General features: G+C 38.2%; 3 protein-coding genes, 2 long non-coding RNA genes and 1 pseudogene across 7 annotated transcripts; 3 read left to right on the plus strand and 3 right to left on the minus strand.

Moving 5' to 3' along the window:
* Positions 1 to 1360: 1360 nt before the first annotated feature.
* MET (MET proto-oncogene, receptor tyrosine kinase) lies at positions 1361 to 128085 on the minus strand. The gene is made up of 22 exons (XM_003921059.4): positions 127601 to 128085; positions 103630 to 103679; positions 98111 to 99324; positions 72814 to 73005; positions 61267 to 61401; positions 60381 to 60554; positions 45710 to 45870; positions 43659 to 43761; positions 43423 to 43559; positions 42552 to 42713; positions 41052 to 41151; positions 37270 to 37488; positions 30742 to 30888; positions 28898 to 29054; positions 28563 to 28703; positions 25459 to 25689; positions 22776 to 22856; positions 21288 to 21469; positions 18192 to 18301; positions 16820 to 16985; positions 3957 to 4093; positions 1361 to 3860 (listed from the first exon to the last, which is right to left on the minus strand). The coding sequence occupies exons 2-22, from the start codon at positions 103670 to 103672 to the stop codon at positions 3650 to 3652; spliced, it is 4203 nt and encodes a 1400-aa protein (XP_003921108.2). The 5' UTR covers positions 103673 to 103679; positions 127601 to 128085; the 3' UTR covers positions 1361 to 3649.
* On the plus strand, positions 73704 to 73755 carry LOC120365483 (U7 small nuclear RNA; annotated as a pseudogene).
* Positions 110466 to 239611, plus strand: LOC141580053 (uncharacterized). Its single transcript, XR_012512047.1, has 5 exons — positions 110466 to 112063; positions 136413 to 136586; positions 136782 to 136902; positions 231745 to 231857; positions 239006 to 239611. It is a non-coding gene; the product is annotated as an uncharacterized LOC141580053 (long non-coding RNA).
* A 4156-nt stretch (positions 239612 to 243767) lies between these two features.
* On the minus strand, positions 243768 to 279693 carry CAV1 (caveolin 1). 2 transcript variants are annotated; one of them, XM_003921060.4, is made up of 3 exons: positions 279582 to 279693; positions 278148 to 278312; positions 243768 to 245981 (listed from the first exon to the last, which is right to left on the minus strand). In XM_003921060.4, exons 1-3 carry the CDS (start codon positions 279609 to 279611, stop codon positions 245640 to 245642), a joined length of 537 nt encoding a protein of 178 aa, XP_003921109.1. In that variant the 5' UTR covers positions 279612 to 279693; the 3' UTR covers positions 243768 to 245639. The 2 variants fall into 2 exon arrangements, with proteins under 2 accessions (XP_003921109.1, XP_003921110.1); XM_003921061.4 differs by having other exon boundaries at positions 278886 to 279678.
* A 17587-nt stretch (positions 279694 to 297280) lies between these two features.
* CAV2 (caveolin 2) lies at positions 297281 to 306104 on the minus strand. Of its 2 annotated transcripts, none has more exons than XM_003921063.4 (3): positions 305807 to 306097; positions 305316 to 305503; positions 297281 to 299503 (listed from the first exon to the last, which is right to left on the minus strand). In XM_003921063.4, exons 1-3 carry the CDS (start codon positions 305954 to 305956, stop codon positions 299353 to 299355), a joined length of 489 nt encoding a protein of 162 aa, XP_003921112.2. In that variant the 5' UTR covers positions 305957 to 306097; the 3' UTR covers positions 297281 to 299352. The 2 variants fall into 2 exon arrangements, with proteins under 2 accessions (XP_003921112.2, XP_039328714.1); XM_039472780.2 differs by lacking the exon at positions 297281 to 299503 and adding an exon at positions 303331 to 305222 and having other exon boundaries at positions 305807 to 306104.
* Positions 305503 to 309199, plus strand: LOC141580054 (uncharacterized). Its single transcript, XR_012512048.1, has 2 exons — positions 305503 to 305618; positions 306830 to 309199. It is a non-coding gene; the product is annotated as an uncharacterized LOC141580054 (long non-coding RNA).
* Positions 309200 to 519044: the final 209845 nt, after the last annotated feature.

The raw sequence follows: 519044 nt of genomic DNA on the forward strand, positions 1-519044 counted from the left end.
CTATTTCTTTAAGGATGGAATCTACTGTGTGTAGATCAGAGAGCAAATATAATTGATGCTTATATTGTGAAGCACAAACCTTGTGGTAATTTAAAATGCATAGCACCATGCCAAACTTTGTAAAGGTCCATCTTTCTATTTCTCTGTCCCCCCAAATGTCTACCCTCTCCATATCAGTGTTCACCAAACATCCTGGAAGCTACATAGGCAATAACTCTATCCATGGTGGTTTAAAGTAGGCAGGGCGCAGTGTGGCTCATGCCTGTAATCCTAGCACTTTGGGAGGCTGAGGCGAGTGGATCGCTTGAGGCCAGGAGTTTGAGATCAGCCTGGCCAACATGGCGAGACCCCGTCTTTACTAATAACATAAAAATCAGCTGGGATTATGTGGTGGCACGTGCCTGAAATTCCAGTTACTCAGGAGGCTGAGACAGCAGAATTGCTTGAACCCAGGAGGTGGAGGTTGCTGCAAGCCAAGATCATGCCACTGCACTCCTGCCTGGGCATCAGAGTGAGACCCTGTCTCAAAAAATATAAATAAATAAATAAATAAATAAATAAATAAATAAATAAATAAAGTGATGGGGAATAAGAAAATGCTGTTTTGGTTCAGCAATTATTTAAGAATCTACTAAGTGCCAGATTCTAGAGAGGCAAAGATGACAGGTTCTTGTCTTCATGGGAGAGAGCTGGATTAAGCTTCCCATGGAAATGCTTCGTTTGACTGGGAGAGAGTTTGGCCATAAGCGGGGATTGAATCATTTCCCAGTAAAGAATCAGTCTCCACTGTATTTTATAGGCATTATTTTAAACTGGGTTTTTGATTTCCCCAAAGTATCACAGAATTCTTAGGTGGCTGGAATGATCATCTTTGAATTCCCTTAGCGTTACAAGACTATACATGGAGATAACCTGAAAGTAATTTCTCTGGTAACTGGGGGTAAAAGGGCAGACACCTGTGTAGATAAAGAGTCTTTCTGAGGGGGCAAGAAGGCCTCTCTCCAACCCACACCTAGATATCTGTATGCCAACTATGGGGCTCCATTTTTTGTGTTTTCTAGTCTAAAGACACACCTTATTGGAGACCAGAACCATATTAAAACAGCTGTGCCAGCAGTTGGAAGACTGTCAGAAAAATCCAGGTAATCAGTAACATAGACCCAACCCTTGGAAAGACAGAGACTTCCTGAGATTCAGGGATGCATGTTGTTTTACTACTTCCTCAGCATTAACTTGACTAAGACTCTCCTATATGGATGAGCTCTATGCAGCCAGGTGAAATCAATCTTAGGCTTCCTCTATCATTATGCAAATGTGGGTAATCAAGCATGACTGGCAATAACCAACTATCAGTATACAAGATGTTGCATCACTTCATTTTAATTGCATGATTTATCAGAACAACAACTATTAACATACAAAGTACCATTCAGTTCAGCTGCAGGTATAGGCAGTGACAAGTATTTAATTCTTAGAGAATCACTTACTCCCACAATCTGTCCAGACACATTAATCTAAGGACAAGTTTATAAATAGCAAACCTGATTTTCACATTGCGGTGTTCTCAAGAATGTATATACAAGTGCGCAGTCCTGTTGATGGGAGGTTTCTCCGAGTTCTTTCTATTCTTGATGCGTTCGTTCACTTGATCCCAGTAGAAACAGTTCTTTCTTTCCACAGAGCAGATTTTCTTTTGTCATCCACTATTTACAATACTCTGTGAATTAGTATTACTTGTTACATTTATGAAACAGCAATATTTGGATTATAAAGCTCTTCAGTACAATTCCTTGGGTCTTCTGGTAAGTCTCCCCACTATCAAAGAGCTTTTGGTTATAATCATTTTCCTGCAACAACAGCCAAACTCCACTATTGAGTTTCAGTGTGACACACCCTCTTTGTAGCTTGCTGGGTTAACCCTTGGCTTCAAATCCTGGTGATGTAATGAGGGTGGGATGTATTGGCAATCAGTACATTTCCTTATCACAATTTACAGTCATTGAAAATCATGAGGTCATTAATCCCAGTCTGACATACCTTTTCTAAAATGTTCACAGTGCAGTGTTTTTGTGGCCTAACAAAATTTTTCTCATATCATTAAAAATAAACATTTTTATAAAAATATAACACTTTAAATGTTTACATCGACAAAACCAGTTAGAGTAACCTACGCCACATGCACTATACAGTAGTAAGCACAAAATTCCACAGAGCAAAACATCACAAAGTCCTGCTCAGGGTGGCTATTTCATTCAGGTGAAATAGCTGGGATTTTCAATTGCCTTTTTCATTTGTTTGTTTCTAAAATATGTTTTGCTTAACACAAAACATACCCTAATGCAAAATAAAACTCCCCAAGAGTTTTGTCTCTAATTGTTTGTGAGGTGGGAAGCGCCCCCAAGACAGAGGCTAATCTTTTCAATCCATCCACCCTTTCTTTGCTCTACCTATGAGCTGTGATTGGAACGAATGAACCTTTTAGTAAAATGTATCCTGCTTTACAAACATGCTGAGTTACCTTTAAAAATACTTATCATCACAAATTACATGTCTTATTTTGAGTTGTCATTTAAAAAAAATACAGACAAAACATCCATATGTTCACATTCATTAGATCAGAGTAGCATCATTCTCAAACAGTGGATTTTTATATGACAACTAAATATTTCATGATGACTAAATTATTTCATACAAACCTTCTTAATGTTATCTATGTACAATACATCCTGTTCATTTATAAGCACATTTCGTGTGATGCCATTTTGAAACTTTGACTGTATTGCCTATAAATATTCTGCCAACCAAAGGAATGTCTATACAAAAATTTAGAAGGGCTGGGTGCAGTGGCTCATGCCTGCAATCCTAGCACTTTGGGAGGCTGGGGTGGGTGAACTGCCTGAGTCCAGGAGTTCGAAACCAGTCTGGGCAACATGGCAAAACCCCGTCTCTGCAAAAAAAAAAAAAAAACTCAAAAATTACCCAGGCATGGTGATGCACACCTGTAGTCCCAGCTATTCAGGAGGCTTGAGTCTGGGAGATGGAGGTTGCAGTGAGCTGTGATCACGCCACTGCACTCCAGCCTGGGCAACAGAGAGAACCCCTGTCTCAAAAAACAAACAAACAAAAATTTAAAGGGAATGTTTACCTAATGGGTGAATGACGCCACCAGTAATGAAAAATGTTATTGACCATACAATGCACAAAAGTTTTTTGAAAAACTGGAATTCTAAACAAGCAGCCTGTCCTGGTGCTGCTGCGTCTGTCCTGAACATTACTATCTCTTCTGAGTTTTCTATGATAAGCCCTCAACATTCATTGCTTCAGTTTCCCAAATGAAATCAAGTGGCACCTGATATTTTAAAAATTCAACCCAGAATTCAAGTTTTGGACTCCAATATGATAGGAGTGTTGTCACGGCTGCAGTGGCCTGTGAGACCAAGTCTCTGGTTCTGATGCTCTGTCAGATAAGAAATTCCTTAGAATACAGTATTTAAATAACAATACAAGTCCTATAATAGTGCAATTTTGGCAAGAGCAAAGAATATTGATGGTCTTTTGAAGGTCAGGCAGTGAAAAAACCACTGGACAAAGTGTGGACTGGTGCTTTGACATAGTACTAGCACTATGATGTCTCCCAGAAAGAGGCTGTTCAGGTGTCCAGCTCGCCGTCAGCGTTATCTTGTGATGACAACAGAGAAGGATATGGAGCCACACATTTTACGTTCACATAAGTAGCGTTCACATGGACATAGTGTTCCCCGATGAAAGTAGAGAAGATCGCGGATATCCGGGACACCAGTTCAGAAAAGGATGGGCGCATTTCAGCTTTAGGGTGCCAGCATTTTAGCATGACTTCATATCTGTTTCAAAAAGGAGGAAATGCTGTAAGAGACCCTTTGAAAGCAGGCATTTCTGTAAAAGTAAAGAACGTAAGAGGTACAGGAAGAACTACTTACAAGGGGTCTGGGCAGTATTCGGGTTGTAGGAGCCTTCTCCCTTGCAACAGGTAAACAGTTATATCGAAAGTGTTCACATCAGGATAAGGTGGGGCTCCTCTTGTCATCAGCTCCCAGAGGAGCACGCCAAAGGACCACTAGTAAAATAAGAAAAAGGACAGTCCAGGTGAGAGATGTGACCGCACAAATATGAAAGGAAATCAGTAGGTCTTGATAATTAAACTTGGCTTAACATACTCAATACGGTTTCTGTTTTGGGCAACAATTTCCTTAAAGGCCATCATTTTGCTATACCTTTCATGACTTGTTTAAACCAGGTAAGGTGTAGATTATAAGTAAGTGTGAAGTTTTCAAAAAGAGGATCTGAAGTCTACACGATGATGAAGATTCCATCTGTCGTTAATAAAGGGCATCTTCCAAATTCCCTCCTGCAGTGTCAAAGCACTGACATGTTTCTACCCTTTTCTTTTCCAATAGCTTCACTACGATTTTACATCACTTGTAAAAGAAAGAAAGCCACCCCAAATTTAAATTGGTGTGGTTATGAAATGAATGTAAATACTCTTTTAAGAAATGTAACCACATTAAAATGTTAATATTAAAGGGGAAGATCTGGCTGGGGGTGGTGGCTCACGCCTGTAATCCCAGCACTTTGGGATGCCTAGATGGGCAAATCATCTGAGGTCAGGAGTTTGAGACCAGCCTGGTCAACACGGTGAAACCCCGTTTCTACTAAAAATACAAAAATTAGCTGGGCGTATTAGCAGACACTGTAATCCCAGCTGTTCGGGAGGCTAAGGCAGGAGAAACGCTTGAAACAGGAAGGCGGAGGTTGCAGTGAGCTGAAATTGTGCTACTGCACTCCAGCATGGGAGACACAGCAAGATTCTGTCTCAAAAAAAAAAAAAAAAAAAAAAAAAAAAAAAAAAAAAAGAAAGGAAGATCTAAATCAGCTTAAGTAAAAATTCATATTAAAATCAGAAATAATAAAACTATAAGCCAACAAATCTATTGAAAATTAATTTCAATAAAACTGTAACATGAAAATGTTAAAGTGCTAGATTCTTATAAAATAACTGTATCAGTACTATATAGGAAGATCACAGGGACACAGAGAGGTTAAGTGACTTGCTAAAATTCCCCAAGACATCTGAATCCACACTGGGATAAACATTGAAAAGTTCCTGACCCTTAGGTCTTGCTTGGTCTACTGAACTTCACTAACCGTGCAATTTCTTGATTTATAACCCTGTACTCAGAATAGACAAGGTCATACATATTATCTCTCCCTGGACATGTGTCCATGCAAGAATGACACAAGGAGAGTCAGCACGGGCAGGCCACCCCTGTGGAGAGGACCCAGGAAGGCAGTTCTTGCCCAGTAACACTTCCAGGCCATTCTAAGAGTAGGAAGCATAAGGAGGAAGAGACGAAAGAAGCTTGGAGCAGAAGGAAAATCCACACCAGACAGCTGGAGTAGGAAAACATAAAACAGAGAGGCAAGTGTAGCTTGTAACACCCAGCAAGAAGGAGAATAAAGCCTGCCTTTGAATACTGCGACTGAAAGAAAGAAATGAGGTAGATGCTGTAATTGCCAATACGAATTTCCATTAATGACTCCTTTGCTCAAGTGCAAGAACCCTTGAAGGTTGCTGACTGCCTTGATCCCAACAGAAAACTCAAACTCCTTGCCAGGAGGGAGCTACAGAACTTTGCTGTCTAATTCAACTTTGCAAAGTAGAAGTTTTCAAAGCCTGAAAATTTTAACCATCACTTCTGACATCATTGTGTTAACTTTCAAGTCTCAGAAAATGCATTAAAATTTAAAATCAATTTTAAAAGTATCAATTGACCCTTGATCACATACAAGCAGGCTACTGTTCAAGTTACTAGATAGGTTCCAGCACTGAATGAAGAGGGTTAAGAGAATTGCAAAGGTAACTGTCACACAGGACAATAAGATAATGGCTGTAATATAGAGCAGTAATATCAAAGAGGTACAAAGGTTGCCAAAAGTCAAAGAGATAACAGTGGAGTACTGAGAAAGGCTACAGGGAGAGAGTAACAGTAAGGCAGATCTTGAGGAACAAGGTGACTTTGTTTTATAGGTACAGGTAATGTGAGGGCGGAGAGAGTTTTGGGTGGAGGGGTTGGGCCAGGGGTAAGAGATCACAAGTTCATATGTTTTTTATTTTTATTTTCTTCCTTTCTTTCTCTCTCTCTTTTTTTTTTTTTTTTTGAAATGGAGTTTCACTCTTTTGCTCAGGTTGGAGTGAAGTGACATAATCTCAGCTCACTGCAACCTCTGCCCCCAGGTTCAAGCGATTCTCCTGCCTCAGTCAGCCTCCCGAGTAGCTGGGATTATAGGTGTCCACCATGCCCAGCTAATTTTTGTATTTTTAGTAGAGACGGGGTTTTGCCATGTTGACTAGGCTGGTCTTGAACTCCTGACCTCAGGTGATCCACCCTTCTTGGCCTCCCAAAGTGCTAGGATTACAGGCGTGAGCCAACTTGCCTGGCCGCACATGTATTCTAAACCATAAGTATAATAGTTCCTGTTGCTTGACATGTTGGAGTAGGTGAAGAGATTAGGGACAGATAAGATTAAAATGGGTCTGTGCTGTGAAAGTGGGTTAGACAGGGTGGGACAAGGTGGCTGATGCCTGTAATCACAGCTCTTTGGGAGCCCAAGGTGAGTGGATCACTTGAGGTCAGGCGTTCGAGACTAGCCTGGCCAACATGGTGAAACCCTGTCTCTACTAAAAATACAAAAATTAGCCAGGCATAATGGTGTGCACCTGTAATCCCAGCTACTTGGGAGGGTGAAGCAGAACAATCACTTGAACCTAGGAGACGGAGCCAAGATCCCGCTACTGCACTCCAGCCTGGGTGACAGAGTAAGACTCCATCTCAAAAAAAAAAAAAAAAAAAAAGAAAGTGGGTTAGACTGAAATCAATCGGACATGGCTGAGTTGTGCTCAGAAAGATGGCATCTGTTAAGCACTATGCTTATAACAGAAAAAAGAACCTTATTCACAATATGGAGGTCAGTTAGGAGATTTCTGAATAAGAATAGGTAAGGATCGCCACTGCATACGTACAACACGGAAGCTCCTGAGGGTTTACTCTGGAATTAGGGTGGTGAAAGAGCATATCTGTCATATAATGCTTCATGCACAGGCATTATATCCTTGACAAAGCATCTTATTTAATCCTTATAATGGATTGTGCTTGGTTGCAACCCTGTAATGCAGTTGGTTCTATTTTAGGATGAGGAAGCCAAAGTTCTGTGGTCAGGTCTCCCTATCTGACAGCCTAGGCTACATATAGGTTTGTCTGGAGAAAAATTCACAAAAAAGGGGGACGGAGTTGGGTAATTTTCCAAGGAATTAAAGCACGTGGGCAAGAAGTGGCTACTGGAAGAGAGTTGGAGGACTCATGAGACAGGGAGGTGAGAGGAAGGCAGTTTCCAGGAAGAGCACTGTATTGTCTGCACTCCACACTCCCCTGGAAGCATCGTGGGGCTGACAGCTGGGTGAAGGGAAGCACGGTGAAGGAGGAGGGTGATGCTGACTAGGAAGCTGATCAAGAAAAGAGAAGCTCTGTGTGTGTGTGTGTGTGTGTGTGTGTGTGTGTGTGTGTGTGTGTATTGAGGGGAGGGAGGCGTATAATTCATGTGCATTAGGAAGCAAGTCAGTTTTGGTTTCAAGGCATGAGAGCTCTGTCATCCATGCTTACCGTATAGCATTGGTCAAGCCATTTTGGACATCTGAGCACCAGCAGTGAGCTCATCTGATGAATCTCTGGCCTAACTTTACTGAAAGTGATGATCAAAGCAATGTTTAAATGTGAAAGATGGTTGTAAGCTATGAAAAGTAATAGGATTGCTGCTGAGGTAAGCAAGGAATGATGATAGGCAAATTTGAGCATTCAGGAGTACATGCATGGGGATATAGTATCAACACCAGGATTGATAAAATAATAAAAAAGGATAAATTGATGAAGTTTTATCTATTGGTAAACTGATAAAATTTTCAACAAAAATCAAAAACATCTGCTTTTTGAAAGATAACAGTAAAAAAATGAAAAGGTAATCCACAGACTAGAAAAATGCATTTGTGGGGCAATGGCTTATGCCTATAATCCCAGCACTTTGGGAGGTGGAGGCGGGTGGATCACTTGACGTTAAGAGCCTGGCCAATATGGTGAAACCCTGTCTTTACTAAAAATACAAAAATTAGCCGGGTGTGGTGGCTCCTGCCTGCAATCTCAGCTACTGGGGAGGCTGAGGCACAAGAATTGCTTGAACCCAAGAGGTGGAGGTTGCAGTGAGCTGAGATTGCACCACTGCATTCCAGGCTGGGTGACAGAGTGAGACTTCATCTCAAAAGAAAAAAAAATGCATTTGCAAAAATGTATCGGATAACATATACCTGTATCCAGAATACACAGAGAACTCTAACAATTAAACAATAATTAAAAAAACAAGCCAATAAAATAACCCCAGAAAATAAATACTTAAAAAAATAGGCAAAAGATTTGAGTAGATACTTTACTAAAGGTGATATAAGGATGGCAAATAAGCTCATGAAAGGAGGCTCAACATAACTAGTCATTAGGGAGATAAAGATTAAAAAGAAAATGAGACACCGTTACAACCATCTGGATGGCTAACAATTAGAAAACTGACAATGTCAAGTATGGGAGAGGATGCTGAATAACTGGAACTCTTATGGATTGCTGGTAGGGACATAAAATGATACAGCCACTTTGAAAAATAGTTGTCAGTTTCTCATAAAAGGATAAATTGATATGGTAGGGACATAAAATGATACAACCACCTTGAAAAATACTTGGCAGTTTCTCATAAAAGGACCCAAATGGACACTTATCTTACAACCCAGTTACTAACTCTTATTCCTAGATATTCACCCAAGAGAAATAAAAATTATTTTCACAGAAAAACCTTCAAGTGAATGTTACAACCATTACAATTCTGTATAAGTAATTGCCTGAAACTGGAAAGATCCCAAATGTTCTTTATTATTATTATTGTTATTTTTGAGATGGAGTCTCACTCTGTCTCCTAGGCTGGAGTGCAGTGGCATGATCTCGGCTCACTGCAACCTCCGCCTCTGGGGTTCAAGAGACTGTCCTGTCTCAGCCTCCTGTGTAGCTGGGATTACAGGTGTGTGCCACCACTCCTGGCTTAGTTTTTTGGTATTTTTAGTGGAGATGGGGTTTTACCATGTTGGCTAGGCTGGTCTCAAACTCTTGATCTCAAGTGATCTGCCCACCTCAGCCTCCCAAAGTGCTGGGATTACAGGCATGAGCCACCTTGCCTGGACCCAAATGTTCTTTAACTGGTGAATGGATAAATAAAATGTCGTACATCTGCATAATGGAATACTACTCAAAAATAGAAAAGAATGAACTGCTCTGCTGTGGAAAACAGTAGAGAGGTCCCTAAACAAATTTAAAATAAATTTACCATATGATCCAGCAATCCTATCTCTGAGTGTGTATCCATAAGAATTGAAAAAAGGATCTCAAAGATAAGTTTTACATCCATGTCCACTGCTGTGCTATTCACAATAGCCAAGAGGTAAGAAACCTAAATGTCCATTGACAGATGAATGGATAAAGAAAATGTAGCCTATATGTAAAATAGAATATTATTCTGACTTTAAAAAGAAGGAAATCTTGTCATATAGTATAACATGGATGAACCTTGAGAACATTTTGCTAAATGAAATAAATCAGTCATAAAAAGACAAATACTGCATGATTCCACTTATATGAGGTATCTAAGTAGTCAACCTCTTAGACAAAGTAGAATAGTGGTTGGCAGGGGCTGGGGGAGGGAGAGGAGAGTTGTTGTTGAATGGATATAGAGTTTCAGTTTTGCCAAGATGAAAAAGTTCTAGAGATCTGTTGCACAACAATGTTTATATAGTTAACAATACTGTACTATAGATTAAAAAATGGTTATTTGCAGCCATAGAAAGGAACAAGATCTGTCCTTTGCAGGGACATGAATGAAGCTGGAAGTCATTATCCTTAGCAAACTAAAGCAGGAACAGAAAACCAAACACTGCATGTTCTCACTAAATGGGAGCTGAACAATGAGAGCACATGGACAAAGGGAGGGGAACATCACACACTAGGGCCTGTTGGGGGGAAGGGAGAGGGAGAAGGAGAGCATCAGGATAAATAGCTAGTGCATGCTAAGCTTCATACCGGGGTGATGGGTTGATAGGTGCAGCAAACCACCATGGCACATGTTTACCTATGTAACAAATCTGCACATCCTGCACATGTGCCCAGGAACTTAAAAAAAATAGTTCAGATATTAAATTTTATGTATGTTTTTTTGCCACAATAAGAAAGGAATGACTTAATGATATATTGATACTACTGATAACAACAACATGGATGGCTCTGATATATAGCGTGATGTAAAAGGAGACAAACTCATAAGACTACTGACTGCATGATTCCATTTATATGACATTTTAGGAAAAGTAAAACTCTAGAGACAGAAAATAAATCTGACTTTCTGATTTCCAGGTCCTGGGGATAGGGTAGAGATTGACTACACTGGGGCATGAGGAAATTTTCTGGGATGATGGAACTGTTCTATGTCGATTGTGGGAGTGGTGGTTATACAACTGCATGCATTTGTCAAAACCTGAAGAACTGAACACTAAAAAAGAATGAGGAGTGGGTACATTACACAATGGTGTTGCCATTAATAGAAGCCAGGAAGTGAGAAACTGAAGGTTTGGCAGGAAAGAATTTGATTTTGAACGTGGTAAATTTGTGACCCTGATGACGACAAACAGGTGGAGAGAATCAGAGGTGATTATTGACGGAAATGGTTCCAATTGTTGGTGGAGGATGACCCCCTTAGGACAAAAATCCTGGGAGACAGTTACCTCTAAGAAGTGAGAGAAGGAAGAGAAGCCATTGAGGAGAAATAAAACAACCTAGAGCAGAAGTTCAGTGTCCCAGAAACCAAACAAAGAGGAAATTTCAAGAAAAATGAGTGTTACAATGTTAAATGCTTCAGAAAGATGAGGCAGATAAGGACTGAGAACAAGGAAGTCAATAGACTTTAATGGAAGAACTTGTATTAAGTGTGAAACAGTGTATGATACAATTGCAACACCCATTGCACCAGGGTTCAGAGGAGGGTGTGAGTGATTTCGAGTGTAGTGACCACTGATTTTGTTTGAATGGATTTAAAGAGTATTCAGACTTTAGCCAAACTCCATACGGGTATTTTCTAGAAAGAAAACCGAATCTACAAGCAGGCAAGTTTTTGTTCGTAGGTTTCAACATACACACAGCTCATTACATGCTTTTGGAAATGTTCCATGTCAACATTTAAGATTGTGCTGTCCTAGAAAGTAAAACATTGTGCAAGTTTATCCATGCAATCAGTAACCATTTCCCAAAGCAGCATTATGTACAGATTATTCAGGTTAACCCTTTATGTAGCACAGCATAGTGTCTTTCAATGAGAGGGAGAGAGAACTAGCACCATCCTATCTGCAGAAACTTATGTACATTTCCAGTCAAGTATCTGAGTGACTGCGGCTATGGGAGAAACCTCGGCCTCTGTCCAGTCTGTGTGTTTCTCAGGGAGGTGGTGGTATTGTTGTGAGTATGTGGCTGTCAAGAAGCTTAGAATCCCAACACTTGCCTTAAACATCCAAAATTTCAACAGATTCTTTGTTATAAATCAGCTTTGTTGAGGTATAATTTATAGATCATAAAACTCATTGATTGTTAAGTGTATAGTCAATGATGTTTAGTAAATTTATATAGACATGCAGCTATCATATCATCACAGTCCAGTTTTAGATCATTTGAACATTCCAGAAGGTTCCCTCATGCCCACTTGTGGTTTATCCTCACTCCTTCTCTCGGCCCCAGGCAATCACTGATTTGTTTTCTGACTCTATAGTTCTGTCTCTTTCTAGAAATTTCATATAAATGGAACTATTCAACATGTAATTTTTAAAACCTGCCTTTTTTCACTTAACATAATGTTTCTGAGGTTTATCCATGCAGTTGTAGGCATCAGTAGTTCCTTTATGTTGATGAATGGTTAGTCTACTGTATGGACCCACCACACTTTGTTTATCCATTCACCAGTGGATGGACGTTAAGATGGCTTCTGTTTTTTTGGCTATTATGAATAATACTACTGTGATCATTCATGTACAAATCTTCATGTGGGCACATGTTTTCATTTCATGTGCTCATTAGCTAGCTATTCATACATCTCTTTGGTAAAATGTCTAATCAAGTCTTTTGCCTTCTTTAAAAAATTGAAAAAATTTGCCTTTGCTATGGTCTGAATGTGTCCCTCAAAGTTCATGTGTTGGACACTTAATTCCCTTCCAATACAACAGTGTTCAGAGGAGGGACCTTTAAGAGGTCATGAGAGCTCTACTCTTATGAGTGGATTAATGTCACTATCTTGGGAGTTAGTTCATTATTGTGGAAGTGGGTTTTTCATAAGAGTCTGGTCACTTCTTGCTTTCTCTTGCACTCTCTCACATGCATATGATGCCTTCCACCATATTATGACACAGCAAGAAGACCCTCAGCAGATGTGAAATTCCCAGACTCCTGGACTTCCCAGCCTCCAGAACTGTGAACCAAATACATTTCTGTTCATCATAAATCACCCACCCAATTTGTGGTATTGTGTTATAGCAGCACAAAACAGACGAAGACAGTCTTATTATTGAGTTGTAAAAGTTGGCTCTGGCTCTTAATAGCAGACTAACACTCCAGTCTGAATGAACAGTATGTTCCTGGAGGATAGGTTAATTCTCCCTACCTTTTGTCTTCACCTACCACTGTCACTAACATGTCCCCAGTCTCCCTCTCTAGTACCCACTTCTTTCATCTCTTTCAGAATCTTTCAGGATCAAAATCCCAGGCATTAAGCTCTAAAATGCACCATCCCTTTCTCTTATCAGTCTCATGCAGGCTGAAGTTCTCGTCCTCCATCATGACCTACGACATACTTACTTATTGAAAACAAACTCCCAGTCACCTCAACATATTCCCTAATAGTTTCCCTACTTCCTCACAGGAACCGAAACTCAGCTTTCGCTTGAAGTCACAGTTTCTTTGGAACTCTTGCCAGTAGGGGCCACACCTCTCCCTCTTGCTGATTCACAGAGAGGTGGATAAGATGACTTCTTGCTTCCCATATCACACTCAGATCTCTGCCCCATCATCTCTCAAAAGCTACCAACCCTTTCTCTTCAAGTGTATGCCCTCTCTGAACATTATTTTCTGGCTACCTTGTTTGCACATTTCCCTATTTAGTTGTTACCCTGAAAGAGTGAAACATCAAGTGTTTCTCTGTCTCCAGACATCACAGTTCTCTGACCTACATGTGAATAAAATAAGTGTACTCTCCATTCCGTTCAACACCTGGGCTCCTCGGCACACTCTAAACCTCCAAATCACTCAAGTTACTCAGCTTCCAAGACCCTTCTGGTGTACTGAGTAGAGTGGACTCCGTTGAGCATCTAGTTTCTCCTTGAGACTTTCTCTTCCTCGGACTTTCATGGTAGTCTCTTCTCCTGGGTCTCTTACATCACTGCTTGTCTTTTTCACTTTATACACATAGGTTCTATTGAATAATTGCTTTTGGACTCTCAAAAGCATATTCCCAGCCTTGACCCCTGTTATGGACTGAATTGTGTTCCCTGGAAATTCATATGTTGAAGCTCTAAGCCCCAATGTGACAGTGTTTAACGATGGGGCCATTTAGAGGTAATTCAATTTATCTCTGAAGGGAGGAGATGAGATGGTCAACAATGACTGTGACACAGGTGGACTGGAATGAGCCCTGATTCTCATAGCCCCAGGCGAGCAAGAATTCTACACCAAGAAATCTGGAAGCTGTAACCAAGGCAGTCTAGCAGTGAGGGCATGATCCCTGGGTCTAGCTAGACAAGTGCCTTCCCTTATCTGCAAAGGCCATCCTTCTTGCACAAAACACAAAAGGCACGCACCTGAGTGCTGAGGCTGGGAGAAACACTCACCTGGGCAGCCAGATTCACCACATTTCCCTTCCACCCTAAGGAGAAGTGACATTTGAATTGGGTTAAAGGATAACGGGTTTGGAGTTGGGCAGCTGGATTAGGAAATATCAATCCAGTTGAGGCAGAGGAGCAGGAGAGTATAAGTCATGAGGGCGAGCCTTCATGCTGGGATTAGTGCCCTTCTAAGAAGAGACACTGGAGAACTGGCTCTCATTCTTTCAGCCGTGTGAGGACACAGCAAGAAGGTGGCCATCTGTAAGCCAAGAAGAGAGCCTTCAATAGAGCCAAATGATGCTGGCACCTTGATCTTGGACTTCTAGACTTCAGAATGGTTAGAACTAAATTTTTATTGTTTAAGCCAACCAGTCTGTGGTCTATTGTATGGCAGCCTAAGCTGAATAACACATTTTTTACAAGCTGCAGATCCACACTTTCAATTGCCTGATGGACTTCTCTGCCTGAACATTCTACTCCAAGGCAAACTCAGTGTGTTTAAGGCTCAACTTGTTATTTTTCTTCTGAGTTCAGCTTTTGCTTCTGTGCTTCACATATGTGTTATTGCACCAGCATGTACTTTTGCTCATCCTTGACTTTTTATCAATTCCTTGGTAAATACTTTTGATTCTACCTCTGAGATGCTCCTCCTTCCATCTCTACCTTTCATTCTCAGTTTCTGTCTTATTTCAAGTTCCACCTCTCACTTCATCTTCCTGCTTCTACTCCTTTCAAGTCAAGTCCTCTTAGAGAATGATATGGTTTGGATTTGTGTACCCATTCAAACCTCATGTTGAATTATAATCACCAGTGTTGGTGTTGAGGCCTGGCAGGAGGCAATTGCATCATGGGGGCAGATTTCTCCCTTTGGTGCTGTTCTTGTGATAGAGTTCCAAGGAGATCTGGTTGTTTAAAAGTGTGTGGCACCTCTCCCCTTGGTGAGAGCTTGTCCCCACCTTGGTCATGCTCCTGCTTTGCCTTCTGCCATGGGTAAAAAGCTCCCTGAGACCTCCCCTCTGTGCTGGGGCATTGCCTGGTAGAGCTGTGAGAAGAGGACCACCATCCTCCAGATCTCAGAATGTTAGATCCATCTACAGCTTGTACCATGTGCCTGAAAAAGCTGCAGGCACTCAAAAGAGCCACGGGGTGGAGTTGCCGAAGGCCTTGGAGGCCCACTCTTTGCATCAGCATGCCCTGAATGTGAGACATGGAGTTAAAAAAAAATATTTTGGAGCTTTAAGATTTAATAACTGCCTTGCTGGGTTTTGGACTTGCATGGAACCTGGAACCCCTTTGTTTTAGCCAAAGGGCTATTCCGTATGGAATGGGAGCATTCACCCAATGCCTGCACCCCCCATTGTATCTTGGAAGCAACTAACTTGTTTTTGATTTTACAGGCTTATAGGCAGAAGGGACTTGCCTTGTCTCAGATGAGACTTTGGACTTGGACTTTTGAGTTGATGTTGGAATCAGTTCAGACTTTGAGGGACAGTTGGGAAGGCATGACTGAGTTTTGAAATGTGAGAAGAACATGAGATTTGGGAGGGACCAGTGTGGAATGACGTGGTTTGATTCTGTGTTCTCGCCCAACTCTCATGTTAAATTGTAATCCCCAATGTTGGGAGAGGGACTTGGTTGGAGACGATTGGATCACGGGGACAGATTTTTTTCCTTTGGTGCTGTTCCTGTGATGCAGTTCTCAGGAGATCTGGTTGTTTAAAAGTGTGTGGCGCCTCCCCCAGCCTCCTTAGTCCTACTCCTGCCATGTAAAATGCCTGCATCTATTTTGCCTTCTGCTATAGGTAAAAGCTCCCCGAGGCCTCCCCAGCCATGCTTCCTGTAGAGCCTACAGAACTGTGAGCCAATTAAATCTCTTTTTATAATTACCCAGGCTCAGTATTTCTTTATAGCAGTGTGAGAACAGACTAATACAATGATGAGGGACTGAAGTCTAATCCGATTACATTTTTGCTTTCATATGACCAGAGAATAAATTCCATACACTCATTTGGTTTTCAAGGAACTCTATGACCTAGTATAAATATATTTTTCTCAGTTTATTCTAATAACTTCCCTCTGTGCATTCTGTTCTTGCTAAATAATCAACTAAGTACTGTTTCCTTTTAACTTTCCTGCTCTTCTGCCTTACCTGGATTGGTATTTCCATTGCCCAGCTACCCAACTCCAAACCTGCTATCCTTTAACTCAATTCAAATGACCTTCTTAGGGTGGAAGGGGAATGTGGTGAATCTGGCTGCCCAGGTGAGTATTTCCCCCAGCCTCAGCACTCAGGTGCATGCCTTTTGTGTTTTGTGCAAGAAGGATGGCCTTTGCAGATAAGGGAAGGCACTTGTCTAGCTAGACCCAGGGATGCCCTCACTGCTAGACTGCCTTGGTTACAGCTTCCAGATTTCTTGATGATGAATTCTTGTTCGCCTGGGGCTATGAGAATCAGGCTCATTCCAGTCCACCTGTGTCACAGTCATTGTTGACTATCTCATCTCTTCCCTTATGAGCCAAAGTTCTTGGCCAACAGGGTTCATGCTTGGTTTGGCTCTGGGCTTTTTAAGGAGCCAGTATGTTGCCCCACTCAACAAACATTTTTGAATAAATGAGTGAATTTATGAAAATATACAATGTATACATATCAGACAAGTCCATTTTTACATATGAAGAAAACTGGAATTGGTGATGTTGAGGTTTTTTTTTAAATTAAGTAGCCACAAAACTTCAAACAAAGTTGGATATTAAAGTAAAAGATGAGAAAGTCAGAGATGATCAATACATTACCACATCTGACTTGGTGGTAAACTTTTGAGTTTGTAGACTTTCCAAAGCCATCCACTTCACTGGCAGCTTTGCACCTGTTTTGTTGTGTACACTATAGTATTCTTTATCATACATATCTCTGGCAAGACCAAAATCAGCAACCTTGACAGTGAATTTTTCATCCAGCCTATAGAAAGGACAAAAATTATTACCAGTGGCTGAAACAGAATAATTTACAATGATGCTGAATATCTACAGGTTAAACAAGTGGCTTCAGTATTTGAAATCCATAACTTCCGAAGGAAGTACTTCATCTAGCCTCATTGACTAACACCAACTTAACAACAGAATTCTTGAATAAAAATGCTTGACATTGACATTGCCAATTTAACAGGCTGAGGAAAGAGATCATGAATTGTATGGCGTAAGAAAGTCCTTTTTGCTTTAACGTAGATCTGCAGTAGTAAGGCTGCCTCTCCTAGGGGTTTTCTTTGGTTGACTAAATAGAGTATGCCAATTGACTCCCCAAGAAATCACCAATCTTCACTTGTCAACTTATTAGCAATACTCAGTTTTATGGAAGAGCATGACAGGGGACTGATACTTTACTTTTTCATTCTTAAATGAGGTAGGTTAGCACATAAAACTCATATATCCCACCGCTGAGGTAATAGAGAACTAAGATACACAGTAAAGGATCTGAGAAAAACAGCAAAATTCACAAAAATCAATTTCCGTTATCTGGGGCTACGCACACTCTGTTTAAGCTGGCTTTTATGTTGTTACATTGACCAAAACCAAGGTAGGAAATTAATAGCACAGCTCTTTCTTTCACACATACCGTAAGTCACGAATGATTGCTATGCAAGGGAAAGGATGAACTCAATTACAAACTGTTGACTGTTGTGTTATACAGCCAGGCAGCCAGACACAAATAAAGTTCTTTGTATATGCATTCTCAAATACCATTTTTGGTAGGGCTTCTGCAAGCTGGCTTCAAATCCACTCTTGGGAAGTTGCAATATGTTGGTATTTGTGTTCCCAGCCCTCTCCTTTTCACTGTCAAATGCTGAAGATCAAATTCTCCCTCCCCAACACTAATGCAGTGTGAAACCACAACATTAAGAGCTACTGGAGGGAAGGACTGAGAAAAGCAAAAGTACACAACAGCTGTGTAAGACCCCCTATGGAGAATCCTTTTAAATTCTCTGTTGGATAAAGTCTGAAAGTCCCACCCACATCCCCAGGGCTTACACATCCATTTAAAATTATAACAGAAATAAAGGACTTCTGCATAAGAAGAGAAAACAGCCTAACTAGCATTGAACAGTGGGGAACAGATTCCTCCTTGTCACTTAATTTGGACTGTGGTCGCAGAGATTCTAATACTTACATACAGTTTCTTGCAGCCAAGTCTCTGTGGACAAACTTTTTGCTTGCAAGATATTTCATGCCTTTGGCTACTTGAAGACCAAAGCCAATAAGATCTTTTACAGTTGGATTCTGCAATCAAAGAAAGTTGGAAAAGCATAAACTAAGCATCTACTCTTCTGATTTTGATCTTAGAATTCTGAAATGTTTATTTATAAAAAATTATCTTGTCTCAAAAATTAGTTTGGGCTTGGTGGCTCAAGCTTATAATCCCAGAACTTTGGGAGGCCAAGGTGAGGGGATGGCTTGAGGCCAGGAGTTTGAGATCAGCCTGGGCAATACAGTGAGAGCCTGTCTTTTTACTTCCATCCACTGCCCACAAAACGAGCTTGGTGTGGTGGTGTGCACTTGTAGTCCCAGTTGCTTAGTAGTCTGAGGAGGGAGGATCACTCGAGCCCAGGACTTGGATACTTCAAGTGCACTATGACTGTGCCAAGGCACTCCAGTCTGGGTGACAGAGACCTTGTCTCCAAAAACAAAACATCAACAAAAATTGTGCCCCATTGATAGATCAACCATTTGTTAAGTACTTATTGTATGCAAAACACCAGGCTCGTTATTTTTATAAATTATGGCTACTTCTACACTTCTGTCAGGCAGGTGTTACAGGCTCCATTTTCCAGATGGGGAAATAGAGGCGTTTTTAAAATGTAGTTTTATTATTTTCCAGGTCTGAGGAGGCCCACAGAACAGGAAACAATTGCCATTGAAAAGATAGTTTGCTGCTCACAGTTTGCAAGAGGAGGGGGCACAAACTGTTATGCAGGGTCACGTGGGGGAAGCCCTGGGGTCTGGAGGCCGAGGGAGTGAGGAGAAAAACAGGAGGAGAGGCTTCATTGCAGTTTCCCTTGGAAGGAACTGGATAGGCAGGGTAAGCAGGTTTGGAACTAGCCAATTTGGAGTATTTCAGCAGGCTCCAGGGATGTTTCCAGTAGTCTGGAACTGGGCCCTTGGGGTGATTAGGGAGGGTGGATAGTGACCCAAAGTGTAAGAGCTTGATAAAGGAGGTTAAGTAAGTGCTCTGGATTGCACATGATGGGTATGTTTTGAAGGCAAGTTGTTTACTATTTGTAGGAATAAGCTAGCCTTGGGAGGGACAGTCCTTCCAGGGTCAGCAAGGCACAAGGTGTCAGAACATTAGAAACCCACTGTGAATAGAGGTGGCTCAGAAAGGAATCACCCCAAACCACTCAGATGTCAAGTCTGGTGATGTCACTGGCTGGCAATCAGGAATGGGGTATTCCATCTTCAACATTCCCTGAGGAGTTTGTCAGTGCAAGATGTAGTCAGTGCGGTCCCTACAAGAAGAACTTTGGCCCCTCAATGCACACAGTACAGAGAAAGGCCGGTTCCTGGCTTTAGGTTTCTCTTTAAGATGTATCTGGATTTGTGGTTGTCCTCAGTATCAACACCTTGAGTTAAAAAATCCAATCCGGCACTACTCTGTTCCGGATAACAAGAAGTCGCTATCATGCTTTAGCCCTGGGGTAATACAACCCTGGAGAAGGTAGCATCTCCAGCCACATTAATGCATCAGGGTAATAAGAAAAGTTGAAGCGGGTCAGGGCGGCTGTGTGCTTTGTAAGGTCAATTCACCTTACGTGAAAAAACTCACTGCTAAGGAATGCTTTATTCTTTGGGCTGAATAATATCTTTACTCTTCTAGAGCTTATTTTCTCTGAGAATTTGACCTCATATTTATAAAGCTGTTTTTGATCAAGGTAAGGCTACTTCATTAACTCCCACAGATACCTGGACAGCCGGAACCGAGATGGAGCCTGAAGCCATCTATGAATTCAGTCTTGAGATTCTTCCTCCCACCCTCCCTGGTTCTGGCCTGGAGACTTTTAGGTCCTGGCATAAATGTCACAAAAAGAACCTACCACTTGCAAGAGGCTAAGAAACTTTTTGTAACCGTTAGCTGATTCATTCAAAAATTATTTACTCAGAGTCTATGTGCTAAACACTGTTTTAGGTGTTTTAGCCACAGCAGTGAACGAAATACACAAAAATCCTACCCTCATGAGCTTCCATTCTAATGGAATGAGGGTATGTGTACATATATATGCACACATACACATATACATAGTTATTATTTTTGTTTATTCTCTACTACAGTGCTATACAATAGAAATAGAAAGCAAGTCACACATATAATTTAAAATTTTCTGGTAGCCATATTAAAAAGTAAAAAGAAACAGGTAAAATCAATTTTCACAATATATTTTTCAACCCCAAACATCCAAAATATTTCAGCATGTAATCAATAGAAACAACTACTAGTGAGATATTTCACCTTCTTTTTTTATACTAAATATTGAGAATCTGGGATGTATTCTGCACCACACAGCACATTTCAGTTCGAAGTAGCCTCCTTTTACATGTGGCTCATGGCCATAGTATTGGCCAGCTCAGGCCTCGTGTGTCAGATGATGATAAGTGTGATGGGAGAAAATGGAGCAGGGAAGAGGAGTCTGAAGCCATTCAATGTGGTCAGTTGCAATTTTAAACAGTTCAGGGAAGCCTTATGCTGAAGACGACATTATGGCCCAGAGCTGAAGAGGATGATAAAGTGAGATATGTGGCTATTTAGGGGGAGAGTGTTCTAGGCAGAGGGAGTGCAAGTGCAAAGGTCCTGAGGTATGAGAGTGGATGGCAAGGATGAAGAACAACAAGGGATGCATCTGCAGCTAATTCTTCAATGCCTTCTAGAGTTAACATTCCATATGGGCCAAGGCTTTCTCTGCTTCTACTTCTCCTGTGTTGTGCACAGTTTCTGGCATATAGTAGACACTCAAAGATGACTAAATGTCCCTATCGGGGAAAGGTACACCAACGTTGATCGCAGAGCAAATTGGAATCATCATTACCGGAAACCCTTCCAGGTGTCACTATTTCCCACCAGGATAGAAGATTTTGAGGTACATTGGAATGGTGCCAACATTTTAAATGTGCACCTTTGGCTACTAGCTTTTTAAGAACTCAGAGCAGGCCTATTTTGAAGGCATGCCTGCCTTACAGCCAGTTTTCCAGTTAGTAAGTTTGGCAGTAAACTTACATGAGTCTCATTTCGAATGAAATTTCGAAGATCTCCATGTTTCATGTATGGTAGGACCACCAGCGGAGACCCTTCACTTCGCAGGCAGATTCCCAGGAGCGAGAGGACATTGGGATGGCTAAAATCTTTCATGATGATTCCCTCGGTCAGAAACTGGGAAACTTCTCCTATGTCCGTGATTCCTAAGAAATCCAGTGGTGGAGACATTAACTTCATTATGGAGCAGTAAATACTTTGTCAAATTTCGATTGGAAGCACAATGAAAGGGAAAAAAATATACAGTTAACATCTTGTCCTGAGGCTTCAACCCCAGAGTGTTCTTTTTACAGCACATCTGAGGAAATGATGACACCCTGCACTATGCCTTCCAGTCACCACTGACACACACTTTTGCAAGATAGAGTCCAGCCAGCCACCAGGTTCTCTCCTATAAACTTAGTACAAAGTTTGTACGTAGGTTTCATAAAGACTGTCCCTTGATTTCCCTCGTGGTCATACTTCCAACAAAATTAACCATGTAGAACAACGCTTAGCATGTCGATTTATATTTTAAAAAGACTGAAGTAGTTGTGGCAATAAAGTATCTTGCAGGAAAACCTTTCATTTGTTCACTTAAAGCTTATTAATTCCCATATAAGTTTGTAGTAATGCTGGTTAACATTTTTCAGGCTGCTGCAATTTGCAAGCAGAAAATGAGAAATGGGAGTAGAAAATGCAAGCATGTGAGACCTGTCAACAAAGGCAGAGCCAGGAACACTATGTATGCGGAGTACACTGTTTGTGTAGCATAGTAATTTATGGCTATAATTATGGCTTGGGGTCACTAGTAAAGGCTTAGTTTGTATTTGGAAGCATTCCCTTAAACAGAGTATGCATTTCATCTTTGAAGGATTTTCTCAATAACAACTACAATTTGAAGTAATGTTTCAGCATTAAAAAGGGGTAAGTTTCACTTATTTAGGAAGTTCATATATGTGGAATGCCTCATTCTCCAAAAATGTGGATAAATGAGGTATTACCGTACTTATGATTTTTCAATTTTCTGCCAGTGTAGTTTTCTCCTGTTTGTCTTATTTCATTTTTTATCTTTTAAATGGAAAGTGTAGTTAAAAATTAATTATAGTAATGCCTCTGGGTAAAATGAGTCATTACTATTGTATGTGCCAACATGCTTCCAATAGTTTCCATAACTGTCACTTGCAAAACAAATATTATAAGCCAAACATAGTTATAGTTAAATGATACTCAGTTCATCCAAAAACCTCATTTCTCCTACCTGCTTACTTATGAGAGCTCTGAGGGATCATTTCAGAGGAAATAGTTCAATGAAAGTTTAGAGCAAAACAAATTTTCAGAATTAGGCCCATAATTTCAGTGGTAGCTGATTTTTCCACAAGGGGAAAGTGTAAATCAACGTTTTATTATAAGCAATTTATTAGGTTGCAAACCACAAAAGCATACTCCACGGTTAAATAAAATGCCACTTACTGTTCAAGGATTTCACAGCACAGTGAATTTTCTTGCCATCATTGTCCAACAAAGTCCCATGATACACACAACCAAAATGCCCTGTGCAAAAGAAGGAACTTGGTTAGTACTGCCTAACATTTAATTATGAAATAATTACCTATCAAGCCCTTCATGAGCTTCGTTTTCTTCCTTCTTTCTATACAGCAAAAGATTACATTAAAAAAAACCCTTTTGATTAACTATACCACTGTAGGTGTGTATGTGTGTTTGTAAATATACATATAGATGCAACACATTTCACCCAAGGATATAAGCAATGTGAAGGTTTAATTCATGAATATGTTGTAGGTGATATGACTCATATTAAAGGCTAATCTAATAAAATATTCAACCATAGTGGAACCACTGAAAAGGTGAGTAATATCTGCCTCATCAAATAAATTTATTACTTTTAAGGATTACATGGTATTTTAAAATATGAAAATAGTTTACCTACATGAAGAACTATAATAAGTCCCCTATATTCTAATAAACTGAAAAAAATAAAAATGCTACCATTAAAAATAAGATTAGTATTATAGAATAAGGATTTCCCCATTAGTCACTGGTTAATAAGTAATCCAGAAGAAACTGAAAGGCAGTTGCCCAAATGAAGCAAATTCACCCTGACTCACTTCATCCAGTTCTCTTTGGCTTTAACTACATCATTTCCCCAATGGTAGCCTTTTATCCAGTGGCAGTAATTTTCCCCAGAGGTGCCAAATGTCTGATAGCTGTGTAAGTCATTTGCTAATTAATTCATCCAGCTGGCCAAGACACCATGAGTGCCTAGTATATGGGTGTCAGGCATTAAGCTACCCTCTAGTAATGCAAAAAAGAATAAAATAAAACCTGTGCTCTTGAGTACTCCTATTCTCCTGGAGAAAACCATATAAATACATAGTAGCTAATATTTATAGAGCTGTTAATGATTATAACTTCGAAAAAGAAAGAATTGCCATTGTAGCACCTTTCATGACAAAAAAAATTTCTAGTTTTCCAATGTGTAGAGTTAGAAGTTAGAACACAATTAGTGAGTTCACACACTCTAAAATTGGTGCAATTACTGGGATTTATAGGCTATGACAGAACTCTATATTACTCTGATGAGAAATGGAAACATGTTTGTTAACAGTGAAGCCACTCCTGGGGAAGAAGGAGCACACAAAGAATTATGCTCTGAGGTGTTTGACAGAAGAATATGTGGATGCTACCACAGGGGTGAGAAGGCCTCATGTTCATATAAGGCAAATCACACCATCAGCGTCTCTTGTGTCACACTGGCAGATGCCTGTACAGCCTCTTGCAGCACATATACAATAAAAGGGATCAGAGGCCATTTAGTATTAAGGGTAAAAGCTTTTTAGAAAAAAAAAAAAAACAAAAACACAAAGAGTGGAGTTCATTTCCTGGTTTCTGATTGGTTTCTTTTTCTGCTAAATATTTCCACAAATACTGTTTATGCTAGCTGTTATTGCTGCTCTGGCTGGCTTATTACAAACATTCACTTATCTTTGTATAAAGAAATTGGAGTGCATTGTAGAGATGATATATGTTGCTTTAGATTGGGGGAATGCTATAAATTCCCTGTCTTCTGATGCTGTCCAGCAGCATACAAACTGCTATAAACCAGGCTTCAAAGAGTTTGTCACTATTCTCAGGGTAAAGAAAGACTGGAGAGAGATTGAGTAAAAATACTTAAAATTAAAAGAATGATTTTTTAATATTTATTTGATTTATTTATTTATTTAGGTTTTTTTTTTGATACAGAGTCTCGCTTTGTTGCCCAGGCTAGAGAGCTGTGGCACAATCTCATTTCACTGCAACCTCTGCTTCCCAGGTTCAAGCAATTCTCTTTGCCTCAGCCTCCCTAGCAGCTGAGATTAAAGGCAGCCACCACCAAGCCCGACTAATTTTTGTATTTTTTTTTTTTTTTTTGAGACGGAGTTTCGCTCTTGTTGCCCAGGCTGGAGTGCAATGGCGCGATCTCGGCTCACCGCAACCTCCGCCTCCTGGGTTCAGGCAATTCTCCTGCCTCAGCCTCCTGAGTAGCTGGGATTACAGGCACACGCCACCATGCCCAGCTAATTTTTAGTATTTTTAGTAGAGACGGGGTTTCACCATGTTGACCAGGATGGTCTTGATCTCTTGACCTTGTGATCCACCCGCCTCGGCCTCCCAAAGTGCTGGGATTACAGGCTTGAGCCACCGCGCCCGGCCTAATTTTTGTATTTTTTAAGAGAGACGGTGTTTCGGCATGTTGGCCATGCTGGTCTTGAATTGACCTCAGGTGATTCACCAGCCTCAGCCTCCCAAAGTGCTGGGATTACAGACGTGAGCCCCTGCGCCTGGCCCTGATTTTTGAAAGAAAGGAAATGGCAACTTCCAAGAAACTATAGTTGCTAGTATGCACAGGATGAGGATGAATTGTAATTTAGGTCTAATATGTTTGGGGGGTTATCCAATTGCTTCCATGCACAGGGGCAAATCCCCATGGATATGATTTACAAGGCTGCATTTCTGTAAAACAGAAATCAAGTACACTTGTTATCATTGCTGTCAGTTGCTTTCACCATTGTCTAAGTTCCTAATCTGCAAAGGCCAAAGATAAAATGCTTACTGGAAAATCGTATTTAACAAAAAGCTGAGTGGAAATACTTACCTCTTCCTATGACTTCATTGAAATGCACAATCAGGCTACTGGGCCCAATCACTACATGCTGCACTGCCTGGACCAGCTCTGGATTTAGAGCACTGAGGTCAATGTGGACAGTATTTTGCAGTAATGGACTGGATATATCAGAGTCCCCACTAGTCAGGATGGGGGACATGTCTGTCAGAGGATACTGCACTTGTCGGCATGAACCATTCTGAGATGAGTTGGGAAACTGATCTGTAAGATGAAGTAAAATTATTAAAGAACAACAGTAAAACCTCATTTAATGGAGACTGCAACAGGAATAGCCTTTATAAGAGAATTAGTTTGATAACAATGATAATAAATTGGGAAAAGATACTGCATTATATATACAAGCATTTCATAAAATGTTGGCAGATTTTCATTTAAGTAGACTAAGTATTAACTTTGAAAGCTTTCTATCCTCATTTCCTTAGACATTTCTGTTTTTATCAATAGTAAAAAGCCATGCTTACGGTTTATTTTTGGATATACTATGTCCTTAAGAATAGAAAGCAGCAAAGGTAGTTGAGCAATTGCCTGGTCTCACAAAAATCCAGCTCAAATATAAGAAAATGAAAAAGATGCCTTTTGAGAGACTACTGTTTATTAATGGAATTAATTACTATTGTGCAAAATTTATGGATTCCTGGCAAATGGAAAAATACACATATGATTAGAAATAAATAATGGCTATATTCCCAGAACTGAAAGTTTTTCACATTAGTGGAAAATTCTCACTGTGCAGTGATAGCACTGGATTTAGTGTCACTGCTGTTTAGAGAAGGCAGGTTAGATCTCGGTTAGTGGACCATCCTCATTGTTTAGTTAAGGGCTCTATGAAAGGGGTAAGCATTCCTTGTACATTGATCTTTATAACCAAAGCTCTGTAAGCACCTCAGCCAAAGTTCCCTTTTGCAAGGAGAAACATTTTTCATTTCAGAGGGAAGAAATTGTGCTGATAGTCAATTTCTCGATGCCAAAAAGGGCAAAGAAGCCATCTTTTCCACTTTTCCTTTCTCTTTCCACTGGGAATTCATACATATCAAGGAGGGGACATTATAGCCACAGCAACTGACATGAAGATGAACTAGTCATAGCATTGAAATGTAGTAGTATGTAACATAGGGAGAGGGTTGTGTGGGGGTTCCCTATTGGCACCAAAAGATATCGTTTGTCTGATTCAGAATCAGAATCTGAGAGAAGGGCATAAAAAGAATGCTGTTAGTACCTTGACTATTCCTAACCCAATTTAAGCATTTTTAGTATTTTCCACAGTGGACAGGTTGATTAATAGTAAATGAACTTGGACAAAAGTGGTTCCAGAAAAGCTTTGGGCATCAACGACAGTTATAATAGATACTAGCGAGAAACAAGATAGGTGCAACCTTCAAAGAAGGATGTGGAACATCAGGGAAGTACCTGAAATGTTGGGTGGGTGAGGAAGGAAGGAGCCTAGCTGAGTACTTGCTCCTTTAATTCCAAGGAGTCAGGGTCTCCAAACCTTCCCCAGGGGACTGGAAATGCCAATGAGCCTCTCTAAACTCAGTTCTTTCATCCTCACTTCCCAAGCCTTTGCATCTGGAGATCAGGGCTCTAAATGCTTAATGGTGCAGAGACTGAGGGAAATCCTTGGTGAGATGCAGATAAAAGTCCTTAGGCATGAAAATTCTCTTGACTCTTCTGCTAAATTCAAACATGTGCAGAAACCAATAGAAACCATCAATGTGCAACCCTGGTGTCACACCACATAGAACTCTAGGTCTCCATGAAAAAGACTGATGAGAATGCTGTCCCCACCAGATGTAGAGAGGAAAGCTCTGCAGTTGCCTCTTCACTAGGCTTTGGCTGTGCACCTATTATCTCATTCTCTCTAGATACCCTCTTTTACCTATTTCATCTTTTCATGTCTGCAAGGAGCAGGCTCAATGGGGAAGAGTGTGAAACTCAACCTTCTTAGCAATGATGATAGAGCATGAGTAAGGTGGTTCAAAGAAGATTAGGTAAGTTTTTTTTTTTTTTCCAAAGAAAATCTGTAAATGTTAATGATCTCAGATTAGAGCTATAAAATGTGCATACACAATACTAAATATATCTAAATTTCAAAACAATAAACTAGGTTTGATTTCTCCACATGGTTAATGGAATGGATTTTTAAAGGTGAATGGAGTCAGGTGTGCAAAGACAATGTTTACTATATGTATCTCCATAGAAATAACATAAACTCCAAAACATGAGGTAATAAGTGTTGAAAATGTAAAAATGTTTAGTGCTTCATTGCTCTTGAACTTGTTTGGATGAGCAACTTCTAACTTTTCCAGTATCCTTCATGATCTGTGACTCATTTTATTTGTCCAATGGTAAATATTCCATCAAGGAAATGCTTGTACTTGACTCACATCCTGTAACTCTTAAAGATAATGGGGTTGATACAATACAGACATTTTGCTTTTACCAGGAGATTTAAATAAAACAACAAGAAAAGCGCTGGTTAACCTGAACATTACTAGGCCTAGTGTTTTACAATGCTGATGATATTGACCCCTCCCTTTTTTCATAGCATAATTGAAGGTTTTCCTTGGCTAAGTCTCAAAATACATTCAAGTCCTAGAATATTGTGGGAAAAAGGCTGTGTACTAACAGTTCATTGAGAACACTTCAAAGGATTACTAACAGTACAATTTCAATGTCTGGGCTCCAACAGGTAAAAAATGTAGTAGTTCCAACTTACATTTAAATACATATATGTTTTGTAACTTAACTCTTCCTGGATTGTAAAAGAGACCTTCACAATTTCTTACCATTGCACTTAGATGATAAACAAATTGAAATCATTTACTCAAATGATTTCAGAATTAACCTTTTTGTGAGAAGAGAGCTAATGGACTCTAAAATCATAATGTAATACATACATGGGTTCATTTAAAAATAAGAGCCATGTAATTCTGTGTCAAATACTTATTTGGTAGTGGTAAATACTTCTTTAATGTCTTTATAAAAATATAAATGCAAAACAAAAAAATAAACAACGTCACAATCCAATGAGGTATATGTATAGGTATTTCTCAGAACAATAAACTGAAATATACCTTCTGGAAAAGTAGCTCGGTAGTCTACAGATTCATTTGAAACCATTTCTGTAGTTGGGCTTACACTTCGGGCACTTACAAGCCTATCCAAATGAGGAGTGTGTACTCTTGCATCATAGCGAACTAATTCACTGCCCAGATCTTAAAACAGAGAGAAAGAAAGAGCTTGTTAAAGATGGCTATCATGGGTCCCAGGAGACCTTGACCCAGTGCCCAGAACTGATGGGTTTTATGGACTACATATAAGACAGCACACACAAATCTATGACAATCTTAAACTGTAATGACTGTATTCTTAAAGTAACTTCTAAAAATGAACAGTAACAAAAATGCACCTTTAATTTGCTTTCTTTTTTTCAGCCACAGGAAAAGCCCAAGTAGTAATAAGAGCGCTATTGAGATTGAGACAACACCAGCAATCAATCCTGTGAAATTCTGATCTGGTTGAACTATTACTTTTCCAAGAACGGTTGAAGAAATTGCTTGCTTCCACTAAAAATGACAAATAAAGAAAAGTCAGCATTTAGCCATGATAGATGTTTGTACCACACAGGTTGTAGCACAATCTCTCTGGGCCCAAAATACTACCTGGTTATTGCCACTCTACAAATGGCGTAACTGCCTTCAGGATAGTAAGAGATTCCTCAGTTTTGCTCCAGTGTTGAAATAAGTAGGGGACACTGATTCCTGAAGTACTTACATGGTACTTAGCTGTTTGTATTTGTAACTAGGTATTACGGATAAAAAGAGCTACAAAAAGCAGGAACTGAAGTGTAGAACAGGAAACAGACATGTAAATAAATGATAACAGAAAAGTGTGGTATGTACCATAGAAGTATGACTAAATAGTAATCAACAGAGACGATGGGACATTAATTCTGTCCTGGATGGTGTGGTGAAGGGCAGAGAAGACTTCCTGTAAGAGGTAAATAATTATACTGTTATGATGGAACAATAAAGTCTCAGAATACTTTTCCTTCAGTTTTAATATACAGCAGAAATCTCTGAAGTCCCTTCTGGCTCTAACATTTTATGATTTTTAGGATTAATGGTCCTTCTGAAATTCCAACTCTGATCTTATGATTCAGCATTAGATTTTCTAATTTTTGTATGTTTTTCCATCTCATAACTTTTCAGAAGACTTCAGGAACCCTTCAAAAATCACAAAATTATGCTTGGATAAATGTGGGATATGTATACAACTGAATATTATTCATCCACAAGAAGGAATGAAGTACCAACACATGCTACAACAGGGATGAACCTGGAATATATTAAGTAAAATAAGCCACACACGAAAAGACAAATATTGTAGGATTCCACTCACATGAAATATCTAGAATAGGCAAATTCTAGAGATAGAAAGTAGATTAGAAGTTATCAGGAGCTGGAGGAGAGAAGGGTATGTGGAATTGCTGCTTATTGGTTATGGAGTGTCTGTTTGGGGTGATGAAAAAGTTCTGGAATTAGATAATGCTGATGATTACACAACACTGAATGAAATCAATGCAACTGAATTGTACATTCAAAAATGGTTAAAATGGCAAACATTACATTACATATATTTTACCATAAGTCAAAGAAATTAACAATATAATATACCAAAACCCATTGAATTGTACACTTTCAATGGGTGAATTACATGGTATGTGAATTATATCACAATTAAACTATTAAAAAAAGAATGAAAAAAGATCACTAACTTTGGTTCTAAGTTGTTTGATTCAGCTATCTACACAAAAGAAGTTGCTGTAAAGTAGTTTAATACCCATTTTACTTTGTTTGGTACAGGCATCTTCCTTTATTTATGGGAATCTATGAATTAGTGATCACTGTGGTTGGCAGCGGAACACCAGCTCTGGCCTTCTGGGGTGGTGGGAGGCAGCAGAAGGACACTCTTGGATGCGTGCTTATTTCTTCTGAGAATTACAGCAATTTTGGGAAGAGTGCGGGATGATGGAGAAGCAGTGTGGGTAGAAGGAACTTTTGAGATCTACCTCCCAAGCTTGGGGAAGGAGACAATGTGAACTATATCTAAAATAACAACTAGGAATGGAGGCTGAGTTGATGAGCCAAAACCCACACATAAATGAGCTTTAATGATTTATTTTAAGCCTGAGAATGACACAGTTACACTGGCTTCCTTATTTACATCATGAAAGGAATGCAGGAATCCCACCTCTATATTTAGCTCGCTGTTCAATTTCAGCAGGTCACTGGGGACTGTGCATAAAACGGCTTCGGAATGTAAGTGTATATTCTCACAGCTCTTATTTCCAACTTTTAACACTTCACCTTTAACTGCTTCAGGGTCAATATCATTTCCCTGGAAGGAAAAAAAAAAGGTTGTTAACACTTCACAGTTTTGCAGGAATGCTAACAATGGCAAAGGAATATAAATATACTGCAAACACAGGCCACGTTGTTTGCCAAGGTACATGATTCTATGATACTAATTTTCAAGGGAAATTGGGATGGCTAATGGGGAGCGTGACCATTTCAGAATATATTTTAGGAATTACGGCATATAGCTTTTGCATCAAATTGGACCTTAGAGAAAAGAAAAGAGGTTCTTGCTTCACATCCTTAAATGCAGAATGATGTCTTACCTATCATCACCTCACTATTGTCTTCAGGGGGTATTGATGTTTGGCAAAAAAGACGCAATTTAGAGATTCAGTTACTGTACCACCTAACACTGACTAATGCAGAGATTCTCAACCTTGACTTTGCTTTTGGAATCACAGTGAGAACTTTAAAAAATACTGATGCCTGGGTCTCATCTCCAGAGAGCTGATGTTAAATAATTGTTAATATATTAATACTGTATTATGTTATGTTAATATTAATATATTACTTTTTTGTTTGAGTTGGGTAGTTTACTTTCATCCTGCTTGCACACTTGAATCCTATACATAAGTGAATTCATTTTTAAAGAAATTCATGTGAGACGTTATATGACCTTCATTATAATTTGAGAGCACAATTATATTATTTTGAACAATTACATAGCTATACAAACATTTTCAAAAAATTAGTTAATTTGACATATTTAGTTAACTGAAGTTACCATCAGGCATTTTAAAAACATCAACATTTTGTTTGAGAAACCAATAATTAGTCTTGTAAAAGAAGTGCAAGCATAGGTATAATTTCTCATATCAAGACAATGAGTACAGTTATTCATTGAGCAAGCTATTATTTTGAGGTGGCATATATCAAAACATATTACTATTTTTCTTATGGACAAAGAGCAGCAAGTAATAGCTACAATGCTGCTACTTTGTTTTATGTAATCTTTAATACTTGACAAACTCCATTCATATATATTGTCTCACATGGATCTGAATAGATTGATTAGTCAGGCAGTTATTATTCTGGGAAAAGAAGCTGAAAGAAAATACTTCTTTATAACCTGATGTAGTTTCAGAAAAAATGGATATAGACAGATCCTATCCTTATACTTCTAGAAGCAGTATGTGTAATCCATTGAACCAGGTCAGCCACACAGGACAACACAATACAGAAGCACATCCATCTAAGAGATCACTTTAGGGCTTCAAACAACAACTTGCTAGTTAGGTCTGAAGAGGGACAAAGCCCTTATCCACATATTGGAGGGAATTTAGGAAATGACAAAGAAAATAAGAGATTAAAGAGCTGGAGGGTTTGATTTATGAGAAATGGTCAAATGTGTCTTGCTTGCTTAGATCATGACTAAGGTTGGGGGAAGGGATGAACATACAACATTTGCATTTCCAATACTTATTGTTTCAGGCTGAATCTCCTTGAATGTTGCATAAAGGCTTCTCTAAAACAAAAACAGACCACACATCCACCAATTCTCATTTTATATGTGTATATCAAAGGACACATGGTAAGTAGTGACTTACATAAGCAACTACTATGTTATACATATGTGTATATATATATATATATGTAATTGTTTTAGAAGCCTAAATCCTATATATTACAAAAGTGATACTGGTAACTCACTTCTATATAACACTGGGGCCTAGATAAGGAAAAATTTAAAAAGGCATAGGCTAATTTTTGTCATTTAAAATAAAACAAACATAGCTTTATTGAGATGTTAAAAAACATATGTTTAGAACTTTTACTATTGATTTTATTAATATTTATTACTGAATTTTAACTATTATTAAATAAAAGTCATTCAACTGTTTCAGGGTGATTTCAGTCACTAAAATGGTAATGTGGATTTAAAAATAAAGCAACAAGAGAGAGAACTTTCTGATCTTTAATCTCCAATGGACATAGAGCAATTTAGTTATAATCATCTCATACTATCCTGCAAAGACACTCTCCCTGAGGTATGTATTATTGTCATTTCTGCTTTACATATTGAGAACTAATGTCCAGAAAGGGGCTAGGTCATAAAGCAAATCAAATTCCATTTGACACAAAATCTACTTACCATCTACTGTGTGTTAGACACAGTGCTAGTCACTTAGAATATAATGACGACTAAGGATTTCTTCCTCTCATTGTAATGCTACAATGGATCCATTTCAAAAATGAAAACTAATTACTTCCAATGTGCTACATCAGAATGTACCATGTCCTTTTCCTCACCACCTCTGGCAGGGTGTAACATGTTTCTATCCAGGATTTAGGACTCGGGACTCATGTCTGAGATGGCTACAGAACCAAGCAGATGGGAGTGGAAGTGGGTAGGATCTGAAAAATAACATTATGAGAGGAGGGGTCCTTCAAGTTTTCATACATCCAGATGACCACAGTGCTGGATCTGGGCAAGTTGGTAGTTTGGTAGCAGGACCCAGCCAGGTGAGAGTCCAAAGTCCAGGGAGATCAGCAGTAGGAAATTAGTGAGGTGGTGGTGAGTGGGTGAGATTCACACTTCACCTAGAGGACACAAGTCCCTCAACTTAGGAACCAAGCAACAAGCCTTCACAGACAGCTTAAGAACTGAGTTCTTCCAGATGTTAATAGGCATTTTAGGGAAAACTTCCCTGGCCATTTAGGAAAAGCTGGGCCAACCAAAATTAAATGGGTGGCTTCTCTGGCTAGTTGGGAACCTTTACTATTAGGTTCTACGAACCCACCGGTACTGTCTTTGAGCTCTGGAATATATATATATATATATATATATATATATATATATATATATATTTTTTTTTTTGCAGAATGCTCATTAACCTGGGCAGGACAAAGAAATACTAGTCTGAGAATCATTCACTTTCACCCTGTCTGGACTCAGAACTGAGTTTATGGGGGTTTTGGCTGGGATTGAGGCTAGAGTTGCAGATAAATTATTCAAAGGGAGAAGGACAACCTCTGTCTGGTCCTCGGCAGCACGTGGATTGGAATGGTTCAGAACCATGCTTCCTTCTTGATTCTTCCACTGCCCACACACTGATGCTTCACCTCCACCTGAGATCTCAGCATTTGTTCTCGTGATGACAGTGTCATAGAGCAAGCCCCTGCTCCCTGTCCTGGCTTATCTTCCTGCCCTCCTTTTTCCTGTTAGACCTGACTTCTCCAGATTGAACGTTTGAAGCATCTTCATTCCCACATATTCCTATATGCTGCAGAATAAGATAAACCCCCAAGGCAATGTCAGGCAGTCCTTGTTCCAGCATGAAACAGAATACTTCTCTACTTTTCATAAGATATCCTCATGCATAAAGAGTCAGAAATCAGATAATTAGGCAGAAATACAGAATTTCTTTAAACGGAGTCAATGTTTAGATATTTATAATAAGTTTGGAGCTATTCCACTTAAAGAATTGCATAGATAATATAAATATCATATGATAGGAAAGTGTCTCTATGTTGAAAGTTATTTTGGTATACATTAAATGAGAGTTAATATAAGAAATACTGTAGTTTAGTGTATGCAGTGGCAAAGGACCAAATTTGGAATCAAGAATCCTGAGTGTGGGCCCTACTTCTGCTGTTTGCTCCCTGGATGACCCAAGACAAATCAGCTAATCTTTCTAAGCCTTTGTTTACTTATCTATAAATGGGGATAATCATCACTGACCTCCCAACCTCATGGGCCCACATGAGACTCAAATGAAATAAAATATGCCGAAGCACAGTATCAACTGTAAAATTCCATACAAACATGAGCTGTTATTGTCAGAGGCATTTTGGGAGTCATGTGTATCCCCAAAGTGGTGCCTACTTTTGATGACCACTGTGCACAACTGGCCTTGGGAGACTTGAAGCCGTGGCCATAAACTACTTTCTTCATCTATGGGGCTTCAACTTCATTCTGAGCGGTGACTTATGCTTGACCCCTATTATGTTCTCTCATCCAAACTTGGCTCACCCTTTCACCCATGCTATAGTCACTGGGCCTACTAGGAATTGAGGCAACACTCACAACTAGGCAAGAAATGACCTCAAGCTCTTTTCAGCCAAGGAACTCTCGCTGCATGAGGGGAGGAGCATGAACTCTTCCTGGCAATAAAAAGCATATCTCCATGTAAACACATGATTCTCTCCAGAGCACTTTAATTGATGAAGTACAAACATATTACACTCTCATGTTTTGAATGGTAATTGAAATAGTATGACATGAAATAAAATGGCCACCGTTCTTTGGATAAAAACAGTCAACTGCTTGTCTAGAAGAAGCCTCTTTTCTTTTTTTATTCTTTGTTTCTGCCCTAATAGAAGTAGCAGGGTTTTTTTTGAGGCAGAGTCTAGCTCTGTCTCCCAGGCTTCGGTGCAGTGGCGCCATCTTGGCTCACTGCAACCTCTGCCTTCCAGATTCAGGCCATCATCTTCCCTCAGCCCCCTGAGTATAGGTGCCCACCACCAGGCCCAACTAATTTTTGTATTTTTAGTGGAGGTAGGGTTTTGCCATATTGGCCAGGCTGGTCTTGAACTCCTGATCTCCAGTGATCCACCCACCTTGGCCTCCCAAAGTACTGGGATTACAGGCATGAGCCCCCCCCCTTGCCTGGCTGAGAGGTAGAAGTTTTAATGTGATCAACTTAATGTATTGATAAAGAGTTAGATTGCTGACACAACAAATTTTCTCTTATGCCTTAGCTTTCTTCTCATACATAAGAAAAATGAAGTAAGGAAAAATATTGAATCATGATACTAAAATAATCTTCCTGAACTGCCACTGCTCCCACTAGATTACTATTCTGTCACAAAGGAGGTGCTATACACTTGTTAGAGAAATAGTTATTCTATATATAGGCAAGAAAATAAAGTATTTTGTACCAGTCTCTAGAAGACCCTTTCGCCATGTTGAGAATAACATTGACAGACCGAGGATGATGCCAAATTACGTTTTTCTTGGTCCAACAATTTTGTAAGATGTTGAATAATGGTTATTTAATTTACGGGAAAAGAAGTTTTCTCTTCCATAAAGACTGTGCTTGGAAGGGTAGATAAAGAACCGTTTATCTCTAATCCCTTCATCATAGCTACAGGAACAGAAAAATAGAGTTTCTCTGGGTATAAAACTATTTGCACATAAACCTTTGTTATCATCAAGAAAACCGAATGGAATCTTTCAAATGGCAAACACAGTAATTGTTGAAAGCAAAAGGTCACACTAGATTAGTTTTATTGAAAAAAAAAAAAAAAGTGATAAAAGCTATTTCTCCCTTTCTAAAACTAATTAAAGAAGCAGATGAAAGAACTTTGCTGTTGTAAACACACTGTTCATTGAAGCGGGCTTCCATTCAATTTCATGCTGGGCTTGCTTAATTATTGTACAAAACACAATAATGAGATTAGTAAACTTGTATGAGCATGAACATATGCATAGGCTGGGCTGTAGTAAAATTCTTGTTGAAAAAGTCAGAAAAATTTCAATAGAAACATACTATTACTTAGATGGAGATGACCCATGGAAACCTATATTACATTCAAATAAAGACTATCCTATTGCTTTATGCTTGTTCATATTTGCATTCAGATCATCTTTCAGGAAAAAAAATCTAAATGTTTTAACAACATGTTGAAGGATAAATATTTTGCTGTTTCTAGTGACTGGAGCTATGAATAATTCAAGTCTTGAGCATTTTGCCTCTGTTATTATTTGAAGTAGAAATAACTGAAGGGACATAGGAAAGCTGCACTCTAGTCTTCATTATCTGTCACTATGTTGTCACTTGTCAATCACTTAAACTTTCTGGGCCTTAGTGTTCTTGTTTGCAACAGGCTTGTTTTAGAAAAGATGATCTGTTATTCTCTATTAAATTATATTTAGAAGCTAATATATGCCTGGGGTGGCAGAAACCTAGATCCATTTACAAATTAGCTTAGAGATGACCACACCCAGATAAAAAATTCCAAGTATTACAAGGAAGTACAGAGGTACAATTGAGGCATTTACTTTCACAGCTTTTACGTTTTATCTTACAATGAGTGCATTTGGGTGAAATGTCCAGGGAAGTGTATAACATCAGCAAGATAATGCATCTCAAGGATTCCCTTTAATGGATTTGTGTCCCACATTTGCTACGTTTTAGTACATACACAAAAAAGGGGTTTTAAATGCTTCATTAAAATGCAGCCCACGGTTATACTTATCTTTTAGTTTTATGCCAAAAAAGATTTGTTTTTCAGAGCTTAGATATTTGCTAGTGTCGTATAAGATACATTGGCCAAGTACAACAATTCTATTCATATAGCAATGAAGTCAATTAAGTTTGAGCTGATGATTTAAGACAGTGTTTAAAGCATTTCTTACCTTAATTTCCAGTACATTTTCATTGCCCATTGAGATCATCACTGGCTTTTCAAAAGGCTTAAACACAGGATTATGTACATAAATGAGATCAAAGTATTTGGAAAGGATCCCATCTAACATGAAAAAGGCTTTGGTTTTCAGGGGGAGTTGCAGATTCAGCTGTTGCAGGGAAGGAGTGGTACAGCAGATTATCTCTGAATTAGAGCGATGCTGACATGCCTAGAGAAAGACACAATTACCCACTGTAAACAGAATATAGCTTGGCAACATCCATAGCAACTTTATAATTCACCACTCCAATCAATGGAAAATATATAATTTTTGAAAAAAAATCTATATTTAACTTCCTAATATTAGACTATACATTTCGGGAAACACGATACATGCAAAATTATCCAAACAACCCAACCGTTAAAGAAACACAGAGCTCCACTTGCCCAGCATAAACTCTGCTGATCTATCTGAAGCTGGCCCAGATCTTGTTTCATTTTCCTTATGAAGACAGGACAGTCACCTGCAGGAACTGTTCCTTGTTGTGTGAGGCAGGCAGGCAGACTGGGAGCTGGGCTTTGTGGGGTTAGAAGCCCTCAGCTCATCTCCTAGCTTTAACCCAAGTTATGGGAACTGAGGCAGGGCCCACACTGAGTAACTCAGTTTCCTCATTTAGGAATTAAGATGAAAATGCTATTTGCTATGTGGGATACCACATGGTAAAGTACTTTGTAAAGTGCCAAGCACCATATGGTGAAAATGATAATTAACTATGTAGTTAGGTAATCTTATTACTGTGTTTTAAGCTACTAATTATTGAATGCCAGGTTCTGTACAAGATTGGCTTCATTTAATTCTCATAATGTCCTATAGGTGGGTATTATGATTATCCACAGTTTACAAATGAAGAAACTGAGCTTTGCAAATTTTTGTCATTAGACCAGGTCTCACAGCTTGAAGTGGCAGAATAGCAAATATAAATCCTAGGCCATTAACTTCAAAATTCACGGTCTTCACTCTCCTGCTATCTTTTTGTTCATGACATATTTCATATTAAAACCTTTTATTATGCTTTCTATTTCACGAAGCCTCTGCTATTATTATTTCATGCCCTTTTATCTCTCATTTCAAATCTTCCTCTCTGGAATTCTGATTTATGGAATGTTGGAAAATGTAGCTTCCTCTTGATTGTACTTAGACTAAACCAGCAACACATAGTGGTACATTTAAGGTTAATGGCTGCGTTTTTCCCCCAAGGAAAAGACAAACAAGCAACAACATCCCTTAGATTTCCTTTTCTTTGGCAAGTATAGTTGGAGATAAAACAATTACTTATACCCACAATAGAAAAAGTACTCAGGATATACATAAAAAAGACAAACAATTTGTTATTTGCTATGTTTTAAAAAAAATTTAAAAATGATCTTACATTAAAAATGTATATTGGAAGCAGATAAAACTGATAGCAGTATAATATGGATGATATTAAATGATATTACTTAGTCTTATATAAAATTAATGTGATAATGCTAAAAGCTATTTATTACTATTGTATTAAAAATGGACATGAACAATTTTACCTAACAAGAAATTTGAGAACTATGCAATAAACTGCAGGCTTCTGGGACATAATGTACACGTTAACAAATTAATATGCATTTTGTTATGAAGATGATTATTTTTGTTTTGAAAGGATTCAAGTTTATTGGACTTAAAGTTATTGTGGCTGGACATACATAGCTAAATCAGACCTGATCAAGAATTTTTATTTGTTAAATAATAAATGGGTTCAATTCATCATGGTCAGCTTTAAATTCTATAAGGGGTAGGGAACATGGAAGGAATACACATTTCTTTATAAAGTAGTTTTCACAAACAACAGTAAAATAAATAGTAAATAGTAAAAGGGATTCACTGAATTTTTCACTTTTGTCCAATTCTAATGCACAATTCTAGTTTCACTGTAGTAACAAGTTTGTGGTTAAACAACAGAAGTTTATATTTCCAGATCTATAAACAAATAAGATGTTTATCTTCTACCATTGTTTGAATCTTCCATGGGATATGCAACTGTTATTTGTGACACCTAAAAAGTTTTTAATAAATATTTGATTACAAATGAATGACTAAAGCTAAGAGGCATTTTGTATGTCACCTTAATGCTAGTGAGGGAGAAGAAAGGAAATTCAGTCATTATTTTAATGATGTAGGCTCAGCATTAATTAGATAAACTAATGATTTCTCAGATTTCTACTTTAAAAAGTCTCATACCAAAACCAAGGAGGGTTACTGTTATCCTTATTTGGTTAATGAAAAATTGTTTTGCATAGTTATGGAGAACTGATGTCCTTTAAATTAATAGCAGTGGTAATCTAACTTTGTTTGTGGCCATGTGTGGGGATTGGTTTCAAAACCCTTTGCTTTATATGGTGACTCCCTAGAGTACAATCTCTCAGAAATATGATAAAAATCTAATAATACTCTGTAGAGGTGATGCAATGTGGCTGATTGAGAAGGCCAAGAAAAATCTTATTTGAGATGACCTTATTATTTGGTGATTTGGCTTGACATTTTTAGCCCCAAATTGGCTTTTGTAATTAAAGAACATTGTGGTTTTAGTCTTCAAGAAATATTGGATGGGAAATCTAAAAAGAAGTGCTGTAATTCAATCTATCACCTGACCAATCAAGACCTTACGTGAGCAAGAGCACTTAGAACTTTCATTCTGAGTTGAGTGCACAAGCCCAACTACATTATGGTATTTTATATCAGAGAAAAACATCAACAAAACATATGAAATCTTCGGAAATAACTCCAACCTTCCTAGGGTCTAATCTAAAACTACCACTTTAATGTGACCTATATGAAATAAGGATAGGTAGAGAAACACCAAACAACATTCACACGTTAGGACATAACATAAATATTCTAATGCTCTTTCTTGTAACTTGATAACATGCTAACGAAGGAACAAGAAGAATGGTAAGAAGAACGGGGGACTGTAAGAAAGCATATGTCTGCTGCTTAGAAAGACAAGAATACTGCCACAAGATCAGCAGCTTTTTCCAAGGATTTTATTAGAGCAAAAGGATTTATGTTCTATGATGCATTATAAAGGGACTAGGGAAATGCTATGATTTCCATTTGTACTGACTGTAAAAACACTGCCTCAGGCCAGATGCAGTGGCTCACACCTATAATCCCGGCTCTTTGGGAGGCTGAGGCGGGAAGATAATTTGAGGTCAGGTGTTCCAGAGCAGCCTGGCCAACATGGGGAAACCTTATCTCTACCAAAAAATACAAAAATTAGCCAGGCATGATGGCTCGTCCCTGTAGTCCCAGATACTTGGGAGGCTGAGGTGGAGAATGGCTTGAATCTGGGAAGGGGAAGTTGCAGTGAGCTGAGATCATGCCATTGCACTCCAGCCTGGGTGACAGGGTGAGATACTGTCTCAGAAAAACCCTCCAAACCAACCAAACCTCCAACAAACAAACATTTAAAAAAAAAAAACAAAAAACAAACAAAAAAACTGTCTCAAATTGGCAATCTTCATTTTTGTCTAAACATAACACATGCATGTGTGTATGTGTATGTATTTTTTCCACATGGTCAGCCCAAGGTTCTAGATAGTTTCAGTTGTTGAATAAAAAATACTATTTGGCTACATTGCAAGGAAGATAACTAGCAAACATTAAAGGCAAAACTGAGATGTCCCAGTTGCCATGAAAGCCACGTTGTAGAGGCAGAGATGCAGAGCTTTGAGTAGAACTCAAATGGTTCTTGAACTTACCACTGTAAAGTTCCTTCTTGCTTCATGCAGATTTATGACCATCCTCGGAACACTAACTGAATTCAGGTTTTTCCCAATACCCGTTATTGTGCTCCCACCACTGGCAAATCGAAATAGAAAAATAGACAATATTGAGAGGTTCTTTCCACCAAGTACTATAAGACAGGGGTTCAATTTAATCACATGCAGTGATTACAGGTTGGAGGCACAGCCAACATCAGATGGAAGTTCAAGGGTAACTGTTCTTTAGATGAAACTTATTTAACTTGAAAATATTTTTAAAAATTCATATTTCATAAGCTTAAGAAATGCATTTGTATTTTATTCACTGAATTACATAAAAGAAATATTTCACCTTTCTGAAAAAAATACAAAGAAAACCTGAACTTAACTATTGTTGCTAGACTGATAGAATTTATGGAAACAGGTAGACTGAACTGGGTCCAATGAGATTCCAATTCAAAGAGAGTCTGGTATAAGGAAAAGCTGTGTGTAAAGCAGGCAGGACAAAAAAATACTCCAAAGAATGGAAGAAAAAATGTGATTTCACTTCTGGGCACTAAAGTTAGTATATAATTGATATGTACATAATGTAATTGCATGTATACTACAATGCCACGTTAAACTATTTTGTTATAATCTGTTTAAATATAATAGAATAGGATAAAATACTTCTTGGCATGAACCAGCATTGATAAGTCAATTGTACTCAGAATCCGAATGTAGTTTTCTCTCCTGAATTGGAAAGGCAGCGTTCAAAAGCAACACAACAGCATCAAAGCCAGAGATAAAACTGTAATTCCGGCCAGGTGCTGTGGCTCATGCCTGTAATCCTAGCACTTTGGGAGGCCGAGGCGGGTAGATCACGAGGTCAAGAGATTGAGACCATCCTGGCCAACATGGTGAAACCCCGTCTCTACTAAAAATACAAAAATTAAGCCGGGCGCGGTGGCTCAAGCCTGTAATCCCAGCACTTTGGGAGGCCGAGGCGGGCGGATCACGAGGTCGAGAGATCGAGACCAACGTGGTCAACATGGTGAAACCCTGTCTCTACTAAAGATACAAAAAATCAGCTGGGCATGGTGGCGCGTGCCTGTAATCCCAGTTACTCAGGAGGCTGAGGCAGGTGAATTGCTTGAACCCGGGAGGCGGAGGTTGCGGTGAGCCGAGATCGTGCCATTGCACTCCAGCCTGGGTAACAAGAGCGAAACTCTGTCTCAAAAAACTAAAAAAAAAAAAAAAATACAAAAATTAGCTTGGAGTGGTGGTGCGTGCCTGTAGTCCCAGCCACTCAGGAGGCTGAGGCAGGAGAATCACTTGAACTCGGGAGGCAGAGATTGCAGTGAGCCAAGATTGCACCACTGTACTCTAGCCAGAGCAAGATTCCATCTCAAAAACAAAACAAAACTAAACAAAAACTGCAATTCCTCTTGACTATTCTACAGCAAAATTATCCTTGTATTTATTATTTTCTTTTACCCATTAGAGGCTTTTACTTACCTAATAAAAGATTTGGTTGGATGAATTTCATAGACAATAGGGTCTTCCCGGTAACTGAAGATGCTTGTCTCTCGGTTGGCTAAGTCAATTTTCAATTTAACAGGAAACTCAGTTGAAATGGTTTGGGCTGGGGTATAACATTCAAGAATACTGTTTGACACACTGACCAAAAAAAATTAAGAAAATGAATCTTAGCTATTAGAGATACATATATTTTAGAATTATATCCATGAATCAAAAGGGTATAACTCAATGGCTTCTGAGTGGGAATTTCCAGAGTGGTCTAGATAAAAGCTGTTTCTAGTGTTGGCTGTTTAATCTGACTGGATCCCAAACTTAGCTTTGTTGTAGACAAGCTATCCTTGACTGGAAAACATTTGGGATTTTAAGAAACCTTTAAAGTACTTTTGATACTTGATTAAACTGAGCTCTTCCAACTCTAAGAAGCAGAAGCATAACCGCCTTCCAAACCCAATCTTCCCCACTTCTTCCCTCTCCAGAGTGACTCAGTCTAATTACAAATCTTGATGAAAATGTTTATTTTAAATTACTGTCAATTACCAGACTCTCACAGCCCATAGTATAGCTTAGACCCTAAGCTGTAACAATAAAGAGGGTGGATGGGAAGACAAAACAGAAAAGCAAGATTTTTAGAAAACAGGAGAAGGGAATAAAAATCAGCAAAAGGAATAGATGAATTTGGGAAGGAGGAAGTTTTGTCAGCAGGAGAGTAAACAAATAAACATCTTGATTTTTTCTACACACACACACACACACACACACATACACACAAACACACAAATCTGCTTACTTTTTTAGGTACAGATATTAATTCAACTTGATGAATGCAACAAAAATAAATTTACAACACCTTTTTAAAGTACATGTTTTTTCACCAATTGAAATGTGTCTAGAATTCCCACTGTTTAGGTAATTTCCAGTTAAAGTAAGTAAAGTGCCACCAGACATAGGACCATATCTCGGGGAAATACTTGTTATTATAGGATCCTGGATGGGAGATAAAAACAGAACAAAGTAACTTACTCATCTTATAATTTTAAATAGATTAAGTAAAAATCAAACATGATGGGATAGGATCTTCCTTACCACATAGGAAAATGTACTATATTGTGTTGTTCCGTGGGCGTTTGAAATAATTATGGACATATTGAAATGCTCATTCATGGCAGGACCAACTGTGCATTTCAATCTGGAAAAAAAGAAGAAAAAAAGACCCAAAACCCAAAGTTTAATACTTGAAAATCCAAGGCATTTTCTAGTTAGGCTGTTTTATAGAAAGTGACATTAACTCTAAATGGTGAGCTGACTGCTTTGAATAGCAAGCAGAGTTTCAAGATAAGCATTAAGGCCAAAAGTTGTAAAATTCTATTTCTATACTATGATAAACTTTATTTTTATATTTTTAAAATAAGAGACAGAATCCTGCTCTGTCACCCAGGCTGGAGGGCAGTGGCATGGTCATAGCTCACTGCAGCCTTGAACTCCTGGGCTCAAGGGATCCTCTGACCTCAGGAGTTGAAACTAGAGGTGCATGCCATAGCATCTGGCTAATTTAAAAAAATCTTTTTTTGTAGAGACGGAGTCTCACTATGTTGCTCAGGCTGGTCTTGAATTCCTGGGTTCAGGTGATCCTCCTGCCTTGGCCTGCTAAGGTGCTGGTATTATAGGCATGAGCCACTGCACCCTGCTTATACTATATTTTACATTAACTGTACTATAGTATTTATACAGACAAACAGGAAATATTAAACCTTACCAATGCAGACCTCGCCAATTGAATAGTGCATAATAATGTACGTTGAGATAATATTAATATTTGGGGATAATGTTTGGTTTACTTAAGATAGTATTTCAGTAGCATATGAAACAATGGGCTAACTGCAAATAGGCCAATTTCTTCATTAAAGTATGTCAACAGGTACATTTCTGTGGTTATACTTGTCACATGTTTATTTAAATTACTTAAAGAATAATGAAATTGTGATGGGCATTCCATGGAATTATTTCTTAATGAATAATCATATAGTTCTGAAAAATTTAAATCCAATTTGATTTATTACATAACTTTTTAAAGAAGAGAATGAATTACGCTTTAGTTTTACAGGTCCTGATTTATAATGTAATGATTAAGAGTTTTGGAGAATTTACAAGAAAGATTTCTAGAAAAAAAATTTGTTTCATCATTCAGCTAACAAATAATACCTTCGTTAGTGTTTTGGTCTCAGTAAAATGGATAGATTTGGACCTTTGTGTAACCCTGAAATGAATTATATTAGATATAAAACAATCACCTGATAGAATAGGTTTCATTGTAAAGATTCAGTCATAAAACTTTAAATGTTTGGTTATTGTTACTGTGTGATAATGAATAATTTCTGGATTCTCAGATGATTATGGAATTAAAAGCTTGTAGAAGGGTACAAGTAGAATACAGTAGAACAAGCACAGGTCTTGGATCAGAAGCTGATCAGAGCTGAGTCTGAAGGTTTGTTCAGCTCTTACCCTCTGGATTAACTCTGCTAAGCCACACTTCACCTCTCTGAACTTCAGGTAACTCCTTTGTGTTATAGGAATAATACTGCTGCCTCCCAGGATCGTGGGGGTGGTTAAGTGAGATACAGTCCATATATTGCAGGGCCAGTAAATATAAACTGAATATAAATTTTAACTCATCTAAAGAAGTCCTAAACATGTAATTCAGCTGCCTCATTACATTTCTGGGGATTAGAAAATGAATTTAAAAGAGAAGATCCATGCTGAGCTCTTTACTGATTTCTGTAGAAAAAGCCTTTGGAGACTCTACATTTCAAGACTCTAAGGATAGAGTGATCCTAACTAGTGCTATTCTTGCAAATCTACTGAGACAGCATCTGAAGACTTGTCACATAAATGGTTGAGAAACTCCCAATGCTGGCTGCTTCTCCTCACCTAGGCCATGTCACCTTTCTCTCTCTTCAAACCCAGTGAATAAATAGGATTCCAAGAAAAAACAGAACAGACCCACAAGGCATGTGACAGGCCAAGACCCTTTTTAATTCAAGAGATAAGTGTTTTGAGCAATTTTAAAACAAATATTCATTCAAAAACAAAAACCTATCTTCCAAGCACACCCCAGCAAAACATTTTAAGATCCTTACGTATTCATCGTGCTCTCACTTAAGGTCAAGGTGCAGCTCTCATTTCCAAGGAGAACTCTAGTTTTCTTTAAATCGAATTTATTATTCCTCCGAAATCCAAAGTCCCAGCCACATATGGTCAGCCTTGTCCCTCCTTCAAGGGGTGCACTAGTTGGGAAAACCTACAAGGACAACATAGAACTTAAAAAAAATTCAATATATTATAATTTTTCATATGTGTGGAAAATAAACAAAATATGTAACCTTAAATAGTCTGAAATTCTTCCATTTTCCCACAATTTAGTAAAAATTGAATGTTCACTAAACGAAAAAGGGTCACAAATTTGAGAGCATCTGGAACAAGCAATTAAAACTACCTGACATGCTAATGAAACACGTTGTTTTCAGGAGGTCCAGAGATGGGACAAAGAGCAGATGCAACCTGGTAGGAATAAAGGGCCTTTTGAGTCCCTCTGTATTTTCTTTCTTTCTTTCTCTCTTTCTCTTTCCTTCTTTCGTTCCTTCCTTCTCTTTCTTTCTTTCCCTTTTTCTGTTTCCTTCCTTCCTTCCTTCCCTCCCTCTCTCTCTTTCTCTCTCCCTCTCCTTTCCTTTCTTTCTTTTTTCCCTGCCTCCCTCCCTTCCTTCCCTTTCTCCTTCCTTCTCTCTCTCTCTCTCTTTCTTCTATTTCTTTCTCTCTCTCTTCTCTCCCTCTCTTTTTCTTTCAAGATAGAGTCTGGCTGTGTTGCTCAGGTTGGAGTGCAGCAGCGTGATCATGGCTCACTGCAGCCTCAACCTCCTGAGCTCAAGCAATCCTCCCACATTAACCTCCTGAGTAGCTGGAACCACAGGTGTTGGCCACCATGCTGGGCTAATTGTATGTTTTTTTTTTTTTTTTTTTGTAGAGACAGGGTCTCACTATGTTGCCCAGGCTGGTCTCAAACTCCTGAGCTCAAGTGATCTTCCTGCCTTGGCCTCCCAAAGTGCTAGGATTACAAGCATGAGCCAGGGCATTTGGCCCTTTCTGGGCCATTCTGAAGTGAATTCATCTTCTAGGGATCTTTCAGGCAGGAGTAGAAACACGTTAGGCTCAGACTTTTACTTTCTCATAACTCTGACTGTAACTCTTCATCAGCCTTCAGACTGAGCTCAGATTAAACTTCTTCATGTGCCCTATAAGCCAACATCCAGCCATTATGCCTTGCTCTGTGCACTGGCTGTGTGCACTACATTCTGGTTGCTATGGTATTCCCCACCCAGAAACAAAAGTTGCACAGTAAAAATACCTTTTTTGGTATCTAATGTTTACCAGTTGCATTCAGCAGCTAGCATAATATAAAACACAGAGATGGTTTTGAATACATATCTGCCATTCGTTCATTCATTATTTATTTTATTTTTTAGAGATGGGGATCTCTTACCCAGTCTGGAGTTCAGTGGCACAATCCTAGCTCACTGCGCCCTAAAACTCCTGGGCTCAAGCAATCCTCCCACCTCAGCCTCTCGAGTGGATATGGCTACAGGTGTTCGCCACCTTTCTCAGCTAATTTTCAAATTTTCTGTAGAGACGGGCTCTTGTTATGTTGCCCAGATTTCATTCATTATTTATTAATAAAGCACCTCCTGTGTGCCAGGAACCAACAAATGAGTAAGTGAATCTACTTTTTATACCTATTAATTCACGTTTATTAATGACTGTAGATTTTCCCTTTTTCTTTAAATATGGTTACTATTTGATGTATAGCAGGCTGGTTAGTTGACACACTCAGCCTTTTAAAATTTATGTAATATTTAATACATATGATATGTTGTTTTTATTAGAAATAGATAAAAACAGAACCAGAGAGGGTCCAAAATCAGTATTGTAACAATTTTTCCTAGCTATCTTCATTGGCATTATTTTACATCTCATTTATAGGATTAAATTTTACCCACAATGGGTGATGTTAAGTAAACAACAAGTTCATTTTATTATTGCAGACTCACTTTTGGTGTGTTATCAATGAATTTATTGATAAAACTTAATCAGTCATGATTTCAGACAGCATTAGGTACCTATGAAGTCTGTAAGATAACTGCTCTCAGGCTAAAACTATTAAAACGAAACACATTTCCAAGTTAAAAATAAGCTTATTCTCAGCAGCTTTGTGACAATTGAGAAAGGAAATGCTCTTTTCGGGGCAGGGACATATTGTAAATTGTGCTATAAAGTACAATGGTGGGAAAACCAAGATAGAGGCAACTCAAGAACCAGTAAAGGTATTTGCTAAAACTGTTTGCGAACATCTAAAAGTCATTCTTTCACAATTAAGAAGGGCTTTTAGCTAAATTCAGATTTGCAAACATTTCCATCCTTCCTAAGTAAATAATTGCAAACCAAAGTCATAACTCACTGATGTTATCAAACCCCTTTAAAGTTTTAGCTTAAAGCTTTTATGATAGCCATTTTATCCATAAAAATCCATTACACAGTTGGCCTTTTCTGAAAATTTACCTCATCCATGTCTTGTCAAATGAGAACTGCTAGAAAAAAATCTGTTTATTATTATTATTATTATTATTATTATGGTAGAAATCCAGTAGGAGAGAACGAGACATCCAACCCTCCCAGGATTCTCTTCAGCCCGAGGCAGTCACACAGCTGCTGCGGGCTCTTCTAATGAGCCTTCCCCATTGAAAACAGCTGCCCAAGGCTGATGTTGGCCTGATCCCACTGCCTACATCCTGCCTTTCTATGTAAAAACTGAAATCTGTCACTCTACGCACATCATCACCATCACTTTCTACAAAGGGACTGGGTGATGATTTGAGAAAAGACTCCCAGAGCTGTGCAACTGGGACAGTGGCAATAGGAAGAGATATTATAAGCCCTCTGCTAGCCCCTCCAGATCCGAAAGCCTAGCTCTGCTTAGCTTTTCTCTCTGGACTGGGCATTTTCCCCTCAGCTTATGGGTTAACCTTTACCCTTCCAGGGAAAAAGGAAGGAAGCAGTTGTGAACTACACACCCTTGGATAGACCCAACAATGGCTGGCAAACTCCAAGTTATCCTGAAGGGCAGAGAAACTCTATGGGCAGGAAATGAGCGTCCGGCATAAAGCCACAGAGGCTGGATCTCCTACCTGCCTGGATAGGGGAGATTCAGCCACAAACGTAGCCCTTGTCTTTTCACAGGTGAATCACATCACTGATGGGCCCATTCCAACAGTATTTTAAATGATCATGTTTTCAAAACCCATTAGGATAAAACTTGAAAAAACTAAAAAACAAAACCAAAACAGAACAAAAAAAATTCCAAACAAGATCTCCTTTCCTCTTCAGGAAAAAAAGTCACAAATGTATTTACTGGTGGCAGTATACCACTTGCCTAGCCTCCTACCCTCATATAATACTGCTTTTCTGAGTATTCTGATCATTTAATAAACAGTTTTATTGCCTCACTGGGGTTGAATTTTCAAGCCTACAAGATATGATAATTTTATCCTAATACATTCACAATATATTGGAAAGTGCTCTTTCTTTTCTGAAGCATTTCTCATTGCTATTTAAGTATGAGATCAGATACCATGGTTGATGGAAAATAATGGGCTTTCAATCCTGAAATCTCTCATATCTAGAAATGCAAAGAATTTCAGCCACTGAACATCATGTACCTTGAAAAGCAGTTTAACTTGCATGTATTAGAAAGTGAAACTCTACACATTAGCTGGACTTTGTGCCTGCAAAGTTTAGGACAGATAAGAAATAGATGAATAATCTGTTTTTTTTTAAGTTATACTTTAAGTCCTGGGATACATGTGCAGAATGTGCAGGTTTGTTACATAGGCATACATGTGCCATGGTGATTTGCTGCACCCATCAACCTGCCATCTACATTAGGTATTTCTTTTATTTATTTATTTATTTATTTATTTTTAAAGAAAAAAAGAAAAAGAAAGAAAGAAAAAAGAATGAAGGCGAGGAAGAAAGAGGAAGAGGAAGAGGGAGAGAGAACAGGAGTGTTGCTTTATCGCCCAGGCTACAATGCAGTCTAAAAATGGGTATTGAAAACCTCTTTTATGCCAATAATTGTGCTTAATAATGGAGACAGGAAGAAATGAGGAAAGAAAATAACAAACAAGCAGCCAACCGATATTTCATTTAAACCTGTGAAATGCTGTGCAATTACTGAGGAGTGATTTACTTCCAATTATGTAGTCACTTTTAGAGTAGGTGTGATGTGGTACTGATAAGAGTGTATATTTTGTATATTTGAAGTGGAGAGTTCTAGAAATGTTTATTAAGTTTACTTGTTCCGGATCTGAGTTCAAGTCCTGGATATCCTTGTTAGTTTTCTGTCTCGCTGATCTGTCTAATATTGATGTTAAAGTTCCCCAGTATTATTGTGTGGGAGTCTAAGTCTCTTTATAAGTCTTATGTATCTGGGGGCTCCTGTATTGGGTACGTATATATTTAAGATCGTTTGCTCTTCTTGTTGCATTGATCTTTTTACCATTATGTAATGTCCTTCTTTGCCTCTTTTGATCTTTGTTGCTTTAAAGTCTATTTTATCAGAGGTGAGAATTGCAACTCCTGCTTTTTATTTATTTATTTATTTCTGCTCTCCATTTGCTTGGTAAATCTTTCTCCATCCCTTTGTTTTGCGTCTTTGTGTGTCCTCGAAACTGAGATGGGTCTGGATGCAGCATACCGATGGGTTTTGTCTGTGTCTTTTGATTGGGGGATTTGGTTGATTTAAATTTAGGATTAATAATAATATATGTGAGTTTAATACTGCCATCTGATGCTAGCTGGCTGTTTTGTCCATTAGTTGATGTAAATTCTTCATTATGTTGATGCTCTTTACTTTTTTGGTATACTTTTGGAAAGGCTGATACTGGTTGTTCCTTTCTATGTGTAGTGCTTCTTTCAGAAGCTCTTGTAAAGCAGGCCTGGTGGTGATGAAATCTCTGAGTACTTATTTGTTCACAAAAGATTGTATTTTTCCTTCGCTTGTAAAGCTTAGTTTGGCTGGATGTGAAATTCTGGGTTGAAAGTTCTTTTCTTTAAGGATGTTGAATATTGGCCCCCACTCTCTTCTGGCTTGTAGGGTTTCTGCTGAGAGATCAGCTATAAGTCTGATAGGCTTCCCTTTGTGGGTAACCTGACCTTTCTCTCTGGCTGCCCTTAGTATTTTCTCCATTTCAACCCTGGTGAATCTGACAATTATGTGCCTTGGGGTTGCTCTTCTTGAGGAATATCTTTGTGGTGTTCTCTGTATTACCTGGAGTTGAATACTGTCCTGCCTTGCTAGGTTAGGAAAGCGTTCCTGAATAATATCCTGAATAGTATTTTCCAGCTTGGATTCATTCTCCTTGTCACATTCAGGTACACCTATCAAACGTAGATTAGGTCTTTTCACATAGTCCCATATTTCTTGGAGACTTTGCTCATTCCTTTTTATCCTTTTTTTCTCTAATCTTGTCTTCTCATTTTATTTCATTAAGTTGGTCTTCGACCTCTGATATCCCTTCTTCTTCTTGATCAATTCGGCTGTTAAAACTTGTACATACTTCATGAAGTTCTCGTGTTGTGTTTTTCAGCTCCACTCATTCTCTTATATTCCTCTCTAAATTGTCTATTCTTGTTAGCATTTCGTCAAACCTTTTTTCAAAGTTCTTAGTGTCTTTGCATTGGGTTAGAACAAGTTCTTTTAACTCACAGAACTTTCTTATCATCCACCTCCTGAAGCCTACTTCTGCTAATGGAACACACTTGTTCTCCATCAGGCCTTGTTCCATTGCTGATGAGAACTACAATCCCCTGTAGAGGGAGAGGCGTTTTGATTTTGGGTATTCTCAGCCTTTTTAGGCTGGTTTCTTCCCTTTGTTATAAATTTATCCATCTGTCGTCTTTGTAATTACCGACTTTCTAATTAGGTTTCTGAGTGGATGTCCAACTTGTTCTCAGCGCCAGAATCTGAGCAACCCACTGCGCAGGCTAAGACAGTGTTGTTAAGATTGATGGTGCTTTTCTGCCCAGGAATTTCCGGTCTGGCTTCCTTCTTGAGTCCGTCCTTCAATCAGCTGAATAGGCGGCTCTACCTTCCCGGAGCTCCAAACATTGGCCAAGAGAGGACCCCGTCCCGTTTACTCTGCACCAAGAACCACTGTGCTGGCCACAAGAGTCGTGATGGCGACTGGTGGGGCTCCTCTGCTGGGAATCTCCTGGTCCGTGAGTAACAAAAATTTGTCTGGAAGCGTGGCGTCCTCTCCTTCTCTGCGCTTTCACTGAGAGCTACAATCCCGAGCTGCTAGTGATCAGCCATCTTGGATCTCTCTCCTAGTTATTTCTCCTAATGTTATCCCTCCCCTAGCTCCCCACCCTCCAGCAGGTCCCGGTGGGTGATGTTTCCCTCCCTGTGTGCATGTGTTTTCATTGTTCAACTCTTATTTGAATGAGAACATGTAGTGTTTGGTTTTCTGTTTCTATGTCAGTTTGTTGAGAATGATGGTTTCTAGCTTCATTCGTGTCCCTGCAAAGGACATGAATGCATCCTTTTTTATGGCTGCATAGTATTCCATGGTATATATGTGCCACCTTTTCTTGATCCAGTCTATTATTAATGGACATTTGGGTTGGTTCCAAGTCTTTGCTATTGTGAATAGTGCTGCAATAAACATATGTGTGCATGTGTCTTTATAGTAGAATAATCCTTTAGGTATATACACAGTAATGGGATTGCTGGGTCAAATGGTATTTCTGGTTCTAGATCAGGCGTCCCCAAACTTTTTACACAGGGGGCCAGTTCACTGTCCCTCAGACCGTTGGAGGGCCGCCACATACTGTGCTCCTCTCACTGACCACCAATGAAAGAGGTGCCCCTTCCTAAAGTACGGGGGGAGGGGGGCGGATAAATGGCCTCAGGGGGCCTCATGTGGCCTGCAGGCTGTAGTTTGGGGACACCTGTTCTAGATCCTTGAGGAATAGCCACATTGTCTTCCACAATGGTTGAACTAATTTACACTCCCACCAACAGTGTAAAAGCATTCTTATTTCTCCACATCTTCTCCAGCATCTGTTATTTCCTGACTTTTTAATGATCACCATTCTAACTGCCATAATGGTATCTCAATGTGGTTTTTGATTTGCATTTCTCTAATGACTAGTGATGATGAGCTTTTTTTTATATGTTTGTTGGCTGCATAAGTGTCTTCTTTTTAGAAGAGTCTGCTGATATCCTTTGCCCACTTTTTGATGAGGTTTTTTTTTTTTTTCTTGTAAATTTGTTAAAGTTATTTATAGATTCTGGATATTAGCCCTTTGTCAGATGGATAGATTGCAAAATTTTTCTCCCATTCTGTAGGTTGTCTGTTTACTCTGATGACAGTTTCTTTTGCTGTGCAGAAGCTCTTAAATTTAATTAGATCCCATTTGTCAATTTTGGCTTTTGTTGCCATTGCTTTTGGTGTTTTAGTTGTGAAATCTTTGCCCATGCTTATGTCCTGAATGGCATTGCCTAGGTTTTCTTCTAGGGTTTTTATTTTTAAGTATTTAGGTTTCACATATAAGTATTTAATCCATCTTGGGTTAACTTTTGTATAAGGTGCAAGGAAGGCATCCAGTTTCAGTTTTCTGCATATGGCTAGCCAGTTTTCCCAACACCATTTATTAAATAGAGAATCCTTTCCCTGTTGCTTGTTTTTGTCAGGCTTGTCAAAGATCAGATGGTTGTAGATTTGTGGCATTATTTCTGAGGCTTCTGTTCTGTTCCATTGGTTTATATATCTGTTTTGGTACCAGTACCATGATGTTTTGGTTACTGTAGACTTATGGTATAGTTTGAAGTCAGGTAGCATGATGCCCCCAGCTTTGTGCTTTTTGCTTAGGATTGTCTTGGCTATATGAGCTCTTTTTTGGTTCCATATAAAACTTAAAGTAGTTTTTTTCTAATTCTGTTAAGAAAGTCAATGGTAACTTGAAGGGGATAGCATTGAATCTATAAATAACTTTGGGCAGTATGGCCATTTTCATGATACTGATTCTTCCTATCCATGGGCATGGAATGTTTTTCCATTTGTTTGTGTCCTCTCTTATTTCCTTGAGCAGAGGTTTGTAGTTCTCCTTGAAGAGGTCCTTCACATCCCTTGTAAGTTACATACCTAGGTATTTTATTCTCTTTGTAGCAATTATGAATGGGAATTTACTCATGATTTGGCTCTCTGTTTGTCTATTACAGGCATATATAAATGCTTGTGATTTTTGCACATTGATTTTGTATCTTGAGACTTTGCTGAAGTTCCTTATCAGTTGAGATTTTGGGCTGACAGGATGGGGTTTTCTAAATATACAATCATGTCATCTCCAAACAGAGACAATTTTACTTCTTCTCTTCCTATTTGAATACCTTTATTTCTTTTTCTTGCCTGATTGCCCTGGCCAGAACTTCCAATACTGTGTTGAATAGGAGTGGTGAGAGAGGGCATCCTTGTCTTATGCCAGTTTTCAAAGGTCACATTATAGTATTCGCTGATGTTTCCAGTTTTTGCCCATTCAGTGTGATATTGGCTGTGGGTTTGTCATAAATAGCTCTTATTATTTTGAGATACGTTCCATCAATATCTAGTTTACTGAGAGTTTTTAGCATGAAGGGATGTTGAATTTTATCAAAGGCCTTTTCTGCATCTATTGAGATAATCGTGATTTTTGTCATTGGTTTTGTTTACATGATGGATTACATTTATTGATTGGTATATGTTGAATCAGTCTTGCAGTGGATAAACTTTTTAATGTGCTGGTGGATTCAGTTTGCCAGTACTTTATTGAGGATTTTTGCATCGATGTTCATCAGGGATATTGGCCTGAAATTTTTTTTGTTTGTCTCTGCCAGGTTTTGGTATCAGGATGATGCTGGCCTCATAAAATGAGTTAGGGAGGAGTCCTTCTTTTTCTATTGTTTGAAATAGTTTCAGAAGAAATGGTATTAGTTCCTTTTGTACCTCTGGTAGAATTTGGCTGTGAATCCATCTGATCCTGGACTTGTTTTGGCTGTTAGGTTATTAATTATTGCCACAATTTCAGAACTTGTTATTGGTCTATTCAGGGATTCAAATTCTTCCTGGTTTAATCTTGGAAGAATGTATGTGTCCAGGAATTTATCCATTTCTTCTAGATTTTCAAGTTTATTTGTATAGGCGTTTATAGTATTCTCTGATGGTAGTTTGTATTTCTGTGGAGTCAGTGGTAATATCATCATTATCATCTTACTGTGTTTATTTGATTCTTCTCTCTTCTTTTTTATTAGGCTGGCTAGCAGTCTATCTATTTTGTTAATCTTTTCAAAAAACCAGCTGCTGGATTCATTGATTTTTTTTTTTGGAGGGTTTTTTGTGTCTCCATCTCCTTCAGTTCTGCTCTGATCTTAGTTGTTTCTTGTCTTCTGTTGGCTTTTGAATTTGTTTGCTCTTGCTTCTCTAGTTCTTCTAATTTTGATGTTAAGTTGTTGATTTTAAATCTTTTCCACTTTCTCCTGTGGGCATTTAGTGCTATAAATTTCCCTCTAAACACTGCTTTAACTGTGTCCCAGAGATTCTGGTATGTTGTATCTTTATTCTCATTGGTTTCAAAGAACTTATTTACTTCTGCCTTAATTTCATTATTTACTCAGTAGTCATTCAGGAGCATGCTGTTCAGTTTCCATGTAGTTGTGCAATTTTGAGTGAGCTTCTTAATCCTGACTTTTAATTTGATTGCACTGTGGTCTGAGAGACTGTTTGTTATGATTTCCATTCTTTTGGATTTGCTGAGGAGTGTTTTACTTCCAATTATGTGGTCAATTTTAGAATAAGAGTGATGTGGTGCTGAGAAGAACATATATTCTGCTGATTTGGGGCAGAGAGTTCTGTAGATGTCTATTAGATCTGCCCGGTCCAGAGCTGAGTTCAAGTCCTGGGTATCTCTGTTAATTTTCTGTCTTGTTGATCTGTCTAATATTGACAGTGGGGTGTTAAGTTTTCCACTATTATTGTGTGGGAGTCTAAGTCTCTTTGAAGGCCTCTAAGAACTTGCTTTATGAATTTGGGTGCTCCTGTATTGGGTGCATACTGCAGTCCTTGTTGCATTGATCCCTTTACCATTATATAATGCCCTTCTTTGTCTTTTTTGATCATGATTGGTTTAAAGTGTGTTTTATCAGAGATTAGAATTGCAAACCCTGCTTTTTTTTTTTTTTCCTCCCATTAACTTGGTAAATAATCCTCCAGTCCTTTATTTTGAGCCTATGAGTGTTGCTGCATGTGAGATGGGTCTCCTGAATACAGCACACAGATGGGTCTTAACCTTTTTCAATTTGCCAGTCTCTGTCTTTTAACTGGGGCATTTAGCTCATTTACTTAAGGTTAATATTGTTATCTGTGAATTTGATCCTGTCATTATGATGCTAGCTGGTTATTTTGTCCATTGTTTCTTTATAGTACTGATGGTCTTTAAAGTTTGGTAGTTTTTGCAGTGGCTGGTATTAGTTTTTCCTTTTCATATTCAGTGCTTCCTTCAGGAGCTCTTGTAAGGCAGGCCTGGTGCTGACAAATTCCTCAATATTTGCTTGTCTGTAAAGGATTTTAATTCTTCTTCACTTATAAAGCTTAGTTTGGCTGGATACGAAATTCTGGGTTGAAAATTCTTTTCTTTAAGAATGTTGAATATTGGCCCCCCTTTCTTCTGGCTTGTAGTGTTTCTGTAGAGAGATCTGCTGTTAATCTGGTGGGCTTCCCTTTGTGGGTAATCTGACGTTTCTCTCTGGCTACCCATAACATTTTTTCCTTCATTTCTATCTTGGTAAATATGATGATGATGTGTCTTGGGGTTGCTCTTTTTGAGGAGTATCTTGGTGGTGGTCTCTGTATTTTCTGAATTTGAATGTTGGCCTGTTTTGCCAGGTTGGGAAAGTTCTCCTGGGTAATGTCCTGAAGAGTGTTTTCCAACTTGGTTCCATTCTCCTCATCACTTTCAGGTATACCAATCAAACATAGGTTTGGTCTGTTCACATAGTCGCATATTTTTTGGAGACTTTATTCATTCCTTTTCATTCTTTTTCCTCTAATCTTGTCTTCATGCTTTATTTTATTAAGTTGATCTTCAATCTCTGATATCCTTTCTCCTCTTGATTGATTTGGCTATTAATACTTGCATATGCTTCACGAAGTTCTTGTGCTGTTTTTCAGCTCCATCAGGTCATTTATGTTCTTCTCTAAACTGGTTATTCTAGTTAGCAGTTTCTCTAACTTTTTTTCAAGGTTCTTAGCTTTCTTTGCATTGGGTTAGAATATGTTCCTTTAGCTTGTAGGAGTTTGTTATTACCCATCTTCTGAAGCCTACTTCTGTCAATTCATAAAACTCATTCTCCATCCAGTTTTGTTCCTTTGTTGGTGAGGAGTTGTGATCCTTTGGAGGAGAAGAGGCATTTTGGTTTTTGGAATTTTCAGCCTTTTTTGCTGGTTTTTCCTCATCTCATGGATTTATCTACCTTTGATCTTTGATGTTGGTGGCCTTCGGATGGGGTTTTTGTGTGGACGTCCTTTTTGTTGATGTTGATGCTATTCCTTCTGTTTGTTAGTTTTCCTTCTAACAGGCCCCTCTGCTGCAGGTGTGCTGGAGTTGGTTAAGTTTGCTGGAGGTCCACTCCAGATCCTGTTTGCCTTGGTATCACCAGTGGAGGCTGCAGAACAGCAAACATTGCTGCCTGTTCCTTCCTCTGAAAGCTTTATCACAGATGTCAGCTGAAGCTTTCTTGTCTGAGCTGTCTGTCAACCCCTGCTGGGAGGTGTCTCCCAGTCAGGAGGCACAGGGGTCAGGGACCCAGTTGAGGAGGCAACCTGTCTTTTAGCAGAGCTTGAATGCTGTGCTGGGAGATCCGTTGCTCTCTTCAGAGACAGCAGGCAGAAACATTTAAGTCTGCTGAAACTGTGTCCACAGCCACCTCTTCCCTAGGTGCTCTGTCCCAGGGAGATGGTAGTCTTATCTATAAGCCCCTGACTGGGGCTGCTGCCTTTCTTTCAGAGGTGCCCTGCCCAGAGAGGAGGAATCTAGAGAGGCAGTCTGGCTGCAATGGTTTTGCTGAGCTGCGGTGAGCTCTGCCCAGTTTGAACTTTCCAGTGGCTTTGTTTACACTGTGAGGGGAAAATCGCCTACTGTAGTCTCAGTAATGGTGGACTCCCCTCCCCTCACCAAGCTCCAGCATCCCAGGTTGACTTCAGACTGCTGTGCTGGCGGTGAGAATTTCAAGCCAGAATTTCTTAGCTTGCTGGGCTCCATGTCAGTGGGATCCGCTGAGCTAGACCACTTGGCTCCCTGGCTTCAGCCCTCTTTCCAGGGGAGTGAACGGTTCTCTCTCTGGCATTCCAGGTGCCACTGGGGTATGAAAAAAACTCCTGCAGCTAGCTCAATGTCTGCTCAAACAGCCACTCAGTTTTGTGCTTGAAACCCAGGACCCTGGTGATGTGGGCAACAGACGGAATCTCCTGGTTTGTGGGTTGTGAAGACTTTAGGAAAAGCATAGTATCTGGGCCAGCATGTACTGTTCCTCAGTGCACACTCCCTCAAGACTTCCGTTAGGTAGGAGAGGGAGTTCTCCACCCCTTGAGCTTCCCGGGTGAGGCGATACCCCACCCTGCTTCAGCTTGTCCTCCGTGGGCTGCACCCACTGGCTAACCAGTTCCAATGAGATGAACTTGATTTCTCAGTTGGAAATGCAGAAATCACCAGCCTTCTGTGTTGATCTCCCTGGGAGCTGCAGACCGGAGCTGTTCCTACTAGGCCATCTTGCCAGCCACTCTAATCTGTCTTATTTTTTGCAGTAAGAATGCTAACTGTCACGGTCTAGTGCAGCATGAAATCTTCCTAACAACTATGAACCTAGAGGGATTTATGGACTCAGCTGCCCTACCTTCCCCCTAACTGTAGCTTAAGCCTCGCCGCCTTGTGTATGGTAGCATGCAAACTTTGAGAATCATCAACTACAGAGTGCTAGAGTTAGGAAGGGTGAGAGAGGAGGGAGATTCAAATACTGCAAGAGATTCTCTGGTTCCAGAAAATTCTGAAATATTTTCTTTATTTTAAAGCATTTTAATATAGCTTTTATGCTTAGTAAAAGGAAGCATTTAAGTAAAAATTAAATGTTTCATTTGTACAGGTTATCAAACCACTTTCTATACTTAAAACATCAGCTTGGCTATTTTTGAAATGAAATTGTTGTGATTTAATTGCATGGGCGCACACACATATTCTCCTTATCTCTTTCATGGAATAGGAGAGTTCAAATTTCCAGTGTCTCAAATTGCCAAGGTTGTGTGTTTATAAAAGTATAAAACTGCACATGGTTTCAAAAGTATACTGAACAACAAAAAAGCATTCAGTTAAATCTATATTATAGTATCGATTTAAATTTGTTTTCTTACTGTCTTTAGTTTATTCTCTGGTTGATCAAGCTAAGTCTTAATAACTGTTACACCTAACAGAAAATAACCTGGTTTAAAACCCAGTCACTCACTACAAATCTCACTCCAAACCATAACTAAATGAAAACAGCCATGCACTTGGGGGTAGTTCTTGTTCTGACTTGCACATTTTGTTTACTTGGGCATGAACCAGGTGACCGAGACCTTTAACTTGAATCTTTCATAAGAACGATTTACTAAAGTCCAATTTTTTTACATGCAGGCAGAGAAGATACATACTGGGTTCTTACCAGGGAAGTGTTTTTAAGCAAGATGTTTTGGACCAAAAAGTTTTTAAAATTTCATGGAGATTTTCATAATGCCAAATATATGCTTAAGCAAATAAGGGAACAGAGGTCGCATGGCTGTGATGTTAGAACTGATGTCTATTGCCAGAAACTGAGTTCTCTATCAGCAAAAGATGTGCTTGTCTTATTCTAGACTATGTCCCCCCAGGGTCTAGAGGAGAGCCTGCTAAATGATATGTACCCAGGAAATATTTTCAAAATAAATCAAGGAATGACATGGCTTACAGAAGTATAGGTGTTAGTATAGTCATTAGTTGAGCTTTTACTTTTTTTCTGGGAACACTGAGGGAGGACTCACAGCTACCCATGGGTGTTGACACTCCACTTACCTCTCATATCACCCTGGGAAATAATCTCCAGTCTCATCTGTGAACAGACAAAGCCACCATCTATGCACTGGACAGGAAGAAAACTGTCCCATGTGCCCCAGCATGGCAGGGATCACCAGTTTGCAGGATTCAGCTTAGGGTTCCCGGATATGCTATGAGCAGATCCGTTTCTGTGATGCATGCTCATGTCTGGGCACTTGGCAGATTTAGGAAGTGGTGAGGAATCAGAGAGTGGGTGAGTCAGGAGTGAAGAGGCCCCAGTATGAGAAAATGGTGAGCACTGTTGCTCATTCACCACTATTCTCTTATTCACATGGCACTAAGGGTAAGTGGCTGCCCAGGGAGAGAACCTAGAGAATGTGAAGCAAGCACTTCAGGTTCAGGACCTTGGGGGATGCCCAAGTGCTCCCCGAGGGATAAAGCCAGGAGGGAGATGGTGCTTTGGCTGATGACTCACAGCTAAATGAGTTAATTGATTTTTTAATTTGTTTTCATTAGTGGGATTTGTGTCCAAAAAAAAAAAAAAAAAAGGAAAGAAAAGAAAAGAAAAACAAAACAAAGCCATGTATGCCAGCCAGTAGAGGTTCCTACCTTGTAGATTGTAGGCAGACAGGTCTCTTGAGTCCATGTCCCACTGGAGCATTCCTCCGATCGCACACATTTATCGTGGCACCAGCCACACTGCACAAAGGAAGGAGCAGAGAGGCACTGACTGCAGGACTGGAAATGTCTGCAGCCCAAACCATTCAATGGGATCTTGGTGATCTGTGAAGAGAAGGGGTGGAAAGAGCTTCCAGAGGGGTATCAAGTTTGTTCAGTAATTATAAAGTACATGTAATATCATTTGATGGAATTTACTAGACTCAGAAGCTATGTGTGCAAATCATGCAATAACAGTGATTAAAATTTCAAAAATCTGATTCCTTCCTTTCCTCTATTGTTAGCAGTTATGTGAAAAAGTAACATTGTCCAGTGAGCGTAGCATTGTCATCATTGTGCCCTGTCTGAGATGATTTTAAAATAACAAGAAAGTATAATTTAGGTAGTGGGAAAACACACTTGAATCTCTGGAAATTCTAAGTAAGGTTACATATCATTCTGGCATCAAGATGCACGTTCTCTCAGAGAAAGGGATTATTGGCTGGAGTCGGATTCCAATGCACATTTCCAGGATTTATCCGCCTGTACTAGAGTTCTGCCATTAGGACTGTAATTCTCATTCTGTGTGTTTGTTTTTCTTGTTGAGAAATATGGGACAAAAGGAGAAGTTTTGAAAAAGGCCTCCCTTAGGTCTAGTCTTCCTTGAATAACGAATTAACTCGATGTCAGAAGATCTCTGGAATACTCACTAAAGAAGCTAATGGAGGAGGGGTAAATTTGAGACGAAGAGAGATGTTATAAAGGGCCAAATGACACTGGTTGTAAATATCTATTTGAAAAACCGTATCTATGGAAACTCCCTGTGGGAACAGCTTACCTTCTTCCCAGTGACAACCAGTGTATAGCCATTGTGGTTTAACGGATGCTCCACGATCACTTCTGGAGACACCGGGTGGGAGTCCAGGAGAAAATTCACATGAGGGGTTGATGGTACTGATCGAGAAACCACAATCTAATAAGGAGAAAAGTTATAACACCCTTATTCCAACAAGCTCAGTTTAAATATAAGTGGAAAATGTGGATGATAATAGTAATAACAGATTAGCAGGGCTTGTGGGTGTTTGAAATGAAGACCCAACAGTTCCTCTCATTGTAAGTTAATACGTCATCTTCTAATCTCTTGCCTTGAAGTCAAATTATCTGAACCCTGAAGACAGACTTTGCCTATGATCTTTTAATGGTTTCAAGGGAAGGAGACCTTTCAATTGGCAGCACATACAGAGAAATCCCCACAATTGTATTGGGAAATGGAGGAACCAAAACTCTTTCCAGAAAGAAGACACCGTACATGCTACAATGATTGTGAATTATTTTTAAATCTATCCTCTTAATCCTCCCCTCCAGGCAGTTTCCCTTGATGTTATGGTTAAGAGTAGTGGACGCCGAGTTGGGAAAACGAGCTAGTTTCAGCTGTGCTACTCTTAAGCCATATTTATAGATCTTTTCAGGTCAAAACAGGCCCCCAGCTACTTTGAAATCATGTGTTGTATTTTTTTACAAACCACTGTCCCATGATATGTTATTACTTAGATTATAAAACTCTACTTCTTGGTCTGGCTTTAAAATAAGGCCTGATGGTTTTAACAATGCCTGGGAAATGAGGGCTGATGATCAATGTCATTTTTGTCTTCAGGTTTTTAAAATTTGGGGTTTCCCAGCGAACTAATTTCCATTAGAACCCAGTAAATATTAATAAAGTTCAGAGAGTGTGATTGACAACAATTGGGATGAAATCCTAATGATTATCTTAGATGAACACTTAGATTTTAGGATGGTGGTGGAGCTCTCAGAGAAACTTTCACTCTGGTAGATCACTGGGTTGCATATACATGAAGGTGCAAGAGGCTCAGCATAGCTCTAGGCTTGAAATCTACTTTGTGAAATTGCCCAGCATCTCTAATAAACTTTCATTGCATTGAACATGCATTTACTCGAGGTGAGTATAAAAATAATAGGAAAACATGGACATCTGTGAGATTCCGAATAGTTACATAGCCACTACCTCTGCTTCAGCTTTCTCATTCGCATAATGGGAATGAAAATTACAGGAGTAATTACCTGCTTTGTACTCTAAGAAACACATACAACGCATAAATGTCCTGGGGAACAATTGCAAATTTTTTTCTTCAGCACAATAAAGGAGCCAAGTAGCCTGAAGCAATTTGAGAAGATTCTCAAAGTACCTAATTTGCTCTTAGAGAGTAGATTGTTGATAGAGAAACTAACCAAACTCAGGTACAGTCGTTAAAGTTAAACATCATGACATTTGTGCTCTAATGTTTGTTCTACCCTAAACACTCAATGCTTTCAAAACATCTCCATTAAAAAGGGTGGTTATATTTGCACAGAACTTAAGTGATGGATCAAGGGTCACTTGGTCAGGATAGGGAAGGTTGGAAGCTATTGTTATTTCCTAAATTTGGGGCCCAATAGGTATTGGGGACCTCTGCAGGCAAAGTGCATGGAAATTCAATTACCAATCCCACCTCTCTTTGGGTACTGGTTACCAGCAGAATATCAGATGTCAGACTTCCAAAGCCTCTATCTCAAATTATCCAGATTTTGGTTACCCAATTTTGCAATCTTAACTCCCTTCTGGTGCTCACTGCTTCTCATTTTTCCTATACTCCTGCTCAATACCGCTCCCGTCCCCACCATATTTCTTAGGATGTTGCAAATCACTACAAACTGCAAAGATAAAAAAATAAAATAAAAACAAAAACAAAAGCAAAAAAACTCCTTTTGTCACACACAAGTCAAACACAACACAGAACACCAGGCAATCTAACATCCTGACTTTGTTTTCCATCTCATTCTGTGCTTTGCACCTCACTGAAGATTATTCATCACTATGAACCTTCCAATGGACATCTGCATTCCATGTCTGTCTCCCTGGTTTCCTCCATTCTCCTTAGACCGGCTACATAACTATCACCTCCTAGAGCCCTTTTGTTTTCTCCTACCTTCTTTAATACTATTTCCTGAATCTCTAATAAGCAATCTCTTCTTAATTACTAGTTCATCACCTTTGACTTTCTGAAATATCTGAAGCCCATCCAGATAGTCCTTTCCCAGAAAGAATTAACCGTTCTCTTTCTTTTCGGAAGCTATTTGCATCTCTGGACTTGGATTGACTGATCTGTGCATTCCCTTTTAAAGAGCTTTGTCTGAAGAGCACCAAACCTATGGTACTTTCATAATGGATAACTGAGCCACACATTGTGCTAAGTGCTTTAAATGGATATTTCATTTACTCCTCACAATAATCCTATAAGGTAGGTACTATTATTTTCCTTAAAGAAAAATTAGACAGAGAATTTCATGTAGAAAGTACAAGAGTCAGATTTCCACAGAGCTTCATCTGAGGCCAGAATCCATGTGCCTGACCTCTTCTTAAACACTCAACTGCTAGACTCTTGGAGCGCCAGAGTAAATACCAGTAAAAAAGCTTCAACCCGGAGCTCCCAAGAGCCACTTGTGAGTAAAAGTACTAAAACAAATTTCACAATATATTTGCCTTGCCAAATACTCCATGTTTCAGTAATTTTAGCTGCACAAGTTAAGTGTGCCTAAGGAGAAAGTCTCTGCATCTAAATAGTTTTTGATAGCATAGAGAAAATGCTACTAGTACACTTCACCAAGCTCTACTTTTGATCATGAGTTAGCAGGATTGTTGCTCGCTATAGAAAATGGGATGAAGATGAGAAGAAAGGAATGCACTTGGAAAAGTGAGGTGACTTGGAAGTGAGAATGCCATTTGGAATTTTGCGCAGGGATTGTACCGCAGATACAAATGCCTTTTTAATTGATCATTAACTCGTTCTCTGCAGAGATACCTACTGCTATAAATGTTTTTCTATCCCTAATTCCTTACTTTCTCTTATTCCAGAATTCTAAATAATTGATTAACCACTTTAACTCTCAAAATACCCCTGAAGCAATGTGTGCCAGAAATTGGGAGTTCCTTTTGGTTGTCATGAAGATATTTCTAGGGACAGAACTAAATTTGGCATCTAAATGTAATTCTTATGATAAATAACCTAACAATCTTAGAAGAATTAGCATAAAATAGAAGACCAGCAATTACCTTTTGAGTTTCTACTGTTCAACAACTAATCTTTAGTATTTAGGTCACAAAATCTTTTTTCGTTAATGGTCTTGAAAATACAGGGCTAACACATTTGGGACAGGGCAGAATGTGAAGTTACTGGATGGTGTTGTTTTGATCTCACATAGCCTCTCCCAGATAGGACATGGGGAAGAAATACATGTACAAATAACACTGTGTGGCTAGGCCCCCAAATTTGTAAATCTGAGCAAAGAAACTTTGTGTGAGATATCCACAAATATCTCCTCACCTAAGGTAAAGGCCGTGTCTCCTCACCTCACCTATACAGTTTTATCTTTAATTAAACTGTTTCATTAATAGAATTACACTTTGAGAATGATGAATACAATTTAACATAAAATGTTTGTATGTGATTTCTGTATACTACCCCCATTGTTTTCAAAGTGAAAAACTGAACAGTTTTTAAAATTTTTTATTTTTTGAGAAAGGGTTATAGAATGCTTTCATTATCTCAAAAAGAAGCCCCACATCCCTTAGCCATCATTCCGTCTCCACATAACTTCTTAGCCCCTGACTACCATGAATCTACTTTCTATCTCTATAGATTTTTCCCATTCTGGATATTCCATACAAATGGAATCCTATGATGCGTGGTCTTTTTGTGTCTGGTATATTTCACTTAACACAATGTTTTCTTTTTTTTATAATTTTTTTTTAAAATTTTTTAAATTTCTTTGAGACTGAGTTTCACTCTGTCACCCAGGCTGGAGTTCAGTGGCAAGATCTCAGTTCAATGCAATCTCTGTCTCTTGTGTTCAAGCAATTCTCCTGCCTCAGCCTCTTGAGTAGCTAGAATTACAGACGTGGGCCACCGTGCCCATCTAATTTTTATATTTTTAGTAGGGACGGGGTATACTCATGTTGGCCAGGCTGGTCTTGAACTCCTGACCTCAAGTGATCTGCCTACTTTGGTCTTCCAAAGTGCTGGGAAATACAGGTGTGAGCCACTGTGCCTGGCCTTAATTTAATGTTTTCAAGGTTCTTCATGCTCCTTTTTATCACCAAATAATATTTCATTATATGGATATGCCACCTTTTATTTATCTATTAATCACTAGATGGATGTTTGGGTTTTCTGCTTTTTGGCTATTGTGAATAATGCTGCTGTGAACATTGATAACTTTCTGTGTGAACATATATTTTCCCTTCTCTTGGGTACCTAGAAGTGGAATTGCTGGGTCTTACGGCAACTCTAGTTGATCCTTAAGGTAGTAACAAGCCATTTTCTACAGTGGCTGTACCATTCTGCATCCCCACTAGCAGTGTATAAAGGTTCCAATTTCTTGACATCCTCACTAAAACTTGTTATTTTTAAAATTTTCTTGATTCTAGTCATTCTACCGGGTGCGAAGTGGTCCTTTGTGGTCGTTTTGGGTTACAGTTCTCTGCCAAATGTTTTCTTAAATTTAAGTAAGAGGGTTCACAGCCTTCCTCCCATTCCTCTGATTCAAGATAATACTTAGGCATTCCCTGCTTGATACGCCAGTCAGTGTTCTGAAGAACATTTCCTGATGGTCAGACTGGACTTCTGTGAAACGGGGTCCTGGAGGGGCTGGAGGCAGGGAAGGGGTGGAAGAAACAAAAGTGGCCTCTCCTTAGGAAAAAGTGGCCTCTCCTTAGGAAAAGCAGTCACAGCAGGAGGGGAGGCACTCCCAGGTGCCTGTGCTTGGCAGAGTTGGTGAAGGGTCGGTGGCATATCCTATGGGAGGGTGCAGAGCAGAAGTGTTGGAGGCAGTGCACGGTGGGGCTGGAACAGCGTGTGTGAATGGACCTCTTGAAGGAGAGGAGAGGCCCCTGGAAGTTAAGGGTTGAACGAGACATAGGGTTTAATAAGAGTTGCTGTGAAATAAGAACATTTCATATCTTTTAATATTCTTGGAGAGATCAGAGTAACCACTGGAATGCTTGTTGGCATTGTACTACTCTCATCAAGACACTGACAACCAACTCTACAGGTACGGGTTCCACAGGTGACACTCTTGGTGCCCTTCAGTGCATCTGAACTGGATGGAAGGCATGTCAGAAAACATGCAACACAGTCCTTCTTCGCATAGTTATCCTGGGATCAAACAGCAGTAGGGCCAGGCGTGGCGACTCACACCTGTAATCCCAGCACTTTGGGTGGCTGAGGCAGGAGGATCGCTTGCGCCCAAGAGTTCAAGACCAGCCCGAGCAACGTAGGGAAACCCCATCTTTATAAACTGCAGGCCCCCACAGTAAACCTTGTTGTGAATGATTCAGTCTTACGGAAATACAGATTAAAATGTAACCCTGAAGCCTACATACAATCTTTTGAAGACTGAAGTTTCCTTTTTTATGAACAGAAAACATGCATTTCTATTTTAAGGCCAATAAAACTGAACGGGAGCTTTTGGTATCATCTAGATTGATTTCTAATTTAAAAGTTAAGAACAATAGAGGATTTCTGTTGAGGAATAAGGAAAGCTTCATTCTTAATGAGAGATGATGCAAATTATTGGATTTTCTTTTATTTTAAGAGACAGGGTCTTGCTCTCTCATTCAGGCTGGAGTGTAGTGATGTGATCATAGCTTACTATAACCTCGAACTCTTGGGCTCAGATGATCCTCCTGCCTCAGCTTGCCAGATGGCTAGGACTACAGGCATGGACCACTACACTTGCCTAAGTTTTTTATGTCTTGTAGAGATAGGGTCTCGCTATGTTGCACAGGCTGGTCTGGAACTACTGGTCTCAAGCAATCCTCTGGCCTCCGCCTCCCAAAATGCTAGGATTACAGGTGTGAGCCACCATGACTGGCCAATTATTAAAAATTGAGGCTCAAAGAAAAAAACGTGGATGAAGAAGATGACACTATTCATAAATGGATTGGGTTATAGCAGGATGTGACCTACGAATAGTTCCCAATACAGAATACAGACTCTGATCCTCAAGGCATATCTTAATATATCAGCTATTCCTTGCCACCTTAATATACAAAAATACTGAAATAAGAAGCTTATTTAAGCCTTAATAAAGGCATGGGGTTTTGGGGTTTTTAACTGTTTGAGAATCTAGATTAACCTGCAAGAGTTTAATCTGCATTTTCAAGGTATTTCTGATGCCTCTTTCTGCTTTCCTGTGTCAGGTTTACTATTTTCTTCAGTACATGATAAAAATTGGTGTTTATTTAGAAATAAATCAAAATAGGAAGAGTAATCTGTTTCCATTATGGTAAATATCTACTTTTTTGAAAAAGGAAAAAATAAAAAGTAGAAATTGCTGATTGGTACTAATAGCTCCAAAAGTGGTAAGGCAAAGTGCCAGACAGCAAATGGTGAATTAAATGAAGTTTACTCTGCTCTTTCCTTTGTTCTTTTTGGTAAATGCTTCTATACCAACTTGACATTTTAAAGGCCAGGTACATCCAAAAGGCAAAACAATTTTCCTCTCTGTTACAATAGTGATGTGTGTGCTTCAGCTTTCTGAGATGAGTCAAAAGTGAGTCGAAATGAGTCAATACCAGATGATTGAGACATTTGTAAAAAAAAATTTTGAGCATCTAAAACCCAAATAAGCCAGAAAATTTATTAAAATTTTATAATAACAAATTCTTTCAAATCAGTATTTCAAATATGTTGATTGTACAATTAACCGATTTATACACAGAATATACCTGTTTCTGAAATTAAACAGTAATAGAAGTTCAAGAAACTACTGATACATATATATTTCATGACTTAAAATGTCTGTCTGCTCTTTCCAAAAGCACCCATGCAAGAAATCTCAATTATTCCTTGCTACCAAAAGCCAAAACAAAAGCTAAGCTTAGTATTGTCCTATGATTTCAAATACTTAGATTATTTCTTACACAAAATAAATTTCAGAACTCTTGAGTGTGTTTTCCTCTAAAGAAATATACCAAAGCTTCTGGGCATGGTGACTCATACCTGTAATCCCCGAATTTTGGGAGGATGAGGTGGGCAGATTGCTTGAGGCCAGGATTTCAAGACCAGCCTGGCCAACATGGCAAACACCCATCTCTATTAAAAGTACAAACGTTAGCTGGGCATAATGGTGTGTGACCGTAATCCCAGCTACTTGGGAGGCTGAGGCACAAGAATCACTTGAACCCTGAAGGCAGAGGTAGTAATCTGTTCCCCCCCACCCCAAAAAAGGCAAAGCTAACATTCTTTAGGGTTAAAACTAAGTTAATGATGTACACATTAAAAAGGCAGATAGTATTTTTATCTGATCATTTTATAAAAGAGATGGTTAAGTTGGAAATCCCTAAAGAGAATCGTTGTTCAAGTTTAAGCTTCCTTCAGTTGTGTCTCTGTCAGATATTTAATATATTGATGAATTGAGGATCTGTGTCTACATACTCTAAAATGGCAGTAATTCCAAACATGATGCATACCACGGGCTTCACACAGAAAGCACTGACATGCCACAGTGGGGGCATGTGAACTGAAAGAATTTGAAGACAGAAGGTCAATAAATAAATTGATTCTTCCTACTGGAAGTGAATAATTATTCCTTTTTTTTTTTTTTTTTTTGGAGACAGAGTCTCACTGTGTCTCCCAGGATAGAGTGCAGTGGTGCCATTTCTGCTTACTACCTTCCGAGCTCAAGCAATTCTTCTGCGTCAGCCTCCCCAGTAGCTGGGTTACAGGCGCCCACCACCACACCCAGCTAATTTTTGTATTTTTAGTAGAGAGGGGGTTTCACCATGTTGGCCAGGCTGGTTTTGAACTCCTGACCTCAAATGATCGACCCACCCTGGCCTCCCAAAGCTACCACACCTGGCTGTAATTATTCTTAAGTTAATTGATTACTAACACAATTATTTAAATAGTGGTCATAAGTAATGATCTTGAACATGGGACATCTTTTTAGGTGATCTCTACCTCCTTGGGTTTCTTACTTAAGCTCCAACTAGTCCAATTAAGAGGTAGAAGAGAACAGGAGTGACAAGCGGACGGTAACAGCACTAAGGAACTGGGAGAGGGGAAAGGAGCATGTGGGAAGAGCAAGGATGGACTGCGGAGCCCAGTAGCAGTGGTGACAGTGCCCAGGCAGTGGTCAGTGGGAGCAGACACAGGGTAGTGCACACAGTAGTTGCCCAGTGAATATTTGTGGAGCTGAACTTGAAACAAATCTTGAAAGGGCCTCCCCACCCCCTCCCACATCCCTGATCCACTCACTCTCCCTGGCCTGACAGTCATGCACAAATATTTTAATAGCAATGCTTTGCATTGAGAGATTAAAGGACTTATACAAATGCTGTTAAAAAAAAAATCAAGGAAGCATTGTTTTGGATGTAGATTAGACAAGGCACTCAAAAGGGAGACGTGGACAATCCCTGTGATTAGTCCTGTGATCTTCATGAGAATCCTCTCCCACGTAGCTGTGCACACTGTGTTAATGTTCCCAATCTGGCTCTGTTCTACATCTCCTTCCCCCGTTTGTAGGAAGACACATTCTCATTGTTCACTTACACTATCTCAAACATTGCTTACCCTACTGTTTCACTTCAAAGCAAACTAAGAGAGTGATCATGCAAATAAAAATTGTTTTTAATCAATATCTACATTGACATGGCTGTTTGGAGATTGAGACTTAAATATATGTACACATCAGTATTTTCAGACATAGCTGCACCTGTACGAGATAAGTTACACATCATTAAATGTCAGGAACATGTCAAAAATGTCTTCTCTGCCATACACAAAATATTGTTAGCCAAACAACATAATTCTTTCTAATCAAATAACCACTGTGAAATACCTGATTCACTTTGCACCCAACAGCTGAGGCTGTAGCTTGCGTTCCCAGCCAGAGCTGAACATAAGCACAATAGGAAAGACAGAAACAGCTGCAAACTCTTGGGAGAAAAAAATCTGCAAAGCAACTTTGCCATTAAGCTTCAGGGTAGGAAGGAAGTAAAATCATTTTTCTGTTACTTTTTGTGTAAAGCAGCTGTCTTTGGGGAAAAACATGTCCGTTCTATTTTGTAACAGAAACTTCATCGTATTTACTAAAACACAAGTTGTAGAAACTTAGGTCTAGCCCCAGATTTAGCACTGTGGCACAGTCAAAACCTTTACAGAACTTTGTAGGAAGTCACTGATCTGACAGATTAAAGTGGGAGGTCATCATATCTGTGCTCCCCTACTGTTATTTACTATAAATAATCTGGATTTCGGTCATGCTGTTTGCTCCTTCAAATACTTTAGGTTTTTAAATAAAATTTAGTGGAATGAAATTTTCTTATGCAAGCATCAGAGAAATAGATCCTCTGTAGTTTCGAATAGCCCTTTGTCTGTATGTACTATTATTATCAGGTAAATATTTTAATCTTTCCTACTAAAATTTTAATTTCTCAAAGGTAGGTTCTGTGTCACTGTTTCCTTTGCTTCATTTATTTGCCTAGCAAAGCAAACTTAGCTAGTTCTTGATACTTATTTGATAAATTAAAAGCCACTTTAAAAAAATCAGTGATAGCATACTTTTCACAAAATAAGCATTTATTTTTACCTTTGTTTTGGATGCACAGTTAATTGGAAAAATGTAGTGTCTTTTACATAAAGGCTGGGAGACAAGAATAAAACATTTGCACAGCCTTTCTATAATGAGACTGATGCATGGCATATCCCTTGGGCGGTGGACTCTGACACACAGCAGAATTTATTCTGTTCATAAAGCAACCTATTTAAATATGGAATTTTATTACAACTTCAGAATGTGGAAATAGGCCAGGGAACTTTTGATGTTAAAAAAGCATCGGAGCTAAAGTGATCGTAAAAAGCTTATTCATACAAAACTGGACTGGCGAGGTAATGAACAATTATGGAAAAAAAAAAAAAAGAAAGCAAAAGTAAAGATAAAAGGGGGCAAATCAACATAATGAAAACATTAGGAAATCAATAGATGCCAACTTCTCTAGTCCTCCTTTGTATTTTTGGCAATTCTATAGAATACTGTCAATGTAAATTAAAAACATGTATAAACACAGAACAATACTACACATTTTACACATAATAGATATGACCATATTTCAAATACATTAGAGTGCACGTCTCTGTGGGAGGGGCAGGGCATCCCTCCTTCAGGTTTGAGAAGTTAAGGATAGAATTAAATCACTGTGAAGCAATAGAAGGTAGACTACAATTGGAACAATGAGATCATAGGACCTGTGTTATTGGTTTCGAGCTAGGAAGATTTTATTTATGTGATTTTTGACTCTGAAAAAATTCCAGCAAGCCCATTAGTACAAGAAAAACATAACTTACAGGTTTTAAATTATGGCAATGATCAGTATCCAGACTGCTAATTAAAAAAATGTTTTCTAGAAGAGTACACATATAGGATGTATAGATGGGCAAGTTATAGGAAAAGCTTATCATTCTCAGTTGTTTCACTAGAGGTCTTTGTCTGATGAGGGTATTAACTATATCAGTCGATTATGAAATAAGCATCTCCCTTTAAAACAAATTTCTAGTATTCATAGAAATTCAGTATTTCCATAGATGCTATTGTCATTCTTCCCTCATCAAGAATCCACTAACATTGAAAGCACCCATAACTACAAAATAATAATACTAACTCAACAAGGGAATATTTTCATTTCTGCAGAGTGCTATGGTGGTTGTATCTAGGAAACACAGTAAGTTGAAATGAAAACTTTGTTGTAGGGAAATACCATTGCTATCCATTAAAACCATTTCTTCTTCTTCTTATTTTTTTAGTATTTGAACTTATTTGCCTCCAACCCTACCATTTTGCAGAATCAGGAGAGCTTGAGTTACAATGGGATTTTCACGATCATGTCCCTTCCTAACTCCTGCCAATATTTCTCAATGATGTGAATGTTTCTTCTCATGGAGACGCACGGTTCACACAATAGCTCTCCTTTGATCTGTAGCTTCCCTTGAAATAGAAAAAAATTGGCCTGGAACTGCCTTACTTGTTTCATTTTATTTTCCAATCATGTGACAGAAATTATGAACGGGGGAAAAAAAAACCCAAACCATTCCCGACAAGAAAATTAAAGTGACGACATTCAAACTGAAAGCTTCAAGAACTTAACAAAAAAAGGCCATACATTTCACAGAAAGTGGATCAGGCTTCATTGTTTGGCTTTCAGTCCATGCCTCCACTTTGTACTATGATTTGCACCTTACAGTATTTGCAAATACCTTCCTGCAAAAACAAAAACAAATTAATTGCACAATACCAGATAGAACAGACACAGCTACTCTCGGCAAGCCCTTACCTGGATGAAGCGGCCCTCTGATGTCCCAAGATTAGCAATGGTGAGGTCTCCTTTAACGAAGGTGGATATAGAAGTTAAGAGGACTTTGTTGAATTGACCCGCGAATAAGTCAATGCGCTGCAAAGCTGTGGTAAACTCTGTTCGATATTCATCGCGGCGTGTTTCACAGCCTAAAAAATTTCTCTGAAATGTCTGCAATAAAATATGGTCATAGAGTTAATGTGAGTCCAGAAGTGAACAAGCTGGTAAAAAACTTTTCAGTGTGTCTTTTCAGAGCCTGGAGGAGAATGGCAAGGATAATCATGCAAATAGACAAATAGCCACAGATAGGCATAAATATTTCTAGTGACCGAATGGCTCCAATTTCAGTAGGCATTGTCTATAGACTCCAAAACGTTACTATCGCAATTCACACCATGGTTCAACACGTGCATGCCTAAAGATGGAACTTAGCTGCTGCTATTATAAGAAAAACAAAACTTTTAAAAGTCTCAGCCCTTGACACAAAGGTAATGCTTCTAGCAGGCAAGTCTAATAAGATGAATTTCAACTGGATAATAATAAATGTTAGAGTCATGCTCCGACATTGTATTTTTATATGTGTGCTTTTGTGCATTCTTGTGCAGAGAGATGGTGGGGAGTGGCGGTTAACGGATAACTCACTGGGAGGCTGCAGAGCACTGAGCCATGTGCTTGCACCAAATCCTGGTCCCTAGTGTTTACTTGCTTTATGTAATAATCTTTCTGTATTCAAAAAATCATGTAATGTCTGTGTTTTATTCTCCTCCCTCTATAAAATAGAACTAAAAACAATGGTACTTACATTATAGAGCTTGTGTAACCATTAAATGAGCTAGTTTATATAAAGCTCTCACAAAAGAACCCAGATTGAGTGTTCTATTTATTTTAGAATTTGTCTAGTAGGTTTTCTAGAAGACCTCCTATGCCATAAAAACAAAACAAAGAAACAAAGAGCCCAGGACTTGTAGATAACATCACTTAAGTATCTCCATTCTCATATCTGAGAGACCTCAGATTCAACAACACGCCCATAGCAGAAACTGCAATCTTCCCCCTGCCTGATCTTAGGATACTACATACCTCAGTGAATGGCTCTACCATTCCTCCAGATTCACAAGTCAGAAGTGTAACTATCATCCCCTATTCCTCCCTCTCCCTCAGTCCCCATATACAGTCCATCACCAATTCCCACAATATCATTTCTAAATACCTCCTAGACGCATCCAGTCTTCTCCATCGTGCCCCTCCTCCCAATTTTTATACTAGCCACCCGACTCCTTCCTGGACGACTACAGTGGCTTCCTAACTAGACCCACCACATCCATTGTTACCCTTGACAGGTGATCTGTTCCTCACATTACAGCAGGATTTGTTTTTCAAACACAAATCTGACCACATCCCCTCTCTATTTGAAACACTTAATGCTTCCCCATTGCTCTTAGGATAAAGAACAACATTTTTCACATGGCCTGTGTGGCTCCCTTCCCATCATCTGGCCCCTGCCCAAATTCTCCAGATCTGTGTTCTTGGTGCTTCAGCGAGCAGGCCTTCTTTCACCTCTCCAAATATGTCACTTGTTCTTCCATTTAGGGACTCTGCATATGCTATTTCCCTGCTTGAAATGCTTCTTCCACCTCCATTCATCTTGTTAACTCCTACGTCTCCTTCAGATCTTAGCTTGTCACCATTTCCTCAGCAAGCCTGCCTTGACCCCACTATCTAGGTCAAATGCTTCTTTCTAGTCTAGATTCTCATGATACCTTTTACCTGTGCACCATAGCATAGCTGTAGCATAGTTACAAGCTGCAACTTAACATTTGCTTGTGTGATTTATAAGATAATGTGAAACTTCTAAGCAGCTCTCTGCAATCGGGGACCCTACGCATCCAACATGATATTGCTAGTAGTTGATTACCTATCATGCGTAGTAGATGTTTAGTACATATGAATTGAATGAATGAGCAAGTGAATCAATTATTGATAGATGGGGGATGAGTATGGAGATATAAAACTGTATTATTAAAGCCTTTTTTTCCCACCCAGAAATTGGAGAAGTTAAAAGAGTTTATAAGGGACAAACAGGAGTGTTTGGCTCTTGACTGTCCTGAGGGGATAGCTGGGAATTGGTAAATCTTGGGTAGACAATGCGGACAGGAGAAGGTATTAAGAAAAATGATGGGCTGGGCGCGGTGGCTCAAGCCTGTAATCCCAGCACTTTGGGAGGCCGAGGCGGGTGGATCACAAGGTCGAGAGATCGAGACCATCCTGGTCAACGTGGTGAAACCCCGTCTCTACTAAAAATACAAAACATTAGCTGGGCATGGTGGTGCGTGCCTGTAGTCCCAGCTACTCAGGAGGCTGAGGCAGGAGAATTGCTTGAACCCAGGAGGCGGAGGTTGCGGTGAGCCGAGATCGCGCCATTGCACTCCAGCCTGGGTAACAAGAGCGACACTCTGTCTCAAAAAAAAAAAAAAAAAAAAAAAAAAAAAAAAAAAAAAAAAGAAAAATGATGTGTAACTTGGAAGAAAAGGAGAGCAAGTTTCATTACATCTTTGTATGTAACTATAAGTTCAGGAAAATCATTAGAAAGTAAGAAATTCTCTTTTATTGTCCTATATAATAATCACAAAATGATCAAAGTATATTTTAAACCATTTTTACTGTTTAAGAACGAACAAGTAAAAAAGTTTAGTTATCCTTCTGCATAGTAACCTTATTCCTTAATGTTACAAGTCTATCACATGCAATGCAGAGTTTTTATGTCTATTGACTTTTATGATTAAAACCCACCTAAAATGCTCTATTTATATATCAACAACTATTTCTTCATTTTCAGTGGCAATAAATTAGCCAACAGTCTTAGAGATGCTAAACCCACTGACTCTTGTAATTAATACAATGTTTTAGGTCTAGGCATTTACTCTGATATATTAGTAAGTGCTATTTCCCTGTTTAATTAGAAGCATTTCTTCACTGAAGTACTATAGAATACTCTGAGTAGTAGCAGATAACTGAGATGTACCAGCAATTCGATAGTAACCGATTAATTGATAATTAAGTTTCTATTGGTGATCAATCATCCATTTGCAGAGATAGCTGGAGCTAAGGGAATCTGCTTAAAGGAGCAAAGACCAATTTTAAATCTAAGGCTATTCGAAGTATTCCATTATAGAGGTGGCAGTGTTACATTATAAAGGTCAGGTTTTTGTGGTTGTCTTGTTTTTTCTTTTGTTAGTGTTACCTCTAAGTCTAGGTGACATCCTAGGAACCTTAAAGACTCAAACTTGACTTGGTGTATGGCGCTACTAGAGGTATAATGGATTCACTGGGATATAGAAACAATTTTGTGGGTGTGAATGAGAGTCTTTGACCATAAACTAGCAGCCTTTTATCAACAAGAGCACAGGAATTATCTCATCATCTTTAATCCCCAGGCCCCTGTATTGTGCCTAGCACACAGTAGGCATGCAATGACAGCCTGCTGAAAAATTAGTGCATCTGCAAAGTCACCAGGGATAAAGCCCGTTTGCCTACTCAGTTTGCTTTGTGGTTGGTTTTGTTGAATGGGGCAAGCAGAGGAATGAAGAGGAGATGACCACGAAGGATCTCCTCAGAGAGTCTGCAAGCTTGTAGGAACTTGCTGATCTTTTGTAAGTGGAGGGAGAGCAATACAACCAGAACTTTAGCCTCTATGCACCTACTTGCACACATGTAAGGCATAAATGTAGAACTCTGTATTAGAGTTAATGAAATATTTATATTCCACACTTCAAGGCTTCTCCTTCAGAACAGGAATTAGTGAGATCTCTAAATACTACCCCCTCAAGAACTAATTGGATTAAATTATGTCTCTATTGCCCCCCACCACAACAAAATTTGTAAATATAGAGACACTGCACAATGTTGAAATAGGATCTACAGAACTTCTTGATTTTGTGTGGTTTACAGCTAAAAAATAAACATGTCAGATTCAAGTGGCATTCAAATTTCATAAGCCAGGGGACTCCAACTTTTCTTTTTCATTTTTCCCATAGCTGAGATCTGCAGAAGGAGGCACTAGCCCCTAGGAAAAAGTAAAACTCCAGCATTCACTGCAGGAGAGGTGCTCCTTGTCTCTTCCTTTGGAGAATCCTGATAAACTCAATGATTGGGATCAAGGCATCAGGGACTGGCTTCTAGAGCTGCACAGTCTCTGAGCTCTAACAGTGGGACTTCAACTAAGAGGGAAGCCTTGGATTAAGCTCTCAGTATCTCAGACATAAAGCACTGCACAAATATGACTACCTCTCAGTATGATTCACTACGTCCCTCAGAGATAATCAGTGAAATGTTTGCTGCTTCTTTGTGTGGAAAAGATGGGGTTGCTTTATCTCAGCACTTCACACACAGTTCCTGGATTGGCATTTAGGGTGGGATTGGGGCCTAGCTGGAAGAACAACTACACATTTGCTGCCAGGGGTCTCCTTGCTACCTGTGCTTCCCTCAAAGCCAGGAGGTCTCGTACCTTAGGGTAAAACTGAGCATTTCTGGCCGAAAGCAGTTTTCTGGGACAGTAGCTGCTTTGGGGAAGTGCAGAAGAGTCTAAAGGGCAGGTTTCACACCAGCACTAGGAGGGAACCAGCCTGACTCTCTCCTATGGTAACAAAGGGAGGAAAAAGGAAGGAAGGAAGGGAGGGAGGAAATCAAACTTTTTCCTGCACCCAGAATGTGCCAGGCACTGAGATACGCATTTTCATGTACAATAAGACTCACAGCAGTCCTGTGAGGTTTTATCACATTCAGTTTCAGGGAGGAGGAGGGCTCAGTCACAGTGCCCAGTTCCCACTGGAGCAAGCATCACAAAACAGCTCTCCCTGATGGTCAAACTCCTGAATTTCTTTTGCCTCTGCTTACTTTACTGGGCAATGTTTTGAGAATTGCACAATTACAAAAATGGAAAGGGCTTTCCAGATCATTCATTTAACTTCCTCATTTTAAGGCTGAAATCAATCTTTATTTTCTAGATAACAGCAGAGATAACCACCAGCATTCTTTACTAATCAGCTTAGCTCTCAAATCTAGTTCTCCTTGTTACCTATTTTGGTTATGAACATACTGTGCTTGCATTTAGGTAACTCTGAAATTTCAGTCATCACCACCTCCTCTTTCTCTGGCATTCCTATATTTAACCAGTCACTAAGTCCTGCTCAGCCCTGTCCACAGTCCTGCTCCTGGGCAGCCCTTTCAGCCACACCTGCACCCCTGGCTCAGCCTAGTGCTTCCTCTCTGACCTTCTGGTCTCTCATCTCTTCTGCCTTGAAGCAGTCTCAAGCCGTCGTTCCCTTCTTCAAAACCTTAGTTGCTTCCCAAAGGCCCACAGGAAAAGTCCAAATTCCTTAGTATAGCTTTCAAATCTGCCTTGACTTACCTTTTTAGCCTTCCTCCCTTAAGGTGTAAGGCAAGGTGACTATCTAGAACATCCAGTGAATCTCAGAGTGGTTATCCTGAGTCAAGACCCTCCCATTTCTTGGGTCCTTGGGTGCTCACTTTCCACAGTCGTTGACACCCATTCTTTGCTCAGGTGGCCCTGAGGTGAACTTGGCTCTTTTCTAAAATCTCTCTTTACGAGTTCATTTGAATGACAGAGGTAATGTGCTTTATCAGCTGGGGAAAGGGAGATAGTGACAAAGAATAAGGTGGACACTATAAGGCTGCAGGAAGATATCATCTAGCTTGAGATCTCTGAGTCAAGAGGGAAACCCTATGCATCCAGTAAAGAATAATCTCTGGGCACACACAGGTATAATGCAATTATAGGCAAAAGAAAGACAAACACAAGAATCACAATTGTTGTTTATCCACCTTTCCAGGAGGGAGAGGAATATTGCTAGGATGGGACATTCAGGGGATTTCAAAGGTAATACTCCCTTTTTGAGCCTGGTGGTAGAGATATGAGTACTTGTTTTATATATATATATATAAAATATATATAACATACAAATAGTATATATAAAAACATATTAAAATATATAAAAATGTATATATATACAACACATATGTATATATGTGTGTGTACATGTATACTGTGTGTGCATATAATATACATATATATGTACACCCACACATATATAGAGTCACGTGCTGCATAATGACATTTTAGTCAATGATAGACTGAATATACTATGGCGGTCCCATAACATTTTAATTTTTGTTTTAGAGACAGGCTCTCCCTCTGTCACCCATGTTGGAGTGCAGTGGTGTGACCATAGCTCATTGTGACCTCAAATGACAAGGCTCAAGTAATTCTCCCATCTTAGCCTCCCAAAGTACTGGGATTACAGGCATGAGCTACCACACCCTGCTAACAATATCACATTTTTACTGTACCTTTTCTAGTATATAAATAAATAGTACATCTATAGATATATTTATATATTTATATCTATAATATATATATACTAGTATATCTAAATATATATTTGTACATAAAGATATATTTATATCCACAAATACTTATCATTGTGTTACAATTGCCTACAGTATTCAGCAGAGTCACATGCTGTACAGGTTTGTAGCCTAGGAGCAAAAGGCCGTACCATGCAGCCTAGGTGTGTAGTCGGCTGTATCACTAGGTTTGTATAAGTACACTCTACGATGTTCATACAATGGCAAAATTGCCTATTCACACATTTCTCAGAACATAAGCACTGTTAAGCAATGCATAACTCTGCATAATTATTTCACATATATAAAGCATATCATAAGAAAAATAAATTTTAAAACAAGGAATAAATGGAAAATGAGGATGTGGAGAGAGCCTATTAAGAATTTTCTCCAGTCCAACTTCTTGATGTCTTAAGCAGTTTTGAAACATTTTCACGGCTTTGCTGAGCTCACAATTGTAATGTTATGTAACATTTGCAGAGTAGATTATGGTTTTCAAAGTACATTATCTCATGTGATCCCCTGAACAAGCCTGTGACTTGGACTTTTTATGATCATCATCATTTTATAGATGAAGTAAGATTCAGAGATTTGAGTCTATAAATATTAATCTTAATTGTTGATTTCAAATCCTATATTCCTTACACTACGTCATACTTCTGATGTATAGGCTCCTACAGTATTTCTGAGACCCACCCACACTTGAGGGATGCCTCAGAACCTGGTCTAAAAGAAGAGCAAGTATGCTCCTGTGACAGGGCTGTTTCTACCCCAGGGAGGCTTCGATGAGTTGCATGATCTTAGCATTTGTTCCCAGTGTTTACAATGTGTTAGATACAGTTCTAAGCATTTTACAAATATTAATTCATGGAATCTCAGAACTAGAAGCCTAGGAGGAAACAGAGGCACTGAGTGTTCACATTACCCTCAGTGCAGGGCTAGGACGGAGCCTAAGCTATCTGGCCCTAGGATCTTCACCACTGACCTAATTGCAGATTTTCTGTCTCTAAAGAGAGGGGTTGAGTAAATTGATTTCGAAATTCTCTTCCAGCTCTACAGGTGGCTTCCCAAAGCTGATTCCCTTGCTGATTTTTTTTTTTTTTCGACTCCAAGGAGTCAAAGAAATTGTCATCAGTCTGTCAGAACAAATCATTGCTTGGGATGTTTAGGTGACCAAATGAGTAAACAATCACAGTCTTCCAGCTACTACAGGCTGCCCCAAAATCTAGATAGATTCTGGATTCTATAGGAAGTTTTTAAAATGCGTTGATCTTTTTAAGGCTTATCCACTTCTAAAATAATTATATGACTCTGAGAACCAATGGTAAACAACCTGTTCTATTTTTTTAAGAAAACTTGTTGCAAACTCGCTTCCTTAACCCAAGGGCTTCTACACTGTCATAGAGTTAAAAGAATAGGAATTCCTCTACAATTAGTAAGCCTTGATGTGATATTTCAATTAATCTAGTCTATCTTTACCTTTCTATGAGTATTTGCCAGATAGTTTTTTACCTGAGTCACTCATATAGCTTTTTTATAAAAAGGAAATTGAAGTGCTATAATATCTCAATATATTTGATTCAAAATGTTTCCTCTAGTTAACATTATGATGTATGCAGTGAATATGCAATTATATTTAATTCAGTGTAATTAAGGATGTGATATATTTAAAATAGTGATTCATTTAATTGATCTATAGGACAGATTTAGCTCATTTATAGATAATTTAAATCAGTCTTGCAGATAAAATTTTTAAAAAATGTACTATCTTGTCAAATCTTTGCCATTTATATCACCTTTCTCTCCTCCTTGACCGTGACTGAATTACCAGAAGCATTTGAATACACACTTTATTCATAATCATTCTTTGTACAAATTCTAGCTACATATAGTAATGGTTTTCTGGGAAACACATATTTCAAAATAGAAAGTCCCTCTTTGTCTAGAGCTTTTCATACAGTTGACTGAAAACATAATTGCTTTAATTTCGGGAATTCTTATTTCCCTAAATTTCACTCATGTGTTTCTTTTATTAAGTAGAACTGGGAGAGAGGATGGGGTGGAACTGACTGCATGCAGAGGCACAGAGCTTTGAATTTCAGTGTCTGGCTCTATTTCTTACAGACATATTTTAACTCTTTACTGTCTGTACTCGGATGCCTAAGATGTTGACACTGAAGCCAGAATTCTCTGTAAAATGCAAGAGCTCTCTGGCAGAGCAGGTGCTTCTCGTTGGAGTCCTCAGTGCACAGCCAGATTGTTAGGGTGACGTGGTCAAACCCTAAGAATCTGACCATGTTGTTTTGTGCTATGACGAGGACTCCGTCTGATGTGCTCAGGGCGCAGCTGGAAAGAAAGAGGCTTCCTCAATACTTCTGTCTCCTCTAACTCTCCACTAATCCTGCTTTACAGCTTCAATAGCCATGGCCTGGAAGTCCTAGCAGGGGAGCAAAGCTGGGGGGGCAGTGTTAAAAAGGCTTCGATTTCTTTCTGCCCTAGGCAGAGAGGGCATGCTCTGCGGTTGTGTGTACAGCCAGACAGCGGTGAGCACAGCATAAGCAGGCATCAGGCCAGCCAGCATAAGGAGGCATCTGGCTGAGCACTGGTGATTCACAAGGTGATGGAAGCTACTGTGGCTCTGCTCTCACAGCCTCGTGGTGATGACCTAACTCTACACACCCAGTGTCCCTATCTTCCAAGGACCGGCTCTGTCTCTGCGAGTGCCTTCAGACTATGTTTGAATATGCCATCGATGATATTCAAAGTCATCTCTTTTCTCTTCAAACTGATTTCCTCTTCCAGCTTCCTATTTCTCGATGCATCAACAGCTACCCTCTCTGTAAGTTTGAGATTGGAACCACCTTTGAGTCTTTCCTTTATTGTTCATATTTAATCAATGACCCTTTCTTTCCTTCTTTCTTTCTCTTTTTCTTTTTTCTTTCTTTTCTTTTCTTTTGTCTTTCTTTGTTTCTCCCTCTCTCTCTCCCCCTCCTTTCTTCCCTCCCTCCCTCCCTTTCTCTTTCTCTCTCTCTCCCTCCTTCACTCTCTCCTTCTTTCTTGCTTGCTTCCTTGAAAGCGTCTGGCTCTGTCACCTAGGCTGCAGTGCAGTGACACAATCTTGCCTCACTGCAACCACCTCCGTCCTAGGTTCAAGAGATCCTCCCTCTTCAGCCTCCAGAGTAGCTGGGACTACAGGCATGAGCTACCACACCTGGCTAACTTTGTAGAGGTGGGATTTCGCCATGTTGCACAGGCTGGTCTTGAACTCACAGGCTCTAGTGATCCTTCCGCCTTGACCTCCCAAAGTGTTAGGATTACAGGCATGAGCCACCATGCCTGGCTGATTTTTATATACTTTTCTATTGAATTAAAGGAAATCACTTACATGGCCTCCTATAGTCTGATTTCTTTGATTCTAGAATCTTCTTCCTTAAGCCCACTTCTACAAATTTTTAGTGTAATGCTCCCTAAACACCTTCTCAGCATGTCCTGTGACAACCATGTTAACCTAGCAGAGAAGGTGGGTCAGGAGTGGCCCTGCCCTTCCTAGCTGTGCAGCTTTAAGATTCCTAGAATTCTAAACCTCAGTTCTTCACTTGTAAAGTGGGAAAACACATACCTATATAACAGATTTGTTCTGAGGCTTAAATGAAATGAATCCAGTGCCAGGAACATGTTAAATGGTCACTTCATTTAGAAGACCTACAGTAGGCTGAATAGTGTCTTCCCAAAATTCATGCCCATCTGAAACATCAGATTGTGACCTTATTTGGAAGTAGGCTCTTTGATATGTAATTAGTTAAGGATCCTGAGATGAAATCATCCTGGATTTAGTGTGGGCCCTGAGTTCAATGACTGTTGCCTTTATAAGAAGAGGGACACAGAGAAACACATGGTAGACTGCCACATAAAGACTTAGGCAGAGATGAGAGTGAAGCCGCCGCAACCTAAGGCACCTGGGACACCAGAATTGCAAGAAGCAAGGAAGGAGTCCTCCCCACAGCCTCCAGAGGGAGCATGGCCCTGGCCGACGCCTGGATCTCAGACATCTGGCCTACAGAACCACATGAGGGTACATTTCTGATAAGTTGTTGCGGGTGCTCTAGAATACAATCATATCATGTGGCAGACTCTTCTAGGTGCTGAAGGATATGGCAGAAAATATAAAAGGCATAAATCCCTGCTTAGTGCAACTAAACACATATTACTATCACTATTGCTGGTCTAGTGAGTCCTCGTAATGCCTATGAAGACAAAGTCCAATTGTTTAGGTTAATGAGCCTCAATTTCTTCATGTAAAATGGAAACACTCATACCTATTATATAGAATTACTGAAGTTCATAAGTAAAGTCATCCATGGCTCTCCAAAATTTGTTATCTGTCCACTATTATTTTACATTATTCTCTAATGCAGGGGTTGGCACATGTTTTTTGGGAAAGGTCTAGATAGAAAATATGCTTGTCTTTGAGGGCCATAGGGTCCCCGTGGCCTGTGTGTGTGTGTGTGTGTGTGTGTGTGTGTGTGTGTGTGTAACAACAGGAAAATGATTTTTCAGTTGTTGAGTATTTAAAATCAGGCTATTGTTTGTCAATCCTGGCAAATGCTTCTACCTGAGGTCCAGTATCTACATAGGGAGACAAAAGATTGACACATACAATAGCTAACTGATGCAAAGTATAAGAACTCAGTTGATAGCTACATTCTGAAAACATTGTACTGGCAGCAAATCCTCTAAGAGTAGGAAAAGAGTAGGATCCATGTGGGCTTAAACAGCTAGAGAAGGCTCATGGCAGAGGTTGAAGTTGAGCCAGTTCTTCATGGAAGCTGGATTGGTAAAGAGAAAAGAGAGAAACATACTTGGAGCAGAATATATCTTATGTGTATGTGTGTATGGGTTTATGAATACATGTGTACAAATGCATTTAAATATAAATAAATAAATACTCTCTTCTTGGGGTATCAGCACAATTCAAAAGAATCAATTCTACAATGATATGGACTTTGGAATTCTAACTGTTAAAACTTTTGCTTCTTTATCATCATTTCCTAAGGTGAATCAGATCTGAAACAGACTGTCATGTGGTTTTGGTTAGCAGCCTTCATACTGCACTTCAATCACAGCCTGGAGTGACAGAGTGATTCATAAAGAAAATTGTTCCAAGCTAGGAAGGTTTTAATGCTTAGTGCAAAGAGTTTTTCTGCTTTCCTCTACTTAGTTAACAGAAACCAAATTTCAATGCCCTTACTCATAGAAGTGTAAGAGATTTTCAGAAGACACAACACCAATTACCCTGTGCTAACAAATAAAACAGAAGTAGTTCTTCTTGGAGATAATAAGAGCCATGATCTGTTTATGTGCTTAACAGTATCACGCTCAACAGAAACAAGTTGATAAATGTATTCACGGAGGGCCAGGAGAGATAAAAGGTGGATGAAACAAGAGTCCTTCATTTGTGCTCCAATACATCATTCAAGCTCATGACTATTTTCTAGCCTGCCATTAATCCAACTGTCATGACCTCTTATCCCTCCTTTCCATCTTGCCACCATGGAGTGAGATGCTTTACGTATCTGCTCCCCTTGTTTCTGATAGGTCCTGTTGATCAGGAACCTCCATCAGTGGGCTCCCCTTCTCAGCAGCCAAGATTCCTGCCAGAGACCCTTACCTACAGCCTCTACACAAAGGCCAAGCTCAGGAAAGCTTCTGTCTGTACCAAGCGTGTACTTGGTGCCTATGAAGGCTGCCACTGGGATTAGGATTCTGTGGCCACAGGAAGGATGGTGTTGATAAAGAACTTTGCCCTTAACTTCTTTTCCTTAACCCATATATCATTTTCAACTTGAGATAATAGCTGGGTGGCCAAGAGTGAAAATCTGTGGATTTCAAATGAAAGCTTGAAGGGTGCCGGTACCTCTAAAGCATTGTGTAAAGCCTCTCTGACAGATAGTATCACCTGCTTAAAGAGTGAGTGCTGTTGAAAGGCTTGAGGAAACCTTAAGGGGCAAAGAAAGTATTCCTTTTCTCTTTTTAATGACTTTAATTCTGTGTTCCAAATTTCGATTACAAGGCTCTGGAATTCCTATCTATTCACCCTCCCTATCTTGATCTTTCCTTTTCTTTTCATTTTTCTCCTTCTTTGTTCTTTGATCAATATTCATTGCAGACTGCTGAACAGAGAAGGGTGTGTGTGGGGGCAGGGCAAGGGCATAGGTAATAGTGAGTGAAACTCTCCAGTTTTTCTTCAGTGCTAATTTAACTCTTGAAAACTCCCCAATTCTATAAATTAGTTTTTAGAGATTTAGGGGAGAGCTGAAAAACTGTTTTATCTAAATAATTATTTTTATGAATCAGCATTCTATCTATAGTAATACATTTTACATATAGGGCTCTGTCATACTTATTTGCTTATCCGATAAATGTATATATTGTTCAAGCTGTTGTGCTGAGTGCTGGGGCTGTGGAGATAAATGCCATAGTTCATCCCCTCAGGGGGCTAACGTTGGAACTGCCGAACACATTACCACAGAGTATGGTAAGACACATGGTAGAAATAAGCAAAGAGTGCTACTCGTGCTCAGGAAAGGCAACAAATCCAAAATATGGGGGGCAGGGGATGAGGTGCAGGCTAGGGAAAATTTCCTGGGGAAGGAAATGCCTGAGTAGAAGTTTTAAAGAATAGGGAAAAAGTGTTAACCTGACAAAATGAGTGTTAAAGGGACTCTGAAGCAGACCAAGCTACATGTGTTAAGTCAGGGTTTTGAGGGAGGCTGATGGATTTTGGAAACTACCAGAATGACAGGTTTTGGGTAGGACAGGGTGGCAGTGCTGTGCTTGAGCCATCTCATAACAGTTAACAGAGCTAAGTGTGCACATTGCTTTCTCATTGTTTTTCAGCAGCTAATGCTGTTTCAGTGGTCCCTTGAAACTGGCTTGGTGGGGATATTTACACCATAGAAATTGGCAGTTAAATATTTACCAGCACATCACTGGGTGTGAAGGAAGACCAGGAAATAGTCAGGGCCAAGGACAGAAACTTTTTAAATATCATACTATTATCCCTCAGATTATCTTAAGGGATGCAGACGTACAAATAGGTTTGCTCTTAGCAAAGATTACTTACTCCAGCAGCTGTTTGGTGACAAATAGATTGGGTGGCAACGAGGAGGAGCCAGGGAGGTCTAGTTTCATCTTATTGGCAACATTTTTCGATACACTAACAAAAAAACTTGTCTGGAATGATAACATTCTGTTTCTGCTTTGTATGTGTAGAGAAGAAAAGAAGTAAAGATTTTAAAACTTCCTACTTACTATGATTGAAGCAGGTTTTATTTTGAAGCAGGAATACAAGACTGACTTAGATTATGCTAATACAGAGGTCTGAGATAGAACAAATGATTGCTTGGAAATATTAAATTTCTTTATTAAGTAGATGTTTTTAGTTGCCCCCAAACCAGCAACTGGATAGAATGCTTAAGAAAGTCTTGCCGGGCGCGGTGGCTCAAGCCTGTAATCCCAGCACTTTGGGAGGCCAAGGCGGGTGGATCACGAGGTCAAGAGATCGAGACCATCCTGGTCAACAAGGTGAAACCCCGTCTCTACTAAAAATACAAAAAGTTAGCTGGGCATGGTGGCGCGTGCCTGTAATACCAGCTACTCAGGAGGCTGAGACAGGAGAATTGCCTGAACCCAGGAGGCGGAGGTTGCGGTGAGCCGAGATCACGCCATTGCACTTCAACCTGGGTAACAAGAGCAAAACTCCGTCTCAAAAAAAAAAAAAAAAAGAAAGTCTTAAATGAGGCTGGAACACAAGAATGAGAAAGTCGACAGGGATTAATGACTGAGCAAGGTTGTGTAAGCTATTACTTATTCCCAATTGAGGGTTTTCTGAGCCACTGGGGAACTGGGTTCAGGTTGATAGACAAGAATAAGGTTAGTAGGAAACACAGCATTAAACAAACAACAGTTCAATTTGTGATTTACCCGTACTTCAGAGTACAAAAGGAAAGCTTTAGTAATAGCAAGAAACGTAAAATGAAGCCATGCCAACACTGTTATTAAAATAATTGGCCTGCCATTCACTGGAACAGAGATTTTATTATACATTGGCAGTGAAAATTGAAAATGTGACTGTTTCTTAACTAGTTCTTGAACCACCAGCATACACGGTATTAACTAAGGTGCTGGGGGTTTTAACAGCTGGTTCCAAGAGCCAAGTGCAGGCAGGGGAAGCTTTCATATCTAAAGATCAAATACTTAATTAATATTTACTTATGAAAATTTAGGTATTTACTTTCCAAATATTTCATAATCCCTCTTTTTTCATGAGTTCATCTGCATTCAATTGGATTGTTATCTTATCACGGGGTTATAAGACATCAAGTAGCATATAGTTAACACCATGGTTACCCTAGATCTCACAATAATTTGGAGGCTTTTATTTTTAATAAGAAAACTTTCTTTTGTTAGGTGTGGAGAAGTCCTGGTGTACATTTTTGTGTCTGATCTGTAACTGTGCCACAAATAGTGAACTCCAAAATTTCAATACTGAGGCCAATTTGTTTTTCTGTGCAGAATCTACTAAAAACAAAAACAGGAGACAGGCATGAAACAATTATGCTACCTACTTAGACTAAAAAATGTAATTGCTACTCATGTCTCATGTTTTTTCTTAAGCATTTGGTTTAAAAAAAATATAGACAGAAAATCTCAGAATTTCAAAATTTACCATAATATGGCATTACTTTTCAAAGCAGGCATATATAAAGCGGGTCCTCTTTGTATATGTCAATAATCTGTGCTTTGAACTTTTGAAATTAATTACAAGTTTTACCTACTTTGTTAAACTACTTATATATTACAAATCATTTTGCAAATATCGACTAATATCGTTAATATCGGTCCAGTAACAGAACTGATCCTGGTGCTTTGCATGCCCAACTCTACTTGAATCAATGCCTTTCCTTTAACAGTTCTGACAGTGAGAGTGAATTTAGTTGAGAGAAAGAAACATTGCTCATTGTTTTCCACACTGGCTCCAGATAAACCCAATGTAATTGCTGTTTTTCATATTAGAAATACTTCTCAATTACTCTTACTAATACATTTATTCATTCTTGTTTATCATGATATTGGAGCCACAAATAAGTTTATATTTAACAAATCATCAGTTAGATTATATCCTATTAGAAATTTGTCTTCTTTATTCATTTAATTCAGCTCCTTAAGCCCCAGGATCACCAAATTTGACCTCATATTCACCTCTATTATTGTACTTTAGAACATTTCCAGAGTCTTGGACCTTCTCATATTATTGCATATATGAGTAAAAATAGTCTCACTTTCCTATTATTTTTCCTGAGGTTGTTTGTAACCCCTATACACAGTGTACTCCTATAAACAGTTTTTTACACTCAAGATTCTGGTTGCCTTACTGGAAAATAAAATAGTTGTCTGCCTGTAATTATAGCCTTCAGGAAGGGGCAAGCCAGTGACCTCTCTGACTTGTAGGCACAGGAATAAGCCCTGAAGCCTCCTATTACCTTGGAAAACACCACTTCTTTCTTGGCCAAGCAAAAATAAACAAAATGAACACAAAGAAAGGTGAATATCTCTTTTGATGCCTCACATCTTTTTACACCTGCATTTCAAATAATTCTGGTCTGTAGAGCTCACTAAAACAATACTGCTTATGATACAGTCACACTTCAGCAATTCAGATAGTCTCTGATTATTGTATGAACACAGATTTCTTTTGAGAAGCCAAGTTTTTATATCAAATAAAATGAACACTATTGTCTATGATTTGCAAAGTGTATGGTTAGGTATAAAGAAGCATGACAAAGTGCCTGCCCTACAAGACGTAAACTTATTTAGATATTTGCATGATTAAATATACATAGATCCATGGGATTAAAATGACAGAGAAAGGCAAAATGTGCCTGTAGGTAAAGATGAAGGCATTGCCTACAAACTGGAGTGATATAAAGATGGCACGAACTGGAGAGCACTCCCTTGTACATTCACAGGTGCTCATGATACCCTTGTGAGCACTTGTCTCTTCTTTGGCCCTCCATGCACATGATTCTCATGAGAAGGAAATGGTCTAAAAATGGATGCAGTTGTGCAGAGTACAGTGCACAGAAGCAGAAAGACAGTGTGACTTGGGATCACTTCAGCATCACATTCCCATGAATTCTATTAATGTTTATAATTTTGATAATTTCAAAAGGGCTTATTTTGTGTGTTCTCAGATTCTCATGTTTCTCTTGGTCATAAAACGTATTGGTAACAGGGCAATCCCCTCCTTCCCCAAGAGGACCATGTTCTTCTGACAAATTGGGTCCCAAGTGTTGGTCATAGAAGGAAGAAGAAGGAAACAATGAAGGAACAACTTGGTCTGTATAAGAAATAGTGATTTTTCAGTGAAGTTGATTAAGGTGACAGGCCAGGAAAGGCAGTGAGTGTGAGCACAATCTAAAGTATGCTCTTAGCTTCTAGTAATCTACATATTATTTTCTTCATATGAAGAAGAACCACATCATAAAAAGTAACTTAATTCATTTAGAAATCAAAAGAATTGTTTAAACACACTTACAGCTATTTATTTTAAGGCAGGGAATGTTTTAAAAAGTTAAATTCTCCAGCATTGTACTACTTCTTGTGATGTTTTTCTAAGCGTAAGATAGTATGTACTAATGACCACAACCCACTTAAGAAAGCTGATTAAATGTAGCAGCTTGTAGTCAAGATGTAAAGCTTACAAAATAGGTAATGACTATTAGTTTATATGTTTGTCCATGTACTAAAGACATATTACTTTTTCTAAAGTTTTAAGGTTTATATAAAAGTTAGCTTCCACCTCCTCAGGACAGCCTTTTGTAACTCGACTGCCAAATTTAGATATTCCCCTCTCATTTGCATTGACAGATGTTTATTTCCCTCACAGCATATTTCATAAATTATCATGATGTATTTGTTCATTGGTATGTTTACTGTCATCTTCACTAGTCTATCTGCTTCTTGAAAACAGGTACAGTAGAGCTCATAATGAGCTCATCGTAATGTGCTCTACTGTACCTGTCTTCAAGAAGCAGATTTAGAGATTAAATATTATTAAATATTTAGAGATTAAATACTATCAGGTTTAGAGATTAAATAAATGTCTGCTGAATTTCTTGTTTAATCTTGGTTACATGAATTAATCCTTTCCTCTGTCTCCTGCTGAAAATAATGATTACAAGGTTTTTGCCCTTTTATGCACTAAATAAAATGGTTAGGCTTCTAGCACTTGGCTTAAACTAATAAGATGAAAGAACAAGCAGGTAATGTAATTAGCTTAAGATAAATGGAAAATATTGCACATTTTATTGTCAAGATATTTTTCAGAGATATTCGTTTTCACTATTGACTGCTACTGCATTAGTGCTTGTAATCTCCTTAGTGCATTAGCACTAAATACTATTGATTCACTCAGAGCTAACAGACCAATTTCATCTTTGCATTTTCCTCATTTCCCGAGCATGACTTCACCTGTAGTTTAGTTAGCAGACTGATTGCTAGATCCAAGTGTTAGCCGGGCATTTTAAATTTCAAACATCATTAGAAAATTTAATATCATACAAATTTACTTTTCTGATACACAGACACAAATTCTAGCTAGTCATGACAAACTACATATTTTGAGGAGACGACTCAACAAACTTAATTTTTATAAAATCAGCCCTAGAAGAGAATGCTTTACCAATCAAAACTGACCTTAATTCACTTCTTTTACCTTGGGCACAATTTGAAGTATCATCTACCATTTTAATGTCCTTGGACTCATGAACATTTTAGTGATTTACCCAAATAAGACAAACAAAGTCAGACTTTACTCGGAATTCCAATGTATTTTTTTTTATTTATAGTTATACTGTTCATAAATCATTTTTCTCCACTTGTGATCACCAAGAACGGTTAAAACAAAGCTTTAGTCTAAATTAGCATGCAATTGCTAGACATTTTTCTTCCCTCTTGTGGGAAGACAGAAGAATATTTTTGAAGCATATATGGGTAACTACACTTTGCCTGCTCCAACATTTGCCTAGGTCTGGGGTGAAGTGCAGTAAACTGCTTCCCAAGGCAGAGTGAGGCTTTTAGAATTGGAAGTCAACATGGCTCAGCAAGTAATTCACATGCAAATGAACCTGCCTGGAACATTTTAGTTAGAAAAAATATGTAATTAGCAGACTGGAATATATCCAGGATCCTAGATTTGGTTACCACATTCACTATTTAAAAAAACAAAAACAAAAAAAAAAACAAGGAAAGGAGTTTTAATGACTTCAGGACTAGCTGAGCCCTTGGTTTCATTTTCCTGATAATGAGCACTTTACAGTCCTCCCTGGGCGCTGGAGATGTGACTTAGGGCACATATCTGGGCTCTGAGTCATCCTGAACTCCGTGTGCCCACTGATTCAGTATCTGTGCCAATCCATGAATAAGCAGTGGCAGAAATTCCTGGAGGGTCTTCTATCCAAATTCTGACAGGTCCCCATTTTTCTTATTAGACCTGGGAGATGTAAACATAGGGTAGGATGGCCACTGATAAGGCAGAAGTCTGAAGTAAGGATGTGGCACCCAAAATGTGAAACAGTATTTGGAGTAAAAAATCCATTGTTACTCAAGGAGGTTATATCCTTATCAATGCAGCATCCCACATTTTCCCAGAGATCTCTAATCATGGTTTATGGCAATGAAAATATCGTGTCAGAGTTGTGGATTCAAAGTTTTTAACATTTGGGCTTTACAAAAATCAACCTTAAGATTTATTTCATTTTGTACAAACTTTTTACTGTTTGAGATACCAGTTTTTCCAAATGAATCTCCATGTAGAAATCAACTACATAAATAAGACACAGGTCATAATGCCACCTGCTTGAAAGGACATTAAGAAGAATGTCGAATTAATTTAAAATGCATATGGCATAGTTAACGCTTCATTCCCCACATGGGTGAGAGATATTATCAGTCAAATCATGAATTAATATAACCCACAGGTAAAACCTACCCACAGTTTTGGTGACAGTTTCAGCATTAATTGTGTTCTCTTGCTATTAGCTTATAAAAACATCCTGCCTTTGCCTTTTCATCTTTCCTGGGGTAGAGAGACCTGTGAATGAGCCAGCAGAAGGAAGGGAAAAGGCAAAAGGAATTAGTGGCTCATTCTGTCACATGTTTTCTAACACTCTCAGGGTGTGTCCAGTGATCTCAGGGGGTGTTACAAAATTCTGGAAAGAAAGTAATTTTAAATTTATTTTGATAAAGTAATGCAATATGCCACTTTTCATGGAATGAGTTATTCAAATAAAGAAGTTAGGAAGCAGTGAATCCCTGAGCCTGGGAGAGGATGAAGTAGTGTCTAGAGAAGAAAAAGAAACCAAATGTAAAATTAATAACCTTTTACTTACAGTTTTTAAAAACAGTACATTGAATCTTTGTACCTCAAGGCCTTTCTTTCTTCCAAGATTCTGCTTTGGTAGCTATTACATTTGGCATATGGCCAAGATACTTAGTATTTAGGCTTGGAAGACTGTCTAATATTAAGAATGAAGAATCCTTAACAACATTTTTCATATTGAATAACATTTTCTCATTTTTGAGCACAATAATTAAAAAAACTCTATACTCTGAGTTCACATTTTTCATTCCTAATACAAAATACATTCTCTTGAGAGTGCTAGATTGTTTAAATAAGGCATGCCAAGCCAGTATAATTACACGGATGCTATTTGTAACATTGACTCCACATTCACAGTTCAAGTGGTGTGGGAGATTATAGATATATGGCCTAGAAAAGTTATAAATCTTTGTTTATTTTATTAAATATTACTAGACATGCCCTGAGGATGACAGATCAATAATGGTCCTTGTGGTTTCCTGATGGAAGGCTGCAATTATTTTCTTCCATTACAACTTAAATGTAACTTGATTTTACTCATCTATCATCTTTATAATCATAATAAAGAAACATCACTGTATGTTTATTTTTCTGCCTATTCCTATTATTTCTTGTTTGCATCTTGTTTTGATTTTTGTCTTCCTTAAAAATTGTTCTAATCACTTCGCTTTATTCCTTTGATGCTCTGAGTGGTGACCCTTTAACTTTGGCATTCTGTGAAACGGAGATGGAAAATTACTACCTTAAGTTTCCTTTATTGTGGGAAGCAGTTGGCTACTCTTTGAATTTGAGTATAAATGATATTTAAAAACAAGGAAGCCTGATACAAACAACCTACGAGGTTGACTTTTTCTAAAACTGCATTATCTGCAAATTCTTGAATGCAAGATATGACAAAGTACATAAAAGTAATATCTTACGCCATGGATAGTGAGGGTTCATGAGAGGAAGGAGAACAACGTATACCTTCTAACTTGACTATAGTACAGTTTTGATTCAATTGTCTTTCTCTCCATCCTCTGCCCCCTAAAACTACCATCATCCCTCACCCCATCTTGTTTTTTGGAACTATTAAATCTTAACAACAACGTAACACAAATTAAGCATTATGGAGATAGGTAACACAACAGTTAGAGAGGGAAGTGAAAGACCCTTATAAGTAATAGAACTGGAATGTGCCTCTTCCAGAAAATAATCAAATCATTTGAATTTGCCTTTCTTTACACAAGTATTCTTTAGCATAATAGCTGCTATTTATTTTGTGTCAAGGACTAAGTTGGGACCTTTTACAAACATTATTAATATACTTGTCAATACAATAGTCCTGCATGCAGGACAATGAGTTTGGAGTTTAAATAATGCTCTCATAGCCATCCTGGTAGAAAATAGTAGGGTTCAGATTTGAACCCACATCTCTGACTTTAGTCTCCTTCCATTAGGCCATACTGTCTCCCAAAGAGCTAAATTTATAGTTATCTTATTGTGCCAGATACTTTATCATATACATTATCTCCAATTTTCACAAAACCCTGTAAAGTAGGTATTGTTATCTGTATGTTACCAATGAGACTCAGGCTCCAAGAAGTTAGGTAATGTGTCAGAAGTCACACGGCTGCTATGCAGTAAACCAGGACTTCCACCAGGTGTGCCTGGCACCAAACGTCATGCTTTTCCCCTTTGCTTGATCCATCATCGGTCATTAAGGTGATCAAGATGTTGGTGAAAATATTTGCTACAAGTCTTTCAAATGCTTACCTATAGAGTAAAACTTTGATAATAGAATTGCAACAAAAGCAGTGTCATGTGTTAATTGTATTTTCTGAAAGGTGAGAGCTATTTCAAGAACCCTTTTCTAATTTCAACTTTGATTAGATTTTTTTTTTGAAAATGTACTATTCTACTTATTTTAATAAATATTCTATAACTTAGGGAACAGGATCTTTGCTGATTTGGGGACTGAAAAAATATCCTCTTATTCTGTATTGATTCTCATTTGTAGAAGATTGGGCCAATGTGTACTGATCCTCGTTTTTTTCCTGAAATTGTCACATTAATCAATCCCTTATATGTAAGAGACTGTTAGAGCTTCCACAGTATTAAAATTAAATTTCACTTAATTTTAAGCAAGTTTGTGAAATTTTTACTGCTGCTTATCCTCAAATAGAGATGAGGGATTTTTCTCCCTACATATGGGTCTTTACAAAGCCTCCATCCATATTATGGGATAATTTTCTCAATTATTTTGAATAATAATGTACTATTTAGAGAATATGCATTAGCCTAAAACAACTTCAATCAATAGTAACTTAGGATGCTTATAGAGGTTGATTGATGAATAGGTAAAGGAGGAAGTAAAGATATTTAAAAAGATTTAGTAATTATTTGTGGGTGTATAATCTCATAGTACCCAGTTTTGGAAGCCACTGTAAACAAATTCTTTAGAATCACTTTCAAAAGCAACACAAAGAACAGTCACATTGTGAGGATCAAGCATATATTCTTATAGAACGACTGATACAATCAACATTTGTACTCTACATATGGGCACCTGTGGCTTGGGATAAGTTTCCAGAAACAGCATCTTATGTGGAGGCAAAGAGTTCTGAAGCACAAATGACTTATGGGTGAAGATGACAAGCACTGGGAATTATCAGATGACTCAAAAAAGGGCTTTTATGATGTCATCAATATGAGAAGATGCATGTGAAGAGTTTGCATAGACATATTTCACTAAATGTGAGACGGGGAAAAGCAACATAAAATGTGATCCTCAATAAGCAAGTCAGGCCTGGAACACCTGCTAGACCCCTAAAATGTAAAAGGCCCTTCCCTGGCACTCCCATTATTGGATTCCGTGATAGAAAGGCTTTTTGCACATGGTGGAGAGCTCAAGGGGTGCCAAAAAATCCCTCTTTCAGCAATGTGTCAATTCTGAGGACTGTGCAGAAGCCCGAGTGGAAAGTTACTGCTGCAGCTTTCTTAACCTTGTCCACAAAGTACCCAAGAGTCCCTTTATAAATGTGTTAGAGATGTTAAAAACAAAACTACAATATGTTTGCCTTTTCACCAAACTTTATGCCAAAGTAAAAACTCAGTTCCAAGAAATTATTAAAAGGGTCACCTGATTTCTGGTCAAGACAATTTCTGGCCAATCTGCCAAGACAAAATGGAGTCATCTTATTGCTTGAGAGTCTTCCTCAATGGCTTTAATCTTGTAATCACTTTGTTTTTTTTTGTGTGTGTGTGATGAATGGCTCTAGGTGCCTTCATTTTGGCATTAACCTAGGAAATGATTATATGCTCATTATTGGAACAATCTGAGGTCTTCTGTGGATGGTGTATACGAAGAGAGAGAATATGTGTAGTCTCAGTCTCAGAAGAAGTTTGATCTTTGTAACCAGAGAAAATAAATAGGCAAATAAAAAGAGGAGGTTTGAAGGTATTTGTCTGTGGAATTTGGCCAGTGTAAAAGTTGGCTTCCTTTGTAAGAAGGAAGTTGGCAAGTTCCATCTTGTTTCCCACAAGAATTTTTGTGATGGGAGTGATAATGGTTTCAGGTGTGGCTACTGCATTTTGGGCATTTTTCCTGGGCGATAAAACTGACCTGAATTTCACTGGATAATCATGTCTCCTTGTTTCCCTTGGAACACTAAAAAAGGCCAAGGGGTAGAAAAAAATTCAGATGTTTTGAGAATTTCTAGAATTGTTAAGTACTTTTACTCTAAGAGTTGAAATATACAAAATTTTAAAAATGAAATAAGATGTCAATATTATAACAATAAGTGTTTTTTTTTTTCTTGCCCTACCCCTCTTTCTAATTTTTAACAAACAAGATTTAAAAAGAAAATTTACGTGCTCTAGGAGCCCTGGGGGAATTCCTAATAGACTCTTTTAAAACTTGTGTCTCAAAATCAACTTATTAGATGCAGAAAACTATCTTCTCTGTAATGCTATTAATATTACATTTTTATTTCCTAATCTCATGTTTCTGAAAATAATTTTGTTTGCTTTCATTCTTTTGTAGTTTCTAGTAAAGAAAAGGGGAAGCTTCATGAGGAATTCTATTGCTTCTTTGTGACATATATTAAATGTGTGCAGGGGGAAATAAGTCTTAGTTGGAATATATGTGCATGTATGTTATGTATATTCATAGACTACTTTGGAAAAGAGAGGAAGGAAGCTTTGTTTTTAGTTCACCAAAAGATGAACTGACTTTCTTGGAAGTCTTTTCCTAGCATCATAAAAAAGTTAACTACAGTTTCCATCTAGAGAAGTATCCCAGACATTTCAGCAGAAGTCAACCAAATGTTTCTGAATTCATATGCCCTAACCCCTCAGCAAATTATATACTTCATGCTCTCAAGGACGTATTTAATGTTCTTTCTGATTGCAATGATAACCTTTATATCTTGGATTGAAAAAACTGCTAAAGTGAGTGAGACATAGCTTTTCAAAGTCAAACTGTCTTTATAAAAGCTATACTACTTGTTTATTCAGTTATGATCATAGTCAGGTCCATATTCCAAATCTGGCCCAATACAAGAAACTCAAAGCCACAATAAACACTCAGTTTGGTGCTCTCCCTGTGGCACAAGATGATCAACTGATTAGCAGGAAAAATTCTCCAGGTTTAGCTGATAGCTGTTACTATATTTAAATCACAGCACAAAGAATATCTCCAATAGCTCCTATGAAAATACCATTTCATGTAAGTATAAATAATCATGAACCAAAATATTTATGCTTATAAATGTCAAATACCAACCAGGAACATGCCAAGATACAACTTGGTAGACACAAGTCTTTTCCAGAAGGAAGTACATGATTAAAATCAAGCTCTGAAGGAAGGATTTGAGAGCAAACATTTCCTCTCTACTTTTCCAGGTTATTTAGGGAAGTATACTAGCTCATTTAAAAATGTTTTATTTATCAGCATTTCAGAAAAGATTTTTTAAAGTTCCTTTATCAGTGAGAGAATATAATCTCATAAGAAACAATTCTTTAAAACCTACAAATTAGCTTGAGTATATTGTAAAGGTTGCAGAGATTATAAAGAAATGTCAATAATTATGTTTTACAGGAATTGCTGTTGTGATAAAATCCATGTAAATCTGATCCAAACTATAAAAACTTATATGAGAAATAACTTTAATATAATCTGATGTGTCATGAACATGCAAATCTGAATTGTAAAAATATATTTTCTTTTAGTTACCATATTACCTTCTAAAGACATAATTTTAGGCGTAAATGAAGATTCAATTTCTAAATATTCTTGGAAAAAATCTGCAGCTATTTTGGATAAATACCACTTACCCAAGCACAAAAGAAGTCCTGGATATTCTTTTTGAGACTGATACTTATTCTAATTTATACCTCACAGTTTGTAAGTGGGGAACATATGTGACTTACCCTATTAAAACAGTGCTCATGATTGGGTCCGTAAAAATGTTGGAGACATCTCACGTTGTTTTTGTTGACGATCTTGTTGAAGAAGTCGTTGACATATTTGATAGGGAATGCACACACGGCAGATCGATCCATTGGTTCAGCAGAATCTGGCTTGCTTTGTGCAAACACCCCGAAGAGAATGTCATCATTCAGGCTGGCTCCTATTTGCCTCGCAAGTTGGGCCCCAGGCTTGCTGACATATGCAGCCTGAAGGATATTAAACACTTCCTTTTTTGTGGATCTCTTTTTTCTCTTTTCTGTGAGAATACACTCCAGAGGCATTTCCATGTAGGAATGCAGTGCAGAGTTTATGGAACAGAACCTGATTATCCTCGTGTGAAAAGTCTGAGCATTTAGAGTTTCCCTTTGGACCGCCAAGAAGTAAATAAAATTGTTGCTTTCGAAGGCATGGACGTACTTAATGGGGTAAGAATCTCTGAACTCAGGTAAAACATCAACGTAGGACTGGTCCGTCAAAAACATAAAACCGTCTTTTGTTTCCTTTAGCCTTCTCACTGATATTGAATGCAACGAATGATCTGGGACATAAGAAGAATTTATGGTATTGCCTACAAAGAAGTTGAGGAACCGTTCCTTTACAGATAAAAGGACTTTGGTTCCGAGGGCGCTCACCACGCAGTCAGGACACTGGCTGGGCTCTTCTGTCTGCGGGGAGAATATGCAGTGAACCTCCGACTGAATGTCAGCAGTATGATTGTGGGGAAAGACGTGTCGCTGGCAGGTTCCTCTGTTGACGCTGCCACAGCTAATGAGTTGGTCATCATAGTAGGTGTCGACAACCAGAGCCATGTTGATGTTATCTTTCCAAACTCCTCCTGATAAATTGGCTTTGCTGCTGCAGTCCTGACATGGGAAACAATCTGGGTGTTCCAGCACAGGCCCTGTCCTGTGCTCAGCAACCTTCTGAAGGTCTTCCTCATTTAAAACGTAAATGTAGTTAGTGGCACCAAGGAAAATGTGATGCTCATGTAGAATGACATTCTGGATGGGTGTTTCTGCAGTGAAGTTGGGAAGCTGATACTTCATATTCACATTCATCTCGGACTTCGTTAGTGCCTCTTTACACTCCCCATTGCTCTTCTGCACCAAGGTAAACAGGAGCAGGAGGATGCCAGGTGTAAGCACAGCAGGGGCCTTCATTGTGAGAGGTTTATCTGTCAAAACAAGTTCAAGGCAAGAGAAGTTCAGTTGTTAGAAACAAAGAAGAGAAAACTGAAGGATCTATACCACTTAAACTATTAGAAATAAAGCTTCCCAACTGGACTTTTACATAGAAGGAAAACAAAAACTCTAGCCAATTTCACATAAAGATGCATTGTGTGGTCAGACATGACTCCACATAGTTTAATTTTAGGACTCAAGGCATGAACGAATAATTTTAGAGAACCATTGAGATGCAAACAATATTTTGTATTAAGGTTGATATAGTAACTAAGTTAGACTCATTCAGCAATGAAAGAAAAAACATAGCGACTTTCTTTCTTAACCCCTTGCTGGTTGTTTAATGTGGTTTAATAGCTGTAGTTAATGACTAGGTTGGTATTTAAACTTTCTCTGTTAGTCAAGTAAAGGAACTGTGGTTCAGATTCATTTATTCTAGAAATCACAGCAGGCATTGTTTCCTTGGGAGCATGTAGAATTACTAGGCTAAATTTAGCTTCCTTTTGGAAGAAAACAATCATAAATTCTAGAAGCAATATGAACACATGCTGTTTATAGGATTTTGTGTGGAGAGGAAAGGTATGGTTATAATTTGGCTATAGTTAACCTATTGTTTCAGACAGACAAATGTTTAATGTAAGATCACTGGGAACTGAAAAACAGCAGGCTGAAATGTATAAAATAAAACAAAATCTTCAGAACTAAAGTCCTAGAACTACTTCTCAGAAAAAACAACATATTTTTCATTACCAAGTCAGAAAGCTATTTAGTAAAAAGAACATTATTTTAACATTCCATTGTATGCATATAGACAGTATTTCTATGAGGAAATGTGAGTGGGCTTGTTATTCAGTTTTTAAAACTTAAGGTGTATAAGTTACAAACATTGTGAGTTCTACTTACAGTAATTATAGACAGGGCTGTAGGTTGGAAAGGAGAGGCCTTAGAATGAATAGAAACTAAATAGTTATGACTTTTTAAAATAGCATAATACTGATAGGACAGAGGGAGCCTCTAAAAACATACTAGGCATTATGACTGTGCCAAAGACTAACCCTGGATCTACAAAACCACATCAGAAATTAGTGAGCAGCTGGTATATGCAGGGCTCTGTGCTTGCACTATGGGAAATGGGACATAGCCCCTGCCCTTCAGTGAAGCAGCAATGTGGCTGAGTGATAACACATATATGCTGATTATTGTGGCACTGTACATGGCCTTACAGTACTCTCCATAGCACAAACCAAAAGCTGCAAGTGTTAAGGGAAAAAGGCACGCCTGTACTTTGGATTATTATGATCATGAGAAATAGAAACAAGTTCACTATGTTGTGAGGTCCAGGAGATCAAGGACAAGGTCTATTTGGGTCATCATTGTATCCCAAGTACCTGGTACAGTGCCTGAGATGTAGGAGGTATTAAACAAATATACATTGAATACATGATGAATAAAAATTAAGCCATAAATTCAAAGCTACATAGCAGTTAGGTGTAGTAGCCAAAATTTGCATTCAAAACATTTTGACTCCAAGTCAAAAATAATTTTACCCTGCTAAGAGTCTAAGAATTGGGGACTTTAAGAGGTGATTGATAATCATTAAAGAATTTTGAGTTAGAGAGTCATATGATGAAGGCTTTACTCTAGATGGATCTGGAGGCAGGGTGGCCTAGAACAGAGAGAACTTGGCTATGGAAAGACCAGTTGACAGGCTATTATTATGTCCCATAATGAGGTAACAAGGGCCAGAACAAATATGGTAGCCCCAACAAGAGAAGGGATGAATAAGGGACATATTTGAATAAGTAGGATTTGATACCTTAACGTATCAAACACAGCACAAAAAAGAAAGCAAATATGATTACCAGTTAACTGGAAAAAGTAGAACAAGTTATAAAACTAGGGTAGACTGCACTAGGAAGTTAGGCTGAATATATGGGAGTGATAAATTGGTTTTAACCATGTTGAGTCGGACGTGCTGCTGGGAAATGAGTGCATGTTCTCCTACAAGGATGACTAGTAGGTTTTATGTTATTCACCAGGAAGCAGGTGCCTGGAACAAGTGAAGAATGAAAACTCTGAGCAGACACAGAATTAGTGCCAAAGAATAGAGGCGGAAATGAGAAGGATTCTAAGAAGCCTTCCTTTACTGGGAAAGTGGCATGATCTGCCACAGGTGAAACAGTGTCTGTCCCAGATACATGAGTGTCAGGTATTAGCCACTGCTGCACTAGAAGGAATAAAAATTTAGAACTCGATTGGCAGAGTAACAGAGACTCCACTTGGACTAGAAATAAACTTTGCACATTATCTGCATAGAGGTGATGGTTAAAACCAAGAGTGGGTATGTTCATCACTGGACTCGGTGAAAGAAGAGAAGGCAAATGACCTAAATCTTAGGCAATACCCAAAATGGAGAAATCTATGGAGGAGTTAAGAAAGGATAAGGTCACTAAGGCATCAAGAGAGCCAATATTGCACTGTGTCACAAAAGCCAGGCAAGGGTCTCAAGAAGGAGGATGTGGTCCACATGGAAGCTCTTTGTTGATCTTCAAGACAATAGTTTCTTTAGTAGTGTCAGATGTTAAATTGAGGGAATGGGTGATGAAGTAGTAGAATGTTTGGGAAGACAAGCAGAAAGCAGCAACAGGGTGAAAAGGAGTTTATTCTTAAAATGGGGGAAAGACATAGGCTTGTTGGCAGGACCCTCCTTTCTTTTGCTAACACTTATTGAATGTCTGCAAAGGCAAATGCCCTTCCCAGGGAAGCTCAAGTCACTTGATGGAGGCAGTGGGTTAACAGTTTTTGGAATGCAGAGGAAGGGAGACCAACTCAACTAGAAATGATGCTAGAGCCGAGTCTCAAAGGAGGACAAAGGATGAAAATTCCTGGCCAGGGGCAGTGGCTCATGTCTGTAATCCAGGCACTTTGGGAAACCGAGGCAGGCAGCTCACTTGAGGTCAGAAGTTCAAACCCAGCCTGGCCAACACGATGAAACTCTGTCTCTGCTACAAAAAAAATAGGGGGGCGTGGTGATGGGGTCCTGTAATCCCAGCTACTTGGGAGGCTGAGGCAGGAGAATTGCTTGAACTTGGGGAGCAGAGGTTGCAGTAAGCCAAGATCATACCACTGCAGTACAGCTGGGGTGACAGAGTGAGATTTCATCTCAAAAAAAAAAAAAAAAAAAAAAAGAAAGAAAGAAAAGAATGCCTAGCAGACAGAGCAGTTCATGCAAAGATATAGAGGCAGTGGAGAGCACATGACAAGGTCAGGAGAACTGCTAGTAGCTGAGTTTAGAAAGTGCGTAAACCAAAGTGGCAAATGAGGAGAGAAAATTATCGAAGCAGTACTCCAAAGGAGCATTCTCGAGAGCCCTGGAACATACAGTGGCCACTTTTTTTTTTCTTTTGGAGACAGAATCTCACTCTATTGCCCAGGCTGGAGTGTGGTGGCATCATCTTGGCTCACTGCAATCTCTACCTCCCCGATTCAAGTGATTCTCATGCCTCAGCCTCCCAAGTAGCTGGAATTACAGCACATGCCACAAAACCAGGCTAATGTTTTGCTTTTTAGTAACACACGGTTTCCTCACATTGGCCAGGCTAGTCTTGAATTCCTGAGCTCAGGCAATCTGCTTTCCCAAAGTGCTAGGATTACAGGCGTGAGCCACCATACTTGGCTTAGAGGTCACTTTTTCTTTCTTTCTTTCTTTTTTTCTTTTTTCTTTTTTTTAAATTGCATTTTAGGTTTTGGGGTACATGTGAAGAACATGCAAGATTGTTGCATAGGTACACACATGGCAGTGTGGTTTTCTGCCTTCTGTCTAGAGGTCACTTTTTCTGAGACAGCAGGAGAGGACGAGAAGTTAGATGAAGATTAGGGTACATGGTCATCTTCTGAAAGTGATGGACACAGAGGAAGATCCAGAGGTGTCAGACTGAAGGAAGAGGTTTAGCATGACTACAGCAGGTATGCAAAATGAGGTCAGCAAGAAATGAATGAAAGGATGACTTGGTAACTCTGTGAGTTCCTGTAAGAGGAGATACCATTAGTACATGCTGTGATGTCCTCTTCATATTCATGAAAGATGGAAGAAGCCAGAGCAGAGGGTCAAGGGCACAATAATTTTCAGGGTCCAAATGAAGCCATCTGATTGGGGATGCAGGCTATGAAGGGATAAGCAAAGCTAGAGGACTGCAGTTGGACCAGGGGGCAAGATGAAACCTCAGTAAAGCCAAGCACTGGGAGAGGTATAAGCCACGTAATAATAAAAATAACAAGAACATGTATTGAGTGCTTACCATGTGAGAGGCATTCTGCTAAAGCCTTTGATTTACTCTTCATCAACGCCCTGTGAAGAAGGAAGTATTATTATCCTCCTCTTCTAGATAAGCAAACTTGCTAAAATCACACAGTTAGAACCAGGATTCAATTTCACATCTGGCTAACAAGAACACATCCATGCCGCCAAGTGCTTCACTATACCAAAGCAGCTTCCTAAGCGAGGTGGGAGCATGCACTAGAACAGAAGTCAGACAATCAGACCTCTGATGTTAGCCCTTTCTCTCTCTAGCTGTGTGACTCCAGGCAATCATCCACCTCTGAGTCCCAGGGTCTGATATTCTCACATGACTATCTTAAGGATCAAAAAGAGATCTCATCTCTGAAAATGCTTTGATCAATATAAAGTATATATAAATGTTTGCTATTTTATCTGTAATTCTCATTGTTTTGTAACGTACTAGTAAATTTTTGGTGCTGGTAGAGAGAATAACAAGGAATAGAAGAAAAGGATTAGGAACAAATTGCTCTCCTAGCAGGCAAATACAAACTGTAAACCAACTGCAAATATGTATCTAAGCCATCTATAGCATAATGGGAAAAATAAATATGTGAAAAATTAACTGCACTTTTCAATATGGTATCAGTATATCTAATAAAATTGAGCCTAAAAAATAATTTACTGCTCTATTTTCTGTAGAAATGATAATGTAAGAAAGGAAACAAATGAATTATTATTGCCAGAAGGGAGAAAAGTAATATAACCAATTTTCATGTTAGTTACTGTCCATTAATGCAGTACAAAGTGTGAGAGATTTTTTTTCTTCTAGGCTTTTTGAAGGAGCCCTCAAAATAATCTGTAATCCCAGCACTTTGGGAGGCTGAGGCGGGAGATTCATGAGGTCAGCAGATTGAGATATCCTGGCCAACATGGTGAAGCCCCATCTCTACTAAAAATACAAAAATTAGCTAGGTGTGGTGATATGTGCCTGTGATCTCAGCTACTTGGGAGGCTGATGCAGGAGAATCATCGTTTGAACCAGGGAGTCAGAGGTTGCAGTAACAGAGATCACGCCACTGCACTCTAGCCTGGTGACAGAGCAAGACTCAGTCTCAAAAAATATATATGTTAAAGATATTATATTATGTTTTAAAAATAAGGTTCATATCTTAAGGTTGGCACATAAGTCACACACTATACTAAACCTCACTGGACAAGAATCCAAGAAAACGTACACATGTAGAAATAGGCTTTTTGTTATTTCATTTGATGAGATGGAAAATCAGTGGGGAAGGAGAAAATATTTTCTTTTTCTTTTTTTTTTTTTTTTTTTTTTTTTTTTTTTTTTTTGAGACAGAGTTTTGCTCATTACCCAGGCTGGAGTGCAATGGTGCGATCTCGGCTCACCGCAACCTCCGCCTCCCGGGTTCAGGCAATTCTCCTGCCTCAGCCTCCTGAGTAGCTGGGATTACAGGCACGCACCACTATGCCCAGCTAATTTTTTGTATTTTTAGTAGAGACGGGGTTTCACCATGTTGACCAGGATGGTCTCGATCTCTTGACCTCATGATCCACCCGCCTCGACCTCCCAAAGTGTTGGGATTACAGGCGTGAGCCACCGCGGCCGGCGACGGAGAATATATTTTCTATTTAAAGAAAAACCCTTGCAGAACACAGTTGCAGTTAGTACCTTAGTCTCCTACACCTTCTTTATATTATCTGTTGCCATATGGTGATGCCATTTTTCAAGTTAATGAATCAAAGAAGGTTAACTTTTTTTAATTAAAGAAAAAAATGGGACTAGGGCTCATTGTTGACAACAGAATTTTTAATTAAAATATGGGTTTCTGTTTAAACCTCAGATAATGAGAAAATGGAATCACCGAAAATGCCCCATTTCCTTGATCATTCCCGTTTAATAAAGGCCCTTCCCCATTAACAAAGGTGTGTGTTGGTCAGATCAGATCTTTTCTAGGAAACATTTTGTGTCCTTCCTAAGGAAAAGAGAGAGATCTTTTAGAAGTATTTGGCTGAGGTAGGCACTACGATTACTGCTAGTTAAATGAGTGACAGCTGAGAGGACAAGTGCGTAGGCACTGGGCTAGATTGTAGGGTTTGAATCCAATCACTGTCTATGTTACCTTGGGCAAATAAAACTAAGCCTCTATTTTCTCATCTAAAATATGGCATGATTATGATTATAGTACCTACCTCATTTGTGAGACTTATTCTAAGGATTCAATGAGCTAATGCATGTAAATCACTAAGAACACTACCGGCACACAGTAGGTCAATACATGTTCTCTATTGTTTGTACATGTCCCCCACAAATACTTATGAGCATCTTAGTGTCAGATACCATACAGAGCGCTGAAGATACAAAGATAAAACATTTTCCAAATGTCAGTGAGCTCTCAGGTGAGTAGTGGACATAGACAGACTATAGTTTAAACTCAATGTGGAAATGTCTATAGAGGCCCTTAAAGGGGAACTTAACCAGGATAAAAAGTCACGTGGGCTTACCAGTCAATTAATCATGGTGCTTTCCTCATAAGGCATTCACAATTCTGAGGTCAAACACTGGAGAGGACCTAGTTTTAGTTGAGGCAGTGGAGCTGGTTATTTGTATGACCCAAAGCAAGTCACCCAACTTCTTTGGCATCAACTGCTTTCTTATTTGAAAATTACAGTGCTGAACCAGCTGTGTGCTGAAGGCCTCTGGTGCTGGCTCAGGACAGCCTACTATGTGCATCTCTTCCCAACTTGCGTTTCAGTGACCTCATCTTGGTAGCCTGAAATCAGCCATGGTGGGTATGCTGACACAGTAGAAATTGGCAAACACTACAAATCAGGGCTTGTTATTAAAGCCCATAGGGGGATGTTTATTAAATATTTAATGGCATTCTCCTGGGTGGAACTAAAGAACTTCAAAGTATTTTCCAATTCTAATAATTCTCAACTCTGAGATTGTTCCTCTATGATTATATTTTATACCAATGCCATTGACTTGGCATATATTGCTTTCACTTCCTCTTCTATATAACTTGCCAGATATAGCTGTGTGAGCATTTTAATATTTATATTGGTAGTGAAATATTCCAGAAATACTTTCACTTTTCATGTATTTTTGTCTTGATACATTTATCCCCCCATGATGTGTCTGGATCAGGCTTTCAATATAGACTGTCTTTTCACTGTTTCTGTTATTTTTGCTATCTAGTGCTAGCCATTTAACCAACTTGAGGTTCCTTACTAAAAGGAACACATAAAGATGATTCAAACAGACTGACTAATTCATTCTCTTAAAATGTACACATATCAGGTAAAAATGAATCACCTATAAAACATTTCTTTATTTCATTTCAGATGAAAGTTTAAGGCAATGTCACTGGCAAAACATTTCCTGGGAGTGATCATCTTAATGGCACCTTGGCCATGAAACTATTGCTATTTAGGAGTACTTCCTTTAAAGAAGACATCTATGTTATTAACAGCTACAAATATCAGCTCAGCCTACCTTTAAAATCAGCAACTTGATTTGTCCACCATCTGCCTACCTTTAGTTTTCTCATTCAAGTAGCTTACATTGGTCTTTTCATTTCCCAGAAATATAGCAATACATTTAAATCTCTAAGTATTCGTTGAGTACCTGCCAACACTATTACTGTCCTCATCATAAAAACATTGCAGAGCCTATGTATATTGTATTCAAACCCTGATTCCTCAGGAAAAAACCCAACAAGGGTAATAGAATAAATTTTTTTTTTAAGAGAGAGACTTTCTAAACCTTGACATGGATAATTTTGCTTTCTTTAGAAATTAATTTTCTTAGAGGTCATAATTTACAACTATGAAGCTAGCACTTTACAGTGCACGAGATATGATCAGTTCCATCATCTCTTCTAATCATGATTATAAGGTAAGCATTATTCCCATGTTTCCAGATGACAAAAGTGAGGTTCAAAGAGGAGAAAATATTATCTAAAATGTACTAAACAAGCAATTCAGTTCTTCTGAGTGTATTTCTAATTGTTTTAAAATGTATGGTGCTTACCGAATTGTTTTAAATTATTTGCATTTCCTGCAAAATATTTTTATTACAAAGGCATAGTATTTTAATAAACACTTCTTTTTACTTGCCCGGAATCTACTGTCTCTTACACTGGCAACTCTTTTTTAAAATTCTTAAAATTATTATTATTATTATTATTTTTTTTTATTATTATTATTTTTTTTTTTAGAGACGGGGTTTCTCCATGTTGGCCAGGCTGGTCTTGAACTCCTGACCTCAGGTGATCCACCCACCTCGGCCTCCCGAAGTGCTGGGATTACAAGCGTGAGCCACCGTGCCTGGCCACACTGGCAACTCTTTTGAAAACTCTCCTTCTCCTATCCGTTGGGAATGTCAATCACACAGTCTACATCTTTCAACACAGAATGAGTGTGCAAACCAGGCTGGCCTTTCAATTAACTCTAATCTCTTGACAGGGAGCTTGGTCAGGGGTGAGTGTGTAGCCAAAGCAAGGCCAAAGAGAAGCTCTTTTGGGATTTAATATGGATGCTGGGAGAGGGTATCTTTGCTTCTGAGAGCATGAGCACTAAAGATGATGTTAACTTGGGATGTCTGATGCCCATCTTTGCCACTACATGGAGAAAGCCCACCTGAGCATGAAACTGACCCAAGAGGCCAGAGAGCCCAGATACAGAGAGAGCCCAGAGTCCTGATGTGATTGAGCATCTGTGTCCAGCCATGTCTTAAGCTAAGGGGATCCAGTAAAATTTCTTCTTTTCTTCCTTATTTCTTCTTTAAAATAAGTTTAATAATGATTCTTTTATTCTTTGCTCCTGAAAAAGTCCTGAGCTAACAATGTCCAGTAGAAAATACCACATTCTTGAGTTTAAACACAAAGTGAAGTGCATAAAGCCAACTTTATGTAAAATATTCCAGTAATTCAGACAAAGATGATCTCTTTACTTGCTTGAATAATTACTCTATATGTTCCATATTGCATTGGGGAACATATCAATTAGTTAAGATTTCTGAGGTAGTATACTAGCTTTTCTTATTATATAATTCCAAGATCTTCTATAATATTTATATAAGATAATCTCAAAATGAAAATAATGGATCTAAGTGAAGAGTTAAGATAAAAAACTAGAAAATATTTCAACATTGCTTTTAAGTACATAAAAGGGATTTATGATGATGGAATGTGGCTGAGGCCCCATATTAAGGAAATTAGAGTCATAAAAACAGCCATGGCTAAATCTCAAGGAAGACTTGCCAGAGTGAAATCTTAAGGAAAAATCTTAGCCCTGTCCACTTTTATATTATTTCGATTAACTTTAAAAGTAGGCCCATTAACATAAAGTTAAAATTCCAATGAACGATTCCTGATGACATTTAGAATACTGTATTTATAAACACTCACTGTTTATGAAGAGTCATATTACATATATCAGATGGTATTAATCAAGTATTTGGGATCACCCATTGCATGCTGTGTACTTGATGAGATACTGAGAGTTTCTTCCCTCAAGGAGTGTACAGTCCGTTGGATTTGAAGATAACAGGATAAATTCCGAAATCTAAAGGTGTAACCTAAGTGGAAAAGTGGATATATCTACTGGGCTGAAAGCACATTTTTAAGCATGCTTAGTTGAATGTTTGATTCTTATGCCTAAAAACTGAACAGTTAGTGTTATGATTATCAAAAGAGCCGACACTGATTTTAAAAAGATGAAACAATACACCGTGTCAAAAATCCCTTCTGTTGTAGCCAGACACTACCTTGATGATGGTTTCTAACAGTGAATCGAAGGGACGGGGGAATCATCAGAATTTTTCAGCTCATTCAACTGTTCTTTGGTATAATCACATGTAAATGACCTCAAAACACACAGGAGACAACTATTTTTAATATTTACAGACTAGATTGCTTGACCACATGCTTTATAATATTCTTCCCAAGAGACAAGGTGGAGAGAGTGTGGGCTTTAGTGTCAGACAGACTTAGACGGATGTGAATCTGGCCTTTACCACTGACATGCCTTCTGACTTGAGTGTCAGTTTCTTTTGTTCAAAACATGGGGTTAATGGTACACATCTTATGGGTTGGCCATGAGAGTTGGAGGTAAACTGTGAGAAACACTGTCATTCAGTTATGCAGCACACCCTAGCATTCAATAAATGTAGCTACGATGCTTATTATCCTAACTTGTGTTTTGGCCAGTTTTTGCCTGCCCTCATAAAAATGAGGAAGTTGGCACAGTCCCTGGGGTGAGACCACTCCAAATACCTGGTGACTGTTTCATCACTTTAGTCCTCTTATCTACAGTTTAAATAGTGTTATTTCTTATTTTCCCACCCTTTAGCCATCTTGTGGTTTTCTTCTAATCCTGGTTCAAGTTCTTGAAGTCCTTCAAAAATTGCCCTCCAAGACAGAGGCCACAGTAAGGGCCTTCCATACTAGAGAAGTAAAACAAATAGGAACCGGTATTTTAACTCTTTAAAAAAGAGGCAGTGACTCACGCCTACAATCCCAGCAGTTTGGGAGGCTGAGGCCAGATAATTTCTTGAGTTCAGGAGTTTGAGACCAGCCTGGGAAAACCTCATCTCTACAAAAAAAAAAAAAAAAAAAAAAAAAAAAAAAAAAAAAAAATTAGCTGGTCATGGTGATATGTGCCTGTGGTCCCAGCTACCGGGGAGGCTGAGGTGGGAGGATCACTTGAGCCAGGAAGGCTGAGGCTTCAGTGAACCATGGTCACACCACTGCACTCCAGCATGGATGACAGAGTCAGACTCTGTCTCAAAAAAAAAAAAAAAAAAAAAAAAAAAAAAAAGAGTAAGCCCATATCCCAACTATCTTCAGCAAGTAAAGATATAGGATGCTGAATTAAATTTGAATTTCAGATAAACAGTGGATAATTTGTTTAACATAAGTATGTCCCATGATGGTATTTTATATGGCAATTCTAGTTGTCAGCAAATGGAAAAAAATTAGGAAAAAGTCACCTATTTTACCCACAAAACTGAGATTAGAAAGATTTGGGCCAAACCTATTTATCTGTTGGGGTAGAACGTTTTTTAACGTTTCTGTGGCATACATGTATTGCAAAACTGTATAGCATTTTTTCTTTTGGGTTAGCTGCTGTGCATCTAAAACATGTTTTAAAAGTTTCTGACAGATGGCTTCCAGTATCAGATGAAGGTATAACTATGTGAAAGGAGTAAAGGTACATTTTTCCCCCTATAAGTTGTATTGTATGTTGCAGCCTGTCACTTACATGAAATTTCTGAAACAGAAAAAGTATTCCCAGATTGATTTTCATGTTTTATTTATAATAAATGAGCTTATTAAAAAATTCAAATACAGGTGGCTATAGGAGATAAACAAGTTAAGCTTCATACAGGAATAATTTGCATGTGTTATAATTAATGTTTCCAGAGGGTGCTCTAAACAGTTTCTTAATTATTACACAAATGTTGTTTCTTTGGCAGATAGTGCTTTTATTCATTTTTGTATCCACTTTTGCATCCCCTCTTAGTCTGATAATCATTTAAAAATGACTGATTCTTAGCATAACAAAAAGCCAACTGTGCATTTTCTAGTTGTAACATATGATTGAGACCATTGTCCAACTCTGATATGGCAAAAGTAAAGATAAAAAGAATAGAATGCCATTATATTCTCAAGATTGTCCTTTATAAATTCATATTCTGTCAGAAAACATCTTTGTCCTTTTAAGAATGGTTGAAAATACTCAACTTGTGGGAAATAAGAATAAATGGACATTTGTTTTTAACCAGTGTACATAATCTAAAAAATATTGTTCAGGAAATACATTGAACTGTCAGAGCCCTGATTGACAGATGGGCTTTCTTCCCATTAATAAACTGTAGGTGAGACAAGAATGTTTCATTGCCCTTGAAAATGTGAAGGTTGAATTTCCCTAATAGTAAGAAAGTGCTGAAATGCATGAAAACCTACAAAAGTATTTTTTTTTCATATTTTTCAGCCAAATGGATGGACATAATTTTGTAATTCTGATTGTATAACAGTGTTACCAGTTTTTGTTCAATTAATCCAGGAACACTGAATACCATAAATCCACAAGTCACATTTGAGAAAAATCTTTCCAAGTCTATATATTAAAAAAAAAAAATCAGCCAAGCAACCTTTGCCAGTTGCATTCAAATACAGGATTGGGAAAGGATAAACTGACTGAACAGTCAGAATGTGAACCGCTGAAGGGAGGCAAGTTGGAGAGGAAGCTGTTACATTACTCACGAATGAATCAGATATTCCCTCCTTGTTTGAAAATGTCCTCGGCATAAGGCATGGTACAATTCCAAACGAGGAACTGTGCTCATGATTGGATTTATATGACTGATCAGTTTCCTCTGGTGTTATTGAAAGCAGACATCAAATGGCTGTGGAGGAATGCAGGTGGTGGGTGAACCCCATTCTTTTCATAGTGGCTGTCACATAAAGAAAGAGAAATCAGCACCCAGGGATAGAGAGACAAGGGGAGAGGCATGTGGGTGCCAAAGGCCAGGCCCCTTCTAGTCCCAAAATGCAGAGCGTTTGAATGAGGTGGGAGTTCCTTGTAACACTATTTTCTCTTAGTTCTGAATTTAATTAGCTTATTTTGCTCACACCTGAGAAATTTTCTTGGAAATCAATGTTTGCAAGTAGACGCTGGCCCTGGAATGAACTAAGGTCTCTTTTTCAAGATCAAAGTTGTCAGTATATGACATTGTCTTATGGATTTATAGGCAAAGTAGACAAGAACTGTTAGAAGTCATGAGAATGCTGTGAATGTGAAGGAATAGCCAAACCTGGCCATATTTTGTATAGATGTGGATTTGCTGAGAGAGCATAATGCAATTCTAACAGTGTTGGAAGAATTAAAACCATATAAATAGCATTATGTTGAGATAAATATGTTGCCAGAAAATAAAGAATCAAGCGAAACTTTGTACAAAAATCTTAAATACTTTCAAATGAATAGAGAATGCTGAGCAAATGGATTCTTGTAAAACTAGGATAGTACAGAAAAATAATTACAGAATTCAATTTCTGAAACTCAGTAAACACTCTGGATCCTTAAAAAATCAATAAAGCGAAAGGTTAGGAGAACCTGAAAACAACTGTACTTAGGATCTCATTTACGTAACTCATCAATTCAAGGAAAATCAATTCAGGGCAGGTTGTGTGTATACAGGCAATATGTGTGTTTATGGGAGAGGAGAGAAACAGAAGAGAGAAGAGAGGGCAAGAAATTAAAAGAAGTAACTTTTCCAAAAATACGGTTGCTGCCCCTTGATTGGGAATCTTCCCTTCCACCTGCAGTACTCCCAGGCTGTGCTGTAAAGGTATGAGCATGTCACTGGAGCAGCAGAGGGAAGAAGAACTAACTCTGTAGACAGAAAGTGGGGCTGATGAGTATTTCAGAGGGGATACTGCTTGAGCTATGTCTTGCAGGATAAGTTAGAGTTGCTCAGGTGCAGCTGAGGTAGGCAACCAGACATTTTGGGTGGAGTGGACTCACACACAGGCACCTGGGGAGAAGGTGCAGGGTTGTCCAGGAAGCTGCAATTAGCATAGAGGCCAGGTGGGCTGGGGTGACAGTGGAGGAAGGTATAAAATTAGGCTGCAACCACATCACAGAAAGTTTTGTATGTTTTGTTGAAGGGTCTCCAGAGAATCCTGAAATCCATCTCTCAAATGTCGCTTTTGCCTATCCAATAGCTATTTAAGGCCAAATTTAACAAATATTTATTGGGATCCTCCTATGCATCAGATGCTTGGTATAGATTCATAAACAAAACGCAACACCCCTGCTCTTGTGGAATTTATTTTTTAGCTGGGGGCAATGATTAATACCCATAACAAGGTAATCATGTAGTGTTTTCTAAGTTGATGTGCATTACAGAGAAAAACAAAAAGCAGGGTTGGGGTATCAGAACTGCCTGGAAGAAAGGTAGAGGGATAGGTTTGTAGCTTGGAAATTGGGAAGATAGCTTTTGTGTACCCAGCTGTCTGAGACGCGAAAAGAGATTTCAGAGCAGAGGCAAGAAGGAAGAACTAAGAGCATGGCTGGTATATTTGAAGCACAGCAAGGGGGCCAGTAAGCCTGGACTTTGGTGACCGGGAGCTGAGATCAGAGAGGGCAAAGAATCAGAGCATCTAAGACCTCTCAGGTCCCTGGGAGATTCAGGTTTTTATTGGAGTGAGATGGAGAGTCATTGCAAGGTGTTGAACAAGTGAACAAGGGGGGATTATGTTGGAAGGTAATCACCTCCATCTCGTGGGAGAGAAGACTGCTAGTGGCTGGGGGGAAGCAGTTCAGGGCAAAGGTGGAGCAGCGAGGCCAGTTGGGAGGCTCCTGTGGTGTTCCAGGAGATGAATCCTGGTGGCCTGGGCCAAGGAGAAAGGAGAGAGTGAGGAGATGTGGCTGAATTCTGGTTATTTTGAAGACAGAGCAAACTATTTTGTCACATGCCTCAGATCAAACTCCATCCAAATTTACTGATGGAGTTACATCCGAGGCATGTGAGAAAAAAAAGGAGTCGAGAATATTCCAAGGATTTTGACTTTTTTAATGGAGAGAATGTCTTTGTCAGTTACCAACATGCAGACTCTAGTTGGTGAAGCAAGTTTGTGGGATATGAGTAGATCAGGAGTGTAGTTTTGCCCATGACGGAGATTTTATTTTTTTATTTTTATTTTGACATGGAGTTTTGCTCTGTCCCCCAGGCTGGAGTGCAATGGTGCCATCTTGGCTCACTGCAACCTCTGCCTCCCAAGTTCAAATGATTCTCCTGCCTCAGCCTCCCGAGTAGCTGGTATTACAGGCACACACCATGCCTGGCTAATATTCATATTTTCAGTACAGACAAGGTTTCACCGTGTTGGCCAGGCTGGTCTCGAATTCCTGACCTCAAGTGATCCACCCGCCTCAGCCTCCCAAAGGTCTGGGATTAGAGGCATGAGCCACTGCACCCTGCCTGACAGATGGTTTTTAGGGATCTAAGTGGAGATGCTGGGCATACAGCTGGATATTTGAGTCCCGGGGTTAAGGAGAAAGATCTGGGATAAAGATTTAAATTAAGAAGTTGTCAGTGTGTAGACAGCATGAAAACCCACAAGAATGGAGGAGACCCCCGAGGAGATGAGTATAGAGAATGAAGAGAGGAAGACTGAGCACTGGGGCCACCAAAGCTAATAGGCCAGGAGACAAAGACAGATGGGACAAGAGGCCAAGAAGGAGCAGTCGGATATCCTTCTGGTACTCCATCTACTCCCATGAACCTGCTCTCCCTCTCTGTATCTGACCTCAGGGCCTAACATGCCCCATGTTTCCAGAACATTATCCTTGATGCCCACCTACGAGTATTGTAAACATATCCATCTTCTTAGTGGCTTCCACGCCCATGGTCAGGGCAGCGTCACTTCTTACCTGGATTACAACAGCTTCCTCACTGGTCTTCCCTCTCCATTCTCACCCTGATCATCTGCCCCCCCGCAACATACCAGAGATATTTTTCTAAACTGACAATTTGACTATGTCGCTTCTTTGCTGAAAACAAAAGGTCAACTCCTTAGCAGAGCTTACAAGCCGCATATCATTTGCTTCTGCCCCACTCTCCAGCCTTGCCTCTCACCATCACTTTATTAGAAATCCAGGCTCTGGCCACTCTGCTCTCTTCCAGTTCTTGAAGCAAGCCATGTGCTCACCCACTCTGAGTTTTAGCACATGTGGATCCCTCTTTATAGATATTCTTGCCTTCACCTTCACATGAATAAGTTGTCCTCTCTCTTCAAGCCTTATCTTAGGTAATGGTTCTGGGAAGCCTTCTCTGATGCCTCTCTCACTCTCTAGTAAGGAATTAGGAACTCTCCCACATGCCTGAACACCAAACCCACCTTCCCCTTATTCAGCCTTTCTCATGCTGTACAGTAACTTATCTGTGTCTCCCATCAAAGCGTAAGCTCCAGTTTTAGCCCTTAGCATAGTGTCATTACATGGTACTTGGTAAGCATTTATTGAATGAATGGACAACAGGAACAATTAATATGTGAAAGAATGTTCCTGGACAAAGTTTCTAGCATTATGGAAAGAAAGGAATGATAAGAGTACACAGATATTAAAGTGAGAAAAATTATGTGGGCATAATGCAATATGGATTTTGTAGAGGAGACTGAAAAACCAAGAGTGGCTAAAAAAATGTCTGTCTGGGTATCATAAGCCAAGGTAAGGAAAATAGGCAGAGGAGACTTGGAGAGCAAAAGTAATTAGTTGAGTTAGTAACTCTGAGGTAGCTGCTGGTCATTTAAGTGGAGGAGTCTATAAGGTAAGCAACAACATAAAAGCAGTGGTCTGGAGAAAAGCGGAAGTGAGAGAGCAGTTTGTGAACTCTCGTCCATTGGTGTACTGGAAGTCACTGAGGTGAGATCACCTGTGAATGTGTTTTGTAAGTAGAAAGGAGGAATTCAGATGGAGCCTTAAAGAAGACTAGAATCTAACCTTTATGTTCCAAAGGGTAAAAAGAAAAATTGTAACCAAAGAAAATGTGGAGAGGTAAGCTAAAGGAGAACTTTCAAGAAGGGAGAAATAAAATGTATAGTGTCAAATTCTACAGAGTGGTCAAAAGGGATAAAAACCAGTGCCCGTAAGATCTGGCCATGAGGAGAGTACTGGTGACTAGAATGAGGACACTTTCTTGGGAGTATGGAACAGACTGCTTGAGTTGAATGACTTAAGAATCAATGAGAATGAAGAAAGTAGAGAAACTAAGTTAGACATTTATTTTCAAGAATTATTTATTTAAAGGGTAAGATGAAAACAGGACTGAATACTTAAAGAAATTGTGTATTCAAGATCCTACTAAAATGTCTGACGTGTGTATTTTATTTCTTTCTAGAATAGTCAGTAAGTTGAGTAGGAGCTGAATGAAAAATAGTGAAGCCATGGAATACTATGTAGCCATAAAAAATGAGATCCTGTCTTTTGCAGGAACATGGATGGAGCTGGAGGCTGTTATACTTAGCAAACTAATACAGGAACAGAAAACCAAATACTGCACATTGTCACTTATAAGTGGGAGCTAAATGATGAGAACCTATGGATACAAAGAAGGAAACAACAGACGCTGGAGTCTACTTGAGTGGGTAGGGTGGGAGAAGGGAGAGGAACAGAAAAGATAACTATTGGGGACTAGGCTTAATACCTGGTAATGAAATAAACCCTGTGACACACGTTTACCTATGTAACACATCTTCACATGTACCATTAAGCCTAAAATATATATATTTTAAAAAGTAAGATGGCAAGGGAGATTTTAAAGATGGGAAGGGTTGCAGGGTGAGTAGGATAGATGGAGAAGGTGCTTGAAGGTGTGGGGAAGAACAGGGTCAAGACCTAGGTAGAAAAGACTGTTTCATCCTTTGAGAGAGAAAAGACTCTTCTTCCTTTGAGACAGAAAGAGGTGATAATGAGTGACATGGAAACCACTTGGGTTCGTGTTTACTCTCTAAAATATAAAGGAAGATCTTATACTGAGAATAAAGGGAGCCCAAAAGATGCAAGAGCTTAAGAAACGGTGAGAGTTTGAAATCACTTCAATGGGCATGGCGAAAAATGGGACTGGAGCCATGCAAATAGATTTGTTGGTTAATAGAAGCAGGTGCTATGAATTGGGCAAAATGGGAAATAATCAAAACAAGAATGAAAATTCACTCCGGGTCATCCTTACACTAATGCACAATGCCCATTCTCATTGAATGCCTAGACTGTCCATAGGCAGATTTGGGAATGAAATGGTTACATAATTATGAACTCTGTAGTAAATTCCTTGTAATGTTTATGTAATTCATCAAGTCTATGAGTCTTTATTAAGAGAAAATGCCAGCATTTGATTATTTTTATTTCAAAACCAGTTTTATTGAGTTCTGCAAGGAATAACTTCAGGGAAAAGAAAACACATTGAAACAGATACTCTGCTCTCTTTTCAATAAAGCCAACAGTCTAATAATGTTAAAGAAATGAATCACATATAATGATCATCTAACTCTGAAAATTAAAACCCATTTAGGGATTATGAAGGAACCTTGATCCTGGATACCAGTCTAAGTTATTAGTCTAAAATCTTTAATAACATTTGGAAAATAATTAATCAACTTATGACATAGATTCTATGGCTGTCACCTTTCATTGTCATTAATGAAACTGTCTGGGATTTTATCTGCACTTTTCTGGTGATTTAAAGAACAATTTTTTTTTTTTTTGGTAAGCTCTTTGAAGACCAGAAGAATGTATAAAATCACTGGGCTTTGATGTACAGATTTCAATGAACAATAATCCAAGTATATGTTAGTGATACTGAAATAAAATTTAGAAATATCTTAATTTTGACAAGACAGAAAAGGAATTTTTGAAAAATCCAAAATGCATATTCATTTCTCTTAGGAGGGAGTTTTTTTTTTTTTTTTGGCCAACAATCTCTGCTTTGGTTACTTCTTTACGTAATTCGATAGAACTTAAAATATCATACTGTTTGATGCTCACTGAAAACAACAATAGCTAAGGCAATATTTTAAGCCCAAAGTTTTGCCTAGGTTCTAAGCAATTCTATTGGTTTGCTATCCTTGTATTAACCAGATAGCTGTGAGACCACAGGCTCACTTTGGACAATGTAGCCACTGACTGGGGCCACATGGATTCTGCTTGAAGTAAGGGCAGAGTTAGATGACAGGCTCACCTAAGACCCTCAGAGTAGCAAAAAGACAGGCAGTGAAGGCAGGCCTTGATAGAAGCTTTCCTAAAATCTTTATATCACTGTCTGAATTCGTGTTTAGAATAGAAAAACATAATTCCTATATTCACACTATTATGAACTTTGTATAGTCAAGGCCCAAGGAAACGGTCTCAAGATAATATCCTTAAGGAAAGTTAATCTATATCCCCAGCAGACAACATCCTAGTGGAAAAGGATTACAAATAAAGGCTTTAGGACTATAACTTTCGGTCCCAACAGGAATTTATAGATTACAATGAGCTAATATGCTAGAACATTTCAGTCATGAAAATGGTGTAAAACCTTTATAAATTTGCCTGAGTTTTCTTTTTCTATTTTGATTTTCTCAGAGGAAATGAAGTTTCATTTAGAGTGTCTGGGAGTAGATAATAGAGTACTTAGGACATGCCCCTGACACTGAGAGTGAAAGCTTTTGCTGCTTCTGTGACATATTCCTGCTGTTCTTTCTGGTAGCTGAGAGGAGGACCGACGAAAAGGCTCAATTTAGGACTGGATAGATGATGGTCTGTTTTTTCCCAGAATCAAACCACATGTAACACAAGTTGTCAGAAATTTAGACTTTGCTCACCCTGAGCCTTACCATTTTCCCATGAGCTTTGCTTTATTCCACACCCTCCCTAACCTCTGCCTTTTTTTTTTTTTTTTTTTTTTTTTTTCTGAGAAAGGGTCTCTCTTTGTCACCCAAGCTGGAGTGCAGTGGTGTGATCTCGGCTCACTGCAGCATCAGCCTCCTGGGCTCAGGTGATCCTCCTACCTCAGCCTCCTGAGTAGCTGGAGCTACAGGGGTGCACCACCATGTCCAGCTAGTTTTTGTATTTTTTTAAGAGGGGAGTTTTGCTGTGTTGCCCAGGCTGGTCTCAAACCCCTAAGCTCAAGCAATTCACCCACCTTGGCCTCCTAAAATGCTGGGATTACAAGTGAGCCACTGCACCTGGCCTGTTCCTCATTTTGACCTGCCTCTTTGCTACTTAGAATTCAGGCAGCCTGATTCCTAAAGGTACACTCTTACACTCTCTTTATGACTTAGGGTGTACTCAAGCCCATAACCCTTCAGCATATCCTTCCCACCTTTCCCCTCCCTTTGCTTCATTGATCCAATATTTCATCCAAACTTCCAGGCCTTCTCCCTTATTATCTGTTTTCTATATATGGCATAAGAATTATCACAAAAAAAAATCTTTCTTAAATTGAACTACATTTTCTCAACTGTTCAAATACTCAGGCATTCATTCATTTTTCAAGTTGTGAGACCTTTACATTGGAATTTTAAGTCACATAAATATGAATGTGTACAAAAACACTGATATGTGATTTATTACTGATGGTTTGGTTCTACCAGTGAAATAAAAATTAGGCAAGTCTAAACAAAACTATAAATAAGTCACTGCTGGTACAATGCTATCTAAAATTAAATGTCAAAACAAGTTGTAATGACAATATATTTAGTAAATCTTCAGGTTAACCTAAGAGAATCTCTATTTTAAGACCATATGAACATAATTTTCCTTTTACTCCCCCTGCTCCCTCAAGATATAAGAAAGTGCCAATTCGATCACCGCTAATGTGATACTAGAACAACATAGTTTTCATCAGAAAGGGTTTTCTCAGGATAAAATGTGATGAGCCATTAGAAATTCACAATATGGCATCAAGAAAGATCTCAATGCCTACGCTTCAGCATGGTAGTTTTGTTTCTTTAAGAGAGAAGGAGCTGGTGCCTCCAAAGCAGCCATTCTCTAATCATGTCATTTGAACTGCATTTGAAGCTATGCTGAGTTCCTATAGGAAGTCTAGTTACCAGAAAATACACATTCACAAACAGGAAATCTAACTACAGCAAGAAGGTGCTTTTCCCCCACACAATAGACTTCAAAGATGTGTCATCCAAGTAATTTGGAGCAATACCCAACACCACTCTTATTGTTGAGTATTCCTCTCTCCCCTCTCCTATATTATGACAGCTTGTGATTATAGCATTACGTTTTCTAAGCCTGTTTGGTCTTGCTGCTCTTGCTTATACATACAAGCAACCTGCCCTTTTTCTGTGCATAGCTTTCAATCAGTAAGCATGTCAAGGTGGGAGGAAGGATGACAGGAATAGTAAAAGTGGGGGGGAGGGAAATCAATTTTCAGAAAGCATATGGCAACAACTGAATATTTAATCAAATTAGTCCAGAAATTCCTTCCTATTTTCAGCACTCTTTGCAAGGCAGTTGCTTCATGGTGCAAAATGAATTTCAATAAATGTCATATATTTAGTTAGATGGCTTATTTAAAAAATTTGTTTAACGGGGTCACTGACTCAGAATAGATCCCATTCCAAGGTATGACAGATGGATATCAATATTGAATAGAAGAACTGATATTAGCTAGAAGTTTCTGGGGAAAAGAAAAAATCATTCCTTTAACACTCTACAAAATATTTGCTGAGAACCTACTATGTGCCAGAATAAAATGATAAATATTTGGGCTTTATATTTATATTACAAAACAAAGAAATGTGTCAAAATATTTTCCTTGAGGTTAGTAAGCATTACAACTGAATACTACGGATAAAGAAGGACTTTAAAAAGTACTTAAAATTTTCATATTGCATGATTCAAACATCCATACTGTCATGGTTGCAGGATTTTAGACCTAATCAGATTCTTGAGGATGCTGTTTTCTGATGCTTAGCAAAAACCAACTTCCCATTTTTCTGGAACAAAAATGCCTTACATGATTTTAAAGATTTCTTGGACATCAAAGAGCTTAGAGGGACATACAGTTTGTGGGTAATGATTTAAGATTTAGTGAATCAAAAACACATGGATTAAATTTCCCTTAAAAGGCCCCTAGGTTTAAAATTTAGAGCAAAAATGCTGGTTTAAACACACTCTGGTCCCAAGGAAAGCCAAAACTTACTTTTAAAGCTAGGTTGAGTTGTCTTACGGACCCAAACTCGGCTGGGTTTTCCTTTCCCACATGATTAGGCCTCAAAGGAGGCAACCTATCTCTAATAACAAATTGACCACTTCTCTCTTTCTCTGACTTGCAAAGACTACATTATTTCAAAAGTCTCAGCTTTCAATGCTTTTCTTTATATTTTTAATAAAATATTAAAAATTAGAAATCTTCCATGGTCTTATTGAACAGTTATTCCCCAAGTCATTCTTTTTTTAAAAAAACATACAATTTCAAACGGGACCTGAGAGTCTGGGTGCTGCCTTAGAATCCCATCTATCAAGGAGTAGGAGATAATTTCATAATAGGAATAGGCCACTGATCTTAATATGTGCACTGTTTGTGCACTGTTTCATGATATATTATTATATTTGCATTTAAAATAGTGAGAAGAAATACAGTACATAATCTTCCTTTCTAACACAATGGCCTTCAGGAGGGCTGCTAGCTTGGGCATTTCACTGAGATTTTAGGATTAAAGGAAACAAGTTAGCGCACAACCTATGAGCTTTTATTCCTTTGGAAAAATAGATTTTAACACTGATCTGATTGCTTTTAAAGGGCACTGGAAATCAGCAGGGCAGTGCATGTTTTGAATTTCAATGGCAGGGTAATAACAATGGGTGAAGTTCAGGCATTTCCAGAGAGAGGGGGACAGAGAGAGAGAGAGAGGGAGAGAGGAAGAGAATATTCCAAAGGGTGAGTTTATCCTGAATCAGAGAACTTGGAAATGAAATTGATGCATAAAGCCATGATGGATTCAGGTTTCAAAAAATGACTGCTTCAGTTTAAGAGTGAAACAACTAGATTACCCTTCAGTTTAGAAATGTACATAGTTTGATGTAAAGTATGTGGGCTGATACTGATTGAAAAATAAGTACATACCAATAGAAACTGACATAAAAGATTGGTTTTTAAAAATTTGCTTAGTTAATTTTCCAGAGAATTCCAGTTAATTTTCTGAGAATTTTAGAAAATAAAATACTGGGTAGAAGCAGTCCTGGGGCTCTTAGGTCATGCATGCTGCTGCAATTGCGACCATCAGGAGTCCAATCTGGCCTGCAGACTTTGTGCCACTGTAAGCTGTACAGCGTTTTAAAGATACCGAGTCAACATTTTAAAATTGGGAGATTCTAGCTTCTCTTGAAAATCTGAAAGATACTACCACATGGGCCCGTGCCATACACAGAGCCTCGTGGCAGCTCTAATCATGCCAAGTAGTGACTGCCCCTCTTAGGTAGGACTTTTCCTAAGCAGTTTGTCAATCCCTAATGAAATGGTTAGTTTTCCTGATTTAAGTTACCTGTCTGAAAATCTTGATACAGAATATAAATAGGCAAATAAGGGAACAGTAAGAAAAGAGGAAGAAAATTCAGTGCCGTTACTTCATACTGGAAAAGGAAAAGAAAGGAGAGTGAGGGGGAGAAAGAAATGTATAGCGGACAGAGGCTGCACGCCATCAGCAACGGCCTCTTGCTGTCTTTAGATTTACACCACGGAAGGGATCAGCGAAAGAGGCCACGGGTATCTGCAAATCTTGATACAGGATATAAATAGGGGAAAAAGGGAACAGGAAGAAAAGAGGAAGAAAATCTAATGCGGTTACTTCATACTGGACAGGGAAAAGGAAGGATCATGAGGGGGAGAGAAAGAAATGCATAGCGGACAGGCTGCACGCCATCAGCAACTGCCTCTTGCTGTCTTTAGATTTACACCACAGAAGGGATCAGCAAAAAAGGCCATGGGTATTATTCTCAACAAATTCCACTGTGCCAGGCTCACAGCATGGAAAAGAAGAAGGAAAGTTGTTCGAATGGAGCAATATTTCTGAAAGAGGGTGGTGTATGCGATGGGACCAGGTGAATGCAAAAAAACACTCTGGGTCTTCATCTTCCATATCTTACAAACCAAAAGTTGTGGGCCATTCCTGTATCTTCATCTTTAAGGCTGTAGCTAATGATGGCAGGCACTGTCCAGGTATCTCCCTACAAAACCAGGGGCACTGTTAAGGTATCGCCCTATAAAACCAGGGACTCTAAGGACAGTTTTGTGAGCTGTGAACTGCACAATTTGAGGAAAACAAGATGCGAATGGCACTTCTGAAAAGTGCTCTGATATTCACCTGGCTCACCTCCTCATCTCCTTCAAGCTCTATCACCAAGCCCACCTTTGAAGACAAGCCTTCTCTGACCTCACTATTGAGTTTTTCAATCACCATCCCACTTCCTCTTATCCTTGACAGTTCCTATTCTCTTTTCCATTTTACTCTACCTTGAAGTTGTTATCACCTGACATACAACACATTTAGTTATGTATTTCATTATTGTTTCCCAACTCAATAGAACAGAGCATCATGAGGTTAGAAATTTTTGTCTGTTTTATTCTCTGCGGAAACACCAGATTTTAGAGCTATGCCTGGTAAGTTGTCAAAAAATTATCCTGAATGAATGATTAAATCCTCACTCACATTCTTGGAGTACAGGAACCTAGCTTTCACTGTAAACTGTGATTCTCTAAGCACATTTCATAATTGCTTTCCTTTATTATATTAGGAGAAATATATTTTCAAATTCGATTGCCCATTATATAATTGCATATGGGCCCTATAGCTACATAATTTATTATAGAAATTAAAATCAATGTGAGTAACCTGCTTAAACATACTTGCACACATTTATGCAATCACAGAGAGAAATATGTGTACCTGGGTATGTGATTACAAAGTTAACTGTTTTTTATTTCACGGGGCTCACACCTTCTGCTACAAATGACACATGTGATTTTTCTCTCAATTAAGTTTTACAGCTTATAAAAACACTTTCTTCACTTTGTCCCATGAAAAGCAAAGTAGTCAGATTTTACTGGTTGTTTTTATTGAAACAAATCCCAAGGGGAACTGTTTAACACAGCTGAAAAGATATCTGAGAATGGGTTTTCTGATAGAAGGATAGATTACAAAATTATTCACAGCTCTTAATCCTGACAACAGGAGCAGAATACCCCACACATATGAATGAAACCTTTTCTGGGTATGTCTTACTACAAAGAAAAAAAAAAAAGAAATAACAATAAATTTTTTTAAAAAAGAGTGAGAACTGGAGAAAGAAGGTGAGAAAAACTGCAGGGACTAGATATGTTATATTCATCATTTATCACTATCTTAAGCATCCCTAATTATGCCTCTGTGGAAAACGTTTTCAATAGCTGATGTCTGGGGAGAGGTGGTATGGTGCTATCGAAATAACATGGAGCTAGTCTCAAACTCAGTTTCCTTGTCTATAAGATGAGAATGTTAAGATGTTATCAGACTTGCCTATCTTGTAAGATTGTTTTGGTGTCAGAAAGATGATATATGCAGAAGCAGCTTGAAAATTTTAAGGTTTTTAAGTTCCAATCTTTGATTAAAAAAAAATTCTTTTATTTAATAGCAAATAGGATGATTTCAAAAGTGTTTCTTGTGTGATGTTCCCTTAAAATTATGGATTTGGGTTCATTTTATATGTGATATTTGTCTGCATATCTAGATTGTAAACTCTTCAAGGGCATATTCCATTTCTTTCTTTTAAAGAAAATGTTCTAGTACCTGGCACATATGATATTCAATATATAGGTCCTAGTTATTTTTGGTCAGGGAAATGTGGGTCTGGCAGCAACCCAGCATCAGTTGAGAACACATCATCAAAGTGATCCTGAACTAACATTAGTCAGTATACCTATCATTTATTCCTGAGACGTGACTATTTATTTTGCACTGAGGAAAACCCATGAAGAAACTCTTGCCCTGAGGGCTTGGTGTCAAAAACACTAGTTTCAGCATACGCCAGCCAGGAAAAGAAGGCTCACTTCCTGACACTTGAGTTTCTACATACATTTTCTCCCCATAAGAGGGCACAAAGAGGAAATTGAGTATCCCATGAATAAACACAGAAGACCAAGGAAATCTTAGGGATTTAGACCATGAAAAAGAACACATAGATGACTCCGGTGAGGATCACTAAGCCTAATGCCTAAAGAAGAAACCAGCAAACTGGGCTGGAGAAATGGGGACACAGAAGGCCTTGGCAGCAGCTCCGATCAAGCCAAGAGAAAGGGTTGAGGAGGAAGAGGACAGAGAAATGGGAGGTAACCTGAATGTGTGAGGAACTGTGCTCGCCATGGGACTGCCATCATGTCTCTGGTGCAGCCACTTGGAGAAAATAAGCCAGTTAGAGGATGTTAACCCCTTTGAGTTATTCACATTGTTTTGGGATGACTACATCTGAGATAAAGTTTATTTCAGACTATTATGTAGATTTGCAGAAGGATAATTAGACTAATGCTATTTTGAACAATATTTTAACAACAGCTAAGGAAATTGATTTTTGAGATGCATTTCTCAGTCTACCCCTCATTAAGACAAATTTTTTTAAAGATTTCAAGATTAATGCAACGCATATACTTACATAGTCTTAAAAGGAATTTATAAAATATGGATATTTCTTCTGCTTAGAAAAGGGCCATTTTTCTCCATTATAGGTTTAAAAGTAGTGAAAATATTAGTTATGAGCTTTCATGTTGACTGGCTATACTTAATCTGGTACATTTTTATCATGAAGATAAACTCCATCCACTAATTTTGAAAGCATGTAGTTTACATCTAATGTAAACCTCTATTGCCATGTATCAAGAACAAAGCAATTTTGAAAAAGCAGTAGTCAACAGACCATCCTCTATATGCCACAAATTCCATCACGTTAAAAGCAAAATATTTTTACGTTAATAACCTATGCACCATTAAGTTCGAAAACTGAATAGAATTTTTAAAACACCAGTACATTTTCTAGGCTATCAGACACATTTTTGGTACTACAAAATTTTCTTATGAATGATGTAAATTTTCCCTGTGTTATTCAGCATTGACTACACCACAGACTTGCAAATGATAGGAACCAAAGTACCTCACTTCTGTTCCATTATGGAAGTTTACATGTTAAAAACAAAGCTCAATTAGCTTAGTACAAGGAAGGAAAGCTATGTACCTGTAAATAATCCAAGCACCACTTACACTGTGTACATAAAAATGCAATTTATGCCCCCATGGCACAGAGAAACACGATGTACATCATTTTCAGATCATCTTCATGCAGAAAATATTCATTAGTCAGCTATAATAGTTTAGCTGTAAGGGAATATAATGTTTTTCTGAATTCATTTGCATGGCAATGTGCATGTGTCTGGCGACAGAATAAACCTCCACCCAAAGCTACAGAATGTGAACAATCTTCTTAAAATTCAAGAGAGGGTCCAGATAGTCTATATTGTCTCTAGTGTCAGCTTTTACAATCCTCTCACATTCATGGACCATCTTAACATAGCAATTAAAGTATCTTGATTATTTTGCCTAAGAGAGCTGACAATATTTCATTCTGCCTGAGGGTTCCTTTGAACATAAAACTGTGATAAGGTAAAATACACTGGGCAACTATTCATGCATGAGCCACTGGAGCCCTCTCCAACTGCCAAATTAGCAAATGGTTCCTTTAAAACATAAAAGATATGAATGGGAAACAGTACCTCGGAGTAAATTTTGCATTGACAATAGTCAGGGAAAGTACTTCACTGGTGCTTTAATTATCGGGTCAGCGCTATGACTGGCCACATTGCCCAGCCTCTGGTTATAATCTATTTCACCTAATAAGATAGATGGCCTCCACAAGCCCAGAAAGAGATAAGGTACGATGGAAAATGGATGGATCACAAGCCCCGCGTGATTGCCAGAAATGAAAAATTCAGACTTTCACAGAAACACCTGCCCCTTGGAAGGACCTCAACATAATACAGATAAAGCAAGGCTGGGAACAAGGAAACAGCTCGGCTCAAACCTTGCCGACTGCATCGCGGTGGGACGAGGATGACCGGATCCCTTTTGTAAGGGCTGAGTCAGATCCTAGCTTTAAAACTTGCTGGGCCATAACAGTCACACATCACCCGCTGTCCCAGAGCCCCTCTCCCTCCTAAGTCACACAGGTGGCCATCAGAAGCAACCCTCTAAAACGACAAGCCCCATTCTCGTTTCGCCCTCCTCCTGGCCATGTCTCTTCAGTTTCTGAAGCTCCTAAACTCTCTCCCACCTCCGTGGTTTTGCCCCCTGGAACGGCAGTCAGGTCTCTTAGGGGAACAAAGAAAGCAGAACCGCTGGGGCGAGGGGTGGGGTGCGGGATTTGAAGAGGGGCTGCAGTTTTACCTTGCGGTGCCCAGGAACCCGTGGAGAAGTCAGCGGCGCAGGGACCACCCGCGCGCTCCGCGCCTCCCCGCCTCCTCGCAGCGAGTCAGCTGTCGCCCCGCATCTGGCTCGCGCCCTCCACTCGGCTCCGCATCTGCTCACAAAGCGCTCGGGGCGCCGCGGGCGGCGAGGGCCTTCGGGTCACCTGCGGCCCCGCGGAGCCCAGCGCCCCGCCCGCCGGCCGCGCTCCCTCCGCCCCTTCCCACACGCGCGCTGCCCGGCCAGTGACTCAGCCGGGCATCGGCTCGCGCGGCCCGCGGCGGCCCGGGCGCGTCGGGGCGGGAGGCACCGCCAGGCGACCAGACCCGGGCGCTCGCCCGCCCGCCCCAGCACGTGTCTGTCTGCCTCGCGCGCTGTCCGTCCGCCTAGTCCGCGGGTTCCAAGGACCGCTGAGGTGCGGACTGGCACCACCCAGAGGGAAATCGGCCCCCGCCCTTCCTGCCGTCCGCGCCGCGCCTGGCCCCGCGGGGGTCGCGTTTCCTCCCGCCCCTGCCCCGCCCACGGCAAGGTGAAACTTTCTAGGTGGAGAAGTTTTCTCGCCCTGGCTGCGCGCTCTCCTCCCCCAGCTCAGGCGGTCTGAAGTTAGCTCAGCAGGAGATAAGCGGGACCGAGTCTCCCCCTCCTGGCGCTTGGGCGGCGAGTGTCACCCGGCGCGCAGAGGCAGGGTACGCACCCTCCTGGCACCCCGCGCGCTGGCCCCGGGAAGGGCGCGAGCTCTGCTCTCGGCCTCTCCCACGTCTCCGCTAACCGCCCGGCATCCACCCGGGTATAGAAAGATTTGGGCACCGCAGAAACAAGGAGTTCATTGTTAGAGGCGGAGGTAGGAGTGGATGGACGAATTGTCCCAATGATTTCGTTATGCACCGATTATCGTCTGCTATAATAACTCAGATTTCTGCAAGGGAGAACAACACAGGAGTTTAACCCCGAGGAGACTTCCATTTCTTCAACTTTTTTTTTTTTCTTAGCCGGAAGCAGGCTGATTAAATAACTGAACAAATAGCGATGAGCAAGCAAAACAGAACAAAAGTTTAATTCTTGAATGTTGAAATCTTATGATGATTTTTTAAAAAGAGCTTTTGGGGCCTTAGTGAACTCTATTTGGATTGTGTTGGGATAATTTTATATTTCGTTATAAAAGTTGACACTGCTACAAGAGTAAATGAACACTCGAAGGTAATAGGATCTAAGGAAGGAGCTTTACCAGTGAGAACTTGAGTTCGTTCCGACTCTCATGCGGGCTTGTTCGGTCATGGCAATAGATAATGAGACGTGGATCTCTTCGTTTTTGAAAGTAATGGGTGAAAATAACAGTTACTATGCAGGTTCAGGTCTTGTTCACTACAGAATTAAAGATAGAAAAATATAGTAAGAGTAAGTATCATTTCTCAAGAGCTTACTATGTGCCAGACATTATCAGAGGTTATATAAGAGTGATCCCAGGCTTCACGCTGGTAATCTCAGCACTTTGGGAGGCCGAGGCGGGCGGATTGACTGAGGTCAGGAGTTCCAGACCAGTCTGGCCAACTTGGTGAAACCCTGTCTTTACTAAAAACACACAAAAATTAGCTGGGCGTGGTGGTGTGTGCCTGTAATCCCAGCTATTTGGGAGGCTGAGGCAGGAGAATTGCTTGAACCAGGGAGGTGGAGGTTGTAGTGAGCCGAGATCACGCCACTGCACTCCAGCCTGGGCGACAGAGCGAGACTGTCTCAAAAACAAACAAGCAAACAAACAAACAAAAAAAGAGATTGATTTCAATCCTCAAAAGTGATTAACCTTGCGATTCCGCAATTTTATGTAAAAGGAACGTTCCCATTACTTTACTAAAGTCTTGCATTGAACCATTTTGCAGATGAAGAAACTGAGTTTCTAAGAGTTCCCAGGAGAGTCACACGGCTGGTTAGTAAGAGGGGCAAGACTAGAACTTAGCTCTCAGCCCAGTCAGGTGTCTTTCATACCATACCAAGGCTAAATAAGCAACGCCGCCCTACTGGAGATTTCCCGATACTGCATGGCGTAATTTATTAATGACTACAGCTCATTAAAAAACACTAATTTACTGATTACAAGACACTGGGCCTATTTATGGACAGATCAATTACAGATTTTGGGTTCAGTAACAGCTTTCAATAAAAGTTGAATAAATTAAAGCATTTAAAAATTTTCACACACACACACACACACACACACACACACACACACACACACACTTAGCCATGGCTGTCTAAAGGAATGATTAGAGTGCTGTTTCTATTTCCTGGTTTCCATAGCAATATGTTAACTGGATTTTTAGATCACATTATGTAGTTGCCTTAACAGGTTTTCTGAGTTTGAGTGCCATGATAAAAATATAAAAGAAAAAATTTACAATTAAAGTTGTAGAAAGGCCCAGAAAAGCCAATCCCAATTGGAAAATAAAATAGATGATAAATACAAACAACCTATTATGCATTTTTAGCACTGAAGCTTCCTAGTTTCTAATAACTGACAAATTCCTATCCAGTTTTGAAACTGTATTAAAAATTGTCATTTTGACTTATTAACTGTAAATAAGGAGATAACATTTTATGAAAATAACATAACTAACAATAGCATAACTAAAAGTATCTGGGTGTGTAAAAGTCAAGTAATTTTTACACACTACCTAGACAGATTTGATTGGGAAAAGGCTTACAGATAATTTCAGATTTTTGGAAATGAATGGAAACAGATATTTTAAAAGAGTTCTAAAATTCAATTTTGGTTTTGCAGCAAACTTTTAATTGTTGCTGTTTAACTTTCCTTGGGTTCATGGGATGGGTGACACACTGTATGATGAAGTTCTGTTGGTATTTTCTTAACCAAACCAAATATCTTGTGGTCCACACTGTTGGCTGGCTAAGCCAGCACCTGTTTCCGACCAGATTTTCCAGTTCCTGCCTCCACTCTTGGGGCTGGAAAAGAGAAATACTTGCTTTCCCAGACTCCTGTGCAGCTAGACATGGCCATGTGATATCATTCTGTTAATGAGGTATAAGCTGAAGTCTGATGAGGGCTTGTGGGAAAGGGTTTAAAGCTGGTGCCACCCCTTATCTTTTCTTGCTTCCTGATTTCATATATGATGTCCAGTGGAGAGCTAAACATCTTATGACCAGCATGCAGAAGTTGGTGGTAACATTGCTGAGCTACAGCACTTCTGCCAGTAGATACCTGCTTCCGGATTTCTTGTCTTGTGTAAAAACAACAAAAACAAAACTTGTTCCAGACACTGGCAGCTGGGACTTCTGTCACCTGCAGTCAAAAGCAATTAAAACTGATAGACCCCCTCAAATGGGGAGTGATATCTTCAAGACTATACAGAGCATAATAGTTAAGAGTTTTAGAACCAGACAATCTGGATTTCAATCCCAGCTCTGTCTCTTGCAGCTGTGTAGCTACAGGCAGGTGGATTAAACTCTCTGCATCACATCTGTGAAATGGGATCATGATAGGGTTATTGTGAGGATAAGATGAGGAGCTACGAGTAGAGTACATGGAACAGTGTCTACTAAAATACAAATGATCCAAAGGCATGAGTGGTATTTGTTCACCCACTTGTGGGTAACATAATGTTGAACTATAAACAGGATCCCATCTCTTAACTTTGAAATGGGCCTAGTGGTAGCTGTGATCAGAGAGAGAGGAACAGCTACCTTCTGCTCTAATGTGACCCATCTTTTTGCTCTCCCTTTAACACATTAAAATTTGGATCTTTGAAGGCACTCTCTAATTTGGTGCTGTATTTGAAATTAAAATGAAAGCAGTCTTCTTAGAATAGGGGCTTCATGTTTGCAATGTGTGGTGAATAGGGTCCACAGACATATACAGGTGCACAGAATGTTTTTAAAAGTGTGAATTGAGGTAGAAAGACCATATGTGCTGCTGTTTGTCATTGACCTACCATTTTCTCTTGGGCTGCATCCAACCCACTTCTGATTTTGATGTCACTTTGTCCTGTAGGCATTAGGATCTGTGATCCCTGCCTTAAAGAGTAGTTACTCTGGAACTCCTTCTCTTACTCTGCTTTTCCCTTCCCCCTGCCCCATCACCCCTATTATTTTGCCTATGACAAATGTCTCTACAAAAAGACAATAGAAGAATTCAGGTGATGGTGCCTCATATCATTTCTGAGGGCAAATAAAATTTGGAAATGTAGGATTCTTCTTAACTTTTTAGAGATGTGTACATTCGAATGTCAAAGGTTTTGAAAATTCATGTGGTTAAATCAAAACAGCAAAACCGAACCAAAACCCAGAAAAACCCTTCCTAACTTTTCCTACTCTCCCATCTCCCCAGTTTAATTGATCGTGGAATGCTTTTATTTTTCTTAATATATCTTCAGTGTCAATTTCCTGTAAAATTAGTGTTATAGATTATACAGTTTAGGAAACTTCATGTTAAAGAATGGAACTGCCAGCTACAGAGGGCTAAAACTAGGCACTTTGGATATGAACTGCTTTTATGTTGATTTGTATTGGTCATTTATATGTGGCGGGGCTCTCTAAAAATAAATATGCAATGTTAAGTTATCTAAAAATATGACTGAGTGTACTTAATATTGAGGACAAGAACAAGACTGCTAGGCTACAAGCTGAAGTAGCACAATGTTTATTAGAAGACCTAGCAAATTGTGGGCAGAAAAATTAAAAATAAATTACCATATCCAACAGGGTGCTGCAATTTTGTTAGCGACTTGGTTTATTTTCACATCCAGCTTGTGACCTCTCTTCTAACATCAGGCTAAGGTATAACATATTTAGCTCTCATGTATTAAATGTGTACCATGTATCTGTCATGAGTTTGGAGCTCTGCTTACATCCTCATAGCAAAGCTCCAGAATAGAGCTTTTCCTCTAATAGCTTTTCCTCCTTCTTGGTTTACATTGAGGGAAATGAGGCTCAGAGAGATCATGTAACTTATCCAAAGTCATGCAGCTGGTTTAAGTCTGTGTCTTTCCAGAATGATTGCACTCCTATTTTATTTGTTTGTTTGTTTGTTTGTTTATTTAAATTAAGATGGAGTCTTGCTGTGTGGCCCAGGCTGGAGTGCAATGGTGCTATCTCGGCTCACTGCAACCTCTGCCTCCCAGGTTCAAGTGATTCTCCTGCATCAGACTCCTGAGTAGCTGGGATTACAGGCACCTGCCACCATACTAATTTTTGTGTTTTTAGTAGAGATGGGGTTTCACCATGTTAGCCAGGATGGCCTTGAACTCCTGACCTGAAGTGATCCACCTGCCTTGACTTCCCAAAATGCTGGGATTATAGGCATGAACCACAATGCCCGGCCTCCATTATTATTTTAAACTTGTCTCTGGTTCTGTGATGAATGGTGCAGTCATTTAACTGGGAGTTGTAGACCTTTTTTTTTTTTAAACTTTTATTTTAGGTTCAGGGGTACATGTGCAGGTTTGTGATATAGGTAAACTGGTGTCACGGGGGTTTGTTGTACAGATTATTTCATCATCCAGGTATTAAGCCTAATACCCAATAGTTATTTTTTTGGGAAGTAGAATTTAAGGCATCCTTTCATTTTCCTTCTCTGTCTACAAAGTCAGCCATAACCTAAGGCATGGCCACTTCTCTGCTGGCTTGATCCTTGGGGACTGATGTGGAAGTGCAGGCCAAAAGTGCCATGCTGTCCACCTGTAGAACACTGCACAGGTTGGAACCAGGGTTCCGGGCAGTCAGGGTGGCCTAAGTGGTGGACTGTAGGTGCCTAGGACCAAGACCTGTGAGATGCGAAGAGGAACTGGAATGTTCTTTCTCTAGTGCCTCTGTTTTCACAATTTCTGAGTTCTCCTTTGGGAACCTAGGGAATGTGAGAAAGAAAGAAAGCAACAGATGACAGGGAGTGAGAAGTCCTAAGAGAGGGTATTTTGGAGAGTCTCTGTCCTCTTAGAAGATGAGGAATTAAGGCCAAGACTTCTAAAAAGTCCTGGAAGGTGGCCTCCATAACTCTTTGACCTGTCAGTGCCTCTATCTCCAAAGTCATGTTCATTTATTTTTCTTTTCTTTCTCTGTCTTTTACCTTGTGGCAAATTTTGGAAAAGAAAAATTTCATTTTTATACAGCATAGTGTAGCATCATTTCCAAATTACTTTATCCAGTCCATCCATTAATTTAAACTCTGGCACTAAAGCAACCTATCTTAGAAAATAATGTGCCAAGGAAACTAAAATGCTTTTTTTTTTTTTAATCAGAATTTCATTATGGATCACTTTTAAAAAATGTGTCCGTGAGTGTGTGAGTTTGTGTGATTACTGCAATTCTAGGTCTTACAGCTAACTTGATGAGTACTTTGGTATTTAACCCCTGTGGATCAGTTTCTTCAGCAATGAAAACAGTTCCATGATGAAAATTAAAAATATTAAGTATCAACCAAAATTTTACTGAAGCCAGTCCATTTAAAGCCAATATACCAAACAATTTACTAATTGTAGTATAGGTAAGGGGACATTATATTAGAAAGTACTTCAGTGTGTGGTTTTTATTAACTACTACCTTGTCTAAATATGATTAAATTCTTTATTCTATTCCAGTAGGAATGATTTAATAATCAATTTAGGGATCTTTTATTTGGTGAGTCTAAAAGTAAATTAGACAATTAAAAATGGCTACAAAATTTAACAGTTTAAGAAGGAATATATAGGCCTTAGTGGCATTGAAAAAAGATAGAATGTTTAGAGTTTGATTAGAATCACTATAACTATTATACGTGACTAATATATTTTGAAATATGATTAAGATGGTTGTATTAAAATGCCTTCCAACAATTTTGCACTGGACAGGGTTTGAGGTTTTCTTTTTTTAAACAACCCTAGAGCCTAAACATAATTACTGTTAATCTATGTCCAAACACATAGAAGAAATGGCAGTAACTCTGGGTTAATCTTGGTTAGCTGATGAAGAATTATTTAAAAAAAAAAAAAAAAAAAAAAAAAAAAGAACACAGACAAACTGTGACCAGTCAAGGGTTGTGCTCAGAAAGTTGACAGTGATGCAAACTGCTTAGGACTTTCAGTTTGTTGTCCTGTTAGAAACGTTCCTGCCTTTACTTACAAAATCCAGTGAAATTCAACCAAACTAACCCCGGGAGGCAATGGCAAACTAACCTCTAGAAAAAAAGCTGTCAGATCTGATAAAATCATCTGCAAACTTTCATGCTTATGTTGAAGGAACTTTCAAGGAGTGTATAACCTGAATTAGAAAAGACATCTTTTTAAAGCTTTCCCTGAAGTGTCTGGTCCATCTGTTGTGGGCTGAGCTCCCGTGTTGGAGCTGTTATCAGGTTCTGTCAGCTCTCCCATTGCTACTGTTAACAAGTGGATTTGTCACCCCAACGTTAAGAACAACCAGATGTTTCCTTTGTCGTTCTGTATTCCAATGGCTGGTCAAAAATAGGTTTAAACATCCCCAGTGAAATTGAGATTTAGAAATAATCTTGTTAATCTGATCAACGAGGTCATATGATTTAGGGCTATTTCAAGATTTAAACTGAATTTTGATATTTGACCATGTACATTTATTGGATTGCCCCCAAATTAATTTCTTTCTTTTTTTTTTTTTGGTAACTGTAAACTTATGTTTCATAGGAATCATAATTTGTATGGAAGCAGCTATAAATATGGAATAAAATATTTAAACATGTCGGATCTTGTAATTCATCAATTAATTTCTTAACCAAATGTTTATCGAGCCCCTACCATGCGCCAGGGAAGTGTTAGTGTCTGCTACTATAAAGATGAATGAGATGTGGTCCTTAACATGGAGGCGCTCACAGCTAGCACAGATGACAGACATGTAAATCAGCAGACCTGGCACAGCATGGCTCGTGCTAGCCACTGCTAGGAGAATGTTGTGGACTGACTTTGCGGATTGGGAGAAGGTGAGGAGACAAGGAAGACACCGCAAAGGAAGTCACGTTTGAGTCACATCCTATGGGACGAGAAGGAGTTTGTCAGGCAAAGGGATGGAGATACAATGATTCCTGTGTTGACATAATCCTATATTCAGGGTTTTACAAGCAGTTTAAAATAGTTGGGGCACAATGCATTTGGGTTTAGGATAGGAGAGGGGGCTAAAAAAGTAGGTGGGGGTCAGAATATATATATGAGGGGTCTTGCATATCACACCAAGAAAGATGTATGTGGGAGGTGATAGGCGTCACTAAAATAATTTAAAATAAGAAAAATTTTACATTTTAGAAAGATTTCTGTGGTTTAATGGAAGGTTTGGAGCAGGGTGAGGTTGGAGGCAGGGTAGCAAGAGAAAGGAACACTTCATTAATACAGGAGAGCAAGGAAGAAAGCTTGATAGAAGGCAGTGACTGCTGGGACCCAGGGGAGCGAGGAAGGTTAGATGGACTCTTAGGGTGTGGAATACACAGGGTCACTTAGAGGTGGTGGTAACCGAGCAGTACTCAGAAAGGTTGTTTTTTGTATGGATAGAAACATCACGATGTACACCATAAATACATACCATTTTTATTTGTTAATGATGCATTAATAAAGCTGAGGGATAAAAGGTTGCTTTTTGTTTGTTTTATTTATTTGTTTTTGTTTAATGGAAGCCTGGGACACAATGATGCATTCATTTGGGACTTGTTTCATTTGAGGTGAGCTATTTACTTACACCTGAGCTGTTGGAGATCTGGTGGTTATGTCAAAATACCAATGTGCCAGATTTTTCTATTGTCTACTTGGTTATGTTTGGGACTATGTTTTTCAAACTCTTCCTTTCTACATAATTTCAGATTGGAGTTGGTCCAAAGGCAAGCTCTGAGTTTTGGGAGGCAGAAGGGAAGCAGCTGCCATGTTCTGAAGGTTATCAGCACCTGTTGGTGATAGAGACGGACACAGAGGTGTAGCACGTTCCTGTTTGTCCTCGCTCCTCTCTCCTTCTTGTTGCTGACCTTGCCCCAGGCCAGGCATCCCCAGACTACAGCCCGTGGGTCACATGCAGCCCCCTGAGGCCATTTATCCGGCTCCCCGCCACACTTCAGGAAGGGGCACCACTTTCATTGGTGGTCAGTGAGAGGAGCACAGTATGTGGCGGTCCTCCAACGGTCTGAGGGACAGTGAACTGGCCCCCTGTGTAAAAAGTTTGGGGACGCCTGCCCCAGGCTTTCTACCAGATGCTTTGCCAAGAACTCACAGAGGCCACAGACCTGAAGAACCAACAACCTTCCGTAGGCTTTGAGGTCCCACTCTAGGAGCAGGATGTGCTGGCTTCCAGGGGTCACTGCAAGTTCTGAGTTGTCTGTGGCTTTTCGCTACCGTTTTAATTCTACTTTTCAGATCTTTACCTTCCCTGATCTTCCCACAATTGTGCAAGTTCCAATTCCTATAATAAATTTCTACTTCCATATTATGCATAGTAGTTTTTCTTCCCTGATCGAATCTTTTTAAAGTGACAGCCAAAGTGTATTTTTAAACAGAATCCCTTAAACACATATTTTATACTTAAAACCTTCATTACTTGAAATTGTTTTGATTTTGAGAGTCTGATTTTTTCCCCTGACTTTCTGATAGTGATCACTAATGCAGAATGATGATCTTAATGTGTCTACACAGGAGAAATTATCAGGAGAGCTAAAAAAAAAAAATCTCAGGGAAATTCAACATTAGGCTGCTGAAAGAAGTTGTGTGTATGAATGTTTTAATATATTCCAGTGTTCTAGAACTATCTAGGCTAGAGAGCCAGGCATGAAAGATCACAGATGCCTCGGAGACAGGGAAGAAGGAGGACCAGGGCAGATGGTGGCAGGAAAAGAGGTTTCCTCCTTCTGGCAAATGGAGCCCTTCTAGGAGAGGAGTGTGTAGTATGTAGACTCTTGTTGAAAGAGCAGCTGTGGAACAGAGGTCCTGATGCTACCGGCTCAATGAGGATCCCCACGTAACCAAATCAAGCATGGAAATGAGTGGGGGTTGCCCGGGCTCTAGAATAAGCAACTGGGCTGCTTATCTGAGTTCACTCCCACTCTAGAGAGAGGGTGGAGTTTAAGTCCAAGGCTGGTAATGAAAACGTATCAGCCTTGTTGTGGGTGTTGGGAAATGAGATTTGACCTAGAAAGGTGTGTGCTCTGGGGGTTCTTTCTTGTTAGTGTTTTGCTTTTTGCCCACCTTCCAAAACCAGTGGAGGAGAAGCTGGGTGTTTCCTAGCCCAAGAAGAGAGGCAGTGTTGCAGCTTTGCAGGCAAAGGCAACTGTCAGTCCTTTCCATGGATATGGCCTTTCTTCTTAAATATTTGCATGGCCAACCCTCATTCCTCCTTCAGGGTCCAAGCCTAACCCTGGAAGGCTTCCACTACTGGTCCTCTCCCTGGGCAGGCTGACAGGTTGCTTCATTTGTTTTCCAGTGGCACTTCATATTCCTAATTTAGCCTATCTCACACTGTATTACAATTAGCCATTTATGTGGCAGCAGAACCCAATAGTATATTAATTTGTGAAGTTTTTTTTTTCTCACTTCTATTTTGTGGATCAGAAAGCAGTAAGGCAAAGAAAATGAGAAATGCTGTCAGTGAGGGCAGGGGGAAGTAGGAGGTCTCCCATCTCCTTTGGAGTGTTGTGTATTCAGAAGGGACTGCACGTTGCAGATGCAAGCTGACCCAGCTCCACATTTTCATGGTTAGGCAGAGCACCAGAAATCACACCCTTTCAATCAGTTTGCCTGTAAACCTTGATATCGATGTATATACAAAGTTTTCAAGATTCTTAAGCAAGTCTAGGAATTGGACTGTGTTCTCTGCAGACACTCTGCAGGCATATCAGGAACTGGAGGCTGTGCTTGGGAAGGAGAGCCTTCATGAGCATGGCTTGTAGCTCTGCTTAGTCTCCCACTGGTTAGTTTTTTGAGGTAAACCCCCGTTATAGGCCTAATGGCCCAATGACCTTTGCTGGGTAATTAATAATCTTCTCCTCCTGGGAGACAAATAGGATTAACAAACTGTGACAGTGTCTGTTACTCTTAAGGAAGTCACAGTGAGATCCGTGTCTCCTTACAAAGGATATATTATACATCTTACACAAAAGCAAAGTCATGAAAATGTACAAAATTCTTGTGACAAGTTTCTTTTTGTCCAGATAACATGCTCACTTGTTGTTTTCTACTAGGCAATTGAAAGGTATTCCCCATTTAGTTTCTCAAATGAGGCAAGAAAATTGGGATTGGATACATCCATTATACCTGTCGGAGATGACTTAAAGTGTGGGATTGGAGGGTGACAGTAAACCTATCTCACAGGTCTGAGGGAGGAGAGCTGTGTCTGGATGTCACCCAGGACTTGAGTATACCTCTCCCCTTGGAGGGTTTGCTGATCATGCCTAGGGCCTTTGGCTCTAGGGGAGGGACAATCCCTTTTGCCACCCTGAGACCAAGTCAGCCATGCCTGCTAGGGCTCCTGGACTCCCCAGACAGACAAGACTTCATTCACATCAGCCTGTGATTGCCCAGACAGACAAGACTTCATTCACATCAGCCTGTGATTGCCTCTTGGGATTCTGCAATCACTTTTTCATAATGAAAAGAAGCTAAACAAGCCTGACCTAAGAAGGATCTCTAATTTTTGCAGTATTCTAAAACATGCAGCAAGGACTTGGTTTTTGAAGGACAGCATAATCTTCCTGGAGGGGTGTTTGTACTGAATTGCTGCTAAGTCATACGGTCATTCCAGGCAGAGGGAGCAGCAAGTGCAAAGGCTTTGAGACGGGACCATGCCTGGCATCTTTGAGGATTAGAAAAAGGCCAGCATGGACAAAGAAAGTAAGTGCGAGAACCAGCTTCAAATTATTTGTCATAATTATTATAAATAAGTCAGGAGGTCTTAATTTAGTAATGATCTTTGATAATAGAAGTAGAAAAAAACATCGTGGTAAATTCAATAATTTTTCTTTCTTGCTCTGACTATTACCTATTTTATCTGTAGCTCTGATGATTTGCTAGTTAACTTACTAGGTAACTTCAGGCAAGTTACTTAACCTGTGGACTTTTATTTCTTGGGTATAAAAAGATAATTGGGTGCATGTAATATTTCATACCATATTTGGCTCTAAAAGCTGATCTTGTATTGGGTTATCTTAATGCTAATTAATATTTCCATTAGAGGGCTTGGATCACAGAGTGGAAGTCAAACTTAAATCAGTAAATACTGGTGCTCATTCAACGTCTCTAGAAGGGTTGGTTAGAAGAGACTCATACCTCAAAGTTTCATCTATAGATTCTAATATTCTTCCATGTATATTATACTCCTAGAGAAAATGATCACAGACCTTACCCAGACAATGTGGTTCTCATTTGACAAAAATAAGTGAGGTTTTAATATAGCTGTGATCATCTCAAGTGCACAATTAATAAAACTTTTGGAGCATTTAATGTACAATTATATGGCATAGCTTACCAAAAGTTGAATGAGCACTCTTAGCAATAAAGAATATATGGAACAACTTCTTAAAAATCATTAAACTTCAACTATACCACAGGACTATAATAACCAAAACAGCATGGTACTGCTACAAAAACAGACACATAGACCAATAGGACAGAATAGAGAGGCCAGAAATAATGTCACTCATCTACAATCATCTGATCTTCAACAAAGCCGACAAAAACAAGTAATGGGGAAAGGAATCCCTATTCAATAAATGGTGCTGGGGTAACTGGCTAGCCATATGCAGAAGACTGAAACTGAACCCCTTTCTTAAACTATATGTAAAAATTAATTCAAGATAGATTAGACTTAAAAGCAAAACCTAGAACTATAAAAATCCAGGAAGATAACCTAGGAAATACCATTCTGGATGTAGAAACTGGCAAAGATTTTATAACGAAGATACCAAAAGCAACTGCTACAAAAACAAAAAATGACAAATGGCATCTAATTAAACTAAAAAGCTTCTGCACAGCAAAAGAAATTATCAACAGGGTAAATAGACAACCTATCAAATGAGAGAAAATATTTGCAAACTACGTTTTTGACAAAGGTCTAATATCCAGAATCTGTAAGGAATTAAACAAATATTCAAGCAAAAAACAACCCCATTAAAAAGTGGGTAAAGGACATGAACAGACACTTTTCAAAAGAAGACATACATGTAGCCAACAAGCATATGAAAAACTGCTCAGCACCACTAATCATTAGAGAAATGCAAATCAAAACCACAATAAGACACCATCTCAGAACAGTTAGAATGGCTATTATTAAATAATAATAATAAACAGATGCTGGTGAGGTTGCAGAGAAAAGAGAACACTTATGTACTGCTGGTAGGAGTGTAAGTTAGTTCAGCCATTGTAGAAAGCAGTGTGGTGATTCCTCAAAGAACTTAAAATAGAATTATCATTTGAACTGGCAATCCCATTATTGGGTATAAACCCAAGGGACAATAAATTGTTTTACCATAAAGACACATGCACACATATGTTCATTGCAGCCCTATTCACAATAGCAAAGACATGCAATCAACCTAAACACCCATAAATGGTAGATTGTATAAAGAAAATATGATTTATGTATATAATACAGGGAATACCATGCAGCAATAAAAAAGAATAAGATCATGTCTTTAGCAGCAACATGGATGGAGCTGGAGACTACTACCTTTAGCAAACTAATACAGGAACAGAAAACCAAATACTGCACGTTCTCACTTATAAGTGGGAGCTAAATAATGAGAACACAGGGACACAAAGAGAACAGACATTGGGGCCTACTTAAGGGTGGAGGGTGGGAGGAGGGAAAGGATCAGAAGAAATACCCATTGAGTACTAGGCTGATTATCTGGGTGATGAAATAATCTGTACCAAACTCTATGAGACAAGTTTACCTATATAACAAACCTGCACATGTACCCCTGAACCTAAAATAAATTTAAAAGAAGAAATAAAATAAAATTCACTCTCAGGAGTTTGTGTCCAACACCTTCAGTGGATATGTTTCAAGCTGAAACAAAGAATAGCATTTACCTTGACCTATTATCTTTCCATCCTAATTTTCTATTACTTGGCACTCTGCTTTCTACCTATGCTACTCAGTGTGTTTTAGACTTTTATGTGTCCTCTGTCTTTTCTTTCTGTTACTTGGAATTCTTCCACCACTACTCCCAACCCCCATGCAACCAGGCTTCAGTTGTCAAAATCTTACCCACACATCAAGATCCATACCAAATATTTCCTTACTCATGTAACTTTTCCTGATTCTCCCAAGAAACTCAATGTTTTTCTGCTTTAAAACTCATAACATGTTATTTGTTCTTTTTAAACTATACCTATTTTATTCTCTTGGAAATATACCCCCATTTTTTTTTCATTGCAAGCTTCTTGAGGGCAGGAACCACATCTTGCTCATTTTCATACCTCCTACTATATGAAGATTCCTAGTAGCTGTTGTTAAAATGAATTTCAGGTAATAAATCTGCAGGCAAAGGCCTGTAGTCTTGTTAAAAACCAAACAAAACCTTTTTAATGTATATAGGAAAATGCATATATGCATTCTTCTTTAAAAGACTTGCATTACTGGATGAAGGCATTTCCCATATTATCATAGGTGACTATCATCTTTTCTATTTAATCTATAATATTAGCAAAGAGACTTGTCACTATCACATTTTGATGACCAGAATTATTTTCTTTGGGTAAGTCATTAAAGTTAAATTTGATATTCCTTTGGAAAAGTCCTCCCCCTGGACCCTCTACAACCAAATAACATAACCCAGAAGGTTAGGCTATTAGCTTTGAAATGGCTTTGATTAGCTAGCTGGCTTACAATCTTCTCTAATGTTTTGAGCATGTCAGTCCATAAGAAAGGGTGAGCCAGCTGGAAGGAAGGCACAGTTTCTCTCTTTATGAGCCTTACCAGGATAAATGTCCTGGGAGAAATTTTCTAATAAGTTATTTTTTAAGCTTCTTGTGATTTAAAAACCAGAAGTTTTAAAAGAGCTTTTAGAATACTGTCCTATATTAGATTGTCCTTATTTAAGGGATATAAAAGTTTGAGAAGATTTTTGTAAAGATTACCGATGAAAGTCATCATTACTGAGCTAAAAGTCATTGGTTCATATTTCATTAGTCCTTATGCTTGTCATCAGTAAACTTTGTACTGGACACTTGTCCATTCCTATGAAAATAACACTCTTGCTTTTATTTTTATTTTTCAGCTTCCATTAAACCGAGGCTTAGACCTCAGTCTTTTTTAGACGTAGATCAGATTACCAGAAATAAATGTAATGTTAAAACTCTCATTTAGCAGCTAAATTGAGTTTATCTGCCTCTATAGGGGGCCAAGGTTATGTTTCCTTTTGTATTTGGAAAATTCCTTCAAACATATGAAATGCATATAATGAATTTCTCCAATTAATAACAGCAATGTAAAAAACCTTGGGATTTAAAATATTGTCAAGATATGTTTCATAGCATATCAAAAAAGTTAGCCTTTTGAATAGTTCATTCACAACAATCATTTATCTTACCATCATTGTTATTATTTATTCATCACAAAAACACCAAGTTACATTTAGAAAATACCCATAGTATACATTCATATATAATTTCATTATTTTCTTCAAAGAAATCTGATATGTGCTTTCCTTTCCTGACACGTGGATTGAATAACTTTTTTAGCAGCTGCTTTTTTCAAATTTAATCTTGAAACAAACTGCATCAAGCTTGGTGTTAAAAGTCTATCTGATGAAAATCTTTCCAATTTTATTATTATCTTTAGATTTATAGCTAGATGACACATCAGCCATTTTTAAGTTGAAGTAGCATTTCAAAATAGAGGCTTTTTCTTTTTATTTTAGTAATATGGCTTTGCTTGTATTGAACATAGGATAATAGTAATATAGCAGTCTAAAAGCAGCTAAATACTCAATTTTCAGATTAACATTGAATTTCTGGTACTGCCTGTTTGATGCTTTTACATAGCTAAAACCAAGTAAGCTCCATATTGCTCCTCTGTAATCTTCATCTGGCTTCCTGCCATGTAAATGGATGTATTAATACTCAGTTCTTGAGAGTGTTGTGAAATTCAGTTAATTAACGTTTATAAAAGCTTCTTGAGATTTTCTGCTGAAAGATGTTACATGAGTTAAAGTTGAATAAAAAGCAAACATGTAGAGCACACTAGAAATTGTTGCTTGCAAAAGATAAAAGTGCCCTGACTATCAGCCATTTCTGAATCAATGACTTCTAGTTTCTTTAATTTATTATAGTGCTTTATGGCTAATACCTAAAGATGACTTAAAGTTGTTATTATCTCTTTTCATAGTGCAGAAGTCTTCATGAAATTTTCGTCAAAGAGGTTTATGTAAAGGATTTGTCTGGTGCTTATTCAGGCAGAATGTTCAAATCAAGGGTCTTATAAAAAGTAAAATATTAGTTGGAAGATTCATTGTTGCTCCCAAGTGAGTTCACCTTGCAGTGGACAACCCTAGCTGTTCTCTAACATCTAATCTCCATTTCCCTCTTATAGCAATAGAATGTCTATTTTTTTTTGCTGGGCACATGGCCATTCTGAATAAAGTCTACATTACCCACCTTTCTTACAGCGAGTGTAGTCTGTAATAACTAAGCTCTCAGTATTCAACAGGATTCAAGCAGAATTGGTTTGTGAACTTCTAGGTCCCATCCTAAAAGGAGGCTGTGCTGTTGAGAAATGCTGAGTGATTGCTGAGAAATGCTGAGTGTCTGATAAGATACATTGTTTGCTAAGAACAGCGGCAAGGAAAACCTAGCTGCCCACCCCCTCCCAGGTGGAAAACTACCTGGGGCATTCTAAAGTAGCAAAACAGTATATGTATATCACACACCGGTTAAAACAATTCTTTAAGCACGGGATATGTGATTATGCCCCATGGCTCCCTCGTGGAGAATACTTTCTAGTTTGTCTGTGATCAGTAGTAAGCAGGCACCAGCTGCCTACCTAGTTTATCTTGGTTCTATGAGAAAACACAAAATACCTGTTTGTTAATAATAATCACCTGTTCAGAGAGACTAAATACGTGGGTAAGAGTCTGCTCGGGGCCCTCAGCCCAGAATGCTCTCAGCCTCCTGAGGCTCTCAGCTCGGAAGGCTGTTGGTCCCCGGATAGTCCCACTTTGCTGTTCTATCTGGGTGCCTGCGTCTTCATGCCTTCAGCGCTGCGTGGGTGGGGATCTCTATGGCTGAGCTGTACTGTGCCCTTCTGTCGTCCTACTGCTTCGAAGGTAGGTGTGGCGACAAGCCACGTTAAATATATTGGTGGGAAAAACAACCTGAGGATGGAGGAGCAACGAGACAAAAGGTGCTGAGTCCCTAAACAACTCACAGAACAGAGCTGCCGTGCCAGCCCTGTATTGCCTATATGTGAAAGTGTTTAAAACACTATTATTTTGAATCTTGGTTGTATACCACTGACTCTATCCTAATTTACACCCATCAACAGGAAAAAAGAGCAATTCAGCTTTCAGATTTATTACCAAATTGCTCACTCATGGACCAAGTCTAATCGAAAATCAACCAGAAGTTTTATTTATGTCCTGGGTACACTAAAAAGTTTTGATTTAGGGGTGTAACTCCTCATCCAAAAATGGATTAAGAAAAATTTCTTTTGGAAAGTGTCTGCTCATATCCTTTGCCCACTTTTGGATGGGTTTTTTTTTTTTTTTCTTGTAAATCTGTTTTAGTTCTTTGTAGATTCTGGATATTAGCCCTTTGTCAGTTGGGTAGATTGCAAAAAAAATTTTTCCATTCTGTTGGTTGCTAGTTCACTCTGATACTTGTTTCTTTTGCTGTACAGAAGCTCTGGAGTTTAATTAGGTCCAATTTGTCTATTTTGGCTTTTGTTGCCAATGCTTTTGTTGTTTTAGTAATGAAGTCCTTGCCTATGCCTGTGTCCTTAATGCTCATCATCACTGATTATTAGAGAAATGCAAATCAAAACTACATTGAGATGCCACCTCACGCCAGTTAGAATGGTGATCATTAAAAAATCTGGAGACAACAGATGCTGGAGAGGATGTGGAGAAATAGGAACACTTTTACACTGTTGGTGGGAGTGTAAACTAGTTCAACCTTTGAAGACAGTGTGGTGCTTCCTCAAGGACCTAGAAATAGAAATTCCATTTGACCCTGCAATCCCATTACTGGGTCTATACCCAAATGATTATAAATCATTCTATTATAAAGACACATGCACATGTATGTTCATTGCGGCACTGTTTACAATAGCAAAGATCTGGAACCAACCCAAATGCCCATCAACAATAGATTGGACGAGGTAAATGTGGTACATATACACCATGGAATATTATGCAGCCATAAAAAACGATGAGTTTGTGTCCTTTGTAGGGACATGGATGAATCTGGAAACCATCATTCTCAGCAAACTGACACAAGAACAGAAAATCAAACACCGCATGTTCTCACTCATAGATGAGTGTTGAACAATGAGAACACAGGGACACAGGGAGGGGAGCATCACACACTGGGGTCTATTGAGGGGGAAAGGAAGGGACAGCATGGTGGTGGTGGGGAGGTTGGGGAGGGATAACATGGGGAGAAATGCCAGATGTAGGTGACGAGAGGATGGAGGTAACAAACCACATTGCCATGTGTGTACCTATGCAACAATCCTGCATGATCTGTACATGTACCCCAGAACCTAAAGTACAATTTAAAAAGCAAAATAAATAAATAAATAAGTAAATAAGTAAATAAATAAATAAAGTATCCTTCTGTGACACCGGAGGAAAAAAAGAAAAAATTCTTTAGTTGCATTTCAGACTAGAGAGCTCTAGTTTGAAATGACTTCATCCTCTGAAAGCCCGAAAACTTTATAAAAGTCATAAAAATGCAGAAAAATGTTTTGACTAAAATTATAAAATTCTAATATATTAGAAAGATAAACCATCTCGACTGACCATTGTAGTCTGCCTTACTCTAACTCATTCTTGTCCTTATCAGCTGAATGTCTTACTGGCAGTAACTGATTTCTTTAAATGATAAGACCCAACAGAGCTAACTGTACATTTTTGGTTTTGTTTATAAAGGTGACCTTTGTTCTAAATTCCTATGTGTTCACAATTTATTCAGAGCTCAGGAAGGTGATACTACTGTAACATGTTCTTCAGGTATAGTTTTCAGTTGCTTATTAAATATTTTTTGTTTTTATGTAAATAGAGAATATACCTTTTTCAGTTTTTTGGTCAAGAATTTATGTAAATGGCTCTATGCATATAGCTAGGTAAACCACAAAGTCAAACATGAATAATAAATACATTCCTGGCTTATTGTACCGAATAAAAGCTGCATGTTCATGATGATATTTACATTCTTCACAATTTTTGACCACTAGAAATTTATTTATATTTCATTAAGGCATTATTAATTTCATCTGCTGAAAGTAATTACTTTGGTTATCTATTGCTGTGTATCAAACCATCTCAGAACTTAATGGCTTAAAACCATGACAATTATTTATTTCCTCATGAATCTGAAATTTGAGCAGTGCTAAGAGGTAAACAGCTCATTTCTGCTCCAAAAGACATTAGCTAGTTCAGCTCAGCTGAGGCTGGAGGATCTACTTCTAAAATAGCTCATTATAATGGCTGCAAGTTGATGCTACCTTTGAGCTAAGAGGTCAGCCAGAGATATACATCAGTGGCTTTTGTTTATTTCCCACAATGTGCTGGAGCTTCCTCCCAACATGGTGGCTAATTTCCAAGAATATATATTTGAAAAGACAAAAACAGGAAGCTGCCAGTCTTTTAAGACCTCGGCCTGATAACTGGTGCAACACTATTTCTGCCGTGTTCTATTTGTTAAGCAGTGGCAGACCTCACCTAGATTCAAGAAAGAGGACATAAAACTCACCTCTTGATGAGAATAATGTCAAAAATTTGTGTCTATCTTTAATCCACTCCAGTATTTATACACTTTCCAACTAATATTGAAGACATAATAACAGAAAGAAAAGTAATTAGGAAAATGAGCAGTAGCAGTCACTCTTTCTATGATTAAGTGATAGAACACCACTCAAAAGAAGTAATAGAATGGTTTGATAACTGCTTTAGAAATATTTGAAATTTTCTGTTTTTATGGTTCTCATCTTTTTGGACTCATGATATCCAGTTTAGTAGCAGATCTTTTTTTGACAGTGTATATCAGACTATACAGTGTATATCAACTAATGGTTGCCTATCCAGTATTCCCTTTCTCCTTCTTTCTTACAGAGAGAGCTCTGAAGTTATTTATGTCAGCAATGTGCATAGGAAAAAAATTCTCACGTCCCCGCATTCCTTTGCATCTAAGGATTGCCATGGGATACAGTTCTGGCCAATTAATTGTAAACAGAAATCATTCTAGGAAAACACTTTAAGAGGACAAATTCAGGTGTGGCGTTCTTCTTCATTCTTCCTCTGTCATCTTGTCTGGATTTCTAATGTGGTGTTGATGGTGCAACAGTCTTGTGATTAACAAGTGATCACAAGGAAGAAAGCAATGTGTCCAGAATCAATATGAGGAAAGGTGGAAGGCTGGGTTCCTGATGGTCTTGTGGAATCATCATAGCAGTCTTATACTGTCTGTTCTAGATTTTTTGAAACATGGTAATCCTGTATGTGGTTAAACTCAGCAATTTGGTTTCTGTTGCAAAAAGTCAAATTAAGTTTTTAACTGAATTACTATTCTAAAATAGCAATAATTATGATCATGGCTAGAGATCAAATATATATTATAGTAGCTATAAGAGCATCTGCAGATTCTCCTCTGTTCACTGTGTTTCTGTAAGAATAGAGCCGGTACTGCTCTGACTGCCGTCTCTTCTATATTCATGAGGCAATGTTTTGGCGTGTTCAATAAGTGTGTGCTTTTTGTGCCAGCAGGATATTACAACATGTTTCTTACCTCTTACTTGCAGCATATTGAGTCCTGCTCTGTAATGGGCAATGTGGTCCTCTTAGCTCAACATTTAATCTAACAGACAGTACTACACATGGTTATACCAAAAATAATAAAAATAGAGTAGTTTACCAATGAAGTGCTTGCAGCGTATCAGTGATGGACCATTGTTATAACCCATGAAGTATAATTTTGACTAAGTATCAAAAATATTTTAACAGCTGCACCCAAGGAGTAGAATTGTGTCAGTAAATGGGCATATATTCTGATTAAGTTATATGGATTTGGCTGCTTTAATAGAAACCACATAACAGTGGCTTAAACATAATAGAGTTCATTTTGCTCTCATGTAAAAGTCTGAGTTGGGAAGTGGCCAGGGTGAGTTTGAGGTGAGTGGATGAGTCAGTAGCTAAGCAGCTGTTGTTCACCAGTAAATCCAAGTTCCTTCTATGTCATTGCTAGGCCATTGCCTAGACTTGATTATTGTCCTTATCCACATGGTCAAAGCTGGCTCACAACCACTATGTCCTCATTCTAGACTTCGGGAATAGAGAAATAAGTAATGACCAAGTAGCTTCCCATAAGAATGTGATCCAGAACTTGTCTACATTTTTTTGCCTACATCTCATTGGCCACTTGTTAACAAGCCACAGTCACCCATTAGGAAAAGGCTCTGTTAGGAAATGACTCCATGCCTAGCTAAAAATGGGAAGTTTCTACCACTAAAAAAGAAGAGGAAAATGGATGCTAGGTGACAATTGGCTGCCTCTTTCACAACGAGTATCTCATCCACCTTCAGAGGAGGGATGATCTGTCATGCTGGTGCTGTCATATTTCTTGGCCCTTCTAAGAAATGTTAAACTCAACCATTGTTCATATGGTATTGAAAGTCTGTGGACCTGCCCTCAATCAGCGGTGTTTTTTTGCTCTCCAGTTCTCATGCATCCCAGATGGCTGACAATTGACTACCTTTCTCTTTATTTATGCATTCCTCATGTCTGTCACCATCTCACTTTGCTGCCATCTTGATTGATACTTCTTTGCTTTCAGTATCCACATTGAAATACCCAGAGCAATTCCAAGTTTAGCAAAAACTTTACTGAAGACAGCAGGTGGTGGTAGGGGATGAGGGATCACTACATAGAGCCTTCCACCTTCTCAGTGGCTTCTGCTCCCCTCATTTCCCTTCCCAACCAACCTCTTCACTCACTCTTCTGAATTGCCCAGTGGCCCTCCAGATTCCCTTTCCTCTGTTAGGGAGAACTGTTTTCCAGTTCCTCACAAGCTTTCACAACAGACCTAGAGGGTTCCACTTGTATCCTAAGTCTTATTACCAGCAAAAGTTGTTTTCTCCTTAAAAGGAATTCTGGCATCAGTGGTTGAAATAATAAATTTCCCCACTTCATTGTTAAATGAAATCAACTTGTGCATTTGTTGTAAAAATGTTGTTGAGGACATTTTCCGTTCTGTCACACAATATATCCTCTATAAACCCCCATAACAGAAAATTATTTTAGATTTCAGTGCTAGAAAAAACTTTGTTTCTCCTAAAGCATGCTTCCTCCTTTCTGATAGTAAGAGCTATGTTACTTATCATGATTTCTGAACTATATAACTGGGAGCCAAATTTACAGCTCTCTCATTGCAATTATGTTAAACATACCATTAGCATATTTCTATTTTCCTGCACTTGCTTGAGTCATTTTATGTGTCTATCATATTGGTCTGCCTTTTGTTATATGTCATTTTAAAACTTTTTAAAAAAGAGTCCAGATAAAAATAAGTTAAAGAGTAAATAAGCAACATAGAGGTCTTTTAAGGCAAGAGTATGCAGCCTTTTTGACCTTCCAACTCCGCAGGCAAAAGGCCTAATGTATCACTCACTCTACTTATTCCTTCCAAGGAAAGAATAACTCAGTGAAGGTACGACCTTTACATTAAGAATGAAACATTTAAAAATTAGCTATTACTCAGTTATTTGCTAGAAGCACCCACAACTTTTGTGCTATATTTGATCCTTTCAATGTTGCTTGTTTCTAAGAGTCTTTGGTCACTTGTTTCACTCCAGCCACCACTACAGTGACCATACTGATGAGGGCTTCAATTGACTTTTTTTTTTTTTAATTATTATACTTTAAGTCCTGGGATACATGCGCAGAACGTGCAGGTTTGTTACATAGGTATACACGTGCCATGGTGGTTTACTGCACTCATCAACCCGTCATCTACATTAGGTATTTCTCCTAATGCTATCCCTCCCCTAGTCCTCCACCCCCTGATAGGCCCCAGTGTGTGATGTTCCCTTCCCTGTGTCCATGTGTTCTCACTGTTCAGCTCCCACTTATGAGTGAGAACATGTGGTGTTTGTTTTCTGTCCTGTGTTTGTTTGCTGAAAATGATGGTTTCCAAATTCGTCCATGTCCCTGCAAAGGACATGAACTCATCCTTTATTATGGCTACATGCTACATTTTCTCTATCTCTAGCTTTTGTTAAGAGCATTGGAAGCCTCTTGAAAACTCTTACAGCCTCAGCAAAGCCAACTAAAGACATGCTGTGAAGACAGGTCTTGTCTGTAGCTTTATAATACTGTCATTTTTTGTAACCGCAAGACAGAATATACTGAAAATAAGTCCCAGGATCTTATTTTAAGGATGCCTGAGTTAGTGGCATGCTATTGGTCATAGGTTGAATTGTGTCTGTTCAAAACAAGTGTTGAAATCCTAACTCCTGGCACCTTGGACTGCTACCTCAATTGGAAATTGAGTCATTGCAGATATAATTAAAGTCATACAGGTGCAGGGCAGGTCCCTAATCCAATATGACTGTTGTCCCTATAAGAAAGAGAGAATGATCAGAGAGACAGAGACACACAAGGAGAAAACCATGTGATGACAAAGACAGAAATTAGAGTGGTGGAGCTACAAGCCAAGGAATGCCAAATATGGTCAACAAACATCACAAGCTAGGAAAACGGACGGAGAGCTTCATTTCAGACTTCTAGACTCCAGAGCTGGGAGACAACAAATTTATGTTGTATTAAGTCACCTAATTTGTGGTACTATGTTAGGGCAGCCCCGCAGTAACAAAGACAGAAACACACCACAACATTATATCTCACCATCTATGGCAAAGGAGTTGCAATAATGGGTACCGGGCAAGGGATTCACTAGTATTACCACGTACCCCATCACCTAGAAGCAGCTGGCCTAACAGAATGGCAGAAGAGCCTATTAAAAGCTCAGCTAAGGGGCTAACCATGGACAACATGCTAAATATTATAGCACTGCCCTCCAACTTGTGACATGTGCCAAACCAATGGTTGGCATATGGTGTGGGCCCTTAACAGCTAGAAAACACAGAGTCAGGGACCAAGGAGTGCAAAGAAGATTGGCTTCTCTCACTATCATTTCCAGCCAGACACTTGTGGAATTTATGCTTTCCAAACCCATATATTTAGGCTCTGATAGGTTAGAAGTCCTGGTTCCCAGGGAAATCCTTTTATCAGGCAACACAGTAAAGGTTTAGCTGAACTTGAAACTGCAACTGCCACTTGATTACTTTGGGCAAAGAAAGGAGTGTCTGTATTGATGAGGATAGTCAATCCTGATTACCATGAGGATCTCAGAGTGCTACTAAGAGATAGGGGCAGGGAGGAGTATGTTGAAATAGGGGATTTAAGGGACATTTCTTGGTGTTGTGTCCAGTGATCATGGTAAATGGGCAATTGTGGCAATCAGGGATCACAAGATCCAGGCAATGTAGGAGCTTAGAACCCTCAGAGATAAAGGTCCGGGTCACCCACTACACAAGAAAACCGTATCAGCCAAAGTGCTGGCCAAGTATAAGGGAATCTAGAATGCATTGAAGGAGGAACATGAGATGGTGAATATTGATTATGGCCCTGGTTATTATGGAACCAGCAATAGCCCCAGGAACTGAATTTTCTTGCCACGGGTGTCCGGCTTTGCTGGATTGCATGCTGTAATAGGGTAGTAGCACATAAGCTTTTGCCTCTGTCTCTGCTTTCTGGAGAACCTGGCTAAGACGCAGGATTTACAGACTGTTCTTAGTTACATATACAAATGAAAATTTATGAACAGGCACTTCATTCTTCTGTAAGAGACTAAGGAAAGATATTTGTCCTTTCTTAGGCCATGAAGAGAATCCTCATTGCCTACCCACCAGTCTCACCATCTCTGAGAAACACGGATGCATAAGACCACATGAAGGATTATCTTATAGAACTTGGGAGGCTTTAGAGTTGGAGTTCTTTGGATAATTTATATAACTTAGTTGTCTAACAACATTGGTTGATGTATATTTGAAAGGTATTGCTGAAATATTTAAAATTTGCAGTAGAAATCCTGAGAAGGCAGAGAGCTCTGAGCTGCCATTTGTTTATTTATTTTTTTTAGAGACAGGGTTTTACTCATCACACAGGCTGGAGTGAAGTGATCATTGCTCACTATAACCTTGAATTCTTGCTCTCAATTGATCCTCCCTGCTCAACTTTCCAAGTAGCTGGGACTACAGGTGCGCACCATCATGGCCAGTTAATTTTTAAAGTTTTTTTTTTTTTTTTTTTTTTTTAAAATAGAGATAGAGTCTCATGATGTTGCTGAGGCTGGTCTTGAACTCCCCACTTCAAGCAGTCCTCCTGCTTTGGCCTCACAAAGTGCTGGGATTACAGGCAAGACCCACCAGGCCTGACCAGCATTTTTATTTGTTTTTTTTGGGGGGAACGGAGTTTGAGGGGGAGTTATCATATTGGATTTGGGAATGACAATAGATTGGAAAGGCAGGAATGGAAGCCTGGGTTGGGTTAGTTAAGGCAAGACTGAGTACAGCTAAGGGGAATAATCAGAATTAAGAAATCACAGAAACTTGGGTGAGAACCTGACAGGTGCTCTGCTGTGAGACCAGCAGTCAGGGTCCACGAGGTGTGTAGCAAGCAGGCAGGGGATAGAAATGAGAAGTACACAAATGCATTGGCTGAGCCCATGCACCTGGTCAAAGTAATGGCAGCAGTAAAGGCTGGGACACTGGGAAACTGAGGCATGATTTCTTTAGAAAAGCCAGCCTTTTGTATATGTTCTTGGGTCTCTCTACACTTCCAGGGAATTAGCAGCCCAGGATCCAAGGCTTAAAGACTGATAAAGGCCAACAATTCCTTACACTAGGCAAAATGAAAATTTTAAAGAAAAAGAACTTCCCTTTTTTCCTGGAAAAATTGCAGTGACTTAGATTCTTGTCAAGGAGATGGCAATCAGAGTCAGTGCAGACAGGGTTCTTCTGAGCCTTTCTTGCTTCCTCTTTGGAATGCTTGGGTTTTTGTTTCCAACTGTCTTTGAGGTAGAGACACCCCTTTGGGTGGGGCACAATATGGACTTGAGCAATTGCTCAGCACTTCGTTAACTGACGCCAACTAATTTAAGGTAATACTGATAAAACTTTGCATTATTCTTGGTTTATGTCGCAAACTGTCTCCATCTGCTCCTGACAACTCCTGTTGCTAGGAAGAAACTCATGAGAATAAACGAGAAGCATGCCATTCTTTTAGCTGATAGACTGATCGTATATAATATGTCAATTGTTATTTCTTGTCAGAAGCAAAAAATATGGACATCCTTAGATTTCAATAGAAAAAATGAACGAATGACAGTTTGGCTTTTCTTATCTTGCTTCCTTTAATTTCAAGAGTTAATAATTATTGTCTTCATTTGAAAGATGATGGGGAAGATGAGGCTCAGATAGTTAAGCAACCTGTAGAGTTAATTAGTATAGATTTGAAGCCAGGTCTGTTTGACTCCAAAGCCTGACCTATGTCACACCATCAAGGGCCTTGATTATTGTCACAGACTGTCCACTCACAGATGACAAGAAAACCTTCATGGAGTTATCTTTTTGGAAAGTCCACCCTTTTATTACCACTCTAAAATTAATGTGCACTTGATTTGGAAGTTCAGAAAACATTGAAAAATTAAAATGAGGAAATATCAGTGAAATGGTTTAAAAAATTTAGTAACAGATTCAAATATTAATTGCATTTAGTGAAGGAAAACAAAGTCTATTAAAAAGAGACTTTTCACATTGTGAAAAGCAAAGTCTAGCTAAAGAAGTATCTTTTTATTTTGTGGGAATATTCATTAGAATGAAGCAAAATTGTGAAAATGGCCATACTGCCCAAAGTAATTTATAGATTCAATGCTATCCCTATCAAGCTACCATTAACCTTCTTCACAGAACTGGAAAAAACCACCTTAAACTTCATATGGAATAAGAAAAGAGCCCCCATAACCAAGACAATCCTACGCAAAAAGAACAAAGCTGGAGACATCACGCTACTTGCCTTCAAACTATACTACAAGTCTACAGTAATTGAAACAGCATGGTACTGGTACCAAAACAGAGATACAGACCAAGGGAACAGAACAGTGGCCTCGAAAGTAATGCCGCACATCTACAACCATCTGATCTTTGTCAAATCTGACAAAAATAAGCAATGGGGAAAGTATTTCTTGTTTAATAAATGTTGTTGGGAAAATTGGCTAGCTATGTGCAGAAAGCTGAAACTGGACCCCTTCCTTACACCTTACACTAAAATTAACTCCAGATGGATTAAAGATTTAAACATAAGATCTAACACCATAAAAACCCTAGAAGAAAACCTATGCAGTACCATTCAGGACATAGGCATGGGAAAGGACTTCATGACTAAAACACCAAAAGCAATGGCAACAAAAGCCAAATAGACAAATGGGATCTAATTAAACTTAAGAGCTTCTGCACAGTAAAAGAAACTAACATTAGAGTGAACTGGCAATCAACAGAATGGGAAAAAATTTTTGCAATCTACCCATCTGACAAAGGGCTAATATCCAGAAACTACAAAGAACTAAAACAAATTTACAAGAAAACAACAATCCCATCAAAAAGTGGGCAAAGGATGTGAACAGACACTTTAAAAAAATTGTACTTTAGGTTCTAGGGTACATATGAAGATCATGCAGGATTGTTACATAGGTACATACGTGGCAATGTGGTTTGCTGCCTCCATCCTCCTGTCACCTACATCTGGCATTTCTCCCCATGTTATTTCTCCCTGACCTCCCCACCCACCCTGCTGTTCCTCCTTTGGACCCCACAACAGACCCCAGTGTGTGATGCTCCCCTTCCTGTGTCCATGTGTTCTCATTGTTCAACACCCACCTATGAGTGAGAACACACGGTGTTTGATTTTCTGTTCTTGTGTCAGTTTGCTGAGAATAGTGGTTTCCAGATTCACCCATGTTCCTACAAAGGACACAAATTCATCATTTTTATGGCTGCGTAGTAGTCCATGGTGTATATGTGCCACATTTTCTTTGTCCAGTCTATCATTGATGAACATTTGGGTTGGTTCCAGGTCTTTCCTATTGTAAACAGTGTCACTATGAACATACATGTGCATGTGTCTTTATAATAGAATGATTTATAATCCTTTGGTTATATACCAAGTAATGAGATGCTGGGTCAAATGGAATTTCTATTTCTAGGTCCTTGAGGAAGCACCACACTGTCTTCCACAATGGTTGAACTAGTTTATCCTCCCATGAAGGGTGTAAAAGTGTTCCTATTTCTCCACATCCTCTCCAGTATCTGTTGTCTCCAGATTTTTTAATGATTGCCATTCTAACTGGTGTGAGGTAGTATCTCAACATGGTTTTGATTTGCATTTCTCTAATGATCAGTGAGGATGAGCATTTTTTCATGTTTGTTGGCCTCATATATGTCTTCTTTTGAAAAGGAACAGACACTTTTCAAAAGAAGACATTTATGCAGCCAACAAACATATGGAAAAAAAGCCCATCCTCACTGATCATTAGAGAAATGCAAATCAAAACCACATTGAGATACATCTCATGCCAGTTAGAATGGTGATCATTAAAAAATCTGTAGACAACAGATGCTACAGAGGATGTAGAGAAATAGGAATACTTTTACACTGTTGGTGGGAGTATAAACTAGTTCAACCATTGTGGAGGATAGTGTGGTGATTCCTCAAGGATCTAGCACTAGAAATACCACTTGACCCAGCAATCTCATTACTTGGTATATAACCAAAGGATTATAAATCATCCTGTTATAAAGACACATGCACACTTACGTTCATTGTGGCACTGTTTACAATAGCAAAGACTTGGAACCAATCCAAATGCCCATCAATGACACACTGAATAAAGAAAATGTGGCACACATACACCACAGAATACTATGCAGCCATAAAAAAGGATGAGTTCATGTCCTTTGCAGGGACATGGATGAAGCTGGAAAGCATCATTCTCAGCAAACTGACACAAGAATAGAAAACCAAAGACCGCATGTACTCACTCATAAGTGGGTGTTGAACAATGAGAACACATAGACACAGGGAGGGGAACATCACACACTGGGGCCTGTTGGGGGTTTTGGTGGGCTAGAGGAGGGATAAAATTAGGAGCAATACCTAACATAGGTAATCGGGGGATGGATGCAGCAAACCACTATAGCAGGTTTATACTTGTGTAACAATCTTGCACAACCTGCACCTGTACCCCAGAACTTAAAGTATAATTTTAAAAAAGAAAAAGATGAGAGAGTTATATACCCAGTTTAAGGGCAAAATCATGAAGTTTTGGCAACCAGTGTCCTGAAAAGTCTGAGCGATGCTACCATTGCTGCAAGCAACTTAAACTCTTGGAAATTAAATCACAATCAGGCACTATAATTAATGGAAGCTACCCTATTAGACAGTCCTTGAAGGAAAGACAAAATCAACCTCTAGAGCTTCCTAAGCAAATCCAATTCTACTTTAGTATTAGGCTTTGCTTTAAACTGAGACATTTCTATCTGGATACTTTTTGCAGCATTCTTTCTGTTCCATTAATGTCAGTGGTTTACAAATATGTTTATGTTGTACTTAGTCTATCATACAGTAAGAAATAAATACGTTAGATGATTTTCGATCTAGAGAGATGGGGGATTAGAATAGCTAGGCAGCTGAATTTTAATAAAGTTAATGAATTTTAATTAATGAATTATTGGCTCATTTATTACATGCATCAGAAGAATATTCTTTCTATATACCTTTAAGAGGAATATAGACCTCTATTTGTAACATAGCGCTCCCTTCATAGTTTAGTCATGTTATATATGAAATAATATCTCCAGCCACTGAAACTGCATATAGAGATATTTAATATTATACAAGCTGTAAAATATATAGAAGGATATGTATATATTATATATATGTAGAGACAGAGTCTCATTATGTTGCCCAGGCTAGGTTTGAACTCTTAGACTCGAGAAATCCTTCTGTCTCATTCTCCTGAGTAGCCAGGAGTACAGGCATTTGCTTCTATGCCTGGCTTTCAAAGATTTTTCAACAGTACCCATTTTGATGTAGGTCACAATATTCTTAAAAAGTCAACTTCAAAATTGCATTATTGATTTTTTTTTTACTGTGTCAAAAGGCAATATTTATTGCAGATTTTCACAGGGTGAATTAAATTTATAATCTAGTTTTAAACATCTGTGGGAAACAATTTTAGGAAATGGAAAAGTTGTATTAAGTGATACTATATGTTAATAGAAATACTGTACAGAAATGTCTCAATTACCAGTAATATTTGGGTAATATCTATTTTGTTTATTTTTTCTTTTTAACTTAATAAATGTTTCATTTCAATTCTTACTGAAAATCTTTAAAAAATGTATTCAGAGTCTTTACTGTCACAGCACATACAGAAAGTCTATTAATCTTTCTTTGGCCAATGAGAATTTCTAGTGTCTGAAATTGATTTGTCTGAATGTCAATAATCATTGTACACTCAGGGACTGGGATGAATGTGCATGACATTAGCACATAACCAGAGAATTGATTATTTGAATAAATCCTTGATAGAAATTTTCTTTCTCAAGGTGTGTTTCTTTTCCCTTGTCCTCAAAATAGAGTTTTAGCAGTGGTTTTGGATCAGAAAGGTTGAACTGGGGACTCTAGCTAGTTAGATGTTTGTTTAGTAGAATTTTACTATATTCTTTAGGACATTTCAGTGAATATAGAAGGGGGGATTGCTGAGGCCTAGTCCATCAGCCAGCAGTGATTTGCTCAACAGTGTGTAGCTCATAGCTAGGGAATAGGTAGGCGGAAATGACCTTTCTATAGTGGTAGACCTTCAGTGAGGGTCATCTGTTTAGCATTCCAACACTGTCACAACCTCTGGCTTGACTTTGGAAGAAGGTCAAATATGGTAGGACTGCTATACCCAAGAAATCTAACCAGGTGGACAGTGGTCGGTTGGTTTTGGAAGACTTTTGTATAGTGATGCGTGGGAAGGATTCAACCTGGAGAAGAAAGGCTAGAAGGAGATACGAGGGCCTGTTGGTATTAGCTGGATTTATACTAGGGTCCTAGTTCTAAAGAGGGACTGGAAAATTAATAGGATACCTGAACAAGACATGAACTGCACAGCAGAAAATCAAAACAAAGACTCCCTCTCAACATGATGAAAGGGGATGATGATGGATGAATCTATCTCTTGCTCCAATAATGACATGTTGGAAAAATATATCCATTTTTAATAGCAAGCAGCCAAACTTCAAAGAAGGAAAGTAAAAATTCCTAGTACCAGAAATGAAGAAAGAACAAAAGACCAGATCTGCAAGTGGAAGTTAAAGCCATAGAGGCTTACAGAGCTTTCCCAACCAGGCTAATTTGAGGGTTGGGATGGAGTCCAGATCAGAGACAGGAGATGAAGCCTCAGTTCTGCGTGAGGCAGACGCTGCGACAGTCTGCTACATAAATGTGGGCCTTATAGGAAATGGGACTACAGAAACTCTACCCTCTGGGGAGGCCCAGGGTAGGTTGAATAAAGAAATCGCAAGGAACTGGAAACCTAAGTCGGAACCGAGCAGGTGTGAGTCCTGAATTTACACTACTCCTGGGGTGCAAGAATCCCACACTGAGAAATTAACACCAATGCTCCACTGGAACTTATGAATCTCACAGGCCCCAGAAGAAACAAGAGTGGAACAGCACTGAAAGGATTGTTCCCAAACACAGAGAACCGTGGAATTTAAAAAAAATTAGAAAACAAAACTCCACAAGGGAGAGAGCAGCTGCAGCAACCAGGAGAATTTGTACCCCCGAAACTGGGGATTATAGGATAATTTGAAACATAATAGGCACATTTAAAAAGCTTAAAGCAATAAAGAATAAAAACTGTAATAAAAAAAATAAACAGAGTAGTATGGTCGGAGGGAAGCTTAGTTATAAAGCACATGCGGTAAGTGAAATGAAGACTCAACAAACAACCTTAAATAGCAGATTAGTTCCCAGCCAATGAGAGACTTAGAAATTGGGAGCAATTCTGAAAATAAAAAAAAAATCAATCAAAATAAAGTACATAAAGATAAGGAGTTACAAAGAAGTGATGAAGAGAGGTAGAGGATAGAACAGGAAGGTCCAACCTCGGCCTTCCGGAAGCATAAAACTGAGATAATGAGAAAGGTGTTGTATGGTTACAAACTTCCTAGACCCAAAGCAAGACAGGACTCTATAGTTTGACAGAATATATTATGATCTGAGTGAGATAAATGGAAAAAAATCCAAACCAAGTCTCCTCCAAAACAAACAGAAAAATTTAAAAGCTATCAGAGGGAAATGGAAGATAACCTAAAGGAAATGACAATGTGAGAGCAATTTTTTCACTCAAAAACTAGATTTCACGAAACAATGGAATGCATTTTTAAATGTTGTAGTAAAACAACCATGAATTTAGAATTTGATAATGGGCTATCAACAGCATCATTAAATAGATAGAACTTGCTAAAAGAGTAAATTTTAAGTGTTTTTACCACAAAGAAATGATACATTATCTGAGGGGATGGATTTGTTAATTATTGTGACTTAATAATTCCACATCATAAATATACATCAAAACATCACATTGTGCCCATAAAAATATACAATTATTATTCGTCAATTAAAAGTAAAATTAGAAAGTCTGGGCACAGTGGCTCCTGCCTGTAATCCCAGCACTTTGGGAGGCCGAGGTGGGTGGATCACTTGACATCAGGAGTTTAATCCCAGCCTGGCCAATATTGTGAAACCCCATCTCTAGTAAAAATACAAAAATTAGCCATGCATGATGGTGCACATCTGTAATCTCAGCTACTTGGGAGGCTGAGGCAGGAGAATCACTTGAACCAGGAGGCAGAGGTTGCAGTGAGCCAAGGTTGTGCCATTGCACTCCAGCCTGGACGACACAGTGAAACTCCATTGCCCACCCCCCACAAAAGAAAAAAAAAATAGTATAGACAAATTTGGGACCAGGTGCATTGGCTCACACATGTAATTTCGGTACTTTGGGAGGCCAGGTGTTGAGCCCAGGAGTTCAAGACCTGCCTGGACAACATGGCAAAATCCTCTCTCTACTAAAAATACGGAAAAAAAAAAAAAAATAGCAGGTGTGATGCTGCATACCTGTACTACTTGGGAGGCTGAGTCCCAGAGTTCAAGTGACTTAAAACAACTCACATTTATTCTCTGACAATTCTGCAATGAGCTGTGATTGTGTCAATGCACGCAACCTGGATGACAGAGACATTGTCTCAAAGTATAAATAAATTAATGAATACTAAAATAAAATGAAAGTTGCAACAGATTGCATTATTAGCCCCAAATTCTCCACCCCTTTTATGGGAGAACTGCAAAGTCCCAGGCAATAGCTCCCACTAAATGGGTGGAGTGTTTTTCTCCACCTCTTGATTCTGGATTCAGTCACATGACTTACCATGGCCAATAGAAGGAAGTGGAAATGACAGTGTGTCAATTTCAAACTTAAATCTTGAGGGTGACTTTTCAGTTGCTCTCTTGTTCTGATGCCATAGCCATGGGAAGAACACGCTCAGGTCACCCCACTGGTCCCACGAAGAAGATGAGAGACATGAAGAGCAGAGCCATCCCCAACTGGACACGGAGGAGATCAGCTGACACACAGATCCAGGTTCATGATAGGAAATCCCTGTTTCTCAAGTCCTGGAGTTTTGTGTGGATTATTGTATTAGTTTCCTATTACTACTGTAACAAATAACCACAATTTTAGTGGCTTGAAACAACACATATTTATTCTCTTAGAATTCTGGAGGCCAGAAGTCTGAAATCAGTCACACAGGGATAAAATCAACGTGCTGGTAGGGCTGTGTTTTTCTGGATGCTCTTGGGAAGAATTTATTTCTTTGACTTTTCCAGCCTCTGGGACTGAACCCTTTCTTGTATCACTCCAGTCTTACGCTTCCACTGTCACATCTACTTCTGAAGTCCAATGTCTCTCTACCTTTCTCTCATAAGGACACCTGTGATTACATTTAAGGCTTACTTGGATAATCCAGGATAATCTCCTCATCTCAAAACCCTTAATTGTACCTGCAACATTCCCTTTGCCATGTAAATGAACATTCACAGGTTCCAGGGATTAGATTGTGGACATCTTGGGAAGGGGACATTATTCAGCTGACCACAATTGGTAGGTAAAGTTTTATTTGTTAATTTAAACGGCAATACTTGTTGAAAACAGAGAATCAAATTCCAACAGTGTTACTAGGCACAGATCAATATTAAAAGAACTACTAAAGGATGAAGTTAATAGATGGCATTCATATGGTGATTAAAAACATGGATTACTCAGCTGGATTGCTTTGATTTAAATACAAGCTCTGCTATTTTCTATCTGTGTGACATTGACGGGTATAATCATAATAGTAACTGCCTCCTGGGTACCTTAAAAGGATTAGATAAATTAGTATCAGTCAAGTGCTTGAACATTTATAAGGTACATGCCAACTACTTAATATTAAGATAAATTTTATTATACACATTTTATTATTTATTCAAATATTTAATTTAAATTTAATTTTTAATATAGCTTATATTTTTTATTTTTTATTTTGATGTATTTTTTTATTATTATTTTTAGATGGAGTCTTGCTCTGTCACCCAGGCTGGAGTGCAATGGCGTGATCTCAGCTCACTGCAAACTCTGCCTCCCAGGTTCAAGCAATTCTCCTGCTTCAGCCTTCTGAGTAGCTGGGATTACAGATGAGTGATCATGTCTGGCTAATTCTTGTACTTTAAGTAGAGATGGGGTTTCTCCATGTTGGCCAGGCTGGTCTTGAACTCCTGACCTCAGGTGATCCACCTGCCTCAGCCTCCCAAAGTGCTGGGATTATAGGTGTGAGCCACCGTGCTCAGCCTATTTTATTATTTTGTTTTTGAGATGGAATTTTGCTTTGTTGCCCAAACGAGAACGCAGTGGCACGATCTCAGCTCACTGCAACCTCCTCCTCCTGGGTTCAACTGATTCTCCTGCCTCAGCTTCCTGAGTATCCGGGATTACAGGCACCCGTCATCATGCCCCCTACATTTTTGTATTTTTAGTATGGATGGGGTTTCACCATGTTGGCCAGGCTGGTCTCGAACTCCTGAGTTCAAGTGATCATCCTGCCTCAGCCTCCCAAAGTACTGGGATTACAGGCATTAGCCACTGTTCTTGGCCTATTTTGATATATTTTAAATAAAGAGCCAACAACCCAGAACAAAGGATGGTATAGATGCATTATTTTACTCCCAACTTATTAGCAAAATTTAAAATATTTGACAAGTGCTGGAGATATGTTTGGGAAATGTTAACTCTTATGAAATGGGAATTGTGTAAATGGATACTACTTTCTAAAGTAGTAACATCTATCTGAATTGAGGGTAAGCCATTTTATTGGTAGCAGTTTTGGTATGTACTCAAGCAACCTCCTGACAGATCTGCTTAGGGATGGGCACAGCATTTTATTTTATTTTTGAGACAGAGTCTCACTCTGTCACCCAGGCTGGAATGCAGTGGCACAATCATGGCTCACTGCAGCATCTACCTGCTGTCTCCAGCCATCCTCCTGCTTTGGCCTTCTGAGTAGCTGACCACAGGCATGTACCATCATGCTTGGCTTATTTTTAATTTTTTTGTATAGACAGAATTTTGCTGGGCTCAAGTGGTCCTCCTCTCTTAGCCTCCCAAAGTGTTGGGATTACAGGTGTGTGCTACAGTGCCGGTCAATATTTTATAATAGTGTTAATAGTAGTGGCCTTGTCTTGGGTTGAAATCCAGGAATAGAGTCCAAGATGATTCTGGTATATACCACTTACTGACGATCCTTATAGAAACCTGTAAGGATCCTGCAGTGGGAAGAGGATTAGGATGGGGAAATGCCAAGTGAGAATATGATCTCAGGTGAAGAAGTCTTGTTTTGGATGGATCCCTGAGGAATGGAATATAAATCCCATTCAAGGGTTTCTTCCTTGAGGCAAAGAGTCTTTTTGTATCCCATATCAGTCAGTTACAACAGATTGTAGGTTTCCTAGGGTATGTACATGGGGTGGTGACGTGTCATGAACAGGGCAAGGAAGCTCCTGTCTGCCAAAGGGAATGTCTGGATAAAGGGGCAGCTGTGAGCTTTCAGCAGTCAGCACTCAGAGTGGCTGCTGGTCGATACACTACCTGGGTAAAAGAGAGCTAGGTGGGGCACTCCTAAGAGCCATACACAACAAAACCTAATGCTCAGCAATAGAAGACTGGGTTAAAAAACATGTTAAAATTCATATGCATACAGTGGAATTCTATATAGAAGTTTAAATGAACAAATTAGATCTACATGTGTTACATAGATAAATCTTGAAAGCATAATGGTGAGTGAAAAAAGCAAGTACAGGAATGGCACATACAAGTGTTATCATTTGTGCATATTCATAACACAACAAAATATATAGTAAAGATATTAACATGTGAGTTCACACTGACTTCATTAGGATAGTGGTTACCTTTTAGAATGAGGAAATAGTAATGGGATCAGGAGGGATACAAAGAGGGCTTTTAGTATATTTGTAATGTTTTATTCAGTATGGCACAATGTTAACATTTTTGTTAGGCCATAAATTGAGAACATTTGAAAAATCCTCTTAAATTTTATGTATATTTGAAACATTTTATATAAAAGAAAGAAGGAAGGAAGGAAAAGAAAGAAAGAAAGAAAAGGAAACTCAAGGAAGATAACCAGATCTCCGAGCTGTATCAATATGAAAGGGGATTGGGTGAGTATAATTGAGGTCCTCTTATGTACGTTATTCTGGTTTCCAGTCAGAGGGTCTGGTTGTTTATCAAAAACATTGTGAGCACTTAGAAGTTATGTTTGGGCCTCCAAATCATATTTTGGCCCTGAGAACACTGAAACAGGAACTAGAAAGGTCCAGACGTAAACAATCAATCATTGGATCTAGATTCAGGGAGAGAAAAAAGGAGAAAGTAAAATGAGACAGAAGCGTAATAGCAAAATCTCGAATAGAGAAGTTTAGCAAATTTTATCGAGTCCTTAATATGATTCAAGCAATATGTTAGGCTGAGGAGTCAATGAATGAATGACACGGTCCTGTCTTTAATGAGCTGAGCATAGAGTGGAAATCTTATGAGACAGGAGAGCCTAAAGAACTTGGGGATAACTTTTCACTGGAGACCAATACGTATATCTGTGGCGAGAGTCTCTTGTTTCTGATTGAAAAACCTCCAAATGATTTCTGTGGAACTCAAATCCTCCAAGATGTTCTGTGAAAGAGGGTTTGATAGCCAAACACGTTACAAAACGCATTGTGCCATGTTTCACTCTTGGAGTTTCATAGACAATTAAAATATAAAAATTACTAAGGTGATTTACAGAAAAGAAACCTGTAAGGAAATCACATCTTTCCAAATTATTTGCTACCAAAATGAATTTGGGAAGGGAGGAGGAGTAATGCCTTTAACAGTCCTTTAGTATCTTGTGAAATTTGCTTTTCCTCTGCATTGTATTTGCATTATTATTTTCCCCAACTTCTTTAAAGTATCTCTAAGTTTTTTTTTTGTTTTCTTAATTAAATCTTCATTCCAGTATTTCTACTTAGGTGTTTAAATTCCAATATTGTGCTTAAAATAGTACAGTTATTTCAGTGAAGAGGTTTAGCAGGTATTTTGTTTGACTTTGTAGGAAGAATTAATACCATGAGGTTTTATAAAGTCATTTTAGCGCTCCAAAATAACAGTAAGGTGGAGCATTTGTGCTTGGCACGTAGACCATTGCACTTTTCACCATCTGATTTTATGGTACCTCCCCTTTTTCATGTCTAGTATAACGCTCCATCTTCAGGCTTTTGAACAAACATGTCAATAGCCTTAAATCAAACTACCATGCTAAAATATATTACTGTGTCACAGTGATTTCCAACTGTCCATTTAATTGCATCCTATAAAATGAACCAGGAGGTATAAGTTTACAAACATAACATCTGAGGTGGTGGTAAGATTAGAGCTAAATAACACATGCAGTTTAAAATCTCAATATAAAGTCAGGAAGGGCTGTAATTTTAATATACTGCTGACAAGCGGCATCTGAGAATTAATGGTCATTCCCAATAGATATTTTCAGCGTTAAAGGACATAATATAGCTTCAGTTTCATATATAAAGCTTATTCCCACATATTTCATCTTTTGCCAGAGCATTAGAATATTCAACTAGTATATGGTCTCAATTAAGGAAATAATAAAACATTTTGCTCATGAGGGTAATTCTTGGCTCCATGACCGTTAATTTACTATGTGGTTGAAGTTTCTTAGTTTCTGATTACTCTAACTCCCTCCTCCCAGAAGTTTCAATGAAGTTAATGAGATACTACATGACTAATTAAATATGAAGTCAACTTTCATTTAATGAAATATTTTGTTACTTTTTTTTTAGTTGTACAATGATCTGTTTTCATAGGCCTTTCAAGTTAGCAAAAAATTTCTCTTGTATGTGTGTGACCTTGAGACTGCCATTTATAAGCTGGATGACCTCTCTGTTATTTAACCTTTTAGTGTCTCTGTTTCCTTGTCTGTAAATCAGGGATGCTAATATAGCTATTGTGGTAATTCAGCTAACTTAATATATGTAACGTATTTAGAATACATGAAAGTGCATGGCACTTGGAAGCACACCACAGGGATTAGCTGTTATTATTATTATTAAATATTTGATTATACACTAGAAAGACTATAAATTATTAACAATACACAATTTCTTCTGTCAAAAATCTTCAATCGCAGTTAAGCATGATCTGATACATTAGCCTAACAAAAACAAAAAGTTAGGTCTTATCCATAGTTGTCTATTTGTTGCTTTTTTATATTAAGGTTTAGATGAAGAAATTGGGTAGGTATTTAAGTTGGGAGGGGAGAGAGAGGTGACTGCTGGGCAGGGAGTACAGGTGCTGAGAAATGCTTCTATCTTTTGGTCTGCTTTAAAGTCTGTGTGCTAATTTTCAGTTGGTATCAAGAGCATGAGGCGTGGTGGTGTGGTGGCTCATACCTGTAATCTCAGCACTGTGGGAGGATGAGGTGGGCGGACCACTTAAGGCCAGGAGTTTGAGACCAGCCTGGTCAACATGGAAAAACCCCATCTCTACTAAAAATACAAACATTGCCCAGGCATGGTGTCATATGTCTGTTATCCCAGCTACTTGGGAGGCTGAAGCATGAGAACTGCTTGAACCCAGGAGGTGGAGGTTGCCATGAGCCTAAACTGCACCACTGCACTCCAGCCTGGGCCATAGAGTGAGAGTCTGTCTCAAGAGCACGAGAACCCTCTTACCACCCAAACTCACCTCACCTGTCTAATTTTATGTCTTAGCTCTGTTTCCATCTCTCCTTAACAGACTTTCCCTGATTCTCCTTTACTCCCCCCTGCAGGTGGATCAGTAGGCAAAAATCAACAAGTGTTGTGAGGTCAGTGAGGGTGGTGATCCAGGCAGGCAAGGGCTGCGTATGTTAGGGCCAGAGTGGAGCGGGAAGAAAACAGGTTGCTCCCTTTCCATACTCCCATTTCAATTTATTTATTTTTAATTTTTAATTAATTAATTAATTTGAGACAGAGTCTTGCTCTGTTGCCCAGGCTGGAGGGCAGTGGCTTCAGCTCAGCTCACTGTGATCTCTGCCTCCCAGGTTCCAGTGATTCTCATGCTGCAGCCTCCCAAGTAGCTGGGATTGCAGGCTTAGGCTACCATGCCTGGCTAACTTTTGTATTTTTAGCAGATACCAGGGTTTCTCTATGTTGTCCAGGCTGGTTTCAAACCCCTGGCCTCAAGTGATCTCGGCCTCCCTAAGTGCTGGGATTACAAACATGAACCACTGTGCCTGGCCCCATGCCCCCATTTAAATTGTTGAACTTATCAAAATGTTTCTTCATATATTTTATAGTGATCTTAAGTATTTAACATTTTCCCCGTGTTTTCCAAGGCCTTACTCTTAGGGGGAAAAAGGCAGAGAAATGACATAACAACTTTGCTTGCTAAACTTTAAAATACATTAATTAAGCAGAACTATCATTCAGAAAAGTAGACAAATGAGTAGAAATAGCAATAGCTATTTAAAAGAAGTGCAGAAAAGCTTCCTGAATTAGGAAATGGGTTGCAATGTTCAAAAATATAAAAAGAGCCATAAAAACATTTCTTATATATATTAGTGAAAGAACACATGTTCTTTTACTAAGCTGGGGAAGACGAACTACAAGTAGATTTCCACAATAGTATGTATTTGGATATACTGTATGTCAAACTGTGTCTCTACCATCACAAATACTGATATATTAACTTCAGGCCACTGTTCAAGGCACAATGCAAGTGTAGGAGGGAGCCTGGGACAGAGATGAAAGGGCTGAAAAGATAAGCTGTCCTGATCCTTACATTTTCTTTCCAGCTTCGATTCTAAACTCTTGGAGGCAACCAGGGAGGGCAGAAAGTACACATATTAGAAGGCAGAAAATCAAGGTGGGATTTGGAGGACCTGGTCTTAAACTCTTAAATAAAATATATGAAGATATTTAGGCTCTTTAGCAGTTTGATCAAATTAACTAAATAACTGTGACATAAGTTACCAGTTTTGAGGACAGGATGGGGAAGCTGTTGAGTGTGCACTTACACGTGTGCAATATTAGAAATGTATTTGGCATGTAAAGGGGAAAGTATACATTAGCAAAAATATAACTCATGGAGAAATACACAAGCTATGCTATCAGCATAAGCAACACTGACCTAGATTCTTATTTTATTCTTTATATCCAAACAGCTGACATGAACACAAAAATCCCATTCAAGGTCATTGGAAACTTCGAACTTGGATTGGCTCTGGAAGGACATTAGAAAATGCAGTAATTGCCCCCCTGAGTTCCAAAAATTTAGTAAGATTCAAAACTGACAAATGCTTTTTAAAAATAAAATCTCAATTATTATATCTTACCATTGGGTTATCCCAAAATCCATTTTTAAAAAATTGAAACAGTGACTTCACAAAAAAGAATGGAACAAAGAGGCCGCAAGTATGAGTTTGCTCTTTAAAACCCTTGAGAAGCTAATTTCCATGTCCAAGATAATGTTTCAAAGAGATTTCTTTTCAATGTGTTTTCTTAGGAGGGCAAGATTTCAAAGAAAATTAGCAAAGCAAGGTGACTGTGATGCTGCCATCTGGAGTTTTCAATTAGCATTTCTGACTAATACTTTGGCAAAATTACTCACAAATATTTCCAGAGTTGAGAATAATCTTGCAGCACTTTCTGTTCTTATTTTTAGGACATCAAGGCATGTAAAATGATACAAAGAGGTCTGCAAAGTCCAGCTGAAGGGAGCTGGAGCGTTCTGTTTTTACCATCACGCTTCATTGTTCATGTTGCTTGTGGGTAAAACAGGGTACAGCATTTAGAAATGGAGAGGGAAATGATTGACCCAAAACTCTTGTGATTGAGTGACTCAAGGATGATTAACATTGTGTAAAAACAGACACATTAGACCAAGAGATAATTTGAAACCTTATTACTGGGTATTATTTTTTTTTAAGTTAAACCTGTAGACATGAATAAAATGAAAAACTTTAGAAGCACGGCTTGTGGAACTTAGAAGGGCCTTAGAGACCATCACTTCCAATCGCCTCATTTTACAGGAGAGAAATCTGAGGACCAGGAAAACCAAGTGACTTTTCTGGGGTCACATGGAATGTCAGCAGCAGAGCTGTGAAGGTGCTCAGGTCTAACCTCCTGGCTATGCTCATTCACGGAGAGTGCTTCAAAGAGTGTTTGCAACATTTAGTCACAGTTTATCTTTGGTTAATTTCACATGTACTCCTATTTTTAATGCGTGCAAAAATGGCCCAAATTCATATGATTTGTTCCAGGTCAAACAGATACTAAGGAGAATGGCCAAGCTTTTACTACTTGCACCGTTTTGTATAGTTATTTGTTGTGTGTGTGCTAGTGTCTGTGTGTGTGTGTGAGCACATGAGCATAATCTCTTTCTCTACTGTTCCTACATCCAAAAAGCTCTGAAAACTAAGATTTTTCATAAATTTGTGACAAATTCCAGTGGTGCAAAATCAAATCTAGTGTGAACTTACATGAAGCTATTTATAGACTTCATCTACACCAGCCAGTGTGACCCCTCATAGATTTTATTTTAGAAATAGTAATATGTCTGATTATAGAGTACTACCCTAGATTATCTGTAGCTGACATGGAACACGTGATACCTAACATTAATTCTACATAATTGACTACATTTTAAAATCCTGAATAATTCTGAATTCTGTTCCCAATAGTTTTGGATAAGTGACTGTAGGCCTTCAGTTTGCCCATAATGTAATGTCATTACATTAGTTTAGGCAGTTTTGGCATACAACCAAGCAACTCAGAAAATTCTTTACATACATGACTCCCTTGGTTTCAAACTGTGTGAACCCAGGGGGATTAAATGAGATAAACAAAGTGCTACATGTGGTTATGAATATAGAAAAATAAGGAGCTTAGTTTCATCACTATTATTTGTGGTCAGGAAGCCCAGGGTAAATTCAGTGTTTAGTTGTGACGAGTGCCTCATTCCAAGTTTCTGATAAAATCATCTGTCTCCTTTTCCTTTTCCTCCCCCTTTTTTGTAACTTTTATTTTATAGCCTTCCTTTTTTTTTTTTTTTTAAAGTTCTAAGCTGTATCAAATGTTAGCACATATGTGGGGAATGAATTAAAGATTTTCTACCCCAAGCCTCATAGTAACTCTGTGTTCTGTTATTTAATCAGTGTTGAAATTGAGTACTAGTCAGTAAACTAATGTTTATAGTTTACAGTTTAGAATGTGTATCCTGAGTAGGTTAGAGTTTACACGAATTTGGCTAAGTTTGACATGACATATTATTTCTATCATAATCCTTATATTTAACTAAAGTCTAGATAAATGCAATAATCTATGTTCAGTCTCAACAATATCGACTGCTGAGTCCCACGGCAGTGGATTTAGTTCCAGTCAGAGTTCCAGCTTGAAGGGGCAAACTCACAACAGGGCCAGGTCTTTCCTTGTTTACAGGAAACTTAACCAATTGAAAATTTCCATCGGTCATATATTGTCAGGATAAACACACACACACAGACATATATATATATATCCCCCATATGAATGAAAGTTGAACATCTTGAATTTTGCATTGGCCCTACTCAGTATACTAATAACATATTTTGTAAATAAAGGTCATCCTTTTTGATGTGCATTAGTTCCATCACAATATCACATGTTTTCCTAGTTATGTAAATTCAATTTCTGGACAATCTAGTTAAATGTAAGACATTTGCTTATTGAAATATATGTAGATCTCAGCAGAGGAGGGTGTTCCCTTCTTTTGTCAATAGTCCCTATAATATGGCAGTTATTTGGACTGTATTATTTAAAAGGATATGTATGATGTAATCCAACCCTGTCTTTTTACCACCAGATCAAACAGAAAATAGTAGAATCTAATGGAAAGATACAGGACTAAGAATCAGGTCTCACCTGGCTGTTTCCCTCAGACAAGCCGGAGCTTCTCTGGGCCTTGGTTTCTTCTTTTATGAAATGAAAGGGCTGTATTAGACTACCTTTAAACCCTGGTCAGCTCTAGAATGTTATAGTTTTATGAAAATGACCATCAATAGGCTTATAGTCTGTTTTGGATCTTCACTGGGAGGAGAGCTTTAAGGTAGCAAATTTTGAACAAGTAAGGGACAGCTTTTCTTTGCTGGAGAATACATTTTTGAGCATGAGACTCTGCAATGGCAGGTTGGAAAAGGGAGAGGCTTGCACTGGTTCGAGAGAGCCTTCCTTTCCCCAAGGACACGTGCTGTAGTCTCGTGATTGCTGAATGACCCAAGGGGAGGGTCGTGTCACAGAAGCTGGGCTTGTGACTCTGACTTGGCAACTGACTTGCTGGTGTCCTGGCTTCTGAACCTTGGAAGAGCCAATAGAAGCAGCAGTGCTGAGCCCAAGGATATAGAGAAGTGAGCAGAGTGAACACCACCTCTTTTGTGGCTGGAAAAGCTCAAGTGTAGGAGAGGTGGTAGTGGTGAGACAGTGAGTGTGTAATCAGGTAAAAGAGGACCTTGTGAAGGGAGAGGATGGTAAGTTTTGCATAAGCAATGCGTGGAAAATGGACCCTGAATGATTAGAGTAGATATGTTTAAGGAAAAACCCATTTTATGGATTACCTCAGATGTAATGGATATTCTTTAGGTAATACATAAAGATGAATTATTTGATCTGTTTATCTACTACAATAATAGCCCTTAAGGTTTACTGAGTACTGTTGGCCTATACTGTAGAAAGTGTTTTATACCCACTAGGTCTTTTAATCATCTCATAGCCATAGGAAGTAGGAATCATTATTGCCATTTTACAGATATGTAGTCTGAGGTTTAGGGGACTTGCATAATGCCCGGTGACACACAGCTAGTAAATTGGTGGGGAATCTGAGGTTTGAACTAGATAATAAACTTCTGCTGTATGGTCTTCCCTGCCTTGTTTCAGAGTATTTGAGGCAGGCTGTGGAGTCTGTTTCTTTCTTCCTCATCTCTCCTTTCCTTCCCTTTTCTCTTCTTTCTTTCCATTTTAATTAATTCCCCTTCTTTCTCTTTCATCTTGTTTTTTAACAGCACATCATAGAGAAAGTTCTTGTTTCAGGTTAGCAAATTCTCATGTTTATTGGAGAAGATGATTAGAAGGAGTCTTCTTTCCTGGATATTCTTAATAAATGCTTCCAGTTATTCTTCTGGTAAATATAAAACTGAGATGCAATATAATTAAAGTCAATTAATAGAAAGTTTGTCCTTCATAAACTATCTTCTGTTGCACCCATTAAGCAATTCTTCATCATTATGATCTGGAAGATGTTAAGAGCTATGAACCAAGATTGGGCATAATCACAGTAATTACAATATTGTTAACTCATACTCTCCAGAAACAAAATAGGGATTTATACTGTCATTTATATAAATAAGAAAATATGATGTGTTCCCTTCTTCTCTTTATCAGAGGAGAAAGAGAATAACATAGACTTTAAAAGTCTTCTTCTTCTCTTCCTATCACAGAAGCCCTACTCTGTTTGTTGGAGTTCAAGACAAGGTAGTTCTACCTCAAGTTTCTATATTGCCTAGAGTGAAAATATCCTCATGAAATAACTTGTAGAAGCTCCATGGCTTCATAATTGTATTTGGGTTAGTTCCAGGTATTCCCATCAATGATGAAAGACACTATGTTTGAAAGCAAGGGCAGCTGAACTGCCAGGCCACATACCTGGTGTCACTGCCAATGCTCAGAAAATAAGGCAAGATCCTCAGCCACAGCCTTATCTGAGATGATAGACTGAGGCTACACCTCTCGTAAGTGTTATTGTCACTGATACTGGTTCCAATCTTTCCTGAGACATTGTGCTGCTTCAAGATGCCAGGGGTAATTCCCCAGTTTTCTCTGCTTTCATTGCACCCAGCTCCCAGCCCACAGATTCATATATAGAGCTACTTCTCCAAGGCACAAATCTGATCCCAAGAGGGCAGGGTTGGAAAGTCTGGCTTTAATCCCATCACAAACCCCAAACCCCAAACCATCATTCCCATTTGACTCTCTGATGTAGCCCCAGGCCAGCTCACTGGGACTAAGGTTATCTCCACCTCCACAGTAACTATTTGAGAGGTCTGCTGCCTTTTCCCATCTCTGGAAATTGGATGGAGCCATGGTTTATTTCAATAATTTGGAATCTTAGGAAAGAGAATTCAGCACTGAACATTTCTTTCCAGATGTCCTGCTCTCAGGCACTGTTCCTCCTGTGGTCAAAAGCTTTCTTGAGTGATACACTGGCAATGTCAAGACATGCAGGTGTGTTGTTCCCTGCATGTTTGTTGTTCCCATTCTGATTGTTCCCATTCACTTTCTGTTTCATACTATCCCCTCTTCCAAGACTTTACAGGACTTGAAGCACAGAGTTTTTATTCTCTCCTGTGGAGATAGTTTGAATTATAGTACAGTAAATGTCACTTTCCTCCTATCCCATTGAGGGCAGGGTACACATCCCTCTACTATTGATATAGGGCTTGACTTATGTGACTTGCTGTGGTAATGGAATATTAGTAAACATAACATGGGCAAAAGCTTTAACTATACTTGTGCAATGTGACCAGCCTTTCGTATTCTGGTGATCCACCATCAGAAGAACATGCAATGGCTTGCTGCTGCCCTGTTAGCCTGGGACCCAGAGTGAGCAGATACAAACAAACTTGAATGAACGTTCAACCTGGAACATGGCCCAACTGGGCCTCAGCCTGAAGCCGTTGCATAGCTAAGCCCAGGCCAGATCAGCCAAACTATAGCCGATTTACAGGCTCCAACATGAGAAGACATTCTTCCTGATGTAAACCACTGAGATTTGAGGTAGTTTGTAATTCAGCATTGATGTGGCAATCATTGATTAATATACCACATATCAGGAACTTCCCTTTAGATATATCTTGAACTCTCTTTCTTTTGCTAAGTGAAATGGAAGGTTGCAGTCATTGAAACCTGGCTTTTTACATGAGTGAAACTGAAGATAGCAGCCAGTCAAATCTGGCTCTTGAGATTTAAATCAAAATTTAAATAATGCTTTAAAAGTTTAACTATCTCAGCTGTTCTTGTCCTCAATACTCATGTCATACTAGGAACTAAACATTTTTATTTTGGTAGTCAGTCACTAAACATTGATTGTTTCTCCCCATTGTCATTTCTGCTTAAGAATTCTAATCTGTTCCCAAGGCAAATGGTTGCCTTTGGCCAATCAAAGAGAAGGTCAAGTAAAATGAAATGTGCAATAAAGAAGCACATAAATATGTTTCTGAAACAAATGTAAGTTACAGTTTCTACTGTTGCTGATCTTTGCTTTTTTCTGCTTTTTAACTCTTTCATGGCATGGTTAAGAAGTCTCTTAGTTATCAAACTATGGTCTTCAAGTCAAATCTGGCCATTTGATTTTGTATGGCCCATGAGCTAAGAGTAATTTTTACAAAAAAACATTTGCAATTTATCTGATGATAGAGAACTCTAATTTTTTTTTTTTTTTTTTTTTTGATACAGTGTTTCACTCTGTAATCTAGGCTGTAGTTCAGGGGTGTGATCATGGCTCACTGTAGCCTTGACTTCCTGGGGCTCAGGTGATCCTCCCAACTCAGCTTCCAGAATAGCCGGGACTACAGGTGTGTGCTCCCACACCCAGCTAATTTTTCTATTTTTCATAGATATAAGGTTTTGCCATGTTTCCCAGGCTGGTCTTGAACTCCTGGGCTCAAGCCATCCATCTTCCTTGGCCTCCCAAAGTGCTGGGATTATAGGTGTGAACCACTGGACCCAGTTAGAACTCCCAATTAAGTGAATTTGAATTTTATTCTTTTCATTAGTAGACCTGTATTCCAAAAGAATTGTACTCAATTGTTATAACTACTATATTTTGAATTTTACCAATAAAAATTTTGTGAAAATATAATTTCTCTCTTTTTATGTAAATGTCTATGTGCTATCCTTGATTTTGCTTCTTGGTCCACAAAGCCTAAAATATTAACCATCTGTCCCTTTAAAGAAAAAGTCTGTTGACCTCTGTCCTAAGGCATGAGGCTCCAATTGCTAGTAAGAGATTTCTCTGTGCAATGCCCTGAAGAGGCAAACTCTGTAAGGTGAACAGAGGATTCTTCCTTTCTCTTTCGATTGTTGGCAAGAAACGGCCTTTGTTCCCAGAGAAATTTTAGAGAAACATTAAAATGAAACAGGTTTTGAAAGTTTCTATGCTTTTTTCCATTCTTAATAACAACTTTCTTCTAAAAAACCTAACCAAGATTGTACAGACAGACATTCACTGGGCTGGTGCTCACACTGTGCTAAATAAGTTAATGTGTGCCCAGGCTAAATCACAGTTAGAAACAAATCTGCCAGCCAAGTCTGCATGATTCACGTCACTTAAGTACAAATAGCTTAAAGGGCACCTGAACTAATTTACAATTAATTAAATCCTTATATTTATCATCATTGAAATCTAGAACTTAGGTGATCTTGTTGGTGGGCTGTGAATTTTTTTCTAATCACTATTAATATTTTTCACTTCAGTTAGCAATCATAATTACTAGGTGTGTTTACTTTAAGTTTTAAAATAACTCATATTTCCTTTCAGTACTCTAAATGGTGAAATGTGTTTCTTTTTCTCTTTTCACATCATACATTGACCCATAAATATATGGATTAGTATTTAATTGTGATAATAATTAGTCTTTGCTGTGATAAAGTAAATTTTTTTGTTTATCCCTTTTAGATAATCATTGTAGTTGTTTCATGGTTAATATTATATGTGTTGGTGGCAATGGTTTGGTGCATAAATAATTGTGGAGTTACTTCATCTTAAAGTTTTTGAGATTTTTACTTAGTAAATGTTTGTAAAAGTTTGATTTTTTTTCCTGCTGGGATATTTATAAACTACTTATGATTTATAGTTCATTTTGGCTTTTTATTATTTTACTTTCTGAACATCTGTTTGATAATAACAATAAAACTATAATACCATGTAAGTCACTCCAGATTTAGCTAGGGCTCTAAAGCAGGTTGGGAACGCTTCCAATGCTGCAGAGAAATCTCTGTTAGAGGCGCGTCAGTGGATAAAGTTGTTAAGCCTGCCCTGACATTTCCCAAGAGCTCCTCAATGGTTCTGTGCTCCTGATCTACAGAGACTGCAGTTTTGATCTGAGGGGAAAAATTGACTTAACTGGCACATTTACATTTTTATGATTGTGTCTCTAAAGCTTATTATCTTAATAATACCTCCCATATACCAACTGTTTTTCAGAGCCAATGCAATGCCTATATTTTGTAATCAAGTTTTCCCTTTTAGATGCCTGTCATTTTTCATGAAATTTTGAAGCCTTTCACATTAAAGGAAGATTATGCATGAAAGGAACTGAGCACAGAGCATGACACATAATAAATGCTCATTAAATGGTAGCTGTTATTGCTTGACTTTATTTTGATTAAAATCCCTATGTACTTCTATAGAAATTTGTGGGACTATTTTTACACTGAAATTCAGAAGCCTGGTTATAAGACTAAAAGCCTATGGTTGAGAAAATTTCTTGAACACCTAATCAGAAAAGCCATTAATATCACCCTAAGCATGAAAGAGAGAATTGTACTGATCACTTTATTATAAGTCCTTTGTGGAGGTATTCTCAACTGGGTCTATTCTATAATAAAAATAGGTTATTTTCAAAACATACTTGATTAGAATACCTATTTTTGGTTCCAACATTTAGGTACTGTGATACTGTATATTTATGCTGCATGGGTTACTGTGTCTTTATGCAATATTAATTTTAAGGCATCTCTGTGGTGCTCCTAAAGGCTGCCTAGAAAGGTCCAGAAGGAGGCTCATGCTTATTCTACACGAGAGAAACTTTTTCCAAATATTGACCAACTATTGTGAAGTCAGGACTGGAATCCCAAAAAACCTGAATCTCAGATAAATTATGTAAACCATGAATTCTCATGACCTCTCATCAATGTCCTGGACTGTAGTTATAAAGTTTAAAAAAAAATCACAATAAAATAACTATTTAAAAAAATATATCCTGATTAATAAAACTGTTTCATTAATGAAGCTACATTAATCAAATACAAATTTACTTCCAAGGTGCATAAAGGGTTTGATGATATCATTATCTTTGCAGTATTGTTGTAGGACTTTCTCCTTAGTTCAGTTAAAGATGGGGTCTTGTCATATGGCCATGAAATACTAGGCTCGCAGACACTTTGAAGGGTGAAAAAAATGGAATTTACTGGGGAAAAAGGTAAAAAAGAGGAAACAGGAACTCTCAGCGGACCGAGAGTCCTGCTACTATATGCTTCCTACCTCATAGATCAAATCTCAGGTTCCACCCAGGAAGAGGAGGTGCCATGCTCCTCCCCCTGCACACACAGTACAAACTTCTGTGGCTCCACTCCAGTGCGACTCCTACCTGTGTACAGACCAGTTGGTTTTCCCAGGAACCCTTTTACACGTAGCTGTCTCATTATCAAATGCCCCAGGAGATGAAACCCAGAGAATATTTGCTAATTTCATCTGTTTTGGTAAATATTTGCTTCTTTTACTTGTCTTTCAAGTGTGGTGTGACTGGGTTTGAGTCCAGAGAATATCCCGCATGCAATCAGGGTAGTCCTTGGCAAAAATATTTCCGGCATGATCAGTTTTGTCTAGGCCCACAAGAAAAGCCTACATTATCAACAATTTACACGAAGATAAAAAAGAATGAATGGCCATAAATATCATCAAGAATGGCCATAAACATCATCTTATCCCTTTGAGATAAGATTTTCATTAGCCCAGCAATGATCCTGTTCAGTGAATAAATGCTCTTCTGGTCTTTTTGACCACTGTTTAATTGTTACATGAACAAATAATACATTGTTGGCTTGGCACCCACCTCTGCCACATTATTGAATGCAAATTACCTGAAGGCCTGTGGATTTCATAAATTTCTTAAACTGTGTTCTCATCTGGGAAGTCATTTTGTTCATTAAGGCAAGCACAGGCCATCATTTATTCATTCAGCAAATACTTAAAGTTTGCTCTGTGTCAGACACTGTGGTAGGGGTTAAGACTACAGCAGTAAATAAGTCAGACAAAAATCCCTGTTTTCATGGATCTTACACTCTTACTGGGGAGAGAGCCAATAGTGTGATAACTGCTATGATTGGGGAGGTATGGGTTTTCCTATGACCACATATGTAATTGGAAAAAGGATCTGAGTGGCTGATGACTGGATCCAAGTGTTGGGTGTCTTGCTCTATGGGCACTGAATTTTTCTAAGGTTGTGATTCTGAGTGTGGATGGAGACAGAGGGCCCAAGATTGGGTGAAAAGGGAGAAGTAAAGTGAATTTGGTAGATGATAGAAACCAGAAGAGGTAGCAAAATGTCACAAGAGCAGTGTCACAAGAGCAGGGGGTATCCCCAAGGACACTGACAGCACCTCCCAGCTCAGGTTGAGAGGGTATATGGAGAAAGCTCTATTTATTTTTGTTTATTTATTTATTTATTTATTTATTTATTTATTTATTTATTTATTTTTTTGAGACAGGGTATCACTCTGTTGCCCAGGCTGGAGTACAGTCATGTGATCATAGCTCACTGTAGCCTTGAACTTCTGGGCTCAAGCGGTCTTCCTGCCCCAGCCTCCCAGGTAGCTAAGACTACATGTGTGCACCACTGCACCTGGCTAGAAAGCTCTGTTCTTTTGAGCAAACCAGGAATAAGAAGGAGTGTTTAGTAAGTAGGTTGGTAAAATTTGTTAACCACTGAGAGGTGTCTCAAGGAGGCACCTGTAGAAAGCATGGGAGGAAGAAGAGCAGTGGAAAGTTGGGTCAGTGGAGAAGTAGCAAATAATATTTTGGGGTAAGTGTGCTGGGGTAGCAGATGACTAGAGGGGCTCACGTCTTAAAGTGGGACTAAGGTTTGCAGGAATATAAGGCAAAAGGACATGCAGACCTCTGAAATCACTGGAGAGCCAATCGACTTGTCCTTCTGTGGGACACTTAGCCTCATTTGGGCAACTCACTTCTTTAAAGGGTCAGCCAAGAACTGGATGAATTGTGTAGGTGCTGTGCATGGCTAGTGGCCTCATCCATCTGGCTTCATGCGATAAGGACTTCAAGAGCATTGAGATTCCTCCACGATAGTGGAAGGGTGGGAATGAAAGTTTGTCAAATAATGTCTTAGCCTTGCTCATGCAGTGAAGTTCAATCTGAAAAGACCACCATGGCTTATGCTTTTCTTATTGTGCCTTTCTTTAAACTGGTTTAGGAGGGTTTTACTAAATCACTTTAAGATTCTCTAAAATGATGATCTATTAAGAAATAATTAGGGGTGTAGGGGAGAGTCAGTAAAGCAAACATTGGGGAGAAGGAAGAGATGCTGTGAAGGGAATAAGAAAATACTGGCAAAATCACTAGAAAGCTTGGAGAGTAGCAAGCAAACTGCAGGCTACTGTTATCTGTCATCTCCTGTGAAAAAGTACTCTAAGGGTCTCCACATTGGTATCAAGCTCTGGAGGAAATGGAGGATTAGGGCAAATGTGTTTCATTCCAAAGCCTCCCCAGCCCTCCCCGACACTGCCTTTCAGGTTCACTTACCATGCTTTGCACTGCCTTTAGAACATCTCTGCGACTGCTGTCAGCACAAGCAGAATCTCTCAGGATTGCTTCAGTCTCTGCGTCCCGAGCTGAGCTTTTTAGGTTTCCATCCTTTCTTAGGCGTTTGTGAAAGGGAAGAAAGCATTCCCTGATACTCAATTGTTATTGCCAATATTAGCATCTCTAGGTGAATGAAACCCTCCCTGGCACCGCTCTTCTCCTCCCTTCACCCCAGGACTTGACTTCGCCTTTCGGTGGTCTGCAAACCTCTCATTCAGCAGCCATGGGCGTGACAGGCTATGTAGAAGTGACAGGATTTCCTGGGCAATTGCTTAAGGTACGTGCATACTTACAGTCAGCACGTATTTTCTGGGCACAGTATTGATAATACTACTAGTAATAGTGATAATTACTTGTTACGTGCTTCATATGCAAGGCACTGTTCTAAGCATTTTACTGCAGTATAAGGCATATGAAGACAGTGCTTTTTGTGTTTTATTCACTGTTGTATCCCAAGTACTTAGAACTGGGCCTGGTACACAGAGGAAATCAAGAAATATTTTTTTGAGTGAAGTTATTTATTAAATTGTCACTACAACCGTCTTATGTAGGCACTATTATCGGCTCCATTTTACAGATAAGAAAACTGAGTGATTTGCTGTGATTGCATAGCTAGAAAGTAGCAGAGCCAAGTTTTGAATCAGCAGAACAGTTGCTTTGCAAAAATGAAAAAGCAGTTTATATAATAATAATGAAAGAAAATTTGGCTGAATGCAAAATGAAATGCACTTGGATAACCTCACTTTTGGATAACTGAGGATTGAACCATTTACCGTATTCTTGGCACATGCTAAGTTAATCAATAGCTGTAGTTGTTATTTTTTCTTTTTAAGTAGCTTACATTTTCTACACTAACATCTTATGAATTGTTAGCTATTTTTTGGTCCTTAAGAACACACCTCATTTTGTTAATCCAGATGGCATTTCTTGAGGCTGCCAAAAAAAAAAAACCACAAACAATATAAAAATATTAACATCTAAATTTTAAGGGAAAAATAATATCTCCCCCTCTGAAAACCATAATTCAAATTCTGGAAGCTTAAAAATAATTCAAATTCTGGAAGCCTAAAAGTGCCAGTCATCAGGAACATCACTTATCGGTCATCAGAGAGCCATGTCCTTTTAAAGTATCATATTCAAAAATATTCACTTGATTTCCAAAAATGTGGAGAATGAGAAACTCTATGGTTTTCCACATTTAGAAAATTTCAAAAAGTACATCGCAGCAGATGTTATAAGTAGCATTCAAGAGATGAAGTAATTAAATGGTCCTTTGTAGCTGAAACTAAAGATGAATTTACTATGTTCTTAGAAAGATTAGAGACTGACAACTCCTTTCTGGCATCTCAGGTAACAATGTATCTTTCCAGGCACTCTTGTTATCAGATTTATTTGTAATCATTTAAAGGAAGTAATAAACGGTTTAAATAAACATGGAGATATTTAAGAACAATCTGCAGTTCTTAGCTCTGGGATGTACAGATGAGAAATACTGTCCCTGTCCTTCAAGTGACTGATAATATAGAAGGGAAGATAGAAAAGAAAGGTGAGCAGAAACATAAAACCCAGATTATAATAAAATACAATGCAGGCGCTATGGCTGCAGCAGGCATGGGATAGGCACTCCTTCACGGGGGAACATGCCTAAAGGTTTCCTGGTGGAGTTGTCACTTCAACTGAGTATTGAAAGACACATTTAGGTATTTCCAAGATGGGACAGCAAAAAGTACAAGGCAAGAGAGAGGAAAGTGGCGAAAACTCTGGTGTGCCTATGACAAAGGCTGTGGAGGGAGCGAGTCTGGGGAAGTTATCTGGAACCACTTTGTAAAGGACCTTGCCTGGATGTAAGAAGATTAGATTTTATTCTAGGGAAAATTGAGAAGGAATCAAGGGTGAGAAGCAGGAGAGTGACAAATTTGCATTTGTGGAGAGATAGTATATTGAACGCCTGGCTAGATAATATCAAATTGGTGCAAAGGTAATTGTGGTTTTTGTGATTACTTTCAATGGCAACCCGCAATTACTTTTGCACCAACCTGATAGTTTGAGATATTAGCTGATGCTGTTTTTCTTTCTTTCTTCTTGCAGTTCTCTTTCTCTGCAGCTTGCCTGCCTCATGCTGCCAGATTCAAACTCCTGGCTCTGTGCTCATTGGCTTAGAGTTGTAGCAAGAAACAGAGTCCCCCAAACCAGAGATACTGTGTCTCTGAAACCTAAACACTATGTGGAGAGTTTACCCACCAAAATTGGTGGAAAAATAAAAGAAGGAATTTAAGAGGATACAGCAAATATTCAAAATGTTGTGGCCAGGAGCATAAAGGGCTGAAGATTTTTTCAGACTAAAGAGATTCTGACTCTGTATGAGGCAAGAATTTTCTGTTTTGTGCTCTGTATTTTCTACCCTTCTTCATTTCTAGAAGGTGGTCAGTATTTTCTGTTTCTTTGCCTGGTTTGTTGCAGGGGGTGCGGTTGGTGTTTTAATATTTAAAAGCTGAGTTGCCAGAAGAAGCAAATCTATCTGAGGGAGCCCTCATATTGTTAAGGGAAGGGGAGAGGAGAGGCAAGAGATTTTCCAACCTAGCAAGGGAGTGGAAGTCTCCATGCCCTTATACAGTTGTCCTCCCATTATCTGTGGGGGATACGTTCCAAGGCCCCCAGTGGATGTCTGAAACCACGGATAGTACCAAACCCTGTCTACACTATGGGTTTTTTTTCTATACATACCTACCTATGATAAAATTTAATTTATAAATTAGGTACAGTAAGAGATTAACAGCAGTAACTAATAATAAAATAGAAGAATTACAATGATATACTGTAATAAAAATTATGTACATGTGGTCTCTCTCAAAATAACTTGTACTATACTTAACCGTTTTCCTTCTTGTGACTGTGTGAGGTGATAAAATGCTCACATGTTGAGAGGAAGTGAGCTGAATGATGTAGGCATTGTGATATAAATGGAAAATTTCAGAAATAAACAACTCTTAAGTTTTAAATTGCACACCATTCTGAGTACCAATGGTGAAATCTTGCTCCATCTGGTCTGTCCTGCCTGGATTGCCATTTGTCACTTAGTAGCCATCTTGGATATAGATTCACTGTCATGGTATCACAGTACCTGCATTCAAGTCAACCTTATTTTACTTAATGATGTCCTCAATGGGCAAGAGTAGTCATGTAATATTTTCAGATTACACTTGACTGCAGGTAACTGAAACTGCAGAAACCAAAACCATGGATAAGGGGGAGTATTGCAGTGCCCCAGGAAGCTGGCACCATTTAAGCTGAGCTCATGCTTCTGGGTCTACTAGCCTCAGGAAAGATCCTATGCTTAGAGAGAACTTACAGTGCCACCAACCTTCAAGAGATAGTGTTTTAATTGACATAAACCTTTTGGAACTGTCATATAATCCTGGAGAAAGAGAGTTAGGGAGACTAGAAGAAACTTAATAATAACCAAGAATAAAATTTTCTGCTCAGAGTTAGATTTAATTAGGCTTTAGAAAAAATGATTTGACTTTTCATCCATCCTCAAGTTAATGGATCAAAATTTATACCCATTGCACATTATAGAATCATTTATGTGATATGTTGAGGAAGAAGTACTAGAAAACATTAAACTGGAAATAGGCAATTGGTTAGGAGGCTTATACCAAAAGTCAAACTAAGAATGACAAGAGTCTAAACTCAGGCAGGAACTGGGGCAAAGCTGGTAGACATGAGAGATGCTCAGGAGGTGGAATTTAAAAGGGGAAGGGTATTGGTCAGGGCCTAGTCAGGAGACAGAAACCACGCAGTGATTAAACAGGGAAAGTTTAATACGCAATCATATTAACCAGTAGCACAGGATTAACTACTAAGAGGTAAAGAGAACTAAAAGTATACAGGCATAGAAGACCTGAGAAGGAGCCACTGCCCCTGAGGATGAGACAGAACCCTCAAGAAAGGAACACATTTGGAAAAGCTCTTACCTGCAAGGCTGAGATTCAGATCTCGATAGGATGTTTCTATATCTACTGGATGGTGAAGAAGTTTGCTGAGGTACTGCAGCCTGAGGCTGGCAAGCAGGAAACCACCTGCTAGGATGCTGACCACACCTGCCATCAAGCTGGCCTCTGGGTGCTGGTGAAATTTGTTGGGAGGCTGTTGGTAGGAGTTCTGCTGAACTTGTCCAGAAGCCACTTTCTAGCCCATCTGGCTGGGAAGCTGACTGTGCCACCAGTGGCACTGTCTGGATAGCTGTCCATGGGGAGGCTGCTGAAACTCTCTAGGGTTGAGCACCACTGTGTGTCCTTTACATGTCATTTACACTGGACAAGTAACATAGGAGGAAAAAGAGAGAAAGAAAACTGGTACCAAGAAGAGAAGTTCCTTCCTTCTTCAGAGTCACACCACTTATCTTCACTGACAAAGATTCACTTTGGGCTGGCTGGCAGGAGAGAAATATTTATAGGGTCTAGCTCCAGGATCATCAGCAGGCAATGAAGGGTAGGTTTGGAGCTCAGAGGCAATAGATTAATTAATGGGGGAACCTCTGAGGTGACTGCAATGGCCTGAATGTTTATGTCCCTTCCAAATTCGTAGGTCGAAATCCTAACACCCAAAATGATGTTATCAGGAAGTAAGCTTTTGGGCGGGCGATTATATCCCTCATGAATGAGATCACTGTCCATATAAAAGAGGTCCCAGAGAGCTCCCTGTTCCTTCCACCATGTGAGAACACAGCAAGAAAGAGTCATCTATGAACCAGGAAATAGACCCTCACCAGAAGTGAAATCTGTTGACCTCCTGATTATAGACTTCTCAGCCTACAAAACCGTGAGAAATAAATTTTTGTTGTTTTTAAGCTACCTCATTTATGGCATTTTGTTACAGCAGCCAAAATGGACTTAAAAAAAAGGTTTACAGGTTTTTAGCTTGAGTGATGGGATCTGGGGAAGAGTTTGATGGATTTGGGTCACATTTTTTGAGTCCATAAGATTGCATGTAGAATGAAAATGGGACATAACTGGTAAGGGAAACATGGGAATACCAACATTTCAAGGGTAGGTAAAAAAAGAAACCTCTGAAAGAAATCAAGAAGAAGGAAAGTTCTAGGAGATAAAGTTAGGAAGAAGTGGTGTTATGAAAGCCAATAGAAGAAAGATTTAAAGAAAGAAAGGAGTAATGAATAGTGCCGAGTGCTGCAGAGAGGTCACATAAAAGTAGGAACTGAAATTGCAATACAATTTAGGAGCTGGGAGATCATGTACAGAACTTTATTACATAGAGCACAAGTGTTAAAAGTGAATAAAGGAGTAAGGGGATTGGACCATGCAGGTTGAACAAGTTACTGCTCTAGTGTTTTGTAACACAAAGTGAGGTGTAAGGTGCTATGGCTGTTTTCAGGGTTCCGGGGCTTGTTTTAGAGTTGGAGGAAAGGCATATAGCACAAATAACTGTATTGCAAGGCATACCACAGTGAATGCTGTATGAAACTACAAATGAAGTTTAATTGGAACGTGAGGAAGGAAAAGCTTGTCCCAGGCAGAGAGCACCATAAGAGGGTTGCGGTAGGAGTATGCATTTAAATAGGGCTTTGCAAGATCGGCAGATTTCAGGAGACACAAAATAGAACAACTGGAGACACTGAGGGGGAGAAGTACAGGACAGGTGGGAAGATTGTGAAGTTTGATCTCTGTGTGATGTGTCAAATGGCCAATATTCGGAGTAACCACTGGAAGTGGAAGCATAAAGAAAGGAATTTTTATGTAACTGTTGACAATTTAACAAGCACTCTATAGCCAACGCCTTGAAAGTCCAATGAACTCTACGTCAGGACTTGACTAGCACTGTGTCATTGAGATTGCTGAGGGCACTTACATGGAGGACTGACTGGCTGAATGAGAAACTGGGAAGAAATATGCCAAGTCAGGGAATGACCAAGGTGGGACTGGCCCAGTCCAGGGATCAAAAGCATTAATTGGAGAATAGCTGAGAAAATGGTTCAGAGGGGAAGTAAAGGTGTTCTAAAAATTAAGTGACAAGAAATAGTATTGAGATGTTGAAATCTAGTGGACGAGGAAGTACAGATGCTAGTTTTACACAGATTGCCGTAAAGACGATGATGCCAGTTAGCAGAGAAGGAAAAGAATATGGGTATACGGATAGTTTTGGGTGGGGCAGAGTTCTAGTTCTGGACAAATTGAGTAATCTTAGGGGATTAGAAAATTTTGATTCTCATCTCCCGCATCTTTAACACAGCAGCTACAATTCACTGGGTGCTCAATTTATGTGAGCCACTATGTGAAGAACTTGAGAAGAGGCTCTCATCTAGGTCTCAAGACTACCTCTGAGATTCTTTCTTTTTTGTATGTAGGGAAATAGAAGCTCAAAGAAGCAGTTGTTTGATAGATATTCCATAGCCAGTAAGTGTCAGAATACAAGGCCAGGTTTCTCTGTCTCCAGGCCCAGGCTTAACTATTACGTAAGACTATACTTTTGTATATATTGTTCTTAATCAACTAACTTGTAATTTCTGGTGACCAGGAGTCTCATCTTGCACTGCTTGATGCAAATCACTGAGTTCTCAAATCACGAAGTCTCCATTTAGGTATTCAATTAGAAGCTGTAGAACAAGTGAATGCAGAAGTCCACTTAATGGTCTCTGAGGGGTTTGGAGAAGTTGAAACTCCCATATTTACCAAATAAATATGTTCTTGGACTTAAGAAAACACAGCTGCTTAACTCAGTTGATTTGATATGAATGAGGCCAAGGTCATAGGTGTCATTCCCTTGTGGGCTGGTTCATTTGGCACTCATTTTATGCTCTCAATCTTAAATAGACTTTCTGGCAATGCAAATACATGCAATTTTCCCCAAGGGAACCAGGGAAAGAAAGAAGAAAGAATGAATCAGTGCAAATCTATCACCACTGCTGGAAAAACACCTTGAATAATATTACCTACTTCTGGTAGGTCACTGGTGTGGTTTATGTTTACATATGAGGAATTGCTCATGATTATGATGGCTATGCTTAAATTTGTTATATGAAAATACAAATTAGAACACACACCTTAAATATAAGAGCATATGTTAATTCAAACAAAACATTAAAATTATTCTTAAAGACTTTATAGCAGAAGAAAATACCCTTGATTCTCCTAAAAATGAATTTGATTTGTACATAAGAACACCTTTACGAAATTAAGTGATATATTCCTGGAGAGTTCTCTAGTCATGGTATCATAAGACATTTGCTTTTGGAAGAAAAAAGGAAGGAAGAACCTCAGCGTATAATGTATTGTGCTAGAAAGGTTTATGGTGGCTTTTTAGGGAAGATGTTCCAGCGTTGAGTCCTTAATATACACCTATCTGTGTGATCCAGGATGATTTACTTAGTCTTTCTGTGCCTCAGTATTTTGCCTGTTAGAAAATCCAATGGACCCTCCAGGATTGTTCTGAGTAGCTAGTGAAATATTTTGGGTGAAGGATTTCACACACAGGTGACCTTAAAAAAAAAGTTCCCTACCCTCTTTGTTTCTCAAAACACCCCTGAGTTTATTTTTCTGAATTGTAAGTGGTATGCATAATTAGGAAAATTGTTGTGGGAAAAAAAAAAGTAACATTTAAAAAATACTTGTGTTGGCCGGGTGTGGTGGCTCAGGCTTGTAATCCCAGCACTTCGGGAGGCCAAGGTGGGCCTGAGGTCAGGAGTTCCAGACCAGCCTGCCCAACATGGTGAAACCCCATCTTTACTAAAAATACAAAAAATTAGCTGGACGTGGTGGTGGGTGCCTCTAATCCCAGCGACTTGGGAGGCTGAGGCAGGAGAACCACCAGAACTCGGCAGGTGGAAGTTGCAGCGAGCTGAGATAGCACCATTGCACTCCAGCCGGGGCGATGAGAGCAAAACTCCATCTCAAGAAATAACAACAACAGCAACAACAAACTTGTGTTACCATGTTAACATCAAATATATCTTTTAAATGGTGGATTTTTTTTTTCAAAAAATTTTTATTTTGATTGGTTCGTGTTCTCTATATGGGCAATATTTGTTTTAGAAATAAGCAACTACAACTTCCTATAATGATTTTGCCTCTCCTTTTGACAAAGGTGAATTTTATTTTTTTCTGCTGTGATGTAAATGGCACTGTAATGAAAACAGTAGCCTCTTTGAGGAACAATAACATCTCAGAAGGGACGTTAGAATACAGAGGTTTTCATGGAGCTAGCTGCTGGAACAATCATCTTGGTGAGTCATTCTACAGAGAATAGCGTAGTTTATCGTCTTATCTGTGAAGAATAGGCTTCAACAGCAGGCATTATGTGTCTACTTGGGTCAACTACCCTCTTTATAACACCAATATTGTTCTCCTCAACAAACAGGCAAATTGGCATCTTTGGAAAATTAGATTAGTTGCAAACTCCAAAGGAAAATGGATTGACTAATGCAAGACTCAGTGCTTGCCAAATAAGGTATTTGGATAAATTTATAGAAAAGAAAGACTCAGCCCACATCAACCTCTGGGCACCCATGTCTTTTTGTTTCCAATGTGATTCCATTCTTCAGCACAGAGCTTTCATTGTGCTGAGCCCCTGGCTTCTGAGTGGTTTCTATTAATCTCTGTTACTCATATTCTCATTTTTCTGACTAATGCTGCTCTAAGAAAATTTAGCAGAAGAAAAAATAAAAATATAGTCTGTGGTGATAAGGACAAATATATGAAATAGATGGAAGAATCAGGAAAAAAATCAGAGTGGAAGCATTAAGATGAAGAATTTATGCAGTACAATTTGTCATGAGTTGTATTAGGCAATAAAGAAAATGAGAAGTTTGTGGATTAATATTTTAAACTCATACCCTGAATTAGAAGCCAGCAAATCAATGCCAGGAGTGAGCACATGTACTCAGCAATTAGCAGGAGGGGGGAAAAAGTGAGTTAGTTAATCCGCTTTAGAACCTACCTTGGTTCAATTTTGTATTCTGATCAAACCATTTCAAACTAGTTGTCATTTACTCTTAAATTGCTGGTACAAGAGGTTTGCTGTAAATAGAAGTACTAATTGCATAGACTTGAGCCAAGCACACATACTGTATGCTGGTATATTTGTCTTTTGCTGCATAGCTCTGCCAACGAACCTGCTCCTGCTGTTTCTACCCTTTCCTTTCTTGGGCACAGCACACTCATTTACTAAGCTCTTGGTGTGCATGTAGGTGTAAATGTGTGTGTGTGTGTGGGGGGTATGTGTGTGTAGATTCTTATAAATAAATAATAGGATGAGCATTCAAAACAATTACCTTTCATTTGTTCCTGGGACTTCAAATCCCATTTCTCCAAATGCGGAAGCCCACTGTGTTAGCCTAATGAGCCACGGATGTCCTCTTATCATTTTCACTCTTTCAAGATGGCTTTTGCCTTTCTTCAGTTTCACTGCTTTCCATAAAAGGTACAAAGGGATTAGCTATTACACTGCTCTCTATTCCCACCTCTCTCAAGCTACTGCTTGTCACTGAGTAATAACTGAGAGAACTCTTTATGCGAACTAGATGGAATTGCTGATAATCGGGGGTTAGGAGGTCAGGTCTCAGGTTGGGGCAAGACTCAAAGCTATGCTGAAACTGAAAAGGGCATAACCATCTAAATCTAACTGCATACTTCCTTCCAGGAAATTCTTGGAATGCGAATTTGAAAGTTATGAAAAGAATTGTAAAGAAATGATTTACACATTCTATATACCAATTGGCAGGAGATGAGGCAGTGTTCTTATTTTTTTAAAAAAAATTCAGCTTACTAAAAATATTTTCATAATGTAGATTCATTGCAGATCATCAAGGATGAGCAAATTCATGAATGAATTGACACCAAACCCTGTTTTGACAATTTCCAGGGGGAGGCATCCTCATACCCCTTCCCCTATCAGGGGAAAGGTTAAACTTCCAAAGCCAGCGTATTAATTACTGTTTAATTCAAAAGTTTTTTTTTTTATGATATGCAGTATTTATCACCTTGGCAACCAGGTCCTTGGGAAGCCCGTGCCAATCAAAGAATGTCAAGATAAAGCTCAGAAGTCAATACCAAGAGTAGAGGATTCAAATCAAATTAAAGAAACTACTGAGATTGCTAACTGTTTGACTTGTCTATTGTGTAGGTCGCAGACACCAGGAAACATGACTTTGCAGATTTTTCCTCTTTAAATTAACCACCTGTATGTTTACTGGGTCTAGAATCAGCATTTTTCCAAGTTGTCAATAAACTCAAATCTTTGACGCTACCTACCTTCATCATTTAAATGTATTGTTTTCTGTAGTCAACTCTAAGGTCACAGAGGAGACTCCTAACAAAGGAATCCTGTCTGGACAAAAAGGAAAAATCGGAATCAGCAGATACCCTCTTGCTTACTCCCTGGTTTTTGTTAATGAGCAGCCTGTTTGCCTGCAGCCTCTAGATAGGGAACAAGGGGCACAGCCTTTCCCACTTTATTGGTTCCTAACTGGCAAAGAAGGATTTCACTAGCACTGCTTGGCTATCAAACAAAGCAGGGCAATGTGATCCTCTAAGCCACATGGTTAGGCAAGTGCAATATGGCTTTGTACAATTTTCTTGTTTAATTGGAACTGTGTAGATAATCCTTTTTTATGTCCCTGTCTCTACTCTAAATATTACCTTAGATAATCAGAACTCTCCCCATCTAAACTTCACATAAAATTTGACCATGAACTCCCTCACGACATGGAAGGGATGGATGGCATCTGTCTCATCAGATGCATCACCATTTATTAAGGGTCTTCTAGTTGATGTACTTAGTTGCACTTGAGATGCCAGCATTTTGGGAAATTTGAAACTCCAAAGGAGAAGAGCAGGGTTTTGTTTACTTTTTCAAACAGGTATTTCAGGAATACTGTGTTTTGCGACTCAAATCAGAAGTTACTTTGAGAAGTAAAATTATGCGGGGTGCAGTTGTTCATGCCTGTAATCTCAACACTTTGGGAGGCTGAGGTGGGTGGATCACCTGAGGTCAGGAGTTTGAGACCAGCCTGACAGCCTGATCAACATGGAGAAAACCCATCTCTACTAAAAGAAAAATACAAAATTAGCCAGGCGTGGTGGTGCATGCCTGTAATCCCAGCTACTTGGGAGGCTGAGGCAGAATTGCTTGACTTGGGAGGTGGAGGTTGTGGTGAGCCGAGATTGTGTCATTACATACTCCAGCCTGGACAACAAGAGCAAAACTCCGTCTCAAAAAAAAAAAAAAAAAAAAAAAAAAAAAAAAGTAAAGTAAAATTACTTTCCCCCTAGCCATTCACATTTGTAATCAATGTGTGCCATTTAATTAGGACTATCATCTCTTAAAAGGAAGGTTCTTTGTATAAACAAGCACTCAAGAGATGTTCTGGATTTCCCTTCATTTTATAGAGTTGGTTTCACATTGATGTTCCTAAATGTGCAAAAACTAGGCTATGTGTAATTGAGTAAATTAACAACCTATACTTTTAACAAGTCAAAGCACTTAATTTTATCTCTCTTTTTATTCTTTCTTTCAAATATTATAAATAATAATTTCCTAAATTACCTAGTACATTTAAATAATTCCATTTAAAATCTTCATTCAGGTAGTAGTTCTTCCATTGCTATCCATTAGCTTTTAGTACATAATGTATTTTTTTGCTCATCACAATTTACTTATATATAGAAAACAGATAATAGTGAAAAGTCTTTTCTACATGCTCAGCTTCTACCACTTTGTAGCATTTGACACTGTGGACACTTACCCTCTGCTTATCCAACCATTATATTCTCACTCCTGTGGTTGTGTACACACTTGGCTCTTTCCTTAGTCTTCCTTTGTAATTATTTCATCATTTTTTCCATTTTGCTCATCTGATGTACTTCCTGGCTTGACACACAAGTCCACAGTGGAGAAGGGAAGGAGGTGGAAGGTGGTGGATGGCCACAGAAGCTTATCAAAATCCTTTCCATGGTAAAGTGATCATTGCCTAAAGCCTTGTGAGATCAGGAATCTGATCAACATTAGCTTCAGAAATTGATCATACATTCTTTATCCTTATGGAACATTTTATCAGAAATGGATGCTTTCAACTGAAATGAAGAGGCAAAAATAGATAGATGTAAGTTTTTGTCACTATTCTAATTATTTGATTGGGTAATTGATTTATGGGTACTGATTTGATTACTAATAAATGTAAAATAAATCAAAAGAGGGCTATGAATGATGCCAATATATAATGAAACATGTATACTGCTTTATCCCATGTTGTGCTCTTGAAGCTCATGAAGAAAAAAAATAGAGAAAAAGTTACAAAGTCAGGTGGGAATGAGAAGATTGATGAAGCATAGCTGAAGGCAGTTACTGGAAAAAATTAAGCTGTTGTCCCAACAAGTTGAGGCTTCTCAAGAAAATATTTCCAAATGCATGAAACCGCCATTCTCCCAATTGCCCAGATTTAAAACTGAGTCATCTTCTTTATCATATTATCCCATCCCATGTTTTTAAGCCACAGGTCATGACCCAGTAGATGAGGAAATTGGTTTAGTGGTTTACCCTCGTGTTTTAAGTAAAAAAAGAAAGGGAATTAAAAAATAGAAAGTATTAGTGTGCATCATTATAGTAAGGGAAGTGTTTTTGTGAAAAGTTTGTTTCAGTGAGGTATGCAAATGTATATGTGTTGAATTATAATGTAATTAGAGGTTTGCCTTAGTCCATTTAGTTTTGCTAAAAAAGAATACCTGAGTCTTGGTAGTTTATGAAGAAAAGAGGGTTATTTTGGTTCACGTTTCTGTAGGCTGTACAAGAAGCATAGCACCAGTATCTGCTGGGCTTCTGGTGAGGACTTTGCTGCTGTGTCAAAATATGGTGGAGGTCAAAGGGGAAGTGAGAATGTGTGAAGAGGGACCAAATAGGAGGAAGAAGTTTGCTTTATAAGGATCTGTTCTCTTGGAAACCAACCCATTCTCTCAAGAACTAATTCCTTCTGCCAGAAGAAGAACTCACTTCTGTAAGAACTGCACTGAGTCTTTATGAAGGATTCCCTTCCAATTCTCAAAAACAAACACCTCCCACTAGGCCCAACCTGCTGCTTTGGGGATCATATTTGAACATGAGTTTTGGTGGGCATGAACTAACCATATCCAAACCATAGCCAGATTAATTGTTAGGAAGTAGTTTGTGGCCACGTATATAGGTCTGTCTGTAATGAATCTATTCCCTCCTTGCCTTCTTTCTGCCCCACCTGTACGCAGGGTCTCCATTAATCCTCACCTGAGAATAATGGCGTCTTAACTGGCATCTTAATTCTAACCTGATCTCTTCCAAACTGCCACAACCTCTGGAAGAATCTAGCTAAAACACAGTTCTCATCATCACCTTTCTGCTAATTATATTACATTTTCTATTGAAGTCAATGAAAACACCATCCCCCACTATTAAAAACCCTCTGCAATAGAGTCTGCAATATCATAGAAACCCACTTTTTAAAACTTATCTCCTGACACTGTTTCTGAAGTTTCTTCAAAAACTTCATAATTTCATGTCATTCTTGCAGCACTTCTACATTTTATAGTATAATTTACATATATCTTGGCCTACTATTGGATTTCAGGCTCTTAGACATCAATGCCTAGAATGTGCTTTGTATATAGTTGCTGTCCAATACATATTTGTTCATGTGAGGAGTGGAACTTGCAATATGGTCTTGGGCTTCTTTCCATTTATTTTTAATATGAGAACATTTATAGCAGCTTTAAAAATAACCAAACAGAAGCCAGATATCCATCAATGAGAGAACGTATAAACAAACTGTAGTACATTCATACAATGAAATGCTTCTCAATAGCAAAATGGAGTAAACAATATATGCAACAACATGGATGAGTCTCAAATACATTATGCTGGATGAAAGAAGCCAGACACAAAAGAGTCCATATGGTATGATTCCATATTTATGAGTTTATTGAATAAGCAAAGCTAATCTATGGAGGAGAAGAAATCATATCAGTGGTTGCTTCTTGGGGAGTGACGAGACAAGGATTGGGAAGGAACTTGGGAGAACTCTGGGGTAATGTAAATGCTGGTAAAGTTCAGGTCACACAGATGAATGCATTTATCAAAACTCATTGACTATTTTAGTTAAGATTAAGTGATTTCATTGTATGAAATTATCCTCAAAAAGAGCTATAAATGAATATTTTAATTAGTAATGCATATTCTGAAGTACTTAGGGAGGAGGATATTAATGTCTACAGTTGACTTTGAAATGCATCAGAAAATAAGATGGCTGATAGGTAAGTAGAAGGATTCATGGGTGAAGAGGGAACAGATAAAGTAAGTGAAAGAAAATGCTAATGGCAGAATCTAGGTTATACAGGTGTTTACTCGTAACAATTTTCAAAGTTTCTGTAGTTTGAAAATTTTTATAATGAAATGTTGGGTGGAAGAAGACAGGTAGAACAGTTTAAAATGCCTCCTGGTTTATGATTCCTGATTAGTAATTGATTTTTTTCTTTCTCTGTGATGAAAAAGTCAGTCTTCCCTAATGGCTCCAGGATGACTGGAGGATGGGATATAAGGGAAGTCCTTTCAGAGAGTTGAGGGGTCGTGGAAGCTTGGCTAAGATAAAGAAGGGAGGGGGCTGGGAAGCAGACGGTGAGAGTTTTGGGTAATATAACAGTCAGGATTCACCCAGAGAAACAGAACCAGTAGTTACATAATAACCAGGAGTTATATAATAAGAGCTTTGTCACAAGGAATTTACTAATTGTGGGGGCTGGTAGGCAAGTCTGAAATCAGTAGGGCAGGAAAACAGAATTGGAAAGCTCTCAAGCAGGAGCTGAAGCTGCAGTCTATGGGCAGAATTTCTTTTTCTCTGGTCTTAGATTTCTTAATGACCATAATTTTGAGTTATTTAATTATAGGAAGCAGTAGGAAATCTTTAAATGAGTTTGCACAATTATAAATTCTCAAATTTGCCTTTATAGAATTATGTTAAGTGACTTGAATGTAAATGTCATCTGACTTTTCCCAATTATTGATAATTCACATATATAGCTAAAGTTATTAAAAGTGAGAAAAACTAAACATTTTTACAATTAAGGTTATATTCACATAGGGAAAATACAGAATTAAGACAAAATTAGAAAAAAATACAAGCACTAGAATATTTTAGGTGATGTAACATTTATATTGATGAATTTGTTTCTTTTTACCTTATCCTGATTGATCATTTGATTAAGTTATTTAGAATTCACTTTCCTTCATTTTGTCTTAGTAGGAAAATAGCTAAGATTTTCCATTGTATAGTTATTACAAATGACTCCTTTTTTTCCCCCCTCAGCAAACCCTAATAGAATAGTGAAATCACATAGAACAGAGAATCTGGAATCCATGTTAGTCCATGGTTTAGACTTTTCCAACCAAACAACTAAGGAAGATTGAGCAGAATAATTTGAGCTAGATCTTCTCTTGCATAATTTGCCGAAAACTCAGTGGTAGAGATGAAAAGCAGCAAAATGGCTGAAATGCAGCCAAAGGAAAAAGATTTCAAAAAAAAATATAAAATCTACGATTTAAATGATCAATTCCTGAATCACCAGAAATCGGCTATATTCAAACTCTATCAATTTTTAGTTTAAAAAATGAACCATATTGTTTACTTGTTTTTAAAAATCATTTCTAGTCATCTTAAGTAAGAGTTTGCAGTTTATGTGATGAAGTTTCTAAGAATTTTTATTTTGGTTTATAGAAAAATTTTCTGAATGGTTTCTGAGCACCAGGTTTTTCAGTTAGATAAGAAGTTATTTAGCTATCCAGTCTTCATTGTGTCTTTAAAGAAAAATAAACATTATTGAAGTCTTTGGCAGGTATTTTTATGCAGACGTTACAATTTTTTCCAATTCTATTTTATAGGCCAGCTGTAAGTCAAGCTATTTCACCTAATGAAATTTGCTTTGATCAGAGGAGGCCAATCATCCTTCAAAGCATTGTTGTGTTTTGAAATGCAAGCAAGTGCCTAATAAATTGCAGGTGATGCAGTAGTAACAGATCAACATAGAGGATGATGTTTCATTAGATCACAATACCTGACAAAGAATGATTGCAGATCAATGGGGAAGCGCTGTTACCAGGTGGGTCAGAGTAGGGGGAAGGCCGACTTTCTCCTTCCTCTCCTTCGTTCCCTTCCTCTTTCTCTCCTTTCTTCTATCCCTTTCTTCTTTTCTCCCCTCCTTAAGTTGTTTCCCAGTTTTGTCGAATATTGACTTAAGGCCAAATATTCCTCAGCTTTCACTAGGAATAGTGAAAGCTTTCATTTACAGCGCTAAGTATTACAGGAGGTTATAGGATAGTAAGTCAGTAAACAGAACACTTTAAAAAAAATAATAGATTTTAAAGTTCATAGAGTCTTTCATAACGACCCCCAAATAAATGTGTATTCTTGTCTCTTGAGAAAAGAGTCTTCAAATAAGCTTTTTCAAAAGATGTAGATTCCACATAGAAAATTTCAAATGTGGCTTTATAGTAAACTGTACGGATGGTACCTGACTTAACAATGGTTTGACTTAAAATTGATTGACTTTAAAAATGGAGGGAAAGCATCATGCATTCTGTGGAAACTGTTCTTTGAGTACCCATGCAACCATTCTGTTTTTCACTTTCAGTACAGTATTAAATCAATTACATGAGATATTCAACACTTTATTATAAAATAGGTTTTGTGTTAGATGATTTTGCCTGACTGTAGGTTAGTGTGTGTTCCGAAAAGGTTAAAGGTAGGCTAGGCTAAGCTATGATGCTAGGTAGGTTAGGTGTATTATGTGCATTTTTGACTTAATGATATTTTCAGTTTACAATGGGTTTATTGAGATGCAAACCCACAGAGGCTCATCTGTATATTTTCTTATTCCACGTAAGGTCAAAGCCGGGTGTGGGGGCTCATGTCTGTAGTCTCAGCACTTCGGAAGCCTGAAGCAGACAAATCATGGAGATCAAGAGTTCCAGACCAGCCTGGCTAACATGGTGAAACCCCATGTCCACTAAAAATACAAAAATTAGCCAGGCGTGATGGCATGCACCTGTAATCTAAGCTACTTGGGAGGCTGAGGCAGGAGAATTGCTTGAACCCAGGAGGCAGAGGTTGCAGTGAGCTGAGATTGCACCACTGTACTCCAGCCTGGGCAACAGAGCAAGACTCCGTCTCAAAATAAATAAAAAATTTAAAAAAGGCCAAATGATTGGGGGAAACTCCTATATTATATAATCAGTAGGAATTGTCTATATTTCTTTTTTTTGATTACTAGAAATACAGATCACCTCACAAGTTACAGGCCAAATTATACCATTCCTACTTAGAGCTTCGCATCTCTGCCTCTGAGTTTGATTCAGCCAATTAATTAGCCATAATTTCTTGTTTGTTTTCAACAACAACCAATTCTTTAACTCTCTGACAGCAACTAGGTGTACTACAATTCAGTACAATTCTGATGCTAACTACCTGGAGTTCCTATGGACCCCACAAGTTAAGAGCTCAGTCCCACACTCAATCCCTCACTCTCCACACTAGCTGCACATGGGGCCCCTAGGCTACCTACACTTTCGCCTGACTCATTACAAATTTGAGTGTTCCCATGACCGCCCCCCTCAGGTTCTATAATTCACTAGGATGATTCACACAACTCAAGAAAGCACTATACTTATAATTACAGTTATATTTTGAAGGGTACAACTCAAGAACAGCGAAATGGAAGAGATATATAGGGTGAGGTATGGAGGGTGGTGATGCTGGTGGTGGTATATCTCTGCTGATGGTACCACCCTGTCAATACATTGGTCTGTTTCCTGAATCTCATTGTCCAACAGTTTTTATCAATGTTAAACTATGTACGTACGGTTGATTAAATCACTGGTCTCTGACTGAACTCGGTCTAAGCCCCTTCCCTTCCCCACAGGTGGAGAAGTGAAGTTGGAAGCTCTAACCTAATTATGTGCTTGGTAGTGCTTGATGATTCTGGAAATCATCTCCCATCCTAAACTATCTAAGGACCCCAACAGGAGTCACCTCATTAGCATAAACTCAAGTGTGGTAGAAAGGGTCTGTTTATGAGCAACAAATGACACTCCTATTAGGAAATTCCAAAGGTTTTAGAAACTCTGTGCCAGAAATTGGAGACAAAGGTCAAAAATACAGTTTTTATTTTTAAAAATTATACCACAGATAGACGCTCTGATGTAGGGTCTTGGTGTTATTTTCTATCTTAAATGTTAAGGCCTATTCCACTAGCTGGCACCACTTGAGATCAATTCCATGTATTTACAGGAAACAAGGTTAAAATGGCCTGAGACCCAAGGCCACTGTGATACCCAAGGCAAAGTGATACCTACCTGTACCTTTCTCGAAGGGTTCTTCTGAGTATTAATGAGCTATACATATGAATTGCTCAGAACAGTGCCTGGCAGATAGTGACTGCTATATGTGCGGCTGTTATTATTATGTTTGTTGTTATTAGTATCATCACCATTGTTTTCATTTTGCACAGGAGAAGGCTAAAGCTTGGAGAGGTGAGGTGACTTCTGTAAGGCCGCCACGGCCCTCACATACCTGAAGCCAAGGTACAAACTCTACTTTCTAGATAAGAATTGGACATGGTACTTTTAAGAGCTAATTTGATTTGGGGGCCTCATTTGGCCATATTCTAAGCAGGCAAAGAAACCTACACTGCATAGCACTTGTTAGGCGTGACATGCAGAGAGCTGTCTAATAAATACCTCTTGATGATGGTCATGATGGGGTTTTGTGACTGCTCTCCGTGTGTACCATGCATTGAAGTGGTGTAATCACTGTGCCTGTAGCTTGGAAATAGAACAAGAATTTTCTTGCATCGCCTCTTAGAGTCTCATAGCATAATGTGACTTGGACTGTGATGTAAATGAGTCTGTGGTGATAGTAATTTAATGGGATAGTTACACTGGAAGCCAAGTTCCCTTTCAGTTGCCTTAAATTTTACTTTTATTGTCTCACTGCTTTTTGCGTTGGAGCTTGGCAGTTAACGATCTCTGTAATAAATTCAAAGAGAGTTTAGAACAATGGGGGCTGAATTTTCCTTTGTTGTGTCTACCTAAGACATGACATAATTATTTAGGTTTTGCAGTAGCATTTAAAAAATCAACATGATGCTTTGTCTTTCTGGCTATATAAATAAGAATTTATTAATTAAAATGTGGATTGGGTGCTGACAGCAGTTAGCAATTTACACTTAAGAATTTGAACTTGGCCAGGCGTGGTGGCTCACACCTGTAATCTCAGCACTTTGGGAGTCCAAGGTGAGGGGATCATGAGGTCAGGAGATCAAGATCATCCTGGCTAACACATTGAAACCCCATTTCTACTAAAAGAAAAAAAAGTACCAAAAATTAGCTGGGGGTGGTGGTACATGCCTGTAGTCCCAGTTACTCGGGAGGCTGAGGCAGGAGAATCACTTGAACCTGGAAGTCGGAGGTTGCAGTGATCTGAGATTGCACCATTGCACTCCAGCCTGGGGCAAGACTCCATCTCAAAAAAAAAAAAAAAAAAATTGTAATGGACCAGATGCAGTGGCTCATGCTTGTAATCCCAATACTTTGGAAGGCGGGGTAGGCAGATCACTTGAGGTCAGGAGTTTGAGACCAGCCTTGCCAACATAGTGAAATCCCATCTCTACTAAAAATACAAAAATTAGCTGGGCATGGGGGCAGGTGCCTGGAATCCTATCTACTCAGGAGGCTGAGGGGATAATTGCTTGAACCTGGGAGGTAGAGGTTGCAGTGAGCTGAGATCACATCACTACACTCACTGGCCTGGGAGATAGAGCAAGACTCCATCTCAGAAAATAAAAGAATTTGAACTGAAATCCCTTAACTCTGTTTCCTGTTTTGTTGCTACTTCTCTTTATGAGCTTGTTAAAATTAGAAAAATATAAGTAAGTGAGAGACCCATATCTGCAACCTCTTATTTTGTTATGATTAAACTGAACTTCAAGCTCATTTTAAGTGTTGAAAACTGGAAGTGGCCTTGGGAACATTTTTGCCTGATTAGGAATGCTTTAAAACTACCACTCTGCTCAAGAGAAATTAAAGAAAAGATCTTCATTATGCACATGCTAAATATCACACCATAGCTGTGTTCAGCCTGTAAACCTTTGCCTCTTGCTTCAATACTTTGCCTGGTTTCTTTTATGCATAGTGGTACACAGAGTTGGAGGAAGCATCTTGGTATGTACAGCCTCCTCTGGCTGCTTTGATGCTGCCTCTTGACCCCTGGGAAGATCTGGGTAGCATCTTTCTAGTTTCTAGACCTAGATAGCTTCAAATGCCCCTCCCACTTTCCTTTCTCTCTCTGTCCTCTCCATCTTCTCTCTGTCACTTGGGGAAAATGGAGTAGACATTCCAGTTTCTCTTTTATCATCACCTCAAATATTGACCAAATTATAGTCCCAGTAAAAGAAAAAAGCCATGATACAATTTACTGTAAATAAAGACAGTTGTAGCCTTTGTCTCAGATTGCCTTTAAAGGACTCCGTTCCCAGTAAAATCACAGCAATGTTTTGCCCTTATAGGACTTCTACTTATAAATAATTGATGAAAAATGACTTTCTAAGCATGAAACAAGGTGTTCAAAATGTTTAGAATTCATTGGGAGAAAAATGCTCTATAAACCAAATTAGTCATTGCTTCTACAGGTAACATAATTCTGAAACCGAAAGTTGGTCCAACCACTAAAGGTGGCATTAAACCTCCATTATCTCAAGAGACAATTACTAAGCAGCCAACACATGCACGGGGGTACTGGAAGTGTCACTGTGGGTGGCATGAGGAACTATAGACATAATCTCTGCTCTGAAGGACCTAGCTGGGGAGACACAGGAAAGCTTTAATCAAAACACATAAATCATGCAAGAATTAATGTGAAGATGCCAAAAATGTTCTAAGTAGGGTACAAGATTTACTGGAGGCAGGCAGAGACTGGAAAATATCTTAAGCAAAAAATATTAGTGAGAACATCAGTTTCAAAAGCTATAATTTTTCTTGTCGGCCAGGGTACATGGTTGCAAGTACCTCTTTACCATGAACAGAAGGAATTTCATTGGATGAGAAGGGTGGATGCTGTGAAATTTAAGTTGTGTTTATGACGTCAGTCTGTGTGATTGGTCTGTAGCTTTTATCTTTGGGGCTATCATTTTGTCAATATTTGAGGGGTGGATGTATCAACTTGCAGAATAACACAGGACTTAAGGGGCAAGCATGGAAGAGGGAAAAACCGGAATTTGGAGGTCTAGGTTCAAAAAATCCATGGTATAATAGGGTTCTGAGAAACAGATCCAATACAAGTGTCTATCTATCTATCTATCTATCTATTGCTTTAAGAAACTGACAAACAACTGCGGAGGCTGGTAATTCTAAAAGCTGAAGAATAGGTAGGCTGGAAGACTAGAGACCCTGGGAAGAGTTGATGTTGTAGCTCGAATCTGATGGCAGCCTGCTGGAAGAATCCCCTCTTCCTTGTAGAAGGTGACTCTTTTCTCTATTAAGGTCTTCAACGGATTGTATGAAGCCTATCCACATTGTGGAGGGCAATCTGCTTTACTCAAAGTCTACTAATTTAAATGCAAATCTCATCTGAAAAATATGTTCACAGAAACATCTAGAATAATTTTTATCCAAGTATCTGGTTTGCATGGCCCAGCCCAGTTGACACATACAATTAACCCTCACCCATCACAAGGTCCTCTTTGCAGGCCTGAGCTGGTTAGTCTGTCATTGACGCTTTGGGAAATCTGTCCATCAAGAATCAAAGTCCTGACTGGCCGCGTTTCAGTCATTTGCCCACTTTCCCACTTCAGCAGGTGAGGAGATAGAGGCTCTGGTCCTTTAGTTTTCATAGTTGGAGACTGGCAATATCTCCATCAGGAGGTTTCCTTTGTAAGGAGACCAGGTTCCTCAGGGAAAGGAAGGTGGAATTCTGGACGGATCAAAAGTAAATGTCCACACCACTTCCTTTCTTCATGACCATAAGTTGCAAATGTTCCTGGTGTCTAAACTATTTCTTCATTGAATCTTCCAGGCTTCAGACCTTGTTACTTATTTACTTGTTTATCATTTAACTCTCTTTGCTAGAAGGTTTAATGTGAGTAAGGATCTCATTTCTTTTGTTAATCACCATTGTCTGTAGTTGCTAGAATCATGCCTCACACATAGTAGGTTCAGTATATATTTTCTTCATAGATAAGTACATGAATAAATGTTTCGCTATGGACAGTAGACAGTGTGTAAAGAAATGTATAGGTTAAATTTCATGCCAGACTTTTAACTGCTTGCTACTATGATTTAAAAAATGTTGATAACGAGGCTATCAGAAAATTTCATACTTAGGTTTTTACTCCACAGAACCAAGAGATTTAACAGTAGAAGTTCATTCATAACTATAAACACACACACACACCCCACTGGTGACATATAATACACACATACATGTTAAACAAACAAGAATTTTCTGGTTTTATTTTTAAAATATGATCTTTATGATGAGAAAGTTGATACTGTATTCATGGGTCTTTGCTTACAGGTTATAGATTAATCTACTCTTTTCCACTATTTGGACAGTTTCTCATCTCTGCACTCTTATCTGTATGGAGGGGGCTATTTATTAAAAGTTCTGAATATAAGCTAGGCCTAAGAGAAAACTGTTTTCGCTTCATAAGAAATGAAAAGCATCGGTGAAGGGGAGAAAGGCAGCAAATCACAGTGCCAGGTGTGTACCTATGCAACAATCTTGCATGTTCTTCACATGTACCCCGAAACCTAAAATGCAATTTAAAAAAAGAAATGAAAAGCATCAGTAAGATACCGATAAAGCATTTTCCAGATGATCAGTGTTTTTCACTAAAGAAATGTTTTTATATTTTCCATGGCAGAGAATTCCACATCCAAATGTTCCACTGTTGTCAGTAAAGGTTTCCTAGCCCAGAATGAACAATACTCAGTTAACAACAATCCAGTCATGTGTATATTGAGTCCTCAGCCAAAAATTATGTGAGAGACTCTTGCACTTGGATGACATATGTGACAGAATGTGTTTCCCAGCATTTTGCTGCTGTTTGCTGAGAATGACCAAAGCCCTTGCTTTTCAGGGTTTTCAGTCTCCAGGCTCTCCTGATGAATCTCCCCAGGTTATCTGTTGCTGTATGACAAGTCACGCCAAACTGACAAGCAGTGAAACAGCAGCTGTCTTACGGTGCTGACTGGTTCTGTGGGCCAGGAATTCAGACAGAGCACAGGCAGGGATGGCTTCTCTTTTCTTAAGTTTCTGGGAACTCAGATAGGAAGACTCAAAAAGCTGAAGGTGGCTGGAAGGACTAGGGACTTGGAATCATCCTAAGGATCCAAGTCTAGGTGCTGGTAACATCTGGAAGGTCCACAGCTGGGGCTAGAACTGTCCGAAGGATTCACATTTGAGAACTAGAACCATCAGGGAGGCTCATGTCTGAGTTGGTGGCTGGAATCCTGCAGATAGTCCACAAGTGGCCCATGGGCCAGGCTGACTGAGAGGCTGGACTGTGGACCACAGTGTCTCCTCATGGCCTCTCCGTGTGCTTGGGCTTCTCACAGCATGGTGGCTGGGTTTCCAGAGAGAGCACCCTGACAATGAATGTTCCAGATTCTGAACCTCAGAGAATCATTTTCTTTCAGACACCTGACATGGTGGAATCAGACATGGGTTTGAATCTCAACTCTCCACTAATTAAAGAACTTGGGTGTGTTTTTTCTTTTCTTCTTCTCCTCCTCTTCCCAGAAGAATCTGGCAAGAAGGAAGGTAAACTTTTCCCCCCACTGTAAGAAGAACTATTAACTATTTGGGAATAGGGTAGGACATTTTATAATTTTGCTTAAGGAGCTCAGAAAACTTCTGGGAGGGAAGGGACCAAGAGTACTCACTGCCCTGTGAAATTCCCATCTTCCTATGATTCTAAGTTAGAAAACCTATCAGGGTGGACCAGTGTTGCCTTGAGAAAGACCTATGGACAGGCATAATGACATGACTTCTTATGAGTGTAGAAAGAGAGGAGCAGTGGGCTGGTCATAACAACTGGTTGGGGGGCATGTTTTTGCCTTGGCCAAATTTCTACATGAACCACTTGAAAGGGCTGTAAGGTCGAGCCTGGAATATTGGGCTTGGCATCCCTTTGACTGAACTTTGTGCTAGGGGAGAGGAGAGAAGATACCTTCTGTGCTGCTTTGACAGACAGAGCTTGAGGATGGGTGTATAATGGTGGCAGAAATACAACCACGGATAAAACAGGGCTAATGCCCTTTAGCCATGAAAGAGCAGCTCTTCCAGATGCCTGCTCTCTCTGGTTGTTCAGTGGCCTGTCACTTTCAAGGCACCAGCAAGAACACTGGCTAGCTCTGGAGAAATGTGCTTCTGGTATCAGTCATGGAATAGTTTAAAAATAATTTTTTTTTCATTTGTTCAGTAAAATTAAAATAAGGCTATAAAATGGAATAAAACTGCATTTCCATGCCTTTTAAAAATCTTTCTCTTATCTTTCCTTTTCTACATACTCAACAAAAACCCATGGTCATTCTGTAGTTCCCGTTTCCAGGGGAATTTCAGATACGTTCCCCTTCTACCTTTCCTGATTGGCACTGTCCTTGACAAACACTTCGTTGGGACCACACCTACATTTGCTAGACTGAATTCCCCCAAATCTTCCTGACTGAACACCAAGAGGCCATACTCACTTCCTTCCTTGATCCAGGAATAAAATCAGCCCCTGTCAATTTTGGAATGTATCCATTTGAGGCCCACTCTGACTTTGTTCATCATTTAACTTCTATCTGAGAGGAACTAGATAAGCTACTACAGGATTAAACTTGGGGTTTTCACCTAGATGGCCAAGGTATATTAGCTTCAGGGACACTAAAACAATTAGCTATCCCACAGGGAGCACCCAAGTTCTCAACATTAATTGGGTGACCAGGAGCTGAGGGGCTCCCTGTTATGAAAGCACATAAGCGCAAGGGCTCAGACTAGCCTTAGTGTATACATGGTCCCAAACCCAACACTCAAGCATTTCCTTGAACTAGGAGCAACTTCATTCCAGGATCAGTGCCCCATACTGGTAGAAAATCCACTCTGACTTTCAAATTCTCTATCTGAAACCCTTGAGTAGTTGTAGGGATTTCCATAGCTACCCTGCCATTGGATCACTTTTCAAATGATGTAATTGTTACTAATGAGAATTCAACCTGGTACCTTCATTTTAACTCCTTTCCAAATGCTACTCTCCTGAGATAAAACAAATTGCTGACCTTTCCCAGCAGTTCCTTGTTGACCTCAAGGAAGAGTCCTCTGAGTATTCAAATGAAAAGTTGTGGTGCCCACAAGATATTAGAATGGCAGTGATATGACAGAAACTGCCTTGCAAGTAAATAGATGATTTTATCATCTGGGACTATTATCTAGATTCCTCTTATAGTGACAGAGCTCAAATAAAGGAAATAAAAATTTTACACACACACACACACACACACCCTTGGACACAGACCAGGCAGAAGGAAACCTGTTCACTCTACCCAGTTCCTCCTCCTTCTGCCAGTATGAATTGAAGAAGGCTATCCCACTGACAGAAAGGGCACATGCTCTGAGGTCAATTCCCCCTTCAGGTGGTTCTGGAATTTCCATGTGTTAGTAATAATGATCAGCAGAAGGTAACTTAGGACTAAATGGCTCTGTGATTTTTAACTCTCCAAAGGGAAGGAGAACAATAATACTCAGGTGATATTGATTGATAGAGTGCCAACCCCTGAACGATAAGTTTCAGGTGGTATCTGCATATTTTGTCCTTTGTCTGGATCTCAGGAAAACAAACAGGGAGACATTGGACAAGAGAATCAGGGATTAAAAAGTACTGACAGCCCTGATGAGCCAAGTCTCATCAGATTAAAGGAGATGTTCATAAATGTAAAAATCTGTACTTGAGCTGAAAAACCCAATTCTAAGGATACTGAATTGGGAAGATGTGTCTTAGCAATGGTGTGTGCGAGAAAGTCTTTCGTGTCAAAAGGATGATAATGTGGCAGCTGTGCAGAAAGTAAATAAGCAGAAGGGAATGGTTCTGATTTACTCTTATTGGTCACATGATGCCTGCGATGCCTGTGATACTCATCACAAACCCAGAGAAGCGTGGGGACTGGCAAGTTGCAGCCAGCTCAGAAGAGTGACTAGGATTGTCTACAGGGCTTGGGCTTGGTATCATGTCATGAAAACTGTCAAAGAAACTGACGCAGCTTGGGCTGGAAAGGGTTGACTCACACAGGTTAGTGTCCCAGCTGAGAGGCTATTAACATGGAAGTTTAATTTGACTTGTTCTGCTTGGCTTCACGTGGGTGATGATGAACAATGCATAGAGCTTCAGGGCAATACGTATTTGGTTTACTTCAAGAAAGAGTGTTTCCTAACAAGGTCATGAATGGTCTGAGACATGGTCAATTTTCTGTCGCTGTCAAATTTTTTGTCTTGAAATTGGCCATAGTGGGAGTATTTACATCAGGAACCAGTGGTAAACACTACAGATCAGGGCTTTTTGTACTCTCTGGAGAGCTGGTTATTAAACATTTACCAGTGGAATCATTTTAAAATATAGATATACTTTAATATGAACTGCAGTAAAACCAATTAATCTGAAAAGCCAATTAGAGTAGGCATTTAGGCCTAGGAAGCATGGTGAGACTAATGAGTTCTAAGCTTCCATTGAAGCTGGACATACTGAATACATGCTTCTAACATTTACATGTCGAATTTAATCTTTGTTTGTTACTGGTAAGACATAATAATCGTGATAAGAAAGGCCCAAATCCAAATTTTTGCATATGAGATTTAAATATAGATCTAGGTAATTTAGTATTTTGGAATAGGCAATGGAATTGCATTTAACTGTGGTGGTTCTGAGTTCCAGTTCTTTCCATCCACTAAGGAGTGGTACAGGAATGATTCCTCAGAAAAGCAGGTGAGAGTTGAGAGTTGACTATGCACATCTCTTCCCAACTTTGCATTCAGAGACTTCGCATCGGCAGCTTGAAATTGGCCATAGTGGGCTGGGCACAGTGGCTCATGCCTGTAATCTGAGCACTTTGGGAGGCTGAGGCGGGTGGATCATGAGGTCAGGAGTTCAGGACCAGCCTGGCCAACATGGTGGAACCCCGTCTCTACTAAAAATACAAAAATTATCCAGGCATGGTGGCAGCCCCCTATAATCCCAGCTACTCAAGAGGCTGAGGCAGGAGAATCACTTGAACCCGGGAGACGAGGGCTGCAATGAGCAGAGATCACGCCACTGCCCTCCGGCCTGGGTGACAGATTGAGACTCTGTCTCAAAATAGTAATAATAATAATAATAATAATAAAGAAAATTAGCCACAGAGGGAGGGAGTATACACCACAAACTAGTGGTAAACACTACAGATCAGGGCTTTTTGTACTCTCTGGAGAGCTGGTTGTTAAACACTTACCAGTGGAATCATTTTAAAATATAGATATCCTTTCATGTAAACTGCAGTATATAAAACAGATAGAAGAATGAAGCTAGCAGAATGAGCCCTAAGCCATACCCACTTAGCTTCCTCCTTTGCCACTGTGTGTCCTTGCCCCATAAAAGGCTCTAAGGCACCTCTGCGGCACCCTATAACACCATGGGATTTAAAACCTCCGGAAAAATAATCCTTTCAGCTCAGGCCATGTCTGTATTCTTTTAACTGATATTTCCCTTTTCCTAGATTTGGGAATACAGACATAAAACAGCAGGGTTTCCCTCAGTTTTATGAGATTGTTTTTCAATAGAATGCCAGAGGGATCAGTTTGAGAACATTGGAAATCTGATTCCTCTAAATACAAGAAGAAATTGTCATAGGAAACAGTGAGTTTCCTCACTTTGTAAATGCTCTTGATGCAATTGTGTTTTCTCTTGTTGAGATGCAGGGCCAGCCCTATGTGGAGCCAGAAGTTTATGTGTTATGAGGTACCCCAAACCTTTCCATTAGCATATTACCTTTTTTTTCTTTGTTAGACTAGAAATGTGATGATCTGAGGGAATAAGATTTGGTGGAATGTTGTAATGTGTTCAGGGGTAGTAGGTATGAAAAGGAAGGTTTACATGTACCATAGATTTTTGGATAGGTTCCTAAAAAAAAGGTGTGTTGGGAGATTAAAAAGTGGCCGCCAGAGAGGACACTTTGTCCACTTGCTTTTGTGCACTGCATGGCCTGTTTGCTCAAGTGCCTGAAAATGGCCATAGGAGGATCACAGCCTGAACGTAAGTCCAGGAAGCTTGTATGAAAAGTTTGAGGTAACCCTGATGTTTCCAGGGGCCCCCAGTGTTCCTAAGCTGGAGAATAGGAGCATGAATGCCATGATCACTGCAAAACTTATCAAGCAAAATAGACATTCATCACTGCTTGTGGAATTCCTTTTCTTTTCAAAAATTCAAGTGATTTCATGGGCACATATTTTGGTTTAATACTTTCATGAGAATTCTTCCTGTATTCTGAACTCTGATTTCTTTTAATCTTACCCTTCCCATTTTCCTCAGAATGACAATAGATTTGTTTTTCTTTCAAGGTCTTCTAAATCTATTGCCTCTTTCCTTGACTTTGTCCCCTGATTTCCCTTCTATAAAGTTCTCTTCTTCAGAGGGAGGGACAGAGTCACGGCTGGCTAGATTGTGGTTCTTATCTCTGCCCACACTCCTTCCTGTTCCCTTCTCTTGCCAAGCTTCCCTCTTTCCTCTGCCCTTAGCCCCAGACCTGGCTTTGGGCTGAGAGCCTGTTCTGCCATGTGTCCCTCAAGCCAGTCCCATCTCCTGATCAGCACTGCCCCAGATTCACTCTTTCCTCCACCTAAGCCCTTCCCCTTGTCTCGCTCTTTTTCAACCTGCTATATTGTTTGACAACACAAGGGTTAAATATTTATTTCTTACCTTCCATTTGCATCTTTACCTTAAATTATCTAAGACAAAGACTTTTTTATATTTGTACGGGAGCTGTGTCATGGTAGAGATGTTAAGCACACATCACAAGATTAAGTATAATGCCATTCTAAGTCTCTTTACGGTTGAGAAGAATTGAACATTTTGGCTTCTTCTCAAATGCAGAGAACAATTTAAAATGTCCCCAAATAATTAACAAAAGTTAATTTAGGCTTATGAACGATAAATATTATTCTCTTCTTATAAGAAAATCAAAAGAGGTCAGAAGCAGGCACTTAACTGATTAGATAGCTTAAATTCTCAAGGATGACCAAGTCAAGCAAAATTACTTTATCATGCCATGTCATTTTGCAATGGATTTGATTATTTCTAATCCAGCAGAAAATCTCCAGGTTCATCAGGTTTAACTTTGCAAATCTGATGATCTGACACCTAGTGTTAATTTTGAGTACTGCTAAATATTTCACATAAAGTATATAGGATATTGAGTCTCCATTTTTTATTCCTTTTAGCTTTTTTTATGAAACTTGTGAGATGTATTCAGGTTACTGTATAGTCTCAGGATAGATGTAGCTTACTTACTGGTGTTTAGAATGTGCAATGCGACTTGAAGGCAGGAAGCTGGGTCCTATTGTTGTGGGACAACTTTTCCTATGAACTTGTACAAGTTACTTTCCTCTTTCAGTTGGCCTGCCCTCAGTGGTAAGATGAGAATGATGGAACATATGGAATATATGATTTATCTGTAGGTCTTTTCCAATTCTAGCACCCTGTGAGTTATCTTTTTAAAGCAATAGTTATGTATGCCAGCTCTATTTTGAAGCTGGGAATATGTTCACCCAATAAACCAGAAAATGAAACAGTTGTTACTTAGAGGTGTATGGCTATTCTTTCACTACGTGAAATTCCTTCAAAACTTATAACAAAGAACTGAGATCAGATTTTGGTGATTTATAGTAACATCATCTAATGGAGGTTTGGTTATGATAAAAATATTCTAGTTCTGTGCTGTCCACTTCTTAACTACGAGCCACATGCGGCTACTCAGCACTTGAAAGGTAGCTAGTAAGATTGAGGAGCTAAATTTAAATTTTCTCTAATGAAAATATTTATTTAAATGTAAATAATCACATGTGGCTAGTGGCTGCAGGCTTAGATAATACAGATTTACAGTGTATGGAAACGAGAATTTCTTGTTGAATTTGGTGTTGTATTCACCAATATACTTAATTTACCTTCTTTGCTGATTGGCTCTATATTAATCTTGTTATTTCACATTGACCAGTTCCATTTTTGCTTGAATTCACCATACAAGTGCTTTGGGATTTATTCCATAATTGTGTTTTCTCTCAGGGTTTCAGCTCTGTAGGTCTGGTTTAATTAAATTTAAGTGAGGATGCTTTTTCTAGTTCACAAACAAAGATTGAAACATGCAAAAACATTGAGAACATGCTGTCATGCTTAGCAAGATAAATTTCAAAGCCTAACCCCTGCAGTTATTTTTCTAAGCTAATTCTCTGCATTTGAGAGTTCAGGTTTAAACAAAAGCTAGGAGTGTCATGAGATATAAAAATATGATATTTTCTATTTGTTATGGTGTCTAAAAAGATAAAATACTTAGACAATGTTTTTAAAAATGTATTTAACTTAAAATTTAGCTTTCTTGTTAATGAATGCCAAAATACAGTTAGATAGGAAGGATAAGTTCTAGTGCTCAATAGTGGAGTAGGGTGACTGTAGTTAACAATAATTTATTGTATATTTCAAAATAGCTGGAATATTTGGAATATTCCCAACACAAAGAAATGATAAATGTTTGAGTGATTGATATCCCAATAACCCTGATTTGATCATTACACATATTATGCATTTATCAAAATTTCACATGTACCCCAGAAATATGTACAATCATTATGTATCAATAAAAAATTTAGCTTTCTTAAAATCCAGGCTTTCTTTTTTTTTTCTTTATTAAAAGGATAATTGTCCCATTCAAGGATTTTGAATAGAAACCTCATCCCACTTGACTAATTCCAAATTATTTATCACTCACTATGTTTCCTTTTGTGCTGCTCTTGCAGCTAAAATAAAATCCAGTCATTTGACTCTTTCATCAGCTTATTATCTGTTGTGATTTCTTCTACTGGCTTCATTGAAGAGATTTTAATCTCTTCTATCTGGTAAACAACTTCTCTAACACACACACACACGTACACACACACAACCCTCTAAGACTTAAGGCTTAAGGTGACTGGGAACAATTTATTACATTGTTGTTGAAAGCATCTCTTTTAGCAAGATGCATATGCATGGAAGGAAGGTCTGGCCCAAAATAAGTAAAATGACATGTGATTTATAAAGGTTGGGTGTAATATCTACAATTTTATCTTTTTTACACCTAAGCCCACTCTGCCCCCAAACTTCTGCCTTATTATCAAATTACTGTGCAAAAAAAAGAGTATCACTCCCATATGTACATCAAATATTCAGAACTAGTTACTTTGTACATTTTAAAATGCAAAATCCATATGGTTTTCTACCATCCAATTAAGGGATAACCCTTATGTATCCAGAAGAGAAACAGGTAGGAATGTTACCTAAGTAGGTGTTTAATAGTATTATACAAAAATTATTAATATTTTAAATAATGGCCACAATGCACTATAAAATCCCACACTGCCTTCTGAAATGAATATTAAATTTTATTTATGAGAAGTTCAGCATTGTGGATGTGATTGAGTTAAATTTCTTAGAAACTGGTAAAGTTCTGTAACTACACATAATAGTATGCTCATAATTTTTTTTTCCAGAATATGTGGTTAGACAGAATTTCCTAAGGGAAGTCTCATATACCTAATTTAATTCCACCATATGAAGGACAATATGAGTTATCTTTTCTCCCTGGTCATATTAAAAAACTACAATTTGAAAATGATTTTAGCAGCATGAATGCCATGATTCTACATTCACTAGAGTGATATTACTCTGCAGGTGGAAATACAAATTCTCTAGTAACTAGAAATTCCAGACAGGAATATTGTTATGCCTGCATATTATACTTATTTATTCCACTAATCTATCCAGATACTTACATTTCTTCTAAAAATTAATGTCATTTGTACTGTGCCTTTCTTTTCTTCTTTTTCTTTTTATTGTACTTTAGGTTCTGGGGTACACGTGCAGATCATGCAGGATTGTTGCGTAGGTACATACATGGCAATGTGGTTTGCTGCCTCCATCCCCCTGTCACTTATATCTGGCGTTTCTCCCCATGTTATCCCTCCCTTGGCCTCCCCAAAAGACCCCAGTGTGTGATGCTCCCCTCCCTGTGTCCATGTGTTCTCATTGTTCAACACCCACCTAGGAGTGAGAACATGTGGTGTTTAATTGTCTGTTCTTGTGTCAGTTTGCTGAGAATTACTCTACAGAGCCTTCAGTGATTAAAAGCACCTATTTCTACACGGCTTAGTTAGCTTTGTATCATAAATGTCCAGTAGATGGCAGTGCAGGTACTAGAATTCACAGAACAACTTCTGAAACCCTAATGGCAGCTGTATTTTAAACATGCATTTTGGAAACATTGATAAGGTCTCACACAATGAGATTAAAAGTTAGCATTAAGTTACTGGCTTCTTCATTTTTAGCCTCAGAGAACCAATGGAAATAAAACCCATATCTGCATATTTTATTCATTGTGTTTGAAAAAGATTTTGGCACAATTAAAAAAAAAAAGGAAATCATTAATTTAAAACCTCCTCAAATACTGCAATGATAAATGCAATAAGCCAATTTTCTGTAAGTTTTCTTGATTTGTGAGAGAGGGGCAGACTGGAGGGTGTGATTTGCAGACCAGATGCTGCCCTTTTTAATGTGAGCAGCAACATCCTAGACGATGCTTGTCCTCCTAGAAATTGTGCTTGCGTGTTGAAGACGTAACTTGTAGATGATGTAGGGAGAGTTCTTGTTAAATACTGAAACGTGGCTGTCATAGAGGCTTCCAGGCTGATTTGTCAACGTGAAAAATGTGGAGGGCAGTGGGGAGGCTTCGGGAGGAAGGGAGAGAGAGAGAGAATTGATTTTGTTTTTCCCTAAAGGAGAGGAAGTTCCCAGGGAACCTCTGCCTTTGTGGTTGTTCTTGTGTCCCTCAAAAAACTTAGGCAAGATAAATAACCTATCCTACTCCACTGGGGAGCAGAGAGGAAGAATCATTGTTTCCAGGAGTCCATGCTCTTAGAGCATCCACTGGGCGTTTTGTCAGGCCAGAAATAAGCAAGTGCGAGGCTGCAGGAGGTGGTGAGGCCACTGGGTCAGGAGTTGGGGAGAGCCTGCTCCTGATGAAGTGACTGGGAAGGTACCAGCTGAAGTCCCTGACTCTGTTTGAAACCAAGATGCATACAGCATGGTGGAGAAGAGCATGGAGTACAAACACAGGGAGGCTGAGAGGAGACGAAGCAAGCGTAAGCCAGATCTTCACACCTACACTCGCTGGACCCTGAATGCTCTCCTCCTCTAGTGTTCACCAGGCTATCATCTTCTCAGTCTTCAGGTCTCAGACATACAGTAAATATTTCTCCAATAAGTGAACAAATGGATGATAATGCAGAGAAAATTAACATACCAAGCTCAAGAGTTTGAATGTACAAAAGAGGCAGCAACTACTGGCATGGTAGTGGTAGCAGGAGGGGAAAGCTCTTCCGTGGGGAGGGTGGCTCTGTGTCCCACTGTACAGAGACATGAAGTCGGGATGAGAAACTCAGAAGAGCTTGAGACAATCTTACTTCTGGGTGAAGACTCAAAAGAATTGAAATCAGGGTCTTGAAGAGATATCTGTAACCTCATGTTCATGGCAGCGTTATTCACAATAGCGAGAAGGGGAAAGCCACCCAAATGTCTGTGGATGGATGAATGGATAAGCAACATGCAGTATATACAGAGAATGGAATATTAGCCTCTAAAAGGACATATATGTTAGTCCATTTTCACGCTGCTGATAAAGACATACCTGAGACTGGACTGAGCAATTTACAAAAGAAAGAGGTTTTCTGTACCCATCAACCTGTCATCTAGGTTTAGGTATTCATCCTAATGCTTTCCCTCACCTTTCCTCCCACCCTGTGTTTCCCTCCCTGTGTCCATGTGTTCTCACTGTTCAACTCCCACTTATAAGTGAGAACATGTGGTGTTTGGTTTTCTGTTCCTGTGTCAGTTTGCTGAGAATGATGGTTTCCAGCTTCATACAAGTCCCTGAAAAGGACATGAACTCATTCTTTTTTACGGCTGCCTAGTATTCCATGATATATATATATATATATATATATATATATACCATATTTTCTTTATCCAGTCTGTCATTAATGGGCATTTGGGTTGGTTCCAAGTCTTTGCTATTGTAAATAGTGCTGCAATAAACATGTGTGCATGTATACCTATGTTACAAATCTACACATTCTGCACATGTATCCCAGAACTTATAAAATAAAAAAAGAAAGGCATTAGAACAACAACAACAACAACAAAGAAAGAGGTTTAATAGGCTTATATTTCCATGTGGCTAAGTAGGTCTCACAATCATGGTGGATGGTGGAAGGTGGAAGGTCAAAGGTGCTTACTTCCCACATGGCTGCAGCAAGAGTGAGCTTGTGCAGGGAAACTGCACAAGAACCATCGGATCTCATGAGATTTATTCACTCTCACGAGAACAGCACAGGAAAGACCTGCCCCTATGATTCAATTACCTCCCACTGGGCCCCTCCCACCACATGTGGAAACTGTGGGAGTTACAATTCAAGATGAGATTTGGGTAGAGACACAGCCAAACCACATCAACATATATTCTGATATATGCTACGACATAGGTGAACCTTGAGGATCTTGGGCTAAGTTAAATAAGCCAGTCACAAAAAGACAAACACTGCATGATTCCACTTGTATGAGTTATCTAGAGTAGATAAGCATATAGAAACAGAATTTAGAATTGTGGCTGCTAGGGACTCAGGGGAGGAAGAAATGGGGAGTTGTTTAATGAATATAACGTTTCAGTTTTGCAAGATAAACAGGTTCTGGAAATTGCTTAAAAATGTGAATATACTTTACTAACTGTACACTTAATATGGTTGAGAAGGTAAATATGTTATATATATATGTACCACAATTTTAAAAATTTTAAATAGAAACGAAGAGTAGATCACACAGGGCAGAGTGCTTTAGCCAGCATCTCTTTGGGGCTGAGGTTTCTTCCTATATAGTTCTGCTGTGTTCAACTCTTAGGGATTTATGCATTTTTAGCTCAACGCTCATGCTACCTATGTTAATTGGGCCTTTTAATACTGCCATCTTGCCAGTTTTGTTAATTCAGATCCTGCATCTCATAAAAGGCACGACCCTGATGCCTGTGGGGGCTGGAGTCCTGCCTTGCTCTTGCAGTTTCTTGTCTTCTTTCACCTTATCCTTGTCTAGGGTGGAGTCTAACCTTCAGACCCTGACTTCCTGCTCATTGACATTCCTAAAGATAACTTCTGTCTACATTGATTTCCTGGACTATCTGTTCCAATTAGAGCAAACAACTGTTCTGGATTACCCAGAGCTGTCCTGGTTTCAGCTCTCAAAGTCCTGTATCCTGGGGCAGTTTAGGACAGTTTGCACCCTCTCTGTTACCACCCTCTGTCAGTGTTTCCTCGGTGTTTGACCCTTCAAGTTCTGTACAGTGGTCCTCAGTGGCAGGGGTGATCCTGGCCAGGGTGCCAACTATATAGCCTGTCCCCAGAGATACCTACAACAACTGATACAGGAGGACAGGGAGGATAAGGAAAAGCTAAAAATTTGGAAGACATTGAAATCAAAACTGGGAAGTCAAGAAGAGGAACCTGGGTGCTAAGAACTAGCATTTAAGAACTGTGCTGATATTTTTTATGTGAATGAACTCAATCCTTGCAATCATATAAATTAGACACTATAATTATCACCATTTTACAGATGAGAAAACAGACAGAGAGAGAGAGAAGAGGTAATTGTTTATACTGGACTTCAAACTCAGACCATCTGACAGTAACTCAGTGGCCCCAGGAGCTTGGAAAACAGACTGATACCTGGTCCTATGCCTAGAAAACCTAATGTAATTGGCTTAGGATATGGCCTGGGCAATGGGATTCTTATAAAATCCCCAGGTGATTTTAATGTGTACCTAGGGTTTTGGAATCACCATAGTTTATAAACCTGGCTTTCTAATAGCTCCTGGATTCTACCTTCCATGAAGGTGAAAGTTCAGAAGACAGGCAGAGCTGAAGAAGTCAGGAACTCAAAGTAAGGTGAGAAGCAATAAGAAAAGGTTCTAGGAATCGCCATACTGTCTTCCACAATGGTTGAATTAATTTACATTCCCACCAACAGTGTAAAAGTGTTCCTATTTCTACACATCCTCTCCAGCATCTTTTGTCTCCAGATTTTTTAATGATCACCATTCTAACTGGTGTGAGATGGTATCTCAATGTGGTTTTGATTTGCATTTCTCTAACGACCAGTGATGATGAGCATTTTTTCATATGTTTGTTGGCCTCCTGTATATCTTCTTTTATAAAGTATCTGTTCATATCCTTTGCCCATTTTTGAATGGGCTTGTTTGTTTTTTTCTTGTAGATCTGTTTTAGTTCTTTGTAGATTCTGGATATCAGCCCCTTGTCAGATGGGTAGACTGCAAAAATTTTTTCCCATTCTGTTGGTTGCCGATTCACTCTACTGACTGTTTCTTTTGCCGTGCAGAAGCTGTGGAGTTTGATTAGGTCCCATTTGTCTATTTTGGCTTTTGTTGCCATTGCTTTTGGTGTTTGCGATTCCTCAAGGACCTAAAAATAGAAATCCCATTTGACCCAGCAATCCCATTACTGGGTATATATCCAAAGGATTATAAATCATTCTACTATAAGGACACGTGCACACGAATGTTCATAGCAGCACTGTTTACAATAGCAAAGACCTGGAATCAACCCAAATGCCCACTGATGATAGACTGGATAGGGAAAATGTGGTACATATACACCATGGAATATTACGCAGCCATCAAAAACGATGAGTTCACGTCCTTTGTAGGGACGTGGATGAACCTGGAAACCATCATTCTCAGCAAACTGACACAAGAGCAGAAAATCAAACACCGTATATTCTCACTCATAGGTGGGTGTTGAACAATGAGAACTCATGGACACCGGGAGGGGAGCACTACACACTGGGGTCCATTGGGGAGAAATGGGGGAGGGACGGGGGGTGGGGAGGTGGGAAGAGATAGCATGAGGAGAAATGACAGATACAGGCAAGGGGACGGAAGGCAGAAAACCACACTGCCATGTGTGTACCTATGCAACAATCTTGCATGTTTTTCACATGTACCCCAAAACCTAAAATGCAATTAAAAAAAAAAAAGAAAAGAAAAGGTTCTAGGGTGGTTGCTGTGAGTACAGCTATGTGCTGTTGCTTCCTTCTTTTGGCTATTGACCATGAATAAATCAGAGAGGTTTAGATATACATGGTCAGGACAAATGCCACTGGACAGTCTGTTACCTCTTAACATCTGTTCCAGCTGTCATGTCCTCTGTGCACATGAGGCTGGGTGTGCCTGACTTTGTACCTGCCCTTTGCATCTGGGCTAGATCAACATCAAGCCCTGGCCCCTTCCAGAATTCTTGTCTTATAAAAGTTACCCTGCCTTAAGAAAAAGACCTTTCTCATCCAACTCCATGCCTTTACTCTATGAAAAGAGCCAGACCCAGGACCTAGATTTAGAGGTTTTACTTGAGATGGGAAGAGTTTACCATGTCCTTGGGAAAAATGTGTTAGTTATACATGCCTACATGAGTTATTTATAAGCCTGCGTACCATTCTTACGTAGGTAATTCCTCTTATTATTTCTCCAGAGAACCTCTACAAACCTCTTTCTTCTACTAAGAAAGTAGAAACATCCACACTTTGGGTGGTTCACGCAACCATCCATTAACATTGATTTTTAGGCAAAACAATGGAATCTACCAGGCCTCTAGTGCCACAACCTCTTCTCACAACTCTGGATTTGAGTACTTCCTGCAAACTAAACATTGTATAGTGGCCCCAGAACATGGCCCATCTATAATTAAGAAAATCAGGTGTTACAAAGATCTAACTTCAGATAAATTGACTAAGACTCCAATTCCTGTCAGTGGATGCAGGAGTTTCAGAGAAACTTCATTCTTCTTTTGGTATCCAACTTAAAAGAAGTTTGAAGATGCAATCAATTTCAGATTTCCAGTCGCTTTGTTTCCTAAAACATTGGAGTTTGTTTTGATAATTCTTGATAGAAATACAGGGATTGATTCATTTTTTCTTTCTTGGTCTTTGTTGGCCAGGAGAAGCCAGCTTGCTGGGATGGGGGTGAAGGGCTCTGGTCATAGGACAGGGTAAAGCCCTGGGTGTTATTTGCGAGCCCCATATCAGCAACACTGGTTCTGGCCAGCAGTAAGTCAAATGTTAGTAAATTACAGTCACAGGCTAATTTCAGCTCACTGCCTATTTTTCCCCCAATTAAACAGTTTTACTGGAACACGGCCATGCCCATTCATTCACCTATTATCTCTGGTTGCTTTAGTGCCAAAATGGCAATGTTCACTCATTGTGACAAAGACCATATGACCTGCAAATCCTAAAAAATATTTGCTATCTGGCCTAGAAAATGTTTGTTAAACTCTGTAGTAAGCTATTCACAGAATTAAAAGAGAATTGGTTGAAAAATAGTTGATGTGTCTCTAACATTTTTGGGGAGTCAAAACCTAATTCAAACAGGCCAGCTGTTGGCCTGAATGTGGCACCCCTGCAATTTGGAGCCAGTTCCTCAAAGGCTAACAGCAGTGAGACACATGCTGGTCTCCAGTTAGCACTTAGAGGTTATCAGTTTTCAATCATTCTTTGTAAAAATAGGCTTATGTTTTTCAGAACTCGATGGAAATTATGAACTAGTATTTGGTACAATTTAGAATTGTGTGCTAGCAAAACATTGCTTATTGGAGATCTCCTAGAAAATGTTTCCAAGACTCTTGTCTTTTTATTCAGCCTACAGGAATGCTTGACTCTCTTTCCTTCTTTCTTTCGTTCTTTTTTTTTTTTGAACTCTGTAGTCCCCTTGGGCCTCATTGTTCTCAGATTTTTTTAAACTAGTGAGTCAGACCCTGCTACAATGAGAAAAACGTTCAGTCTCACAGTCCCTTGCTAACATGAGAGATGGAGCTGAGGCCCAAAGATGTCACTGGATGCACTAAATATAGTCCCAGCAAGGCACTCACTCCGAGGCCCATCCACTCTCGGTAGAGGAGGCCTGCTGCCTGTCAGGAGCCTCCTCCTCTTTCTCTGCCCTGCGCCTTTTACATTGCTCTGAGGAATCTTTCCCTTCAGGGTAGGGCAGATGAAACATTCCTAAATTCCCTGAAGACATGCTAGACTTGGGAGCTGCATGAACCCTTTTCTGGAGGAAACTCACTGATTGTGGTGACCAAAACAGCATCGGGAGCCTCAAGACGCCTAGTTAGAGCTGATTTTCTTCCCTGTCTTTAAGGAATTGGCCATGCATTTGGGTGGTAGCCCTTAGCCCTGTGACAGCACAGGGCGGAACTTTTCAATTTGCTTGTTGGTACCAGTGAGTTGGGCAATGTAGTTTACAGAATACGTAATGGGAATGGGCACTTCTAATGACATTAAAAATACTGATGGGATAAAATCACTTGGGAGAGGGAATGAAACAATACTATATTTAAACCAAAAAAGAATTGTCCAGCTGATTTAAAATCTCCTCACTTGTGTGCGGCTGGCATGCTTAGTCTTCTCAGTGATCTCCATGAGAAGGTAGAATCCTGAGTTGATGACCCTTCTCTTTACTGAACCCCTCCTTCCTAGGAATGGAGCTTAGACCGCATTGTGCAGGCAGACAGCTGCCCCAGCAGCAGGAAAATGAAAATTCTGGCTTTTCCTCTGACTCACTGTGTGACCATGGAAAATTCCTGATTACTAAACATGGAAGAGTCAAAGCTTTTCCCTTGAGAAACGTCTCCCGTGTCTCCCACCCTTCTACTCACCCACATATCTCAAACTGTCTTCTTGGGCAGTATGGAGAGCTGGGACCTCTACAACCATGAGAGGCAAGGGAGCAAGCTACAGACAGCTGGGGTCACTCACTTGGCTGGGAGCCTGGCCTTGGTCATGGGTGACTGTGTTGGATAATGTAAGTCCAGCTGCTGTAACAGATAAACCCTGAAATATTAGTGGCTCACAGAGTGGAAATTTCTTACTCATGCAAAAGCCCATTAGTGCTGGAGGGTGGGGTAGGCTGTGGGAGATGGTACTTTTCTCTGTGTAGTCTCTTTTTTTGAGACAGGGTCTTGCTGTCTTGTCCAGGCTGAAGTGTAGTGGTGTGATCTCTGCTCACAGCAGCCTCTGCTTCCTGGGTTCAAGTGATTCCCATTCCTCAGCCTACTGAGTAGCTGGGATTATAGGCATGAGCCACCACACTCAGCCTCTGTATAGCCTTTTGAGGACCCAAGCTGAGAGATGGAGAATAGGGTTCTCCATGGCAAAGACATGGAGAATAGGGTTCAATCTTCTGGGGATTACTTGGAAGAACCAGGGAGTGTTTCAGGATAGGAAGGTCAAATGATCTGTACCAAAACAGGTTCCTAACAGGGGAGAAGCCAGAGAGATCTCAGGAACTTTGTGGCCTATTCCACCACACATCTAAACCGGTTTTGATAATTCTATCACATTTGCTTGGTGAGGTAACTTGGCAACCTGTGAGTTGTGATCCCCAGGTGAATCTGTTTTTTGAGACAGAGTTTTGCTCTCATTGCCCAGGCTGGAGTGCAATGGCACAATCTTGGCTCACTACAACCTCCGCCTTCTCGGTTCAAGTGATTTTCCTGCCTCAGCCTCATGAGTAGCTGTGATTACAAGCATGCACAAGCATGCCTGGCTAATTTTGTGTTTTTAGTAGAGACGGGGTTCTCCATGTTGGTCAGGCTGGTCTCAAACTCCCAACCTCAGGTGATCTACTCGCCTTGGACTCCCAAAGTGCTGGGATTACAGGCTTAAGCCACCGTGTCTGTCTGTGAAACTGTAATTCTATGATTGATAAGGAAGTGTGGCTCTATCAGTCCCCGAGGAGATCTCTGGAATTTCTCCACATCTGTTAGTAACATCTCCCTTAGGTGGGCCATTTCCCAGCACAGGATGTGAAGATGCACTGGATTTGACCATTTCAGCTCAGTGAATCCAAGTAATCGGAGACCATTAGCAAATTTTCTTCCCTGTCATGGTGTCAGGGGCCCAGGGAATAGGACTGATACAACTCAGTTTCCCTTCCTGGGTCAGGAGTGAGAGGAAGGGCCTAAACTTGTGGGAATGGCAGTTGTCTGTCCCCTTCCCTTTAGGGAAAGTGAGGCCAGAAGAGGGAAGCTGCAGGAGCTCATGGCCCTGCGGAATTTCAGACTCTGCTAAATCTGGGAGGGACAAGAAGCAGGCAAAGCTGGATTATGTGGCTAATAGCTTAGAGGCAGGGAAACTAGCATGAGGGGTTTCAAATCTGCTAAAAATTAGAATTTTTGTTTTAGAACTGTGCAGACTTTGTTCTTATCACCAAGTGGTGGAAGTTTTAGAAGAACCAAGAAAATTCTATCCACTCTTCACTTGCACCAAATACTAGTACTAAAACAACACCAACGTTACTTATCCTGCTTTTCACCTTAAGATACACCTGGGCCTTTAGTCCAGGAAAGAATTCCCTCCAAGGTGAGTGTGAGTGGACAAGGATGTAGGGGATGGCCCAGCCTTTTGGAGGAGTCTCTGTAGGATCAGGTCACCTGAGCAGATGCCTTGTGTTCTCTGATTACCACTCTTGTTCTTTTCAGTATCTGCATGGTAGGGCCCAGGGTCTTTCCCCCGACTCCCCAGAACAGTGAAAATTTCTCTGCCTTGCTCTGCCCAGGAGCAGGTAGGCCAGAAGTGCCAGAGATTTAACACTCAGCATCTCCACCTGCTGCCCTGGCAGCAGCCTTCAACCAGCTTGCCACTTGGATATAAATACTTGCTCTCTTGCTCCTTGGGTGGGATAATTCTGCGGCAGGTGCTGTTTCCCCAAGTCTTCCCACATACATAAGCTGACCATGGTAGCAGACTTAATAGTTACCTTACGGCTTCCCTTCCCTTCCCTTCCCTGTATTGTTTTCCTAATTCCCAGCTGACGATACTCCCTTTTCTTCTCAAATTAACTACTTGTGTGCAGATCCTTGTCTTAGAGTCTGCTTCTGCGACAATGCTAACTAGGATGCCACTTTCCCAGAAAATAGCCTGGGCAGCATGAGAGAGTCCTTTTAATACTTTAAAAATAATGTTTCCCCAGGCAGATGTTTTGGAATCGTGATAACATTTACTCTCAACCTGCCTCCCAAGCTAATCTTGATAGACACATGGAAATTTTCAGAAAACCAAATACTTCATTTTCTCACTTTTAAGTAGAAGCTAAATGATGAGAACACATGGACACATAGAGGGGAACAACACACACTGGGGCATTTTGGAGGGTAGGGGGTATGAGGAGGGGGAAGATCGGGAAAAATAACCAGTGGGTACTAGGCTTAAGACCTGGGTCATGAAATAACCTGTAAAACACACCCTCATGACACAAGTTTACCAATGTAACAAACCTGCATTTGTAACCCTGAACTTAAAAGTTAAAAAAAAATAGAGAAATTTTGTATTAGAACTTTCTTTTACTTTACTTGAGACCCAAAGAAATTTATCTTCAAATCAATTGTGGTAGTGGTTTATACATTTTTAAATATTTCATTTTACTAAAAAATATACTTTACATTGAAACTCACTATACACACTCTTTAGTGAAATGTCTTATTAAACTTATCTGATTACCTTTGCTCTCTGTGATCTATATGTTTATTTCTCTTCTCCTCTCTTTTCTTCTTTTTCATTCTACTCAGTTATATCTTTGTTAATACAAGAAAGCCAATTTCACAGTTCTAGAATAGGTGCTATGGGCTAAATGTTTGTATCTTCCTTAGATTCATATGCTGAACTCCTAACCCCCAAGGTGATGATATTAAGAGGTGGGGACTTTGGGAGGAGATTAGGTCATGAGGGTAGAGCTCTCCTAAATGGGATTAGTGTCCTTAATGGCCTGTGAGAACTCTCTTGTACCCCTTTCTACCACATGAGGACACAGCAGAGACTACCCTCTACGAAGAGGCCCATCACCAGACACTGAATCTGCTGCCTTGATCTTGGACCCCAGCCTCCAGAGCTGTGAGAAGTGAATGTCTGCTGTTTATAAGTGAATCATATTTTTGTTATAGCAATTCAAACAGACTAAGACACTAGATCAGCACTCACAGTTTGAGCAACACTAGATGAAGGAGACACAACAGGCCTGCAAAACAGGGTTCTTAAAGAATGTTCAAAGAAGAGATTTGCAAAACTATTATTTTTCCTTCACAGCTATCACTGCATAGGGCTGATAGCTATGCAGTGATTTTTGCTGTTAGAAACACAATTTATTGCCATCCTCTGCTTCTAAAAGAAAGAAAAAATTCAATACATTGCAGGAACTAGGGTGTTTAGGCCCCATGTGTGTTATTTCTCCAGGTACCCCCATTCCAGGGAGTAGAAACACTGTGGGGTCAAACGGTGCAACAAGTAACTAGAAGATGGGAGGATCTTGAAAGTTTGAAACAGCACTGCTGGGTTTGCATTTGCTTTTAAGAATGGCTCCTGTGTACTTTGGCTGGCTGGGAAGACCAGAAGCAGGCTATGCATAAGCACTGTGTGCACTACAATTTCACACATGTGTGCTTATCTGCAGCTGGGTCTGTGGGTTCACCAGAGGCTTGTTTGGCACACTTAGATGAAAGACAATGAAGGAATACACTGAACTCTAAGGTTAAGCCCTGTATCTGACAAAAGGCAAGAGTTGAAACCTGTCAGCCATTTAGAGAGAGAACTCCTCTGAAAACAGTATTATAATATTTTCAAGTAAATTATTTTATATCCTTTAGCACTAAGAGAGAAATGTGTGTTTGTGTTTTAGAGGACACCTTAGTGGTAGAGTGTTAACATTTGAAATAGTTGGCTAGGAAATTCACACTCAAAGATCTTCAGGTGGCATGTGAACGATCCTAATCATCCATCCTATTATAGCTTGATCTCCAGTGAACACAAAAAGGCCTGTTAGCTAGCATAGGGGATGCTAAAAGAAGTTTTCATGGGTGAGTTGAGTGGTGATTAAGATATGTGAATATGCTGGAAATATTGTATAGGCAATTCCTTCCTATGAACATCAGGGAGTAAGAATCTGGAGAGAGCTCCACAGCCTACCCTCTTCACAGGGCCATTCTCAGACCAGGGCTTCATTCAATAGCTCAACAGAGAATCCTGTGGCTTGACTTCTGATTAGAAGTTTAGCTGAATCTTTCACCAAAATACTGACACATCTACCTTGAGTGGCCCTTTCGTGGATGTTGTTACCTGGGATTTCACTACGGTTATTGTGTCAGGTTAGCTAGTTGATTTGAGCATTTGAACATGTGGCATTTTTGGTTTCAAATGTGCTTTCAATATAAGTCATCACCCAGTAATGAGATTGTTGGGGAGGATTATAGTTCTCACATGTTCCTAGCTGCTGGTGGTGATCAATATCTGCCAGAGTAAGCTAAAACTCATGAACAGCCAAATTTGCTTAAGTCAGGTGCATTCACTTGGTCGGAGACAATTGCTTGAGAGTTGGTTAAGGAGAAACGCTGGTTTTTGAAGACAGCCCTGTGAGTGTTACCAGGCTTGTCTCCTAGTCAGCTCTAACAGTTCTATGGCGTTGAGGGCTGTGGTGAAGGGTGAGTCACAAAGTCACACCGACCTCCCTAAGATCTGTGTAAAAAATGTGGCATGGAAGGCAGCCCTACACAGCTATGGAGTGGACAGGATGATTTTTCTTTCAAACACAGGATGTGAGTAATGTTACATTTCTTTCCTTTCTCTAAAGAAATTTAATATGCTCCAAGCCTCCAATCAGCCTCACTGTGGAAAGGTCAAGCATTGTCTTGACAATGTCCTTCTTGGTGCCAAGTGAATGCCCTGTTACTTAGTCCCCTAAGATCATAGCTGACATGCTCAGTGTTCAAAGCTATACTATTCCTTAAGGGTGGAGGCTCTGCTGGAGCTGCCACTGTGGGGCTCTAGCATCATTGCCAAGCCTAGGAGCCCAGTGCTCGTGGTCCAGCCTCTTTAGGAAGTCGAAGTGGCTGTTTCCTGCCGAGGTCCTGTCACATCTTGGGATGCTGCAAGGGATCAGAGCACAGGCTCCTAGTGCTGTGGAGCGCCCCTACTTTTGGTGTCTTACCAATCTTGGATGCTTTCCAAATTACTCCGTGGTCTTACTTTTTCCCTTCCCTCCATTTCTGAAAGAAACCCATGTAATCACTCTTCAAGAAGTAATTTAGAAACACAGTGTGAACTCGTCTCCTTGGAGTGGTGGCTGAAAAAATAACATGCCAATACTAGCTATAAACACACTCCCTACAATGTAATCTACTTTTGCTGGCAGCCTTATTCTTCAATGAGATAGGTAAGAGGAATCGTTGTAGAATTGTCACCTGAAACTACCAAGTAAGCGAGATGTAACCTTCTGAGATATGAAATGCAGAGAAAAGAAATGGAAATCTTAAAGTGGAAGAAAATCATTTGCCTTTTCTTGGGCATATGTATGTCTTTAACTGTGCAAGGAAACATATATTCAATTATTTGTTAATAACACAAGCACTGTTACTATGATAATAGTTATTTAAAATAATTCAAAGTGAGTAACATATTTTAATAATAATTGGTATTTGCTTAGCATTAGATGTTTTCATGCAAGTGATCTCATTTGTTCTTGACAACATTCTGGGAAGGAAGCATGACACATAGGATCTCTCCTTTTTGCCACTAAGAAAAGTCAAGCACTTTTCATGTTAATTGAGCCTCAAAGCTAATCAGTTAGTCGACAGTTGAGTGTAACTAGTACCCAAGTTCATTTCTTTTCCACTTAACCACTCTGCCCTAAGCTGTAGATGTGGAGCAAAAATATGGCTTATGGATGACTTAATCTTAAGTGGTTACTTTGAAGTACATCTTCCAAATTAGCCATGAAAGATTTTCCTCACAGTATCCAATGAATGACCAAATTCTCTTTTCCTGTAGACTTTATGTTTAACCTCAACTTGGCCAAGTACCTATTACATACTCCCAGCACTCTGCAGCTGAGAGCAGTTTGGCAGGATGTAGGTTTGTGGAGGGATTAGGTATGTGTAGTCATTGATTCATTTAAAAACATTTAAATAGCAACTACTGAATGCCAAGCATCATCCTAGTGTCCAATGCTACCCTTTTTTTTTTTTTTTTTTTTTTTTTTTTTTGATATGGAGTCTCACTCTTTCCCATACTAGCGTGCAGTAGTGCGATCATGGCTCACTGTAGTCTCAACCTCCCAGGCTCAGGTGATCCTCCAGAGGTCTGTGCCACTACGCTTGGATAATTTATCTTTATTTTTTCTAGCAACTTGGTCTTTCTACATTGTCCAGGCTGGTCTTGAAATCTTGGGCTCAAGTGATCCTCCTGCCTTGGCCTCCCAAAATGTTGGGATTATGAGCATGAGCCCCCACACTTGGCCTCCAGTGCTGCTCGGTCCGACACAGTAGCCTTGACTTACAATGGATGATTTAAATTGAAATTAATTGACATTGAATAAGAAATGCATTTTTTCACTCTCACCAGTCATATTTCAAGCATTCAATTGCCACAAGTGGCCAATGGCTCTTATTGGGCCATTGGCCACTTAATTTTATTGGGCCATTTTATAAGATTTATTAAAATCTTATAGATTTTTAAAGGAAGAACATTTCTTTAAGAACTTCCCTTTTCTTAGAACAGAAATAAAGTATTTCCCTTATTGCAGAAAGTTCTGTTGGATAGCAGAGCTGCAGAGTTGTAAGGATACATAGGGACTAGATTTGGCCCCTCCATTTTTAGAACTTACAATTATTGCATGCCTATTACAGAACTTAGAATCTATCATGGTACATTCTATAATAGGGTATCAGTTTTAGTTTAGCAGATTTTTCTTATGCCAGTCACTATGCTAAATCCTATGGATACAATGAAAGCTAAAAATTGGTCTCAAAACCTAGTAGTTACAGTTCAAGGGAAACAAGAAAAAAGTGCCTTATGGCCTTAGGGGCCGGCATAATTTTTCCCGGGAAAGTTACAAGAGGAAAACACAGTTATACATATTTCTTCTGTCTTCTCTATCAATGTACATGCCTTGCTTTTTGAATAACACAGAAAAGTCTATGGCCATAACATCCTGAACGTGCCCAATCTCATCTGAATAACACAGAACAGACTTTAACAACCGTATCATGTAATAAGTAATTATTAGAATTTTGCAGTGATGTTCTCAAAGCACTGGACTTTCTTAGCTCTATTTTATAAACGAACCTGGACTGCAGGGTGAGAACTGTGACAACTTCTGAATTTACCTGGCAACGCGAATCACAGGTTAGGCAGTCAGCCTCATGCCAGGGATGTTTCTCAGCGCAGCCTCCCCCATACCTTGGGTAAAGTGAAAGAGACATTTAAGTCTCCTAATGACCCCACAGTTATACGGGTGCCCAGCAGTGGTCTTTTATTGAAACTTCTGGCAGCAGCTGTTTTGTATCTCTTCTACATTTAGCACATTTCATGTAAATTGCAAAGATAATGAAATAGTGATGCCCTTTACAGTAAGATAACTCATTGAATTTGTGAGCAGTGGCTGTATATTAACTGTGTTTTCTGAAACTTGGATGAAAAGGACATTATGTATTGACTGAACTAAGGGGGTGGGGTTCTCTATTGCTATCTGGGGCTGGGGCCAAGGATTTAACCCTTAGGTTCCTTCCTTGCTGGCATTAATGCTACTGTATAGGCAGGAAGTTGCCCAGGAGTGAAAGCACAATGCTGCTGAGACAGAAGTCTATTTTAAGCAGCTGGTTTATTTCCTCACTTCAGTGACCTTGGATAGATCTGTCTTTTCCCTGTGTCTCTGTCTTTGTCTCTACAATTGATTCAGATATAGCATTTATTGTACATGTGATATGGTTTGAAATTTTTGCAGTCTTAATTGTTAAAGGGAGACCAGGCAGTCTAAGCTCTCAATCTGGATTTATTTCTTGTTCCACCAGTGTCTGTTAAGTGACCCTAGGCTCATTAAATGACCCTAATGGAGAGACCAGTATCCCTGGTGCTTTATTCTTTCCATCTGTAAAATGGGGTTATGAGCATGCCTCCCTTCCTATCTCTTGGAAATACAAGAGCATACATATGTGGGAGAATTTGGGGGATTGGAGTTTTATGAGTAGTTAGATTGTAAATAGACATGTTTGTTGGTCTGCCTGTCACAACCCTGTCTCTGATTAACTTCCTCTTCCTTCCATAGCCCCTTGACTGGGCAAACTTCTAACAAGGTGACTGAGCTCCCTTAGCTGCCACTGATTGGACCAGGATAGACAGCAAATGTAGGAGGAGTTAATCTGGGTCTAGCCTGAGCCAATTAGATGTCTCCCTTGAATCCATGCATATAGAAATACAAAAAATGGAAGCCAGAGGATGAAGGATCCTTGAAGTAAAAGGTCAGGTAAATCTTAAAAATTTTTGACTCAATCCATATTGACCCAAACACAAGAATAATTCTGGTCTACAGAGAGATGCAATAGAAAGGCTCGGGTGTATTAAGAAAAGCAGATAAGTAACCCTGGGGCATGAGAAAGAGTGAGACAGTGTGATGGAATGAGTGGCTACCTGAAACTTTCTAATTTACACAAGGTCTGGCTCTGTTTTAAGCATTCTTTACATTTTCATTCACACCACACTCTAATGAGGTAGGAAATGTTACAGGTGCTGGTTTAGAGAATGCAGTCAGCTATGGGGGTCACACAGCAGATTTTCAAGTTGGCAGAGAATTTGATTATAGATTTCTACTTCTAAGTTCAAAGTTTTTTTCTGCTACACAATGGCCTATTATTTAAGGTTGAAGCTTGAAAGAGAAATAAGATCTAAAGAAACTGTTCTAGTCCAAGGTACTGGATACTGAAGGCTGTATTTTGATACTGAAGATATAGTAAATACTGAAGGCTGATATTTTACTTGTAATGTGACTAAGTAATATTTGACATTATCCCTGATATTTGTTCCAATGCCAGTAACCTCACCATTAAACTCATCTCTTCCTCTGAAATTTCAATGACGCTACCACTTTTTCTCATCCCATTCAAGTAATTTTTCATTTCTGTTGGAACAAGAGTATGAAAATTTACAAGGCCATCATATATTTTAATTGGTATTTACTCATGGTTCTGATAGATACTTTCTGTGTTTGGTCATCCACTCTGTGAAGCCTGCATCTTCAAAAGTTATTATTAGAACACATTTTAGTGACAATTATAAAAGCAAGCACCAACATTTCAATTAAGATCTAAGTTGGTATAAAGTATGTATTTAATCCACAAAGTCAATCAAAGGTTTTTAAGTTTTCTTTGTGATGGAACTACTTAGTCCAACAAAATGTTATGCTGAAAATTAATATTAAAATAAATTAAAACAGAACTTGTGTGTTTGAGGGAAAGTGGTAGACACTATTCCACTGATTCCTTTCCCTAATCCACCTCTTTCATCTTGGGGGAGCTGGTCAATACCTCTGAATTCTATAAGGCACAGTTTTTAAAAATTGTACTTTAGGTTCTGGGGTACATGTGCAGATCATGCAGGATTGTTGTGCAGGTACATATATGGTAAGGTGGTTTGCTGCCTTAATTCCCCCATCACCTATATCTGGTATTTCTCCCCATGTTATCTCTCCCAAACATCCTCACCCCCTGCTGTGTGCCCCCTAGCTCCCCCCACTATGTGATGCTCCCCTCCCTGTGTCCATGTGTTTTCATTGTTCAACACCCACCTATCAGTGAGAACATGCAGTATTTGATTTTCTGTTTTTGTGTCAGTCTGCTGAGAATGATGGTTTCCAGATTCATCCATGTCCCTACAAAGGACACGAACTCATCGTTGTTTTATGGCTGCATAGTAGTCCATGGTGTATATGTGCCACATTATTCTTTTCTGGTCTATCATCAATGGGCATTTGGGTTTGTTTCAGGTCTTTGCTATTGTTAACAGTATAAGGCACAATTTTAAAGCCACTTTATTAAACTGTATAATTGATTGTCAATAATTTTTATTTTACCAAAAGTTATTTTCTCAACAGAAAAAAACCAAAATATTAATTTCATCTTGGAGTTGACTATATAGGTGCTTCATGGAGCTCCCGTGAAGACAAAGACCTTTGTCTTGCTTATCTTGTCAATCCCTGCAATACCAAATAGGTGCTCCATAAATGCCTGTTGAAGGAATAACATAAACAGTATGTTAACAGAAACTTAGACTAGAGAATACATTATATGCATGGCTTTTAATCATTTGCTCTTCTTTTTTTTCCCCACTGATGATACGCAGTGCTATTGTAATATTGTCAAATAGTGTCACACTTAGGCACTTTCTCCCAAGCACATAGTGAGTTTCCCTACAAAGAACAGCTTTAAAGCTAATAGTGTTAAGTATTAAATTCATTGTATGACCTGGAATTGGTTATTTAACCATTCTAAGCTTCTGTTTCTTGATCTCTAAAACAGAGCAATAGTATCTACGTAACCTAGATTACAATACATAGTACTTAGGAATGTTGTCAGTAATATTTGCAAAATGCTTAGCACATTGCCTGATGTGTGGTATGTGTTCAATAAATGGAGGCTATTATTGTTTAGCAGGCAATATGAAAGGCAATGAGGCGAAAAACACAATCATTGTAAACATGCAAAGTCACTCTGAAACCAATTTATCTTAATCAATGTGCATATTATGCTATGTGCTTTACTGACTGCTTACTTGTGTTGTGCAGTCAACAGAATTTTCTGTCTCAGAGTTGGCAGGTAATTAAATCTCACCTTTTCCAAGAGGTTGTGCAATGTGATGGGGGATTTAAGAAATATCCTCTCGAAAGAATGTTGACTGGTGCCTGGGATAGTTATTATCTCATTAATAGTTGACATTATATTAATACAACTGAAGGAGAGGAGTAGGTTTCTTTCTTGGCCATTCATAAGGTGGCTCAGACTGGCAGCTCTTGCTGTTTTTTTTTTTTTTTTTTTTTTTTTTTTTTTAATAAAAAAACAACTGCCTTTTTTCCTTTGCAAATACCCCACCCTTTATGCCAGTTTTCACGTTTTTCACTTGTGTTGTTAAAGTACACAGTTTTATCCTTTTGACACACAAATTATTCAACTTTCTCTAGCATCACATCTCTCTTTCTAGTTGATTTTATTCACTTTCTCCATGTTTAACTCTCCCCACTCCTCTCTCATCACAATTAAAAAATCCCTACTTCGGTAGTTGCAACTTTTTTTTTTTTTAACTTTTCTAGCTCTGTGGATGTTTGAGTGACTCATTGCAGAGAGGAATTGATGAAGTCAACAGCTGCTGGAAAAACCTCTTTTTCCTTAATAGCTGTGTCAACATGTGGTTGCTATTATTCAAGTAAGAAAAATATGTATATCAAACATCTATGGTAGTCCTTGCTAAAATTTTCATTAGAGAAACTCATGTTTTGATGTAATAAAATGTTCAAATTAGTACCTTAGAGGGTGTTTTGTGGGAGAACGAAATCATGGAAAAATAAAGCCTGAAAAGAAAGACAAATGACAAGCATGTTGTTAATAATGCTGTAATTTATTTCAGAGTGGGTTAGGTGATTTTCTTCATGGCATTATTAGTGGCGCTGTAGAAATTTGGTACCTCATGCCTTCATAGTCTCCAGGATGATCTGACAATTCATCCAACAAATACTAATTGCTTATCAGGATAAAATCTCTGCTTCATGGAGTTTAAATCCTAAAAGGGGAGAAAAACTAAATGTTGTGAACAGTCATATGAAATAATTACTCAATATAATATGTGCTGTGAAGGAAATAGGCAAGAGGCTAAGGTAGAGATTAAGATAAAAGGAATTCAGTTAGGGAAGATGTGGGACACCCCTCTGAGGGGTGACATTGAGGCTGAGACCTAAAGAATGAGAAAGAGGTAGCAAAGCAGAGAGGAGGATATAAGATCAACTTGGTCAGAAGGAGCATCTGTACGAAGTCCTCTGACTTTGAGAGGGGCTGTAGCATGTTCTTGGGACTAAAAGAAGATCAGTGTGTCTGGAGCACACATGAAGAGGTGGTAGTATGCATTAGGTTAGAGAGATAGGCAGGAGCTGAATCATGTGACTTTGTAGGCCTTGGTAAAGAGATGTGATTTTATGAACATATTTTACTGAATGCAGAGAAAAGTTACTAGAGGATTTTAAGTTCTGTGTGTGTGTATGTGTTTGTTCCTCTGTGAAAATGTATGTTGCTATAAAGCAAAGTGGCCAAATGAGTTGCATGGGGTTAAGGGTGGAAACAGATAGACTACCTAAAGTAGACCAGGATTTAAACAATGGCTGCTCACACTGAGGTTGTGGCAGCGTAAATGAGGCAGGGATGCAAAAGCAAGATACATTTTGAAGATGGAACTGATACAATCTGGTAATGAATTGGCTATAGGGCTTGAGAAAAAGAAAGGTATATGGGGATTTCTAGGTTTCAGACTTGGGTAACTATCTGGATGATCAAACAGTTAAAAATGATGTAGAATATTTGGCAGGGTGGAGGAAGCATGAGTAATACAGTTTGGAATAGCATATGATAGAGATATCTGTGAGACAGACGGGGGAGATGAGATAGTCTGGAGAGAACATGCACAGAAAGACAAAAAGAAGGCTTAGGGTGGAGCCTTGGGCTAGCTTTTCATATATGGGTTGGGTAGAGGACATCTGAAGAATAAACCATCTCAAAAGCAGAATAACTGGTTGACAAACACTCCTGGGAGCAGATATGTTACAACGAAAGGACCAATAATTTGTAACTTCTTAATTTAACATCCTAACTGAGAAAAAGAAATATATTAGCAACATGAAACAAGAAAAGAAATCACCCCTGAAAAGCCATGTAAAATATCAGATCTGAAGTAACCTAATCGGTGGGATAAATAGTGATGTAGATACAGCTAAAGAATGAAGTAGTTGAAAGACCAGATGAAAGAATGCTTCTAGAATGGTAGAAAATGTAAAAGTTCATGCCAGGGATAATAGAAGTACCAGTTTTTAGATACTTAGAATGCCTGAAGGAAAAATTATAAAAATGAAGAGAGGAAAATATTTAAAGAAATGTAAAGACATCTTCAAAAGAAAGAACAGCTACAGATTGAAATAGTCTTTAGAGGACCATTTCATGGGAAATATGTATTAAAAATATTTATATGTATTAAAATGTTAAATAAATACATATTTTAAAATTAACACACAGGTCCATTATATTGAGACTTAAGAATACCATATGCAAAGAGAAAATAATAAATGACACAAATGACATCAGAATTTTCAATAAATGCAGAATGCCATTTATGGAGTAATTTTTAAAAATACTTAAGAAATTTGAAGATAGAATTTTACAATTCATTTGTCATTCAAACGTGTGATGGCAATAAAAATATTCTCAGGCATACAAGGCTTTACCATAAAAAGAACTCATATTGAAAAGATGTTTTAACATAAATGCTCAAAAAAAGAAGAAAATATAAAACAATTAAAAAAGAACTATATCCAAAATATCACGGAATTAAAGCTCTATATTGTGTCAATATGATTGGCAATCCTGCTGGGGGAAGGCCAAAAGTCATGAATATATATTAAAATTCTTGACTAGTTAGAGGATATATGCACACACATATATGTATATAATATACTGTATATATACATTACTTTAAGAAAGTATTAAAAAGAAGCAAAAAGTAGAATACTTGCCATAAAAAGTAAGATAATAGAAAAAAATATCAATAATCACAATAAATACAAATAGACCAAATCTGCCAGTTAAAGAATAGACTATTGGCTGGCCGCATTGGCTGGTGCCTGTAATCCCAGCACATTGGGAGGCAGAGTTGGGAGGTCAGGAGATCGAGACCGTCCTGGCCAACATGGTAAAACCCAGTCTCTACTAAAAATACAAAAAAATTAGCTAGAAGTGGTGGCACACAACTATAGTCCCAGCTACTCGGGAGGCTGAGGTAAAAGAATCACTTGAACCCGGGAGGCAGAGGTCGTAGTGAGCTGAGTTCACACCACTGCATTCCAGCCTGGTGACAGAGTGAGGCTCCGTCAGAAAAAAAAAAAGACCATCAGATTGGATAAAAAACAAAATCCAACTCCAACTCTGTCCTGTTTATAGAAGACTCACATGAAGCATAAGAACATGGGAACCTTACAGACACACAGTCTAGAAGATGCCATTTACATGACAGTCTCTCTAAGTGGCAATGCTTATCTTTAAAAAAATTTTTTGAGGTGGAGTCTTGCTCTGTCGCCCAGGCTGGTGGGATCTTGGCTCACTGCAACCTCCACCTCCTGGGTTCAAGGGATTCTCTTGCCTCAGCCTCCCCAGTAGCTGCAATTACAGGCACCCGCCACTATGCCGGGGTAATTTTTGTATTTTTAGTAGAGAAGGGGTTTCACCGTGTTAGCCGGGCTGGTCTCAAACTCCTGACCTCAGATGACCCGCCACACTCTGCCTCCCAAAGTGCTGAGATTATAGGCGTGAGCCACTGCGCCTGGCCAAGAAAATGCTTAAGTAAGCAGTTATAACTATGTAAGTTTTTAGCAAAATAAACTTTATGACAAAACAATAATTATAGACTCACTACTTAACCATAAAAGATATGTAGAAGCAACTTATCAGTAAGATAAAATATTTCTAAAAAGGTATGCACTATGAGTAGCTTGAAATGTATACAAAGCAAACAATTATAAATCCTTTAGGTGGGACTGATTCTCTAGACTTATTTAAGAAATGGACTAGACAAAAAAGTCATTAAAATATAGAATATATGAACAACAAAATATAAGGCTGATATAATAGACATATATTTAATTCTGCATCTAAAAATTAGAGGATGCATATTCTTCTCAAGCATACATTAAATATTTATAAAAATTTGTCATGGACCTGACCATAAAATGTCTTAATACATTTCAAGAACAAGTATATTTACATCATATTTTTCCCATAATAGAGCTAGAAATTAAAATAAAAACTAATTTAAGAAATTTTATATATTTGGCAATTAAAAACAATATTTGTTAAAAGTCATTGAACTGTGGTTAGGATATATTTCTCTTTAGTATTAATTATGCCTCAATATTCAAAAGTCAATTGCATTTCTAAAGACAGTCAACAACTAGCAAATTATACTAAAATAGTCACTAGGTATAATAATTACCATACTTAGAATAAATAAATCATAAAACACGAAAAACTCTACGTGGAAAAATTATGAAACTTTATTGAAAATGCTTATAAAGAAATAAATGAAATTTTACTTCCATGCTTATAGCTAGCCTTGGTATCATACACATGTCAATTTTCCAATTTGATTTAAAGATTCAATTCAATTTCAATTGATATTCCAACTGAATTTTTGTTAGAAATGGATGAGACAGTTTTAAGTTTTTACAGAAAATTAAATGGCCAAAAAATAACCAAGGCACTTGAAAGTAAGGAGTAAAGAAAACAGGAAAATAAAACTTGTCTTACAAGATTTGGAGACTTACTTTAAAATGTTATTTGAGTACAGAAAAAACAAATTGACCAGTGGGCTAGAGTGTGCAGAAATCAATCCAAGTATGAATGGAACTTCAATAAATAACAGAGGTGGCAGTACAGTTTAAAGGAGAAAGGAGCACATTTTCAATTAATTAAGCTAGCAAAAATGGTTATCTTGTTAAAAAAAAAAAAAGAAACTGGATTCCTACGTCATGCCATACAAACAAATCAACTCCACATAATTAGATTAAGGACATAAAATTTAAAACCAAATCTTTAATGTAATTGAACATATTGCAAAATACTTTATGTCAGAAAAACCTAAGATATTTAATCTCTTAGACCACAGTAATGCTAGTTAAAATACAATAAATATCTTATTTATCTTGGCATAGAAAAACACTCAACATTAAAAAATGGATAAATTTGAACACTAAAGTCAAAATATTTGTGTTCATTACTAGACATTTTAGTGAAAGTGAAAAAAATACAAATTGAGAAAAATATTTGAAGCACATGTAAAAATAAAATGATAAACATTAAGAATCTACAAAAATTTCTGACTCCATGATGAAAGAAAAGCCATTATTTAAGAACCCTTGCTGAATGACACGTCATCTAACAGAAGAAGCCCACATGACCAAAAACCAGCAAAGAGATGCTTAACCTCATTGGTAATCAGAAAGGTGCAAACCAAGACTAAATAAGATACTATTTCACACCCACTTGATTAGCAAAATTGAAGAAATGTAACAGTTCCAAATGTTGGTGGCAGTGTAAATTGCTATTATTAATTTGAAAAGCAATTGGCCATATCTAGAAAAGCTAGGGAATACATCAGTTGTCAGAACTGAACGATTCAGTCCTAATGATAATCCCTAGAGGAATTTATGCTCATAAGCCCTCCCAGGGGACATATACAAGTATGATTATAGCAGCACCATTGGCATACCATGTTCCGAGGCAGCTGGATAAAATTGGGTATGTTCACACAACAGACGAATCTATAGCACTGAAAAGGAATGACCTAGAGCAATATTCAACAATATGAACGAATATTAAGTGAAAAAAAAAATCAAGTGCCAGAATGGTCCATTCTGCATGGCACTCCTTAAAATGACTTTAAAAAGAACTAAAACTAAATAGATATTATTTCCCTGGGAGATTGTATTTAAAACTTTTTAATAGTCAAGAAGATAATAAATACAAAATTTAGGAGAATGTTTACCTCATATGGATGCAGGGGGACAGGTGGATAGGAAAGAGAAGGAATAAATGTGTGGTTGTGAATTCTAGTTATTTGATTTGGTGATGAATTAATAGACGTCGATTAATGATCATTAAACAATAAAATAAATAAAATCAACTGGAAGAGAGCCCCAGATGAACCAATGATGACATTGACTATTGAACATGCCTGTGCCTGCATCTGGGCACCAGAAATCAGAAATTATTTAAAAAACATGTTCAGCTGGGCACTGTTGCATGTGCTGATAGCCCCAGCTTCTCAGGGGACTGAGATGAGCGGATTGCTTGAGCCTCCGTTTTCAAGACCAGCCTAAGCAACTTACCAAGACCTGATCTCCGGGAAAACAAAACAAAACAAAACAAAACAAAACAAAACAAAACAAAACAAAACAACAACAAAAAACAAACCCAAAACAAACAAACAAAAACCCCAAACCCCAGAAACCCATTGGGCTTAAAAGTATAATCATAGGTAGGGTAATTCAACAGTGTTTAGACAATGTATATAGATAATTCTTTTGTTAATTTTGGCAGTAAAAGAAAGCAGAAAAAACGTTGATGGTTAGAGGAGGTTATAAGGTTAAGGAAGGGAATGTATTTTTTGTTTGTTTGTGTTTTTAATGATAAAGTTATACGTGATGTTTGGAGGCTAAAGAGAACAATCCAGAACACAGGGAGAGATAGATAGTAAGAGTTAAATGAGATGACCAATAGAGCAAAGATCTTGTGAAAGTAAGAAAGAATGAGATTCAGAGTGCATGTGAAGGGAAAAGCTTTTGCTCAGATTAGGGAAGCATCCATTTTAGCAGAATGGAAAAATAAGATGAGAGTGAGTATCAGTAGGATTGGTGTGCATTGGGGGAAGTTGAGAGAGTTTGCACTGATGGTAAGTTGGGTAATGAATAACATCTTGAGACATTCATTATTACTGAAACAACTGGCAGATTTGAGAGTGAATATGAAAGTCAAATAAATGAATGGAGTTCTTTAGAGAAAAAATAGGCTTGAATCTTAGTGGTAAAATGGTTCTATTGGTTATTTGATAGAATTCAATCTGATTCCATGGAAATTATTTAATTTTTGTCAAATAATATAAGTATTAGGTTTTATTTCAAAAAGTATGTTTCTTTTCATCGTTGAAATCTCTGTCTTGGAGTCTGTACATCAACTTATCACTTAGTCATCTTATGGTCTTGAAAGTCACTAAACTATAATACGACTGAACATACCCTGTTATGAAACACTTTTTATGTTTTGAAGACTTATAAGTAAATGCTTAAATCAAAGATTTTGCTAACTTTATGAGAGCAGTTTTAATTTCATATTTTAGACTCAAAATGTTTTAATTTGTATTTAAATTGGCAACCATATTATTGACCATTACTTGTTCTCAGTAGAAACAAAACTTGCTTTCTGTTTTGTGGCATTCCCACTAGCTATATGATTTGGTGCCATAGTTTAGCTCCCAGCTTCTGGAGCCAGACTCCATGGGTTCATAATATTGACTTTGTTAGTTGCTGGTTGTGTGACTCTGAGAGAGTTACTTGACTCTTCTGTGCCTTGATTTCGTACTCTGCAAAATTGGGATGATAATGATAATACATACCATATAGGGTTATTGTAAAGATTAAGTAAACTAATACATTTAAAAGGATATAGTTAACATATGAAGTTGGATTACAAGTTTTAACTACTACTTAACTTCTGCTAATATTTACTCCAGTTCTGCTTGCATTACTTTCTTAGTATACATTTCAGAATGGATTAAATAATTTTGCTAGCCGGTGGCAACAGGAAGCTTCATGAAGAGGAGAAAGGCTTAGGGGGGCTCAGAAACTGCACAGAGCAGGGGGATAGGTGAGTGGAAGGAACAGAGCTTTGAGGACAGACACACCTGGAATTCCTGGATTAGACAATAGCTCCAATACTTAGTGATGTGTATGAGTGACTCTCTAAAACTCTTTAAATCTTATTTGTAAGGACATCAGTAGCTATTTTAAACTCTTGTATAAATTTGTAATAATGTCTGTAAAGTATCTGACAGGAACTCAGAAATGACACAATTTTTTAACTATACTCACTCCCAAATTTTAAACAAAAAGTAGCTGCATATCCTACATGCAATTTTAAGTTTTACTAATTAAGATAACATAATGCTGTGAACATATTTCCATGCCATTAAATATTCTATTTCATGCAATATTTAAAAGCTAATAGAAGTCTGTTAAATGCATATACCATAATTTATGTAAGCTATTGGGTTTTTAAAAATATATATGTTGTTTCCAATGTATTATGATATTGACAATAAAATAATGAACATCTATGATGATGAATATTGATATGCCCCTATTTTTGTTTAGTAAAAGGAATTGTGAGATATACCATGGGTACATTTAATTGTCTTCCAAATTGCTTATATCTGTTACCTTCTCAGATACAATGAATGAATGTGCCCATTCGCCTGCATCTTCACCAGCATGGGCGTTACCTTTGTTTTCCGTGTCTGCAAACTTAGGTGAAAATGATGTCTCATTGCATTAACTGTTACTACTTAATTACTAATGAGTATAATTTTTTCATATGATTGTTGTGTACTTCTTTTTGTGAACTATCTTCTTTGCTTATTTCTCTGTTAGCATATTCATCTTTTTCTTTTTTAAAAATTTATTGTACTTTAGATTCTGGGGTACATGTGCAGATCATGTAAGATTGTTGCATCGGTACATTCATGGCAAGGTGGCCCATTCCCACCATCCTCCATTACCTATACCTGACATTTCTCCCCATGTTATTCCTCCCCCACCCTCCCTCCCACTATCCCTCCCATAGCCCTCTCCAACGGACCCCAGTGTGTGATATTCCCCTCTCTGTGTCCAAGCGTTTTCATTGTTTAACACCCACCTATGAGTGGGAACATGTGGAATTTGATTTTCTGTTCCTGTGTCAGTTTGTTGAGAATGATGGTTTCCAGGTTCATCCATGTCCCTACAAAGGACACAAACTCATGGTTTTTTATGACTGCATAGTATTACATGGTGTATATGTGCCACATTTTCTTTGTCCAGTTTATCATTGATGGGCATTTGGGTGGGTTACGGGTCTTTGCTATTGTAAACAGTGCCACAATGAACATGCATGTGCGTATGTCTTTATAATAGAACGATTTATAGTACTTTGGGTATATACCCAGTAGTGGGATTGCTGGGTCAAATGGAATTTCTATTTCTAGATCCTTGAGGAAGTGCTACACTGTCTTCCACAATGGTTGAACTAATTTACACTCCCATCAACAGTGTAAAAGTGATCCCACTTCTCCACATCTTCTCCAGCATCTGTTGTTTCTGGATTTTTTAATGATTGCCATTCTAACTGGCATGAAATGGTATCTCAATGTGGTTTTGATTTGCATTTCTCTAATGACCAGTGATGATGAGCATTTTTTCATGTTTGCTGGCTTCATATATGTCTTCTTTTGAAAAGTGTCTGTTCATATCCTTTGCCCACTTTTAGATAGGTTTTCTGGTTTTTTTTTTTTTTCTTGTAAATCTGATTTAGTTCTTTGTAGATTCTGGATATTAGCCCTTTGTCAGATGGGTAGATTGCAAAGATTTTTTCCCATTCTGTTGATTGCTGGTTCACTCTAATGATTGTTTCTTTTGCTGTAGAGAAGCTCTGAAGTTTAATTGCATCCCATTCGTCTATTTGGGCTTTTGTTGCCATTGCTTTTAGTGTTTTAGTCATGAAGTCCTTGCCTATGCCTATGTCCTGAATGGTTTTGCCTAGGTTTTCCTCTAGGGTTTTTATGGTATTAGGTCTTACATTTAAGTCCTTAATCCATTTGGAGTTAATTTTAGTGGAAGGTGTCAGGAAGGGGTCCAGTTTCTGCTTTCTGCACATTTCTAGCCAATTTTTCCAACACCATTTATTAAACAGGGGATCCTTTCCCCATTAGTTGTTTTCATCAGGTTTGTCAAAGATCATTTGGTTGTAGATGTGTGGTGTTGCTCCAGAGGCCTCTGTTCTGTTCCATTGGTCTATGTCTCTGTTTTGATACCAGTTCCATGCTGTTTTGATTACTGTTGCCTTGTAGTATAGCTTGAAGTCAGGCAGCATGATACTGCCAGCTTTGTTCTTTTTGCTTAGGATTGTCTTGGCTATGCAGGCTCTTTTTTGGTTCCATATGAAGTTTAAAGTGTTTTTTTCCAGTTCTGTGAAGAAGATCATTGGTAGTTTGATGGAGATACAATCAAATCTATAAATTACTTTGGGTAGTATGGCCATTTTCACAATATTGATTTTTCCTAACCATGAGCATGGAATGTTTTTCCATCTGTTTGTCTTCTCTTATTTCCTTGAGCAGTCGTTTGTAGTTCTTGAAGAGGTCCTGTACCTCCTTGTCACCTTTTTTTTTTAATTTATGAAAGCTCTTTGTATTTTTAAGTGTATTGTAATGCTGTGCACTCAAATGCTTTCTGTTATCAGTCATATTTGTTTCTACTGTTTTTGATATATAGAAGTTTGATATTTTATGTGTTTATTGCCATGATCTTTTATTTTATGATTTCAGCCTTTTGTGTTATGTTAAGGGTGTCTTTCTTTACTTCTCCCCTCCATCCAATATTAAAAATATGGATTATAATTTAAAACTCAGAACACTTGACTATTAACACCCACATCAGGGAGGATATGAGTCAGCTATTCGAACTGAGCCCCACTCCACCAGAATGATGTATATTATTAAGGAACTAAATTTACTAGATGTTTTTATCCTCCTTCCCTCCCTCCCTCTCTCTCTCCCTCCCTCCCTCCCTCCCTTCCTTCCTTCCTTCCTTCCTTCCTTCCTTCCTTCCTCCCTCCCTTCCTTCCTTCCTTCCTTCCTTCTTTCCTTCCTTCCTCTTTCCTTCTTTCCTTTCTTTCCTCTCCTCTCCTTTTCTTTCTTCTTTCTTTTTTAAGATGGTCTCTCTTGTTGTCAAGGCTGGTCTGAATTCTTCACCTCATTTGATCCTCCAGTCTCAGCCTCAGCCTTCTAAAGTGCTAGAATTACAGGCTAAATGTATAATGTGTGAAGCTATTTATTATCAATATGGAGTCAAAGTTGTCCAAAAGTCATGAAGTAATTTGTGTATCTGGAGAATACAATGGAACCGGATGAGAAGCTGTGATAATTAACTTTTTGTGTCAACTTGACTGTGTCATGGGGTGTCCATAAGTTTGGTCACATATTTTTCTGAGTGTTTCTTTGAGGGTGCTTTTAGATAAGATTAACATTTAAACTGATAGACAGAGTAAGGCAGATTGCCTTCCCTAATGTGGGTGGGCTTCATCTAATTAGTTGAAGGTTTGCATAGAATAAGCTGACTGTGACCCAGACCACCAAGTAAGAGAGAATTCCTTATGCTTGACTGCCTTTAAACTGGAACATTGGATTTTTTTTTTCCTGCCTTTGAACTTGGCCTAAAATAGCAACTTTTCCTGGCTTTTAAGCTTGCTGATGTTGGACTGGAACTACATCATCAGCTCTCCTGGGTTCCCAGCTTGCTTACTCACCTTGCAGATTTGGGAACTTGTCGCCCTCCATAATCATGTGAGCCAGTTCCTTATGATAAAGCTCTTGCTCTCTATCTCTATCATCTCCATCTATCTCTATCTCTCTCTATTATCTCTATCTGTCTCTATCTCCATCTATCTCTATCATCTCCATCTATATCTTTATCATCTGCATCTACCTATCTTTCTGGTCATCTCCATCTCTCTCTCTCACCTCTCTATACATACATCTATTTCTATCTCTGTTTCTATCTATCCCTATACATCTCTATCTCCATCTATCTATTTCTGTCTCTGCTCTACTTATCCCTATATCTCTATCTTCATATCTATCTATCTATCTATCTATCTATCTATCTATCTATCTGTAGCTCCATCTCTCCATCTCCATGGCCATCTCTATCTCTATCTTCATCTCTCTCTTTATCTCTATCCTATCTATCTATCTCTCTTTATCTCTATCCTATCTATCTGTTTATCTATCTCCATCTGTCTCTTATTGGTTCAGTTTCTTTGGAGAATCCTAATACAGGAGTCCTGACAGTCAACTTAGCCAAGCAACAAACATAAATTGGAACTGCAATATACCTCTTTAAAACACAGTTAAGGCATAGCAAAGTTGAAGCCGTTGCCCCCAAATGCAAATTGTGTCATTTACCAAGTGAGAGCATTAATATCCAAGCTTGCTGGGGGCTCAAATTAGATGACATATAATAAAACATTGGGCAAATTGCTAAAAAAAATTGTTATTAATTATAACTTTTATCTGAAGTAACACATGAATGGTGATGACCTTAGCAGAAATATCCTAAGTGACTTGGTAATAATTTTAAAGTGGGAGGCTATTACCCCCAACAAACACACTACAAACATATACACACACTGTGCACATGCTCACTACATACAAACACATAGACACAGACGCTAACATATAAACACCTGTTTTGGGGAAAAATAATAAAGCTGACTGTTTAACTGTTAAACAATTTTATTGTGCAGGCTTGTAACCTTTATAGGACATGCATGATAAAAAATTGTAAAATATATCAGTAAGCATATAAATTTTCAGCAATCTTTCGGACCAGCAATTGATTTGCATGAGGGACTAAGCATCTATGTAGAACAGACATGTCTTGGAATACACAGTTTACATATTGAATCACAAAGCCATTTCCTAAGTGATTTTCTTCATATAAAGATAAAAGTATCTTTACATTTAAAAAGTATGCAGTATAGCACATTTTCAATTATATACACAGTTTAAAAGTAAAACTATGTCCATGCCAGTGTCCGTTTTAAATGCAAAAAGTCAAAGTAGGTAACAGGTTGATAATTAAAGTGTCAAGAAAACTGGAAGAGGCAAAAATCAAGCGGAGTTCCATTAAGTGTACAAAAAAATAAAATAAAAGCATAACTGAAGTTTTCAGAAAAGTCCCCAAAGGCAGAATCACAATATGAGCAGGAGAAATAAAAAGCTTTTGGATATACCAGGCAGCTTTCACTATGACTCAGGTTTACAGGTGAAATTCCTCAGTTTGAATTCAGAAGAATTTGAACTTATTCCAGCAAAACTACTTCAATCTTTTTATTACTGCCTCCTCCCCCATCTTCTTTCTGGGCAAAGGGATGCTTGGATTAGGTCCAAAGCTCCTGGCAGGGGGAGGGGCCATGTGTCACAGCATAACAGACGGTTGCAAGTGCTTTACTGAGCAGGGGTCATGTTTGCAGCAACTCTGACAGGCTCACACAATGGCCTCCGTTTTCCAGCCCCTCCCCAGAGGCCCACTGATCAGCTGAAAAGGGAACACAATGTTGAGCCACTAAACCACCCCAGTGATGGATTAGGTTGGATTCAGAAAAGCATGATTATTCTTGAAAATAAAGGAAGCTGAATAGACATGCTGACCTCATTCAGCTGATGACAGGCAGGGAAAGCTGGCTTCCACGCCTGCCAGCCCACAGAGGGCTCAGCCCCATTGGTCCACTTTAATTCGTTTCATCGGGCTACTGTCGACCATCTCTATGGATAAAGATGCCACATGATGAAGCCCAGATGCGAGCTTCACCGGACTCTAGCTCAAAGTCAGAAATGCTCATGGAAGACTAGGTTATGGGTATTCTAATTTTGGTCTTAGGGGAACCTGCTGACCTAATGTATGTTGATGCATTAGACCCTATTTGAAAAAAAAAGTGAAAAACAGGAAGGCACTTAGGTCTTGTTATCTATATAACAAGTATTCAGGCACAGAAAATATAGGTTAAAATTTCAAGAAGAGTAAGGCATTAGTTGGATCGTGAGAAGGCAGAAGATTATGTTTTCTAACTTGTAAGGATCACTGGATCCTACTGGATCACGAAAATGAATGGCAGTAATCCACTAATTCCTTAAATGGTGGGAAAAGAGTTTTCTGAAAATCTGTTCATATTCTTGTACCCTCAATGGCCATGCCCTGGAATTCTTCCCTTACCATAAAATGACCAACATTTTACAGTAGGCAGTTGAGGTTGTTGGTTCTTTTTTTTTTCCCTCCTCAGTTCTCCATATTTCTCTTAAATTAACTTTCAACAATATGTTCATATCTCAGCCAATAAAGCGATGGTTGATCCAGGCGCAAATAAAAAGGTAAAGAAAAAAATTTAAAAATTCAGACTGCCAAAAAATAGATGAAATAACTCAGAAGAGACATAATACTTATGAAAACTGAGAAAGTGATTTCTTTGTTCTCAACCAAGATAATTCATTCATAAATTGTTGCTGTATTAGAAACTTGAAACTTGAAATTGGCACCAGGAAAATTAAAAGGAAAAAAAATCAGGTATACTTCTATCCTTGAAATGTCATTTATATTTCTTTCTGCAAGCCGATGCGGACATTGCTGAATATTTTCCCAATAGCTTCGAAGAGTGGGTCACAGACGGTGTGGATGTAGATGGAATAGACACGGCTGATGCACTGAATCTCAATCAGGAAGCTCTTAATGCATGGGACAACTGCCCAGATGTGCAGGAACGAGAGAATGGCAAAGTAAATACCCCAGATGAGCGCCATTGGAATGCCAAAGAGGGCAGACAGCAGGCGGTAAAACCAGTATTTCGTCACAGTGAAGGTGGTGAAGCTGGCCTTCCAAATGCCGTCGAAACTGTGTGTCCCTTCTGGTTCTGCAATCACATCTTCAAAGTCAATCTAAAAGGAAGAAGTGACAGAATATGAGCACAGAATTGAAGAAAAGAGAAAAACTCACTATTCAGTGTCCATAGACATATACTGTATTAGCTTTTATGAGTTAATTCTTTGTGAGGTGCTTAAAAGCAACCAGCAGCATCACTTGGATCTTGGAAATACAGATTTTTTTTTTTTTTTTTTTTTTTTTTTTTTTTTTTTGAGACAGGGTCTTGCTCTGTCACCTAGGCTGGAGTGCAGTGGCATGATCATGGCTTACTCCAGCTTTGACTTCCCAGGCTCAAGCAATCTGCCTGCCTCAGTCTCTTAAGTAGCTGGGACCACAGCTGCATGCCACCACACTCAGCTAATCTTTTTTTTTTTTTTTTTTTTTTTAATTGTACTTTAGGTTCTAGGGTACATGTGCAGATCATGCAGGATTGTTGCATAGGGACATACATGGCAAGGTGTTTTGCTGCGTCCATCCCCCCATCACCTATATCTGGCATTTCTCCCCATGTTATCTCTCCCCAACCACCCTAACCCCGTCCCTCCCCAGCACCCCTGCAACAGACCCCAGTTTGTGATGCTCCCCTCCCTGTGTCCATGTGTTCTCATTGTTCATCACTCACCTATGAGTGAGAACATGTAGTGTTTGATTTTCTGTTCTTGTGTCAGGTGGCTGAAAATGATGATTTCCAGATTCATCCATGTCCCTACAAAGGACATGAACTCATCATTTTTTATGGCTGCATAGTATTCCATGGCGTATATGTGCCACATTTTCCTTGTCCAGTCATTGATGGGCATTTGGGTTTGTTCCAGGTCCTTGCTATTGTAAACAGTGCCACAATGAACATAAATGTGCATGTGTCTTTATAATAGGATGATTTATAATCCTTTGGGTATATATCCAGTAATAGGATTTCTGGGTCAAATGGTATTTCTCGTTATAGATCCTTGAGGAATTGCCACACTGTCTTCCACAATGATTGAACTAATTTACATTCCCACCAACAGTGTAAAAGTGTTCCTATTTCTCCACATCCTCTCCAGTATCTGTTGTCTCCAGATTTTTTATGACCGCCATTCTAACTGGCATGAGATGGTATCTCAATGTGGTTTTGGTTTGCATTTTTCTAATAACCAGTGATGATGAGCACATTTTCATATGTTTGTGGGCCTCATATATGTCTTCTTTTGAGAAGTGTCTGTTCATATCCTTTGCCCACTTTTGAATGGGTTTGTTTGTTTGTTTCTTGTAAATCTGATTTAGTTCTTTGTAGATTCTGGATATTAGCCCTTTGCCAAATGGGTAGATTGCAAAAATTTTTGCCCATTCTGTTGGTTGCCGGTTCATTCTAATGATTGTTCCTTTTGCTGTATAGAAGCTCTGGAGTTTGATTAGATCCCATTTATCTATTTTGGCTTTTGGTTTTTGGTGTTTTAGTCATGAAGTCCTTGCCTATGCCTATGTCCTGAATGGTTTTGCCTAGGTTTTCTTCCAGGGTTTTTATGGTTTTATGTCTTTTTTTTTAGTTGTTTTTTTAAGAGCTGGAGTCTCACTATGTTGCCCAGGTTGGTCTTGAACTCCTGGGATCAAGGAATCGACTCACCTTGGCATTCCAAGGAGTTGGCATAACAGGCATGAGCCACTGAGCCAACCTGAAACACAGATATTTGGGTTCTCCTTGGACTTTATTATCTCTCAAGGATAGAATCCAGGAGATTTTAAAACATGTTTTCCAGGAGTTTCTCTATCACACAAAAGGTTGAGAACTATAGCTCTAAAGAAAACCAAATGGATGTGATTAAATTTCTTGACTTAAAAGTAAAACTCCCAAACATGGATAAGGATATGAGGCACTCAGTACAATGTAATGAACATGACATGATTTAACTGCTTTTGAAGACACCTACACATGCAATTTTAAGGGTGTTTAGTTAATAATTGGTTAATAATTTTTCAAATTCCCAATTAGCATAATTACTTCAGGAAATTATATCATGATGAGCTGGGAGGCGTAAAGAAGGCTTCATGAGGTGGGAGATTTGAGCAGGGCTTGGGACATTGAGTGTGATTTGGAGAGGAAGAAGAAAGAGACCTTGGAAGTGTGTCAAAGCCCCAGGAACAAGCAAGGTGCCACAGTGAGTGTCACAGTCAGAACAGACCTGTGTCACGAAGGCTGGAAAGACAGGTTGAGGCCAGACTGGATATTATTATACAGACATTGGTGTCTATGGGAGATGTGGGAGCAGAGGAGTGTAGCCACAATCAATGCACTAGTTTATCAAGATAAGTTTGACAACTGTATGCACAATGGGAGAAGGAGGAAAGAGATTGAAGGAAGGGAGACTGTCACTGTCACTCAAGTTTGAAGGGCCTAGACTAGAAAGGTGGTTATAAGAAAAGAAAAGAGGGTTCCAGAGATGCTAAGTGGAGAATCCACAGGACTTGGTTAGTTCAAGGATGGGGATGATAGGAACTGAAATACAAATTTGGCCCCTTTCCCAGTAGCAGGCTCTCCCAGGTACACGTTCACCCAAACAATTAATTACAGGGAATTTTATCCCTCTGTAAAGATTTATATAAACTACACTTAAGCATAGGATTAAAAATAGAATTTCCAACAGAAAGGTAGGACAGAGCCAGTGCAACTGCTTGGCAGTGACAGCTATAGGAGGGGATTTAATGCAGTTTGAAATCCAAACAAGCAGATGACTGCCAGCAGCAACTCAGGCAGGCTCGGGATTAGGGAATGAGGACTTCCATGAATCCATGGAGCTGCTCAGTGCCAAAAGCCATCTTTGATTCAACACAATAAAATGTCTTCTGGAAAAAAGTACATAATGCTTACCAATTTTTAAAGTTTATTTTGTGGAACATTCTGTTTCTTGACTTACTGTCCAATGTTTTAATAATGTAATGTTTAAAAAAAAAAGCGGTATGGCCACAATTATATAAGTGAAGTTAAGTAGATTTATTGTCACTCTTATTTTTTATTTGCCCATTTGGATCTAGACACAGGGTAAACATTTACTTGTGTGTTTTAAAAGGTGGCAAATACGTGGCAAATCAGGTCAATACTTTTATGAAGTTTCTGTGCAAATTATTTAATTGCCTACTATGGATTTGTGTTCTGACACTGCATTCTTCCCAAGACTATAAAAAATAAGGGGCTGTGGTTTTTCTACATTCAATTGCAAGACACCTAAAGAATTTTATTTTTTAAAGATGTCTTTGTTTTGTAAGAGGATTTGAAGGCAGATCTAAAACACTACAGCAGGTAGTCAAAAGATGGGCAATGGTCATCTATGACTGCCTTGAAATGGGTACACACATTTTGAATGTATAATGGGAAATAATCCAGTACTCTTATTAAAAAATAGTCTATTACCAAAGAAGGTTAGGAAACAAATTGCTGGGAGCAGAGGATTCCTGCCTCTTTACAGAGCAGACCTAAAGCAGGTCTGCCTTGAGATTCTTTTCCTAGGAGGGGAAGATTTGTGAACATTTGTTGACTGGTTATTATGATCAAACACTTCTCTCATTTAACTCACAACAACTCTATAATACAGTATTCCCATTTTTTTTTAAAAAAAGTGAGATTCAGAAATGCTAATGTATTGTCCAAGTAAATAAGAGGTAGATTTGAAGTTTAAATCTGGTCTGAAAGTTATCAACTTTCTTCAATATTGCACCACTTTTCCAAAATATGATTCAAATTTTCTCTAAGTTGAGTATGCTATTTCATAATTTAAAGACACGTTAATAAAAAAGAGTTTGCCAAATTTAACCCTATGGTAACTGCAGCAATTCTCACAGCATGTTGTCTGAGGACAGTGTTACAACACATGTACAATGGTCCTTAGTGAGGATATTTATGAACATGAGTAAGATTTCTTAATAATAATTCTATTTTTCTGAGCATAAATTCAAATTATTTTTTAATGAATACATTGGATTCTTACACTTTCTTTTATCTTGCTTACTAAATTTCTGCATGCTTGCATTTTCAGTGAAACTGCATTTTCAGAAACTGCTAGTGAGCATGATTTATCTTCAAACATCCAAGTGAATTTAGAACAGGTCTCCAGGGGTGCAAAGCAACATGACAAAAATAACATGTTATATAAATATATCCAGTTAGTTATTGCTGCTTTAGTCTTGAAAATTTAAGGTGGTTTAAAATTTAAGGAAACTAAAAGTACAGCCAATTAGGTGAGGCTGAGAAAAAGAAAGCAAGGCAGGTTAAAGGAACAATAGTGGCAGAAGTAAAGCTTAGTGTCTTTCTACCTCCATTTACACAGCAGTAATTAGTATTAGAGGAGTATGTGAGCTAATTTATATAAAGTACTTACCATGAGTGCAGAGCATAGCAATATGACCTCCTGGGCTCAAGCAATCCTCCCACCTCAGCCCCCAGAATAGTAGGGACTACAGGCACGCATCACTGGCTAATTTTCTTGGTGTGTTTTTTTTTTTTTCTTTTTGTGGAGATGGATGTGGGGCAGGGAGGGTCTTACTATGTTGACTAGGCTGATCTCGAACTCCTGAACTCAAGCAGTTCTCCTGCTTTGACCTCCCAAAGTGTTGGGATTACAGACGTGAGCCACTGCACAGGCCATGACTAGGTTTTTAAAATAGGCAATTGCAATAAGAGGAACTATCAGCTGTAAAGCACATAAGGGCTGTCAATTTAAACCCCACCAGTGGCTCAAAAGAACTAACATCCATTTATAATCCTCTTCACGACAACCCACTGAAATGCATGTCATTATTCCCGTTTTACAGGTGAGAATACTGCCGGGGGTTAACAAATTACCCTCGGTCACACAGATGCTAAGTGACAAAGCTAGAATTTGTCATATTTCAATTCTGTGCTCTTTTTGCCCTTGTATTCCTGAGATTACAAGCCTTTACAATTGTCTTATTTGCTTGATTTTCACCCAGATAGATATGCTTCCTAAAACATTCCCGTTTTGATCATTAAAGGAATTACTCTTGTTAATGTTTCCTCTTTAAGTTAAGACATCTAACCTAGGATGTTTTGCATTATTGGTCCTGATTGTGTTTTTATGGCTCTGAATGGCATGTTCTCACAATCCTGGGTACCCAGCCAGGGACACTCTAACTGGCAGATATGGAAACTGAGGCACAGAATGACTAAATGAGGCAGACATTCTTAAGACCGCAAATGAATTAATGGAAGAGCTGAAATTAGAACTCTAATTTCCTGATTCCCAGGTCTATGTCCAGCCTTGCGCTTCATACTTTTTCTCTAGGAAGTTACATCACCCTCCCCACGTGCCTTCTCTACTTACTCCATTTATATCTCTAGGTCTCCTTTAAATCTCTCATTGCTTTCTAAGGCATTGACTTGAAAGTTTATGAGAAATGTTCTTTCTACAGTGTGAACACAAACATTTTTTGTATATTTATCTATGGTGAAAAAAACAGGAAGGAATATTTTTTATAAATCCAAGTATATTTTGACATGTATTCAGAATGTACTGAATCCAACGAAACTCTGCTAAATAATTGATCCTTCTATGTAAGGGAGTTCAGAGTTCCACATCAATCAAAGCACAGCTGCTTCAGCAGATTCACAGATATTTAAAGCTAAAGGAATTCTGAAAGCAATGGAGTCACATTTGAGATACAGAAATTGATGACCAAAGCTGTCACATGACTGGAACAAGTACCTTCCCATTTAATGGCAGCACAGGATTGCAACTCAGGCTTAGAAACTCTCCTGGGCTCTTCCACTACTGCTTGCTATCACCACACATCCTTGATCACTCCAGCTGCTACATTCTGGATGCCTGTGTCTGAAATTAAATATCCTGAGGCTATCAAGAGGTCCCACAGGTCTACTGTTGAGTGGATAATGGTGCCTCTTTCTCACAATCCTTAAAGGGTTCATTATCCACATTTAGCATCAGCTTGATTTATCTCTCATTGAAATAGTGACTCCTGAGTCCCAGTTCCCAGGGGACTGACTCCAGTTGCCCTTCTACAAGGGCTGGTCTTACCTAGAACAGTACTTTATGTGTTTGCTTAGATTTTGAGCAGGACAGGAATTTAAAATTTGCTTAAAAACCTAATGCCCAAGAAGTGTAGGTGCCATCAGTTTCTTAGAGTGGGCTGCCTCAGATGAGGTTGAGCTACTCCTCCAAGAACCAACTGTCTTTTCTGTAATCTATGTAACAAGTTGCCCTTCTGGACAGAATTATTACACAGACCTAAGGATCAAAGGCATAAATGTACTTCAGTGATATTTTTGTGTCTCAGTAGATGCTTTATAAGGAGCCAACAGTTTACATTACTAGATTTTTATAAATGATGTGAAATACCTTTGTACAGCATTGGTTTACAATACTACAATTTCAGAAACATGAGTTAACACAAATCAAGCAGCAGACGTCAAGAAAAGCAATCTGTCCTGTTGTGTTTTGATAATGCTTGGCTGATGTAGTAAATCTCAGAGGATTTCATTCTGTTCAATGTATCTGAAGGCAATATTTGAAAAACAGTTTATATGTGCGCAGGATTTTTAAAATATAGGATCTTTTTTGGGTCTCAAAATCTGGACATTTTATTTTGAATAAGGAATTTTCAAGAAGGAAACCCTAAGCACATAATGGATTTCCTAAGTAATGATCTTACACATTCTGTTTCTATTGAAAAATATCTTTGTAGACAGTTAGTGAAAATCATGATTGTACTGGATATATAGATCACGTAAAAAAACACCATGTAAGATGTTTACAGAAGACTTGTTTGCTGCCTGCCTAAAATTTACAATTCCACTTCTCTGCCAACAGGATCCTGATGGATTCAGGTAATGGCAATAATCCTTTGATCTCAGAGATGAGTCACAGTTGGTTTAGACTTGCCATGTTAAGATTCGTCTTCTTGGTGAGTGATTGGTTTAAGGCAGGCATGTAACTCAGTTCTGGCCAATGAGATCTAAGTGAAATCTGCTAGAGGGGACTTCCAGGGAAGCTTTGTCTTCCTTATGAAAATAGACAGAGGCAAATGCCCTTTTCATCCTGCTTAGAATCCGAGGAGTTGCCTGTGTTGTGATTGTGATGTGACACGCATGATTACAAGGCCAAAAAAATAGAAGACATGCTGCTTTTGCCATTATCGAGCTACTGAAGCAATGCCAAAAGCTGCCTACCCCTAGACTTTTGCCTATGTGACATAGATATACCTTTATTTTTAAGCCACAGCTGTTTAGGTTTTTAGTTACCTGTAGCAGAATGCATTCTTAAAGCACTCTTTCCCGCTGGCTTGCATAGTAGCCGTACATCTCCTCTTTTAGAAACATGAGCTTAATTTCTGATCTCAACATATCTTTTCAACACTACTGGACACTATTACCACAGTACACTGCCTAACCTGTATCAGAAAACGTTTCCTTTACACTGATGTAAGTTTTAGCAAAGCACAAATGGGATGATACATTGACTAAGACTGAAACAAATTAATATGTTCTTTTCATCTAGAAAAATCACACTTAAATGTGATAGATGGCACCTAAGATGGCTTTCAATGAACTTCTCTGCTGGTGTTCGTTCCCTTGTGTAATGCCATCCCTCTAAATGTGGGCTGGACTTAGTGATTTGCTTCTAAATAACAAAACATGACAAAAGTGATGGGGTATTCTGAGATGAGGTTACAAGACTGGGGCATTCATCTTGCTTGTATCTCTCCCTTGCTTGCTCTACTGGAAACCAGCTGCCATGTTGTGAGTTGCCCTGTGGAGAGGTCCAGGTGGAAAGGAACTGAGAGAGGGATTTGGCTAGCAACCACTGAGACACGGAGGCCCTCAGCTTGACAGCCTAAGAGGAACTGAATCTTGCCATCAGCCACGCGAGTGAGCGTAGACATGGATCTTTCCCAGCCCTGAGACCTGGATCGCAGCCCTTGAGAGACCCTGAGTAGAACCACTCAATTAAATCCCTTTGATTCCTGACGCACAGAAACTGTGGAGCAGCAGTTTGTTGTGCTAAGCGACTCATTTTTGGGGGTGATTTGTTATGTAGCTAGATAATATAATTCTAAAACAAATCACTTTTATTTTGATGATGATTTCTTATTTTCTTTTTTATTGTTTTTTTCTATTAGACAATTTAGTTTTCATGTTTACAGAGAAATGTATGCAAAGAATGTCTATCGGATGCCCTGGAATTTGGTCCTGGGACAAAGTCCAGAAATAGATGAGAAGGAAATATAGCATTTACAACTTTCTACAAGTCATACCAAACAGAATATAAGAAAAAAATCAGGCTATAGATAGTGTTTGGGTTGAAATGTCAGCCCAAATACTTGAGGTGGCTTAGATTTATATCCAGGTATGCACCAAAGACCAAGGACCCGCTCTGTCTGGAAAACTGATCACCAAACTTCAACCCTGGAATATAATGCTTCATTCAGCACTAGCGCAGGGTTCTCATTTCTCAGGGGTTCTCAGCCAAAGGATCACCCGGTGAAGGGTGCTTGTTAAAATCCAGATTCTCTGGTGCCATTTCAGACTCAGATCAGACTCTCTGGGATAGGGCCTGGGGATCTGTATTTTTACCAGGTTTGCACTTTGTCTCATGCAAAAGACTAGAGTGTGCCATGTTCCCTTGGATTTAATTACAGCTCCTTTTTGCATATGCTTTTCTTTTTCCTCCACTCCTGATAGCCCTAGTTTGTTTCCTCTTCTTTCTGGGAGCTCCTCATGTGCTGGATGGCATCTGGACACCGGTGGAAAAATGAGTAGAGCTACTTTTTGAGAGGCTTTTGCTAATTTAAACCCATAAATATGTATTACTTAGTAAGGATAAATGACCATTATTTATTATGAAAACATACAAATGGATGATAGAAATCTTGATTTACTGTCATTATTCTAAATCCTGCATAGACAAATGCATTAAAAAAATTGTAAATACATACCGTAAAATCCTAATGTATGTGTCAAACCCAGTCATACAGAGAGAGGGTTTAGACCAATTTCAAACTCCTTCTTTGTTCCCACACATATTTTTAACATGTTGAACTGCCTTTGAAGTCAATGGAATAAATGTTGTGTGTGAGTGTGTGGGTGCAGAGGAGGTTGAGAAATAGCACAATTAAATGTTAACAGAACATGGGAACTTTGCTCTAATACCCATGTGTTTCTCAGGGGCAGTCTTTATTGGGCCAAACTGGCACCTCTGGGGAAAAGGCTGCAGTGCTCTTGCAGCCCCTACTGAACACAGGAGGCCTGGATTGCATTGCAGATGCCTGTGTTGACAGGGGTTCCTAGGGATGTCCACCTAGATCCCTAGGAAAAATGTAAACTTCTCATAGGAGCATTGACTCTTGTTCTTCTTGGGCTTGAACGTTGGTTCCCTTGGAGTGACAAATACTAAGTAACCTCATCTTGCAGAAGCAAGCGTTTCCAAGGTTTCAAGATGGAAGAGGGCAAAAAGGTGGGTATTTACCTACCTTTGTGAGCAACTGAAGAGGGTTAGGGTTTGGGATGGTGGGTGTGGAGGGGACTTACAGTCACTGACCTGAGCATCCAGCTTGGAATCCAGAGTCTCTGTCTTCTAAATGACTTCCCTCTTGTTGCTTCCCAGTCATTACAGAGGCCTCATAGTAATAATTTACATTGATAGTGTTCTATTTCACTCATCTGCTTCTCTTCACAAAGTTGTGAAGATCTAGATCATTTTCATAATAAGAATTGTCTTTTTTTTCCCCACTGAGGGACGTTCACTTGACTAATAAGTAACTACATCAAGACCAGGATTTAGGGCAAAGTCTGTGTCTGCTGCAAACATCTGGTATCCTCCATAATACCTAGTGGCACTATGTACATATTAATTAGCGTATAAATATTTCTTCTAAATGCTCATTGAAAGGATGTAGCCATACATAACATTTCACCAGCCATAGTATTATCACTTATTAATTCTTTGCCTGGTATGACAAGCACACTTTGATTTATGTATTTATTTATTTTTGGCATCCTCTTTTATCCTATTATTTTATTTTAAATGATTTAAAATTTCACTTAAATTTTAAATTAAAATTTTATTTAAAATTTAAATAAATTCATTTAAAATAAAACAAAAAGAATAAATAAATAAAAATCATTTTATTTTAAATGATTTTCTTATTCACCATAGCTCTAAACTACCACAACCATTCTCAAAATGCAATGGAGGTTGATTATCACTTAGGTCACTTGGACAGTATGGAAAGCCCCCTGACAAGAGGGTAATTCAAGCTCAGAAGTCTTTACCTTTAAAAAAAACAATTTGGAAAATATAGGTTAAAGCATGCTTTGTGCTTGTTTGAGTTTTCTCCCATGACCTGAAGCACCTCAGTTGTGTAGACCTGCCTCCAAAGCAGGGGACCTACACTGGAAAATAATGAGGAGGGGGTCTCAGGGGGGAGGCAGGAGAAGCAGCCCAGGCCCAGCCCTGCCAGGGAAGGGACAGGGAGAAAAGTGACTTTGTCCTTTGGTGCCTCTTGCCTCCACTTTTCCTCATGTTTTCTCGTGTGTGTGTGTGTGTGTGTGTGTGTGTGTGTGTGTGTGTCTGTGAATGTGCATGTCTGTGTATATGCGTCTGTGCAGGAAAAGAGGCAGGCATATACATAACTTGTACTTTAGAATTACTTCAGGTGACCGTGTTTTCTTTTCTGGCAGGGGTGGGAGGGCTGATGCATACAGCAAGGGACATTATCTTCAGTGTCCTTTATGTGTCATTAATGGACTGCAGGCATCGGTATGGTGGATATATTCCAAGGCAAGAGCCTCTCACAGGCCTTGGAATAGCAATAATATGTTATTCAGCACTATATGCCTCAGTGGATTCACATCATGCCCTGTGTGTGAGGACCTGCAAGGCAGGTATTATTTCCCCCATTTTACAGATTAGAAGATTGAGCCTCAGGGAGGTTGTAAGCAGCGATTGAAACAAACCCAGGATTTTGCTCTCTCAGTTTCTCATTCAGTTCTCCCTCCATCACACCATTCTCTTTAACCTCACCCCAAATTCCTTGCTCTGTTTATGCAAGCCTCTTATTCAAACAGAAACACATGGGGATTTCTGAACCCATGGGCTCTGGTTGCTCTCTGTTGCCTACATCCATATTTGCCATCCAAATTGTAAAACATGTTTTCCCCTCACTCTGCAAAGAATCATTTCCACCAGAGAAAGGGGGTGTGATTCAAGCAAGAGAGGTAGCTGGCTGGCTTCCTTCTGCTCTCGAACTTCCACATTCAGCATCACCCTCACTCCCCAGCAACCTAACTCTCTTGTGGCCAGGACTCTTGGGCATTTGACTGACTATTGCTACCAGAGTCCTTACTGTGTTGTCATGTCTTTCTGGCTTTTCCCGGTTTACCATAACATTGTATGTTCCCCTTACTCCATTCCTTTAGTGTCAGTGGTTCCCATACATAGTATACTTAAGAAATTTCTGGGGATGCTTGTTAAAATGCAGATTCTTGGGCCTTGAGATTATGAATCAGTGCTCCCAGGGTAGAGTCCAGGCATTTGTACCTCTCCCAACCCCCGATTTTGATGCAGCTGGCCTGGGGAGGACACTTTGAGAAACCAGGATGCCTTAGGCTTTATTCTCTGCTAGGGGAGAGGATCTGAAAAAGCTGACACTCAGATGTGAGTGAGTGTGATAATCCACTACTGTGTTGCTTTTGAAGAGCACTTATGAAAAGCAATATGATGTCCTGCTTAACAGCATGGAGGTGTCTGGATCTCTGCTTCTTAGGGTTATCTCATCTAAACTACTAAACCTCTCTGTGCCTAAGTTTCTTATCTGTAAAATGTGGTATGATAATACCTACATCTTAGAGTTGTTGCTCTGGACATGAGTTAATTTATGCAAAATGTTTAGGGCACTGCCTGCTACATCAGGAGCTCTGGTCCAGGTGCCTTAACCAGAAGTGGGGAAGGGTCAGGGATGTCAGTAATAGTATTGGGAAGATGGAAAAGGAGAACTTTTTGGTATTCTTGAAATCATTCCATGTCAGTGACTGCTGACTTTGTATTCTGCCATTAAGCAAGTGAGAAGGGTGAGCTCATCTCTAGCAAGTCAATGAGGCTTCTGGAGTTTATTACCATGAGGCACACAGTGAGCAGATATGCCCCAGGGAGATGATGCCCTAGCTGATGAATGCACAGATGTGTTAGAGAAAGTTGCACCAACATTCCATATGAGCCACTTTGGGATTAATTCCTTTTCATCTTATTCCTCCTTTTCTTTTGTTTGAAGGTAACCATTGGGCTTCTCCATCTTTTGCTCTTCTTAGGAGGGAGTATGAGTTTTCCTGGGGTTTGTATTACATTTTGAACATGTAAGCTAAATCTTCCTACACTGGTAATAAAGATACCCATTTCTAGTTTATACCCTGTTATGCACTGAATTGTGTCCCCTTTGGCAAGCTCTGTTGACATTCTAATCCCAAGACACTCAGAATGTGACTTTATTTGGATAGAGGGCCATTGCAGATGTAATTAGTGAAGATGAGGTCATACTGGAGTAGGGTGGACCCCTTGTCAAATATGACTGGTGTCTTTATACGAAGATGGCCATGTGAAAACACATGGGCAGAAGGCCATTAATGATGGGCGCAGAGAAGAGTTACATAGCTGCAATCTAAGGAATGCCAAAGATTGCCAGCAAACCACCAGAAGCCAGGAGAGACAAGGAAGGCCTTCCCTACTGGCCTCAGAAAAAGCCTGGCCTTGCTGACATCTTGATTTTGGATGCCTAGTTTCCAGAATCACAAAATTTGTCCCCAAGAAGTTTCTGTAGCTTTAGGCCATCCAGTTTGTGATGCTTTGTTAGGGAAGCCCTAGCAAATGCACACGCATTCCCTTGGAAGTCACCAAAAATGATCCTCAGGGATAGGATTTGGGATTTCTGAAACATTGTTTCTTTGTGTAGCCTGTGCACTTTTTTCTTTCTTTCTTTCTTTTTTTTTTTTTTTTTTTTTTTTGTTGAGATGGAGTCTCATACTTGTTGCCCAGGCTGGAGTGCAATGGTACAGTCTTGGCTCCCTGCAACTTCTGCCTCCCAGGTTCAAGCGATTCTCCTGCCTCAACCTCCCAAGTAGATGGGATTACAGGTGCCCACCACCACACCTGACTCACCTATCTTTCTTTCTTTCTTTCTTTCTTTCTTTCTTTCTTTCTTTCTTTCTTTCTTTCTTTCTTTCTTTTCTTTTTTTTGTAGAGATGAGGTTTCATCATGTTGCCACCTGGTCTCAAACTCCTGACCTCAGGTGATCCGCCCTTCTTAGACTCCCAAATTGCTGGAATTATGGGCAACAGCCACTGCGCCTGGCCTGTACATTCTTTTTTATGGGGTTCCCAGGTGGGTACCTAAAACCACACTGCAGACCAGCTGGCTGTGAGCAGTCTGCAGGAATCTGGAGACATCTCTCCTGTCCACATGGCCTCACGTGTTCATATCATGAAAAACATCTAGTGGCAGATGGCTCAGTACAAAGCAGGCTGTACACATCTTGATTCCATTTTGTCCTCTGGTGTCAATTTGATAGCACTTGTTGATGTTGAGTGTTACCAAACAAGTGACATTGAACAGTGAACGGTGTAAAAATAGGCCACAGAAGAGCCAGCAATAGTATGGATACTGGGTGATAGCTAGTGAACTTAGAGAGGAGGGATACCTCGGGGCACTAACATTTACCATCTTTGAGGAGAAGTAACCACAACCCCTCCAAGTGTTGAAAGTTCTATCCAAAACAGAAAAATCTTACCTTGCTTAATGTAAGAAAATCTTATTTTATCTAAGTATGCAATTATAGGGATTCATCCAGAGGCCTGGCTTCCTCACTAAATTCTGTGTTTACACTTGGGAGTTTGTGATTCTTTAACCTCCTGGGTGTGTCATGGGACAAATCTGAATGACTACCACACTAAAGAAAACAAAAGCTCTTTCTTTTCTGTCAAAGACACAAAAACGGAAATGTCTTCATCCTTTTCAGACTATCCATTGGTCTGCATGCACATTTGTTTGAACTAGAGCTTTTTAAACACCATTAGCTTCTTTTCAGTTTCTATAATACACTTCCTGATGGCAGAGGTTGTTTCCTACAATTTAGTTAAGTCAAACTAGGGTTACGAATAGCTTTCATCTTACCTCATTGCTGGAATATTTTTTCCTCCAGTGCTGCTGGTCTGTTTATTAAACACATAGAAAATGAATGAAATAAATCTCTGCAGGTTTGAATGTTGCGTGGCAGATGAGGAAAAGGATATACACTAGGGTTCTTGCAAAGTCTAGGCAAGGATAATCACAGCCCCTTATACAGTACAGCAAGCCAAAAGTGCCTGCAAGAAATAAACAAGCATTCTAGGCTAGAAATATCACTCAACTTCAAGTTGTATCTATCACATCATATCCTGATTTTCTAGAGTGGTAGTTCTCAATCAAGAGAATTTTTTTCTTCCCTTTCAGGGAATATTTGGCATTGTCTGGAGACACTTTTAGTTGTCACAGTTTGGGGCATGCATCTGTCTAGTGTCATATGCTGTATAACGTGGCTGTCAAGATGCCATCCCCAAGCTCTACAACAGGGCTTTCCTACCTGGGCACTATTAACATTTTTGGTCCAATAATTCTTCATTACTGGGGTGTGGGTGGGGGTATTGTCCTGTGCACTGTAGGATGATTATCAGCATCCCCCTTTCTCTACCCAAGTAGAGAAAGATGCATCCCCCAAATTGTGACAGCTGAAAGTATCTCCAGACAATGCCAAATATTCCCTGAAAGGGAAGACAAAATTTCTCTTGATTGAGAACTACCACTCTAGAAAATCAGGATATGATGTGATAAGATACAACTTGAAGTTGAGAAATATTTCTAGCCTAGAATTCTTGTTTATTTCTTGCAAGTACTTTTGGCTTGCTCTACTGTGACTTTGTGAGTTCATTCATTCATTTATCCAATATTTATGAAGCATCTACTTTTTGAGGATGGAGTAACTAAAATGAGGAAACAGGACCAGTACAAGGTCAATGAGCTGGCCATGGGTAATGGAAAAGGGGACAGTGCCTATAAAATGGACGTGGTCTCTGGCTTCTCGGGCTCACTCAGGAATCATTACCAAGGAGGGGTGATTTCCTCTGTGGTGCACTGTCTTTTAAGGTAATAAAGGAAGTCATTTTTGTAGTTGCCTCTCTAAATCACTCTTCTCTAGAATTCAGACTGGAATCTTGAGTGTTTCTCCTAGGACAATTCCCAAACCATTTTTTTTTTTCTTGAGATGGAGTCTCCCTCTGTTGCCAGGCTGGAGTGCAGTGGTGCGATCTTGGCTCACTGCAACCTCTGCCTCCCATATTCAAGTGATTCTCCTGCCTCAGCCTCCTGATAGCTGGGACTACAGGTATGTGCCACCATGCCCAGCTAATTTTTGTAGTTTTAATAGAGATGAGTTTTCACCATATTGGCCAGGATTGTCTCAATCTCTTGACCTTGTAATTTGCCAGCCTTGGCCTCCCAAAGCGCTGGGATTACAGGCGAGAGCCACTGCACCCAGCCCCTTCCCAAACCCTTTTCTACATCGAGGGCTTCCCATTTGCTGTTGATTTTGCCTGGAACATTCCTTCAGCACTCTGCACTTGGCTAACTTTATTAATAATGTTTTAACCTAAATGTTTTTTCTTCAATGACTTCTTTCTAGCCCCTATCTTTTTTTACTCACCTGGACTTTTTTTTTTTTTTTAATCTAGCATATCACATCCTTATTTAATAGAGTGTGTATGTATGTGTGTATGTGGTTATTATTTCTGATACTAGACTCTAAGCTCCCTGGAATGTAGTAGGTATTATATTAACATTTGTTGAATAAATAAATGAATTAGTGAATACTGCTATTTACTAAGTTATATTTTTCTCTTTCTCCTATTTACAAGAGCAGTAACCTGACAAAATCTACTAGGGAGAGGAGAATTTGGAATGTGTTATTATCTCACATAAGAAATAGTAATTGCATTCATTCATTGAATTTATTTATTCTAATCCAAGCATAATTTTGGTAAAAAAGTGAATAAACTGGAAGACAAATTAGTTCAGTTTTTGCTTATCATGAAATTTGAGTTGAAACCTACAGATTTTGGCATAGCTCTACCCACAGAGATGATGATTTCCCTAAGAATGTTTAGGTGGCCTGGAATTCAAACACCTTAATGTGTACCTTAAGAATCATATGGCTGGGGTGTGGAGTGATGGGATTAAAATCATGCAGGGGCCTAAATACTAAACTTTATATGGGTCAGAGAGAAACAAACACTTTACAGCTGGGTAATGGGAAAATTTGACTCAATGTAATAGTGCTTCTGCCCTGTAGCTCTTAGTCATCTGATCCTATTGCACACAGATGGGCTGTTAAAAAAAAAACAAAAAAAAACTATAGAAATGGGGCCACATGAACTAGGTGAATTTGACAACTGTCAGCACTCAAAAAGTCTGAGCACTTTTTATTTAGCTAGACCTTAAGACCTCTGTTCTAACTAAAGTTGCAAGTAATTATGCACATCTCTGTCATGTGAACTAAGATGAATTGGCTGGTTGAAAAAAAAAACAAAAACACCAAAAATAAAAAAAAACAACCGAAACCCAAAAGTTTGTAGCCAACTTTGGAACTGATTTTCTGATCCATCTTGGAGCACATAGAGCCAATTTGGTGGCAAGGGCGATCAAAGGGAAGACCACAGAGTTCTAAGCCCAGATTAGAATGGGAAATGAACTCTAGCTCTTGACCTTCTTTGGTACCAAATATTTATTTGTGGTCCATTTGCATTCAGTATGACATCTGTTGATATCTCGGTATTTCAAAGATGATTTAATTAAATCCTACAGTCTGAATATTAACAATGAGGATGCCAACTGGTAAAACCTAGGAAGAGGGAAATAAAAATACCCTTGATGAAAGGTCTTCCACTGTCTCTTTGTTTGGGCTTTCTGTACTCTTACAGGCTTTGACTCTTGTATGAAGACTGGTCAACTGGAGTCTCAGAAATTTATAAATAAAGGCAACTTAGAGATTGTCTGCTTCTACTTCTTGATTTTATAGATGAAGAAACTCCTGTCCAGAGTGTAAGTGCCTTTCCTAAGGCCCAACATAGCCCTGGAGGTCCATGTTCAAGATAGAACTGGAATTCAGATCTATTTTGAGGCTCAGTTTCCCTGTCTGCTCTGAGTGACTGGCATCTTCTCAGTAACTTAAGGTTTCTTTTCTGTGCTAGGAGCTGGAGAAATAATGATGTCTGCCTGTCCCTGGGCCCTGTGAAGATCTCTGTGGCCACTGGCACTTTGGGAATTTTGCTGCATAATTTGGAAAAAAAATTAGTGCATGTTGTCAGCTCCATTCCTATTATGTCTAAGTCATGAACTCAGGTGGGAAAAGGGGGAGGGGGATGACACTCTGGTGCTCTGACTAGTTAAGCTTCCTCTTGGGGAGAATTAAAAATAAACAGGCAAAGGAAAGGAAGGAACCACAGAGTTGGATTACATAAGTGATATGAGATTTATGCTATGTACAAAGTATATCTCATGCAGTTGCTAAAGCAGTGTGCAAGGAAGAATTTTTTGTCATAGAAATTTGAGTGACAAATATCATATTCCAATACAAATGCCAAAGACTTCCCCAAATGAGGATACAGTGAAATAATAACTACCTCACTGTGGCCCTTAAGGTCCTGAAAGTTTTGTCATGATGGAGTCTTTTATTATTAAGAAATTCTAAGAGTCTAAACAAGACTCAATTCTGGCTATATATTAGCAACACCTGAGAGCCTTAAAACAGAATACAGAGTCCTGGGCCCCACCATAGACCAATTAAATCAGAGTTTATAGGGCTGGAGTGTGTAAAACAGTGATTTTAAATGTTCCCCAGATGATTTGCAGCCAGTGTGAAGAACCACTGGTCTAAATTCACAGAATAGCCAGACTTTGCAGAGGCCACACTTTCATGAGTTTCTATCACAATAGGGATTTATACAAGCTGCAAAATTGTGTGAATATGCAATGTGTAGGAGGGAGTGGATGGGCAGGCTTGCCATACAGATAATGCTTCATGCTGACCTTTTGGTACATACAATGCATGCATTTTGCAGTGTTCTACTTTTCGATGTTTACCACTTGTACTCTCAGCCACTGACTGAAACAATGTCACATCAATTCCTCTTTGCCCCTAAACAAACCAGGTATCCTGCTGGCATAGGGGAAAGTGTTCATATGTATGTCTGTGTTTAATGATGAGGCTGTGTGTGCAGGCTGTTATGCACCAAACTGTAACTGTAGAGACTGAAGGATTTGAGAAGTTATATAGACAAATAAGGAATTTAACACATGACTATTACAAAATAACCTCTGGTGACACATTCCTGGGATTAGCCACTCATTACTTGGGAGTGCTCTCATATCACCTAACACTTTTTTTTTTTTTTTTTTTTTTTGAGACAGCGTTTCACTCTGTTGCCCAGGCTAGCATGCAGTGGCACAATCATGGTTCACTGCAGGCTCAACTTCCTGGACTCAAGCAATCTTCCCACCTCTCAGCCCTCCAAGTAGCTGGGACTACAGGTACATGCCATCACGCCTAACTAATTTTTGTATTTTTTTGTAGAGACAAGGTTTCATCATGTTATCCAGGCAGGCTTCAAACTTCTGGGCTCAAGCCATCTACCTGCCTTGGCCTCCCAAAGTGCCAGGATAGCAGGTGTAAGCCACCACGCTCAGCCGACCTAACACTTTTCTGAATAAAAAGCTAAATGTGCCAGCCATCCCTCTTATTTCTTATCTTGAATGGTGATTGCAGCTGAGCAGTGTTTTTCTTGTAAGTCTCATACTAACCTGACAATAACCAAAGGTAATTGTCACTCCATGTTCCCTTTCAACTTTTCCAATAAATCGCCTACATGAAACAGTCCCTCCCAGCCTTACCTGGAGATTCCTCTCGACTCCTTATTCCTTTCCTTTAGCTCTTCCCCAAGGCTTCTCCAGAATCTCTACCTTCCTCTTAAGATGAAAACAGAAATCTATTCTGAATAAGTCTGACCAATAGCAGATAAGGTGGAGAATCTTGTATGTGACATTCCTTTAAATATTTCATTATGCTTCTTTTAAAATATCATTAAATAATTTAGATGCTTAATTTGCTGGAACAATTGACAGAGCTACTTTGAGTCCCCAGTTACTCAAGGAATGGTGTGTGGATTCATCTATGGCTGTGTTTACAAAAGTGACTCTTAACCTGGAGACCTTGGTCCCTTGGGGCTGTGGAATTATTACAAGGGGGGTTTCCATATCCATTTTGCTCACCAGGCATCTTGGCTTTCCACATAACAGCTCCCACAAAAATGGCAATCCTTTCCTGGTATTTTCTTATTTTTTATATGCTCACCTATTTGTTTCCTACTTAATCTATCTGTTTTATTTCAAGTCCTTTAACATCATCTTATTTTGCATTGAATTTTATCTTATTTTTAGGGGCAATTGTAATTTGTCTAAATCACTTTCATATTATTTTTATCACAGATGTTAACAAGGTCATTGTAACTGGTGTCATTTTTAAGTTGAGAGTCCTCTTAACTTGCTCACGCAAGTTTCTGATAAAATATTAAATGTGCTAGAACTGTGATGCTGGCTGTATGTTGGATAACAAGTTACATCCAAAATTCATAATACGGCCCATTACTTTTCTGACGGTTACTTCCTAGTTCTACCTGTTCTCAACTGAATAATGATCCTGGTATTTTATACTTAGCCTGTTGAGAGGAAAGATGTTTGGGGTCAAATTAATGAGTCTTACATTATTACAGTAAATTCTTCTCCTATTATAGGAGACAAAAGAAGGAAACACATCTGGGAAAAGAGCTAACATTCATTTCACTTGGCACAGATACCAATAATGGAATTAATAGAGTCTGACTCTTTCAGAGTCATTTATGTGTTGTTATTGTTGTTTTGTTTTCTTCTTTTAACTGAAAAGAGATCTGATATCTATAAGAAACCACTTCTGAGGCAAAAACAAATTTCTGTAATATTGGAATAGTGGGTTAACAGTCATCATCTCCTAGCACACAAAATCTCAGAGCTCCGTGTACGTGGATTTAAGAGTAGTAAAGCCAAAGAGAAGGAAGCAGAGGTTTGGGTTTCTCAAAGCTGTGGTCTCCTTCCAGGTATAGGAGGTTTTGGACTTTTCTTTCGGGCCATTCCCTGATCTAGTCATTCCTCTGAATCTTGCCATTGTGTGGGGATAGGTGGGTTTAACAGGGAGTCCTTCCGTCCCTCCTGTGGACAGGGGAGTTCTCCAGTGGCCAGAGACCCAGCCCCCAGTCTCCACACTTCTGAACTTAGGGGCAATGTGAAACAGCAGCTGATAATATATTTTGGCATTCTGGGAATTTGCCTGTCCTGTCTGCCAGACACTTAGGAGATTAGCCTTATCCTCCATGACCCCAGGAGATCATCTACATGCCACAGCTTGCTTACTGGAAGGTTTAGGAGAGAGGTATTTGTGTCCCCCTAAACCAGGAGATTTTCTTTAAAAAGTCTTAATAACAAATATTTTAAATATACACATATATTATAATATGTTTTCTCTTTAAGTAAATAGATGAAATGTTTTTGAATTTATTTATTAAGTTCCTGAATTTTTTTTCCAACAAGGTTTTTGAATGTGACCAATAGGGACAAAGTGGCAAAGGAAGAAAGACTCAGTAAGGTAATCCCACTGTGTCTGTTCATTCAAAGCACACATTAACTTACTTTAAAAAGAATTTCAGAGTGTAATTTGAATTCGGCATCTGTTTTAAGATGTCTTACTCTGCATGGGGCACTGGGCAGCCACAGAGGTGAGGGTGCCATTGCTCTGCTCTGAAGGACACAGGCACAAAGTGGGGAGAGAATGGAGGAAGAGAAGAGAGGACACTGAAGGACAGTGAAGCAGAATAGTGGAAGTCTTTGATGAACACAACAGAGATAAAAACAGAGGATGGTGGGGGCAAGGAGAAGAGATGGCTGATTCCAAGGAGGCTTTGATATCAGAGGCGAGCTCCAGCGAATGGTTGAGGTTCTGGCAGGCAGGCTGTGGTGAAGCAGAACTCGTAACATGCTCCGTGCCTGGTGCAGGGCCAGTGCTTCTCAAATATTGGTTGAATGCCTGATGTGGTTTTTCTGTGTCCCCACCCAAATCTCATCTTGAATTGTAGCTCCCGTAATTCCCACATTTTGTGGGAAGGACTCTTGAATTGTAGCTCCCATAATTTTCTCATTTTTGGGGAGATAATTGATTCATGGTGGCAGCTTCCTCCATACTGTTCTCGTGGTAGTAAATAAGTCTCTTGAAAGCTGATGCTTTGATAAGGGGTTTCCCCTTTTCCTTGACTCTCAGTTCTCTTTTGTCTGTCACTGTGTAAGATGTGCCTTTCACCCTCCTCCATGATTGTGAGGCCTTGCCAGGCATGTGGAACTGTGAGTCCATTATATCTCTTTTTTAAATAAATCATCCAGTCTCAGGTATGTCTTTATCAGCAGTGTGAAAACAGATGAATACAATACCCTTTCTGGAATAGTACGTTATATGACCTAGAGAAATAGAGGGGCTTACCCCCAAATAGTCTGATGAATTTGTGGTTATTAACTGTTTTAGACAATTTCTCTTTCTACTAAAAAGATTCACTCTCAAGAACATGCAAGGAAGAGAGATCTGTGAAGTTAACCAAAATAATTAGTGGTGAAATCTAAGGAGCGCAATTCCACTTCCTTGACATAATTTGTTATGCCCATTTCCAGCCATATATTACTTCTAAGAAGATAGAAAAGGTATACAGTGAACCATGATCGGTGAGACATTTTAATTGTTTTTCTTGGAGATTAATGGTGCCTTGTAAAATGCACTGTTAAATCTGTTTCTTGCTTCTGGCATTTGTTTTTGAGAACGAACATGTAATTACTAGGGAGGAAGTCTCAGAGAAACTATTTGCTGTATTCCATAGGCATTTCTCCTCCCAACATAAAACTAACAGTTTTCTCAATTGTTTTCTGCTTTTACAATGTATTGGTGTGGTCACACAAATGTCTAGAAGTTGAGCAGGCAAACTGAGAACCTTAAAAGGAGCTGTTTAGTGCAAAGTACCTGTCAGGACCTGCTTCTTTTCCTCATGCTTACCCCTCCCCACACATCCAGGCAGGATCAGCCCCACCCCACGGGCTCTGGCCAACTTGGTGATTAGGGGCACTTTAAAGACTTAAGTGATTCAACCTTAGCCAGCACTGCAACGAGTCTGCTTCTACTTCTAATCACTGAGGCCACACCCGCACTTTGTACCCCATTTCTGGTCTTTGGAGCTTAATCCTCCCTGCCCAGCATCCCCATTCTTTGAAGCCTGGGATTTTACATTGGTCCTTCCCCTTCCTCAAACCACCTGCCAAAATCTAGGGTCTGATTCTAGAAGCTCAGACCTGTTACTCCCCACAGAGGTCACGTCTGGAATTGCCATAAGCTGCTCACCCAGTGTGAGGACACCATCTTTCCCACACTATGGCCAAACCAATGGCTTCAGGAATCACGGCTTATTACAGAGAGGCACTGGAGCACAGTATCTAAGAATCTGGGCTTTGAAGTTTCACCACCTGAGTTCAAACCCTGACTCTACCACTTCCTGCCTGTGTTATTCTGGGCAACCTGCTAAGCTTGAGTTTTCTTATCTACAAAATGAATATGATGATGATGATGATAATAATAATAACAGTACCTGTCTCATAGGGCCATTGGAGGTGTCAGTAAAGTGACCTTTCTCGCCCAGTCAGCCTGTAGGAAGTGCTGGAAGAAGCACCCCAGCTTCTGTCTCACTTCCACTTGCACAACTCCCCTTGGTTTGCGCCATTGCACTGACAGCTCTTTAAATGGCATATCTTGTCAGATATGATTCTGATGAGTACAGAATGCAGCTTTTCAAAACTTCATTTTTAAATTGCTATGAGACACAATATTAAGCACATCCATATACCCTCAAAAGTTATTTAAGTCTTCTTGAAAGTAAAAACATTTGGTTTTTAATTGCCAGCACAGCTAATGATGATTAAGAAGAAATGGTTGTATCTTTAGGAATATGTCCTTCCCCTGCCATGAAACAGTGACCAATAAGAGACATCTTCTCAAGGTTCAGTAAAGAAAAGAAGATGTATTTCATATCTGAACATCAAAATAGTTCCCGTGAAAGGCAGGAAATTTGTATTCTGTGCAGGTGTAATTCTGTTCTACCAACTAATTCCCTTGGTAGTTGCATAGCCTGTGGATCATGCAGATTTCCTTTAAGGCAACATTAAAAACACTTCCCCCACCCTAAACAATGGTTTATGTGAAAGCATGCCATTTTATGTTTCCTGGACTAACTGAAAAATAGTTTAAACTACTTTAAACATTTACATCTTTTATTGAGCAGTTGGGAAAATATATGATGGAAGGATGTCAGTTTCATTAACTCTGTTTAAGGGAAAGAAAGGTCTGAGGGTTGAATAGATTGGAACGTAAGGGCTCCTTTTTACATTAGGGTGCAGCTTGATGGCTGTGATGAAAGGCAGCAGATGGGTGACATTAGAGAAAGGAGTCAGGGAAAGACCTGACAAGCCTGGAATGTAGAAATTTCACCCATTCTGCTAAAAAATAGTGTGACTAGGGACTTCCAGTATATTCCAGGTACAGGAATTAGAGACAAGCCATTGCCAATTCATTTGTAACTATATATATATAATTTTTTTTTTTTTTTTCCCAAATGGGACACTTCTGAGCATGCCTGGATGCTATTACTTGGGGCTGAGTAGTGCTGGCTGGTCTGTTTAAGAAAACCTAGAACATATGGTCACCCCATTCCCAGGTCACCCTGAGGCTCTAAGCTTGCAGTTGACTTAAAGCCCAAGTGGCCTCAAGGGATGGAGAACCATTGAGCAAGTTGATATGAGAGCCCTGCATGGCGTCACAAAACTCTCTGGCAGGGTTTTAAATGCCCTAACTCGCCAGTGTTCTACCGGCAGGGAAAACATCTGCAACTTTGCTGTTCTTCTTCTTTGTTCTCTTCAGGTAGAATCAACTAGGGTGTATATCCTGAAGCCAACCTTGAGTACAGTCATTTCTCAATCTGACTTCACAGTGTCATCATTTGAAGAGTGATCATTTGAAACTCTGAAAAATACAGACACTCAGCTTCCACCTCTAGATATTCTAATTTAATATATCTGAGGTGGGCCCAGGCATCTGTATTTGTAAACCTTCCTTTGATTATTTTGACACCTAGCCAAATTTGATAGTTCGTTTGGGTTTCCAAAGAGGCTGTGGGGTTTTTAAAAGGCTGCACATTTCAATTTTTCTTTTTTTTTGAGATAGAGTCTCACTCTGTCACTCATGCTAAAGTGCAGTGGTGCGATCTCAGCACACTGTAACTTCTGCCTCCCTGTAACTTCTGCCTCCCTCTCAGCACACTGTAACTTCTGCCTCTCCTGCCTCAGCCACCCAAGTAGCTGGGACTATAGGCACACACCACGATGTCTGGCTAATCTTTTGTATTTTTCATAGAGATGGGGTTTCACCATGTTGGCCAGGCTGCTCTTGAACTCCTGATCTCAGATGATCCGCCTGCCTCGGCCTCCCAATCAATTTTTCAATAGGAGGATTAGAAATTGAGAGCCAATACATGAAGAGAGGATATTAGAGAGGAAATGAAATATTTTCTACAATTTAATCACAATTTTTTATGAGACCAGAAAAGAAGCAAATTGCCTAAAAATATCTAATCCTATTTTGCCTTGTTTATTTGCTAAGAAACAATTTGAAGATTTATAAATGGACCAAGGATATAAGGATATCCTTTTTGGACCAAGGATATAAGGATATAAGATTTTAACAGACAGCAGAATATGGTAAAGAAATCCAGAAAAAGTATATGAAGGAATCTGAGTAAAGAAAGTCAAGGAGATAGCTGCGAACTCTATATGGGCAGCATTTATATCTATCTTGTTCCATATTGTAGCTCCTGGCACACAATGGTAGATGCATAAAAATTATTTACTAAAAGGCAAATGGTTCTTGGGGAGGATACTATTATGTGAGAATGACTCCCATTCACTACTTTAGAGTTAAAGAAAATGATGGGGCATGGTGGCTCATACCTATAATCCCAGCACTTTGGGAGGCTGAGGGAGGAGGATTGCTTGAACCCAAGAGTTCAAGACCAGGCTGGGCAACATAGGGAGACCCTGTCTCTACAAAAAATAAAACAATCAGCAGGGTATTGTGGTACATCCCTGTGGTCTCAGTTACTCAGGAGTCACTTGAGCCCAGGAGGTCGAGGCCATAGTGAGCCATGATTCCACTGCTGCACTACTACCTGGGCAACAGAGCAACATCTTGTATCAGAAAATAGATAGATAGATAGAGCAAAGAAACACATAATAGTTTGCCCAAAATATTTTTGGGGCATTAACTGCTTTTAGACAAACAATTTTGCTACCTATGTATAAGCTCAAATCTCAGGGACTACTGAGGAAGATAAATCTGGGGACCTAATATCTTCCATCTTTCTTCTTCCTTGGTGTCCCCTAGGACTAGAATGCTTTCTAGTTGAAAGAGATCATGAAAGCATTAGGCCATTATGCTAAAACCAAGCCTGATCTGATTACTGCATGCATACTTTTTCTTGAGTGCTAAAGAAAAAGAATTTTGTATCAGTGTTTACTTTAGAATCACCACATTCAAGTTTCAGAGAAGTTACAAAAGTTGTACTTTTTTTTTCTCATCTTGGCACAATCATCTTTCACTACAAGAGGTTGCCTCTGAGTATCTATATTTTAGGCATAGTTTCTAGGGGCTGAGGGTGTCTGTTTTAGAAAGTTGTTTTAAAAGAAGTACAATTCACAGATCTTTTTCTCTAGGGCCTCAGATTGTAGTAAAGAAGATAATAAATATGCAAGGTCTCCGGAGTGTGGAAGAAGAAAGAGTGTGTGTATCTTGGAATAAACCATCTTTGTATGAAGACAGCAGCCCTGACCTTTCCCCACTGCAGACACAGCCAGGGGGATCATGGAAGGTCCCAACCCCACAGGTCAGTGCACACAGCCCTGTTTTCCTATGGGCCAGCTCTTTCTGGTCATTCCATCATAGAGAATTATGTTTAAAAGTAGAGCAAACTAAAAAGCAGTTTCATTTGGAATATGAGTGTCTGTTATTTTATGGACTTGAGTGGGCAGGATACATAAACAGGTGGTTTTTCAAATTACTGGACTTTCCAGATGCTGCTCACTACTGCAGCTGTTCCTACTTTCAACCCCTTGAAAGTATGGCCAACCCTGGGTTAACTGAAAGAATATCTCACATTATGAAGCTTTTCATAATTCAAGGGTACTTGGTGTACCTTGCCTTAAATTTTAATAAATAATGTGAAATCATATTCAGTTAAAACTGAAGTTTTTTGATTATAGTTGATAGATGGAGGGGGAAAATACTCTTAATAAGCATTTAAAGTATATATCATTGTTGGCTGAATATGAAAGCATTTCACATGCTTAAGAATAAATAATATCCACCATTTTAGTATCATTCTTTTCTTGGTATTCTGAGAACAATTTCCCACTAAAGATGATCATAATGTAATTTTACAAGCTGGGGATTCTGAATTCCATGCATAATTTCATACATGGTAGAATATCAATCATTAACGTGTGAAGCTATCCCCTAAACAAACATACAAGCAAAACTAATACTAACGCCAACAGAAAAAGATACTAACATGGTACTGAGTGCTTTGAGACAATCTGATCTTTTAAATCTTATGCTTTGATTAGATGTATATCAAATAATAATTTTATAAATGATTGTTATACTGATATTATTCACCAATTGCTCTAGAATGCTTTCTAGTTGAAAGGGATCATGGAGGCATTAAGCCATTCTATTGAATCCAAAACTGGTCTGATAATCATGTGTATGCATTTTCTTGACTGTTAAAGAAAAATTTATCTCTGTGCATATTTAAGAATCACTATATTCCCATTTTAGAAAAGCAAGTTATGAATGCATTTTTCTGTTTTGCAACAGACCTCTTCTCTGATATCCTGATTTGTCTCGGTGCTAACAGAATCATCTAAACACATTTTTTCCTCCCATGACAATAGTCCATGATAAATCACATAATTTTATCTATTCTTCCTTAATGATACATTTCAAAGTATCTGTTTTGGGCAGTAACTATGTAATAAGATGGATCACATTTTAAACTTTTTAGCCCTTAATTTCTCTTAATATTACAAAAGAGGACTTGGGGCCAGCCTGGTAACCACGATAATACCTTTCAACTGTAAAATTCTGTCATTTTGTACATATATGGTTCAATCCCCAATGCCACTTCTCATTGTCCTCATTTCACATCCAGACCATGATGCAATTACACGTGAACTCTTTTCTGCTCAACTAGACTGGTTACTTTTCATCACCTTTTGTACCTTCACCAGACTTTACAAAGTCGCCTTCATTATACCACACTGATGCTTGCAGTCATTCATGGCTGCCCACCACTTACACGATGATGTCCAAACTTATCATGAGTGCTGGATTCAGAGACTATATATTTACTTTGATCAGTCTTTTCATCTTTATCACCTACCAGTCTGCCACATGAAATCTCAAATCGCAGCTCGAATGAGATACTAAAACTTTCCTGTATGAGACATTCTTGTCTCCATGCCTGGCTCATTTAGAATGCCCTCCTGTGCTTTTGCCCCAGCGATTTGCAATCCATCTGTCCTTCATGGCCCAACTCAAACTGCACCTCCATCATATCATTCTCAATTAAACCATCTGCAACACATCCTCCTTCTCTGTACTCTGCTATCCTTTCCATGGCTGGGTCTCCCTAACACTTCGTATTGATACCATTCCCTATTTAAAAACCTTTTTGTTACGCAATATTCAAAACTACTGTACTCACTTTTGATTTCTTACTGTGTATATTATATTTGGTCTATTTCCAAAATGATGAGAAGGCTTAAAGTAGAGACCACATAAGACAGTATGCCAGTTAAAAGGGGAAACGAAAATACAAAACCATTTGTGAAGAGAAGGAACATGAATTAATGAAACTTAAAATCCAGCTACAGATTTGAAACTGCTTCCTGGAAGTCAAGGCAAACAAACAAACAAACAAACAAACAAACAAACAAACAAAAGAAACGGATAAAGGACCAATTAGTTACCATGTAGCAGTGACTTACCATTTTGGTTGTATACATACTTTTTAAAAACTTTTTACTTGTATGCATGTATGCATGTTTGCATGTTGTCTCATTAACTGTAATCTCTTTTTCTTTTTCTTTCTTTTTTTTTTTTTTTTTGAGACAGGATTTCACACTGTTGCCCAGGCTAGAGTGCAATGGCACGATATCGGCTCACTGCAACCTCTGCCTCCCAGGTTCAAGTGATTCTCCTGCCTCAGCCTCCCAAGTAGCTGGGATTACAGGCATCCACCACCATGGCTGGCTAATTTTTTTGTATTTTTAGTTGACACAGGATTTCACTATGTTGGCCAGGCAAGTCTGGAACTCCTGACCTTGTGATCTGACTGCCTCAGTGCCCCAAAGTGCTGGGATTTACAAGTGTGAGCCACCACGCCCAGCCATTAACTGTAATCTTCTTTGCGATTGCTATAATTTATTATAGGAATTACATAGCAAAGTATCTAATTTAGCATATTGCAAGGGTTTAACAAATAAATTAATTGGTGGCTAATCTTACCAGAATCATAGCTTTGAAGACATTTTATTTATCTAGAAAATCAAAATAAGTACATAATAAACATGTGAATGACAACATGAACAAAAGAAGAAGACCAGAAATCTCAGAGGGAGAATGAAGGGTTTGAGTTTGTAACCACTTTAGTTAAAGGAAATTTTATAAAGTGTTCACAAGCTACTTAATATTTTTGGGTAAATGTCTATATGTGCGTAAATTGTCTCATAATGTGGAGTCACAAGCTTTTAGTAAAATGATAAATTAATTTTATTGGTACTGGATTGTATACTGAAATATATGTCATTATTACTAGTAAAATAGGTGATAATACTGTACCTTCTTAAAATATATATTTATGCCACACATGAGTTTTCTTTCCTCTCCCTAAATAACTGTTTTCTTGGAGGAAAAAATGCAAATTCAGCTGTTTTCTGGGACTACTGAAAGTTACTACGCAGATACACTATCCTGTTCTTCACAATGCAGAGAATATCCTAGTCTGGCACTGTCGAATAGAGATTTCTGTGCTGATGGAAATGCTCTATGTCTGTACTGTTCAATTGATAGAGAAATGTTCTATATCTGTGCCACTAGCTTTGCCTGTTGCACACTCACAATGTGGCTACTATGACTAAGGAACTAAACTTTATATTTTATTTAATACTAATTACTTGAAATTTAAATGAAAAGAGTCACAAATGGCTAACAATTACCATATTGGACAGAGTAGCTTTTACAGGGCTGCTTGCTTTTAGGACCAACTTTTCCTTACTTGATTGGATAACTTTAACAGTAGATTCCACTGGCCACTGTTTCTTTCTTATTATGTGAAGTTTTAAGCTACCATCCATTAGCAGTAAAGCTTTGGGTGCTTTTAAGAAGCATCCAAAATTATTATCATGATTTTTTTAAGAAGTCCATGTTGTTGGCCAGGTGCAGTGGTTCATGCCTATAATCCCAACACTTTGGGAGGCCAAGACCAGTGGATCACTTGAGATCAGGAGTTCAAGACCAGTCTGGCCAACAACTGGTAAAATCCTGTCTCTACTAAAAATACAAAAATTAACTGGGCATGGTGGCATCCACCTGTAGTCCCAACTACTCAGGAGGCTGAGACAGAAAAATCACTTGAACCTGAACCTGGGAGGTGGAGGTTGCAGTGATCCAAGATCATGCCACTGCACTTTAGCCTGTGTGACAAAGTGAGACACCATCTTAAAAAAAAAAAAAAAGTCTATGTTGTCAAAAGTAAAAATTTGAGAAATTTATTATTTACTGTCATGAAACTGGGAGAGAATCATCCCTGTTTCTGTAATTTTGTCTGTGGTTGGACTTGAGGGTACATATTTATAAAATAGGAGTCTCCATAAGATGTAGACAGGCCCCTGTTCATCGGCCAGACACTCTCTGGGCAGAATTTACATTTATAGTTTTGGTGTCTCTCTGCAGGGGGTTCTCTGAAGTCCTCTCTAGGCCAGGCATCTGAGTTAGTGAGGCTGCCAAATTCTTTTCTAGGTGGATTTTTTGATTTGACTGTCTTGTTTTGCTCACAGTTCTATGAGCAAGCAGTCAGGGTTTGATTTCTTTAGGCCAGCAGGAGCTTGCTCTAGCTTTTTCTTTTAATTTCTTTAATTTGAAGATCCCCACATTTGCTCTTTGAAATGCTGTTTTGTAAACTGCTATTTCCTCCAAGCCTGTTAAGTTTTTTTTTCCATCTGTGTTGAAGTCTCTTTTCCCAGTAGGGCCTTTCTCAACTTAGTCATGCTATGTGTGGAGACCCACATACACACTGCTGGCCTCTCTGACTCATCCCGGGAGGTTCACTTGCTCCAGGGAATCTCACTCACAGTGCAGTGGAACAACAGGAAGGATCCAGTGAAGCAAGTCCTCTCTGAAATCTGCCTCTTTTCCTGGCAACTCTCCTTATTCAAAGCTACATGAGAAGGGTGAGGGGAGTGGGGAGGCGAGCACAAATATCCTCTCCCTTTAAGATAATGTTTTTAGTAAATAGATTTTTGGTGATTCTAATTTCTAGTTTATAAGGTACTTTTGTTGCTGTTGCTTTTAAGTAGTCCATAATCTGGCTACTCAAAAAAAAGCTGAAAACGCTCCAATTTTCCTTTTTCCTATGCCAGGAAGCCAAGAGAGTCAATTCTGACAGTTATATTTTCCTTCCAGTTACAGATTAAACTGTTTCCTCTTTTGAAATATATTATTCATGAATGTCAACAGTTTTCGACCTATAGCTCCTCCCATCCATAGGTAGGAGGCGTGGTGGGTGGAAATTGCTCCTTCACCTCATTGGTTGCTGGGGATTGTGTAGGTCTAGATCTTAACATTCTAATCCCTGAGCCAGGATTTTTTCCTTAGGCTTCCATTTCTCAGAGAAAACCCTCTGCCAAGGATGGCTCTAGCCCGTGATATCCCAATCCAGATGTGTTTAGACAATAAATTCCTCCCACTAGATTGGCTAAAAGGGTCAAAATCAAGTAATAATGATAATTTAAAACTGACCACTGAGTCAGATCTAAGTCTGGCCAATAACCTGGTCCATTTATTTTTAATCTCACCAAACACATCCTGAAAGTATGAGAAGGAACTCCAACCTGAATGTGCCATTAGCTCAGGGCAGGCTGACCCAGGCAGCTTCTAAAGAAGCAACTTTCCACACCTAAGTGCAGGTGTCCATAGGAGAAACCAAGAGGCGCGTATTGTTTTTGGTTTTGTAGATTTGCTTAGTCGTGCAAAAGTGACTTATTAGCGTAGTTAAAGTAGCTCTCATTTGTATACCAATAAATAGGTATTTTCTTTGTCTTTAGTCTTAGGCATTTCCATCCACTGTATTATTTTTTAAGAAAGCACTTCCCATCGTTTTAGTGGGGGTAACATGCACATCTTGTATTGTGACTGGTCCTCGGCATAAGACCTGACACAATTATCTTACTGTCTTAGTGCCACGTGCAGTGGGGACCTGTCACTAGACTTTCAACCTGGGAATGGATAGGAACCATCTCACCGTCCCAAGGAATATGGGCCGTCTGTTGCTGAGGTCAATAAGTTCACTTGCTAGGACAAAAGTGTAGTTATCAGAGCTTCTACAAAACTCATTTTAGCTGAATTCCAGCTGAACTGACTGTTGGGGGAAGATGGAGGGAAGGAAGATGTGACAATTTTTGCTGACTGTGAAGCGTCTACACATCAAACCCACAAAATTGTGTGTGTGTGTGTGTGTGTGTGTGTGTGTGTGTGTGTGTGTGTGTGTTGTGTGGTGCGGTGTGTGCATGGCAATGCTAAAGAAGGATGCACGGGCTAACTGCCAGAGGAGAGCTGTCCCGGCCCTTCCCCGCTGGCCGCTCGGCCGGCCTACCTTGACCACATCGTCGTTGAGGTGTTTGGGGTCGCGGTTGACCAGGTCGATCTCCTTGGTGTGCGCGTCGTACACTTGCTTCTCGCTCAGCTCGTCTGCCATGGCCTTGTTGTTGGGCTTGTAGATGTTGCCCTGCTCCCGGATGGGAACGGTGTAGAGATGTCCCTGCAGAGGGCGGAGGGCGGATGGCCAGCAGCGGGAGGGCGGCGACGGCGGTGGGAGGAAATATTCAAAAAGAAAAGCAAGCGATCAGAAGTCAGCCTGGCGGCGGGGGACACCTCGGGCTCGAAATCGAACTAACCGCTCTGACAGCGACGGCTCCGCGCACAGAAACCGCCTGCGCACCGCCAGCTTTTTAAGAGGATCTCGCGGAGGACACCACACCCCTCGGTACTCGGCGGGGCGCGCCTGCCTCCCCCGCCCGCCGCCAGGGGTCAGGGCAAGCCCCGCAGGCCGTCCGCAGGTCCCCGCCTGCGCGCGCGCCCCAGCTCAGTCCCCACGACCGGCGGGACCCTGGCGGCGAGTGGGCGGCCTCGGGCTTCTCCCGGACCCCTATGCCGCGCCGCTCTCGCCCAGAGCGCTTCACCTGCTCTGCGTTCCGGTCCCCGGCCCCCATTACCCCTGTCCCCCTAATCCCTTCCAGCTTTGTCTAAGACCCAACAGCAGCCTCCCGACCCAGGTAACGTTCCCGTCATCGCATGTGCCAGACCCCCTAAAGCTCCTAGAACTCAGTCTCACCTGCGCAGCTCCCCGGACGCACCCTCAGGGCACTCCCAGGCTGCGGGCGGGGAGCTGCTTGTGTGAAGACAAGGTCGCCACACCCGGGCAGAGCTCCGGAGCATGGAGGGGGTTGGAAGAGATGGTGGCAGTTTGGGGAGGGCAGGTCCACCCCTCTCAGAACACCCGTGGCAGAAGCCAAGATGCAGAAGGAGTTCTTGAGACGGTTCAAGAACTTTGGAAAGTGCAAACACACCACGCGGCGCGCGCCGTCTCCGGGACCAGCTGGTCTGGGCGCCGGGCGGGGAGTCCCGGGGACTGTCCCCAGGACTCGGGTAAATGACCCCCCCCAACCCTGCACTCCACCTCCCCGAATCTCCAGCAGGCAGGGCCGGATCGCGGGGGTCCCACAACAAGGGAGCAACCTAGATCCATCCAGAAAACGTGTCCTCAGCCCGGCAGACCCAGTCTCAGGACCCCAACCCACTTTTCTGTGTCTTCCTAGTTCAGGGACTCCCTTGGCCCCTTCCCCATTAGGAAAACATAAAACATTCCTGGCTTCTCTTCACCTCCCCGCCCAGGCCCATTCCTCAGCGGTGCCAACCCCAGAGGAGTGCTCCGAAGTGGAGAGAGGGCTGGGGCCAGGGCAGCAGTCGGGTACTTGGAGAGGCAGAGAGCAGAAGCGGGCACTCCCAGCGCGCCCCCACAGAAGCCTACCTCCGAGTCTACGTATTTGCCCCCAGACATGCTGGCCCGTGGCTGGATGAAAGCTCTGAGGAGGTTTCCCTGGGCTGTGATTTAAGGCAACTGAGAAAGGAAGATCTTGTATTGTATGGGGGAAAAAAAGGCGCTGGCGGGGGGCGGTGGCTGGGAGGGAGCCTCCTGGCCGCCGGCCAAGGGTTTGTTCTGCTCGTGGTTGGCCCGGACGTGCGCTGTGCTGGGTCTAGGCACATCCCCACGGTTCTGGCAGCAGAGGGCGGGGAGCGCCCGCAGAGAGCAGAGAGCGAGTAAGAATGTTTCTCCCGCTCTGGGTTGCTTGGGGAGAGTATTTTAAACCCGAGGCAACATTTTCCCAGCTCTGAACCACCAAGAGGCGTCCCTGGGAGAGCGAATGTTTTCGCAGTGCATCATCTCAGCAGGGTGGAGGGAGCCGACGGGCCTGCAGAGATGCCCAGTATGGGCAACCAAGGCGGCACAATCCTGCCCTGTCCTAAGCAATCCCCCCTTCATTCCCCCGCCCCGCCTATCGCCCACGTTCCGTCTCTGCCTTAAGACACGTCTGTCTCCCTGTTTCATAGAGGGAGAGATGAAAGATGGCTAGGAACCTTTAGGTGTATCTCACATCTAAACTTTGTGTATTCCTGGTGGAAAGAATCTGTGTGGGTGCCAGTGGTGTACTTTTGGTGACATTCGTTTACATCTAGTCGGTGTGGATGGAAACTTAAGCAGGCATGCAGAATCTAACGTTTTCCATCCGTTTCTGAAATGCCTCCCAAACGCTTCAAAATAAGAAAGGAAGATGTTCAACTTTTCTGTAATTTTATTACCGATCTTTTCTGGAACAATGGAAATTTACGCCAACAAGTTATATCATATTTGCAAAATACATAAAATATATTTGTAGAATTATTTGATTAAAGCTTCAGGTTTATTATTATAGAAGTTTTTTTTAAAAACGTGCTTGGCTGTGAGGAAAGATTTGAGTTTTCTAATTGATTAGACTTAAAAAATTTGATAGTGATTAAAGTACTTTATCTGTTCCTGAATTTGGGGCTTCACTCTTGACTTTACTGTAAACAAGCACAAAGTGAATTAATTAAATAGTAATCAGTCATTTTACTTTTGGGCTATAATTAATCGGAAACTCATTATCCAAAAATGAAAAAGACAAGTTACTTATGATACCATATGCAGTCAAAAGTCAAAGTATCACTTGAAATTAAAAGAAGAAAATAAAATAAGCTGGGAGTACACCTGAAGGGGTACAGGCTAAAATTAAAATAGAGAAGAGAATGCAGGGTAGGAGTAAGAGGGAGGAGAAAGGGAAACGGATGGAATGCTGAAAGAGTTGATTATCTAGTTGGAGAGAAGACACAAAGTATAAAAGAACTATAAAAGACAGGCTATGATTGGTAGCAAAAATTTTTGGAACAAAAGATCAGTTTTAACTAAGAATGGCAGGGAAAGAATGGCAGGGAAGTGGCAGTTTTAGCTAAATATGACAGTGTCACAAATGTTGGTATGCCTGTAATTATATTGGCCATTCATGATTAGCAGACTAAAGATCTTTCCAAAGTTGGGCTTTTTCAAATACCACATTAGTGGGAGCTAAATGATGAAAACTCAGAGACACAAAGAGGGAAACAACAGGCACTGGGGCCCACTTGAGGGTGGAGAGTAGGGGAGGGAGAGAAGCAGAAAAAAATCACTATTGGGCTTAGTATCTGGGCAATGAAATAATCTGTACAACGAATCCCTGTGACACAAATTTACCTGTATAACAAACCTGCACATGTCCTCCTGAACCAAAAATAAAAGTTAAAAAAATGGAACATTTTAAAACAAGCTTATTTATGAATAAATAATTTGTTTTTCTTTCTCTCTTTCTTTCTTTCTCTTCTTCCCTCTTTCCCTCCCTTCCTCCCTTCCTCCCTCCCTTTCTCCTTCCCTCCCTCCCTCCCTCCCTCCCTCCCTCCCTCCCTCCCTTCCTTCCTTCCTTCCTTCCTTCCTTCCTTCCTTCCTTCTTCCTTCTTTCACAGGGTGTCCTCTGTCACCCAGGCTGGAGTGCAGTGGTGCATTCATAGCTTACTTCAGCCTGGACCTCCTGGGCCCAGGCGATCCTCCCACCTCGCTTTCCTAATAGAATGCTGAAACTATAGGTGTGCACCACTGCACCCCACTAATATTTTTTTTAAGTTTTTGTAGAGATGGGGGTCTCATTCTATTACCCTGGCTGGTCTCAAACTCCTGGCCTCAAGCAATCCCTTGCCCTGGTCTCCCAATGTGTTGGGATTACAGGCATGAGCCACCACAACCAGCCAAAAAGTTGAGTCTTCTTAATTTTATTTCTATCAGATTGCATTTCTAAATTCTTTGAATAAATTGTTAACAAGTATTAACAAAAACATTGTCAGGTTCAGTATGTTCTATAGTACCTAGTCCACCTCTAATGACTGTCATAAGTGCATTTAACTCTTCTTTCATACAGGTCATTTAGGGTTATGTTCTATGGAAAAATGAGGAAACCACTTCCCATCTATTGTTATTCAGTCTTCAGCTGTGATGAGTAATGTTCACTGTGAAAAAAGTCAACAGGAACACAGAGGGAGCTTGTCCTGCATTCCAGCAAGAAAAGGACTTTCTGGGGAGGCCTTTAAGTGAATGCTTAACTAGTACTCAACCAAGGGAAAGCAAACTCGCTGGGAAAGTCTGTGTAGAAAAGTTTAATCAACAGCAATACATGGAATCATAATGATCAGTGAAGCATTGTCAATGCCAAAATGCATTCCTAATGAGAGGAAAAACCACAAACTCTTCATTAACCTGCCTGAACAAGAAGCTGGCACCAAAGAGAAACACATCTTAGTCTGGTTATAATAGCTGACTTGGAGAAACTGCTCCAGATTTATGAGAAATAAAAGGAGAAGAACATTGTTAGCATAGGTACAAAATTTGAAATGAACAGATGATATAAACAAAATTGCTTTTCTTTGATTCCCACACAGATAACTTTAGGCTTGGAGGCAAGTTAATGACTTTCTTCAAATCATTTACTTAAAAAATGAGTAGTTGGCAATTCATTTGCCCTCTATATTTTTCCGTTTTTAGAAGCAGCATTAAAGGTCATCCTATGGATTAGAGGGCACTAGAAATATAGATCTAAAAGCTACACAGATCAAGCAAACCAACCATCTGAGAGATGAGGACGCTAAAACTTAAATACACTAAAAATACATTTTCCTAAGGAGTTTTGTTAATGAAACATTTTACAGTTGATAAATCACTAGAGAACCTGTTAGCAACTTCTGAGACGCAGGTTCTTAAGTAGGCTAGTCAGGGTCAGCTTATGGCAAAATTGTGAAATTCATTACTTTCACCTTCTCTCATCTCCTTCTCTATGTTGCTTCACCATGGCACAACTTCCTCTTCCCATCCCTACCACCATGGGTTCTTTTCATATTCTTGGCTACTTTCTTTTCACTACCACTGTAAGATTTGGAATCTAAAAGTTTGACCACTTTCAATGGCATCCATGGTGTTAAGAGCAGGCATCTTTCCAACATTTCCCAACACTCAGCAGCCCGAAAGTTTCCAAGTATGCCTTTGGCAATTCATTCAGAGAAGGGATTTTGGCTTAGGTTACAATAGGATTTATCACCAGGCATGATATTATGAAAATGTAATAATCAGTATGGCAGAGCCACCCGCCAATTATTTCAAACTTTAGCCATGGCACTGGAGCTGTGCATTAGCTACTGCTGGTTAGTTGCTGAATCATTAGAAGGTTAAGAGTCCTCAGGGGAGAGGTAACATACATTTCAGAGCAGTGACTATTTACATGCAAGTGTATAAACATGCCAACATTTTAACCATCTGTGTGTAAGTACATAAACACATAATCTTTTAATGATCTCTGAGTTCAGCTCAGTATTTTTTTCTGTACGAAATGTTAGTTTTAATAAAACAAAACCAGTCCATGTACAGAGGAATGGGCATAAGGTTAACTTGCACTAAATGTAACTTGTACGTTTTTTCTAAAATAATTGCTTGAGCATTGAGGACTTGGTGGCCTCCCCTACTAACCCCGAAGCTGAACTTCCTGGGAAGCTGACCCAATGGGGCACCTAGAATTCAGGGGTGAAGTCTTTCTTCTTTCGGAGTGAGAGCTGGTTCGGGGTCACATGCTCTTGAGGTCCCCAAAGACTACATGCGCTGCATTTCACCCAGCAGCTCCCATCACCCTTCCTCCAGGGTGAGCCCCACTTCCACAGAGATACAGGCCCTGGAAAGGGCAGCAGTAGCCGGAGTGCAGGGGCACAGGGCAGGCAAAGTAGAGCTGGTCCCGGGTCATGGCACAGTGGAATATGTTCCCTCCAGGAAGTCCAAAGATTCTCTCCAAATCTGGGGGTGTAAGGATGTCTCTGCCAATCACAGAGTCCTTGAAGCCGGGTGCATAGGCCTCGATGCAATCAAACACTCTGTCTGCATAAGCGTTTCTCTCCTGCTCATCCCAGGCCTTGCCTTTGTTTATCAGCATCACCACCCTGTACGCCTTCTCCTATTCACTGCATCAGCTAAATCCCATTGAGGCCTCCTTCCTGTAGCTGCCCATTTCATATATGGAAAGAAACGGCTTTCTGGATGAAGAGTGGCCACATTACCTGACCCCTTCCTTTCCTTGTTCTAACTTGAAGCTCTCGTGGATTGGGCCTTTCCACTTTGAGTATTTTAAATAATTGTTTTCCTACTTATTTTCTTTAAAGAAACAAGCGAACAGCAATTTTGTGTTCAAAAAATCTTTCTGGTCAAGATGGCTTGGCTGGGTATGGTGACTCATGCCTGTAATCCCAGCACTTTGGGAGGCCGAGGCAGGTGGATCATGAGGTCAGGGGTTCAAGACCAGCCTGACGAAGATGACAAAACCCCATCTCTACTAAAAATACAAACATTAGCCAGATGTGATGGCAAGCACCTGTAATCCCAGCTACTTGGGAGGCTGAGGCAGAGAACTGCTTGAACCCAGGAGGTGGAGGTTGCAGTGAGCTGAGATCGTGCCACTGCACTCCAGAGCAAGACTGTGTCTTAATAATAATAATAATAATAATTATAATAATAAGATGGCTAAGCATTTTCTTTTCATACTATTTCTTTAAATTAACTTCATTTTATTTTACAAAATGAAAAATACCACTGATAGCTACCCAATAGGAGTATGTAAACTTTAGTGATGTGATGTATTTGAAGCTCCGAGGATTTTGCCTAAAGCACAATAGTTGGCAGGGTTGAGGGAAACACATTTTAGTCCATAAATTTAAGATTCAAATAAACATATTTTACTTCAAGGTATTTTTATTGTAAAATAGTTCAATTATCCAAGATACGGCAAATTACATGATAGACACCTGCCACCTAGCTTGATCAAGGATCACTTTGCCTTATTTACTCCAGAGCTTTTAAAACAGAAAACATTACAGATACTGTCAAAGTCCCTTGTGAATTGTAACTTTCTCTTTTTCTGTAACTGAACTTAATTTCTTTTACAAAGCCCCATTCCTTCAGGTGGCCGAAAATTAATCTTAGTCAATTTCTAGTTTCTTCCATTTTGTCCTAAATTCCAGGGGCTTATGAGGTGACCAGGAATCTTGGGTGTATCTGTGGAGCAGCGTTTCTTCCTTAGCTGTGCATCTTGGCATCTGCTGATAAGTACGTCACTCTGTCAGTCCTTGGTCATTGGTCCATTCAGGAGAATGAGAGCTGGACTGTCCTTCAAGCTCATTGAATGTGACCCTTTGGGCCAGAGACACTTTCTTGCTATTTCTGTTCCTTTCTTGGGGCTCTCTGCAAGCAAATCCGATTAATCTGCGTGGGCAGGTCTGATGCAGCGTGGTGGAACCTTCCATGGTGAGGTTCCACCATGATGCATGTAGATCAGATGATGTAGAGAACAGAATAAGTCCTATGCTCTGCCATGGTGCAGAGAAGCTCTAGGGTGTTGCTGCTTCCCGGTGCGCTATCTAAAAACAGAAGGCACAGATATCTTTGCTCTTCAATCCTCTGAATGTATCAGGACCCAAGCTTAGAGACACCCCTGTCAAAAACTACTTTGCTTCTCTTCACGACTTCTTCTCCCTTGAGCAGGAAGCCTTGCTCTTATATCACCTACCGATATTTTCATGCCATGAATCCTCCAGGACCAGGATTTTGGAATTAAGAACAGCCTTATCTCTGCTTTTATGCTATAAGAATTCTTCCACAAGAAAAAATGGGATAGGGGAAAGTTCCAGGGGCAACCAGAAAAGAACACGAGTGAAATTCCAAGTGTCATCCTTCCCTAGTTGTCCTCTCTTTCCCTTCAACCAACTCTTGCCAAGATCATTGCCAGTGCTGTTTCTGAGTTACAACCAACCCTCAAACTCAAATTTCACATATGTCATTTCAGAACTTCTGCCAATATTTACATTTTATTGGTAGCCTTAAGGCTTTTTAACCTAATTAACTCAAAATATTGATAGTCAAAGAATATGTTTAGCTTTTAGTGTTTCCTATGTCACTTTACAATTTTATGAATAAAATATTTTGTTATTCAATACAAAATTAATCAGATTGTTATTTAATATGATGGAAATGAGATTAATTTTTAGGAGAGTAAGTGCAATTATTTTTTTGTGTCCTAGCTAAAATTGGTAGAGGAATAGCCATATAGTGAGTGTTAGGCCAGTAGTGCAGATGTGGCTTTATGGCCTTGTCTAAAGGATGTCATAACAGCAAACTGAAAATGAAAGATGAAGTGACCTGACATGATTTTGTCATCATATATCCAACACATATTTATTTTAAAACTACATTTTAGGGTGTATCAATCAATTATTGCTGCAAAAATACTGCATAAGTAAACTACTACAAAATTCAGTGCTCTGAACAACCACGATTTTCATCATAGAATTATAGGTTGAGTTGGCTGGGGCTTGGCTGATGTAGGTGAGGTGTCTGGGGCAGATTCACCTCTCACTGCTTGGTATGTCTCCTCCTTGGACCAACAAGATGGTTGGGGCACATTCTTCTCATGCTCCATGAAGCAGCAGTGGCACAAGAGGACAAGAAAAAACATAAGGCTTCTAAAACCCCAGACTTGGAGAAGCACACTGTCACTTCTGCCTTGTCCCCATGGCCAAGGCGAGTCAAGTGACTTAGCCCAACATCAAGGGATGGGGATGGAAATGCCACCAAGGATGAGGCTATGGCAAGGATGTATGAAGGACTCACAGCTATATCATATATGTGTGATCATTGGAGGTTGTTTCTTTTTTTGGCTTTCAATTTTATAAGTTTTCATCTGACTTTTTGATACTATTTTTGCTATTTATTACTTCTTTCTCAGAAAGCTTTATATAGCATACTAAAATTTTTGTCCCGTAGACAGTTGGTAACAAAACCAAAAATCCCTTAATCACAAATGAAATGCAAACTTCTAGATGAAGATTTTCAGATATGATGGCTGACAGAAGGCCTGAGAGAGGGGTCTCGGGAAGGTCACAGATACATTCTCTTGCCTTAAAAAAGAATGTGATTTTCAAGACAGTTAATAATTAACCTTACTGAAGTAATAATTAGGCTATCACCTCTCCTCAAAATTCTTGGCTGATAAAATCTAAAAGAATGTTTGGTTTTAGATAGCTGAAACTAGGCTTTAGAGTGCCAGCTTTTATATTTTGGTAATTTCTGACAAAAATCACTCTTTAAAACATTAATTTTTAGCTGGGCATGGTAGCTCATGCCTATAATCCCAGCACTTTGGGAGGCTGAGGTGGGCAAATCACTTGAGGTCAGGAGTTAGAGGCCAGCCTGGCCAACACAGTGAAACCTGTCTCTACTAAAAATACAAAAATTAGCCAGGCGTGGTGGTGAGCACCTGTAATCCCAGCTACTTGGGAGGCTGAGGTGGGAGAATCACTTGAACCTGGGAGATGGAGATTGCAGTGAGCCGAGACCATGCCATTGCACACCAGCCTGGAAAACAAGAGCAAAACTCTGTTTCAAACACAAAAAGAAAAACATTTATTTTTCTCCTCCCTGCCTTTTAGAGCAGAGCTGGCAGAGCATAGGTGCTTGCCCCAGGCCGAAATTCAGTAGGGCTGCTGAAAATGCTGGCATCTTCCTCCTACTTCTTCACGGTTTTAATGAAGATCTGGAGAGATGCTGCCTGAAACCGGATTTCAGAAACAAACTTGCAGTTGCAGAGACTTCCTGAAGCAGTCTCATTGGTATTTGTGCTACAGAGGGCTAAGTGTCATCATTATTTTTCTGGATTTAGAACTAAATCTGGTGGAATTTGTGCTTGTCTTTGAAAATGGAGCAAAATTTTGCCTTTAAAGATAGGTTATCTCAAAATTTACAGACTTTGTTTATCTTACTTTATCTTATTGCAAAATTCGGTTCTTTGAGATGATATTTTCTTTTTAATTCCATTAAAAACAAACTCAAAAAGGCAATATGATTTATCAGTATAAAAGTATATTCAAATGTTAAGAAAATGCTAAATGATAAGCAACCCAAATTTTATTATTTTCATTTATGCTTGAAGTCTATAAAAATTTCAGATTTCAATTCATCATTTCATCATGATGATGCATAAGAAATCAGGCTGGGTGTGGTGGCTCACGTCTGTAATCCCAGCACTTTGGGAGGGTGAGGTGGACAGATCACAAGGCCAGGAGTTTGAGACCAGCCTGGCCAATATGGTGAAACCCCATATCTACTAAAAACACAAAAATTAGCTGGGCATAGTTGTGGGTGCCTGCAGTGCCAGCTACTCAGTAGGCTGAGGCAGGAGAATCACTTGAACCTGGGAGGTTGCGGTGAGCCAAGATTGTGCCACTGCATTCCTGTCTTGGTGACAGAGTGAGACTCCATCTCAAAAAAAAAAAAAGAAAATAAATCAAACTAGTTGCCATGAGATTGAATGATTTATTCACCTGACTATTTTAATCACTGGATTATAATAACCCTACCAAAATAATGGCTACCATTTTCTAAAGATGGTAAGTCTTAGTTCAAATGGGAGCCAAATACTAATATAATCAATGAATAATGTATTCAATAAGCACAAAATGAGAGGTAAATAAATATTTTGCACATTTGTCATCTGGATAGATTTATATCAACAATGAAAGTAAAAGTTACAGCCCTACCTAACTAAAGACTGAAAATATTCACTATAAGGCTTGAGGTTAGCGATTTTCAGAAAAATTGCAGTCAAGTGGTAAAACAAATTGTTACTTTTCATCTAGTTGAGAGATGTAGAATATTTAGGTATACAATGATTATATTTTCTCCTATTCAAGCAAAACAAAATTATGAACATCTTTTAGAAATATGGAAACTCCATAAATATTATCCAATGTATGCCTAACTCTCAAACATAGTAAGACAACAAAATAATGTAATAGGATATAACATAACTAGTACCTATATTTAATATATATTTAACATAATATAGCTTATATCTGAGAAATGTACCATTTTATAGCATACTAGTAGAGCTTTTAAATAGCATATTAGGAAAACATATTTTATTATTAATAAATAATTTAAAATCCATTTTGATTATAATGAAATGATAAATAATAAAAATGACTTAGCCCCTTAATACTACCCCCAAATTATAATGAGATATGAAACTTCCACATTTTTCTTAAGTTAATGTAAATATTTGGGAGTAGTTCTTCACAAAAGCCCTTTGTTTTATAATCCATCTGGCTTTAAGTCAGGGCTCCATTATTTAACAAAGGAAACTCTCTTTCCTTTTGGTCCTTTCCCTGGTAAATAAACTATTTACCAGGAGTTGCTTTTACCTGGGGAAAATTTGCTCTAAACCACTCCTTTTGGGCAATGATTGTTTGAAAGAGTAAAACGTACTCTTTTAAAAGTATATATATATATATATATTTATATACACACACACACACACACACACACACACACACACACACACAGAGAGTCTTTAAAGACTGAATTTATTTTATGCTGTAATCCTAGAACTTTGGGAGGCCAAAGTGGATGGATTGCTTGAGTCCAGGAGTTTGAGACCAACCTGGCAAAAACCCTGTCTCTACCAAAAATATAAAAATTAGCCGGGTGTGGTGGCATACACCTGTAGTCCCAGCTACTAAGGAGGCTGAGGATCACCTGAGCCTGGAGGCTGCAGTGAGTCATAAAGCATGCCACTGTATTCTAGCCTGGGCAAGAGAGTGAGGCTCTCTCAAAAAAAAATTAAAATTAAAATTAAAAATATGAAAATTAAAAATATGAAATAAAATCATATATATATACACACACACATATATGCATATATATATATTTATATTTATATGTTTATGTTGACTAAGTGGTCTGGTCTTCACATAGAACTTTACTTTCTTATAATCATATGAGTTTGTTTTTTCACTAATTCCAAAGAAAATCTGTGATTGCAACATCAGTTTTGTGCATACCTGAAAATGGAGTTTAATTCTGCAGTGCTGGCTTTGCTTTCAAGCAGCTCAGCTTACTTCAGAGGGAATGTGAATGTGTTTTATAGCAGGTGTGGGGAATTTAGTTTTTGGCTAGCCAACAGAATCTTTTCATAGAGCCAAACAAATGAACTTTCTGTTAGTTTCTCCTCTTGTTTGTCTGTAGCTACTTAATCTCTTTCCATATCTTACTCAAGCTACTCACCAGATAGATCATTTCCACTCAAAGCACGATCTAGGGACTTGCAGCCTCAGCATCCTGGGAGCTTGGTAGAAATGCAGAATCCCAGGACCAATCCCAGATTTACTGAATCTGAATTGGCATTTTAACAAGATTCCCCGGTGATTCCTATGCTCATTTTACTTTGAGAAGCAGTGACGTAGAGGAAACCAAAACTTTAAATCTGAAGATGCTTAAAAAGGCAGCAGTTATGCCAGCAAATATCATTCTCCTAAGTAAGAAGCTTGAATGAAGAAAGAAATTCCACAAATATGCATAAAAGGAGCCTTTACATTACAGGAAGAGCAGTGGCACTGCAGGCTGGATGACTTACAGGGAATCCCAATTCAATAAAAGGAAGTAACATACTATTGAAGAAATATTTGTAAGCAAATTGAAGGAAACATCATTTAAGGGAGAATCCTACAGGCTAAGTTGGCCAAGCTGCTTGTAGGGAACTGGCAGTTCTTTCTGTTTCTGTAAACTGAAGGCTTCTTGGAATGTGAAATCAAGAATTATAAACTGGGCATTAGCCAAGATTATTATGTTTTTATTTATTTTTGCTATTTAAGGGCTTGAGCTGTATTAAATTGTCTCATTGGCCACACCCAAAAGGTATTGGTGAACAGCAAGAGTTGAGGCAGCACCAATGTATTAACTTCATAAAAAGAGCAATTTCTTAGGGGCTGCTTCAAAATAGCCCAAAGCTATCCTGCATTTTGGAGAGTCTCATGCCCTGCAGACTTCACTGCAGACTTGAGGGATTTTCCTTTCCAATTCTGAATATTTCCTCAACTTTAAGAACTGTAAAATCATGGAAATCTTTAAATAGATTCCCTAGCTCATCGCACAGCATAGAGCCTGGCCTGCATCTGATCTGCCCCAGATTAATGCTTATTGTTGCCAACGTTCTTCCACGAAAAAATATTTTACAATCTTCTTTTTGCCATTTTTCCTGGTTTGAATATATTTATGGGCACAGTTTTGTGTGTGTGTGTGTGTATGTGTGTGTGTGTGTGCCTAGTCGAATACAATTATTGCTTAAGATAACCCCACATAGGAGTTTTCTTCCTCAGGAAAAAAAGATAACTTTAATAAAAGTCACGTCACACAATATTTTGTTTTCTAGGACCCTTCAGTCACTTCCAGAACAAAGCATACCAACAATGCTGGTACTTTTTTTTTAATTCTTTTTTTTTTTTTTTTTTAAGATGGAGTCTCACACCGTCACCCAGGCTGGAGTGCAGTGGTGCAATCTTGGCTCGCTGCAACCTCTGTCTCCTGGGTTCAAGCGATTCTCCTGCCTCAGCCTCCTGAGTAACTGAGATTACAGGTTCCCATCACCATGCCTGGCTAATTTTTTTTGTATTTTTAGTAGAGACGGGGTTTCACCATGATGATCAGGCTGGTCTCGAACTCCTGACTTTGTGATCCACCCACCTTGGCCTCCCAAAGTTCTGGGATTACAGGCATGAGCCACCGAGGCCAGCTAATGGTGGTACTTTTTTAGGAATCTAATTTTAAAAATTGCAATCATCATAGGATTTGCCCCTTGTCTTAATAAAATGTATATGAATGATTCAGTTGATTGCTCACTTGTTTCTTCTATAGGATAACAATGACTTTTTGGTATTTTATTTCCAGTGCTTTGCTCCTTGCTCTACCCCATTCCATCCCCTGCAAAGCCCCTGCACATACAACATGGGAAATTGATTGAATATGCTAGAAATTCTGTGGGGATCTTTTCCTCTCATTTATGTTACCAAACCCTAAATAATGTGTGCTATTTCTATGTCTGCCCCCAAAAGGCTATCGCTAAACTGGAGAGAAAGGGTTGGTTGCATCTTATGGTTCTTTTTGTATATTCTAGTGTCTTGATTTCCCATTTTCAGTATAATGGCTGACTTTGATACTGATTGGTTTACCACTGTTACTTTGTGAGAAAGTATGTAGAAACTGGGTGTGGTGGCAGGCACTGAAGTCCCAGCTACTTGGAAGACTGAAGGGGGAGGATCACTTGAGCCTAGGAGATTGAGGCAGCACTGAGCTATGATTGCACCACTGCTGTCCAGCTAGGTGCTAGAACAAGACCCTGTCTCTAAAAAGTAAGAAAGAAAATAAAGAAAATTTATCATGAGTAAATTATTCAATAGGAGAAAATAAATTCATATATGGTTTTCCCTGGGATCTCCAAGATAAAGCAACTGATAATAAAATTGGATAACTTATTAAAGGATGTACAAACTGCCAAGAAATTTCCAACAAAATGAAGAAAAATACAAAATATGTGTTCTGTCTAGAAAATGATATGATTAATCTAAACTGAAATTATTGCTGTAATTATTAATATTTTATAGGTCAAGATGTTTAGCATTGAGAAGAAAAATCATCATCGGGCTTTTGATGAAGGAATAAAATTCTACAAAATTTACAAAAAATGGGAATACTGGTATTTGAGAAATATTTTTCTGACTTCAGCTGAAGTGTAAGGTCTAGAATACATATCCCAAAGAGAAAGAAAGGGTGTGCCCTGACAAGAAGAGCATAGGGCTGGGGAAGGGGCTCAGGGATCAGACAGAGGCAGAGTGAGGAGGGTACATGAAGCCCAGGTGCTAGCTTGGGGGAGCTCTTACAGCTGAGGACATGAAACTGCCTCCACTGATGGGAGAATGAAAAAAAGGTGCTTCTCAGAGTAGGAAAGGTGACATGATTGAATGATGAATGATAAAGAAGATTTTGGCTGGAAGTCCTAAGAACAGCCATGGACATATTCTTTGTGGATGCAGAAAATAATCTTTACAGTGATTAAGAGGGTGTACTCTGAGGCCGGGTTCTCTTGGCTCAAATCCTGACTGTGATCTTGGGCAAATTCCTTAACTTCACGGCATCAGTTTCATTATCTGAAAAATGGGAATGACAGTCAAATTCGCATCATAGGGATATTGCACTGATTAAGTAAATGCCCAGAAGATAATAAGTGCTCAACAAACATAAATATTCCTGTTATTGTTTGTAAGGAGATCAGAGGTCCACTAGCCATGTACTGCATGAAGAATTTCAACCAGCTTCCTCCTCAGTAAAATAAGCATGTTGTTCTCACCACTTGCCTCCCTGGGATATGGTGTGTGCCTCCCTTAACTGTCCAAACGCCTCCTTGTTTCACTGCCCTAGTTAGCTGAGACAGCAGTTGGCTAGAACCGAGGTGCCAGTCAGTTAAAGAAACAGGGCCTACATACTGCCCTTCTCTCCCCTTTTGTTACTGGTTGGTGCTCAGTGACAAGTGACCGGGAGGCAGGAAAGAAAAGAATGCTCCAAAGACGACCCGCTGCTCTCACCTCTTCCTGATCCCTTTATGTCTGAGAGAAATATTTGCCCTTGGCTACGTGCTGTTTCCCACTCTGAGTCATGCCTCTTCCTTTCTCTCATTATACTACAATCCTACCTTTTCCTATAATGGCAAAATGATTTTTCCAGCCATGCAGCTGAGCTGAACGACCTAATATGTCCAAGCGCAGGCAGATAGGTGTCCCTGTCCTATTTTTGGATAATTGTTAAAGTGGGGTCCTCTGATTTCTCTGACTGCAGCTTGGTTTTTCTTTGCCACAGACACACAACAACAGTCAACAGCACAGAGAGGCAAGGAAAAAGAAGACACAGATGGTCACAAGTTACAGTTTAATTTTCATTTTCATTTTCACTCTTCCGCATTGTCTTTAGGGCATATGGTTTCAGCAGAGCCCTCATGCCCGCTCTTAGGGTCCTATTCATTCAGTAGTAGAGATGGGGTTTCACCATGTTGGCCAGGATAGTCTCAATATCTTGACCTCGTGATGTGCCTGCCTCAGCTTCCCAAAGTGCTGGGATTACTGGCGTGAGCCACCACATCTGGCCAACATCTCTTTTAATCAATGTGTGGTGCTCTCATATTGTGCTCAGAGCTCATATGTAGTTTTCAACACTCCTTTCTCAGACCACATGTTCACCTAAGGTAAATAGATGACTGCTAATAGATTGAAATGTTACCCCACTCATGTGTATGTTTCACTTAAGGAATTACCAAGATGTCAAGTTCCAATGGCAGCATTTCAGATACGATCCAAAATAAGAAACTGGAGAGCGGACACAAAATGTCTTTAAAAATGTAGCAGAGAGTGCCTTATTTTGTTTATTTTGCTCTTTTGGGATCAATAGGGAGAAGGAATTGGGATGGTTAAATTATAGTGGCTAAACTTATTTTTATTCCTAAAAAATATAAACTGAATGTCTAGTACACTTGTATCCTTTGCTCCTCCTCTGTCAGCTTCTTCCCCTGGCCTCCCTGCACACATGTACACCTTGAAGGGAAGATGTGTACCAAATCCTGATTTGTGATAAATTACATTTGTTGTGGTAATTTTTCTTTGCAGCTTTACTATTTTTTTAAAGTTTCTTAAAGCAATGTGTAACCCTGTGAAAATTCTGTAAGCACTTGCTATCTTAAACAAATATTCTAAAATGATAAAGTTGCAAGCTAGAAAAGCTGAGCTATTATTGTTTTATTTCCCCATTATGTTATTTAATTTGTCCTGGGATTCAAATGAGACGATGTATGGGATTGTGTTTTCTAAAATGTAAAACCCAAAGAAACAATGTTTTCGTGTTATACATTTCAAAGGGAGGAATAGAATAGTGAAAGAAATAACAACATTCTAGAAAGCATGAAAGTATGTCCAAACAAATTTCTAAATGCTAGGATTGTCTACCCTTGAGGAATTAAAAGTACATTTCAGGTAAGAGAATGGAGACTAAAGACAGTCATTACTGCAATCAAGAAACTATACTTTATATGGTTTATATAAGTCTTAGTTTTCCCAACTTAATGATTCATGAATGAGAAGATGGTGAGAAGGAAATTTTTATTGGAATCAGTACATTTCAAATCCCTTTTGTAAATGAAGAAAATTATAAAGTTGTAGTGCAATTCCCACTCCCAGTTCTGCAATTATCCCAAGCTTTTTTCAGTTATTTATTTACATAATCATTCATTCAGAAAATATTGATGGAACTCATGAAATACTGGGCATCATTTCTGAATCCCAGCAAAAGTGAAGTCAGGTTTTTGGTTTTCAAAAACATAACTAGCCATCAAATGGTGTTAGTAGAGGGTTACTTTTACAATGTAATAGGTGATCATAGGAATTTGTACAAGATTTTAGATGTAGACACAGAAAAGGCACTTGATGTGGAAGCATTTTGGAAACAGATAAGAGTTAGGCAGGCACGAGGAGAAAAGTAATGCTGGCATGGCGCAGGAGAGAGTGGGTGCACGGGAGTAGCACAGCCTGTTCAGTAAAGCTGCAGAAGAGCTGCTAATGATGACAATGGGTTGATAGCGAAGGCCTTGCATATGCTGCTCAAGAACTTGGAATAGTATTCTCAGGACAATCACATATAGTTGATAGCTTTAAGCAGGGAAATGACAGGGTAGTCTTGGTGTAATTATGTTTTTTTAAAAGGGAAAGACAGATTGGTGATCATATTGAAGGCAGGGAGTGAGGCCAGTTAGGAGGCTTTGGCAAATAGCCAGGCAAAAGATGAAGATGGCAGTGATTATGGTGGCATAGCAGTAATTTTGATAGAAATTCTTCAAATAAAATATAGTCATTCCTCGGTACCCTCAGGGAATTGGTTCCAGAACTCCCCTGCAGATATAAAAATCCTTGCATACGTGAGTCCCAACATCCCTGTGGAACTCAAGCAGGTGAAAAGTCAGCCCTCCTTGTCTGAGGGTTTTGCATCTTGCAATACTCTATTTTGGATCCAGTTTGGTGGATACAGAAGGCTAACTGTATTTATTGAAAGAACTTCTGAGTATAAGTGGACTGCGCAGTGCAACCTCATGTTGTTCAAGGTTCAACCATAAATTCTAATTAAGATATAAAGTAACATTTTTTGAGAAAATTATAATAATAAAGATGTAGAATTGATAAAAAAAAATCTTAGAATCCCTGTTTTAAAGAATCGAGGCCAAATACAGTCTTACAATCAATGGAAGGGTGAAAAGTACATGCATTAATTATCGTGTTTATAGCACACATATCCTGTAATTGATAGAAAATTCACTGATTTAAAAAAAAGTTTTTGGACTGGACAACTTGGTTGGTTTTCATATACATAGCCAAGTCTTCATCCTACTGAAGTCACAGAAAACAATGAGATGGGAAGCTACTGAGAGACCACTTAGTTCAACTCTTTCATTAGAAAGAAAACCGAGAACCCAAGATTAAACCCTTTGCATGAGGGGATACACCTCAATAATGGCAATGCTGAGACTGGAATCAGTTACTTGGCTTCTAAGGCAGGGCTTTTTTCACTACACTCCAACAATTTCCCAAGAAAGGCATCAAAATAAATTAATGGGATGTGAATGATTATCAGAAAGATGAATTTTTAAAAGTTCCTCGAAACTATAAGAAACATTTTAAAAAGCCAAGCACCTGCTTTATTATTGGAGGTTGATCATTTTTCCAGATGAACTGAAAAGAAAATGTGTGCCAACATCAGCAACTAGTCTTCACATACTCACTTTCCAAAAATAATTTTGGACTCTAGTCTAGCTTCATGGCACAGGTATCTAAGTACATGTGATTTATATTGTTACTTTCTTATTTAAAAAAAATTGGAAACAGAAATTTCAGTTTATTTGAGATTAGCAAGAAAAGACTTTATAAAAAAGAGGAAATACAGTGAGTTTATGAATAGGCTATTTTATGCTATTCATCAAATGACAGAAAATTTCTATGGAACCTCTTTTAGTGCTAGGAAAACAAAGAATTCAACTACTAATCTAATAATTAAAAATACATTTCTGAATAAGCAATAACTCATGTATTTATTATCTATTTAAAGTTTTTAATAAGGTAAAAGTAAGTTTGAAAAGGTTCTTATAGATCAGTTCCATATTTACTGTAATAAAAGCAATACATACATTTGTAGGTTTTTCGAAAATTTATTATGAATTCTGAGGCAGTCTGCTCATCATATACCTCCCCCAGCCCCAAATAAAAGAAACAACAAATTTGTCCATAAAGCCTGAGTTTACTTGGTACAAAATGTGAGTCTTTGAAGAAAATAGTTAATGGAAAATCTCAATAAAAATTCATTTTGAAAGTAACCAGTACTGTTCAGAAATAATAAAATACATGTTACTTGTTAGAAGTCACAGTTTTATTACAGAACTATGTATAAATGTTTTGGGTTTAAAACTTGCTATTTGAAAAATCAGAAGCTCATAATTTATTAAAATAGATATTTTATCAAAATATTTCTGGTTTATCCAAATGTTTAAAAAATGTTTTAAAATACAAGACGTAACTATAAAGTCATGAGACTGATTGACCTTTTAAACTAACATAATAAAATCTGTATGGTCAAAATGAGTGGTGATGCTTTAACGTAATGATTATGTGTTCCACCTAAGGATGCTACAATGGTTTAGGGCAGTTTTGAAATGTCTCTTTTGCAACTACCTTCAAAATGATATGAGCTTCATAATTGAATCATTCATTTAATTTGGTCCCCAATAGTATTCCAGTTTAATCATCATTTACATTCACCAGTCCCAGCAATTTTGAAAAATCTTATTAATCTTATTTGTCACTTATAAGGGTATTCAAAGGAAAGTCAATTCAAGTTCTGATGGCAATTCTGAAATTTAAGCATATATACACTTTTAAGATGTGTAAAATTTAGTAACTACTCACATTATAGACTCTTTTTTTGGTATATGTCTATCATTTTGAAATGAGATTTTTCAAAGCAACAGTGATTCATCACACTGAAATAGGACTCTACAGCTCAAAATGACAAGAATAACTTTATCCTGTGTTACACACACATATTAGAGAACATCTTAAAAGTTTGTAGCTGTTAGTTTTTAGTTTATGCATGCAGCTCAGTAGCCTAACAAGTTGACAACTTTCCTGTCTCTCTACATGAATCACTGTAGTTGAAATTGTACGAAAGTATCAGAAGTAGCCTTTACGATAAAATGTTAAATAGCACCAATATTACTTGAAAGTAAAGTGAAACATTAATAGAAATGCAGACACAAGTTTAATTTCTAACTACTAGAAAGAGAGCATCTCCTAGACAAAATAATATTTAGATATGAATTATTTTAAAAGCACAACCAGATAAATGTCAGTTATAAAACATTTCAGATTTTTCTCGGAAAATTTAGAAAAGAAAGCTTTGTGTATCGCTCTTTTATATTTTATTTTCAAAGAAGATATATAAATGCTTACATAATCAAAACAGTGCAATCTTACCAATGAAGTTTACCTTGTGGGAACTAAATTTACTTATTTCATATATTAGTTCAACAACATAAATATAATAAAAATGCTTTTAAGCAATCTGATTAGAGCAACATTTATATTAAGTACAAAATATACAGTAAAATGAAACATCTTGTTAAATAGGCCTGTAGGAAAACAATAAAGGAATACATTTTCATGAATCTACTTTCACATTTATTTGTTTTATTGTATCTGATATTACTACAATCACTGTGTGCTTTTATTACTGCAATTTCCAGGATCATTGTATATTCTAAGTATACTAGTGACTATATCTGTAAAGCTAGTTTAAAAAGGTTTACTCCTAAAGTAAAAACAAACAAACAAATAAGAAATCTCATCTTTTATGGGAAGTTGTGCATAAAACTATTGTAGTGTTTTGATAGCAATGTCCCTTGATTATTATAAATTCATCATTATAAAATGTGTACTGTTGTACTAAAGCAAAACTGCCTTTAAATCTAAGTGTTGTCAACTTACGGTATAATTCTGGTTACAAAGTTAGGTATGAAATCTTTGGCTATTATTTAGAAAGCATTATTTGAAAAGATCTGCCAATAAACATTTCTAAATGTGGTTGCTCATCTTAACAGTTTTGTTAATTAGAACAGCTAGGAAATGAACAGAACAGTGGTGCTTTTATGTTATAACAACAAAGAAGTATTACAGTATTCAAAGCTCCAGACCTGGGGTCCAAGTATTCAGTCATGGCTCAGTTGCAGGCTGACAGAAGAGAAGCTTCGTCCTATGCTCGTACACAATGGAGCAATGATAGCATCTGTCACACTCTTCCATATTGTCTGCACTGAAGGCAGAACCATTAGGCAGGTCTTTACAAAAGGCATTATAATCCTGGAATGAAGGAAGTGAGATGTGTGAGGATTGTTGCTGTTACCAATTAAGGTCTCTGACTCTTTAAAATGTATGAAAAAATACAATAATGACCCAATTCACTTAAATTTGGTTGAGTGTTTGAAACAAATAAATGAACAGTCATCACGGATAATGATTTGGAATTTTCGTCCCCCTGACTCTCATGTTGAAATGTAGTCCCCAGTGTTGGAGATGGCGCTGTGTGGGAATAATTGGATCATGGGGGTAGATCCCTTATGAATGGCTTAGTGCCACTCCCTTGGGAATGTGAGTTCTTACTCTGTTAGTTTGCGTGAGATCTGGTTATTTAAAAGGGTCTGGGACCTCCCCACTTCTCTCTCTTGCTCCCTTTCTTGCCATGTGACGTGGCTGCTCCTCCTTCACCTTCCACCATGAGTGGAAGCTTCCTGAGGTCCTTGCCTAAAGTAGATGCTGGCACTGTGTTTCCTGCACAGCCTGCAGAACTGTGAGCAAAAATAAAGCCCTTTTCTTTATAAATTACCCACTCTCGGGGATTCCTTCATAGTAATGCAAATGGACTAACACAACCACTTTAGTGATAAGATGCACAAAAGATATGTTGCTTAAAAAATATATAGTCATGTAGATAATAAATACTAATATTCTTTCTATTGGCAGCATGCTATCTGAAACAGAAAAACAAACAGAAATAAAAGCATATCTTTATCTACCTTGTCTCTGCCAGTTAACATTAACCTGCTTAAGTCTTCACATTTCCCTGAGGTTTTACTTCCTGATTGCCTTTCCTGTTGCCTCATTCTGCTTCCCTTTTCCTGGACCAGGCTGGATCGGATACTCCCTCATTGTATTTCTAAAGTACTGAAACAAACTTCTTAATCTTCACATGTATTAAAAGATAGCATAAATAGATGCTATATTTCTGTCTTTCCTACTAGAGTTTAAGTTTTTTTAAACTGTGAGGCCATCCTTGACCCTTAGTAAATGTTTGAGCTAACATAAATTTATGATTCTTTTATGCCTTATGTTATTAACTATGCTTTATATTTTTAATTTTTCACAGTAATCACATGCATTGAAAAGGGCTGTATGATATAGTTGAAAGGGTCCTGCAATTGATGTTACAACTTTTTTTATTCTGTTTTATTTTTTTTTCTTTCGTAAAGACAGGGTTTTACCATGTTGGTCAGGCTGGTCTTGAACTCCCGACCTCAGGTGATCCGCCCGCCTTGGCCTCCAAAGTGCTTGGATTATAGGCATGAGCCACCACACCCTGCTGATGTTAGAGCTTTTACACAAGAAAACTAGTCTATCCTGAAATTGTCATTTTTTGTATGTTTGTTCCTAACATACAAAATAGCTGTATATCCTTTTAGTCTCCAGGATGGTTAATTTTATATGTAATTCTGTAAATAACGTTCTCTATTGTAGTAATGTCCTCTGAGCACAGTAGCTGTGAGAGTTTCAGGCACTGCTGCTAGCCTCAATGAAAGTTTTATTATTCCCTGGGTTGGCATAAGGGAGCAGGTTGATTTTGTTGGTTTGCTATTAAAATGTGACTTAAGTGAAAGTCTGCTGTACTTAGCCCAAAGTAAAGGAAATATTAGATAGCTTTCTGATTGCTTGGTCAATTCATAGAATGCAGAATTATTCATATTGACTGTCTCTACAAATTATATTTGTGTTGTGTTTCAAGTGCTGAATACATGAAGCACTTTTATATAAGAAAATTATTGCATGTTTCAGAGATAAATAGCTGAATAGAAACCTTAATGATGACAACTTTAGACTTCTTATTCCATTATATTTCTCACTTGATGTGTGACCTTGGGCATGTTGCTACAAATTAAAGTGACAACAGGACATCTCCCAGAACTGGCTATGAGGACAGACATTTATTATGCAACCCTGAAATGCCCATATGATGCTGTCATTATAATGTATTATAAATAGACCTATTTTGAAGTCAGAATATATAATGAAAATAACTATAACAAAATAAACTCAAATTGGTCTACTAAAAGGCTGAAGTTAAGATCAGAAACTTTCCTAACCAAATCCATTTCACTTAGAATACAATGCTTACTTTTCTTTTCTTTGTCTTTCTTTTTTTTTTTTTTTTTTTTTTAGACAGGGTCTCACTCTGTTTGTTGCCCAGGCTAGAGTGCAGTGATGTGATCTTGGCTCACTGCAACCTCTGCCTTCCAGGTTCATGAGTCTCCTACCTCAGCCTCCCTGAGTAGCTGGGATTACAGGCATTTGCCACTATGCTTGGCTAATTTTTATATTTTAGTAGAGATGGAGTTTCACCATGTTGGCAAAGCTGGTCTCAAACTCTGACGTCAAGTGATCTGCTCACCTTGGCCTCCCAAAGTGCTGGGATTATAGGGGAAAGCCACTGCTCCCAGCCTGAATGCAATGTACTTTCTATTCTTCCTTAGACCAATACATTTTCTATTGCTATGACTCCTTAGATCTCTGAGTTCTCAAAGGGAATTAAGCACATGTCAAAAGCAAATCTTGTTCGGCAGAGCAGTTACCCTCATTCGAGGAGTTCAGTTTATAGAATGTGGTTAACTCACTTGGATTTTGTTTTCATTAACTTGTGTTCCCTCGTTTGATCCTCTGATAAGTTTAAGTTTGATCCTCTGATCAAACTTAAGTTGGGTTCTCAACATCACAGTTTAACTTCTGAAACTAGTTTAACTTCTCAAAATCCAGGCAGTTCACATTGACACAAAATTTGGTTGAGGCTCAATGTGGCCAAACACTTCTTAAGTAAATTTTATAATCTATAAGGATATATATTCCTCCATTGTATAAAAGACCATACGACAGAGACTTTTATTTAGTGTTTAATTAATTGTAGTGTCATATAGATTGCAATCATAGCAATTTGTTGTATGAAAAACGTCTTCTAGAAATGAGATTGCTACTCTTGCATTTCCATTAGTTGGGCATTTGTTTGGTTTGCATCCCAGCAAAAATAAGGGATATGGGTGCTCCAGTCACATTTCTTTGGTTTATGATCCATTTATGACCAATAACCTGTGTTTAACAAATAGCAGCTATCTGTATCTGACTGTGTATGGAATCAAACTAATTCACTGATTCCTAATGGATGGTACTTCTGGTCTAGGATTCGACATCATGAGACTTCTGTGTTTTATTATTGTTCTTGGTTTAAAGACTCTAAAGTCAGACCTGTTTTAATATTGTTACTTTGTTCAAAGTTCCTTCTGCATAACCACTAACTTTTTGGTAAAACAATACACAAGCCCCTGCTTTAAAATATATATATATATATATATATGTGTGTGTGTGTGTGTGTGTGTGTGTGTGTGTGTGTGTGTGTGTGTGTGTCTGTAAATACTAATTTAAAAAAAGCTTGCCCAAATGTGTTTGCAATTCTGTAAGGCCTGTCCTTGATCTGGTCTTATCATGTCATGGGAATTGGGAATGCAATCTATTGATAATAAACCTATTTTATCAAGGTATAAGCTAACTTTTAAGCATTCTTGTTTGAAATGACTCCTGTACTTGCAATCAATGCTGCCTGGTGACAAATGTCTCACAGTTAAATATTAATGCCCCACATAAATAAAATTAAAAAAAAAAGAAGCTGAAGTTAAATAATACATTTTATGTGGCTAAAAAAAGATGTACTGATGATTCACCAATTGAAGCACTATACAAAAACACCTCCCATTCTCAGAAAAGCCAGTGAGCAGGAGAGAGGCATTGCTTGGTTAATTGTAGTTTTACTCATATCTTTCCACCATATAGTAATGGAGCAACTTAAAAAAAAAAACCTCTTTCACAAAAGCTTTGGGAAGCCTGGCTTTATTGACTATAAATATGGTACTTTACATTTCCTGATAGCTTTGTAGCCAGTATTTCACAATACGCTATGCGGTCATTCGGTTTTTCACATTTTTGAAAGTGAGAAAACTGACATAGAGGTTAGATGACTACTTTTAGTTAATTGAGAATCCCTAATCTTATGTGGCAACTTAGGCATCTTAAAAAAAATTCGTGCGCAAATGTCAGAATATAACTATCCATTTGACCTTCATGAAGCTGATCACATACAAAAGCAAACGTTTTCATTTCTCTGGCAATCTTGGCATCTTTAACATAGCTTAATTGTTTACAGCCTTTAGTGATCAAATGAAATTGGTGTTCTTTGAGTATCCTTTACTTATGTGGTGAATTTTCATTTATCCTTTAAAAGTCTTTTTTGACTCCCTTCCCTCTTCAAAGCTTTGTCTATTCTCTATTTGTCAGTTGACTGTGTTTTCTCACTGTCCCGAGTCAGCTGCCCTGATAGGCTGAGTAAGCTGAAGGCAGACACTATCTCTCATTCATCCTGGCCCAGTGCCCAGCACAAACTAAGCACTCAATAAATCTAGTCTGTTGAACTAACTAGCTAGCTACCTGACTAAAGAAATTAAGATTCAGATGGTGTAGAGGAATAAAGGATAATTTAGTAACTTCTAACAATGAACACTGAGCATGTATCAGGGTGGGACTATATCATATAAACTGTAAGAAAGACACAGAGGTACCTTGAGTTATACCTCTCACCATGACTACCCTGAAGCACTAGTGTGACAACTGTTGCGATACTGTGGATGATCTGAATATTCTTCCTCTCAAAGTGGATATTTTCTTTTCCTATTTATTTATTTTGTGAGAGGAAGTCTCACATGTTGCCCAAGTGGGAGTGCAGTGGCACCATCTTGGCTCACCATAAACTCTGCCTCCTGGGTTCAAGTGATTCTCCTGCCTCAGCCTCCTGAGTAGCTGGGATTACAGGCACATGCTACTATTCTTGGATATTTTTTTTGTGTGTGTGTTTTTAGTAGAGATGGGGTTTCACTATGTTGGCCAGACTTGTCTCAAACTCCTGACCTCGTGATCCACCCACTTTATCCTCCCAAAGTGCTGGGATTACAGGTGTGAGCCACTGCGCTTGGCCAAAGTGGATATTTTCTAAAACAACAACATTTATTGGTAAAATATGACATTTTCCTTAAAAAATTTCAAAAGATGTTTAAGAATGTTCTCTACAGTTTAGGACATATTTTGAGTGTGAATACAGTTACTCAAAACATCCTATCGATATCCAGTGGGCTTCCTTATTTCTTTTCTCTTTAACTAGATGCACTCCTATTTGTGTCTCATCAGTGAAAAAGTAGTTTGAAGGCCTTCTCATTCATTACCCAAAACTGGAGTTTTCATTTGTTTGTATTGGGGGATCCTCGCCTTAACTGCACACATTACTCCTTCCTCTGAGTCCCAGACTTGCCATATACCAGGGGCAAAGTTGAAGCAGCCCCTCCACAGCACTGCTTAACCAGGTATGACATCCCCGTCCAATTCTGCTGTCAGCGGCATTCTGCTAGGAGATCACCCTGGTTTTACCCCAAGCACAGGTAGAGATTAAATAAAAGGCAATGAAAGAAAGAAGAGCCCTGCCCAGAACCGCAGGCACGAGTCACAACAGGGCCTTGAGAACAGCCTGTGGCAGGAAGCATGGGTTCCAGGCACCCACCTCCACACTCAGCCCCAGTAAGGAAAATCACACCCAGGAAAGGCCGACATTCTTTCTCCCGTTGAAACTCCAAGCCCAAACTGTTACTCTAAGGAAGCGCATTGCCTTTCAAGGCCTTCTAGTTCTTCCTACTAGATGAGGGTTCCTCCTCCAGCTGCCGGCCTGGGGGAAGGGGAGGGCAGGGGCATGGGTCAGGTGGCAGAGATCATGCCCATGTTTCAGAAAGCCGGTCCCACCCGGTGTGCCCCGTCTCACCAGATGTGCAGGCAGCTGAGGGTGGCAAAGAGAATTCCCGCAAGGAAGGCCAGGGGGATGGCCAGGAACACCGTCAGGAACTTGTACATTACGTATTTGCTGATTTCAAAGAGGGCATGGCTGCAGATCCACACTTTGTCAAAGGAATGCGTAGTCACCGGCTCTGCGATCACATCCTCGAAGCCCAGCTGCGGAGACAGGACGCAGGGACCCCGAGCTGTCAGCCCACCTGCTGCCCCGGGAACCGGGAGCGCTCTGGGCGGGGGAAGCAGTAGGGCGTCCCCCTCATCTCTTAGGGTCACGGTGGGTGCACAGAAATCGGGCTAAGCATTCCTCGCTACGCAGGCGGCCTGGTGGCGGGTGGGACCGGGAAAGGGTGTGGGTCTCAGACCCCGCGGGGCCGACCCGGTGGCGAGGGTGGGGCAGGGCTGCGGGGCGCCCGCACCTCCCGGCCACGGCGGGGTCTTGGGCCTGCCCGCCCCGGGCATCACCTTGAGATGTGAGTTGAGCCGATGGGGATCCCGGTCCTGGCCGGAGTCCACGAACTTCTCGGGGTCGGCGTACTCGAGGCCGCTGTGGTGGCTGTAGGAGTCGTCGTCCATGAAGAGCTGCACGTCCGCCTTCTCCGTCTCCAGCCCCATCGCGGCCTCGGTGTGCGGCCGCTGCAGCCCGGCGCGGTGCTGCTCCGGATCCCCGCGGCCTCCCCTTCCCGTCACGCCCGGCCCCGCCCCGCCTCGCCTCGCCCCAAGCCGCCCGGGCGGCGGCTGCTTCCCGCTGCGGGCTCCAGCTCCCGGCGCGGCTGCCCCGAGCCCCGCCCCAGCGCCCCGTGGCCCTCCCCACCCGCCTCCCCGGCGGGGGCGCAGGGAACCGTGCCCACGAGTCACAGCCCAGGCCCTGCTGAGGGCGGAGACGCGCACGTCTGGGACGAGGAGGGCCTCCTGGTCACCCTGCTAGGCGCCCGGATGGTGTGGCCTCAGAGCTGGCTGGTCGTCCAGGGGATGACAACCGCCTTCTGGGAGGTGGGGAGCCTCGTGGTTAGGAGAGCGGGGTGCAGAAGCAGGTCTGGGCTCATCTGCGCTGTGTTTGCCGAGTGTGTTGCGGCCCATGGTGCTGGTACTGCGCCTCAGCTGCCTCTTTTGCAAAATGGGAGCTGTGGCACCTGCTTCATAGGTGTCCTGTGAGTATTAAATGTTAATTTCGTGTAAAATTCTAACACACATGGCCCATGGCCGTAACACACAGTAATAAACTTTCAGTCAACGTTGCTGCTGCTGCTGCTGTAAAGAAAGGTGAGGAGCCACAACGTACCAGAGTGCCAGGTGACCTGCAAGCGCGTTGCTATCCCAGTGCCCTCAGTGGTGTGAGCTTGCTGGAGACAGGGTGTGCCTGCGGAGTTGGATAGGCCAGCGCCTTGGTCCTAGCTTGTGCCTTTAGGCCCTGAAGGAGGAGGGAAAATCTGATTTTTTTTACTTCCTAAATTATACTTTTCCTCTTTTCTTTTCTTTTTTTGACAGTTTCGCTCTTGTGCAATGGAGCGATCTTGACTCACCGAAACTTCTGCTTCCCGAGTTCAAGTGATTCTCTTGCCTCAGCCTCCCAGCTAGCTGGATTACAGGCATGTACCACCACGCCCAGCTAAGTTTGTGCTTTTAGTAGACACAGGGTTTTTCCATGTTGGTCAGGCTGGTCTCGAACTCCCGACCTCAGGGGATCCGTCTGCCTTGGCCTCCCAAAGTGCTGGGATTACAGGAATGACCTCCGCGCCCGACCTACATCTTTTAATTATTCTTTGAACCAGACTCTGTTAACAAAGATTCAGGAACCTCTAAGATGCAGTCACATCTGTGATTATCTTGTAGGAAACAAGTAAACAGAATCCTAGCATAAAGCCACATTGCAATGGATGAATCAATCAGCCTGCTGACCACTCACACAAAAGTTTTCAGAAGGGAGTAGTTTGCATGTTCGTAAAGGGCTTTAGGGTCTGGTAGATTTGTACGTGTGTTTGGGGAGGAAGGCCAGTTAGTGAAAATTTGCCAAAAGCAAAACAATGAGACTAGGCTTCATGTGCAGGTTGCTCAAAGTAGGCATGTAGTAAGTGTTGCTGGATACAGTGTATTTGGAGCTGGTTGAACATATCAGATCCCCTTATGTGAGCTGGATTTGAGGAATTATTTCTTCTGAAAGAAAAAAGATCATTTTGAAACAGTAAAAATTACAGAAATAAAAAAGAACAGGAACCGAATGAGAAAAATGTTTTGGGGGAGCAAAGTTCAATTATTTTTAACAATTAAATAAAAAGTTTCCCTGCTGCTACCTCAGTATATGAATAGAGTGTTAAAGGGTTGAATCTCATGGCTATGGAGCCCCTCCTCTCTCAGACACACCCTTCTTACCCATTCTTTTCTTTTTTACTTACCTTTTGTGTTTTAATTTATGTTCAATCAATTACAAAGTGATGACTTAGACATGCTACTCATTGCATTTTGTGTACTTCTCCATCTTGTCCATTCTCCTGATGAGAATTGGAACTCTTCTAGAATTGTTGCCCAACTATTGTTTACTAAAGTGAATAGAAAACATGAATCATTATGGGAATTCATAATATCAACTGCAGGGAATTGGAAAACAAGAGATAATTTACAGCCAGATAACATTTTATAAACATTTATTTTCTCAAAATTATAATCCCAGATTTCAAAGTCTCACCCAAAGAAGAAAGTCACCCCCATAGTACAAGAGAGGGTTTATGTAGTGGGTAAAAATAAGACACTAGCACCTCTCACTTTATTATTATTTGTCCTCTGATTACATTTACATTTCCCATAAGATTATTAGGACATTTGAAAGTTATCACAAATAATTGAGTTGTTTTCAGGAAGTGGCCAAGTGAATGATTTAGATGATAGATTCATTTGTAAAGTGAGAGATATTTAAGAAAGGTGTCTCTAAAACCCATCTAAATGAAACAAGTGTAGATTTGTTGTATGCAGCATAGAACTTGAAAGAGGAGGATTCAGTCATTCATCCATTTGCAAATTTTTATTGAACAGTCTCCTCCCCCATGCGTCAGATCTAGTGAGGTTCTTATTTTGATGAAATTCTTGTCCATTTCATCATTTTAGTACATAAGTTATTATGAGAGAAGCTATAAAAATGATTTTGCTTATCCTGTTGGTCAGTGCTTAGATAATGTTAGTGCTATGGTTTGGATCTGTGTCCCTACCCGAATCTCATGTGGAACTGTAATCCCCATTGTTGGAGGTGGGGCTTGGTGGGAGGTGGGGGGCAGAGTTCTTAGGAATGGTTTAGCAACTCTATCCCCACCGTCAACCCCCCGCATCCCGATCCCTGCTCTCACGAAGTTGGTGGTGTATAGTGAGTTCTCATGAGGTCTTGTCCTTCAAAGGTGTAGCACCTCCTCCTCACCTTTCTTTGGCTCCTTCTTCAACCATGTGAAGTGCTGCTTCCCCTTTGCCTTCCACCACGGTTATAAGTTTCCTGAGGCTTCCCTAGAAGCTGAGCAGATGCCATCATAATGCTTCCTGTACAGGCAGTGGAACTGTAAGCCAACTAAGTCTCTTTTCCTTATAAATTACCCAACCTCAGGTATTTCTTTATAGCAATTTAAGAAGAGACTAATATAGTTAGCTATTGTTTTTCTCGAGGGGCTTAAACCAGAGTGAGTCCCACAGCAATGGCATCTGTCCTTATGAACGTAAAGGAAAATTTACTAGGAAAGGGAAAACGAAAGGAGATGAGTGGGTACTAAATGGCTGAGCACATTCTCATTTCTTCAGAACCACAGGATTACTCTCCAATAAGCACCTCCTACACACTTTAATTGCCCTGTAACTCAGAGAAATTAAAAATTTTATAATAAATTCATACTGGTGCGTTTATCTTCTGTTATTATGTATCATAGCTTCAAATAAGAGGGCTGTTTTTAGATGATGTATTAATGTATTTTAGAAATAACAATATAATAATAGATTAGACTTTGTGACAAGGATAATTTATAACCATTTTGTTCCTCGCTTCTTTCAGCATAATGTCAATGGAAGAAGTTTATTTTTCTAGTGCATTAAAAATTGTATGGCAATGCTCTTATGAATAAAAATATCTATTTTTTTCCTTCAGCTTTTTTTCAAATCACAAATGTGTCATATTTTTTTACCTGTGTAACTCATATACAATTTTAGTCAGGGTCTGTTTTTCAAACTACCTTTGAGTAAATTTGTATGAATGAAAATGCAGTAATAACTTCTTGATCCCACCATATGTTTTAATAATATTTAAAGCATTCAGATTAGACCAGGGTTTCTCAATCTTAACTCTATCGACATTTTGGGCCAGATCAATTTTTCCTCATGAGAGGCTGTCCAATGCATCATAGGATGTTTAGCAACATCCCTGGCATCTACCCACTAGATACCAATAACACTCCCAGTCATGATGACCAAAATGTTTCCACAGGTTGCCAAATGTCCCCTGGGGGACAACATCACCTTTCCCCTTCTTTCCCAGGCTGAGAACCACTCAATAAGACAATGTTGAAACAGTGTTGTGTCAATTAGAAAAATTAAGTTCCAGTTCTTCACTTAAAAATCCATGCTTAAGAGAAATCTCAGAATTGTATTACCAGTGTATTAGAAACTCCAGGGCTAGGCCTGGCACAGTGGCTCACACCTATAATCCCAGCTTTCTAGGCAGCTGAGGAGGGACATCTCTCATTTCTCGTGTTACACCATTTTTTTAAAAAACATTACGTGCAATACACACATGGTGAAATTGGAAAGAATTTTACAAAATAATAATATAATAACTCTATTTTTTGCCCCAAACATTTAGCTATTTGTGCTCTACTCCTTCAGAAAATAGTTTGCTTTCATAGTAAAAGTCTTCAGAACCAAGTAATTTGAGTAGCATGCCCTTTATAGCAACATTCTGCAAATTCTACTATTTCCAAATAAAGTAGTGTGCAGATTTTCAGGACCACAGTGTTTTACTATCTGAGTTTATTTCCAGTGACTTGTTTATCCAAGAGTTTCCAATGACTGCAATACTTTCTAAAAGGTAAAAAGGCATACTTTTTAGTACCATGTGTAATTATACGAATGTATATAGATAGACAACAAGTGACAAGCAGAATTTTATATACATTCACTTATGAAGTGGCGGGAGTGGGGGATCATTCTGTCTATTTGGCAAATAATTGTTACCATTTTCCAAAAGTGAGATGGTAACATGAATACAGATGTTATAGAACATAGTGCATATTTTGGTAAAATATTATTTATTTCAAGGTTCGCATTATGAGACTATCCAAATGCTTTGAAGCATTCTACTCTTACTCATTTTTTTTTTTTTTAAGAAAATGCAAACATCTACTAAAACTGTTTTGGAAATAAGACATTTGCCCATTTATTAATTGTTTAACTGGAGAAGAATTACTTCATTCAGACACTGAAGAATGTCAACAGTCTTGTTTATAATGTATTTAATAGAGTACCTTCTTTATTAATTACCTGTAGATCCAATCTTCAGGCTGTTCTAAACAAGAAACCGAGACTTAATAAGCAGTTGGCAGACACTGAGTTCCCCAGTGGGCTTCAGTGGCCCAGAAAGAGTAGACATAGACATCTAAGTTGCCTATTTTATGCCTTTATGTATTGTAGAAATATGCCTTACAGTTTTATGTAGCCACAGAACAGAAATAGAATAACTGTTTTTTTAGTAAACTCTCTGGAAACAAAAATCTTCCCAGATATTTATTGTTAGGAAAATCTAATCTAAAAATTCTTCTTCCCAGCCCGTTGGCAGCATCCCAGTCTTCCATCTGCTTTGTGCAGTTGGATTCCCTTTGCTCTTTAATCATAAATGATTCTCTCAAGCATTAAAAGTCACCTGATAGACACCAAAGCCATAATTTACAAGACCCAGGTGGAAGGCATTTGGTACTTTTGTTCTTTTTTTTTTTTTTTTGTATTGGAAATATGTAATGAGGCTAAAACTCATTTTTTTTTTTAAAGTCTTTTTCTCTTGGCTAATGTAGTAGATTAGCTGTGTTATTTTTTTAAAATTTTCATTAACTCTAAGTGAAAATAGAATAACATTTGTAAAAAGAAAAAAATATTAGGGAACACAAAGGCTTCAAACTGAGCTATAATAATTTTTTTGTCCGAAATCAAATCCCAAATCAATAAAATAACCTTTAGGTTTGTTTTAGCAACTAATAATCTTGTGCACATTTCAGTTGGTATTTGGAAAACATTAACTCTGCAGCTTTGCAGAAATGACATTTCCAATTGAACACAGAGGAAGTTGTACTTACTGAGAGTTTAACTTAACAGTTAGTGCACAACAAAATTAGTGCCCGTTTCATGTTTATTTATAGCTATAGAATGCTAACTATTTTCTACGGTTGGGCTGTTCTTTAGAAAAAGAATAAAATTCAGGAAATTTCCTTTCGGGATAGGGAGATGTTTCAGGATATTAAAACCTGCTTTAGAAGACCACACTCCTGTCGCAAATCTTATTTTCGCCTAAATTTCTTCAGTGTTTACTTGTTAGTTTGTCTTTTTCTGCCAGGCAAAGTGTTTGATGATATAAATGTTTCCCTTTCTTCCCCTTTCTCCTACTCCTTCCTCTCTGCTTCTTGCATTCTTGATCTCTTTCTTTTCAAAATAATTGCTTGTTCATTCATAACATCTGAGAGTTGGGAAGAACTTCGAGACTCTGGACCAATGATCCTCTCATCCATGAATCTTCCAAGTGGCCACACAGGCTCTGCTGGAATATTTTGGCAATGAAGAATTACCTTATTAAGCAACTCAAATATCATTGTTAGAAAATTCTGTTATTTTGTGTTAGGATTTGTTTATCTGATTATCTATCTATCTATCTGTCTACCTACCTACCTACCTACCTACCTACCTACCTATCATCTCAACTTAATTCTGCCATAGTTTTTTAAGAAAAAAATGTTAAATGTCAGCCCTTGAAGTGTTTGAAGGTAGTTTTTAATCACCATTCCCTCTTCCCACTTTATGTCTTTTCCAGCTAAGCAGCTCCATTTCTTTCAGCTGTTTTTCATGTGTCACTGTTTCCAAACGTTTCTTTTAATTTTCTTTTTCCCTGAACCTATTCCCACATCTTGTGACACTTGGTCTAGGGATAGAACAGTACAGGCTAAAATAAGAAAACTGTATTACCTTCTTTTTATTGATCTGTAGACTTTTTTTTTTTTTTTTTTTTTTTTTTTTTTTTTTGGTCTGCTGTATCTTATTGTTGAATCAAATGCATCTCATTGGAAATTAAATCTTTAAATCTTTTGTATATTGGCTAGGTCGCACTGCTACTATGAAGTAATTGATGATTTGAACCTAAGGTAATTAATTATTCCTACTATATTTTCTCATGCTTTGAGTTTCCTTTTACACTGTTTTCTGTGTATTGCTTCACTGTTAATGTGTGGGTTTGTTTACACCTCTATTTATGGTCACTGATAAAATGTTGAAGGGTTGAGAACAGACTTATGAAGCATTCCAATTTAATGGCTATAAATACCATCTCTATACTGACGAGTTCTAAATTTATTGTTCTAGCTGTGCCTGTTTTCAAGCTTTTAATTGGTATATCCTGCAGACAACTTTGATATTTTAAATTTCCTATGCCCCAAAACATGCCTCTGGATTTCTATCCTCAAATCTGATAATTCTGTGATCACACAATCAACCTCAAACCCTATGTGTCAGCTTTAATTCCTCTATTTCCCTCATTACTTTTCCCATGAAGCCTGTTCTGCCTTCAAAATCAGGGCTTTCACCCTCTACCTTTTCACTTCTCCTCGCTGGTCTAAGTTCAGATCTCACTTGAGCAACCTCAACAGGCTCCGTGTTTAGATGTTTATTCCCACTATTCTCTCATACGTTACTTTATCTACAGAGTAGCCAAAGAACCTTTAAAGGATGCACAATTTAATAACTATTCTTGTTATGGTGTAATACATATACATACACACAGAGAAAAGTGATAAATCATAAGTATACAGCCCAATGATCACAAGGAAAGCATGCCTTATAAGTTTCACTCAGATCAAGAAATAGAACATTATCAGACCTCAGAAGCCTATCTCTGTCACCACCTGCATCCTCCTCCCCAAAAGTAACTACCGTCCTAACCTTTAACATCATGTATTAGATTTGCCTGTTTTTTGTAAAGAGAATCATACATATTAGTCTCTTATTGTGTCTAGTTCATTTTGGTAAACATGACTGTGAGATTCATCCAAGTTGTAAGGAGGAGTGGTTCTTTCATCTTCATTTCATCTTATTTTTGGTTTTTCGACATGGTGTTTCATTGTATGAACAAGCCACAATTTATTTATTCATTCCAATGATGATGGAATATGGACCATATGGACCACTTCCTGTTTGGGGATGCTATGAATAATACTACTCTGAACATTTCTAAATATGTGTCTTGGGGTAGATGTATAAACATTTCTGATAGGTTTATATCTAAGAAAAGATTTAAGGCATTAAAGGGTAAATATACGTTGAACAATAGTAGTTACTGCTATGTTGGAAAGTGATTACATCAATTTACATTCCCACCAGCAGTGAATGAGAATTACAGTTACATTTTCACTATGTGTATATAAAACTTTGATTTTGAATAGCAAAAACAAAAAAAAATAGTCTAAAAAAATAGATATTCAAGAAGAGTAGAAGAAAATGTTGAGGTTGGCAATGTCTAGAGTAAAAGGTGACAAATCTCTGCTGTCATTTTAAAGTTATGAGTTAGTGAAAAGCATAATTGGGTACTGGTTTGAAACTGATATTCTTTCCAAGAGGTGGGTCCCTGGCAAATACACACTCATAGGAAAACACAAGGGCCGAAACAATCAAACTTGCTAAAATATCTCTTTGGGGAATGAAAAATGCACTCTTATCCACTCCACTTGTTTCCTAGGAAAAACTCAAATGCTGGAGAAAATATCTTGCTTTTCCAAACTGCCTTTTTTAAAAATTGAAATTTAGGTTCTGGGGTACATGTGCAGATCATGCAGGATTGTTGTATAGGTACATACATGGCAAGGTGGTTTGCTGCCTTCATCCCCCCATCACCTATATCTGGTATTTCTTCCCTCATTATCCCTCCCCATTCTCCCCACCCAGCTGTCCTTCCCCTACCCCACCAACTGACCACAGTGTGTGATGCTCCCCTCCCTGTTTGCACATGTTCTAATTGTTCAACACCCGCCTATGAGTGATAACATATGGTGTTGGTTTTCTGGTCTTGTCAGTTTGCTGAGAATGATGGTTTCCAGATTCATCCATGCCCCTATGAAGGACATGAACTCATCGCTTTTTATGGTTGCATAGTATTCCATGGTATATATATATGCCACATTTTCTTTATCCAGTCTATCGATGATGGCTATTTGGGTTGGTTCCAGGTCTTTGCTATTGTAAACAGTACTGCAATGAACATACGTGTGCATGTGTCTTTACAATAGAACAATCTAGAATTCTTTGGGTATATACCAAGTAATGGAGTTGCTGGTTCAAATGGTGTTCCTATTTCTAGGTCCTTGAGGAATTGTCACACTGTCTTCCACAATGGTTGAACTAATTTGTGCTCCTACCAACAGTGTAAAAGTGTTCTATTATTCCACATCCTCTTCAGTATTTGTTGTCTCCAGACTTTGTTTTTTTTTTTTTTTTTTTTTTTGGAGATGGAGTTTTGCTCTTGTTACCCAGGCTGGAGTGCAATGGCGCGATCTTGGCTCACCGCAACCTCCGCCTCCTGGGTTCAGGCAATTATCCTGCCTCAGCCTCCTGAGCAGCTGGGATTACAGGCACGCACCGCCATGCACAGCTAATTTTTTGTATTTTTAGTAGAGACGGGGTTTCACCATGTGGACCAGGATGGTCTCGATCTCTTGACCTCGTGATCCACCCGCCTCAGCCTCCCAAAGTGCTGGGATTACAGGCTTGAGCTACCGCGCCTGGCCCACTGTCTCCAGATTTTTTAATGATCGCCATTCTAACTGGTGTGAGATGGCATCTCAATGTGGTTTTGATTTGTATTTCTCTAATGACCAGTGATAACGAGCATTTTTCATGTTTGTTGGTCTCATAGATGTCTTCTTTTGTAAAGTGTCTGTTCATATCCTTTGCCCACTTTTGAATGGGTTTGATTTTTTCTTGCAAATCTGTTTTAGTTCTTTGTAGATTCTCGATATTAGCCCTTTGTCAGATGGGTAGATTGCAAAAATTTTTTCCCATTCTGTTGGTTACCAGTTCACTCTAATGATTGTTTTCTTTGCTGTACAGAAGCTCTGGAGTTTAATTAGATCCCATTTGCCTATTTTGGCTTTTGTTGCCATTGTTTTTGGTGTTTTAGTCATGAAGTCCTTGCCTATGCCTATGTCCTGAATGGTATTGCCTAGGTTTCTTCTAGGGTTTTTATGGTGTTAGGTCTTATTTTTAAGTTTTAATCCATCTGGAGTTAATTTTAGTGTAAGGTGTCAGGAAGGGGTCCAGTTTCTGCTTTCTGCACATGGCTAGCCAGTTTTCCCAACACCATTTATTAAACAGGGAATCCTTTCCCCCATTGCTTGTTTTTGTCAGGTTTGTCAAAGATCAGATGATTGTAGATGTGTGGTGTTGCTTCTGAGGCCTCTGTTCTGTTCCATTGGTCTATGTCTCTGTTTTGCTTCCAGTACCATGCTGTTTTTATTACTGTTGCCTTGTAGTATAGTTTGAAGTCAGGCAGCATGATGCCTCCAGCTTTGTTCTTTTTGCTTAGGATTGTTTTGGCTATGCAGGCTCTCTTTTGGTTCCATATGAAGTTTGAAGTGGTTTTTCCCAGTTCTGTGAATAAGGTCATTCGTAGTTTGATGGGGATAGCATTGAATGTATAAATTACTTTGAGCAGTATGGCCATTTTCATGATGTTGATTCTTCCCAACCATGAGCATGAGCATGTTTTCCCATCTGTTTGTGTCCTCTCTTATTTCACTGAGCGGTGGTTTGTAGTTCTCCTTGAAGGGGTGCTTTACATCCTTTGTTAGTTGTATTCCTAGGTATTTTATTCTCTTTATAGTGATTGTGAATGGGAATTCACTTTTGATTTGGCTCTCTGTTTGTCTGTTATTGGTGTATAAAAATGCCTGTGATTTCTACACATTGATTTTGTATCCTGAGACTATGCTGAAGTTGTTTATCAGTTTCAGGAGATTTTGGGCTGAGATGATGGGGTCTTCTAGATATACAACCATGTCATCTGCAAACAGAGGCAATTTGACTTCCTCTCTTCCTATTTGAATACACTTTATTTCTTTCTCTCTAGTTAATATTAGCACTAGAACTTCCAATACTGTATTGAATACGAGTGGTGAGAAGGGATATCCTTGTCTTGTGCCAAATTTCAAAGGGAATGCTTCCAGTTTTTTCTCAGTCAGTATGATATTGGCTGTGGGTTTGTCATAAATAGTTTTTATTATTTTGTGATACATACCATCGACGCCTAATTTATTGAGGGTTTTTAGCATAAAGTGCTGTTGAATTTCGTCAAAGGCCTTTTCCACAGTTATTGAGATAATCATGTAGTTTTTGTCTTTGGTTCTGTTTATGTGATGGATTACATTTGTAGACTTCTGTATGTTGAACCAATCTTGGAACCCCGGGATGAAGCCTACTTGATCATGAGGAATAAGCTTTTTGATTTGCTGTTGCATTCTGTTTGCCAGTATTTTATTGAAGATTTCTGCATTGATGTTCATCATGGAAATTGGCCTGAAGTTTTCTTTTTTAGTTTCGTCTCTGCCCAGTTTTGATATTAGGATAATATTGGTCTCAATAAATGAGTTGGGGAGGATTCCCCCTTTTTGTATTGTTTGGAATAGTTTCAGAAGGAATGGTACCAGTTCCTCTTTGAAAGTCTGGTAGATTTTGGCTGTAAACGCATCTGGACCTGGGCTTTTTTTTAGTTGGTAGGCTATTAATTGCTGCCCCAATTTCAGCCCATGTTACTGGTCTATTCAGGGATTCAACTTCTTTCTGATTTAGTCTTGGGAAAGCACAAATGTCCAGGAATTTATCCATTTTTTTTCCAGATTTACTGGTTTGTGTGCATAGAGTTGTTTGTAGTAATCTCTGATGGCAGTTTGTATTTCTGTGGACTTGGTGGTGATGTCCCCTTTATCATTTTTTATTGCATCTATTTGATTCTCTCTTTTCTTTTTTATTAGTTTGGTTGGTGTTCTATTTATTTTGTTATCTTTTCAAAAAAACCAGCTTCTGGATTTGTTGATTTTTTTAAAGGTTTTTTTGTGTCTCTATCTCCTTAAGTTCTGCTCTCATCTTGGTTATTTCTTGTCTTCTTCTAGCTTTTTAGTTTTTTTGATCTTGCTCCTCTAGCTCTTTCAATTTTGATGATAGGATATCGATTTTGGATCTTTCCTTGTTTCTCATGTGGGCATTTATTGCTATAAATTTTCCTCTAGACCCTGCTTTAAATGTGTCTCAGAGATTCCCATATGTTGTGTCTTCATTCTCATCAGTTTCAAAGAACATCTTTATTTCTGCCTTCATTTCATTGTTTATCCAGTAAACATTCAAGAGCCAGTTGTTCAGTTTCTATGAAGTTGTGCAGTTCTGAGTTTCTTAATTCTGACTTCTAATTTGATTGCATAGTGGTCTGAGAGACTGTTATGATTTCCATTCTTTTGCATTTGCTGAGGAGTGATTTACTTCCAATTATGTGGTCAGTTTTAGAGTAAGTGTGATGCAGTGCTGAGAAGAATGTATTTTCTGTGTATTTGGGGTTAAGAGTTCTGTAAATGTCTATTAAGTTCACTTGGTCCAGATCTGCATTCAAGTTCTAGATTTCCTTGTTGATTTTCTGTCTCATTGATCTGTCTAATATTGACAGTGGAGAGTTAAAGTCTCCCACTATTATTGTGCAGGAGTCTAAGTCTCTCTGTAGATCATTAAGGACTTGCATTATATATCTAAATGCTCCTATATAGGGTGCATATATATTTAGGATCATTAGCTCTTCTTGTTGTATTGATCCTTTTACCATTATGTAATGCCCTTCTTTGTCTCTTTTGATTTTTGTTGGTTTAAAGTCTGTTTTATCAGAGACTAGGATTGCCACCCCTGCTTTTTTTTTTTTCTCTCCATTTGCTTGGTAAATCTTCTTCCATCCCTTTATTTTGAGTCTGTGTGTGTCTTTGCACATGAGATGGATTTCCTGAATACAGCACACTGATGGTTCTTGACTTTTTATCCAATTTGCCAGTCTTCGTCTTTTGATTGGAGCTCTTGCAGGGCAGGTATGGTAGTGACAAAATCCCTCATCAATTGCTTGTCCATAAAGAATTTTATTTCTCCTTCACTTATGAAACTTAATTTGACTGGATATGAAATTCTAGGTTGAAAGTTCTTTCCTTTAAGGATGTTGAATATTGGCCCCCACTCTCTTCTGGCTTGTAGGGTTTCTGCCAAGAGATCCGCTGTGACTCTGATGTGCTTCCCTTTGTGGGTGACCCAAACTTACTCTCTGGCTGCCCTTAGTATTTTTCCTTCTTTTCTACCCTGGTGAACCTGATGATTATGTGCCTTGGGGTTGCTTTTCTAGAGGAGTATCATTGTGGTGTTCTCTGTATTTCCTATATTTGAATGTTGGCCTGCCTTGCTGGGTTGGGGAAGTTCTCCTGGATAATATCCTGAAGAGTGTTTTCCAGCTTGGATTCATTCTCCTTGCCGTTTTCTAGTACACCAATCAGGCATAGATTAGGTCTTTTCACATAATCCCATATTTCTTGAAGGCTTTGTTCATTTCTTTTCACTCTTTGTTCTCTTTTCTTGCCTTCTCATTTTATTTCATTGATTTGATCTTCAACCTCTGATATCCTTTCTTCTGCTTGATCTATTCAGCTATTGAAACTTGTGTATGCTTCATGAAGTTCTTGTGCTGTGTTTTTCAGCTCTATCAAGTCATTTATGTTCTTCTCTAATTTTGTTATCCTAGTAAGCATTTCATCTAACTTCTTTCAAGGTTTTTAGTTTCTTTGCATTGGGATAGAACATGTTCCTTTAACTCAGAGAAGTTTGTTATTACCCCCCTTCTGAAGCCTGCTTCTGTCAATTCATCAAATTCATTCTCCTTTCTGCTTTGTTCCCTTGCTGGTGAGGAGTCTTGAACTCATGGTGGGGGAGAGATGTTCTCGTTTTTGATGGTTTCATTCTTGCACTGGTTTCTCCCCATCTCTTGGATTTATATAGTTTTGATCTCAGGTAGCTGCTTGGGGAGGCAGCCTTTCCTTTGTCTGCCTGCGGAGGCGCTGCTGGGCTGCCACAGATTCAGTGGAGCTGCTGCGACTTTTATTTAGTTAGGAAAATTAGGCCGGCTTCTGTAATGGCTGCTTCCCTTCTTCCCACCTAGCTGGAGCATTCCTGGTCGCTCTCTAACTGATGTTCTAGGTGTCTGACTCTGGATTGAGAGTTTTTTGGCCTCCTGGGGTTTGTGTGGTGGCGGGTGGTGGGGGGCACCATCCTGCCATTTGGGCTGTTTTCCCCTTCTTACTGGGGGTGGGTAGCTCTGTCTAGCTAGCTTTTTGGCTTTCTCAGCGTCCTTCCACCTAGATCTATGCTGACAGCCCCAGGGCCAAAGTTGCTGTTTTGCCCTGTTGAGGTACCGCGCTCAGGCTTTTCAGCCCATTGAAGATCTCCTGTTCTGTGGGTTGTAGAGGGCTTGGGTAGAGCGTTGTATCCAACAGAAGTCCCAGAGTGGGAGATCCCCCAGTTCTCCAGTTGGTTGCATGCTCCTCCTGGGTGGGGCAGTGCCCCACCTTGCTGCAACTTGCCCTATTTAGTTTATACCCACTGTCCAACCAGACCCACAAAATGAACCTGGTACCTCGTTTGGAATTGTGGAGACCCTTTGGCTTCTGCATCTCTCTCGCTGTGAGCTGCTTTCTGGAACTGCCTCTTATTTGGCCATCTTGGGATCCTCCTCTGCCTTTTAACATACATTATTATGAGCCGGTAGATCATTTATCTCTGAGTATGTTAACACATGCTGCCTCACAGTTCTTCATTTATGTACTTTCTATTTCTCTTGTCTTTCCTGTCTCTTCAGTCTAATTATTCACCAAGCCTTTATCTTCTCCAGACATGTACATAAAGCTTAGCTTAACTACATAAACTTAAAATCTTTCTTTTTTTTTTTCTTTTGAGGTGGAGTCTTGCTCAGTCAACCAGGCTGGAGAGCAGTGGCACAATCTTAGCTCACTGCAACCTTCATCTCCCGGGTTCAAGTGATTGTACCTCCTCAACCTCCTGAGGAGCTGGGCTTACAGGCATGTGCCACCATGCCTGGCTAGTTTTTTTTTTTTTTTTTTTTTAAAGTAGAGACAGGGTTTCACTATGTTGACCAGGCTGATCTCTAACTCCTGACCTCAAGTGATCCACCTGCTTCAGCCTCCCAAAGTGCTGGGATTACAGGCGTGAGCCATCACACCCAGCTAAAGAAAATCTTTAGCACATTTCATCTATGATTTTGATATGTAGGGATAACAAGTGAGAAACACGTATCTAATTACTTGGTGATTCTGGTTAACTTTCACAGTGTAGAGTCAGTATTAGCACCTCAGATTCGAACCAAAACTTTTTTGAGAGTAAAAAGAGAGGGAGACATTGTTGCTAATTATATCAAGATTTCATCAGGATAATTACAATCAGTCTACACAGGGACTGTCCTAGGCAAATTAGGACCTATTGCCGCCCTAGCTTGATAGTTGTCTTCAGATAATTCTCTTCCCTTTTAGGAGCTCTGGACAGTAGATCCTCTATTTTGAATGTTTTAAAGAAATGGAGGTTGTTAAGGAGATTATGGAAAGGAGAATTTTCCCCAAAAGTATGTTGTAGTAGAAAAAATATAAGTTTAGAGTGAGGTTTTAATTTCTGGAAACTCAGGTATAAATATGGTTGTTAGTCAACCTCTCCTATCTTTGGGTTCTTCATTGCCACATAGTAAAAACCTAAGAATAAAACAATATTTAGCTCTGTAATTTTTAGAAAAGATACTCAATAAATGTTAGCCTACTTAGAGGGCCGATGCTTACAAATAAGGCAACCAAAGGGAGGGGAGGGGGCTTCATATTGAAGAAGGTCAAATTGGCTTATCTGACTCATAATTCTCAATATTATACACATCTTTTACATTTTTCTGCAGGTGCTTTTACACTGTCCCTATGAACTATCTTGTGAGCAGACTGGGTCATTGCTATTACACCCCTATTAGAGACAAAGAAACTGAGGCTCAGGGAAGTCCACAGATTTTACAAAGTTTCCATGGTTATTAAATTTTAAGTCCAGGATATAAACCCACATTTCTTTATACATCATCCTGGACTCATCCACTGAGATATCACACTTACTTGAAAGAAATTTTTCAGTATTAAAATGTTTAAGGTGTGTGGTTGCATAATATGGTTGGCTTTATTTATCTACACAAGTGAGGTGTTGATTATCATTCTGGAAGCTCAAAGATCAAATCATGAATCTTCTATTATCTGCATATGAATTCCACATTTTATAGTGATTCTTAAACAAATGTTCAATTCTGTAGTTGCTTTCCCCTGAATACTAGAAATGCCTCAGATAGTTTTCTTTCAATCCTCTTCAGTGAGAACATTCTGCAATGGGAGTGCTTATATTATATCCAAAATGGAATTAATAATTTAAATCTGTAATTAAAAGCACACAAGTTATTTCAAAGGCAAATAAAAAGTTAGTTGTGGACCAATAATTGTTTAGAATTTTTCCCAAATGACTTTTTTTCAGTGATAGCACCAGAAAGTTAGAATTAATTTGAGAAACTTGGATAGTCAGGACCTTGCTAGTTCTTCAACAACAAAGAGAAGTGGGGGACCAGGGAAAACAGGTGGATAATGTTCCATTTCCATGGGAGTGGCACATGGCTCTCCAAGGGGAGTGGGCTGACCCTGGAGCACCAGTCAATAAGCGGTTATTTAAAAAGAGAAACATAAATATTTCTAAATGTTTTTCTGTATTCCAACTTTCTGTCTTTCTTTTTTTTTTTTTTTTTTTTTGAGATGGAGTCTTGCTCAGGCTGGAGAAACAGCCACCCACGTAGTGGCAGGGTCTACCCAAACAGCTCTGAAATGCCTCAAAAAAACACCAGGCTAAACTCATAGAAGGAAATGTATGTATGTTTTGGGAGAATAGACTAAGTGAAAGTTGGAATCAGAATAGGCAAATCTATACACACAGAATGTAGCTCAGTGGTTGCCTGGGACTGGAGGAGATAGCTCAGGTGATATTAGCTAATGGATCTGGATTTCTTTTGGATAATAAAAATGTTCTAAAATTTATTGTGGTCATTGATGGTTGTACAATTCTGTCAATATACTAAAAACTATATTGTACACTTTGAATTTGTAAATTACATGTTAGATGAAGTATAGCTCAATAAGCTGTTAAAGAAACATAAATATGTCTAAATGTTTTTCTGTATTGATTCCAACTTCCTTTTTTTGTTTTTAATTTTGTTTTTTGTTTTTGTTTTTGTTTTGTTTTTTGTTTTTGTTTTTGTTTTTTTTTGAGGAGTCTCACTCTGTTGTCAGGCTGGAGTGCAGTGGAGTGATCTCAGCTGACTGCAACCTCCACCTTCTTGATTCAAGTGATTCTCCTGACTCAGCATCCTGAGTAGCTGGGATTACAGGCATGCATCACCATGCCTGGCTAATTTTTTGTATTTTTAGTAGAGATGGGCTTTCACCATGTTGGCCAGGATGGTCTCAATTTCCTGACCTCATGATCCACTACCTTGGCCTCCCAAAGTGCCAGGATTGCAGGTGTGTGTCACTGCGCCGGGGTCCCAGGCATTTTCTATAAATAAATTCATAAAATATGTGGTGTCTGTGAATGATGTCTTTCACTTGGCCTGGTGTTTCCAAGGTTTATTGCTGAATAATACTCCTTTTAGCAATGCTATCTATTCATCTGTTAATGGACATTTGGTTATTTCCACTTTTTGGTTATAACAAATAATAATGCTTTGAGCATTTGTATATAAGTTTTTAGATACCCACTTGTTTTCATTTCTCTTGAATATATACCTAGGAGTGAATCATGTTAACTCTGTATTTACTCTTTTAAGGAACTGCCAGGCTGTTTTCCAAAGTGACTGCACCATTTTACATTCCCACTAGTGTGTTTTCCATGTACCTATCAATAGTTGTTATTATGTGTTTTTTATTATAGCTAGCCTAGTGGATGTGAAATGGTATTTTATTGATTTACATTTTCCTAATCACTAACTATAAATTGCATTTTTGTACAAGATGTTAGCCAACATATACGCCATTTGAAGAGTAATATCAGACTTCTAAACTAAAAGTTGAATATTTTTTTCCTAAAACATTTTCTCCACTATGAAAATTCTTAGTTGATTTTATGTACTTAATATTCTACAGTTATTTCTTTCCCCGGGAATCATCATGTGGAAATGAAGTTACAGTGTACTGCAATATTAGTTTTATCTTTTCTGGGGGCAAGATATTCTTTTCTCCAGAAAAACTGTCGGAGATAAGATCTATGTCTCTTATTTATTTTGAAATCTTATCAGGATCGAATACAAAATTGAACATGTAGTTTGGGCTCAATAAAGATTGGCTTATTGACTGGTTCAGTTAATTGCTCATTTTTGCTGAGCCAATTTAAATTGTCTTAAAGCTAAAAAGAAAATAACTGAAGCAATATTGACAAAAAATAAACTTTATCAATATTTGAGTAATTGAGATTTTACTAAATTAATTTTTAATTCCTAGTTTAACAGAGTCTGTTGATTAAATGAAACAGCATCTCTAAGATAAGGAATTGGAAATTTCCTGTGGTGGGGAGTATGCTGCATGAGGCTATGTGTTACTGTTTCAGAGAGTTATATGGGGAGTTTTTCTTATGTCTGTCAACAGGACAAATAAAATAATATCTATAGATTCTATTGGGAGATATTTGGAGGCTAACCAAGGAGCATATGAGCAAAAGTAGTGGTGTTTTTTTTTTGGTTGTTGTTGTTTTTTGAGACAGATTCTGGCTCTGTTGCCTAGGCTGGAGTGCAATGGAACAATCTTGGCTCACTGCAAAGTAGTTTTAAGGGAGTCAGTGTTCATATTTTCATTTATTTGACTTCCCTATATACTCTTTACCAAAATTAATTTGCTAGATAAGTAATCTGTGTCTGTGCTTTTCTTTTATTAAAAGTTGCTCCTTTTAGCCAGGCACAGTGGCTCATGCCTATAATTAGAGCACTTTGAGAGGTCAAGGTGGGAGGATTGCTTGAAGCCAGAAGTTTGAGACTAGCTTGGACAACATAGTGAGACTCCATTTCTCCAAAAATAAAAATAAAAATAAAAGCTGGGCGTCATTGTATGTACCCATACTTCCAGCTACCCAGGAGGCTGAGGTGGGAGGATGGATTGAGCTTAGGAGGTCAGGGCTGCAGGCTCCAGACTGGGAGAGGAACAAGACCCTGTCTCAAAAAAACAAAAACAAAAACAAAAAAACCAAAGCAACATCAACAACAAAAAAACTTGCTTCTTTCCAATTTTATATAGAAATATAAAGAATTGTAAAGAAATGCAGACCCATCCTGAACTTACCATACTGCTATACTCAGTAGTATAAAAGTCTCCAGGAAGAAGAAGTGGGGAAAGGAGAAATTACAATAGGACTGTCAGCAAAATCTTTAATCAAAGTACATAAGCACTACCTCTAATCCAACTCATTAAAATAAACATTTCCAATACATTATTCTTTTCATGTTTAGCAGTAAGTCACCAAAATTTGTGAAGTATTTATATTTTTTTGATCAATTATGTACTATTATTACAGTTTAAAATTTATTTTTAATTGATAAAATATACTACTACTGTTTGTAATTGTAATTACTATTATGTATTATTATATACTACTAATAAGTAAAACAATACCCCAGAAGGAAACCTACAATTCTTAGGTGTTATTATCGTAGGCAACAAATACTAATTTCATTTTATAGATATATTTTCCGGCAGAGAAATATGCTAAGTTGATCAAAAATACTTTCAGCATTAAAAATAGGTTGGATAAAGAAAATGTGGCACATATACACCATGGAATACTATGCAGCCATAAAAAAGGTTGAGTTCATGTCCTTTGCAGGGACATGGATGAAGCTGGAAACCATCATTCTCAGCAAACTGACAAAGGAACGGAAAACCAAACCACACGTTCTCACTCATAAGTAGGAGCTGAACAATGAGAACACATCAACATAGGGAGAGAAACATCACACACCGGACCTGTTAGGGTGTGAGGAGCTAGGGTAGGATAGCATTAGGACAAATACCTAATGTAGATGACAGGGTGATGGAAACAGCAAACCATGGCACATATATGCCTATGTAACAAACCTGACTATTCTGCACATGTATCCCAGAACTTAAAGTAAAATAAAAATTACTTTAAAATAATATTCTATTATAAATTGTATAGGAGAAATCACATAGAATAATTGTTTTGAGGAAAAAGGACCAAATCAAATTTTTGACATTTGAAGAGTTGATCATGTATTTGCTCATATGTTTATAAAATAGATGATGTTGGCATCATATTGATGTAATATTTATATTCTATTGGCTATACTTAAAAGGGTAATGTTAGTATTTATAATATTCTGGAAATTTATTTCTGTGCAGCTATTTAAACTGTGGTGAAGAAGATATTTTACATGTCAGTCTAGAAATTTACAAATGTTCATGTTTTTCCAAACTCAGTGGATATTGAAAATAAAACAAGAACATTGCTATGGACAAAAATAGGGTACTTTCCAACCCCTCAGGTTTCTTTTTTGTTACTTACTTTTCCATTTTGTGCTATTATATTAATTTCTGACCTGATTTTATCTAAAAATCTTGGAGTTGGAGGAGAATGGGGGAGCAAGTGGAACCTGCAGCTGTTCAGTCTCTGAGTACATTCTGCTTCTGGAAGTGATCCCAAAAGATGCTTCTCAATGATTCCAATGAGACTTGAACCAAGCCTGCTTTTCAGGACCTTCTTCGAGAGCCCTTAATTTCCCCCTCAGAGTGATTCTGATCATTTCTTAATTCTTGTAAATATGTTAAAAGCAATTTAAAAACACATTTTTCAAGTTAAAAGAAAACCTAGTTATGCCTAAATTATAGCAGGTAAAACTTCAGAGAAGTGATTACATTCTAACATTATAAGAGTTGCAAGTTGGTAAGTATACTGCAGTGTTTGTTTTGGCAGCTGAGAGGCAAAGCTTTAACTGTGGGTAAGATTTTCATATTTCAAGCCAAATATGGTAAGTTTTTAACTCTTAATAATGTCCATCCATATATAGATCTCTGTTTATCGTGTGACTTGAATTTATTACTAATACAAACCACTTGTCCATGAGGCAGTGTGGGTGTTCCTGCCCTTGACCCTTCTTTGTGGCTTGGCACTTGCCCTTCTCTTTTTGGGGCCCAGGTTCATGAGAAATTAGGCTAACGGAAGGAGATTTGGGGTGATACAGAGAAAGGAGACAGGGAATCTGTACACAGACCAAGTCCTGAATGAAAATGGGTGATGTCATTTAAGGGCTTTTTTCAAGAGTGTGGGATGGGTAAGAGGAAGCAGCAGCACCAACTGGGGGCAGTTACCAACCATAGGTCTGATGCAGAGTAAGGGCTGGTGACCTGAACCCAAAAGCCACCTAATAGTGTGGCTTTCATAAGAGGAATACAGATACTGGTGGGCCCTCAAAGTAAAAACTCAGATTCATTCTCCTTCTTTACTTCGATCTTTTGCAGGGCCTCTATTTGGCCAGACTCAGCTAGAAGACTATGGTCAGGGGCACTCTGAATGCAGCCCACAAGGCTAGCTCGCTGTGGCACAGAGCAAGGTAGGAAGGGATGGAGAGTGTATTTCCAGAGCACCTGGAGAATGTCCAGCATGGAGATTAAACAAAACGCTAGAGTTTTAAGAGGTGGCAGTGTAAGAGAAAGTTGTGTCTTGTAGCTGAATTGTTTCTAGGTTTCTAAAGGAATTGGAGAGTATCATAAAAGGAATGTTTGTGTCTCCCCCAAATTCATATGTTGAAGCCCTAATCCCCAATGTAATGGAGTTAGGAGGTGGAGCCTTTGGGTGATAATTAGGTTTAGATGAGATCATGAAGGCAGAGCTCCCATGATGGGATTAATGCCCTTATATAAGAAGAGGAAGAGACACAAAATTTTCCTCTCTGCTTTTGATGATACAGCAAGAAGGCAGTTAGCCATATAGGGTACCAATAGGAGAGCCTTCACCATGAACCCAATCATGTTTGCGCTCTGATCTTGAACTTCACAGCCTCTAGAACTGTGAGAAAATAAGTGTCTGTTGTTTAAGCCACCTAGTCTATGGTAGTTTGTTGTGGCTGTCCAAGCTAAAAGAAGGAAACTGGAGGTCCCAGAGCTATCCTCTCTTCTTGCCTGAGAGCCTGGACCCTGGGGGAAGTAACGGGGCAAAAAAGCACTTTGAAGACAAACATAGTGGGTATTGATAAACTAATTGATAGAAAAGGAAATGAACTATTTTGTTTCATTCTCTGAGGACTCTGTTCATCACCCAATAGCATCATTTTCTTTCTCAGACTGGATTCTTTTCTCCACCTTTCTAATCATTAGAGATATAGCTAGAAAATTGCATATATGCATACATACATATGTATATGTGTGTGTATGAATGCATTATCTGAATATTATTAACTTTATTGAATTTTAACTTAAAATTTTAGGTTTTGTTTTAAAGTATTATAAACGTTTCTATATTTATATTACTTCAAAATCTTATGCTGTATTATCCAGACGATGTCATTCAAAACTATATTTGTTTGATACTATTCATTTAATAGTGTCAGATTAAACATTACCACTATTTATTCTCACATATGTACACTTATAAATAGATAATTTAAAAGAAAAAACAAGGAAATATAATCCCCATAGATATCATTGAAATAGAGTCAATAATAATATAATAAACATTTATTATTGAATAAATAAATGTTATAATTTTTTTCTGTACAAAATGGATGTAATAGAAGAGGAAGAAACAGTGTTAAGAAGACTCTCCAGTTGTGATTATCTGAATATTCTCTCTTCATTGGAGAGAGAAACCAAAGGTATATTTGTGAGGATGTATGTTATAGACCTATTATCTTGTAGGAAGCTGTGAATAATAGTAGCACTAAAGCAAGACATAGTTGAGAAGCAGGAGCTTCAACCGTTTGGGCAGCTGGTGGAAGAGTTAGTTTACTAAAGGCAGAGTATTTGCTGAAATTTTAATTTATAAGAAGAAAGTATATATATTGAGGGAAGCACTGTTCTGGTCTTCTTTCAAATTAATAAGAAAGAGCGGGTTCAAAACTTAGAAGGGAGTGAGAACCTTAAGTGAACATCCCAGAATCATAAAAGTGAAGCAGTTGTTTATTTGGACAGCAGATTACAGAAAGGAGAAGGTAAGTGTGGTCAACTGACTAGAAACTAGAAATTGAAGTGAAAAACAGGAGAAAACTAACTAAACCAATGTTTATTACACATCAAATTACCATTCTAAGCGCACATAGAATGTGGAACAATACAAACATAACCAAAGACAAATGAAGCAAGAGTTAGGAAGACAGAGACTAAAAAATTTGAAGCTTGAGAAAAGGATTGGGAACAAAATGTTAAAACTAGCAAAGGGTAAGTATTTAAAGCTGAATTTGGTGCAAAGTGATAAACAATAGTGAAATCATCTGCCTGCTGGACTGTGGCATGTTAATGAATGCTGGAGAACAGGCTGAACTGCCAGGATCCTGTTTTACATCTGTAAAATGCAAAAAATAGTTTAGAGGTTGTTGAAGCTTTTGATAAATGAAGAGAAAGTGTGGTTGTGAGAACAGGAGTTCGAAAACTTGTTTACTGTATTTTCAAGCCATAATCACATGTAGTAAAATGCACAGATTAGACATTCAATGTGCAAGAGATTAATTGGGAAAACATCTGTAAGGGAAAAGGGAAGGAAGCCTGGAGGTGATGAGGAGAATCAGCAGACCACAATGCAGTGAAAAGAGATGGGGAATGAAGGAGGGTGGGAGTTTCAGATGACAGCACAGTTGTAAGAAAGTTTAGGCAGGCCTTAGCATCCCTGCCAAGTCACTGGCTGGCGTATACCATGGGAAGAGTGGCCTCAGCAGGAATGGAGTGGTGGATTCAGAGAGCAACAGTGAAGACCATCTGTCAGTGATGCTTCCCACAGTAGGAGATGTGAGTGGTGCATTTTCATGGCTGCCACAGTGGGCTTTTGGTGTGGATGGGATTAGAAGTAGTATTCCAATTTGCATTGTCAATAGAATGAGTCAAGCTTGGTTTAATCTAGTCAGTGGATCCTGAGGAGGAAGATAAAGGAAAAGTGAATTATAAGGAAAAAGGATAATTTGGAAGTGTGGGTTAAGAAGGAGATGATTTTCTGGGAGTTGAAATAAATGAAATAGGAAGTGGCCGAAAGAGACTCACATACGCTTTATGCTGAGTGACATTAACTAAACCATGAGATGAGTAATATACTTAATTATACAGAATTTGAACCTTCAGGATTTTTTTCAATGTAACAAAATGAATTCACGCTTGAAATGCTTGGCAGAATGTGCTGTCCTTGAAACTGGAGATTCTAGGAGAATCTGGAGGTTATCAAAGAGAATTGCAAGGAAAAATTACAAATCTATTCTAGTTGTATGAGAAAAGCTTTAAGTGGAAGCTTGGTGAAGGAAAGTCTTGCAAAGTTTAAGGGAACTATTTGCCATTTCTTTCTCTCTCTCTCTCTCTCTCTCCTCTCTCTCTCTCTCTTTTTTTGGTATGTTTTTAAAAAGTTTTACTAGCATTCACCTGGACTTACTCAGCTACCTTTTCTGAAGATTATTCTATATCTCATATATTTTGTTGGCATGTAAGTTTATTCTCCACTCCACAAAAGAAGTGTATCTTGAAATTATTTGCAAATGCAAATTTGGTCATGAACTGTTTATCGTTACATTTATGCATTTCAGGGTTGTGATAAATGATTTTATGAGGCAAGTTCATCTCATTGTGTCCAGGAACAAAGGATTTCCTAATTAAGCACTTGTTTTCCCAGGTCTTCAGTGACCTTAGAGTAATTGTATTGATGGCTTTTTACATTTCCAAAACATGATTCTTATCAATTAAATTATTTTGTTTTCTTAGTATGATTGTACTAAGCTTACTCGAATATGAGGAAATACATTGTTATAAATTTCCATTTTCTTGATGTACTTAAGTTTTAATCAATGACATTGATGAAGTCATTTACTTGAAAAAATGACTTTAGCTTTTTGGATCTTCTATTTACCAAATCATTGCTAACATTAATAGGAGAATATTATTGAAAATAGTCTTATGGCTGGGTATGATGGTGCATGCCTGTAGTCTCATCTACGTGGGAAGCTGAGGTGGGAAGATCGCTTGAGGCCAGAAGTTTGCCTGTACAACAGAGTGAGTCCTCATCTCTAAATAAAACAAAGGATGATTATGAATTGTAAATATTCTGTAAGCTGTGTAAATGCCTTGCAAACTAGATGTTAGATGCTCTTCTGCATATTTTACATAGCGTGGTAGAGTTTGATATTTATCTACTTTAATTATTGGCATTGTAGAATTTACTATATGGTTCCCCAGGTTATTTTCTGCAGTATATTTTCTTGAGCATCTTTTTCACAATTCTTTTGTCTTCTAACTTGTGCATGCTATGACTCACTATACTCACTTATATTAAAACAACATCTTAGTGAGTATCTAAATTGCTTATTTGTTTGTTGTCTTTTTTTGAGACAGAGTCTTACTCTGTCGCCCAGGCTGCAGTGCAGTGGTGTGATCTTGACTCCCTGCAATCTCTGCCTCGTGGGTTCCAGCAATTCTCCCACCTCAGCCTCCTGAAGTGCTAGGATTGCAGGGGTGAGCCACACCATGCCTGGCCTAAATTGTTTACCTTAAGTGTCTTAAAATGGTAATTATTTTAAGATACTTAAGAATCCTTGAGATTTTGAAAATACTAAAGGAATTTAAAGGAGTAAAATGTATATATTATAAACTATAAATTGTGTAGGCACCATTTTGATGGCTTCTGAAATTTCAGTGAGTTTAAGATGGCCTATTAAAAGGTATCCTTTACTGTCTGGATTGTGATGCAGATATTTCTGGGATATAAGACATTCCATAGCCTCCTTTCCACTCCCATTGAAAATACAGACATGTACACTTGTACATGAATACACACACACACACACACACACACAAGCACGCACACACACCAGTGAGTCTATGTCCTGTTGGTAAGCATGAAGTACCTGTTTTGCCACTAAGCTCTGAGTTTGGCTGAAGGCAGGGATCATAGAAAATGGGCCAACCAGGAAGATGGAAGGGATGACATGGAATATATTCCCAGCTTAGCTCTTTGGACTTAGTAATTGGACCTTTGGGGTTAGAACAGAAAAGCTAGAAGTTGGAAAACCTGTTTCCATAAAAGATTTTGTAATATTATGGACATATTAGAGATATTTTGAGACCCATTCCTCCTTGACTCTTCATGGAGTCCAGTTTTTCTTTGTAATCCCAAAGTTTAATAGTTTTGAGATCTTCATGATTCAGCATGCATGGCATAGATTTTGGGTTGGTGTCACCGTCCGTGGAGCAGGCGTTAGGTTCTTCAGTAAGGTTCAAAGAAATGTGGAGAGAAGATGTTGGATGCCACTAGGTGACACAGTTGAATGTCAGATTGGCCAAATGGAAACATTGGTGGAATCCATTTGGGAGTATTAGAAACAATCAGAGAATACTTTAAACAGCTTAGCATTCTTAATAAAGCCATCACAATTTGACTATGTGTGTACACATATACATACACTGGCAAAACAAAGTGACAATTTGGCTGTATGATGATGATAAATTTCAGTGTGCACATGTAATCTAAAATTACAAATTTTTTTGCTAAATAAAATTATTATAAAATGGCTTTCAATTCAATTAAATTAAATTTAAATGGCTATATTTGTTGTCTCTGATCTATGGTACTTTTGAGCTTAGTATGGTCAGAAGTGATTGTCTGCAATTAGTTATAACAGTAGATGTCTTTGTTAAAATATTGAAGTTTTAATTTCAAGACATTACTTCAGGTAGCAATTTCTTTTTCTTTAAATTTCAGTAGATCTTTAAAAAACAGGTGGTGTTTGGTTAAATGAATAAGTTCTTTAGTGGTGATTTCTGAGATTTTGATGCACCCCTCACCTGAGCAGCGTACACTCTACCCAATGTGTAGTCTTTTATCCCTCATCCCCTGCCACACTTTGCCCCAAGTCCCCAAAGTCCACGGTACCGTTCTTATGCCTTTATGTCTGCATAGCTTCAATTCCACTTCTGAGTGAGAACGTACATTTGATATTCCATTCCTGAGTTACTTCACTTCAAATAATGGTCTCCAGTTCCATCCAGCTTGCTACAAATGCCTTATTTCATTTCTTTTTATGGCTGAGTAGTATTCTATATTATATATCTCTCTCGCATTTTCTTTATCCATTTGTTGATTGATGGGCATTTTGGCTGGTTCTGTATTTTTGCAATTACAAACTATGCTGCTATAAACATGCATGTACAGATATCTTTTTCGTATAATGACTTTTTCCTCTTGGTAGATACTCAATAGTGGAATTGCTGGATCAATGGTAGATCTACTTTTAGTTATTTAAGAAATCTTCACACTGTTTTCCATTGTGGTTGTTACATTCCCACTAGCAGTGTAGAAGTGTTCCCTTTTCACCACATCCACACCAACACCTATTTTTTTTATTATGGCCATTCTTGGAGGAGTGAGGTGGTATCACATTGTAGTTTTGATTTGCATTTCTCTGATAATTAGTGATATTGAGCATTTTTTTTTTTCATATATTTGTTGGCCATTTGTATAACTTCTTTTGAGAATTGCCTGTTCTTGTCCTTAGCCCACTTTTGGATGGGAACAAATCTCGATGATTTGTTTGTTACTTGTGGATTCTGCGTATTGGTCCTTTGTTGGATGTGTGCATTGCTTACATTTTCTCCCACTCTGTGGGTTGTCTGTTTACTCTGCTGATTATTTCTACTGCTGTGTAGAAGCTTTTTAGTTTAATTAAGTCCCATTTGCTTTTGGGTTCTTGGTCATGAAGTCTTTGCCTAAGCCAATGTCTAGAAGGTTTTTCTAATGTTATATTTTAGAATATTTATGGTTTCAGGTCTTAGATTTAAGTCTTTTATCTATTTTGAGTTGATTTTTTTATAGAGTGAGAGATGAGCATCCAATTTCATTCTTCTACATGTGAAGATTTTAATTACATTAATTTTAAATGGCTATATTTGTTGTCTATGATATATGGTACTTTTGAGCTTCGTGTGGTCAGAGGTGATTGTCTACAATTAGTTATAACAGTAGATGTCTTTGTTAAAATGTTGAAGTTGTAATTACAAGACATTGCTTCAGGTAGCATTTAAAATTTTTTTCAATAGATTTTTTTTCACATGGTAAAAAATATCATCTCTACTGAAAATACAAAAATTAGCCAGATGTGACAGTGTGCACCTGTAATCCCAGCTACTCAAGAGGCTGAGGCAGGAAAACTGCAGTGAGCTGAGACTGTACTATTGCACTCCAGCCTGGGCAACAAGAGCAAAACTCCATCTCAAAAAAAAATAATAATAAATAGAAAAAAAGTATTTTATTGCTTAAAGTAAAAATAATGGTGTGCTTTGGTGGTTTATAAGACATGTAGAAGTAAAACATAAATGACAGCAATGGCACATAGGAGAGGAAGGAGAAGCAAAATACAAATGGCCAATAAGCACAAGAAAGATGCTCCATATCATTAGTCACCAGAGAAATACAAATTAATACCATTGTAAAGTACCAGTGCACATATATAAGATTATCTAAATTTATACAATCATACTAAGTGCTTTCCAGGATGTAGAAAAATTGGAACCATCATACACTGATTTTTCTCGGGATACAGGTACAATCACTTTGGAAAATAGTTTGACAGTTTCTTATAAGGTTGACATATCTTTTACATATGATTTAGCAATTCTCCTCCTAGATTTTTATCCATGAGAAATGAAAAGTTCTCATGGATAAAAATCTTATAAGTTCACAGAATCTGATGCATGAATGTTCAAAGCAACTTTATTCACAATTGCTAGAAATGGAAATAACTCTGATGTTCATCAAAAGGTGGTGTATAAACAAATAATGGTATATTTATAACATGGTGTGTTACTCATCAATAAAATAGAACAATGCACTGGTACATGCAACAACATAGATGAATCTCTAAAATATGCTGAGTAAAAGGAACTAGATTCTGAAGAGTACATACTGTACAATTTCATTTATAAGAAACTATAGAAAAAGACAACCCTAAAGTGACAGAGTGAAGGTCAATGTTTGCCTGGGAACAGGGCTGGGAAGGGGGACAGCTCCCTGATTTAGAAACGATACAAGGGGCTTCAGAGGTGATGGGCATATAGTATATCTTGACTGCAGTGGTGGTTATATAGCATATACATTTGCAAAAACTCATTGAAATGTACACTTAACATGGGTGTAGTTTATATGTGAAAATCATACTTCAATAAAGTTGATTAAAATATATCATCAATAAAACAGAAGGGGAAATAACACACTTCTATTTCACTGATGAATGGAAACATTTTGAAGAGTTCTGTAGTAGACTTAGAGTGCTTTAGGAATGAAAGTCTAAATTTCATTTCATGACCAAAAAAAAAAAGAAAAAGAAAAAGAAAAAGATGCTAAAAGTGAGGAGCAAAATTAGCAAGGGCCTGTGAGGTTGGAGAGAAATAGAAGGAAAGATTTAAACTGCTGCAGATCTAGAAAAAAGGGAGACATACAGGCTCTGCATGATGGCTCATGCCGGTAATCCCAGCACTTTGGGAGGCTGAGGCTGGAGGACTGCTTGAGGCTAGGAGTTCAACGCCAGCTGGGCAACATACAAGATCTCTTCTCTACAAAATTTTTTTTTTTAAAGGACGTACATTATACAAAAAAGACCCATGCATATGCCTGCCTATAGCAGCATAATTTGCAACCACAAAGGTATAGAACCAACCTAAGTGCCCACTAACCAAGAGTGGATTTAAAAAAATGTGGGTATATACACCATGAAATACTACTCAGCCATAAAAAGGAATGAAATAATGTCTTTTGCAGCAACTTAGATGGAACTGGAGGGTATTATCCTAAGTGAGGTAACTCAGGAATGAAACACCAGATATCATATGTTCTCTCTTATAAGTGGGAGCTAAGCTGTGAGGACATAAAGGCGTAAGAATGATAAAATGGGCTTTGGGGACTTTGGCGGGGGGGTGGGAGGAGGTGAGGGATAAAAGACTACATATTGAGTACAGTGTACACTGCTTGGGTGATGGGTGCACCAGAATTTCAGAAATCACCACAAAGGAACTTAATCATGTAACCAAAAGCTACCTGTACCCCTAAAACTATTAAAATACAAACATAAAAAAGGGACATGCACTCAAAGACAGTTTTAGGACATTTTCTCATGTAATATGTTATGCAGACACTACTTCAGTGAACCACGGAAATCTTCATTAAAACCTAACTTATGTTTTTTTATACATCTTCTATTTAAAAAAAATATTTTCTTATCAATATTTTCTCCTTTTCTGAATTTTAGTTAATAGACTTCTTTTTATATCAGTTTTAGGTTTGTAGAAAAATGAGTTGAAAATACAGAGAGTTCCTGTATTACCCTCTCACCTCAGTTTTCCCTGTTACTGAGACCTTGCATTAGTTATACAATTGTTTCAGTTGATAAGCCAATATTAATATATTATCATTAGCTAAAATCCATAGCTTACATTAGATTTTACCCATTGTGGGTTTTGACAGATGTATAAGGGCACATATCTACCATTACAGTATCATAAAGAACAATTTAATTGCCCTAAAAGTCCTCTATACTCTGACTATTCATCCTTCCCTCCCCTCAAACTCCCGGCAACCCCTGATCTTTTTATTACCTCCACAGTTTCACCTTTTCCAAAATACCATGTTAAAGATCTGAGAAACATGAACTGGAAAACAAATTAAGTGAAAACAATTATCTGCCTCTAAGCCAAAGATGACAGATAGATCCAGGAGGAAGTGAAGTGCAATGATTCTTATCTGTCCACTCTAGGTTTGCCCTACAACCAAAGGAATTTTTTTTTTTGTTTGTTTTGCAGTTGTACCAAATAGTAAGCAATCTCCTCTCTCTCTCTCTCTCTCTCTCTCTCACACACACACACACACACACACACAAACACACATTAAATATTTCCTAGTATTTATATAGCATTATACTTACAGATATTATTACCTCAAGCTTATTTTGGTTTCGTATATGATGTTAGTGTCAAATAATAATTGAACATTACTTTCTTCTCTCATTTTTGCTAAGCAGTTGAAATCATGGCTCACCAAACAATTACATTCGGATAAAATATTGATGATTTTCTCCATTTTTTCTATATAGAGAAAACTATATTCCTGTGTGAGTATAATAATTTTATTCAGATGTATGTTTTAATATTTTTTCAAATTTTAGGAAGATTGACAATTTTGGGTGCTGGCAGGGGTCTTTCTTCAAATATCCATTAGGAAGAAAATTCTACTTTTTTAAGGCATTTGGGTCAGTTCCTTCCCTCTAGAATTAGGGAATTAGTGACTAAAGATGCTTATTGTGGAAAAAGAAGATATAAAAAGGATGGGTCACTTGTTAGGCTTTTGACTCAGCATTTCTGGTTCATAGGTGATGTTCCAAGACCTGAAAGCGTACTATAAATGAATAACTCAACTGACACATTTTTGGCTAATTTGAAATCTTTGAGCTTTTTAAAGTTACAATATCACTTTAGAAAATATTATATTAGCTATGGTTGTAGCTAGTAGTAATTCCACAAAAATGATATTTTTCTCTGTCACACCTAAAGATGTTTCACATGTAAGAAAAAGTTAGCATTGTTATATCGTTGCTTAGCATATCTTTCTTTTTGTTAAACCTTAAAAATAAAATTCATGAGTTTTTTTCATTAAGACAGTCTTATATTTTATATCATGCATTACATAGAAAACTTTTTTTTTGAGACGGAATTTCGCTCTTGTTACCCAGGCTGGAGTGCAATGGCGCGATCTCGGCTCACTGCAACCTCCGCCTCCCGGGTTCAGGCAATTCTCCAGCCTCAGCCTCCTGAGTAGCTGGGATTACAGGCACGTGCCACCATGCCCAGCTAATTTTTTGTATTTTTAGTAGAGACGGGGTTTCACCATGTTGACCGGGATGGTCTCGATCTCTCGACCTCGTGATCCACCCGCCTCGGCCTCCCAAAGTGCTGGGTGGCTTGAGCCACCGCGCCCGGCAGAAAACTTTTATAACTATTTTTAGAGCATTGGTTATGCAACTAGGAAACTCTCCTAAAATAAGAGTGAAACAATAGAGATGTTACTTACAATGCCTTTTATCCACAGAAAGAATTAGTTCTGGTAATTTGAGAACTTTGAAATGAAATCTTCATTTTCTGATAATGCTTAAGGCAGTATTAAGCAGAGGGCCAGCTGTTCGAGCTCAAAATTGAAGGGAATGAGAGTTAAATTGTTCTGCATGAGAAATGCTGAGAGATAGAGAAAGGAATGAATAAAAAGAGACCAGCAGAGAGACGGAGTGGCTGGTGGGAGAAATGAGTGGATAGAGAGGGAGGATAGGTGATTGGGGGAGAAACAGGGGGCTTGATTCTGAGAGTGGAACTAGACACTGAAAGTCCAAAGAACATGGGAAAAGAGATATGTTTAATGAGTAACATTTGAGTGAAGTAGTGTGCAATTCTGTATCTCTTTATGAAATATTCCCTAAATGTACACTGGAATCTAAAGTTTTTAAACACATCAGGTTGGCTTGTGAAGCAGTGAAGAGGAGGACATCAAGACAAGCTGTGTTACACAAGTAAAAAGAATGTGTAAATCTAGAAGTCTCCGTAGTGTTCCCAGTTGTAATGAGAATCAAGGGCTATTTGAAATATTTAAAATATCTATAATGACACCAGATGTTGTCATACATGCCCTACTATCTGATTTCTTGATTTGTTTAGCAAATAACTTAGAAAGAGTAGTACATGAGAACATAACTTTGGAGTTCAATGTGAGTGAGTATGAAACGTGTCAAGTAGTTATGAATCATAAACATGGAAATTTATTCAACATCATGTAAGGAGCAGCATATTTTATAGCTCCCACTCTAGCAGGAATTATGCTTATTAAATGAGATTGAATTTATAGAAGTGTCCATGGAACATGAATATGTCTCAGAAGTATTCTGTTGTATGCCATCATTTGTTTATCCATTCACTTATATCACTTATCATTGATATAACTTACTGAAATAATGTGGGTTATTTCCAGTTTGGGGCTGTTATGAATCTAATTCCTATGAACCCCCATGTACAAGCCATTTTGCAGATATATGTTTTCATTTTTCTTGTGTAAAACAGGGAAGGAATTGTTAGGTTATGTGATGAATGGATGTTTAACTTCATATGAAAATGAAGAAAACTGGGTCAGTGCAGTGGTTCATGCCTGTAATCCCAGCAATTTGGGAGGCCAAGGCAGGAGGATCACTTCAGCTCAGGAGTTTTAGACCAGCCTGAGCAACATATGGAGACCTTGTCTCTACTAAAAAAAAGAAAAAAAAAATTAGCTGGGCATACACCTGTAGTCCCTGCTACTCAGGGAGGCTAAAAGGTGGGAGGATTGTTTGAACTAGGGAGGTCAAGTGTGCAGTGAGTTATGATCATACCACTGCAACCCAGCCTGGGCAATGGAGCAAGATCCTGTCTCAAACAAAAAACAAACAACAACAACAAAAACAACAACAAACAAAGAAAATAAAAAACTGTTTTCCAGGTATTCGTACCATTTTATACTCTCAGCAACGGTGCACAAAACTTTCAGTTGCTCCACTCGCTTGCCAGCATTTGGCATTCTAAGTCTTTGCATTTTGGCCATTCCAGTGGATGTGTAGTGGTATCTTACTGTGGTTTTAATTTGCATTTTTGATATGATTTGGCTCTGTGTTCCTACGCAAATCTCATCTCTAATTGTAATCACCACTTATTGATGGAGGGACTTGGTAGGAGGTGACTGGATCAGGGCTGTTCTCATGATAGTGAGTTCTCATGAGATCCTATGGTTGAAAAAGTGGCAAATTCTCCACCCTTGCTCTCTCTCTTGCTACCTTGTGAAGAAGGTACTTGCTTCTCCTTCACCTTTAGCCATCATTGCAAGTTTCCTGAGACCTCCCCAGCCATGCAGAACTGTGAGTCAATTAAAACTCCTTTATAAATTGCCCAATCTCAGGTAATATCTTCATAGGAGTGTGAGAATGGACTAATGTAATTTTCCTTATGATTAATGATGAACATCTTTTTATATCCTTATTGTTGATTCATAAACTTTTTTTGCGTGTGAAATATCTGCTTAGGACTAGTCCTTTTTTAAATAGTGGGTTGTTTATCTTCTAATTAAAACTTTAAAGTTCTAAATAAAATCTTGACACATGTATCTTGTCTGATAAAAGTATGATGACTATTTTCTTCTAGTCTGTGGCTTGCCATTTCATTTTCTTAATAATGTCTTTCAGAGAGCCAATGTTTTAAATTTTGTTCAACTTACCAATTTTCATTTATGGTGTATGTTTTTTGTATTCTTGATAAAAAGTCTTTGTCTACCCCGAAGTCCTGAATATTTTCTTCTAGAAGTTTTTTTAGTTTTGGCTTTTATGTTTTAGTCTATGGTGTATGTCGAGGTAATTATTATTTGTGGTATAAGATAAGCATTGAGGTTCATATTTTTCCATGGGAATATGAAGTTAATTTAGCGGCATTTGTTGAAAGGAATTTTCTTTCCCATTGAGCTACCTTGGTGACTTTATTTAAAAAATAATTGCATATCTATGCGTGAGTCTCTTTCTGGGCACTCTTTACTGTTCCATTAATTTATAGATATCTTCTTGCTTCACTATCTCAAGTAATGTAGTTTAAGTCCTGAAATATGGTTACGTAAGTACTTCAACTTGTTCTTTTTCAAAATGGTTTCAACCATTTATATTCTTTGTACATGTATATACAAATATATGCATGTCTTGCACAAATATATATGTAATCTAAGATGTGAGAGAGAGAGAGAGGGAATCAGCTTGTCAGTTTATTAAAAAAAGGTCTATGGAATTCTTAATTGCAATTGTGTTGAATCTGTAGATCAGTTTATGGAGAATGGACACCTTGATAACATGGAGTCTTCAAACCAAGATACATTATACATCTCCCCATTTATTTTGATCTTTAATTTTTTTTCAGCAGTGTTTTATAGTTTGAAAAGTCCAGTGCATCTTTTGTTAAATTTGTTTCTACATGTTTTATGGTTTTGATGATATTATACACAATAATTTAAAATTTTTAATTTTCCAATTATTTGCTTTGAATATATAGAAATACAATTTATTTTTGTTAATTGACCTTGAATTAAGAGAACCTGATAAATTTTCTCTTTACCTCTAGAGTTGTTGTGTTGATTTCTAAGGGTATTCTACATACACAAGCACAACATTGGCAAATAGCAACAGTTCTATTCCTCTCCTTACAATCTGTGTGTATTTTATTTATTTCTCTTGCCTTATGGTACTTTCAATACTACGCTAATAGGAGTAGTGTGAGTGAATGCGTTTCTCTTATTCTTGATCCCAAGGAGAAGTTTTCAGTATTTCACTATTAACTATAAAGTCAGCTATGGGTTTTCCTTAGAGGTCTCTTATTAAATTGAGAACATTCCCTTCTATTTCTAGTTTTCTGAGAGTTTGGGAATAGTGTATACTTTTTGTTAAGTGTTTTTTCTTCATCTTTTGAAATAATAATATGATTTTATTCTTTATTCTGTTACTGTGGTTAATTACATCAATTGATTTTAAAGTTTTGAGACAGTATTGCATCCCTGAGATAAATCCCACTTGGTCATAATGTAATATCTTTATTACATTTTGCTGAAAATTCTTGCTTCTTTATTCATGAGAGGTATTATTCTGTTAATTTTGAGATTTCACAGTTTATTTTCTGCAGAATTCTCTGTTTTATTCTGCATAATCTATATGCTAATCTAGACAAGGATTTTTACTTTCTGTTTTAACTTATAATTTCTGTGCATTCTATGCTTCTCCCCCCCAGTGTTTAATGATAGATGTTGTTTTTTTTAATTGATTTTATCTTTCCTTATTACCAGTTGTAGAAAATTCACAATCTCTATTAATATATTTGCTCAAAGTTTACATTGTGAATTAAGATTTTCATTCTAAGAACTTCAACCTTTTCCCTACACATTTGAGCTAGGATTTTTTTAGATGTATTATACCTAATAATTTTCATATGTGATACAAGATATTTTCACTTGGTTTGATACATAATGACTTAAATGTTTCCCTCCTTTTCCTCAGACCCAATTATCTTTTTTTTCCCCCAGTATTTTCTGTTATTGGAAACTCCATAAATTTTATTACCCAAATCAGAAAAATGTGGTTTTCCTTCTCTGTCACTCTCTATTTTGGGTTCATAACTAGATCTTGCCAATTCTATACCTTAAAAATCTCTAAATCCGTCTCCTCTTCTTTCTCTTCTCTGTCATCGCATTCATATGCATAACATTTTTCTCCTGGATTTCTGGAATTATATTCTGACTGGTTGCATTTCTACTTTTCAACCTGCCCTTCACTTTGTCAGTTGGTTGATTTTTCTGAAAACCAAATTTACTTTTCTGCTTAAGACTTAATGTCCTTTTTTGCCTTTAGAAAAAACATGAACTCTTTAGTACAATTCACAAATTCTTAAAGATCTGTTTCCTATTTAAAAAAATATCCAAAATGGGTTTGAGTTAAAAACAAATTTTACATAATTTAACAAAGTGAAAAATTACAACAGCTTCTATGCAATAACCTGAGTCAACATTTCCCTGACTGTAGCATGACTGAGAGTTTTACCCTTCCACACAATTAAGAAAACCATCTTATTCCCACTTTTGTGTGAGCCAGTAATTACATACTTGATTAAAAAAAAACAACTTTGTCAAGATATTCACATTTCTTTGGCTCTAAATCTGTTTTCATTTGTGTGAGGCAAAAGTCCAATGACTCTAATGGAAAATTTGCATTAATCATATTGATATAGAAAATTAGGCTTCATTTGATGAAATGGCAATGATTAGAGTTAAACAATTGTTTTAGCTCAAATGTCTCTTCATTACTAGGGACTTACCCTGATTCTCAAGTCAGAAGTGATCTACTCTTCTTTTGTGCTCTGAATGCCCCTTGAACCTCACATTGCTTTACTTTGCAGCTAATTTTTTCTGTATCTGTTTTCACAAAAGTTTGAGTTTTTGAGGCAAGGATGTTTTGGTATTTGCCCATAATGCGTCATGCAGAGTCTTGCTCAAAGACAGAACTTCATAAATGTGACTCAAATTCGTGCTAAGACAAAAAGTGTAAGAGTACAGACACAGAGCAGTTATAAACGTGAACATTACAGAATGCCAGCTTTGGAACCTCTGGAAGACAATTATGTGCCTCCTTGTTCCCCAAATTCAGAGTCTCATGGATCAAATTCATGTCATTATTACAAATGCACCTGCAAGAATATAGAAATCAGCTTCCTAGATTATTGTTTCTTAGATTTTGATACTTGTTCATATTTAAATCGTTTTTACTGCAGTTTCGGAGGGCAATGCTCATGTCTTGCCAGCAAAGCCAACACTCTTTTGGTGCTTCTATCATCTTAGACCCCAAGTATTTGATTTTTTTATGTTATCATTTTTTACTGTTTGCTATCATTGGCTTAATTGTGACAAAAGAAAATATTTTGTTTTTTCTTATTTTTCATTTCGTCTTGCAATAACTGTAAAATAAATTAAATCAAGTTTTTTTCATATGGGTGGAGAAAAATTTTAATGAGCAATTTGAAATACATTTTTGCATATGGCCAACATATTTAAAATCTTCATTTGCTTTTTACTTTAATCTTGGATATTTAAAAAAGACATTGTAAAAGCAGAATCTTAACAGATGCATGATCCTCACATATGGTTTACGAGCACAGACAAAATGAGTAATACCAAGTTGTTTATTATTTCCATCCCTGTGGAAACTTTGATGAATAGAAACTTAAATTATTGGACAATTGTAGCTTTCTCAAAAATAAGCAATTTATATTATAGTACAAACAATAAATATGCAAATGTATGTGAGGCATAGCACTATTCAGATTTGTCTGAAACTCTTGTCTACCTGCATCAAGATCCTCTTTGATACATTTAATTGTTAAAGACAGTAAAATGGAACTTCTAGAACATGCTATTCAGGCATATTAATCTAGAGTAAAAGCATACAGATCAGGTAGGCTCTTATCTAGTATCAAGATGAAACAATACAATTTAAACAAAACTATAATATTTGGAAAATTCTGCTTTTATTTATTTATTTGAACGCTTATTAACTGAATAATCTTGGGCAAGTATCCCCATTGTCTCTCTGAGTCTGCATTTTTACCTGTGAAATAAAAACATGTCTGCCTCACCCACCTTAATAAATCCAGTAAATATTTATTTAGCTATTTAATGGGACATACACTGTTCTAGGCAGTTATGTTTTATAACAGAAGGGATACAAATGTGTAAGGAGACATTAATAAACATAAATAAATGAACAACACAATAAATAAGTGATGAGGGGGAAAACAGCAGGGTTAAGGAATAAAGTTTCTGGTGGGAAGAGAAGGCTTACTGCAGCTTAAAATAAAATTGTCAGAAAGGGCTCCGCTGAGTAGGTGGCATCTGAGAAAAAAATTAAAGAAATGTAAAGGCCACCAGCAAAGAGCACTCCAGGCTGACAGAATCACCAGGGCAAAAGCCCTAGCGATTAATTGTGTCAGCAGAGTCATGCAGAGGCCAGCATATCTAGGATGGAGTCAAGGGGAAAGCTACAGAAATCAGAGAGGTAAGGAGAACTCAGGTACAGACTAATCATGTAAAGTCTTATAAGCCGTTATAAGAAATTTGCATTTATTTCAGGGGGAGATGTGAAGACTTGGAAGGGTTTGAGGAGGAGGGTTTTAAAAGGGTGACTCTGACTACTATCTTGAGAGTTTATCACAGAGCAAGACAGAAGAAAGGAGAACAGTTATGAGGCTACTGGAGTGATCTGAGAGAGATGATGGTGAACAGACCAGGCTACTAGGGTGGGAGTCAGGTGAAGTTCTTGAATTGTAGATATATTTGCAAGGGAGAGCCAACAGCATCCCTTAATAGACTGGAAGGATGTGAGAAGAATTGAAGAGTCAGAGGGGCTCAAATATTTTGACCTGCGCAACTAGAGTTGGGGAGCTGACATCAACTCATATAGGGAACCTGCAGGTGGAGTAAGTTTTGAGGAGGAACATCAGAAACTCAGTGTTGCTCATGTTAAGATTGAGACATCTGGTAGGCAAACTAAAATGATGTTATAGTTAAAAGTCCCAAACTGTGAGTGGCTTGACATGGCACAGGATTTCTTCTCACTGACGATACATATCAAACATGAGCATTAGAAGCTCTGCTTTGTACGTATATTCAGGCATCAGAGCTGATGGAAACATCACTATATTGTAACTGTGTCTGAAACATATGGCTTGCAGGTTACAAAGCAGGGAGATAAAAGAACTGGAGAGTCACACATTGGTTTCTAATGTGTCAGTCCAGAAGTGACACCAATCACTTTCTCTCATAGCCCATTGATCAAAGCCAAAGCTATTCATGTGGTGCCACCTAACTGCAAGAAGGAAGGAAATATGGACTGTGATATAGGAGAAGGCAAGGTGAGAGGCCTGTTTGTTTCATATCAGTCTGAGGGTGGTTGACCATGTGGATAGTATTTAAATCAAAGAGATTGTGAAATCAGCAGGGATTGAACAGAATCAAAGTAGTGGAAGGACGTTTGAGCCATGGGGCACTCCAGTGTTAGGAGGTCTGGGAGAGGAAGAAAAAAACAGTAAAAAGGAGACTGGCAAAGGCCATCTGGTGAGGTAGAAAGAAAGTCAGGAGACCAGGGCACCTGGAATTCAAGTGAAGAAAAGGCATCAAGGAGGAGAGATTGAAGGATTGTGACAAATTTTGCTGACATTTTCCAGTAAGATGAGAACTGAGAATTGACCATTGCATCAGCCAGGTGTTCTCCACATGTGCTGGCCTCTTCACCTTCCGCCTTATCCCGCTGCCATGAGCTGCCCTGTCTCACTGCAGACCCAGGACCAGCTCGGGCTCCATGCATTCTGCATTGCCAGCCAGCCGAGGATCCAGGACCAGCTTGGGGTCTGTGTGTCCTGCCCTGCCAGCCGTCGAGGATCCAGGACCAGCTCAGACCCCGCGTGCCAGCGGAGGATGTCATTGTTGCTGCCGTCATCCCACCACTTCAGGGACCAGAGGGCTAGGTTGGCACTGTGGCCCTCACCAGGCCCTGGGCTTGGACTCAGCTCCTGGACCTTTCCGGCCTGTATCAGGCTGTGGCCACATGAGGGAGAGGGCAGCGTGAGCTCAGGAGAGACTCAGTGACAATGTACGCCTTTCCCTCAGAATTCAAGGAAGAGACTGTTGCCTGCCTCCTGCATTGTAGCCTGAGAATCCTGTGCCGTTCCTACCACATCCACCCTCGCTCCATGGTGGAACTCAAAACACAAGGAACTAACTGTACCCTGTCCTCTCCCCAGGCCTCAGTTCACCCCTCATCCCTCACTTGCCTCTTCTCTAAGGGATATCAACACTGCCCAGCGCAGGGGTGCTGAATTTATGTGGATTTTATATGTATTTTTAATACAATGCACTTTATGTCATTTTTTAATAAAGTCTGCAGAATTACTGTTTTTTAAAAAAAACAAAAAAACAACAACAAAAAAACACCCCGTGCTCACTGGTGTTCTCCACATTTTTGTAAGCATGATGGTTGTAACTTGATTGACGTGGATTTAGGGAGAATGAAAAAAGAGGAATTTGAAACAATTGGAGTAGCTTTAGGCAGCTCTTTCTGAGAACACTTGATATAAATGATAAGAGAAATAAGAACGGTTGCTAAAGAAAGACGTGGGACCAAGAACAAGGTTTTAAGGGTTTTTTTTTTTTCTTAAATGGGAAAAATAGTAGCACATGTGTATCTTAATGGATACAGAGAAAAAGAGATGCTACAGGAGAGAGAGAGGTGAAACTTGCTGAAATAATGTTCTTTAAATTAAAAAAGTTTTTTAAAAGTTTTAAATTTGTGGGTACATTGTAAGTGCATATATTTATAGGGTACATTAGACATTTTGATAGAGGCATACAATAATAATCGCATCATGAAGAATGGGATATCCATCCCTGAAATGATATTCTTGAGCAAGGGGTAGTAGCTGTGTATACAGCACATTTGGAAGAATTGATTGACTTTAGCTGGGAGCATGGAGAGCTCATCTCTAGTGACAAGCAAGAAGGCAGAATTAAAGACTAGATGTGGAGATGGGAGTCTCTGTAAATATGGTGAAGCTTGTGTGCCATGTCTATGACAGCTGTGCCTCAGATTTGGCATGAACACCAAGTGAAATGAATTATAAATTAATGGACAGATATGTGTTATTATTAATTTGCTAATAGCTTTTAATAGCTTAGTATTAGCAAAAACTGAGGTGGACAATAAAAAGTCCATAGAAAGCTGGCAGGCTTTCTGGACCAATCACATCTGCAGAGATGATGCTTACCAGAGGAACATGAGCAGAGTGAGGGAGGGTTATCCTGAATTATTTTACAGAAAGATGGATTTGGAATTGAAGTGGTATAGTCCTACACACCTCCAATGCTGGGCTGCCTTTATGTGGCTATGTTTGCCCATAAATTAACCTAGAGTCAATAGTTACAAGAGTTTGTTAGTCACTTGGGAATCACTTAGATGTGTCACTTGTAGGCAAGCTGCAACCTTCTTATGGGCTGGTGTCTTGGGAATGTGAGAGCCACACTTAGGAGAACTGCATCTTCCAAATTATATCATTTATATTTATTAATAAACAGAATGTTATGCAATAATAATTATATAACATTCTCTATAGGTTCAGTATATCAATTTTCAATATTACTCAGTATATTAATAATATAATATTATTACATTCTGTTCTGTAATAATAATTAATGTCTTCCTAATATGGGGTGAATTTAACTCTCTGAGGCCCAGAGTGCTACCCAGGATTTGATGGGCCAGTGACATTTCTGTCGCTTTAGGGATTATTGTTTTCTTTTGGAACAAAACTGAACTATGCAGAGATTTGTTTTGTTGTGTTGTGTATGTGTGTGTGTGCGTGTGTATGTGTGCATGCATATTCCTGATTAATTCAAATTGGCAATAATTGACCAATTAACTCTATGAATCACTGGAGCTTTTCTGCCTTTTTGGATCTATGAAACCGTTTTATCTTAAATTAGTAGATGCTATATCATGAAGCTGTCATGTTCTGGAAAATCAAGCTATTTATGCTGCTATAGTTCTTAAATATATCCAAGGAATACTACCAATCACAGAAGCACAGAACTATCCAGAGAATTTCTGTACTGTAGAGGTTTGTACTCAGAGGTGTGAAGGAAAAGATTGCAGAGGCCATGTGGTTGCCCACTGCCATCATCTGTGTTGCCCAAAGAAGGGAAAGGACTGTGAAATAGAATTGCCAGTGGAGATTCTCTCTGGTCTTGTCAGCAAGCCTTTTATGAAAAACACAATCCATTCTTCCACTCCAGACCTTTTAACAGGATAACAGTTGACCAACAGCCAGGATTTATTGGCCGGAATGCAAACAGACATCACCATGTCATAACAGTCCTAAACAGGAACTTCTACATTCTTTTTATGCAGGTTCTGAGTTTTTCAGGCATTTATCTTACTTCCCCACCTTGCATATCAAACGTAAATTGATATGCTGAACCTATAGAGATGTTTGAAGGCTTTTATTTTATCTTATATGCATTTAGAATTCTTGCAAACATAATACATGCCCATTAAAAATAAAATATGGAGAAATTTATAATAACATTAGCTCCTTGTCCCATCTTCTCCTACATGTAATTCTGTTTCCCAGAGACAACAGTTTTTTTTTCCAAGTGCTTCTGTTTTAAACTTCTTTCATACCTAAACTTCATAAATCTACATGCTATGCATACTATGCTACTATTTCTTTTTTTTTTTTTTTTCCCGAGATGGAGTTTCGCTCTTGTTACCCAGGCTGGAGTGCAATGGCACGATCTCGGCTCACCGCAACCTCCGCCTCCTGGGTTCAGGCAATTCTCCTGCCTCAGCCTCCTGAGTAGCTGGGATTACAGGCACGCACCACCATGCCCAGCTAATTTTTTGTATTTTTAGTAGAGACGGGGTTTCACCATGTTGACCAGGATGGTCTAGATCTCTTGACCTCGTGATCCACCCGCCTCGGCTTCCCAAAGTGCTAGGATTACAGGCTTGAGCCACCGCGCCCGGCTACTATGCTACTATTTCTTAATTTTGCACTTAGGTGTAATTTATTGACTTTCTGATGTAGTAGATGGAGACTTAGCAGTGTTATATCCTCCACACCATTGCTACCCCGCTTCACCCTCTAGCTTTGTAATAGCACTGTTCTTGCAGTACTTTATGACTTCTTGGTTATTTGTGTTGAATACCGATGATAGACTTCTAGGCTTCTCAGTCCATAAAAGGACACTAGTGATTTAAACTAATCTAAATTTTTGTTTTAAGCTATCTTCCTAGTTTTCATCTCCAAATTTATATCACTTATACTTTCACGTATACATGTCAAGTTTAAAAGCACTTGCATTCTGTTCTACACCCATAATTAACAGCTTTCTGATGTGTATGTAGCTGACTTGCAAGAGTGGAAAATGAACACATTCTGGGCTGTGACTTTTTTTCTGAAGAACTTTACTAGTTATCCCACCTCATTCTGCTTTTGACTCTTGTAACTTCATTTAAAACTCTTACTTGCTGGTAGTCCATCTTCAGTTCTTTCATTTTTGTGATTCTGTGTTTTCTGTATTGCTTTACTTTTGATAAGATCTAGAGAGGAAAGGAGGATAAACAAATGTGTGAAGTCCACCATCGTTCACCAGAAACTCCTGTGAAATTGATTTTCTTCCCAGTACATGTGCAAAAGAAACGTGTTGAACCAGGAAATTATCTAGTCTGGCTTTCATGTTTTCAATAATGTACAACATTATATATGTATAACATTATATATGTATATATATAATGTAGTTCCAGTAGTACATTACTGAAAATTTGAAAACCTAACTATATGTATTTCTGCAGTTTAACATTTTATTACTGCTTTAAATTTAGAAAGGAAAGTCGTTCTAATTCAAAACTCTCTGAGGTAGCAAATAGAAAAGGCAAACACACAGTCTGGGAAATTTGAAGAAGCATGTAAAAACTGACCGTTGATCTTACTTCAGTCTTTTCACTCTGATGATCTTACAAATACCGAAAACAGAAACACTTTATTTTAAAGCATTGGCATGATATCTTCATTCCCTATTTAGTCTCCTTTTCCAATCACGGTTTACAATACACCTGGCAGGCAATGCCCCATTTTGATATCTTTATCTGCACTGCAGGATAAGATAGTAGCATGCTTTCCTCTTGCCTCTGCCTTCTGTAAAATCTTGTTTACAGTTTTAATAACTCCTTGGAACAAGTTACTGTACAACATAAACATATATTCCTGTTTATTCAGAGTGACAGTTTTGTTATTGTTGTATTATAAAAACAATTGTGATTCTAAATAAAATATACCCATAAATTAAACTCAGAGATCAACTTAACTATAATATGTACACAATTTTCATCTAGCCTGAAACAGTTGCTTACAACACAGGCAATGTCTGCATGATTCAATTTTTAAGTACATAAAAATTTACATCTCCCTGTCTTCTTACTCATCATTAGTAGGATGATTTTTTTGAATATTCTCATTACCCCTTTGTAAGCTTAGGGAATGCCGTGAAGCACCAGCAGGTCTCACTGCTTTGTCTTGGACTGAACGTGGCCTTTGGAAAAGGTGATTTCAAAAAAAGAGAGAGAATGCAGCTTAGTGGTGAAATGGTTTGGCTTGGAGACCAGGTGGTGAGTGCCAGTCCTGGCTTTGCACCCTTCTGGCTGGGTGACCCGGGCACTTGACTTACTCACTCAAATCTTGTGAAATGAAAATAATAATAATAATAATAATAATAATAATAATAATACCTACCTCATACAGACATCAAGAGTCTAAAATAAATAATGCATGGAAAAACAGGAAAATATCTGCACACTAAGTACACATTAAATACAGTTCATTTTTACTCTTACTAATTTGAATTGTTAATGATTCAAAAATATTAATCCTGTGTAAGTACACAGAAATACCTACACATGAATTTCTGCTTAAGTTTTTGAGGATCTAAAGTGCATTCTGAGGATAGCTTTTCAATATAAGGAACTTTTCCTTATTTCACTTTACAGGCATGATTTGTATTTTGGGAATTGTTTGTACAGTGTGTGGACAGAAATCCTAAGCCCAACTTTTACTTTTTCTTCAAGTAGGACGTCAAGTTTGTATATAGTTTATTAATATCGAAATCCCTGTTTTTATTAGGTTGCCTTTAGTGTCTCGACATAAAGATTAGTTTCAGAAAACTTGAGCTGTCAAGTTAAACCTGTTTAACGTGTACTTTGCATAGCAAGCACATCCCTAAATTTCTAAGACGGAGGTTTGTGTGCCCCTAACTAGGCAAACAAGAAAAGATGAGTTAGGGGAGGGGAAATACTAAGACTTGATTTTATTATTGCTATATTATTTATTTAAAAGTAGTGTTGAAATTTTGATAGCTTTTGGGGAACAAGTGATTTTTGGTTACATGGATGCATTGTATAGTGGTGAAGTCTGAGATTTTAGTGTACCTGTCACCTGAGCAGTGCACGTGGTGATCAATATGTAATGTTTTTATCCCTTGCCCTCCTCCTACCCTCCCCCTTCTGAGTCTCCAATGCTCGTCATACCACTCTGTCTGCCTTTGCATACCTGTAGCTTAAAGACTCGATTTTAGTCCTGACTCTTCCGCTCACTTTCCTTTCCTTTTTTTTTTTTTTTTTGAGACAGAGTCTCACCCTGTCACCCAGGCTAGAGTGCAGTCGTGCGATCTCGGCCCACTACAACCTCCGCATCCCAGGTTCAAGTGATTCTCTTGCCTCAGCCTCCAAAGTAGCTGAGACTACAGGCGTGTGCCAACACACCTGCCTAATTTTTGTGTTTTTAGTAGAGACGGGGTTTCACCGTGTTGGCCAGTATAGTCTCGATCCCTTGACTTTGTGATCTGCTTGCCTTGGCCTCCCAAAGTTCTGGGATTACAAGGGTGAGCCACTGTACTCAGCTCTGTGCTGACTTTCTTAAGTTAATTCATGACTTGTCAATTCATGAATACTTATCCTGTACTATGTTTTAGGAACTGAAGTAGAGAGACAAATAAAATCTCTTTCCTTAGAAAACACACAGCTTGGTTTGGAAGGCTGATAAGTACAATCCAATGTCTATGACAATATGTAAACAATATGACAATACACACATCACTGAAAGGGTGTCACAGACAAGATGCTCATGATGCTCATGTCCTGGAGGAAGGGATATTATGCTACCTGTATATAGGAAACCTTGGCAGAGGTGGATTCAAGTTTAGTGGAGTCTGAAGCTTATACAATTTTTTTTTTTTTTTTTTTTTTTGTAGGGAGAGAGGGAGCGGTTTAAAATAAAATGAAAAAAATTAGGTACATGACTTTGGAAGAAAATGGTGAAGCACCCTGCTGTTTTAGCTTCCTCAGCTTCAGGGTATATCCCCCATTGTCTTCAGGGGAAAAAGGCAGAAAATGTTCTGGGAGTCAGAGTTTGAGAAAAAAACTGCCATCTAGGAACTTTCTGGTACAGCTTGGGGTACAGAGTGTGGGTGCTGAAGGGAGATGTCAGCAGATAGAGAGGTAAGGAGCCAGGATCTTGAAGGGTCTAATGTAACTAGGACCTAGGTAATCTTTCCTCCAGAATTCTATCTGAATAGTACAGGAAACAACTGACGTATTTTTTTTCTTTTAAGAGAAATTTAATTGTGATAAACTACACATAATAAAACGGTCGCCATCTTAACCATTTTTAAATGTACCTTTCAGTAGTGTTAAGTATGTTCACATTGCTGTGCAGCCAATCTCCAGAACTCCTTTCATCTTGCAAAACTGAAACTCCATGTCTATTAAACAACTCCCCTTTCCCATTTCCTCCCAGCCTCTGGAACTACCATTGCTGCTTTCTGTTTCTATCAATTGACTCCTCTACGTACCTCATGTAAGTGGAATCATATAGTATTTGTCTATAACGCCAACCTCTCCGAGCTGCCTGATCTCAATGCATTCCATACGAACATTATGAAATCTTTCATGATTTGTCCTATACTAAATATAATTGATGTGAAGAAATGACTGAGTACCATTGATATCTATTCTATTCCAAATTTTAATTAGAAAGTGCTTGTGAGAGTTTAAACAGGATAGTTTGTTCCCAGAATATTATCTCATTAGTTTGTTCCCAGAATTTTATCTCATTTCTGCCCTAGTGACAAACATGTAAGACTTGTTTCATTTATGACCTTGTATGGTAGCCCCTTTGGTATGGATTGATTTGTTTAATGGGCTGTTTAAGAAAGACAGCTGGTTAACAAATTGTATCCTCTAATGTATTTCCAAATTTGTGTTAAACAATGGCCTTGAGAAAAGGTCCTTGTGAGTGTAAGATTTTTCTAGTGAATGACAAAAGAAGTCTTATTTATGGCCTGATTCTTTAAAGACACAGTATCTTTTTGTTTGTTATACATCATTTTCAACATGATTTTCATGGCTGTGAAGGGGAAGCACATTATTTTCATGTACTGATACAGGCACTGAGATAGAAACTGTCTGAGAAAGGTGTAAGAATATCTGTTATGTTTCCTAGTGTTTCATAGTATGAAATCTTAAGACTCACATTATTAGTTAAGCCTTTGTATAATAACAGAAACTCATTTTTTGTACAATTTAATTATATATTGTTCATACCTTAATTTTTAATGAATAGATAAGGCTGACTACAGGCAGTACTGTGAAATGGAATTTGGGGAGACTCTTGCTTACTCTTTGTGTGTCTTACCCCTCAACTAGCATTCTTATGACTTAATGCTTTTGTTTCCACCCAAGCACACTGTTCCCAGCTGTACCCCATGGTGTACATTGTACCTACAATGGTACAAGGCCATCAGCTCTTCCACTTTTAGAAATACTTCCATTTCAGGCATTGTCTGATGCCAGGAACCTGCCAGGACAGAAACAGGTATGTTGAATGTAAAAGATTGATACTTGTTTAATGTTATTTCTCTAAATGTATTTATATTTTTGTATGATAATGCTTGGAAAGGAAATGCATACCTCATTCTAACAAGGAACTTGCTACCTGAAATGAGGATTTATTTTTGGCAGGAAGCAATTTTACTTTTACTATATAGTCAACAAATAATTGCATGTATAGGACTAACTGTGTGTGGTGCTTTAATAAATCTGGTTAGATGACATTAGAAAGGGACTGAGAAATTAGTGTGTAATACATGCACTTAGGACTGAAAAATAATTAGAAAATAAAAATCAAGTCTATGGTCATACCACCCTGAATGCACCTGATCTCCTTTGATCTCGTCTGATCTCAGAAGCTAAGCAGGGTCAGGTCTAGTGAGTACTTGAACAGGAGAAAAAATTAAGTTACAAGTACTTCCATACATTCTCCCTCTGGCCACACCTGTAAAAGAATTCTAAATTTGTTAGCTTGTTCTTTGTAATTTCTAAGCGATATGTTGAATCTGCCATCTTGGTTCCTTGCTTTCTGCGCCATCAGAGAACAGGGAAAGGAGAAGAAGCTAGGAAGGAGTATTTGCTCTGGAAGAATTTATTGAAAGAGGAAAAAAGACTTGAGGAGAAAGCAAGAATGGGAGAAAGGTGAGGAACAATACAAACTTTATTTGGAAGCTGAATTTAATGGGAATTGAAAGGAAAAGTGGGGAGAGCCTGAGATTTAAGACAGATGCAAGGTGCAGGAGATTTTGAAAGGAATGGGATAAATGTAATTTTAAGAAGTGTTGCTGCAAGCAACGTTTGGACAATCTTTAATATCTTTCAAAAATACAAACAATTATTTAAATTTCTTTGTGCAACTGTACCTTGCTTTGTTTTGTTTTTTGATTTCGTATTCTTCATCTCCAACTCAGAATCAGCCACATCTCCAGAAATTCTCTTAGTGAACAATGGTACTTTTGAAACTGAGATCTGGGTTTCAGATGTGCTTACGCTACTGGAGTGTCCTTGCTTCTTGCCCCTTCAGCATGCACCTATGCTGGGCATTGTAGATGCCATAATAAAAGGATGATGCAAGGTACTTAAACTTAACTTTTTGTTTTGGCATAACTTAGCATGATGAAAGAAGTTGTTTTAAATATATGACTTCTGTATTCTGTTTATTTGTATCTTTCTGTAACTGTGCTGTCCAAAATGTCAGCCACAGCCATATATGGCTATCTTAATTTAAAACACAAGTTCAGTCCCTCAGTTATTCTAGCCGTATTCCAAGTATTCAGTTATGACATATGGCAAAAGGGTACTGTACTGGGTAGAAAGTAATAGAATATTTTCATCATCAGAGAAAGCTCTGTTAGATAGCACACTTCAACAGAACATAGCTCCGTAAAGCAGACAAGTATATTTATTGGGAATTGTGTTTATTCAGCTGGTCATCAGAAATCCACAGATACAGAATTACCACCAACCAGATCCTTACCTCAACAAACACTGATGTGTATTCTCTGTTGTCACATTAGCTATCTTTCCCATTCATATGACGTACTATGTAGACCACTGCTTTGTTCCTGTGAAATATCCCTGTGGTTTTTGAGACACTAATAGTTTGAGTAACTTCCATTTATTGTAGACTTCACTATGTTCTAGGCACTGTGCTAAGCACCTTGACTGCATTATCTCAATCTTTATAACGACTTTATGTTTTAGATTCAATTAGTATTTCATTCGATCTTTACCTCATTTTAACAACTTGTAACACCTTTATGTCATAGGTGCTATTAACATCGCAATTTTATACATGGGAAAATCAACACAGAGAAGTTAGGTCACTGATTCAGTCCCACCATAGGTGAAGAGTGAAGCCAGAATAAATTGTGGAAGAGTAAGGGTAGTGGAAGAATATGTATTTTTGATACTCCCTATGTGAAGCTTTTCAAATGCAACAGCTTGGGAAAGGCATTGTTTTACTTTCATGAACGGAAATGCACCACAAAAAAATTACACAGAAATTAGTCACACCTTTTTAGATTTCAGTCATGTATCATGCCTTAGTCACACAAATTCCTGATCTAGGAGTGTTTGTGGAAAAATATGCACCCCTCCCTCTGTCATCTCTCTCAGATGCCAAACTTCCTTTCAAATTACCAGCTTCTCAACAACAGAGTATCTTCCTAATTCTGGCCCTGTGTCACTTTCTGGACCTAGGACCTCATCACACATTCTTTAGTCTTTTAACTGTATAGTAAAACAAACAAACAAACAAACAAAAAACAACAAAAAACAAAAAACTCTTTTTATTTAAAGATAATTTACATGTTAATATCTCATACTAAATATGCATATCCATGTTTAAAAATTCTTATTCTAAATAGAAGAATTTCTTGGACAAATGTATATTATTTCCTTCAGAAAGTTTCACATTTTTTAATTGGCATGTATTGATTTTACTTTTTGCATTGACTGCTCCTCTATCATTACACTTTCTTGTACTCCTTAACATTATATGAAAAGTATTTCAATGGTTTCTGAGCCATTAGATTTAACAGTGAAGTAGAGGTTTTCTTTCCTGAAGAAGTGACCCATCCGTGAGGAAGCACAGCGCACAGAACCACTTTCTTGCTGCCTTTTACCCTTCAAATATTGCACTTTCTCCCTATCATAAAATCTGCCTTGGTGGCATCACCAGTTCAGGCTTCATCAGCCCCTTTGGAAACAGATTAGACTGAACTGGCTGCCTAAAGCGCCTTCAGCGTTATATTTTTAATAAAGATTAACATCTGAAAAACACATTTTGCCCAGCAAAAGCAAGCATTACAATATTATTGTGACATACTTTTTTCTTAGCTGTTAAAGAATAGTGTGAAAAGATCCAGAAAGATATTTATAAAAAGAATTTAATAAAATTTCATAAAATACTAAAAAAATTAGGTATGGTTAGAAACAAAATTAGGAGAACAAAGATTTTACTGTGGCCTTTGGCCTCAACTAAAGAAAGTGAATTTGTGCTCTTCAAAATGCTCTTCACTTATGACAGTGTCGTCATATGAAAGAAAAGATAGTCTACAGGGAGATTCTGTAGGTTCAAATCACAGAGCTCTATTTTTATTTAGAGACCTAAACAGGAGAACTCTGATAATTCCAACATGAACCAGAAGTACAATAGTTTTAGAAACACCCAAATTTCCTTTGATATTCAGCTACAAGGAGATCTGAAAGAATTTTCCAATCTTACTTATTTTGGAGCTGCAGCTGGATAATTATTCACATGTGGCAAAAACAGGAAGCCTTCATTTCCTCAACATTTTCCCACTCTGCTTTTTAAAGGGAGTGTGAAAATATTTTTGTAAGAGAATGGGATTCCCTGGGTTCCCTAATAGTTGAAATGAGTCACTCTACACTAAAGTGTTATACTTTTCCCCTCTGGGTAGAGTACCTGTTTCTGTTAACTCAGTTTTTTTTCTTTTTTAATTCAAAGAAATTCTTGATAATTACTTATTGAGTAAGCATCTTAATATGTAAAATGTAGTAGATTATTGTTAGGCTCACAGTAGATCCATTATTAGCTATGAAAAGACTCAGGAAAAAAAATGACCTTAAACAGAAAAATTAACCAACCATTACCATGTATTTAGAAGTGGGTTTCTACTTCAAAGTAGCATCACCTAATTTAGGATAATTTATGACTTAGTTGTTTTTCATTTTAATTCTTTCCATTTTCAACTTTGCCAATGACAAATTTTTGATATTTGTGTGATAAACAAGGAGGAAGAACAAGAAAATAAAGTATTTGCCTAATCCATTTTATTCATGAGTCAAGGAGGTCAGGAGCTAACACAAGGGGCTTCAGTCTGTTCTTCAACACATCATTCTCTCTCATGAATATATTCTTGCCATATTCTTCACCATCTAGATCAGTGTTGTCCAACAGAACTTTCTGTGATGATGGAGACATTCAGTATTTGTGCTGCCCAATACTCTACCCAGTAGCCAGCCACACATGGCTACTGGCTATTGCACATTCTACAATGTAACTGATTTGACAAAGAAACTGAATTTTAAATTTACTTATTTTTAATTAAGATTTTTATAGTCATGTGTGGCTAGTGGCTTCCATATTGGGCAATGCAGACCTGAATTTATCAAAAACAAAAATCATCTAGAAAATGTTGTACCACAATTTTTGATCACACAAAACTGCATTTGTTATTTATGTATTTATTTAGACACTATAATAAGTAGATATTAAGATTCTTATAGGATTTCACTGCATTACTCTTAATTCCTCCTTAACTAATAGTGTTGCAACACAATTCTAGTTTACCTTCAACAAGTATGGACTTTTATGTTACATGCCTCAGTGTATTCATTTGTAAAATGAAGATTAAAATGAGTGCCTACTTCATGATGTTTTTATGAAAATTAAATGAGTGAACACATGGCAAGCAATTCAGAAAGTGTGTGGTTCATGGTAAGTGCTGTGTAAGTGTAAGCTAGTATTACTAAAACAACTAGGCATTCGAATTTATCAGTAGAGGCCCTTTAATCATTATTATTCTTTCTGGTAGGTACAGTGGGTTTTAAAAAATTGTAAGAGAGAGTCAGGGAGAGATAAGTGCTGAACACTGAGAAGTGGCTGAGGTCATGGGGAATGGACTAGGCTATGAATAGAATTCATGCTACTCCCAGAGGGACAGTGGACATTGTTCCAGGACATATTTTGATATATCTGGCTAGTAGGATGGTTTGCATTTTTTGATGTTAAGGAAAGGGGATTGGTGATGATATAAGAGAAATAGCAGTCTAAATTGCTGGTTGCCAATCAATTTTTTAAAGTAAGTTTTATGAAGAAAGAGAATGTATCATGTATTATGTATCTCCAGCACCAAGTACAGCACCTTGTACATTGTTGGTACTCCATAAACATTCACTGGATGAATAAATAGAAAGGCTTTTTAAGAGAAGCAGGACATTGTAGAGAGGGTGGCTGCATGCATTGGTCTGTACACTGTACTAGATGACCTTTAAGGTCATCTAACTCTAAAATTAAAAGATTTCACTTGTAAACAACACTTGATATTTTAGTTCCAGCCAAAATGTCCAGATATGAAACTAATGTAATTTCCTAGGACTCTAAGCATTATTTGCTATAGCCACCTAAGAAGTAGTGTTTGATTTAAACAAAATTAACATCAACACGCTAGCTGACTTTAATATGGAATCACATTTCAGGATCAAAATGCATCAACAGATTCTGGTGTTAGGCAGTTCAGTGTTTTGCTTTTTCTTATCTTTTGGAACTGTCTAAAAAATAAATTAGATGTCTCTAGTGATCTGAATCAGTTAGCAGAAAATTGATAAAGGAAATTTGCTTTGGGATACATTTCATGCTCTTTAATATATGCTTCCTTTATCCATTGCTTCCTGTCAGGAGACACCCAGGCCTCTCAAGTTTCCTCCACCACCCTCTGGGACCAACAGTTATTTAACAAAAATCTATTCCATGGTATCTATCATGGTAGGTCTGAATTTAACATGGCTTATGTGGCCTTCCAGGGCCTGAGCTCTGCCAGTCCCTGTGACTATGTGCACAGGCAGGGCTGTGCTGAGGCACCTTGTGTTTTCTGAATCCCTGTTCCATGCTGGTCACACTTCTGTGGCTACCCTGTCACAATCCCTGTTCTCTTCATTAAGAGCCATTTATTACCCTCTGCCTAATACCACTATGCCTGACAAATTCCGTATCTTTCTGGAACACATCTTTAACCTTCCCTTGTTTTATTGCTCTCATTTACCAGATGTTTCACGGTATGATAATACTTATCACAGCATCCGGTAGTTGTATATTTTTTCCTGTATAGGACCCCAATTGTACTGCCAGCCTGTGAATAACTTAATGGGAGGGGACGTGACTTAGTTATGGAACTCAGATGGCCACTCCAATAAGGATGTCAAAAGGGTAGAGGTTGGGTCTCTTCTCTTTACTACTGTAACCCAAGAGCTTTATAATAATATCTGGTTCACTGTAGTTATTATTAAATGAATCTATAAATCCAATATCTTTCATATAAGAGGGATTTAATATTTGGCGAATTGACCAAGTGGTTCAGAAGTTTTAGGTTCAGTCTTAGATCTACTGGCAGTCAATTCTTGATTGTAAGAGTTAATCTGGCTATGAAGTTTGTACTGAAATTTGCAAGTGGAAATATTACATCATATGCTTTACATAACATAATTATAAATAATTGATTGACAGAATCTTCAGGACTAGAAGGACCTTAATAAAGGCTGTCTCTAATTGGGGGATTGACAATATGCTAAACACTGTTCTAAGTACTTTGTGTTATTAATCAATTTTTAAAAATTAATTGTTACTAACTCATAGTATTGTGACATAAACATTATTATCCCTATTTTACAGATAGTGAAACCAAGGCACAAGTCTAAATGACTCCCAAAGGTCCCACAGGTAAGGGATGTTGAGCTGGGAGTTGTCTCAGGCTGTATAGTTCCAAAGTCCTTTCTCTTAATCTCCATCTTGGCTGTTCTTTTGTGATATCTTTAGCCATTTTTTATGTCAACCCGTTTTACCTAGTGGAGATGGTTTCAGTTGTAAGTTACAGAAAACCCACTTCAAAATGGCTTCAACTTTGTAGAGAATTTTTTGGCTCATGTAACTAAAATGTCCAAAAGTGCATCAGACTCTAGGTAGAAGCTGAGCTGGGTTTTGGCTTGATTCCCTATAATTCTCACAGCCCCCTTTTCTCCAGATGCCACCCTCATCTTCAGTTGGATGAAGGATCTGGTAGGGAGTTGGTTGTATTATTCTAGGTGTCGCCATCCAGTGGAAGACATGGTGTCTTCAGTTGTTCTGCAGAGGAGAAAGCTTATTTAAAAGGAGAGCCTACTAATACCTCCTCCAGTTTCACATAAGTCATATACACTAAAAATTTGGTGATAATCCCTTCAGTACCAATGGCCAATGGATGTGCTTATACAGATCTGTTTATGCCTGAGCTGCCTACCTCCCCTCTATATCCAGTATTGGAGTCAGCTTTTCTTGGGGCACATGAGCTCTTCGTGGGACATATGAACTAGAAAACAGAGGGTGATTGTTACCAAGAGATGGCAGAAAGGGTGGTAGGCCAGGAATTCCAATGCTCACTATATTCATCACAAAGTTGGTTAGAAATCAGTTTATCTTTGAGTTATAAACTTCAAAATCAGATTCTAGCAATCTCTTTAAAGTATCTTCTAAAACCATGTCTTATTGGAACTCTTAAGGGAAAACGGTAAGCATACTAAGAAATTGCAATATTTTCATTAATTGTGAAAGAGAAAATTATTTGAAAATAGAACTGATAATTATCTGTCATGTATTAATACTTCAAAATTATAAAAACAGTATAATAACTGCTATGTAAAATGGTCTGAAGAATGGCTTACTACTTTAAATTTAATTTTTAATTCCATTCTGAGTCCATATGCGACTTAATGTGATTGAAAATTTTTCTGAAAAGTAAGTGGCTAGGATATATAGCAGAATGTTGGAATATTAGCCCATTGCAATCTCAGCGATCTGTTTCATTAAAATTGCGTATGCCATGTTTAAAACTGATCTCAAAGTAACTCCCATAGACATTCATTCATCTTTTCAATTATTTAATAAGTCCTGAATTATTAAGGGACACGCACTTGGGGATAGAGAAGTGGGTGTTTATCAGTCTTTGTTGTTTTTGAATTCTCTATAGGTTCTTAGGATTTCTTTCTGTTTTTCTTTCAACATTAATTTTAGGTTCAAGGGGTATATGTGAAAGTTTGTTACATGGATAAATTACCTGTTTAAAGAGGTTTGGTGTACAGATAATTATGTCACCCAGGAAATCAGCATAATACCTGATTGGTAGTTTTTGAATCCTCATCCGCCACCCTCCAACAGACCCCAGTGTCTATTATTCCCTTCTTTGTGTCCATGTGTATTTAATGTGTAGCTTCTTCTTATGAGTGAGATCATGAGATATTTGGTTTTCTGTTTCCATGTTAATTCACTTAGAATAATGGCCCCCAGCTCCATCCATATTGCTGCAAAGGCCATGATCTCATGTATTTTATAGCTATATAATATTCTATGGTACACACACACACACACACACACCCCATCACATTTTCTTTATCCAATCCACTGTTGATGGGCATTTTGGTTGATATCATGTCTTTGCTCCTGTGAATAATGCTGTGATGAATATACAAGTGCATGTGTCTTTTTGGTAGAACAATTTATTTTCCTTTGGGTATATACCCAGTAGTGGGATTGCTAGATCTAATGGTAATTCCGTTTTAAGTTCTCTGAGAAATCTCCAAACTGCTTTCCACAGTGCTGAACTTATTTACATTCCCAACAGCAGTGTATAAGTGTTCTTTTTTTTCCACAGCCTTACCAGTATCTGTTATTTTTTGACTTTTTAATAATAGCTATTCTGACTGGTGTGAGATAGTATCTCATTGTGGTTTTGGTTTGCATTTCCCTAATAATTGGTTATGTTGAGCATTTTTTCATATGCTTGTTGGCGATGTGTATGTCTTTCGAGAAGTGTCTGTTCTTGTTCTTTGCATATTTTTCTTTTTTATTTATTTATTTATTTTATTTTTTATTGCATTTTAGGTTTTGGGGTACATGTGATGAACGTGCAAGATTGTTGCATAGGTACACACATGGCAGTGTGCTTTGCTTCCTTCCGTCCCCTCACCTGTATCTGTCATTTCTCCCCATGCTATTTAGCTTTTTGTTTGTTTACTTGAGTTCCTTATAGATTCTGGGTATTAGACCTTTGTCAGAGGCATAGTTTGCAAATATTTTCTCCTATTTGCTAAGATATCCATTTACTCTGTTGATAGTTTCTTTTGCTGTGCAGAAGCTTTTTGGCTTAAATAGGTCCCAGTAGTCAATTTTTGGTCTTGTCGCAATTGCTTTTGGAGTCTTCATCATGAAGTCTTTGCATGGGCCAATGTCCAGAATGGTATTTCTAGGGTTTTATAGTTTTAGGTTTTACATTTAAGGAATCCTTTCCCTGTTGCTTGCTTTTGTCAGCTTTGTTGAGGATCAGATGGTTGTATGTGTGAGGCTTTGTTTCTGGGTTATCTAACCTGTTCCATTGGTCTATGTTTTTGAACCAGTACCATGCTGTTTTAGTTACTATATCCCTGTTGTGTAATTTGAAGTTTGGTAGCATGATGCCTCCAGTTTTTTCTTTTTGCTTAGGATTGCTTTGGCTATTTAGGGTCATTTTTTGATTCTAAATAAATGTTAGAATCCTTCTCATTCTGTAAAAAATGTCATTGGTAGTTTAATAGGAATAGCATTGAATCTATAAATTGCTGTGGGCATTTTAACAATTTGATTCTTCCTATTCACAGCAGCCACAAAAAGAATAAAATATCTAAAAATATAGCTAACAGGGAGGTTAAAGGTCTCTACAAAAGGTATTAGAAAACATTACTGGCTAGGTGCAGTGGCTCACGCCTGTAATCCCAGAGCTTTGAGAAGCTGAGGCAGGCAGATCGCCTGAGGTCAGGAGTTCAAAACCAGCCTGGCCAACATGGTGAAAATCCCTCTCTACTAAAAAATACAATGATTAGCTGGATGTGGTGGCATACACCTGTAATCCCAGCTACTCGGAAGGCTGAGGCAGGCTAATTGCTTGAACCTGGGAGGCGGAGGTTGCAGTGAGCAGCCGAGATCGTGCCATTGCATTCCTGCCTGGGCGACAGAGTAAAACTGTCTAAAAAAAAAAAAAAATCAGAGATGACACAAATAAATGAAAAACATTGCATACTCATGAATTGAATTTCTTTCCTGGGAGTTTTTCTCCTAATTCTGCCTCTCCCTTCCTAACTGAGACTTCTTACTTCCTGCCAGCAGAGCAAATTTTATAAAACTCAAATTCAATTATATGCTATTTCTGCTTATACAACTTTAATAACTTCCTGATACCTATAGGAAAATATTCAAAATTCTTAGAATGTTTTAAAAATGCTTCCACAAGATGGTCTTGTCTTAACTTCCCAGCCACATCTTGGGATTCTTCTTCACACACACACTCTTGAACTTGCTGTACTGAACTTCTTTCTCTCTGTGGGTTAAACAGGAGTTTTTTTTTTAATGCCATGCCTTTGTACATTCTGCCCTTATTTCTGGGATATCCTCTTCTACGCTTCTCCACCTACCTAAATTCTATTTATGCTTTAAGAACCAGCTCACACATTACTCACTCGGTGGCTACTTCTGTAAAAGTGCTAGGCAGAGTTATTAATACTTACCTTTATTATATTCCCATAAAATTTTATGTGACTCTATTTCTCTACTTAACACATTGCATTGTAATTTTTTACATGCCTCTCTCATGAAGAAAGAGATGTGATTTCTCTTTGTAATAGCTCAGTCTAGGCATGTGGCACCGAATAAATACTTACTGAGTTATCATTTATCAATGCACCAATCTGGAACAATAAACTGACCACTGAGTATTTTCTTTTATTGTTTCAAAAAACAGTTACTGAGTGCTTTCTCTGAGTTAGTATTTAGCCCCAAAATATGGCATAGAGGCTTTACTGTATTTGACATAATTAAGGTTTTTTTTGGAAAGTTTGATGTTTATTTTGGCTTTGATGATCTTCTATGGCATATCAAAACTGTCATTGCCAGAAGTTGATTGTGTGCTATTATTTTTCTTCCTGTACACATAAATTTCTTGATAAGGCAAATGTGGGTTATGTCCTTCCAATATCACCATTAAGATGGTGGCAGTCCAGTACCAAAATATTTGACATTATCCTCTTCTCTCCCAGATAATTTCATGCCTTTTGTATAGCTAAATATAACAAACAAGTAAAACAAAGTGATATTTTAAAATTTAATTGAAGCACAAGCCTTGGGATCATAACCTCTAATTCTAAATTCATCAAGGCATGCTGCCTTTGTTCACGAATATTCTTATTTTAAATATGCACAAAACACGAAAAACTTATGTCATTTCCCCATCATAAAAAGAATTCATTATTAACATGACAGTGAAAAATTGTTAGGTGATATTTCAGAATTGATTCAATTATTTCTGGCTGCTATGGAATGTGTTCATCTTCCTTCTAATTAATAGTTTTAGAAGCAGAATTAGACCTTGTTTTTAAATTTCCAAGCAGTACTTTTCTGTGAGTGGCTTTCTCAAAAAGAGGGTTTTGATTTTTCCTTCTTTATAGTTACTTGTTCTTTGTCTCAATGATTAATATATTTCACCCAAGTATAAAGAAATTCTGTTCTTACCAAATGATTATTCCATCAAATAAAATTAGGACATCACATACTATGCATTTAGAGAAACTGGGGTTTTGAAACAACCCAAAGCTAGGTTAATGCTGGATAGTCATTTCACAATAATGTGACATTGCTCTGAGCATTAGCAGGTCTAAGCAGGGTGGTCTGAATTTTGCTGTTAAGGAGAGAGTTTATCTTCCACTTCCTCTGTGGATAAATTTGAAGTACAGCACATGTTGAGTTTTACATTTCTTAGTTTTGAACATTAGAGAACTGGGGTGTGACATTTTGTGGTCTCTCTCTTTCAAGTCCTGAGGAATGTAGTTTTACAGTACAAAGTGGAGAATTAGGCAATGAAAAACAGAATTCAACAGACATAATTGTTTTAATATGTCACTGCCAACTGTCATTGGCCCTAGTGGGAGGCCTCAGATGGCATGTCTGTCTCCAGGGATTGGCTGGGGATCTTCACACTTCATCCATCATTTCATCACAGCTCATCTCAGCCTCTCCTGAACTGTGACCAACTGGCTTACTCAAGGGACTAGCTCTGCTGTCCTGACATGATGGCAAGCTGTGGCACACCATGCAGACTTAAGTTCAGCCTGCCTCAGACTCAACATAAACACACATTTGGGACAGTATCACCTAGCCTCATTGCAGAGACAAGAAATGTATGGCAAGATGGCATATGGAGTACTAATTGGTTCAAAATACTAACTAATGTGAACTTCCCATTTTCCTGTTGAACTGCCACCCTCTCCTTCATGGGTAACGAGGGAAGGGAGCCCCTGCTGCTGAGGAAGAGTCCACTGGTGACAACAAGGATCTGTATTCTTAGCTTCCTCAATCAAAAGACATCTTGGTACGAGACCAAAAAGATTTTATGTAGGCCCACTACCAGAGAGAATAGGTGCATCTTTTTACACTTGCTCTTTGGCAAAAGGCCAAGAAGCAGTAGGTTTCTCTTTCTGACTTTCATACTAGATAAAAGGGTTTCATAGGAATGGAAAGCTTAGAAAATAAGTAAGTTAGGCACATTGTAGGAACCATGTGTTCTACCAGTCTTTCACATTGGGAGTCTGGAGTGTATGTTCACGTGTGTGTGTCTGTGTAGAACATGATACAATTAATTTTAAATGAGAATATGCAAATCAGTCATCTTATGTCCTGCTACTCATCTAGAATCTTGGAGATCAGGAGCCTCATATGGCATAGGGAGAGTGGAATGGGAGAATCCACATCTGAGACAAGTGGCAGTTTGGCCAAGAAGTCTTGGGACTGGGAAAGTAGTAAGCAGAGAAGTGAGTGGACTGTGTCAGCAATGCATTAGGATTGGCACTATTGCAATCCACGTGGGTGGCAAAAGAGAACCCACCCACTTCCAGTTGCCCTCTGAGGGTACCATATGCTTCACACATGCTATCTAGTTCCACATGAGTCAGGTTGCATGATTACAAAGGATGTCTGCATTGGATGAAAAGAGAGGGAGACTAAAAGACTCCCTGCTCTACCACCACTGCAGAGTGGTGGTTCTTTAACTACCACCCACCCTCTGGATCCCAGGAGTATGGGCTAGGGCTGAAACAGGAGTACATGCACATTAGATGTGAATAAACACAAAATTAGGCTTGATTAAAAGGAATCAGTAAACTGAATGGAGAAAAATAGAAATGGACAAATTCAAATTTTAAAAATAATATGCAAAATGGGAGCTCATAATAGATAATGCATTTGTTGGAAGAAATAAAGTTTTATTTTGGCACCTCTAAGAATTTTGTAAAATTCTCAGATTGTGAATAAAAAATACACGATTCACATATGGAACACTAATCAGAAGAGAGCAAGATGGTAATTATGAGTGTGGATACAGTCATGCATTGCTTCACGGCGGGGGTACATTCTGAGAAATGCGTCATTAGGCGACTTTGTCGTGGAAACATCATAGCACATACTTACACAAACCAAGACGTTATAGCCTACTACACATCCAGGCTGTGTGGTATAGTCTAGTGCTTCTAGGCTACAAACCTGCAGAGCATGTTACTGTGCTAATACTGTAGGCTACAAACCTGCACAGTACATTACTGTGCTAATACTGTAGGCAACGGTAACACAGTAGCAAGTGCTTATGTACTTAAACATATCGAAACATAGAAAAGGTACAGTACGAACATGGTATAAAGGATAAAAAATGATATATAGGGCTATACTACTGTAGACTATAAATTCTGTACAGTTAGACTACAATAAAATTAAAATTTTTTTATCTTCAGTAATAAATGAATCTTAGCTTACTATAACTTTTTTACTTTATAAATTTTAAAATTTTTAAAATTTGATTTTACTCTTTTGCAATAACACTTAGCTTAAAAAGCACATTGTAAAGCTGTACAAAACTTCTTTCTGTAAATCCTTATTCTATAAACTTTCTTCTATTTCTAAAACTTTTAATTTTATTTTCACTTTTTAAACATTTTTGTTAAAGACACGAGCATACACATTAAGCTAGGCCTAGACGCAGTAAGGATCATCTATATCACGGTCTTCCTCCTTCACATCTTGGCCCACTGGAAGGTCTTCAGAGCAATAACATGCATGGTTATAATGCCTTCTGGAATATCTCCTAAAGGACCTGAAGGACCTGCCTGAGGCTATTTTACAGTTAACTTCAAAAAAGAAAAAAAAAAGTAGAAGGAGTACATTCTAAAATAATGATTGAAAAGCATCGTAAATATGTAAGGCATAGTAGTTGATTATCATGATCAAGTATTACTATCTGTGTAATTGTGTGTGCTAGACCTTTATGACTGGCAGCACAGTAGGTTTGTTGACACCAGTGTCACCACAGACATGTGAGTAATGTTTTGCATGATGACGTTACTAGTCAATAGTAATTTTCTAGCTCTATTATAATCTTATGGGACCATCATCTTATATGCCATCTGTCATAGCCTGAAATGTTATGTGGAACATGACTGTAAATTTATGCATACATATATCTACATACGCATATAAACATACATATATATGCACAGATGCATATATATATATATATATATATATATATATATATATATATATATTCAGAATAATCTGCTTCAGAATGCAAGAGTTTTGTGAAATTCATGAATTCGTGTCAGAAATATAGTCATGATCTGATTATGTTGAGGACATTTTTAGGGTACATATTTGTAAAACTCTATTTAATATAGTTGAGCCAGTTATAAACCACTTCAGCCCCTTTCCTTTCCCATGCTTTTACTGAAATATGAGGTGTTTTTCTTGTTTTTTTAAGCAGTGTTTTTTTCTCCATGATGCAGTTGATAAGCATATGTGTTGGGACTTGGTGAGACACACACACAGAGAGAGAGAGAGAGAGAGAGAGAGGGAGGGAGAGAGAGAGAGAGAGAAACAGAGAAAAAGAAAGAGAGAACCAGAGAGTCAGAGAGACATAGAGATAGAGAGTTCCCAGGAGCAGCAGAAGCCTTCAATCCCCCCAGAGAAGCCACTAACAGTCTCTGCTCTGCAGTTGGCCTGGTAGCATAGGCCACCCTTCCTCCATTATAACTGATCACAAACTCCTATAATAAAAGCCTATAACCACAGCATTGCAAAATAGAGATTCTCAAACATACCAGAAATCACCAAATAACTGAGAAAAAGCAAATTGAGGAAATAGAACTGATAGAGAAAACAGAAAACTTAAAAAATATGTATTATTAATATCCTTGAAAACACTCAATAGATTGCATGTTAATAAGACCAAGAGATTCTAAGAAAGAAAATATGTCATAAAGTAAACATATATGAGAGTCAAAATATTTATCAATCAAGAGTAACAAAATAAAGTATAGGAATATTATCAGTTAAAATATAATCTAAGGAATATTTTAACTTAACCTAAGATAATTATTGATAAAAAGCATAATTCATCAAAATAACAATGGTCATTAAACTTAAATTTTAGATATGTAATATGAAGATTGATAGAATACAAGGAGCAACTACAATTAAATGTAAAATATTACTACGCTTTTCAAAATTCAATTGTTTGAGTAAATAATAAGAATTGCTATAAAATTTTTTAAATGAACAAGTTTGATTATATATCTCTATGAAAAAGAGAATGTATATATTTTTCAAACTTTCCAAACTAAATTAACCAGGTAGGAAATTTGAATTTGCAGCAAATTCTAAAGAATATGTCATATATGTTACACCTATTTTTTCTTTAAAAAAGTTTTTATATCTGTCCTTGCCATCTGTTCCCATCTTTTTTATTTTTAAAAATATTTTTAACATAATACAATAAATCTAAAAGTTAACAATTAAAATACAACTTAATATCTTTTTATGGAAATTTAAAAACCCTTCTTTAGAAAACTGTTGGTTAAAGACGAAACCAAAATGAAAATGATAAATATTATAAATGAACAATGAGAAAACAACACATCACAATGTGTGAAATGTGGCTAAAGCTGTAAGCAAGGGAAACTTTTAGCCTTAAGTGCATTTGTTAAAAAAAAGAATATACTGGGGGAAAAAGACCCTAAGCATTTATACCAAATGTGTAGGAGGAAGAGACAAAAAAAGAATTGTTAAGAATAAAAAGTAGGAGAAAGTCGAAATTTAGTAAATGTATAAACTGGTTTTGGTAAAACACAAAATCTATGTGGATTGGGCAAGATAATAAAGATAGTACAAGTACTTACTGTAATATTAGAAATAAGAAAATGGATACAACTAACAGTAGAGGGAAGGTTTTAGAAAGAGAAAATAATAGCAAATACAACTTTGTACTATTTTATTTGTAACATATAAACTGTGTAGGCAAAAATAAATAATCAAATTGAGTACAACTTGTTGTTCAAATCATGTTTGCCTAGGGCTATTGGTGACCACCTTTCTGGACACCTGGAGGAATCTTATTTGAAGAGAATAATCCTGCACCCGAAGAGAAGCAAAGCTAAGAGATATCGGTAGAAATAGAGATAGAAATGGCAGGAGAGAAAAATAGAGGAAGAGTGAGCCCTGGCCAGAGCCATTTTCTTTGATACTTTTGTGTGGCTCACTTCTTGGAGTGGTATTAGAGAATACAAATTAATTTAATCAGAACATAGAAAAAAAAAAAGGCTTCTGGAAACTCTCATGCTTGATGCCTAAAAGAATACCTTTATAGAATAATATAATACAATAAAAGGTATTAAATCCCCACATGACCAGTGGCCAATACATGCTTTCAAGGAAATAGGTGCATCATGCCCATATCCTGTCTCCAACATTTAATTTGTTTCTGAAACATCTTGGGAGAGACAAATACTCGGCAAAATTTTCATGAGAGTACTTATTTCTGGAATTGCACTTTTTTTTTCCTCCAACTATTAAACTCCTTAAAGTAGGTAATTAATGCCTATACACTGAAATAGAAAAGCGATTAACTTTAATGGAACCACATGATGCTAAGGATGGAAATAGATTTAATTGGCTTTGGACCTTAACAAAGGAATTTTAGTCATAGTCTTTAGCATTCTCTTTTTTAAGCCATGACCCAGGAAAAATGTTCCCAAGAACTATATTTCATCATACAGAACAGAAAATGGTTAATGCTAGGGCCTGATAGTAATTTTCAAATCTGTTTATAAATGAAACATGAATGTGTGTGGTGCTTTGTGGAGGGAGAAGAACAAGAACTTTTGAAAGAACCTATATATATAGTGTCCGTCTTAAGTTGGCACCTTTTAGGCAGTAGTTTCTCATCATTATTTGACTTATGGGTTTTATGAGAAATGTTGTTTCCAGTTTCAATATAACATTGAAAAAAGACTTACTTGAAGTCTGATCCTTTAGTTCAGGTGCTGCCAGGAAAACTATTTAATATGAAAAGACCCTCCTTCATATGTCTGAAAAACAAGTACAAGAAAGAAGGCCTAAAAAAATCAGATAACATTAAAAATCATTAGGAAGTAACTCTAATGGGAGGATGGTTTCAAACTAGTTTCTTCTATATAGAATTTATTATATGGGGAAAAAATCACCATCATATCAATCTTCTAAGTAAAACTAAGGCTTCTATTCACCCCCATCATTTCACTAGTGATGCAAGTTTGAATAGTGGATTAAATATGAAGATCTCAAAAGGGAAAAAAGTACCTAATACTGGATTTAAATCAAAATTAAACATTGAAATTGTCACCTCAAGTACAGGAGGTCCAGCTGGTCCTAGGGAGATGAGGCAGCAAGTGCCGGGAATTCAGCTGCGAAGAGGGAACAGCACTGGAGATGGTCATGAGGACGGTTTATCCTAAATGCTGCTGCTTCTATGCCAGGAGATTCCTTACCTTTGTTTTTCTTTTATTTCTTTTGGATGGTTCTTTCTTTTTCTGAGGGCTCCACTCATAAATATTTGCTTTTTGGGTCTTGGATATTTTTTTCTTATCTACACCTTGGCTTCATTTATCAGGCCCAACAGTTGACACGTGCCATGTATGGCAACTTCATGCCATATTTTCAGTGTAGGGCTTCATATTTATTTATTTACTTTATAATTGAGTGTCAGCAATCCCTGGGAATGCTATTTTAAATATATCTTTATGATTATACTCCTGAGATAATACAACTCACAGCTACACTGAGTCCATTAAAGTTATGGTGACATTGGCTTTAAGCCTAGCCAGAAAAAAGAAAAAGAAAAAAAAAAAAAAAGAAAGAAAGAAAATGCCTTGACTTCCAGTGAGTGGAATTACTGAGTCACACATCCTCATCCTAATGTCATATACAGATGCATCCTCATAAGATCTGAGCCATTCTGAAGAGGCATTTCCATGTCTTAGTCAAGGCTCTCCAAAACAATTAGCTAATTATTTAATTTATTCAAAACATATTTTTGTCTTCATGTGGTGTCATAAAACATTTATTCCAGGAGACCTTGCTTGACATATTTATGACATAATTTTCTAATGAAGACAAAAGGCCCTTTAGGGACTATGATCCAGGATTTTAATTTCTATTCCCTGAGAAGCCAGGTACTAATTCTTGTTCATAATTTGAGACAAACAAGGTTATTCTTTTACCCAACTCTCATACACTGTTGGTGGAAATGTACAGTGACATAACCACTTTGGAAAATAACTTGGCAGCTTATAAATAGTTGAACATAGACTTGCTATATGATCTGGTCATTCTATTCCTAGATATACCTCATATTCAGACAGTAACTTCTAGCTGCTTTACTTGTAAAAGTCAAAAACTGGAGACAACCCAAATATTCGCCAACTGGTGGATGGATTAAACAAACTGTGATATATCCTCACAATGAAATACTACACAACAATAAAAGTGAGCCATTGATACATACTGCAACGTGGACGAATTTTAAATGTTTATGTTGAGTGAAAGAAGCCAGAGGAAAAAGAATATACACTACATGATGTCATTCATATAAACACCTATGACATGAAAACTAATATGCAGTATCAGAAAGCAGATCAGTAATTCCTTGGGAAGGGGTGGGGAGTGGAAAAGAAAGATAACAAAGATAAAGGAAAACTTTTGGAAGTATAGAAATGTTTATTATTTTGAGTAGGTAATGCTTTCACAGAGTAAGCATGTCAAAAAATTTCAAACTATATACTTTAGTATGTACAATTTATTGTATATCAATAATATATTAATAAAACTGTAAAAAAAATCTTACTTGGTTCCCAATGAATGGTTACCTCAAAAATGCTGTATTAAATTCCATAAATGAGAATACAGACTTATTTTCTCTATATGCAAACTTGCAATCCCTTAATTGATGTAGAAAGACGATACTTTCTGAAAATATAGTCTTTGCTCACAAGTCTTTTTTTAAAAAGTGAAAGATTGGTACATTCGTCACTTTTAAATAAAATTATAAGTAAAGGTCTTTTCCACTTGGGTTGTGTGGGGAGGGAGGCAGGATGAAAGTATGTGTCCTCTGCTCTCTTTTTATCGTTTCATTTTTCAAAAGGCAATTTAGGAAGATTTGACATTTTCTTAAAGGACGGTAGATATATTGAACTGGCTAGGAATGTGGGTTTTTAGGCTGGGTGTGGTGGCTGACTCCTGTAATCTCAGCACTTTGGGAGGCTGAGGTGGGCGGATCACATGAGGTCAGGAGTTCGAGACCAGCCTGGCCAACATGGTGAAACCCTGTCTCTACTAAAAATACAAAATTTGCCTGCCATGATGGCACACAACTGTAACCCCAGCTACTCAGGGGGCTGAGGCAGGAGAATTGCTTGAACCCGGGAGGCAGAGGTTGCATTCAGCCAAGATCTCACCACTGCACTCCAACCTGGGCAACACAGTGAGACTTCATCTCAAAAAAGGAAGAGTGTAGGTTTTAGAATTAGACTTTTCTAGCTCAGATCCAGCTCTGCTCACCTTTGGTCAGTTAATTAATCTCTCTCAGCTTTAATTTCCTCATCTTAGAGATGGGGATAATAGAACAACATATCTCATACGGTTGTTTTACTGACCAAATAAGATAATGCATAAGAAACATTCAGCATAGTGCCAGTCATCATAACACACACAATGTCAGCTATTATGCAAAATCCTTGACAAGTTCCCATTGACTGTGAGGAAACCTAGAACTGAGCAGCCTGAAATGGTAGCGGGCAAAGAAGGTGGCTAGTGGAGACCACTATAAAATTATACTTTGGCACGTTTCCTTTGTTTGGAGAAATAATACTACAGTGTTGGTGTAAACCAGAGAAATAAACATGGAGGGAAGCTGCGATGGAAGAAATAATAAAGGGACTTTGCTAACACTCTGTGCAAATAAATAAACAATCTGATAAAAAGACATTGGAAATATCATTCTCTGTGCCACCAGAGTACTACTTTCAACGGAAGTGAACTTTTTAGGTGGTGGTGGGGAGTGTTGTATTTTGATAATAGATGCAGCCGGTGGAGAGAAAAAGGGATGCATAAGGTGGTTAACTCCTCTCTAGTCCCTGGCTCTACTCTCAACTGCCCACTCAACAGCAGTCAGAGTAGGGTCTGATACAAAACGGAGCAGCTGCTTTCACAGGCCAGCGGGTAGCCAATGCCTGAACTCTGCTTTTATGTTGTTTCTCTCCATATCCTGTGCTCAGCTACCTTTGATTGCTTGAAATGCTACCCACTCACTCTTGAGTTAAACTTCTTGTATTAATACATAAGTGTTTTCTTCATGAAGCTATTTCTCATGAAAACTTTAAAAGGTGAGGCTGAATTCCTTGCATTTCTTTTGTCTACACCCTGATTTCTTTGGCACAGCAGCAGTTCTTAGGTTTTGGACATTAAAAAGTATGCTAATAATCACTGATTGAACTAATCTAGCACATATACCAAAAGGTGGCTGATTTCTCTGTGATGGAATGCTAATGAAAAAATATGGGAAATGTCCACCACCTATGATCCTATTATGAAATGAAATATGTTTTGATGGTTATTCTTACTGTCATTGTCATTGTCATCAATTGATAGTTATTCTCTCTGTCATTGGGAAAGCTTAATTGATAGCTTTTATTGTTTGATTTTTCAATTCTTCCTCTTCACAATACCCCCGTTTCAAATTTGCAATGTTTAATGATTAAGTGGATTTAGTTTGATATTTTATTTTGGGAAATTTCATGACACCTTTCTAGATCCCTTCCTCTTTGGGTGTCGTTTTGGATAACATTATTTATTCCCTGCTGATGGTACATTTCTTGTCTGCCTATGTCACAGTCGAATGTGGACATTTCAGTTTAGCTTTCTTGTTTGAAGTGGAGATTATGTTCTTTTCATGAGTATATGTTATGTTAGCTTTTGAATTCTTTTTTCTTTGTGAATGTCTTTTGTATTTTCCATTATTCTTTCTGTGAGCTTGTCAGCTGCATCTGCTGTGGAGGAAATTTTTTTAACGTGGTTGTTTCTTGCCAAGGATAACAGGCATCCTAGTGGCACTCTGCCCAAATCTCTGGGAATGATCAATCAGGCAGTCCTATTGATAGGCTGTATAAATGGTTTGTGGAAAGAAACAGAAATGGATTGTGCAGTTAGAATTGGCTGGGGAATGTATTTTAAAAAATAGTTTTATTTGGCCTCACATGGCTTGTGGCTTGAGGCATATTAGCAATTTTTGCTGAAAGCACACTGGAAGACAAAGCAAGATCCGGAATTTTTATTAGATATATTTGTAACTGCATACATAATTTAATTTGTTCAGTTAATTTGTATGTAATCTAATTATGAATGTTAATGGTAGTAAAACATACTGTCCCTATTCCCCATCATTTGGTAGACTAGAATGTAAACTTATTAGCAACATATACAGCAATTCTATATTACATGACAGAGCAGCAATGTTTAGAAGAGAAAGATCTTTTTTACACGGCACCCTAAGGTCCCCTGCAGGTACATGCACGACCTGCCGAATATAATTCTACTTCTCTAAGATTGCTCCAAAGACCTAGGAGGAAGGCAGAGGGAGCAATCCAGGCATTGGTGCTACTCAGACAATGACTATTACATGAGTAGATACTTATTTAATGTGATTAACACCTTTATTTGTATGTATATTATACTAATGGAGTCTCTTTCTCTTTAATCTATTTTACTGAAGATCAGGAGTGGGATTAGGATCGGGCAGATAAAAAAGACAGCAAAGTCCTGCCACATAATTAAGATACACAAAATATCTTTATCCAAGATGGTGAGGAATTGTTCTGAAGTTTACAGACAGTTAAGTTACCATTTTAACTCTGCCATTTATTTAAGTACTTTACTTATTTGTGTATAGATTTTACATAAAATGATGCATCCCATCCTTTTTCATGGTCAATTCTTTTTTTTTTTTTTTTTTTTTTGAGACCAAGTCTTACTGTGTTGCCCAGGCTGGAGTGCAGTGGCATAATCTCAGCTCACTGCAACCTTCAACTTCCAGGTTCAAGGAATTCTCCTGCCTCAGCCTCCTGAGTAGCTGAGATTACAGGTGTGAACTATTATGCCTGGATAATTTTTTGTAGTTTTAGTAGCCAGGATTTAACCATATTGGCCAGGCTGGTCTTGAACTCCTGACCTCAGGTAATCCTCCTGCCTTAGCTTCCCAAAATGCTGAGATTACAGGAATGAACTGCTGCACCTGGCCCAGCCAATTCTTTTAAGAATTTTTTGTTGTTATTGATTTAAAATTCAGTAAGATTAGATTAATTCGTTTTCTAACATGAGACATTGGAATTGTTTGCTCTGAATACAAACACAGTAACTTATTTCAAGTTAGCAGAACAAGCATTTAAAAACATTTTAAAGAAAGATTTCATGTTTTCCAAGCCTCTACCACATGAAAAAAAAAGAGCCATCTCATTGTAAATACTGACAGTGATTAAGTTGTTGGGTATGTAGTAGGTAGCTCCTAAATCTGATGACTATATGGATGAATGAATAAAAAAGTAGAAAAACTAAGGACAGGACTAAGTTAAAAAAGGATTTTCTTTCAGAGATAGCATACTTCCAAGGTGGATGCTAGCTATGTTGTTTGTACAAATGCTCTGAAAATGTTCTTCAGCTCAGGTGCTGTAGGAATGCTTTTCTATCCATGACTGTACTCCATCACATTTTTTAACTAAAATTATCTGAAGCTCAATTGATCAACATGTTTTTAACCAATTGAGGAGTAAAGCAATGTGCTAATTACAACTAACCTTCCTCCCCCAGGCAACACTTGTCTACTTTTTTGTTTGTTTGTTTGTTTGTTTGAGACTGAGTCCTGCTTTGTCACCCAGGCTGGAGCACAGTGGTATGATCTCGGCTCACTGCAACCTCTGCCTCCTGGGTTCAAGGAATTCTCCTGCCATAGCCTCCTGAGTAGCTGGGATTACAGGCATGCACCGACACACACAGCTAATTTTTGTACTTTTAGTAGAACTGGAGTTTCACTGTGTTGACCAGGCTGGTCTTGAATTCCTGCCCTTGTGATCCACCTGCCTTGGCCTCCCAAAGTGCTGGGATTACAGGCGTGAGCCACTGTGCCTGGTCTGTCTACTTTTTTGATACCGTGGGAGACCTGTCTTTGGAAGTGGTCATTTCTACCTTCTTTTAAACCTGCAGCTTTTGCCCTGCCACCTTCACCCCGATCTGGCTCAGAGAATGTGGAGAATATGTGTGCCAGTATTCCACTGTCCCAAGTTTAGCATATTCACACTTGGTTTCATTCCAACTTCCTCTTTGTGTTCTTAGCCCATCACCCAATAGTTAGTTCCTGATATAGCCCTGCAAAGCACCGACTTCTACCTCTTATCACATGAACTACCAGATCTGGGTATGGCATCTGTAGTTGCTTATCATAGGTGTGAGCCCTTGAAATGGAGGTGATGGTGAAAACTGCCCCAAATTAGAAATCAGGAAACTGGTTTGCCACTCACAAATTGTGAACCCTTGGATGGGTTATTCAGCTTCTGTGACTTCTGGAAAAAATGAGATTTAATTCCAGATAGGTCTTAAACTCTATTCTGGATCTAATATTCTCTGTTACATAAAATAAGCCATTTCAAGATAAAGTGATATAATTGGAAACTTTCAATGCATGGGCTGTGGAACATTTACTTGTGTTCCTTTTGCATAAATCTTATGAAAACTGTTCTTTGAAGAAACAAGCTATTAAATGGTATTGCATCCTTGCTTTTAGAAACATTTTTAAAGGATAAATTTGGGATTTCTAACCTTCCCTGGTATATTCCATGGTTTTTGATAAAGGGGTTTTATAAACTTTGCATAATTAGCAAATCATTTTAAACAAATGAAAACTCACCTCAATATAAATTAGAAGCAATGAACGTTCTAACTTATTTTGTTTCAGACTAAAGACTGAAGTCTGAGGAATGCATAAATAAGCGAGCAAAATAGAATCCATTGGAAAAATCACATCTTTACACTATCATCACACAAAAAGGCACATTGTTTGGTCCTGAGAAAGATTACACAGTATCGAGAGGAGGAAGTGCTTTCTCTAAAAGAGAGGGAGAGATTAATAACTAAGGAAGCAAAGAGTTCTGTGAGAAAAATCAAAGACTGGGTGGGTAGCATCGGAACTAGAGGAAGAATTTAGGCAAGAGGAAAACTCAAGGACAAATGGAGGGTTTAACTGTTCAGGCTTACAGGCGCCATCTGAAATTGCAGAAGAAAGGAAAAGTTAAGCCTGGGATATGATGAGGACAGTCATATTGTGCATGTTGAACAAAATATAATGGAAGAATGAACATGATGGCTTATTTTTTAAATTCAGTTTTCCTGTCTAGAATTCAGCATCTGAATTCTCAATACACGTATGTAACCTCTACAATAGCAGAATTGTAGACATCAGGGTGGCTGAGCCATCTAAAAGCAACAAGCTATCTAAAAATAAAACTGAAGGCCCCCAAAATGGCATGCTCAAATTCTTTTTGTTCTTTTACTTTTGTTTTAGCTTCTGGAGGTACACATGCAGGATTGTTACATGGGTAAATTGGGTACTGCTGAGGCTTGGTATGTGAATGATCCTGTCACTCAGGTAGTGAGTACAGTACTGATAGCTAGCCTTACCAACCCACAGCTCCCTCCCATCCTCCTTTCTCAAGCAGTGCCAAGTGCCTATTGTTCTCATCTTTGTGTCCATGTGTTTTCAGTGTTTAGCTCTCATTTATTAGTGAGAACATGTGGCATTTGGTTTTCTGTTCTTGTGTTCATTCACTTAGGATAATGGCCTCTAACTCCATGCATATTGCTGCAAAGGACACAATTGCTTTCTTTTTGTGGCTGTCTAATATTCCATGGCATATATGTACCACATTTTCTTTATCCAGTCCATCATTAATGGGCATCTTGGTTAATTCCTTGCCTTTGCTGTTGTGAATAGTGCTGCAATGAACATATGAGCATGTGTCTTTTTGGTAAAATAATTTATTTTCCTTTGAGTATATACCCAGTAGTGGGATTGCTGGCTCTCATAGCAGTTCTTTTTAAGTTCTTTAAGAACTCTTCACACTGCTTTTCACAGTGGTTGAACTAACGTACATTCTTATCAGCAGCGTATAAGTGTTCCCCTTTCTCTGCAACCTCACTGCATCTGTTGTTTTTTGACTTTTTAATAACAGCCATTGTGACTGTCATAAGATGGTATCTCGTTGTGGTTTGGATTTTGCATTTCTCTAATGACTAGTAATTATGAGCATTTTTTCATATATTTGTTGGCTGCAGGATATCTTCTTTTGGGAAGTGACTGTTCATGTTATTTGCCCATTTTTTAAATGTGGTTATTTGTTTTTTGTTTGTTGAATTGTTTGCATATCCTATAAAGCGAGAAAGATCTCCCTAACTTGAAAGTAAACAGTAATACTAACATTTGTAAGGCGAGTCAAATGTGGGCTATTCAACAGGTGTGATGTCTCATAGGTATTTCTAAGAAAAAGAAAAAGGAAATGGATAAATTTGGGTATGGATTCCTTTTGTGGCAGACAGTGTAGATTGACTTGCTCAGTACTTAACCTCAACCTTTTCTTCCTTTTCAACCTCAGTTATAGAGGTTGAAAATATAAAATAGTTGTGTTCCACAGCCTCCTTTAAAACTGGAAAAGGCTGTGTGGCTAAGACAAACATAAGAGGTAAGCACACATCTGTTGGGATCTTTCCTTGTTCTCCTGTTCTATCTGCTCTAAGGAGGACATGGGCTCTACAGTTGTGTGTCAGCTGCCTTGTGACCTCGAGAAAAAGAACAAATGAATTAGACAACAGTCATCGCATCACTGAGCTACTGATCCAATGCTACCAGCTGCTTCAGAGTTTCACTATATAATAAGAATTCTCCATTTGCTTAAACCTTTGTTAATGAGTTTTACTCTTATAGATGAAAAATTGGATTCTTCTTTCCAGAGAAGCCAATTCTATTATGTGCTTCCACAACATGCCCAGTAGCACTGTGATTCCACAGTGAGATAAGACTTACTTTGCTTCAGGCATCTTATCCTGCTTTCCATGAACAAATACAGCCTCTTCCCAGGGCATCTTGGCAGATGGACACATGTGTTTGCCAAGGTGAGTCTGCTGTCCTGTGTGATGGGAGGAGGAGGAGTAAAGGTTGGCTTCAGAAATGTAAGCTCTTTGCCCTTTTTTCTTTTCTTTTAAAGAAAAGGAAGTACAGAGAGGGAGAGAGAGAGAGAGAGAGAGATAGAGAGAGAGAGAGAGAGAGAGAGAGAGAGAGAGAGAGAGAGAGAGAATACACATGAATGCTGAACCACACTGGATATGTAGCTGTTCATAATGACATTCCGTGGAAGGCCTATCTAGTAGAGACAACAGGGTCATAGAACTTGGTCTGTTCCTTCCTCTGTATCTCCCTTCCTCCCCTCACTTTTCTGTAGGACAAGCAGAAAGACAAAGATCTCCAGGTTTATCTCTGCCTAAGGAAGTGTGCTGTGTGTGTGTGGGGGGGGGCAGGCTGTGGGTGTGGGTGTGTGTGTGTTTGAGGGTGGTGGAGGTGGTAGTCCCTATGTTTTCTCCACCCCCAGTAGAGATAAGACAGGTAAGAAAGGTGGCAGGGAGTCCAGCAACACAATCAGAAAGAAAAAAACTCATTTTAAGGTCAGCAGTAAAAAACAGACTCCAGGCTTGCTGTAAACAGCAGTATCATTACTGCTGCTTGGTGAAGAAATAAATATAGAATGGTTTGGTGTAGAAATAAATACAGAATGGCTTAAATGCCATGGGGAGGGGGACGTAAAAAATTCAAGAAAATTTGCACAGAATAGTAATTTTGGGTGGGAAAATGCATAATGGTCACAGAAAAGGGAGAAGAAAGCGTGGAAAGGTTATTCTGATGAGCTTACTTTCTCTTTTAGCTCTTAGATTATGTTAGCCATGAAGGTAACAGGTCATGAAAATGAAATGTGTGCATAACGGGTATGTTAATTTGCTTTACTATGGTAACCTTTTTACTATCCATATTTAATTCATAACATCGTGTTATATACTGTAAATATATATAATACCATTTGTTTTTAAGAAAAGAAACGACAAAAAAAGGAGACTAGAATACACATGAGTGCTGAACCACACTGGATGTGTAGCTGCTCATGAAGATATTCCACGGGAGAATGCCTATCTTACAGAATCTCAAATCTATTTGAATAAAAATGGCATTGTCTTCTGTGATGTCTACTCAAAGTCTTATCAGGGGCAAGAAAAACTTTGCCACAGCCTTTTGAGGTCTTAATAAAAATTATGAAATTTGTGTCAGAGACCACTATTGCTACAGAACAAGCAGAGACATTTAGGTATCAAGCCATTAATGATTCACAATGTTAATATTATCAATTATAGTGTGACCTGACATTTTATTTTTACTGAAACAAGATGACGTAAAAGAATACTATGTAAAACAGTTAGTTTACTTCATTTAGCTCTGAAACACATTTAAGGTTAACTTTCTTAATCATGAAATAAATCTCACTTCAACTGTAAATATCTAAGAGTTCCTAAGATCTGAATTGGAGATGAGAATTCCTCTGTTAATCATAAAAATTTGAAATTAATTCACATCCTATAGAATGAAAACAATTACTTACATGAATTTTGAGTTTTTTTCTATAAAAAATTGTAGCCTGCCTACAGTAATCAAAACAGCATGGTACTGGTACCAAAACAGAGATATAGACCAATGGAACAGAACAGAGGCCTCAGAGGAAATACAACATACCCACAACCATCTGATCTTCGACAAACCTGACAAAAACAAGCAATGGGGAAAGGACTCCTTGTTTAATAAATGGTGTTGGGAAAACTGGCTAGCCATGTGCAGAAAGCAGAAACAGGACCCCTTCCTGACACCTTACACCAAAATTAACTCCAGATGGATTAAAGACTTAAACATCAGACCTAACACCATAAAAAGCTTAGAAGAAAATCTAGGCAAAACCATTCAGGACATAGGTGTAGGCAAGGACTTCATGACCAAAACGCCAAAAGCAATGGCAACAAAAGCCAAAATAGACAAATGGGACCTAATCAAACTCCACAGCTTCTGCACGGCAAAAGAAACAGTCAGTAGAGTGAATTGGCAACCAACAGAATGGGAAAAAATTTTTGCAGCCTACCCATCTGAAAAGGGGCTGATATCCAGAATTTACAAAGAACTAAAGCAGATCTACAAGAAAAAAACAAACAAGCCCATTCAAAAATGGGTGAAGGATATGAACAGATACTTTACAAAAGAAGACATACAGGAGGCCAACAAACATATGAAAAAATGCTCATCATCACTGGTCATCAGAGAAATGCAAATCAAAACCACGTTGAGATACCATCTCACACCAGTTAGAATGGCGATCATTAAAAAATCGGGAAACAACAGATGCTGGAGAGGATGTGGACAAATAGGAACACTTTTACACTGTTGGTGGGAATGTAAATTAATTCAACCATTGTGGAAGACAGTGTGGCAATTCCTCAATGACCTAAAAATAGAAATCCCATTTGACCCAGCAATCCCATTACTGGGTATATATCCAAAGGATTATAAATCATTCTACTACAAGGACACGTGCACACGAATGTTCATTGCAGCACTGTTTACAATAGCAAAGACCTGGAACCAACCCAAATGCCCAACGATGATAGACTGGATAGGGAAAATGTGGTACATATACACCATGGAATATTACGCAGCCATCAAAAACGATGAGTTCATGTCCTTTGTAGGGACATGGATGAACCTGGAAACCATCATTCTCAGCAAACTGACACAAGAGCAGAAAATCAAATACCATATATTCTCACTCATAGGCGGGTGTTGAACAAAGAGAACACATGGACACAGGGAGGGGAGCACTACACACTGGGTTCCGTTGGGGGGAAATCGGGGAGGGGCGGCGGGGTGGGGAGGTGGGAAGAGATAGCATGGGGAGAAATGACAGATACAGGTGAGGGGACGGAAGGCAGCAAACCACACTACCATGTGTGTACCTATGCAACAATCTTGCATGTTCATCACATGTACCCCAAAACCTAAAATGCAATAAAAAAAATTGTAGCCTGCTATTGGCATTTTCAAAATTATTTACAAATCATTTGTGGACCATCAATTTTCTTTTCTGAGAAAATTAAGTGCATTAATATAACTACTTATATTGGAAGTTAGAGTTGAGTACTCCTCATTTACATTTTGGTTATCTGTCTTCTTTACTAGGTCTTCTTGACTATTATTGACTGCTGCTGAAGGAGGAGTTTATAAAGAAAAGAAGCCAAAACCTGAGGAACTCTGCTACTGAGGGCAACACACATATTTTCCCATAGTGCAAACATTGAGAAGAAGTACAAAGCTTTGTTAATATTCTGAACAGTACTGCTTAGTATGATATAATTGATGGATTGTCCATGGACTCCCTAGAGACTGAAAAAGCTTTGACTGTAAGGAAACTTCTTGTGTTTATTCTTCAATTTTCCTTTTCATACTTTCCAATCATCATTCCCTGTAACACCCCTTGTTGGGTCACCTTAAGAGATTCTTTGTTTTAATGGCATTTATACACTTTTTATATTTCCCTATTGGTTTCTATCCTGACAAAGTACACATTTTCTTAATCTTCACTCATAACATTAAATAATTTTTCTAACATTTTAAAGTTCATATAACATTTCTTTACATATGTCTGTCTTTAAAATACCAGATCTCAATGTACTAGTATCACTAAAAATATCTACAGAGTTCTAATATGATGGAAATTGTGCTACAAAAATTTGTTACATAATTTGCTTCAGCAGAATTCCTCCTCGACTAAATACTTAGTCTTTACATTCTTTAACTGGAATTTCCCAGAGGAACGTCTGAATTGTTCATTTAACCTGTGTGATGTGTGTTGTCTATATCTAAAACAGCAGAGTGGACACACCTGCACCCTTAGCATTTTTGACAGTTTTTTAATTGCTGCAGGCATATTGTTTTGGGGATTTCCTCCTGACTTATGCAAGAAGAATTCTGGGCAGTCTTTGGGATACACTCATCATTCTTCTTTACAATATTCTACAGGAATATTGTATACCAGAAAAGACTCTATTGGAAGAAGATTTGGATTGGTCAAATGGTAATTTATCATAGAAAGTATGGGTCTTCCAAAAAGTATCCGGAAGGGAGTCCCTTTAGTTATCAGTTACATTGAGCAAAACTGTGACTCTTTCTTTCTTTTTTTTCCCTTTCTTTCTTTCTCCCTTCCCTTCCATTCCCTTCCCTTCCCTTCCCTCCCCTCCCTTCCCCCTCCCATACCTTCCCCTCCCCTTCCCTCCCCTTCTCTTCCCTTCCCTTCTCTTCCCTTTCTCTCTCTCTCTCTCTTTTGAGATGAAGTGTCTTTTTTGTTATCCAGGCCAGAGTGCAGTGGCACAATCCTTGCCTACTGCAACCTCTGCCTCCTGGGTTTAAGCAATTCTCCTGCCTCACCCTCCCAAGTAGCTGGAATTACAGGTGTGCACCACCACACCAGGTTAATATTTGTATTTTTAGTAGAGACAGGATTTCGCCATGTTGGCCAGGCTGGTTGTGAACTCCTGAACTCAGATGATCCACCCACCTAGGCCTCCCAAAGTGCTTGTATTACAGGTGTGCCTGGCCAACTGTAACTAATTTTTTTTTTTTAATTGCATTTTAGGTTTGGGGGTACATGTGAAGAACATGCAGGATTGTTGCATAGGTACACACATGGCAGTGTGGTTTGCTGCCTTCCTTCCCCTCACCTGTATCTGTCATTTCTCCCCATGCTATCTCCTCCCGCCTCCCCACCCCCCATCCCTCCCCCATTTCCCCCCAACGGACCCCAGTGTGTAGTGCTCCCCTCCCTGTGTCCATGTGTTCTCATTGTTCAACACCTGCCTATGAGTGAGAACATGCAGTGTTTGATTTTCTGCTCTTGTGTCAGTTTGCTGAGAATGATGGTTTCCAGGTTCATCCATGTCCCTATAAAGGACGCAAACTCATCGTTTTTGATGGCTGCGTAATATTCCATGGTGTATATGTACCACATTTTCCCTATCCAGTCTATCGTCGATGGGCATTTGGGTTGGTTCCAGGTCTTTGCTATTGTAAACAGTGCTGCAATGAACATTCGTGTGCATGTGTCCTTATAGTAGAATGATTTATAATCCTTTGGATATATACCCAGTAATGGGATTGCTGGGTCAAATGGGATTTCTATTTTTAGGTCATTGAGGAATCGCCACACTGTCTTCCACAATGGTTGAATTAATTTACACTCCCACCAACAGTGCAAAAGTGTTCCTATTTGTCCACATCCTCTCCAGCATCTGTTGTCTCCAGATTTTTTAATGATCGCCATTCTAACTGACGTGAGATGGTATCTCAATGTGGTTTTGATTTGCATTTCTCTAATGACCAGTGATGATGAGCATTTTTTCGTATGTTTGTTGTCCTCCTGTATGTCTTCTTTTGTAAAGTGTCTGTTCATATCCTTCACCCATTTTTGAATGGGCTTGTTTGTTTTTTTCTTGTAGATCTGTTTTAGTTCTTTGTAAATTCTGGATATCAGCCCCTTGTCAGATGGGTAGACTGCAAAATTTTTTTCCCATTCTGTTGGTTGCCAATTCACTCTACTGACTGTTTCTTTTGCCATGCAGAAGCTGTGGAGTTTGATTAGGTCCCATTTGTCTATTTTGGCTTTTGTTGCCATTGCTTTTGGCGTTTTGGTCATGAAGTCCTTGCCTACGCCTATGTCCTGAATGGTTTTGCCTAGATTTTCTTCTAGGGTTTTTATGGTTTTAGGTCTGATGTTTAAGTCTTTAATCCATCTGGAGTTAATTTTGGTGTAAGGTGTCAGGAAGGGGTCCTGTTTCTGCTTTCTGCACATGGCTAGCCAGTTTTCCCAACACCATTTATTAAACAGGGAGTCCTTTCCCCATTGCTTGTTTTTGTCAGGTTTGTGGAAGATCGGATGGTTGTAGATATGTTGTATTTCCTCTGAGGCCTCTGTTCTGTTCCATTGGTCTATATCTCTGTTTTGGTACCAGTACCATGCTGTTTTGATTACTGTAGCCTTGTAGTATAGTTTGAAGTCCAGTAGTGTGATGCCTCCTGCTTTGTTCTTTTTGCTTAGAATTGACTCGGCTATGCGGGCTCTCTTTTGGTTCCATATGAAGTTTAAGGTGGTTTTAAAAGAGGTTTGGCAATAATACTGTATATATATATATATATATATATATATATATATATATATATGGTTTTGAATAAAATATATAACTATACATGGACTGTTATCTTCTTATTCTAGTCTTGTACTTTCATGTTTTAGGTCAGGCATCCCCAAACTATGGCCCATGGGCTGCATGCAGCCCCCTGAGGCCATTTATCTGCGTCCCCGCTGCACTTCAGGAAGGGGCACCTCTTTCACTGGTGATCAGTGAGAGGAGCACAGTATGTGGTGGCCCTCCAACGGTCTGAGGGACAGTGAACTGGCCCCCTGTGTAAAAAGTTTGGGGACGCCTGTTTTAGGTTAGTAGCCATGAGATTTAGGGAGGAAAAATAGGATGAAACAGAACTCACTCATTTAAAGAAATGAAGAGTTAGTTTCCTTTGCAAGCATTTGCTCCCCTTCTTAGCCCACCAATGAGGTAAATGAGCCTTCTAGCCATGAGGCTGTTTTTACCTTTGTCTGGGAAGAGCCTTCTGGGTCTTTGGTAGCTGCTATTGACTGGGAGGGGCTTTGAAGGCTCCCTTGAAGATGTCACACATGACCTCTGGAACCTAGCCATCTTTCAACAATCCTTATGAGGTACTAACTCATTTGGATTATAATTGATGAAAACAGATCATATATGGTTAAACCAGATAATGCCTAAGTTATTAGAATTCATAGAAAAAATAAAGTAGCAGAGATCTTGAAAAAGGCTGTAGTATGGTATTTATGGACTGTCTAGCTTCGTCTGGTAGTTCTACAGAATTAAGCTTTATTATCCCAAAAAAGAAATCATCACAGCTCCAGGAAAAGCTTCCTCTGAGTTCTAAGGATTTTACAAATCTAGAGAGTCTCTGTGTGAAGTATTACTTACCTATTTATTGAGTGATTCTCTAAATGACTAGTGTCATCTCCCAATGGTCATTAATATTTTTCTCCAAAGGTTCTATCTGTCAAAAATGGTGAAATGTGACTCAGGATAAATAGGATGAGGTATTTTCATTGGTTCTTGTGGTCTACCCTGGCTTGCTGCTGCTCCCAAGGGGAGACAGAAGTTCTGTTCAACACAGTTGGAAAGTTTCTCCACCCCAAGCATCAAACTAGGAGTGGGGACACAACAGTTTTCAAAAGAAAACAAAACGAACAGCCAACACATCTATCTCCTTTTCTCTTCTAGTACATTTTCTGTCACCTCCTCATTTAAATTGCACTCTCTCACTTTTGTTTGAACTAAAGCTTGTGTTCATCTTGAGCCAATAAAAACTACAAAAAGGAAACATCTGCATTGTTAAGTAACTAATGCACTGTGATAGCCCAGAAAAGTAAAAATCTAATTAAAGATCATGTAGCCAAGGTTTTAGATAATCTTTTCAAGGCAGATTAAAATGTGTTACTATGTATAACTATTACATTTACAAATATAAAAATTAGATTTGCATCTAATTTATTTTTGTATTGCCTTATATTTTTAAATCTTTTAAATATGTCCTGTTAACTATTCCATGACATTTGATCTTTGAAACAAATTGAAAGATGGGGATGTTTCATAGACTTAATATAAACAATTAGTAAAATTGCTGACACAAGAGCCTAGCAAATTTCTTACAAAAGTTATCTATGTTAGAAAATATTGCTAAATTCTAATAAAATGAGTTATTTTGGAAATTTTCATTGACTTGCTGGTAGGGGTTTTAAATAACACAAAAGCTTTCTGAAAGGCAATTTCAAAAACTTTTAAGTGTTCATATCTTTTGACCAGAAATTCTACTTCCAAGAACATATTCTAAGTAAATAATTAGGTATTTGCTCAAACACTTAGCTACAAAGAAGTCCTCTGAAGCATTGCTCATATATCATTTAGAGTAAATAACAATAGCACTAGCTTTTATTAAAAAAAATCAATAGATTTTATGACTCAACATACAGAAAAGTATATTTTTTGCTCACAAAACTTCCAAAATGGGTGTTCCTGATAAGGGTGCATTCACATAATTATTCAGAGACTCAAATTCCTTCCATTTAATGACTCCTCCATTCCTAGAGTACCAGGAGTCCTCTTCAGGAGAGCGCCTGTCTGGCTGACCTGCATAAGAAAGAATATAGAGGTCATAAGGAAGACATTTCATGCTGAGCTCGTAAGTTACAAAGATCCCTCTGCTCACATTTCACTGGCCAGACAATGCATGGCCACCCTACAGTATGGGAAGCTGGGACCCATACTCCAGTTTTGTGCTTAGACAATAGGGGAGAGAGATTTTGAACATGTAATAGTCTCTCTTCAACGTATAATTGTGAATACATTTTAAAATTAATTTGTCATATATTCATATAGTAGAATAAAAACTTGATAGTTCTCAACATTTTTTTTACCATTTAATACAATGAAAAGATGTTCTTGATATATTGAGTAAAAAGTGTTTGTTACAATGTTTTTGTCACAAGTTTCATAGTTATCCACACGACCTTGCTATCATCTCAGCGATGTCATACTTCCTGCTTTCCCAAATTTTCCTCCTTTTTCTTTTTCTTCTAAGAGCTTAGTAAAGAAATCATGGTATGTAGAAAGATTTCACACTAAGGAACTTGATAGATATAGGTTTGAATATGGATATTTGTCATTTATTAACTGAAGTTAACTGAGCCCAATTAATCTAACCTAAAATGAGGTTTATTTCCTTTTATTTTATTAAAAAAATCTACTTCATAAGGTCATTAAGAAAGTATAGTATATATGTAATTTCATTCATATGTTACATAACTAATATGCTTAACAAGTGTCTGGCATATAGAATGTATTTTTAAAATCCTGTAAATAGTACAGTAATACCAATTATTATTTTTATGATATTATGGGCAGTTTATTCCAAGTACATATATAGCAATTTATTGAAAACATATTCAAATGGACTACAATTTTCACTGTTCTTTTCCTTAGCCTCTAATAGTTTAATACATTTCTTTTCAGTGTTTTTCTTAAAATCCAGCATCTTCTCACAAACCTTCCAAAGCATATGTCATAAGCTAGAAATATTTATTCCTGTTTTTGAATAAATATTTAATTTTAATTATATTTGACACTGGGAAGTACTTCTATTCTTGTCTAAATACTGTGAGCTGCCTTCTCAAATTGAGGCAAAAGATTGACAGACACTATGGGTTGTCTACCACAGAGCCATTTTCTCCCTGTCCTCAACACTGGCAAAATCTGCTTCTCACTGTGGAACTTGAAAATGTCAGACTCTGCCTATCTGAGTCCTTTTTGCTGCTAGAGCATAGGCATGTGATACAATTCTGCCTGGCGGACCAGAGGAGATATCTACTGAGGAAGTCTCAGAAAGGCCTTCTGCTAGTGAATTGACTGTGTTCTCAATTACCTAAGTTTCCCTGCATCTAAACCCTTGGCAGTGTGACTTTGTGATTCTTCCAATCTAGAGGTGGAGTCTTTTTTCCTACTTCTTGAATTTAGGCCGATCTTGTAAAAATATAGCAGAAGTGATTGTGCACCATTTTATAGCCTAGGCCCAAGAAACCTTGAGAGGTAAGACTTCCAGAATGACGGAGAAAGGTATATAGTAGACTCTTTCCCTAGCACAAAAGCAGTGTAACTGGGAGAAAATTTAAAAACCAAACTGTTATTTAGAGTCTCTTGAAATTGTCCTAAGAGCCTACACCAAATGGAGAAACATTCATTCAAAAGACCACCTAAATCAGTCTGGGCATAGTGGCTCATGCCTGTAATCCCAGAACTTTGGGAGGCAGAGGCAAGTGGATCATCTGAGGTCAGGAGTTTGAGACCAGCCTGGCCAACATGACAAAACCCTGTCTCTATTAAAAATACAAAAAAAAACAGCTGGATGTGGTGGTGGGTGCCTGCAATCTTAGCTACTTGGGAGGCTGAGGCAGGAGAATTGCTTGAGGCTGAGGTTGCAGTAAGCCAAGATTGTGTCATTGAACGCAGCCTGAGTAACAAGAGTGAAATTCTGTCTCACGAAACAAAACAAAACAAAACAAAACCTCTCCTAAATCAGTAAAAACAGGAAGAGTTAGTGGAATTGCTGCAGCCATTTAAAAACTGTGAGTTGAAACATTGGCAACACACTGAAGAGGGAAGAATGGAAATATAGAAAAGAGATCCTTCAGAACATCACTGAATCATGGAATTTACTAACTCTTGAACTGACTACTTATTGCCTTCTAGTTCTGGAAGAAAATACATTTCCTAAGTAATTTTAGTCTGGATTTTATTTTTTCAAACTGATTGACATTCATATTATTCTATGAATAGTACTGATCCATGGCAAAGTCGCGTAGCATGCAAAGTTTGCACTTGGGTGTGTTCTTTCTAAAGAGCTGTCCTTTATTCATCAAGGTAATTCCACCTACTTACAGAGTGCTTTTCCCACCCAAATCTTGCTTTCCTTGTCTAGCAGTCCTTTGTGCTCCCATCGATAGTATTAATGACACATTCAGATTCCAGGTGTTGAATAACGAGCCTTTGCTAATTCAAACAGGAATACTTGTCCTTAGCGTGTTCATTTTAACTCTTGCCTTTTGGGTTCTACTATCAGGTATCTAAGCCAAACATGGGGCTTATTAGGATTGTTAGATAAGTTTTAAGGACACTAGAGTTCTTAGATAAACACCAAATGCTGGCTTGTTTTTGGAGTTTGTTTTTAATTGACCTAAGGTATGTGCATGATAACTCTCTCTGTGGGACTCTTGAAGACATGACATAGCATATACAAAACCAGACAATCTAAAAGAATAATCCAGCTGTCTTACTCCAAGATGAGTATGGTCTTCATTAGATTCAGATGTAAGTTGTGTATTAGCCACCTAGAGCCCGCTTGGACTCCATCCTGGAGTTGAAGCCACTTCTAGGGAGCATTTTTAAATCATTGCCTTCAAATTATATTACTTCAAAATTTATTATGTTTTACTATGTTCTCTTTTTGGCAGTAGAAATTACCATCAAAAGAATATGAATGGCAATGGATGAATACATATTTGATAATTGTGTTTTTTATCTTTAGTATTGGGAATTTATCAGTCTATTTTTGATATTTGAAATATAGATGAAAAGAAATTCTATATGAAAGATAAAACAGCTTCTTCCTTGAAAAAGAAACAATGACATATTGGCTTTCCTTTCTGGTAAATTTAGCTTTCCAAGGTGCTATTTTAGTTTGCTCTTCAATTAATAACCAAAATAATAAATAAAGCTCATGATTATATTCAGTACCAAAGCAGGCACTGGAAAGAAAAGAGAGACCCCTACTAATGCAATCAGGTAAGTTTGAAAATCCATTTCCATTTGTATTCTTGCAAGTTGCTCATAGTTGATCACTTTGCCTGTATTGAGTCTTTTGCAGTGTTTAGTTTTGAATCTGCCTCTTGAAGACCTTGTTCTGGGCTGTTGGCCTTTCATTGAATAGCAGTGCAGCAGCTCTTTGTGGCTGACCTCAGATTTAGGCAATCTTAAAATATATTTGCTATTGTTTCCTGTGGGAATTTGCTCTTCATGGGTTATATTTCACTAATAAGAGTATGCTGACAGCAAAGACTTTGTGGGATAAGAGAAAACTAGGAGCTAGAAATTTCACAAGCATGCCATGAAATGGAGTTGGGGTGTGACACGTCATATACAAGTATTTATAGGAAAAGAGATCATTTGTAAATTGAAAATGCCTGGTGTTTGCCTGTGTGGTATTATTCCTCTCGCTGTATCTAGATGCTTGGCACACAGTCTATAAAATATCCTAAAAATCAATGCTAAACTTGGGTCAGAAAAATTCAGGCTCAAATTTTTTCTGCATTTGGGGTGCTGTAGGGATTGATTAGACAATGCGGGCTAAGTGATTGAGAAATAGCTTTTGAGATGAATGGAAGAGTTTTATTCAATAAAGTATTGTCTTTTATAATTTTTCTCTATGTCTTTGGAGAAATTACCAATATTTAGTGAGAGTCAACTAATATGAAGGAGAACTATTAAACTGATGCACAAAGCAGTTGCTTCATGTTAGCAACTATTTTTACCTTCTAACTCTGGAACATAAACTTGTGTTTTTTTCACCATAATGAAGAAAAAAAAGGCTGAGGTTATTCTTTCACTCAACCAGAGTGAATCTGTGTGGCACACAGAGGCTGGTCCTGGCCTGAACAAGCTGCTGTTGTTTGGAACTTAATATTACTGTAAGAATGTCAGTTCACAAGGATGAAAGACATTTATGTGTGGCTAAGAAAGCATTTAATGTCCCAGTATCTGGTCTTGCCATAGGAACAAATTGCAAGAAAGGAGCAAGTTCCTGGCTAGTCTTTGCATGGGGAGGAGCAGGCATCATTAAAGGCAAAGCATAAGGTCTTGCTTCACATAATTTCATCTGTAGATGCATTCCTTATAACTTTACAAAGATTTAAAAATTTTGACCTCATTAATTATTAATATATTCAGAGAACAATGTTGAACTAAAGGCATTTTTAGACTAAACACAGGGGGCAAATAGGTAATAAACCTTGGACAAATGAAGGTTTTTAATCCAATAGTAACAAAAATCAGGTTGCCAATGAGTGCTAGATGGCTAGATGTGTAAAAATTCAAAGAAAATAAAAGGAAATAGAGAAATGGAAGTTGGGTTTCAAAACAGCAGAGTGCACACAGGATTTTGAAATGTCTCCTTTGCTACTGTATCAAGTAGCCAAATGGTACAGGTTTGTATCATGAGAGGAGCTCTGTCCTCTTCAATGTAGACACCTTTGTTCACATCTTCCCAAATGTGAGGTAAACCTTGAAGATGACTGGTAAAAATTTACAGAAAGAATGATTTCATTGGAATGGGATTGCTCCATTTGTGTGTGTGTGTGTGTGTGTGTGTGTGTGTGTGTGTGCGCGTGCTTTAGGTTCTGGGATACACGTGCAGATCATGCAGGATTGTTGCATAGGTACATACATGGCAGTGTGATTTGCTGCCTCCATCCCCCCCTCACCTGTATCTGGCATTTCTACCCATGTTATCCCTCCTCAACCTCCCCACCCACTGCTGTCCCTCTCCTGGCTGCCCCCAACAGACCCCAGTGTGTGAAGCTCTCCTCCCTGTGTCCATGTGTGCTCACTGTTCAACACCAGCCTATGAATGAGAACATGTGGTGTTTGATTTTCTGTTCTTGTGTCAGTTTGCTGAGAATGATGGTTTCCAGATTCATCCATGTCCCTGCAAAGGACATGAACTCATCATTCTTTATGGCTGCATAGTATTCCATGGTGTATATGTGACACATTTTTTTTTTTTGTCCAGTTTATCATTGATGAGCATTTGGGTTGGTTCCAGGTCTTTGCTATTGTAAACAGTGCTGTAGTGAACATATGTGTGCATGTGTCTTTATGATAGAATGATTTATAATCTTTTGCATATATACCCAGTAATGGGCTTGTTGGGTCAAATGGAATTCCTATTTCTAGGTCCTTGAGGAATTGCCACACTGTCTTCCACAGTGAATAAACTAACTTACACTCCCAAAAACAGTGTAATAGTGTTCCTATTTCTCCACATCCTCTCCAGCATCTCTTGTCTCCAGATTTTTTAATGATCATCATTTTAACTGGTATGAGATGGTATCTCAATGTGGTTTTGATTTGTGTTTCTCTAATGACCAGTGCTGATGATTGCTCCATTCTTTAATAAGAAAAAAGAACAGCTGGTTATGGCACTAATCCAATGGTCCTTTTTTCTTTTAAGCTGTAAGAAGCCATCAGAACTTTTTTTTTTTAATTTCTTTTTAGGTTTTGGGGTACATGTGAAGAACATGCAAGACTGTTGCATAGGTACATTCATGGCAGTGTGATTTGCTGCCTTCCTCCCATTCACCTATATCTGGCATTTCTCCCCATGCTATCTCTCCCCACCTCCCCACCCCCCCACCCCTCCCCCATTTCCCCCCAACAGACCCCAGTGTGTAGTGCTCCCCTCCCTGTGTCCATGAGTTCTCAGAACTTTTTAGAGAAGCAGTCTACAGTATTATTATCTTTAATGAAGTGCTTTTATCTGCTATTGAGAAGACTATCCATGAGGTTTGTGTTAAAATTATATTATTTAGGAGAGATCAAAATTTGTGGCAAATTGGAGAACTTCCTCCTATTCTTTAGGGCTGATCTCACAGCAAACTCTAGAACCATCAGACATTTTGAAGAAACTAAAGTCATTTGAAGACAATACAATGTGAACTTGGAAAACACAGTGTATTTAGCAACATTGGGAATTTTATAGTTCCAGGAAAACAAAATAGGAAAATATAACTAGAGAGTTTCATCTTGTTTACTATAAAAAAAAAGTTTCTGCTTTTAGTTATTTATTTATTTTCTTCACAGCATGTGGTATCAGGCAATCAAATAGATTATTTGTATCAATGTCTATGGCGTACTAATTTATTTCATTAAAGTGTCATGTTAATGAGCCCAAGTTTCAGATTCATCTCCAAGTGAGCCAATAAATTTACTCTTGGAACCAAAAACTCTATACCGTTCAGCCAGCCATCTTGTAAAACTGTTCCTTCAGGCTAGTTGAGTATGGGTGGGTGGATCTGTGCAAATTCATTCTCACCACTCCCTGGAAAATTCACTGATATCCAAGGATGTGTCAAGAGTGGTTCCTTCATAAAGGAGGGAGAGCCTTCTTGGAATAAATGTTGCAAAGCCCTTTAATTGAGCACACGAACTCTTTAGACAAGCTATCTGAGTTAATAGCCTGTCTCCAGTTCAGTCATGTGACTCTTGGCACATCACTTAACCCTTCTGCCTTGACTTTGCCATTGAAACTAGCATTGTAAAATTGTAACTGAGACAGTGAAAGAGATCTGACCTAACTAACTCCATCTTGCTTTTAACCTCCAAGCTGTCTTTGTTCATTCCTTGGCATAGGCTGAACTAATTTTGGAAGGAACTTAGTTTATAGTTTATAATTTTTAAAAAAGATGATAACAAGCCTTTCCCAAGGCAAATTTCCTTCTTGCCTGGGGACTAGACTGCCTATGTAGGTCTAACAAATTAGCTGCAAGATTAGAAATTAAAGTTTAGGAGTCGTGCAGCTGGAGGCTATAAGATTCTCATCCTCCCTAAACTTTTCTAACATCAGTACTTGAGATATTTTGCAGACCTTGCATTTGATGGATCAGCTGGCACCACCCGGATAGATAAATTGGCTCATCTGATCTTGTGGCTCCTACCCAGGAACTGACTCAGCACAACAAGACAGCTTCAACTCCCTGTGATTTCATTTCTGACCTGACCAATCAGCACTCCTGGCTCACTGGCTTCCCCGAACCCACCAAGTTGTCCCTAAAAACTTTGATACTGGAATGCTTGGGAGACTGATTTCAGTAATAATAAAACTCTGGTCTCCCACACAGCTGGCTCTCCATGAATTACTCTTTCTCTATTGCAATTCCCCTGTCTTTATAAATTGGCTCTGTCTAGACAGTGGGAAAGGTGAACCCATTGGGCAGTTACACCATCTGAAAAGTAGGTTGGATAATATAATTCATGGAGTAGTTTCGAGGGTTAACTAAGAAAACATATTTGAAGTTCTTAGTGTAGTCTCTGGCACTTTAATTACTACTCAATGTTACTATAGAGGGTCTCTTGTTTTAGAAAGCAACTTCTCAAACATCATTAAGGTTGTGGAACTCAGAGAATTGTACATAATTTTCTTGTGACACTGTTTGGTTTCAACACCAAGGGTGATTACTATGGATTATACATGGACAGTGTTCTCTTGCAGACCTGGAAATCCATTCTTTATGGAAGGTACTAAGTTGGATATGGCCTGCCACCAGCTAATTGCAATTTAAATGAATGCAAATGGAAGCCCAGACTTCTATCCCACAGCTGGATGAGTCAGGGATTCCAACGCAGCAAAATTCCTGTTTATGGAATAAATAATTAAAAACTCTCTGTGTGGCATTTTTCAGTTTTACCTGAAATCTGTTACTGAAGCCAGTAGTGCTTTGAGAGAGAGGGTGTGTGTGTGTGAGGAATTTAACCACAAAGTCTTATCTTAATCTTTTTCACAAGTATCCCATGTCTTGACAATCTCAGGGATTGATTTGGCGCGCTGTCACGAGCCTTCTGTTGCAGAAACTGGAATGCACTACTGAATGAGGCAAACAGATGGTGTGGATCAGAGATTTTCCACTTTCCACTGAGAAATTTGAAAAGGTGGGGGGTGGAATTAGAATCACTGTTGAAGGAGGGTAAAATTCCAGGTTCCTTGTCAGTTAAAACTATTACCTGAGTAAAAGTTGCTCTCCAAATGCTCAGTTATGTTTTATTTAAATATTCAAATAGTTCTGCTCAGAATAAAAGTGCAAAATTATATGGGATATAGACTAGCTGCAATTTTGTGATGTAGACTGTAGCAACTTCCTTAGAATACTCATTTTTCATCATTAGATCTATTTCTAAATAGTTTGTCTTTGAGATATCACATGTGAGAAATACAGAATTGAGATGCAGTATATTTAATTATACTTGCAAACTTCTCTGAACAACACTATTAAAAAGGCTTGAAGCCCCAGTACAGCTTTTGTCAAACCACTTGAGTGCCACAAATGAGAGGACCTTTTCTTTTTCCATTCTGTATCATAGAGATGGTCCATTAAGATAAAAAGGAAAGTATATGATTACATTTATTATTTTATTTAAAGTTTATTTGCTAGAAATCCAGCATCACTGTTCTTCAGAATACTATCTTTCAGGGACCTTCTGTTTTGATGAGTGGATGGCCATTGCTCAGAGCTAGGTGCAATGCTTTTCAAGATGAATACTTGATCAGGTGGGGACTGATAAGAGTTGTATGATGTGGTAGGTAAAATAATGGCCCTTTAAAGATGCCCATGTCCTAAGTCCTGGAATCTGCTAGTATGTTACCTTCACAGCAAAAGAAACTTTGCTGTTGTGATTTAGTTAAAGATTCTGAGATGGAGCAATTGCCTTGTGAATTAGGGTTTCCAAGAGGTGGAACCAACTCTCTCTCTCTCTCTCTGTGTGTGTGTGTGTGTGTGTGTGTGTGTGTGTGTGTGTGTACAGAGAGAGATACAGAAGGGAAGAGAGGCCAGGGGAGGTGGGGAAGAAAGAAAAAGAAAGAGAGATTTATTTTAAGAAGCTGGCTCAGGTGATTGTGGAGGCTTGATAAGTCTAAAATCTGATGGTGTAGGCCCATAAGCTAAAGACTTAGGGAAGAGTTGCCATTCAAATCCAAAAGCATTCCCCTGGCAAAATTCCTTCTTTCTTGGGAGAGGTTAGCTTTGTTCTATTAAGGCTTTCAACTAATTGGATGGGGCTTACCCACATTATGGAGAGCAGTTCTGCCCTATTCAAAATCCACTAATTTAATTGTTAGTCTCATTCAAGATACAACTTCACCGAAACAGACAGAATAATGTTTGATTAAATATCTGGGCACTGTGGCCCAGTCAAGTTGATGGATAAGAGTAACACTTCTCCATTATCCAGATGAATCCAGTGTAATCACAATGGCCCTTATAAATAATAGAGGGAGGTGGGGGTGACAGAGTCAGTCAGAGAAGGAGAGGTAATGACCTATAGAAACAGAGCCTGTAGTGATGCATTTTTGAAGAGAGAAGGGTACTACTAGCCAAGGAATGTGGGCAACCTCTATAGGCTGCAAAAGGTAAGAAAAGGATTTTCCCTTAGAAACTCTAAAAGGAGCACAACCCTGCTGGCACATTAAATTTAGCCCTATAAGAGCTATTCTGAACATTTGCCTTAGTCTGTTCTCATACTGCTATAAATAAATACTTGAGACTGGGTAATTTATAAAGAAAGAGATTTAATTGGCTTATGGTTCTGCAGGCTAAACAGGTAGTATGGTGCTGACATCTGCTCAGCTTCTGGGGAAGCCTCAGGAAACTTACAATCATGGTGGAAAGTAAAGTGGGGGGCAGCACATCACCTGGCTGGAACAGGAGCAAGTGAGAGACAGAGAGAGCAGGGAAGTGCTACACACCTTTAGACAACCATATCCATGAACTCATGATTGTGAGAACAGCACCAAGGGGATGGTGCTAAATCATTCATGAGAAAACCACTGCCATGATTCAGTCACCTTCCAGCAGGCCCCATCTCCAACACTGGGTATTAGAATTCTACCTGAGATTTGGGTAGGGACACAGACCCAAACCATGTCAACATCTGACCTCTAGAACTGTAAGATAATAAATCCGTATTGTTTTAAGCTGCTAAATTTGTGGTAATTTGCCATAACAGTAATAGGAATCTAATACATGTAGAAACCAGTTCACAAACTATACTTGAGGGCTCAGAGTTTTAGAACTCACTTGTTCTGGTGACTATAGAAGCATCCAGCATCTGCTGCCACTCCAATGGATATTAATGTTCCCAGACAACTGGGTCTATTCCCTTATCTCCCAACTGCATCCCCCAAGTCTTCCTGCATCTGAATGAATGCTTTTACTGTTCCCTCCTTGTGAAATGATCTCTTGTTATTCTGTTCAGATTCCTTTCCAACCAGCAGGTTCACTTTTTTTTTTAATAGGTGCACGATTGTCTATTCTGTATTATAGTCACTTGGCTGAGAGATGTCACCTATCTTGGTTTAGTTGTAGAAAACTACATACTCCTGCGAGCAAATATTTTAAATGTAAATGAATCCCAAATCTAGGTATAGCCTAGAGTTGAGATGAGAAAGTTCAATTTCCACTCAATAAACACTTAGTGAATAGCAGCTGTCTTCATGGCAGGGGGATTATTTAGAGAAGAATGTGGCTTCCTCCCAGGGAGCTCACAGCCCTGTGGATAAGACAGGTGAGGACATAATATAAGGCAGTATAATAAGGGCTATAAATGACATTAGATGGGATGAACAGAGCTTTGGTATCAGAAGGATCTAATTATTGATATCACATATATACCAATCTATATGTTAATATTGTGATATTCTTTATTTCCTCATTTTGATGAAAAACTATTTTTATCTGAAACTGTGAAAATTCATAACTACTTAATAAATTGCTCTGAGGATTAAATGAAAAGACTGATGTGTGGATTTACTGATGAATTCAACAAATTTATGTTGAGTGCCTATTACGTGTTGGACACTGTTCAAAATTCTGGGAATAGGCCGGACGTGGTAGTTCATGCCTCTAATCCCAGCACTTTGGGAGGCTGAGGTGGGCAGATCACCTGAGGTTGGGAGTTTGAGACCAGCCTCGCCAATATGGGGAAACCCTGTCTCTACTAAAAATACAAAAAAAAAAAAAAAAAAAAAAAAGCCAGGTGTGGTGGCAAGCACCTGTAATCCCAGCTACTTGGTAAACTGAGGCAGAAGTATCACTTGAACCTGGGAGGCAGAGGTTGCAGTGATCCGAGATCGCGCCACTGCACCCCAGCCTGGGTGGCTCAGAGCAAGACTCTGTCTCAACAACAACAACAAAACACAAAGTTCTGGGATTATATTTATGAATGAAACAAAGTCACAGTGTTTCTGCATCTTATAGCAAGAGGAGACATACAATATACAACCAAATGAATATATATAATATCAGTCAATGAAAAATGCTATAAAGTAAAAAAAAAAAGTGAGGTATCGGGTCACAGAGTGACTGAGGGGGAGAGGGTAGAGGCAGAGAACTAGTTCCAACATCAGTGCAAGATCCTGACTTCAAGGGCTTACTATAAAGATGTAAGTTCCTATCATTTTAGAAAAGAATTCCACTTTGTGGATTTCAAAGAATGGAATAAAGGAGGTAGGGGCTGGGTTTTAAGGTTTAAGGTTTTAAGGTTGAGGAAGATTTCAGCAGGGAAGGAAAAAGGAATGGCAAGGAAAGGTCTTAAAACTAGAGAAGAAAAGGCACGTAGGCATGAAGACCCCCACATATGTGTATGTGTGATTTCTCAGAAAGTGCCTTATTGTTCACATTTATCAGACCGTATTTGGATTCTGTTTTTGAGTAAAGGGTTGTTAATATTACTTAGAGCTTTGGCCTAAACCTTGTGTTGGTTTAGGCCTTGAGAATGTCCTAAACCATCCTCTCTAGTGACCAAGCAGATTGTCTCTGTATCTTTTTATACTTCAACCAGCCCTGAATGTTTGGGCCAAACTGTTGACCTAGGAAACTGGACCACCAAGCAGGCTCTCAATAATCAAGTTTTATCTGGATTTCCTCTGTAACTTTCCTTTTCTCTCTTTAAAAAAAATTTGGCTGCTCTTCCAGCAGAACGAAGCCCTCCTTGATTGCCAGAGTTATTTGCCTAGCTTGTTTTAATAAAATTAATTTGCTAGGTTAGAATTTCCAAGACAAACTCAGCTTGAGAAAAAAAAAAAAAAACAAAAAAAAAACAGGGAGAAGGGGAGGAAGGGGAGCCAGGAGGGAAGAGAGGGCGGGAGAGGGCAGGGATGCCTTTGGCTTGCCACAGGATGTGCAGACTTTCTCACCAAAGGAAAAGCAAACAAACAGGCCCACTGCCTGAATCATGGGCATAAACCATGGCTGTTTCAGATGGCAGGGAATCCCTAAATGCTGACTGATGCGGCTAACCTACAGGAGTGTGCTAACTGGCGCCACAAATCTTAATTTTCAGTTCTTTTACATTTTATTTTTTCTTATGGATTTTTTGTTTGTTTGTTTCCTTAAGGACAAAGAGCAGATTTGTTGTCTTATCCCTGTCCTTCCCCTTCGCTGTGCAAATGTCAACTTTCCACTGTTTAAACTTTCCCTTTTTAGGGGCAAGAAGCTGTCCTTCAGCTTTCTTCCCACTCAAACTTCTGAATCTTCCTGCCCCCATTAGTTTTTTGAAAGAATTATCTGTTCATATTTCCTCCATCACCTTATCGCTTGTCATTTGCATTCCAGTTCTTCTAGCACTGTTTTCTGCTTTCATTAGTCTGCTGAAATTGTTTTCTCCAAATATCAAAGCTTTGCCAACTTGCTAATTTGTTTGGATTCCTTACTCAGGGTTCCTTTCCTTTTAGACCTTTGCATCATCTGATACCTATCCATCTCTCTATCTCTAGGTGTATTATATTCCTTTGATTTTTAAAAATCTAGGTATGCATTTAGTAGAATTACTTGTTTTTTTTTTCTCTTTCTCCAAAATAAACTTCTTTTTAAGACCTTATTTTTGACCTTCTTATATTTTCTCCTTTGGCATTTTTTTCCCTGTCTTAGTATCTTAACTTTCTCTAGAATTGTATGTCCAAATCTCCAACTACCTGATGGATATTTTCATCTGCATTGTCTCATCAGTTCCTCAATTTTAGCACATCAAGGGTGCAGTTCATCATCTTCCCCTGATGCTGTCAATCAGAGTATCTAAACAAAAGTTTCACAATTAATGTATTTCTTTCAAGAAATATAGATGAAAAATGATACATGAAAACAAGATATTCAGGGCACTTCAATTGCTAGTGCTTTTCTCCGGTAATATTTTAAAGACTGGTACACTTTTAAGAATGAATTGGCATATTTCATAACTGAACATAAGAATTCAAGAGAGTTTGGAACATAATTCTAGCAGATCCTTTAGAAGAGCTAATCTATTTTTATATAGTTCTTATTCTCTTATGGAATCTTACCACACTTCTTCACATGCTAAATTTCTAAGTTCCAAGTTGTCTTAACCTGAAAAGTATTTTATTTTTTCTTGTACGTTCTTTTGTGAGTATCACAATTCTCTATCCAGTTGGGATAATGCTGCACTTAAATAATGAATTTATATTTTTAAAATCCCCATTAGCTTTCCAATCTCACCATCCACCTGATACTCTATTGCACAGATACCAGGATTAGAAATTGTTTTTCCTCCCAGGTCTCCAGCTGCTGCCCAACCAGGCATTGAGTGAGGCTTGTGCAGCTCGTCACAGGCAGAGTTTCCTGTCAATAGCAAAAAGGAAGCAGTGCTTTTGGATGAACCTTCATTGTCCGGAGCTGGAACAGTGATCACGAGGCAGTGATAAGAGCCCTTTTTAATCTACAGGATCTGCATGAATCTAACTAACTTTGTTATGGAGAAGAGGAAAGAAAGGGCGGTCACAAACTGTGTTGGGAACACTCTTTCCTCAGCCACTTATATCCCAGCAACCAAAAGAATCTAAAACACACTAAGATTATTTTTTACACAGTGAGAATGTTTATCTTGCTAAGGCTTTATATCTTGCTGCTTTGCAAGGTGAATATAAAATCACATCATGTCAATTACCAAAAAAAAAAAAAAAGAGTAATGAGTATACTCTTAATTTTTAATTAAAATAAGGGTTGTAATGTGTCTTAGGCTATGTTTGATTTATTCTTATTCTTTTATTTTGGAGTAACTTATGAATCTGGCATCTTCCACATATGAAGGCCATACCATAGACTCTCCTTCCATTTCACCTTTAGGTAGCCCTCACACTTTCCATCTCATTCACATTTTCTTCTAGGAGCCTAGCATCCAAAATATGCTCCTGGAATATTTGTTGAACAAATGCTTGATACAATAAAAGACATATCATCAGCTTGTCTTTCCTTTATCCCAACTGTTAACAACTATGATATATGTTTTCCCAGTTGTTTTAAAATTTACTTTAACTATGCTAAACAAAAACCATCATTCCCATTTTTCAGACTACAAAAGCCAAGTGATTGTGTGTGTGTGTGTGTGTGTGTGTGCGTGCACGTGCGTGTGGTGTGATGTTGTGTCAGAGAGCTTAGGAGGGAACTGGCTTGCAGATAACAAGAACATAAGAATAGCCTCTGACTTTGGCTGTTGTTTCCGCTGGCCTATGATCCTACAATACAATGAAAAGATTTCCATTGTTTAAACAACTTTCTTTGAAAGGAATATTAACTCAGTGATAAAGTTGGGAGGAAAACTGAAGGACAGCTAAAAGATGATTTGAGTGTGTTTGCCTTGCCCAGAGGTTGACAGTGGCATAGTTTCAACATTCAATAGCATTTACATTGAACATGACATCTTGAGAAGTTACGTCTAAAATGCTCCCTGTCATAAAATTCTATTTAAAATGAGTAAGGGCTAAGATGGGCTCAAAAATTCATGTAAAATGGAGTTGAGAAATATTTTCTAGACAAATGTCAGAAAGCAAACCAAAACAAAGAAAAACCCAAGCAAATGATTTATTTATTTCTTATAATCACTACTTTTGTTATTGTTTTTTAAGTCACTAAGTATTGGGATGGTTTGCTAAGCAGCAATAAATATCTGGTATAAACTTCTTCTGATTCAAGTTTAGTCTTTCCACTTGTGATCTGAATTCTTTCCCTTTCTCCCCTTGTAAGATTTTATGCCATTAGTCATTCTCTCTTCTTCTTTTTTTTAAAAAAAATTTACTTTAAGTTCTGGGATACGTGTGCAGAATGTGCAGGCTTATTACATAGGTATACACGTGCCATGGTGGTTTGCTGCATCTAACAACCCATCATCTAGATTTTAAGCCACGTGTGAACTAGGTATTTTTCCTAATGCTATCCCTCTGATTGCCCCCCACCCCCCAGAGGCCCTGGTGTATGATGTTCACCTCCCTGTGTCCATGCATTCTTATTGTTCAACTCTCACTTAAGAGTGAGAACATGTGATGTTTCATTTTCTGTTTTTTAGTTAGTTTGTTGAGAATGATGGTTTCTAGCTTCATCCATATCCCTGCAAAGGACATGGACTTACTATTTTTCATGGCTGCATAGTATTCCATGGTGTATAGGTGCCACATTTTCTTTATCCAGTCTATCATTGATGGGCATTTGGGTTGGTTTCAAGCCTTTGCTATTGTAAATAGTGCTGCTATAAACATATGAGTAAATGTGTCTTTATTGTAGAATGATTTATACTCCTTTGCATATATACCCAGTAATGGGATTGCTGGGTCAAATGGTATTTCTAGTTCTATATCCTTGAGGAATCTCCACACTGTATTCTACAATGGTTGAACTAATTTACACTCCCATCAACAGTGTAGAAGTGTTCCTATTTGTCCACATCCTCTCCAGTATCTGTTATTTTCTGACTTTTTAATAATTGCCATTCTAACTGGTGATAATCAGTATTTTTTAAGTTTTTCATTTGTTTGTTTTCTTTTTTTTCTTTTTCTTTTTCTTTCTTTCTTTTTTTTTTTTTTTTTTTTTTTTTTGAGATAGAGGGTCTTACTTTGTTGCCCAGGATGGAGTGCAGTGGTGTGATCATGACTCACTGTAATCTTGACCTCTTGGCCTTAAGTGATCCTTCCACCTCAGCCTCCTGAGTAGTTGGAACCACAGGTGCATGCCACCATGCCTTGCTTAATTTTTGTATTTTTTGCAGGGAGGGGTTTCATCACGCTGCCGAGGCCTGTCTCAAGCTCCTGAGCTCAAGTACTCTGCCCATCTTGGCCTTCCCAAGTTAGGATTACAGGCGTGAAACACTGTGCCTAGCTATGAAATAATTTTAACACTTTCCAGAGACAGTATGGTACATATTTGAAGGACTTGGATTTAGGTAATCTGGGTTTCAGTCTCAAGTACAATCTCTTGAAATTTTATTTAATTTTTTGAGCTAATATGGCATCATTTTTACAATGTCAAAACACAAATGAGCAATAGTGCTCTCTGAAGTCTCAAGCACAATGGAAGTAATGTCTAATAGTAATACTTACAATTATTTATAATTAAATCAATTTTTGCTATAATTATTAATGTAAATATGTATGCTCTTAGTTTGTCACTAAGTACAAACCCTTTTTTGATTGATGAATGTCATGCCGTATAAATTAATATACGATCAGCCATTCATATTGACTATGTGTAGGAATAGGGCCTAGTTGCAAAAGAACACTTTTCTGTTATTGAAAACCCATAGAGATGTATAAAAGATATGCAATATTATTTACTTCTGTCATTGGTTGAGCATTCTTCACTTGAATTTACACCATAAAATAGCATATTACTTTATAGAATTTAAGGGGTGTGTGTGTGTGTGTCTGTGTGTGTGTGTGTGTGTGTGTCTGTGTGTGCGTGTATTTTGCAGGTAAACTAAACAGATACATGTCCTTGTCGGTGATGAAAATGACAGTATTTTAAAATGACAGTGTTTTACTTGTTTAAGCAAGATATGTTTGATTTAACTCTCAGAATTTTCAGAACTACACATATATAATCAATGTGTTGTTATAGAAGCATGACAGATTTCTTTAAAGCCAAAAACCTTCTTAAAATTAGTTACAAATTATAAGTAGAACAGCATGTAAAGCAGAATTTGCAGTATGCATTTGGAGAACATTCTGAATATGTTCTATAGCTGTGTCACACTTCAGCGGCATGTATTTTCAGATTCATTTGAACCTAAGAAATTCAAATGTTAAGATCTAATCCTTTAGTTTTACATGATTTTTTAAATGATGCTAACACAATGCTATGCAAAATGACACAAAGTGGTAAGAATGACATCTGGGAGTGTATGTTTAAAAACCCTGCCAGGTGCCTACACATATTTCCAAATCGCTATTGGGGCTATAGACATCTGGTTTAGTTCCAGATTATGTGCTCAGATCAGGAATGCTGGGTTATGTGTGTCTATTGGCCTTCCTCCCCTCACAAGCCATCCTAGCCTTCCTAATAACCTCTCCCTATCTCACCCCTTCTCCACTCTCTTACACACAGTGTAGGACTACTATGTTATGCAACTCCAAAGGGTGACAATTATGTTGCCGTCTATGTAAGTAAATGGTGCCCCCATGGAGCTGCACAGCACTTAGCCTGTTGACCCTAGGCAGTGCCCCTGTTCAAAAATTGGCCAAAATACACATCTAAAAAAAAAAAAAAAAGCAACTGAAAAGTCCAAACTGATGATGCAAATATTGTCTTTCTAACAAGTTCATGTTTATGTTTGGTAGAATATACCATTATTAACCTTTATCCACTACTCCCAGCTTGTTCAACCTACCTGTACCTCCAGGTGTTAAGTCTAGGCAGTTTCACTACTGACCACTTAATTTCTTCAACAACTGCCTTATTATTTTGTGGCATATAGTTTTGGAGGCCTATTTAGTATAGATAGGTTAAAAAATTTTTTTTTTCCTATTTCTCTTTGATTTTGGAATGGTGAGGAATATCCTATCTGAACTTCTACATATATGTCATCACTGAAGATTACTTATTCTACAATCAAAATAATTACCATTTTCTTACTGGTTCAGCCAAGACTATGTTCTATACTGACAATAGAACTGGGGGTCATTAGGGTCATTAGAAGGGCTTGAATAAACTCCATGGTATCAATCTCAAAAGCTAAATGATACATGCTAATATGTTTTAGTCCCTGTTAGTAGCCCAATTCTCACTTATTATTTATGAGTTGCCTAAAATCTTCTTATACTGGTGTTTATTTTCAAAATGTAAAACCAACATAAAAATTCTATAACTTTGGATTCATCACAGAATACAGAATAATAATATAATCTTCTTGTAGGGGAAAAGCTATAAAACTGATTTTCTGATTTTTCTTTTTTTATTTGAAACAGGGTCTCACTCTGTTGCTCAGGATAAAGTACAATGGTATGATCATGGCTCACTGCAGCCTCAAGCTCCTGGGTTCAAGCCATCCTTCTGCCTCAGCCCCCTGAGTAGCTGGGACTACAGGACTGCATGTCACCATACTTGGCTAATTTTTTAATTTTAATTTTAATTTTTGTAGAGACAACTGTCTGTCTACGTTGTGAGGGCTGGTCTTAAACTCCTGGCCTCGGCCAGGCATGGTGGTTCATGCCTGTAATCCCAGCACTTTGGGAGGTCAAGGAGGGTGGATCACAAGGTAAGGAGTTCGAGACCAGCCTGACCAACATGGTGAAACCTTGTCTCTACTAAAAATGCAACAATTAGCTGGGCGTGGTGGCACATGCCTGTAATCTCAGCTACTCAGGAGGCTGAGGCAGGAGAATTGCCTGAACCTGGGAGGTGGAAGTTGCAGTGAGCCAAGATTGTGCCACTGTACTCCAGCCTGGGAGACAGAGTGAGACTTCGTGTCAAAACAAACAAACAAACAAACAAACAAACAAACAAACAAAAACTCCTGGCCTCAAGTGATCCTCCTGCCTTGGCTTTCCAGAGTGCTGGGATTACAAGCAGGATTCACTGTACTTGGCCTGATTTTCTTATACTTACCATATCGTGAAACGTTATCAGCAGAATATTTATTCTTCTAGTAGAAGCTGCCTGTTTTTGGCGATGACCTACTTGAGGTCAGGGACTCTGCCTTTCTTATCTCAGTTTCCTTAATGCCTAGCACTGTGTTTTGCATATAGTAGTACTCAATTTTGTTGAAGTTCAGTATCATTTTTTGGCTTTATCCTAGCTCCACTGTGTCTTTGAGATAGAACAAGGAGTAGCACAGAAGTTTTCAATTGTACTTGCTTATTTTTTTTTCCAGGAGTATGTCAATTCTTTTTGTTTTGTAGCCTATTAGATTATGATAAGCTGGTGTTATTTTTATTTTTTTTTGAGCTATAGAAGTAAATTTGGCTAAAGCATTAGTTCAAGTACATATTAAAATTTAAATAGGATAACACTGTGTTGCTACTGGGATATTTTTAATATTGTTATTTGAAATAGTACACATTGTATATAGGCTTGAAAAATCTAATAGTTTCCACAGGCAGGAGCCAAGAAAAATATCTAATATGATAGTAACATAGAAGTAACGACATAGCAATGCTTATATTTGGATGGTACTTTAAAATTTCATGTCTAGTATCTCATTTTATCCAGACAGCAATCCAGTGGGATTTGTTCTTTTATCTCCCTTTTACTTCAGAAGAAATTGAGATGTGGAGAAAGTAAGCCACTTGCTCCTGGTTACCCAGCTGACAAGGTTATGAATCAGATGGTCTGCTTTCAAATTCAGTTCTCCTTGCTAGACTTAGGGAGGTCATTCATCTTCCTGCATCTCCATTTTTGCATTTATAAAACAGAAATAATAATATCCACATTACCGAGTTGTTATAGGAAATAATAGTGAACGTTAAATCTTGGCACTTGATAAATGATGGCTACGGTCTTAATTTGACTATAAAGGGTATATCTAGTTCCATTGATGTAATAATGCCAGCCAAACAGTTGTACCTTTGTCAGCACTGAATTCTGAAGACAGGAACCACACCACTGTCACCTGAAGAGTTAGAGCACTGGGATTGCCCTGGACACCTTTAAAGCCCCTCAGAGAGTGAGATAGCAGGACACAGTGGATATGCAATAGATATCCACGGAATGAACAAAATAATGCACTCTACTGTGGCTCCTTTCATCATGCTGTCTTGTGTTGGGTTGGTGACACAGTTTTGTCTCTATAAAACTCTTTCTATGCTGATGTTTTGTCTTCCCATGTACTTTGCAGGTGCTTACACCCATAAGGCACTAAACCTATTCCCCTGAGCACAAAAGATGCTCAATAAGTATTATCTGCTTGAGTGACTGTCAAGAGAATGTGGCAGTTGTACATTTACCTCTCTTGCTTTGGACCACCCTTTATGAAGTTAGGTTACCTGGCATGTGGAAGTAGCTTTCAGCGGCCACATTTGCATTCATTCTACATTCATTCTGTGTAGGTGCTTTCATCGCAGAATGTAGAAATATTGGTCCACACCTCCACTACGCAGACACATCTTCCATTGGTCTGATTCTTGGGAAAGTACTTAATTGGCCCATTGTTGTACTAATGTCCCATTAAATTTCTAGATCCACCCTGCTGTGGGCAGGGCACTGACCAACACAAGGTCTGAGGATGATGCTACGTGGGAAAATGGAGATGGGAGTGGTGGTCCAAATGGCTGGACATTTAACTCTGTTTTTTTCCTGCAGAAATACATAAGAAAATGAGTTTCTATGCTCTGTTTTTTTTTTTGCCATAATTATGATTAAAAATTAGTTAATTTAAAAATTAGTTGAATTAAAAAGATTGTCTTTTTCACTAGAAAGACTAAGATGTTTTTAAAAATAGTTTTGAGCTATTTATTCATAATTGCTGTCTAAAACTGGAAGAGATTGTCTGATATGGGAGCAGTGAGTCTCTTGTCAACAGAAGTGCTCAGACACTTCAAAGATGGAATTCAGAAAAGAGATAAGGGTTATTTCTAGAGTCAAGTGTCTGTGATTCTGTCCCCATAAGTCTAAGCACAGTCTCTTACTTTATGTATCTATGAAATAATTTACCCAAAGTCTTTATTTAGGATGTTATGGGACATTGACCCCAAAAGAAAATCTCATGAGAATTAGAACATTGCTACTTACATTTTTAAAAAAGCTTTGTCAAGATCAAGATGCGGGAGAATGAACAACTGCAATCTGGCTTAAGCCCTACATGGCTTTTTTCATTGGTGAAATGGGTGGTGCTAATTCTCAGAGATGTCATTTTAATTCATTGTGGCTGGGAGAGATTATTTTGTTTTTCAAAGCAAGGCCTTTGGAGTGTCTCCTTTTTCCCCCTATTTGGCAAAAGTCATAGGATTAATGTTTATATTTTTAAAGATGACAATTTGACAGATCTTGTGCATTAGAACCTTTGACTTTTACAACTATGACCCTTGCTATGAGTTTCAAAAACATATTTGCAACTAAAGCCAAGAACTTGCCTCTGATTCTCCATATAGTTGTGTTAGTCATGTCTCAGGGCAACATGTGTCACCCATTTAATACAGTGAGGATCACAAGGAGTTGTGTGCCCTAAGGGGTGGGGGCCTGGGGGAGAGTCAGGGTGGCACTGGCATTGGTGAATGGGGTGGTGATGTGAAGGAGCGGAGAACATAGGTTAATTTATGAAATTCTTATCCTTTAACACATTTGTGAAATATTTGAAACTGAAATGTTTGTTAATCTTTAAGAAAACTTCCCTTTGACTCCTCTTATGAATTTTTAAAGGACCTGGGGCCTTTTAGCCTAGAAAATATGAGTCTCTGGGAGTGACTGGCTGGTGTTTCTCAATGTCTGCTGAGCTGTCATTGGGCAGGGGAGCCACCAAAACGAAGGTGGAAGGGAAATTTCATACTGAGTCCCTGTTTTGTGCCAGTACTTTTAGGCATTTTACTTCTGTTATTGGATTTATTCTTTAAACAACCACGTAAAAGTATTATCACCCTATTTCGGCAATACAGAAACAGGCTCAGAAAACTTCAGCAACAGCTCCTTAAAGAAGCAGAAAAGCAAAGTGATTGTAAGCACAGATTCTGGAACTGAACTGCCTGCTGTTTAACTCTGGATATGCCACTTACTAATTGACCTTAGACAATTACTTAACCTCTCTGTGCCTTGGTTTTCTTGCCTGTAAAATGGAGAAAATGATAAGACACACTCTTAAGGTTGTTGTGAAGATTAGTATCCTAAAATGTGTGAAGTCATTAGAAGGGCATCTAACATATATATTAACATATAATTTATACAAAAGCAAATGGTGTATGCGTATGGTATACAATACGGTATTTCCTATATAATGCAATATTATATATTTCTATGTGTTAAATTTTATAATTTCTCCAAGAATTTAGAGAAAAGGAAATCAGAATTTTGAATCCAATTTAGAATTGCCTATAATTTTTTATGGATTTAGTGGGACATGAGATGGGACTTGAAGATGGGTAGATGTTTTTATGTAATAAGCATGCTTTATATTTGTAAATAGAAAAATAAAAAGATAAGTGAGCAGATTCAGAAAATACTTTCCATACTTAAGGAGCAATTTAAGCCAAAGGCACTAAAAAGAAAATTAGTATGATGTATATAGGAGATAGTGTGAGAAACACTGACTGGTCATCCTAACACCCATTCCCACCCCTTTATCTCTTTCACTATAGAGTTTAGCAGGTTAGATACTCTCGTTCACAGCCTTACTTGCAGATAGAGTGGTCAGTCGACTTAATTCTGACCACTGAGATAGGAGGAAGTAAAAGGATTTTCTAGGGAGGCTTTTGTTTTCCTGATTAAAAGACATGACTGAAGTCACCTTTTCCCTTTTTCTTTCTTACTTGTACACAGAAATGATGCTTGGAACTGTGGTAACCCTCTTAAGGACAAAAAGATAAAAATCTAAAGAGGTGAAAGCAGAAAGATAGAAAGAACCTGAGTTCTTGAGAGCCTCATTGACCTGCTAAACCACAGCCAGCTGGCTTTTACCTCTCACCTTACTGTGATGTGAAAAATATACCTCCCTTTTGCTTCACTTACATCAGTAGGGTTTTATGGTACTTGAAGCTAACACATTCTACCTACTACAGACAGCTCCTTATACCTATGATTCCTATATTTTTTAGAGCTTTCTTTACTTCTTACTAGTCAATAAATACTCTAATTTCCTATTGTAGTTAATAATTATTCATGTGAAATGTAACCTGCTCAAATTATTATGTGATTTCTTTCTCCCAATTGGACTCACAGTGATACCACCTAACTGGAGCAAGGCATTCAAATTGGTGAGTATATGTTGAATAAAAACAGTCAAGTGAAAATCATGATGATGTTGAAAGCCAGGACAGATTTAAAAAAAAAAATTTTTTTTTGGCTGACCTTCTCTCCTTCTCTTCTTTTTTCTTCTCTCTTCCTCCTCCATCACCTCTCTTCTCCTCCTCATTCCCCTGTCTCTCTTTCTCCTTTCCTTCTTTCCCTAAATATTTATTAAGCTTTTCCTATGTGCTAGACACTGTGCTACATAGCATTGAGGAAATGGTCTGTATATATAAAATTACATGTTGAGTACTACCACATCAGAATTAACTGAATGGATTACCCTAAATTTGGATGTTATGCTTTAGATGGGCTGACTTAACACATGGGCTACATCAGTGGTCCTGGGAGAAGATCTTGGAGTTGTTCATTTCTCCTCACAAGAAGCTACAATTGCCACTTGGGAGAAATACCCCAAACATATTTTTAACCTCGTAGAATAATCCTAGATCAAAAGTCACATGAGTACAGCCTCTAGAATGCAAGGGTTGACAATTCACCTCTTACATGGGTAATGTCATGTAATAGAATAGATTGATTTATTTAATGATTGTGCTATAGAGCCAAATACACATGCAATAAAAGTCAGATATACAAAAAGAATTGTATTTTTAAATTTTCTGTAATTGAGGTAATGTTGCCCTCAAGCCCTGATCAATCTGGTTAGTGGTGGGTTAGTGATGGGTTGAGTGGGGAGTGAAGGAAGTGAGAAAGGTAAACTTGTTAATTTGCATTATCTCAGTTTCTTCTGGTTTTAAATAATCTTACTTGGGATTAACACAGTTTCTTTTTGGTAAATGTCTACTCTTTTATGGTTTGCCCACTTCTTTTTCACATAGTAGCATCCTGTTTCAGGGGAGCCTCTGTGTGTTTATGCCATGAAGGTTGGATCCCTGGTTCATGTGCTGTCCCTTGGGATAACAAATCTAGTTTTCAAGTTATCAAAATCGGGAAAATAATGCTGTGTAAAATTAATATCTAAAGTTGCATGTCCACAAGAGCTTTGAAAAGTACTAGCACATTATTCTGAGACTCTACATTGTGGCTTCTACTTCATTTATAAGGCCCTAAATTATAAGAAAAAATCACCTGGTCTATGTTAACAACATTGGCAGGGACATCAGAATCACTATATATTCAGGTTCACGTGTCTTATTATTTTACATACATTATTAAACCTAAATACTTTTACTTACTAATCACCTTTGGAAAAGCAAAGAAAATGTTTAAATATTTTGTAACACATAAGAAAATGTCAAGGCAATGCTCATAGCAGGGTTTTGCTGATATTAAGGCAATTAAATGCAAAACACTACAGAAAAGTAGAGTTTTTTGGTCTCTGTTTTTAAATTTGAGTTTAAAGATGCCTCAAATGAGACATTCCATTTATAAATTATCCAGTCTTATGGTGAGTGATGATGAATGACCTTGACTTACAGCACTGTAGAAGAAAATTTTTTAAATGCTGCCTAATTTCTTTAGTTATCTGCAAAAGCAAATGATTTTTTCAGAGGACCTTTTTCAATGAGGAAAAAGTCCCTCTGTGGTAGAATTTGCTCTTTTATTTTATATTTGAAGGTGAAATATATATTATCCAGATGACCATAAAATGTTTTAACTGTTTGAATATCAATTTAAAAAAAATCTATTTAGAAATATATTTTTTAACTCTCTGAATTTAAAGAAAATGAACTGAATAAAGAAAATGAATTTAAATTATGTCTTTTATAAACCAGAAGAAACTGCAAATATACTTTGGGAAGAAAGGGGTTAAATTAGCAGGTCTGAGACTTCAATTCTTCAAAAAACCTACTTGCAAGGTGGCTGATGTCTGAGCATTTGAATTTTGGGGGCGTTCTCATTAATTCCCTTAGTGATACAGTTGGTTTGCTGTGCCTAGACTGAAACAGTGTGGTGTATTCTAAACACCTGCTTTCGTTCTGGGGGTCCATGGTAAGCAGGGTCTGTCTACCTGACAAGCTCTGAATAAAAACCTTGGGTACTGACACGGTTAAGCTTTGCATCCCCACCTAAACCTCATCTTGAATAGTAACCCCCACAATCCCCAGGCGTCAAAGGAGAGACCAAGTGGACTTAATTGAATCATGGGGGCGGTTCCCCGTGCTGTTCTCGTGATAGTTAGTGAAGTCTCACGAGAGCTGATGGTTTTATAAGGGACCCTTCCTTACCTCGTTGGCTACTTCTCTCTCTTGCCACATTGCAAAGAAGGTGTCTGCCTTCCCTCGCCTACCACCATAAATCTAAGTTTCCTGAGGCCTTCCCAGCCACACAGAACCGTGAGTTAATTAAGCCTCTTTCCTTTGTAAATTACCCAGTCTTGGTATTTTCTTCATAGCAATGTGAGAAAGGACTGATACAGGTATGGCGTCTCTAGTGGGCCTCTCTAGGCAGAAACATCACACAGGTGCTGCATTTTGTTTACTGTGGAAGAGCATGCTCAGTGTGACCTCTCATGAGAAGGGGTGAGCATCCTGGATTCCTCTGGACTTGCCTGTGCTGTTTTCCTTATGCTAAGCAGTATATTCTCACCACATCGTCCTTATAAGACTTAGCTGTGAGTATAACTACATGCTGGCTCCCATGGATCTTTTAGGGAATGTCCAAGCAAGGGATGATCTCAGGGACTCCAGTACACCCTTACAATATTTTACAGTTTTTTTTTTTTTTTAACTTGAAGCTTGACATAAACATACAAAGGTGCAAATGTGCCATTAGTTGCTGATGCATAGGTTTTTCACCACAAAGATTAAATTTTATCTCATTTTTCCGATAAATAGGTCAAACTTTCTGCAGGGTTACATGGTAGCATTTTACAGTTACAAAAATATGGCAGGACATCATAGGTACCTAGTTTCAATATAAATAATACAGAAAATGAGCATGCAAGTTTTAAAAGAAATTGTACTGTGTGAATGGTATAAATTTTAATCCAAATAAGGTTAATATTGGCCCTTTATAACTATGCAGCCCAGAGGGAGGAAAAATGTAGCTGGGCTGATAAATGCGTAACAGCTGGCAAGCTTCTGTTGCCAGCTCTTATTTTAGGTTACTCCCAGTACTGGCTCTATGAGATGTAGTTCAGAATCTCAAAGAAATGTCAGAGGGGGTTTTTGAAACTTCATTTCTTTTTCTTTTTCTTGGGCTCATTAAATTAGTAAATGTGGAAGGAAGTGTGACTGAAAAGAACCTGTGGTAGGTAGGATGATGAATAACAAGCCGGAAAAGCAGAAAGCTGTAACTTGTAATGAGTTTTAAGCTGATGCCTTCATGTTGCCAGTTAAGCTATTGTGAAAGCTTGCCATTGACTAATTGAATGCTGGCTTATTTAGAAGGAAAACCCGAAAGCCAATTAAATACATCCAAAATGGTTATAGTCCCTGAGCTGTCTCAAAGTACCTATTTATAAAAATTCTGGGGCTTGGGATACATTTTAAAAATGTAAGTAACAGATTTCAGAATCCTAAGGATTTTATTACTATCTCATTGAAGGGAATAAAATGCAGCATTGATTTTGCTGTAATAGAAAATAGAAATAAAATGTAAAAATTCAGTTTGTGTAATGCCAAGAGTTGTCCCAGACTGCTCTCCGAGGCCTCATGCCTGGTGTCTCTATTCCATTCTGCGTTGACATTATTTTGGCATCCTTTAATGGATTGGTGGAATGACAGTGCTTACCTAATGTAATGTGATTGAGTGTAAATGAGAAAGTTACTGTCTTGTGTAGTATAAAGGATTATATATGTTTTTTTGTGTGTGTGTTTGGAGGTGCTATGTGTAAGAACCTACTTTATTATCCTTAGTGCACAAATAATCAATGAAAATGTACCCACTGTTTATTATGGGCAGGAGGAGAGGCCTCATGGCTCTTTCATATTATGCCAGAGAAGGTACACTTACTTTTATTTATGAACTGTGAAGTTTCATGTTCAATATGTAGAGCAATAGGATACTTTTTTCTGAATGTAAAAAGTTACATCATTTAATTTCTACATGTTCCATTCCAGTCATACTGGTTTTCCCTATTCACTTTTTAGTTCATGTAGCTAATTAAGATTTTCCATAAGTTGAAACCTCTGTTTTTCCTATTTTTTTCTTCCCCAGTCTTCCAGTTAAAGCATTTAAATCTTTAATCACATGATTGGTTTCTAGACACTCATGAGAAAATCAGTGTTCATATATATGTGTGTATGTATTTATATGTGCATATATATGTGTGTGTCTACACACATACACATATATGTATATGTACATTTTCATACATTACTTGGAAGGTGAAGACCACCAGATATAATCAATCTTCTACTTACTTCCATTCTCTCATTCTCTTCAGAAGGCTCAAAAGATGAAGTTGGTCTAACCATTTATGATCAATAATTTCTTCACTGATGCACAAGATTCCACACATTTTTCCCTAACTAATGAGAGATCTCACTTTTGTTTTTATGCTATGGTGGTTCATTTTATGTGTCAATTTGACTGGGCTAAGGAATGCTCAAATTGTTGATAAAACACTGTTTCTGAGTGTGTCTGTAAGGGTGTTTCTGAATGAGATGAGCATTTGAATTGGTATACTGAGTAAGGAAGATTGCCCTCCGCAGTGTCGGTGAGTATAATCTTATCTTTTTAGGGCTTGAATAGAACAAAAGGCAGAGGAAGGAGAAATTTGCCTGTTTTTCTTTTACCTCACTGGCTGAAACATGTCATATCATCTTAACCTGCCCTCAGATTGAGATCTATACCACTGGCTCCTCTGGTCTCAGGTCTTTGAACTTGGACTGGATTATAAATCTGGCTTTCTTTGTTCTAAGTTTTACAGATGGCAGACAGTGAACCTTTCACCCTCCATAATTACATGAGAGTAAATCTATATTTAAATTATAAGTCTCTTTCTATACCTATCCTTCCCTTCCTTCCTTCCTATCCCTTCTTCCTTTTCTTCTCTTCACTTCTTCCTGTCCTTCCCTTCTTACTGTTCTTTCCTTCTTCCTTTCCTTTTTCCTTTCTCTGGATAATTCTAATATACATGCCTTCCCTGCATTAAAATTCTTTTCTTCTTGCCTGAATACTTCACCTTTAAGCTTTTATCTCCCTGATCTCTACCTAGAGCTGATATTTTGCTTTTCTCCCGTGGTTAGCAGAGGAATTTTGCACATACACTTCATTAAAGATCTGTATTCATAGGTGGGTGTTGAACAACGAGAACACATGGACACAGGGAGGGGAGCACTACACACTGGGGTCCGTTGGGGGGAAATGGGGAGGGGCGGGGGGTGGGGAGGTGGGAAGAGATAGCATGGGGAGAAATGACAGATACAGGTGAGGGGACGGAAGGCAGCAAACCACACTGCTATGTGTGTACCTATGCAACAATCTTGCATGTCCATCACATGTACCCCAAAACCTAAAATGCAATAAAAAAAACTTAAAAAAAAAGATTTGTATTGTATTGAAACAATAGTTTTCTTTTGAATGTCTCCTTTTATTTCCAGGCTACTTTGAGAAGCACCATAATGTGGAACTCTTAGCCAGTACTCTTTCTTGTGAGTGTTTTGTAATTTGCCCCCTGTTGTGCGGAACCCCTGTTGACTCCAGTAGGGATGGCACCCTGTTTGAGAGGTCAAATAAAAGGCATAAAACCAGTGAATGAGATGTAGGGTTTATTGCGGATTTACATACAGAAGTGTTTCAATGGTGGCAGGCTGGACAGGAGAACAGCTACCATTTGTAAAAAACATGCAGGTTATATAGCATTTCCACTAAGCACCCTCCACCTAAACCCTCCATTTAACCCCAAACAAAGGGCCTTAATCCCCATATGCTGTGTGTTCTAAGGAATGGGCCAGGGGTTCAGATATCCTTCATAGGTAAGGAGTGTATCTCCTGGTTGGCCATTCCTGGATTCCTTAGCTCGAAACTCAGAACCAACACTCTTCTTAGAGTATAGGATCATTCTCAGGGTGTGCTTCAATTGTGCCTGTCTAGTGCCTTTGCCCTACACCCACTGTATCTGATTCCCTCCCTTCTATTCATTGGCAGGAGAATACTATTTATGTTTTCAGCGACTTCAGAATCTCTTCTTCACTTGGCTCCTCTCTCAACTGATTATATATACCTACCTTGCTGCAAGAATTATTTCACATAAAAATGCATTCGGTTTTTCCTGCTCGGAAGCTAAGAAAGTAAAAACCAAATAACATAGATGTACATATTCTCTAACAATTCAGATCCATCTTCCTCATTTTATTATTCATGCTACTTTAGACAAGGCCTAATATTAGTTGCAATTCAATAAAGCCCAATCTTTGGTCATGTAAGTATAGCCTTTATGACAGCTGCTTTATCTGTACTCCTCCCTTACTGTTATTTACTTGATGATTTTATTAAATCTAGATGGTGTGGTTTCTTTCTAATTTAAATAAGCTCACTATCTCTTATAGCCTTTGTCTAATAATATTGGTATAATTATGAAGTTAATGTCGTAATTATAATTTTCTAACATATATTAAAAAGCATTTGGAATATATTAATAAAGCCATCTTACACAGCTCTGGCAACACTGGAGTTTATTAAACCTTCCTCCTATTAAACTTGGAGCAAGGTTTAATAAACTTTCCAAATTTTTGTCTCCCAATGTTTCCAATGTTTTATTTCCTTTATTAGAACTTTTCATTCCCATCTCCCCATCACAGGTGCCCATTCATGTTCCTCTGAGCCTTAATGATCTGGCGAGGTTATTGCCTGTGTCCCTACTCCATTGGCTCTTTCAGTATTTGCCCTTATGCACATCATATTTGCACATCATAATATTCACTTATTTATATTTTTCAGCAGATGTAAAGGTTTTACACGAGTATTCATTGGATTTTCTCTCCTCTATTTAAGGGTATTATAGTTATTTAGTTTTATCTTTTAGTATCTTTTAATATTAGTTAGGGAAATTGAATCATTTCTGTGGCAAACAATTTAAGATCCTCTAATTTTTCAGGCCAGAATAAGAGGAAATGTAAAGGCCTAAAGGCAAGGGAAAATGTGGAATGTAGGGAACTTGAAAGAAGCTCAGAATATTTGGAGCACAAAGGTGAGAGGAAAATAAGAAAAGATGTCACTGGGAGGTCAGCAGAGACCAGATCAGGTAGAGCCTTGGAAGCTCTACTAGAGTCTGGATTTGATCCTGAGTCAAATCAAGTTTTTTGTTTTAGAAAGACAATTTTATCTGTTGTATAGGGAGATGGATAGAAGTGACCTTATAGAAGAGAGAGTAAGAATCCAGTTATGAGCCTCTACAACCATCCAAGCAAGAGATGAGTTAGAATAATGGCTCTGGAGAGAAATGCTGTGGACGGATTTGAGAACTGTTTAGGAAGTTGAATCAACAGGACTTGCTGATTAGCTAGATGTGTCATATGAGGAAGATGGAGAAGTCTCAGGAAACCACCAGGTTCTTGGTTTTGGCAATGGGTAGGCTGTTGTATCATACACTGAGCAGGGAACACAGGAAGAACTGAGCTTTGGAGATGAAAGTAATGAGTTCAATATTGGATATGTCAAAGTTGACTTGCTGGTATTACATACAGAGTGAGTTATCCATCAGTGGTTTAATGTATGAGTTGGCAGCTCAGAAGAGAGATCTAGACTTGAGATAAATATTCAGAAATTGTCAACATGGAGAGGCATTCCTAAGGTGCAGGAATAAATTTTCTTGGGTGAGTTTGTAGGAGACATGTGGAGAGGGCCTCTGCTGGGCATGGAGGATACCCACATTGAAGGACAGGTAGAAGGAGGAGGAGGCTACAACAAAGGTAGAGCAACAGAGCCAGAGGATCAAGGGTATGAGAAGAGCATTGCGGGCATGGAATCAAAACCAAGGGTTTAGATGAAATCATCAACAGTGACAATCACAGCAGAAGGCTCAAGTAACAGAGGGACTCAGAAGAGACTCTTGGACCTGGCCCCACTGCCATTGTTAGTAACTGGCAAGAACAGCTTCTATGGGCATTAGGCCCATAGCATGGGGAAAGACTTTATCCCAGGATAATGGCTCGTAAGGATGGCTTCCTTGCTTTTATGATGGACTCACTGTAGTGAGCACTTAGGAAACATTGGAAACAGCTAGGAGGCTTAAGTTCACTGTATTAGTTTCCTAGGACTGCCGTAACAAACTACCTCTAACACAGTGGCTTAAAACAACACAAATTTATTCTCACAATTCTGGAGGCTGGAAGTCTGAAATCAAGGTTTTGGTAGGACCATGCTCCCTCTCAATGCTCTAGTGAAAAAATTGCTTCCTTGAGTCTTCTAACTTCTGTTGATTAGTGGCAATCCTTGGCATTCTTTGGCTGGCAGCTGCATCACTCCAACCTCTGCCTCTGTTTTTCACGGGCTTCTTCCCTGTGAGTCTATGTATGTACTCTCTTCCTCTTATAAAGACATCAGTCATTGAATTTGAGCCCATCCTAGTTCAGTATAACCTTAACTAATTATATTTGCGAAGCCCCATTTACAAATAAGCATGCATTCTGAGGTTCAGGGTGGATGTGACTTTTGGGGGCAGGACACTATTGCATATACTACAGCCACCAAATAAGCATCTCTAATAAATATTGCAGTGGATTACAAGGTAGGTGGTTCATAGATCACAATTCAGGAAACACTGAGCCTACCCAAACTGCTTTCAATGTAAAGATGGTAGTGGGGTTCAGTTAGGTGGGCAGAGTTCCCTGGAAGCTTCAATCCCAGTGTAATTGATTCTAAGAGCTAGGCATCAGTAAAGGCATACTTTAATTGGATTTTAAATAGCATTAGCTCTTTAATCTCAAGGAATGTTAAAAGAAGAAAGATTCCAACCTGATTTAGAGTTCAGCATTTTTGCCAGAATTGAAAACTGATAGCAATAAAACAGACCTTCATTGTCCTGAGCCCTGAGAAGTCATGTAGGCTATATATGCAGCTCCTTTAGTTAGAAACTGAAAGAAAAGATCATCAGAAAATTAAACTAAAAGCACTGAGTTTGCTCCTTTCATCTCAGTTTTGTCAGAAATATCTGGTAATCAGGAAAATACATCTGTATAAAGAATTTTGTCATATTTTTAAGATATTATATGCCCAAATATCTCAGATAAGGCACTAATATTACAGAAAAAGAAAAACTCTGTTTTTTATTACATTTTACTCTTAAAATAATGTGTAACAAGTCATTTAAAAGAAAACATGATATCAAAGAACAAAGTGCTTTGTATGTCTATTCAGAAACTGAGTTATTAAAAAAGAAAACAGAAAGGCTATCTACAAAAGAAGAATGAAAATATATTGATTAAAAGATAGTCCCTAATGTAGCTGTGATAATGTTTCATAGTATTATGACAGTTTTATTTGGAAAGCATTTATGGCAAGTTTATGGAGATGCTCATGATAAATTGATAATTCATAGAGAATGAACATTTTTATAATTGCAAAAACCTTATCACATAAATCACTATATACAGCTGTGTATAATTTTATTAATCATAAACATAAAAATATAGGTTAGATACCCTTTTGCGCTCTCTCCTAGATATAGGATCTTATGATATTTATAAAAATAATTATTTTTACAACTGTAGAACAGAGATAGTGTGGTATTGCCACATTATACTAAAGAAAAAGAAAAGGCAAAGTAGAAGAGGAAAGATGGAGAGGGGAGGCCCTAGAGGCTATGCTGTTATTAGCATCTTATCCTTGGCCATGTGCTATTATGTTACCAGGAATGTAAAGGCTGAAGTCAAGGACCAGGAAGCCTTCCTTTGCCAGCAGGCACAAGGCTGAAGATAGCTGTGACCTTTCTAACCACAGAATCAAAAAGGTGTCCCTGTTTTGTGCCTGAAGAGTGCTATTTGTTAACCTTGCATTCATAACAGCAAAGGATTCTCATTGTTTTGCCCATAGTCTTGTATTATCTCACTCAGTATGAGGTTTTAAAATGAGCACATCCTGAAAAAGTTAAATATGTTCAAAAGTTCTAATAATGTTTTATTAAATGAAAACTTAAAAAAAGACCAGACTACCCAGGAAAATACAAAATCATCAAGCTACTTTCCTAATTGAATACCCTTTATTTCTTTTTCTTGCCTAATTGCTCTGGCTAGAACTTCCAATACTGTATTGAATAGGAGTGGTAAGAGAGGGCATCCTTGTCTAGTGCCCGATTTCAAAGGGAATTCTTCCAGCTTTTGCCAGTTCAGTATGATATTGGCTCTAGGTTTGTCATATATAGCTTTCATCATTTTATGATATGTTCCATCAATACCTAGTTTATTGAGAGTTTTTAGCATGAAGGGCTGCTGAATTTTATCAAAGGCCTCTCTGCATCTATTGAGATAATCATGTGGTTTTTGTTTTTGGTTCCGTTTATGTGATGGATTATGTTTATGGATTTGCATATGTTGACCCAGCCTTGCATCCCCAGGATGAAGCCTAATTGATCATAATGGATAAGCTTCTTGATGTGCTGCTGCAATCTGTTTGCCAGGATTTTATTGAAGATTTTTGTGTCAATGTTCATCATGGATTTTGGCCTGAAGTTTTCTTTTTTAGTTGAGTCTCTGCCTGGTTTTGGTATCAGGATGATGTTGGTGTCATAAAATGAGTTAGGGAGGATTCCTTCCTTTTGTATTGTTTGATAAGAGGAGCTGGTTCCATTCCTTCTGAAACTATCAAACAAGTGATATTTTTAATGGCAGTTGTTTCCTGATCGGTGGTTCTCACATATCTGAATTAAAATAAAACCCACACTGTAAAACATAGATTCACTGTAAAAATTCTCTTAAGTATTAGAAATGATAAGCAGGTCAAAATATAATCTCTGTTAATGGATACATTTGTCTTATTTCTAAATAATTGCAATGAAAAATACCTTTTTAATCTGTTTCATTTAATAAGATTTTTATATATAATTATTTTAAATAATTTAATTTAATTGCCAAGTTTTTTCCTTCTAGCTAATATAATTCACCAACAAGATAAAAGAGATTATACTGTTGTAGCAATGGAGATTTCAGAAATAGACTAATTTTTAAATGATAGACATAAAGTGTACTTTATTCTGTAATTGCATTTTTATTTGTAAGGTAAATTATTTTCCAAATCTAGTTTCAATTGCATTCAAAAAGGGAGAATCAATGAAGCACCAAATGGGTTTTGTTATATAAGCCTATGATCCCTCATGTACAATTCCAAAATTCAAACAGGTTATGAAAACCAACTTTTCATAGGTTTGTGACAAACTCATTTGGTGGCAAAACCTACTCTGAGTTGATGAGGACTTTGTGTTTGTTTTTCTTGAGGGTGAATTCATATTTATGTCATAAAGATATTAATGTGTCTTATTTTGAGATGCTGACTCAGGCCATGGCAGAAATATTAAATAATGTATAGTTTATAGACTTACATTTTAAAATTCATTAAAGATTTTGAATTTTGAAATATAGCTATCCCCAAGAGTTTCAGAAGAGGAATTATGGAGCTAATTCTCTCTCTCTCTCTCTTTCTCTCTTTCTCTCTCTCTCTCTCTCTCTCTCTCTCTCTCTCTCTGTGTGTGTGTGTGTGTGTGTGTGTGTGTGTGTGTGTTGCTTATATAAATGTTTTGGTGGTAGGGGCACAGAATATTACTCTCTCTTTATTAAAATTTTATTTTATTTACTTGGACCTAATTCACTCTCTCTCTCTCTCTCTCTCTCTCTCTCTCTCTCTCTCTCTCTCTGTGTGTGTGTGTGTGTGTGTGTGTGTGTGTCTGTTGCTTATTTAAATGTTTTGGTGGTAGGGGCGCAATATGTTACTCTCTCTTGATTAAAATTTAATTTTATATACTAAATTAAATAATTTAAAAAGTATTCAATTTTACATTGACTCATAAATTTAATTAAAAATTAATTTGAAGGAGTACCATAAAGACATTGGACCAATAGTTCGAGGCACTTCTTGATGATTCTCTGTGAAAGGCAGTACAGTGAGGGATATACTCATGTGATTACTGAAATAAATTGACATATTCTGATTCTTGACAGTGATCAAGTTGGTCTCATTAGTATCACGCTGTCAGTGGTGACAAACATTTTTAGATTTTTAACATCAATAGAAGCTCCTGAAAAAAAAAAGTAGCTCAGCTTCTGGTATGTCATTGTTTTGAAGCACAGTATAGTGCTATTTGCAGGATTTAATAAAATGCCAGTACAGTGTGGATGCCATCCCCTGTCAAGCACCAGATAGCTCTGTCTGAACATGACAGATCCTTGGACAGAATGACTGCAAGACACTAAATGCATTCTACTCATCCATAAAATCATATTAGTAAGATAAATAAAGAGCTTTCTTTCCTATAAATGTATACCATTTGCTTGTGGTGATGTGGTATTTAAAGCTTAGGTTAGAATTGACAGCGGTGAAGTTCAAGCTGGTATTTTCAAATGCTCATCTCCAAGAAGTGCCAACAGCAAAGATATCATCTGTTGGGTCTTTTCAAGGAAGGAAGATGACAATGTGGTTTTAAGCAACGATGCAAGAGGAAAAGGTTACAGGCAAAAAACCCCCAACCAACCAACCAACCAAACTCCACTTCCATTTTCTTTCTGTTAAGCTATATTATAAGAGAAGCTTTCACATTGTTACTAATAGTTTTCCTAATTTTGCAGCTGAGCCCCTTTTCACTTGGCAGCCTGGCTAATACAAATCATTGAGAATCACTGTATAATAAATAATTTGAAAAATATATAGAGGTAATGAGCCAAGAAAGATGCTTAGCAGTTAATCAAAGATGACCTAGTGTTTTCTACCTATCCTCTATAAAATGAAACATATTACTCAATTTAATCACCAAACAACGTCAAATTAGAGGGAAGAAATGTTGAACCTTGCAACAAGGATGCAGTTAGTATTAATTTAAAAGAAAAACTAGTAGGCATAGTTTAGGGGCCTAATTTCTTGCTGGGATTCTTTAGTATCTTAGCTGGTACCCTAGTTGATTTATGCTCACTGCTAGTAATCCTAGATTACTAAATGCAAAATCTGGGAAGTTAGACCATATGGATTCTAAGTCTCTTTTATTTTAAGACCTCTCTTATTCTAAAATCTCTAAGATTCTAAGATCTCTTTTGATTTGAGTTTTATTATTTAATACCCTAATTCAGAGATACCTTTTTGTACTGTATGCTCTTGCTACATATGAACCTAATGCTGTTAATACTTGGCCTTTAAACTGGATTATCTTGCCCCATAGCTTCATTCTTGATGTAATAATTATAAAATAAATTGCTAATAGCTAATGTTTCATAAATAATACCATTAATTACAGATGGCATACACTATCAGCCCAATTCTTTAGTTTCTGAGAATGTGGGCCTAGCTTTCTGCCAAACTGAATTAATTACCTAAAGATAACCCGAGAATACATTGTGTATAAAAAGAAACCATTATGATTTTAAAATGTCAAGCCCATACATTTTATACATTAGTTGATAAATGATTACAGTGGTCTAAAAATGTTTTTGGTAGTTGTCCATTTCACCCAGCCTATGTCTCTTAGAAAATTCTCTGAAATCAATCCTGTGAAACATGAATAGGCATTGCAGTCTGTGTCAGAGTCTAATACATCATGCAAGACATTTCTATACAAAGACTAGGTGAACCAAAGGCTGAAACTGTCAGCACTACACACCTGGTTATATCTTTGCCAGTTTTAGATAATAGATTTCATTGTCTTATTGTTAATTCATGCTCCTAAATAAGAGCTGCCTATTCACCAAACCCTCTGGCATCATATTTTCTTCCTAGTTCTTACATGACCCTCGTTAAGATGCTTGTAGTTGCTTTAAGTGTGGTTTCACGTCTGTTTAATTCTCATACGACTTTTTGAGGTAGGACTATAATTACTCCCATTTTATATCTGAGAAAACTCAAAACGGAGATGTCTGAAGTCACTTGTACCGGAACATACAGCTAGAAAGTTTTTGAGCTGTAATTCCTGTCCAGGGTGCCTGGAGGATAGCATAAACTTCACCTACATGCTGCACTGCTGTGATAAAGAAGAGCTGATTAGGTAGGTTTCTGTCTGGTTTGTAGTCTCATGTATGAGTGTAGAACTGTCCTAGTTTTCCTACACATACCATATCTTCTGCTATAGATTATCTTAGACTTCTGATAGTTTTAAAAATAAAATTTGTAGTAAAATGGAATCATGGAATTTAAGTTTGAAGTCTTTAAGTCCTACAATATGGCTTGGTTAGATATATTAGTAAGCAAATGCAACGTAAGTTAAAAGAAGCATTGGCTTCCTAGTCACCCCAAAGACATTGTCTCCAAGAAATAGTGAAATGGAACATTCTCACTGTTGTATCCCTATATGAACTTCAACACATTTAAAAATATTGTTCAGTGTTACTGCATTTCAGGGTCATTGTAAAACAATAGGTATGACTAAGCATACAAACAGCATAATGAAATACAACAAAACTTTCAGCCTTTCATACACATTACTTGACAAGATTATGGAAACAATATTTCTCAGAATTTTTTTGAATCCATATGTTACTTTGAGCAGAAATGTCTCCTTAGAGTCCATGTGTTAGGTCCTAAGATGTGTGAACCTCAACAAGATACTGACCAATGGTAAGCAAGTCAGACAGTCCATAATTCATTATTTACTTGAGTTTATTTACAAAGGACATGTCAAATACTTAGTGGAAAACAATAATAGGTATATTACCTCTAGAAAGAAGTACCATTACATTTCGTGCAAACACATTTTCAGATGCCTATTTGGCATATTTTTAAAAACCTGGAAAGTCATAAAGACATGATATCAATATGAATGTTTGTTTTTAGCCTAAATTTGAGTGGGAACTCCCGTGAAGAGCATCTTCACATGTATCATATGTTGGTTTGTGGAAATGGATTACTAAGATGACTGTTGGCTAATTTTCCAAGTGAATTCCCTCTTCTTTCTTTACATCAAAAATAATTTTAATGTAACAGACATGTTGAGGCATAGTAGGGGGTGGTTTGAGAGAATGAATTTTTGCCCATAAAATAAGATATTATAAATATGTTGATATGGAAAATAGTGATTTGAGTTTTATTATTTAATACCCTAAGCCACAGCTCAACACTGGGGAAAAAAAAAAACAAAACTGTAGTGTCTACCAGGTTTCCCAGATAATCCCATTCTGAAGAGCAGAGTTGGAAACCTCTAAGGCATAGAGCTGAATGTTGCTATTTTCTTTACTGTTTCTCAAAAAGTATGCAGATTCTAACTTTTGGGTTGGGTTACTCCCTCAATTACACAAAACATATAGAACTGATCTTTGGTAAAAAAAACAAAAATGTTCATGGCATTTCTTCAGCCCTTAGCCACCTGGCATGTGCGAATTATAAAAACAAAGTTCTCTATTTTGATGTGAAAATACTTTATCGATAATGTTACATGCCACCCAAAATTATACCAAGTTGGATTTTGAAAGAGTTATAATTACGAGTAATAGAATAATTACTACTACTATTAATGATTGTAGGGAAAATCATAACTACAATAGTATTTTTGAAAGTATAGAATATAGTATTCTGGCTGAAGTTTTATTTAGGATATAAATTTATATACTCAATACTTAGCATTAAGTTTTCCCAAATTTAAGAGCACTGAACTGTTTAAACTTCTTTGTTGATCCAAGTAAAAAAAGAAGGATATTTTTTCTTTTATATGTATTTTACATGTATAATATCTATAAATGAACAAAACTTCTGAGGTTATATAAATGACTCAGAAACAAAAAGCCAATTATAGTCAAAGATAGCCCATACTTGTTAGGTATCCTACTACATTCCCTCCCATACTCATGACAGACATTATTTGTTGATTATGGCCAGAGGCAGCTTCAGACTTCTCTCCAAACAATGCTCTAGGAAGCCACAGTCGGCTATTAATGGCAAAGGGACCAAACCAATTCATTACGAATGGATCAATATAGATAGAGCATGACACCTTATCACCCAGAAATCTCTCATTGTAACTGTATCTATAACCAAAAAAGTTCTACTCTGTATAAAATAAGTTGAAGGAAATGAGCCCTTAGCTTGTAAGAAGGAAAATGGAGGAACAAGATCAACTCAGAGTTGTTCATCTTAATGTTTCTATATCCTTTTGGACTCATATAGAGAAGCAAAGAAAACATGTCCCTATATGAAGCAATTAGTTTTGGAAAAGGAAGTTAGCAAGGACTCCAGCATCAGGAATTCCCTCCCACAGGAAATGTAGCCTTGGAGGCTGATGGGTGACCTGCTCAAAGGAAGTTGGCTGCGGTGTTTCATGTCAGGGAAGCAAACCCTGACCTAGAGGGTGCTCTTCTGTGGAAGACTCAGGCTGGCCAAGAATAGAAATGGACTATGTGACAGTCAAGCGGAAAATGATTTCCTCTTGTCTTTATTTTTTCAGTTTTAAAGATACTTTTTGTAATTTATATATATTCATGTACTTCACTGGTGGTCTTTTGGCAAGCAATGAAAATGGCTGTTAAATTTGAGAATTCTTTTTTCATATGTATATGAGAGAAGCAGAAAAACCTAGAAAAAGAATATAGTACTTCACCTATACAAAAAAAAAAAATCCAAACCAAACGAGCATCTGTATTAGTCTGTTCTCACACTGCTATAAAGAAATGCCTGAGACTGGGTAAGTTATAAAGAAAAGGGGTTTAACTGGCTGATGGTTCCACAGGCTGTACAGGAAACATGGCTGGGGAGGCCTCAGGAAACTTACAATCATGGCAAAAGGTAAACAGGAAGGAGGCACGTCTTACATGGCCAGGGCAGGAGGAAGAGTGAAAGGTCAGGTGCTACGCTCTTTTAAACAACCAGATCTCATGGGAACTCACTATCATGAGAACAGCAAGGAAGGAATATGCCCCCATGATACAATCACTTCCCACCAAGCCCCTCCTCTTATATTGGGGATCAGAGTTTGACATGAGATTTGGATGGGGACACAAATCAAAACGATATCACAAACCCCATGTCAAAATGTAAAGAATAAGTTTCACAAAAAAAAGTTATATGTTTTCCCTTAGGGGTCCCAGTGGTACCCTAATGGTTTTAGCATTACGTAAGCTCTCAAAGGATGGCTGTTGGTTTGTCTATCTTTTTTAAAAAAAATTATTATACTTTAAGTTCTGGTGTACATGTATAGAACGTGATGTTTGTTGCATACAAATACACATGCCATGGTAGTTTGCCGCATCCATCCCCTCGTCATCTACATTAGGTATTTCTTCTAATGCTATCCCTCCCCAATCTTTTTACCCCCTTCTATCCCTCCTCTAACCCCTACCCCCAGATAGGCCCTGGTGTGTGATGTTCCCCTCCCTGTGTTCATGTGTTCTCATTGTTCAACTCCCACTTATGAGTGAAAACATGCAGTATTTGCTTTTCTGTTCTTGTGTCAGTTTGCTGAGAATGATGGTTTCCAGATTCATCCATGTCCTTGCAAAGGACACTAACTCATCATTTTTTATGACTGCATAGTATTCCATGGTGTATATGTGCCACATTTTCTTTATCCAGTCTATCATTAATGGATATTTGGGTTAGTTCCATGTCTTTGATATTGTGAACAGTGCTGCAATAAACATACGTGTGCATATGTATTTATAGTAGAATGATTTATACTCCTTTGGGTATATACCCAGTAATGGGATTGCTGGGCTGAATGGAATTTCTATTTCTAGATCCTTGAGAAATCGCCACACTGTCTTCCACAATGCTTGAACTAATTTACACTCCCACCAACAGTTTAAAAGTGTTCCTATTTCTCCACATCCTCTCCAGAATCTGTTGTCTCCTGATTTTTTAATAATTACTATTCTAACTGGCATGAGATGATATCTCAATGTGGTTTTGATTCGCATTTCTCTAATGACCAGTGATGATGAGCTTTTTTTTCTTATGTTTGTTGGCTGCATAAATGTCTTCTTTTGAAAAGTGTCTGTTCATATACTTTGCCCACTTTTCAATGGTTTATTTATTTATTTATAAAGTTGTTTAAGTTCTCTGTAGATTCTGCATATTAGCCCTTTATCAAATGGATAAACTGCAAATTTTTTTCCTATTCCATTGGTTGCCGGTTCACTCTAATGATAGTTTCTTTTGCTGTGCAGAGCTCTTAAATTTAATTAGATTCCATTTGTATATTTTGGCTTTTGTTGCCATTGCTTTTGCTGTTTTAGTCATGAAGTCCTTGCCCATGCTTATGTCATGAATGGTACGGCCTAGATTTTCTTCTAGGGTTTTTATGGTGTTAGGTCTTATGTTTAAATCTTTAATCTATATGGAGTTAATTTTTGTATAAGGTTTAAGGAAGGAATCCAGTTTCAGCTTTTTGCATATTGCTAGCCGATTTTCCCAAACCATTTGTTAAATAGGGAAATCCTGCCCTATTTCTTGTTTTTGTCAGGCTTGTCAAAGATCAGATGCTTGTAGATGTGTGGCATTATTTCTGAGGACTCTGTTCTGCTCCATTGCTCTGTATCTCTGTTTTGGTCCCAGTACCATGCTGTTTTGGTTACTCCCTAACACATTTCAAAATTGAAGCTCTGCTAAAATCCCAACAACAAATTATGGAAAAATATACATTTTTTTAATCATAAAAATCAGGATAAAAATATTAGAATTTAAGAGGGCATATTAAGAGCATAGTAAGGTGATCAGATATAAAAGTCAATGTATAAAAATTAGCACCTTTTTAACATTAGCAGTAATCACTTAGAGAACATAATGGTAAGAGAAATCTCATTCACAATAGCAATGTAACACATTTTATACTTGGGAAGAAACAGAAAATGTATAGGAGTTTTATAAAAAGCGTATTTAAAAACCTGTACAAATGAAGTTCTATTTCATATTTTTCAGTAGGAAGACTCAATATTATAAAGATGTTGACAAGCTGGCTCTCAAATGTTTGTGAAGAAAAGAATAACAATGATTGGCAAATTAACTTTTTATCAAGGAGAATGACAATGGGATATGACCTACTAATAACCAGAATATAGTATAAAACAAAGCATAATGATGAACAAATACATAAGAGAAAAAAAATAGAACAGAAACCCAGATATGTACAAGAATATTGTTCACAATAAAGGTAGCATCTCAAATTAATAAAATTATTCAAGACTTCTCAGTAAATTGCATTGTGACAATTGGCTAACCTCCTAGGATAAAAACTCACTTTATAACATAAGCAAAAGTATATTCAGAGATTAAAGAGAGTAACTGTTAAAAACAAATTATAAAAGAATTTGAAGATAATAGTTTTTAAATTTATAATTCTGGGGATAGAGAAAGGTTTCCAACATAAAACTCATAAATGACATAAGAAAGTACCACTTTGACACCCATAAAAATGAAAAAAATAAACTGTGAGATAATCATAAAAATGAAGTTAAATCGTAAGCTACAGACAAGGAGAAATAGTTACATATAAAATATTCATAATATATAGAATGCTTACATATGAATAAGAAAAATACAAATAACTGAGTAAAATGTTCAGAGAGGATACAAAGACTCATTTACAGAGGAAATACCAAACCATATATGAAATAGATGATCTTTACCAAAATGTGAAGTAAGGCTACTCTTTGATCTTGCAATATACTTCTAGGAATCTATTCTGCAGAAATACTCACTCATAGGCACTAAGACATATTTACAAGCATGTTTGCTATTTAAAATAGGTATTATAAAAGCAAATAAGTAGAAATAAGCTATATGGTTAACAAAGGTCGGTGTAACTACATTACAGAACATTCCATTATAAGAAAGAACTAGATCTTTACATATCTAAAAGTGTTTTGAGACCCAAATATTTTTATTTTATTTTATTTTATTTTATTTTGAGATGGAATCTTGCTCTGTCACCCAGGCCATAGTCTAGAGGTGTGATCTTGGCTCACTGCAACCGCTGCCTCCTGGGTTCAAGCAATTCTCCTGTTTCAGCCTCCCGAGTAGCTGGGATTACAGGTGCCCACCACCACACCCAGCTAATTTTTGTATTTGTTTTAGAGATGGGGTTTCATCATGTTGGCCAGGCTGGTCTCAAACTCCTGACCTCAGGTGATCCACCTGCCTTGCTCTCGCAAAGTGCTGAGATTACAGGCATGAGCCATTGTGCCCTGCCTTAAGATCCAAATAAAAAGAGGTTGTCACAGCATAGCAGAATCATATGTAATATTGTGACCCTGTATTCATTTATTTTTCACCTCATTGCTTTTGTGTACTTTTCATTAAGCACCTTTTCCTTTCCTTTCAATAGAAGTTGTGTAGATTTAATGTGTACAATATGCTGTTTCTATATAATTTTCCATAGTGAAATAATTACCACAGTAAAGCAAATGAACATATTCTTTTCCTTATATAGTTACAACTTTTTGTGTGTGTATTGCAAAAGCACATGAAATTTACTTTCTTTAGTTATGCAGGATGAATTGGTCTAGTGATTTAATGGATTGACTCTTTTACTGTGTGAGAGCATATTCATGTGGTTCTTATTGTTTAAAATAATGTTTTGTTGTTAAATCAAAGAGGAATATTCAGGGAAGGTCAGGTCTGGTGGCTCAAGCTCTTTCTCACATGATAGAGAACTGCTTCGAGGAGGCTGTGAGAATCACATGTCTGTTGCTGACTTGACTTCAGCTCTCTCTGTACTTATGTATTCTCTTGACCTTAGGCTGTGCTGTCATTTTTTTCTTTTCTGAGGGTTTTCTGAAATAACATAAAATGAAATCCTTTAAGATTGTTCAGATCCTTGCTATGCAAAAATTAACATTGTTGAAAGAGGTCTTAGATATTATCTAATGCAATTCCCAAACTTTATATGGAATTCTGACTTCTGAGATGGCCAGGACACTTTATTTTTATTTCCAAGACAGTCTTGCTCTGTTGCTCAGGCTGGAATGTATGAAGTTATTACAGGTCACTGAAGCCTGGACTTCCCAGGCTCGAACAATCCTCCCACTTCAGCTTCCCAGGAAGCTGGTACTACAGGCATGTGCCAGCATGCCTGGCTAGTTTTTTGTATTTTTTATAGAAACCATATTTTGTCATGTTGCCCAGGCTGGTCTCAAACTCGTGGGCACAAGCAGTCTGCCCACCTCAGCCTCCCAAAGTTCTAGAATTACGAGCATGAGCCATTGTGCCCAGTTAACCAGGACAGTTGAATGGGAATTTTATATTTCTCCTGCTTGAGTCATATCCCCTTACCCAGAAACTGGGAAAACATACCCACTGAAAACCCAAATGGGTGGTACTACTTTCCCAATTTTTTAAGGCAACACAACAAAAAAAATGTAATTTCATTAAAGGAGTTACAGTTAATAAATATGTATTTTTCAGCAGACAAATTAATTCTGTGATGCCATTTGATGACCTACAAAAATATGTCCCGGTGTTATTTCAGTGTTCTATATTAGGACCCTTTTATACACAAATTCTGCAGTATTCCTTTCCACCAACTCTGCCAAGCACTGGCCTGGTTGGTTCATCTCTATTTGTCAAAACACTATTCAGGGGTAGTCGGTCATGTTAGTGTATTTAAACCATGTTGCGTTATTCTGATAGTCAGGTCATATGTGTCCAAAGAGCCCTTCAACAAATATACTTGTCTCTATAAATATTGTCAAGGAAAGATAAGAAATTTCTCCTTCTAGTTTGGTGATTGTACTTCCTATTGTACTTTCTGGAATGCCTGCTTTGGCAATAAGCTGCCAGATACTGCTACTCAGAGCTTATTTGATTTGCATGCAGCTAAGCTGCCTCTGTGTATTCAGATGCATGTGCCTATAGAAAAACCACCTTACCACTTTTAGAACTCCACTGTCCATTGTCCTATTCTGGAATACACAGTAGCTCTAACTATGAGTTAAAACGGGTTCCATTAAACCCTCTTGGGCTCTTGCATTGCTCTGGTATGGTCCTTGACTGACAAATTCCCGTAGAGCAAAGGTCATGGGCAAGCTGTGACTCTTCTCTGGAGCTGCAGGCTGGCTGCCCCTGGGGACCTATGTTCCACTCTCCTAACTGGGCTCAGCAAGGCACAAATCCCTGATTAAAGCATAGACCCCTTGAGAGACAAGGAGGTTGGAAGAGTGTTGATGCTCAGGTCCCCAGTCATCTACATATTTGTATGAGAGCCTTGGACTCCTGGACCCGAAGCCAGTGTAATTACTTTATAACTTAAAAATCATCGTTTTTGATTTTAAAAATTCACATAAAAATGGAATTCACTGTACTGGAAACAGGTCTTTCCTTCCTAAATTCTGTAATGTTATATTATCTTTATATGTTCACAGTAGAAGGAAATGGTCCTACTGGCTGCCAGTGAGTGAAGTAGCAGAGTGGAACTGCATTCTAAAATCAGAGCTAAGATTCAGCCAGCACCAGCTTTCATGGTCTTGTGTCTTGACGTGCTGGCTATTGGGCCTACAGAAATACATCTTCTGTTTACGCTTCCAAGTGTTCCTTTTATCTCCAGATAAAAGTGTACAGGGGAAGTTGCCAAAATTAGTTCCTTTTTGGCCCAGACCACAGTTAAACTTAGATGTAAAAGAGATCAAAGAGTTCCATTCTGATCCAAATAGCTGCAGCCCAGCAGTGTGGTTGGTGGCAGTATGAAGTGGGTGAACACCTTCCGATTTGGAACATCTGAGCAATACTTTCTGGGCTGCAAGGCACAAAAAGAGGCAGCATGCATGTCTGCTTTTGAAATGACTGTCTGCCTTCCAGGATTTGACAGTGGAGCACTTATTTAGACTTTGGTGTATAATCCAGTGGGAAGCTCCTAGGTATGCCTTAAAGGCTGCCTCAGGTGGTCTCTGTGAAGGGGAGCACTCTCCTCTCCTCAATACACACAGAGTTAATTTTGTTCACAGTCCTTCCATGCTTCCTTTAGGTGAAGCCAAACTATTGAGGTTTCTTCTTTGCAAGGTGGTAACAACTCCCCACCCCACTCTCTCTCTCATTTTGTGTTTAGGTTCTGATCTTTATAGAGTCTTAGATTGATGTCCCTGGGGAAAGTAGGAGCAGACAGAAGACTCTGGGCTCTCGTGAATCAATAGGGTAACCAGATTATTTACTATCCAAACCAGAACACTTTTGACAGTGAAAGAGGCACTGTTGGTAATTAAATCTGGACACCTAGAGTCAACTGAGACTCTCCTGGCAATCTCTATGGCACTCTATGACCGTCCTCTGCATAGAGAAGGGGGTGATTTCTGGCTCGAGAGACTCAAGTCGAATGCTTCTTTTCCTGTGCATGATTAGGCATTTTTAGTCGCTCCTCTAAATAATTATAAATGATCATTTTCTTCTCTTTATAGCAAATATAGCAACCAGAAAAAAATTGGATAATAAATTTTCATATGATTCAAAACACAGCCCCCTTGTTAAATAATATTGCTTCAGAATACATTTTCTTGCAAAGAAAATGTTCTGTACAAATTCTTTAAAGAAGTCTTTCAAGTGGATTTTTTAAAAAAATGATGCCACCACCCACTACTTACAAAGAAAGTCTTGAAGGGGAGCGGCAACCCCCTCAGGCCATTTCTAGCAAAGAGATGTACAATCAGTACCAGCAACACAAAAATGCTCCTGTGGCTGCACCCAAACTATTTTTTGCCCCTAACAAATTTTTGCCTTCAAACTGCAGTTGTATGGCTGTTTGTTTTACCGTATCCCTTCTAAATATTTTGCATCATCCTGGAGATTTTCCCAAGTTGTGGTCTGCTGGCTGGAGGGCCACACTCCTCTGATTTGCAGCATGAAGTTGTGTTGCCATGGCAGGGGTTGTATACCCTCGGGGAACACTTGACAGGATGGGCACCTCCCACCGCCATTCCAACCTCCTTTTCTCCTCTTCTCCACTCGCTCAAATATTCTGAGACAGCAGCCCAGATACGGCTTTCTCTAATCATAAACTACATTCCCGGAGCGTGAACTTGACTTTGCTTTCGAGATAGGGAAATGTTTGGCTCTGTTTATTCCTCTCAAACTGGGCAGTGTCCTCTTGACTGTTATGACTCATCCACTTGTCAGGGCTGGAATCTCCTAACAATCTTTTCTCTCAGGTAAATCACATTGCTCAGACTTGGGAAGCAAAAATGGCACGGAGGCCAAAGGGTAACCTTGTGGTGGTCACAGCCCATCACCTGGCAGAGGTCTCTGTTGCCCAGAAGGATTTTTTTTCCCAAGAAGAGGAAAGCTTAGTCAGAACCTGACAAGTCTTGCTCCCTCACATTCCTGCAGAGGAACCAGCCTAGGGAGAGATAAGAGCCGTGGGTTGACACCCTGATTATGCTTACCTTTTTATTTGTTAAATGTGGAAATTGACTTCATCCAATTAATAAGAGCAGGAAACAGTTTTTGTTTTGTCTTTGTAGGAAAACATGAAGTAACGGTTTTATCTCAATTTGTCAGGCATTGCCCAAGAGACTTTAGCCATGTGGGCCGGTGGCCAAAAAATTGCTCTAAGGCCCAAGTATTAACATCCAGATATAAAAAGAATGCTAATTGGTTTTCCAGCTGAAAAATAATAAGGGATTTGCTGCCAAAAATGCTGTATGGCCTGGAAACCCCAAGTTTATACAATAGGGCCTGATTACAATCAGGGGGCTCTATTTGTGCTTCTATGAAGAGCTAACAAGGGGAGGTGTTTCACTCCTCTGTCTTTGTAGAAAGCTCTGCTCCACATCTCAGCCTGGTGCAGCACCAGGCTTCCCACAGTCTTCCTGCCAAATCCCCAAGTTTTTTCCTGGCTGTCTTTCAGGAAAGTACAGCTTCGTCTGTAGGATGGAAAGTTAAAAAGACCTTGCTTGGTTACGCTGAAATATATACAAACACTGCCTGATGTATGGAGTAGGCTGCTGCCACTGGCATCCTAGCAGAAAGAATGCAAAACTTTTAAAAGTCATTTTGGGTAAGTGATTGAGAAGATTGAGATGAAGAAGAAACATACACACACACACACACACACACACACACACACACACACACACACACACATAAAATCAGCATTACCCTTGATTACTGGGTATATATCCAAAGGATTATAAATCATTCTATTATAAAGACACATACACATGTATGTTCACTGCAGCACTGTTTATAATAGCAAAGACCTGGAACCAACCCAAATGCCCATTGATAATAGATTGGATAATAAAAATGTGTTACATATACACCATGGACTACTATGTAGCCATAAAAAATGATGAGTTCATGTCCTTTGTAGGGACATGGTTGAATCTGGAAACCATCATTCTCAGTAAACTGATACAAGAACAGAAAATCAAATACTGCATGTTCTCACTCATAGGTGGGTGTTGAACAGTGAGAACACATGGACACAGGGAGGGGAGCATCACACACTGGGGTCAGTTGAGGGGGGACTAGGGAGGGACAGCAGGGGGTGGGGAGGTTGGGGAGGGATAACATGAGGAAAAATGCCAGATACACGTGACAGGGGGATGGAGGCAGCAAACTGCATTGCCATGTATGTACCTATGTAACAGTCCTGCATGTTCTGCACATGTACCCCAGAACCTAAAGTACGATTAAAAAAAGAAAATTCAGCATTCCCTTTGATCTTAACAGTTATCTACCTTAGTTTTCTCATTGGTAAAATGTCAGTTATTCTCCCAGATCCCATTCAGCTTGGGCTGTCTCTAAATTGAGTACTGGGTATAGCAGATGTAGAAAATACTGGTTGTCTACTGAATATCTTTGAAAAGTTCCTTGGAAGTTAATTGGGATGAAAGTCAATGTCTGGAGCACTGGCATGGCACAGCCCCAGGCTGGTGCTCTGCTGTGTACTGGCTGGGTGCCAGCCTGTCAGTGACTGCACACCATCACTCCAGGTCTATATTACTTATGGGAATGTGCCTGAATTAAAATAATTACATAATACTTACAACTCTGTTTCCATTATTTCCAGTTGATGGTAAATATCAACTAAATTCACAGCATTTAATTAATCTTACCCATAATGCTTTTAAGTTGTAGTTAATACTAAAATACACTAATTATTCTTTCACCAATCATGGTCATAGACTATTATCCTCGTCATGTATATAAAGATGCAACTAAGTTAAAGACTTTTTTTTTTTTAAAGAATTACTTTGAAAAACGAAGTAAAATGTGTTCTAAACAACCAACTTCTGCCAAAACATGCAGAAATAAAACAGGCCGTAAGAATCCACTAATAGAGCAGACAGAATTCAGCACTACTTAATAGTTTGTAAATCAGTGGTTTCAGTTGTATATATGTTAGGAAACGGAGAGATATAGAGAGAGCAGGTTCCATAGCTCAGCACTTTTAAGTGGAAGATCATTCGAATCTCAAGTCTTCAGCCTGCACTCATTTATAGCCTGTACTGTCTTACTGATTTATAAACTGGAATCACTGAGAAATGTCTTTAGTTGAGTGAAAAGAAACCAGAACACTTGTTCCTAGTGTTGTGTTGTTTTTTAAGCAAATTGCTCACTGTGTTTTTATGGCAGGAGGGAGAAAAAGTGTTAAAATGGTTTCTAATGAAGTCAGATATTTAAATGATGAATGACTAATGTGTTTAAGTAGAGACAAAATAAACCAATAAATGATTGTTCTTTGCCAAAAAAAAAAAAAAAGGAATCCACTAAAGTATACAAAATTATTTTTTTGACAGAAACAGGCAAGCAACCATGTTATCAGTGCTTTTTTCCTGTTTATTACTTTTTTGTTATTAATAAATTTTCCCTTAAAGTAATAAGGCAACATGGAATGTATTTAAGACTTTAAGGGCGGGGTGGGGTGGTTCATGCCTGTAATTCCAGCACTTTGGGAGGCCGAGGTGAGCAGATCATTTGAGGTCAGGAGTTCGAGACCAGCCTGGAAAACATAATGAAACCCTGTCTTTACTGAAAATACAGAAATTAGCTGGGTGAAGTTGCTGGCACTCAAGTGAGAATTGAAGAGGATACCCTTTTTTATTGCAAGGAGCAGAGACCCACTCAATTGTCTCAAACTAAGGAGAAGGTCTTGTAAACTTACGAAGTCCAATAAATTGGCCTTTCGTGTTATAAACTGAAAACCTGTTGGAAGCCTAGGCAACTCTCTCCAACTTCTCAGGATGACACAGTACCCCTCTGACTCTTTCCTAGGCATGTCTACTTTCATTTTCTTCCCTTTTCTCTCTTCCAAATTTCTGATTTCTTCCAATTTCTTGATCATTTCTGCGTTTATGATTCAGCTTAACTTCCCCCAAATACCTGAATTAGACTTAGGATCTTTGTTCCCAATTTAAAGGGATTGGATCATCTTGTCTTGTGTTGTGTATCCAACAGAAGTTCAATCAGTGTTGTGGGCAGGGCACGGCAGTGTGGTACAAACAGCTGCCTAAACCAGCCCTGCTGCAGCCTGTAGATGGAGGAGTAGAGAGTTACTCCAGAAGATATCCACTGCCTATAGAGTTGTATTATTAACTTAAGGCAAATTTCTTAAGGGCAAGGAATAGATTTCCCTTTGTTTACTTCTATCACTGTTTGGCACAGGCCTGTTTGACTGTCCCAGTGATTCTCAACCCTGGTTGCACATTAGAATCACCTGGAAAATTTTAGGTGCATTTAAGTGTCTAGTCGTCTCCTTGTCCCCACCACAAGAAATGCTGATTTCATTGTTTTGGGGGTATGGCCAGGACATCAAACATCAAGATCTGGGCTTTCCAGACAGCAATCTTGTTCATACAGAGGTCGGGACCACAAAAAATATTATTGCTATGGTGAAGAAGTGACCACCTTTGTAATGGAAAACATGGTGGAAATTGAGGAGCTTTCAAAGAGGTTACAATTCTTGGCCTTTGTAGTAGGGTAACTATATATTACATTCATGCTGTTTTGGATACCAGTAATATTGGTAACTTGAGAAATAGTAAGTTTTTAACTTTTGCATTTTTTCCTTTTCTCCATTTCCATAACTGGTTTAGATGTGATAGTAAATGAATATTTCCCAAAGGCTTTTCCTTTATTACATAATCAACGAATACATCTTCAAAATGTAGAACTGTTCCAATATTCTTTGAAAATGTTGTTTCATACGACTAGCAACATTTAAGATTTGACGGTAAAGATGACAATACAGAGTGCTAATTGGATGATAATTGTTTTAGCTTTTTCAGTGGTAACTCTAAAATCAGCACTTAGGGAGGCTGAGGCGGGTGGATCACGAGGTCGAGAGATCGAGACCATCCTGGTCAACATGGTGAAACCCCGTCTCTACTACAAATACAAAAAATTAGCTGGGCATGGTGGCGCGTGCCTGTAATCCCAGCTACTCAGGAGGCTGAGGCAGGAGAATTGCCTGAACCCAGGAGGCGGAGGTTGCGGTGAGCCGAGATCGCACCATTGCACTCCAGCCTGGGTAACGAGCGAAACTCCATCTCAAAAAAAAAAAAAAAAAAAAAAAAAAAAAAAAAAAAAAAAAAAAAAAAAAAAAAAATTCGAACTGTGTTGTTTGCCTCCAGAATTGCAAGAAGTTGATTTACTGCAGGCACCACATAGAGATGCTCCTTCAGTGTATACTTTACAGGGTCCTGGTGGTTGCCAAGGTTTGCTGTAGGTGTTAAAACCAATGGATATCATTCACTGGTTGGAGAATTTCTTAGAGTAATTTCTGGAGTTCTTCATTATGGCCAGTGAAACCAAGGGGTTTCAATTGAAGTGACCCGATTTTTGATTCTTGAAAGAAAAACGCCAGCTTTTCTGACAAGTGCCTCTGTGACCACCTTGGGTCATTTGTTAACAACCTCTGAATGTTAAGCCACCCTTATCTAATGATCACTTTGGTCATGATTTTGGTGTAGAGTGTGAGTTGTGGACTTTTGCTTTCCCTACCCAAATTTTCTCTCTCTGATGAGAACCTAGTTTGCCAAATTACCTGCGATTACTCCTATGGAAGGTCTAGTAGCAGTGACCTCTTTGACAAAGGGCCTTGAGAGAGAATACCATGGAAGACATCATCATAGATTTTTGATACAGCATATCCAGACTCAGTTTCCTTCTGGTGTTACAGCACAGAACAGCTGTAATACTAGTACCTTATTATCCCAGAGCATCTTGTCCCGGACTGTTTGGCTATGAGGATCTCTTAAATTTACCATGTGTCCAACCATCACTTAATGGTCAATAATATAAGTTGCAGTGCTAGTTCTTAAAAATCGTTTGGGGATGGTGCCAATGGCTCATCCTTTCTCTAGCATGATATCAGCTTTGCCTGGGCAGAAGAAGCAGAGATTCCACCCCTGCAGGCTGACCAGGGGTTGGTGTATCTGCACTGACTGGAAGGTGCTCTACAGTGTGCAATCCTGTACAGCAGACTCGTAAGAAAGCTGTGCTTGTCGGATGGGCACAGCAGTTAAACAAGAGGATGGCTTCTTACTTACTATGACTTCTGCAATCTTGCCTCATTTGGCAAAATCGATTCTAGGAACTTTGCATATGTCAGATATGATCCTAAACAAAATGACTGAAACAAGATTCATTGAAAATTTTATCATAAATCTGCTGTAACATTATTCTGTTGCTCATTATCAAAGAGGTGCTTTGCGTAGTAAAGTACAAAGATGGCAAAACTTAGCACTATGTAAATTTTGCTAGTTCTGTGTTGAAAATCTAAATCTGAAAACTTTGACCATTATTTATGAGAAGTCTATTTCTATTATCCCACAAGACCATCAGGTGTGCTCATGAAGCAGCAACAGAATAGCTGAATGAAAAATCCATTGTGAGATCTTCAAACGTTCAGAACCATAGCATGCTTTTTCTTTTACAGACTATTAATTTTGTTGCCATGAGGCAGCATGTAATGTCATCATCATGTAAATCCTAGGGAGCAAACTTCCTGGCAGAAATCTTTCCGTGTGCTCCAGAGCAGCACTTTAAATGTAGGGTCTTCTTGGGTATTAGGGTGGAAGTTGCCTCAGTTGCTTTCTAGAATTTCTTGTTATCCAGCTGAATTTGGAAGAGGAGCTTCTCATCATTCCTTTCTTCCTCACTCAAATCCTCTTTCCTCTTTTCTTCTTGCCTTAAACAAATTTTGAGTTACCTCAAAACTGTATGGTGACCTTCTGGTGAAGATAAGAGTATTAAATATGATCCTTACCTTAACAAAACTTTCTTCCTGTGGGGAGAGAGTATAGAAGGAACATATCACAACCATGCTGGCTGGTAAAAATTATATCCGGAGTGTTGTAGAAAACATAATTGGACATCTGACCAATCCTGGATGGAATGGGACAGTTGAGTGAGAAGGTATAATGTTAGGTGTGGTATCTGGAATAGATGATCGCAAGTGGTGTTGGGAAGGTGGGAGAGAGCCTGTTTAAAGATGTGGGGGTAGAAAATGGAGGTAGACAAACATTGGGCATAAAGTCAAAGGATTAGTTGGCATCAAGGAAGTGGGAAATAATTCCGTGTTACTGGAAAGTAAAGTAGATGGGTTGGGGAGGTTGGAGTATACGAAGTGACTCTAGTGAGGTAGGCAGACTAAGTCAGGAATAATGTTATATTTGTTTATGTTAAAGATTTTGGAATTTTGCTGAAGAAGTATGAAGATATTAAAGAATTTTAATGATCAAATTTCCCTGTTACCCAGATTATTCTAGTGATGTGTAGAGTGTAGACTGGGGATGGCATGTCTGGGGGTGAGAACACCTATGGCAATGGCAATCATCCAGGGGAGAAATGATGAGGGTCTGACCTTAGGCAATGACAGTGTGATGGAGATGAGGGAATAGGCTAGAGAGAATTAGAAAGAGTGTAATTGACAGGACTTGTGCTCAAATAGATTTGGTGAAAAAGAAAGCACAAACAAGCCTTTGTTGATTAGGTCTTTATTGCTGTAAAGACCATCTATTCCAAGGATGTCTAAAGCCCCTGGAGATCTAACCAGAGGAATAAAAACTGAACAACTGCAACCGCTGTGACTACTAAACTCATAACTCCACAGTACACATATTGTGCACTCCGTGCTGTGTCACATGCTTGCTAAGGTCCGTATTTGAGATTCTTCCAATTTTTTACCTTTTCTCAGAAAATATCCTCTCTAAAAAACTATTGGAGACATAACGATTAATTTTTCTAGCACAGAGCCCCAGGATTAGCCTCTGTATATTTTTCCTTCTATAGGTAATTTGTTCTTTTTCCAACTCTGTCATAAACTTCATAATTCATGTCTTTTTAACAATGATTTCTATAACAAAGACTCTTATCTAAAAAGTCATGGCAGCCATTATAATTTTACCTACTCACAAAACTTTCAGCTTTTTTCCTCTTCAGTTACAACTAATATTAATATATTATTGTAGTTTTTACATTGTTGTGTTACTGCTAGTGATTGTTATTGCATTCTGCAAGCACAGATGTCCACATGTAGTGAAGAAGGCTGCCCCTGACCTGTAGCTATTCTTTCCTTCAGCCTTGAACAGTTTCCATGCTCAAGAGTGAGCAGTTAAGGAAAGCAAGCAGGGAAGCCAGGCAGAAAAATGCTGATTGGCCAAAGGACTGTCTGTGGAGCAGTAAAGTCAGTTGCAAGTCTTACCTTTTGTACATTAAATGACGACAGTGACTTTTTACCCTTACTCTAAAATCCACGTTGTAAATGTCTGAAGAAATAGAATCATCAGCCTGAGGACTATGGCATCTTGCTCATTTACTGAGGAGTCAGATTTTGCACAACATCAGTGTACCTCTGAACATGGTGTAAAACAAGAAAGAGTGCTACACACAAGAATGCCTGGTGAGAAGTTGAGAGGCTGGGTCGAGGCCCTTATTCTAAAATTCGCTGCCTCGAATCGAATGCATCTTACATAGAACTCTTAGCCAACTCAGTTATCTGTTTTCCAAACCCAAAAAAGATTAGAAGTGAATTAGAGGGAGGCATTCTGGCAGCAGCAGACAGATTTGAGAACTGACAACTTGATAGCAAGGGAAAAGCATTAAAATGCAAAGAAGGCATGGAATTGTGCTCTCCGTGATAGCATAGTAGAAGACAAGATAGGTAAAGTTATGCACCACTGTTATCAAGGAAGATTAAATTATAACTTGTGTTTGTGTTCTTTAAACACAGTTATCTGTGTTCTCCCCATCCCCAGGAAGATTGCCACCAAAATTTGTCAAAATAAATAGAAATGAGGATTTTAAAAGTTTTATTACTTGGAAAATTAGTAGCATAAGAACACTTTCTTCTCTTATAGTTTCTGACAGTCTTGCAGAGAAGACACACACCGCACATACACACCACACACACACACCACACCCCCATCCCTGAGTGTCCCTGTTTTATTACTCTCAGTACTGCACCTCCCACCCTCTAGTTACCACCTGACTTCCTCTCATTTGCTATCCTCATCATTTTTATCCCCTTGCCATTCTGTACACATCATTACTCTTAGCCTTTTCTTAACTATTGTGTTGTAGTTGAGAAGCTAATCATTTTCCAAATACAGGAGAACAGTAAAGAAAATAATATTGTTCTTCCCCTTTGACCCTTTTCCTGTTTAGAAAAAAAAGTGCAGCTTGCCAGTGCTCATTTAATTTTACCTAAACATGCTCTTTGAGGCTGAAGGAAATCTGACTAATTTTTAATGTGAAAATATAAAAACTTGAGTAATATTTTGTATTTGGGGTTATTTCTAAACAGAACTAATATCAGAATTGTCTGGACCATCAGAATTGTCTATTTCAGAAAAATGTGATTCATCAAATGAATCTTTGGCCAACAACATGATGTTGACATCATGTACAGGAAGGCTATGTTGTCTAGGAGTTGACATTTTCAGCAATCAAGAATTACCTATTTTGTAAATGGGAATACTACTACAGAATGCTATAAATAGAATGATGACTTTTGTTTCCAAAGTCAATATACTAGAGTGATGTGAAAATAATAACAAATGCAAGATATTTTGTGGCAAAGTTATCTCCAGATAAACACTATAGTTGCAAGTGCTGCCGGCAAGTATTCTTGGGGCAAAAACCCCCCAATTTTCAATGCTTTTCAGTATTTAATTGGTATACAGTGACAACCGTCAGCCCTCTGTATCCAAAGGTCTCTCATTCTGTGGATTCAACCAACTGTGGATCAAAAATATTTGGAAAAAAGAATTTTCAGAAAGTTCCAAAAAGCAAAGGAAACATTTTTCCAAATATTTACAACTTTTGCATAGAATATTATATACTGAGAAGAAGTCATGAGAGCTGAATTTAGTGTTACAATAATCAACAATAATGTAGTAAACTAACTATATCAGAATGGATACAGTTTCATTCTCATATTCATCTATATTAAAAGGCAAGCTTCCCAAATTCTCATAAATCATGTCAACTCACTTCTGTAGTTGTTATTTCTACTACAACTGTGGTGGCTAAATTTTAAGTTAAAATTAATAGTTTACTCAGAATTCATAATTCTATAGAAACAAAGACTTTGACTTAAAGTTTAAAATATACTCTTACAAATGACTTCATTGTCATGCAAGGGATTTTTGTGTGTGTAATTCTTGTGTTGGAAATGACTGAACCTGAAGGGATCATGATTGATTTATATGGGTATCACACTTTTATTGGGTTGACTGTCCACTTAAAACATTGGTCCACTCACCAAGGCTGACCTGGCTACATGCCCAGTCACATAGGCTAAGTGCCCAATTTACCAGCAGCAGAGGCCAACACTGAGCCCTTGATATGGCACCATTCCTCGGGGTGATTGGTTAGCTATCTGGTGGTAGTTTGATTATATTGGACCTCTTCCATCATGGAAAGGACAGAGCTTTGTCCTCATTGGAATAGATGCTTACTCTGGATATAGATTTACCTATCCTACATGCAATGCTTCTGCCAAGATTACCATCCATGGACTTATGGAATGCCTCATCCCTCATCATAGTATTCCATACAGCATTGCCTTTGACCAAGGCACCACTGTACAGCTAAAGAAGTGTGGCAGTGGGCTCATGCTTATGGAATTCACTGGTCTTACCATGCTCCCCATCATCCTGAAGCAGCTAGATTGATAGAAATGTGGAATAGTTTTTTGAAGTCACAATTAAAACGCCAGACAGGTGACAATACTTTGCAGGCCTGGGTCAAAGTTCTCCAGAAGGCAGTGTATGCTCTGAATCAGCCTCCAATATATGGTACTGTTTCTCCCATAGCCAGAATTCACGGGTCCAGGAGTCAAGGGGTGGAAGTAGAAGTGGCACCACTCACCACCACTATTAGTGATCCACTAGCAAAACTTTTGCTTCCTGTTCCCACAACATTACATTCTGCTGCCCTAGAGGTCTTAATTCCAGAGGGAGAAATGCTGCCACTAGGACGCACAACAACAATTCCATTAAACTGGAAGTTAAGATTGCCACCTGGACACTTGAGGCTCCTCCTACTTTTAAATCAGTAGACTAAGAAGGGAGTTACAATGTATTTTGGAAATCAGAGAATAATGGTATTGGTGATTGAGGTGAGAATGGAGATAAGGAAAATGGAGGAATCACAGATAGCTCTAAAATTCCAAGCTGGAGAGGGAACTTAGAAGAATGATAGTATTATTTAGAAAAATGGAGACATCAAGCAAGGCAACCTTAAGAAGCTGACATCAGCTTCCACATTTGGAGGCTGTACCCAATGTATGAAAATATTAGAAGACATGTAAGAAAAAACTATGGTTAGTCACTGGTTATTCTCAGGTGATGTGCTTAATGCCTTCTGAAAGCTGTATCCAGTTGGTTTTCTAATCCTAATCTAGGGTTTCTTAACCTTAGCATTATTGATACATTGGGCTGAAAACCTCTTTTTATTGTGGGGGAACTACCTTGTGCATTCTACGATGTTTAGTATTATAATATCCTTGGCCTCTATTCATAGACACTAGCACTAACTCCTAGTGTTGACAATCAACAGTGTCTCAAGACATTGTCAAATGTGCCTGGCAGTGAGTGGGGTGGTAATGAAGAGGAAGTGGATGAATTAACCCTAGTTGAAAAATCAGTGCCCTAATTGTAGCCCCAATCCATTGAATTAACCTGCTATTATTGTTCTTGAGACATAATATCCCAGAAAAGTGTCTGCTATCCACCGAGATTAAAAAAATAAAAAATAAAAAATAAAAAAGGACATTGTTTTCCAACCCATTCTTTGAGTCGTTCTACCTGACTGTAACTGCTGTATCTGTAAAACATCCTGGTTGCATTGGGCCCAAGGTATTAGTTAAGCATTTTATGTCTGCTCACAGAATTCACACTTCTCTTGTCTCATTTTCTTGTCTCTTTGTGGTCTTAAGCCTTTTTGCCGTAAGTCTTCACCTAGTTAGTGTGCACTTACATATGTAGTGTGACCGTGCAGCCTACTTTGTTCATCTAAGTCCTGGCGCATGCCTGTTACCCATGCTAATAATTAATAATGGTATACATTGTTAGCCTCAAATGTATTCTGATTTGGATAAGAAATGATGGTCATCCTAAAAAGGATGTATTCAACTTTGATTAAAAACATGGTGAAATTAAGAGTCAGTTGAATGTGAAATATATAAGAATGTATATTTACCTCTTTCCTCCCCCATTTTCCCATTCCACTAACCTGAAGTAAAAAACCCTTAGGAGGGAAGGATGCTTAAGAGTAGACCAGAAGTTTGAATTGGTTCCCAGAAGGCAGAAGCAGCTAAATGCCTTTTGGTAGATGAGCCTGATGATGCTGGCAACAGCCGACAACTTGTAGTAAACAAGTTTGCCTCAGGACTGTTGCCCTTCTTTCTGATAGATCTTTGTAGAGTTTTTATATCTTTTTGGCATCAGGTCTGCCAGTTAGAATTGGGAATAAGATAATTAATTGAAGAACTATCTATGTAACGACGAATTGAATTGTTTCAGTGTTGCCAAATGTGCAATTAATGTTAGCTTTTAACTCACCTCTTCCAGTTCCTATCTAAATCAGAAGATTTATCCCTACAGAAATTCAACAATCTTCTCAATAAGTACTATAACTTCTAATATAGGCCTTGACATTCCAGAACAAAAATGGGAGATGACTGGGAAGTCAGTTGGTATCACTTCCTTCTCTATTCTTTCCCAAAGTGAAGACTGCCACACACCATGGAGAGACAAAACTTCAGAAGAAACACATGCCAGCTACATATCCTGATTAAGGTAATCCTTTACCAACCAATATGAATAGCTAACCATGACCACTACTCATTAAAGGAAATAAATAATGCAAATAGAATGATCAAAGTGAAGAAGCAGAATAAATGGCTTCAAAGGAAACAGTAAACATAATGGAAAATTTTTAAAGAAGGTTATCAATGTCTTCAAAAAATTCTTACTAGATGATGCATCCAGAAGATATGTAAGCTTGGACTGCTGTAGAAAATGAGTACTTAGAGAACAAGCAAGAGTTCCTGGAAATAAAGAAATAGTTACCCAAAGTTAAAAAGTGAAGGGAAATAGAAGATAAAGACAATTAAATATCTCAGAATATAAAGCAGAAAGATATAAAAGTTTACATATAAATAATCAATTCAGGACAGTGAGCATTTATTCTTTAGAAATTGTACAGCAAGATAATTCTGGGAAGATGGCAGAGTAGGAAGCACCAGAAATCTGTCTTTCTACCTAGACAACAATCAAATAGGCAAATTCTGTCTCATGTAACTTTTGGAACTATGGAGTCTATTAAAGGCTTTCAACTTCCAGGGAAGGCATGAAGAGTGAATTGTGGTTAATTTCAGTCATTTTCAGCCCTTAATACAGTAGCAGCTACCCATCCCCATATCCCCAACCTGACAGGCAGCTGTGCATGTGTTCCTAGAGCAAACTGCACACAGCATGCAGGAGCCAGCGTTAGCAAAAAAAGACTCTGCCCTCCAAATATTGGAGATCTGTGCTCTGATTGCTGCTGCCAATCACAGAGGTAGAAAAAGGCAGGCAGCCATTGTTGCTGCACCTCCCTACATTATTGCAACCCCCTCCCCTTCAAGCTGAAGTGGCTTCTAGGGGAGTTCATAATCTCGAGCTCTTTTTTCTACTTCCTTCATTTTTCTCTTTTTCCCATTTTTGGAGCCAAACATTAAAGACTGGGACATTCAAAAACAATTGCATATATAGGGACAATTAGAAAGTGACTGTTCATGCCCAGGGACAAAGGCATATATATATATATATAGTTGTTGTAGGCTGCCTGCACATGTGTACATGTGCACACACGTATGTATATATACAGGCTTTTATATTTTGTGTGTGCATATATATATATATATAGTTCATCATAATTTCTTTCTCATCTCTCCCTAGTTCCTGTTTTCCTACACATAGTTAAATTTCTTCCCTGCCATATAAACTCCTAACTTTAGTCAGCCAAGAGGTGGATTTGAGACTGATCTCTTGCATTAGTCTATTCTCATGCTGCTAATATAGATATATCCGAAACTGAGTAATTTATAAAGAGTTTAATAGACTCAAAGTTCTACATGGATGAGGAGGCCTCACAATTGTGGTGGAAGGCAAAGGGGGTGCAAAGGCTCATCTTACATGGCAGCAGTCAAGAGAGTGTATGCAGGGGAACTGCCCTTTATAAAACTATCGGATCTCCTAAGACTTATTCACTATCATGAGAACAGCACAGGAAAAATCTGCACCCATAATTCAATTATCTCTCACTGGGTCCCAAACCGTATAATCTCCTATCTCCCATTGGTTGCAGCACCTGATTAAAGCTTTCTTCTTTGGCAATACTTAGTGTCTCAGTGATTGGCTTTCTTTGTAGTAAACAACAGGACCTACACTGAACCCCTCGTGTTTTAGTAACAAAAGTAGCAAGAGAAAAGCAACCTGCCATACATGAGGGCTACTCAATAAGATTATGAGCAAATTTGTTATGAGATAATTTGGAGGCCATAAGGCAGTGGGCCAAGATATTAAGAGTGCTAAAAGTAAAACAAAAAGGTCAACCTAGAATCTTGTATCTGGCAAAATTGCCCATTAAAAGTAAGGGAGAAATTAAGACATTCCAGATAAAGAAAAGCTGAGGGAGTTCATTACTGCTAGATATTCCCTGCAAGAAATACTCAAGGGAGTCTTACAGGGTGAAATAAAAGGATACTACAGAGTAATGAGAAGCCATATGAAGAAACAAATAGTAAAGGTAAATTCATAGACAATTATAAAAGCAAATATTGTCACAATGGTCTATAACTTTACTTCTGTTTTCTACATGACTTCAAAGACTAATGCATTAAAAATAATTATTCTAAAAACTAGTAGTATTGTAATTTTGACTTATAAATCCGCATTTTGTTTTCTACATAAGAGTCTAATACCATTTAAATATTAACATATTTTTGAACATCATGTATAAAGACATAATTTTGTGACATCGACATTGAAAGGGGTAAGAATGAAGTTGTTAAAGGAGCAGAGACTTTTTCTATATTATTGAAGTTACTTTGGAACAAATTCAGATTAGAATGTTATAACTTCAGGAAGTTAAATGTAATCCCCATGGTAACCACAAAATGTAGCTATAGAAAACAAACAGAAGAAATGGGAAAGGAATTTAAATGTTTCACTAAAAAAAAAAAAAAAAAAAAAAAAAAAAACCCACAAAAGAAGACTCTGATACAGGAAATGAAGGATGGCTATGCTATAAGGCATATAGAAAAGAAATAGCAAAAATGACAGAAGTATGTGCTTACCTAACAGTAATTACTTTAAATGTAAGTGGCTTAAGCTCTCAAATCAAAAGACAGAGATGGGCAGAATGGATAAAATACATGATCCAAATATATGCTGTCTACAAAAGACTCACTTTAGATCCAAAGATACAAATAGATTGAAATTGCAAGGATAGAAAAAGATATTTCATGCAAATAGTAACCACAGAGAGAAAGTCTGGCTATATGAACATCAGACAAAATAGTCTTTAAATTTTAAAGGTTTATTAGGGACAAAATGACATTATATATTAATGAATAGTTTAATACAGCAAGAAGATAGATCAGTTATTACTCACCTAATAACAGACTGTCAAAAATGGACAAAATTGAAAGGAGAAATACAGTAGTAAAATAATAGAGACTTCAATACCTTGATTGTTTAAGAATGTGTTATTTAATTTCCACAATTCTGTGGAATTTTCCAGTTTTATTTTTGTTACTGATTTCTAGCTTCATCCTCTAGTGATCAGAGAAGACACTTAATCAGATATCCATCTTTTTAAGTCTATTGAGACTTAATTTGTAGCCTAATATGTAGGGAATCCTGAAGAACATCCCAGCTACAATTGAGAAGAATGTGTATGTTGTTGTTGGGTAGAATGTTCTATATATAAATCGGTTAGATCCAGTTGGTTTATTGGGCTGTTTAAATCCTCTTTTTCCTTATTTACTGTCTGGTTGTTCTATCCATTCTTTTTTATTTTTTGAGACAAAGTCTGACTCTGTTGCCCAAACTGGAGTGCAGTGGCATGATGTTGGCTCACTGCAGCCTCAGCTTCTTGATTTCATGCAATTCTTCCACCTCAGCCTTCCAAGTAGCTGGGACTACAGGTGCATGCCACTATGCCCAGCTAATTTTGTTTATTTTTTTTAATAGAGTCAAGGTCTCAGTATTTTACCCAGTCTGGTCTCAATGTTCTGGGCTCAAGTAATCCTCCCTTCTTGGCCTCCCAAATTGTTGAGATTACAGGTGTGGGCTACCATGCCCAGCCTAGTTCCATTCATTATTGAGAGGAAGAATCACAAGGGAAATTAAAAAATACTTAGATATCAGTAAAAGTGAAAACATAACATATTGAAATTTAGGGGACACAGCAAAGCAATTCTGAGGAAAAAGTTTATAGTTATATGTGCTTACACTGTAAAGCAAGAAAGATCTCAAATCAACAACCTAACTTTACAAGTTAAAGAACTAGAAAAAGAATAAATTAAAGCCCAAGCTAGCAGAAGGAAGGAACTAATAGATAAGAGCAGAAATAAACGAAATAGAGAATAGAAACCCAATGGTGAAAATCAATGAAATTAAAACTAATTATTTTAGAAGATCAATAAATTTGACAGACATTTTGCTAGATGAACTAAGAAAAAAGTGAGAAGATTCAAATTGCCAAAATCAGAAGCGACAGTGGGGACATTACTACCAACACCATAGAAATAAAAAAGATTATAAAAGTATTCTGAAGAATTATACTACAAAAAATTGGATAACCTAGAAGAAATGAACAACTTCCTAGGAAAAAAGAGAAACTTATCAAGATTAAATCATGAAGAAAAAGAAAATCTGAATAGAAACTAGTAAGGATATTAAATCAGTATTCAAAATCTCCCAACAAAGAAAAGACTTGGACCTGATGGCCTCGCAGGCAAATTCTACCAAGCATTTAAAGAAAAATAATAACAATCTTTCCCAAATATGTTTTAATTGAAGAAAGAGAAACAACACTTCTTAATTAATTTTAGGAAGCCAGCATTTACCTGATATTAAAGTCAGACAGAGAGACTACAAGAAAGAAAACTACAGACCAATATTTGTTGTAAATATTGATTTAAAAATCCTCAACAAAATACTAGCAAACCGAAATCTGCAGTGTATTAAGAGGATTTTATCTATCTATCTATCTATGGCAACCAAGTGAAATGGTTTCCACAGTGGCTGTGGAAAAAATATGGCAGTTCCTAAAAAATTTAAAATAGAATCATTATATGATTCAGGAATTTCACTTCTGAGTATATACCCAAAATAATTGAAAGAAAGCGTCCTAAGAGATATTTGTATACTCATGTCCACAGCAGCATTACTCACAGTAGCTAAACCATGGAAGTAATGCAAGTGTTCATCAATGGATGTGTGGATAAGTAAATATGGTGTATACATACAGTGGACTATTATGCAGCCTTAAAGGAAATTCTGATTCATGCTATAACATGGATAAACCCTGAAGACATTATGCTAAGTAAAATAAGCCAATTACAATAATACAAATACTGCATGACTCCTTTTATATGAAATAACTAGAGTATTAAATCATAAAGACAGAAAGTAGAATGGTTGTTTCCAGGGATTTGGGGAAGGAGGAATGGGGAATTATTGCTTAATGAGCATAGAGTTTCAGTTTTACAAGATAAAAAGAGTTATGGAGATGGATGGTGGTTATGGTGGCATAACATCATGAATATGTTTAATACCATTGAATTGTATACTTAAGTGGTTAAGATTGTAATTTATGTATGTGTATTTTATTTAAAAAATGGAAAAAAGTTCTAGAGTGAATAGGGAAAACAGGATGAAAAATGATCAAAGATGTAATAGAAGAAAATTATTCAGAGTTTAAAAAAAATTGTGCCATTTGAAAAAGCCCACAAAGTACTGAATGGGTAAGAAAAACATCCACCAACTTATCCTAGTGAAATTTCAGAAACTTATAAAGACTTTTTGAAGGGTATGGAGAGAAAGGTACTATTCATTTATAGAATGAATAACATTACTAAAATTATGACTTTGTAAATGCCGTTTGTTTCCCAGCAACAATGAATCACCTATAGACGAGATTCTAAAGATTGATTAAACATGTACAGGAACAAACTACAAATATGATTAGGGCCCCTGCATTAATCTGTAGAGCTGTGCACTGCTCAACTCCAGGAGGCACTGTTCTCTAAGGAGGCAGTAGTGCATTGGCCCTGAATGTAAAAAAATCTCACTGACAGGATAGTGTTGGTTAACATGCAGGGTCTAAATTTGAAACCATAAGCAGAGGCTTAGTATACTACTGACCAATTAATACAGGAACCTATAGAAGAGCTAAAGATTGAGTGTGTGTGTTAGCATGTTTGTGTGTTCATACACACATAAAATAACACTTAGGAGATGGAGGCGGGGGTGCAGTGTGTCTACTGAATATCTTGTATTGGGAGTGACGAGATAATATCGAAACTTGAGTCATCAAAAAATAGAAGTATAAATGTATGTCAGTCACAGTGGAGAGCAAAACAGAAACCACCAGAACTAAAAGCAGAAACTGGGAAATGGTGTGACAGAGAGTAGGACAGGGAATATGATTTTTTATATTTGAATTTTTAAAATATTTTCATGTATTATTTTGTAACAATAATAAAAGTAGATAAATCTATTTTTTTTTAACCACATCATTATTGTATAATTACTTGGTTGCCTGGCGACTTTCCAGAGGAGCATGTGCAAATCATATGCAGAGCAAATGGACTCTAGATCCCTTCCAGACTATTTATACCTCATGCTTTCTTTGACTGTAAAGAAGTTGAAGCACAGGGTGCTATTTTGTATTCTAATTGTGTGGACAAATTATCAGTGGACCACATTTCCTATGGGGTATGGAGCTTTCTTTTTCCTCCTTGGATATTGGTGAATTTATCTCAGATACAATTGACTAACACTTCAAGATCTGTATTACATGTTGATTCCTTAAATATAAAACACATATATTTTATTTGAGTCTCACAATAATTCTGTGATAATTCAGAGCAGGTGTTACTATCTTCATTTGCTCAAAAAAGTTAAGTGAGGTTAACTTGTCTTAAGTCACTGAGAAAGGGAAAGAGCCAGCACTGTGTTCCTCTCCCAGCCCTTTATGGTTTCTTAAGGTGATGGAGATTAAGTAATATTAAAGCACACAGGCAGCTTTTTAAAAATGTAAAAAACACATTACCAACAAGGAAAAAGCGGCCACTACAAACAGGAAATCCTTGTGAATGCCTCAGCTATAACCGTCCTCACTCTGAACCCTTGTTAAAATTGAACAATATAGTAGTTAAAAATGTGTCTCACAGGAAGAGCTTTTGAAGGGAGCTGCAAAAGTAAAGAGAAACAAAAAGAGGAAGAAAAGTAAAAAGCTTTCCTTAAAAATGTAGAGTTCCATTTAATTGCTGTGCTTGCCTGTTTCCTATGAAGCATCTTATGTTCTGAGTCGTATGTTCCAAGTGCTTGCCTATGTCCTGAAAGTGTATTCTGACTTAGAATAAAACAATTTTAAAAACAGCATATGATTAATCTTCCCACTTAATTCTGACATTTATTCACCTTTTCTTCCAATGTGCATGTGTGCATGACAATGGGGGAAAGTGGGACTAATGGGAAGGGTTAGAAGAGAAAAATGTAACTTATTTTTAATGCTATTTGAATTTGCTTAATGTATACATATATGGAAGGGTTAATTTAAACTATAGATAGGAAAGCACAGATCAATGGGTTCTTTTCTAGAATGCTGTCTGATTCCTTCAGAATACTATTAGAGGACCATAAATTTAATAAGGAGTTTCTGGGCATACTCGGTGTCTCTTTTTCTATTAGAAATTCAAAGCTCTGCCTTCACAAGACCAAACTCTTGACGTAATTGAGCATAAAAATGTTTAGATACTTCAGTGGCAGGACATTCCCTTTTCCTTGGCCCACCTGGCATCAGTGTGAATGTTTGGTGAACCTTGTCCAAATGCTGGCTCTTTCCATATTGATTCAGTTTCTGTCTGCTAGAACAAGGTGACCTGCCAAGCTGGAGTGAACAAAATACGATGACTCACAGAATTTTTTTTCTTTTATTTAAACAAGTTAAGTGCAAAGACCATTGATAAGAACGATTTTTAGCAACCTTGTTATCAGCTTATAGTGAGGCAGTCCCTCTTCCTTCCTCCCCTTTCCACCCACTGCATAGTCATAAAACTCTCACTCAAGAGAAACAATGTAAAAAGCTTTTAAAGACTTACTTTCAGGTTTGAGTGTTAATATTTAAATGTGGAATTACTTTGAATTTGAGATGCTTAGCCAAAATATTACTAAAATATACTTTATCTTGGCAATTGCCACTGTAGACAATGTAGAGTGTTTCTTTCATGTGTACCTGGCCATAAACTAATTCAAAAGTAATTTAACTTAAAGCTTTAACTAACTCTTTTTAATACCAATAACATAAAGCAGTGTGTTTGGATCAGAAATCATCTTCTATAACTGGCATTTAATTGGCATGATAAGATGTATAATAAATATATAATAAAGAAGCAACTTTTTTTTGTTGCTTCTACATTTATTAAATACAAATGAAAAATAATGAAGCTTATTTCTTCCATAGATCTCAGTGTCTTTGGAAAAAATGGATAATCAATAACTGCTGTAATATAACAGCATTATTGAATTATTTTCAAAACTCTACAGTGAGATTAATAGTACTATTTTAAAAAATCAGAATGTGACTTTATTAAATCCCAGAAGAATGTACATTTAAGAAAAAGCGAGAGAAAAATCACCAAATATCTTTTCTGTATTGAATATAGCAGTCTGAATGTCCCAATCTTTAAGCCTATTTCTTCCTCTTTAAATCGCTATATCATGGTAATTTTGAAATATGAGTTAGAAACAATGAAGCTCATACCTAACTGATATTATTCCAGTTAACTTTTTTCCCCAATGTATTTCTCAAAGAGTTTTTTTAAGAAAAACAAAAATGCAACATAAAATTAATGCTATCCCTTTCTTAGTAGCTTTGCCTTGTGGCTGCCCAGCAAAAACCAACTTTTCTATACTTGCTAGCAGTTAGGAGAGGCCATATGACTAGTTTCCACTAATAGAACGTGAGAGGTAGTGGCATCTGTCACTTCTGGACCAAGATAATTAAGCAGCTGGTGTGGTTTTGCATCCTTTGTCTTGCCTCTTCCATCAGTTGGATGTTGCTGTCCATGGCAACTTCTAAAGCCATGTTTTGGAGAACACATCACAGCCCTTAACTTGGGTCTCTATATGACTGCACGAGACGGATGCATCCTGGTCCCTGCAGCAGACCATGAACACCTGTGCTGGACTGCTGCATGAGCAAAAAATAAAATTCCATTGTATTAAACCATTATTGGAGTTTGTTACAGTAGCTAATGTAACCCTGTTTTGCTGTCCATTTTTGCGCTATCCATTTTTCTTATGCTCTTATAAATAAGAGAAATCTTATTAATCTTGTTTACCTGTTCATTGCAGAAAATGTTGACTATGTTTTATACTTACGTAAAGCACAATTCTATTATTTTCTTATGAAAGTTCGAAAGAATGAAATTACTATTTCAGCAATAGAGGTTTGAAAATTAAAGGAAATCAAAGTGACATTAACATTTATCTTTAAACACCATGACAAAATGTCAAGTTGTGAAGTTGCTGGTGTTTTATTGTTATAATTCTAGTTAGAATATGGTTTTATCTTTGTCACACATAAGCATGACATTCTCTTATCTTCTCTTAGACTGATGAGTGTGAATTAAATAGCCTATGTCACCATTCCCCAAAGTCTTTTAGGATTACATTGTTCACATCTGACTCAGGAGAATAAACAAACGAAATCACACTGAAGTCTTGTTGAAGTAGTATACATGTTTGTTGATAAATAGAATTCCATGAAACATATCCTTTTTAAAGAGCTAGGCCTATTGTACTATATCAAGCTTCTGCTGTCTTCAGATTTATCTCACACAATTTAATTAGTATCGCTAAAATATGGCCAATATTCTAGGCAATGCAGTTTACCTGTCAGTTTAACAACAGAGATTGTAAGTGTTTAATAGTCGATAATATAGAACTTTTCATTCGTTTTTTAATATCTATGAGGGTTAGTGAAATGTATTGTTATTAATATTTTCTTCCTTTAGTATTTTCTCAGCAATATGTACTAATCAGATGATGCTGGAACCTCCCCTTGGGCAAAATTTTGAGCTATACAGAGCATGAAATTTCGCAGTGATATCCATGTGTCTTTCACCTAGAAAGAGCTGGTTATAAGAAACTGCAAAGTATCTGAGATGTTACCCTGCCTGCAAGTTAGTTTAATAGCCTACCACAGTTCCACAGAGGCTGGGAAGAAGACATGACGCTCCTGATTGAGAGACAAGGGACATTATCATGACACAGCAGGCAGCATAACTTCATGTTTACATTGATTCTCAGTTGCCTGGGTTCCCACAGGGTTGACATGGAGGAGTCCTAGGGGGATGCTGTACATGTGGTGGTGGTCTAACACAAAAAATAGATAAATGCTTGAGGTGAGGAATACCCCAACTACCTTGATTTAATCATTACATGTTGTATGCTTGTATCAGCATGTCATATGCTTCCCCAAAAGATGAACAATTATATATTCATAATAATTTTTTTTAAAAACCAGATATACTAGACAATGAACTTTACAAACATTTTGATACTTTCCTCAAGATCTTCTCCTCTTTGAGCATATGGCTTGAGATAGTTGAGGACGTGAGACATACTGGCACCCATATTTCTTTTGTTCTCTTTTTAAACATGGACTCTAGACTCATTTCATTTTCCTCTACTTACATATCAGAGTAAGTTAACAGAGGAGATAAGATCTAAGAGCAGATAGGGAAGACAAAATTTAGGATGCAGAAACAGAAGTAGGAACCTTGGAAAGAGGAAAGGACCCAACTACATCTGTAGTCTCTTTTTTGATATTGGCTTTTTAATATCTGACTGTAACTCCCCTCTCCATCTTGTCTATTATTTTACTTAGTAGACTCGATTATGTTTATATCAAGAATTAAGTGTATTCTGGCTGGAAGTGGTGGCTCATGCTGAGGTAGGTGGATCACTTGAGGATAGGAGTTTGCGACCAGCCTGGCCAACATGGTGAAACCCTGTTTCTACCAAAAATACAAAAATTAGCCAGGCGTGGTGGCATGAACCTGAAATCCCAGCTACTCGGGAGGCTGAGGCAGGATAATCACTTGAACCCAGAAGGCAGAGTTTGCAGTGAGCTCAGATCGTACCAACACGTTCCAGACTGGGTGACAAGAACGAAACTCCAGCTCAAAAAAAAAAAAAAAAAAAAAAAAAGGGATACTCTTTATAGTCTGCATGTGCAACATATTCTATAACTTCCTTTATTTTATCTGGAAGACAATTTGTTTTATATATGTATATATATTTTATTGCATTTTAGGTTTTGGGGTACATGTGAAGAATATACAAGATCGTTGCATAGGTACATACATGGCAATGTGGTTTGCTGCCTTCCTCCCCATCACCTATATCTGACATTTCTCCCCATGTTATCCCTTCCCAACTTCCCACCCCTGCTGTCCCTCCCCTAGTTCTCCCACACAGACCCCAGTGTGTGATGCTCCCCTCCCTGTGTCCATGTGTTCTCATTGTTCAACACCCGCCTATGAGTGAGAACATGAGGTGTTTGATTTTCTGTTCTTGTGTCAGTTTGCTAAGAATGGTGGTTTCCAGGTTCATCCATGTCCCTATGGCAGACAGTTTCAATTTCAGGTGAAGGCAGGATAAACAACCTTTCCAAGTTTACTCAGTCAGTCTCTTATGAGTGACTAACTTTTGGCAATTTAGAGCCCTATTTTGGCTGTGACTTCTGCTAACATAGGCTGTTCCTTTTCTGATTCTTCTTTCCAATATGCAGGAGGAGGTTGCACCCATCCTCATGTGGCAGGAGTTGAGGGCACTCTCTGCCACATTCTTGATGTTCTTCACTACAGAGGGGTTGGTCTCCAAGGACCCTCTGCTGGTGTCCTCTAAGATGTGACTGGTTATACCCAACCTTGTAGAATATTTCACTGGCATTAACTTCTAATGTATCACTTCTTGCCAGTTGCCTCAAGGAGTAAGGTCCCCTGGCTATGAAGCTTCCTTTTCTCAATGAGAGGCCCCTCTAGGTTTCTGTGGCCTCTCCACATTTCCCCACTGAGCCACACAGGCATTTCTGGGTTTCTGGCATGCCTTGTGTAGTCTATGGGAGAACTGGGGCACCCTCTTGGGTACATCATCAGATGCTTTCTTTGTAATCCCTACTGTGCAGCTCTTTGGCCTGTTGACAGAGAAGCAGAGCAGCAACCTCTCATTTAATCTATTTCAGCTTTCTATGGGCATTTTGAATTGTCTTGTTCTGTTTCTTTGGCCACAGCACAGGGATAGCAGTGTGGCTGATGTAGTTCAGCAAAGGGAACCAGGCATCTCATCAGTTTAACTGAATCCTCTCTGAGACCTGTGCTTTCCTTTGATGGTGAAAGAATGTCTTCTTCCTCCTTATTACTGAGCATATCCCTTGTGTCATATCATTTGTCATCTCTACACAGTACTTCATAGTAAAAATCTGTGACAAAAGTCCACCAGGGCTAGATCTTTATATGAAAATTGGAGTTTAAGGAACTTAGAAAAAACTGACCTCTTTAAACAAAATTTCATTTACAAGAGTCTTACTGGAAATTCAAACAAGTCTAATTTTGGAAATCAAAAGCTGAACAAGGACGCCTTTTTATCTTACATTGCTGTTTTAATACTTAGCCTCCTTAACATAATGGCCAAGCCTCTGCTAGCTGAAGTAAGAGGGCATCATATACAAGGAAACATGAGAAAGAAAAGTACACATCAATATATTTAAAAATATTTCCATCACAGAAGTGGACTTCAGCTAACTTAATCAAATGTAATGTATTAGAAGGCTATGAGTGTTGGAAAAGCAAGGAAAGGCTGAGGGATACGTGTGGGAATGGGCAGGAGCCTAGGGTGATCCCGAATATCCAGATGTGGAAAGTACAGTGGTGTGGATAGGATACTGCTATTTAAGATTCAAAGGCCTGTCAGAGAGCATCAGTGGCTGAGCTTAGGTGTGGGCCTATCTTCTGCCTTCAGCAGGGATGATGAATCATAGCATCTGTCAGCTTCAGCTTTCATATGGGTTTCAGGCATCTGGATTTGAGTTGTGGGCGTCTGGATTCCCCTGCCACCAACAAAACAAATGGTGGTGGGTTTTGGAGGTTGATGAACGGCCAAAAAAAAATTGGGGTGCTTTTAGAAAGTCATTCTTGGGAAGTCTTAAATGACAAATACATGCAACATCTAAATAAAAGCAAAAAAAAAAAAAAAATGGGAAGGAAGGGCTCAGAAATAAAAGGTGGGATGTCCAACAATGAGTTCCCTCCTTGCATGTCAGTCAAGGATAGGCATGACCTTGTGACTTGAGGCATGACCTTGGCCTTAGCACCCATACCATAATGCCTCTTTTCCCTACTTTTGTTTTATTCTTCTCTGGGGGCTATTTTCTCCTTTTCTCTGTGTAAATGGCCACTACAGCACCTGAATTCACAGCTCTGCCATTTGAGTAAAGTGCCAAATTAGCCAGAGCCTCTTTATTCCAACTCTAAACTTCCAAGGGAGCATATGGTTATGCTGGTTTAGTATATCCACACCTGATGAACTAAGAACACAGGGGAATGGATGGGTGCAAAGGGTTATATGTTATGAACACTCTTTGGGAGATGTGAAGCTGGCAGTTGTTCTCAGAAAGGAGAGAATAGGCCACAGAGTGGAAAAACAGGCTAAAAGTCATGGTGGCAGGCTGTGATTATACTGTAACATGTTTTACAAATCCCCTAACATTGAATATTCTCTCATTCTAATTTTTTCCTATTTTAAGAAAATTGTGATTTAAAAAATCCTTTGACGCTAAATCACATTTTTTCCCTTTAGGATTAATTCCTGGAAGTGGAATTGCTGGTGCAAGGAATCATTGCATTTTAGAACTTTTGATGTATATGAAAGTTGTCTTCCAGAAAGCTGGTGCCAATGTATGCCATCTCCAGTACTTAAAAGTACTCATTTTCCTGTACTTTATTCTGGGTATATTGATTAGCTTATTAGATGTGTTAAAAATAGTTCATTGCTTAACTTACTTGTCTTTAATTCCAAAGAAGATAAAGCCTTCTTCATAAACATATTAGCCACTGAGTTTCTTCATGTCTTTCATGTATTCTTCTACTTTCATTGTATTCATCTTACTGATTTTAAAAGTTCTCTAGTTATAAAAGATAACCTTTATTGTATAATACATCTCAAATATCTCCTCAGGTTATAGTTTGCCTTTTGAGAGTTTATATCTAGATTTTTAAAACATAGCTATGAAGTAGCTTTTTATAATCTATGATTATATAACATAACTAAGTCAAAATTTGGTCAATGGGATATTCTTCTTTACAGAGTTATCAGATTTATTCATTCTATGTGAAATATAGTGATCTTTTGTTCAAACTTCTGCCTTTAGAAAATTGAGTGGCTGTGGACTAAAGCCACCAGAAGTGAAATATAGAGTAAGGCTTACTTTATGCATAATGATATTATTGATTTGTTGACAGATTTTGTCATATAAATCCAAGATATAGTTGATCTATGCTCATTTGATTTTGCCATTTAGGGATAAGATAAGAAGAAAACAAACCTAGTAGTGCAGCACAAATTGTTAGAATATTGTCTCTAGGGCTCTGCTTTTACATCTCTGTTCAGCTTTTCAAATTGATATTTGAAGGTCAAGATTTTCTTGAGAGCTGACTAGAATTAACTTCTGTATATTAGATTGAAATTGGCTCAGAAGTTAATGTGTCGCAGGAGGTATTATTTCTTGTTCCAAAAGATATTTGGCTGAGAGCCTGCCAAATTATGTGCTATGAAGTTTTTTTGGAAAAGAAAATTAAATTATTTTATCTTTGTCTTTAAGGAATAAATATCCATTTCCAAACTTTCTAGCCTTATCTGAGAGATGCCATTGTGCATATATTTCTAAGCTTCATTTTCATCACCACCTGACAAATACAATTTCATTTTTATTGTCATAATTAAGGTTTACTTCTTTTTATTTTGTAGATGTAATCAGCACAAACTGGATAAAGAAATAAGGAAATAGCAGTTTAACTCTAATTGCTATCAAAAGTTCACAAAGGAAAAAACGTTTTACATGTACATTGTCTAGTTTATAACTGCAGGTGACTTGTTCACCAAAGGCTCTTCTAATACCTCAAACATAACACATCCAAACAGATCAGACGTACACTAAGGTGACCTTCATTGCATCCTCGTTCTTGTTTGATTCTCTCTTCTTGAATGTAGGCAGAGCCTGTGACTTGCTTCTAACCAATACAATATGTAAAGGCAGGATTTCACTCTTCTGATGAGTTTATACTGTACGGCAAAGATGGCGAAATGTCACTGCCTTAAGTATACAAGACTCTCTTAGCCCACTGCAACTAGAGATTCTCCCATTGACCTCGAAGAAGCAAATGACCATGTTATGAACTGCCTATAGAGACGGCCAGGTGGCAAGGACCTACCTCTAGGACTTAAAGTTTGCCTCTAGCTGCAATCAGTAAGAGGCTAAGATCATCAGTCATTCAATCACAAATATAAAAATTCTTGAAAAACTTGGAAAAGAGGATCTTTCCCCATCAAGCCTCCAGATGAGAATGCAGCATCCAGATGAGAATGTAGAATGCAACCTTGATTACAGCCTTGTGAACTTCTGAGCAGAGAGTTTAGCTAAGCTATACTCAGACTGCTGACGCACAGAAACTGTGAGATAATAAAGGCATATTGTTTTATATTGCTAGGTTTGTGGTAATTTGCTGTAGAGCACATAAAACAAGTATGCAAACCCACACTTGACTGCGTCTCTCAAGCGTCTTGTATTTTCTTGTATCAGCACAGCTATTTTTCTAGTGAAATTCATCTTTGATTCCCAAAGTCAAGTAGCTACCAAATCCTGCTGATTTTATATCTAAACCATCTCCTGTGTTATTCCAATTTTTCATTTCCTCTTCCATTTTTCTGGTTTATTCCATCATCAGTTCTTACCAAGACATCTGCAAATCTTTTCCTTCCTTGGGCCCTGATGATACCTTTATGTTGTACAGTGTTGGCAAATTATTCCCTCCAAAGCTCTGCCTCCCAAAACACCTTCAGTAGATATCTGTCTCATGAAATAATTCACTATACTGTAAGCGCCATACAGGGAAGAAAGATGGCTGTTTTGTCAACTATTGTATGCCTGATGTGAAGTAAATATGTACTTTAGAAAATAATGAGTACACAGATGCGAATCTTTCGGGAAGAAAATTGTATTATAAAAATAGAAGTCTACTAATGTTTGCTTCAGATTTTAAGAGGGAGTTAAATTATTTTTCTATTACAAGAGTTTCAGAGCTAATCACAGTCTCAGAACAGATGTGCAGTATTAATAGGATGACCATACATCTCACTTCTGGTTCCCCTTTTCATAAAAATCATGCTGGTCGAGAAGATTAAGGTGTTGGGTGGTGGATGAGGTGCTGATGCAGAACACTAGATCAAATAACCGGGCAGTTTCCCCAATTCCAGCCTCTAGCATGTGCTTCCCTTTTAAACATATATGAATTGGGGGAAAATTCAGAGACTTGTGAGGCTGAGAATTCTTGATATTTTGTCATTTAACCATTACAGTTTGCCAAGTCCTTTCACCCTGATTGTAAATCTCAAAGGGAATTCAGTTCCACGTGTTTCTGATTAGTTTGCACTTGAATTATCCAAAAGTTTTGTAAGAATCATTTGACTTCCAAAACCCTTTGTGAAGCTTTTTTTTTTTTTTTTTTTTTTTTTTTTTTTTTTTTTTTTTTTTGGTGGTTTGTTGAAAAGAGACTGTTGGAATGATAGGTAACGAGTGAAAACAGGTTATTTTGAGTTATCAGGATCACAAGGAAACCTCTCTGAAATGGTGAAATATGTAACATCAAATTAAGTCTTAAATATGAAATTAACGTTGTTCAAATCAACCGATAATGTGTCATGGTATAATTGCCTCATTTTTGAAAGTGATCTCTGCCTAAAATAAATACCCACATAGCTCATAAATACAGCATTTATATAATGCTAGACAGAAAATGCTTTCTGTTTTATTTCAAGATTAAAATAGAAATTATTTTAAATGCTTGTTCATCTATCATTTGAATATTAATGGAATCTCTTCTCCATTAAATGAGTCACAGAGAACTTCTAAAAGGAAAGAGAGCAAAGAAACATTAAGCAATTATGAAGATTACCAATGTTATCACTCTGTCAAAAAGACTGAAAGGTTATATACCAAATCCCAATATGTGCAGTCATATCATCTGCTGAGTACATTTGAAAGCTAATGACTATATGTAAAAATAAAAGTCTGTATCATCATTACATGTTAAGAAGCATTACAAATGTATTGCTCCATATAGAAATGTACACAGACTAATGTTAAGTCATGTACCATGCTTCTTGTCCTATTTTTTGCTAAGTTTGAGTGTCTGGAATCCCTAGCTGAGTGCCAATGTGTGTGGAACTCAAACAGAGGCTGCCCCACCTCACTGACTCTGCCTATTACAGGTTGTATTTGGTCCCAATTTACTCTACTGGATTTGGTGTCTGACTATAATAACAGATTTCGTGGAGAAAGCCTGGAGCTGACCCCCTCTGTGGGTAATTAACACTACTGTTCTCCCTTACAGAGAGCAGTCTGGTGTGGATGATAAAAGGTCAGTTTCTGGGCAACATAAGTAAACAAGCCTATTTAGACAAATTCCCCTACATTCCCTTGTACCTACTCCTTGCCCTTTGCCTCAGGGTAAGAGAACAGCTGCCTTCAGCTCATTCTCCCCCAGAGCTTTGCAAAACCTTTTGCCCTTTGAGAAGGTTTGTGTCCTTTCCCTGTAATTTTTCCCACCACTCTGATTGATCTACATAGAATGAACGCAGTGACTTAAAATTACGAGATGAAATTCTCTTACAAAACATTATTTCTTAACTTTCTGAAATTTGATGGCAGGATACATCCAGGATTTAAGCATACATCTGTCAGTTCTCAGCTCCCTCCCCTTAGTTCCAACCATCACCAACCACACTCAACACTTCATAATTTGGATCAAAGAACCTCACTGCCATTATAGTAGAATTAACTTGTAATGAAATTCATGCTTACCATATCCTATGAACAGGCCAGGATTTTATAGAACATACTTGATTCCTTTGGAAAACATGTTTATTTTTGAGTTTCTAAGCAGATGCATTTCTGCATTTGAATAGAAGCTTGCCAAGAAGTTCTGAAATCTAGCCACTTTAATACGAGAAACCAAAATAGTGGTACAAGTTCTTGACCATCTGTTACTGCTCTTACAGAGAAGATTATTACAGTGGGTGGGAGGGAAGAATACAATGAATTCCTACCAACTAGTTCTAAGATTCTATTATTCAAGCACCTCAGATTCATTGATTATTTCATGCAATTTATTGTGGTTTTCTTTGGGACTAGCTATGCATAGCTATGCACAAACTTGTGTTAGATGGCATAACTAAGCTTCTGAAAGCTACTCCTTTACCTTCACTAACATCTTTTCTACCTAATCCCTGATGTTCAAAATATGTTTAAAGGAGGTAGAAGATGGGAGAAGAAATTTTTCCCATGCCACATTATAAACAAGGCCTAAAAGAAAATTCCTTTAGGAGAGAATACATAGAGTTTTAATTTTTAGTAAGGTGGAAATGATTGATATCAGAGCCTATTCAAATTAACAAATTATGATAGCAGACAGTAGACATTCCTATAGGTATAAGGAGGACACTCCAGAGGGAAGGACAGCCAGAGAAAATAGAAGGTGGAGAATGTTACCCTTTGCTTTAGAGTTGGCCTGTCTAGCTTTATAGGTGGCTTATACATCCCACAACTTTAGACTTCATAGTTAAGTACTCCAGAGTATAGGAGAGTCCTCAGAAGTGGTTTCAGTGCGTCCAGGTATGGTGGCTCATACCTGTAATCCTAGCACTTTGAGAGGCTGAGGTGGGTGGATGTGGATCACCTGAGGTCAGGAGTTCGAGACCAGCCTGGCCGACATGGTGATACCCCGTCTCTACTAAAAAACACAAATGTTAGCCTGGTGGTGGGCTCCTGTAATCCCAGCTCTTCAGAAGTCTGAGGCAGGAGAATCACTTGAATCCGGGAGGTAGAGGTTGCAGTGAGATAAGATTGTACCACTGAACTCCAGCCTGGGTGACAGAGTAAGACTCTGTCTCAAAAAAAAAAAAAAAAAAAAAAAAAAAGTTTTTAATAAGTTTTAAGAAATAAGAATGGTTTCTTATTTCTCTCTACAAACCTTGGAATTATTTTCATTAGGTAAAAAAGGACAACAAATATATAAGTTTAGGTCTTAATTATATGCTGCAGAAAATGTAAAGAAGTACATATGGCAATAATCAGTTTTCAATTCGGATAACACAAAAGGAAAGAGAAAGCTAATCTTAAGATGAAATCGCCATTCTAATGAACTGCCAAAAAGTGCAAAAAGTAATTTTGCATCAAATGAAAAAAACATAAACTTTATCAGATTTATTTTTTACAACATTTATATTTATTGATCAAGGTAGGCTATTGTTAGAACAAAATTAATAGTAAATACTGGACAGTATTTCAGGCATGGGGCAAATTGGTTTCTGGTCTTTATAAGCCACAATGACCCTATTAGGAAATGTTTTAAAGGCGTTTCTTAGCATTTTCAAAAAAAAATATTTGTACTCCCTACTGAAAATAGCTTAATATGATGTCCCAAAGGAATTCTGTCTGCCTCATAAAATTGCTTTTAGAGTTTTCCATTTCTGACCTCCTCCTTCCAGATGAACAGTGAATGTATGGTGGAGTTTTGTGCAATTCTTTCGGTAGAGGAATTTTGCTACGTTAAAATAATTTGTTAATTCATTTTCATGGTGAAATAGAAATTACTCATCTTGATTCCTAATATGTTCAACATAACATCACTTTTCACATATAAAGACATAGGTACGAAAAAGAAGCATTCTCTTGCTTCCATCCATATGCTAGCCTGCTTGAGCAGTCGTGTACTGACTGTTGAAAGCATGACCTCAAATTCCAGCCATACCACTTCCCAGATGTGTACCGTTCAGCAAGTCACTTGCCCTCTGTAAAATAGAATCACAGTGGCCACCACCAGAGAGAATTGCTGAGGGGAGTAAATGAGAATGTAAACGTAGATTGCAGCACAGCACCCATCATGCGGGATGTTTTCAATAACTGTGGGTGATTTTTTTCTATATTATTCTTTTTCTGGATTTTGTTAACTACATCATATATTTCTAAAACCAATACTCTGTTTTTGCTTAATAAAACGTAAATCTTCTGTAAGTAATAATTATAGACTGAATGTCAGTTTGTGACCAAGCACAGGATATACTGAGGCCATTGTCTGGTGAATACAGGGTTTATAGATGACCAATCTCAGTAATTTAGAACCTAACGTGGAAATTAAGATAAATTTTAAAAATTCCAAAAATAGAACCAGTTGTTACGCAGTGTGATAAGCAAATTTGACACCTAAAGTCTTCGAATAAATGCACAGATATGGTTCATTGTACATTGAAGCTTTCATTTCTTTGTGTTAACAATTTATCGAGATAAGCAAATATAAACAAAATGAACACTGTGGGAAAGTGTGTTTGATATTTTAAAACTCTTATCAAACTAATGAATTCAAATATGTCATTCAGGCCATTATTAAAAAGTCAAAAAATAACAGATGCTGGCAAAGCTGCAGAGGAAAGGGATGCTTTTACACTGCTGGTTGGAATGTAAGTTCAGCCACTGTGAAAAGCAGTCTGGATATTTCTCAAAGAACTCAACTTCCACTTGACCCAGCAGTCTCATTATTGGGTGTACACCCAAAGGCATATAAATTATTCTACCATAAAGACATATGCACATGTATGTTCATCGCAGCACAATTCACAATAGCAAAGACATGGAATCAACCTAAATGCCCATCAACAGTAGATTGAATAAGAAAATGTGGTACATATACACCATGAAATACTATGCAGCCATCAAAAATAATGAGACCATGTCCTTTGCAGCAGCATGGATGGAGCTGGAGTCCATTATCATAAATAAACTAACGTAGAAACAGAAAACCAAATACCTCATGTTATAATTGGGAGCTAAACATTGAGTACACATGGATACAAAGAAGAAAATAATAGACACTGGTGCCTACTTGATGGGGGAGGGTGGGTGAAAGGTGAAGATCGAAAAACTACATTATTGGCTACTATGTTTTTACCTGGGTGGCAAAATAATATGTACACCAAACTCCTGCAACATGCAATTTATCTATAGAACCAACCTGGACATGTACCCTTGAAACTAAAATAAGAGTTTTTAAAAAATTCATTAGGTATCAAATTCTGAAAGACCAAACCAAACAAGATGGAAAAATTAGGAGTCATCAATGTTTCCATCTCTGCTGAACCATTTCCATCATACAACATGGGACAATTATCTCCTGTCTCGATCATAAAAATGAATAAATGAACCTTCTTTGTCTCTATGGTCTCCTCCAACAAACACGTCATTTTTCTGTTCCTTTGTAAGACTAAACTCCTCTTCAGGACTGTCTTGTCCTAACACTGCACTAAAAGCTGTCTTACCAAGATTACTAAAAACTCCTACATGGCAAAATGCACTTGCATTCTTCATTCTTCACCTTTCACTTAGTTTATTATTTGGTCTCTAGTCCACTACTCTATCTCTTGCCCTCTAAACACTGGAATGCTGCAGGTCAGGCTTTATGTGCTCTCTCTACTCGTGTTCCTTAGGTATCTTCATTCAGGCCTCAGCTTTTAAACGTATCTATAGATGGATGATCCCAAATTAGATCTCTAGCACTGAGGAGTCCCATGAATTACAGATTTGTATATTTAACTACTGCTTTCATATCTTGACCTAAATAAAATACAGGCATACCTCGGAGATATTGCGGGTTCTGTTCCAGACTACCACAAAAAAGTGAATGTCACAATAAAGTGAGCCCCACACAACGTTTTTGATTTCCCAGTGCATGTAAAAGTTACATGTTTACACTATACTATAGTCTGTTCAGTGTAAAATAGCATTATGTCTTAAAAATCAGTGTACATATTTTAGTGTTAAAATTGTTTATTACTGCAAAATGCCAATGATCATCTGATCTTCAGTGAGTCATATTCTTTTTGCTAGTAGAGGGACTTGCCTCAGTGTTGATGGCTGCTGGCAAGGGTGAGGGCTGCTGAAGGTCGGGTGGCTGTGACAATTACTTAAAATAAGACATCACTGAAGTTTACTGATCAAAGGACTCTTTCTTTCACAAAGAATTCCTCTGTAGCACGTGAGGCTGTTTGATAGCATTATACTCACAGTAGAACTTCTTTCAAAATTGGAGGAAATTGTCTCAAATCCTGCTGCTGCTTTAACAACTAAATTTATGCAATATTCTAAATCTTTTGTTGTTGTCATTTCAACACTGTTCATAGCATCTTCGCCAGGAATAGATTTCATCTCAAGAAAACACTTTTTTTGCTCATCCATAAGAAGAAATTCCCCATCTATTCAAGTTTTATCATGAGATTGCTGCAATTCAGTCACATGTTCAGGCTCCACTTTTAATTATAGTTTCTTGCTGTTTCCACCACAGCTGCAGCTACTCTGTTCACTGAAATCTTGAACCCCTCAAAGTTAGTTTTCCATGGGGATTGGAATCAACTTATTCTAAACTCCCATTCATGTTAATATTTTTACCTCGTCCCATGAATCACAAGTGTTCCTAATGACATCTAGAATGATTAATCCTTTCCAGAAGATTTTCTGTTTTGTTTATCCAGATCTATCAGAGTAATCACAATATATGACAACTATAGCCTTACAAAATGCATTTGTTAAATTAGACAACTTGAAAATAGAAATTACTCCTTGATCTATGGGCTGCAGAATGAATATTAGCAGACATGAAAACAGCATTCATCTCCTTGTACATCTATATCAGAGCTCTCAGGTGGCCAAGTGCATTGTCAATGAGCATGATATGGTTTGGCTGTGTGTCCCCACCCAAATCTCATCTCTAATTTTAATCCTTATGTGTCTGGGGAAGGGCCTGGTGGAAAAAAATTGAATCATGGAAGGGGACTTCCACCTTGCTGTTCTTGTGTTAGTGAGTGAGTTCTCACAAGATCTGGTTGTTACGAAGTGTGTGGCACCTCCTCTTGAGTGCTCGCTCCCTCTCTCCCTCCCTCCCCGCCCATCATGGTAAGACATCTTTGCTTCCCTTTCACATTCTGCATAATTGTTAAGTTTCCTGAGGCTCCTGAGCCATGCTTCCTGTTAAGTCTGAAGAACTGTGAGTCACTTAAATCTCTTTTCATAAATTACCCAGGGTCAGGTAGTTTTTATAGCAATGTGGGAAAGAACAAATACAGAGCACTAATCTTTAAAAGGATGCTTTTCTTTCTGAGCAGTAGATGTTAACAGTGAACTTAAAATATTCAGTAAACCATGCTGTAAACAACTATGCTATTATTCAAGTGTTGTTGTTTTTCCATTTATAGAGCACAGGCAGAGTAGATTTAGCATAATTCTTTTTTTTTTTTTTTTAATTTTTTTTTGAGATGGAGTCTTCCTCTGTCACCAGGCTGGAGTGCAATGGCACGATCTCAGCTCACTGCAACATCCACCTCCTGTGTTCAGGCGAGTCTCCTGCCTCAGCATCCTAAGTAACTGGGATTACAGATGCCTGTCATCACGCCCAGCTAATTTTTGTATTTTTTTAGTAGAAATGGGATTTCATCATGTTGGCTAGGATGGTCTCTATCTCCTGACCTTGTGATCCACCTGCCTTGGCCTCCCAAAGTGCTGGGTTTACAGGCATGAGCCACCACACCCAGCTGATTTAGCATAATTCTTTAGGGCCCCAGGATTTTGGAATAGTCTGTAGTATTGGTTTCAACTTAAAGTCACCAGATGCATTAGCCCCAAACAAGAGAATCAGCTTGTCCTTTGAAGCTTTGAAGCCAGGCATTGGCTTCTCTTCTGTAGCTACAATAGTCCTACATAGCATCTTCTTCCAACAGAAGGCTGTTTCATCTACATTGAAAATCTGGATGGGTGTAGTTGTCTATATTTGTCTACTTATTTAATTGTGTTTTTAAAATAATCAATATGCTAATTTTATTTTAGCAGCAGTTTCTTCAGCTCTGAGAGAAATATACTAAAGGTATAGGCACCTTCATCAATGATCTTAGCTAGATCTTCTGGATAATTTGCTGAAGCTTTTACATCAGCATTTGCTGTTGCACCTTGCACTTTTGTATTATGGAGATGGCTTCTTTCCTTAAACCTCATGAACCAGAAAGTTTTATGTAGATAAAACTTTCGTCCTTGAAATGACAATGCTAGATTGTATTTTAAGTAAATATTTAACTATTTAAGAAGCTGCTAAACTGTTTTTCTAAAGTGACAATACTGTTTTGCATTTCCACTAGGAATGTATGAGAGTTTCACTTTCTCTATATGATCAGTATTGTCAGTTATTATCATAGGCATGTAGTAGTATGTCATTAGGTTTTTCATTTGCTTCATAACTAATGAATTCTAGTGCCTTTTCATATAATTATTTGTTATATGAATATCTTATTTGGTGAAGTGTCAACTCATGTATACCTATATAACAAACCTGCATGTTCTGCACATGTATCCCAGAACTTAAAGTAAAATTTTTAAAAAGTAACCCCCAAAAAGAAATCTTGTCCTTTTTGTATTATGTTGCTGTTTTCTTAGTATTGAGTTTTGAGACATCCTTATATATTTTTGTCATAATTTACCAGATAAATGATTTGCAAGCATTTTCTCTCATTCTGTGGCTTATTTTTTTCAAAAGACACAATAATTTAATTTAGATTTCACTTTTAGGTATTGATCTATTTTGAGTAAATATTTGTATGTGAGGCATAGCTTAAAGATCTCTCTTTCTTTTTTTCCTTTTTCCCTCCCTCCTTCCTACCTCTCTCTCTTTTTCTCTCTCTGCATATTGTCTTAGTTCACTAGTGCTGCTGTGATAGAACACCCAAGACAGGATAATGTGTGAGGAACAGAAATTTATTTCTTAACAATTTTGGAGGCTGGGAAGTCCAAGATCAAGGCTTCTGCAGATCTAGTTGTCTGGTGAGGGCTGTCCTCTGATTCCAAGATGGTGCCTTATTGCTGCATACTCAGGAGAGGCAGAACACTGTCCTCATATGGTGGAAGGCAGAGGGCAAGGGGGTCAAATGTCGAGTGAATTTCATTCTATAAGGGCCTTAATCCCATGCATAAGGGGAGGAGCCCTTGTTACCTAATCATTTCTTAGAAGACCCACCTTTTAATATCATTACATTGGCCTTTAAGTTTTGACACCTGAATTTTGATGGAGATACATTCAAACTATAGCACATGTGAATATCAAATTCTTTTAGCACCAGTTTTTTCTGCATTGAATCACTCTTTCCCATTCAGTGTGATGCTAGCTATAGTATCTTGGTTGTTTGTTTTTTAAATAGATGCCTTTATCATGTTAAGTAATCTCTTCCTAGATTACTGAATACTGTTCTTTCTTTCATGAATCAATATTGAATTTTGTCAATTATATTTTCTGCACCTATTGAGATATTCATCTGTTTTTTATATGGTGAATTACATCAAGTTATTTCCTTTTTAAAAAAAAATTATTTATTATACTTTAAGTTCTGGGGTATATGTGCAGATTATGCAGGTTTGTTACATAGGTATATACGTGCCATGGTGGTGGTTTGCTGCATCCATTGCTCTGTCATCTACATTAGGTATTTCTCCTAATGCTATCCCTCCCCAATCCCCTCACCCCCTGCTATTCCTTCCCTAGTCCCCCACCCCCCAGGCCCTGGTGTGTGATGTCCCCCTTCCTGTGTCCACGTGTTTTCATTGTTCAACACCCAATTATGAGCAAGAACATGTATTTGGTTTTCTGTTCTTGTGTCAGTTTTTTGAGAATGATGGTTTCCAGTTTCATCCATGTCCTTGCAAAGGATATGAACTCATCCTTTTTTATGGCTACATAGTATTTTGTGGTATATATGTGCCACATTTTCTTTATCCAGTCTATCATTAATGGATATTTGGGTTAGTTCCAAATCTTTGCTGTTGTGAAAAGTGCCACAATAAACATACATGTGCATGTGTCTTTACAGTGGAATGATTTATAATCCTTTGGATATATACCCAGTAATGGGATTGCTGGGTGAAATGGAATTTCTATTTCTAGATCCTTGAGGAATCGCCACACTGTCTTCCACAATGGTTGAACTAATTTACACTCCCACCAACAGTAAAAAACCATTCCTATTTCTCCACATCCTCTCCAGCATCTGTTTTTCTCCAGATTTTTTAATGATCAACATTCCATCTGGCATGAGATGGCATATCAATGTGATTTTGATTTGCATTTCTCTAATGACCAGTGATGATGAGCATTTTTTCATGTGTTTGCTGGCTGCATATATGTCTTCTTTTGAAAAGTGTCTGTTCATATCATTTGCCCACTTTTTTGATGGGGTTGTTTTTTCTTGTAAATTTGTTTTAGTCCTTTGTAGTTCCTGGATATTAGCCCTTTGTCAGATGGGTAGGTTGCAAATTTTTTTTTCCATTCTGTTGGCTGTTGGTTCACTCTAATGATTGTTTCTTTTGCTGTGCAGAAGCTCTTAAGTTTAATTAGATCCCATTTGTCTATTTTGGCTTTTGTTGCCATTGCTTTGGTGTTTTAGTCATGAAGTCCTTGCCCATGCCTATGTCCTGAATGGTATTGCCTAGGTTTTCTTCTGTTTTTTTTTTGATGTTAGGTCTCATGTTTAAATCTTTAATCCATCTAGAGTTAATTTTTGTATAAGGTGTAAGGAAGGGATCCAATTTCAGCTTTCTGCATATGGCTAGCCAGTTTTCCCAACATCAATTTATTTTCAAATATTTGCCCTACATTCTCCTAATAAACCCCCTTTATTCATGATGCATTATTCTTTCTAACTACTGTTAAATTTCCTGGAAGGCATTATGTTAAATGAGATAAGCCTGACACAGAAAAATCTCCCTTATATGTAGAATCTAAAAAAGTTGAACTCAGAGTTATCAGAATAGTGAGTATTAGGAACTGGGCAGGGAGTTGGGAGATGTTGGTCAAAGGGTACAAAATTTCAGACAGGAGGAATATGTTCCAGAGATCTATTGTACAACATAGTGAATATACTTAATAACAATGTATCATATTCTTGAAAATCGATAAGAGCAGATTGTGTTTTTACCACAAATAAATATGTGAAATAGTGCAAAAAAATTTCATTTGCTGGAATTTTCTCAAGGTTTGGGGTTTATGTGGGATATTTAATACTGTATAGTTATTTTTTCTTGTAACATCTAGATTTTGGATTAAGGTAAGGCAGGCCTCCTAGATAAAGTGGGAAGTATTTCCTTGTCATAAATTTTCTGGAAGAGTTTGTGTACAATTGGTTTTATTTATTCTTGAATGTTTGGTACCATTTAACTATGAAAACTTTGGTGCCTGGAGTTTCAGGTGTGGAAGTTCTTAACTGTTATTTCAATTTCTTAAATAGAAGTGGGGCTGTTCTTCTCCTCTACCTGGGATTCCCTCCATTCATTGCCTACACTTCCCTTCCCCTCAACAAGAGTCACTACAACAAATCACTTCAGATCAGCTCATCTCTCACTTTCCCAAAGCTTTCCCTGACATGCACTCCTTTTTCAAGATTTCATCCCTTGTGCCCCCAATACCCTGTGCATGACTACTATTGATTTTATCATACAGTATATGAGAATGTTAAAATTTTCTCAATAAAATTTTTTCTGTTTAGAACTATGTCATTTTTTTAATCATATCCTTGGTATCTATACAAAGAAAACATGAATTTACACATATTACATATTACATCTATTACACAAACATGCAATGAAGATATAGGTGCATATAAGTGCATATATGTATATATGTATATTTACATTGGATATGTATATACATACTTTAACATATACATATACATGTAACTATGTACTTATGTACATATATGTAAGTAATTCTGCTATATACAGATATGTAAAAGTTATATATGATAGTCATATATATGTAAAAGTCTGTTTTTGCCAGTTCTTTAAAACAAAAATCATCAGCATCATAATTTATTGAAGTTGACTGCCCTTTCATAACTTTATGAGATTTAGAAAATGTTTGGAATAATTTTTAAGCTCATGAAGTTTGCTCTTGTGAGAAAAGCCAGGTTGAGGGCAATGACATTTCCACATTTTCTGGGGTTTAATTGAGAGAATAGAGAAGGCCAGTTGCAGTGGCTCACACCTGTAATCCCAGCACTTTGGAAGGCTGAGGAGAGCAGATCACCTGAGGTTGAGAGTTCAAGACCAGCCTGACCAACACAGAGAAACCCAGTCTCTACTAAAAATACAAAATTATCTGGGTGTGGTGGAACATGCCTGTAATCCCAGCTACTCGAGAGGTTGAGGCAGGAGAATCGCTTGAACCCAGGAGGCAGAGGTTGCAGTGATCTGGGAGTGCACCACTGCACTCCAACCTGGGCAACAAGAGAAATCTCTGTCAAAGAAAAGAAAAGAAAAAAGAAGGGAAGGAGGGAAGGAAAGAAAAAGAAAATAGAGGTGTGTATCAACCTTGTTATGACCATGGGCCATCTATGTAGTCACACACAAAAAAAGTGTCTAGTTTTCTTCCACATTTCTATGTGTCTTTTTTAGCATTTTCCTTTCTAAAAAACAGGCTCTGTAACTGGGCACACTTGAACCCAACAATTAGTCATGGATGTGATGATTCATCAGGCTGGCTTCTAAGTGCAAGCAGCCCTGGCCTTTCCAAGCTTTGACTGTTGGCAACTCTGTTTTCCCTGCTCTGAATCAGATGTGTATTTGTTTGAGTAATCAAGAAAGAACTGTCTGTCTTGTGACCTTAGAGGCTGGTGAAAGGGAGCAACTGAGTGTTTTTGGCACAGGAAGGTTAGCGAACAATGCAAATCTGTAGATCAGAGAGCACACTGCTTGGCTGCTGACTCTGGGCCGACTTGAATGTCACAGAATCCTCTGACTGCCGGCAGGGTTTTTCACCCTCTGCCAAAAGCCATTTTAATATAAGCAGAATAGATTTCAGGTATTCCAGAAACCATTTTTAAACTCTCATTGTGTTCATTTTGTTAAATTCTATACCTTCTAGTAAGACTTGCAGTCTTTCTGAAATGAGCACTTTGAATCTGACTGTGATAAGAGCCAGTGAGAGACAGCTTTACACATGGATGCCACTGGGAAGAAAGCACACCAAATAACCCTGCTGAGGAATGAATGAATCAGCCTAATGCAAATTAGGTGAGGAAACTGGACCACACAGAGGCGATGTTGAAACTTTCGAAGATGAGGGAGAGGGGTGATAGCCAGTGAGTGAGTCCGAGAACTTTGATGACAATAAAGCCAGAAGAATCTGGTAGAAGCAAAGGATTCACTCCTTATAATGAATTAACGCATCCCATTTGCCTGTTAATCAATGGGTGTTTTAAAGATACCAGTTACAGAAAGTCCAAATGTTCAATTTAAAAAATGCCTATTAGACAAGAAGGTCTGTCTCTCTCTCTTTCATCTCTGATTTTTTCTCTTGTTAGGGGTATGCAGGAGGTCATTAGAAGACCAGAGAGAAATGCAAACCCCAATGCAGGAAAACCTCCTAGTGGACTCCTCTCTGCCTTATGTTTGACATTCTTGAAATCTAGGCTGTCTGTCTTGAAATCTCTGAACAATGTACAACAATCTTTTGCTTGCCCAGGGAAACCTACTTTATTAAATGAAGTGAGCTGGGTATATACCTTTTTTGACTTGTGTTCCTAAGTGATCTCGTTCCAGATATGACTTGGGGACACTTGTATGTGCCGTTCTGATATCTTCCTAAAAGGAAATTATTTTGGAAGTAAAGTCACTGATAAAATCAACTCAGGAAAATGTACTTTGCAAATATGAGAATATGGGCATTATTAAAAGACATGCTCTAAAAATACCAATGGTTATTTTTACTGAGAGTAGTGTTAAATAGAATTTATGGGAGGCTATTGTTTTGGACTAAGCTCTTACACCAGGCCCAACAGAACAGACCAAACCAGAATGGAATCACTAGTTTTAGGTCCTCAAACTGGACTTTAACACCAACCAGTTTAAAAAACAAAACAAAAATAACAGATTCACAGCAGTCAATTAGAAAGGGCCCAGTCAACCCGAGCTGACATAATTGAAAGTCTCCCGCTCCCACTCTGCTGAATCCCTTTAAAGAAATTAACTTTGAAACAACCAGTCTGCTTTGCATTCCATCTGCTTTTTTCAGGTTCTTCTGCCTAAAAAGCCCACTGCCTCTGCTCAGCTTACTAGCGTGCCTTTCCATTTCATAGATGGGGTGCTGTCTGATTAATGCATCACTAATAAAAATCAATTAGATCATTAAACTAAATTTGTTGAAATTTTTACTTTTTGACAGTCATTACACAAGAATAATAAAGTAGCCTTAAGAAGAAAGTGAGAACATCTCATCTGAGAAATGTAAGACAGACAGAAAAAGGGTTAAATAATTGTATTCGAAAGCATTATGTAAAAGATAAACATGAAAGTTTAATCTGAAAGGAACAAGAGTTAATGTTATAAAAGGAGACAAAAATCAGGTTTCTTTTTACATCTCAACATGGAGGATATTCCTTTACCCCTGGCCTCCTATTTCATTGTGCAGAAACTTACTTCAACGTGTCAGTCCCAGCTCTGGCTATCCTGATTCACTCCTCCCTAGAGGGAATGAGCTCACCGGGCAGACTCTGCCCCTGTGGGGACTGTCTGGGGAAGGCCTGCCATTCTCTGGCTCTGCCTTGGAGTCACTGCTCTGACAGTCTCTTTCAGGGGTTATGTGTTGGAGGCCAGTGATGGTTGCAGATCTAAAGCCGCATTTCAAAATCTGCTCTCTGTGAGGCACCGGTCTGACTCCTTGTCTTTTTTTCAGTTGGTTCCGAATTCAGTTAGGAAAGGGAATGGCTGTAGACCCTGCTAAAGCTCCAATAGCTGATTAAAAAACAAGATTCTATGACATGCAAGAGGCATATCTAAGTCAGAAAAATTAAATGGAATTTATTTTGCTGAGAAGAAATGAACTGGGAAAAGAAAAACCAAACCTCTTTATGTTTATTTGTTTATACTGATGTAAGACATCAGAAAGGCAGCCGTATTAAAGAGAATCAGCCTGGAGGGAGCTTAAGACTTCACTAAATGGGGATTAATTGACCAGAGGAGAACTGGAAGTTTTAAAAACCCTGAAAGAAGAAAAGAATTGTAAATTTTGCTCCTTTTTCCTCCAAAAGAGAGTAAATGCACATGTTTGAGAGGAAAGTGTGGCCATAGACATTGTGATGCCATGTAGTAAAATCAGACTCCAGACCAAGCAAAATCAATTTCATGCTTTAAGGATCCATCACTATGAGAGGCCATGAGGCTGTGCCCCCAGACACTTCCCAGTGAACCTGAGGAGGGAGTGTTCTCTATGGGTAGGAGAGAGCTTCACTTTGGAGAAAAGGTGAAAGAACTACCAGAGTTAGAGGCTGGAGGGAAAGAAGTGACAAATAAAGGGAGTGGACAATGGCTTGACCAAAGACAGGCAGAGCCACTCCAGATCTCAGATGAAGTACTATATTCATTTAGACTAAGTAAAAAATGATGATTTCTTAACTGTTACTATAACTGAACACTGTTCGCTGAAAACTCTGCTATTGGTATGGAAGAATTCAGTGGGGACTTTAGAATGACAGTGTCTTTAGCTACAAAACAAGGGACTGAAACTCAGACCCTTCTGTAGCTGCTTTATCTGGCAAACAGTCTTATCCTCCACTACCAGCCCCCTGGATGAAATAGACCTGGTTGACGCATACTCATTCAAAACTCTATTGAAATGGCTTCTCCTCCAGAAGGCTTTCCTCATTCATTTCAATTCCTACTCCCCTCACCAACCTTACTTGTCTCCTCTCAGATTCTGGCTGGCTGGACCAATATTTAAGAACTTGAACTCTACAGTTAAAACAGTCTCTGCAATTTGCTGTCTGCGTGATCTTGGGCAAGTTATTTAATCTCTCATAATTTTAGTGTCTTCATGGATAATATCTGGCAAATGACAGAATATATTCCCTAGGGTTGTTATGAGCACTAAATAAAATAACGTACATGGAGTGCTTGACACTGTGCCTGGACACTGCCTAACTCAGTTCCTGGACTCAAAGGTGGTCATAATTACTGAGCCAGTCCTTCTTCTTCTCTGGCATGGTACTTACCACTCTAACCCTTTCCACCGTCTATCAGCCTATCTATCTACAGTTCTGTTTGTATGGGGACATTAAATTGGAAGTTGAATTCCTAGTGCCTGGTACATCATGAGGCACCATAAATGTTTGTTGAATGAGTTCAGAGAGTAAGGCTACTCCATTCTCTACTGTAAATAATACTGATGTCTGTGCTGTATTTTAGAAAGGACACAATTAGGCAAGAATCTGCCCAAGTCAAACAATATCATTGTCTATTCTTTAAAAAAATATTGAAAAAGGAAATTCTACAATCTCCTTTGGTAACATTCTACAGTCAACGTTTTTTCTAAGTCAAACATACGCCTCCACTTTAAAATGAAAAACTATCTTCTAATTTTTTTTTACATCAGTTGAAAAAGATAACATCTGTTTTAATTCCCTGTGTTCTCTCATAAATGTAAACATTCATATTGGCTGTTTCTCATTCTCCCCTTATTAAAATAAACCTATTTCTTTAACCTTTTCAAATAATCTTTTCTCTTCATGCTTTTTGATAATTGTGCTTCTGAAAAATACTGTGTCATACTGCATAAAAACGGTGAGACAATTTTTGAAGTCTCAGAAGTGGTTCATTTAGGCTGAGGGAGGGTGGTTCATGCCTGTAATCCCAGCACTTTGAGAGGCCAAGATGGGTGGATCACCTGAGGTCAGGAGTTTGAGACCAGTCTGGCTAGCATGGTGAAACCCTATCTCTATGAAAATACAAAAATTAGCTGGACGTTATGGCCAGTGCCTGTAATCCCAGCTACTCAGGAGGCTGAGGCAGGAGAATTGCTTGAACCTGGGAGACAGGTTGCAGTGAGCTGAGATTGTGCCACTGCACTCCAGCCTGGGCAACAGAGAGACTCCATCTCAAAGAAAACAAAATGATAAAAGTGGTTAATTTACTATCTGAAAAGGATACATGTAAAAACAGTCTGCTTGTTGAAAAACTACATTTATTCAGAAATAGTGGTCCTCAAAACATTGAATTAGGGGCAGTGGCTCATGCCTATAATCTTAGCACTTTGGGAGGCCGAGGTGGGCAGATCATGAGGTCAGGGGATCGAGACCATCCTGAGCATCATATTATGATATCATTATTATAGTTATCGTTAAGACATTATAAATATAGAATCCATATTATAATAATGTATATAGTAAGTTATATGTTTCTATATTTATGAGTAACATCTTAGTACTTTCAACCAGTTGTATTAGTTAGTTCTTACCTTTATAAAAATGTATTTCCAAGTGGTTGAATTATTAAGTGGATATATTAAGAACCTTAAAATGTTTTATCCTTTGGCACATTAACTATATTTCTAAAGATCTGGCTCAATAAGAATTATCAGTAGGATCATCACTGATTTAAAACAGTGAAAAAGTAGAGACAACCTAAATTCTGAGGCTAGAGAAAAGGTTGTATAGGATAAGAAATAATTTGTTTCAGAAAATTTCTTGTCCAACACAGCTTTTCCTAAAGAGTAACAGTGGCTTTACAAATTATTGTATATGCATTTAAAATAATATTCTAAAGTTTATTTCTGGCATTGGAAAATGTTCATGATATATAAAATGAAAAAGAAACTTGAAATTGTTTACTCAATATAAAAAATTTGCTTAAAACAACATTGAAATCAATTTGTTGTGGTAGGCATTTGTCATCTATGTGGCTGCCTATGGTGTAAGACTTAAAATTAAGGTTCAGTAGTATGTACCGTTTTGACATTTGGAATTGGGAGGTTCACAAATGGCCTAATTACATGTTCCCTTCTTTACTCTGCTCCCATGGATAAGGACCCTAGCCACACCATCTTTCTATCAGAGGGCCCAGACACGGCTCCGCTTATCCCTGAGCAGTGAACTTCAGTTCTTTGCCAGCCCATGGAATCATTCAAACAAGCTGATCACACCCTCTTGTGAGAACTAAGGGTCATTTAACCCTCTTGACACTACAAAGCCTGCCTCCCACAGCCCCTGCCCATCCCCTCTGTTCTTCAGGGTAACCCTCTATGGCCCTACATGTATACTGTGTCTCCTTGCTTGGGCTGTGAGTATATGATTAGGTATAATATGTTCAGCCTTCCCCATGACCATAGGGCAGGAATCTGTTCCTCACCAGCAGAATGAATAGGAGGCAATCAAACACCACTCCAGAACTATTTAGTACCTTTTTTATATTTGGTGAATTCTTACCAAAATATAGTGTCACAGTCAGAAGCCATTTTCCTAGTTTTCCTTGTAACTAGAATGCTCAAATGCGACAAGGTTTCCATCCATGCAGCTGCATGAAGCCTTGACCTGGAATGTGAGTGATTAGGCATTCAGTCCTTTCTCTCTTGATGAATGTGGCAGTGCTGCTTGCTATCTGGCAGTATATGTTCAGCAGGGGAGGAAGTTCTGTGATTCAGGCTCAAATATCATGGAAAGTTGTAATGTTTGCGAAGTTTCTGATATTGAAGCCAAGTTGTGGCAAGAGTGGTGTGTCTGGACATTGACCCCAGCAGAGTATCTTCTCACATTGGACCTCTGGCCCTCATAGATACTGCGAGGCACTATATTCTTTTACACATTCTTTTACTATTTGTAAAGTGTGAGTTGATTCTGCTATTCACAGTTTGGAACACTGATTAAAATAATAAATGGTATTAGAAGTTTTAGTCATCTGAACCCTTAAGGAAATGAAAATCTGAAGTTACATAACCTGGTTATGTCTGAGAGCCTTGAAAATAAAACTGATGTTAGATGTTGGGGACTCTGCCAACTCATAGCAAGCAGTGACAAAATAATTAATTTGATTTGCACTGATGATTACTTGAAATGACAGGTGTTAGGAACTATGTAAGTGTATAGTTCTCTGAAGTAGTTTTATGTGCACGAGAAAGGCAAAAATTGTGGGTGTACAATACTGACCCAATGCACCAAGAAATAACAGCGCACTGGGGAACTTACAGAAAAACAGTATGCTCATCATTCAAAATCTTTGGCTTCGTGCATACAGGTGCAGATATTTACCTTAATCATATAAAATGATCTTTTAAAATTTTCTAGTAATGGAACAATGGTAACGAAAAATAAAACTCAAAATTTTATCCTGAAAGTCACCAAATCACAAAATTAATTTAACTTGTAGTCTTCTCCTCTTGTTAAGACATTTCTTGGATAAAAGAAACCTATAAAATACAGTTAAGCCTGGGTATGGTGGCTCATACCTGTAATCTCAGCACTTTGGGAGGCTGAGGTTGGAGGATCACTTGAGGTCAGGAAGCCAGCCTGACCAACATGGTGAAAACTGATCTCTGCTAAATAAAAATGCAAAAATTAGCCGGGAATGGTGGCGCATGCCTGTAATCCCAGCTACTCAGGAGACTGAGGTGGGAGAATGGCTTGAACCCGGGAGGCAGAGGCTGCAGTGAGCCGAGTTGGTACCTCTGCACTCCAGCCTGGGCAACAGAATGAGACTCTATCCCAAAAAACAAACGAATAAATAAATAAATGAAAAATAAAAAATAAAAAATATAGTTAAATGGGAGGAGTCAGATTATGAAAGCGTATAAAAATCCCAGATTCCACAGAATTTTCTCTGTAAGCAGAAGCAGCACCATCTTCCCTTTGTCATGAGCGTGTCCACTGATTCCTTGGAAACTAATAACACCTTGCCTAAGATGGTTACCTTTTAAAGGGGACTTTTCCTCATTTCTGCCTGTACCACCTCTTACTGTGGTCAGTGTAACTAACATCAGATATCATCAATATGTCACAAGGCACCAATTTCAAGTAAAACAGAGAGCAGAAAGCTTGTAAACCATATAATTTGAAACACTTAATTTTTGATGACAATTATCTACAGAACATATGTGTGAATGAATGCTGAAGGGGCTAGACTAAGAGGGGAGACATAATAAATCAGGCTGAATTTGCTAATTTAAAGCATGTGTCAGAATTTCTTTATTCAGTATTCAAACTCAAGCAGAACTCTTTAGTTTTTTGGCTAAAACTTGGAGTTGCCAATGGCCTATATTAAATTAAAATATGAAGCCATGAATGAACTTCTTGTTGTAATGTAGATGAAGGAAATCATGTATACCAAGTATAGTGTCATTTCCATGAGTAGAAGACTATAATATTTACCCATATTTTCTCCCTTCATTATCATGTATTCATTAATACATTTCTCTTCCACCACCATTTCCATTTTTCTGTTTCATATGGGGAAGGGTTGGTAGTGGGTAACATTAGTATTTTAGTTCATAGCTTATAAAATATCAAGACATGATAGAATTAGAGAGGGAATTAATAAATTGAGGGGTCCTAACTTGAGATTAAAGGTAGTACCTAACGAGATTTTGATCATTTTGCTCAACACAGCATGAGTGTGTTTTATTTGTATTATAAATAGCTGCATAATGTTGGATGAAAAAATATTGTTGAGAAATTTAAATTGAAAGAAGGCTAAGTGTTGATGTTGGGCAGCAGAGAATAGTTAATAGCTGAACTCTAGTTTTTAATCCCCCCTCTTTTGTGGATAATCTATATTTTTAAAATATCTTTTCTATACTTTGGGAAGCCATAACTATATTTCCCAGTTTCTTTTATAGCCATAATTTAATTCTGGCATGTAATTCAATCATATGTATCCATAAAAATAATTAGGTGAATTAGAAGCATCACTTTTAAGGAAAAAAAGATGAGATGTGATTCTTTCATTTACTGCCTCAGAAATAAATTGGTTCCGATTTGAAAGCATGGTCTTGACCTGAGATCTTTATAATCCAAAAGAAAAATATGGAGCTAGGAGGAAGATGGATTTGATTCATTTCTAAATTTGGACCAGATGTTGAGAAAATAGTGTAGTTATAATAGGATGAGAAATCTTTATTAGAAACACACCTGTATCTATGCAGGTTTAATTTGTTTTTGGATTTCTGTTTGTACTTCTTTAGTACTATTTACTAGAATTTATTTTGAAAATATCAGCTTGTCATAGCTTTTCTATATGGAAGCAACTGAAAGAAATTTTCTCTGTGCTGTAGCCAAGTGGTAAAAAGTTGGGAGTTAGTCATGTCAGGAGCAATCAAGTACCAGGCTTCTAAGAGGAGGACAAAGCCGGGGTGAGAGTCAAAGACTGCTTATATAACTGGAGACCTTTTGGAACTCTCTTCTGCTCAAACCTTGGAAGGAATGGCTTTGTTTTAATTAAGGAAGCCAATACCTACAAGAGGAGGTGAATTTAACTAATGTTTGTTGGAAAGAATTCAGGTATATAAAAAAGGTAATCCCAGAAGTTTTAGGGGAACAATTTGCAGAATGAAAAAGCAAAATAGAAGTTTAGTTGGGTCAGCATAGTGTTCAGATCTAATTGAAAATACTGCTTTATTGATTTTTGAAATCTTTATTTTAATAAAATATGCATAAAGCAAAGAGCATGTATGGTAAATGAACAGTTCAATAGGTTTTTGCAAATTGAAGACACGTGAAACTAGCACCCAAAATAAGAAACAGAGCATTGACGGTATCCCAGAGACCTCTCATTTTCTCTTCCCCTCTCAGTCATGATCACCATCTTGACATCTGATACATTATGGGATATTACATCATATGTTATAATCATAGTTTTTAATATGTATCATCTTATATTAATTTTGACTTTAAAAATTATGTATAAAAGGAACCATGCAGTATGTGTTGTTTTGTATCTGGTTTCTTTAACTTAGTTTATTTTGTGAAATTTATTCATAGTGCTGCATGAGACTGTAGTCATTTATTCTCATTTCTGTAAATTATTGAATTGTACAGTATTGTGTGTTCTGTTAATGATCGTTTGAGTCATCTGTCGTATGGGATAGTATGAATTGTGCTGCCATAAACATTTATATATGTATTTTGGTGAACATACACACACATTTCTGTTGGGTATATATGCAGCAGTAGAGTTGTTGGATCATAGCCTATAAATAAGATTTAATGGTGTTTTTCAATTTTTAAATATTATATTTCAGACAAGGTATATGAAAATCTATAATCTTCAAACTTGCAAAGGAAAGCAATTTGGTTACTTTTGCAAACTAATAGTATGTGATGTCCAAAATACTTTTTGATTTTTTTGGCTGAGATGGAGTCTCGCTCTGTCACCAAGGCTGGAGCGCAGTGGCGCGATCTCAGTTTACTGCAACCTCTGCTTCCCAGGTTCATGCAATTCTACTGCCTCAGCCTCCTGAGTAGCTGAGATTACAGGCTTGCACCACCATGCCTCGCTAGTTTTTATAATTTTAGTAGAAATGGGGTTTTACCATGTTGGCCAGGCTGGTCTTGAACTCCTGACCTCGTGATCTGCCTGCCTTGGTCTCCCAAAGTGCTAGGATTGCAGGTGTGAGCCGCTGCACTCAGCCTAAAATACTTTTAATAAAATTAGATTTATTCATCTTCTCTGTTATGATCAACTTAAAATATGTTCCTTTGTTTTTCAATGTGTATCATCTTTGCTAGCTTCAATTATCCCAAAGTAACATATGGGTCATTACATTATTAATAGACACAAAAATAGGCTCTTACACATTCTTCTACAGTCATTTAATAATTTGAAGATGTCATGCATTTACTTAATAAAAATCATTGAGTCCCTACTGTGTGCCAAATGCTTTACTTCATGTGGAGATACAGCAGCAGACAAAGTAGAGTTCCTGCTTTCATGAAGTTTCCATGCTACTCAGACGAGAGGGACAATAAATGTGTCAAATTGCAAAATGAAGAAAAATGAGGTGAGGAATAGGTAACCTGAAGTGATGTGAGTGACTTAATTTAAATAGGGTGGCCTGAGACATCTTTCTTGAGAAGGTGACATGATAGCAGAGACCTGAAGAAGCTGAGAAAGCTAATATCTGGGAGTAAATCAATGAGGGAAGAGTGGACAGCATGTTTTAGAAGCAACAAGGTGGCCAGTGTGGCTAGAGCTGAGGAAATCCAGGGAGAGAGATAGGATAGAGGTCAGAATCATAACCAGGCATAAGGCCAAGTGAAACCGTATGAGCTGAAGACTGCCATGAATTTCATTAGGATGGGAAATGATTGGAAGATTTCATGCTGAGGAGTAACATGATCTGACTTATGTTCCAGAAAAATTCTTTGCATTCTATAGCGAGAAGACAATGTAAGGAGTAAGGGTGGAAGTAGGGGGATCAGTTAGGAGGTTTTTGCAATAATTCAAGTACGAGATGGTTTGTAAGAATTTGGTGTTGGCAATATATTCCAGAAATATTTGAAAGGATAAGACTTTCTGACAAATCAGATGTAGAGTATAAGAGTAACACAGAAGAGAAGGAAGACTTTAGGAAACTTAGCCTGAGCAAGAGGAAGAATGGAATTGTGATTTACCAGGAAAGGAGAGAAGAATACGGAGGAAGAGGGTTGGGTGGTTGGGCAGAACCAAGACATGACATTTGAAATACCAATTAAACACCCCCACCCCTGACACATACACACACACACACACACACACACACACACAAGTTAGGAAGTTAGGTATTTGGTTGCATGACCCATTTTTATATTGGGTAATGAACTTAAAATATTTGAACACTGCTAAAGTGAAAGGTTTGAGTTTTTGGTTTATTTTGCCGAGAAGCAAGCATTCACCCCACTCTGAAAACACTTTCCTGCAGCACACACAGTCTATGGATAAGCTGAGACTATTAATTTACTTTAAACCATAGGTTCACATAAGGTTAAGCCTGAATGCAATCTTGACAATCACATAATTTAAATCTATCTTTAGATTTAAATTATCTTTTGTTGATGAAGAAACAGAACCCTATAGACAACCATTGATTTTGGGATAGTTCTGTGGCAGTGACATCTTAGTGCTGATTTAGTGGTTAATGCTCATTTTCTCTTCTTTGGGCATCCAAATAAACTATCCTCCCAGCCTCCCTTGCCATGTCACTGAGTCCCAGACAATTGAATATGTGCAACTCCCAGGTCAAACCATAAAATTCATCCTCACAATCCCATATGCCTCTCTTCTCCAATATGCCAACAGAATGGAAAAAATATTTGACTCCATGGATAGAGCAACAAGATGGAAGGTGCCTGGATTCCTGAATAACCACAATAGAAATAAAATTCTATTATGTTAAGCCTCTGAAAACTTTTTCATATGTGTTATAGCAGCTTGATTTACTTTAGAGAGTAGTCATTCTCTAAAGGGCATAGGCAAGATCTCTGCGGACTGAGAGGGTAGCCATTGATTAGAGTATGAGTGGGTAGAGGTACATCAGGAAAACATGGTCTAATCAGAACTTTCATGTTTTGAGGACTTAAAAGAAGCAGCTTCCTGATGATCAAGAGAAAGACTGTGAAAGAACAAAGATCCAGAAAGTGCTCGAAACCTAGCTTGTGACTTGGAAGAGGCTGTGCCCCAATGAGAAGGGAGAATGACCGTTGCAATGGACATTGTTCCAGTACCTATGACCATAGCCAGAAGAAAAAGCACAGCTTACCATTTAGCCTGAGTCCATGTGTCAGGCTGACAGATTCCTATGCTTCTGAGCCTTAGAACTTGAGTCTCATAGAAATGCATCTAAATACAGCCAAATAGAAGGCTTGAAAGTGACAGTAAGTCATTGTATCTAGAACTCAAGAGGACTTCTGAGAATATCTAGCTTAAAACTCTGTTTATGGAGGCAGAAACTGAATCAGGCTCAGCAAAGTGAAATGAATTACCCCAAGTCACACATGGCAGAGAAGTAGAAAACCCCAGGGTTCCAGTGCTCAACCCATCATGATACTTTACTTACTGGAGTTCTTGTCCAGAATGTATTTTCATCATAAAACACCATCTTTAGGATATGTAATTAACTTGAAGAGCAGTTCCACGTTTCACACTTTAACTTTAAATGTAAATGTTATTTACATTTATTCCACCATTCTCCTTAGAAATCTAATTTTAACATTTTACTAGTATACATAGAAGTTATCTCTACTTACTTTAAATTTACGAGTTCTGCCTTACTGATATTGCACCCCTATGATTTCTCTTTCTCCTTCTTAATGACTAATTTTGATACTGAAATACAGATACACCTCCCGGTTCCAGTGATTCTCTTGTTTCAGCTTCCCAAGTAGCTGGGACTACAGACGTGTGCCACCATGCTGGGCTGATTTTTGTATTTTTAGTAGGGTTCAATAGTCAAAAATCTAATTTTACCTCTTTCTATTGGTAATTGTAATCACTATTATAATTGCTGAATATGAATATGCTGAATATGCTAAATTTTCCCTCTTTAGGAATAACCCCTCTTTTCTTCAAATACTCTTAGTTTTCTTTCCTTACATACATACATGATGAAACTTTGCATAAACCTGATTGTTCACCTTAGTTCACCAGCATTCAAGTAGTCCAGTCTCTTCTTTTCCCTTCCACATCTCTGGAAGTTCATTTTTGAACTCTTTTGCTAGCTCCTAATCTTCTACTAGAGGTCTACAACTAAGAATTTTCAAATAACAATTGTGTTTCATCCTCTTCTCACTAAATAATTACTGATCACTCAGCAATCTCACCTATCCCAGGCTTTGAATACTAACAATACACAAGTAAATAATAAACACCAACCTCTTCTGAACTATTTATTAATTTGACATTTCTCCTTAGTATTATGTATGTATGTATGTATGTATTTTGTGATGGAGTCTTACTTTGTCACCCAGGCTGGAGTGCAGGAGAGCAATCTTGGCTCACTGCAACCTCCATGTCCAGGTTCAAATGATTCTCTTGTCTCAGCTTCCCAAGTAGCTGCGACTACAGATGTGTGCCACCATGCTGGGCTGATTTTTGTATTTTTAGTAGAGAAAATGTTTCTCCATATTGGCCAGGCTGATCTCAAACTCCTGACCTCAAGTGATCCACCTGCCTTGGCCTCGCAAAGTGCTAGGATTACAGGCGTGAGCCACCGCACCCAGCTTCTCTCTAGTATTTCACAGGTGTCTCCATATAATGTATCTAAATTGAACTCTTGATCCTTCCCCTAAACTCTGCTTCTTCTTCAGTCTTATCCTGTGCAATTGTTAAAGCCAGATACATAGCCATTGTAGTGGATTGAATAGAGATATATGTCCATATAAGACATATGTCCCTAAGACATATGTCCATATACCTGAACCATGAATGTGACTTTATTTGGAAAAAGGGTCTTTTCAGATGTAATTAAGTATCTCAAGATTATATCATCCCAGGTTATTTAGGTAGATTCTAAATCGAATGACAAGTGTTTTTATGGGAGAAAGGCTGAGAAAGATTTAAGTGAAAGAAGAAGAGGAGACCATATGAAGACAGAGGAGAAAATTGAAGTGTTACAGCCTCAAGCCAAGGAACACTTGGAGCCACTAGAAGCTGAAAGAGGGAAGAAAGAATTCCCTCCTAGAGCCTTCAGTTGGAGGGTGGGCCTGCTGACACCTGGAATTTGGATTTCTGCCCTTCAGAACTGTGAGAAGATAAATTTCTATTGTTGTAAGCCACCCAGTTTGTGGTCATTTGTTATAGCAGCCTCAGGAGACTAATAGAACCGTCAACCTGAACACTCCCCTTTCTGTTAGTCTTCTCATCCAATCCATCACTCCCCAAGAATTCTACTTCAAGAATGTCACTTGAATAATGTGACTTTTCTCAAATTTCTCTTCCGACAATTTATCACTTTAGTCGAAGCTGCCATTATCTCTTGCCTTGCCAACTGCAATAGCCACCTCTTTATCTCCCTATTTCTACTCTTGGATCCTCCAATTTATTCTCCATATATGCATAATAACCAATTTTAAAAGTGTAAAATACATTCTTTTAAAAATGTTCCTACTTTTGTGCTTAAAACTTTTCAGTTGTTTCCTATTACAACTGGATTGTATTCAGAAGTTTTAACACGGGCTCTAGGCTCATCCTCTGCCTACTTCTTCACCCTCTTGTACTTCCTACCCCTTTCTCTCTGCAGCTCAGTCACTTCCTTCTGTTTCTTAAACCCACCTGCTTTTGTCTGCCTCATAGTCTTCACCCTTGCCATTTCAACTGGTCTCCATATTTTTCCCCTGTTCTTTGCCTGGTGGCAAATTCGTACTCACTGTTCAGTGTAAATGTCATTTGCTAAGAGAGGCATTTCCAAATCAACAGCTATATCGTGATAATGCCTTTTATGCTTTCACATAGAAACTACATATTTCTTTTACAGAACTTACAATTTCCAATTATATTGTTGTACTAGGGACTATCCATTTAATGCCCACCTCCTCCACTAAACTGCCCATGAATGTAAGACTCAACAGCTTTGTCAGAATATTAGTCCTAACTTTTCCCCAGACTTCTAGTCCAGCATCACCATTTTCCAATAGGCATTTCTATTTGTAGACTTTCCGTTTTTCATAAATTCTGCAAATCTGAACCCAAACTCACCAACACACAGATGTGAACAATTCAGCTTCTTTTCTGGGATCCAGGTTTGCCTGTATTGTAATGATTCAGGAGTGACTCAGAAGTGAATTCCCACGTAATCCTTGGCCTTTGTTCTTCTTTGCTCCTCTGTATGAATGCAGTCAACAAGTTCTTAAATATGTCCTTTGTCTTATCTCTGTTTTTTCTCTCTTGAATGCCTTCCCTCTTGATCTAGTCTGCTCGGCCTTGGTACTATGCATACTTGGGTTGGATCATTCTTTGTCATGAGGGGCTATTTTGTACTTTGTAGAACAGTGAATGTAATCCTTGCCTTCTACCTACCAGATACCAGTAATATTTCCTGAGTTATGACAAAAAATGTGTACAAATATTGCTAAATGTTCCTTGGGAGGCTAAATCACCTCCATCTGGGAGCCATTGTTCTAGAACATAAGCTTATTTCCTCTGGTCCAAGAAAAATATATGATTTACTAATTCACTTCCTCCACACATTTTCTTCTCTGTTTCAGTTACTCAACATATATATTATTAGATGTGTACTATGTGTCATGGAATATCATGAGAAGCATGACTGACAGTCTCTACATTCATGCAGCATATATACTAGTTGAAGGGTTCACACAGGTGCCATAATACTTTAGTCCAAGCTGCCATTATCTCTGCATGAAACAGAATACCTAATGCATTCACTGTATCACAAAACTACTCAGAAGTTTTCAGTAGTATTATATCACCATGAAACTTATTTTGCAATCCTTGGTTTGCCTTCCACAGACCGACTCTGGTATCAGATTTCCAGACTAATGTCCCGAACTTTTCTCCAGCACATGCTCCACCAACCAATGTGTTAATTCATTGTACCTGTAAACTTACTCATGACCTTCCTAGCCCCATTCCAACTACCCTGCCTATCCTTCTTGACTCAAACCAGAACCTATCTCAAAAACTCTCTACCTATAGGGATTTGTACCTGTTGTTTGTTTATTAGCATTTGCTGATCATAATATTGATTTGGCACTTATCTTGCCTTGCCTTACACTACATGCTAGTAGTTTCTATATGTATGTCATCCCATTACATTATAAATGCAGCTAGACCTTAATATCTCTATCCCTTATGACACATATTGCTTTACAGGTAAGAGAAGTTCAGTGAAGATTGCTATATTATTAGTTTAAACATCAACCAGGTACATTAGCAGATACTTTATGTCATTGTCTCATATTTTAAGGGATTTAGCAGCATTTGTAGTTTTAGTTACATAATACTGAATTAGGGAGAGGGAATGTAAGGGGAAAAGGAAACATCCCACCCTGGAGCTGGGAAATATTTTGAGTCTGACATCACAATTAATATTAGGGGAAAATGAAATTTTCCTAAAGTGTGAATTTGAAGTTCCACAGGCTCTTGCCAGGCAAGGACAGGTTCTGGTCCAGCTGCAATAGTGAGCCAAACCCTGCATTAAAAGAGATAAGAGTAACACAGGAGCTAAATATGTAATTTAGAAAAGGCAGAGTCTCTTTAAAGGAGAAGTATGAGGCGCCCAAAAAGTCACTTTCATTGTCAGAATGAAATTCAGCTCTCTGATAAATGGTAATCTCACCTGACCCCATGTAATGAAAGATCACAAGTTATTTCAAAGGCTGTGCCTTCCATAGTAAGACATTAATCAAAATCTCCAAAGGGACATCCAGAAAGTGAGTCACCTTTTTTTTTTGAAAATCAAATTTTATGATTAAATTAAATACTTGTGAATATCAGACTTTTAAAAAGTATACTCATTTCCCATATTTTTATGGAGGACAATTTTTTCTTGTCAGTATAGTGATGGAGAGAAATGGTAGTTCTTGAAATAATGTTAAGGAGACTATTAGATAAATTTATGTTAAAGTAAAATATGCAGGGACTGAAACAGGGATTTAGTCACAGTTCCCCTTGCTTCCCTAGCCCACTTCCTTTTCATGCATTTTCAGTGAGATTAATTAGCAAGTAAAAGATTGTGAAAAGAAAATCTATCTTTACCATTCATTTTGACATTTTCACAAATCAAAAGAGATTGCTGTGGATTGGAGGCAATGCTTTTTATACAATATTTGTACAAATTTATTGGGTACTTGTGTAATTTATTTATATGCATAGATTATGTAGTGGTCAAGTCAGGGCTTTTAGCATATCCATTACCCAAATAATGTACATTATACCCATTAACCAATTTCTCATCTACCTTCCTCCTGCCCCCTCACCCTTCTGAGTCTCCAGTGTCTATAATTCCACTCTCTACATCCATTTACACATTTCTCAGCATCCACCTATGGGTGAGAGGATACAATATCCTACTTTCTGTGCTGGGCTTATATCACTTAAGATAGTGATTTCCAGTTTCATCCATTTGCTGCAAAATACATGCTTTCATATGACTACTATGCCATTTTTTTATTCAGCCATAAAAAGAATGAAATCATATCTTTTATATGTATAAAATGGAATGTTATATACATAATCATTATATATTCTATAATATAATCCACTGCATATAATATATAATATTTCATTATTATATAATTATGTATATGTTATGTGATATATAGATATATACACACAGACATATACATACATACCACATTTTTAACGGATTCAGGGAACTTTGTGAAAAAATTATTTGTCTCTATTCAGCCCATACTATCTCTTTAGTATACTATTGTTTTGTAACTTGGCAGGAGTGTCAGAAGGAAAGCCTGTAGCTACCCACTCACAAGGAAGCTTCTTAGATGCTCAATGGTGGTAATAAGATAGAATGAGGGGGTGAGCCAATTGCCTAAATGAAAAGGGTATGCTGTGTTACTATCAGACATACTTGCAGAGTTTTAAAGAAAGGTTTAAAGCACCACAAAGCACTTTGAGTTTTGAGCTGTTGCTGGTAGTACTAGAATAAACCATTTTGTTCTATTGAGTGCTTAAGCTTCAACTCAAGAACAATAGTCTATTCCTAGTTTCATCTGGCTGTTATGTGTTCAGAAATACTAAAGTCGTGTTTACAGTTGATTTGTAAACTTCTGAAATTCCCTTTCATTGCCTGCCCTGATTGCTCAATCACCTCTTCCCTTGATTATGGTCTGTTTCTACTAACAGGACACCTGCCTACCCGGGGTGGTCTGCTCCAGGTCTGAATCATTCGGCAAATATTTATTAAACAACTGCAAGAAGCCAGGCCCTGTGCTGGTTGCTAAGGACGCAGAGTTAAATAACAAGAGTCCCTCCCTTTGAGTTACCCATAGTCTGGTGATGTTAAACAAAGATTTACTTCTTTCTCTTGATGAATTCCTTCATAATGAGATGGTTTAAAATAAAAGTTTTAGTAATGAAGCAAAGAAAATGCAGAAGACATAAAAATAAACCAGATGACACAGCATAAGATGAGAAGAGCCTTTGCTATTCTGGCTGTTCTCACAGGTTGTTTCCTAACTGAAAGCCTACCTCTCCTTTCAAAAGTTTGGCTTTTCCACCTACTGTTTCAATGCTATTGTTTTAAAAACACAAATTATTTCTTCCCCATTCATAGTCTTTTCTTAGCAAAACATCCCAATTACAAGCCTTCAAAGGAGGGAGCTCCGTTATTATATGGACCATGACAATGACCAATTGCACCAGCAGTAGAAAACTGATGCAATTGAGGCTAATCGGAATGTAAGAACTTGGGAATTTGACATTGACACACCTACATCAGGTAACAGTGATGAGCTCACAATGAGGTCATGTAGAGTCCAAGCAGAAATCAAAGCCATAGTGAGCCCAAACTGTATGAAAACTAATAGCAAGGGAAGCAGAGGGGCTGCGATGGAGAATCTTAATCTTCAAAGCAAGGAAAAACAAGAGGGAAGGGATGTAGGGAGAAGAGAGAGAAAGAAAGGGAGGAGAGAGAAGAGTAGAGAGACACAGATGTTCATATGAAATACAAAGCAATGTGAAGGCATTAGAGTAGGAATCATGGTTTCTTCTCTCCCTCTCCCCCACCCCCACCTTAATAGAAAGAGAATCAGGAATCATGGTTATCATGGTTTCATTTATCAGATATTCCTTGACCTTCACAGAGCATTTGTTCCTTTGTGCTCTAAGTCCTCCTGAGTGGCACTTAGAAGAAAATAAAATTTCAGTCATAGAAATCTAGCTATAGGTTTCTACTTACATTTCTGAGCCCAAAATGAATCCACATTTAATGGAATTAAGTTGGAGAATTTCCACATTGTATATTAACTTGGAGAATTTCCTCCTAGAAATATCAAAAAATATTCTAGATGGATCAGTTTACTTATTGATATATAAACTGGTCAAGTTGTTCAACATCTCTAAGCCACCATTTCTTCATCTATAGAATGAGTGTAAAAATATATTGTAAGGTTTTTGTAAGAATTAAGTGAAATAACATACATAGAGTGCTTATCAGTGCCTGGCACTTGGTTAAGCACACTATAAACGTCTATCATTATTGGTAGTGATATTCTTAATAATGGTGTTGTCAGTATCATTTATATAATCAAGTTCACTTTCACTGCCATTTCTTCTTATCTTTCCTGTTTTCTGATACTTCCTGATCCCCAGCCTCCTATGGCTGATGACAGACACCTGTATCAGCTCTTTCACAGTGTCCATACTTTTTTATTCCTCTAACCAACAACCCTATGCCCCATGCACGATGCCATTGTCTGCAATCTCAACTAGAACCTAAAACTAAAGGGCATAATAAATTCTAAAGTTCAAATAATAGCTGAACTCCTCAGGAGTATTGGCTTCTTTCAAATAATACTTGTTAAGTAGACCTTAAGCTTGAAAAATTTCTGAAAGTATAAAGAATAATTTTTTCTGCAAGCTTTTTAAAAAAGGAAAAGGCCAGAAAAGACTAAATCTGAATTGTTTTAAAAATAAATTAAAATACTTGTACTGGACCATCTTACAGTAATTGATTTCTAATATTTTTGAGCAATGCAGTGTTCTGGGCTAGCAAATTTAACAGTTCTTGAAACTTACTATTTCAGTTCTTAAACTTAAAAAATAAAGAGGAGCACTCCCTCATATTTTCTTGCAGTCCTTTCTAAATTACCATATGGGTGGGGAGGAGGTATTTTGAAAGAGTGGGAAAATATAAAATATGTAGCCCCATTAGAAACAAAATTACATTCTGATTCTGATATTTATTTGCTTTGTGGCCATAAGCAAAATCTCTTATTGTCAGTTCCTCATGTTTTAAAATAGTGACAATATTATTTATTCAATGTAATATTTTTATTAGCTTTTTAAATTTTATTATTAATATAAAGGCTTGTAAATACAACAGACATTAACTGTCATTTGTTCAAGTAGTCAACTATGATAATGAAAGTAAACATATTTGGTAATTTGTTAGAATCTCTTTGATTAGACCAGATACAATGTAACTACATTCTACCTTCCTAAGTTCCAAGATGCTTTGTGATATTTGTGTGTATGATAGTACCAGAAATGTAGCCTATATTTAATCAATGCTTACTGATTACGGATGTCAACCCAGTGATTTCTTTACTTACTAGTAGCATCTATTATCTAGCACCTTTGTTAATGGATAAGAACTTTTTTTTGCTATGAAATTTTCAGTGGAAATAGGCAGTCATTATTTTTTAGTATTATAAAATGGAAATGCAAAATTCTAAAGCTTTATAACCCATATTGAGTTCAGCTTCACTTGTTGCTCTGTGGGTTACAAAAACTCAAACTTCTAAGTTGTACATGGGAGGATTTCCATATTTCTATTATAATCTTTTACGTAATTAATGCATGAACATATTCTCATTATAAAGTTCAATCAGTTGAGTTTATCTTCACCATCGCTTCAGCACACTCTCTCTGACACCATTTGCCTCCCAAATGAATAGCATGAAGAGTTTATTTTATATCCCTCAAAAACCTTTCCCAAGCATTTATGCAAAACCATTCACAAACATATTTTCACAAATGTGATCAGACGTTATACATTTTTGCAACTTTATTTAAAATTTTTTACAGGGTCTTGTGCATCTCACATGTCAGTATATAAACTTAAGTATTTCATGCTGTGGATGTAGCATAATTTAGTTGGCTTTCTGTTGGTAAGCATTTGGATGATTGCCTTTTTTGCTCTTAAAACAATGCTCCATGAAAATTCCTGTTCATGCTTTTTTTTATGCAGATGTACATTTTTTTTTTTTTAAAGATAGATCTTAAGTGGAACTACTGGCCCAAAGGATAGTAAACATTTTTAGGTTGCAGAAATTCTGCCAGCTTGGGAGTGCCATTCTGTTTTCTCCCCACCCTGGTTCTCTAGTATACTAGTATATCTGAAATAATTTTTGACCTCTCCTTAAAATCTTTGTGTTGGAATCACATTCCTAGTATAATATAGGTTTAGCAAAGTTCTACGATGTTGCCTCTGGAGAAAGCATCTAGAGTCATCACATTGAGGAACTCTGCCATCTTCATCCTTTTTTGGATACATAAATGGATTTATAAGGCCTGGAGAAAATCAGGTCCACTGCTCAATATAATGAATTTTATACTCTTTTCCTTTTCTTCTCTTGGAACTTGCTATGGATTTCAAATGTAAGGAAGGAAATTTTTTTTTCTGATTTTTTTGAGCAAAAAAAAAAAAAAAAGATTTCTTTGTATCTGGCTATAGATATGGATAATATAGATATAGAAAAACTTTCCTTCTTTAAACAGTGAATATATATTTCTTTCAAATGCCATGAATCACTTTTGCCTAAAATCATTTTTTAAGACAAAAAAATCTAAAAAATTCTGAAACATAGAAATTATACAGATTACATCTTCATCTCCCAAAGCTGAATTTAGTTAGGTCAATGCTAAAGAAAAAGAAAGAAGCAGACACTATTTATGTCTGTATGTTTGTTGAAGTTAAAACGTAATAAGCCTTTACGTATTATGTAACATAGCTTTAAAATATATTTTTTAAAATATTTGTTAAAAATAGGAAAGAAGTTCTAAAGAAAAAAAATAGGGAGACTTTAACATAAATATCTAAGTCTTTGATAAATTAAGAAGGCAAAAGGTAAATGAGGTATAACTGTTCTTGAATTATCTGGGTTCCTTAGGGTACACACTATAAAGCAACTTAATTTTTTTTTCATACTCCCTTCAAACTCAGTTTGGTGTTTCCTCAGTGTTGAATGATATCTCAAGCAGTTCACTCAGCCAGAGGAGCAGTCACAATTCAATAAGTAAAGCATCTAGTCTAGTCCAATGCAATAATCAGAAATCCAAATTTCATTTAAATGAGAACTTTCTCTCCTTCCCCAGAAATCAGGCAGGAGGTGATGTCACCCAACACAGCTTCTTTTTGTTGGGGTCTTTTTGCCTCTCCAGTTAGTTTCCTTGAGTGGGGACTTTTAAAATTTCCCAAGTATGCCCCTTTTCTGGGAATAACCTTATTCTTGAGAAAGTCAGGCATCCTTTCCCTATTCCTTGGAAGTGCAGTTGTGCCCAGCACTCTGATTTCTCTTTACTTCTAAAAAGAGACAACTCAAGTCTTTAGAAATCTGGAAGGGAACATCAGACACCAACTTCTCCAGAGGACTTGCTATGGCTCTCTCATAGCCCTTCTCACCTGATTGAGGTGATGGAGAGACCTTTCCTCATAGTTGGTGATAGGTAAAGGGAGGTGGGGACTCACAGTGATTTAACAGTTTCTCCAGGTTTTGTATCCATTAAACTTGTCGTTTGGCTTGAGGTTGAAGGGATACAAATGCATCTTCTCTTTCAACTCTTCAGCATATCATCTTTCACCATAGAAAGTATATGAAAACCAGAGAATTGCCTACTTTTTGAGGGGCATGAGGCTGATACAGTTTTGGAGAAGTCTTTTTAAAAAATATAAAATAACAAATAAATGTTAGGAATGAATGTGAATTTTTATTTAGAAGATAAAAAGAAATCAGAACTAATTACAAATTTTGGAAATCTCACAAATAATATCATAACCTTACAAAATAAAAAACGGTATCAATTAACTGCCTGACATACTTCTAAAGCCATATAACTTTTGGCTGTCTATTCTTTGATTGCCTCTTCATATTCCAGTGATTTAGAAATATGATTTTCTTTTTTAAAAAAACTTTTGTTTTAGGTTCAGAGGCACATGTGCAAGAAATGTGACTTTTCAATACACATGATAAGTATTACAATTTTTGCCCTGGCATTACATTTTGCTTTGGTTTATTACATTTTTTGTTGTTAGTTTAGAAGTTCTTTCTGCCTTTATGCATCTCTATTGGAACTGCCGTATAAATTTTGGGGATTCTTGTAAAATTCTTACAAATTCTTGTAACTTGCAAAAATTACTATTACATTTTTTCATATGTGAGTTATAAAATATCAGGGTGTTTCAAGTTTTCTGGTTCAGTAACTAATATTAAATGCTCTTTTAATTGACGTTATTTATTGTCTAGGGAGGGCCCTGTGCAGGAGAAGAGGCCCTGAAGCTTAATCTTCATTAATTTGCAGTAAATCCACAGTGACCTGGTGATGTTGGAAGAACTGGCTTTATAACCTCTTGAAATTTATCATCTAGGCCATCCAGCCCCTCGAATTGGCATGCAAGGATGCTTGCTACCTAACCCGTTGTTCTTAGTATTAAGACCAGTATTTAGGACCTCGATTGAAATTGAGACTTTAAGTGGTTTTATATAGTAATATATGGGATATGAATAAGATGATTATGTTAATTTAAAAAACTAAATCAGACTCTGTGACCTTTGGACAGAGAACAAATATTACATCTGTTAAACTATGAAACTTACACAGCATTGTAAGAGCTGCAATCTCTGACAATGCAGTAAACATACAAAGTCATTATAAAGAGGTATTAGAAAACATGAATCACTCAAACACTGAAAACTTCCCAATAAAGGCAGGGACAAAGAGGAAATAAAAATTAGCAATTATGGGCTGGGCTTACGGTGGCTTACGCCTGTAATCCCGGCACTTTGGGAGGCTGAGGCGGGCAGATCATGAGGTCTACAGATCGAGACCACCGTGACCAACATGGTGAAACCCCGTTTCTACTAAAAAATACAAAAAAATTAGCTGGGCATGGCAGTGCATGCCTGTAGTCCCAGCTACTTGAGAGGCTGAGGCAGGAGAATTGCTTGAAACCGGAAAACAGAAGTTGCAATGAGCCGGTATCACACCATTTCGAAACTCTATCTCAAAAAGAAAAAAAAAAAAAATTAGCAATTACTCAGAAAAGAGTATTAATAAAATGATTACCTTATAAAGGTCTATGGAATGGTGTTAAAGTTGTTAACTAGAGATAAATTGAATATATTAAAATTTTATTCTTAAACATAAACAGTCAAAACAAATAGTAGAAGCATTAACCCTAAAATGTAAAAAGGAGAATAATATATATATATATAAAACACACAGAAGCTGAGAATACATTTGTATTCAGGAATTAGAAGTCAGATAAAAGTAGGAATCATGGATCAATCCTGAATCAGTAGTCATTGCCTCCTTGAGGTTTTGCTTTGTTTTCTAATTGTGAATCAGATTTGAGACTTAGGCACTTTAGGGAATAGTGTAATGAAGCATGCATTAGCCTATTTATATATGAATACTGGTTCAGACAAGGCTGAACTGAACATTAGAAGAAACTAGCAGGAGATATGCCACTATCTTGAATTATTTTATTGGACATTTTCCATTCATGACTTGGTGAACCTGGTGCATATTTCTGTACCTATACCTAGTACAATAGATTTATAACTTCACTATGCTTGGCTTACTTTATACCTAAGTGTATATGAAACTGTGGAATTTTCAATTAGAAAGGGAAATTTATGAGCCATGAGAAACATGACAAAATTTCTCATGAAAATGTTTGTAATACTTCTTGGTAGCTACTTCAAGTAATATTAAGTTATGAGAATATTGATTGATTTCCTGTGGTTGTAATATCTTTATCTGGTGTTTTTATTTAAAATTTTATTTAAAATGGATAGAAGATATAGGCAGAAATATTAGCTGTCCTTTGTGTTGTTTTTCATTTTTTTGCTTTGTATAGTTTTTTTTTTTAAGAATAGGGCACATTAGAAAAAACATTGGTATATAGTCAGTGCATGTATTTATGGGATACATGAGCTATTTGATGCAGACATACAGTGTGTAATGATCACACCAGGATAAATGGAGCAATCATCACTTCAAGCATTTATGATTCTTTGTATTATAAACAACTATATTCTTTGGTTATTTTGAAATGTACAACAAATTATTGTTGATGGTAGTCACCCCATTGCACCATCAGATACTAGATCTTATTCATTTTGTCTACTGTATTTTTGTATTCATTAACCATCCCCACTTCCCTCCAGCCCCTTCACTACCCTTCCCAGACTCAGGTAATCATCATTCTACCCTCCATCTCCATGAGTTCAATGGTTTTAATTTTTATCTATCACAATAAGGGAGAACATGTGAAGGTTGTCTTTCTGTGTCTCACTTATTTCACTTAACATAATGTCTTCCAGTTCCATCCATATTGTTGCACATGACAGGATCTCATTCTTTTTGATGACGGAATAGTATGCCACTGTGTATAAAACCACCTTTTCTTTATTCCTTCATCTGTTGATGGACACTTAGGTGGCTTTCAAATCTTTGCCATTATGAGTAGTGCTGCAGTTAACATGAGTGTGTAGATATCTCTTTGAAAGACTAATTTGCTTTCTTTTGTGTAGGTGATAAATATTTGCAGGACTAGGTCCTTCCTTCAAGGTAATGGATTCCCTTCTGGCCCAGGGTATGTATAGGAATGTCATCCGGGAGCGAGAGGCTGGATAGGGAGACGTGGACTCTGCCTTGTGCTCTATCCTACTGTGACTGAGTTGGTATCCAAGTTGCAAGACAAAGTACTCTTTACTCTCCCTTTTCCTCTCAAGTGGAAGGAAGAGTTCTGTCCTGAAGTTGCAAGCTTCACTGCCTGGAGTTGGGGAGGGGTGACACAAGCACTCCTTTGGCCACCCCAGCTGGTGTCTCACTAAGTTGTGTGCACTCCAAGTCCACTGGTTCCAAGCCCAGCACAGCACCAAGTGTTGCCCAGGCATTGAAGTCCTTGTGGCCTAGATTGCCTTTCATTTCATATGAAGTTTATTTAGAACCGCAGAGCACTTTAGCCTGTGGTGGTGAGACTTGCTAAAACTCAAGTTCTGCCACTGGATGGGCTATTTCCCTGTAGCTAGGGTTAGTTTAAATGCTCCCTCTATGGGCACTGGCTGAGTTCTGACCTGTGCTGTTTTCTGCTGTAACAGGGCAGAGCTGAATGACAATGCAAAATTCCACAGTCACTACACTCTCCCTCCCTCCAGTACACACATTCTCTCTCTGCATCATGAGGGGCTGCTGCCTGGGGATGGGGGTAGAGTGGTGTAGGCAATTCAAGACTGTCTGTCCTATTCTCTTCAGTGTCTCTTTCCTTAATATGATGATAAAAGCAGGCACTGTGATCACTCACCTGATTTTTGGTTCTTATGAAGGTACTTTTTTTTGTTTAGATAGTTGTTCAATTTTGGGACTCCTGTGGGGGAGTTGATTGCTGGAGGCTTCTATTTGACCATCTTGTTCCATCTCCTCCTGCATAATATTTTTAATGCTGTCTTATGATTTTCTAATCTTACACAATGGTCTTAAGTGGGTTTGTTTGCTCAGAGAAAAAAAGGTATATCAAATGTAGGTCTTCCATAGTATGATTCATTTATTTTTGAGGACTTTATTGGCTCATTACAAAACATGTTTTCAATAATAATAACAACTTTCTTTTAAATCAAAACACATTATGAAAACACAAATAATTTTGTTTAGAAAGAGTGTTCAGGGGCCGGGTGCGGTGGCTCAAGCCTGTAATCCCAGCACTTTGGGAGGCCGAGGCGGGTGGATCACGAGGTCAACAGATCGAGACCATCCTGGTCAACAAGGTGAAACCCCGTCTCTACTAAAAATACAAAAATTAGCTGGGCATGGTGGCACGTGCCTGTAATCCCGGCTACTCAGGAGGCTGAGGCAGGAGAATTGCCTAAATCCAGGAGGTGGAGGTTGCGGTGAGCCGAGATCATGCCATTGCACTCCAGCCTGGGTAACAAGAGCGAAACTCCGTCTCAAAAACAAAAACAAACAAACAAAAAAAAGTGTTCAGTAAATATTATTTAACAATGCTCCACTAATTTCAAAACCTATAAATTACTATGCTCTGAGAAGGGTTTTGAAAAGTTCCTATACATACTCACTTGTAGAAGTGATCATTGGTAAATTCTTTGTGTAGTTGCCAAAATTTCTCCACCAAAATATAGAACTCATTTGATAAAAATTTGCTGACAAAAATGGCCACAGTAACAATGCACAATGACATGAGAAGCTTATTAATATGATAAATAATATATTGTAAGTGTAATGAAACAGGTGTTTTTAGAGTTTATCCCAAAATTATTCAGTTTGTATTTAGTGCAGCTAGACATTCTATTACAAAAATACATAAATTCAATGTTCACTTCTTTTTTTTTTATTGCATTTTAGGTTTTGGGGTACATGTGAAGAACATGCAAGATTGTTGCATAGGTACACACATGGCAGTGTGGTTTCCTGCCTTCCGTCCCAATGTTCACTTCTTATTCACTTAATATGTCATTGGTTTTGCCCATTATTCTATAAATAATCCACAAAATTACATATTCTTTACATCTTCTGTGATAATTAAAACAATATTTATCAGATTTTAATAAATCTAGTATAGTTGTTTCTTCTGTACTCAAAAAATTATTTCTATTTACTTCAAAGAAAGTAAACATCAGAGCCACGATCAGGTTTCATATGTGAGAATTTGGAGTTTTTTTTTTTTTTAACATAACCTCTAAATTTGAAGTACTCCAATTTTAAAAATCAGGATATGATGAATTTTTTTTTTTTTTTTTTTTTTTTTTTTTTTTTTTTTTTTTTTTTTTTTGAGACAGAGTCTCACTCTGTCGCCAGACGCCAGGCTGGAGTGCAGTGGCACAATCTCGGCTCACTGCAACCTCCACCTCCCGGGTTCAAGCAATTCTTCTGCCTCAGCCTCACAAGTAGCTGAGACTACAGGCACACACCACCACACCCAGCTAACTTTTGTATTTTAGTAGAGACGGGGTTTCACCATGTTGGCCAGGATGGTCTCGATCTCTTGACCTTGTGATCCGCCTGCCTCAGCCTCCCAAAGTGCTGGGATTACAGGCTTGAGTCACCGCACCCGAGCTGATATGATGAATATTTATCAGAAGCTCCTCTTTTTCAGATAGTTTAAAACTTTTGTGTATACATTCAGCATCAGAAATAACATATTGATTATTTTAATATACTGATAGCCATTCTTTAATGCTAATACATTATTCCTGTAAATTTAGCATTATTTGTTTTTCATAAGAAAAAGAAATACAATGGCATATTATGCTTCTAAATTTTCTTGATTTAATGTAGCAAGGCTTTAAAAATAAATCTACAACTATTACAAACACTTCAAACTGTGAGAAAGATGAAAGCTAAACAAAGAACAATATTGTTATGAGTCATATATTTATTAAAAATGAACTATAAAGCACTACCATCCAGGCACACACTGCTGGATTGCAGATGAGGCTCATTTGAGGCTGGGGCTGGGTGAATGCACCTGCTATGCTGGTCCCAGGGAGCTTCTGAGCACAGCCCTCATGACAGGGCTCTGTACAGTTGAATGTGAGTGAATCCCTTCCTGCAAGCCATGGACAGCAGATCACAGTGGGGAAAAAAAATACTTGATCCGGATGGGAGAGTTTGAGATAGCATAGTGTCATGGGTTGGCAACCTCTCCTCTCAATAACTAACCAAAACAAAACCCCAAAGTCAAAAATTCAGTAATAGCTTAACAAGAAACAATGTAACTTCTTTTCATAAAATTTGGAAAGTGATGATAGGGAGGAAATAGAATCTTCTGGTAAAATATCACTCATGTACCCAAAACTGGTCAATGGTTTCCCATTTTCCTCAAAGTCCAAGTCCTTAAAATGCCTGCCAGGGCTCTCTATGACCTGGCTCCCAGCTCTGTGACTTCATCCCTATCATTCTCCTGATTCACTCCTCACCAGTTGTGTTGACCTCCTCGCTGTGCCTCTAATATGCCAGTCACTTTTCCATTGCAGGCCTTTCCATCAGTATTTCTTCTGCCTGAACAGTTCCTCCCTGACAATGTACAGGGCTCATTCCTCATTTTCTTTATGTGCTCAATAGTCACCTTACCAGAAGTCCTTTCAGATTACCCTGTCCCAAACATCAGACCCTAGTAGTCTCTGTGATGCTTACTCTGATGGTTAATATTGAGTGTCAACCTGATAGGATTGAAGGAAGCAAAGTATGTTCCTGGGTGTGTCTTTGAGGGTGTTGACAGAGATTAACACTTGAGTCATGAATTGGGAGAGACAGACCCACCTTCAGTCTGGGTGGACACCATCTAATCAGCTGCCAGAGTGCTTAGAATAAAGCAGGCAGAAGAACGTGGAAGAGCAGACTTGCTGAGTTTTCTGACCTTCATCCTTTTCCTGTGCTGGATGCTTCCTGTACTCAAACATCAGACTCCAAGTTCCTCAGCTTTTGGCCTTTTAAACCTACACCAATGGTTTTCCATGGGCTCTTGAGCCTTTAGCCACAGACTGAAGGCTGAACTGCCTACTTCCTTACTTTTGAGGTTTTGGGTCCCAGACTAGATTCCTTGTGCCTCAGCTTGCAGACAGCCTATTGTGGGACCTTGTGATTGTGTGGGTCAATACTCTTTAATGAACTCCCCTTCATATATACTTCTATCCTGTTAGTTCTGTCCCTCCAGAGAAGCCTGACTGCTATACTTACTTATTTCATTTTTCGTCATAACACTTATACAACTTGGCTTATATAATTCTGTTTTGTTATTCATTCATTATTGTCATGTCAACAATAGGGATAGTCATAGGTAAGGCACATTGTGTATTTTGTTCTCTGCTATAAAACTAAAATGATACTTGGCACAGAGTTGACACTCAAAAATATGTATTGAAGAAGTAAATTCTGGTGTGGCATAGAGTTCTAGCTGTGGTCACATCCTGCAGAAGCAATATTCTGTTCATATTGTGAGGTTACAGAGTCATGGCATTCTCACTTGCATCTTCCATGGGGAGAGAAGTGGAATGATGGGATACCCTTGGAAGGTCAAGAGAAAAATTTAGTAAACATGTTTGAGTGCATAGACTCTTGCTGCATGATCCCACTGTATAAGAATTTGCTCATTTCCAGAGCTTCATACCAAGGTGGGTAGAGCAGAAGCCTACCTGTATGATAAAGAAGTGAATATACCCCTGGCTGCATGCAGGGGGCCTGCCACAGTATCTTTAACAGTGTTTCAGAAAGGAAGTATGTGGATTCATTTGAGTATTTCCTTTCTTCTCCTTCGTAGCCTCAGTATACAGAAAATGGAAAGAGAGTAATATACAATTTTCAAAGTTAGACACAAATGTCCTGCCAGAGATGGCAAGGATGGCAATCAAATAGATTTTACTATACAATATCCAAGTTAGAAATAAACAAGATGTAGAAATATGACCCATCAGTCAAGAGATATATAGATCTGTTGAGGAATATGTGAGGAATGAATATAGACATTGATTTTTCTCCTTATTTTTCTTCCAGTTAAGCACTCTCTACCTGTGAACTTGTAGTCAAACTAATTCAGAGTTCCTCAAATTAGCGTTTTGTTACAGAAGGGATTTAGCTTCAACTTCCGAGTGAGTGATGGAGATCCTCTAGGCTGAGCTCCAAGGTGCGGCTTGGTAGTGACAGCCTTGAGGCTGAGCAGAGGGCAGACTGGCCTTCTGCCTCTTAAGGCTCATATCTAGCTGGCGAGATCACCTTTAATGCCATGCTGTTGTTTTATTTCCTATTAATATTTGAATTCATGATTTTACACATTTTTAAAATGAATATGCCATATTCCTTATCTATATAGGTAGGTCAATCAATAGATATATATAAATAGACATATTTAAAAAACATAATGAGTTATTAAATAAAGCATATTTAAAAACTTAATAAAATGCCATATTCCTTATCTGTTTGTATGTGTGTAAGAAGAAAAATCAATGTTCACATTTCTTCACATATATTTTACAGGCAGCTTATTTATTTGGCCACTGTATTAACACTGAGATCATCACCATATGTCACCACCTAAAATTAAGCTAACAAAAGTTATAAATTCAACATTCAATCAATGCCTTTTCAGCATCTATTGTGTATCAAATACTTTGAAATATACCTTGTTTAACTTTCTCAACAATTTGGTGGAGTAGGTATTGTCTCTCTGTTTATAGCTAGAGAAATTGAGGCTAAGAGAAGTTGGGTGACTCATACTTTGCACTCAAATCTCTTTGTTTCAGTTTTACTCTATAGAAGTGTGCCATATAATGCCCCAGAAAAAATAATAGACTGCAATGTTTCTCAGTCCTGTCTGTTGAAAAATTATTGCTACTAAGGGAACTTTGCACAAATATTACTACCTTGACCACATCACAGAGAGCCCAATTTAATTGGTTGGGTAGGGAAGGGGACAGAGTAAGCTAAGTTTTTTTGAGGTGGAATCTTGCTTTGTCACTCAGGCTGGAGTGCAATGGCATGATTTCAGCTAACTGCAACCTCCACTTCTCGGGTTCAAGCGATTCTCCTGCCTCAGCCTACCAAGTCACTGAGATTACAGGTGCCCACCATCATGCCTAGCTAACTTTTTGTATTTTTAGTAGAGATGGGGTTTCACCATTTTGGCCAGGCTGATCTCAAACTCCTGACCTTGTGATTTGGCCATCTAAGCCTTCCAAAGTATTGAGATTACAGGCTTAAGCCATTGGGCCTGGCTGTAAGCTAATTTTTAAAAACTCTTGATGAGTCTAACATGCAGTCATGGCGAAGATCTACTGATCTATTGTTTCTTAAATTTACTAAGTTCAACTGCTTTCAAAATAAATATGGCTTGAATTGTTAGGGGGCTGTATATAGTTAGTTCAGCAGTATTGTAAACACTTCTGTTTCCTAGACTGGCATCATTTACTCAAAGCTGGTAATCATTAGAACTCTGGTATTTCTTTTACCGCTTACTCAGTAATATCTGTTTCTGCATTGCTATTTTGGAGCTCCTGCATGACTCATTAATTGCTACAATAATACCCCAGAAACAAATTTTAACACATCATGTTAATAATTTTATCTTAAATCAGAAATATTAGGTCTAAATTAAGGATCAGATAAAGAAAGTGATCATTCAAACCCCATCTAGCACTAGAGTTTAGTTCTTTACAGCAAATGTGGAGGTTAGGGAAATCTCTGGAGGTTAGTAACACATGAGACCTGGGCAAAGTTGGAGTCAAATCCCTGGTAATAAAAACAGGGATCAGGGCATGTGTACTGTGTTGTGGCAAGTTTCATCACTGAAGGAGTGAAGGGTCATAAAAGAATTATTCCAAGCTTTCTGAATGCTCCAGGATCAAGGACAAGCCAGAACAAAGTCACACTCTCTAAGTTATACTGAGTGAGACTTTTTAGCCAATCAGAAGCTGTTCACAGAGCATTTGTAGAATTAGATGAGAGGAAACCTCATAAATCATTTAACATTCTGTCTTTACAGATGAGAAAAATGAGGATCAGACATGAAAAGTGACTTGCAGTAGGTGTAAACTAGCGTCTAGGGCTCTGGTCTCCAGCTCTGGTCAACTTTTGCTACCCATGCTATGGCAACCCCTGGCATTCTGTTTGTGGCCACCCAAGTCTTTAATTTGTCCTAGTAGTTACGGTTTTTGTTTTGCTTTGTTTTTTCCTTCTTCTTAAATTGATTTCTTCACGTACTGATTCCGGTATTAAAACCCAAGTCACGCCCACTGAGGAGCCAACAATATTGAATAAGAATATGGCCATGAACTGATTGGCCAAATCTACTCTGACCCCAGCTCCCTAGGTGAATGACCTTGTCATAGTTTACTCACACTCTTTTCCAGGGAGGCCAACATCACTTCAGCTATTTCAAAACAGATCTAAAGTTCCAGGCCAGGGAATGGCTGATTCTTTAGGTGTGTTTCTGTGTGCACAACTTGTCCTTCCAACAACCTCCTCGTGAGTTTCTGGAATGTGAAGACTGCTTTTCTGAAGAAACCACTGCCTACGTATTTTTATTATGCACACATGAAAAAATTGTTACAAGAGGTACTGCTGTAACAAGCAATATAAAGGCCTGGACTGTTTCCTAGTTATCTGTCTGTACTTTATCCACATGACTGAGGAGAGTGATACAATTTGGAGAGCCCGCTTGTGAGCAAAGTAGAATAAATAAATTAACAAATAGGGACATGGATGAACCTGGAAACCATCATTCTCAGCAAACTGACACAAGAGCAGAAAATCAAACACCGTATATTCTCGCTCATAGGCGGGTGTTGAACAATGAGAACACATGGACACAGGGAGGGGAGCACTACACACTGGGGTCTGTTGGGGGGAAATGGGGGAGGGGCGGGGGGTGGGGAGGTGGGAAGAGATAGCATGGGGAGAAATGACAGATACAGGTGAGGGGACGGAAGGCAGCAAAGCACACTGCCATGTGTGTACCTATGCAACAATCTTGCATGTTCATCACATGTACCCCAAAACCTAAAATGCAATAAAAAAAAAAAAAAAAAAGAAAGAATAAAATATCCAAAATGTTGAAAAAAAAAAAAAAAAACAACAAATAAGTAGACTGAAGAATAGGAATTTTGTCAAACTTCTTTATAGTGGTATCTGATACTTTAATAAGATTAAGAATAAATGTAGAAAAAATTGTGTGTGTGTGTGTGTGTGTGTGAGAGAGAGAGAATACTAGAAAAATTTTTTTGAATTATCATATGTATTAAAATGTATGTAATTGTATAATGCCTTTTTTGGTTTGTACTAAACTTTTTGGTTACATTTTAATGTAAATAAGTGGTGATTTCCTTAAATTTCTCCCATCTTGTTCTCAGTTTCTATTACATAAAATTATTTATTCTAACATGTGTTAGGAAGAGAGGTAGAATAGTCATGCTGGCCTCAGAAATGCCTGGCCCCAAGTGACAGGTGCCATTTCCATTTCTGACCATTGGCTGTAATTGGTCAAATGGACCTGCCCTAACTCTAAGAGAGACTGGGGGATGGAGGGAGCAACAGTCTTTGCCACAGGAAGAGTAGCTGAAGAAACAAAGGCCTTAGAGTCCAACTAATGTCTGTGTTCTTTTCACCTCAAACTCAGTAGAGGAAACAGCAGTTTTTATTTCCCATCAGAAATCATGCTCTAGTCAGCTATTGTTTTCAAACATATTTATAATTATGTTATATCACCTAGTTTTAAATGGATTTTTTTTGTTGTTGAAGAACATATAAGCCCTTAGTGTATTGCCGTTATTTTAGTTGACAGCAATTGTTCTATTTCAATAAATAGAATAGAATGGTGTTTTACTTTTAAAAATACAAGAAAACATCAGAAAGAAAGGCAGAAGAGACATTTATTTTGTAATTTATTGTGTTCTTTTTAAGTTGAAGAAAATATGCATGTAGATTAACGCATGTGTCCTAAGTGTACAGTTCAATGAACCTTCATAAACTGACCACACTTCTTAAACTACCTTCCCCAGATCAACAAATAAAACATAATCAACAACTCAGAATCCTCTTATAATTTATGACTTGCTAAGGGTCACCACTATCCTGCCTTTCAACACCATAAATGAATTTGTATTTTATATAAATGGTATCCTACAGTATGTGTTTTTGTGTGTGTGCCAGGCTTCTTTCATCAGCGTTATGTTGAATTTTATGGTATTATGTTGTGTTGTTAAGTTGTTCATTTTTAATGCTATGGTATTCCACTGTATAAATATAGTGACGCTAAGTTTTTAAGTCAACATTAATGTTTGTAGGTTTGGATTTATTTTTGATGACCAATCTCTATTAGCTAGGAAGTTAGAAAATATTTTCAAACTCAATTGATGCCCTCCCTCTCCTGAACAGTTTTCCTTGAGGTCTTATTCTTGCCCCTTATATTCACTTCTGACTGCTCCTTTTTGTACCTTACAGTTACTAAATTTCCGTAAGAGCTTTGCTGGCTCTGAGGCAAATTCATTCACAGTTCCTTTCTTGCTTTTCATGCTCATTCTTTCTTGAATTCCTCTGCCATTATATATATTATATACATAATATATATTATAGAAATTATGTATATATAAAACATTCATATGTGTTACTACATATATATGCTACGTGTAGTAACACACACACAAATTCTTTTCCTCTGCTATTATATATATATGTGTGTATATATATATGTATGTATACATATATATATATGTATACATATATATGTTATGGACATTATATATATATATATGTAATAGCAGAAGAAAAGAGAAAAAGCATTTTTCATGCTTATTTCATATAACAGTTCTTCCTAACATTTTCACACTGGAGTAAACTAAAGGGGATTTGGAGGTACCTGTATGGGACCTGTTGAGAAAACATGTATACTTTATCCATATCATCATGATACACAAATATTAATGAAAATGTTAAATATTTAAATGGTCAAATCTTTGCAGTTTTTAAGATGAGACTCGAATACGCTTTCCTGACCATTTTTTCTCTGAGTATCATATTTTTATGCCTGCAATGGTTAAACACTTCCTAGTCAAGTCTTATTAATGATGATCCCTGCAAGGTCTTAATAGTCCTTATTGATAAGACACTTGTTTGCATAAGTTATAAAAAATTAAAGCCATTAACATATTATAATAGTTAAAGTATATTTGAAAACTTTAGCAGCTTCTGCCTTTTTTCAAAAACAACTGCAAAATTAAAATTTCCCTTGCTAAAAAGAATATATCTGAATGCAATAAATTTTCCTAATACCAAGTATTTTAAAATAATGACATTTTAATTTGGGGACAGGTCTGTGTGTTAGAGGAGCTACTATGAAGCCAGTTTAGATGAGAAAAAAAAATTCAATATTTGTAATGCCAGAATGTGGGGGCCACTGCTTGGAGCTACCTCTTTCCCAGCACTCACCTGAGCTTTCTGTCTCTTCCTTCCCCACTCTCATCCCTTCCCCAACCAGGCTCACCTTAAGCTATTTGAACATCTTGAATACCAGCTCTTTTGGCAGTCCCATGGACTCTGTAATAAGTTGAATAGGGGCCCTCAAAAAATATGCCCATATCCTAATAACCAGAGTCTGTGACTATTATCTTACTTGGAAAAAGGAACTTGGCAGATACAATTAAATTAAGGATCTTGAGATGAGGAGATCATCCTGGATTATCGATGTGGCTCTAAATCCGCTGAAAAGTTCCTTATAAGAAATACACAGGGAAGACTGCTTAGACAGTTCAGGGTATTATAACAGAGCATCACAGACTGGGTGGCTTGTAAACAATAGAAAGTTATTTCTCACAGCTCTGGAGGTTGGAAGTCTAAGATGAAGTTGCCACCATGGTCAGATTCTGGTGTGACCCACTTCCAGGTTGTAGGCTGCCAACCTTTTGTTGTTTCCTCACATGACTGCAAAAAGAGTAGATTTCTGGCTTCTTCTTTTAGGGGCACTAATCTCATTCAGGAGGGCTCCACTCATCCCAAATTCCTTATCTCCATATACCATCACATTGGGATTAGAGTTTTAACATACATGAATATGGACACACACGAGTCCATAACAACAGATTTGACAGAAGTGGATGAGGTGATATAGACTTGGAGGCAGAGATTGGAGTAATGCAGCCATAAGGCCACAAGTCAAACAATGTCAACGGCCTCCAGAAACCAGAAGAGACAAGGAAAGACTCTCTCTCCTAGAGCTTCCATAAGGAATGTAACCCTTGCTGACACCTTAATTTTAGACTTTTGGTCTCTAGTACTGCAAGAGAATAATTGTTTTGTTCTTTTAAGTCACTAAGTTTTTTGGAATTTGTTGCAATAGCCACAGGAAACTAATATGGGACCCTTGCCTACAATGGGTAATAGGCATTGAGGAGCTGGCTGTTGCATCCCACCTAGGCAAAGTGGCAAGAGTGACCATCGTGGGGTTCCCTACCTATGTGGCCCATGGCATACCTCAGGCTAGTCTCCAAGGACCCACAGATGAGGTTCTGCCACTCTACCCTTGCCGTCCCAGGGCTGAGGGTCTCGGGATGTTATAGCACAGTAGCTCAGCCCTATGGTAATGCTATCCTGGGGGTGTCACCTAAGGCTGCTGTTAGCAATAAGCTCATCCTCTGCTTGTGATTTCTTCTCATTAGGGTTACTAACTCTGTGTTGAAAAGACAAACTATTATATGTAAAAAATATTCATAGTTTTGGTTAGAAAAATATCAGTTTATCTTGGTACTTGAAAAATCACTCATCAAAATATTTCCTATTTAATTTTAGTTTTTATTAAAAGCATTCCTTGAATAGAATACAAAAGACACTTGAGAGGTGCTACATAAGTAGAAATCCTTACTGCTTTCTTTAGTTGGGTTTGGAATTATCCTAAATTCATGCATTGGTCTGTTTGAGCTTCGTTTGAATTAAATCTCAAACATATTCCATATTGAGCTATAGCAGAATTTGTGAGAAGTTTCCTTCAACCCACTTCAGGTCCTACTTTGCTCTTTGCAGTTCCTTGCTCTGTACATATGTGGCCTTACTCAGTGAATACTTCCCCTGTCTCTTTTGTGTCGACTTTGCTGAGCATTACCTTGTTTCTGTTTCCTATAATCCTACTGAAACAGTTAACAGGAGATGTAAAAGACATTTGAAGAAATAATCTTATTTGGTTCAGAGAAAACATAGTGACCATCGAAGAGGACACTTTTTGTGATGATGCAGTAATCTGAGTTACTGGGAGATGGATTTAAATTGTTACTTATTTTCCTGTAACAGCTGCTCTTAAGTGCCCTGTTCTGTCAAAACTGTTCAGTGGAGACCATATCAGCCATGTGCACTTGCTCATGCCTGTAATCCCAGCACTTTGAGAAGCCGAGGTAGGCAGATCATGAGGTTTGGGAGTTCAAGGCAAGCCTGGCCAACGTGGTAAAACCCTGTCTCTACTAAAAATACAAAAAAATTAGCCAGATGTGGTGGTAGGCACCTGTAATCCCAACTACTCAGGAGGCTGAGGCAGGAGAATCCCTTGAACCTGGGAGGTACAGATTGCAGTGAGCTGAGATCACGCCAGTGTACTTCGTCCTGGGCAACAGAGCAAGACTCCATCTCAAAAACAACCAACCAACCAAACAAAAAAAACTACTAAGTAGAGACCATGTTGCATAACAATGTTTCCTTAAAGCATTTTGCAAAGTGTGTATCCCCTGAGCATTTTTATGTATTTTATGTGGGAGAATGATCTCACCCATGGAGTGTAAATTGGGCTGTTCAGTGATATTCTACAATCTGCACATGATGCCATATTCATGCACAACTGTGTCTATTCCTAGCCTCAGCTGATAATCCAAGGAATTGGGACAAGGATTTTACCCAGGATAACCTGTGGCCATAATTTACTGAAAAAAACTTCAAGGAAAATACCAAAGTAGACAATTTGATAATTTTAAATTAGCAATTGGCCAGCTTTTAGGGTTTTTGAACTCTAATGATAAGCTTACAGATTCTACAGTTGTTGGGGCAGAGGGAGAGAGACGAAAGGTGGGTTCCCTTCTTCTAGGCCAGAGCATGGTAATTAACAGTACACAGGCAGAGCATGAGCAGTGACCACACTCACTTCTAGAAACTTCCTGGGATGCTGGCAGAAGTGACAGCAGCCATAGCAGCAGCACAGAGGGCATTCGTTTCTGGAACTGCAGCTTATGAATAGTGCTGGTGGAGTCCTTTCAAGGAATACTGTCTGCATTGTAGCTAAGAAGTCCGAAGGCTGACCTTTCGGATATAAGTAAGTGCTTTAGGTAGTTTCTTGGCCAAGAATTAGATTCTGGAGGAAGATGAAACTCTGTTTATCTAGGCAGGTAGGATTCATTTTCCTTTGGCAAATTGATGTGGCACATAACGTGACCAAAGCTCTAAGTAATGTCATTGCTCCATTTTGTAGATGGGAAAACAAGGCACAAAGAGATTCAATACCTTGTACAAGATCACAGTTCATAAGTGGCAGACTCAGACTCAAACTCAGGCAGTCTGGCTAGACACTCTGTTTGATATTATTAGATTAGCGTTTAAGTCCAGTAAAGGTAGCAGAAAAACTGCTTTGCTTTTATTCAAATCATTGCTCTAAGAAATGGAATAAATTGTGTATGAGATATTTACATGTCAAGATGAGCTCATAGGATGGTGGGAGGGTATCTCTGGCATTTTACAACAGACCAGGGTCAGGCAATAATGTCTAGCATTCTGCCTTGGAAAAGTTGAAATTGCCTGGGTACACAAGATTGAAATAATATTTATTTTAGCAAAACATTTGGAGTCTGTCACTTTTACACCTTGAGGTTTAAAAAACCTGACATTTTCTTAGTCTTAAATTAGTGTAATCTATTTTAGCACCATCATTCTTCATTTTCTAGTTAAATTAGTTTTATTTAAAAGGGGAGTCTTTATTAAGGCAAATGTTTTCACAGTTAGGTTGTTTAACTTAACCAAACTAGTATTCAAGGTGACCCCTAGAATAGAAGTTCAGTAGATTATGAAGTTTAGGAAGGTTAAAAACGTGTGGTTGATTTTCTTGAGGAATTTTAAAGCCTCAACTAATATCATTTTCAAATAAGTTTTGGAACATATACAAAATTTTCTTCATTGCCATTAATGTCTGCAATGCCAGGTTGTGGCTATTGCGGGATCTCTAGTATCAATTGATACTCATTTAATATAATATACTTGAATTTTTCTTCTAAACATAATTATAAATTGTTTATGTCACTATCTTTTCTAGGAGAGTCTAGCTTATAAAAACAGAACATTTCATGTATTATATTAAGCCCAAGCTAAAGTTTGAAGTTTGCTCTGGAACAATTGTTTAAATGAAGAGAGAAATTGTTAATTAATTAAAAGCTAATGTCTTTTTAAAAACTTGTATTTTATGTTCCGGGATACATGTTCAGGTTTGTTATGTAGGTAAATTGTGTGTCACAGGGGTTTGGTACACAGATTATGTCACCACCCAGGTAATAAGCATATCTGATAGGCAGTTTTTCATCCTTACCCTTCTCCCTTCCTCCATCCTCAAGTAGGCCCTGGTATCTGTTGTTCCCTTCTTTGTGTCCATATGTACTCAGTGTTTAGCTTTCACCTATAAGTGAGAACATGTGCAATTTCATTTTCTGTTCCTGTGTTAGTTTACTTAGGATAATGGCCTCCAGCTTCATCCATGTTCCTGCAAATGATATAATCTAATTCTCTTTATGAGTGTGTAGTATTCCATGGTATATATGGACCACATTTAAAAAATTTAGTCTACCATTGATGGGCATCTAGGTTGATTCCATGTCTTTGTTATTGTGAATAGTGCTGCAATAAACATGCGTGTATGTGCATGTGTCTTTATGGTAGAACAATCTATATTCCTTTGGGTATATACCCAATAATGAGATTACTGGGTTTAATGGTAATTCTGCTTTGAGTTATTTGAGAAATCATCAAACTGGTTTCCATAATGGCTCAACTAATATATATTCCCACCAGCAGGCTATGGGCATTTCCTTTTCTCTGCAATCTTGCCAGCATCTGTTTTTCTTTTTTGACTTTTTAGTAGTAGCCATTGTGACTGGTATGAGAGGATATCTCATTGTAGTTTTGATTCGCATTTCTGTAATGATTAATGGTGGTGAGCATTTTTTCATATGCTTGTTGGTCTCTTGTATATCTTCTTTGAAAAGTATCTGTTTATGTCCTTTGCCTAGTTTTTAATTTTTTTTTTGTTTTTTTGCTTGTTGATTTGTTTTGTTTTTTCCTTGTTGATTTGTTTATCATCCTTATAGATTCTGGATATTAGATCTTTATTCGATGCATAGCTTGCAAGTATTTTCTCCCATTCTCTCTGTTTACTCTGCTGATAGTTTCTTTTGTTTTGCAGAAGGTCTTTAGTTTAATTAGGTCCCATTTACCCATTTTTGTTTTTGTTGCAATTGCTTTTGGCATCTTTGTCATAAAATATTTGCCACCAGGCCTGCCTTACAAGATGTCTCAAAAGGAGTGCTAAATATAGAACGATGGTTACCAGCCACTACAAAAACACACTTAAGTACATGGACCAGTGACGCTGTAAAGAAATCACATGAACAAGTCTACATAATAACTAGATAACAACATATTGACAGGATCAAATCTGCATATATAAATGCTAGCCTTGAATATAAATGGGCTAAATGCCCAATTAAAACTCACAGAGTGGGAGGCTGGATAAAGAAGCAAGACTCATTATTATGTTATATTCAAGGGACCCATCTTACAGGCAATGACATCCATAGGCTCAAAGTAAAGGGATGGAGGAAAATCTACCAAGCAAACAGAAAAGAGAAGTTGCAATATCTAATTTCAGACAAAGCAGACTCTAAGCCAACAAAGATTACAAGAGACACAGAAGGACATTACATAATGGCAAAAGGCTCAGTTCAACAAGCAGACCTAACAATCCTAAATGTCTATGTAACCAACACAAGAGCACCCAGATTCATAAAGCAACCCATAATAGTGGGAGAATTTCAACACCCCACTAACAATATTAGACCATTGAGGCAGAAAACTAACAACGATATTCAGGACCTAAACTTGATACTTGACCAAATGGATCTAACAGATATCGACAGAACTCTTCACCCAAAAACAATTGAATATATATTCTTCTCATCTGCACATGGCACATACTCTAAAATCAACCACATAATAGAGTTAAAACAATCCTCAGCAAATTAAAAAAAAAAAACCCTGAAATTATACGAACTACACTGTTAGACCACAGAGCAATAAAAATAAAAATCAAGACTAAGAATATCACTCAAAACCACATAATTACGTGGAAATAAAACAACCTGTTCTTAAATGACTTTAGAGTAAATAATGAAATTAGGGAAGAAATCAAGAAATTTTTTGAAATTAATGAAAGCAAAGACACACCATATCAGAATCTCTGAGATACAGCTAAAGCAGTGTTAAGAGGGAAGTTTATGGCACTAAATGCCCACAACAAAAAGAAAGATCTCAAATTGAGAACTTAACACCACAAACCAACCCCCCCCACCTCCGACTCAGCTAGCAGAAGATAAGAAATAACCAAAATTGGAGCTGAACTCAAGGAAGTTGAGATGCAAAAAACCATACAAAAGACCAGTGAATCCAGGAGTTGAATCTTTGAATAAATGATAGATCACTAGTTAGGCTAATTAAAATAGAGAGAAGTTCCAAATAAACACAATCAGA

Source organism: Saimiri boliviensis, chromosome 10, assembly GCF_048565385.1.
Source record: "Saimiri boliviensis isolate mSaiBol1 chromosome 10, mSaiBol1.pri, whole genome shotgun sequence".
NCBI classification, from domain to species: Eukaryota; Metazoa; Chordata; class Mammalia; order Primates; family Cebidae; genus Saimiri; species Saimiri boliviensis.

What these genes read in the sequence shown, in the direction of transcription:
- CAV1 (XM_003921060.4), bottom strand. Translation starts at nt 279,611, where the DNA reads ATGTCTGGGGGCAAATACGTAGACTCGGAG. An exon ending in GCAAATACGTAGACTCGGAG is followed by an intron (nt 278,313 to 279,581) that starts GTAGGCTTCTGT and finishes CGCCCTCTGCAG; the next exon opens with GGACATCTCTACACCGTTCC. An exon ending in TCAACGACGATGTGGTCAAG is followed by an intron (nt 245,982 to 278,147) that starts GTAGGCCGGCCG and finishes TCTTCCTTTTAG; the next exon opens with ATTGACTTTGAAGATGTGAT.
- MET (XM_003921059.4), bottom strand. Translation starts at nt 103,672, where the DNA reads ATGAAGAGTAAATCAAAGGCTTTAGCAGAATGCCTCTCACATG. An exon ending in GTCTGCCTACAATCTACAAG is followed by an intron (nt 45,871 to 60,380) that starts GTAGGAACCTCT and finishes TTGTCCTTGTAG; the next exon opens with GTTTTCCCAACTAGTGCACC. An exon ending in TTGGCTGCAAGAAACTGTAT is followed by an intron (nt 16,986 to 18,191) that starts GTAAGTATTAGA and finishes TCCTTTCTATAG; the next exon opens with GCTGGATGAAAAATTCACTG.
- CAV2 (XM_003921063.4), bottom strand. Translation starts at nt 305,956, where the DNA reads ATGGGGCTGGAGACGGAGAAGGCGGACGTGCAGCTCTTCATGGACGAC. An exon ending in GGCTCAACTCACATCTCAAG is followed by an intron (nt 305,504 to 305,806) that starts GTGATGCCCGGG and finishes CTGTCTCCGCAG; the next exon opens with CTGGGCTTCGAGGATGTGAT. An exon ending in CTCAGCTGCCTGCACATCTG is followed by an intron (nt 299,504 to 305,315) that starts GTGAGACGGGGC and finishes CCTTCATTCCAG; the next exon opens with GATTATAATGCCTTTTGTAA.